Source organism: Pongo abelii, chromosome 11, assembly GCF_028885655.2.
Source record: "Pongo abelii isolate AG06213 chromosome 11, NHGRI_mPonAbe1-v2.0_pri, whole genome shotgun sequence".
NCBI classification, from domain to species: Eukaryota; Metazoa; Chordata; class Mammalia; order Primates; family Hominidae; genus Pongo; species Pongo abelii.
The window spans coordinates 73,677,501-74,205,219 of NC_071996.2; the positions used below are offsets into that span (position 1 = coordinate 73,677,501).

Below are 527,719 nucleotides of genomic sequence, written 5' to 3' on the forward strand. Positions count from 1 at the left end.
AAAAGAATAAAACTGGAGGCATCACACTACTGGACTTCAAAATATGCTGCAATGTTCACCATGTTGGCCAGGCTGGTCTCAAACTCCTGGCCAAGTGATCCTCCCAAAGTGCTGGGATTACAGGCGTAAGCCACTGCTCCCAGCCAGGGATTGCTTTCTTGACTTCTTTTTCTGCTAGTTCATTGTTGGTGTATAGAAATGCTACTACTTTTTGTATGTTGATTTTGTGTAACAGACACAGATCAATGGAACAGAATAGAACCCAGAAATAAATCTATAAATTTATGGCCAACTAATCTTCGACAAAGGCACTGGGAACATTAAAAACTGGATATCCATATGCAGAAAAATGAAACTAGCCCGTCTCTCACTGTATACAAAAATCAACTCAAAATGGGTTAAAGATTTAAATGTAAGATCCAAAACTATGAAACTACTAGAAAAAACCTTAGAGGAAACACTTCAGGGCATTGGTCTAGGTTAAGATTTTATGAAGAAGATCTCAAAAGCACAGGCAACAAAAGCAAAAATAGACAAACGGTATTTTCTCAAACTAAAAAGCTTCTTCACAGCAAAGGAAACAATCATAGAGTGAAGAGACAACCTGCAGAATGGAAGAAAGTGATTTGTAAACTATTCATCTGAGAAGGGATTAATATCCAGAATTTACAAGGAACTCAAACAACTCAACAGCAAAACAATAAATAATGCAATCTAAAAATGGGCAAAGACATCTCTTGAAAGAAGTAACCATACAAAAACCATAGAAATTTTAACAGCTATATTTAAAAAATGCTTGGCTGGGCGCAGTGGCTCACGCCTGTAATCCCAGCATTTTGGGAGGCTGAGGCGGGCGGATCACTTGAGGTCACGAGTTTGAGACCAGCCTGGCCAACATGGTGAAACCCCAATCTCTACTAAAAATACAAAAATTAGATGAGAGTGGTGGCGTGTGCCTGTAGTCCCAGCTACTCAGGAGGCTGAGGCAGAAGAATCGCTTGAAACCGGGAGGTGGAGGTTGCAGTAAGCCCCGAGACTGCGCCACTGCACTCCAGCCTGGCGAAAGAGCGAGACTCCGTCTCCAAAAAAAAAAAAAAAAAAAAAAAAGACAAAAAATAACAAATACTAGCAAGGATGCAGAGAAAGGGAAATCCTCCTACACTGTTGGTGGACGTGCGAATTAGTATAGCCATTATGGAAAAAAATATGGAGGTTCCTTAAAAAAAGATAGAACTACCATATGATCCAGCAATCCTACTACTGGGTATACACAAAGGAAAGGAAATCAGTATGCTGAAGAGATATCTGCATTCCCATGTTTACTGTAACATGATTCATAATAGCTGAAGTATGGAATCAATCTAAGTGTCCATCAACAGACAAATGGATAAAGAAAATGTGGTATACATACACAATGGAATATTATTTCACCATTAAAAAAATTTCTCTCATTCACAGCAACACTGATGAGCTTGGAGGACATTGTTAAGTGAAATTAGCCAGGCACAGAAAGATAAATACTGCATGTTCTCACTCATATGCAGAAACCAAAAAGGCTGATCTTATAAGTAGAAAGCAGAATAGAGGTAGGGAAGAGTAGGCGGGAGGGGACAGCCAACAGTTGATTAATGAATATAGAAGTACAGCTGGATAGGAAGAGTAAGTCCTAGTGTTCTATAGCACTATAGGAAGACTATAATTAACAACAATTTATTGTATATCTTCAAATAGCTGGAAGAGCAAATTTTGAATGTTCCCTTCACAAAGAAATGATAAATGTTTGAGGTGACAAATATGCTAGTTACCCTGATCTGATCATTATACATTGTCTCTACGTGTAATATCACACTGTACTCCATAAATATGTACAATTACTCTATCAATTAAAAACAATAAAAGCAGAAAAACAAAAAATGAAAGTTGTATGTACAGTATCTGTTGCTTGTGCTTACTTTCTTGCTGCTGGCAAATATACTGCTCTATTTTTCTCTAGAAAAATCAATACTCCTAGATAATGTATTTACCTTTCTCCCCGACCCTCTCTGCTAGAGCACTGTTGCTACCAGCAATTTGATCCTTGAATGTTTTTACTTCCAAATTACAAACTCTTGATGCTACTATCATTAAAATTTGCCTACCTAATAATACTGCATCTCACAAGCACATTATCATCATCACTCTAAACATTACAGGAGTCATTGGTCACAACTGTCATACATTCTGTAGCTTCACCTATATTTGTTCTTAAATGAATTTTTAAAATTACAACTTACTCAAAAGACAAAAGAGTAAAACCAACATTAATTCAGTATCTTCATCCAACATATACCTAATACTTGAATTTCCCCTATTGTCACAAAAATGTCCTTTATAACTGTTTTCCTCCAGTCCAGGTGCAAATCAGGATTCAGATTCACACACTACATCTGATTGCTATGTCTCTTTAGCCTCATCCCATCTACAACAATTCCATTTACCTCTCTTTGTTCTTCAAGACACCGAATACTTTGATGAGTCCAGGCCAGTTGTCTAGCAGTGTCCCAGGAGTATTGTCTCATGACTAAATTCAAATCAAATATTTCCAGCATTAAAAACAGAGGTGATTTGTGTAACTCCTACTGCACCACCTTAGGAGGCACATACAATGTCAGATTCTCTGAGATAATATGCCAATGAAAAGTCTGATCTTGCTTATTATGGTGGTGAGAAATGGTGTCTATTTTAAACACATTTCTCTTTTGTAATAACTAATCTATGGGGTAAAACATTAGGACTCTGTAAGTATACTGCTCTTGAAAACATTTTACTAAATGTAAATGTCCAATGGAAAACATATGATCCTTGCCTTAATCAATAATTATATTGGGGATGTCAAATGGTGAGTGTTCTGATTCTACATTAGCTGGCATTCTTCTAAGAGACTATTATGTATTATAACAACAAGCATAACTAGCACCTAGATGTTGGTTCCTAAGTACCATTCTTCATTAAAATGAAACAGGAATCCTTGGAGAATGTCTGCTCATATTCAATGCAGAAAAGGACTCCGAGGTAAGCCAGAAATGTCTTGTGTCTGAAAACCAAAGACTGATAAAAGATCTCTACAGTGACCATGTGAAGGAGTTTCCACTGGCCAAATTTGGGACAATTTGAATTTCAAAGACAATAATGAATTACAACAACTGAATAAAAAAAGGAGCTGGCCAGGCGCAGTGGCTCAGGCCTGTAATTCCAGCATTCTGGGAGGCCGACGTGGGCGGACTGCTTGAGCCCAGGAGTTAAATGCCAGCCTGGGCAACATGGTGAGACTCATCTCTAAAAAAAATACAAAAAACTTAGCCAGGCATGGTGGCACTTGCCTATCCAAGCTACTCAGGAGGCTTAGGCAAGAGTATCACTTGAGCCTGGGAGGCAGAGTCTGCAGTGAGCCGAGATTGTGTCACCGCACTCCAGCCTGGGTGACAGAGTGAAACCCCTCTCTCAAAAAAAAAAAAACAAAACAGCAGCCAGGAGACCACAGCAATACCAGAGAGAGACGGTAAAGAGGTACATGAACACAAATTAAGCAAAACTGTTTACATCTTTTAAATCTAGATAAAGAATATGATGGCATTCTTTATACTACACTTTCAACTTATCTATAGGTATAGATTATTTTCAAAGTAAAAAGTAATAAAAATTTTAAGGGGAAAAAATCCACAGGAATGCAGTTTGAGAGAGCATTTTTAGTGTTATAATGACACTCTATACTCATATACCATACACTATACTGAGTATACTGTCATTATAACACTACAATAGAATATGTAACTTTAAAACATCAGGAAAAAAATTCATTTGTCCAATGGAAAACATGTAAAGTACAAGAAGAAGACATTAAGCAATAAATGGCAGAACCAAGTCAGAAAATAACAATTACAAAAAATGTAATAAACAAAACTCACCATTTAAGAGAGTCGAATGTTCCTATTGTATCAAAAAACATATGCTGTCTACAAGAAATGCATTTAATTTTTTTTTTTTTTTTTTTTAAATGAGACAGGGTCTCACTCTGTCATCCAGGCTGGAGTGAAGTAGCATGATCTCAGCTCACTGCAGCCTCAACCCCCTGAGCTCAAGTAATCCTCCCAACTCAGCCTCCCAAGAAGCTGGGACCACAGGTGGGCACCACCATGCCCGGCTAATGTTTTGTAGAGATAGGGTTTCGTCATGTTGCCCAGGCTGGTCTCGAACTCCTGGGCTCGAGTGATCCACCTGCCCCGGCCTCCCAAAGTGCTGGGATTACAGGCATGAGCCACTACTCCCAGCCCCAAGAAACACACTTAAAAAGAGCAAAAATAAAATAGAAAACCATATACCTAAAACAAATATAAACCAAAAGAAAGCTAAAGTTAACAGTAAGTAGTATACAGTCATAAACAGAATAGAACAAGAGATACACATGTAAAAATACTGCCTCAAAATATATCAAGCAAAAACAAATGAACAGCAAGTAGAAATACATAAATCATCAGTTAAATATTTTAATACCTCTCAGAAAAAGATACACCAAGTTGACAATGCAAGGAGATATCTAAGATCTGAACAAATACAATTAACAGCTATTAGATATGAAATATTTCTAAAGTAAGGCACATTCAGGGACTGTTGTCAGGGACTGATGTCATACAAACTACTTTACAACTGTAATGCAACAGATTGAAAATCCACAACAAAAAGATAGCTCAAAATATCCTATATTAATAACCCTTGTGTTAAAAAGGAAACAAAGGAAATTATGAAATATACAGATCTGAACATTAATTAAAATAGCACCCATCAAAACTTATGGAACAGTTACAGCAGTTCTTGGAGGGACAGCATTAATCAAGAAACAAGAAAAGTTAAAATAAACGAGCTGGTATTACTTCACACCCACTACACTAAAATGAAAAAGAATCACAACAAAATGTCAGGGAGAATGCAGAACAACCAAAGTTCTTACACAGGTACAAACACTTTGGAAATCTGGCAGTTTCTTATCAAGTAAAATATTCATCTATCCAGCTAAGTATCTTCCCAAGAGAAATGAAAACATGTTACCAAAACATTTGTACCAAAATGTTTATTGTAACCTTACTCATAACAGGCAAAATGAAAACATCCAAATACCACTCTACTAAATGCATAACTGTGGTATATCCATACAGTGGAATTCTATTCAGCAACAAAAAGAATTAACTACTAAAACAGCAACAACCTGGATAAATCTCAAAAACACTATGTTAAATAAAGGATGTCAGATACAAAAGAATATACTGCATACTTTCATTTACTGTATATGGAATCCAAGTACAGGCAGAACTAATCTGTAGTGACAGAAATTAGATAAGGGTTGGGGGAAAGGGTTTGACAAGAGGGAACTGACTGGAAAGGGGCAGAAGAAAACTCTCTGGAGGGATGGAAGTGTTCCATATTTTGTTTTGTGGGGTATTTACACTGAACAATTTCCAAATCTAAGAGGGGGGAATACGTGAATGGTTATAATACCTTTATTCCTAATTATCAAAACACTGGAAACAACACAAATGTTCCTCATCTAGAAAATGGACTAAAAAGGCCAGGCGTGGTGGCTCATGCCTGTAATGCCAGCACTTTGGGAAGCCAAGGCAGGCATATTACTTGAGGTCAGGAGTTGAGACCAGCCTGACCAACAGGGTGAAACCCCTTCTCTACTAAAAATACAAAAATTAGCTGGGCATGGTGGCACATGCCTGTAATCTCAGCTACTTGGGAGGCTGAGGCAGAAGAATCACTTGAACCTGGGAAGTGGAGGTTGTAGTGAGCTAAGATTGTGCCACTGCACTCCAGTTGGGCGACAGAGCAAGACTGTTTCAAAAAAATAAAAAAACAGAAAATGGACTAAAAAGAAGTGGTTATCTTCATACAGCAGAATACTATTTAGTATTCAAAAGGGTCAAACATCCAACAACATGGATCAATCTCAAATGAATGCATTATGCTAAATTAAAAGAAGCCAGACTCAAAAAGGTACATATTGCAATATGTATCCATTTATACAGCATTTCTTAAAAACCTAAACTAAAAGAACAGAAAACAGATCAGTGGTTGCCAGAGGCAACCTAGAGGAGGTGACTACAAAGGGGTATGGGAAAATATTTTGGCAAAATAAACTATTTAATACCTTAATTGTGATGGTGGTTACACAATTATATACATCTGTCAAATCTTACAACAGAACTATATAGTAAAAAAGGGTAATTTTACTAATTGATAATTATACCTTAATAAAAACCATGGGGAGAAAGTCCCATAACTGAACACATAAGAGCTATGCATTTTACTGTACGTTAATTATTTCTATATACAAGTAAATAAACTAAACATTCAACTCAATAGCTGGAAGAAGAGCCACAGAAGCAAATCCAAAAGAACAAGTAAATTATGAAGGCAGAAATCACTGTGGAAAAGGGAGAAGAAAAAAACAGTGAAAAAAATTAAAACAAAAATTTGTTTATTTGAAATATTCGTTAAACAAAGCTCTGGCAAGAATGAATAGAAAAGGAGAATATGAAGAAAGAAAATAACAAAGGAGGTTTTTAAAGTATTATAACTATATACTAATAAGTTTAAAAGCTTACATGAAATGAATTAATGAACTAAATAAATATTAAAGAAATTAAAATCACAGTAAAAGATCTCCCTGGCTGAGCACAGTGGCTCACACCTGTAATTCCAGCACTTTGGGATGCCAAGACAGGTGGATCACTTGAGTCAAGAGTTTGAGACCAGTCTGGGTACATGGTAAAACCTGGTCTCCACAAAAAAAGTCCAGCAACAACAAAAAACCAGCCGAATGTCATTGTGCAAGTGCCTATAGTCCCAGCTACTTGGGAGGCTGAGATAGAGGGACTGCTTGAGCCTGGGAGGCATAGGTTGCAGTGAGCGGAGATCACACCCCTGCACTCCAGCCTGGGCGACAAAGTGAGACTCTGTATTCAAAAAAAAAAAAAAGGCACCATTCTGAACAAGCTCCAGGCCAAGACAGTTTTACATGTCTACTCATATTCTCATGAACATTTCCTATCACATACAGGATGCTGAAAAAACTAAAAATAGTGAAAGGGGCCCAGTTCATTTTGTGAGGCTAATGTCATAGTGAATTATAAAACAGATATGGTAGGGTAATGAAAATGTTCTGTATCTTAAAAGGAATGTAGATTACATGAGTGTATATATATTTGTCAAAACTCACTGAACTACATTCTTCCAGCTGGCACATTTATTTCTCTTAAAGCATATATGTAAAAATCCTAAATAATTAATCATGTATTAAATCCAATAAATGGTAGGGTTTTTTGTTTGTTTGTTTGTTTTTGGTTTTTCTGGAGACAGAGTCTTGCTCTGTGGCCCAGGCTGGAGTGCAGTGGCATGATCTTGGCGCACTGCAACCTCCACCTGCCGAGTTCAAGCAATTCTCCTGCCTCAGCCTCCCAAGTAGCTGGGACTACAGGCAAACGCCACCATGCCCAGCTAATTTTTGTATTTTTACTAGAGACAGGGTTTTACCATATTGGCCAGGCTGGTCTCAAACTCCTTACCTCGTGATCCGCCCACTTCGGCCTCCCAAAGTGCTGGGATTACAGGTGTGAGCCACCACGCCTGGCCTGATGAATGTTTTTTAAATAGTATATCATATCAAGTATGGTTTATCCCAGAAATACAAACAAGGTTCAACATTTTAAGACTCTATTAAATTATCATATTAATAATCCAAAGGAGAAAAATCTGAGTCTTTTAATCAACACTGAAAAAAGACTTTCATAAGTTCAAAACTATTTATAATTTTTAAAACAAACAAAATCTCCTTAACTAACCAGGAATAGAAAGGTTCTTCTTTAATTTGGGCAGTTATATACTCGAAACCTAGAGCAAACATTACACTTAATGAAGAAACTTCAGACAATTCCTCTTTTAGAGCAAGAACAAGACACAGCATTCAATGTCATGACCAAGATAAGGAAAAAATATGTATTTAAGGTATAAGAGATTAAACTATCATTTTTGGAAGATAATTATTTCCCTTAAATAAATCTACAGAACAAACCATTACAACCAATAAAAGAGAACAACAGCAAGACTGCCAGATACAAGACCAAACTATAAAAATTAAAAGCATCCTAAGCCAGCAAAAATCAACCAGAAAATATAATTAAAAAAAGATTAACGACAAACTTTAAAGGATCTAACAGCCGAAAATTCCTAAGAAGTCCATGGGGAGAACTGAATAAACAGGGAGACATTTCATGTACTTAAATAGGATAACCTAATCTTACAAAGATGCTAGTAGTCCCTAATCTACAAATTGAATGCGTTCAAAATTAAAATTACATTTGAATATTTTAAGGAAAAAGACACAAAAAAAGCTATAATAGAAGAATTCCCAAATGCTATCAAGAATATAGAGATGCTTAAATTTTATGAAGGACTAAAGATCCATAAAGAACAAAGTCAACCCTAGAAAAAGAGTAAACGAGAGATTTTACTCTACCATATAAAAAAGACATACCAAAACACGATAGTATTTTTAATGTGATATTGGAGCACAAGAACACAGATCACTGGAACATCAGAGACATTTCAGAGACAAACCTACATATTATATATACATGGCAACCACATACATATACTTTTTTTTTTTTGAGACAGAGTCTCACTCTTGTCACCCAGGCTGGAGTGCAATGGCACCATCTCGGCTCACTGCAACCTCCATCTCCTGGGTTCAAGCAATTCTCCTGCCTCAGCCTCCTGAGTAGCTGGGATTACAGGCACCTGCCACCATGCCCAGCTAATTTTTTGTATTTTTTAGTAGAGATGGGGTTCCACCATGTTCACCAGGCTAGTCTTGAACTACCGATCTCAAGTGATCCACCAGCCTCAGCCTCCCAAAGTGCTGGGATTACAAGCATGAGCCACCACACCCGGCCCACATATACTTATCATATATATGTAAATCATATATGTGTTAATTATGTAAGTCATATGTATGATAAAGATGGCATCACAAATCAATTTAAAAAAAGATGATTTAAGAAGAACTGTGGAGAAAACTTGTTCACTAGATGGAGAAAAATAAAACTGGATCACTACCAATATCATATAAAAGGTGGACCCTAGACGGATTAAAGAGCAAGTATGATAGTAAACCTATAAAATTAATAACAGAAACTGTAGAATATCTTTATGGCCCAGGGATGGAGCAGCAGTATTTAATTAGAATACCATCAAGGTCTACGAGATCAAATTCTAGTTTTTGAATTTCTTTTTTGAGCCATTCTAACTATTTGTAAAGACTGATATTTGAGGACTTTTATTCTTTCTTAGGGATCATCCAAAAAACAAAAATTATATTTATTGTTAACACAATAAAACTCATTCCATCTTGCAATTACCAGATGTCAAATGGACCCTTTCATAAATCTAAAATATATTATGGAATCTTACGTATCTTATTTTTCCTATATTTTGAATTTATCACATACTAGGAATTACTTCATCATTACTTATTATTTTCATCAATTATTCCCAACTATACTAAAAAAAAAAAATAAAAAATCAAAGAAAAAAATGAAGAATGATGGTGTATGGTAGGCAGAATAATTTCGCCAATGATACACACACCCTAAACTCCAGAGCCTGTGACTATGTTACCTTACATGGCCAAAAAAAGGAGTTTGCAGAAGTGATTAAGGGTAAGGCTTTTGAATTGGGGAGATTATCCCAGATTATTTGGGTTGGTGTAATCTAATCACATGAGTACATAAAAGTAGAGGCCCAACCTTTCCAGACTGTTGTCAGAGGGAGACATGACTTTGGAAGAATGGTCAAGGAGATGGGCTGTTGCTGGCTTTGAAACTGGAGGAATAGCCAAGCCAAAGAATATAGCAGCCTCTAGAAACTAAAAAAGGTGGCCTAGTGCAGTGGTTCACACCTGTATTCCAACACTTTGGGAGGCCGAGGTGGGCAAATCACCTGAGCCCAGGTGTTCAAGACCAGCCTGGGCAACAAGGTGAAACCTCTTCACTACTAAAAATACAAAAATTAGCCGGGCACGGTGGCACGCACCTGTACTGCCAGCTACTGGGGAGGCTAAGGTGGGAGGATCCCCTGACCTCAGGAGGCAGAAGGTGCAGTGAGCCGAGATCATGCCACTGCACTCCAGCCTGAGTGATAGAGTGAGATCCTGTCTCAGAGGGGGAAAAAAAAAAAAAAAAGAAGAAGAAGAAAGAAACTAAAAAAGGCAAGGAAACTCATCCTCCCCTTGAGCCTCCAAAAAGGATTACAGTCCTATAAACACCTTGATTTTAGCCCATAAAACTAGTAACAGACTTCTAACCTACAAAACTATAATAAATTTGCGTTGTCTTAAACTCCTAAGTTTACTCAGTTTGTTATGGAAACAATAGAAAAATACAGATTTAATAACCTAAAAGGATGGTGCAATAGCAAAATAAATCATCTTTCAGTTTTCTTCTTGCCTTCCATTATCTTTCAAGTACTGCATCATCTTTCATCTTGCTTCATCTTTTAAGAATTTTTTTTTTTTTTTTTTTTTGGAGAATGAGTTTCGCTCTTGTTGCCCAGGCTGGAGTGCAATGGCGCGATCTTGGCTCACCGCAACCTCCGTCTCCCAGGTTCAAGCAATTCTCCTGCCTCAGCCTCCCGAGTAGCTAGGATTACAGGCATGCACCACCACGCCCAGCTAATTTTTTTTTGTATTTTTAGTAGAGACGGGGTTTCTCCATGTTGAGGCTGGTCTTGAACTCCTGACCTCAGGTGACCCGCCCACCTCGGCCTCCCAAAGTGCTGGGATTACAGGCATGAGCCACCGCGCCCAGACTTTTAAGAATATTTTTGAAAGACTAGAATACCATCTTTGTAGTCTAATGTTAGCTTTCACTGACTCCACCTAAGAATTCAAAAATTTTCATTTTCCACCCACGATGGCCAAGAGAAGAAAATGACAGAGAAATACATCTTATAATTACTAGATGAATCAGAAAATATAAACACCAACAGTAGCATGTCTAGACTCTGAAGCTGATGGTGGTGATATTGACTATTTGTAAAATCTCACATAATCAGGTAACATAATGCTAGATGAATTTTCTCAAATTCGAGAATCAATGAATTGAACAACATATTTCTAAGGAAAAAAAGAAAACACAGTTAAGGACTGCATCATATAATATTCTGCAACCATATTCTGGACCACCTCATTATGCTCAAAGGACACATCACAGTACTCTTTGATCTTTTATGTTTGTGAGCCAAAATTTACTTGATACAAAGAGATGTACAAGGTAATTCTTATTAAAATATCTAATAAAGTTGTTTTTCATAATACTTTTATTCCTGTGTCTATAAATTAGTAGTAAAATAACTTATAAATATGAAAATACAAAAAGGTCTATTTGACCCAAATGGTTAATGGTGATGCTTATTTCTGTTAAATACCAAGAGTTAGTCAAAACTTTGGAGATACAAACCGTAAGGCAAAAAATTGGTGAGACTGATTACAACAAATTTAGAGAGTTCAATGTGCTATGAATTCACACAACCCCAGTTCAACAGAGACCATGAACAAAGTAAGAGACATATGACAAAGTGGGAGAAGTTACCTACGATGTATGAAGTCAACAAGAAATCAACATGTAGAATATACATGGAACACGGGAAAATCAGTTCAAAAAAGAAAGTAATACTAATATAAAAACAGACAAAGAATTAAAATAATTTCTAAGACTCCCAACAAGCTAACAAACATATAAAGCAATGCTCAAAATAGGCCGAGCGTGGTGGCTCACGCCTGTAATCCCAGCACTTCGGGAGGCCAAGGTGGGTGGATCACCTGAGGTCAGGAGTTCGAGACCAGCCTGGCCAGCATGGTGAAACCCTGTCTCTACTAAAAATACAAAAATTAGCCAGGCGTGGTGGTGAGCACCTGTAATCCCAGCTACTTGGGAGGCTGAGGCAGGAGAATCACTTTAACCTGGGAGGTGGAGGTTGCAGTGAGCCAAGATCGTGCCACTGCACTCCAGCCTGGGTGACAAAGTGAGACTCCTTCAAAAAAAAAAAAAAGAAGAAATGCTCAAAATAATTGATGGTACAAGTAAAACAAGAAGATATTTTATACTTAAATGAGGAATGTGGATGGTGTCAAGTGTTTCTGCGGTATGGAAATACAGAAATACTCATGCACTCCGCTGAAAATGCAGATTAGTACAACTGTTCTGAATAGCAACCTTGTATTTATCCAATTTCAGTCTATACATACCCTATGATCTAGCAATTGTGCTCTTGGGAATACATCCTAAATAAATGGTCATAAAGGTCCGTAAGAGCCCAAGTACATGAAAACTCATCACAGTTTGAGGTAGACAATCTGGGTCTATCACTGAAAGGCTGAACACAGCAATACCTAACCTTTTTGGCACCCAGGATCAGTTTCATGGAAGACAATTTTTCCATGAAAAAAGAGGGAAGGTGGAGGTTGGGTGGGGAATGGTTTAGAGATGAAACTGTTCTACCTCATATCAGGCATTAGATTCTCATAAGGAGTGCACAACCTGGATCCCTCGCATGTGCACAGTTCACAATAGAGTTCATGCTCCTATGAGAATCTAACGCTGCCGAATCTAACAGGTGGAGCTCAGGCAGTAATGCTCACTCTCCTGCCGCTCACCTCCTGCTGTGCGGCCAGGTTACTAATAGGACTGGTACTGGTCCTTGGCCCAGGGGTTGAGGACTCCCGGCCTAAAAGATATACACTATTAAAGTTTTATGCAGCAGTTAGAAACAGTGGATTAGATGTACAGATAGGACCATGGATAATAAGGGCAGGCAGGATAAGAAAGTACATAGTGGGAGACAGGCAGTACAATCTACCAAACTCCTTTTTATCCCTGAAACATATTATGCTGTATTATAATGCCCCTGAAATATGGTATACTACATTAAAAACACGTTTATGAACATTGATCTTATTCTACCCATTATAAAAGTTACATTTGCTGTTAAGCACGTATGTAGGAATCCTTTACATACTATTTTAGATCATTTAATAGAAAGACTGTCAAATAAAGATGAGAATTTTGCTCACTTTAGCTCCAACACTGCAACTGCCCGTACTTCCAGTGCTCCCACTTGCAACTCCAGTAAATCTAGCTTCCAATAACTCTTGCCTTCTTGGATCCAGACTATGAAGCTCATCCATTGCACCTATTAAGAAAAAAAAAATACATGTACACATATATATGTATGTGTGTATACTTTATACTTACACACACAAATATATATATGTGATTAGTTAAGATGTTAAAAATTTAGGAATGAATGCTACAAGCAGACAAAATTGAGAGACTTTATTTTTAAATGTACACATCAACTTATCAAAACATCCTACAATGGATTTCCAACACTTTTGGCTGCAACTCACAGAAGAAATACATTTTCCATCTAATTTAGTACACAGTTACAAACATTCATATATTTAAAAGTTTCACAGAATACCAAATCTTACTGCAACGCAGTAGTAAGAGTCCTGTACAACATCTATTTTCTAGCCTATTCTAGTCCACTTAAAAAAAGGTGAGGTGACACTAGTAAATAGCAATTAAATTGATTTCATAAACCAACAATGGACCATGGGTCCATAGTTTAAAAAATACTATTCTCCTAATGTAATCTCCCTATTCTAAGCATACTCAGAATTGTAACTATGCGACATTACCACTTAATTATTTTTTATGTATCTTATATAACTAACTACATTTTAAACTATAAAGAACAGTTTTATTATTGTCACAATCCTTAAGATTTTTTGTACAGTTGATAGTTTTAAGTTTCCATCAGGTAAATGAAACACAGACACGTTTACCATACACACAGATGACTGAAGTAACACTATTATTAAACCACCTTGGAAATCAAGGGGAAAAATCTAACACCCTGACGTTATTGTTATTACACAGACTAAAGCACTCCAAATTCTAGATGAAGTTCAAACAAATTCTTAAAAATTACTTTATCTATGTCTGCTAATTCTCTTCTAACAAAAACCCCAGAAGTGACATAAATGAATGGCTCTCAAAGGGAGCAGGTAAGGATATTACCAGAATCCAGAATGACTTGAGGAACATACTAGCCCCTTCCACACATCCTGACATTCCTCTCCTAAAGGTTAACAACTACTCCTATAGATCTTATCTTGTGAAATTCCCTTTCTTACTTTTTATCCTCACCTGAACAGAGGACTAGATGGATGGTGGCCACTCTTTCATGCTTATTTGGATCCCTGTACCTGAAAATACACCTTCCTCTGTCTACTTCTTCTAGCTCAAAAAAAGAGGTAAATCCCTCTAAAAAGCTAAAGCCTTTAACACTTGCTTTTGACCTCATTCCTTCTTGACATCCAAGAAATGTTGTATTCACAAGTACCCTACCTCTCTGGCATCTACTCACTCCTTGTCTCCTTCTGCCCTCACTTATGTCTTTTTAGAAGTCTACCTTAGCTTCAATTTTACTGTACTATCATTTAATTCTTCCCTTAAACTGGTTTATAACCATATCATCCTTAGTATCAATGCTTCCATTTTTTCTCTTCCTGCTATTACATCAGAAACTGTATATTATTCCTTTATTGAGAGGAAAAACCAAAGCAAAAACATAAACAGTTCCAGTTTTCATAATTCAGCACACCTGTTCCCCCCACTACCTTCTTGTTCTCTCTTAACTGCAAATATTCCCCATGGCCTTCTGTTTTCTTTTCAGATCTCCTTTGGCTTCAAACATGATTCTCAAATCAAACACCTATTATATGCCAGGTCTGCCAAGTCTTAAGCTTGGCACTGAAACTTAAAATCTACTGAAGTTTTGCTTTATAAAAAAACTATCAATCCTTCCCTGGCACAGGACTATTTTGAAAACATTAAATCACATTTTTAAAATAAGAATATGGTACTGGCATAAAGACAGACATATATAGAGAGCAATGGGATAAAACAGGGAGACCAGAAAATAAACCCTCACGTGAAATGATTTTCAGTAAGAACACCAACACCATTCAGTGGAGAAAGATCAGTCTTTTCAACAAATGGTGCAGGGAAAACTGGATATCCACATGCAAATAAATTGAGTTGGATCCTTACTTTAACCATATAAAAAATTAACTCAAAATGGATCAAATGCCTGAATATAAGACCTAAAACTTTCTAACTCTTAGAAGAAAACATATAGATAAAGCTTCGTGGCACTGAATTTAGCAATGGTTTCTTTGATCTAACACCAAAAGCAAAGGCAACTAAAGAAAAAATAGGGCCAGGTGCAGTGGCTCATGCCTGAAATCCCAGCACTTTGGGAGGCTGAGGCTGGCAGATCACTTGAGCTCAGCAGTTCGAGACTAGCCTGGCCAACAACTCTACTAAACATCTCTACTAAAAATACAAAAAAATTAGCCGAGCGTGGTGGTGTGTGCCTGTAATCTCTGCTACTCAGGAGGCTGACGCAAGAGAATCACCTGAACCCAGGAGGCAAGGGCTGCAGTGAACCAAGGTTGTACCACTGCACTCCAGCCTGGGCGACAGAGTGGGACTCAAGTCAGGGGAAAAAAAAAAAAAAAAAGGAAGGAAGGAAAATAGGTAAGTTGGACTTCATCAAAATTAAAAACTTTTGTGCCTAAAAGGACACAATCAACAGAGTGAGATGGCAACCCACAGAATGGAAAAAATATCTGAAAATTATATATCTGATAAAGGATTGATATCCAGAATATATAAACAACTTCTACAACTCAATAACAAAAAAAAAAACCCAATTAAAAAATGGGCAAAAGACTGGAATACAAATTTTTCCAAAGAAGATATGCAAATGACCAATAAGCACATGAAAATATGCTCAACATTAATCACGAGGTAAATGCAAATCAAAATCACGGTGAGATACCACTTCATACCCATTACGATGGCTGTTATAAAAAACTAAAACCCCAAATATATAAGTGCTGGTGAGGATGTGGAGAAATTGGAATCCTTGTGCACTGCTGGTGGGAACATAAAATGGTGTGGCCACTGTGCAAAACAGTATAGCAGTTCCTCAAAAAATGAAACACTGAATTACCATATGATCCAGCAATTTCACTTCTGAGTATATAACCAATACAAGCGAAAGCAATGGCTCAAACAGGTATTTGTACAAACACATTTACAGCAGCATTATTCACATTAGCCTAAAAGTAGAAGCAATCCAAGTGGCTATCAACAGATGAATGGATAAACAAAATGTGGTATCTACATACAATGGAATATTACAAAGGAATATAATATTATTCAGCCTGAAAAATGAAGAAAATATGGGTGCATGCTACAACACGGAGAACTCTTAAGACATTATGCTAAATAAGCCAGTCACAAAAGGTGGTTGCCAGGGGCTGGGGGTTTGGTGGAATGGGAAGTTAGTATTTAATGGGTACAGAGTTTCAGCTGAGGAAGACGGAAAATTTCTACAGATGAATAGTAGTGATGGTAGCACAATATGAATGTACTTAATACCACTGAACTTTACATTTAAAAATAGTTAACATGGTAAATTTTATATTTTGCCACAATTAAAAAAAAATAATTAGGTGTGGTGGCGCCTGCCTGTAATCTCTTTGGGAGCCCAAGGCAAAGAGAATCACTTGAGTCCAGGAGTTCAAGATCAGCCTGAGCAACATGGCAAAACCCTGTCTCTACAAAAAATACAAAAATTAGCTGGGTGTGGCAGTGAGCATCTGTAGTTACAGCTACTAAGGAGCTGAGGTGGGAGGACTGCTTGAGCCCAGGAGGTCGAGGCTGCAGTGAGCAAAGATTGCACCACTGCACTCCAGGCTGGGTGACACAGCAAGAACCTGTCTCAAATAATACTTACAAGTTCTTAATTCAATAAATTGGACTTCATCAAAAATTTAAAATGGTGCTAGTTCAAAAGAACATGGTTACAAAATGAAAAGGTAAACAACAGATTGGAAGAAAACATTTATAAAGCATATATGTGCTATATACTATGCCTGCTCTTTGACTTGATAACTGGTTGATGGCACACTGAAATTTACCATGGAAGATGAGGGCATGGGGCCCTGCTACGACCTAGATCAGTAAATAATAATATATTTTGTTTCCTATTGTTTTTCTCAGATATATAACTTCCTCTAGGACCTCAACCCTCTTCATGAGGTCTTACAGGAAATTAGGCACCCAAGAACAAATGGGTTTCTAACCAAAAACTCTTAAAAGCACAATCTCTCCTTAATTCTTAACACCTTCTAATTACTTTTTGTTTGTTTGTTTTTTGAGACGGAGTCTCACTCTGTCGCCAGGCTGGAGTGTAGTGGTACAATCTTGGCTCCGCCTCCTGGGTTCAACCTCCGCCTCCTGGGTTCAAGCAATTCTCCTGCCTCAGACTCCTGAGTGGCTGGGACTACAGGTGCTCACCACCATGCCCAGCTAATTTTTGTATTTTTAGTAAAGACGGGGTTTCACCATGTTGGCCAGGATGCACCATGTTGGCCAGGATGGTCTTGATCTCTTGACCTCGTGAATTGCCCACCTCAGCCTCCCAAAGCACTGGGATAACAGGCGAGAGCCACCGCGCCCGGCCCTAATAAGATATTTTAAAGAGGCAGAAAAAAAGAGAGAAGAATCAAATAGATGCAATAAAAAATGATAAAGGGGATATCACCACCGATCCCACAGAAATACAAACTACCATCAGAGAATATTACAAACACCTCTATGCAAATAAACTAGAAAATGTGGAAGAAATGGATAAATTCCTCAACACATACACCCTCCCAAGACTAAACCAGGAAGAAGTTGAATCTCTGAATAGACCAATAACAGGAGCTGAAATTGTGGCAATAATCAATAGCTTATCAACCAAAAAAAGTCCAGGACCAGATGGGTTCACAGCCGAATTCTACCAGAGGTACAAGGATGAGCTGGTACCATTCCTTCTGAAACTATTCCAATCAATAGAAAAAGAGGGAATCCTCCCTAACTCATTTTATGAGGCCAGCATCATCCTGATACCAAAGCCTGGCAGAGACACAACAAAAAAAGAGAATTTTAGACCAATATCCTTGATGAACATTGATGCAAAAATCCTCAATAAAATACTGGCAAACAGAATCCAGCAGCACATCAAAAAGCTTATCCACCATGATCAAGTGGGCTTCATCCCTGGGATGCAAGGCTGGTTCAATATACGCAAATCAATAAATGTAATCCAGCATATAAACAGAACCAAAGACAAAAACCACATGATTCTCTCAATAGATGCAGAAAAGGCCTTTGACAAAATTCAACAACCCTTCATGCTAAAAACTCTCAATAAATTAGGAATTGATGGGACGTATCTCAAAATAATAAGAGCTATTTATGACAAACCCACAGCCAATATCATACTGAATGGGCAAAAACTGGAAGCATTCCCTTTGAAAACTGGCACAAGACAGGGATGCCCTCTCTCACCACTTCTATTCAATGTAGTGTTGGAAGTTCTGGCCAGGGCAATTAGGCAGGAGAAGGAAATCAAGGGTATTCAATTAGGAAAAGAGGAAGTCAAATTGTCCCTGTTTGCAGATGACATGATAGTATATCTAGAAAACCCCATTGTCTCAGCCCAAAATCTCCTTAAGCTGATAAGCAACTTCAGCAAAGTCTCAGGATACAAAATCAATGTGCAAAAATCACAAGCATTCTTATACATCAATAACAGACAGACAGAGAGCCAAATCATGAGTGAACTCCCATTCACAATTGCTTCAAAGAGAATAAAATACCTAGGAATCCAACTTACAAGGGATGTGAAGACCTCTTCAAGGAGAACTACAAACCACTGCTCAAGGAAATAAAAGAGGATACAAACAAATGGAAGAACATTCCACGCTCATGGGTAGGAAGAATCAATATCATGAAAATGGCCATCCTTCCCAAGGTAATTTACAGATTCAATGCCATCCCCATCAAGCTACCAATGACTTTCTTCACAGAATTGGAAAAAACTACTTGAAAGTTCATATGGAACCAAAAAAGAGCCCACATCGCCAAGTCAATCCTAAGCCAAAAGAACAAAGCTGGAGGCATCACGCTACCTGACTTCAAACTATACTACAAGGCTACAGTAACCAAAACAGCATGGTACTGGTACCAAAACAGAGATATAGATCAATGGAACAGAACAGAGCCGTCAGAAATAATGCCACATATCTACAAGTATCTGATCTTTGACAAACCTGACAAAAACAAGAAATGGGGAAAGGATTCCCTATTTAATAAATGGTACTGGGAAAACTGGCTAGCCATATGTAGAAAGCTGAAACTGGATCCCTTCCTTACACCTCATACAAAAATCAATTCAAGATGGATTAAAGACTTAAATGTTAGACCTAAAACCATAAAAACCCTAGAAGAAAACCTAGGCATTACCATTCAGGACACAGGCATGGGCAAGGACTTCATGTCTAAAACACCAAAAGCAATGGCAACAAAAGCCAAAATTGACAAATGGGATCTAATTAAACTAAAGAGCTTCTGCACAGCAAAAGAAACTACCATCAGAGTGAAAAGGCAACCTACAAAATGGGAGAAAATTTTCGCAACCTACTCATCTGACAAAGGGCTAATATCCAGAATCTACAATGAACTCCAACAAATTTACAAGAAAAAAACAAACAACCCCATCAAAAAGTGGGCGAAGGACATGAACAGACACTTCTCAAAAGAAGACATTTATGCAGCCAAAAAACACATGAAAAAATGCTCACCATCACTGGCCATCAGAGAAATGCAAATCAAAACCACAATGAGATACCATCTCACACCAGTTAGAATGGCGATCATTAAAAAGTCAGGAAACAACAGGTGCTGGAGAGGATGTGGAGAAATAGGAACACTTTTACACTGTTGGTGGGATTGTAAACTAGTTCAACCCTTGTGGAAGTCAGTGTAGTGATTCCTCAGGGATCTAGAACTAGAAATTCCATTCGACCCAGCCATCCCATTACTGGGTATATACCCAAAGGACTATAAATCATGCTGCTATAAAGACACATGCAAACGTATGTTTATTGCCGCATTATTCACAATAGCAAAGACTTGGAACCAACCCAAATGTCCAACAATGATAGACTGGATTAAGAAAATGTGGCACATATACACCATGGAATACTATGCAGCCATAAAAAACGATGAGTTCATGTCCTTTGTAGGGACATGGATGAAATTGGAAATCATCATTCTCAGTAAACTATCGCAAGAACAAAAAACCAAACACCGCATATTCTCACTCATAGGTGGGAATTGAACAATGAGAACACATGGACACAGGAAGGGGAACATCACACTTCGGGGACTGTTGTGGGGTGGGGGGAGGGGGGAGGGATAGCATTGAGAGATATACCTAATGCTAGATGACGAGTTGGTGGGTGCAGCGCACCAGCATGGCACATGTATACATATGTAACTTACCTGCACATTGTGCACATGTACCATAAAACCTAAAGTATAATAATAATAATAATAATGATGATAAAATAAAAAAAAAAAGATATTTTAAAGAGGCAATATACTCAAGAGCCCCTGGTGTAATTCCTGGCACATAATAGGTGCTTAGCAAATGTTAATCCTAAACAGTAGAGCCTTGCTACTCAAACTACAGTGCATGAGCCCGGCAGCAACTGTATCACCAAGATGCTTATAAGAAATGCAAAATCATGCATTTCCACAAACCAAACAAGCCAGAATCTGCATCTTAACAAGATCCCCAGTAATTACTATATACATTCATGTTTCAGAAGTACTTCTGCAGAACGCGGATCTGTAACTTTTTCTGTAAAGGGCCCAGTCACAAATATTTTAGTCTTTGCTGGCCAATAGGCAAAATCATATAGATACTTACATAACAAGACAGAAACAATTTTTTTTTTTTTGGAGACACTCTGTCGCCCAGGCTGGATACAGAAACAATTTCTAAAAACTTTTTATTGACAAAATTCAAGATACAATAATGAGTATAATATTTTATAATAGGCCAGGTGCAGTGGCTCACATCTATAATCCCAGCACATTGGGAGGCTGAGGAGGGTGGATCACTTGAGGTCAGGAGCTCAAGACCAGCCTGGCCAACATGGTGAAACCCCATCTCTACTAAAAATACAAAAATTAGCCAGGCGTGGTGGCAGATGCCTGTAATCCCAGCTACTTAGGAGGCTGAGGCACAAGAATCACTTCAACCCAGGAGGTAGAGGTTGCAGTGAGCCGAGGTCACACCACTTCACTCCAGCCTGGGTGACAAGAGAAGACCCTATATGACAAAATAAATAAATAAATAAATACACACACACACAAACACACACACACACCCCTTTTTTTTAAAAATAAAAGTTTGCTAATGAAAAGAATGAAATTCTTTTTGAGAAGACAGCACCTCACTTAATCGGAGTTTCCTATCATCAAAATCTATTACAAATACTCATCTGTTGAATTTTGTTTTGAGACGGAGTCTTGCTCTCTTGCCCAGCCTGGAGTGCAGTGGCATGATCTCGGCTCACTACAACCACTGCCTCCCAGATTCAAGAGATTCTCCCACCTCAGCCTCCCAAGTAGCCGGGATTACAGGCACATGCCACCATACCTTGCTAATTTTTGTATTTTTTTTTTTAGTAGAAACAGGGTTTCACCATGTTGGCCAGGCTGTTTTTGAACTCCTAATCTCAAGTGATCAGCCCACCTGTGCCTCCTAAAGTGCTGGGATTACAGGCATGAGCCACCACACCTGGCCTCATCTGTTAATATTGATCTGTAGGCTAAACGCAGTGGCTCACGTCTGTAAACACAACACTTTGGGAGGCCAAGACAGCTGGATTGTTTGAGCCCAAGAGTCCGAGACCAGCCTGGGCAACATAGGGAGACCCTGTCTCTACAAAAATTAAAAAAATAAAACCTGAGGTGTGGTGGTATGCACCTATGGTCCCAGCTACTCAGGAGGCTGAGGCAGGAGGAGCGCTTGGGCCCAGAAGGTACAGGCTTGCAGTGAGTCATGATTGTGCCACTGTACTCCAGCCTGGGTGCAGAATGAGAGCACCTTTGCTTAAAAACAAACAACAAAAAAAATTGATCTGTAATGAGACTGTAGGTATTTGTCTTTGAAAATGTCTTTTAACTGAAACAGATATTGCCAAATATTGATATTAACCCACAAGCATGATTTTAATTGAGCATATTCATTACTGGGAAGGCAGTTATCTATTGGTTCTTCATTTGATATTTGCCTTTCAGTATGTCACCACAGTGCGGATTAATTACTTCCAATTCAAGGTTAGGTAGAATGTTTCTCCACTGCAAAATTAAACAAATTTTTGAAATATGGAACTTTCTGTGCATTTGTGTCAACTTCTGAAAGATGCTGTGGGAACTATAGTTTGAGACTAGAAAATCCGTCCACTCATATTTATGTGGGAATGACAATCTAACTTCTTTGACAGCTTAAGAAATATATAAAGCAGCCTGAAATTATTTGGGATTTGAATATCAGTTGCCACTGAAATGACTTTACCACATTCTTTCAAATATAGGCACTATTTTGCCTTGCAATCTTAGGTTAAATTCATTTTAAAAACATTACCCAATCTTCACGAAAAGCTAATTTCCAAAGCTAATTAGTATTTAATAGCAGTTAAGGGCAGTTCTCTTTGTTAAAAAAATTTCAATCTCAGCCTTCAGCTCAAACAATTGCGAAAAAATACTTTACCACTTCTAAGCCAGTCAGGATATTCATCCTCTGGTTCTAACAAAAATTAATGCAGCTGATGCTAGTTAAGTCCAAAAGAGCAAACTGACTTCACAGTTGACAGTACTGACTCAGTAACACACATGGATAGATGGAAATATTTTCTGCAAAGTATCTGCCGATGAATAACAATGAATAACCATAAACTATGAACTCCTCAGTTTTACAAGCTTTGTAAATTAGTCCAACTAAGGCTTTTTCTGCTCCGTATGTATTCTATCACCACCGCTTGCAGCACATCCTAGCAGATTCCACTTCAGATTGTACTTAGTGTTTTCTCAGCTTTGAAAATATTCTTGCCTGTAGTTGTTCTGCACAGACTATTCAGAGGCCAACTTTTCTGCCACTTCAAACTTGGCATTGACTCCTTGAATAAAGAACAACTGAATTGTATCAATAACATCTGCCGGCTCATCAAGAGCCAAGAAAAACCACTCCAAATCATTTGCCTTGTTTTTTAATTGACTAGTGATGTTGCTTCAAATGTCCTCAACTCTTAAATCAACTGTGCTTGCCAAAAAGCTAATAGCCTAAAACAAGTTTATTTTCTTTGGACATAATTTTTTTGACTGCTTCAATAAAATACAATTTAATTAACTCAACATCAGTAAATGGCTTTCCTTGCTTGGCAAACAAATAAGCCACTTGGAAACTTATTTTGGTGGCAGCCTCATTTTCATTTTTATGAAGAAATTATGCTGTGATGAGATATTCCATTTTTAAGTTTTGTAATTTTTCTATTGCTTTCCTGAGAGTTGGACATAGTGTATTATATGATTAGTCTAGTTACTTTCATGTATATTGTATTCTTCTATTGCAGCTCTAGTGTCACTTCATAATAAGAGCAATGTTTTGCTATTAAATTCAATAACAAGATAACCCACACTCCTATGTGCCTTAAAAGCATGTCTATATTTTTCTCTTCTTTCCTTTTTTTGACATGATGGATACACAGTGGTAATAAATAAATAAATAAAATAAAAAATTGCAATCTGGTCACAGATGTGGCACTCAAAACACTGTCAAGCAATAATGGCAGCACTGAAATTTGTGGTACACCAAACAGTAGCTTGAAGTAATGAGAATGCCATATACAGCTTCTGTCAAAACTCCTCAGCTCTGCCATTATAAAGCAAAAGCAGCTGTGTTCCAATAAGACTTTATTTATGAATAGAAAATGAAATTCAAATTTCACGTCACAAAGAATTATTTATTTTTTATTTCAACAGGTTTTGGGGGAACTGGTAGTGATTGGTTACATGAATAAGTTCTTTAGTGGTGATTTCTGAGATTTTGGTGCACCCATCACCTGAAAGAATTATTCTTTTTTGATGTTTTTAGCCATGTAAAAATAGGTAAGTTTGCTTACTCCTGTTCTAGAAAGCACACTTCAAAGATTTCAATCTTTTATGGACTCAAACTGTCATTTTTGACCCTTAACAAAAAATTCTGTCCTCAAGAGGGAAATTTTCTGGAAAAAAAGTAAATTCACTATAATCCATCAAATTCTTTATTACAATAAATGTTTATAATTTTGAAAAAGAAGAAATTACAAAAGCCACTATAAAGATCATACCATTCTTAAAGAATAGCCCATTTCAAAACACAACCACCTGTCTTTTAATTATGCTACTCTTCTTACTATCCTGTTTCCCAAAATTTACAAATGTAAATCCAAAACATCACATATAACATGTAACAAGGAATGTCACTACCCAAATTAGAGATCAATCACATTCAATATGATGAAGAAAAATTTTAGGGAACATAAAGAACACAATCTGACCCATTAGTTTGTCATGTTTCATTTTAATAAACATGTTTTCTCTCTCTCCCTGTGTCTTTAAACACACACACTCAGAAACTCAATAAATATTGGTTACTGTAGAAGTATGGGCTCCCAAGGATCCAAGGGTGATATATTAGAATATATTACTAGTTCTGGTTAGTCAACATCACTTTATATGATAGTTATATCACCTGTATTTATGACAAGGAATCATTTTTTCATTATATAATTTTTTAGTTGCCTTAAGTCTTCATCTTCCTTGATGACAGTCGTAATAAAATCAAATGCCTAGAATGCAGGTTTTTAAAAGGTTAATACTGGTTACCAAAAAGGTGAAAAAGAGTTTTTTCACTAAGAGCTTTCTAATAGTAGATTCAATTGCTGCTTAGCCATGACCTTAGTTTTAAATTTAAAACTTCCTGAAGTCTAAAAATATTTTAATTCACTCGAGATTTTAACTGCTACTTTTCATATTACACTTGATAAGCTGATTTATACAGAACAGTTAAAAAGCTTTTCTTCTATTAATACTTTCCATATTATACTAGATACGGCAGAGGTTCCTTTTATTAAAAATAAACACTATGACAAAGAAATTATTTCTCCAAGATAAAATATTCCACTTAAATAATTCCTTTTCATTAGTTTTTTTAATGCACTCGAAAGTATCGAAAGCAAAAGAATTCAAAAGTCTGGGCTGGGCACGGTGGCTCATGCCTGTAATCCCGGCACTTTGGGAGGCTGAGGTGAGTGGATCACCTGAGGTCAGGAGATCAAGACCAGCCTGGTCAACACGGTGAAACCCCAATTCTACTAAAAAATACAAAAATTAGCCCGGCGTGGTGGTGCACACCTGTGATCCCAGCTACTCGGGAGGCTGAGGCACAAGAATCACTTGGATCCAGGAAGCAGAGGTTGCAGTGAGCTGAGATCATGTCACTGCACTCCAGCCTGGGCAACAGAGTGAGATTCTGTCTCAAAAAAAAAAACAAAACAAAACAAAAAAAAGAATTCAAGTAGTCTATATTGTATAACACTGGAATTACTTCTGAATCTTGTCTTGAAACATCCATTTTAACATGGTTAATAAACAGAACATACCTATTTTCATTGACAATATTTTGTATCATATTTAGCTATAACTTTTGTTGGCTATACTACGTTCCATTATTTATTCCACAGTTTGATTCCCTACTTTAAAACCAAATATTCTAATTTTTTGGCAGTTAAATGAACATGTTAGTTAAATGAGCTATCACAAAACCAGCCCAATTTCTTTTTCTAACCCTTCTCTCACATGAATTCAATAAACACATTTCCTACATTTTTTCTAATAATTTGAGATATTAACATTTAGAACATTAATCCATTTAGAATTATATATAGATATATAATATATCTAATTTTTTCCAAAGGAAAATGTCCCAATTTCTCACTAATTTAACGTTTTCCCACTGATTTAAAATACCTCTCTGGTTATCACATTCCATAAACATCGGTCTGTTTTGTACTTTATTCACTGAATAGTTTCACTAAACTATTTATCTGTTTCTGAGTTATATTATCTATCCATCTATCTACATATATAGATATATATGTATTGCACATACACACATAAACACAGACACACACTTCCCAAAGATTTCATCCAAATGTCTGACAACAGTAAGTATAGAAAGTCAGGTCCCTGAATCTAGGTATACATGTTCAATTATATAAGCCTGTGGTAGAGAAGACAGGTCTAATCTAGAATCATTCCAAGTCAGAGGAATGCTTCACCTAATCTTTTTAATATAATTGGTCTTTTTAAACACTTTTGTTGCAACCGTTACAGCAAAGAATTCAAATACTCTGAGACCAAATAATTCATATAAGGAGATACGGCTTGCATCAGAGTTACTAAAGCATAGGGTTTCTGCTTCTCTCTACTGCCATGACCTTAAAAAATGAAAATAATTTAAACTTCAATTTTATTCTTACTAATAAAAAAAAATCTGACAACTAATTTTTCTTTCATCAAAAAATACGTAGGTTGATAAGTTGTGTAAAGTTTGGTCAAGTTCTTTAACCTCTCTCTATTTTAGCTTCCTTATATAGAAAATGGAGATAATAAAAGTACATACCTTATAGAGTTGTTAAAGTAATATAAGTTTCTATGAATAGTTTTGAACTAAATCTGTCACTTAGAAAGCATTCAATAAATGTGAACATATATGTATGCTAAAATATAAGTGCTCAATAAATATTAGCATATATAATGTAATAAGCCCCCTTCTAGCTTTCTTCCTGGGGTTAGAAGTTCCTGCTAAGTATAATAGGATTACATATACTTCCATGCCTAATTTCTTTATGCTAATATAGTAGTAACACAACTAACCAAGTTCCTCTTCCTCTAGCCTCAAACTTGTAACAATCTGCTATTTTTAAAATCAATCTCTCACATTGTGTATATACATGTACATGTTTATATATATACATACATACAAATGTATATACACATACTCACATATAGATGTATTTTATACTAGACTGCATTTCTATATTAACATATAATCCTGATTTTAAAAATAGAGACATTGAGACACTGAAAGGTTAAGTTATGCTGCCTTTTGTTACAGTTTATATCCACTCAACTAAGCATCTCCGTCCCAAAAGAAGGGTCCAGAGGAAGAGTACGTGTGTGTGTGTGTGTGTGTGTGTATGTGTGTGTGTGCACGTGTCCATGTCAGAGACAGACAAAGACACAGAGAAGAACAGAGCATGTACTTGATCCTGCAGTAAGAAGGAATGTTCTCTAAGAAAACTCCAAAACAGGAATCTGATAAAACTCGAGCTGGTAATTACCCTCTCCTCACTACCAGAAAGTAAACTGGTATCTTGTCTCTAACCTAAGTACTCAAGACTCTTTTTTGGTTTCATCTCTTTCCCCCATTACTAAGTAATAGGTGCTTCTTGAAATAAATACAAAAATATAAAAGTAAAAAGTCCCAATACTTCCTTGTCTCCTAAAATCCCACTCCTGAGAGGTAACCAATTGTTATGAACCTTAAAAAGGACAGTGATGATTTACTGCTCCACAGTACTCCTTCTTGGCCTGTTCTTCTATCCCAATAATACCGGGTGAAATAAGGGCCACAGAACAGTTTTTCTTTCTTAAAGTCCCTTTACAGCAGGTAAGTAAATGCCTGACCAAAAAGGAGGCTGCAAGTACTTTTTGTAAGAAGTCCAAGTTGAATACGATCTACATATTAAAGCACAACTGAAAACAATGAATGAAAATCAACAAGGGGCCAGGAGTGGTGTCTCACATCTGTAATCCCAGCACTTTGAAGGCCAAGGCAGGCAGGTCCTTTGTGCCCAGGAGTTCGAGACCAGCCTGGGCAACCTGAAGAGACCCCCCCCCCCCCATCTCTACAAAAAAATTTAAAAAATTATCCAGGCATTGTAGTCCTCACCTATAGTCCCAGGCTGAGGTGGGAAGATCACTTGAGCCCAGGAGGAAGAGGCCGTGGTGAGCTGTGAGATGCCGCCACCGCACTCCAGCCTGGGCTATAGATAGGTTACAACATAACATAACAACATAACATAACATAACAACATAACATAACATAACAAACATAACACAACATAACATAACATAACATGGGTAAAATTCTAAATATTCTAAATATTCATAGTGATTTTAACCTATTATTTCATCAACATCATCTTTACCATATCCTCATAAGATTCCTAAAATGGATTTCTGTGGACATTTATTGTAACAATATAGCCAGCTGTAAGGTTAAGAACATGGACTCTGTGGCCAGACTGGCTGAGTTCAAATCCCAGCTTTGCCACGTAGTGACCCGGTTATTATAAAATCTTGGTAATAATGGCTAGGTACAGTGGATCATGCCTGTAATCCCGGCACTTTGGGAGGCTGAGGCAGGCAGATCACAAGGTCAGGGGTTCAAGACCAGCCTGCCAACATGGTGAAACCCCATCTCTACTAGAAATACAAAAATTAGCTGGGCTTGGTGGCACGTGCCTGTAGTCTCAGCTACTCAGGAGGTTGAGGCAGGAGAATTGCTTAAACCCAGGAGGCGGAGGTTGCAGTGAGCCAAGATCGCACCACTGCACTCTAGCCTGGGCAACAGAGCAAGACTCTACCTCGGGGGAAAAAAAAATCTTGGTAATGACTATGTCCATCACAGGGTTGTTCACAGGCTGGACACAGCGTTAATTCATAAGGTGAGTTAAATGAGATAATACATGTAAGGTTTTGGCAGGTTCCTAGACCATATAGCCTAAATGATTTTTACTTACTAAGTCTCAGAAAAATAAGCAACTTGCCCAAAAATGCATGCAAAGTAAATCACGTGAGAAGAGAAAGCAACAGAAGGAACATATTAGCATTCCTATCTACTCACTTACTTTCTACTCACCTAGCCTAAACTTTCAAATAAGGAACAAAAATAAATAAATTTTATCCACCAGATTTCCAATGAAACAGGCTAGCCTACGTAGGATAGGGCTCCTACCTGCTCTACATGTCCACGTAGACATGTTGAGTTATCCTGCTTGATGAAAACTAAAACAATGTTTAACCATCACTCCCAACTCTAATGTGCTATCAAGACTCCAGGGAATGCCAACTTTGGGATCCAGATACATAAATTAGCACATAATCCACATTAAGGTCATAATGGTCCTCTAGAAAGACATATTTCCAATGACCAAATCACCCCAAAATCGAAATTTTAAGATTCTAATAATAATTTCTTTTATCTGCAACCTTAATGGACACACCAACCTGTAAACTTAGATACCTATATATCTTTGTATCTATATATATAGATAGATACAGAGATCTATATATCTATATAGAGAGAGAGATACAGAGATATATAGATAGATACAGAGATATGTATATAATACAAGCTAAGGAAATCAAATTTGAATGAAGGATGAAAAAGTACTATTTTTAACAGGTTAAATCACAGGAAGTTACAGACACTCAACCATTTTTAATCTATAAAATAGATTGGTTCAACCTAATACTCAATGACCAAAATGGCCTATGATATAATCAGATCCCCTAGTGTCCTCACAAATTACTGTAACTGCCATTTTTGGACAGTATTTAGTGATTCAAATAAATTGTGGGTCACATCATTCTCGTATCTTTTTTGTATTACTCTAAAAGCTGCCAAAACAGAGTGGCAGACGCAAAGTCCTATAGTCATATACCTGGTTGGCCTCAGATTAACACCATAGTTTTCCAGCAAATAGTCACTTAAAAATACTGACTTATATCAACACTTCTTTCAATTATAATATTTCTGACTTCATATTTCTTCATATTTCTTCCCCAAGACAATTTATTTGCCTTATGAACAAAAGGATATTTTCCTAAAAAACTGTCAGGAAAGAAGCAATTTCACTTCTTTCCCTTTTTACCCTTAGTCATGAATGCATGGTAAAGAAAAATGAAAAAATGCAAAAAATTAGAGCCAAAAAAATCCCACTCATAGTCCTACCACCCAAAGACAACCAATGTCAACATTGGCTTATTTTCTTTCAGTCTTTTTTTCCACATACTTTTTTTTTCCAGCAATTGAGATTACATTTTATACAGTGATAGCCCCTGGCATTCGAAGATGCTTTTACATTTACAATTATGAAAATGTGTACAAAATCCTGAAAGTTCATCACATGATATATTTATCACTAGCTGACATATTGCTAAATGAAAGATCTTACATAAAATCTCCATCCATCCAATTCTCAGTTTGGGTTTGTTTTTCTTTACCATTGTATTAGTACGTTCTCACACTGCTATGAAGAAATACCTGAGACTGGGTAATTATAAAGAAAAGAGGTTTAATTGACTCACAGTTCTTCATGTCTGAGGAAGCCTCAGGAAACTTACAATCAGGGCCAAAGGCACCTCTTCACAGGGCAGCAGGAGAGAGAATGAGTGCAAGCAGGAGAAATGCCAGACACTTATAAAATCATTACATCTTGTGAGAACTCACTATCAGGAGGAGACCCAGCATGCAGGAAGGCGCCCCCATGATCCAGTCACTTCCCACCGAGTCCCTTCCAGGACACATGGAGATTATGGGAACTACAATTCAAGATGAGATTTGGATGGGGACACAGCTAAATCATATCAACAGTAGTCATATATCCAGAAACTCATAAAGTTACACTTAACCCCCCAAGTTTCAGATAAATTATAAACTTATATATTTGTATAAGTTCACTGCATATTAATGTTAGTACTCTAATAATACCGCGTAGTGGTATTTTAGTAAAAGTTTTTTAAATTTCTTTACAAATAGCTGTTTTCTAAGATAATTAAAAGCCTAAAAGGGACACTTAAACTTTTGTGTTTAATACTGATGGCTGTTAGCCAGGTGCTACTGCTTCCGAGTTCAAGATCAGCTTGGGCCATATAGTAAGACCTCATCTCAACAAAACATCAAAAATTAGCTGGGTGTGGTGATCCCAACTACTCAAGAGATTGAGGTGGGAGAATCCCTTGACCCCAGAGATCAAGGCTGCAGTGAGCTATGAACACGCCACTGCATTCCAGCCTAGGGAACAAAGTGAGACACTGTCTCAAAAAACAAAACAAAACACTAAACCTAAATCGCAACTCCACCACACAGTTAACTCTCAGCAACGATTTCTTTATTTGTAAAATGAGAATAAATGTCTAACTTACTGGCTTGAAGATTAACACAACACTAAATATGGATTAAACTCCTCTTACAGATCTTATTTAAAAACCAAGGAATTATAATTTCTTGGAGCTCAATATGTAAAACCATATAATAATAAAAATAAAAGGGACACAAGCTGAGCTACTTTAGTCAAGTTGAAAATTAAACATTGTTACTTGTCAAGTACTATAGCTTCTGCCTTTTTGCCTAACAGTAGATTCCAGAGGGGAAACATAGAGGAGACATGTTAGGCAGCCATCCAGGTTAAGAGAAAATAGGAGCCTAAACTAGAACAGTGACAGATCAGAAAAATATCTAAGAGACAAAAAACAACAAGATTTGGTGACAGACTGAATTCAGGCGCAGGCTCATGTCTGTAATCCCAGCACTTTGGAAGGCTGAGGCAGGTGGATCACTTGAGGTCAGGAGTTTCAGACCAGCCTGGCCAACAAGGGGAAACCCTGTCTCTACTAAAAATACAAAAAAATTAGCCGGGCATGGTGGCAGGTGCCTGTAATCCCAGCTATTCCGAAGGCTGAGGCACGAGAACCACCTGAATACAGGAGGCAGAGGTTGCAGTGAGCTGAGACTGTACCACGGCACTTCAGCCTGGGAGGGAGACAGAGTGAGACCCTGTCTAAATAATAGAAAATAAGCTTTTTTAAAAAAAGAAAAGGGAATGGTTTCTTTCTGGCTTTAGACACTGGTAGTTCATAGTGTCTAACTATGAACAATGATGAATACAGGTTGAGTATCCCTTATCCAAAATGTCCAGGAGCAACATGTTTCAGACTTTTGATTTTTTTTTTAAATATTTGCGTGTACATAATGAGGTATGTGGGGGATGGGACCCAAGTCTAAACATAAAATTTATTTATGTTTCATATACATTGTGATGGTGTCAGGGTGTCACCCAGGCTGGAGTGCAGTGGCATGATCGCAGCTTACTGCAGCCTCTATCTCCGGCTCAAGCAATCCTCCCACCTTCTCCCAAGTAGCTGGGGACTACAGAGATGCGTCACCATACCTGGCTGATTTTTTTTATCCATAAAATTCATTGTTATGTGCCCAGCCAAAATCATTTCAAGTTTTTTTCTTCCTCACCATGTAAACCTAAATGCCATGCAGCATAACAGTTCTCTAAATTTATCTGCTTAACAGACAATTTGATTATAATAATAGGCAAGGTGTGATTAATTCTATATGACACATAAAAATCAATCCCATATATTTTTAGTCACATTATATATATATTTCATCCTCTCAGATTGCTGTTCATGTACTTTAAAAACAATTATGGAATGGTCAGCTTCTCTATTAGACTGGCATTTAGCAAATCAGAAATTTCCCTTACTGTTCCCCTCATTCTTGCAATATATTACCTTTGTAAGTAAGGATTAAATTATGTTAATTTGTTATTTAATTGTACTTGTGACACACTGCAAGAGAGAAAAGAAAGTATTATTAAAATATAGTTGGCTAACAACTTGACTAATGATTGGGCAAAGAATCTGAACAGGCATTTCTCCAGAGATGATACATAAATGGCCAACAAATGAAAAGATGCTCACATCCAGCAATCCCATTTCTATATATCCAAAGAAACTGAAATCATTATGTCAATCAGATATCTGCACTCCCATGTTCACTGCAGCACTATTCACAATAGCCAAGATACAGAATCAACCTAAATGTCCATCAACAGATGAATAGGAAAAAAAATATGTGGTATATATACAACGTAATACTATTTGGCCTTTTTTTTTTTTTTTTTTTTTTTGAGACAGGGTCTTGCTCTGTCGCCCAGGCTGGCGAGCAGTAGTGCCATCACAGCTCACACCTCAAAGGGTGCTTGAGGTGGAGCTCAAGCAATCCTTCCACCTGAGCCTCCCAAAGTGCTAGGATTACAGGCATGTGCCACTGAGCCGGGCCTATTCAGTCTTAAAAAAGAAGGAAATCCTGTCATTTGAAACAACATGGATGAACTTAGAGGACAAAGTAAAATAAGCCAGGCACAGAAAGACAAATACCACATAATCTCACTTACATGTGGAATCTAAAAAATTTGAACTCACAAAAACAGAAAGAATAGTGGTTACCAGGGGCTGGGAGAAATGAAGAAATGTTGGTCAAAGGATACAAAGTTTGAGTTAGACAGAAAAAATAAGTTTTTGAGATCCATCGCACAGCAGGGTGACTACAGTTAATAACGATATATGACATGTATTTCAAAACAGCTAAAAGAATAAATTTCAAATGTCTTGCTGGAAAAATTAAAGGAGGTGACCGATATGTTAATTAGCTTGGTTTAATCATTCCACATTATGTGCGTGTGTGTGTGTGTGTATATATCAAAACATGACACTGTACCCCATAAATGTATACAATTATGATTTGCCAGTTAAAAATATTAACTGAGCTAGGCATAGTGTCTGGAGGCTGAGGTGGGAGGATCATTTGAGCTCAGGAGTTTGGGGCCAGCCTGGGCAATGTAACAAGATCCTATCTCTTAAAAAAGAAAAAGATGGCCAGGCACGGTGGTTCATGCCTATAACCCCAGCACTTTGGGAGGCCGAGGAGGGTGGATCACCTGAGGTCAGGATTTCGAGACCAGCCTGGCCAACATGGTGAAACCCCATCTCTACTAAAAATGTAAAAAATTAGCCAGGAGTGGTGGTGGGCACCCGTAATCCCAGCTACTCCAGAGGTAGAGGCAGGAGAATTGCTTGAACCCGGGAGGCAGAGGCTACAGTGAGCCGAGGTCGCGCCACTGCACTCCAGTGTGGGCGACAAGAAAAAAAGAAAAAGATACTCAACACCACTAATTATTAGGAAAATGTAAATAAAAAAATACAATGAGATATCACCTCACACCTATTAGAATGGCTACCATCAAAAACACGGAAAAAAAGTGTTGTCAAGGATTGTGGAAAAATGGGAACCCTTGTGTACTGTCGGTAGGAATGTAAAATGGTACAGCTAGATAGAAAACAGAAAGCAGGATCTTAAAGACATAGCTGCACACCCATGTTCATAGCAGCACTACTTACGATACCGAAGAAGTGGAAGCAACCCATGTCCAATCAAAAGATGAATGGATAAACAAAATGTGGTACACACGTACTATGGAATATTATTCAGCCTTAAAAAGGAAGGAAACACTGAAACATGACACAATATGGATGAACCTTGAAGACATTATGTTGAGGGAAATAAGTCAGACACAAAATGACAAATACTATATGATTCCAGTTCTGTGAGGTATCTAGAGTAGTGAAACTTACAGAGACAGAAAGTAGAATAGTGGTTGCCGGGGCCTAGGGGCAGAGGGGAATTAGAAAGTTGTTTAATGGGTATAAAGTTACAGTTTGACAAAATGGAAACATTGTGGAGATTAGCTGCACAACAACAGGCATACACTTAACACTACTGACCTAGAAATGGCTAAGATGTAGCCAGGCATGCTGGCACATGCCTGTAATTCAAACTTCTTCAGAGGCTGAGGCAAGTGAATCTGGGAGGCAGAGGTTGCACCACTGCACTCCAGCCTGGGTGACAGAGTGAGACGCTGTCTCAAAAAAGGACAGGACAGGACAGGAAAGGAAAAGAAAAGGCTAAGATGGTACATTTTTTGTCGTGTGTTTTTTAACCACAATTACAATTTTGAAAAAAAAATGGCTAAAAATGTTTGCATATGTACAGAGCTAACAATTTTGGTCCCTGACTTTTCTTGATCTATGAAAAGTCAGAAAAACATCTGCTCTTTAACTTAAAACTTTCAAAAACTACCTGGATAGCTGGGTAAGTAGAAGGGTTGAACTTCCTCAAGGAAAGTTACTCTATACAAGGATGGGCAGCAGTGACTACCCTGTTAAATATTATAAGGTAAAAAAATCAAAAGACTACTTTGTGATTAGTAAAATCAACATGAAATTCAAATATCAGTGTCCATAGTAAGGTTTTAATGAACACAGTCATCCCACTTGTTAGCATATTGTCTATGGCCGCACTTCACCACACAAACACAAGCAGCTGTCATAGTTGTGACAACTCTCTTAAAACAGTTTAGGCCAGGTGTGGTGGCTCACACTTGTAATCCCAGCACTTTGGGAAGCCAAGACTGGTGGATTCCTTGAGCTCAGGAATTCAAAAACAGTCTGAGTAACATGGTGAAACCCACCTCTACAAAAAATATAAAAATTAGCCAGGCAAGGTGAGAGGATTGCTTGAGGCTTGGAGGTCAAGGCTGCAATGAGCTGAGATCACGCCACTGTACTCCAGGCTGGGTGACAGAGTGAGACCCTGTCTCGAAAAAAAAAAAGTTTCCTGACTTATGCTCTGTATCTTATCCCAAAATAAGGAATTAGATGCAGAGCAGAAATAAAATGAAGTAAATTCAAAAAAGAATATCAACAAATTAAAATGTTGATTCAATGAAGTGGTTTTTTTAAAAAATAAAAAGCCATAGCCTTTTCTGTGGCTTTTTATTTTATTTCTACCCCCAAGCCATCTACATATACACCCAGGTGCATGCACACATGCCTTGTTTAATGTCTTTAGTATCTGGAGTAAGCCTCAGTTTTAAGATAAACTTTCAGCCAGGTGCAGTGGCTCACGTCTGTAATCCTAACACTTTGGGAGGCTAACGCAGGCAGATTGCCTGAGCTCAGGAGTTCGCGACCAACCTGGGCAACATGGTGAAACCCCGTCTCTACTAAAATACAAAAAATTAGCCGGGTGTGGCAGCGTGTGCCTGTAGTCCCAGCTACTCGGGAGGCTGAGGCAGGAGAAATGCTTGAACCCAGGAGGTGAAGGTTGCAGTTAGCCGAGATCGCGCCACTGCACTACAGCCTGGGTGACAGAGTGAGACTCTGACTCAAAAAAAAAAAAAAAAAAGATAAACTTTCATTAGTTATTAAGCTCTTTGAGCACTCTTAATAAACATAGGATTTATACAACTATTCAGTTATACAGTTTTGTCTTCTCAAATAACTGGACTGAAAGTTATTTTTACTTCATACAAATTTAGAAAAGGCACCCTATAAAAGTTAAATTACACAATAAAATTATTGAGAACTAATGATAAAAAGTTTGCATCACTTTTATCACTTTCTTAAAAGCAAGCTCAAGGGGGTAGAGATAGGGGTTGTAATTTATCGTGTGAGCTTTCAAAGATAACTAAAATGCTTGCTTATATCAAGAAGTTTTAGACAGTGTTCTAACTGGCCATGTACGTTTGTTTTAGCCAGTTAACTTATTAAGATAAAATTTAAGGAAGAATAGAATTTGCTAAATACCAATATACTTAAAATGACATATTTAATATATTTATTTTGACTTTATAATAGCAAATAGAGAGTAGATAACTACTATAAATTGATCCTAACAAAGAGGCTACCATACCAAGGTATACTTATCTAAAAAATACTGCAAACCTTCAAATTTCAGATGGCAGCATTTGGAGGACAGTATGAAATAATGTAATCCCTCTTAAAAATCCCAATCATTTTTTTCTCAAGCTAGAGAAGAAAATTAGTCCAAAGAAATTTAAGTAATCTTAACATAAAAACTATCACACTCCTTGTAGTTTGTAAATACTGTAGTAAGCCTTGGCAGTGATGAGCAGGAGTAACAAGTCCAAGATGAGATTTAAGACTGTTTTAATTTTTAAAACAAGTCACAAATAGAAACAGTAATAAACACGTGGAAAACTGCTTAATCTCTTGGTAATCAAATATATGTGGTAAGTAAAATAACATGTAATACCACCCTTACTTAACAACCGAACACTTCCTAAAAATACTATGAGACCAGTAATATTTCCATTAAACTGGTTCGTATGTTTGTTGCTAGTGGCACTCTAAAGTTACAACTCATACAATACAGTAACATCCATAAAGACATTCATATTTTTTGACTAATCAATAAATTGAAACAGTAACTACAATACATAAGATGAAATTTTCCAAAGGCATAAAGGGTGTTATACTGTATGAGCAACTCTAAAAGTCTGTTTCGAAAGCTAAAACATTTTTTAGATTAAACTACTGCTCAAAGGGTTATAATTTAAAAGAAGCAAAGTGACTAAAGATGTGTATCACATTTTTACTCACAGGACAAAGAACTGAGTACAGAGCTGAGAAAATACCCAGCATTAAAGGAACAGGAGATATATATATATATACACACACACATATTATATATAATGTTATTTCATGAAGAGCTGTCTTTTAAAAATATATTGTAATGCTCTGAAGATTTTATTTGAATCCAAACTTAACTTACATTGGTACTAGCTGGTTGCCAAAAAAACTTTTAAAATAACAGTAATTTGGCTGGGCATGGTGGCTCACGCCTGTAACCCCAGCACTTTGGGAGGCAGGGGCGGGCAGATCTCCCGAGGTCAGGGGTTTGAGACCAGCCTGGACAAGGCGAAACCATGTCTTTACTAAAAATTCAAAAATTAGCCAGGTGTGGTGGCACACAAGTCCCAGCTAACTCGGGAGGCTGAGGCATGAGAATCGCTTGAATCTGGGAGGCAGAGGTTGCAGTGAACCGAGATCCCACCACTGCACTCCAGCCTGGGCAACAGAGTGAGACTCTGTCTCAAAAACAAACAAACAAACAACAACAAAAAAACCGGTTATCTTCAAGGCACCAAAGGCAAAAATAGTTCTGCTTCCAATTAAACCTACAATTTCAAATGGCTAACTGCTCCACAAGTTGGTCCTATTCAAACTCTGTATATAACCCAGTGGTCCCCAACCTTTTTGGCACCAGTGGCCAGTTTCATGGAAGACAATTTTTCCATGGACCAGGGGTGGGGTGGGGTGGGGTGGGGTGGAGTGGAGATGGTTTCAGATGAAACTGTTACACCTCAAATCATCAGGCATTAGTTAGATTCTCATAAGGAGCAAGCGACCTAGACCCCTCGCATGTGCAGTTCACAATAGGGTCCACGCTCCTCTGAGAATCTAATGCCACGGATGATCTGATAGGAGGTGGAGCTCAGGCGGGAATACTCACTGGCCTGCTGCTCACCTCCCGCTGTGTGGCTCATTCCTCACAGGCCAGCGACCAGTAGGGGTATGCAGCCCTGGTGTTGTGGACCTGATATAACCAATTGATAATTTAAACAAAAGATAAAAAAAAGTGAGAGAAGAAGAGCGTGGTTAAGAGGAGAAAAAGATGCAAATTCACCCAAAATTTCAAAGCCAATTAAAGTATTAAAAATAAAAGCAAACAAGGACTTTCTCCTTCCAGTAATGGTGATCAGGTCATCAAACCAATCTTCTGGCTGAAGAAACTTGAAAAGTTGAACTAAGTTTAAAAAAAGAAAACTCTACTTCTAGAGATCAGGCAGTAAAGAAAAGGGGGCCAGAATTCACTAAGTTCCCAGAAGTGAGTCTGGTATACCAGGTTTCTTCTCCCCTACAGGCATCTGCTGATTTAAGCAGTGACTGTGAGGCTGGAAAGCTAAGCAAAACATCTGACAGCCTCACTGGGTTAGCCAGACAAAAATGAGACCCTGAGCCTCCCCCAAACTCTGGGTTGGGATCTCAACCTCAGAGCAAAAGAAATACAATTAAAGCCCAGCTTCAAATAATCTCAATCCTTAAAAGTGAATTAAGAAAAGCAGATTTATAGGACCCCTATATTTCTGTCAAAATTAAACGTAAATTTTATGTCATGGAAGACTACCATTATTCTAGGCCTCAAATTATTTTTATAGTTTTTCACATCAAATGTCTCATACACAATAAAAAATAACCAGAAATCCAAGAAAATAACACAAATAAAATGCAAATGAAACATGCAACAAGACCCAAAGGGATCTAGATAATTAAATTATCAGACACAGACTCTCAAATAAGTATGCTGAGTAGTAAGACTGAGAACTTTAGCAGAAAACCTGAAACTAAAGAGAATAAAATTGAAATTCTAGAACCAAAAAGTAAAATAAACTAAATTAAAGAACTCGGTGTATGAGTCTGATGGCATATTAGACACAGCCTAAGAGAATTAATGAACTGGAAGATTGGTCAGAAAAATATATCTTTAAAAATGCGCACAGGAATAAAAAGATAAAACATACAAAAAAGGATGTAAGAAACATAGGACAAATTTAAGAATGTTTAATACATGTATAACTGGAGTACCAGGAGGAAAGAAGATGACAAAACAGAAGCACTATCTGAAGTGATAAAGTCTGAGAATTTTCCAAAACTGACGAACGCGCTCATCAGTCCTATGCAACAGAACTTTCTATTCTATTGATAGAATGATGGAAATGTCCTCCATCTGCCAATACAGTAACTAATAGAAACATTTGGCTACTGAGAACTTAAAATGTGAGGAATTGAATTTTTAACTTTTTAAATGTTAATTGGTATCAATAGTTACATGCAGCTAGTGGCTGGCACTGGGCAGTGGAGTCCTACATCACATATACAAGAAGTCCTACAAACACCAAGCTGAACAAATAAAAGATCACACCTAGACATATCACAGTAAAACTGCTGAAAACTAAATATAAACACCCCCACTCCGACAAAAAACAAAAAGTGACCAGAGATCTACAAGCTAGATTACAGTCAAAGGAGCAACAATAAGACTGATAGTTGACTTCTCAACAGAAACTCTGGAAACCAGGTCTCAAGGGCACTCACTGTGCATAGCTGCAATATGACAAATGAAAAAAACTGCCAACCAAGATTTCTGTATCCAGCTTCCTCCCCCCAAAAAAATCCCTTCAAGAATAAAAATGAAAAAAAGGCATTATCAGATAAGCAAAAAAGAATTCCTCAACAGATAGGCCCAAATAGAGAAAAAAAAAACAGAGAGTATTTTCAGAGAGAGAAAATCAACCCAGCTAGAAGCCAGGAAATGCGCTAAAGATTGAAGAAAAAAACTGAGTATATAAACAAATTTAAATGTATAATTACTGAATAAAACACTAATGATAATATCTTGTGGGGAGTTAAAATATCAGAGAACTAAACTATCTGGCAATAGTATATAATTCTGGAGAGGGAAATGTACAATTAATGTTTTCTAACATTGCTGCACTGACCAGAAAGAGAAAAAAGTGCTAACTTATATCACACTTTAACACAGAAAGGAGGTATATTGTAATCTCTAGGATAAATATTAAAAACAAATTTAAAAAAAGATGGTCTAACTATTAAGCCAAGTTGGGGGGTGGGGGGTATTTGGAACAAAAAATAACAATAACCCCAAAAGCAGCAGAAAAAGAGAATAAGAGAAAGTTCAAACAGGATAAACAGAAATCATTTATTAGGAATATCAATTTAAACCTAAATATATCAGCAAGTATATTAAATGTAAATGTACTAAATGTTCCAATTAAAGAACAAACATAGTCAAACTAGTTTTTTTAAACTAATATATGCAACTTACAAGATATGGCTAAAACTCGAAAGCTGAAAGAATGGAAAAAGCTGTAGCATGCAAATGCCAAATGAAAGTTAGTGTATCTGTCTTAACACTAGATTAAGAACACTACAAGGTAAAATGCAATACTGAGATAAAGAGGGACATGTCACAATAATAAAAAGTTTGATTCACCAGGTAGATTTAAAAAAACCTTGACTTGTCAGCACTTTAACATAATCAAAATATATAAAACAAAAACTGACAAATTAAACAGAGAAACAGACAAATGTTATAATCATTTGGGGATATTTTAACAAATCTTTGTCTGAATAGTAGCAAACAAATACAAAAGCAGTAACAATCTGAAACAGAAACAAACTTGATAGAACATATTACACCACATCTAACAACTGTAGCCTATAAATATTCTGTTGTTGTACACAAGGAATGTTTACCCAAAAAGACCATATGTTGAACCATAAAGCAAGTCTCAAATTTCCAAGAACTTAAGTCTTAGGGATTTAAATCTTACTACAGTGGAGTCAAATCAGAAATCAGGGCTGAGCATTTACAGTGGCTCACACCTGTAATCCCAGCTACTCCGGAGGGATTTGCTTGAACCCAGAATCACTTGAACCCAGAGACAGAGGTTGCAGTGAGCCAAGATCATGCCACTACTCCAGCCTGGGCAACAAAGCGAGACTCTGTCTCTAAATAAATGAATGAATGAATGAATGCATGAATGGACAAAGGGGTCAGTAGTGACAAACTTTACTGAAAGTAAGGAAATGATATCAAATGGTAAATGAATAGACAAGTAAGGCTAGTACAAAAACTATAAAATGTATGTATTTTCCTTATCTCAGTTTCATCAAAAGATATATTTGGGAGGCCAAGGTGGGAGGATCACTTGAGGTCAGGAATTCAATACCAGCCCAGTCAACACAATGAAACCCCATCTCTACTAAAATACAAAAAATTAGCTGGGTGTGGTGGCACATGCCTGTAATCCTACCTACTCGGGAGGCTGAGGCATGAGAATTGTTTGAACCCAGGAGGCAGAGGTTGCAGTGAGCCAAGATCACACCACTGCACTACAGACTGGGCAGAAGAGTGGGACTCTATCTCCAAAAAAAAAAAAAGGGGGGGGGGAGATGGAATAGTAGAGCTATACAGGACTAAAGTTTCTATATATTGCAGGAATTAATGCAGCTATGAAGTAGACTCTGATAAGCTAAGATATATAAATGTAAATCCTATAGTAATCACTAGTAATTCAAATATAGTTTTAAAATGATTAAAGAAATTAAAATGTTACACTGGGAAATACTCATGTAATGCAAAAGACAGCAGTAGAGGAGGGAAAGAGGACAAAAGAGAAATGAGACCTATAGAAAACAAAACAGAAAGTGGCAGACAAATAAAACCCTATCAGTAACACTAAATGTGAATGGATTAAATAATACACTCAAGAGGCAGAGATTACCAGCTTGGGTTTTAAAAGAATAAGATCCAATTAAATGCTGTCTACTTAAGACATATTTTAGACTCAAAAATACAAATGGGACAGGATAAGAGTAAATGGATGGAAAAAAACATACCATGCAAAAGAGCTGACATGAATATACTGGTATCAGACAAACTTTTAAAAACTGTTTGATGTTTTGAGAGGTCAAGAGAAACATTTTAGAACAATTAAGGGTCAATTTATTAGGAAGACAGAACAATTATAATCATTTGCACTTTATGACAGAGCCCCAAATTACATGAAGCAAAACTGACAGAATTAAAGGGAGAAATAGACAAGCCAAGAACAATAGTTGGAAGAATTAAATGGCCCACTTTCAACAATGAATAGAACAACTAGGCAGAAGATCAATAAGGAAACAGAAAACAAACACTATAATCAACTAGGTGGAAAAGACAGCTAGAGAACATTCTGCCCAACAACACAATACACATTTTTCTAAAAAAGCACACATGGAACATTCTCCAGGATAGATGATCTATGCTAGACCATAAAACAAGCATCAACAAACTGAAAAGGACAAAAAGGATACAAAGTATGTTCTCTGACCACAACAGAATTAAATTAGAACTCCGTAACAGAAAAAAAAACGAGAAATTCACAAATATGCAGAAATTAACATATTCCTAAATAAATGGGTCAAATGAAATAAAAAGAAAAATTAGAAAATACTTGAGATGAATAAAAACAAAAAGGCAACATAACAAAACTTACGGAATGAACTAAATCAGTGCTTAGAGGGAAACTTACAGCTATAATGCCTATATTAAAAACAGAAAATATAGGAAAACATTTTTACGAACTTGAGATAAGAAAAGGCTTCTTAAATACCATAAAGAGAAGACAAAAGCAGGCCACAGAATAGGAGGAAAAAGTTTTAATAAAAAATAAGACTTCTCATCCAAAATACAAAAAGAATGCCTTCAAATATGCTTTTTAAAAGACAAACACAAAAGACAAATGAACAAAAGATTTGAACAAGCACTTCACAAAGGATAACGAAAAGGCCAATAAACTTTATGAAAAAATGGTAAACATCCTTAGTCATCAGGGAAATAAAAAATTAAAACCACACAGATACCATCTTACAGCCAGGCATGGTGGCTCACACCTATAATCCCAGCACTTTAGGAAGCCAAGATGGGCAGATGACTTGAGGCCAGGAGTTCGAGACCAGCCTGGCCAACATGGTGAAACCCGTCTCTAACAAAAATACAAAGATTAGCCAAGCGTGGAGATGCACGCATGTAGTCCTAGCTACTGGGAAGGCTGAGGCAGGAGAATCATTTGAATCCAGGAGGCGGAGGTTGCAGTGAGCCGAGATCACACCACTGCGACAGAGCAAGACACCGACCACAAAAAATAAAAATAAAAAAAAATAAAGGCCGGGCACAGTGGTTCACACCTGTAATCCCAGCACTTTGGGAGGCCAAGGCGGGTGGATCACGAGGTCAGGAGTTCAAGGCCAGCCTGGTCAACATGGTGAAACCCTGTCTCTACTAAAAATACAAAAATTAGCTGGGCATGGTGGCGGGCACCTGTAATCCCAGCTACTCAGGAGGCTGAGGCAGGAGAATCATTTGAACCCGGGAAGCGGAGGCTGCAGTGAGCCAAGACTGTGCCATAGCACTCAAGACTGGGCAACAGGATGAGACTCTGTCTCAAAAAAAAGAAAACAAAAAACAAATATAATGTATGAAGAGACAGGTATAAACGTGTTCATAATACCATTATTAATATTTTGTCAAGTGGAAACAATCCAAATGTCAATCAACAAAGTATAAAATGTAGTACACTCACACAAAGTAATATTATAGTGCAATGAAAATTACAGTTTCAGAAAATAATGTGGATGAATCTTACAAATAATATGTGGGGCAAAAGTATCTAGATACAAAATATATACTGCGTGGATCCATTTATATAAAACTCAAAAACAGGCATAACTAAATCAGAATAATGGTTACTTTGGGGAGCATGGAGAAGGTAGTGACTGATGGGGAAGGAGAGTGTCTGAAGTGCTGGCAATATTCTATTTCTTGTCTCAGTGGTCATTACACAGGTCAGAGTTTATAATAACTTACTGAGCACTACTTTGTGTGCCTTTTCTGTATGTGTTATGCTTCAATATGAAAGATAAAATATCTATACAATTTAGAAATAAAATCAGTTGAATCACACTAAAATTAGAGTACTTGAACTTCAGAAAGCAGTAACTTTTAAAGACTTATACCCATTAAAGTATCATAAAGAGCCAGTCATGCTGAAGTGTGCCTGTAGTCCTAGCTATTTAGGAGGCAGAGGTGGGAAGATCACTTGAGCCCGGGAGTTCCAGGCTGCAGTGAGCTATGATTGTGCCACTATACTCCAGCTGGGACAACAGAGTGAGACTCTGTAAGAATGTGATCCTTTTGTAGTTCTTAAGTGTGATGACTGGGTGCTCACACACAAGAGGTGCCTCTCAAACCTTGTTATGACATCGGCATATGACCCATCTGACAAGAAAATAAATAAAATATAAAGAAAAACTGGTATTGAATTCAATAAAAGCGTAAAACTTTATACAATGGAAAATATTCAAATATATAAAAGAAAAAATATAATGGTGGAAACAGTTTCATCAAATGTAACAAGAATTAACATCATTACCATATATTCTCATGTCTAAGATACAGACGTCAAGAAAAATTGGCTTTGGGCTCTTGATAAAAATATTAAGTTCAATCTCACTACCAATCAAGACATACCAACTGAAACAAGATACCATTTAACAGCAGTTAAACTGGAGGAAAACTGTGTAACTCCCTTCTCTAGGGAGTACTTTGTTCATAACCTCTGTGGCAGAAATACAATTTCCTTCCTTCCCACTTATCCTTTTTAGAAAACTTTATTTCACAGTACTGGAAACAGTTGCTCAATGATCCACAAGAAAACAATGCTATTGTGATTCCTGAATTTCCAGTTTCTACTTCAGTAGGCCTCCTTAAGGCCTAACTGGGGGTCTAAGGGATATCCAGCTCTATAACCTTCTACTACTAATAAATCTGTTTTGCTTAAGCTAATTTCTAGCAACCAAATGGCCAATGAATATAACACCTTGATATAGCTTATCTCAAAAGCTGAAAACTGGCAACTCGGGTTGTTTTATCTAACCCACAAAGTGTTCTTCAAAAGTATAAATTAAATGTTAGAAATTATCCTTCCTCACTAGACTGTGACCAAGCTCCTAGAAAGCAAGAACTAACTTCATTGTATTTATCTTTGTTTCCTCATTACTAGGCTTCAGGTCCAAAAATACTTGCTGAATGAACAAACTATGCCAATAAGGTTTCTATAAAACTCTACAGCTCTGACAACCGATTCATCTCAGAGAACAATAGACGAAAATCCCAGTTATCCCACTAAGAAAACAACAGTGACAATAGAGATTAAATGACATAAAAATACTCACCCCCTTTGCCCAGTAAGCCAAATCTTTGAAATGTAAAAAACAAAAAGTAATTCACAGTTGTGATCATAGCACAGTACAGCCTTTCAACTTCTGGGCTCAAATGATCCTCCTGCCTCAGCCTCCCAAGTAGCTGGGACTACAGGCATGCTCCACTGCACCTGGCTTATATTTTAACTATCACTATTATGTGTGGATATAATGATACTTTAGAATTTAAATGTTTTCCTCTCTGTTTATGTGGCAAAGAATAGAGACCAAATACCATCTGAATAAATGTTCCTTATAGCCACAGCATGCTTGACTTAGATGGTCTGTTTCTCCAGCCTATTGAAGAACTGTAGCTCACAGATGTAGATTTCAAATGATATCCTAAATTGCTGCTTTCATCATCTTAGTGCCTGTAATTTTCTGTGGCTTTAGAATTGATCACATGTATGAGACATGGTTATACCATTTAAGCATCAAGCACTAGATCTGGATTAGCAGTGTTTATACTTTATATTGGTACGCAGTCATTCCTTTTTTTTTGAGACGGAGTCTCACTCTGTCGCCCAGGCTGGAGTGCAGTGGTGCAATCTCAGCTCACTGCAACATCCGCCTCCCAGGTTCAAGCGATTCTCCTGCCTCAGCCTCCCGAGTAGCTGAGATTTCAGGCGTGTGCCACCACGCCCGGCTAATTTTTTGTATTTTTACTTGAGATGGGGTTTCACCTTGTTAGCCTGGATGGTCTTGATCTCCTGACCTCATGATCCGCCCACCTCGGCCTCCCAAAGTGCTGCGATTACAAGCATGAGCCACCGCACCCAGCTGCAGTTGCATACTTTAAAGCACTATATTGCAAATTTTGAAAGGGGCCTATATTGTGTTTTTTTGTGTGTTCTTATTAGTACCAAGGAGAAGGAGTGCTTTATGTGCACTAGGTGCCTAATAATGTGTGTATTATTATTAGTGGGAACACAGGCAGTGTGGTATAGGGATTAGAAGTGTGGACTTGGGTTGGCATCCTTTTTTCAATCACTTCTCATCTGTGTGACTTTGGGCATGTTGTTTGTCATTGTTGCTCTTGGTGGTGTATTTTTTCTTTTGAGAGAAAGGCGAGACAAAAAACAAGCTAATATTACGGAGTCATTGAAAAGTAACTTTTAGGCAATGCTCTGTCATTTGTACATGTTTCCATATTGCACAGTTTTCCTAATTATTTTTTAAGTGAATGTATACAAGGCTGGGCACGGTGGCTCATACCTGGAATCCCAGCACTTTAGGAGGCCCAGAAGGGCAGATCACCTGAGGTCAGGCGTTCGAGACCAGCCTGGCCAACATGGTGACACCCCCTCTCTACCAAAAATACAAAAATTAGACGGGCGTGGTGATGTATAGTAGTCCCAGCTATTCAGGAGGCTGAGATGTGAGAATTGTTTGAATCCTGGAGGCAGAGATGTGAGAATTGTCTGAATCCTGGAGGCAGAGGATGCAGTGAGCCAAGATCATGCCACTACACTCCAGCCTGGGTAACAGAGTGAGACTCTGCCTTTAAAAAAAAAAAAAAAAAAAAAAAAAAGTGTGTGTTTATGTGTGTGTATGTGTGTATGTATGATATATATATCATGATACATATATCACGTTAATTTAGTTGATTTAGTTGATATGTATACCAAAACTTAATCATAGTTGTTGGTCTCATTTCTTCTCACTATATAATACTGTGGTAAATATTATGCAGTCATTTTTCATCCTTTGAATTACTTTTTTTTTTTTTTTTTAACATTTCTAAGATTTTCCTTACTGGGAGTAAATAAATTATATTTCTCTTTAGCCTGGACAACAGAGCAAGACCCTGTCTCTAAAAAAAAAGGGTAGGGGCGGGCAGGGAGAAGCAGCAGCAGGAGAAGAAGAAAAGAAATGAAAAAATCCATAGTGACTTGTTAAAGTGCCATGTATTTCTCATTCAATTTCACAACCTTGTGAAAGCTTGTAGTTACTATTACTATCCCACCCTATCAAAAACAAAATCTACAGATAAGGCATTGAGAGGTTAAGTAACTTATTATAATTAAGTGGCAAAACCCTTGAAACTATTATATTAACTTGTTAAGTAATAATGTACTTTATACATGCTACCAACATCCAGAAAGTATAATGCTGTCAACTAGGTCAGAGAAGTAGGAGACACTGGGAGGAAAAAGAAAGGAGAGGGAAGAGCTTGCAAAGGGGTGCCATTTATTAGCCTTTTGGTTTTGTTGTTTAAAACTATACAACAGACTGGGCACAATGGCTCATGCCTGTAATCCCAACATTTTGGGAGGCAGAGGCAGGAGGACTGGTTGAGCCCAGGGGTTCAAGACCAGCCTGGGCAACATAGGGAGACCATGTCTCTACAAAAAGTTAAAAAATCAGCAGGATATGGTGGCGCGCACCTGTAGTCCTAGCTATTTGGGAGGCTGAGATGAAGAAGTGTGCTTGAGCCCAGGAGTTGGAGGCGGCAGTGAGCCGTGATCATGTCACCACGCTCCAGCCTGGGTGACAGAGTGAGACCTTGTCTCAAGAAAACGAAAAAGAAAAAGAAAGAAAGAAAGAACGAAAGAAAGAGAGAGAGAGAGAGAGAGAGAGACAGAAAGAAAGAAAGAAAGAAAGAAAGAAAGAAAGAAAGAAAGAAAGAAAGAAAGACAGTATAATAAAAAATTTTAAATGAAAATAAAAAATAGCCAGATAAAATATAATGAAACATTTGATAAACTGCATTAGATATTTGCTCAGCGTCAAGTTTGCAACCCTTTGATTAAGTGCAAGGCATGTATTAATATTTAAGCCCAGTACAGTATTTCTAAGATGAGTTGAACCCTACCTGGTTCAAAAGTACATGCTCATCTCATGCATGCTGTTGGTATATGAGCTAAGTACACCTATCCTTCAAAAAAATAATCTGGCAACATTTATCAAAAGCCCTAAAATTGTTTTATACTCTGCTCTGGTAATTCCATCACTGAAAATCTAGTATTTAAAAAAAAAGAGGCTTTTACTCAGTTACTGTACCATTATCTATGATAGTCATAAAGTTAAAATTAAAAAGACATAACCTAAATTATTCGCTATAGTTGTTTTTTGCTCATCATCATCCCTTCCTCAGGAAAACCACACCTCATCCAATTCATGTCATCTCATGGGGACTGTCAATCATGGCTTTCTGTGGGTTCCCCAACTCACCCTAACCACAGCCACCACAGTGGCTGCCCTTGCTGTAGCTCATCTCCCAGGTTCCAATGATTGGTTAAGGAACTGACAATCAGAATTGATTACCAACAACACAGAACTGACATGTGGACATCAGGAAAGAGAAGCTGTCTTTCAAGTGTGGTTGCTAAGCTAAAGGTATATGTCTGGGGCTCCAGAAGCAAGAGGCTAGAAAAACCCAGAAAGGAGACAAAGAAACCCAATGACATTACTTGCAATCTTGGATCTAGCTGTTTCCAAAGCCATTCCATCATCCTCCACATACAATACCCAGTATGTGAACGAATACACTCATTTTTTAACTTAACGAAGTTGTGTTGTTATCACGTGTAACCAAAAGATTCATGACTAACATCTTACCTAAAGAAGAGTGGTTAACCAATTATAGTGCATCCATTTAAGGAAATAACATTGACAGAATAGTGTAACTGTTAAGAGCATGTACTCAGCCCAGTCTGAATCCTGGCTCTGCTAAATATTCTCTATGTGTGCCTGGGTACATAACTTTTTTTTTTTTTTTTTTTTTTTAAGACAAGGCCTCGCTCTGTTGCCCTGGCTGGAGTGTAGTGGCGTAATCATGGCTCACTGCAGCCTCAACCTCCTGGGCTCAGGCGATCCACCTCAGCCTCCCAACTAGCTGCAACTACGGGTGTGCACCACAACGCCCGGCTAATTTCTGTATATTTTTGTAGAGACAGGGTTTCACCATGTTGTCCAGGCTGGTCTCAAACTCCTGCGCTCAAGCCATCTGCCCACCTCAGCCTCCCTAAATGCTGGGATTACAGGCATGAGCCACTGTGCCTGGCCCTTGGATACATTACTTAACTTCTCTATGCCTCAATTTCCTCATCTATAAAGTAGGGATAATAACAGGACTTCATGTGATTGTTAGGAGAAGCAAATGAGTTACTATTTACAAATGCCAGGAATAGTGTCCAGCATTAATAAATATGTGTATCTTTAAGTAAATGAAATAAGTAACAGAGTAGTATACAAAGTTGAGCTAAACTATATATTTACACAGATGTTTAAAAGAAATCTGCAAGGAAAAGGGAAATTTTATATTTTTTATAAGGCAAATACACAGTATCAAAAAAGGAAAAAACTAAAACATGTCTCTGGTCTCAGGAGACAGGATAAGTATGATTAGCCTCACACAACCCCCTCTGACCTCCCCCAGAGGAACTACATTCATCCTCAGATAGGAAGCACTTACCTAAGTGTCCAGTGGGGAATCATGAAGTCACACAACGTATCATATTAACAGCAGAATTTAAACCTAGTAGTTTATTTCTTCCAGCTAATTAGTTTTCAAGGAAAGGCACACATTCATGAGTATAACCAATTCTTAACAATCCATATAGATGAAGACGAAAAAATATTTTAAGTCATCCCCCCAAAACACTTATATTTGGCTAATGAATCTATGTAGAATATAATCACTTTTATTTAAATACAGGTTAAATTGCCTTCTCGAAGTTCATTAAATTTCAGACCTAATGATGAAGCAATACTGGAAAAATTTAATTCAAGTTTGACAACCTACCACCTGGATCTGCTCTGCTCTGCATATCTTTCCACTCCATGACTGATAAATTCCTATCAATCCATTCAAATCCTGCCTCTCAATTAGGTTTGCTATATAATACATGCTACCAAAGGTTTTGTTATTGTTGTTGTTGTTGTTAGCAATAAAAGAATTAAAACTAAGTATTTTTTTAAAATACTTTTTTACAGATTAGCTAGACTGCACATCCTCTTCCCCTTGCCCATACTGAACATATTAACAGAGTCAAAGATCTGCCACTAAAGCATTATAATTTAGTTTAAAGCCTTGTCCATCAGGTTATAAAGCCTCCACAATAAATAGACTGCTTCGATACTGACAGTGGGAAGTTTTTTGTTCAAATTCTAGTATTTACTTGTTATGGCTCCAGTGGGTTTATGAGGCCAAAATATCAAGATAAATGGAATTACAAATTAGATTATCTAACATGGAAATAAAATTTTTCATTGATGTATCTCTAACATTTTCCATGAATGGACAAAACTTATCTTAAAAAAAATGAAATGTAAGATTTGCACAGTTGGTACAGCTTTCTAAATTGGGTTGTTTGGTTGGGGTTTTTGTATTTTTTTTTTAATCTTATCTTCACACGTGTATAAAAACTCACGCAAAAAAAAGTTAACAGAAGTTTAGAGGTAAACTGAATAAGCCTGGAAGACTGATTAGTAAGTTAAAATTTGCTTAGGAAAAAATACTAAAATACTAAAAACCAAATTTTCATATTTTAGGCGATATATCCTAGTGATTAAAATACACCAACTTGGTTCAAATCCCCATCATGTACTACTCTAGGTCACACTGGTAGTACTTTACTTCTCTGTGCTTTACTTCTCTGTGCTTTACTTCTCTGTGCTTCAATTTTCTCATCTGAAGATGGGAATAACAACTGTATGTAACTCAGAGTTATGAGATACACGAATTAACATGTGCGAACACAATAAACTTTAGCTATTACTGTTACTGTTATCCATATCACCCTCTAAAATATAGTTCACTTAAGAATTACTAAAATAAGCATCTTCCTGGGTCTGAAATATGTGCATACCACGATATATAGAGAGATGATGTATGTGAAACAGTCCTTCAACAAAACTTTTAGTTGAGTGCCATCTCTGTAGAGGATGTCCTCCTGTGCACTGAAAATACGGAAATGAACAAAATATAGTCTCTGAATTCAAGACCTTTCTGTCTAGTAGACAATATAAATAAAACTATAATAAAAGTAGCATGATGCAGATGCTATGGAAACAGACAATCCTATGAGACACTAAACAACACAGGCACTTAACTAGGGGCAAACACAGGGGTCCCAGATAAAATAAACTCCAGCAATATTTTCTGAGGAACAATCACCTACTTATTTCACTTCCGGGTATCACACTGTTATTTATGCAATTTATATCGTTAATATATTAATAAGTGTTTTACAAAAAATAAGACTACCTATCACACTACTCACCATGCTCATAAACTTAAATACCCTTTAGTATTAATGAAGATATTTTCTTTTTTCTTTTTTTTTTTTTTTTTTGAGACAGGGTGTCACTGTGTTGCCCAGGCTGGAGTGCAGTGGCATGATCATAGCTCACTGCATCAACTGCAGTCTTGAACTCCTGGGATCAAGGAATCCTCCCACCTTAGCCTCCCCAGTAGCTAGGACTACAGACATATGCCACCATACCCGGCTAAATTTTTTTTTTTTTTTTTTTTTTTGAGACAGGGTCAGGCTAGTCTCAAACTCCTGGACTCAAGCAATCCTCTCGCCTTGGTCTCCCAAAGCTGGGATTACAGGCCTGAGACACAGCACCTGGCCTGATGATATTCTCTTAAAAAAAACAAAATATAACCTTGCAAAGGTTATACTGCCTCTTCAAGAAACATTTCTCTCACCAATAAATAAAAGCTACAAACTTTCCCCTACTAAATTATATTAGGACTAATGTCACAGGAATGACAATATTTTTGAGCTGGAAGAGACCTTTGAGAGCCTCTAATTCAATGCTCTCATTTTACAGATGAAAAGAGGCTGTAAAGTATAATGGAAAAAAAAACCAACCTGAGAGTCAGAAAACTGAATTTTGGGCCCAACTGTCTTACGGTGAAAGCCTGTGCAAATTATCTGCTTCCTCATCTGTAAAATGAGAGGTTTGTACTAGATTGCTTCCAAGATCCGGTTCAGCTCTGTAATTCTTAGTTTATGGAACTGAAGCAGAGATAAGCAACTTGCCCAAGGTCACACAGCTAGTCAATAGCAAAGTAAAGACTATCCTCAGATCCCAACTACAATCACTTTCTCCCCTATACCATACTGCTTCTACTACTTCATAACAATATTCCTGTAATTTATTCTAAGATTCTTGAAAATTATTAACAAGCATGAAGGAGTTCATGAATCTAAATGACTGATTTCTACAGCTCTTCTATAGGAAATGAGCTTTAAATCCAAATGCAACAAGTACATGAGGTCTCAAGCTGGGTATTATTACTTACTACACTTATTAATATTAAATTGACCCCAAGAAAGTTATGAGAATTTATGCTTAAATTCCCACCACCTAAAAATCCAACTCACAAAAGAAAGTATGTGCCATGCAAAATTAAAATATGAATTGTTATAAGTAATGATATATATTATAGGTATAATTCTAGGAATAGGATGAGAATTTAAATTCTTCATTTTATGTTCTAGTTATATTTAATATTCATTTTAAATTCAAAAGAGATCAATTTAAACACTTTTCTTTCTTCTTCCCTTTTTAGACTCTCTAGCTTTAAAAACATTAGAATAGCTTAAGCATATTACTTCTGAAATCACGTAAACAATTACAAATAAAAGACTATATAAACTATGCTCATAGTTTCTCTTACAAAATTGAAAATCAGCCCCCATAGTATTCTAAAATTCTGTGCTGAAATATATTACAACTCTACTAAACTGTATAATAAACAGCATTTGGTTCTCTAAAATGTCTTAAGCTTATTATATTTCACAGGGAATTTAGCAAGATTTCATGAAGACTGATCTTGCTGACACAAGAAAAGACAGAAAAATCCTCAGAAGAAAAGCACAATAAAAATGCAAAATAGTAATAAAGTCAACAACAACAGTTAAGTTTCATACTACTGACTTGAAAGAACATTCAAAAACATTAATGAATATATATAAGTATAGTTCAACTATATTTAGGGATTTTTAAAGAATCACAGAATGTTTACATTTTTAAATTGGATGAAGCCTTAAGTCACTAATCCAATAGCACTCATAGTAAGAATCTACAGAATTTATCTCCACCTCCCCAAAAAATATGTCCCTGTAGTCCACTTTAAATTCTCAAAACTAACTACTTCTTTCCATTGTTGTTACTTGTTGCAAGTTCCATTGTTGCTCCACTGTTCCACTGTTCCAAGTCTAGCTGTCATACAGTTCTTACATTCTGGTAAAAAAAAATTAGACTGACGTCAATGTCTTCCTAATTTTCACCTGTTGGTCTGCCTTCTAAAGCAGGAGAATGGATCTATTCTCCCTCCTATTTATTAAAATTAACAGGTTTTTAAATCCTATTTACTGAAATCCAGGTTTCTTAAATACCTGGAGACAGCTATCATGTCTCCCACCCGTTAGTCTCTTCTTTAAATGTAAGTTCCATAGACTTCCCGTAGGTCCTAGAGACATTTTTGGAATACAACATACTTTCACATTGTCAGTAACTTAAAAAACAAAAAACTGCCACTTGTTGAATTTTGATGTAATACCAAAGAAGAATACTCACTCTTTCCTTTTCCAACCATATATCTACATGAAGCTGGATTCTCTTCACATATCTCAACCAAAACATCACAACAGACTGAAGGCAGACAAAAAATCCAGCTGTCTTCTCCAAGTAAGCCAGAAATCAAGGTGATTTGCAAAAATATAAAACAATGCCACTGGTCTAGTTTCTTTGGTTTTAGAACATATTTATTCTTCATAAAAAATTATATTCACAACACAGTTTAAATTAATAAATATACTTGAAATTGTCATTTAATTTCTAAAAGAGCAAATATCAGTAGATATAATCTACATAAACCTAAATCTTTTTGGGGTCCTCAATAATTGTTAAGAGAGTAAAGAGGCCCTGAGGCCAAAAGGCTAAAGCACAGTCTATTTCTCATAAGATTTTCAAACCTCCATTCTGGTTTCTCTCTTTTCTCTCTCTCCTCTAATATGTAAATGTGCCATTGTAAAGGAGACATCTGTCACATATCTATTCATGAGCTAGAATCCTTAAACACATAACCCTGTCCTCCTCCAGCTAGTGATTTCAAAAAATTAAAGGCCTACAGGGCCATCTGGTACACCTTCGTTTTTAACATCTCATTACTAAGTCATCTGAAGTCAAATACTTTAATTCTTCTAAGGAATGCAGTCTTTAAATATGGAAACAGAGGAAGTTTACAGTTTAATCGTACTATCATGCCATCTTTTTTTTTGAGAAAGTGTCTCACTCTGTCACCCAGGCTGGAATGCAATGACGCTATCTAGGCTCACCGCAGCCTCCACCTCCCAGGCTCAAGCAATCCTCCCAACTCAGCCTCCTGAACCATGCCCAGCTAATTTTTCTATTTTTTGTAGAGACAGGGTTTCACCATGTTGTCCAGACTGGTCTTTTACTCCTGAGCTCAAGCAATCCACCCGCCTAGGCCGCCCAAAGTGCTGGGATTACAGGCTTGAGCCACCACTCCTGGCCCATACAATCTTTTTGACCAAACTTTCACTATTTACAAAAAAGTAAAGCAAATTATTTATAATTGGCAGGATGGAGCAGGAAAGAAAATGCAAGTGTTCTGTATAATCAATCATTTGATTCTCAGCAATAACCCATTCAAAAGTACCCATGTACTGATATGCAAAAAAACCCAACTACTTATCTAGCCAATATGACACTAGGTTCCTAGACTTCAACAAAGCAAAACTGGCCTTTACTTGAAAACCTTTTTAACTCCTCACTCCCTTAATCACAGGATTATAGAAGACAAAATAGGATGGAGATTATAGGTTTAAAAGATTCAACAGAAAATCTAGAGCTACATCACTGAACACCTCTAACAGAACCACAAGATAGACAAGCGAAAAGCTTTGGGACCCAAGGGAAAGAAATCTATACTATATTTATCATATAATTTCCTAAATTCTAATAGATTCCCAAATCTTATAGAGCTGTATTTTACTTGTGATAAAACTATGTGAATATGATAATGGTAATAAGGTAAAAAGAAACAAAACCACAACATACAGCATCAAAAATAATCAGATCATAATCTTAGGTTTTTGGTTTCAAATGTCAAAACTTCAAAATAAGTAACTTTTACAGATGCTTATGGCATATCTTTAAAAATAACCCATCTTCAAAGTTAAGTTTGCCTAAAAGGAGTTCATCACATAGAATATTTATGTAAGTTCACATACCTGTGTATCTCTTTTAAGTTTCAATTATTCTATTACTATATGTTAAACTGGCTCAATTTTTCAAGAAACAAAGTTAGTTTTTACCGTGATACATACAACACATTCAAGTTCCATTAATATTAACGGTTCTTACTAGCTGTAACTAGCAGTTAAAAAGCTTTCTAAAACTTCATCAATTCATACAATGTACTAACATGTATACCTGGAAAAGGTGCTAAACACTTGTTAAAATAAAAACTGAGATTTCGCTCAATAGAAAACATCTCCATTTTGACACTCAGGGCTTCATATTCCTGTTAGCGTTAGTGAAATCTGAGAACACATCGCCAAGCTTCAAAATGAATATAACCCTAGAGAAGACAAATAGTTTTAACTTGCATGCTGGTTGGTCAAAAAGAAATATCCCCCTGTAGCTATACAGGTACTCGGTGTGAAGTGTAACTTTCACAAAAGCCTGTCCTATGATTTCATGAATTAACAGAAACTCACTACTTAAGGTTACATAAAAACCCACTGTAATCTAAACTGCCAGAAAAAATTATGGTTATTTGGAAGTTCAAGCTAAATGATTCCAACCCCTCCAAATTTTCAAACATCAGGAAAAGTGCAGAATGTTTTTAAGTTGAAGTAACCTCAGAAACTCACAATCTAGATGTTTTGTCTCCCAAATTCCCAATACTGATAACAGATGTCAACAGATAATTCAACACTATGTTCTTAGTATCTAGTTCACGGCCTGGCTCACAGTAATGGCTCAATAAATATTCGAGAAACGAATAAATGAATGAATGAATGATGATATAGCCTTAAATAACAAACAATAAAATGGTCTTTTTAAACTCATAACACTAACATTAAACATCTTAATGAAACTACAAACAAAAGTAAAAGCATGCTAAAAGCAAGCATCAACTTCTCTATTTATGAAATACATTTTAAACCGTTCATTTAGAAATTTTCAAGTGCAAAAGAATCACCAGATATACTAAATTTCTAGTCATTTAATAAATAAACTTTTATATTCTAATAATGAAAGCTCAGCGTTGGGATAAGATGAAAGGGGGAAACGTCTGTCAATGTATTCCGCATGTTTAATGGATCCCATAAATCAAAGCTTTCCGTGAATTTTCTAGAGCATATTCATGCCAATCTTTAAGCCTATTGTCACTTTCACACATGCTCACAGGAACAAAATGACAAAGAATGCTATGCCTGAACCACTGGATTCAGGGCACAAAACACTTGATTAACAATTGTCAACGCTATGAATAGTAAATATCGACAGATATTTTCAAAATAAAGTACTCGCACCGATTCCTACATAAATCGAAGCTCTTGATTTCTTTAAAACATTCACTAGACTGCTGAACTTCCAGACATTTGAAAATGTGTCTACAATCTCCTCGTGTGCGACAACTAGGAGTGAACAGCCCGTTTACCAATTGCGGATGAATACCGCTAAGCGTTTTCCAGACAAAAGAGCGTTAAAAGACATTCACGCACATTTATTCGTTCCCCATAAATGTGTTTTCTCCCAAATTTCATTTTATGTCGTATAAAGTTAAATACAGCAAGTTGAAATTTTAGTCAAAAGCACGCCGGTGCCTTACAAGCTGTGTAACTGCTACATCTGGTGGCAGCACACTTGCTTGCAAGAAGCCAGAAAACTTAGAAAACAATTGTAACAGATTTGGTGCGTGTTTGCAATAACCTTTACGCAGATATTTCCCACAAAACCCACGACCCTGTCACAGAAGAACAGTAGCCTACTTGCAGCAGAGAATATAACGCACAAACACGCAGGAAGCAACGGCGAAGGAGAGAAAGTTGCAACCATCTGGAGGGGCGGTTTTAAAAGCCTGCCCACGAGTCAGTCTGTCGTTTAAATTGCTCTAGGGGGCCACACAGGGGATCAAAGTCTGCCTAGATAATTTCAGCGTCTCTCCCCAAAGGAGAGACCCTGCAAGCGAGGGGCATCCTCCAGGTCCCGGGCAGCAAAGCTCGCAGAGTGGGGACCGCCTCTATGGGAGGAGTGCGCGGGAGAAGGGGAGGGGGCTCGAGGACTAAGGCTCCAGCGGGAGGAAAAACCCACCAGAGACCGGAGGCCAGGAGGTTAAGAGTACTGAGTGTACTGGCAAATGGAGCAGACAGGGGCTCGCGTCTGGGGGTAGGCTTCCCACCCTCGCAGGACTGGCTCCCAGGAACCCCAGGCGAGTCTGTGCGCCTCGCCCTGTCCCCACCAGCGCGCACCCCCTCGTCCGTCTCCTCCGCCACCCGCGAACCACCACCCACAGCCAGGGCACTACCTCCCCAGAGCCGGGGAACCGGGCGGCCTCGCGTCCACCTCGCCACCACCCCCCCCCCCCAGGGTCTGGCGGAGGAGCCCCGGGGCGGTGGGGGGGCGCGGGGGTCCGCGGGGCGGGAGAGGAGGCCCGCGAGCGGGCGCGGGCGCGGCGGTGCTTACCTTCCCTGGGCCTCCCGGATGGCGGCGTGTGATTCAGCAGGGACCTGGCCGCCGCCGCCGAGCCCGGGGTTGGAGACGTGGAGAGCTGGGACCAAGATGGCGGCCCCTCCAAACTTCCACTGCTACTTTGGACACTCATCAAGCTACTTTCTGGGAACCCGACTCCCCCCCTGCGACGGCAGCGGCGGCAACGGCACCGGCACCCGCCTCCGTCATGGCGGGGGCTGCGCTGAGGGCGAGCGAGAGAGCGAGGGCTGGGAGGGGAGAGTCAAGGGGATGGGGGAGGAAACCGAGAAGAGGGGAGGTGGGGAGGAAAGAGGTGAGGGAAGGAGAGGGGACAGGGAGGAGGGAAAGGGGGAGAAGCGAGGGAGCGGGCAGGCGCGCCAGAGAAGAGGCGGAGGGAAGGAGTGCGGCAGCGGAGGCGTCGAGGGGGTGCCCGGCGGAGCCGGGGTCGGAGCGCGGGCGGAGTGCGGGCTGCGCCGGCCGAGGACACTTCCGCGGGCGGAACCTGCCGGCACCTCTGCAGTGCGTCGGCCCCCGGCGTCGCCCGGGAGGCGGCGGCGGCGGGCTGTGGGTGGCGGCTGAGGCGGTGGGGTAACCTCTGCATCAGTTACAGGCGGCGGCGGCGTCACGCGCCGCCTGTGCAAACACTATCGCGAGGCTCCTGCGCCTCCGGTAGCGGCGGCGGCGGCAGCAGCGGCCGCGGGAGCAGGCTTGGGGGAGGGACCTGCCAGGGGCTGGAGGGTGGGGGCACGGGGAAGGAGCGAGCGCGCGAGGGAAGAGACGAGAGGGCCGGGGCGCCCCTGCCGCACCCGCAGATCGCCGCGCGGCGCGGGAGTCCGGGGTTGCCGGACTCGCGTGCGCGGGGGCAGCGTCCCCGCGCCGGCCAGAGGGAGGCGCGCCCCCGCCGCGCCGCTCGGGCTCCAGCGCCGCTGCCACCTGACTCCTCCTGTCTCCCGCGGAAGCGCGCCTGGCTCCTGACCCATACCCAACCCGGGGAGAAATGCTGCTGCTCTCGCTCAGCTGCGGCTTGTCGGGAGTTCAATGTGATCGTTTCTCAAAATGGAACTGAAAAGTTGAGAGTTCCTTCTTTTTTGCCACTCTGTACTGTGCAGAAAACCTATGTGCGCCTCCCCGTCTGCAGAATGGGAATAATGACCGAATAAAAGAGCTATGAAAATAAACATGGGTAGTGGGAGAGTTGGGAAATAAAACTTTCTCGTGTTTTCTAAAAAAGAGTGAAGGAATCTTTAGTGAGGAAATTGAAAATTACCAGTTTTGTAGACTGTATGGTATAGCAATTCTTTGTTTTAAAACAGTAAGTGGAAAATCTAAATGAGAAATGTGATTACTGAATCACATATTTAGGAAAACTATACAGCGTTCATCTTGTAGAAGGTATGGTTTCTAGAAACTTCTAATTTGTTTCTAGTGTCTCCGCTGAGTCCCGACTACAAAAATCCCAAAATAAATAACAGCATTTGCTAAAATTCACAGATAGAGTGTAGCTTTCTACAGACCCACACAAGTACACTCACACCAGGGATTGGGCTTCTTGTACATAAAAGAGCAGTCTAGTTCAGGAAAAGTACAAGGTTATTTCTCTCTTTAGAAAACCAAATTGAATAGAGCACTAAAAAGATTATGATATAGCGCTACTGCACAGACATGAGGAAATGGCATGATTACCAGGGGGACAAAAATGTCGTTTCTATTTTTTATTTTTATGACTTTGCATTTCTCATAGTAATGTTTTGTTGAGATAAACTATCATACTAGAAAAGAACCTTGATTGTCAGTTATCTCCAGAAGTAATTGTAGTTGCCTTGTGCTTTAGATACTTCAGTGAGTTTTTAGTCTTGTCTGCTTTTCAAACTTAAGAGGGACATCTCACAACTTTATTGAGGTATAATTGACAAAATAAACTGCACATATTTAAAGTGTACAATTTATGGCCAGGTGCGGTGGCTCACGCCTGTAACCCCAGCACTTTGGGAGGCCGAGGCAGGCGGATCACGAGGTCAGGAGTTTGAGACCAGCCTGGCCAACATGGTGAAACCCCGTCTCTACTTAAAATACAAAAATTAGCCGGATGTAGTGGCACGCCCCTGAAGTCCCAGCTACTCGGGAGGCTGAGGCAGGAGAATCGCTTGAACCCGGGAGGCGGAAGTTGCGGTAAGCCGAGATCGCACCATTGCATTCCAGCCTGGGCGACAGAGCGAGACTCCTAGACTCTGTCTCAAAAAAATAAAAATAAAGTGTACAATTTGATAAGTTTTGATGTGTATACATCCCTGAAACTACTTCTACAAGGAAGATGGTGAATGTATCTATCACCCTCCAAAGTTTCCTCTATCCCTTTGTGGTTCCTCCTCCACTCTTCTTCCAGTCTCTCCAACCACAGATCTGCTTTCTGTCATACGGGTAGCTTTCCATTTCATAGAATTTTAGATGAATGCAGGCCATACAGTCAATTTGTACTCTTGTCTGGCTTTTTTTTTTTTTTTTTTTTTTTTGAGACAGTTGCTCTGTTTGGCCCAAGCTGGAGTGCCATCAAGCTGGAGTGCCATCTCGGCTCACTGCAGCCTCCGCCTCCGGGGTTCAAATGATTCTCCTGCCTCAACCTCCTGAGTAGCTGGAATTACAGGCACGTGCCACTACATCCAGCTAATTTTGTATTTTTAGTAGAGATGTATTTTTTAGACGGATCCTGACCTCAGGTGATCCGCCCACCTTGGCCTCCCAAATTGCTGGGATTACAGGCCTGAGCCACCGTGCTGGGCCTTGTCTGGCTTCTTTCACTCAACATCATTATTTTGAGAGATTTGTCCACATTGTTGCATTATCAATAGTTTGTTTTTATTTTTAAGTAGTATTACACTGAATGAGTGTACCACACTTGTTTATCCATTAAACTATTGATGGACATTTGCATTGTTTTCACTTTTTGGCTGTTACGAATAATGCTGCTAAGAACATTCATGTACAAGTCTTTCTGTGGACATAGGCTTTCCTTTCCCTTGGATACATACCCAGGATCTTGCCATTCGATTTTTATACCTAAATACATGCACTATAAGAGGAACAGAGTTTCTGTAATGACATGTTGATAAATGTATGCTCTTTCTGTATTTTTAAGAGTAAGCTTAGTCAGCAGATTGCGGTGAAAAGAACATAGGACAGGAAGGAAGTTAAGAGACCTGAGTATTAGTCTCAGCAGGTAACTTGATTCAATTTCCTCATCTACGAGAAAGAGGTTAGAGTCACTGAGTGATTTTTAAAGCTCCTGCCAATTCTGAGACTATACAGAGCTCAGTTCCTCTCCAAAATGGTAAACAAACCCAACCAAAAAGGTTTGATGATGGTAGGTTATCTTTCTCCCAACCTTCTCCAGAGCTTCAAGTTTTTAAGTTACCCTTATACCAATTCATATTACTTTTTTTTTTTTTTAAATGTCACCCAGGCTGGAGTGCAGTGTGCAATCTTGGCTCACTGCAACCTCTGCTTCCCAGATTCAAGCAAGTCTCATGCCTCAGCCTCCTGAGTAGCTGGGACTGCAGATGCCCATCACAATGCCCGGCTAATTTTTTGTATTTTAGTAGAGACGGGGTTTCACCATGTTGCCCAGGGTGGTCTCAAACTCCGGAGCTCAGGCAGTACACCCGCCTTGGCCTCTTAAAGTGCTAGGGTTACAGGCATGAGCCACCACGTCCGGCCTAACTCATGTTATATTTAATGCAGATTGGCTATGTTTATTTTTAATGATAACTAGAGGATTACAGCATATACATGATCAAGTTACTTTAGTTATATTTTTGTTGTGGATACTTCCTTAGAAGGACAATTAAATGTTTGATTCCTGTCTTCATGTGGTTTTTCATAAGACAGCAGTCACCAACCTTAAAAAAAAGGCCTCTACTGGCAATGGGGAGTTATTTAAACAAACTGTGGCTTAGCCTGAAAATGGAATGTCATGCCATTATTTCAAATCATGTCTTCAAAGAATACCAAAGAAGATAACATTGTCACACTATAGTAAGTGAAAAAATGAATATGATCTGGATTTATTCCTAAGTATGCATCAAAAACACTGGAAGTACTCAGGAAGCCAAGGTGGGAGGATCACTTGAACACAAGACTTCAAGACTAGCCTGGGCAACATGATGAGACCCCATCTCTTAAAAAAAAAAAAACTGGAAGGATGTGCCCCAAAAAGTTAATAATAAGTAGCATTGGGCTGTGAGATTACATAGTTATTATTTCTTTATGTATACTTTTCCAAATTTTGTAAAACAAATCATGTGTTTCTTTTTATATTCAGAAAAAGTTCAATAAATATGTTTTAAGTAATTGAAGTAATTGAAGCATAAAGAAGGCCTCTGGACATAAGTTGTGCAAATACATAATTTTATAAAATGATTATGTCAAATAAATGAAAACTTTTAAATGGCAGGGAGAAGCTCCTCCACACCTTGAAATTTGCTAGTATATGGGCATTCAAAAAATGTCCGATAAAAAAATAGATCAAGGCTGGGCATGGTGCCTCACGCCTGTAATCCTAGCACTTTGGGAGGCTAAGGCAGGAGGATCACTTGAGCCTAGGAGTTCTAGACTAGCCTGGGCAACAGAGTGAGACCCCATCTCTATTTAAAAAAAAGAAAAAGATTAGATGGCTAGAGTGATAGATTACACAATAGGAAAAAATATAGAAAAGTCAGAGAAGTTCAGATTCAGACAGAAAGAGACACCTGCCACTCTGTAGGGAAGAAGAAATCTCAAGAGCAAGAAGAGATCATTGGAAGCTTTCTGGCAATATTCCATGGACGAATATTCCCAGAGGGAAAGCCAGCTTGAGAACACAGAAATGAACTGAGCAAGTAAAAGGTAGTAAACCTGCCTAGAAAGAATCAGGAAGACACTAGAGAGAACGTTCTGAGTGCTCCATGGGGACAGGGCCTTAAGCCTCTAGTACAGACCAAGGGCTCTGTCAATGTTGTGGAATTAATGAATGATGATGATCAATGAGCTGGGATTCAGGTGAAAGGGCAATGCAGGAGAAGTCTTCAAGGGTCTCCTGATGGAAGGTCAGATGCAAAAGGTGAAGGTCTGAACCCCGATCTATAGGATGATCATAATTTATAACTATGCTTAATAGACTCTTTTCTATTTCTATAGCATAGTAAAAATATTTACAAAGCATCCAATATTATAGACATACTAAAATGCATTTTATACTCTTAACATTTGATTACTTCTAAATTCAAGGAAAAAAATTAATGTCTGAGCCACCTAAGCCCCTTTCCCCCAAACCAATAAGAAATTAGCCCAGAGGCTGGGCGCTGTGGCTCACGCCTGTAATCCCAGCATTTTGGGAGGCCAAGGCGGGTGGATCACAAGATCAGGAGTTCGAGACCAGCCTGACCAACATGGTGAAGCTCCGTCTCTACTAAAAATACAAAAATTAGCCGGGCATAGTGGCGCATGCCTGTAATCCCAGCTACTCAGGAGGCTGAGGCAGGAGAATTGCTTGAATCCAGGAGGCGGAGGTTGCAGTGAGCCGAGATTGCACCACTGCACTCCAGCCTGGGCAACAGAGGGAGACCCCATCTCAAAAAAAAGAAATGAGTCCGGATACTGGATGAGGTATACTTTCTGAGTACTCCCATACAGTGGGATACTGGAGCCTGTTCATAATGTCCTGGGAGATTATGTACATGGCTTCCCAACTCCACATTCAGTAATGTTACATGTTATAATTGTAGCTTGAAGACAGCCATGGTGAGAGTACTTATAACTCCTAGGTCAGCAAAAGCTACAAGTTAGAGCTGCTTCTCCCCATCAGAGCCAGTTATTAAGCATTCACCAGCACATCACTGCTCCCATCGTACATTTGTCATTGCTGTGCTGTTCTCTGTTCTCTATGTCCCCCTCTTGGCTGAAAGCCTAGGGAGAGCAAGGAGCCTTCTCTGTAATGGTTACAGTTGTATTAATACCCAATATCTGGCACCTGCCTGGCATACAGTTGTGGAGCCAACCAACTACCTACACAGCTGGTTAATAAGCACTGGAGTCCCCTGAGCTAACCTGCTCATAAACATCTGGGCCAGCCATCTAGCAGGGGAAGAATAGGCCAAATGCCCCACCACCCCTTCACACTCATCCTTCATTGCCCAATGTTTGTGGCTTGATAAAGTTCACTGACCTTGTTAGGGTTTTCAGATTAAACTATGATATTGTGTAGGCCATATTTATCCTAAAATGTTTTTTATTTATTTGAAATTCAAATTATCTGAGCATCCTGCATTTTAATTTGCTAAATCTGGCAACCCAAGCCCTTCTGAAGTAAGCAAAAAGATATTTCATAAGGTAGTATCTATGAAAGACAAAGATTCTGTGACCTGGCAGTTCCATTCCAAAGAATGTATCCTAGAGGAATTCTTGCTGCTATGCACCAGGAGGTAAGAACAAGAATGTCCGCGGCACTACTGTTTGTAGTAGTCAAAACCTGGAAATTACCCAAATGTCCGTCAACAAGAGAATGGATAAATTAGAGATATGTATATTTGTACAGTAGGATACTACACAACAATTAAAATGCTCACAAATATAATGCTCATTAAAAAGCAAGTTACAGAAGAACAAAGTCAGTTTGATTCCTTCTAAAATATTCAAAATCATTCAAAACTAAATAATATATTGTTCAGGAATATATTAAACTACAAGGAAAAAAATGGAAATGAGAAGCCAAGATCAGAGTGGTTACCTCCTTCAAGGAAAAGGGCACATGTGATCATGGGAACTCAGAGGGACTTCAAAAACACTGCTAAAAGCACCACTTGTTAAGCTGGGTGGGAGTACGGAAGTATGTTTGTCTTATTCTTTCTCTTTAAACTGCATGTATATATTAGATCTACTCTTACATGTATGAATTATTACATTATAAATGTTGAAATGAGGAGTATTGGGCCTTCTTCCTTCTTATCAGAGTGAATTGAAATGTCAACAAGGCTTCCTCTGCCTGGACTCACCTCCAAATTTTTGTTTCCTTCTTTGTCCAAAGGTATGAATACAGCTCAGAGCTCTTAAGATGCCTACCCTGCAATCTCAACACGCCCCCTCAATAGTTTTTTTGATTAGTTGCTTAGACAAATGGCTCCATTACATTAGATTATGAAGAATTCTCATTTCATTAAGTCGGTTCTATCTTCATTGTACAGTTCACAAAACCACTGCTTGAAGGTTTTGGTTTCCAAATCCTGAAGAGATAGTTCCAAGCTTTTGTATATAATAGGCTAGATTACACTTCCTCTGCTCCCTCCAGTGATGGAAATATTTTCTCTCGGATTTGTCAATCCATTTGAAAAAAAAGAAAACCCTTGGTCCATACATAACAAAAACTGGAATTGCTAGATTCTCAAACAAAAACCGGAATTACTAGATTTATTTCACCTGAGGTTAAAAAATTGTAACCAACTTCAGAACAATAATATCCCCTCCCCCAAAGTGCACTAGAAGCTATCCTCCAAGGACATGGTATTATGAAATGTTTGCAAAAACAAAGTACAACAAGCAAACAGTGCTCATATTACAAATTTTGAATCAACAATGTACCTCTTAACAAAGCACGCAACTTTGAAAAGTAATTTAAAAATATATAAATTATAATTTATAATTATAATCTAGTGTTACACTTTACTCATCCTAAATTTTACTGATTAAACCAAAATATAAATTTATCACATTAGAGGGAAAAACAAAAATGCCCAAAATCTTACCCTGGACATTGTTTCTGCAGCATAAATATTTTTGTAGGCAAAAGAAATGGAAGTTTCTTTTCGTAAAATATATCAAACGTCTTTGATCTTCAACAATATCTTTCCCACTCCATAGTTTAAAGATTTTCAAAATTACTTAATGCTTTCCCAGAAAATAAAAACTAAATGCCAAATCTTTCTTAATTCGATACATGGCAAAGGAGACATATATAACCTCATATGTATTTAGAAACTTTGAAACATTATGGGAATGTAAAATATTGATGAGAATTTCTTCCTCCTCTTCCTAAAAAAAAAAAAAAAAACAGTCAAAATGCCACCATGAAGTAAGAGCGGGGGATTCTCAGCTGCAAGTGATTTTTTTTGTTCCATGATCCAGGTGCTGATTAGAAGTGTGTATTCAGGTTGTGGTGGCTCATGCCTGTAATCCCAGGACTTTGGGGGCAAATCAGGAACATTCTCCCATGGATTTGACATAATTCAATGAGCCATGAATCACTGAATCATAAAAAGAATTCATAGTTTGGAAGATAGGGGTTAGAAAGAGCTGGTGTCTAAAACAGACTTTAGCTATAGATACAAGATAATATAAACACCAATAATGGGAGATAAGTTGATGCTAAGTCTAAAATGTTAATAGAACTATCACAACAATATAGTTACATTGAGATTTTATTTATAATGATGAGAGTTATTCTGGAAGTGTGTGCTCAGGGCACAGTGGCTCATGCCTGTAATCCTAGCACTTTGGGAAGCAGAGGCGGGTGGATCACTTGAGGTAAGGAGTTTGAGACCAGCCTGGCCAACATGGTGAAACCTCATCTCTACAATAAATACAAAAAGCCGGGTATGGTGGAGCGTGCCTGTAAAATTTTTTTTTTTGATCCACTAATTTCATTCTGGGAATCTATCTGGAAGAAACAATCTTAAATTAGAAAAAATGTGTCTGTGCTTTTTCTCTTTGTACACAAAGATAATTCTATTCAACATTATTTATAGTAACAATAAAATTGAAAATAACCTAAATGTACAATATTAAGCATATGGTAATAAATTATGGCTCATGTATCTATAGAATATGATAAGGCCATTAAAATGTTTGTGAAGATTTTATAATAATCAAAAGCAATAATTTGCTTATAAGAGCATCTCAGTGAATAAAGCAGCATAAAATATATATATACAATATAGTCTCAATCATATAAAATGTGTATAACAAAAATAATGAAAGGAAATATATCAAAATATTTTTATTACCAGTTCTCACTATCTTGCCCAGGCTGGCCTTGAACTCCTGGGTCAAGGATTCTTCCACATAATTGGAATTACAGGCATGCACCACCAGGCCCAGTTGAAAATATACCAAAGTATTAAGAGTGGTTGTCTTTTTGTGGTAAAATAATGGCAGAGTTTTGTTGTTGGCCTTTGTACTTTTCAATATTTTCCAAACGTTTTATAGGAATAGCAAGTACTTTATGGGGAAAAAAAAAACCGCTGTATTTTTTCAAATGACTGAGTTTATTACCCCAGATTAAATTAATGAAGACCAAGAAAAAGAAGGATTAACAGGGGCTAGAAGAAAAACAAAATGTTGGTGCCTTCTTTTCCACAGATAGTTAAAAGCTATTGTTTGGCTTTTTATTGATTCAATTAAGCAAAGGTAGATTTTAAAAGTATTTGTGGAAAGCTTTCAGGAACCCACTGGCAGAATCAGAGGAATGGCCATCTTTGAAAATCACAGTAGAAAATAAGAGCAAACAAAACTAAGTCTGCAGAGCAAATGACAAAACTGAAAAGAAACAGCATGCACACATGAAAAGAAAGGCACAAAAACATGGCAGCAGTGAGACTAACCATGATAAGTTTAGTTATTAAATGTAGATTCCCTATTAATAGAAAAAGCCTCCCAGATTGTGTTAAAAATTAAAATCCAATACTTTACTGCTTATATAAAAAAATACTTCTAAATCAAATAAGACAAAAAGACTACAAAGAAAAGGATAGGTAAATAAGTAGTAAGCAAGCTTGTAATAAATTAGAAAAGCATTATTAGATTAAAACAGAATTCAAAGCTTTAAGGTTATTTTGATTTAATATAAACATGAGATACACAAAAAGATAAATGTCAATAGATACAACAATTCACAAAATTGAAAATAGATTAGCTAACTATGGGAGTGTTGCAGAACCACTACCTCACTGTATCAGTTTTCCTCTTCTTCCTGGGCACATGGGAAAACTATACCTTCAAGTCCCCTTTCAGTGAGATGGGGCCACGTTATTGGGTATAGACAATGGAATGTAAGCAGACATCTGGTGTGTCTCTTCCAGACAAAAGACTTAAGAGTCATTGCGCCACCATGACACTCTCTCTTCTCCTCTGGTAGGGACTATAGAGACCAGATAATGATGCGAAGTCACAAGGTGAAAGTGCCCTGGATCTTCCAATCACTGCAGGGAGCGTAGCTGCCCCATAAGTTGGCACCAGACTTTGCACGTAGAGAAATAAAGCTACGTTGTTTGGCGCTTTATTTGCTATTACAGCATAGCCTATCCTGTCTTGATTAACGCAATGGACAAATGTCAAACCACCCAAATAGTCAAGAAATTTAAATTAAACAATGAAGTACTACTTTTCATCAATTAAACTAAAAAGAAAAACTTAGAATATTAATACTCAGTGAAGTGGGGTAAAGAATAATCTTTTCAATAAATGAGGCTGGGTCAAATGGATATCCAGAGAGGAAAATATGTACTTTGACCCTTACCTCACACCAAACACAAAAATATATTCCAAATGAATTGTAGCTCTAAATATGAAAATTAAAACAAATAAAGCTCTTAAAAAATAGAAAAATATTTTTATGATCTTAAGTTAGGCAAAGGTTTCTTATATAGGACATGAAATGTGCTAACCATATGGGATATATTTGATAGGTTAAACAATATTAAGATAAAGAACTTCTGATCATCAAAAAACTTGCTTTAAGACAGTGAAGGGGCCGGGTGCAGTGGCTCATGCCTGTAATCCCAGCACTTTGGGAGGCCAAGGCAGGTGGAGGGAGGTCAAAGCTACAGTGAACTGAGATACGCCACTGCACTTCAGCCTGGACGACACAGCGAGACCCTGTCTGGAAAAAAAAAAGAAAAGACAGTGAAAGGATGCTGGGTGCAGTGGTATGCACCTGTAGGTAGTCCTAGCCACTGAGGAGGCTGAGGCAGGAAGATTGAAAGTTCAAGATCAGTCTGGGCAAAATAGGAGACTCTTACACTGCCCCCAACTCCAAAAAAAAAAAAAAAAAAAGACAGTGAAGGCAAACACAGAGTGGAAAAAGATAGTTGCAATATATATATTTGACAAAGCACTTGTATTCAGAATATGTAAAAAGCAAAATAAAACCTTTAAGGAAAAGATAGATAATATAGTAGAAACAAACAAAAACTTGAACAGTTGCCTCACAAAAGAGAATAACCAAATGCAAAAAAAAAAATGCTAAATATCTTTAGTCAACAACAGCAAAGCAAATAAGGCAAATGAGATACCACTCAACAGACAGGCTAAAATGAAAAATATGAAATGTCAGTAAATATGTGCAACACTGGGAACTCCCACACACTGGTGGAAGTGGATATTGGTACCTGGTAGCGGTAACCACTAAAGCTGAAATGTCCATATCTGTGATCCATCAATTTCATTCCTAGGTATATACCCAACGAAAACGCATTACATATATTCATCAAAAGCACATGTACAAGAATGTTCATAAAGCAGCACTGTTTGTAATAGCCCCAAACTAGAAACTAAGTACTCACCAGAATAAATAAATTGTGGAATATTCACATAATACAATACTATGCAGAAATGAGAATAAACAAATCACAACTATACACAATGATGTAGATGAACTGTACAAAAATAATGTTGGGCAAAGGAAGATAGACATGAAAGATTACATACTATGTGATTTCATTTATATAAAGTTTAAAAACAGGCAAATCATTCTATAGGTTAAAAATCAGGACAGTGGTCACCCTTGAGAGGATAGGAGGGAGGCTTCTGAGTGACTGGTAATGTTCTGTTTCTTAGTTTAGGTTCAGGTTACACAGTACATTTACTTTGTAGAAATTCATCAAGCTATATACATTTAGATTTGTACACTTTGGTACATGTATGTTATACTTCAATAAAATGTTTAACATATACAATAAAAATGTAGACACACCACACACACAATACAAAATTATGGGAAGTATCTAGTTAAACTAGCTGATAAGGTTTGAATCTGTGTCCCCACCCAAATCTCATGTAGGATTGTAATCCTCAGTATTGGAGGTGGGGCCTGATGGGAGGTGATTGGATCATGGGGGTGAATTTCCTCCTCCGTGCTGTTCTTGTGATAGTGAGTGAGTTCTCATGAGACCTGGTTGTTTAAAAGTGCCACCTTCCCCCATTTCTCTCTCTTGCTCTTATTCTGGCCATGTAAGATGTGCCTACTTCCCCTTTGCCTTCCACCATGACTAAAAGTTACCTGAGGCCTCCCCAGAAGCCACGCAGATGTCAGCATCATACTTCCTGTACAGCCTGCAGAACTGTGAGCCAATTAAACCTCTTTTCTGTATAAATTACCCAGTCTCAGGTATTTCTTTATAGCAGTGAGAAAACAGACTAATACTCTGGTATTCTCATACCTTGTGATAAACTGGTACAAACATTTTGGAAAGTGATTTGGATATATGTATAGTCCACTTTAACTGTATAACATACATATGTTACTATTTCTGAGAATCTTTCCTAGGAAAAAAATCCAAAATATGGGGAAATACTATGAATAAAAATGTTTATCACAGAGTCAAAGTCAATTATAACTATAGCATATCCTTTTAGTATAGTTTTATTCAGCCAGTTGTGACTACTTTGAAAACTCTGGTGCAACATGACAAAAGCTTTTGGTATGATGTAGGGTGAAAAAGGAAACAGAAAATTGTATGCTCACTATTATTATAACTAAGGAAATATACCAGTTAGAATAACATAACTAAAAAGGAAAACACTCAAATGATATATATTCAACTTTCTTGCCCAATCTCATCTACTCTTGTGACTCATATGGATCACATATGTACAGAGCTAGACAGGATCTCACTCTGTTGCCCAGGCTGTAATGCAGTGGTGTCATCACATCTCAATGCAGCCCCAAACTCCTGTTGCCCAGGCTGTAGGTGCAGTGGTGTCATCACATCTCAGTGCAGCCCCAAACTCCTTTTGCCCAGGCTGTAGTGCAGTGGTTTCATCACATCTCACTGCAGCCACAAACTCCTGGGCTCCAGGGATCCTCCCACCTCAGCTTCCAGAGTAGCTAGGACTACAGGTGTGCACCAGCATGCCCAGCTAATTTTTTTTTTCTTTTTTTGGCAGAGGCAGGGTCTCACTATGTTGCCCAGGCTGTTCTCAAACTCCTGGGCTCAAGACATCCTCCCCGCTCGGCTTCCCAAAGCCTGGTATTATAGGTGTGAGCCATCACATCTGGCCTAATGATGACTCTTTAATTTGTATCTTCAGCCCACATCTTTCTCCTGAGCTCCAGGATGTTCAGAATCGACCCTATGCATCTCCCCTTGGATGTTCCACAGTTTTCTCAAATGTCTTCATCCTATATTCACTATCTTGGGTAGAAACAGGACCAGGAGTAAGAACCAAGACAAGAACCCAGTTAGTTATCCAAACAAGAGAACTGAGAGTCATTCTTGTTTCCCCCCAGCTCCCCATTTCCCATACCTCCATCCCTTGCCACTCCCTAAGACTACAGTGTCTCTTAAACAGCCTGTTGAATCCATCTCCTCCCATTCATTCATCTATCCATCCATCCATCCTTCTTCCATTGCCTTAGTTCAAACTTTTATTATTTTTCCTCCTGGATTATTCCAAAGCTTTCCAACTAGTCTTTCTAGCACTATGTGATTCTTTTTCATCTTTTTAATCTTGTTATCACCTGCCTGTCTTCCCAGTTTTATATCTGGTTACTCTCTCATGGGAATCCCACACTGCAGCCACACCAAAGTTATTACAGTGACCAAACAGGTTATACACTCTGTTTCGCTTCCTTTGCCTTCTTCCAGCTTGGAATTTCCTTCTCCTACCTATTCTTTCCCCCACTCTTTTCCTAATTATTTGCTTGACTTACCATTCAAGATGCAGCTCAAGCCTCTCCTTGGCTAAAGAACCTTTGGGGAATCACATTGTTATATGATTGTAATCATGGGGTACACTAATTCCTCTTGTTTTTATCACTAACATTAAAATGGAGCAATTTTTTAATTTGCCAAGGTACTCTTCATAATTATTATTTAACATGCAATATTAAGCTCTCTATCTCGTTGCTCCCATGGCATACTAGTATAATCTTTATTATATCACTTATCACTTTGTTTTATAATTATTTTTTGCATGTCCACCTCCTCCACTAGGCCCTGAGTTCCTTGAGGGCAAATACTTTTGTCATATTCATTTCTATATCCTTAGCACAGAGCCTGCTGCAAAGTAGGAATTCACTAAATGAAAGTGAGTCAATGACTAAGTATTGGTGATTGTGTTCACACAATAGTCTTTTGGGTAACATTTTTTTTCCTTTTCTCAATTCCCCAAATTTTCTGTAGCTACTTATTCTTTAGATTCACCATCTTTTTTTTTTTTGAAAGAGAAGATTTAGAATATAACTTTTAGTAATATTACCCTTAACATTTTAAATGATTTTTATTTATAAAATGCCTTATGACTCCCAACTTCACTCAGTAAGTACAATCAAGGCTGGGTGAAGTAGCTCATTGCTATAATCCCAACATGTTGGGAGGATTGCTTGAGGCTAGGAGTTTGAGACCAGCCTGGGCAACATGGCAATGCCCGTCTCTATACAAAACGGATAAAATCAGACCCAGGTGCGGTGGTGCAAGCCTGTAGTCCCAGCTACTTGGGAGGCTGATGTGAGAGGATTGCTTGAGCCCAGGAGGTCAAGGCTGCAGTGAGCTATGATTGTGCCAGTGCACGCCAGCCTGAACTACAGAGTGAGATTGTTTCAAAAAAAGTACACTCAGCCCTCCGTATTCATGGTATCTATATCCATGGATTTAATCAACTAAAGATTTAAAATATTTGAAAAAAAAGAAATAGTAGTGGTTGCATTCTATACTGAACATGTACAGACTTTTTTTTGTCATTATTCCCTAAACAATATTGTATAGCAACTATTTACAGAGCATTTACGTTGTAGTAGGTATCATAAGTAATCCAGAGATTATTTAAAGTTTTTAAGTATGTAAATATGACACCATTTTACATAAGGGACTTGAGTATCCATGAATTTTGGTATGGGAAGGTGGTCCTTAAACCAATCCCCTATGGATACCAAGGGACAACTGTACATACACAATGAATAAAAACTGGAGGACCATTTGTTATCTCCCAGTCTATCTGTAACACGCTTCATCATTCCTAATTAACAGTTACCTCTCAGTCTTTATCTAACTAGCCCTCCTAGCAGTATTTGATTCAGCTGATTGCTCCCTCCTTCTTAAACCTCTGTCTTTATTTGACCTCTGGGACACTATCCTCGCACCTTGATGGCCGCAACTACCTCCCATGGACCCTGGTTCTCAACCTTCACTGCACATTAGAGTCACCTGAGAAGCGTTTTAAAAAGAAATACCAAATCCAGGCCCCTTTTGTATCAGAATCTTTGGGGCTGGAGTCAGGATATCAGGGTTTTTTCTTTTTTGTTTTTTTTGAGACGGAGTTTCACTCTTGTTGCCCAGGCTGGAGTGCAATGGCGCGATCTCTGCTCACTGCAACCTCCGCCTCCTGGGTTCAAGCGATTCTCCTGCCTCAGCCTCCTGAGTAGCTGGGGTTACAAGCATGGGCCACCATGCCCGGCTAATTTTTTTTGTATTTTTAGTAGACACGGGGTTTCTCCATGTTGGTCAGGCTGGTCTTGAACTCCCAACCTCAGGTGATCCGGCCGCCTCAGCCTCCCGAAGTGTTGGGATCACAGGTGTGAGCCACTGTGCCCGGCCAGGATATCAAGGGTCTTAAAGCAGTCCAGGTGATTCTAATTGGGACCAGTGTTGAGCAGCACACTGCGTGGGTTTAAAAACCATCTCTATGCAGATTAGTTCAGAATACCTGTCTCTAGCCCTGACCACTCTCTGAGCTCCAACCTAGGCTAGCACGGCTTCTCTTGGGCTGTCTAATAACTCACATATCCAAAACGGAGCTCTTGATTTTTGCCCCTAAACCTGTTCTCTCCCCAGTTTTCCCATCTCTGTAAATGGCTCCATTAGTTAGTAGTTGCTGAGGCTGAAATCCTAGGAATTGTCTGATTCCACACTTCCCACATCCACATAATTAAGTTCTGATCTGCTACGCATTAAAAACTTATTCTAATATTACCATTTCTCCTTTTCTCCGTGGCTACCACTCTAGTTTAGGCTACCATCATCTCTTACTGAGCTAAAACAATAACTTCGTAGTCTCCCTGCTTCCACTCCTGCATTCCTGCCCTACATTGCCCTCAGCATCCACAATGACTTGGCCTCTGTTCTAGATCTTCAGCCTCCTCTCTGAGCATTCTCTGCCTTGCTCACTCTCTGCTTCACCTCATCGGCCTATTTTTTTTTTTATTTTTTTATTTTTTTTTAAACAGTCTCCCTCTGTTACCCAGGCTGGAGTGCAGTGGCACAATCTCGGCTCACTGCAACCTCCACCTCCCGGGTTCAAGCGATTTTCCTGCCTCACCCTCCTGAGTGACTGGGATTACAGGTGCCCGCCACCATGCCCAGTTAATTTTTGTATCTTTGGTAGAGATGGGGTTTTGCCATGTTGGCCAGGCTGGTCTTAAACTCCTCACCTCAAGTGATGTGTCTGCCTCTGCCTCCCAAAGTGCTGGGATTACAGGCATGAGCCAGTATGCCTGACCCCTCTTTTCTTTTTTGAGACAGGGTCTCACTCTGTCACCCAGGCTGGAGTGCCGTGGCCCCATCACAGCTCACTGCAGCCTTGACCTCCTAGGCTCAAGGGATCCTCCCATATCAGTCTCCAGAGTAGCTGGTACTACAGGCACACACCACCATGCCTGGCTAATTTTTAAATTTTTTGTAGGATGGTTTTTTTGCCACGTTGGCCAGGCCGGTCTCGAACTCCTAGGCTCAAGGGATCCACCTGTTTCAGCCTCCCAAAGTGCTGGGATTACAGGCATTAGCCACCTCATTGGCCTTCTTAAAGCTATTCCTCAAACAGAGCAAGTACTGCTAGGAAAGCCCTTGTGAGAGACCCTGGCATACAGAATCCTAAGTGTCTTGAGGGGAGGGAAGGGCATGGTTATTGGAAAGAGAAACCAAATTAGGAACAGAACTGGTCATCAAAGATATACTTTACCATTTTGTTTAGAACCTGTCTCTTTTCAACTAACAAAGTGATAGAAGTACAGCAATTTTTAGACTCAAGGTCCTTACTGAATAAGGCCCCCAAAAGGATATGGGAGCATCTCCTACCAAGACTATAGTGCATTTTTGAACAAAAAGCTTTTATATTAATAGCATCCATATTTTTTTTACTAACTAGCATTTTTTTTTCTTTTGAGACAGAGTTTCGCTCTTGTTGCCCAGGCTGGAGTGAAATGGCGTGATCTTGGCTCACTGCAACCTCTGCCTCCCGGGTTTAAGCGATTCTCCTACCTCAGCCTCCCAAGTAGCTGGGATTACAGGCATGCACCAACACACCTGGCTAATTTTGTATTTTTTAGTAGAGACGGGGTTTCTCCATGTTGGCCAGGCTGGTCCCCTGAGATCTCCCGACCTCAGGTGATCTGCCTGCCTTGGCCTGCCAAAGTGCTGGGATTACAGGCGTGAGCCACTGCATCCGGCCTTCCATTTTTGAATGTTTACTATATGCTAGGTTCTATACAGAATGTTTAAATGCATTATCTAATATGCTCCTGTCAATAAACTCTATAAGATAGATAATATTGTTCTTCTCATTTTTTTAAGCAGTAAAACTCAGGTTTAGAGGGATTAGGGAGCTTGTCCAAGGTCACGCAGATATTAAGGGAAGAAACCAGGATTGGAACCCGGGTCTGCTTGAGGCCAAGTCTGTGCTCTCAACTGTTCTGCATAGGCCTTTATTTCTTTCAGTTTCCACAGATATGCTTCTTGATTTCTGGATGGAATGTCATGGAACTTTCAGTTACAGACAGGAGCTTAAGGGAAGCTCTTTGGCTTCTCACCCTTTCTTCTCCTCCATCTTCTCTCTTCATTGTCTCAGTATAAGACAGATAGGCTTGGGTGAAGACACCTCATAACAACAATGGTAACCTCGGCTAGAGAGCAGGCAAGAACAGCAGTGGAAAAGTAACTCCAAGCCTGACGACCAAAGCAATGAAGACATATCAAGCAAAACATTAGCTGAAATGAACTGAGAATCAGTCAGCTTTATAAGGAAAACTACAGGGAAGCTTAAGATTTTACTTGTCTAAATAGAGTCAAACAAAGCTGCTGTAATATATATTGCTCTTATTCTCTTTGTTAAGCAGTTACAGACTTATTAAACAGAAGAAATTTAAATGTTAGTTTGGGCGTTCTACCATTTTCCTGGTTTGGGATATCTATTTAACTTAACATTATCAAAACAGTCTTAATTTTCAAGTATATGGCCTCACACTGATGACTATTAAATTTTACATATACTTTTTATTACATTGGATAATTCAGTGCATTTTCGGTGCTGTAATTTTGAATGACTCTTTCCAGGGTTCTGAGGTAGCTTGCACCTGCTCTAGTTAGTGCTTTTTATAGCCTCATCTAATGATGGGTTTGAAGACTATTCTAATATTTCTTGTTACACCAGAATGGACCTTATATTCCATGTAAGAAGATATGGAATAACAATTACCAACTGTATAGGGAAATTGGCAATGCTACTGTGATGACAAGTACAGTTGGAGTGGTGTGATTGATTTATTCATTTCCTTAATAATCCTCATAGTTGTAATGAGTCATCTCTGTCTCTTATTCTAAATTACAGGGCACCCTTTTATTCCCAAACGAAATAAATATACATGATGACATTTTTTTCATTCTCATTCTCATTTCAAAGACCTAATTTTTCATAATCTAGCAGTTAAGAGAATCAGACAGACATGAATTGGAATCTTGGCTAAGAGGAGAAAAAAGTTAGAGAAGGTGTGGATTCCCCAATGCCCCCTATTTGTCCTCTAGAGATCATTCAGAGGTTTAAGAGAATCAGACAGACATGAATTGGAATCTTGGCTAAGAGGAGAAAAAAGTTAGAGAAGGTGTGGATTCCCCAATGCCCCCTATTTATCCTCTAGAGATCATTCAGAGGTTTTGAAACATGATAGGCTCTTTATTGCTATGAGTCTGACATTTAAGCAGTTAGCTCCTTCTATTCCTTTTATGAGAAGAAAAGGAGTAAGCGAAGAAGAGAAAAAGGAAGTAGTTTTTGGTCTGACAATCAAGCAGATAGTATTTGTTCTATTTATCAATTTCATTATTCACAAATAAGGAATAAGTAAAGGAGACATTAAGGAGCAGGAGCAGCCGGGTGCAGTGGTTCATACCTGTAATCCCAGCACTTTGGGAGGCCAGGGCCGGGCGATCACTTGAGGTCAGGGGTTCAAGACCAGCCTGGCCAACATGATAAAACCCTGTCTCTACTAAAAATACAAAAATTAGGCCGGGCATGGTGGCTCACACCTGCAATCCCAACACTTTGAGAGGCCGAGGCTGGTGGATCACCTGAGGTCAGGAGTTCAAGACCAGCCTGGCCAACATGGTGAAACCTCATTTCTACTAAAAATAAAAAAAACTAGCTGAGTGTGGTGGCGCGTGGCTGTAATCCCAGCTACTCGGGAGGCTGAAGCAGGAGAATCACTGGAACCTGGGAGCCAGAGGTTGCAGTGAGCTGAGATCTCACGACTGCACTCCAGCCAGGGTGATAGAGTGAGACTCTGTCTCAAAAAAAAAGAAAAAATTACCCAGGCATGGGGGTGGACATCTGCAATCCCAGCTACTCGGGGCCACTGCACTCTGGCTCTGGCCTGGATGACAGAGCGAGAGCGAGACTTCGTCTAAAAAAAAAAAAAAAAAAAAAAAAAAATTGCCCCCCGGGTCTCTGTGTCTCAATAGGCAGTATTTGTCATCAAAATTCAGATCCTAAGCTGATAGGAAGAGAAGACTTAGCATATTATCAGTTGTTTTACCCATATTGATATCTCTCTTCTTGAGTATGGATAATTGAAATCACAGATTAGCAACATGGGAGTGCTACAAAGTAAGGAGACCACTTGTTTTCTCCTTATGATTCCTGGAAACAAAAGAGGAACTGTCAGAACCGAGAAGACTACAACATGTTTTAACTACTTCAAGTATTATGGCCTTTTACACTGATGACTATTAAATTTTATATATACTTTTTATTGCATTGGATAATTCAGTGCATCTTCAGTGCCATAGGTTAGAATGACTCTTTCCAGAGTTCTGAAGTAGTTTGTATTTGCTCTGTTTGAAGCTTTGTGCTGATGTTACAAAGTTTCAGTAGTAGTTCAGGAGGTTTTTCTGCATTGGCTTTAAAATGAGTGACTGTTACTGAGACACTGATTTGAGACTGCGTTTTCTGTCATGTAAATTCTGCAAATGAGTCACTTGACATGTTAGGACTATATGGGCATACAAATAATGTTAAGAGTATGCTTTTTTTTGTTTTTTTTTTGTTTTTTACTTTAGCATAATGTTCAAAGCTGGAGAAGATGACTCTTCATGAGAAGTAAAACTATAGGTCTAATGCAAATGTTAAAAAGTTCAGAGACTTGGGGCTTTAAAATATGATTACCTCTGATAATGATGGTTGAGGAGTTAAAGTTAGAACAGATTCATTCTGTAAAAAGCTTTGAGCACAAGAAAGTTTCTATTCATATAATGAACAAAAACAATAAAGGTTTGCCATTTGTTCTGATCTTTCAACAGAAGCTGGAAGAATTAATGTCTCATTGAGAGAAACAGTAGCTGAAAGAAAATTCAGTGTTTCTTTAATGATCTTGAAACAAAACTTCAAAGTTGGTAGTTGTAAAACACCATCACCAAGACCCCAAAATTATCAGACTCACAAGTGAAACAGTGAAACTTGTTTCTTAACTTCAATTGGTATGAATCATTCCATGTGCTTCATCAATGAGGTGTCCATATAAAGACTTTGAAGCATCTGAGAAATCCAAAGTAAAAAACCAAGCCAGGACCCAAGTGCTCTAATTTTTTTGTACATCCTAAAGCTTCCCTTCTAACCTATTAGCATCAAAGAGTTTCTAAGTCCTCATCTCAGTCCATTTTGTGTTGCTCTAAAGGAATGCCTGAGGGTGGGTAATTTATAGAGACAAGAGGTTTATTTGGCTCCTGGTTCTGCAGGCCATACAGGAAGCATGGTGCCAGCATGTGCTTCTGGTGAGAGCCTCAGGCTGCTTCCACTCATGGTGGAAAGCAAAGGGGAACTGTTGTGTGCAGAGATCACGTGGCAAGAAAGGAAGCAAGGAGAGGGAGAAGCACCTAGCTCTTTTTAATAGCCAGCTCTTAAGGGACCTCATAAAGCAATAACCTATTCCTCTCTAAACACAGAGAGAGCATTAATCTCTTCATGAGAGATCCACTCTCATGACCCAAACACCTCCCATTAGGCCCCACCTCCAACATTAGGGATCAAATTTCAACGTGAGATTCGAAGGGGTAGAGCATTCAAACTGCAGCAGTCCTTGTCTCTCTCCATCTCCTCCTAATCTGTCGGCTGCCTCTGGCTTTGCTTCCTTCCTTATCCAGCTATGCCCCACAATCCATCTCTTCAACCCTACTCTTGCCAAGACAATTAACTTGTTTACTCCTTTGAAAGATCACTTACTGAAACTACTCTGGGTCAATCCAACCACTGGCTTTTCACTCCTATACCTGAGCATGTAGAGAAAAATCCCCATCAGACTATCAAAAAGGAATGCTAGTGATGACTATCTCTGGGAATAGGGCCATATGGAAATCACACTGTCTGTACTAACAAATGTAGATGGAATTAGAAAATCACTTTTTGGCAATCAGCATAATAAAAATTCAGAAAAAGCCTCAATGGATGCAAATTTAGTGGGTGAAAGTAGAATGAGGAAGAGAATTTTACACAGTCTCAAAGTACTTTCCCCCAAATTCTTATTAATTACAAAGGAATAGAAGAATAATTTCTCAGAAACCTGGCATATACCATCTTAATCAACTGGTCAAATTAATACCACCAGAAATGGGACATACTGACATTGTGTGCTACTTATTAGAATGCAGTAAGAACTTAGCTTCACTTCTATGATGTTCCAGCAGGATCTAAGTCAAATCAAAAGGACACTTCAGATAAGTCTAAACTGAGAAACATTCTACAAGGCCATGGAAGACAAGGAAATACTGAAGAACTATTTCAGGGTGGGAGACTAGAGAGACATGATAACTGGATACAACACATGGAATGGATCCTTTTGCTTTATAGCAAAAAGAATATACTGAGGCCAGGCACAGTAGCTCACACCAGTAATCCCAACACTTTGAAGGGCTGAGGCGGGAAGATTGCTTGAGCCCAGGAGTATGAGACCAGCCTGGACAACATAGTGAGACCCTATCGCAGCAAAAAATTAAAAAATTAGCCAGGTATGGTGGGGACATCCCTGTAGTCCCAGCTCATCCAGAGGTTGAGGCAGGAAGGTTTGCCAGAGCCCAGGAGGTCAAGGCTGCAGAGAGCTATGATTATGCCACTGTAATCCAGCCTGCGTGACAGATCAAAACGCTGTCTCAAAAAAAAAAAAAAAGAAAGAACATTATTGTGACACTGGACAAACTTGAATAGGGTCTCAGGACAAACAGTTTATGGGGGTTATTTGTACAATTCTTGCAATTTTTCTGTAAGTTTGAAGTTGTTTCAAATAAGTTGTCTGAAAATGAAGTTTAAAAACCTGTTTTTCCATATTAAAAATCATGATACATTACATATACAAAAAAGAATAAGTGTAATATATGTACATTAATGACATTTAAAAATAAAAATGAACATCTATGAATTTACTACTAAGTTTGAGAAACAGAGAATTTGTTAATAATGTTAAAGTTCCCAGTGTGTTCCTCTCCACCCACAGATAACTCTAAACTGGATAAGATATATCCTGAATATATCTTATCATTTCCTTGCTTTTCTTTAAAGATTTACCACATATGTAGAAATTCCTAATACTCCCTGATAGTGAAAGAGGTTTAGCTTTCTTACTCTCTGTTTATTAGTTACTTTTATTTTTTCTTTTCTAAATCATCTGTTTTATCCTTTGTCTACTTTCCTATCTGGTTGGTTTTATTCTTCATTGATTTTTTGATACTCTTTATATACTACGGATATTATCTTTGTCTATTTTATATATATATATATGTTGCAAATATTGTCTTCTAGTCTGGTGCTTGCCTGTTAACTTTGTAAATTTTTGTTTGTCTTTCATTGTATGGATGCTTTAAATAATTTAAATATTGGGCCAAGTCTGTCAATAGTTTAATTGATGACCACTGGGTTTCTTATACTATCCAGGAAAGTCTTCCTTATTTAAAGATATCCTACTACATTTTTTCATACTTTGTTAGTTTTGATGTTTAGATCTTTAATCCATCTAATTTACTCTTCATTTATGTCATGAGGTAGGACTCTAAATTAACATTTTTTTCATCTGTAGTAGGCAGAATAATGGCTCCACAGAGTTGTCCATGCCATAAACCCAAGACCTGTGGATATGTTACCTTACATAGCATAAGAGATTTTCCAGATATGGTTAGGATTGTAGAGATGAGAAGATTATCCCAGATTGTCTGGGTGGGTCCAATCTAATCACACGGGTCCTTCAAAGTGGAGAAACTTTCCTAGCTGTGGTCAGAGGGCGATGTGACTACAGAAGAATGGTCAGAGACGTGCGATGTTACGTGCTTTGGAGACTGAAGAAAGGGCCAAAAGCCAAGGAAAGAGGGTGGCTTCTAGAAGCTAGAAAAGGCAGGGAACTAGGTTCTCACCTAGAGAATCCAAAAAGCAGAAAGCCCTGCTGACACCTTGATTTTAGCCCAGTAAGACCTATGTCAGGTTTTTGACTTACTGAACAATAAGAAAAGAAATTTATATTGTTTAAGCCATCAAGTTTTTGATAATTTGATAATTAGAAAACTAGTGCCAGGCGCGGTGGCTCATGCCTGTGATCCCAGCACTTTGGGAGGCCGAGGCAGGCAGATCGCCTGAGGTCGGGAGTTCGAGACTAGCCTGACCAACATGGAGAAACCCCGTCTCTACTAAAAATATAAAATTAGCTGGGTGTGGTGGCTCATGCCTGTAGTCCCAGCTACTAGGGAGGCTGAGGCAGGAGAATCACTTGAACCTGAGAGGTGGAGGTTGCGGTGAGCAGAGATCACACCATTGCACTCCAGCCTGGGCAACAAGAGCAAAACTCCATCTCAAAAAAAAAAAAGAAAACTAGTATATCTTTCTAACCAACATCTCTAAAAAAAAATTCCATTCATTTCCTACTAAATTAAAATGTCATCCTTACTGTATGTATAATTCCTATTCAATGTTGGTTTCTGAACTCTATCCTGATCCATTTATCAGAAAGGATCTCTTTTCACTATTTATAATTATGGGTTTTTTTTGCTTTTTTTTTTTTTTTTTTTTTTTTGAGACGGAGTCTTGCTCTGTCACCCAGGCTGGAGTGCAGTGGCACAATCTCGGCTCACTGCAAGCTCCGCCTCCCAGGATCAGGCCATTCTCCTGCCTCAGCCTCCCAGGAAGCTGAGACTACAGGTGCCCCCCACCACGCCCAGCTAATTTTTTGCATTTTTTAGTAGAGACGGGATTTCACCATGTTAGCCAGGATGGTCTCGATCTCCTGACCTCGTGATCTGCCCACCTCGGCCTCCCAAAGTGCTGGGATTACAGGCATGAGCCACCGCGCCCGGCCTATAACTATGTTTTAATCACTGTTACTTTATGTTTTTAAATGTCTTGAATCATCCCTCTCCATTTAATCCCCATCCTTACCTCTTTATTTGGGACCTCATCATTTCTCCCATGTTTCCTAGCATCTTAACTGCTGTCTCTGGTTTTATCCTCCTCCAGTTCATTTTCCACTCTGTTCCTAAGATGATGTAAAAATGCAAGTATCATCAGATTTCTACCCTTTGAGTCCTTCATGGCTACCCTTCATCTTCAATACAGAGTCCAAATTCCTTGGTATGGCAAATAAAAAGGGTATTGATATATGACACTGCTTATCTCACCAGTGTCATCTCCTAATAGATATCATCTGCTCCAGACACAAAAGAACTTGAAGCTTGCAGAGTGCACCACACTTTCAATCCTTTGTATCTTTGGATATGCTGCTGCTTCTGCCTAGAATATCTTCCATTCCTCCTTCAAGCCAATTAGCACTGTACATTCAAAACCCAGATAAAGCACCAACTTCCTGCGGCAAACTGTCCACATTCTTTGCTGTTAGATTGGGCTAGTGCCCTTCCTTTGTACTCCCATAGCAGCACATACATACCCCTTCTAGCATACACTTTTACATTTTTATTGCAATTATTGGTTTACTTATCTTTCTGTCTTGCTCTCTCCCTAAATAGTGAATTCCTTAATGGCAGAAATTGTTTTTCATTTCTATATCTGCAGTACCTAACAGAGTGCTAACAATCTCGTGATAATAAGAGTTTGAAAAATAATGAACTAAGTGGTATATCCTATTAAAACCTGAGCTAAGTGCTTTTCATAATTCACTAACTACTAAGTGCTGGCTCATAATTTTATGTTCTGTGAAACTGTTTTTAACTAAAAATAATATTGTCCAGCTTGTTCACTCATCTTACTCACAAAGCTTGGCTACAAGTGACTTTGGGATGCTTCCAAAGGAAGAAACTTTCCTCCGTTGAACAAATTCAAAAGAATATGACTCAGGCTCTAAAAGTAAACCCAGAGGGGAGGCTTTAAAATATTTTGAGTAGGAATGGCATTGTTGGATTATTTTGATAGGAATAATCCTCATCAAAATGCCTATAGGAAACACCAGATTCAGTGAGATACCTCTCCCTCTGTGCTCCTATAGCAATGAACACAAACATCTAGCCTCACACATACCATGTCACATGGAAGCGATGCATTTAAGAATCTCTTCCTGATTACCAGTGATTCTCAGTCAGGGAGATGAGACAGTCCCCTCCCTTGGAGGGATGTTTGGGGAAATTTTCGTCATAATGAAGGAAGTGCCCTTGTCATTTAGTGTCTAGGTGCCAGAGATGCTAAATATCCTACAATGTGTGGGACAGTCCTATCTGACCAAGAATTATCCTGCCCATAATGCCCACAGTGACTCAATTAAGAAGCGGACTTTATTTCTCATCCATTTCCCATTGGCTAGGAGAAGCCCAGCACTAAAAGTCCCTCTGAACTGAAACTGCAAAGGAATGTGAGCAGGACACCTCATCATACTTTGTAAGTTGTGTGGGCTTAAATAATCACTTTGTAATCACTTTTCATAGTAACTTCCATATTAGTCTCTTATATAATTGATGAAAGATGAATGCTAAAAGAACAGTCTTTAGGCTGGGCGTGGTGGCTCATCCCCGTAATCTCAGTGCTTTGGGAGGCCGAGATGGGTGGATCACGAGGTCAGGAATTTGAGGCCAGCCTGGCCAACATGGTGAAACCCCATCTCTACTAAAAATACAAAAATTGGCTGGGCGTGGTGGCGGGTGCCTGTAATCCCAGCTACTTGGGAGGCTGAGGCAGAAGAATCGTTTGAACCTGGGAGGCAGAGGCTGCAGTGAGCCGAGATCACGCCATTGCGCTCCCGCCTGGGCAACAGGGTGAGACTATCTCAAAAAAAAAAAAAAAAAAAAAGAAAGAAAAAGAAAAAGAAAAGAATAGTCTTTAAATCCAGGCACTTCTTTTTATTTTTTTTGGTTGGTCCAGGTAACAGTAATTCTAATAGAAACAGCAAAGTTCATCTTCATTACTTTCTTCCATCAATCCACCGATCTCTAGAAGTCTCCTTTGCATTTTGGCATCCACTCCTAGGGGCCTCCTCAATTTAGCATTATCCTAGGAAATAGACATCCTCGCTGGAATATATACACCTGATGCTTCATTCCTTCAGGGTCTAAGGTCTTAATTGTTTGGCCTGATAACTCAGGTGACTCCCAAAGAATATTTCTAAACTATCTGTCTTCCAGTTTTAACATTCTATGACTCAATACCATTAAAAGTCTATGACAGTTTCACAAGTCCTTCCTAAACTTACTTCTAATTCTAGCTATTAATGAGCACTTACAGTCTTTAAGGGAAGAATGTCAGATGCCATGAGGTGAAGTGTTAGAGAGAATTTTAAGAAGGGGGCACAAAATCACTTCAGTCAAGTGTGAGATAGTTTTTGAGCTACTGGCTTTTGAGTTCCTCCAAACATGATTTTTTAGGAAGCCAGCTCTCCACCATTCCCTAGATCCATTACTAGTTTTAAAATATTGTTTATTGTCTGCCTGCGTCTGCTAGAATGTCAGCTTCATGAGAACAAGAACCTTGTTACCCTTATTTATACTACGTCTCCACTGCCTAGAACTCTATTTGTTATATAGAAGCATTCATTAAATATTTGTTGAATGAATGAATGGATGAATAAGTAACTTACTATAAGTAGAGATTTAATTATATACCAATAAAAGAACAGAGTGGTATATTCTACAATAAAAAGAAACTTCATGTTGAGGGAAGGGAGATTGTATGACAGATTATGAACCCTGGACTGAATTACAAAGTCATGGGAGGGGCAAGGAGCAGGAATCCACATGCATAACATGAAATATAAAAATAGATATAACTAAATTATAAGGAACACATGAGCATGGTTCAAGGGTCAAGTGAAATTCACTCATCCTTGATGTCAGATCTAGGTGAAGAATACCTGGTAAGCTTTTAGCAAAAATATGATCAATTCTAAAGTAGTACCCTGAAAACAATCCAAAGTCTCTTAGCTTAAGCAGTAATCCTGTACACACTTAAAATCTTATTTTACAGGATCCTAATATGGGCATTGAGACCTAAGCAGGCTGGGCACAGTGGCTCATGTCTGTAATCCCAGCACTTTGGGAGGCCAAGGTGGGTGGATGACCTGAGGTCAGGAGTTCAAGACCAGCCTGGCCAACATGGTGAAACCCCATCTCTACTAAAAATACAAAAATTAGGCCAAGCACAGTGGTTCACGCCTGTAATCCCAGCACTTTGGGAGGCCAAGGCAGGCGGATCACGAGGTCAGGAGTTCAAGACAAGTCTGGCCAACATAGTGAAACCCTGTCTCTACTAAAAATACAAAAAAATTAGCCAGGTGTGGTGGTGTGCACCTGTATTCCCAGCTACTTGGGAGGCTGAGGCAGGAGAATCACGTGAACCTGGGGAGGCAGAGGTTGCAGTGAGCCAAGATTGTGCCATTGCACTCCAGCCCAGCAACAGTGCAAGACTCCGTCTCAAAAAAAAAAAAAAATTAGTAGGACGTGGTGGCATGTGGTCCCAACTACCTGGGAGGCTGAGGCAGGAGAATCACTTGAACCCAGGGAGGTGGAGGTTGCAGTGAGCCGAGATCAGGTCACTGCACTCCAGCCTAGGCGACAAAGCAAGATTCTGTCTCAAAAAAAAGAAAGAAAAGATTCAAGCAAAATACCTCATAGGAGAATCATTTGATACATTATCCATGGCATACAAAGACATTACAACACGCTCATTTACATCCTTTGTGCTTAATAAGAACCAATAATTATTTTCATTTTACAAAAGGACAAAGTAAACATATAAGAATTATAAGTCAACCATGAAAATCATCTTAAATCAATATCACATCTGAAGTGAAATATCCATGCAACCAGACTATAGAGAGGGAATTTAAATAACATTGAAGGATCAACTCAAATATTGATAGTACAATTTTTTTTTTTTTTTTGAGATGGAGTCTTGCTCTGTCGCCCAGACTAGAGTGCAATGGTGCAATCTCAGCTCACTGCAGCCTCCACCTCCTGGATTCAAGCGATCCTCCTGCCTCAGCCTCCTGAATAGCTGGGATTACAGGCGCCTGCCACCATGCCCTGTTAATTTTTTATATTTTTTAGTAGAGACGGGTTTCACTGTGTTGGCCAGGCTGGTCTCGAACTCCTGACCTCATGATCTGCCCTCCTTGGCCTCCCAAAGTGCTGGGATTATGATAGTACAATTTTAATATTTCAAATATTTCCTGATTTTAAAATGTTCATAAGAAGTATGGAAAAGACTTGAGAAAACAACATGCATTGTTTATTGCATAGGCCAACCAATTTTTAAAATGTTCAAAGTCCCACAGGGTGGCAAAAGAAATTCTGTTACCTATATCATTAATTCAAAATCACTATCATGGGAAGCATTTCAATTTGTGATTGCATTCATTAGCAAATAACAGTAAATATGACAGATATTTTTCATGTACCAAGAAGTCTGAAGATAGGCCGTGATATCAGCTGGGAGCCTTCCGTCTTTCTGTGCCTTTCCCTTTGTATATGGTTTTTGCCCTCATGTTGTCACTTTGTGGTCACAAGATGGCTGCTCCACCTCCAGCATTGTATTTGTATTCCAAGCAGGAAGAAAATCAAAAGGTCAGAAAGCAGTGAGCCAAGATCATGCCACTGCACTCCAGCCTGGGCAACAGAGCGAGACCCTGTCTCAAAAGAAAAGAAAAAAAAAAGGGCAGAAGGCATGTGCCAGCTAAAACATGGAAAGAGATCTATCAGACATCTCCATTCAGTGAGGAAGAGACCCTGGCAATACGTTCACAAGGTCATATATTTTTATCAAATTTGCACAATTAAGATATTTTAGCTGCAATAATTAATATGATTTTTATTTTCCATTCGAACTTCTCCACCCTCACGACATAAAGTGAGTGTTGCTGGAGTGGCATGGGTTTTTGGGAGATGAAGCTAAGGGGAAATTCAGTGGGATCTATTTAGGAGGTACACAGTCACTTTTGTGTATAGTTGAGTTAGTGCCAACCATGGAGGTATAGGAATCATTTTCAGGAAAACTCCTGCTGCCCATGGTGCTAACTCACCTGGCACCATGATGTGAGGGTACAGGGCTCAACATAAAGCTTACTGTCAAGCCACTACACTAGGACATTGATGACAAACTGTTAAATGAGTGTCTTCAATTCAAGGAGGAGTTGCATTAATCACTCACAAGAAAATCTGAAATGCTCTCAAATCAGATACATGAGAGAATCTAGGTAAAAGTTTTCCAAAGTTTGACAACAATCCTAAAATTTTACATGACATTTCCAACTTATGATGCTGAAATAAACTTTTCTAAATTACCAATTTAAAAAAAAAACAAATTTCAAACAAACTTGCTAGAGGAAAGCCTGGATTATCTTTCTATTCTATGTAAAATGTTCTTTCAAAATGTGAAACCTTCATATAAAGAGGCAAACAAAAAGCATGCAGCGAAAAATAGTTTTAAAAATTTAGGAACATGTCAGGCAGTTTATAAAATTTATACTGTTTTTCTTTGTGATTTTTAATGGTATTTATCAGTTTTTAAAATCTAATTTGTTGTGATTTCTTTCTTTATTTTAAATAGTCACTTTTGCCCTTAATTTTGTGTTCTTCTGGCTGGGCGTGGTGGCTCACACCTGTAATCCCAGTACTTTGTGGGGTAAAGGTAGGTGGATCACTTGAGGTCAGGAGTTCAAGACTAGCCTGGCCAATATGGTGAAACCCTATCTCTACTAAAATACAAAAATTAGCTGGGCGTGGTGGTGCAGGCCTGTAATTCCAGCTACCAGGGAGGCTGAGGCAGGAGAATTGCTTGAACCTAGGAGGTGGAGGTTGAAATGAGTCGAGATCACGCCACTGCACTCCAGCCTGGGTGACACACTGAGACTCCATCTCAAAAAAAAAAAATTTATGTTCTTCTTTTCAACAAGTTCCCCCAACTCCAAATTGGGTAACTTTCAAGTCCCATAAAATCAGGATCTGCCCTTATGCCTCAAGAACCCTACCAAGAAGCAATCTTAGCCAGGAGTGGTGGCTCATGCCTTTAATCCCAACACTTTGAGAGACCAAGGTGGGAGGTTCACTTGAGGCCAAGAGTTCGAGACCAACCTGGGCAACATGGTGAGACCCGCCCCCCCCCCCCCCACCACATCTCTAAAAAACTGAAAATAAAATTAGCCGGGCATGGTAGTGTGTGCCTACAGTCCTAGCTACTGCAGGGACTGGGGCAGTAGGATTGGTTGAGCCCAGGAGTCTCTCTCAAGTCAGAATCAGAACTGGCCAGAGATACCCACCCCTTTCTCCTGAGCCACAACCTGAATTCATTTTCTTCCTCAATGAAGGCCATCTTTAGGCATCTCACATCAGCCAGGAGAGGGCCTTGGGAGGAAGCAAGGGGAAATTGAGTTTTAAATCATCTTACTTCTGCCACTGAAAACTAAAATCCCTGGTCCCACTGTCTTCCTAAGAACTCCTCTTTTTGTCACTGACCTGTATTAGCAGTCTTTCTACCAAGACATAAGAAAGGGTTTACCCAGCAAGGCCAATACACTTTCCTAAATGTGTCCTGTAAACTGTGATCAGTTTAAAAACTCTGATCCTTTGATGTAATAAATTGAGGAGATGCTACTATGCATAGTAGCATCTTCAAGGATTTGAGAGGTCCAGATTTAATTCAGCATTTCCCAATCTAATTTGACCACAGAATCGTTTTTACCTCAGAATACATTTTGAAAATTTTTGCTCTAAATAGATGAACACACATTTATTATTATTATTATTTTGGAGAAAGAGTCTCACTCTGTTGCCTAGGCTAGAGTACAGTAGTGCAATCTTGGCTCACTGCAGCTTTGACCTCCCAGGCCCAGGTGATCCTCCTACCTCAGCCACTGGGGTAACTGAGACTACAGGTGCACACCACCATGTTGGCTAATTTTTTTGTATTTTTTGTCAGACGGGGTTTTGCCATGTTGCCCAAGCTGGTCTTGAACTCCTGGGCTCAAGTGATCCACAGGCCTCGGCCTCCTAAAGAGCTGGAATTACTGGTGGCAACCCTCCAAAGGGCATTTGGATTTAGAAGTTATTGGTAACAGAGCCAGGCGCGGTGGCTCATGCCTGTAATCCCAGCACTTTGGGAGGCTGAGGCCGGCGGATCACGAGGTCAGGAGATCAAGACCATCCTGGCTAACACAGTGAAACCCCATCTCTACTAAAAATAAAAAAAAATTAGCCGGGCATGGTGGCACGTGCCTGTAGTCCCAGCTACTCGGGAGGCTGAGACAGGAGAATGGCTTGAACCTGGAAGGCGGAGGTTGCAGTGAGCCGAGATCGCGCCACTGCACTCCAGCCTGGGTGACAGAGCGAGACTCCATCAAAAAAAATAAAGAAGAAGTATTGGTAACAAAAGAAATCAGTCTGAACCACTGGACTTTAAGGTGTCATGGCCAAAAGGTTAGAGATAGTTTAAGAGTTAGGGCCATCTGTACATGCTTCAAATTCCAACATCTTGATGACTGTTCTAGTCATTCATAAGAAGGGTCTTGAACCTGTTCACAAGAGAGGATTATTCTGGAAAATGTTGTTACTTGATCATGTTTCCATGCTATTATTCTCAGATTTGGAATTAGCTGCCTAATAGATCAATATACTTTAACATATGTACATTTTAGTTTTTAGTTACAGAATCTATTAAATGATTATAGTGTAAAACCTGCTAATTTTCCTTGGTTAACAATAAAGCTGGTGTAAATCACTACAAGAAATCTTGTTGAAATTAGCCCTTTAAAACCTTCTGCTCAGGTACAGACTTATATAGTATTGGTAACCACACATTTGGTAAAAGAAAGCAATCTGTGAGCTCAACCATATGCTGACATAAATCAAATACATGAGGCCAGCAGCCACACTTAGAAATATCAATACTGGGAGAGAATGAAAAGTCTACTTTAGGAGGAGTGAAAATCACTCCCCCTAGGACTTCATAAACCTCACCAAAGCCGTTGTTTCTTAGATGACATAAATATGTCTCCATAGTGACTGTTAATATTTTTTTGTTTGTTTTCTGTTATCACTTAGTTTTGGTTTTTTTTTTGTTTGTTTGTTTGTTTTGAGATGGAGTCCCGTTCTGTAGCCCAGGCACAATCTCGGCTCACTGCAAGCTCCGCCTCCCAGGTTCACGCCATTCTCCTGCCACAGCCTCCCGAGTAGCTGGGACTACAGGCGCCCGCCACCACGCCCGGCTAATTTTTTGTATTTTTTCTTTAGTAAAGACGGAGTTTCACCGTGTTAGCCAGGATGGCCTCGATCTCCTGACCTCATGATCCGCCCTCCTCGGCCTCCCAAAGTGCTGGGATTATAGGCATGAGCCACAGCGCCCGGCCTTTTTTTTTTTTTTTTTTTTTTTTTTTTTTTTGAGACAGGGTTTCGCTCTTGTTGCCCAGGCTGGAATGCAGTGGCACAACCACGGATCATTGCAACCTCCGTCTCCTGAGTTCAAGCGATTCTCATGCCTCAGCCTCCCAAGTAGCTGGGATTACAGGCACCCGCCACCTCATGCCCAGCTAATTTTTGTATTTATAGTAAACACAGGGTTTCACCATGTTGGACAGGCTGATCTCAAACTCCTGACCTCAGGTGATCACCTGCCTTGGCCTCCCAAAGTGCTGGGATTACACATGTGAGCCACCGTGCCCGGTCGTTTTTGTTTTAGTAATGGGATTGCCCTTGTCTTAGCATGTCTAGTTCAAAAACATTTTCCCTTTTAGGCTAAAAGCAAATGGCTTACACACCAGTACATGGAGGGCATAGTTGGGGCTCGCCATTGAAGAAATGTATTTCTTTAATCCTTAGTCACATTAATCTGTGAACACAACACTTAGGAAGTGTAGAAAAATGAGCCTCAGCAATCAGGGTTGCTACATATAATTGTGCCATTTGTGGACTGTACAACCCGAACAACTATAAACAGTCTTCAATGGGGCCTGTAATTCCATCTTCCATACCTTCAGAAATAAATTGACTGAAGAAGAGAGGAATGTAAAGAAATCTTATGAAATCCTGTGATGTTTTTTCCCATACATGAGCAAAGTTGATCATTTATTATGTATCTTTAACTTCCCCACCATTTATTATGAAACAAAGTAAAGTTTTGGGGTTGAGAAAAAGTTCAGTGAAATAAAATTTGAATAAAAATTAAAAGTAAAAGCCACTGTGGGCCGGGCGCGGTGGCTCCCGCCTGTAATCCCAGCACTTTGGGAGGCCGAGGCGGGCGGATCACGAGGTCAGGAGATCGAGAGCCTCCTGGCTAACATGGTGAAACCCCATCTCTACTAAAAATGCAAAAAATTAGCCGGGCGTGGTGGCGGGCGCCTGTAGTCCCAGCTACTCGGGAGGCTGAGGCAGTAGAATGGCGTGAACCCGGGAGGCGGAGCTTGCAGTGAGCTGAGATCGCGCCACTGCACACCAGCCTGGCCGACAGAGCGAGACTCCGTCTCAAAAAAAAAAAAAAAGTAAAAGCCATTGTAATTATTTTTCATTAAGAGAAAAATTCATTTGGTTATATTAGAAAAAAGAGGGAGGATTGAAACACAAGGTTCTTGGCAATCACTACACGAATCACTGCTCTGCTCATTCACTGCTCCTTTTCTAACAGCCCTTTCCTCAATCAGTTCAAAATGCAGAATGTCTGTGGCTGGCAAGTTGAAGTCAGCAGCAAAATTTCTCTGATATGCGTTTTCATATACTTGCTGTCAGTAAAGATTCAACTAGTGAAATCTTTCAAGCCCTCAACCTTAAAGATGTGAAACACTCTTCACAACTGAAAACACCCTTTTCCTAACAAGATGTCAGACACTAAGAAGAATACAGTACTTGTATAAAACATAATCCGGCCGGGCGCGGTGGCTCACGCCTGTAATCCCAGCACTTTGCGAGGTGGAGGCGGGCGGATCACGAGGTCAGGAGACTGAGACCATCCTGGCTAACACGGTGAAACCCCGTCTCTACTAAAAATACAAAAAATTAGCCGGGCCTGGTGGTGGGCGCCTGTAGTCCAGCTACTCGGGAGGCTGAGGCAGGAGAATGACGTGAACCCGGGAGGCGGAGCTTGCAGTGAGCCCAGATCACGCAACTGCACTCCAGCTAGGTGACAGAGCAAGACTCTGTCTCAAAAAAAAAAAAAAAAAAAACATAATCCACCATGGATAAGCTCTATATTTGAATATATATTATTTTCTACTGGGAAATAATGAAATATGTCCTTGTCTTTTGTTCCTGAAATTAAGTATATTGTTCCTAAATAATCAACACTGTTCATTTTGTAAACTATTGTCTTCTTACATCTCATTTTGGTGGAGCATGTGGATAAACACCTACAATGATTACATTTATAAGATTTTCTGTTGAGATCTCAATGAGCTAAAAGGCATTGTAGGCCAGAAGCAGTGGCTCACGCCTGTAATCCCAACACTTTGGGAGGTTGAGGCTGGCAGATCACCTGAGGTCAGGAGTTCGAGACCAGCCTGGCCAAAATGGCAAAACCCCGTCTTGCCATGTTCGTGTGTGCCTGTAGTCCCAGCTACTTGGGAGGCTGAGGTGGGAGACTCACTTGAACCTGGAAGGTGGAGGCTGCAGTGGGCTGAGATTGCACCAGTGCACTCCAGCCTGAGTAACAGAGTGAAACTCTGTATCAAAAAAAAAAAGAAAGAAAGAAAGAAAAAAGAAGGAAAGAAGGCAGGCAGGCAGGCAGGCAGGTGGGCGGGCAGGCGGGCAGGCATGGAGGGACATTGTATCTGGTTTTTGTTTTTTTTTTTTTTTTTTTTTTGAGATGGGGTCTCACTCTGCCTACCAGGCTGGAGTGCAGTGGTATGATCTCGGCTCACTGTAACTTCTACCTCCTGGATTCAAGTGATTCTCCTGCCTCAGCCTCCCGAGTAGCTGAGACTATAGGTGCCCACCACCATGCCCAGCACAGTTTTGTATTTTCAATAGAGATGGAGTTTCACCATGTTGGCCAGGCTGGTCTCAAACTCCTGATCTCAGGTGATCCGCCCACCTCAGCCTCCCAAAGTGTTGGGATTACAGGCGTGAGCCACCACACCAGGCCTTGTAGCCAGAAGTGGTGTGACCTTTTCATTTTATTTAAGTGTAATGTGGATAATTGTCTCCTGGTAATTAGAAAACATCAAACTCATGGGGATTTTTTTAAAATGTTCTCAAAAAATTGACATGGTTACTTGGCTTGCCGTATATCTATATGTTTTTTCTATGTCCGCTCTTGCAACCCCTTCCCAGCTACATGGACAGAGGTTACAGAGAAGTCAGTGCAGAAGGATAGTGAGCTTGGGCATCCCTTCAATGGGCTCTAAAAACTAAGCAGTTTGCAAGGGAAATACAAAAAAATGGTATGGTATCTGAAGGCAGCAGTCTGGAGGCCATTGTCAGCCTGGTTCTATGAGAGACTTCACAGTGAGTTAGCAAAGAAAGTTGAAGACAGATTGGGAGGGCTATTCCATCAAACTTAAGCATTAGTTAGAAAAGTAACTATGCCTATATGAATATAGCTCTAAAAACTTAGTAAGGTTATTTTATGTTTTGCTTTGCTTAAACTTAACTTTCATAGTCTTTTTCAAAGTAATGAGCATATAGCTAGAAGCTACATTTCACATAAGTCATAATTTGGGCCTTTAGTTGGACTAGAAAAATGAAATGTTTCTTTCCTTCTGGAAGCAGGAGAACCCTAAGTGTGGGGAAAGTACAAAGAAAAAAAATACTCAGTAGCAAACTTTGAAATCTAAACTTTTGTAAAGTAATAATATTATTGCAACAGTGTTATGTTTTGTGTTATGGTCTAATGGTGGTGAAAAAAATAAGGAAAATATGTGATAAACTTCTAGGCTTTTAGAAAAGCACTCATACATTAAATTTTCTTACACCTGACTGATAATCTCTGAATATGAAAAGATTTCTTATTTAAAAATGAAAGAGAAAAAAGCATTTGAGGAAAAGGAAACTGGTTAAGTAATATTTTCTTTTATACAGCTTTTTACAAAAAAACCCGAAAATACCCCCCAAAAGATAACAGTACAGAACTATAGGCACAAATACAAAACATTCAATAGTATTCAATGTGATGTTTTGAAAGTGTTATCAAGGGACTACCTGTATCAGAATCACTTGGAGCATCAGGTTGGGCACAGGGGCTCATACCTGCAATCCCAGCACTATGAGAGGCAGAGGTGGGCAGATCACTTGAGGTCAGGAGTTTGAGACCAGCCTGGCCAACATGGTGAAACCCTGTATCTACTAAAAGTACAAAAATTAGCTGGGCGTGGTGGTGCACGTTTGTAATCCCAGCTACTCAGGAGGCCGAGGCAAGAGAATGGCTTGAACCTGGCAGGCAGAAGTTGTAGGGAGCCAAGATCATACCACTGCGCTCCAGCAGGGGTGACAGAGTAAGACTCTGTCTCAAAAACAAAAACAAACAAACAAAAAACAATAAAGAATCACCTGGAGGACTTGCTAAAATGCAGATGTTTGGGCTCTACTCCAAACTTCTAAAATTAAAATGTGGGGTAACTAGGGGTTCCAGAATCTGCATTTTTGGCTAGTACCCTTATACGATTCTTATAAGAACACTAAATTATGAAACAACTGCACCAGACAAAGTTTCTTGTGGATAGACATGATGTGTGCATTTTTGTATCCTCAGTACCTACCCTGGTTTCTGGCCTAGAGTAGATGGTCAATAAATGTTTACATGAACAACTTGCATAGGGGAGATGGTCTTTCTCCTCTTAATCATAGTTTAAATCCAAGCATTTACTAAGGAAAGTATTCATCTATGTTCTATAGTTACCAGAGGTAAGCAAGAACAGAGAAAAAAAATGATAAAGGCAAAGAAACATGGGCTGGCCAGCTGGAAATACATTATAAATGTATTTGACGTGCATATTTAATGTGTGATATAAATGTGTAAGCGCATTTAATATTCTATAAATGTGTCAGCTCAATTAATTAGAGCATGAAGCTTTTCTGCTCAGAGGCATCATTTAAGAAATAGCAATGGTTCAACATGGCCACTATATCTCAATTGGAAAAATAATGTAAAATATTTGCGTCTTATGGATGAGTAGAATAATTTTCAATAGAAATATTAGCCCATTCAAAACTGCAAGGAAAAAAATCCAGGAATGAATGTGACAAAGTAGAGGATTGGAGTGGATTTGGATAGATGTATAAAAAAGCCATTAAAACTATTCAATTAGCAGGTTGTAAGAGCAGCTGGGACTAGATAGAGTTGGTGGTTGGGTTGGCAGTGATGAGAGTGGGAAGTCAGACAAGCATCCAAAGATGTGTTAGAAAAGAGGCCTGATTGACTAAAGGATGGAGATGAGGAATAATTATAAATGGCCTTTAAACTCTGCATGGTGAGGAAAATCTGACTCTGATAAATTTATCCTCCAATCTAGAAAAGCAAATATTTGCTTGTTTTAGTTCTTTACTGATGATTATTTAAGACCTTTCCTATCTATTTACCTGTTGATCAATTTTAAAGTAAGTTTTATTTCCCATATAAGTATTTAATAGATTCAAATGAACAAAGCATGACTTTGACATCACCAGAATCACATTTTTGGTAATATATAACGTGAATTATTAAAAGTAAAATTCAAGTCCTGTCCATCCAATAAGTTTCTAATGAAAGAACCATGTACCCCAAATTTGTTTTTCAAAAAAGTGAAAGGATTGTTTTCCAAAGAGCCATCTGTAACTAAATTTGTTTGCGGCTTGGAAGTAATTTATTTTAAAAGTAGTGTTATATTAGGAATGTGCGTGAGTATCTGCCAGATCGGTTTTCTAGGCTAGCCCATAAAATCATGCCAAGGTCATTCTGAACTCAAAACTCCCCAAAAGCATCAGGTGCAGTGGCTCACACCTATAATCCCAGCGCTTTGCAAGGCCAAGGTGAAAGGATTGCTTGAGCCCAGGAATTACAGAACAGCCTGGGAAACATATGGAGACCCTATCTCTACAAATAATTTAAAAATTAGCTGGGTATGGTGGCATGCACCTGTAATCCCAGCACTTTGGGGGAAGCTGAGGCAAGAGGATCACCTAAGCCTGGGAGATGGAGGCTGCAGTAAGCCATGGTCACATCACTGCCCTCTGTCCTGGGTGACAGAGTGAGACTTGGTTAAAAAAAAAAAAAAATAGGAAACAAACCACAAAGTGTGGAGTCTGTCTGAGCCTCTGAGCCTTGAGTCCTAAAGCCCAGAATCAGTCTGAAGTTCGAGGGATCCCTCAGCCAGTGGATCTTCCTATAAGTGTGTGTTTGGGTTGGGGCACAGTCAAAGTAGTAAATCCAGTGGTCCCTTTTGCTGGCAGACCACTTATGGAAGGGGGTCATATTACAAATTCAAAATAGAATCTGAAAATTTCAGAGCCTAATTTACTGAAAAGTTTCTGCAAGGTAGAAATCAAGGAATATGGTGTTTGATGTTTTCATGTCTTTGTCATACGGAATACTGGTGAGCAAATAAACTCAGATTTTGTTGATATTTTCAACAGAGCAAGTGTAAGATAAAAAAAGAAGCTATCCCACAATAGATCATTAGTAACTGCTGAGCAGAGGGCACACCTTTGACATGGCTTACAATAATGGCCAATGTCTCAAGAATTCCCTTTTCTGGAAAACAGGGAACCACTAGCATAAATGTGAGAGACTGGATGGTGAGGCCAAGCAAGAGTTTTTTCCCCTGATTAAATCATAACCAATACTATTAGAAAATAAAGCCCTGTTTACATATAAACATAAGCAAATTGTGTCTTCGGAAAACACGGTAGAAATAGAAATTGTGGGGTTTCCACTTTCCCCTCCCATCAAGATACTATTTGTCAGCATTCCACAGTTATATTACATTATTTAAAGTGTGCTTTACTTCATCCTTCAAGTGCTTGTTTTTGCTACCCCCCATCCTGTGTTGTTAAATTTCAGTTGCGTGATATCATTACTAATTTTGGTCTGTGCAACAACAATGGTTTGGAATTATCTTTATCATATGACTACCTGGAAGCCATGGTTCCTTTCTTTGAACTGTTAGAATGACTTGCACAGCCCACATTTTACAGTCTTGCCGCAATGTATTGGGACCCATTAAGGTAGGCCTAAGCTTAGGAATTTAAAATTCAGGCAAGCTAAATAAAATTGGATCAAAATCAAAATTATTTGGAATCTGGGGATGGTGGTGCATGCCTGCAATCCCATTTGCTCATGAGAAGGATGCAGGAGGATCAAGCCCAGGAGTTAAAGGCTACAGTGTGCCATGACAGTACTTGTGAATAGCACTACACTGGGCAATATAGTGAGACCCCATCTGTATTTTTACAAATTATTTGGGAGATTCATATCAGGTCCTTTTAAGTCTTAATTAGCATCAGAAATATATTAGGATCAATCAGATTTTAGTTTGTATTATTTTTATTAATCTAAATCATTTAAAAATTGCTCCTGACAAGTCAAATTAGGCACTTGGCTCAGATCTCTTCTTTTTTTTTTTTTTTGAGACAGAGTCTCTCTCTGTAGCCCAGGCTGGAGTGCAGTGGCGCAATCTCAGCTCACTGCAACCTCCGCCTCCCGGGTTCAAACCATTCTCCTGCCTCAGCCTCCCGAGTAGCTGGGACTTCAGGTGCATGCCAACATGCCCGGCTAATTTTTTTGTATTTTTAGTAGAGAGGGGGTTTCACCACGTTAGCCAGGATGGTCTCGATCTCCTGACCTCATGATCCACCCACCTCGGCCTCCCAAAGTGCTGGGATTACAGGCGTGAGCCACTGCACCGGGCCTCAAATCCCATTTTTATATTATCTGTCTTCCTTACCCTAAGTTCATCACAAAAGTTTTTACATTCATAGAGTGTGTTTGAGATTAATTTTAAATTCATTTTATCAATGCTTGTTAATTAATTACTATTGAAATGCCATCTCATTATTTACAGATTTACTCTTAATATTTTGTCATCAATCATTATGAAGCATCTTTGAAATTACTGGCTAGAGAGCTGCCATTTATTAAGAGCCACACTATCAACATGAACCCTGCCCGACCTCACTTCAGAGAATTTTTGAGGACAGCTGGGCCATGTATCCAGCCACTCAACTACGAAATCCCATTCATGACACATTTGATAGGTGATCATCCAGCATCAATTGGCAAGAAGCTCACTACTATTTAGGTTTTCATTTACTGGCTCTATAGACTGCTCTAACCATTAAGAATTTTCCTCATATTGTGCTGAAAGCTGCTTCTAAGGAAGTGTTCCACCTGGTTCCCATGTAATGCTCTGGTACAACTCTGAAGAAATCTCAGTGATTCTTTCACTTGAAGTTTTCTGTTCTTTAAAGGGAGCTGTTCCATCACCCTGAAGTCATATCTCTTCATGCACGGTCTCTGCAGGTCTTTACTACAGCTCTATGTGACCAACTGGAGAGGGCAGTGAGAACCTCAGCTCTGTGGGTCTAGACACCACTATGACTATGAACTTAGCCTAAGACCACTTTATCAGCTATCATCTATCTATCTATCTATCTAACATCAATCATATCTATTATCTATCTATCTATCTAGGCAATTTGCCTTGCACAGGGAAGAGGGGCTCATGCAGAAACTGGAGTTGGGGACTGTTACTGGATTTTGTTAATGTTTATTGAGTTCTTACTATGCCTAAAACACACAGTTGACAGATGAAATACAGGATGCCAAGTTAAATTTGAATTTCAGACAAACAACAAATAATTTTTGGGTATAAGAATTTCCCGGCTCAGGCCGGGCGCGGTGGCTCATGCCTGTAATCCCAGCACTTTGGAAGGCCGAGGAGGGCGGATCACCCGAGATCAGGAGTTCGAGACCAGCCTCAACATGGAGAAACCCCGTCTCTACTAAAAATACAAAATTAGCTGGGCGTGGTGGTGCATGCCTGTAATCCCGGCTACTCGGGAGGCTGAGGCAGGAGAATTGCTTGAACCTGGGAGGCGGAGGTTGCGGTGAGCTGAGATCACGCCATTGCACTCCAGCCTGGGCAACAAGAGTGAAATTCCGACTCAAAAAAAAAAAAGAATTTCCCGGCCAGGCGCAGCAGTGGCTCATGCCTGTAATCCCAGCACTTTGGGAGGCTGAGGCAGGCAGATCACGAGGTCAGGAGTTTAAGACCAGCCTGGCCAATACAGCGAAACCCTGTGTCTATTAAAAAATAAAAAAATTAGCTGGGCATGGTGGCATGCGCCAGTAGTCCCAGCTACTTGGGAGGCTGAGGCAGGATAATGGCTTGAATCGGGGAGGCAGAAGTTGCAGTGAGCCGAGATTGCACCACTGCACTCCAGCCTGAGTGACAGAGCAAGACTCCATCTCAAACAAAACAAAACAAAACAAAACAAAAAAACAGAACTTTATATTTATCTGTTAAATTGTTAGATCTGGACTACTTAACAACATTTTAAGTTATTTCAAATCTTAATTCTGGCACATATAAATATCATTCTCATAGTTTTATTGGACAAATTATTGATCTAATTTCCAAAGTCCTTTTTGAAAATTTCCATTTCTGTAGAAGAATGATTTTTAGCATCTTTTAGGGTCAGATATGTTTTTGGAAATTTGATGTAAACAATGGATTCTCTCTCAGTGGTGGGGGAACATACACTATATTAATATATTATTAAGTATTGTTAATTCTTCCAATTAATTTCTTTAAAATTAAAAAAATAAAGCTAGTTGTTTTTTCTACTGCAAATGTAATTTTAGGAGAAATAAGTATCCCCATGCCCTCTTGGTGAGAGCATAATTTTTAAAAAATGTTTAATTGTGGTTTTAAAAAAAACCCACAATATAAAATTTACCATCTTAGCCATTTTTATGGTATACAGAATGTATAGTTCAGTAGTGTTAAGTATATTCGTATTTTGTGTGAATAGTCTTCAGAATTCATCTTGTAAAACTAAAACTCTATACTCATTAAACAACAGCTCTCCATACCCTTTATCCCCAGCCCCTAGCAACCACCATCTACTTTTTGTCTGTATGAATTTCACTACTCTAGGCACTCTATGTAAGTGGAATAACATTGTATTTGTCTTTTTGTGACTGGCTTATGCAATGTATCATGTCCTTCAGATTCATCCGCACTGTAGAATATATCAAAATTTCCTTCCTTTTTAAGGCTGGATAATATTCCATTACATGTATAAACCACATTTTGTTTATCCATTCATTCACTGCTGGGCACTTGGGTGGCTAACACATTTTGGCTACTGTAAATAATGCTGCTAGGAGCATGAGCATCGAGAATGTTAATTTATACAAAATATATCGGAGGAAATTTGACAGTGTTAATAAAGTTACTACAAGTTGGTGATCAATGAGACGTATAAGAATTATAAAAGAAAAGATGGGCCGTGTGCAGTGGCTCATGATTGTATGACTGTAATCCCAGCACTTTGGGAGGCTGTAGCTGGTGGATCACCTGAGGTCAGGATTTCGAGACCAGCCTGGCCAACATGGCGAAACCCTGTCTCTACTAAAAAAATACAAAAATTTGCTGGACATGGTGGCACATGCCTGTAGTCCCAACTACGTGGGAGGCTGAGGCAGGAGAATCACCTGAACCCGGGAGGCAGAGGTTGCAGTGAGCTGAGATCACGCCATTGTACTCCAGCCTGGGTAACAGAGCGAGACTCCATCTCAGGAAAAAAAAAGAAAAGATGATAAAATTATGGATAAGTGAAATGTTAAACATTTAAGTAAGCATTTTGTATAGAAAACAAATTTAAAACTTGTGATTAGATCAGAATTTAAAGGGATTTAGAGATCGATTAGAATATTTCTCCATTACACATGGAGAAATTGACATGAACTCAAGATTTTCAAGAGAAATGCCTTTTCCAGCTCTGCCATTAAATTGGCACCTAGCAGTGCTATCGTCCTGGCTACACTGATACTAAAATGGAACGATCTAAGTTGGAACCCCAGTGCATGCCCAGATTTGGTCTTAAATTCTAGTAACCACTAAAAGCAGCTAATGCCATGTCCTATGATAGGGAGAAAAATAAAGATAGACTTAGAATATCTTAATGTTTTCAAGAAGCAAAGATGTTTTTAAAATGTCAGAGTAATGTTGAAAGGACAAAAGAGCCAGCTTAAAGGCAGGCCTGGTCAACTTGTGTCATTTTGTGTCATTTGAGCATCCAAAAAAAAAAAAAAAAGGTAGTTATGGCTAATTGAAATGATTTACATATCTGAAAATCTGTGAGTCTGTAAGCCACTCCAAAAAGGAAAAATCTACGTATTTTATATAAAAAGGAAATTATGGGCTGGGCATGGTGGTTCACGCCTGTAATCCCAACACTTTGGGAAGCTGAGGTGGGTAGATCAGTTGAGGTCAGGAGTTTGAGACCAGCCTGGCCAACATGGTGAAACCCCATTTCTACTAAAATACAAAAATTAGCTGGGTGTGGTGGCTGGTGCCTGTAATCCCAGCTACTCGGGAGGCTGAGGCAGGCACTTGAACCCGGGATTCGGAGGTTGCAGTCAGAGCGTGCCACTGCACCCCAGCCTGGGTGATAGAGTGAGACTCCATCTCAAAAAAAAAAAAAAAAAAAAGATTTTAAGTAAATAAAAAACAAAAGGAAATTATGATGTTAAATAAGGGTGAATGCAATGGAATAGGCTATATTCTTTAAATGTATTTTTAATAGGCAGGTGTGGTGGCTCATGCCTGTAATACCAGCACTTTGGGAGGCTGAGGTGAGAGGATTGCTTGAGCCCAGGAGTTAGAGGTTATAGTGGGCCATGATCATATGACTGCACACCATCCTGGGAGACAGAGCAAGACCCTGTCTCTAAAAATAGGAGGATGTTGACATTCATAGGTGTTCCATCTATCGTCTATTAAATATATGACAGTTAACTTATAGAAATTATAAGATACACACTTATTGATTCTAAGACAGCTTTTTAAAAATTTTTTTTTATTTTTCCCAACAGGGTCTTGCTCTGTTATCAGGGCTAGAGTGCAGTGGCACAATCTGAGCTTACTGCAGCCTTGACTACCCAGGCTCAAGTGATCCTCTCACTTCAACCTTCTAAACAGCTGGGACTACAGGCGCATGCCACTACACCCGGCTAATTTTTGTATTTTTTTGTACAAATGAGGTTTTGCCATGTTGCCCAGGCTGGTCTCCAACTCCTGCGCTCAAGGGATCCTCCCACCTTGGCCTCCCAAAGTGTTGGGATTACAGGCGTGAGCCACGGCACCAGGCCAAGACAGCTGTTTTTCATATTTTAACACCTCTGAAATTCAGGTGGTTCCACAGTAGATGGCCTTTTAATTGCTGTTGGGTGGAGAGCGGAATGTTCACACTTGGTAATAGCTGTCCACTCTCTTCACTTAAGCTGAGTAATCTGCTTTGTTGTTTGTTATTTTACAGATTGAGTTAAACCACTATTTGAAATGTCTAAAAATAAAGGTTTCCTCTTTAACTTTGGGATTAAAATGAAATATTATATACACAGAAAGGCAATAAAACAGAGCAGTGGAATGTACATTTGTTATTAGTGAAGCAAATCTTCATCTTTAGAGGAATGTCAACATATCTCCCATATTTTTTCCAATGCAACAACTAAGTGCTATATGGGACCTGAGAAAGAAAGCTACCTGCAGTAAATGAAACTATGTTATATTTTGTTACTGAGATACATGCAAAAAGATTCTTATTACATGTCAAGAAATACAACTGAAGATGGGAAAAATGGCCAAATCCCTCATAGAAAGAAATTTCAGAGCAATGAGAGGCTATTTTAACTGATTCCTCAACTATGTAAGATTATCAGTAAAACATTGTGTCATAGTTTAATTAGTTTTTGTTCTTTCCTAGAGGCACATAAAATAATGAAGCAGCTGACAATCAATAGCATCATACATTTAATAAAATATGGCATGCATTTGTCTCTATTTGATTAAGAAAGAAAAGAAAAAGTTGTGAAATGGTGAGATAGCCAAATTATAATGAAAAACAGTAAGAACCCTACCAACTTTAGGATGTATCAGAGAGGAGAGGTAGAAAGGTGATGGATTAGCCAAATGTTCTAAAGAGGGAGGCTGGGCAATACAATCTCTACCCCTTGTCTGCATGGAGATGAAACCTTTAAGGGGCCTATCACTTCTAGGGCCTAGTAAGGCATATACGGGTTCCAATAGTGCTAGAAGACCAGGTCAATATTTAATGGGGACATGATACTGGTTTATGTAATGCTGACCAAGCAAATAAAAAGAATGCATTATTTTAGGAAAAGAGACCAGCTTGCTAGAAACTAAAATCTATGTGAAAGTGTGGACTGCACATGAAAAGTCCCCTTGACATGAGGAAAACCTAACTATAAAAAGGGACCTATCTCACCAAAGAAGATCTACAGATGGCAAATAAGCATATGAAAAGACGTTCAGCATCATATATCATTAGGGAATTGCAAACTAAAACAACAATGAGATACCACTACACACCTATTAGAATGGGCAAAATTCAAAACACTGACAACACCAAGTGCTGACAAGGATGTGGAACAACAGGAATGTTCATTCATTGCTGGTAGGAAGGCAAAATGGTACAACTACTTTGAAACAGTTTGGCAGTTTCTTATAAAATTAAACATACTCTTACCATACAGTCTAGCAATCATGCTCCTTGGTATTTATCCAAATGAATTGAAATCTATGTGTACAAAAAACCTGCACATGGATGTTTATAGAAACTTTATTCATAATTGCCCAAATTTGGAAGCAACCACGATGTCCTTCAGTAGATGAATGGATAAATAGTGGGACATCCTACAAGGGAATATTCTTCAGAACTAAAAATAAATGAGTTATCAAGCCATGAAAAGACATGGAGGAAACTAAAATACATATCACTAAGCGAAAGAAGGCAAATTGAAAAGGCTACACCTGTATGATTCCAACTATATGACATTCTGGAAAAGTCAAAACGAGGGAGACATTTAAAAGATCAGTAAGTGCATTAGCGGGAAGGAGGGGTGATTAAGCAGATCACAGAGAATTTTTAGGGCAGTATAACAGTGGATGTATGTCACCATAAATTTGTTCAAACCCATAGGATGTACAACACCAAGAGGGAACCCTAATACAAACTATGGACTTTGGGTGATCATGATACATCAATGTTGGCTCATCCGTTGTAACAAATGTACCGCTGTGGTGTGGGATGTTGACAGTAGGGGAGGTTGGGCATGTTTGGGGATGGAGGGATATAGGAAATCTTTGTACTTTCTGTTTGATTTTGCTGTGATCCTAAAATGGCTCTAAAAATGAAATCTATTTTTAAAAGGGAGGGGGGTCTAGACTAGTCCATGATACAGGATTGAATCACTTTCTTTTTGTCACCCGGGCTGGAGTGCAGTGGCATGATCTCGGCTCACTGCAACCTCCACCTCCCAGAACCAAGTGATTCTCTTGTCGGACTTCAGCCTCCCAAGTAGCTGGGATTACAGGCGTCTGCCACCACGGCCAACTAATTTTTTGTATTTTTAGTAGAGACGGAGTTTCACCATGTTGGTCAGGCTGGTCTCGAACTCCTGACCTCAAGTGATCTGCCTGCCTGAGCCTCCCAAAGTGCTGGGATTACAGGTGTGAGCCACTGCACCCGGCCAGGTTTGAATCACTTTCAAAGATACAAGCCTATCTCAACTAAATTGACAACCCAGGCTCTCTAACCTAAATTAGTCTGATTTAGTCTTCTTTTTTCTTTTTCTTTTTTTACTTTTGGCTTTAGTAAAATTAATGTAATCCTGGGAGAGTACAGAAATTAGTATTATTGCAACCTTAGGAAGGTATAAGAATAGACTTTTTATAAAATAAATTGAATTCATGGTGTTGCTATTTTTAAATTGTAAGTATAAGTTTTATTCTCACTGTTTAAGGCATTTGAAGAATTCTAAATAATCCTTCAAATTAAATTTGTAATTAAATTTTAAATCAGTGAAGGGATTTTAATTAATTATGTTTAGAATCAATGTTTAAATGCTCAAGGAAACTGATTTTCTGAGTTTTGTTTATTAGCTATATAAACTTAGACATTAATTACAAGAGTGGAGAGTTCTCCTTTCCCTGCTTAAAAACCCCTGAGACTTCAAGAATCCTCAAAATAGTACAGATCAAAAGCCCTAAAAATGCATGTACTCCCAGAACAACATAATCAACTTTAAGAAATTTATTTTAAGGCTACAATTAAAATGAGCAAAGGTGTAGCTCTACGGATATTAATCCTAGTGCTGCTAAATGTAACAAAAGTAGAAACAACTTAAACATTCAAAAATGAGGCATTTGATATTGACAACTATCCCAAAGTTTACAGCTCATTCTCTTGGGGAAGCTGTGAAAAATTAGTTACTGTTCCCTGCAGGTGGGACTGCAAAATGATGCAAGCCCAGTGCAGAGCATTTTAGCAGTGTCTATCAAAATAATAAATGCACTTTGACTCAACAATCCCACTCCTAGGAATTTATCTTAGCAATACATCTGTACTTGTAGGAAATGACATGTATGAGTTTATTCTTTGCCCCTCTGTTTGTAACAGAAGAAAAATTAGAGACAACCTCGTATAGAAGACACTGGATAAGTAAACCATGGTTCAGTTACACAATTGTATATTTTCTGGCTATAGGAGAGAATGGGGAAGCTCTTTATGTACTGATAATGGAGAAGCTTCAGAAATATGTTGCTTTTTAGAAAAAGTAAGGTGCAGCACAGTGTAAATAGTGTGTTCCCTTTGTGTAAGAAAGTAGGGGAAATAAGAGCATGTATTTGCATTTGCTTTTATTTGCATAAGGAAACACTGGAAGAATACACAAGAAACTAATAAAAGGGGTTACTTGTATGTAACGGGTGGGATGGAAGTATTTACCTTTTTATATTGTTTTGATTTTGAACCATATGAATGTTTTTCTTATTCAAAAAATTAAGTTTAAGTTAGGACTGCTAAATAAATTATTAGGTGTCTATGTGATAGAATGCTAGATAGTGATGAAAATTTATATTGTAAGTGTTTAAATATATACAGAAATTTTCAAATATATATTGAGTAAGAAAAGCAGGTTATAAGAAAGTAATATATACTCCTATAACCTAAGAAATTGTATTTATTTCTTTAGTATAGTTTACAAAACCTGACTCAGTAATGTGTCCTTTTGTAAGTCTATCTGTTGAAGTCCTAATTCCCATATCTCATAATGTGACTGTATTTGAAGATATGATCTTTAAGGAGGTAATTATAATGAGTTACAATGAGGTCATTAGGTGAGCCCTAATCCAATACGACTGGAGTCCTTATGAGAAGAGGAAATTTGGACACAGATATGTAGAAAGTAAAGACCATATGAAGACGGAGAGAAAACAGTCATCTACAAGCCAAGAAGAGAGATCTTGAAAGAAACTAACCTTGCCTACACCTTGGTCTTGGACTTCTAGCCTCCAGAATTGCGAGAAAATAAATTTTTGTCATTTCAGCTACCCAATCCATAGAACTTTGTTATCGCAGCCCTAGCAAACTAATGACAATACTGATACACATTCTCAAAATTTCTAGGAGCTTGTAGGCACAGGCAGTGTATGGGAATGCCTGTTTTGTACCTCCTACTAGGTAATTAGGTAAATCAAAATACGATGTCGTGTCTTCATTTATGTTTATTTACATTTTCCTTATGTTAAAAAGTTGTATTACTGTTCTGAATTTGAATGTCATTGTAGTACCATGATCAGCGAAGCAACTGATTATTTTTAGATGAATAGAGCTGAACTGGAATGTGGCAACCAAGGTGTGTATTATAGCGACCCCTCTGAAAGAGAAATAAGGTTATAATGCCACTCACACCTTCACGGTCTTTTTTTATTATTATTTTTTTTTTACAGGAGACAAGGGTTTCACTATGTTGCTTAGGCTAGAATCCGGCTATAGGAGAGAATGAACTCCTGGGCTCAAGCAATCCTACTGAGTAGCTGGGACTACAGGCACATACCACCACACCCAGCCATGGTCAGTATCCTCCCTTTAAGTGTAATAGCCCTGGCTGGGGCTGCTCCCCGCCAAGACCACATCTAGGCAAGTATTTGCAAAAGAAAAGAATTTCAATTTCAGACATAATCAGAAAAATCTCTGACTAGTATATCCAATTAATACATCCAATGGGCTAAGCACCACAGTAAACAAAAACAATGCCCTGTGCAAAAACAAAGTCAAACAAAACAAACACACAAACAAACACCCAGTCTTAATGTTCACGGACACTTCGGACTCTGACTTTTTTGCATTGTATTGCAACATCCTTATATCTGAACCATCTAGAGACTAAACTAAACTAGGACAATTTACAAGGGAGAATTTGCTGGCTAATTAAATTAGGGCAAGGTTAATTCATTGAGAGAATGCCGTGAAATGTTGAGAAGAAATCTAGGAACTGCTAACAAGATCTAGGCTTCTCTGGCTGTTACCAGGAGGCAGAAAGGAAGCTGCATTTGAAGCTGAATATATCCAGGAGGCTGAGAGAGTAACTTCAGCCAGCAGGTATATACAGCTGGATGTGCCAGGGACAGCAGTCATAAGCAGCCAGCCCAGAAGGCACTTCTTCAGATATGTCTACATTATCTCCTATGATCTTTGCGGTGACATCCTTTGGGCACATGAAAACCTTACTTCTGGTTGATTTCTCTGCTTCCTGCCCCATGTTACATTCTTAGAAACTAAAAAGCGCTCTGAAGACAGACACTCAACAATTCAGAGACCTCGAATCCTACAAGATTGTTAGTGCCTGTAACAGTTTACATTGCTCTAGAGCCTTTCATGCGACAAAAATTTAAACAAGCATTGTTTTATTACTTACTTTTACTGGCTCCCTTTCTATAACCGGTTTGGGTTGTAGGAAGCCTTTTGGTTTTCACCACGAATTATATCAAACTGTTTGTCATGGTAAGTTCACTTCCTCTTTCTTTTCTTGTGTAGTTGAACTCACCTAAGATGCATGGCTTACCCTATACTTATTTAAAACACCAGAAATATAATATACAAAGATATTTCATTGAGGTGCACACAAAAGTTTCATTGTTCAATGCTATTTTGCACTGACTACACTCAGTCATAAATGTATCTAGTGATATCTGAGTTAAATGGATGCTTCTTTTTTTTTTTTTTTTTTTTGAGATAGAGTCTTGCTCTGTCGCCCAGGCTGGAGTGCAATGGCGGGATGTCGGTTCACTGCAACCTCCGCCTCCTGGGTTCAAGTGGTTCTCCTGCCTCAGCCCCCTGAATAGCTGGGATTAGAGGCACACCCCACCACACCAGGCTGATTTTTGTATTTTTAGTAGAGATGGCGTTTCACTGTGTTGGTCAGACTGGTCTCAAACTCCTGACCTCGTGATCTGCCCGCCTCGGCTTCCCAAAGTGCTGGGATTACAGGCGTGAGCCACTGCGCCCAGCCTCTTTTTTTTTTTTTTCAAGACAGAGTCTCACTCTGTCGCCTAGGCTGGAGTGCAGTGGCGCAATCTCAGCTCACTGCAACCGCTGCCTCCCGGGTTCAAGCGATTCTCCTGCCTCAGCCACCCGAGTAGCTGGAATTACAGGCATGCACCACTACGCCCAGCTAATTTTTTGTATTTTTGGTAGAGACAGGGTTTCACCATTTTGGCCAGGCTGGTCTCGAACTCCTGACCTCAGGTGATCCACCTACCTCCCAAAGTGCTGGGATTACGGGCGTGAGCCACCATGCCTGGCCTCCTCTCATTTTAAAGCTTGTCTAACAAGCCTTTCTGGACCTCCAGAAATCAATTAACATCTGCATAAGCTCAGCCTGGCCACTCCAGCAGTTGTTTTATCATAGAGAAACATTCCTGGCTCCCTTGCCCCCACCCTCACCCCTTGCCGCCCCCCCTGCTTCACCTCCCCTACCACCCCCAAGCTTCACTCCCTGTTATACTGCCTTTTTGCAACTTTAACCTGACACCCCCAATTTTCCCAACATCTCTTCAGTTGATGTTATCTTTATATCTGGTAATAGGTCCTTGACGTTTGATTTCATTATACCTTTGCCTGGGTAAATAAACATGTTCCCCCTAAGGAAATAAAAGACATCATTTTAGACTTCCTTTATCAACATCAGTGGAGTCTAAGGGAAAAGGATTTGGAACCAGGAGATAGAAGACTTCAGTTCCAGCACCGGCTCCTTTTAAAACCGGTTGTGTGACTTTGGAAAAGAAATTTAAGTCCTCTCTACCTCTAGCATGTAATTTCTTAACTGTAAAAAAAATTATAAACCCACTCTGTCCTCATAATTTTTATCATCAAAGGACATTTATTAAATGCCTACTTAGTGATGAGAGCTTGCATTTGGGGTAAGGCAGGCGGCAGTCAGAGCCCCTGTGAATCAGGGGTCTTTAGCAAGACATTTGAGCTTCCTATGATTGTACACAGCGTTTTAGTTTTAGTGCTCTGTGCACATGAAGAAATAAGAGGAAAACAGCAAAAAGCATTTTGTTTTTTTTTTTAAAAAAAACAAGCAAAATGTATTTAACATAAAAAAACTTGTGTTTTATCCTAATTTCATATCTGATCTACATCTTTGCTATTAAAAAAGTCATTTCCTTTATGAAATTATGGCCAGAGTAGACATTACTTTGTAAAATTGTCCTTCTTACCAAAGTGAAAAGTTATAAAGCCTTTTCTAAAAAAATTTTTTTTTAGAAAAAATATTTTTATCTCCAAAAGGTTTTGCTAATGGGTGAATTCCAAGTCTGGCTCCACTAGACTACAGGGCTCTACATCAGGCCATATCTTTCTTTTTCTTTTCTTTTCTTTTTTTTTTTTTTTTTTTGAGACACGGTCTTTTGCTCAGGCTGGAGTACAGTGGCATGAGGATCATGGCTCACTGCAGCCTCGACCTCCTGGGCTCAGGTGATCCTCCCAACCTCAGCCTGCCAGGTAGCCGGGACTACAGGCATGCACCACCGTGCCCAGCTAATTTATGTATTTTTTGTAGAGACAGTGATTCACCGTATTGCCCAGGTGGATCTTGAATTCTTGGGCTCAAGCAGTCCTCTCACCTCGACCTCCCAAAGTGCCAGGATTACAGCTATGAGCCACCACGCCAGGCCTATCTTTTTTTTAAAAAAAAAATTATTTTAGCTTGGGCCCGGTGGCTCATTCCTATAATCCCAACACTTTGGGAGGCTGAGGCGGGAGGGCAATATAGTAGGAATTACTTTCTACAAAAACATGTCAAAAAACATTAGCTGGGCATGATGGCACGCACCTGTAGTCCCAGTTAGTTGGGAGGCTGAGGCGGGAGGATCACTTGAGCCCTGGAGTTTGAGGCTTATATTTTTTTAGAGACAAGGTCTAGTTCTGTCACCCATGCTAGAATGCTATGGCATGATCATGGCTCACTGTAGCCTCAAACTCCTGGGCTCAAATGATCCTCCCACCTCAGCCTCCCAAGTAGCTGGGACTACAGGCACATGCCACAATGCCCAGCAATTAAAAAAATTTTTTTTTTAGAGAAGGGGTCTTGTTATGTTGACCAGGCTGGTCTCAAACTCCAGCCATATCTTTCTTGAGGAGTTTGGAGCCCACCTCTAGCAGCCATCAGCTTGTTTCAGACTCTGGTGAATAGTTTTAGAAAATTTTTAATGAAAAAAATTAGTCGGGCATGGTGGCACATACCTGTAGTTTCAGCTACTCAGGAGGCTGAGGAAGGAAGATTGCTTGAGCCCAGGAGCTCAAGGCTGCAGTGAGCTTTATCAAGCCACTGCAGTCCAGCCTGGGCAACAGAGTGAGATCCTGTCTCAAGAAAAAAGACAAAAGAAAATTCTGAGCTGGTGGTCTCTGGGCAAGGTGGGACCTAGTGTCTTCTCTGCCTCTTAGTATCCATGTGGCTTGGGTAAGTCACATAACCCTTCTGCACCTCAGCTTCTTAATCTCTACAGTGGGATCCAGATAAGGTCACTAACTGTGTATCTTTATCCTAATGGGACATCTGAGAATGACATGTGCACGTGCATGGCTCTCTGTGTCCCAGTCCCCAGGCACTGGTTGTATACAACCATTCATACTCCTTTGATAAAGCACACCTGAATGCCAGGTGTGTTCAATTGATACAATTTTAACAGTGGTTCTCAAACTGGAGTGGGCATCAGAGTCGCATTGAGGGCTTGTTAATCGTCGGTTGCCAGGCCCCACCCTACAATTTCTGATTCAGTTAAGCCTGCAGTGAGGCTGAAAATTTGCATTTCTATTAAGTTCCCAGGTGATGCGAAGTTGCTGGTCTTGGAAGAACCATACTTTGAGGACCAATGTATGATAAGAACTTAGAATCCCCTGGAATTTAGCAATTAATCCATCAGTCATAAGCTGCACTTTTATTATTTCTAACAAATTACTTTCTATACTTTGGTTCAACTCCTGAATTAGTAACCCCTCAAGGTCTTCCAGCTAAAAAATTCTGTGATGTTCAAGTGAGTCAAGACAATGGGCCTTGATTCAGCAGCTGAAGCCTGACTCCGCCTGCAATCATGTTCTCTTTCAACTCTTTTTTATTTTTTTTTTTGAGACAGGGCCTTGCTCTGTCTCCCAGGCTGGTGTACAGTCATATGATCATGGCCCATTGTAACCTCTAACTCCTGGGTTCAAGCAATCCTCCCACCTTACTTAGTCTCTCGAGTAGCTGGAACTACAGGTTGGCAACACCACGCCTGGCTAATTTTTGTATTTTTTGTAGAGGCGGGCACTTGCTGTGTTGCCCAGGCTAGTCTCAAACTCCTGGGCTCAAGTGATCTGCCCACCTCAGCCTCCCAAAATGCTGGGATTACAGGCGTGAGCCGCCGTGTCCACTCTCTCTCTCAACTCTTTCAGTATCCCCTCCACCTCACCTTCCACTCCACCTAAATAAAGACACTAACATTCAGTTTCATAGGAAACGAGGATGGCTTATTGTGTTTAGTTTCCAACACAAATACAGAACAGAGTGCTCTTCTCCAAGTCTTGTCAGTTGTGATGCTCTTTTTCCTCAGGGATCTGAGGGAATCAAGTCTGCATTCAGGCTCTGCTGTGGCTGGAGTTAGGTCACACTAGGCAGAGCAAATCTGCTTTAAGAATGTCCAAGACAGGCACGGTGATGTATTGCTCTTACTCTGATAGAGCCTACAGGTCATTTTAAGTTGAAATCCAAAAGGAACCAAAGGAAATTTAAATTATATATATAGGCTTCACTAATAGTGATATATTTTCCGTGAAAACATTTCAATCAATTGTTTTTCAGAGGTTGGTTGTCCAAAAGAAGAAATATTTCTCTGGGGGCTTTGGAAGTCTCTTGACTTTATAGTCTGTCAGAGGCCAAGAAAGGCAATTTAGTAGCATATGCAGTGAGCAGCTGCCCAGTCCTTGGAAGTTCGGTTCCTCTTAGAAGGAGGCCCCAGTGGGTACATGCACACAGTGGAACGCTTTATTCCCTTTAACAATATGCGCACCACCACCTCTTTTTAGTGGGAATTGATTACAAGAATAATCAACTAATGGTTACTCATTTTTAATAAAATTAGCTAACACATATCAAGATTCTCTTTGTGCCAGGCATTGTTCTAAGGACTTTCCTGGCATTAATTCACTTAATCCTTATAACAATTCCATAAGTTCTGTTATTATCTCCATTTTACAGACAGCAAACTGAGGCACTAGGAATTAGTTAACTTGCCCAAGGTCATACCAGTTAGTAAGAGGTAAAGATACTATTCAAACTAATTCTGGCTCCAGAGTTGCACACTAACCACTATGCTGCCTTAAAAAAACAAGGGCCGGGCGCGGTGGCTCACGCCTGTAATCCCAGCACTTTGGGAGGCCGAGGCAGGCAGATCACGAGGTCAGGAGATTGAGACCATCCTGGCTAATACGGTGAAACCCCGTCTCTACTAAAAATACAAAAAATTAGCCGGGTGTGGTGGTGGGCGCCTGTAGTCCCAGCTACTCAGGAGGCTGAGGCAGGAGAATGGCGTGAACCCGGAAGGTGGAGCTTGCAGTGAGCCGAGATCACGCCACTGCACTCCAGCCTGGGCGACAGAGCAAGACTCCGTCTCAAAACAAAAACAAAAACAACAAAACAACAAAACAGAGAACAACAACTTACTAGATTAATGAAATCCAAAATTCCAAGGTCTTATTTGACTTGTCTATTTGACAAGTAGAAACTATTATGGGTTGAATTGTGTCCCTCCTCACCCCCTAAAACGTATGTTGAAGTCCTAACCCCTAGTACCTCAGAATATGACCTTACTTAGAAGTAGGGTCATTACAGATGTAATTAGTGAAGACGAGCTCATGCTGGAGTACTGTGGGCCCCCAGTCCAATATAACTGATGTTCTTAAAAGACAGCCATGTAAAGACAAAGATACACAGGGAAAACGTCATGTAACAACAAAGGCAGAGATTGGAGTTATGCAGTTGCAAGACAAGGCATGCCAAAGACGGCCAGCAAACCACCAGAAGCTGGAAGAGCTAAGGAAGAATTTTCCTATAAGATTCAGAGGGAATGCGGCCCTGCCTTGATTTCAGATTTCTAATCCACAGAAGTATAAGGCGACATATTTCTGTTATTTTAAGCCACTCAGTGTGTAGCACTTTTTTATGGCAGCCCTAGGAAACTGATACTGAACTGATGCATTTATCCTCCCTACTTTTTCACTGTTACCTCCTACCTTCCAACAGCAGTGCCACAGAACAGGAGTCCCACTTGTTAGGGAAAGAAACAAAAACCTGAGTTGTTCATTCACTCAGAGCCTGGCATAATTGCTGCCACATTATAGATGCTTAATAAGTGTTTGTTGATTGAGTGAATTCTTCCAACATTTATGAAGGGATTGCTTTTTGCCATGATTATATAAAAATGGGACAAACAAACTTACAAATCAAGAGTAGACAGTAGATACCATTCTCCCTCTCAAATCCACAGATAACTTGGTAGGTATTATTACTGAAATTTCTTCCAGCATCCCTAACATAAGGAAAAATGACCATTTTAAGAACTGGTTTCTGGACCCTCCTGTTCCATTGATCTCTTTGTCAGTTTTGGAGTCATATTTCACCTCTTTTCCATTTCCTTGCCCCCCTCTGGTGGAGGCGCTAATGAATGGAGAAGGGTATGAAAAGCAGACAGCAGGAGGGAGGAACACAACTCCCAAAGCTGATCATGAGGGCTTGGATAATTGAGAGGACACCACTGTCAGATGGCAGAGAAAGCACTCTGAACATGCTTCAGACATTAACATCTACTGAAAGCTTATAAAGGTACTTTGAAACAGGTTTGCCCAAAGTCAAAGAGTGAAATGATTATTCTGAACAAAATTCAATAAACATGTTGAGTGAAAAGAGAGAACAAAGAAGAGTACATGTAATATGGTCTTATTTTTATAAAGCAATAACAAAAATTTCTGCATATATATGTGTGAGTAAAATTGTTTGTGTACATTTATGAATATTTAAAGTTGTATGAACATGGACAAAGATGAGGAAGAATACCGTATTTGTTTCCTATGGCTGCTATAACAAATTGCTACAAACTTGGTATATTAACATACAAAGTTTAATACACCAAGTTTGTATTGCTTTAATACAAACTTGGTGTATTAAAACAACAGAGTAAGGCTGGGCATGGTGGTTCATGCCTGTAATCCCAGCACTTTGGGAGGCGGAGGCGGGCAGATCACAAGGTCAGGAGATCAAGACCATCCTGGCCAACATGATGAAACCCTGTCTATACTAAAAATACAAAAAAATTAGCCAGGTGTGGTAGCACATGCCTGTAGTTCCAGCTACTCGGGAGGTTGAGGCAGGAGAATTGCTTAAACCCAGAGGCAGAGGTTGCAGTGAGCTGAGATTGCATCACTGCACTCCAGCCTGGTGACAGAGGGAGACTCCATCTCATAACAAACAAACAAACAACAACAAATAACAACAACAACAAAAAAACAGAGTAGTCAAATTCATAGAGACTGAAAGTAGAATGGTGGTTGCCCATGGGCTAGAGATGGAGGGGAATAGAATGTCGTTTAATGGGTATAAAGTTTCAGTTTTGCCAGATGAAAAGAGTTCTGGAAGAGACTGGTTGTACAACAATGAAAATGTACTTAACACTACTGTACTATACACTTAAAAAGGTGGTGTCTTAGTTCATTTATGTTGCTATAACACAATACCTGAGACTGAGTAATTTATAAACAATGGAAATTTATTTCTCACAGTTCTGGGGGCTGGGAAGTCCAAGATCAAGGTGCCAGTAGGTTTGACGTCTGGCGAGGGCTGCTCTCCACTTCCAAGATGGCACCTTGTTGCTGCATCCTCTGGGGGGGGACTAACCCTCATGTTAGTGTCCTCATGTGGAGAGGCAAAAGTGCAAAAAGGGGGAAAATACTGTGTGAAGTTCTTTTGTAGGAGCCTTAATCCCATTCATGACAGAGGAGTCCTCATTAACTAATCACCTCCTAAAGGCCCTACCTCTTAATACCCTTGCATTAGACATTAAGTTTCAACCTAAATTTTGGAGGGAACACAAACATTCAAACCATAGCACATAGTAAATTTTATATTTTGTGTATTTTGCCAAAAAACCCACAATTTTTTAAAGCTTTACCTTTGAGGTAGGTACTGTTTTCTAGCCCCATTTTGGAGAAAAATAAGGTGCAAGAATATGCCCAAGATCACAATGATAGATCCAAATCCAGGACGATTTGACTCTAAAGGCCTTGCTCCTAACCATATCAAAAGTAAAATAAACAGTCTCCAATTATTAAAACAAAACAAAACCCCATAAAATTGTTTTCTTTCAGTTCTGGAGACCAGAAGTTTGAAATCAGCTTCACTAGGCCAAAAGCAAGGTGTTGGCAGGGCTGCACTGCCTCTGTAGTCTCCAGGAGAGTTCATTCCTTGCCTCTTTCAAATTATGGAGGCTGCTGGCATTCCTTGGCTTGTGGCTGCATCACTCTAATCTCTGCCTCTGTGGTCACATTGCCTTCTCTTCTGTGTGAATCGAGTCTCCCTCTGTCTCTCTCTGTCTTAGTTCAGGCTGCTATAACAAAACACCATAGGCTGGGTGGCTCATAAGCAACAGAAATGTATTTCTCATAGTTCTGGAGGCTGGAGTCCAGCATTAGGGTGACAGCATGGTCACACTCTGGTGAGGGCCCTCTTTTGGGTTGCAGACTGCCAATGTCTTGTATTTTCACATGGCAGAAAGAGTCAAGAGAGCTTTCTAGGGTCCCTCTCCCCACCTTTTTTTTTTTTTTTTTTTTTTTGAGACAGGGTCTTGCTTTATCACCTAGGCTGGAGTGCAGTGGTGCCATCTTGGCTTCCTGCAACCTCCATCTCCTAGGTTCAAGAAATTCTCGTGCCTCAGCCTCCTGAGTAGCTGGAATTACAGGCACGTGCCACCACATCTGGCTAATTTTTGTATTTTTAGTAGAAATAGGGTTTTGCCATGTTGGCCAGGCTAGTCTCAAACTCCTGACCTCAAGTGATCTGCCCACCTCGGCTTCCCAAAGTGCTGGGATTACAGGTGTGAGCCACCAGTCCTGGCCTCTGGGGTCCTTTTTTAAGGGCACTAATTTAATTCATGAGTGCTCTAACCTCATGACCTAATTACTTCCCAAAGTCTCTAGCTCCCAACATTATCACTTTGGGGGTTAGGATTTCAACATAGGAATTTTGGGAGGACACAAACATTCTGTCATTGTACTCTTTTTTAAAGACTCTGATTGCATTTAGGGCATACCTGGACAACTCAGAATAATATTTCCATTTCAATATCCTTAATTTAGTTAAATCTGCAAAGACCCTTTTTCCATGTAAGATAACATTTCCATGTAAGACAACATTTACAGGTTCTGGGAATTAGGCCCTGCTATCTTTTAGGGACCATTCTTCAGCCTCCCAAAGATGTGTACTACATCATCAATATGAAGAGAGCAGCATGGCAGCCAGCCTTCAAGATGAGCCCTGGTGATTTGCCTCTTGATATTCATGCCTTTTTGAAGTCAGCTCCCACAATGAATGAGAGCTGTCTGTGTGACCAACATAATATGGCAGAAGTGACAGTGTATGATTTCCAGACAAAGTCATAAAGGATGTTACGGTTTCTGCCTTGCTGTCTTTGGTAGCTTGCTCTGAGAGTAAGCCATCATGTGGGGACACTCAAGCAGCCTCATAGAGAGACCTACATGGGGAGGACTATCACCTCCCACCAACAACCAGCACCAACTTGCCAATTATGTGAGTGTGACACCTTGGAAGTAGATCCTTGATTGTCAAGCAAGCCTTTAGAGGACTGCAGACTTAGAACTGCTCAACTAGCCAGCCAAGCTTCCCCTCACCCATACAACTATGAAGACAGTGTTTGTTTTTGTTTTGAGTCATTAAGTTGGGAAGGTGATTTGTAATACAGGTAGTGATGGGGGAGAAGGAGAAACCAAGCCTCCTTCATTGCCCCTCTCACCCCCTAAAAACCCTATCCTAAACGAATAAACAAAACCTCTTCATCCTACCCACATATTTAAATAAAATTATATATTTTTAAAATTTCCACAGAGAGGCCAGGCTCACATCTGTAATCCCAGCACTTTGGGAAGCTGAGGTGGGAGGATCGCTTGATCCCAGGAGTTTGAGACCAGGTAGGGCAAGATGGTGAGTCCCTGTCTCTACAAAAAATTTAAGAAACAAATTTCCACAGAGAAAAATTGGGGCTTATATGTTAATAATCTCTAGGAATAAGTAATGGACTTGAGTGGCACACAGCATTCCACATTTCTGGGAGCAGAGAGCACATTTCTGGTTTTGTCATAGTTACCCTTTATTTTCTTTTACCAGGAAGTGTAATGAATATCTGTTATCATTACTTAGACACTGTCCATTTGCTTTTCTTCTAGTAACAGTGGCCCACTTTTCATCTGGGGAACTACCTTGAAAGGACAGCGTAACGAACAAAAAAATGAAAAAGAACTAGATTTGGGGTCAGAGCTGGATGCTCGGCATATGACTTCAATAATCCTTATGAATCAAACATTTAAAGGAGTGCCTATTGTGGTACCGCCCTGTGCCTCACTGAAACTTCATGAACACCTTGGAGGAAAGAAGATGATGCCTTGCTTCATAAGCTTTTTTTTAAACATCCAAAGCTTTCCATTGCCTGAAAATTAAACATGGATTAATTTAAAACATTCTACAATATGGTCCGATCTATTTTTCTAGTCTTCCCTTCCTCTTCGTGGCTGACACGTATTACTCAGCTCGGGCTGCCTTAATGAGATACCTCAGACTGAGTGACTTAAACAACACACATTTATTTTCTCACAGTTCTAGGGGCTGGAAACCAAGATCAAAGTGCCAGTAGGGTTGGTTTTTGTTAGGACCTTTCCTCCTGATTTGGAGACAGCCACCTTCTCACTGTGTCCTCACATGACCTTTCCTCTGTACGCATGCAAAAAAAACATTTCTGGGGTCTCTGTCTCTTTTTATAAGAGCACTAGTCCTGTCCGGTTAGGGCCCTACCCTTATTGGGCCTTATTTAACCATTATTACCTCCTTAAAGTCACCATATCCAGATACAGTCACATGGGGGTGTCAGGGCACCAGCATATGAATTTTTTGGAGGACACATTTACTGCTCACCAAATACCCATGCGTTCCTCAACATTTCCCAGGCCTCTTATAGTCAGTCAGGATTATGTGACTGGTTCTGGCCAATTAGCTGTTGACAAAAAATACATATGTCCCTTTTGAGTGAAGCTTTTAAATGCTGATGCATGATCCTTCAGTTCTCCCTTCTTTTCTCATGGCAACCTACAAGCCAGCTATAAAATGCTGTAGACTCCCTTATCCTGGGTCTGTGAATGGCTATGTGGGAACACAACCCCAGTCCCACTGGACATGCATCACAAATTAGAAAGAAGCCTTTGTGGTGTTAAGTCTTTGGGATTTCAGGGTAAATTTGTAATTAAGCAAAACCTACTATTTCCTCATTCTTATTTATTTATTTATTTTTGAGACAGGGTCTTGCTCTGTTGCCTAGGCTGGAGTGCAGTGGCACAATCACAGCTCCCTGCAGCGTTGACATCCCCAGGCTCAAGCCATCCTCCCATCTCAGCCTGCCCAGTAACTGGAACCAAAGGTGCACATCACCATGCCTGCTTAATTTTTTTTGTACTTTGTAGAGACGGCGTTTTGCTATGTTGCTCAGGCTAATCTTGAACTCCTGGGCTCAAGTTATCCACCTGCCTCTGCCTCCCAAAGTGGTCTTTTTAAATTTTTATGGCTACATAATAGTTTACATATTTATGGGGGACATGTGAAATTTTGATACAACCATATAATGTGTAATGATCAAATGAAGATAATTGGATATCCATCACCTCAAGCATTTATCATTTCTTTGTGTTAGAAACATTCAATTCTACTCTTCTAGTTATTTTGAGATATACAATATAAATTATTAACTATATCTATTTATTTGTTTATTTATTTGAGATGGAGTCTCGCTTTGTCGCCCAGGCTGGAGTATAGTGGTGCAATCTCGGCTCACAGCAACCTCCGCTTCCCAGGTTCAAGTGATTCTCTTGCCTCAGCCTCCTGAGTAACTGGGATTACAGGCATGCACCACCATGCCCAACTAATTTTTGTATTTTTAGTAGAGATGGGGTTTCACCATATTAGCCAGGCTCATTTCAAACTCCTGACCTCAAATGATCTGCCCGCCTCGGCCTCCCAAAGTGCTGAAATTACAGGCATGAGCCACTGTGCCCGGCCTAAGATATCTCTTTGATATTCTGATTTACTTTCTTTTGGCTATATACCCAGAAGTGGGATTGCTGGATCATATGGTAGTTCTATTTTTAGTTTTTAGAGGAACCTCCATACTGTTTGCCATAGTGATTGTACTAATTTACATTCCCACCAACAGTGTACAAGGATTCCTCTTTCTCTTCATCCTCACCAGCATCCATTATTTTTTGTGTTTTTGCTAAAAGCCATTTTAACTGGGGTGAGATGATATCTCATTGTAGTTTTGATTTGCATTTATCTGATGATTAATGATGTTGAGCATTTTTCTTTCACATACCTGTTGGCCATTTTATGTCTTCTTTTGGTAAATGTCTATTCAGATATTTTGCACTTTTTTTTTTTGGAAGGACTCTCACTCTGTTGCCCAGGCTGGAGTGCAGTGGCATGATCTCAGCTTACTGCAAACTCCACTTCCCGAGTTCAAGCGATTCTCCTACCTCAGCCTCCTGAGTAGCTGGGATTATAGGCACTCACCACCATACCCAGCTAATTTTTGTATTTTTAGTAGAGACGGGGTTTTGCCATGTTGGCCAGGGTGGTCTCGAACTTCTGACCTCAGGTGATCCGCTTGCCTTAGCCTCCCAAAGTGCTGGGATTACAGGCATGAGCCACTGCTCCCAGCAGTGCACATTTTAAAATCAATTTTTTTTTTTTTTTTGCTATTGAGTTGTTTGAGCTCCTTGTATATTCTGGTTATTCATCGCTTGTTAGATGGGTAGTTATATCTTTTCCCATTCTGTGTTGTCTCTTCACTTTGTTGATTTTTTTCTTTGCTGTCCAAAAGCTTTTTAGTTTGATGTGATCCTATCTGTCTATTTTTGCTTTTGTTGCCTGTGCTTTTGAGGTCTTACTCAAGAAGTCTTTAACTAGACCAATGCTATGGAGCATTTCCCCATTTTTTTCTAGTAGTTTTATACTTTGAGGTCTTAGATTTAAGTCTTTACTACATTTTGATTTGATTTTTGTATATATGAGAGATAGGGGCTTGGTTTCATTCTTCCACATATGGCTATCCAGTTTTTCTAGAACCATTTTTTGAACAGACTGTCTTTTCCTCAATATATGATCTTGGCACTGTTGTAAAAAATCAATTGGCTATACATGTGTAGACTTATTTCTGGGTTATCTATTCTGTTCCATTGGTTGATGTTTTTATGTCAGCCCTGTGCTGTTTGTGTTACTATAGCTTTGTAGTATAATATAAGTCAGGTAATGTGATACCTAAAGTTTTGTTCTTTTTGCTCAGAGTTGCTTTGATTATTCCGGGTCTTTAAATTTTAGAATTTTTTTTTTCTCCAAGAAAAATGCCACTGGTATTTTGATAGGGATTGCATTGAAACTTTAGACTGCTTTGTATAGTCCTAATTCTTAAACCTTATCCTTCTATTGTAGTAAACTACTAAATAAATGAACAGATATCCCATGTTCATGGATCTGAAGTCTTAATATCATTAAGGTGGCAATATTCCCCAAGTTGATCTACAGATTCAACAAAATCCCTATAAAAATCCCAGCTACTTTTTAAATTTTTGCAAAATTTGACAAACTCATCCTAAAATTTATATGGAAATGCAAGAGACCCAGAAGAGCCAAAACAATCTTAAAGAACAAAACTGTGGAAGAGTCACATTTCTCAATTTCAAAACTCACTACAAAGCTATAGCAATCAAGACAGTGATACTGGCTTAGTGATAGACATATGTGTATATCAATGAAATATAATTGATAATTCAGAAATAAATCCTCACATTTACAGTTAATTGATTTTTCAACAAGGGTTTCATGACAATTCAATGAGGAAAGAATAGTCTTTAAAAAATGTTTCTGGAACAACTGGATATTCACATACAAAGGAATGAATTTATTATAGACCCCCTACCTCACATCATATATAAAAATTCACTCAAAATGAATCAAATATCTAAAGGCAGGCACTAAATATGACCCTAAAAGCACAGGTAATGAGAAAAAATACATTGGATATCATCACAATTAAAAACTTTTCTGCTTCAAAGGACATCAGTGAGAAAGTGAGAAGCAACCCACAAATTGGGAGAAAATACTTGCAAATCATATGTCTAATAAGGGTCTTGTATGCAGAATATATAATAACTCTTACAATTCAACAATGTAAAGAAAACCCAATTTAAAAACAGGCAAAGGATCTGCACAAACATTTCCCCAAAGAAGACACACAAATGGCCAATAAGCATACTAAAGATGCCTAACATCATTAGTCATTAAGGACTCAAAACCACAATGAGATAGCCACCCACCAGGATGACTATAAGGGGAAAAAAAAGGAAAAAGACAAGTGTCAGCAAGGATGTGGAGAAGTTGGAGCCTTTGTACACTGCTGGTAGGAAGGTACAATGGCATGACTGCTTTGGAAAAGCAGTTCTTTAAAGCAGTTCTTGTAGTTCTTTAAAAACTTAAACACAGAGTTACTGCGACCCAGATTTTCCACTCTATACATACAAGAGAACTGAAAATGTATGTCCACAAAAAAAACCCCTAATGTTTATACATTATTTATGAATGGATGTTCATACATTATTACTTATAATAGCAAAAAAAGTGAAAACAATCCAAATGTTCATCAATTGTTGAGTGCATACACACATCATTTTCAGTTCCTTAATGTGTCTTTATTTTCTGAAACAATCTTTCCCTGACCTAAACTGAGAATCAGCCATTTTTCCAAGGAGCCCTCATTTCTTTCATGGTTGCTGAATGGAATTTAGAAACCAACATCTAGGTGTGCTTATTGTCATGGGCTGTAGTTGCTTCTAGGAACTATCAGTAGACAGAGCTAGATTTTCTGGTATTAGGTTTTTTTTTTTAAGCATCCTAAATTATAAATTGATATAATACTCTCTCACCACCCCCCTAATATTCTCCTGTGAGTATTAGTGGATTTCCCTTGGTGGAGTCCCATGTACTAGAGCCCCAAGGAAACAAATTGCATGTTAATCTGTGGAAAATGGTGAAACATGTAGTGAGAGTGAGAAATAAGGCTTTATTGTAAACCACTGACATTCAGGGGCCTTTGTTACAACCACATAATCTAACTTATTCTGACTGTTATAGCATAAAGCACTGGGGTAGGTACAAATAGACATTTTAATATAAATAGCAAGTAGTATTAGGAAATTAAAATCTTGTTTGCCTTCACATAAATCAGTAAAGCATCAAAAGAGCAGAAGACCTATTGGAAATTTCAACCTGGCCAAATTTCCTAAAAGGCATCTGGTACTCAATCCTGACATAATAAGGGCCAGTGTCCACAAAACAGAGGCTGAAAACCCCATAAGAAACAGGGTAATGAGGGCCATGTTTTCCATATAAAAATCACTTCATGAGAATATGAGGACTCCATGTCACTGTACAGATTTATGAAGAAAACAGAATTCTTAATAGAGCCTTGGGCATCTGCTCCTATCATGGAGGGAAAGCACTTCCAGAAGCAAGTAGACAACATTTGCCTAGAACCTGCTATTATTACACTCTGTGCATATGGTAGCTAAAAACTCATTAGTTTTATAATTCTGGCTGAAGTTGGCAAGCCACCTCCAGAAATATTTCATACAAGCAAAGTGACAGATGGCAATTTCCTTTGTTATAATAAGATGGTTAGGGTAGTGGTCATGCATACAAAAATCATCCAGCTAGAATGAAACTACTCTTATGTAAAATAATCAATTTATTTGCAGCTTCTGATAAGTTAATCTTCATGTAGTTGGCCTCATTTTTGTCATCCTAGAATACATTCTCAAACAGATTTACATAATTTTTTTAAATGGAATTAGAAAATAAATTTCAGTGGCTACCATGAGGTAGATACAAAATCATTTTGTAACAGCAAAACAATCAGAGAATAGTCATTTTGTTTTAACTTTTCTCCTACAGCTGCAGTTCCTTCTGCAGGGACTGTTTGTTTAATGCCTCTCTGGCATACCATCCCCACCCTCTTTCTATTGGTAAAAGTGTCCCAGTCAAGCTTTGAGACTCCCTACTACCCCTCCATGTAGTTGAGGTGGAGCTGACCCTTACCCCAGCCCCAAGCTCTAACGATAAATACATGAACCAGCCCTGGCTAATTAGAATAGCATATCTCCTGACCTCATGATTGGTTCAGAGATGGGCATGTGACTCAACTTGTGCCTATGAGAAACTTCCTCCAGTCTTTTGCTGAAACTATTAAGAAAGAGATGATCTCTTTTCAGTGAATAGAATGAGAGCCTGGAGTTCCTTCTGGAATATTTGCTACAACTGCAGGAGAGCTTGTCTAACAATGCATCCATGCAGGAGAAAGCATGACCAAAAGCTCTCTGGTTTTGACTTATGTGTACCTGAATGCAAATAATCTGGAAGTCACCATACCCCTGGGCTTTTTCATTTACATGAGTTAGTAAATCTCCTTTTTTTTTTTTTTTTTTTGTTTAAGCCAGTTGGATTTCTTTCACTTGCAACTGTAAAAGTTCTGACTAATTCACTCCCCATTTTAGAACAGTCGAACAGCCAGAAAAATATTACAGCCCTCCCTTGTCTTACCTCTACAACTTAGTAAACCAGAAACACAACACAAATAAAATTTCTTTCCAGTATAGTACATTTTCCCAAAGAATCTGAAAGCGCTGACAAATTTCAGAGAACAGTACCCTGGAGTATATTACACACCTTGGAAGAACACTGCTAACTCTTGTTAGTACAGTTAAAAATAGCACTGAAGGCCAGGCGTGGTGGCTCACATCTGTAATCCCAGCACTTTGGGAAGCTGAGGCAGGTGGATCACTTGAGGTGAGGAGTTCAAGACCAACCTGGCCAACATGGAGAAACCCCATCTCTACTAAAAATACAAAATTAGCCGGGTGTGGTGGCACACACCTGTTATCCCAGCTACTTGGGAGGCTGAGAAAGGAGAATCACTTGAACCCAGGAGGCGGAGGTTGCAGTGAGCTGAGATTGTGTCACTGCACTCTAGCCTGGGTGACAGAGCAAGACTCCATCTCAAAAAATAAACAAATAAATAAAAGAACATTGACCTTTTCCTGAGAATAGGCTATAGGCCAGGGACAAGGCATTTTGTAGATGTTACTGTATTTAATATTCACAACCTGTTAGGCATGCCTGTAATCCCAGCTACTCTGGAGTCTGAGGCGGGAGGATCACCTAAGGCTAGGAATTAGAGACCAGCCTGAGCAACACTGAAAGACCTCATCTCTGAAATAATTTTTTTAAATTAGCTAAGCATGGTGCACACCTATAGCCCCAGTTACTCAGGAGGCTGAGGTGGGACGACTGCTTGAGCCCAGGAGTTCGAGGCTTCAGTGAGCTATGATTGCGCTACCGCACTCCAGCTTGGATGACAGAGTAAGAACTTGTCTCTAAAAAAACCCAAAAATAAACAATATTTAGAACTCTTTTATTAAGTAGGTATTATTATGGTCACTTTACAGATGGGAGAGTTGAGGTTCAGATTGATTAATTTTTCCCAAGTGATTCAGTTCAGTTGACAGCATTTAAACTCATGTCTTTCTGGAGTTGTTTGTGTTGTTCTGAGCAACACTGACTGTCTCTTTTTTAGCCTATGTTATTAGATAATGGTTGTTTGAATCTGTGAAGGTAGCATTTTGTACTCTGGAGATATATTTTACTAAGCTAGTGGTTGAACTGTAATTAAAAAAAAAAAATCTGTGTTGCATGCAGGATAACCTTTCTGTCAATGCCTGCCTACTCAACTCTGCCAATTGGCCTCCCTGCTCACGAGGTCCCAGCTGCATGGAACAGAATTGGACATCTGACCTGGTCAAGCTAATTAGATTCATGCACTTGGGAATTTCCACTCAGTGGTAGATTCTCGAACCGAAAGGGCATACGCGTGTCCTATAAGACACACCTCTCCACCTCAGCGAACAATATGGTCTTACATCTTTTGTTTTCCAATATTTTACTCAAGTCGTCACATGTTCTTTTCCAGGACCTGCCCAGTGAGGCCTTCCCACTTAATTGTCCAAAACTCTCAGGGGCTTTCTTGGTGCAAAAGAATTGACCCTATCAAACCTCAAAAAGGAAGGAACTGGAAATCTCATGAGCTCACAGCAGTATGAGTCTGATCCCTGCCACACAGCCTCAACATTCAGTGCCAGTCTTGTGCAGGCTAATGGATATTTGCCTGTCTTCCTCAGCCCAGAGTCTAATGCTTGGCCTCCAAGATCAGAACTTTTTTGACTTGCATTCACATATTCAACTCAATGCCAGGAGAGCTGGGCCTCAGAGAATCCAACTGTTGGCATTTTGTGTTTAGTTCAAGCTGCCAGCTTAAACTCACTCTTCCCTCTGGGTGCCATCCCTTTTGGAAGCTGTGGTATCCTGTTCTGCCGGAGGACAGAACCACTTTGGTTGACCCTGATGAGCTACTGGACTTCAATTCTAAGGAAAAATGGGTAGAATCTCTGTTCTTCAGTCCTAGGAAGTCCTTTCCTCAAGAGAAAGGGTGCAAACTTTGCATTTGCACAACTAAGTAGGAGCATTCAAGACAGCCCTCTCATAAAAACAAATCCTTCCTCCTGGCTTAGGTATTGTCTCCACCTAAGAACACAGACACCTCTCAATTAATTTTTAAAAATCGTACCTCACCAGGCGTGCTGTGCCATCTTGGGTCATTGGCATGGTGAGTTAGCAGAGGAAGCTGATTGAAAGAGAGAAAGACTTTCTGATTTTGCACAAAGCTCCAGGTTCTACCATGCACAAGGCCTTGCTGTTCTTGCCCTTCCTTAGGTTCCACCCATGTTAGTAAGGTACTACCTCTGTTTAGTAGGAGTTCCCATTGCAAATCAAATTTATATTCCAAGAAAATGCGAATTACAGTAAAAAAAAAAAAAGACTAATAAAAAGTGATTACTTCCATAATTATTCATTTGAAAAGCTAATACTTATTTCCAGAAGCCCACCATCTAACTCTTTTTATCCATTAACTGCTACAAAATACATTAAATGACACTTCATTGCTTTGCACAAATAACAAAGAAATAATAAAAGACTTTGCAATTGAAGCCACCCTCACAGAGTTAACAAGAATCCTGGGCAGAAATATAGTTATAATTAAGCATTAGTCAGACTATACTTTGACCCACTTCCTTGCAACCAAAAGCTATGTAGCTCCAGATACTGCCCATTTGCATCCCCGCTGTCCCCAAAGATAAGATCTGTGACATTAGAGTCATAAGACTTTTAAGACTTGCTTAAGATGTTTTCCAAATTCCGAATTCCAGTGAAATAGCTGACACCACCCAGTTTGAAGGCCCCTATAGAGGAATGGAATCCGCAAGAGAATAGTTTCTTCATCCCCCTGTCCCGACACCACCCTGCACTCTTCCACCAATCAACAATCTCCACACTTTGGACCACTCTAAAACCCTTAAACACCCTAGCCCCAGACTCCTCAGGGAGATAGATTTTAGATTCCCTCCCGTCTCCTTGTTCAGCAGCTGTACAATTAAACTGCTTTCTTTTCTGCAACCTGGTGTCTTGGCGTATTGACCTGCCCCATTCATCAGGCAACAGACCTACTATAGTTACATAATCATTCTGGAAAATGTTGATTCTGGGCTTGATGTCAGAACTTTTGAACATGCTATAGAGAACACCAAAAGCCAAGACGCTAGCAACTCTTTGGTAAATGGCCAGAGTTAGGCAAAGGAGAAAATGGAACAGAGAACTGACTTCACTTTCCACTATCAAGTGTACCTGTATATCTGGAGCCAAAAGCAGCTGAGAGACATTAAAGGGCATTTTACTGCAGGTTTACGCCTGCAAACCTCCTCCTCGGGTATTTAAAATATGGAGAGAAATACAGAAAACAATACACATAAACCTCCCAGGTTTGACATATATTAACTTTTGTTACAGCAGCTCTAGGAAAGAAATACAATATTGCAAATTACCCCAAATTTGATGGCTTAAAAACAACAGAAATTTATTCTCTCACAGTTCTGATGCCAGAAGTTCAAAATCAAGATGTCACCGGGATTGGTTCTTCCTGAAGGCTCGGAGGGAGAGTCTGTCTCTTCTGTGCCTTTCTCCTAGCTTCTGGTGGCTGCTGGCAGTCTTTGGCATTCCTCAGTGTGCCTTCTCCCTCTCTTCTCTTCTAGGACACTGATCATTGCATTGAGAGCCCGCCCTAACCCAGTATGATCTCATCTCAAAACCCTTAACTTGATTGTATCTGCAAAGACCCTTTTTCCAAATAGGGTCATATTCACAGGCTTTTGGTGGACATAGCTTTTGGAGGACCACCATTCCACCCACTACAAGTATTTAACCCTCACAAATAAACAGTGACAGATATTGAAAGTCCCTCCTCAAGCCCCTCCCATCTACTTCCCTTCATCCCCAGATATAGTAACTATCCTCAGTGTCACTGTCATGTATGTTTCACACTTTTGCTACCTCTATATCCACAAGGAACTTGTAGTTATTTTTATACAAATACCACCTTTATAAGATGAAAATGTTTTTATAAATGATATCACCTTATACATTTTCTTTTGCAACTTGTTTTTTAACTGATCTTTAATAGTTAAAGATTTTTCAGGCCGGGTGTGGTGGCTCGGCTCACGCCTGTAATCCCAGCACTTTAGGAGGCCAAGGCGGGCAGATCACCTGAGGTCAGGAGTTTGAGACCAGCCTGACAACAGGGAGAAACCCTGTCTCTAGTGAAAATACAAAATTAGCTGGGCATGGTGGTACATACCTGTAATCCCAGCTACTTGGGAGGCTGAGGCAGGAGAATCACTTGAACCTGGGAAGTGGAGGTTGCAGTGAGCCGAGATGGTGCCATTGCCCTCCAGCCTGGGCAATAAGAGCAAGACTCCAAAAAAAAAGAAAAAAAAAAAAAAAGAAAAAAGATTTTTCTATGCTGATACATATACCTCTGATTTATTTATTTTGACTATGATATGAATATCCCATAATTTACTTATATGTTTCTTTATTGAAAGACATTTAGTTATTTATGATTTTGGACATTATAAACTTTCTGATTATGAACATCCTTGGATGTTATCTTCCTATCATTATATACATGTGTGAGAATTTCTCTAAGATTGATACTTTGAAATGAAGCAATAATTTCTTTTCTCCATCTTTCTATTCTTTGGAAGACAATAAGGTAGATATAAACTGTTATTTCTTGAAGGTTTGCTAACACTGGGTTGTAAACTGAGTGATGCTGTTTGGGGAAACTTTTTTTACTATAATTCAATTTCTTTAATGATTATAAGTATATTAAAGTTTTAAAATTTCCTCTTTAGTAAATTTTTGTCATTTATCTGAAAAATTATTCACTTTATGTTTTCAAATGTTAGGACTTATGATTGTTCATATTAAAATCAAATTGCAGTTTTGTAAAGTCAAAAGGTTGAATATCAGCAATTTAATGTTACTCAACATAATAATTTCTGTGGTTTAAATTTTCCTTCTTTATCTGTAATTATGAGCTTCTTTCATTCCTAATATGATTAATTGTGCTTCTTGTATATTTTGGTTTGTCACCAGACACTTCTCTATTTTATTAGTCTTTCAAAACATAAGATTTATCTTTATTGTTTATTTTTTATTTTATTAATTTCTACTTTTGTTTTTCTTTCTTCTTCCTGCTACCATTTTTGAATGCACTCTGTTGCTCCTTTTCTAACTTCCTTAGCTGAATATTGATCTTATAGATTTTTGATACTTTTAAATGCTCATGTACCTACATTTAAGGCTTTAACTCTCCTAGCTGTATCCAAATTTTAATAAGTAGTCATTTTACTGTCATTTAGTTCAACATGTTTTTATTTCTATCTTATTTTATTTGAAAAGTAAATTATTTAAAAGTGACTTTTTAGTTTTTATAAACATTAGGGTTTATTTAGCATCTTTTTAATAATTCATTTTTAATTATATTATTTTTTTTCAGAGATAATATACCAATTTTTGGTTTTTCTCTTCTTTTATGGCCCAGTATGTAATTCATTTTTAAAAAAATTCATGCATGCTTAAAAAGTGAACATAATATTGCATATTATATTATTGGTGGTAGGGTACTATTTATGTATGAAATTGATAATTATGTGGTTCGAATTCTCTAGAAGCTTACTTATTTTTTGACCCTTTAATCTATCAGTTTTGGATAGAGGCACTAAAGTCTTCTACTATGACTCTGGATTTCTAAAATTTTCTCGTGTTCCCATTTGCTTTTGCTTTCTATATTTTAATGTTTGCTTATTAGGCATATAGAAGGATGACAGTGATTTTTTCCTAGTACTTTTAAGATGTTCATTGCTTTTGTGCCTCACCTCTATTTTGCTGCCTGTTGACCCAGTATAGACAATCTGCCTTTCTCTTGTTTGTTTTAAGACTTTTTCCCTTTATCTTTAATGTTACGTTATTCATTATGATGTTCTAGGTAGATCTGTATTTATTGACCCTGGTCTTGAGATTCTTGCAGAGTCCCAGGGCTGTGTGGAGGCTGCCACTCAGCACCCATCTCATAGGGCCGACATCCTGGTTTGGTCTTCCCCTAAGCTGTTGGTAACTCCTGAATCTTACTACTTTGGCTGTGAGTTTTTGCTTCATTGCTAGAATAGATTGCTTATTTCTCTTACCTTTCTCTTTCTTCATTTCTTCCACTTAAAAAATGATGTAGTAATATTTTATCTAACATTTGTATGTGTTTATATTGGGAAGAGGTTCTTTGTCAGCTCTGTCCTCCATAGTGATGAATCAGAAGGTCCTGAATCCTCTTTACTCTTCTGTGAGATCATGAAGAAGAAATGAAGAGCCAACTGCTTTCCACCAAGAACCCTAGCACTAAGAATCAAGGAATAACATTCTCTTCCAGCCAAAATCCCTGTGTGACTTAAGATCAGTGTGATTTTAAAATGTGACAACTTATAGATTAAAATGTTATATAAAAGTGAGTGATGCCAGTGTGAGAAGACACGTTAGTATTCACATTTTATAGATGAGAAACTGAGGCTCAGAAGCAAAGGAACTTGCCCAAAGTTGCAAAGCATTAAGTGGCAGAACCAAGATTTTAGGCTGATTCTGAGGTCTCAAAGCACATATTTTCTCTACTATGTGACCTCGTCGGAAATTGTAACAAGAAGAGACATTTTAAAATGGTAAAATGAAAGAATCAGAGTATATTTAAGGACCAAAATGAAAAAACTATAAAAGGAAGCTGCCAATGTGGAGTGTGTGTGTGTGTGTGTGTGTGTGTGTGTATCTTCATTCCCATAGAGGGAAACCAAATAGCTGCTTGTCAGTTGAATGCGTTCCTCACAGATAGAATTACCTGTCGAGCACAGTTTTGGAAGAGCTCAGCAGATGGCATTCCAAATGAGAGATGCCCACATGGACTGTGAAGGCTATAATGCATTTCAAATGTCTATGTCTGTCTCTGGCAAGTGACATTGCTTTGAAAAGGTGGAAATATATTTTCAAGGCTATATCCATGTATAAAGAGATGCACATCTGCCTTGTCTGTATTTGATCTAAATCTATGTTGATATCAGATTATGGGTGGCAGCTGACCTAACAATATTGGGTGATTCTGAGGTTAGAGGTGCTCTAGCTGAGTTTAGAATTGCTAATATTCCCATTCTTCATTTATTCCTCAGATAAAGAAATCTGATTTTCCAAATAAATATGCTATTTCCTGATGTAAATCTGATGATAAATGAGGTCCCAGATTTCAATTCTAACTCTTTTCATTGTTTATAACAGAAAACCCAGCTAAAAATGTGTTAAACAGTAAGGAATTTATTTTTCCACTTAGGAATTCTGGAGACAGAGTGATTTCCAGGTCAGTTAATTTAAGAAATTGTAGGGGCAGGAAGGTGAGCTATTTTTCCTCACCCACCATGAGGGTCACAGCTGACACTCTGATAGCAAAAGACTGGTTAACAAAAAAGCATAGCCAATTTATTTCACCAAAGATTTATGTGGCATAGGAACCTTCAGAAATGAAGACCCAAAGACTCAGTGGAAACTGTCTGTTTTTACACTTAGGTTCCATGAAGAATAGACACATGTAGAAATGTGGCTGGACAATCTAATGGTAACAGACTGATAGGGGAAGCCCAGCAAAGCCTGTCTGTTCAGATTCTTCTCGGCCTGTCTGTGTAGTATTCTTTCCTCCTGGGCATGGGGCAGAACCCTCTGGAATGAGGGTTTCAAGGGAAAATGGAGAGAGTGACCTTTCTAGGCTTCATAGCTTGCTTTGAGGCAGAAGGATTCTAGTTTCTATGACTCACCTTAGGAAAGAGGAATTTGGCTTCTGTGCAGGAGATAGGAGGACAGGAGACAGTCAGGGACACCTTGCTTCTGGGGCCTTTACAATGTCCCTCAGTTGAAAGTACTCAGCACGCCAAGGTGCCGTACTTTGGGCTATCGTGCTCTGAGCCCCAGCAAGCTCGACAGCGCCATCAGGGATTCTGTCTCTTGCCATGTTTTCTTGCTCCTATCCCCAGGGTGCTGGGTTTTGTCCCCAGGTTATCTCATCATGGTTGCAGGCTGGCTGCCCCATCTCCAGGCATCTTCTTCTCATACAGCAATGTTGAAACATCCCAACAGGGCAGTTTGCCCCCCCAATTGGAGGAAAACTTTTTCCAGAAGCTACTACTTATCCCAGAAAAATTTATTTCAAGTCTCATTCTCTAGAATTACCTCACATGCTCATTCTAAAGAATCAATGGCAGCTGGGCGTGGTGGCTCACGCCTGTAATCCCAGCACTTTGAGAGGCTGAGGCGAGTGGATCACTTCAGGTCAGGAGTTCAAGACCAGCCTGGCCAACATGGTGAAACCCCATCTCTACTGAAAATACAAAAATTAGCCAGGTGAGGTGTCGAGCACCTGTAGTCCCAGCTACTTGAGAGGCTGAGGTGGGAGGGTGGCTTGAGCTTAGGAGGTGGAGGTTGCAGTGAGCTGAGATCACGCCACCGTACTCCAGCCTGGATGACAGAGCAAGACCCTATCTCAAAAAAAAAAAAAAAAAAAAAAAAAGAATCAATGGCAATAAAAATGGAATTGCCACTATAGGCTTTGCTAACAGAGACTCACCCTTTGATGCTGAGGAGGGGCTCCTTCACTGAGCACGTGGCCATGGTGAGGGCACACCAAATCGGGATTCTGTTGATAAGCAACATGGGAAGAACTGGCTGCTGACAGGCGGTCAACAATATCCGCCACACTTAAGTCCTGTTGGACTGAGGAAATATGCTAACAATTATTACCTTGATCAATTGGTTAAAGAAGGCGGACCTACTATCATTATTTAACCATCAAACTGCTATGAATGACCATTGTTTTTACCAGAAAAACTTTATTTTTTCAGTACATGAAGTTTGAGCCTATATCTTTAAAGACTATAGCTTTGTTTGCCTAGAACAGCATCCCTCATGTTTTCGGAAAATCAGAAGTTTCATCATTCTACACAAGTGAATCTTTTGGACACTGCTAATCACTGTACCCACTCCTCTGGCAATAAAGGTGAGCATGTAGCCCAGGATGGGCCAATTTTTCCTACCTCTTTGGCCACGCTGATTATTCTATAGGTAAGCACATGACTCAAGTCAAGTCTTTCTCAAGACTTTTCTAACTGGAGATGAAAGGAAATGATACTTTTTTTTTTTGGAGAAATGGGATGAGGTTTTCCTCCCAAGCATAGAAGTATAAAGCCTGGACACAAATGTGGCCACGATTCTAGCTGCACAGTTATAGAAGACCTGAGACAATGAAGCCACACACAGAAAAAAACCAAAAAACAAACAAACAAAAAAAAACAGATGCAAAACACAGAGGCAATAACAGAGGAAGCAGAGAGAAAAGAAAGACAGAGACATAGACATGATAGTGTTTGATTCTCTGAACCCACCATTCCTGTCCTTTTGTGCTAGTAACCAATAAAGTACTTTTTGTTTAAGCTAATATGTATTGGATTACTCTTAATTGCAGCAAGAAGAGTCCTCACTAAACAGAGCATTTCAATAATCTAAACTACATAGTTGAGGAGAGCCAACATTTAAATTGTACACTACAGGTACTGTTTAAGTCAAGGGTCAATCTTGAGGCAGAAAGCACACAGTAATGCGAACAGGTGAAGTTTATTTATTTATTTATTTATTTATTTATTTTCTGAGACAGAGTCTCACTCTGTCACCCAGGCTAGAGTGCAGTGGTATGATCTCGACTCACTGCAACCTCTGCCTCCCAGGTTCAGAGGTGGTTCTCCTGCCTCAGCCTCCAGAGTAGCTGGGATTACAGGTGCCTGGCACCATGCCCAGCTAATTTTTATATTTTTAGCAGAGGCAGGTTTTCACTATGTTGGCCATGGTTGGCCAGGCTGGTCTCGAACTCCTGACCTCAGGTGATCCGCCTGCCTTGGCCTCCTAAAGTGCTGGGATTACAGGTGTGAGCCATTGCACGTGGCCTCAAACAGGTGAAGTTTAATACAAAGAATTAGTAACCATAACAGAAGATTGGAGTAATTAGAGAAGTCTAGTAAGAAGTAAAAAAAAGTTCTAAATAATATAGGAATATCAGATAGAAGTAGCAGCCATTACCTCTAGGGCTGAGATAAAGTCACTGAGGAAGAGTCCCCCTGCCCTTCTAGTCTGAGAGTCAGACCTTGTTAGGGAGGGCATGGGCATGTGACTCCCTGAATGGAGAAGTCAGTGTGGTGCCAGGTTAGTGTAACTTGCTGGAAATTCACCCTGCCAAGGAAAGCTGTTAAGGAGGAGGTGTCTTGCTGGACATGTTCTACTACAAAACCATACAAGAGGGGTGCCAGGGGAAGTTGCTGGCTTCTGGTACTGCTGACCACTCCTGTGCACAGCAGGAGCCCAGTGATGGAGAAACGACATGCATTACCAGTTGTCAGAGAAGCCACTTATGCTGCAGGAGACAGCTACAAGACACAGACACACAGGAACCGGGAAGGAAACCCCGTTCATCTTGCAATATCTAACCAAAGACTCAGTGACAAAACTTAACATTTACCAGTTGGAAAAGGAAAAGTATTTAAAGGGTCCAGTTCCGTTTTTGCAGAGCAGGCAATGAAGAGTGAATTTGGAGCTGTGAGGCAATAAATGGAGAACTTGCAAAGGCACCTTATTGGAGTGTCTTGAGAACCTCATAATGTGTTGAGTCTGGGGTAAAATAAAATCTGCTTTACTTGACCTCAAAGAAACATACAACTTTAGAAATGTTATTTCAGGATAACTGTTCCTCAAGCAATTTCTTTCAGCAAACAAAAATACTCGACCAGGGTCATGGTTGTTTCATAAACAAACTGAACTCCAGTAGAAGATTCTGTCATAGCAAAGCTCAAGTTGGATATCCTAGATATCTTATCCCTTGCCGTGAAATGTTGTACAATTTGTCATAATCATTTGGTAACTTTGTAAGGCTAGGGCTTAGAAAACAATTCTCCTTTACAGCAGGGCCCCAACCTGCAGGCCACAGACTGCTAGCAGTTAGAAACTGAGCCACATGGCAGGAGGTGAGCTGCAGGTGAGTGAGCATTACCACCTGAGCTCTGCCTCCTCTCAGATCAATGGTGGCATTTGATTTCGCACTGGAGCACAAACCCTATTGTGGACTACACGTGTGAGGGTTGCACACTCCTTATGAGAATCTAATGTCTGATGATCTGAGGTGGAAGAATTTCATCCTGAAACCATCGCCCCCACTGTCCATGGAAAAATTATTTCATGAAACCAGTCCCTGGGGTCAAAATGTTGGGGACGGCTGCTTTACAGGGAAGAGAATATTGATGGGCAATGTGCAGCTACTGGAGTTGTGTAATCTGAGTCTGAGGTTTCATTTGGCCACTTGCCATCTACCATTTCCTTCCCTATTTTTTTCATTTATGAAGAGAATAATAATAGCCTGTTCCCCAATGATAGCTCTTTCTCTCTCTCTCTTTTTCTCTCTCTGCCTGCCTGTCTTCCTTCCTTCCTTCCTTTGCTTTCAACATGTTTTCACTCTTGTTACCCAGGCTGGAGTGCAGTGGGACAATCATGGCTCAATGCAGCCTTGACCTCCTGGGCTCAAGCAATCCTTCCACCTTAGCTTCCTAAATAGCTGGGACTAAAGGAGCATGCCACCATACCCAGTTAATTTTTTTTAATTTTATTTTTTGTAGAGACAAGATCTGTCTATCTTGCCCAGGGTGGTCTTGAACTCCTTGGCTCCAGTGATCTTCCTGCCTCAGCCTCCCAAAGTGCTGGGATTACAGGCGTGAGCCACTGGGCCCAGCCATTCATATGCTCTAATTCTCGATACTTTTCTCTACCAAAAGATCTCTTCTGAGTAAAATGAAGAGAGAAAGAGAGAGAAAGGAAGAGAAGAAAAGAGAAGAGAGGAGGCCAGGCGCGGTGGCTCACACCTGTAATCCCAGCACTTTGGGAGGCTGAGGTGGGCAGATCATGAGGTCAGGAGTTCAAGACCAGCCTGGCCTACATGGTGAAACCCCATCTCTACTAAAAATACAAAAATTAGCCAGGCATGGTGGCATGTGCCTGTAGTCCCAGCTATTCGGGAGGCTGAGGCAGGAGAATTGCTTGAACCCGGGAGGTGGAGGTTGCAGTTAGCCAAGATTGCACCACTGCCCTCCAGCCTGGGTGACAGAGCAAGAGTCCATTTCAAAAAAAAAAAAAGAGAGGTGAGAGAAAGAAGAGAGACAGACTATGAGCCCCATTCAAGTGTTTTCTCAGTCCCTCAGTGAACAAGTGGCCCGTTTCTGCTCTATTTTCCCATGTTCCAGATTAGGCTCTACTTGACTAAAGATCTAACATTATTGATTTCCATAGTGAAGGGCTAGGTCAATGGCAAGAGGAGTCTGTATCCTCTTCAGCTGGCACTTTCTCAGGGGAGAGAGAAGCTCTGCTTTGACTGTATTATGTAACAGATGATTGATAAAGTGAACAGTCATTGTGCCAGTTTAAATTATGCCCTCTGTCCTGACCCTAGACAAAAATTTGCAAAAGGTCCTCTGTTCAAATCACTATGCTCAGAGGAGAGGTAGCCTCCCCAGGAGGCTTTTCCCCATGTTGCATTTTGGACAAAACGCAACAGTGGGACTGGAGAGAAAAGAGCCTGGGTAAAGAAAGGCCCATGGCAGTGCAGATGGAGCCCATTTGCTGACTGAAATAAGGAAGCAGGTCGGGAGCGGTGGCTCACGCCTATAATCCTAGCACTTTGGGAGGCTGAAGTGGGTGGATCGCCTGAGGTCAGGAGTTCAAAACCAGATTGGCCAACGTGGTGAAAACCCATCTCTACTAAAAATACAAAAAAAGAAAAAAAAGAAAAAAAATCAGCTGGGCATGGTGGCAGGCGCCTATAATCCTCGCTACTCGGAAGGCTGAGGCAGGAGAATCACTTGAATCCAGGAGGTGGAGGTTGCAGTGAGCCGAGATCTCGCCACTGCACCCAAGTCTGGGCAACAAGAGCAGAACTCTGTCCCCCGCCCCCCACAAAAAAAAGAAAAAGAAAAAGAAATAAGGACGCAACTGACTGTGTGAACTCCAGGTAGCAGAACAAAGACTCAGGAGTAGAAGTGAGAGGCAGATTTGTGTATGTTGGTTCAATATAAGGTAAAGTTTCCTAATAGAGTTATTCTAAAACAAGATAGGCTGCCATACTAAGAAGTAATTTCTCCAAAGTAGACATGTTCAGTCTACTGAACATGTAACAATATCGTAGAGTGAATTCCTGCCTCGGTGGGGAGAAAGGACTAGGTGACCTCTAGACTTTCCACAATCCCATGGCATTCGATGGGACTAAGGGAGAGCTGTGCTCTGACAATCAGTGCTCTAGAGAGCTGCTTGATTCTGATTGCTTGTCCAAAGACTCAGGAGGAAATCAGTTCTTCCTGGGGTATCCGGACCCACCAGACATTGTCAAGACTTTCTTTCCATTATTAAATCCTCTCGGCAGACTAGTCTCAATTATTACTCTGCCTTTACAAATGAAGAACTGAGGCTCAGAGAATTTACATTACCAGTCTTAATTATAATAGAATCCAGTCTTATCTGTCTTGAAGACTGTGTTCTTAATCATTTTATTACACTGAAACACTGATTACAAATGTATCAACATATTTAGGCACTATATAAAATCAAACAAACTTTTAAAATAGTCAAACAGGTCTTGATACACATTTTTGTTACTATGTCATTTAGTTGCCACTTCATAACAAAATCTCGATTTTTCTCTTCTAGTTTTCAAAAAAACCCTTCTTTTTCCCTCAGTTTTAAAGCTTCCAGGCCTATGACGTGCTAGGAAGAAATCACTCTTTAAAAGTCCTAATAGACATTACAGGGTTTCTCCCATTGTGTACGTTAATTCAGAATCTTGTGGAGTATGACTTCCACGTCCTTAAAGGCAATAGTCTTTCTCCAATATCTCTTTTCCTTGCTCTTGTTTCTTTCTGTTCAGGGAAAATTATTCTCCCCTCACCCTCCTTTTTTCCTTTCTACTACTATCTGAAGTCTCTGTCTAACCACTTTGTTTCCTTTCTTTTTTATTAATTTTAATATATTTTTTAAAAAATTTGTTTTCTTCTTTTCCTCTTATTTGGAGACAAGTGTCTTGCTCTGTCAACCAGGTTGGAGCGCAGTGGTATGATCATAGCTCACTGCAGCCCCATGGTCCTGGGCTTAAGTGATTCTCCCACCTCAGCCGGCTGAGTAGCTAGGACTACAGGCATGCCCCACCATGCCCAACTAATGTTTTAAGTTGTTTTTGCAGAGACACGGATCTCACTATGTTGCCCAGGCTGGTCTGGAACTCTTGGCCTCAAGCAATCCTCCCGCCTCAGCCTCCCAAAGTGCTGGGATTACAGGCATCGGCCACTGTGTCTGGCACTGTTTCCTTTCAATGAGAAAAAATTTACTCCAGTAACTAAGTTACTAATTCATTCAATTAACCTTCTCCTTAATCACTTCTCAATTGGCTTAAGTGATTTCTTTGCTAAACCCTGCAGTTTTACAATCTGCTCTGGCCAACCTGCATCTTCAGAGAAACTTACAAAAAATCAGGGGGGTCTCTCTGGATCTATTCTGGTTCTGGGGCTTCCCAATTAAAAAAACAAAAAGAAATAATCAAAACACTTTACATACTTTTTTTTTTTTTTTTTTTGGAGACAGAGTCTCACTCTGTTGCCCAAGCTAGAGTGCAGCGGTGCAATCTCAGCTCACTGCAACTGCCGCCTCCTGGGTTCAAGCAATTCTAGTGGGTCAGCCTCCTGAGTAGCTGGGACTACAGGCACCCGCCACCTTGCCCAGCTAATTTTTTTTTATTTTTAGTAGAGACAGGGTTTTACCATGTTGGCCAGGCTGGTCTTGAACTCCCGACCTCTGGTGATCTGCCTGTCTAGGCCTCCCAAAGTGCTGGGATTACAGGTGTGAGCTACTATGCCTGGCCAAGGATTTTTAAAGGAAAAGAAGAGACACTTCCTGAGTTGGTTACCAAGAATTTCCATTCTTTTTATTGTTGTTGTTTTTAATCTACTCATCAAAAAGGAAAATAATTTCTATTCAAATAACATAAGTAGGTTGGGCATGGTGGCTCATGCCTGTAATCCCACACTTTGGGAGGCCAAGGTGGGAAGATTGCTTTAGCTCAGGAGTTCAAGACCAGCCTGGGCAACATAGTGAGACCCTGTCTTTTAAAAAAAAAGATAAATAAAATAAGCTATTGATTGGCTATATACTGTCCTTGGTATCATGAATTCCAGGAACATGAAGACAGTAGGTGAGGCAGCTAGTTAGGAACAAAATGACTTTAAACAATACCCCCAGGCATGAGTAGGGGATGACTGCAAGCCCTGCACTGTGTCTCCCTGGGCCTGCAAACCTCACAGAGCTGAGAGATCTTTGAGCTGTTTTTCTTTTCTCAGAACCTTTTAAACATAAGTTATACCATGATAAAGACATAGCCATAGGAAGTCCATACAACTCAATTGATTTATATTCTCAAAAATGGTGTAATCAATTAAAATGATGTAAATGGAATCTGATTTTCCCTTTTGAACCTGTAAGAAGGAGACGAAGTGTCTAAGGCCCTGAAGCCCATGATTTAATGAATGCTGGGTATTTATTAAAATGAAAGAAGCAAAAAACTGGAAAGAACTTTAAAATCATCTAGAGACTCCAATTCTTCTATTTTACGAATAGGGAATAGCAACCTCATACTCTACAGTCAATAAATTATATATCTAATGCTGAATAGTGTAATCTAAATAGTAATTAATCACACACAACTTCAAATTTCATGATAACAACTTATGCATACACTATAGGAAAGCCTCTTTTAATATTCTTCACAATTTTTTCCTTGTTTTAATTGTAGCAAAGCAAAAATGAAAGGATTGCTGCAAGGAATCTTGGGCCAAGGAACTGAAAATAACTTTTTTTTCCTTTGAGATGGAGTCTCGCTCTGTTGCCTAGGCTGGAGTGTGATGGCACAATCTTGGCTCACTGCAACCTCTGCCTCCCAGGTTCAAGCGATTCTCCTGCCTCAGCCTCCTGAGTAGCTGGGATTGCAGGCATGCACCACCACGCCCAGCTAATTTTTGTATTTTTAGTAGAGACAGGGTTTCACCATGTTGGTCACACTGGTCTTGAAGTCCTGACCTCATGATCTGCCTGCCTCGGCCTCCCAAGGTGCTGGGATTACAGGCATGAGCCACTGCACCTGGCCGAAAATAACTTCTAATGGAAATTTTGACAAAGCTTCTTGGAGAAGTAACTTTGGGGGAAATTTTGGGGGTGGTCTTTGGGTACATGGTTCAGGAAAGTTTGTCTCACTGTCTAACTTCATAGCTTTATAAATCAAATTAATGGTGTTGAGTTGTGGTATAATATAGTTGGTCTTTATTTGCCTCCAGTTCCTGGCACAGAGCTCCTAAATTATTAGAATTTCTTGAGTGATAGGTGTATCTTTTGTTATTCATAATGAGCCCCTTTTGACCATACTGGAGTTTATGTTAATGAGGTGACTCAGGGTGGCCTTAGATAGATTCAGGTTGGGGAAAGTCCCCAGAAAGACCAAACATGGGATCAGAGGGTTGAACATTTAGCCCCACCCTCCAACCTCCGGGGAGGGGAGAAAGGCTGGAGATTGAGCTCAATCACCAATGGCCAATGATTTGATCAATCACACCTACATAACAAAGCTTTGATAAAAACTCTTGAACAATGAAATTTAGAGAGCTTCTGGGTTGGTAACATTGATGTGGTGGGAGAGTGGCACCACGGAAGAGGACATGGAAGGGTGACAGTAACAGGTTCCTTACCTAAAGCATGGCAAGTCGACACACTGACCTCAAGAATTGCAGCAGAGAAAGAGTTTAATAATCACAGGGCATCTGAACAAGGAGATGGAAGGAAACCTGAAATTTGCCTCCCTGAGGAGTTTGTACGGGGTTTGGAGTAGGCTGAGGTGTGGGGAATGCAGGGTGAAGTCATGGGCTGGAGAGATGAAGAAACTGCATTCTCATGTTGATTCAGCTCTTCTGTGGGGATCCTCAAACTGGTTGTGGATGTCAGCTGTTCTGCTGGAATTCAGGATCTGAGGAACATCTTAAGCAACTCTTGAACAAAAGCCTCATGATTCCAACATCCGAAATCCCATCTATAGAAACAATGTGGATGCAAATTGTCAGTATCCAGTGCTATGTGACTTCCAGTTACAAGTAAGTAGGCCAAAATGCAGCCTATAATTAAGCCTCATGCCTAATTATAACTATATTTCTGTCCAGAACCTGGCATGTAATTCTTGTCAACTCTGTGATTGAAACCTCCTTTGCAAAGATTATGACAGTGAGAGAAATCCAACATGGCTGACTCCATCTTGCTTCTAGTCTCACAGGCTGGCTGTCTTTGCTCATTCCTGGGGATAGGCCAAGGTAACTGTGGGAGGAATATAGTTCATAGTTTACAGCAAGAATGAAAAGAGTCCCTCCCTGAAACTGATCCCTTGTTTGTTCAGGGACTGAAACTGCCTTTGTAATCAGAGGGGCCTGACTTCTGCTAAAATGTAGGCATAATTTCTCTAATCTCTTACTGCTCAGGAGTCATGTGGCCAGAGGTCACAAATCTTGTGACTTCCCCAATTGCTCCTGTAGGAAACATCCCTGCTGTGGAACCTAAGATTGGTCTTTTGAGATGTTTTTCAGACTTTTGCATTCAGGCAACTGATTAATTCCAACTGGACTGGTGACTTATGACTCAACCAATCCTGTAGCCCCACCCAGAGGCAGACTCAGCACATAGGGACTGTTTTCCACGCTCTTATGCTTTTATTCCCCAACCAATCAGCAGCACTCATTCCTTAGCCCCTGCCTGCCAAACTATCCATAAAAACTCTAGCCCCTGAGTTCTTGGAGAGATTGATTTGAGCGATAACATCAGTCCTTCTGCTTGGCTGTCTTGGGTTAATTAAGCTCTTTCTTTACTGCAATACCATGGTCTCAGTGAATTGTTTTGTCTGTGCGGCAAGCTGGAAGCACCCGTTGGGTGATTGTATAAGGACAGTTTCAGAAGCTCTCCACTTCCCTTCTCCTGCAGCCTTGCCTTATGCATCTCTTACATGTGGCTGTTCCTGAGTTGCATCCTTTATAATAAACCAGTAATCATAAGCAAGGTGCTTCCCTCAGTTCTGCAATTTGTTCTAACAAATTATCAAACATGAGGGAGGGTCATGGGAACCCCCACATTTGCAGCCAAATAGGATAGAAGTGTCAGTAGCCTGGAAACCCAGGACTTCTACCTGGCATCTGAAGTGGGGGCAGTCTTGTGGGACCATGACTTTAACCTGTGGGGTTTGCATTAACTCTGGGTAGTTAGCATCAGAGTTGAATGGAATTGAAGAACACCCAGTTGGCGGGAGATAATTGGTGAATGGGTGTTGGAACAATGTGTTGGAAAAGATACTGTAACCACACAATGGTTTCACTTTGCCTGCTGCCTAGACAGAGCCGATTTCTAAAGATAGGGGCATTGTAACAGAGAAAGTGTAATTCACACAGAGCCGGCTATGTGGGAGACCAGAGTTTTATTATTACTCAAATCAGTCTTCCTGAGCATTTGGGTATTCGGGGATCAGAGTTTTTAAGGACAACTTAGTGGATGGGGGGAAGCCAGTGAGCTGGGAGTGCTGATTGGTGAAGTCAGAGATGAAATCATAGGGAGTTGAAGCTGTCTTCTTGTGCTGAGTCAGTTCCTGGTGGGGAGGGGGCACAAGATCAAATGAGCCAGTTTATCGAACTGGGTGGTGCCAGCTGATCCATCAAGTGCAGGGTCTGCGAAATATCTCAGGCACTGATCTTAGGAGCAGTTTAGGGAAGGTCAGAATCTTGTAGCCTCCAGATGCATGACTCCTAAACCATAATTTCTAATCTTGTGGCTAATTTCTTAGTCCTACAAAGGCAGTCTAGTCCCCAGGCAAGAAGGAGGTTTGTTTTGGGAAAGGGCTGTTATCATCTTTGTTTTAAACTATAAATTAAGTTCCTCCCAAAGTTAGTTCAGCCCACGTCTAGGAATGGACAAGGACAGCTTGGAGGTTAGAAGGAAGATGGAGTCAATTAGGTTAGATCTCTTTTGCTATCTCAGTCATAATTTTGCAAAGGCGGTTTCAACACCACACAGTTGGTGTCAGAAAAAACCCACACATGGATATATGCAAGGTTAGGATCAATTTTTCCCCAGTTGGTTAGATGATGCCACATTGTAGCACTTGTCACACTATGTTGAACTACTTGTTTCCTTGTCTGTCTGTTCTATTAGACTGTAAGCACGTGGAAGACTAACATGGGCCTTAATGCAACTTCATTCACATACCAGGGGGAAAATCCAGGTTCTGCGGGTCTGAAGCTTACATAGTTTGGAGAAGGAAGGATTTTTCAAAAGAATACGAAATTAGGTATGAAGAAATCACAACAAATTACAAGTATAAAAAGCTAATAAACACCACAACATCTATGAAAATGAAATGTTTTTCTTTATTAACTGCCTGACACATCTCTATATTTTTCCTACTTTTTTGGCTTGTACTCTTCGATTACCTCTTTCTTTTTTTCTTTTCTTCCTTTCTTTTTTTTTTTTTTTTTTGAGATAGAGTTTTACTCTTGTTGCCCAGGCTGGAGTGCAATGGCTTGGTCTCAGCTCACTGCAACCTCTGCTTCCTGAGTTCAAGTGATTCTCCTGCCTCAGCCTCCCAAGTAGCTGGGATTACAGGCATGCACCACCACACCCAGCTAATTTTTCGTTTTAAATACAGACGGGGTTTCACCATGTTGATCATGCTGGTCTCAAACTCTTGACCTCAGGTGATCCACCTGCCTCAGCCTCCCAAAGTCCTGGGATTACAGGCATGAGCCACTGGGCCCAGCCTTCGATTACCTCTTTCATATGACAATAATTTATAAGATCATTTCCTATATTGAATAGAAAGGTCATTCATGCTTTTCTCTAGCATGTTTGATCAACATGTTTTCTAATATTTCCTAGAAAAGCTTATTTCAGTTCCCCAACTCATTATTGCTAAGTCATGTAAATTTTTACAAACGCTATCAAATTTTGGAAACCTCTACCAAGCGTCTTACATATATGGGTTATAACATTTCAGGGCATTTCAAATTATGATACAGTGACTAAACTTAACTGTTCTTTGTATTGACCATACTTCTATTAACCAGTATATCATCAATGCCCTGCACCATCAGGTCACAATATCAGATGACTTGTCATGTTGAAGAGTACAAGTATTCCTACCAGACATTCCTAAGCTGGGATGGCCAGCATAGCTTAACTATTTACAGAAATGGCTGCCAAACACATAAACGTATCCCACTAAAGCCCAAATAAATGTATTCCTAGTCCAAATTACCTTAGAGGAATCTCAAAATGACTGTGAATCTCCAATGCCACTAGACACAAGAGAGAACTGTAGTAAAGAGGAAGTCAAAGTGGAAAGAGACAGTAATCTTAATCAATTGTGGTTAGAGTATCTTACCTCTGCAAATTTTGCAAAAACATATGACCACATAAATATATTGCTAGGTGCCTTCTTGGAAGAGGCGCATGACACTGAGGGTCTTTGAAGCTGAAGCTTTACTGGCTTCATGTCAGATTCCTGCCTGCCTCACACAGTACTGGTCACAAAATAGGTACTTTACAAGTATTTGCAGAGTGCACGAATGAGAGTTCATCTGTGTGCAGCCTGTCGAAGGGCAGTAATGATAGCATGGGCAGGGAAGGAGTGAGTAAGTGCTTTGAGTCCATTACTCTAAGTCAGGGACTGCCTGTGTGCTTTCCTTTTAAAATTTGTTCCCATGTAGTAGAAGAAATAAAAGGTTCCTCTGGTTAAAAACAGTGAAATGATTAAATCTTTACAGCTCTGAAAATAACTTTTGCAGCACATACCTCATAGTCTGTCCTTGCTGCCTGAAAGCAAAGAGAGGGCTGGCAAATCCACTGGGTAATAAGGAGGCCTCCAACCTCCCTGCCGCCTTCATTTTGAATATCCGCCCCCCAACTCCGCCACCCCGCAAGTCACTTTGCCTCAATATCCTGATGAGCATCTTGATCATTTGGGGGTATTCTTTAGAAACTTTAATATTAAAAGGCCTTTCTCATCTTCAGATCAGTGCTTAAGTTCTACATTCATCAAATACAAAAGTGAAAAGAAGCTTTTAAAAATGTCATTGGCACTCACAGGCACCATCAGGAGAATGCTTGCACAAACTGTTTAGGGAACATTTCTGATAATAAGAAGCAACATTTCCAAAATTTGAAAGAATAACTTTAAGAGTACATATAAAAACACATTCCATTCTAATAATTTGGGCTACTGATGTCCTACCTAAAAAACAAGCTATTTGCTAATTTCACAGAGTATGGTAGAGGTCAACATTGCTGTGTGTCTTATTTTTCTCTTATAGTTTCAATTCTGAGTTGTGCCCAAAGTTGGGAATTATGGGAAAAGTGTTGTGACTCAACTGGGAGTCAGAAGTGAGCCTCAGAGTTGGCTAGCAGAAGCAAATTTCGCAAAGTTTGAGAAAACTAAGTTCATAGAAATAGGTTATAGAATGGATAAGGGGTCACAGATAGGAGTGCCAGAAACACATCCAGGGTAGAGGCCAATTGTGTTGGATGTATATTTGCAGTTTCTCCAATATTAGGTAGTCCCCCACCCAACTAAAAATTCCACATAAGAGATATTTATTATTCTTGGGATACTACTCAGCATCTGAAACTTCTTCCTATGTTTGGGGAATCCTACTTTATGAGTCTTAGTGGGAAAAAGTGCCTACTTCCCACTTCAGAAGCAGAAAATGCCAGATCTTCATTTCCCAGCTCCCTTACTGGAAGGTGGTATTATACAATGTGGGCAAAGCCAATTAGAAATATCTGCCTTCAACTTTGAATCAGTGACACAGGACATAGATACTGCAGAGAATCCTTTTTTTTTTTTTTTTTCCTTCTTAAATCAGCCAGAATCAGTTTCTGTCATGTGAAACTTGTGACCAAATTATAGCTTCTGACACCTTGGTCACAAGTAAAATGCTATTTTAGGGGGCCTGAAGGGCACTTTGAAATCCTGAGTAGTTCCCTTTAAGTATTCAAATATGACTTCGGGCTGCATTTTAAATTTTAGGCTGGATGCGGTACCTCATGCCTATAATCCTGGCACTTTGGGAATTAGGTGGGAGAATGGCTTGAGCCCAGAAGTTCAAGACCAGCCTGGGCAACAAAACAAACTCTGTCTCAACTTAAAAAAAAAAAAGCCATGTGTGTTGGTGTGGGCCTGTGGTCCCAGCTACTCAGGAGGCTGAAGCAGGAGGATAGATTGAGCCCAGGAGTTGGAGGCTTCAGTGAGCTATGGTTGCACCACCACACTCCAGTCTGAGTGACAGAGCAAGATCTTGTCGACATCTGTTGGGATCACTGATCTTCTTAGTAACAGTGAAACTGGAGCAAGTATTAAGAATCTAATTTTACAGCTTAGGGAAATGAGGCACAGAGAGCCAAAGAGCCCTGTCCAGGTGAAAAAACTCATTTAATGGCAAAGCTGGGGATCTTGATATCCGGTCCTGTGATCTTTCTCTTCTTGCCTTCATAAATCTTTTTTTTTTTTTTTGGAGATGGGGTCTCACTCTTGTCACCTAGGCTGGAGTCAGTGGTGCGATCTTGGCTCACTGCAACCTCCGCCTCCCGGGTTCAATAGATTCTCCTGGCTCAGCCTCCCGAGTAACCGGGATTACAGCTGCCCACCACCACACCTAGCTAATTTTTGTATTTTTAGTAGAGATGGGGTTTCACCATATTGGCCAGGCTGGTCTCAAACTCTTGACCTCAGGTGATTTACCTGCCTTGGCCTCCCAAAGTGCCGGGATTACAGGCGGTGAGCCACCGCGCCCAGCCTCCATTGTAAATCTTTATCATGCAGGCAAAAGAAAAGCAGAGAGAAAGGTGCATGATGAGAACTCAATTCATATAAAGATCAGAAAGGTCGGCCGGGAGCGGTGGCTCACGCCTGTAATCCCAGCACTTTGGGAGGCCGAGGCGGGTGAATCACGAGGTCAGGAAATCGAGACCATCCTGGCTAATATAGTGAAACCCCGTTTCTACTAAAAACACAAAAAAATTAGCCGGCCTGGTGGCGGGCCCTTGTAGTCCCACCTACTCGGGAGGCTGAGGCAGGAGAATGGCGTGAACCCGGGAGGCGGAGCTTGCAGTGAGCTGAGATCCCACCACTGCACTCCAGCCTGGGCGACAGAGCGAGACTCCGTCTCAAAAAAAAAAAAAAAAAAAAGGATCAGAAAGGTCACCAAAATGACCTGAGGCAGCTCCCAAATCTCAAAAACAGGACCTGGAAGCAGCAGAAAAAGGCTTTTGAGTCCCGTGCTTTTTTACTGCTAAAGAGACAAACCAAGAGATCCCTCCTTCTTCCATCGGCCAGCTTGGAGTGTGACCAATTGTGAGGGGCAGTGACAAGATAATCACTCATCAATTTTTCTCTGTTTAAGAATGACCTGTGTGTGTGAGGTTATTTTAAGAGGAGAAATTACTGCTAAAATCACAGAGAGTCGTAATCAGTCGTAATTTTACTTTCTCTGGTAAAATTCCCAAAGGAGATATTTGTACTGAATAACACACTTAAAACAAACCTGTTCTGCAGAATCCATTTCAGATTCCTCATAATGCTTCTGCTTCATAAAAGAATTCAACTCTGTACAGAGCAACTTGAACAATCATCACTCCCAGGATATCAAACAACCAAACAGTAATGTGCATTTAATGAGAACTTCAAGGAACGTTTCTTAATTTGGAAGAGGTGCTGTCTATAAGCAATGATGGTAGTTATTACAGGCAACCACTGAGAGTTCAGCTGTTGTGTTAAAAATAAAAGGTCGAATTCAGTCTTGGAGTTTCTCACAGATTATGTTCTATTCGCATCGACAAATAACAAAATGCTTTGGAAAGTTATTCTTTTGTGTACGCTATTTTAATTCCACTCTTTGTCTAGATTTGGTTAAAAAAAATGTTTGGTTGATCATTTATGTCCTTTATTACCCAGATGCAGACAATGGATCGCAGATTAAGCTCAGTGCAGAGTGAATCTCTGGTTGTTTGTGGAAGGCTGGGGACTAAGTCTAGCCAAAAGGAAAGGTCCACTTTTTTTCTTTCTAATAAGCTTATTATTTTAAATCAGTTTTTGATTTACAGAATTTTTGTAAAGATAGTACAGAGAGTTCTCGTATGCCCCAATTGCTAACATCTTACATTAGAATAGTACATTTGCTACAATTAATGAACCAATATTGATACTATTATCAACAGAAGTCCAGAGTTCATTCAGATTTTCTCAGTTTTTTCCTAATGTCCTTTTTCTATTCCAGAATCCCATCCAGGACAGCACATTACGTTTGGCTGTCATGTCTCCTTGGCTGTAACAGTTCCTCAGTCTTTCCTTGTTTGTGAGGACCATTTGAGGAGTACTGGTCAGGCATTTTGTGGGATGTTCTTCAACTGAGATTTATGTAAAGTTTTTCTCATGATTAGTATAAGGTTATGGGTTTTGGGGAGGAGGACCACAGAGGCAAAATGCCGCTTTCTTCATATCATATCAATGGTACATACTATTAATATGACTTATTACTGTTTATGTTTGGGAGGCCCTTTTTTTCTCTCAATCTCAGGGACCTTCTTCCAGGTCCCCAAATAACACTGACTTCTCTCTGTTTGTGTGTATGTTTTTTGTTTTGTTTTGTTTTGTTTTGAGACAGAGTCTCGTTCTGTCACCCAGGCTGGAGTGCAGTGGTGCGATCACAACTCACTGCAACCTCCACCTCCCGGGCCCAAGTGATCCACCTACCTCAGCCTCTTGAGTAGCTGGGACTACAGGTGCGTGTGCCACCACACTTGACTAATTTTCTTTTATTTTTGAGACGAAGTCTTGCTCTTGCTGTTGAGGCTGGAGTGTGATGGCACAATGTCAGCTCACTACAACCTCCGCCTCCTGGCTTCAAGCAATTCTCCTGCTTCAGCCTCCCAGGTAGCTGGGACTACAGGTGTGCGCCACTATGCCCGGCTAATTTTTTTATATTTTTAATAGAGACAGGATTTCACCATGTTGGCCAGGCTAGTCTCAAACTCCTGACTTCAGGTGATCTGCCCACCTCGGCCTCCCAAAGTGCTGGGATTACAAGTGTGAGCCACCAAGCCCAGCCACTTGACTAATTTTTGTATTTTTTGTAGAGATGGAGTTTTGCCAGGTTGCTCAGGCTGGTCTTGAACTCCTGGGCTCAAGCAATCCACATACCTTAGCCTCCCAAAGAGCTGGGATTATAGGTGTGAACCACCATGCCCAGCCTTTGCTTTCTCTTTTGATTAATTATTGTAATTTTGAAAGTGAAACTGGGGATCAAATATTCAAAGGTGGAGAGAATTCTACAAATTATAAACATAACCAAAGAGAAGCCGCCTTGTCTACCTCAGCCTCTGCCTTCTCATTGCTGCCCTGAAAAATCAAATCATCTCAGACTGACGAGACTCTTCTCACATCAGAATATAAACCAGGTGATACTGTCAGTAAAGGACAGGAGGAATTGCCAATTGTGTCAATCATATTGTCCAGTACATTTCTAGACAGCTTTGGTTTGGCTAAATATAGCTGTAATGCATTTCTGTTGCTAAGCACCATATTTTTATTAGCCAAGGTACTCTATTTGAAAATGCAAACAGAGCCTGGGTCTTGTAGTGAAGTGCCTGGGTAAAAAGGGACAGAGTCTAAACGTCATTGACTTTGGTAAGTGCGAACTTCCAGAATGGTGTGGTACAGTTTCCTAAATCCACCTTACAAAAGAGTCCAGGGAATGACCTGCTTTCATCTTGCAGCCTACTTCATTTTATTTCCATGTCTATGTGTCTTATTTCACATATCTTTCCTGTCAGTTACAGAAAGGCTGAGCTACAGCTATGGCCGCTGAGCTGTATCTATCCACAGTCATGTGGTTCAGGTGACAACGAAACAAATAGCTCACTCAGATGAGCACAGGCTCTCCAGAGCAAGGTAATCTATAGGAGAGGAACAAAAACTACATATTTCAAATCTTTCCTTGTGAGGAGATTCTGGGGTTATATCAAGACAGTTCAAGGAGCCTATGAGTTGCTAAAAATTGCAGCAGGTGACCCATGGAGGTTTATGTAAAAAATTCTTCTCTGGCAGTTGAAGAAAAGCAGAATGAGTGTTTGTCTTTCTCAGTGGCTTAAGAATAACCTTCTCCCAAAACAGGCATAGACTAAATGTATTAGTCAGGGTTCTTAGTTGCAAATCAGAAGCCAACAGTAGGTCATTTAAGCAGAAAAGGCATGTTTTTGCAGAAGTCAGCAAATGTGACCCGGCATTTATTTTTGTATGGCCCACAAGCTAACAATAATTTTTACATAATTAAATAGTTGGACAAAGAACATTTTAAAAGATGGATATTCATGACCCATGAAAAGTATATGAAATTCACATTTCAGTATCCATAAATAAAATGTTATTGGAGCATAGTCACACTTGCTTGCTTAAGTACTGTCTCTTGTTGCTTTCATGCTACAGTGGCAGGATTGAGTAACTGCAATGAAGATTCTCATATATGGCCTACGAAGCCTAAAATATTTATTAATGTCTTAGTTGGCTAAGGCTGCTATACTAAAATAACATAGACTAGGTGGCTTAAACAACAGAAATATATATTTTTCACAGTTCTGGAGACTGGAAGTATAAGATCAAGATGTCAGCATGGTTGGTTTCTGGTGAGGGCTCTCTCCTTGGGTTGCAGATGACCGCTTTTCTGCTGTGCCCTGCACAGCAAAGACAGAGAGAGATAGCAAACTCTGTTATTTCTTTTTATAAGGGCACTAATTCCATCATAATAGGGCCCCATCCTCATCACCTCATCTAAACCAAATTGCCTGCCAAAGGCCCCATCCTCAAATACCATCATATTAGAGTTAGTGTCAACATATGAATTTTGGGCGGACTCAGCTCAGTCCATAGCAACTAGCTAACCCTTTACAGAAAAAGTTCGCCAATTCTTGTATTACTGAATATTAGGACACACGCAGACTCTCCAAGGGAACCGGAAAACTAGTCTCAGAGGAAACAGAGCCAGGAAATTCATAAAATTACACTTCACACGCTGATTCAGGAAGGCTTCACTTGTACCACCCAAGGTCCTGCTAATACTCCCAACATCAGGCACTGGACAGGACTGTAGGAGCCTTGGCATTGCCGCCTCTAAACTGGAATGTCGCTTTTCCACCTTACCAGAATGGATTCAGCCAGCGCCTGCTACTTGTATACAAGCTTTGGATTCTGGTACTGGTGGATCTGGTAGATGAATCCCAGATCACGTGTGTGTATTACAGCTACAAAGGAGGCTGGAACAATGAGTGTCTGGCTTTTGCAGTGATGTGGTGGGAACCCATAATGTGGGGAATTCCCTAAATATGTAGCGATACTCTCTAATAGCAAGTCACAGTATTAAAATAACTTGTTCCTACATTGTTTCCCTTCCACTATTTTCCCTGAGAATTGTTATTGTAACTGCCTTGAATGAACACCTGCTCTCTTTGGGAAGTATAGCCATGTGGCATCCCAATATTGAACAAGCCTTCCTAGGTCAAGAGACTGTTCTTGATAAAATGGGCAAAGGCCAGACTTAATGATTAGGAACCTCCCTGCGGTGGCATGACATGGTTGGGGCATGGAGAATGATGCCCCAAAGTATAAAGCTTCAGCTTGCTGAGCACTTTTGAGTTAAAAGAAATTGGAAAGCCTTAGAAGCTGTCTCAGAACCAAGGACTTTCTAACCTTCTCTTGTCTCCTCCCCTTAAGTGCAGGGAGAGGTTCTCTCTGGACATTCCCTTATCTGAGGAAAACTTCTCCCAAAAGAAATGTAATTGTCAGGCCTGGTGCGGTGGCTCACACCTGTAATCCCAGCACTTTGGGAGGCTGAGGCGGGCAGATCATGAGGTCAGGAGTTCGAGACCAGCCTGGACAACATGGTGAAACTCCATCTCTACTAAAAATACAAAAATTAGCTGAGCATGGTGCTGTGTACCTGTAATCCTAGCTACTCAGGAGGCTGAGGCAGGAGAATCACTTGAACGCAGGAGATGGAGGTTGCAGTGAGCCAAGATCGTACAACTGCACTCCAGCCTGGGTGACAGAGCAAGATGCTATCTCAAAAAAAAAAAAAAAAAAAAAAAGCAATTGTCTTAAGACCAGAAAAGATGAACCACTAGAGAAGAGAAAAGACTAAAAGTCATCATGCCCACACAGACTCTTCATCTATTCTTCTGAGGGCACTCTGAGAGAATACCTGGGAGACTTTATCTACGTAATAAGACAACCTTTGTTCACAGTGAAGTTCCACACCTCATCTTCCTGCCACCTCCCCCAGAGCTCAGAGGAACTTTGTCCCAAGCCATTGTCTGTTTTTTAGACTCATTCATTTCCCTTGAAAATAACTTCTGCCCTTCATAATTGCCTACATTTCCCATTTCTCTCTTCCCTATGAAATGGGTGCTATCTAAGCTTCAGCTACCGGGCCTTTGAGTCTCATCTTTGTGGAACTCCCATGTCCACGTGCATGTTAATGAACTTGTATGTTTTTTCTCCTGTCGATCTGTCTATTGTCTGTTTATTTTGGCAGGATGACTCAATTATTGAACCTTCAGAGGGAAAATTTAAATTTCCCTACAATATACTTGTGTCTCCCTCTTTCTCTTGCTAAATTCTCTTCTCCAGAGATGTGCTCTTATTGTCTTTCCCACTTTGAATTTTGAATTTGCCTCCTCTCTCTGGAATTGAACATACTTTCATTTTTTTTAAATACTATCTTGGCTGGGTGCAGTGGCTCACGCCTGTAATCCCAGCACTTTGGGAGTCTGAGGTGGGCGGATCACAAGGTCAAGAGATTGAGACCATCCTGGCTAACATGGTGAAACCCCATCTCTACTAAAAATACAAAAAATTAGCTGGGCGTGGTGGCAGGCGCCTGTAGTCCCAGATACTCGGGAGGCTGAGGCAAGAGAATCACTTGAACCGGGGAGGCAAAAGTTGCAGTGAGCCGAGATCGCACCACTGCATTCCAGCCTGGGGCGACAGAGCAAGACTCTGTCTCAAAAAAAAAAAAAAAAAAATTTCTTTGTGTGTGTGTCTGAGAGAGAGAAAGACAAAATCTCATCTCACTTTATTGCCCAGGCTGGAGTGCAGTGGTGTGATCTTGGCTCACTGCAACCTCTGCCTCCCAGGCTCAAGTGATCTTCCTACCCAAGCCTCCTGAGTAGCTGGGATTATAGGCGTGAACCACCATGCCTAGCTAATTTTGTTGTTGTTGTTGTTTTGTTTTTGAGACGGAGTTTCGCTCTTGTTGCCCAGACTGGAGTGCAATGGTGAGATCTCGGCTCACTACAACCTCTGCCTCCCAGGTTCAAGCGATTCTCCTGCCTCAGCCTCCTGAGTAGCTGGGATTACAGGCATGTGCCACAAAGCCCAACTAATTTTGTACTTTTAGTAGAGACGGGGTTTCTCTGTGTTGGCCAGGCTGGTCGCGAACTCCCAACCTCAGGTGATGCACCCGCCTTGGCCTCCCAAAGTGCTGGGATTAGAGGGGTGAGCCACCGCGCCCAGCCAATGCCCTGCTAATTTTTGTATTTTTTGTAGAGACAGGGTCTCATCATGTTGCCCAGGCTGGTCTCGAACTCCTGAGCTCAAGTGATCTACCTGCCTCAGCTTCCCAAAGTCATCCTATTTGCTGTCAAATACTAGATCTTATTCATTCTTCCAATTTTTTAATACATGTTAATCATCCCCGCTTGCCCCTACCCCTCCCAACCACCCTTCCCAGCCTCTGGGAACCATCATTCTATTCTCTATTTCCATGAGTTCAATTGTTTTAATTTTTAGCTCCAAAAAAACCACCTCATGAATCTTAAAAGCAAGATGCAAAATGTTCAATGTTTCCACATAATTTAATTGCATCCCAGAACAAAGATCAGGAATATTTATAAGAATACAAAAATATCCTGCACCCAATAGATTAAAATTCACAATATTATGCATTAAAAAAACTCGCCAGGCATGCAAAGAAACAGGAAAATATAACCAATAAGGAAGAGGAAAATAAACTAGTTGAAACTGATAAAAAAAACTAACACAGATATAGGAATTAGTAACAAAGATATTAAAATAGTACTTATTATTATATTCCAGATATTTGAAAAGTTAAGGAGAGACATGAACTATTTTAAAAACATAAATCAGATTTCTAGAGATAAAAACTATAATATCTGAGATTAAAATTACACTGATGAGATTAATGGCAAAAGAAAAGATTAGTGAATCTGAAGACATAGCAATAGAACTGATCCAAAAATTAAACACAAAGAGAAAAGAGAATTAAAAACAAGAATGAAAACAGCATCAGTGAGATGTGGGAAAACTTTAAGCAGTTTGATTTGTATGTAATTGTTGTCCCTAAAGTAGGGGGAGGGACAGAAAAGCTATTCAAAGGAATAATAGCTGAAAATGTTCTAGTTTTGATGAAAACTAAAAACCTACAGGTCCAAGAAAGTCAATAAATCCTGAACACAAAAATATGAAGAAAATGAGTACACTAAGGCACATCAGAATCAAACTGCTCAAAATTAGTGATGAAGAGATAATACTAAAAGTAGCCAGAGAAGAAAAGACACATTATGTACAGAAGACCAAAGATAAGGATGACAGAAGACTCCTCATAGGAAACAATGATACAGGTGATAAGATAGTGGAGCAACATCTTTAAGCTACTGAAAGAAAAATAAACTGTTACCTAGAAATTTATACCCAGCAAAAATATTTTTTAAAGATGAAGGTGGAATAAATACTTTTTCAGATATACCAAAGCTGGAATAATTTATCACTAACAGATCTGCAATATAAGAAATGTTAAAGGAAATCTTTCAGGCAGAAGGAAAATAACACCTGATGGAAATATGATTATACAGAAAATTCACAGCAACAAAAATGATAACTACATGGGCAAATATGTAAGACTTTTTCTCTTATAATTTGAATATCTTTAAAATATAATTGATTGTTTAAACAAAAATAATAACAATGTGTTGTGGGGATTACAACATATGCATAAAGAAAACAGTAGCCTAAGTGTTGGGAGGGAAAAGTGGAGTTATGTAATTATAAAATTCTGTGGCCTGGCGCCGTGGCTCACACCTGTAATCTAACACTTTGGGAGGCTGAGACAGGCGGATCACTTGAGGTGATCAAGTAGTGATCAGCAGTTCAAGACCAGCCTGGCCAACATGGTGAAACCCCGTCTCTACTAAAAATACAAAAATGAGCCGGGTGTGGTGGTGGGTGCCTGTAGTCCCAGTTACTTGGGAGGCTGGGGCAGAAGAATCATCTCTACTAAAAACACAAAAATTAGCTGGGCATGGTGGCATGTTCCTGAAGTCTCAGCTACTCGGGAGGCTGAGGCATGAGAATTGCTTGAACCCAGGACGTAGAGGTTGCAGTGAGCTGAGATGGTGCCACTGCACTCCAGCCTGGGCAATAGAGTGAGACTCCATCTCAAAAAGAAAAAGAAAAAAAGCCCTGGTGCGGTGGCTCACACCTGTAATCCCAGCACTTTGGGAGGCCGAGACAGGAGGATCACGAGGTCAGGAGTTCAAGACCAGCCTGGCCAGCATAGTGAAACCCCATCTTTACTAAAAATACAAAAAATCAGCCAGGTGTGGTGGCAGGCGCCTGTAATCCCAGCTACTTTGGAGACTGAGGCAGGAGAATCGCTTGAACCCGGGAGGTGGAGGTTGCAGTGAGTGGAGATTGCACCACTGCGTTCCAGCCTGGGCAACATTGCAAGACTCCATCTCAAAAAAAAGAGAAAAAAAAAAAGAACAAAATGCTCAATAACAAGAAAACAACACAATTAAAAAATAAGCAAAAGAATCAAACAAACATGGGTGACAAATAAGCATATGAAGCATATAAAAAGATGCTCAGCATCATTAGTCATTAGGAAAACGCAAATTAAAACCATAACTACTGAATGGCTAAAATTAAAAAGACTGACCATACCAGGTGTTGGTGAGGAGGTAGAGGAACTCAAACTCTTATACCTTGCTGGGGAAAGTATAAAATGGTACAACCACTCTGGAAAACAGTTTGTCAGTTTCTTAGAAAGTTAAACATAAACCTACCATTTTATCCAGCCATTCACTCTTAGGTATAAGAGAAAAAACATGCATCTATATAGAATTATGCATAAATGTTCATAGAATCTTCATTGGTAATAGCCCCAAACTGGAAACAACCCAAATGTCCATGTACAGGTGAAACAAACTGGTATATCCACCTGATGGGATACTACTCAGGAATAAAAAGAAATGAACTATTGATACATTCAACAACATGGATGAATCCCCAAATAATTAATGCTGAGCAAAAGAAGCCAGACCAGAAAAAGAGTGTGCACTGTATGAGTTCATTTATATAACATTCTAGGAAATGCAAACTAATGTATAGTGACAGAAAGCAGATTAGTGGTTTCCTGGTGGATGAGATGTGGAAGAACAGGAAGAAAGTGTTACAAAAGCAAAGAAACTTTTTGAGGTATTTTCACTATATTAATTGTGGCCATGGTTTCATAGTTGCATATGTGAAAGGAAGATAAAATCTTGGAACCCCAAATTCACGATGCCAAAAAGGAAAGTTAAGCTTGGAAGCTGAGTCACAAAGAAAACCCCCAAAACTGCCTTTATGTTTGTTCCTAAACTGATAGCTACAGATAGAAGGCCACAGGGGGCCTCCCTTACCTTGACAATGTAAATGAACAGCTTATCTTCATGGACTTGGGGGTGGAGGGGTGAGGGGAAAGAGGAGATTCGAAATCCCCTTCCATCCTGAGCTGAATGCATGTTTGACTGCTTCTCTACTCTATGTTTACTTTACCTTATGTAAAAGAGCAGATTTACTGAGTATGAGTCAAATACATAATTGATTTTTCCCCTACCCCTTCCTTTTCATGCACAACATGTGACTTCACAAGAATGTGACCATACCCTTCCTCTTTTTTTTTCTTTCCCCTTTGCCTTCCTCCCCACTTTTCCCCTTTAATATTGAAGCCCCCAAAATTCTCTGCAGAAAAAATAAAGGCCACAGATCCTACTGTGGCTTGTGTCTCTTTTTCCTGGGTGTGTATTCAACCTCGGCAAAATAAACCTCTAAATTGATTGAGACCTGTCTCAGATACTTTTTGGTTTACATATACGTATGTCAAAACCTGTCGAATTGTACATTTCAGCTGTGTCATTTATTGTAAGTCAGTTATACCCCAATAAAACTGTAGAAACATAAATATTAGTTATTTTTAAAAATCTGTGCTAGGAGCCAGGCACGGTGGCTCACGCCTGTAATCCTAGCACTTTGGGAGTCCGAGGCGGGCTGATCACCTGAGGTCGGGAGTTTGAGACCAGCCTGGGCAACATGGTAAAACCTCGTCTCTACTAAAAGCACAAAAATTAGCCAGGCTTGGTGGCATGCGCATGTAATCCCAGCTACTCGGGAGTCTGAGGCAGGAGAATCGCTTGAACCCTGGAGGCGGAGGTTGCAGTGAGCTGAGATTGTGCCACTCCACTCCAGCCTGGGAAACGAGAGCGAAACTCCATCTCGAAAAAAAATCAATGTTAGACTTTACCACACTCTGGCCTTATGATTCTTTGAAGCTGAGATTCTTTTAGTCATCAACATGGTTCAGGCCTAGGAACTAGTAGTTCTTCTGTGCAGTTAGGGAGCAGATAAACGCCTGCTCTTCTACAGGCAAGTTCTTTGCAAGCCACCCAAGGTGATGGAAAGGAGGTGGGGGCCACAGAGTTGAGCTTTTTTCTTTCTTCCAGGAAGAAATTAAAGACCCATGGGGTTTTTCAATCACAATTCTCTTGACCTACTTGAGTCACTATGGGGCAGGATGCTTTGTTTTATTTCATAGAAACAAAGAGTGAGCATAAATTCTAAACAAAGTAATGTATTTGTAGATGGTCTTGTCTCTTGACGCAGATATAAAGCCTATCTTCTGAGAGAGGACAAAGAGATTAGTATGTGCCTTGTTTAAGAACAATAGACAAATGTTACAGCCTGTTAACTCCATCTGCTTCCCAAAAGAAGAAAGAATTTTTACAATGAAGTGTCAGAGGGCCTTCAAGGGAAGCCCGTAACAACCTTCCTGTGTATTTAAGCCAATATGTTCCAGCTCCTAGAGTGGAGCTCCTTGTCCCTAATTGTGGAATAAAAGGCTTTGTCTTATTGAAAGAATTTGAGGCATAGGGAGAAGGGGAAGTATTTTGGTTGGTGGGGAGGGAAGTCACAAGGTTGCATACTTTCCTGGCTATGATGGAATCATTTGTGTAGTGAAGAAACTGAATCATCCAAAGGAAAGCATCGTCAGCTACCATATTCCAGAAATCACTTGCTTTCCTGAGGCACTGGGTGACTGAAGCAGATACATTGCAGGCACATGCCTATAAGAGCCAAGGAATTCAACCTTTTTTTTTTTTTTTTTTTTTTTTTTTTTTTGAGACAGAGTCTCGCTCTGTCGCTCAGGCTGGAGTGCAGTGGTGCGATCTTGGCTCACTCCAAGCTCCACCTCCTGAGTTCACACCATTCTCCTGCCTCAGCCTCCTGAGTAGCTGGGACTACAGGCACCTGCCACCGCGCCTGGCTAATTTTTTGTATTTTTAGTAGAGATGGGGTCTCACCGTGTTAGCCAGCATGGTCTTGATCTCCTGACCTCGTGATCCGTCCACCTTGGACTCCCGAAGTGCTGGGATTACAGGCGTGAGCCACTGCGCCCGGCCAGAATTCAACTTTTTTTTTTTTTTTTTTTTTTTTGAGTCAGAGTCTTGCTCTGTCCCTCAGGTTGGAGTGCAGTGGTGTGATCTCAGCTCACTGCAGCCTCTACCTCTCGGGTTCCAAGCAATTCTCGTGTCTCAGTCTCCTGAGTATCTGGGATTACAGGCACCCACCACCACACCCAGCTAAATTTTGTATTTTTAGTAGAGATGGGGTTTCAGCATGCCAGGAATTCAACTTTGTTTTTGTTTTTGTTTTTTTGAGATGGAGTTTCACCCTTGTTGCCCAGGCTGGAGTGCAATGGTGCGATCTCAGCTCACCACAACCTCCGCCTCCTGGGTTCAAGTGATTCTCCTGCCTCAGCCTCCCAAGTAGCTGAGATTACAGGCATGCACCACCATGCCCGGCTAATTTTTTTTTTTAGTAGAGACGAGGTTTCTCAGTGTTGGTCAGGCTGGGCTCGAACTCCCGACCTCAGGTGATCTGCCTGCCTCAGCCTCCCAGAGTGCTGGGATTACAGAGATGAGCTACCATGCCCGGCCAGGAATTCAACTTTGAAGGCCCTATTTCTCCATTCCTTCTTTTCCGGGTTTGTGGGGCTATATTTCCCTTCCTCTCTTCCTAATATAACTTTCCATACCTCAGCTGCCTCCCTGGCACCAGGGCTGCCATCCCAGCAGGCCAAGAGGCAGGCCACTCTGCAGCGTGATATGTTTTTTATGTTTCTGGCCATCTTTCTAGTCTTCTGCACAAGTGGAGTGTGTGAGGGGAACCCCTGCAGGGGAGTTACTCAGGACTACAGACTCTACTCCTGGCAGGTTGCCCTGCTGGGGAATCAGGCATTGGTCTCAGTCAGCTGGATGGGGCTGGGATCTATTTTCTATTTCCAGGTTCCCAGGGCGCATGTTCTTGTTTCCTGAAGGTGCAACACTGAGGCTCAGCTATATGGCTGGGGAGATCTGTGAAATAAATGTGGGCATTTCATGTCATGCCTGGAAATTCCTGTGGAACTCTAGAGAGTGCCCCCAAAGTGAATAAAAATCAACATAGTCCTCTAGTAATGTAATCTGTCCTCATAGGAAACACCTCAGAGAATATTTTCAAACAAAGGTAAGAGCTGAATAAAGTGAAAAGTGCTACTTTTATGCCCATTCCCTGATGGGCAACATGAGGCTATTCTATTCTTTAGAGACTGCTCACCAGTTCCAGAAGTCCTCCAACTATGGGAACACTGTCATGAGAACATGAAAACAAACCATACTGATTAATCTTGAATGAAACCTAACTCTTAAGTTTTGACCCCTCCCCCTCAAAAAGTACCTAGTGAATTTGTTTGAACAAAAATAAAATCAAAACTTAATTTAATTGAGAAACAAATATATAAACATGAAAAAGGTTAGGCAAGAAAGGGCAATACAGGCCGGGCACAGTGGCTCATGTCTGTAATCCCAACAATTTGGGAGGCTGAGGCAGGAGGATCACTTGAGCCTAGGAGTTTGAGACCAGCTGGGCAACATAACAAGACCTCCATCTCTACAAAAATTAAAAATTAAAAAAAAAAAGAAAAAAGAAAGAGGAATACAACAAAATAATTCCTCATCTAATCTCTGTCCCCTATTCCCTTGTTTCTCTCCAGGAAGTATTGTTAACAATTACTTAAGTATCTATACATGGCACTGGCATACACATTATATATATATATATATGTACACACACACACACACACATGGTATGTGTATATATGTATGTATATATGTATATATCACATATCCTTTTTATTATTGTGGATGTCTTTATACATACAAGAGAATCTATTGTATAAGTGATGAACAAAGATTATGACCAACATGAACATTGTTGAATGTCATGGTCCTAGAAACAGAGGACATGGGCAAACTGAGAAGAGTTTAATAAAATGACTATTTACAAAATTGTGGGCAGGTTTAGAGAAATCAATAAAGGATAGTGCAGTACTCAGACACTTAACCAGATTTTGTGGGACCTAATGAATATTCAGTTTTTAGAACCTTCTTTAAGAAAATGCGTGTACTTCTTTAAGAAAAAAGTGCAAAATTATGACACAAAAGTAGGTACAAGAATAAAATTAAATAGCTGGAGGCCAGGCGCCGTGGCTCACACCTTAATCCCAGCACTTTGGGAGGCCGAGGCAGGCAGATCACGAGATCAGGAGATCGAGACCATCCTGGCTAACACGGTGAAACCCCGTCTCTACTAAAAATACAAAAAATTAGCCAGGCGTGGTGGCGGGCGCCTGTAGTCCCAGCTACTTGGGAGGCTGAGGCAGGAGAATGGCGTGAACCCAGGAGGCAGAGCTTGCAGTGAGCCGGGATCGTGCCACTACACTCCAGCCTGGGCAACAGAGTGAGACTCCATCTTAAAAAAAATAAATAAATAAATAAAAAATAAATAGCTGGGCACAGTGGCACATGCCTATAGGCCCAGCTACTCTGGAGGTTAAGGCAGGAGGATCACTTGAATCCAGGAGTTTGAGACTGTAGTGTGCTATGATCGCACCTGTGAATAGCCAGTTTTCCAGCCTGAACAACACAGCAAGACCCCATCTCTTAAAAAAAACAAAGAAAAAGAATGAATTAAAATGAGAAAGCACATCAAACCAAATTTCTAAGACTCTAAATATCAAAATTGTCATAAAATATCATAAAGTATCAAATATGATAAAATCTAGATAATATCATCATATCACGATTAATCACCTGTCTTTAACACTTTTTTCCATATATATACATGTTTTTTTGTTTTTGCTATGTACTTTTTTTTTTCTTTTTCGAGACAGAGTGGAGTGCAGTGGTGCGACTATAGCTCACTGCCACCTCAATCTCCTGGGCTCAAGCAATCCTTCCACCTCAGCCTCTCGAGTAGTTAGGACTACAGGTGCATGTCACCACTCCCGGCTAATTTTTTATTTTTTGTAGAGACACGGTCTTACTATGTTGCCCAGGCTGGATACGTACTCTTTGATCATTGCTTTACATGACATCGGTATCATTCTCTATAGAAAGAATGGCAAGCTAATTTAGTCTTTCCTCTAGATGGTCTCTTTCTGGATTCTCTATTCTGTTCAATTGGTCTGCAAATATCTCCCTACAAGAGAATGAGAATAGTTCAGAGGAAAAATTGAAAAAACAAATCATAGCACATATACTGCTGAGCATTGGTCAGAGGCACCATTTTTTAAGTGCAAAGATTAGGGCATTTTACAAAGCTAAGCAAACTCTCAGTTCACCTTCTACGCATAAGAATGATTTTGTCGTCAGGGTCACAGCTCCTGCCTGTAATCCCTGCTACTTGGGAGGCTGAGGTTAGAGGACCCCTTGAACCCAAGAGGTCGAGGCTGCATTGAGCCATGATCACACTACTGCCCTCCAGTCTGGGTGACGGACTGAGACCTCATTTCTAAAAAACAATAAAAAGAATGTTTTTTTCACTTCCTTGTTACCAAGTACTTCAGTGGCTCCTGATCCCTTCAGATAAAATCTAAACTCCTCTTCATGACAAATGAGACTCTCCATCTTCTGATTTCTTTTTACCTGTCTGGCCTCATCCCTCACTATTTTCACCACCACACCTCCACCTGTTCCACACAAGTTTTATTCCAGTAACACTCAGCTATCTGGTTCCAGAACATGCTATGCTCAGTCCCATTCCTGAAGCTTTGTATACAATGTTCTCTCTACTTGGAACACCCTCCCCAGCTTGTCCACCTGGCAAACCCACCCCGTGTCTTCAAGTTGCAGATAAAGTACTGCTTCTTCTGTGAAGCCTTTCTTGATCCCCTCAGACTCATTCAGGTTTTCTTCTCCTTTGTCACAATCCTACTGAAGCAATAATCTTACTGTAATGCAACTGTTTGCAGGTCTGTCTCCTCACTAGTCTATAAATTTCTGCAGATCATAAACTGAGACTTCATCCTTGTATGCCAGGCACTCAGCACAGGGCCTGGTACACAGTAGGCACTTAATAAGTATGTTTTAAATGAATGAGCTTAAGCAACTTACATATGCTTGCTACTATGCTAAAATGTTCTCTCATGTTATGCTTACAAAAACCCTATGAAAAAGTATTATTCTTATTTTGGGGGGGGATTAGAATATGCCACCCCAAAATATGCACTTTTGCATAAGGATTATTTTGAGCTGAAAACAGTTGAGAAGCGGCACATGCCAAGAAGTATCTCTGCCCTCCTCCCTACTTGCCTAAAAGTAGGATGTAAATTTCCATTTGTGCCAGGTTTGGTGGCTCACACCTGTAATCCCAGCATTTTGGGAGGCCGAAGCAGAAGGATCACTTGAGGCCGGGAGTTTGAGACCAGTCTGGGCAACATAGCGAGACACCCATCTCTGCAATTAACAATTATTTTAATAAAAAAAATACATTTGCAAAGATGTCTCTCTCTCTCTCTCGCATACCAGGAAGAGGAAACTCTTAGACTCATAATCACTAGAGACGAGGAGATAACTCTAGCCCAGAGATAGCACCAAAAGGTGCCTACATAGTAAACCCTAATAAAATAACTCCTATTTTCCATTAGTTTCTCTCCACATATTTACCTCCCCACAATTTGTCACTCCAAAAGCTTAAACCCCTTTTCCTTTGTTTTGCCACATCTCTACAAATACACCATTCTTTGTTACGATGCTACATAAGCCCCAAGTTCCAACTACTCCTGCAAGTTACTCATCACTGAGTTTCCCCCACATGCATGTGCATTGCACACATTCATAAGCTCTGTTTTTCTCTTGTTAACCTGTCTTTTGTCAGTTCAATTTCTAGGTTCCTAACTGCAGAACCTAGGAGAATAGAAGAAAAGTGCTTTTTTCCTCTGCAGTTTACAGATAAACAAACTGAACCTTAATTAGTTTAAGTAATTTGTCTGTAGAATTTCAACCCAGTTCTGTCTGATGCTAAAAATTTGTGCTGTTTGCTACATGATGCTGTTTTTCTAAGCAGGTAAATTGTGTCTTTTCAATAGCACTTAAGCTAGCTGCATATGGCATGGCTGATCCAACTTTTTCTGAAATAATAGACTGCTCTTCTTTCCCTGAGAGATCAAAACCCCCATTATATGTCTGCCCCATCCACTCCCACTGAAATTGTTCTTTTCAAGGTCTCAAGTGATCTCTTTGCTGCCAAATCTAATGACCATTTTTCTCTTATCTTTTTTGACTCTCAATAGTTTCCCACAAAGTTGACCGCTCTCTTTGTTCTGGAAATAATGTTCTCTCTCAGCTTTTGTGACAAACCATTCTCTTGGGGTTTTTTTTTTTTTTCTTGCCTCCCTGGGCACTCTGTCTCAATTCCCTTTTCTGGCTCTTCCTTCTCTTCCCTACCTCTAAATACTGGGCTTCCTCAGAATGAGGTCTTGAACCAGCTCCTCTTCTCTGTCCACCTCCTGCTGTAGGTGATCTCACCCAGGCCTGAGAAATTATATGACATCCATATGCTGTTTGTCATTGGTATATCTCCAGCCAAGAAGTCTGCTTACACTCACATGTCCAACTAACTACTTGATATCTCTACTTGATTGTTTCATTAGTACATCTTTAAAATCTCATTGGGAACTTAATTTCTCCTCTTAAAGATGTCCCTCTCCCAGTGTTTCAGTTACTATTGCTATGTGACAAACCACTTCCAATCTTCATGTGTCAGGACCCCAGACAGGGTACAGTGGGAATGACTTATCTTGACTCCACAGTAGCTGAATCCTCTGCTGGGAAGACTTGGAGATTGGGGTTGGGGTTGCCTTAACAATAGGGGCTGCAATCATCTGAAGGCCTCTTCATTCACACATCTGGTGGTCAATGCTGGCTGCTGACCGGGACCTTAGCTGGGACTGTTGAATGGAACATTTACACTTAATGTGACTTGGATTCCTTCATAGCGGGGCAGCCTCAGGATAGGTGGGCTTCCTTATTTTTATTTATATGAGGTCTCACTCTGTTGCCCAGGCTAGAATAGGAATGCAGAGGTGTCATTATGGCTCCTGCAACTTTGAACTCCTGGGCTCAAGTGATCCTGTCTCCTCTGACTTCCTAGTAGCTGGGACTACAGGTGTGAGCCACCGTCCCCAGCTGAGGTGGACTTATTTTTTTTTTTTTAAGACGGAGTCTCGCTCTGTTGCCTCAGGCTGAGTGCAGTGGCAAGATCTCGGCTCACTGCAACCTCTGCTTTGCGGGTTCAAGCAATTCTCCTGCCTCAGCCTCCTGAGTAGCTGGGATTACAGGCACGTTCCACCATGTCCAGCTGATTTTTGTGTTTGTAGTTGAGCGAGGGTTTCGCCATGTTGGCCAGGCTGGTCTAGAACTCCTGACCTAGGGCTGGGAGTGGTGGCTCATGCCTGTAATCCCAGCACTTGGAAGGCCAAGGTGGGTGGATCACCTGAGGTCAGGAGTTCGAGACCAGCCTGGCCAACACAGTGAAACCCCATCTCTACTAAAAATACAAAAATTAACCCAGTGTGGTGGTGTGTGCCTGTAATCCCAGCTACTCAGGAGGCTGAGGCAAGATAATCACTTGAACCTGGGAGGCAGAGGTTGCAGTGAGCTGAGACCGCATCATTGCATTCCAGCCTGGGCAACAAGAGTGAAACTCTGTCTCAAAAAAAAAAAAAACAAAAACTCCTGGCCTCAAGTGATCTGCCCACTTCAGCCTCCCAAAGTGCTGGGATTATAGGTGTAAGCCACAGCGCCTGGCCTGAGGTGGACTTCTTATGTGATAGACCATGCAGTGTCCTAGTAGACAAGGCAGAGGCTTCCCATGGCCTTTTATGGTCTAAATGTGGATGTCCCGGGGTTGGTTCCACTGCTACTCTATTGGTAGAAGCAGCCACACGCATGCCCAGAGTCAAGAGAAGGAGGTGTAGAGATTCCCTCTTGGTAGGTGTATTAGTCTTTTCTCACACTACTCTAAAGAAATACCTGTACCTGAGACTGGGTAATTTATAAAGAAAACGGGTTTAATTGGCTTATGGTTCCACAGGCTATACAGGAAACATGGCAACATTTGCTTCCGGGGAGGGCTCAGAAAGCTTCCAGTCATGGCAGAAGGCAAAAGGCGAGTGAAGAGCTTCACATGGCCAGAGCAGGATGAAGTGCTGGGGGTGGGGTGGGAGGGGCGGGTAAGGTGCCACACAGTTTTAAACAACTAGAACTCATGAGAACTCACTCACTGTCAGGAGAGCCTCGCCAGGGTATGGTGCTAAACCATTCATGAAGGACCACCCCCATGATCCAATCACCTGCCACAAGGCCCCACCTCCAACACTGGGGATTACAATTCAGCACAAGATTTGAGTGGGAACACAGATCCAGACCGTATTAATGGGATAAACAGAACAAGTCACAATCACCTGGTACCAACTAACTGGTCTTACTGCTTCCGTATTTGTCCTCCTCCAATATCTTTTTCATGTAACAGCCAAAGTGATCTTACTAAAATATGACTAACCTTATTCTCTGGCTTAAAAGCCACTAATGATTTGCCAGTGCACTCAGAATAAAATCTTAATTTCTTGTCCCTGCAACCTCATCTACTATCACTCTTCCCTTGACTCAACCACATTAGAGCATGCCTCTTCTTTTCTACTTCATAGGTTTGTACTTGCTGTTCCCTTTAACTGAAATACTCTTTCCTTCCTTGTCACTGCTTTCCATCCATAGGCCTAGCTTTTTCTCACTCAAGACTTGCCTCTCATGGCCTGACCACTCTGACTAAAGGGACCTTTATTCAGTTTAGTCACCTTTTCATTCACTCTTCATCACCCTCTTTTTTTTCTTCAGAACTCTTCAGAATCTGTAAGTATAATATTTATCTGTGTACTTGTTTATTTGGGACTCTCTCATTAGAATGCAAACTCCATGAGGGTCTTATTAACTAATTTTATCCCCAGCACCTACCATAATCCCTAGAATATAGTAGATGCTGAGAAAATATTTTTTGAATATAACAATAGATAGATAGATAGATAGATAGATAGATAGACAGATAGATAGATAGATGATCTAGTCATTCAATGGCAGCAAAAGAAAAGACATTTCCTCCTGGGTGTCTCTTTAGCCAAGAAAAAAAACTTCCCTTAAGAAGTCCTCCATCTTGAGAACCCAGTTCTAATTCCCAGTCTTTTTGAGATTCCAGACATCTGATTCAGGCCCTGAAATGGACCTGGCATCTTGGATCACACTGTCCCTGGAGGAGGCATGTTCATCAAATTATCAAAACAATGTCACCTGCATTCACTTAGAGGCAATGACATAATTAAACCATGCTGGTTTCTGAAGCTCATAGAGGGCTGTGATGGGTTTCCTAGGATCCCCGTTTTCTTTCAGACATCCATTTGCAGCCAGGCCTGACCATCCACTTGTAGGTCATCCTTTCTGCAATCATCCTGCAATTCCAAACATTCAAAGACACAGACAACGGTTTACAAACACTTTGGATTTGTTACAACAACACATACATGCTTTTTAGTACCCCCTCATCTATTAGGGATAGGCATCTATTTGATTTTGCTCATCTAAAGAGAATCACAATGAAGTGATTTTGAAAGCATTTTGAGACTTTTGCCAATTTCTTTAAGCTTAGTAAACAGCCTCAGGTGTCAAAATGCCAGCAATCCAAATCACCCATCTAAAGATTTCTTGACAATCTCATTAATACTAAAGGTTGGTTTACCATTTCATATGGTCTTATCAACATGTTATTTTTTCCCCCTTTTATTCACACTGGATCTTCAGCCAAGGAAATGTGCTCCCAGTTTCCCTTCAAGGAAGATTTTTCTTTTGTTGTTTTTCACTGCACTTCTTTTTCTTCGTTTATTTTATATTTTCTTTTCTTGCTATAGCTTGCCATGTTGCCTCTATGTTTTATTCTTAAGATGGTATTTAAGCCCTTTATATCCTGCTACCTTTATTGATAGCAAAATGGAAGTTTATGTGTCTTTTCCTCTTGAAACTCAGGAAGGATTTGTCAAGTGTGACTTTTTAAGAAAAGAAAAAAAAAATCAACTGTATCTGTTTGGCAAAGATTCGCCGCCACACTTGCAATTCTCCTCTCCAGTACTTTCCTGGGACTGACAGTTTTTTGGTCTATTTCACTGGCTGCTGTAACATGTTCCCTTATACTGGCTCATTCCCAGTGGTTTGGTAGCAAGTCAGATGAATGAGTCATAGTGAACTGGGAAGGAGTGTCAACACTCAGAGCCCTTCTCACTCTCCCTCCAGCCTGGCACAGGCCACCTCACATTCTCTACATGTTACAAAGAGCCAGGTAACTGATTCTAATACCTGTTCACCCATCTACAAGTGGAAATTGTGCAACCTCTGTGAGCACACAATAGGGCTGCCACATCTGGAATTTTTCTGCTATTCCTTTCCCCTTGGAGAGTTTACACTGTATTAAATTTAACTTTTCTGATAGCTAAAGAATAGTTTTAGAGTTAGGAAAAAGAGAATGAATGTTAACGCACAACATTTTTACCAATTCTCTCCAACATTACCCAAATCATTCAACTATCTTATGGCTAAAAAGAATTCTACCAACTTTTCAGGTGGAAATCCTTTGGACTGGTGCCCAATACACCAACTGTGAGAACAATTTTACGTGACTGGGTTTTATTGTTTTCAGTTCCTTCAAAGAAAGGCAAATGTTTTTTGTTGTTGTAGTTGTTGTTGTTGTTTTTTGAGACAGAGTGTCGCTCTGTCGCCCAGGCTGGCGTGCAATGGCGCAATCTCGGCTCACTGCAAGCTCCGCCTCCCGGGTTCACGCCATTCTCCTGCCTCAGCCTCCCAAGTAGCTGCAACTACAGGCGCCCGCCACCACGCCCGGCTAATTTTTTATACTTTTTTTAGTAGAGACGGGGTTTCACCGTGTTAGCCAGGATGGTCTCCATCTCCTGACCTTGTTATCCGCCTGCCTCGGCCTCCCAAAGTGCTGGGATTACAGGCGTGAGCCACCGCGCCCAGATGGGGCAAATGTTTACTACATCAGATACTTTGTCTTTAGTCAACCGACTTTTTTCTTTTTTTTTTTTTTTTGAAGACAAGGTCTTTTTGAACATTTTATTTTCTTCTAAGTACTCTCTGAAAGTATTCTGTTTTGCAGTGTTCTTCATAATGCTCCATCTGTCCTGGATTTTTAGAAGATTTTTTTTAAATCCCCTCAGAAAATTCAATGAAAAAAGGTAAAGGCTTTACTGCCAGTAGATTTTTGTTTCTCTTCTTTCTGGGAAAGAGCCAGTTTGAGCTTAAAAATAGACCTGAGAAATATCTACAGCTTGAGAATCATTCAACCCTCTAATATTTGCTCTAGAATAAAAAGGAGAGTTGATATATCTGATCTCAAATGATCCCCATCGTTATCACCTTTTTATTTCAGATCAAATAATTCACCATAGCAGCCTCCTGGTGAAGCAAATTCCATTATGTTAACCACCTGCTCTCTCTTATTTTTAATTTATACTGACAAAAGAGAGAAGGTGGGAATTTAGGTCATTCTAAGTGTCCCATGTTCAGCATTCATCAATTGATGCTGTTTATTATTTGTTACCAATGGCAGTTACTGCAATCCTAACACCAGATATCCCCTGGGAAAAAATAGTGTGGCAATAAAAAGGAATGACTTATTTTTAAAGTTTTCTTTTTTAAAAAAATTATTGATTATGATTGACATAATAAAATTCACAATATTTAAGTGTATAATGAAAAGGTTTATCATCAGCTGATAAATCTGGAAGTGTTGCTGCTTGAATTTTTAATGACAAATTAGAGTTGATATGAATACATGGGTATTTGGATGTATTTTCAGGGTCAATGTCAAAAGACATTTTAATATGATTTGGATGTTTTGCCTTGGAAGCAGTTCATCTATGCATACAAAATCAATCCTTTTTTGTTTGTTTGTTTTTAGAGACAGATCTCCCTATGTTGCCCAGGCTGGCCTGCAGTGGGGTTATTCACAGTTATGACCATAGTACACTACAGCCTCAAACTCCTGGGCTCAAATGATCCTCCTGCCTCAGCCTCCAGAGTAGCTGAGACTATAGACACACACTACCATGCTGGGCCAAAATCAACTCTAAAGAAAATGTGGGTAAATTTCTTTTCTTTTCTTTTTTATTTTTTTGAGACAGGGTCTCATTCTGTCACCCAGGCTGGAGTGCAGTTGCACAATTACCCCTCACTGCAGCCTCGAACTCCTGGGCTCAAGCTATCCTCCTGCCTCAGCTCCTGAGTAACTGGGACTATAGGTGTGTGGCACCATGCCCAGCTAAATTTTTTTTTTTTTTTTTTAAGTAGAGACAAGGTCTCACTATGTTGCCCAGGCTGGTCTTTAACTCCTGGGCTCCAGTGAGCCTCCTGCCTAGACCTCTCAAAATGTTGGGACGATAGGCGCGAGCCACTGCACCTGGCCTCACTCTCCTTCTTAAATAAGTTTTTCCTCTTTTCCTTGGTAACTTAAAGTTGTGATGTAATTTTATCTTTAAATTTTCATTTTTATTTTAGATTCAGGGGTGTCCATATGTAGGTTTGTTACAAGAGTATGTCATATGGGGCTGGGGTTTGGGCTTTTTTCTATTGGTCCCATTACCCAGATAGTGAACATAGTCCCCAATAGGAAGGTTTTCAGCCTTGCCCGCCTCTCTCCCTTCCTCCTTTTGGAGTCTCCAGTGTCTATTGTTCCCGTCTTTATGTCTGCATGAATCCAATTATGTAATTTTAAACTTACAGAAAAGTTGCAAGAATAGTGCAAAGAACTCCCATATACTCTTACTCAAATTCACCAATTTTTATTTTTACTCCAACTTAAATAAATTTAACATTTAGTTTTTTTATTTGAGAAAAAAAAATTAAGGTCGAGTTCTTTTCAAAGTTTGTATTTCCATTTATCTCTAGCCTAACTGGTAGAAAAACAGCAATTAATAGCACTGTTTTACAGCAAGGGAGACTGAGACACAGAGAAGTTTAACAGAACTCTGGGGTCCAGCACCGCCTATGGCCAACATAAGGAAGCCAGTCACCACTCAGCTCTGCAGTCTAGCTTGGCAACCTCTAGCCTGACCTCTTGCTGGGATCCCTGGCTCCTATACAAAGCCCTTGCTCCTGACCCTTAGTTTTGATGACTGACATTACCCTTATTGTCCCAATCTTCGATGTGCCTTTTGCCTTTGGCCATTCTGGAGATCACCACACACTCAATTCAGCCCACTAGGGACCTTACCCTGTCTCAGCCCTTAACAGCAGGCAACTTAAAAAGCAGTAGTATTGTCAAATATGCACAACTAGGGATACCAGGTGTCCTAGCACCTAGAATCATAGAACCAAGAAACATTGGCACTGACATGACCATGAAATCATTCAGCACAACTCTTATATCAGATGAGGACACTGAGGCCCCAAGAGATTTAATATTTTGTTGGGGTCACATAGTCAGGTGAGCTGGTAGCAAAGGCATGGCTAAAATTCTACTTTTATGATTTTTTAAACAACATACTGCTGCCTTGTTTTTATTATTACTAACAATTAATCACATGTAAAACAGTACGGCAGTTACTCCAAAAATTAAACACAGAACTACTAGCAATTCTACTTCTGGTATATACCCCAAAGAATTGAAAGCATGGCTTGAACAGATATATTTGTACACTGTATTTATTTATTTATTTATTTTGAGACAAGGTCTTGCTGTCACCCAGCTAGAGTGCAGTGGCATGATCACAGCTCACGGCAGCCTCGACCTTCTGAGCTCAAGCAATCCTCCCACCTCAGCCTCCTGAGTAGTTGGGACCACAGGCACGTGCCATCATGCCCGGCTAATTTATTTTTACTTTTTGTAGAGATGGGATCTCCCTATGTTTCCCAGGCTGATCTCGAACTCCTGGCCTCAAGTGATCCTCCCACCTCAGCCTCTCAAAGTGCTGGGATTACAGGTGTGAGCCACTGTGCCCAGCCTGTGCACTGTATTAATCAGCTCAGACTGCCATAAAAGCCACCACAGTCTGGGTGGCTTAAACAACAGAAATTTATTTTCTTTAAGTTCTAGAGGCAAGAAGTCCAAGATCAAGGAGTTATCAGGGCTGGTTTCTGTTGAGGACTCTCCTCCTGGCTTGTAGGCAGCTACCTCTTGCTGCGTCATCACATGGCTTCTTCTCTACACTTGTAGAGAGGGAGAGTGACAGAGGGGTGTCTTTTCTCTTTTTTAAAATAAGGACATCAGTCTTATTGGATTAGGGCCTCACCCTTCTGACCTCATTTAGCCTTAATTACCTCCCTAAAAGTCCTGTCTCCAAATACAGTCACTTTGGAAGCTAGGGCCTCGACACAAATTTTGAGAGGACATGAGTCAGTTCATGACAACTATCTTCTCAGTTTTTTGTTTTTTTTTTTTTTTGAGATGGAGTTTTGCTCTTGTTGCCCAGGCTGGAGTGCAATGGTGTGATCTCAGCTCACCGCAATCTCTGACTTCCGAGTTCAAGTGATTCTCCTGCCTCAGCCTCCTGAGTAACTAGGATTACAGGCCTGCGCCACCACACCTGGCTAATTTTGTATTTTTAGTAGAGATGGGGTTTCTCCATGTTGGTCAGGCTGGCCTCGAACTTCCAACCTCAGGTGATCCGCCCGCCTTGGCCTGCCAAAGTGCTGGGATTACAGGCTGAGCCACCGCGCCCGGCCTCTTCTCAGTTTTTTGTAAATCTAGAACTATTCTAAAAAATAAAATATATTAATAAAAAATTTAGATTTCCTAAGCAACCTAAGTGTCCATTAACAGACAAATGGATAATGAAAATGTGGTACATATACACGATGAAGTACTATACAGCCACGAATAAAGAATGAGATCCTGTCATTTGCAAAGACATGGATGGAACTGGAGATCATTATGTTAAGTGAAATAATCCAGGCACAGAAAGACAAACTTCACATATACTCAACTGATTTGTGGAAACTAAAAATTAAAACAATTGAACTCATTGAGATAGAGAGTAGAAGGTTGGTTAACAGAGGCTGGAATGGTAGTCAGAGGTGGGGTGGAGTGTGAGCATGGTTAATGGGTACAAAAATATGGTTAGAATGAATAAGATCTAGTATTTGATAGCACAACAGGGTGATTACAGTCAACAATAATTTATTGTACATTTAAAAATAACTAAAAGAATATAATTGAATTGTTTGTAACACAAAGGATAAATGCTTTAGGTCATAAATACCCCATTTACCCTGATGTGAGTATTATGCATTGCCTGTCTGTACTAAAATATCTCATGTATCCCATAAATATATATACCTACTATGTACCCACAAAAATTTAAAAAAAACTTTAGATACCCAAACCAAACTTTTAGAGATAAAAATACATCTGAGATGAAAATACATTGGATGTATTGTGCCATTGGATGGGAATGTAAGTGCCATTGGATGGGAATAATGGCAGATTAAACAATGCAGAAGAAAAAAATTATGGATTTTGAAGACACAGCAATAAAAAGTTCACAAGGAGCCGCTTCCACCGTGGGCCTGCGAGAATCGAGGCCCTCGCCAGTGTACCCATGTATCAAAACCAGTTCATGGCCTGGTACCGGCAGATGTTGGTGGTCTATGGGATCGGTTGGTGGTCTATGGGATCGGTTGGTGGTCTATGGGATCGGCACCTGGTGTCTGGTGGGCTCAATGCTTTACTTTGGCCGGAAAATGGTGAAGTTGTCAGGCGATGAAGTACAGCAAAAGGATGGTTCAACAAGTGAAGTACCCAGTGAACTATCTGAACCCCCAAAAGGGTTTTATGTGGAAACAATTGTTGCATAGAAAAGATTTTGTTCCAATTACTGAAAAGATCCTCAACAACTGGAAATCATGGACTGGTGGCCCTGGTGCAGAACCATGACTGGCTATTGAATTCCGAAAGCTAGGACTTGGTTCAACATTTAAATTTGATAGATGCTTTGATTCCAATTTTGTGTCTATGAAAAGCATATATATTTAATTTTGCTGTAAAACATAATCACTAATAATATGCAATAAATATTTTCTTGAAGGAAACCAAAAAAAAAGAAAGAAAGTTCTCAATGAAACAGAGGGACAAAAAAAGACTAAAAAAAAAAAAAAAAAACAGTTTCAATAAGCAGTGGAATAACTTCAAGTAGCCTAATATATATGTAATTGAAGTCCAAGACAGAGTATATTAATTTGCTAGGGCTACCATAACAAAATACCACAGACTGGGTAGCTTAAATAAAAATGTATTTTCTCATGTTTCTGGAGGCTGGAAGTCTAAGATCACAGTGCTGAGAGGTTCTGTTTCTCCTGAGGCCTCTCTCTTTGGTTGGTGGACAGCTGCCTTCTTGCTGTCTCCTTTCATGACCTTTTCTTTGTGTGTGTCTCCCTGTTGTCTCTACCTCTTCTCATATGGACACCAGTCATATTGGATTAGGGCCCCACCCTTATAACTTTGTTTAACTTTAATTACCCCTTTAAAGGCCCCATCTTCAAATGCAGGTTGAAGGGGGTTAGTTTCAACGTATGAATTCAATCCATAACAGTAAAGAGATAGGAGAACAAAATTTTTTTGAAGAAATAATGGCTGAAAATTGTCCAATTTTGATGAAAATTCTAAACCCAGAGATCCAAGAAGCTCAACAAACCTAAGTACAAGACACAAGAAGAAAACTATACCATGGCACATGATAAATTGTCCAAAGCCAGAGATAAAGAGAAAAACCTTAAAAGCAGCCAGAAAAAAAAGGTTTATTATGTATGGAATAAACAAGATAAGAATGAAAGTAGAAAGGTAGACTTCTTGTCAGAAACAATGCAAACAGAAGAAAGTGAAGCAACATCTTTAAAGTACTGACAAAAAAAAATTGTCAACGTAGAATTTTATATCCAGTGAAAACCTCATTAAGACTTCTTCAGACATATAAAAGCTAAAAGCTTTTCGCTAGCAAATCTGTACCATAAGAAATGTTAAAGGAAGTCGTTGAGGCAGAAGGAAAATGTTATCAGACGGAAATCTACATTTACACAAAGGAAAGAAGAGAATCAGAAGTGGTACCTGTTTGAGTAGTAATAAAAGACTTTTGTTATTTAGAAAAACCTCTTTAAAGTATAATTGACCATTTAAAGCAAAAATAATAAGATATTGTGGGACTATAAGAAGTATAGCTGACCCTTGAAAAACATGAGTTTAGACTGTGTGACTCCACATACACAGATTTCTAAAAATAAATGTATTGAAAACATTTTTGGAGATTTGAGACAATTTGAAAAAGCAAATGAACTGCTTGCATATTTAGAAATATTAAAACAATTAAGAAAAAGGTATATCATGAATGCATAAAATATATGAAGATACTAAGCCTTTATCATTTACTACCATAAAATATACACAAATCTATTATAAAAAGTTAAAATTTATCAAAACTTACGCACACACAGACCATACGTGGCGCCGTTTGAAGTTGAGAAAAATGTAAACAAATATAAGAATGCAGTATTAAATCATAGCTGCATAAAATTATAGCAGTATACTGTACTACTGTAATATTTCATTGCCACCTCCTGTTGCTATTGTGAGCTCAAGTACTGGGATTATCTGCTTAAAACACCATGCGACCCTAATCTCCTTATGAGCAGTTGTCTCTTCAGTAAATTGCATATTGCAGTAAAAAGTGATCTCCTCCGGTTCTCGCGTATTTTTCATCGTGTTTAGTACAATACCATAAACCTTGAATAACATCATGGGACCCACACAAAGTGCCACTAGTGATGCTGGAAGTGCTCCCAAGAAGCAGAGAAAAGTCATGACATTAAAAGAAAAAGTTGAATGGCTTGATATGTACCACAATTTGCGGTCAGACGCTGCAGTTGCCACCATTTCAGACAGATGATATTATCTTGTAAATGGATGGCGTGAACTTCCAGTATGGATAAATACAGTACAGTACTGACAATGTATGTTCTCTTCTTCATGATTTTCTTAACATTGTCTTTTCTCTTACTTACCGTATTGTAGGAATACAGAGTATAATACATATATAAAATACACGTTAATTGTTTAGGTTATCAGTAAGGCTTCTGGTCAATAGAGGCTATTAGTAGTTAAGTTAGTTAAGCTTGGGAGAAGTCAAAAGCTATAGGAGAATTTTCTACTGTACAAGACGAAGGGGAGGGCAGTGCCCCTAACCCTTGCATTGTTCGAGGGTCAACCGTAATTATAACAAAAATGAGTTCTGAGTGTTGCTATGGGATTAAGCTGAAGCTGTGAGATAGGGATTGCGAGAGCAGTGTTCACTGAAACTGCTTATTTCCTCAGAGAGCTTACAGAGTCAAACCATTTTTTACTTTTTCTGCATTAATTTGATCACAAAGTAAGATGATTACTGCTTTATCTGATTTTTACCACTTGTGGTCTTAGTATAGTAATATCTAAGCTCACGATTCCTCTGGGTATAAGATACCTTTATAGTATAAAGATCCCTTTAGTCTGTCTGGGTTGAGTGTGGTGGCCCATGCCTGTAATGTTAGCACTTTGGGAGGCCGAGGCGGGCTGATGTCTTGAGCCCAGGAGTTCGAGACCAGACTGGGAAACATGGTGAAACCCCGTCTGTACGAAAAATACAAACAATCAGCCAGGTGTGCTGGCACGTGCCCATAGTCCCAGCTACTCAGGAGGCTGAGGTGGAAGGACACCTGAGCCCAGGGAGGTCAAGGCTGCAGTGAGCCATGATGGCACCACTGCACTCCAGCCTGGACAACAGGGTGAGACTCCGTCTCAAAAACAAAAACAAAAAAAGCCTGTCTGGGCAGACTGGCGGGGCTCAGAGTCCTGTCTTTACTAATTTCAAACATAGTCATTTAAAATAAGTTTAGACTTAGCTTCTGACACAACTTGGATAGGACTCTCCTTTTTGGGAAAATTAGGAAGAAGATGAGGTAAAAGTGTCTCCTTAAAAGTCAGAGGCAGAAATTTAACCGGGGGATCATAGATGGGCATAGCTAATTTGATAGGCCCTTTCTCTACCAGCTCGAGGTAGAGAAACACAAGAAAAACTCAACACCATAAGTTGTGTCATAAATAGGATAAAGGGTTTGGGTTTGTAAAATCATCTGGATATTTCCTTATTCCCACATTTCCTTATTCCCCCTTATTAAAAACATGACTTTGGGTCACTTTTTAATAGATTTATTTTATTATTATTATTTTTTCAATAATATACTTCTCCAGTAGAAGGCCAATGCCTTGATGGCAGGGCAGCTGCTTTGGGTTCGGAAAGTACAAGAACTAGTCTCTGGTAGGTGTGGCACAATGAAGAAGGAGGAACCATGCTTTATATTCATGCAAACATAAATCAGTGAAAAGCAATTGCCTGTAGGGATCAGGCCTGAGGGTGGGAGAGCAGGTGGGCAGAGATCAGCTACCATCTGGTATGATGACCTACATTTATTAATAGGAAAATGCGCATATTATGTTGTTGAGTAAAACAACAGGTAACAAGATAGTGTGTAGTGTGCAAAGATAAATACTTGACAAGCTGTGCTGTGGTGTGATTTTAGATTAATTTTATTTTTCTTGTTTGTTCATTTTCATGTTCTACTTTTTTTTTTTTTTTAAACACAACATACATGTTTTACTTACTAGACTAGGGGGAAATAATACGAGTTTTTTAAAAATTGAATAAGCTTCTGGACCCTCACTGAGAATTCAGATACTCAAGAGACTTTTCAAAATTCTCACCTGTCTTCAGTGGCTTAGGGTGTTCTTACTTGGGGGACAGGGATTCGGGCACAATCCCTTCAGTAGAAAATTAGCCACTCTTCAAACAGCCTGGGCAGCTCTTGAAAGTACCAGGCTAAGGCATCCTCCAGAAACCAACACAGAAGTACAACCAACGTTTCTGAAGAACATTGGAAACAACCTAATGGCACAATATTATGTGATTTTTAAAGTAAATTATGGGACCGCCAGATAATTGGAATATTTGCAGCCATTAAAATCTATGGTTTATAAAAATATTTAATAACATGGGAAAATGCTCAAATTGTAACATTAAATTTAAAAAGTCATATGTGGTGTTATGCTGTTTGAAAAGAGAATTATATATGCAATTTAATTTCCAAAAGGAAATAGACCCAAATGTTAATAAATGTTATCCCTGGGTAATAAAAATATAAATAATTTCAGTTTCTTTACCCCTTTCTCTATTTTCAAAAATTCCTACCATGACTTAGTTTTATAATTAGAACACAAAATGTTATTATTATAATTATTTTAAAAGAAGTTGGCTTATAGAACTGGAGAGAGGTTCATGACACAGGCTCTAAAGCAGACAACGTAGGTAAAAATGCTGGCTCCGACAAGTCAGCAAGCCACTGTCCCTCTCTGTGGCTCAATTCCCTTTTTCTTTCTCTCTTTTTTTTTTTTTTTTGAGACAGAGTCTTGCTCTGTTGCCTAGGCTAGAGTGCAGTGGCATTATCATGGCTCACTATAAGCCTTGACTTCCCAGGCTCAAGCAATCCTTCTGCCTCAGCCTCCCAAGCAGCTGGGACTATAGGCACAGGCCACCATGCCTGGCTAATTTTTTAAATTTTTTGTAGAGACTGGGTCTCACTTTTTTGCCCAGGCTGGTCTCAATCTCCTGGCCTCAAGGGATCCTTCCACTTTGGCTTCCCAAAGTATTGGGATTACGGACATCAGCCATTGTGCCTGGCCTAATTTCCTTATCTTAAAATAGAGATAATGATAGTAACTATTCCATAGGATGACTATAAGATTAAATGAATCAATTCATAATAAAGTGCTTAAAATAGTGCCTGGCATATAGTAAACGCCTCCCAAAGTTATTATTATTGCTATGATTATTATTGTAGGTTGAAAGTTCTAGCCTCCTACCTATTCACAAGTTTAGCTTTCCAATAAAAGCTGTTTTCTAAACATAATCACAGACTTCCAAGATAAAGTGGAGCCTGTATACAATATTTATTGCAAAAACCTCTTAATAATTTCCTTTTGGATCAGGTATTTAGCTTGGTGAATTAGGCAATGAAGAGTAAACTAGTTAGAGAGCCAGCCCGTGGTTGCTTTTTCTCTCTCTATGGCCTTCTATAGATGTGATCACTGAGTTTTATATATATACACCTGTTTATTCAAACAACAGAGTGGTAAAGAAGAGCTCTCTAAATTTTTCCTTGGTGCACTCCAAATTTATAGTTGTATCTCACCTCTCAGAATTTGGGTCCAAATTTGGGTGAAAAGTCAATGCTCAAGATCACCCAACTAATAAGAAGTAGATCTGGGATTTGAACTTATGTCTATCTGGTGCCACACTTTTTTTTTTTTTTTGAAATGGAGTCTCACTCTGTCGCCCAGGCTGGAGTGCAGTGGCACGATCTTGGCTCACTGCAACCTCTGCTTCCCGTGATTAAGCGATTCTCCTGCCTCAGCCTCCAGGTAGCTGGGACTACAGGTGCATGACACCACACCCTGCTAATTTTTATACTTTTAGTATAAATGGGGTTTCACCATGTTGGCCAGAATGGTCTCAAACTCCTGACCTCAGGTGATCCAGCCCCGCTTGGCTTCACAAAGTGCTGGGATTACAAGCGTGAGCCACCACTCCCAGCCTGGCACTGCACTTCAGTGCTTAACCTATATCTTTTTCTTTTCTTTTCTTTTCTTTTTTTTTTCTTTTTGAGACGGAGTCTCGTTCTGTCACCAGGCTGGAGTGCAGTGGAGCGATCTCGGCTCACTGCAACCTCCACCTCCCGGGTTCCAGCAATTCTCCTGCCTCAGCCTCCTGAGTAGCTGGGATTACAGGTGCCCGCCACCACACCCAGCTAGTTTTTGTATTTTTAGTAGAGACAGGGTTTCACCAAGTTGGCCAGGATGATCTGGATCTCTTGACTTCGTGATCCGCCCACCTCGGCCTCCCAAAGTGCTGGGATTACAGGCGTGAGCCACTGTGCCCAGATTAACCTATATCTTATGACACTTTCCAAATGAAAGAAGAAAAACTTCAAGAGGACCACTTTATCTATCAAAACCCAGTAGTGAGAGATAGAGAGAATCAGTTTGCTTTCCACTTCTCACTCCTAAATCTCATCAGCACAAAACAAATAAAGATCTAGCACGGCATCAGTGCAAAGATCAGCTCCTGACTCTAAAACAGAGCATAGAGCAGAAGGAAACTGTTTTCTTCATAGAACCAAGAATGGGTTATAAGTGAGGCCCCAAGTGCACCATGAATTGGGCTAGAAATCTGAATCCCAGTGTCATTATTTCAGGGAAATAGAGCTTCTCAGATGAGCAACTACTCTGGGTGAATGCTTGGGAAGCAAATGGTAACCTGGTGCTCTGAGAGCCTTGGGGTTTGGCCAGCTCCTATAGCACGAATGGTCTGTGCTGTCAATCCCTATCTCTCTGTCATCTGTATCCCTGCCTACCTAGTAGTGATCTCTTTCACCTGTGTTGCTCCTGCTTAAAAACTAGAATGCCACAACCTCTGCAAAGCCTGCCCCTACCCTCTGGGGACAGTGAACCATTCTCTCCTCTACTGAGCTCACTGGCTCTGGCCCTGTTCCTCCATGGCATTCTTTCTTGCTGTGGATAGATGTTTTCTGTCCTGTCACGTCCCAGTGAACGACTTGAGGTCAAAGCATACAACCTTTTTTTTAAAAAAAATTCTTTTAGGATTGATGGAAATGCATTGAGATGATGGAGGTAAAATGATGGACAGTGCCTGGTGCACAATAGGTGCTCAATAACTGTTCTTCCACTTTATTGGTTCTCCCACTTAGTGTTCCCAGCACTCAGTGTGATTCCTCAAAGGCCATGGTTACTAAACAGATTTTTCATGACTAAATAAATAAGTAAATAAATGAACACATTCTACCTCCTGCCTCAAGGGCAGGTGTCATGTCTCCTGCTGAGCTCCAGGAACATCTCCTCATTTTCATTTATATCTCTGAAATATGTGTAACAACACTGGTCACGTGGCTGGGTATAGTAAATAACTTAATTGATTTTCTTTTGTTGCAAAAGATGTTGGTAGATTGAAATTTTACCTCTAAGGCAGCTATAGGAAAGATGTGTTCTCCTATCTGTTTCATTTTGAGTAGAGTGAGATTGCCAGGGGTCTTATATACAGAGCTTTAGGTCTCTCTAAGAAAACTTTAGCTTAACCCATTTGCCACGTAGAGGGTTGTTTTCCTTTCTTGATTTCTTTCTAAACAGTCAATAACTAATACAAACTCTAGAAGAATAAGCTCTCCAAAAGTGAGGACCCTGGTGAAATCCAAACATTTACTGCTATGATCCTAAGTAAGGGCAGGGAAGTCTCATTTATTTCCATATCCCTAGTGCCAACCTAGTATTTAATGCATAGTAGAGACTCAAAAAATATTTCTTTGATAAATGAAGTTGCTTTTAAGGCAGTAAAGAGAAGGAAATTTATTAAATCTGCAGTGTAATTTTGTGATTGTCTATGGCTTTAGAGTCACACAGTACAGAGATGAAAAAAAAATAATTTGCCTATCTGGATAGAATCGTACAATTGAAAAAAGTGTTTTATCATATATTGTATAGTATTATTTACATACCATTCATTGAGCCTCTACTGTATAATAGGTGCTTTAAATATCATTGTATCTAATCCTGACAACGCATTTTGAAATGTTATCATAATGTCCATTTTACAGGTGGAAAAAACAAGCTTAGAGGGGCTAAGTGATTTGCCTAAGGCCACAAACTAGTATTGGTCCCCACATTAAAATGTGAGCTTCATGTAGGCAGCATCTGGCACCAAGAATAGCGCCTGGCATATAGTAGATGCTAAATAAAGATCTGTTGAAGAATGAACCAGATCTGGCTGACTCCAAAGCCGTCATTCTTTTCATGACATCATTTGCTACTCTGTAAACTGTCTTTTGAAGTATCAGAGCAAGTAGCACACTTCTTTACATCCATGAGGACCTGAGGTCCAGGGAAATGAAGTTAATTTTTCTACATTGCACAAGAGTGGCTGGGCCAGGAGTGGAACTCAAGTTTTCTGATAGTATTATTTTCTTTTTTCTAGTCTGCATGGAGACCATGAGGCAGAGATAGGTTGTGGGCCACTTCCTTTCCTCAGGAAAGTTCAGGGGTCTGGCCTGGAGGGGAACATTTCAGAAGGAGTTATATCCAAAACTTTCCACCTAGAAAAGCGATTCAATGCTGGAGGAAAGTTATGTCCCCCGATAGAAGGATGGACTACTGGGGGATACTTTCTTATTCACAACACCGGAATCTGATGTTTTGAGACAGGGCTAGTCCTGTGGTGAAGTCTAACCAGGCAGCTGAAAGCTGATAGTGGCTACTTTATCACACAATTTTATTTCTCCTAATCATATCACTTAAAATGATCACGGGCCTTTAACTTTTTAAGGAAGAAATTGGTGTTAAATTATACATCTTAAAGTCATCATGATTTTTTTGGCCAAATAAGCCCTTTCTTCTCTTTTTTCATTGCATTTTTAATATCAAAAAAATGGAGGCCGGGTGTGGTGGCTCATGCCTGTAATCCCAACACTGGGAGGCTGAGGCGGGTGGATCATCTGAGGTCAGGAGTTCAAGACCAGCCTGGCCAACATGGTGAAACCCCATCTCTACTAAAAATACAAAAATTAGCTGGGCTTCGTGGCAGGCGCCTGTAATCTCAGCTCTTCAGGAGGCTGAGGCAGGAGAATCACCTAGGAGGTGGAGGTTGCAGTGAGCCAAAATCATACCATTGCATTCCAGCCTGGGCAACAAGAGCAAAACTCCATCTCAAAAAAAAATAATAATAATAAAATGGCTATGAATATCCTACTGTTAGTAGTAATTTGTAGCTATGACAACTCATATATCTATTTGTTAAGTACCCAACTAGTTGTGTCTCTATGCTAGGTGTACAGTTAAATAAGTAAGTAAATATATACATAAATAAAAAACTACAAATTTACAATATTCCATACAGCATTAAGGAGACCACATAAAATTGAACAAACATATACCAGGCCCAGAACCAAATTAACCTACTATCTGAGATGACGTGCAATGAAGTCATTATAGCTACACAGGTCAAGAGACTAGACCATCTAAAAGTCATTTCTTCCTTGCTTTCAAGTTCTCCATCCTTCCTTTCTTTTTCCATTTGTTTGTTTTTAATCTTTGAGTATTTTGCCTGTTAATCTTTTCAAATCATCAAAGTCTGAGTGAAGATAAACCAGAGACTGTTCTAGTTACACCCACCTCAGGAATCCCCAAACCTAAACTCCCAGCAATAGCTTGCAGAAAAGCCATACAAACCATTCCTGGTTGGGAAAGAAGTCATCCTCATCAGCAGCTCATATGCTGACAAAGCCCAACAAAGATTACGTGTGGCCATAATAACTGCATGGATATGCTTCTCACAGCTGACATGTCTCTCCCTTCCTGGATTCTCACACTGTGTCTGGTACATGCCCTGGCAAAACTCACTCCAAAGACACCACAGAGTACTGGAGCTAGGTTTTCCTTGTCTCTTGTTCCTCTCCTCATCTCCACACTTAATAACTCCACATTGCACAGTGGAACACTTGGCAAGGCAAGAAAGAAGTCAAGCCTGGATGCTAGGGACAGCTCCTGTCATGAGAAGGATCCATGATTGTCTCTTGCCCTTTCTCTCCTCCTCAGCGCACTTCTGCTTTCCCCTAATTTTTCCATCTTATACATCTTTTATTGTTTTCTAAATATAGACATGCTAAAATCTCTGTGGAAAGACATCTATTGAAACCAGAGTGATAGCAAGTAATGTGCCCAGCAGGCAAATCGCAAAACAAATAGAGGGTGCACTCAGCACTTTTTTCTTCTGCTGCACAAAAGAACCCAAATAAGGCTCCTGGAACCATGGGTTGAGTAATCAAGTCCTTTTCCTGGATGTACAACAGCACAGCTTTGGGAGATAACTAATTCAGCTCGTGTAATTGTACACCCGTCTAGAAGAGGAAAAGGAAGCACAGAAAGAGAGAAAAGGAGAACAGGCCAAACTTTTAATGGCTTGCCCTCCTTCTGCACCTGCCATGACTTGCAAGCAGAATATTGTATCCCAGCTGGCCACTTGTCCTGAATCTGAGACCCCAAGATACCCATTGCCCTTGGAATTAAAGAATTATAAATGGAATTTTTGCACCTGCAAATTTAAAAGAGAAAAAAAGATAGTGAGAAAACTTGGAAAGGTCCCTTGAAACATTTCTATCACCCTTGTCAGGCTGTGTTTACTGCCCCTGGTGAATGCTAACCAGACACATGAGTAAGGACTCTTGAGGATCATTTAGCTGTTTTACTGAAATTAATTTTGGTTCCTACAGATTAACCATAAAGACATGCACTGGCTGCAGGTGTGCCAAAGCCAGCATTCGGAGAAAACCCAGCAAATTTTGTGGAGATGGTTAATGACTCCTGCAAAATTAATTTAAATTGAAATAGGATAAGAACACATAGAAAGAATCAATCATTCCTCATTTTGAATGAATGTTATTTTAGCATGCATAGATTTCTGATATAATTTTCTTCCTTTCCCTTAAGGGTCAAGAAGTACTCAAACACTAAGTCTTTTTGCAAAAGAGATTTTTTTTTTTCTCCAAGAAAGAGGAGAAACGTGTTTCATAAATCTTTTTACTTGTCTAATGCAGAAATTTACATCTGGGGCTCCATAGACACTGCTCAAAGCCCTCTCAGAAAACTCTGCTCTTGGGGTAATTATGCTTTCCTAGTGTCTGGACACTGGCTCTGGCTTCCATTTAGAATAAGATCTGGGCCCACTTGTTATGCATGTCCACATTAACTGGACAAGTCATAGAATTTAAATGTGATATGAGGCAAAAACACAGAGGCAATAGCAATAGAATAGGATTAGAAAAGTCTTTTTCAAGTGTTTGGAAGGAAATTACTACGTTAACAAAATCCCACAGCCACATGCTCACACTCTTGTACCCCCATTTCATGTGCAAAACCATCTCCAGAGTTCTCTCTCCAGGGGAGTGAAAAAGCGGCAGGCACACCCATCGTAAGCGGGGGCTCCCCCAGCATTAGTGCCACCCATGATGTTTCTTCTCCAAGACCTTATTCTAATCCCATTTATAGTTTATTTACCCAAGTTATTTACACTTTGTTCCAGAAAATAGTTAAGACAACATTAATAATATAAATCCTCATCCACATCAATCACAGATATCAACTGTCTAGTCTTTACTTATTCTTCATTCAACAAATATAGATTATGGTTTTCTGCCATATCAGGTATTATTTTCGGCACAGGGCAGGAGAGAATATAAAGAAGAAGAAAAACTAGTCCCCTTATTCTTGAGGACCGTATAATTTAGGGGTCAAATGGATGCATAACCGTTTAAATAAAAACATAGCAACATTGTTCATGCAAAAATCATCTACTAATATTTTTCTCTCTTTTCACTTTGCATTTATTTTCACATATATTTATTGAAAACCTATTACGTGTCAGGCAGTATGCTAAGAATTGGGGATATAACTCTGGATACAAAAATCCAAAGAAGAATTTCAAAACAACATTCCACAATTCCAGGGACAGCAGGAAAGAAGTCACAAGACATCTATTTGTAATGTTTGTGCCAATGGAGATGGAGCAGAGAACTGAGAATTTTTTTTTAAAAAGTCATTTCTATGTGGGTTGGGAAGAAATCCCAAATTTTGGGGAAAGCAAGGAAATAGGGAGTGGTAAAGAACTAATGACTGCCTAGTTCAGCTTTCCTTAGGCTAATGTTACAGTTAATCCCTATTCCCTGAGCATTCATCATTCTGGGGAGTGGGGGGCTGATGGTGGAGGATTAAATCCAGATTCCAGCAGTTGGGGGGCCAAGCATTAATTGTATAAAATTCACAAAAGAGGTCACCTGGAATTGGCTGTATAAGTAATTAAAAAGTAGGAAAAAAAGGGAACATGAGATAGCCAGAAAAGAAAGTCTTTGAGAGAAAAGGAAAGCTGGAGGAAGATACAATAAAAGACAAAATGAAACAGTAACAGGCCAAAAGGGTAATATCTTTCCTCTGGTCCTGCTGACTAGAATCCTGGTTCAAATCCTTGGCCAATTAATTGGTGTAATCATTAGTTTATGTGCTCCATCTGCCTAGCATCCCTAGAGGACTGTGACCATGTTCTGGTCATCCGTGTCTCCAAACCTCAGCACAGTGTGTGTCCCAGAGTTGGCCTTCAGTAAGTGTTGCTTAAATAGATTAAAAAAAAAAGTGAATCAAGTGAAAGAGAGGATAGAAATAAGTTAAACACACATGTATGAGGAGCTCTTCAAAAAAAAATTCATGGAAAATGTGTATTATCAAAAAACTATGCAGAGAATTCAAAATGTTTGCACTAAAATAAACTCATACTAATTTGTTATAGCATGTCTGAACAGGATCTAGTTTGGGGCACTAAGAAGGATAAGACATCAGTTTGAGAAGAGCCCCCATCAGAGCAACATGAATTCTGCTATTAATAAAATTGAAGCAAGAACTAATGTCAAGGCTGGGCATGGTGGCTCACACATGTAATTCCAGCACTTTGGGAGGCTGAGGTGGGCGCATCACCTGAGGTCAGGAGATCCAGACCAGCCTGGCCAACATGGTGAAACCCCGTCTCTACTAAAAATACAAAAATTAGTAGGGCATGGTGGCACGCACCTGTAATCCCAGGTACTCGGGAGGCTGAGGCAGGAGAATTGCTTGAACCCAGGAGGTGGAGGTCACAGTGAGCTGAGATAGCGCTACTGTACTCCTGCTTGGGACAGAGCAAGACTCTGTCTTAAAAAAAAAAAAAAACAACAACAAAAAAACCCAACATCAAATTTATGGTTCGGGTAGAAAAATAGTGAAATCATTGATGCTTTACAAAAAGTTTACAGAAACAATGTCCCAAAGAGATCAGTAGGGGTCTTTGTATGTTGCCTAAGCTGGTCTTGAACTCCTGGACACAAGCAATACTTCTGTCTCGGCCTCCCAAAGTGCTGGGATTACAGGGTGAGCCACCGTGCCCAGCCCTGAAATTCTTTTTGTTTCATAATCTTAAAAAGTCTTTAGCTGAGCCTGGTGTCTTACACCTGTAATTCCAACACTTTGGGATGCTGAGGGGGAAGGATTGCTTAAGGCCGGGAGTTCGAGACCAGCCTGAGCAACATAGCGAGACCTCATTTCTACTACAAATTTAACAAATTAGCTGGGTGTGGCAGCATGCACCTGTACTCCTAACTACTTAAGAGGCTGAGGCAGGAGGACGGCTTGAGCCCAGAAGTTCAAGGTTGCAGTGAGCTATGATCTCACCACTGCACTCCAGCCGGGCAACAGAGTAAGACCCTGTCTCTAAAAATTAAAATTAAAAATATCCTTTATACTGCATCCATTTTTCTTCAGTTGACAATGCAAAAAAGATTGCCCTGGCCGAGTGCTGTGGTTCACACCTGTAATCCCAGCATTTTGGGAGGCCGAGGCAGGCAGATCACTTGAGGCCAGGAGTTCAAGACCAGCCTGGTCAACATGGTGAACCCTGACTCTACTAAAAAAAAAAAAAAAAAAAAAAAAAAAAATTAGCCAGGCATGGTGGTGCACACCTGTAATCCCAGCTACTTGGGAGGCTGAGGCAGGAGAATTGCTTAAACACGGGAGGTGGAGGTTGAAGTGAGCTGAGACCATGCCACTGCACTCCAGCCTGGGTGACAGAGTGAGACTCCATTTCAAAAGAAAAAAAAAAAAAAGACTGCTTTGACGTGGTTACATTCCTAGGACCCTACGTTCTTTAGGAAAAGACTAAACGGTTGGTATCATTGTTTACAAAAGTGTCTTGGACTTGATGGAGCTTATGTTGAAAAATAAAGCTTATATTTTTCATTTTTATCTTTTAATTTACTAATCTTCCATGAACTTTTTGAAGGCCCCTCTATTCTGTACACAGGAGGCTTCATTAGATCCCCTAAGTTTTGGTACGTTGTGTCTTCATTTTTCCTCCTTTCAAAGTACTTTTTGCCTCTCAAATTATTTTTTGATTTCTCTTTTGATTTCTTTTTTGTTCTTTGACCCATGGGTAATTTAGGAGTATGTTGTTTAATTTCCACATATTGTGTTTCCCAGTATTTCCACATGGAAATGACAATGTTAAACTGGGAGGCCCAAGAAGAACACCATTTGGAGAGGACAGGACATAGATTAGAATGAGCAAAAGGTTTCCTGGTGACCTCTGCTAAGAATGAACTCATCTACATACACCTGCCCTCCAGCTCTCCACCCAGAGAACACAGATGTGCTCAGCAAATACTTTTTTTTGAGATGGAGTCTTGCTGTTAGCTGGAGTGCAGTGGCATGATCTCAGCTCACTGCAACCTCCACCTCCCAAACAATTCTCCTGCCTCAGCCTCCCGAGTAGCTGGGGCTACAGGTGTGCACCACCACGCCTGACTAAGTTTTTTGTATTTTTAGTAGAGAGGGGGTTTCACCATGTTGGCCAGGCTGGTCTTGAACTCCTGACCTCAGGTGATCCATCCGCCTTGGCCTCCCAAAGTGCTGGAATTACAGGCATGAGCCACTGCATCTGGCCCAGCAAATACATATTCTTCCAACTCATGGATGAGAAATCGATGTCCACGCATGGTCTGAGACAAGGTACCATGTAGCATGTAGGAGAATCAGAATTCCAGGCAGGTGATAGGGCAAGATGGTTAGGAGGATAGGTTCAAATCTTCATTCTGCCATTTTTGGGCTGGGTGATCTTTGGAAAGGTACTTAATTTCTCTAGGTCTCAACTCATTTGTAAATTGGGATAATAGTACCTACCTCATAAGGTTATTGTAATAGTAAAAATAATTCACATAACCCAGCACCATGGGAAGCTTTCAAAAAATGTTAGCCTGGTCAGGCACAGTGGCTCACACCTGTAATCCCAGCACTTTGAGAGGCCAAGGTGGGCAGATCACAAGATCAGGAGTTCAAGACCAGCCTGGCCGACATAATGAAACCCCATCTCTACTAAAAATACAAAAAATTAGCCAGGCGTGGTGGTGGGTGCGTGTAATCCCAGCTACTCGGGAGGCTGAGGCAGGAGAATGGCTTGAACCCAGGAGGCGGAGGTTGCAGTGAGTGGAGATCACGCCACTGCACTCCAGCCTGGGCGACAGAGCGAGACTCCGTCTCAAAAATAAATAAATAAATAAATAAATAAAATAAAAAAGAAAAGAAAAGAAAAGAAAAATCCAGTGTTTTTGTTAGCACTTCCGGACCTGGAGCTGGAAGCCTTTAATATTAACATGCTGCTGTACTCTTGGGCCCCCACTGATTCCTGGGTTTGAAGCCTGGCTCTCTCATATAATAGCTTAGGAGACCTTGACCAGGCCACTTACCCTCTCTGCATCTCAGTGTCCTTGTCTTTCAAAGGGGCCCTCACAAGGTGATTGTGAGTAGATGAATGAATATGGGTAAAGCTCAAATAGTCTCTGACCCATGCTAAGTAGAGACCCCATCCCTACACTGATGAAATTTAAATTCTTGCTAGGGAAACAGGCAAAAACCAATAAAGAGGTAATTATGCAAAACAGTTACCAATTGTGATAAGTGCTATGAAGGCTGAAATAAGGCTTAAAGAGAGAATGGGGAGGGGAAACTACTTAAGTGATTAGGTGGTCAGGGAAGTCTTTCCCAAGGAGGAAACATTTCAGCTAAAAGCTAAAGGATAAAAAGGATAAATAGAACTAAGGAACATCTTAATCTCAGCCTTACCAAGAGCTGAAGGAAATATCTTCAAGGCATAGGGAACATCCAATGCAAATGGCCAGAAATGCATTTCAGATTGAATTCCTACAATATCTGCTATTGTAGAATTCCTTAACATGAATGTATCATTTTTACATAAACATGATAGCAAGTGAGATACATGATGAGACATGAACACGTGTCAAATACACATTCCTGAACATTGCTCAACATTTAATTGACCTGTGCCCATGTGTTACAATGGTATACTAATGTGTGCAATTTTATATAAATGGACATGTGTAGACCTGAATTTTTCTAAAAGACTAATGCAGACCTAAACGTTAATTAGTGACACATTTAAGATATTCAATTAATGGATAAGCAGAGACTGACTAGAAAAATTAAAAGAATAAAAAACAATATTCAAATAAAAGCACAAAAGAGACAGGAGGAACTCTTGTTTTTAGGCTTACACAAAAATTCACCTGGCAGCACAGGTTGACGTGTGACCTGTTTCCCATGTGTTAAAAATTTTGATATATAACACGTTTGGATGTGCATGTTCCTGTGCTTTAGGCAAATTCTTTTTTTTTTTTTTTTTTTTGAGATGGAGTCTTGTTCTGTTGCCCAAGCTGGAACGCAGTGCTGAGATCTCAGGTCACTGCAACCTCTGCCTCCCAGGTTCAAGCAATTCTCCTGCCTCAGCCTCCCGAATAGCTGGGACTACAGGCATGTGCCACCACGCCCAGCTAATTTTTATATTTTAAGTAGAGATGGGGTTTCACCATGTTGGCCAGGTTGGTCTCAAACTCCTGACCTCAAGTGATCCACCTGCCTTGGCCTCCTAAAGTGCTGGGATTACAGATGTGAGCCACCGTGCCCATCCTTGAGGACAGTATTTTAGTGGCTAGAAATATACATATTTAGAACAAGAAAGAAATGTCTGTGGAACCCCTAACATAATTTCACTAAACTCTTCAGTGTCACAGAACAGTTTGAAAAGCACTACTGCAAAATAATTCCAGATGGGAAAAAGTTAATTTTCCACTGTCCTCCATTCTCTCCTTAGTGACTAGTTTCACTTCATTCATTCACTGAACAAATGTACTGAGCTCTGTGCTCATTACTCTTTATCCCATGCTCTCCTCCTGCCCTCACCTATTCTCCATTCTTCTGTGCCCGGGGTGGTGGGAGTGGTCCCCTAAGGGCTGCATCATCCAGGATCTCTGCCCTCCAGCTTCTGATTCCCTACAGCCAGTGGGAGCAAGGCATGGTTCTGGCAGTGACGGGAACTAGAGCTCCTGCTGGGTGCTCCTCTTAGGCACCTCCAGTGCTCACCAGCTCTAGTAACGGCTTTTCCTCTCCTTTGTAGGCTAACTGCTCCCCTCTTTTGCTAGTCTCTTAGTGCTTCAGCATCCTTTGTGGGTTTCCTTAACCTTGCTCACACTTCTGTAAACTGCCACTTCATTAACATCTCTTCAAAATCCAAAATGAATGTATTTTCTTTTGCCTGCTAAGACCCTGACTCAAGCCTCTACTATGTTCTAGACCATCCCTGTCCAATAAAAGGATAACAGGAGCCATATATATACTTTTAAATTTTCTAGTAGCCATGTAAGACAGTAAAAAGATGCAGATAAAATTAATTTTAATAATATATCCTATTTAACACAATATATCCCAAACATTATCATTTTAACATGTAATCATTATAAAAATTTATTAGTGAGATAGTTTACATTCTCTCTCTCTTTTTTTTTTTTTTTTTTTGAGACAGTCTCTCTCTGTCACCCAGGCTGGAGTGCAGTGGCGAGATCTCAGCTCACTGCAACATCCATCTCCTGAGTTCAGGTGGTTCTCCTGCCTCAGCCTCCTGAGTAGCTGGGATTACAGGTACCCACCATCACACCTGGCTAATTTTTGTATTTTCAGTAGAGATGGGGTTTCCCCATGTTGGCTAGCATGGTCTCGAACTCCTGACCTCAGGTGATCCACCCGCCTCGGCCTCCCAAAGTGCTGGGATTACAGGCCTGAGGCAGCACACCTGGCTCTCTCTCTCTCTTTTTTTTTTTTTCGTTGAGACAGAGTCTCACTCTGTTGCCCAGGCTGGAGTGCAGTGGTGTGATCTCGGCCCACTGCAACCTCTGCATCTCAGGTTCAAGTGACTCTTGAGCCTCAGCCTCCCAAGTAGCTGGGATTACATGCACACGCCACTACGCCTGGCCAATTTTTTGTAGTTTTAGTAGACAGGGTTTTGCCATGTTGGCCAGGCTGGTCTCAAACTCCTGGCCTCAAGTGATCTGCCTGCCTCAGCCTCCCAAAATGCTGGGATTACAGGTATGAGCCACTGTACCCAGCCTACATTCTCTTATTCATACTAGGTTGACAAAACCTGATGTGTATTTTACACTCACAACAATCTCAGTTGGAATTTATCACATTTCAAGTGCTCAATACCCACATGTAGCTGGCAGCTACCATACGGCACAATGTAGTTCTGGATACTGATTTAGGGCTGGAGATAGATGCAAAATACAGTCCCTAACGTCTTAGAGTTGATGGTCCAGTAAGAAAGATGGACACACAAACCATTAGAAAACAATGCAGCAAATGCATAATTAATACTGTGTACAAGATGCTGTGGGAATAGAGCTCTTTCCATCAATGGGGTTTACAGAGAGATAATAGATATTAACATTTGAACAGATCCTGAATGATCAAGGATTCTGCCAAGAAAACAAGAGGGTGGAGAGGACAATGCAGGCAGACAGACAGAATCTTCACCTTTCCATCTACCCTCGCTGTATCAGCTCTTCTCTGACTATGCTCCTGAGACAGGCACCCTGCACACCAAGGGTGCACTTGGATCTCGCTAGTTACTGTGGTCCAGGTTTGGATGGACCTCTGCAGTCTTAGCACAGGCTCGAGGAATATAAGTTTTCAAAGGAAACACAACTAGGAAATAAGGGTGAGATATGAATGTGGGGAGAATGCCTGTAAACAGACATGCTGAGAGAGACTGGAGCCATTTTCCTAAGCTAATGGAACTCTGGTCACTGATAGGCTTCATTGGCTCAGGTTCCTGGTCACAAAGCCTAACCTTATTTTCCTCATCTAATCTGTTTCCTTTGCTATTCAGAAAGCATTGTCACTGGCCAGGCATTAAAGCTCATTGTTTCTAACCTTTGGCAACATTTTGGTTGTTATTGTTTTTCATCTTTTCCCCTTATATGAGCCCATTTCTCTAGTAGTCCCAAGGACTTGAGGACAAACACTGACCTCCCTCTAGATTGTCTCTCTCACATGAAAATCCTACTATTTTTAGTCAAATATATCTCTCTTTTCCCATTTCAAAACTCAGACGTCCTATAGAATAGCTCAAAAAGTTCTTATTTTGGCCAGGCATGGTGGCTCATGCCTATAATGTCAGCACTTGGGGAGGACAAGGTGGGAGGATGGCTTGAGGACAGGAGTTTGAGAGCAGCCTAGGCCACATAAGGAGACCCTCTCTCTACAAAAAATTTAAAAAGTAGCCAGATGTGGTGGCATGCACCTGTAGTCCCAGCTACTTGGGAGGTTAAAGTGGAAGGATTGCCTGAGCCCAGGAGGCTAAGGCTGCAGTGAGCCATGATCATGCCACTGCACTTTAGCCTGGGTGACAGAGCAAGACCCTCTCTCAGAACAAACAAACAAACAAACAAAAAAGAAGTTATTTTTGTCTCAGAGGCAATGTTTGTTCTCTACTCTCTGAAGGGAGGTTATAACTTAAGTGACCGAAGGCCAAGGAACGGTCACGTATTTTCTGCTCTAACTTACCTTCTCAGCATACTTTGTTAGATATTTTTGGAAGATTCACCTCACTCTCCTAAATCCTCCAAACCTCAGTTTTCTAACATAAAAGTACATCACACACATGAGAGCAACAAAATAGAGCTGCTCACCTTTCAAGCCTAGGGCCTCCTGTGAGGTTCTCTGATCCGCTTTGGGAAGCCATCAAGTTCCCTGCAGACCTCTTTGCGTAACTCCATGATACTTAATAGCTGGTGAGGATTTTTAAGGATACCCAAGCAGTAATGGGAGAGGAAAGGAGGATAACTATTCTTAGATACTAAAAAAGAAGTATGCACTTAACTCAGACAAACATTCTGGCGCCTTTCTGTATGAGCAGAATCCTGATTTCCAGGAGGTTGGAGAGCCATGGCTAACTGTTTACATCCTTGGTCTGCAGCAGTCAGATGGTATACACTGTAGCCTTATTTTCCTTGTCTCCTTCTTAAATCAACCATAAATCATGTTCAATGCCAAGCTTTCTGCAAAAATTCCCTGTGGTTTCTTTTAGTCTCTCACTCCAACTATCACATTGTGATTCCCATTGGCAATAATGTCGGCATCTGTTCTCCATACCAGCACTATTTGAAAATACTTTGAGACCGTGCCCTTGATTACTACTCAAAAGTTCAACTTCTGTCTTCTCAGAGCCAAAACACATACTGTATTATCCAGTTTAAATAGTTTCCAATCCTCATCTGGGCAGCAGGCTTCATCAGTTCCTCCCATTACTCATAGTGTTTTTTTTTAATGCTTTTAATTCTTTTCTTTCAATTGACTCATGTAGAGATGATTAACTTTGGTCTTGAACATTGCTAACCTTCCCACTCTGAGCTGTGCTTCATTCCCTCCTTAAGGATCTCTTCCATCCATGATGTCGTGGATTCTGAGAGGTTCTTTTACTCCCCAAAGCAGTTTATTAATACCACCTTTTTGTTTTTCCTCTCCATGGTCTAAATTAGATCTCAGAAAATAAATAAATAAACAAATAGGATCTCAGTATGCTAGGAATTAGGCAACAATTGTATATAAAGAATCAGTTACAGCCAGGCGCAGTGGCTCACGCCTGTAATCCTGGCACTTTGGGAGGCCGAGGTGAACGGATCACGAGGTCAGAAAATCGAGACCATCCTGGCCAACAAGGTGAAACCCCGTCTCTACTAAAATACAAAAAATTAGCTGGGTGTGGTGGTGCATGCCTGTAGTCCCAACTACTCAGGAGGCTGAGGCAGGGGAATCGCTTGAACCCGGGAGGCAGAGGTTGCAGTGAGCTGAGATTGCGCCACTGTACTCCAGCCTGGCAACAAAGCAAGACTCAGTCTCAAAAAAAAAAAAAAAAAATCAATTATTCTTAAAGAGAAATAATTCATATGGTTTACAATTTCTTTTATCTCTCTGGCTTAAAACATTTTGTTTGTAATGTGCATGTGTGTATGTGCATGGTTTGGGTTTGGTTTTGGTTTGTGAGTGTGTGTATGTATGTGGTTTGATTTTGCTTGTTTGTTATTTTTCTAAATGATTTGGTTGAACAGTTATTCAACAGAGATGACTGCACCATTCTGAGCACTGTCAGGCAGTCAACATTTTTATGAGCTGCCCCTTTGGCATAGACTCTGTGTCTCTGGACTTGTGAGAAAATACATACTCATACACTCATATGTGCATGACTGAACATACACGCAAAACCAATACAGAAATTAAAACAACAGAGAAAGACACTTAGCCAAACGCAGCAGACCAAATGATTACATCTATGTTATATAAAGACTTGTCTTATAAGTTAATCAAAGATATTTATGCATTTATACAAAGACCAGAGGAAATCATAAATTGTAATGAAAATCAGGAATGTTCTAATACAACTAGTACTAACATTTTTTAAAAGGTTCTCCATAATCAAATATTATTGTATACACTTTACATTGAGAAATCCATACAACATCTCTGAGATAGAAATTATTATTATCCTGCTTATAGATGAGAAAACCAAGCCCCAGAGAGGTTAAGTGATTCACCTATGGTTTCACAGTCAGATAAATGGAAAAGGGCACAACTAGACAATTCACATAAGATAAAATGCAATCTCAAATGAAAAAATGTTCAAGATCGCCAGTAATCAAATAAATGTAAATTAAAACATTAAGTAATTTCATACCGCACCTTTGGGGAGGCTTAAACTATCACTCTCAGATATGGTGGCAACAATGTAAATCAGTGTAAGCTTTCAGGAAAGCCATTTGTTGATACTTATAAACAATGGTAAAGAGGCTCTCTTTAATTCAGTAATTACACTCCTAGAAATTTATTCTTAGAAAGTTATTCAAAAGGAAGAGCCATATGAATAAAAAATTTGCTGTAGCTTCTTTATGGTATCAAACATTGAAAGTAGTCTAAACTTCCAAATATAGGGACTTTCAAAGTAAACTATGATACATCAATGAAATGGAGTACCATGTAGCCATTTAAACTATAATTATCAGTGATAATGATAATATTAAAGTTACATAATGTTAAGTGAAGTAGGCCAAATATAACATTTTACCTATTTTATGATTGCAGCTATGTAAAATTATGTACACATATGTTCAAGGACCAGAATGGAACATAAAATGAAAACGCCTGAGACATCAGATGGCATAATTTTAAGTCCATTTCTTTCCTATTTTTAATTACCTTTATTTTTGTTGTTTTCCATATGATGGCAAAATCGGGAGTTAGGAAAAAATAGAAGATACTGTTTCTACCTTTTGGTGATACAGAATGTAGCTGAGCATTCATAGAATCATTGACTTTTAGAGCTGGAAGGGGCTTTATCAGACTCTTGGTGCAACTTCCTAATTTTACAGATAAATACTCTGAGGCAGAAAAAGATTAACTTGCTCAATCACACATATTTAATTAGGAGCCAGAATTTTCAACTGCAAAAGTGACCCACAATCATTTAGGGTACATTTCTTGCACAGAAATTAAGTTGTTAGGACCCTATCTTGAAGCAGATTATGTTAATAAAAATAACTATTTTAGCCTAATTCTACTTTTTAAAATCTGCATTATCAACTGCCTCCTTTCCCCACCTGAAATTTGCTTATGCCAAAGCAAAAGCGCTAACTCTTGACTACATAGCACACACCATGCATATTCTTGGCATTTCAAAAAATGTCAAAATATTTATAAAGAAGATGAGTATTTCAAATAACAATGGAAAACGTGGTAGTCATTTTCTGGTGATGGAAACGGCAGGAATTCAATTAAGATTTAATAAATTAATTACATTGAATTTCACTTCCATACATTAAAAAATGTTTTCTAACATTGACTCAAAAATCTGCTATAAATCTGCTAAAAATTAGTTTCTGGGATGAAAATGAAGAATATGAGTGAATATGTAAATGTTTACATAGCCTTACAGGGAGACCCTCATCTACTCACCTGTGATCACAAAAAGCAAAACATGTCCTCAGGAGACGTGAGACCCAGCTGGCAGGGGAGGCTCACTAGTCTTAAACCCACTTTTGATGATAATAGCTTCTGCCTGGGCTCTCTGAAAGACCAGAGGAAAATGGAGGCCAGGTGCAGTGGCTCACGCCTGTAATCCCAGCACTTTGGGAGGCCAAGGCCGGCAGATCACTTGAGGCCAGGAGTTCGAGGCCAGCCGGGCCAACATCGTGAAACCCTCTCTACTAAAAATTAAAAAAAAAAAAAAAAAAATTTAGCCAGTCATGGTGGCCTATGCCTGTAATCCCAGTTACTCAGGAGGCTGAGGCAGGAGAATCGCTTGAACCTGGGAGGTGGAGGTTGCAGTGAGCTGAGATTGCACCACTGCACTTCAGCCTGGGTGACAGAGCAAGACTCTGTCTCAAAAAAAAAAAAAAAAAAGGAAAATCATGGGAAGATGCTAAAGAAAATTTAGAAGTCACAGATTGATGGGGCTACCAAAGTTGTTTTGGTTGTTGGGGCTGGTATGTCAGAGCCACAAGGTTGATTTGCAGGGAGTATGTAAAAGCATCATGTGCTCACTTCAGGGCACTGTGAGTCTCTAGGGGCATCAACTGAACATCGCACCAGCAACCAAGGTGGTGGTGATGGCTGATCCCATCAGTGCTCTGCAGCTGGGGATTCAGCAGCAGCAGGAAGCAGTACCAGCTCTGGGCACTGAGACAGGAGCATGACCCTCTCACGAGACTTGGTTGGAAGCCCTGGACACTATTTAATAGAGGTTAAGAGCTGTTGAGACATATACCCTAGGGACTAAGGAAATAGAGAACAAGAGAAATATAAAGAATCAGAGAGGAAGACTTTTAGGGGAGAAATTGCTTCTACATACAATCTGTAATTTCACATTAATAGTCATATATGATGGTTAAGACCTACTCAAATTTAATAATCTGACTCTGTTTTTTACAACTGTAAACGAGCTCACTATCCATGGTACTCTCCATAACATTTTTCTCTTAGTCACAACTCAGTGGTTCTCAAGCCTGGCTAACTATCAAAATCTCCTAGAGAATAAAAAACATCATCTGTACAGAGGAAACAAACAAAAACAGACACAAAAAATGAAAAAACATAACACACACCAATGCCTAGGCCTCCCATAAATAGATGAAATCAGAATCTGGTGGTGGATCACAGGAATCAGTAGGTTTGCTTGTTGTTTTTAGAGACAGACAGGGTCTCACTCTGTTGCCTAGGATGCAGTGCAGCAGAGCAATCATGGCTCACTGCAGCCTTGAACTCCTAGGCTCCAACAATCTTCCCACCTCAGCCTCCCATACAGCTGGGACTACAGGCGCATGCCACCATGCTGGACTAATTTTTTTGCCTGGGGGTGGTAGGGGGTTGGGGGTGTGTGTAGAGATGGAATCTCGCTATGTTGCCCAGGCTGGTCTCAAACTCCTGGTCTTAAGCAATTCTCCTCCTCCCAAAGTGCTGGGATTATAGGCATGAGCCACTGTGCCAGACCATATCAGTATGTTTTAAAAGCTTCTCAGATTCTTCCAATGAACAATAAGGGTAGAGACCCATTGTTCCAACAAGAGCAGTTAGAATCTTTCTGGAACAGTTCTAATTTTAATGTAATACAGATCACCTGGGGATCTTATTAAGCTGCAGATCTTGATTTGCTAGGCCTGAGTTGGAGACTGTGATGTTGAATTGCTAACAGCCTCTCCTGGTGATGTTAACGCTAATAGTCTGCAAACCACCTTTAAGTATAAAAAGGATCTAGGAAAATTAAGACATGTGGTTAATTCCAGAGTAGAGGGGCCAGAGACAAGTAACTAACAACAACAACAACAACAAACTTTTTTTAACCTTAACAAAAGGGTAAAAAAAAAAGTATATAGGACCTCTTTTATTTTATTTTATTTTATTTTATTTTTTGAGACTGAGTCTTGTTCTGTTACCCAGGCTGGAGTGCAGTGGTGTGATCGCGGCTCACTGCCTCACAGGTTCAAGCAATTCTCCTGCCTCAGCCTCCCAAGTAGCTGGGATTCCAGGCGCCTGCCACCACACCCAGCTAATTTTTTATGTTTTTAGTAGAGAGGGGGTTTCACCATGTTGGCTAGGCTGGTCTTGAACTCCTGACCTCATGATCCGTCCACCTCGGCCTCCCAAAGTGCTGGGATTACAGGCATGAGCCACCATACCCGGCCAGGACCCCTTTTAATACAACCCAATTTTTTTTTTTTTTTTTTTTTTTTGAGACGGAATTTCGCTCTTGTTGCCCAAGCTGGAGTACAATGGCGCAATCTCGGCTCACCGCAACCTCCTCCTCCCAGGTTCAAGTGATTCTCCTGCCTCAGCCTCCCGAGTAGCTGGGATTACAGGGATGCACCACCATGCCTGGCTAATTTTTGTATTTTTAGTAGAGACGGGGTTTCTCCATGTTGGTCAGGCTAGTCTCAAACTCCTGCCCTCAAGTGATCTGCCCACCTCAGCCTCCCAAAGTTCTGGGATTACAGGCTTGAGCCACTGCATCCGGCCTATGACCCAAATTTTTAACTTGGTCACTGCTATGGTTGGAATGTTTGTATCCCCTTAATATTCATATGTAGAAATCCTAACCCCTAAAGTGATGGTATTAGAAAGTGGGCTGTTGGGAGGTGATTAGGTCATGAGAACTAAAGGGATTAGTGTCATCATAAAAGAGTCCTGAAGGAGCTCAGTTGTCCCTCAGCCTCCCAAAGTTCTGGGATTATAGGTGTGAGCCACCATATCTGGCCAAATCCTCCAGTGCCTTGATCTTGGATTTCCCAGCCTCCATAACTGTGAGAAATACATTTCTGTTGTTATAGCAACCCAAATGGGCTAAGACAGTCGCCTCATCTAAATATGAATTACAGTCAAGGAAATGCTAAATTGATAGCATGGACATACCTATGTTGCCTCCTACCCCCCAGGTTTGCTGTATGTGACCGTAGTCATGTCATAATAGTCCAGAAGGGCCTGCTGTGAGTGACACTCCCTAGCACCAAGCTTTAGGCTATGCAGTTGGAGGTGACATTTGGATTGAAATAATAGAGAAGCTGAAGTAATAGGTAAGGAGATGAGCATGAACTCTGAAGGGAGATTTAAGACCAGAAAATGGGAAATGAGCACTTTGGTCAGAGGTCAAGAGGCAGCTAGGTGCAGTGGCTCCTGCCTGTAATCCCAGGACTTGAGGAGGCTGAGGCGGGAGGACTGCTTGAGCCTAGGAGTTTGAGATCAGCCTGGGCAACAAAATGAGATCAAGTCTCTACCAAAAAAATTTTAAAAATTAGCCAGATGTGGTGGTATGTGCCTGTAGTCCTTGCTACTCAGGAGGCTGAGGCAGGAGGATTGCTTCTGCCCAGGGATTTGAGGCGGCAGTGAGCTATGATCACACAACTGCACTCCAGCCTGGGAAAAAGAATGAGACGGTCTAAAAAAAAAAAAAAAAAGTAAGAGGCTGGAGAGACAGAAAAAAATATAGTTCTTAAAATGCCAAACTTAGCCCTCAAAGAATGTTGAGGTTTTTCTCCTATGGTGTGCCAGGCACACTGAGTGGGAGGTCATGTGTAACTCCTTTGCTTCAGGCTCTCTCCACTTGTCCATCACCAACCACAAGGAGTAATGGAAGGTCTGAACTTTCCCAGGTTTGCTTGGCAAAGAGTTGTGATGATCCCAGAGCATACTGTGGGGTGGAGTGTTATGAGAAGGTTCTGTGGTGGTGGGAGTCCAGGATGTCTTATAATTAAGTCCTTCCTCTGGGACTGGATGACAAGAGTATATGCACAGTGCCAGGCAGAGTCCACATGGGCTGGCCATAGTGAGAAACGGTGGAAAACAGCGTGATGTATATAAAAAGTGGATGGCGGCCAGGCACAGTGGCTCATGCCTGTAATCCCAGCACTTCGGGAGGCTAAGGCAGGCTGATCACTAGGTCAAGAGATCGAGACCATCCTGGCCAACATGGTGAAACCCCGTCTCTACTAAAAATACAAAAATTAGCTGGGTGTGGTGGTGTGAACCTGCAGTCCCAGCTACTCGGGAAGCTGAGGCAGGAGAATCCCTTGAACCCAGGAGGTGGAGGTTGCAGTGAGCTGAGCTACTCGAGAGGCTGAGGCAGGAGAATCCCTTGAACCAAAGAGGTGGAGGTTGCAGTGAGCCGAGGTCACGCCACTGCACTCCAGCCTGGCAACAGGGTGAGACTCTGTCTCAAAAAAAAAAAAAAGAAAGAAAGAAAAAAGTGGATGGCAAGGCCAGGGAGCTAGAAATAGAGGGCAGAAGTTCATAGTTTTGGAAGGCCAGACTGAACACTGGTCTAGCTGTAGCTGCTTTTTTTTTTTTTTTTTTTTTTTTTGAGACACAGTCTCGTTCTGTCACCCAGGCTGGAGTGCAGTGGTGCGATCTCGCCTCACTGCAACCTCCGCCTCCCGGATTCAAGCAATTCTTCTGCCTCAGCCTCCTGGGTAGCTGGGACTATAAGCACGCACCACCATGCCCGGCTAATTTTTGTATTTTTAGTAGAGACGGGGTTTCACCATATTGGCCAGGCTGGTCTTGAACTCCTGACCTCGTGATCCGCCTGCCTCGACCTCCCAAAGTGCTGGGATTACAGGCGTGAGCCACTGCACCTAGCCGCTAGCTGCTTTTTTAAAAATTGTGGTAAAATGCACATATAATAAAATTTACCATCTTAACTATTTTTAAGTGCACAATTCAGTGACATTAGTACTTTCACGTTGTTGTGCTACCATCAATATCGGGCCCATCAATATCATCCACAGAACCCTTTTCTTCTTGCAAAACTAAAACTCTGTACCCATTAAGTGACAATTCCCCATCCCCCTGTCACCCAGCCCTGGCGACCACCATTCTACTTTCTATCTCTATGAATCTGACTATTCCAGGTACCCCATGTAAGTGGAATCATACTATATTTTTCCTTTTGTGATTGGCTTATTTCACTTGGCATGATGTCCTCAAGGTTCATTCATATTGTAGCATGTGTCAGAATTTCCTTCCTTTTTAAGGCTGAATAATATTCCATTTTATGTATATACCACATTTTGCTTATACATTCATCTGTTGATGGACACTTGGTGCTATTCTTTGAATGTATTCCCCAGGCTCATGGGTTGGAAACTTAATTCCCAATTCAACAGTGTTGAGACCTTTAAGAGGTGAGTAGGTCATGAGGGCTTTCCCCTCATGAGTGGATTGAAGCAGTTATCACACGAGTGGGCTCCTGATAAAAGGATTCGTTTGACCTCCTTTTCTCCCTCTCATGCTCTCTTGCCATTCCACCTTCCACCATGGAATGGCACAGCAAGAAGGCTCTCACCAGATGTCAAGCATTTGCCAGTACCATGCCCTTGGACTTCCCAGTTTCCAGAACCATGAGCCAAATACATTTCTTTTCTTTATAAATTACCCAGTCTCAGGTATTCTGTTACAGCAACACAAAATGGACTAAGACACTTGGGTTACTTTCACCTTTTGGCTATTGTGAAAAATGCTACTATGAACTTGCGTGTACAAATATCTCCTCAGGTCCATGCTTTCAATTATTTTGGGTATATGCTAAGAATTGCTGAATCACATGATAATTCTATTTTTAATTTTTTGGGGGCCCACCATACTGTTTTCTATAGCTATTGCACCATTTTACATTCCCAACAACAGTGCACAAGAGTTCCAATTTCTCCATACCTTTGCCAACATTTATTTTTTTCTGGTTTTTGGTAGTAGCCATCCTAATGGGTTTGAGGTGGTATCCCATTGTGGTTTTGATTTGCATTTCCCTAATGATTAATGACATTGAGCATTTTTTTCATATGCTATTGCCATTTGTATAACATTTTTTGAGAAATATCTATTCAAGTTCTTCGCCCATTTTAAAATTGAGGGTTTTATTGTTGAGTTGTGAGAGGTTTTTTTGTTTTGTTTTGTTTTGTTTTTTGTTTTGAGACAGGATCTCACTCTGTCACCCCGGCTAGAGTGCAGTGGTGCGATCACAACTCACTGCAGTATTGACCTCCAAGGCCCAAGCGATCCTCCCACACCAGCCTCCTAAGTAGCTGGGACTATAGACACACACTGCCATGCTCAGCTAATTTTTTTTTTTTTTTTTTTTTTTTGTAGAGACAGGGGACTCACTGTGTTGCCCAAGCTGGTCTTGAACTCCTGGGCTCAAGCAACCCTCCCACCTCAGCTTCCCAAAGTGCTAGGATTACAGGCATGAGCCACCATGCCCGGTGTAAAAGTTCTTCATATATTCTGGATACTAAACCCTTATCAGATGTATGATTTGCAAACATTTTCTCCCATTGTGTGGGATGCCTTTTACTCTGCTGATGTGTCCTTTAATGCACAGAACTTTTTAATGCTGATGTAGTCCAACTTTTCTTTTTCTTTTGTTGTCTGTACTTTTGTTGTCATATCCAAGAAATTATTGCCAAACCCAATGTCATGAAGTTTTTCTTCTGTTTTCTTCTAAGAGTTTTATAGTTTTAGGTCCTACATCTAGGTTTTTAATCCATTTTGATTTAATTTTTGTATCTGGCATAAATTTGGGGTCAAATTTCTCTTGCAAGTTGATATCCAGTTTTCTCAATGTTATTTGTTGAAAAAACTGTCCTTTCCCCATTGAATGGTTTTGGCACCCTTATGGAAAATCATTTGACCATATGTGCAGGTATTTATTTCTGGACTCCAAAAGGGCTATTTGTTGAGTTTATGTGAGGATCAGGTGATAACTGTGGTAAAAGTGAGTCAGATCAGGTTCTATGCTTGGATGACCACTTTGAGTAAATGATGCATAGTGTGAGGCTTTATAGCCGTCTTTGGCCTATTTTGGAGAATCTTACAGATCTCCGGAAAGCAGCTCAGATCTTATCTTAATTGTGACCAGTTGGATGGACTGTGGCGATGCTTAGAGGTGCTCCTAGGTATTGTGAGTAGAAGTCTTACATGCTGTGGCAGGAGGCATTCTGCACAGAGTTATGGGCAGCATTGTTAAAAGCGACCTTGGATGCCAAAGGGTAGATGGTACAAAAGCTATACCTTAAGGACCCATTTCACATGCTTTGTTTGGCTTTTGCCTGATAGCACATGGCTAGATTTGTTCTCTGAGGTTCTTGAAAAGGGTCTAAAAAATGTAGATACCAATTGATATGCTGAGGTTGGCGAAACTATGGTGGCAAATGGTGATGGTCTGTTGGAGCCAAAGATTTAAGTAGGAGGTGCTTACCACATTTCAGACAAATGGGCATCTATCCTGAACTGCAGGCATCTAAAGAGCAGGGGTTCATTTCATCAGCCACGTGCATTTCAGTATTCACAGTATGCAACACAGTTTCTGGCACACAGTAGATGCTTAATAAGCATTTGATTATCTGAATTAAACATAAGCCAAAGAAACAGTAATGACTTTCTTAAATAAGAAAACTCAACTTTTTGGTTAGCAAGTTTCTTAAGGCTAATTTAATTATTTTTAAATAATTATTTAAAATTATTTATTTTAATTTATTTAATATTTAATAATTTGTTTATTTAAATAATTATTTAAAAATAATTTTATATTAAATATATTTATATTATATAAATAATTAAATACTATTTAAATTATTTATCCTGTAATTATTTATCCTCCTCAAAAGAGACAAAGACTTGTTCACTATCTGTATTAGTCAAGGTTCTCTAGAGAGATAGAACCAATAGGGGAGAGAGAGACAGCGAGAGAGAGAATGAGAGAAAGATAAAGAGAAGAGAGGATTTATTAGGGGAATTGGCTCACAGAATTATGGAGGCTGAGAAGTCCCACGACAGGCCATCTGCAAACAGGAGACCAACGGAAGCCAGTGGCATGGCTCAGTCCAAGTACAAACATTTCGGCACCAGGGAAGCCAATAGTGTAACTCTCAGTCTCAAAGCCTAAAAAGCAAAGGAGCTGCTGGTGCAAGTTCTGGAGTCCAAAGGCCAGATAACCTGGAGTCCAAAGGCAGGAGAAGAAGGGGGTGTCCCAGTTCCAGGAGAGAGAGAAAATTCACCTTCCCTCCACCTTATTCTATTCAGGTCGCCCACATTGAGGGCAGATCTTCCCCACTCAATTCACTGACTGACATACCAATCTCCAGAAATAATGCTTTACCAGCTATTTAGGTATCTCTTAATCCAGCTAAGCTGACACCTAAAGTTAACCATCAGGTCATCCTTTGTAAAAAAAAAAAAAAATATATATATATATATATATAAATATAACAATATATATATTTTATAAATATATAATATACTATTATATATTAATAATGATATTAATTACCACTTATTAAGTGCCAGTTATCACCAGGCATCATACCTAGCATTTGATGTGCATTATATTTAGTCCTTGCAACAATCTGTAGGTAAGCATTATTTCCATTTGTAGTTCAGTGCATTGAAGCTTGGAGATTTCAAGTGTCTTGCTTAAGGTTACAAAACCAGCAATAGTGAAGTTAGGACTCATATCCAAAATGGGTCCCATGTTTTTGCTCTGAGAACCCTTTTTGCCAGTTTCTACCTGGGCACTATCATTTTCATCTTCTAGTATGCATTTATTTTAGGGCAAACCCATTTCTTCCCTATAAACAAACCATTAACAATCTTTTCTCTATCTCTGGCCTTTTCCCAAGTTCTCCATGTTCCTTAAATTTGGCATCAGCCCAGCATTGACAATATCATTCAGTGTGACACACACATACACACATGCGTGTATGCATTGTAATGTCACCAAAAATACAACCACCTCCCTTTCCATGTTAAGTCCGCATAGAAACTATTTTGTATCTATTCAAATATTCACAAAAAGTCAAATTTTTTTTTTTAGAAAGTTAACAAATAAAAGGAACCATAACTACCCAGACCCCTGGTGAGAGCTAGGTGGTGAGATGCTGAAGAGCCATTGACAAGTGCATCTCTGAGCAGACTACCCAGCAAGTAGCAAAGGGACAAAGCAGAGTCCACCCCACACTGCTCTAGATTTGGTCTATGTAGCATATGCTTTACCCAGCACTTATAAAAGGTTTAGGTAATTCCCACTCCTGTTCTTTCCTGCCATGTGGAGGGACAGCAAGTGATTTAAGACTGCCAGCCTCTTTAATCCCACCCTCCTCCTTCCTGGGAGAGGTGGAGTGATTTATGTAATCAGTGAATATGGGCGGTTACTTAGGCTTGTTTAATCCAGCTCTTCTTTGCTCTTTCTGTTGGAGGAAAGTGTGCTGCAATAGGCCTCAAAGGGGCAGGGCCCCTTGTGTAGAGTCCTTGGCAGTCTAGCTGTGAGTCCCGATTCTGGGGTTCAGTATTAGGAAGACACTAATTACCTGTACCCAAAGCCAATTTTTTCCAGTACAGCTTCATCAGTAATTGAGCTTTTTTTTTTTTTTTTTTTTTTTTTTTTTGAGACACAGTTTTGTTCTGTTGGCTAGGCTGGAGTCCAGTGGCGCGATCTCAGCTCACAGCAACCTCCACCTCCTGGGTTCAAGCGATTCTCCTGCCTCAGCCTTCCGAGTAGCTGGGATTACAGGTGCCCACCACCACGCCCAGCTAATTTGTGTACTTTTAGTAGAGACGGGGTTTCGCCATGTTACCCAGGTTGGTTTCAAACTCCTGATCTCAGGTGATCCACCCGCCTTAGCCTCCCAAAGTGCTGGGATTACAGGCGTGAGCCACTGTGCCCAGGCTGAGCTGACATTTTGATTTTCATTTATTGACACCTTAATCTCTCTGATTGGTTTAAAACTTGGGAAGAGAACATAGGGATATTATTTATTGGGTTTCTCTCAAACCTCACTGGATGACTGTGATTACACATTGTGGTCTTGTCTAGTAGACTATTCTGGCCTGTATTCTTTGCTTGCCCTCTGTTTATTTCCTCAGAGGGGGACAGTAAATCTTGAATCACTTGGTGACTCTGTTATACTGATACCTAGCCAGTTCCCTTAGTTCCCTTATACAAGGTAGGAGTCAGGCCTTTCTCCTTCACTGAGGAATGAGGGTGATCTTCTGGTTGGCCAATGTCTCCTTCCCCTTTACATCTCTGGGTATATTTCTCCTAAATCTGTGCTGCATCTTTCCACATTTATGAAGCATCAACAAACTCGTGGTTTGTGACGTCATGGTAGAAAACAAACATAAAAGTCCAAGGGCTCTGGAATCAAAGAATCAGGTAAAGGTGAGTCACTGCTCTTCAAAACAGTGTGAAGAAAAAGTGTTTTATGTAGGGAAGTTTAAACTTTCCCTCTGAAGGTTCAATAAGTGAGTCATCCCACTGAAATAAACTGACATTACACAAATTAATAGGAGAAAAGCAAACAAATTTATTAACTTGCATAAGTATGGAGCCATGTAAAATATGAGACTCAAGGAAGGGCCACATGGAGCTTACATAGCTCCCTCTTCACAGAAGAGAGGGAGATGGGGGAATACAGGCTATTTTGAGGGATAATAATATGGTTTGGCTGTGTCCCCACCCAAATCTCACCTTGAATTGTAATAATCCCCATGTGTCAAGGGCTGGGCCAGTTGGAGATAATTGAATCATGGGGGTGGTTTCCCCCACACTGTTCTCGTGGTAGTGATTAAGTCTCATGAGATCTGATGGTTTTATAAATGGGAGTTCCCCTGCACAAGCTCTTTTGCCTGCCGCCATGTAAGACGTGACTTTGCTCATTTGCCTTCAGTCATGATTGTGAAGCCTCCCCAGCCATGTGGAACTGTGAGTCAATCAAACCTCTTTCCTTTATAAATTACCCAGTCTCAGGTATGTCTTTATTAGTAGCATGAGAACAGACTAATACAGTAAATTGGTACCAGGACTGGGGTGCTGCTGTAAAGACACCCGAAAATGTGGAAGCAACTTTGGAAATGGGTAACAGGCAGAGGTTGGAACAGTTTGGAGGGCTCAGAAGAAGATAGGAAAATGTTGGAAAGTTTGGAACCTCCTAGAGACTTGTTGAATGACTTTGACCAAAATGCTGATAGTGACATGGACAATAAAGTCCAGGCTGAGGTGGTCTCTGATGGAGATAAGGAACATATTGGGAACTGGAGTAAAGATCACTCTTGCTATGCAAAGAGTCCAGTGGCATTTTGTCCCTGCCCTAGAGGTCTGTGGAACTTTGAAATTGAGAGAGAGGATTTACAGTATCAGGTGGAAGAAATTTCTAAGTGGCAAAGCATCAAGAGGAAGCAGAGCATAAAAGTTTGGAAAATTTACAGCCTGACAATGTGATAGAAAAGAAAACCCCATTTTCTGGGGAGAAATTCAAGCCAGCTGCAGAAATTTGCATAAGTAATAAGGAGCCAAATGTTAATCACCAAGACAATGGGGAAAATGTCCCCAGGGCATGTTAGAGACCTTTGCGGCAGCCCCTCCCATCACAGGCCCAGCAGCCTAGGAGGGAAAAATGGTTTTCTGGGCTGGGTCCAGGGACCCCCTGCTGTGTGCAACCTTGGGATTTGGTGCCCTGCATCCCGGCTGGTCCAGCCATGGCTAGCAGGGGCCAAGGTACAGCTGGGGCCATGGCTTCAGAAGGTGCAAGCCCCAAGCCTTTGCAGCATCCACGTGGTGTTGAGCCTGCAGGTTCACAGAAGCCAAGAACTGAGGTCTGGGAACCTCTGCCTAGATTTCAGAGGATGTATGGACATACCTGGATGTCCAGGCAGAGGTGTGCTGCAGGGCACAGCCCTCATGGAGAACCTCTGCTAGGGCAGTGCAGAAGGGAAATGTGGAGTGGGAGCCCCCACACAGAGTCCCTACTGGGACACTGCCTAGTGGAGCTGGGAGAAGAGGATCACCATCCTCCAGACCCCAGAATGATAGATCCCCCAACAGCTTGCACTGTGTGCCTGGAAAAGCCACAGACACTCAACACCAGCCCGTGAAAACAGCTGGGAGAGAGGCTGTACCCTGCAAAGCCACAGGGGCGGAGCTGCTCAAGACCATGGGAACCTACCCTTTCCATCAGGATGACTTGAATGTGAGATATGGAGATAAAGGAGATCATCTTGCAGCTTTAAGATTTGACTGCTGCATTGGATTTTGGACTTGCATGGGGTCTGTAGCCCCTATATTTTGGCCAATTTCTCTCATTTGGAATGGGTATATTTACTCAATGCTTGTATCCCCCATTGTATCTAGAAAATAACTAACTAGCTGGGTGCGGTGGCTCATGCCTGTAATCCCAGCACTTTGGGAGGCAGAGGCGGGTGGATAGCCTGAGATTAGGAGTTTGAGACCAGCCTGATCAACATGGAGAAACCCTATCTCTACTAAAAAAATATAAAATTAGCTGGGTGTGGTGGTGCATGCCTGTAATCTCAGCTACTGGGGAGGCTGAGACAGGAGAATTGCTTGAACCCGGGAGGTGGAGGTTGTGGTGAGCCGAGATCACGCCATTGCACTCCAGCCCAGGCAACAGAGCAAGACTCCGTCTCAAAACAAAGAAAAAAAAAAGGAAATAACTAACTTGCAGGCCGGGCACAGTAGCTCATGCCTGTAATCCCAACACTTTGGGAGGCCGAGGTGGGCAGATCACCTGAGGTCAGGAGTTTGAGACTAGCCTAGCCAACATGGTGAAACCCCGTCTCTACTAAAAATATAAAAATTAGCCGGGCATGGTGGCAGGTGCCTGTAATCCCAGCTACTCGGGAGGCTGAGGCTGGAGAATTGCTTGAACCCGGGAGGTGGAAGTTCAAATTCCTGACCTCAGGTGATCCGCCCGCCTCCACCTTGCAAAGTGCTGGGATTGCAGGTGTGAGAGACCATGTCTGGCCGGGTATGTCTTCATTAGCAGTGTGAGAACAAACTAACACAGGCAGTAAATGATTTTTAGGAGAATTGAGTGGACCCAAAGAGCAGAGAGTAGTTTGTAAATGATTATCTTTGAAAACTGAATGGGACTAAAGAACAGATAATGGCCGGGACAAAGTTTTTTTGTGCTCTGTGAGAGGTGGCAACAAATTTTAGGAAGGCAAGAGGCAGAACTTCATTGTGAACAAAGGTTGTCTTATTATGTGGATAAGGTCTCCCAGGTAACCTCTTGGAACTGCCCTCAGAAAAACAGATGAAAAGTCGGTCTGGGCGAGGTGACTTTTAATCTCTTATGGTAGTTAATCTTCCCTGGTTATTTAAGGGAAGATTAACCAAGAGTCCTTGTTTTTTTTTTTTTTTTGAGACGGAGTTTCACTCTTGTTGCCCAGGCTGGAGTGCAATGGCGCGATCTCAACTCACTGCAACCTCCACCTCCTGGGTTCAAGTGATTCTCCTGCCTCAGCCTCCCAAGTAGCTGGCATCACAGGCATGTGCCACCACACCTGGCTAATTTTGCATTTTTAGTACAGATGGGATTTCTACATGTTGGTCAGGCTGGTCTCGAAGTCCTGACCTCAAGTGATCTGCCCACCTCGGCCTCCCAAAGTGCTGGGATTACAGGCGTGAGCCACCGCGCCTGGCCGACTCCTTGGTTCTGAGGCAGCTTTGATGGCCTTTTAATTTCCTTTAGTTCAGTGTGCTCAGCATGCTGAAGCACCATCCTTTGGACCATTGTTTTCTGCACCCTAATACTTTTAGTAGCCATTTCCGTGCTACAAAAACACCTGAAATGGTGTTTCAGGTAAGCAGAAAAAAGCTCCTGGCCTCTAGCTTTCCTATTTCCAAAGCTCAGCTAGGGCTCTTTCTTGGGTTCTTTCTCTGAGCTCAGGCAGGGCAGAGTTAAGCCTACAGTTCAGTTCTCTGAGATTCAGTCATAAGTCACTCTTGCTACAATCTTCTGTGATTTTGCATTTTTCTTTGGGTCACTGAAGCAGTATTTAGCTAATGTGCCTGTGAACACTGTCCACTTTCCATAAAGTCAGAGTGCTGCTGGCTTCTGCTGGTAGCCTTCCCTGCAGGTGACTGCTCCTGACTGAGCTTTAGAGGAATGACCAACTCTGGATTCCTCATCACCAGTGACAGAGTGTGCTTCCTCAACTGGACCTTGTCTATGCCAATAGCTTAGTCTTTGTCTATACCACCATGAATATGGTATTTGTTGTTCTGTTTTGTTTGTTTGTTTTTTGAGACAGAGTTTTGTTCTTGTTGCCCAGGCTGGAGTCTGGTGGCATGACCTCGGCTCACTGCAACCTCCGCCTCCTGGGTTCAAGCGATTCTCTTGCCTCAGCCTCCTGAGTAGCTGGGATTACAGGTGCACGCCACCATGCCCAGCTAATTTCCTTGCACTATTAGAGACGGGTTTCACCATGTTGTCCAGGCTGGGCTTGAACTCCTGACCTCAGGTGATCCACCCACCTCAGCCTCCCAAAGTGTTGGGATTACAGGCGTGAGCCATTGCGCCTGGCCGAATATGGTATTTGATTTGACATTTTATATTACAGATTAAGTCCTTAAGAAAGACAACACTCATCCCTGATGTACTGAAGATCTTTGTTTTGTCAGTCAGTGCTTTCTGCTTTCATTCTACTTGTAATTCAACTTTCTTAGGTTAACTATCTGCTAATGTAAAAAAAAAATGCATTAATATATAAAAGTATAGGCTTCAAGTTTAGAAAGCCTGTCTCTTTGGAAAGTTACTGACCTCATAGCAAACTATGAATAAATTCCCCAAAGTAGGATGAACAGAGCAATTTATATCCATATATAAACATAATTATACTATACAGTTACATAACTAGAATAAAATTTAATGTAAATGTGCCAAAGAGGAGAAGAAATCACAGAAGATTTACAAAACTTACATGATAAGAAAATGTTCAACTATGTAATAACCAAAGCTTCCTCAACTTGGGAATCTTGGGAACCTAGAAAGTGAGGTAACCCAAGCCAAATTCCTTTGGTGTCACAGTTCCTCCTATACCAGGCCAGGCACTTGCCAATGACACTGGAGTAGGGGTAAGCCCTGGGTGTGTTGTGTAGTGTGTGAGGTAGTAGGTGAAAAACAGCAAAGAGGTAATTCTTTATTCTCGAGAGCTTCCTCGTGCACATGATCAGCTTTTGCACACGCTTGGAGGAAAAACAACACTATTAAAATGTCTTTTTAAAAGTCAAAGCTAAATGAGTATGCAATAAAGCTTTGAGAAATGGAAAAGAAAATCTATGAGGAAAACGTCAGCTTGCTTATCCATGGAATGAGCAGGACTTAATTCTCCTGCCGGCATGGGGCTGCTGGGCACCCAGCTCCTTTCCTGTGGGTAGAAAACAAGTCCCCAAGTTGCTACTCAGCCAAACTTTAAAGGCCAGTCAGGAAATGAGCAGCAGTGCCGAATGGGAAAGCCTGGATCCATGTTTTTTTCCTAAAGTAAACAAAAGATCTGCAAAAGTATTTCCTTGCACTATTTGGCAAGAGAAAGAAGCACCTGGAGAGTGAGTTAGGGCGAGAAAGCATGGAAGAAATGTGAGTAAAACAAGGAAGGTTATAATGAAGCTTTGTCTCACTAATCTCCAGAGCCCAGGTGTTCTATTAAGAAACAAAGCTGCAAATGAAGAGACATCTGAGAGAGTGGTGGATTAAGAATATATTCATGGAAAGGATAGATTTTCCATGCTTTTGGAATCCTTAATTTCATCTTTCATTTGGATTAAAAAGAAACTTAAAAAATATCTTGTAGAAAGTCAAAGTAAAAATATAAATATTAAAATAAATGAGGGCTGTGAAAGAAAAAGTATGAGCAATGAGAAAAGCAATTATCCTTGGAGGCAGAAATTTCTTTCTTATTTCAGTGCAGCATGTGATGCTGGCAATTTCAGCCATTCTCCTTCAGGCAATTTTCAGTGCGAGTGCCAAACACTGCTTAGGGGGATATGTCTCTGCTCACCTGAGGGAGCAGGGCACAACTAAAGATGTAAGGAGAGCGATCCTATTCTTTACGCCAAGCATTCTGTTCAGCAGGACCGCCTCAGGAGGAACACAAGTTGCTCTCAGGAGGCAGAAGGTGAGAGAAATGAGGCAGCAATTACATAGTGTTGCTTGTGCTAAGTACAGAGCATTAAAAACAAAAAACAAAAAAACCCCACTAAGACAATGGACTCAGCAGCGGGCTCATTGCTAATTTTAGGAAGTCACACAGGTTTAGTGCTTGCTTCCAGTGGAAAAGCCTTAAAAGCCCAAAGGGTGACTGTCCTCCAGTGTTTTTTGAAACAACCAATACTTGATATATAAAGGTTAACTGAGGAAAAAATTAATTTCTGTGTTTTCTGCAATGAACTAGGAGCAATGGATTGAAAATATTTGGCCAAATAATTTTTATAAGCATAACAAAATTCCATTTTCCTGGACCAAACCTCATCAGCCCAACTAGGAAAGATGATGCTGGAGCTTTAGGAGGCAATCAAAGGGTCATTTTATTTGATAGGTAACATCTGATAGAGAAGCATTTCCCGCCCTGGGGCCTGGATCCACTTAGTGCCTACCTGCTGGAGAAAATCAAAGATAAAGACCCAGATCACTGGGATGCCAAGGACACAGCTAGCTGGACACTATTTGAAGTCTATGTGCTCAAGTATTGCTTTTTTTCCCTCTTTATGTAACGTTAACGTGTATTTATTCATTCAGCTGCCTCTAGCTGTTCCTTACTTAAGGTTAAGTGGTTGTGAAACCACAGACACTGTAGAATCAGAAGCTGTTGTTTTAGATTCTTGGCCAAGTAGCAGTGCCTTGTAGCTTGCCTCTGCCGAGCTCCAGGGGCAGCTGAGGGTGGGCTGTCTGACCATCTGGAGGTTTCAGTGTGCTCCATCCATTTCATGCCAACCTGACTTGCCAGAATTAGGGTCACTGTGCTCTGAGACACTTTGAGATGATGCTCAAGGGAGCTGTGCTCTGCAGCCTCCTGGGTCCCTCCTGCAGGTGCACTTGCTTTTTCAATCTGATGCTATTTTTCTTACCCTCTGTAGGCACTCACACGCAGAACTATTATTACTTGCTTGTTACTGCATGTTGCTGATTCATACTCATAGGAAAAAGTAATTTTATCTTCAACACCTCTTCCTTGTCATTTAAGACATATGTTAATGAAAGACAGATTTTGGCATCCACTTTTCTCTGTAGCTTTGAGGCCACAATATAGATTCATTATAAATGAAGATGCAACTGTTATTTTACTTCTATTTATATTTATAACTACACCAAAGCCATCTTGCGGGTACCTTTGTGCCTCTCAAATCCCCAACCATATTCCAAGAAACTGTATTCCAAGAAATGCTCAACATTTCATGCCTGAATTGGTATTAATGTGGCATTAATGTACATACAATGTTTTAAATAACGATGTTTTCACTTATATTTTATTATGGACACCTCCTGATTTCACGTATTTTACATTACCCTAGAGCTGAATCCTTTTGAAGACATTTTAAGGGTTTTTTTTCCCCACTGCAGTACAGAATGCTTTTTTTCTTTAAGTGAGGAGTATGCAAGTGAGAGTGCTCTGCGAGGAGAGATGCCAAGTGGAAGGCTGAAGCCTGAGGGGGTGGGGCGAGTGCAGAACTAGGCAGAAGCAGAATGCTGAAAAGAACTGATTGAAAGCTTTTTGCTTTGTCATTCCTCTCAGTTCCTTTCCTTCTCTTCTTTTCCAATTTGTAATTGTGGACAAGTGTAACCTACTTATTTCCTAGAATGATTGGATCTAGAATGAGCCATAACCCTGAAGGTCATCCGAAACAAACTCCTCTCCACTGCTATCGTTTTCTGCTTGACTCAGAAGCTCTTTCTTCCCTGGTGCCTTTCCCAGCAGCATTTGGGCCCATCCATTACAAGAGCAGTGAGTAGAGGTTTTGGAATCAGAGAGTTCTGGGTCTGAGTTGCGACTCTGCTACTTACTAGATGTGGTATCCCGAGCAAGTTACCCAACATCTCTTCTGTAAATGGTTATCATCAAAATGAATTCCTAGGAGTTTGAGGATTAAATAATGTGTATAGTATACACAAAATCTAGCATTCAGAGCTAAATTAAGAGTAGCTAAGCAGTTCAATAGGAACTAGGACCCATGCTTCCTGTTTGACTCTGAGGCAACACTTTTTTCCATGGAAAGATACTGTCTTTCTTACAATGTCTCATAAAACCTTTGAAAAAGTCTCTGTTGCTGGAATACTGTGTGTACTGCCTTGTAGATTAATAACAATACCTCACATATATTTAAAGCTCTAGAATTGACAATGCACTTTCACAAGCGGGGAAAATACCCACGCCAACACTAAGTCTCCTGATGACTAATAGAGGCAGGAAGCAGGAGGAGCAGAGGCTTTGAAAGAGGTCGATTAGCGATGCAAATGTGAAGTTATCTGCACTTGTGAGGAGCATAACAAACATCAAAACCAATTAGAAGTAACAATGTGTGATCTATTCAGGCTTCAGGACTTTGATGAGTTGGAAGTTTTGGGGTTTAACAATCCAGATGGTTCTGATAGCTTTAAGTTTTGCCTCCAAGAGGGCAGCTATCTGCATATGGGTGAATTTTCACGTACAAGCTAGAGTACAGCAACGACATAGAATCACACACGGGTAGAAACCGGGACGTGTTCACAATTTGTAGACAAAGCATATGGAACCGAGAGAGGCAAAGCAAATAAGTTCTCATAAGTCAATGTTAAATGGGTGTTTCAATACAGGCAAATGTGTCATACCGAATGCAAAACTTTTAATAATAGAAACTGTTATCTTGACTTTCTCACAACCTTCGGAAACAGTTCCTCATGTGAGAATTTTTACATTTGGATGATGCTCAAAAGTGAATTTTTAGAAATGGAGAAAAAAAATGAAGGGTGCATTTAAACAATATATTCCATTGTTTCTGTATTGTAAGAAGATGAAAGAATATACCTTTTACTGCTGGAAAGAAAATGGTCCTTTTGAAATTCAGCTCTCTCAGAAGATGAATTTTTAAATATCAAACTCTGCCTAACCAACTGGTCCTAGCTTTATGGATGCGAGGGGTAAATTAGAATTTCATGCAGTTATCAAATATTTTAAACTAATACCCAAGCAGTTACATTTGCAACACTTCATGATTTCTTAACATCTATAGACAAAATTCCAAATAGGTCTTTCCCTTTTCTTTCTGTGCCAAAATCTACATTTCTGTCTAGCAGCAAACCCTGAGAAGGAAGTTGTTGTAGGTAGGTTAAGAGACAGAAAGACTGACCAGGCAAGCAGAAGACACTGGTGGAAATGGCCCTGCTGCGCAGCCATGTGGAATAGGAAGGCTATGCTGGACAGAGCCCAAAAGAGACCAGTTTGTGTCTCACAGTCCAAATTTGGTTGATGTATTTTTGAAGCTTCTAAAGGTTAACTCACATGCTGTAATACATTATAGAAAGACACGAAGCCGAATTTTACTGTGCCAGTCAAGAGGCTGGCTTGAATCCGCTATTTAGAACTGAGAGAGACAGTACAATTTACATGTGTGAGAATGTGAGAATAATTTTACCTTCTGTTGTTTTTAAAACCACCTTGGGCCATGATTTTTAAATGGAGACACAAGGAGATCTGCTGGGGTTCCCATAGCAACATTAACTTATCTAAACTGCCCTTGTTGTATGTAATACTTTCATGACTAGTTTGGCTTTTTAGTGTACACTTTAATTATGAAATACAACTGAGTTAGGAGTCTTGGGCAAATTTTAATGTTTATATTTACTGACTTATGCATGTTTAAACAGAAAGCTTGATAATTGTACTTCTGAGGACTTGCCATCAAGGCAAGTTTGTGCAAAAACCTTTATGTGGTCTTCCTTGCCACTGATCTCTGACCTCACTCCATTCCATTCTATAGACAACTCCTCAACCTCTCTCAGTACATTTATAAGACACCATGTCTCAAACTGATCTCAGATGGCTCCAGTTCAGAGACTAGAAGTCAGTACACCTGCTATTCTAGGTTATCTACAAGCTGACCCCCTTCCCATCTTTTCTACCTATCCCTCATCATTAATGTCCCACACCACACTTGTCTTCTCACCATCTGCTGAGAACGTACATTCAAGAACTAGCCTGAGACCTAACTCCCCCAAGAAACCTGATTCTTTTCCATTCTTTTTCAGAGCTGATCTCTCTCTCTCTCTCTCTGGAAATACTATTACTACTGCTACCACTGCTATATGATGTGTTGGGTGTGACTGGACAGCATCCCTCCCCTGGTGTTTTTTGACAGCAGTGTCTTGATTTTCCTTTGAAGAACTTTCTTCCATTCCAGGAAGTGAAATTTCCTTCCACTCCAGGTTGGAGTGCAGTGGTGCGATCTCAGCTCACTGCAACCTCTGCCTCCCAGGCTCAAAAGATCCTCCCACCTCAGTCTCCTGAGCAGCTGGGACCACAGGTGCGTGCCACCATCCCTGGCTAATTTTTGTATTTTTGGTAGAGACAGGGTTTTTCCCATGTTGCCCATTCTGGTGGCATCATCAATTAAGCTGCCCTGCCCCAGCCTGTTAAGAGATGAACCAATGACTAAAGCTGGACCAATGATATTCTTCTATAAATTGGATTTTAAGTGAATTCAGAAAGAAAAAATAGTTGGAACTTAATTATTCCAATGATGGTTCTTTCAAGAGAGTATTTATTTCTTCTAGGTTCTGTGGTTCATAATCAAAGTCTGCTAGCTGGTAAGTTCCCTATTTGAGTGTTTGTATATTGTCTTAGATCATGATTTACAGGTTTGGGATATGCATATTTTGTTTTGCCAGCTGGACTATATTTATGCTCCCTGAAGAGCATAAACAAGGCTGGGTCTTTATTGTTCGTATTATTCCATTGAATTCAGCACTCAATATATAAGTAGTCAATAAATATTATGTAATGAGTAAGAGACTAATCTTAAAAACTTCATTTCTACAAAATGTGATTTGCAAGCCAACTTATGTCCTTTTTGAAGCAAAGGAGTAAATAAATTTTTTTTTTTTTTTTTTTGAGGCGGAGTCTCGCACTGTCACCCAGGCTGGAGTGCAGTGGTGTGATCTCGGCTCACTGCAACCTCTGCCTCCCGGGTTCAAGTGATTCTCCTGCCTCAGCCTCCCGAGTAGCTGGGATTACAGGTGCCCACCACCACGCCTGGCTAATTTTTTTTGTATTTTTAGTAGAGGTGGGGTTTCACAGTGTTGGTCAGGCTGGTCTCGAACTCCTGACCTCATGACCCGCCTCCTCAGCCTCCCAAAGTGCTGGGATTACAGGCTTGAGTGACTGCGCCTGGCCCTTGAGGGGATAAATATGCTTTTAACTGCCACAATTTAAGAATTTTCTTGGGTATGACAGTTGTCTTAAACAGAGCTTACCACTGATACCAGAAAGGGTCTGGATCCAGACGCCAAGAGAGGATTCTTGGATCTTGGGCAAGAAAGAATTGAGTCCATACAGTAAAGTGAAAACAAGTTTAAGTAAAGAATAGGCTGGGTGCGGTGGCTCACACCTGTAATCCCAGGACTTTGGGAGGCCGAGGCAGGCGGATCACGAGGTCAGGGGATTGAGACCATCCTGGCTAACACGGTGAAACCCCGTCTCTACTAAAAATACAAAAAAAAAAATAATAATAATAATTAGCTGGGCATGGTGGTGGGCGCTTGTAGTCCCAGCTACTCAGGAGGCTGAAGCAAGAGAATGGTGTGAACCTGGGAGGCGGAGCTGGCAGTGAGCTGAGATCACGCCACTGCACTCCAGCCTGGGTGCCAGAGCAAGACTCCATCTCCAAAAAAAAAAAAAAAAAAGTAAAGCTTAAAGAATGGCTACTCCATAGGCAGAGCAGCCCCAAGGGCTGCTGGTTGCCCATTTTTATGGTTATTTCTTGATTATGTGCTACACAAGGGGTGGATTATTCAGGCCTCCCCTTTGTAGACCATATAGGTAACTTCCTGATGTTGCCATGGCATTTGTAAACTATCATGGCACTGGTGGGAGTGTAGCAGTGAGGATAGCCAGAGGACACTCTCATTGCCATCTTGGTTTTGGTGGCATTTGGCCGGCTTCTTCACTGCAACCTGTTTTATCAGCAAGGTCTGTATGACCTGTATCTTGTACTGACTTCCTATCTCATCCTGTGACTAAGAATGCCTTAACCTCCTGGGATTGCAGCCTAGTAGGTCTCAGCCTCATTTTACACAGTCCCTATTCAAGATGAAGTTGCTCTGGTTCAAAAAAGCCCTTGATACAAGAGCTTGTTAGCTTACATATCTTTTTTTTTTTTTTTTTTTTTGGAGACAAGGTCTCACCCTGTCACCCAGTTTGGAGTGCAGTGGTACAATCTCAGCTCACTGCAAACTCCGCCTCCTAGGCTCAAGTGATCCTCCCACCTCAGTCTCCTGAGTAGCTGGGACCACAGGTGTGTGCCACCATGCCTGGCTAATTTTTGTATTCTTGGGAGAGACAGGGTTTTGCCATGTTGTCCAGGCTGGTCTCGAACTCCTGAGCTCAAGCGATCTGCCTGCCTCAGCCTCCCAAAGTGCTGGGATTACAGGTGTGAGCCACTGCACCTGGCCTAACAACTTGTATATCTAAGAATAGCCTGAAAATAATGTCAGCATGGGCTATACTTCCCCAATTTTAGGAAAGGAAAGAGGAACTAAAATTCTATTTCAGATATCAGCCTCTGAATTTAAAAAAAAAATTGGGAGAAAATAGACAACAACAAGACAAAAAATAATACACTTTGACCTTGGGCTTGTTGTAGCTCTCCCTGGAAATAAGGTGTGCTTTCTCTCTGTAATCAGATGACAATGGGAAGTCTGACTGTGTTTGGGAACTGGTTTACTAAGCCTAAACAAATAAACAATTTTTTTTACTTGCAAAAAATGTCAAGTTACATTTTCTCAAAATTACTTGACATAATACTAATTTAATTGAATGCTTATAAAAATCAAGGAACAAGCAAAATGGTTAGATGTAATAAATTCAAACAAGCTTGGGCATATCAAGTTTTCAAAGCACAGAAAAAGGCACACTGTGCCGAACCACTTACATGTGCTTAAAACGCACAAAGGAGCTCACCTATGACAAAACAGCAGGAAATACAAATTCTCTTATTTTTTCTCATTATCTTTTGCGAAACAATAGACTTACAGTAGTCCTTGAATAGCACAGTCCTCTGGCTTTGTACGTTAACATGTTACAAAGTTCAGTCTTGTGCAAGGAGTGTAGATACCATATTGGAGCTATTCTGAGTCTGGTGCAATGGTTTCTGGAATTTGCCTTGAATCCACACTCGGTGCATTTTCACTTGTTTTTTCCTATTAACTTGTAAGCGGCGATCAACCAGATTTTGCTTTTCATCTAAACTGGCTTTGCAGAACATACTGTGGACTTCCTCTGTGAGACAAAAATGGCAACAAAAGATATGACATGTGACTAGAGATGGGGGAGGTCAGGAATAGAACACTGATGGAATAACTGACCATCTAAATTTCATTTATACAAGAAACACTCTCTAGAACAATTTGGTGAAGGAAACCTGTGAAACCAAGCAAGTTTCTTCTATTTCACAAAAATACACCATGCATATAAAAATACACCTGTTTACAGACTAACACGGCAGACATCAACAGATATATAAAACTACTGGTTGCAGCTTTCAATATTTTGAAAGGTGCTCCCTTTCTGAGTTTTTGTTGGTTTACAGAAACCCAAAACGGCAGATTATAAAAGTACTCACATAAATTTGGGGAAATCCTTGAATGCAGCATTCACTTGGTACTGTTAGAAATGCATTTTTAAAAATGAGAAATTGGTCGGGCATGGTGGCTCATGCCTGTAATCCCAGCACTTTTGGAGGCTGAAGCAGGCAAATCACCTGAGGTCAGGAGTTCAAGACCAGCCTGGCCAGGGTGAATCACTTGAGGTCAGGAGTTTGAGACCAGCCTGGTCAATATGGTGAAACCCCTTCTCTAATAAAAATACAAAAATTACCTAGGCGTGGAGGTAGGTAATCTCAGCTACTTGGGAGGCTGTAATCCCAGCTACTTGGGAGGCTGTAATCCCAGCTACTTGAGAGGCTGAGGTGGGAGAATCGTTTGAACTGGAGAGGTGGAGATGGCAGTGAGCTGAGATTGTGCCACTGCACTCCAGCCTAGGCAACAGAGTGAGACTCTGTCTCAAAAAAAAAAAAAAAAGAGAAATCAGCTAGAGATAAGTAATTTTCCTTCTTTCTATTTTGAAAATGTATTGTTTTTTTAGACATAAGGTTCACTCTGCTGCCCAGGCTGGAGCACAGTGGTCCAGTCATAGCTCACTGTAGCCTCGTCTGCCCCAGCTCAAGTGATCCTTCCACCTTAGCCTCCCAAGTAGCTGGGACTACAGGTATGCACCACCAGACCAGCTAATTAAAAAAAAATTGTTTTGTAGAGACAGAGTCTCATTTTGTTGTCTAGGCTGGTCTCAAATTCCTGGCTTCAAGCAATCTTCTCACCTTCATCTCCCAAAGTGATGGGATTACACGTGAGCACCCCTGTGGCAGGCCAAGATAAGTAATTTTCTATAAACTTATCAAATATCCTCCTTTGGCTGTGGCTATCATCAATTTTTTTCATATCTAGGCTAACAATATCTCCAAAATGGAACAGCCTTCACCTTCATCTGGGTATGAGGGTAAAACAAGAGACTTTAAAGCAGTTTTAACTGGAAAAAGATTAAACAGTAAACGGCCATTTTCAACCTTTTATGTAGACCAGTAATAAGCATCAAAATATGAAGACATCTAATGCTTAATCAATGACTGAAGCCTCAGTTTTATAGCTTCTAAGCTATAATCAATGAGATAATAACAAGAACAATTATGACCAATTATTTCCTTTTGTAGATTAGCATACCTTTTGTAAAGAAATATGCTCTGGTACCATCTCCTCGAACATAAAAATTTTCAGATAAACAATGTCCTGAAAAAAATTGTGAAAAGAGAAACTTTTAAGAGTATTCCTTTAAAAAAACAACAACTAAATACTTTGATGTGAAATATAAACAAGGCATTCTTTAGAACACTTAAAAATAACCTCAAACTGAATATACTATTACCCTTTTTAAAACGAAGCTGAGTCTTATCATATCTTCCATAGTCTCGAAATAACAGCATTCCCCCAGGTTTCAGTAACTTGGACAGTCGGTTTACAACACCTTGCATCCTTTGGAAACAAAGCATTAAAAAGATACCCAGTTTGTAGAAATCTTGTTTTATATGCTGGATTTAACTTTGTTGAAGACAAAATAAGAAAAGCTTGATAAGGCCAAAGAAATCTAAACCATAAACGTAAGGGTAACAAAAATAAAAATATTTTGTAAAGAAGGAAAAAAGAAAACCAACTTGCTAAATGACTAGATTCAAAAGTCCTAGAGTATCAAGAAATCACCCAAATGACCAGAGTAGTAACTTCACCGAGCTTGATGTATGATGTCAAAGCTAAACTTCAAAACCACAGATGTTTCCTGGTACTTACAGAAAATTAAGGTAATTCTGAGATAGACAAAAACGGAGTGTGCTTCATTTTCCTTGCAAGATAAAAAATATGCCAAAGCCATCCCAAGTTGTACATATCTAAAGAGGGAATATCTTTCCTCCAAAACAAGCTCATTCTCCTTTTCACTTCTTTATTTAGTTCAGAGGTACCACCATTTACCTCATGAAAGAGAAATTATTTTTCTTCCACTGTCCTCTCCATGTGTCCATAAAATTCTATTTCCTCTTTAATTTTTATTTTTAATGACATCTTTGATATTTCCTGTCATTTTTGTTTCCCATTTGTACTCCCTTAGTACCAACCCCTATCTCCTTAGGCCTGGAAACAAATCCGCTTCCTAACACGCTGTATTATTCTCCCTGTCAATCCTTCCTGCATGTTATCGATGAATAGTTCTGCTTAAAATGATAATTTTGTCAAATCATCTCCTTGCTCAAAAACTTTCATGATTTTAATCCATAGGATAAAATTTTAATTTCTTAGTTGAGCTCTTAAGATCTCCTACTACTGACCCCAATTAATCTTACCAACAGCTTTCCAATCTGAAGCAGCTCCCCTAGCCAAACTGTCATGCTTGGCCCTGAGCAGCCTCTGCCTTTGCTCACATGGTTTTTCCTCAAAGAATTCTCTTCTCCTTACTGTCTGCCTATTTAAATTTTATTCACATTCCAAGCCCTAGTTCAATAGCAGGGAGCCTTTGCTTTTCTCCTTTATTGTTTATTCTACTTATTTGGCTTCCAGTCAAATACAATCCCTTATAGCTGCTCTTGATTTAGTGTTTTTGGCTAAGTGTTCATGGCTTTATGTGTGATTATGGGCCAGGGATGGCATAGATTTCAGATCTCATATTAATTCTGAGTGACGGCATCAGCTGCCTACAGAACTCCGAGGACGACTCATAAAGCTCATTGCGAGTTACAGAGTACAAAATCGATTATCAATGTCTGCCATGGGCAGAGAATGGTAAATGGCAGCTTGTGTGCTAAGTCCTTGTCTCTGCCTTATTTAAGCTACTTAAAGCTGCTGAGGTTTTCTTATTTGAAAAAAATGAAAAGTTTGAATCAGATAATCTGTAAATTCCTTTCAATTAAAACACTGTTCAGTGGAATAGTGAGGTAAAACTCAGATTATGTCATGTTATGAAGGAAGCAGATACTGAGAAAATGAAAGCAACTACAAAACAAGAAAGAAGTAGGACAGAAGGAGGTGGCATGATTAGGTGAAAAGTCCTTTTAAAAAAACTAGAACATAAGGACATAAAAGAAAAAAAGAAACGTATTTTTTGTTTATTTTATTACAGGTTATTTTCACACTGTGCTCATAGGTTTTGCCAGTGAAAGAAAATCATATCTAAACCTTAAAATATTCACTTTCAGGATAAATATTTTATGTACATAGCAAAATCTTTCTGTAATTATTAGTAAAACAAGCATGAAACTAAAATGCAGAAAAATAAACAATCAAACACTTTAAAATGTAGCCACCTCCTCCTGCAAATCCTTTCCTCTCAGCTATCCTTTAATGTCTGGGATTGAGGATAAAGGCAAGGAACGGGAGCTACTTTTCTTGATCATCTCATCTTGGTTCATAGTGCAGTTCCCGAGCCAATTCCTGAGAACTGCAGGTGGGAGTGGGCTGGGGGTGAGATGGACAAGACAGGAATGGTATGAAGCCCCTTTTCTTTCTTCATCCTACTTGGGCCAACTCTGCTGTCTTATCTCTGGATAGAGGGAGAGGAGAAGAAAAAGAAGAGATAAAAAATGTATTGACTGCCTGCTTTATGCTTGGCTCTGTAATATTTTGTACTTTCATTTCAGTGACAAGAAGGACAATTCGCTCTTCTTTTGTAGCCACCTACAATTTATTCCCATTTAAGCTGGGTCCTCCAGACTCAAGGTCTAGCCAAATTGCTTGCCATTTACTTATGCCTGAATTTTCCAAGCTACCAAGATGCTACTTTTCTAGAACTTTTCTGGGGTTGAATCTACTACTGTAGTCCTAAGTGACACTATAGACATTGCCTTGGTTTTAGTTTTTTCTTTTTTTGAGACAGGGTCTTACTCACTGTCACCCAGGCTAGAGTACAGTGGCGTGATCTTGGCTCACTGCAACCTCTGTCTCCTGGGTTCCAGTGATTCTCCTGCCTCAGCCTCCAGAGTAGCTGGGATTACAGGCATGTGGTACCACGCCCAGCTAATTTTTGTATTTTTATTATTTATTTATTTTTTTGAGACGGAGTCTCGCTCTGTCTTGCCCAGGCTGGAGTGCAGTGGCACAATCTCCGCACACTGCAGCCTCTGCCTTCCAGTTTCAAGCAATTCTCCTGTCTCAGCCTCCCAAGTAGCTGGGACTACAGGTGTGTGCCACCACAGCCAGCTAATTTTGTATTTTTGGTAGAGATGGGGTTTCACCATGTTGGCCAGGCTGGTCTTGAACTCCTGACCTCAGGTGATCCACCCGCCTTGGCCTCCCAAAGTGTTGGGATTACAGGCGTGAGCCACAGCGCCCAGCTTTTATTTTTTTTTGAGACAAGGTCTTGCTTTGTTGCCCAGGCTGGAGTGCAGTGGTGCAATCTCGGCACACTGCAACCTCCGCCTCCCGAGTTCAAACGACTCTTCTACTCACCCTCCCCAGTAGCTAGAATCACAGGCCTGTGCCACCACAACCAGCTAATTTTTGTATTTTTAGTAGAGACGGGAGTTTCACCATGTTGACCAGGCTGGTCTTGAACTCCTGGCCTCAAACAATCCTCCTGCCTTGGCCTCCCAAAGTGTTGGGATTACAGGTGTGAGCCACTGCGCCCAGCCTGCCTTGCCTTTTAAAAAAAATTTACTATTGCCCCCTTTCTGTTCATTCACCTTATTTTTAGATCATTTCTATGTAGGTAAGACAGTGTCCACTGTCATGATACATCTAAATTCATTTTATTTTATTTATTTATTTATTTATTTTTGAGACGGAGTCTTGCTCTGTTGCCCAGGCTGGAGTGCAGTGGTGTGATCTCTGCTCACTGCAAGCTCCGCCTCCCGGGTTCACGCCATTCTCCTGCCTCAGCCTCCCGAGTAGCTGGGACTACAGGTGCCTGCCACCAGGCCCGGCTAATTTTTTTATTTTTTAGTAGAGATGGGGTTTCACTGTGTTAGCCAGGATGGTCTTGATCTCCTGACCTCATGATACACCCGCTTGGGCCTCCCAAAGCGCTGGGATTACAGGCATGAGCCACCGCACCCAGCATCTAAATTCATTTTATAATAAATAGAATGAAATGCTATATTATGGTCACGAACCTCCCAAGGCATCTGCTTTCTCTTCTTTTTTTGAGACGGAGTTTCGTTCTTGTTGCCTAGACTGGAGTGCAATGGCACGGTCTCGGCTCACTGCAACCTCTGCCTCCTGGGTTCAAGCGACTCTCCTGCCTCAGCCTCCCAAGTAGCTGGGATTACAGGCACCCACCACCATGCCTGGCTAATTTTTATATTTTTCAGTAGAAACGAGGTTTCACCATGTTGACCAGGCTGGTCTGGAACTCCTGACCTCAGGTGATCCACCCACCTCGGCCTCCCAAAGTGCTGGGATTACAGGTGTGAACCACCGCACCTGGCCTTTCTCTTCTGTATAACATTCAATTCAAATCATGAGAAAATACATTATCTGAACTAATTTCAAATAGTCTTTTTGTGGTCATGTGTAGAATTTAGATGTTTCTTGTTATGGGTGTCAAATGGGGAATCTTGTTCTCTATCCACCTCTCCGTCCTTTTAACTGTTCATATAAGGAAACCAAACACATAGATGACATCTTTCTATTAGTACCTGAACAATGCCTACAGTCTAAACAGACTAGCAGAAAGAAATAGGTTACAGAAACTGGGAGGAAACAGTAGCTTCATAAAACCTGACATACCTCACTAGGTGCTAATGTATCTTATTTCAGATTTATTTGGAAATGGAATTTGTTCTTCTACAAGTAATCAAAGTGCTCATTTCTGAATGGGAAGTAAAAGAACTGTAAAGGGTCCTAGTGGCCTTTTAATTGCAAAGAAATAAGCATATGGTAACTCAGTTTCTACGGAAAAGGGTCACACTCATCAAACAAAAAGTGGTTGACGCCAAGTCTGTATCTTCTACCAGGGAACTGTGAGAACCCAATTTTAAGAAACCTTATGAAAGCACAGACCTGATACTTACCATATGTATCATTTAATACATAGAAGGTGGCAAGATTTAAGAAAGGTAATCATTTTAATTGCTGGTAATATCTCTTTATGTTTTCTCTCTGGAGAAAAGCTATGTTTATAGTTTTAAAACACTGTATGAAACTAAGTCATAAATATTTAAATGATGGCATCAGGCTAACCTTAGATCATAAAGGTCCAAGGATAATCTGGCAAATCTTAATAACTCCTAATTCCCTAGTGTGCTTCTTTAGAACAAAATTTTTAAAGCCCATCAACAGGCCTGTGTGAAGCCAAACAGATCCCAAGCCCACCTCTTCATGAACATTCAGGAAGACACTACACTAAAGATGTTTGTTTCTGATCACCAAGTACAATTTCCCTCTTGGGAGTCTATTAGGTTGTTCTGAATTTGTAATTTCCTTGAAGCACTGTCACTTTTAATAGGTATGTGTCTTGCCAGAATATGCTCACTTCATTCTGACAGTGACAGAAAGCTCATTAATGAAGTAGTCTGACCAGTTTCTGTCTAAAAGTACGAAGAAAGGAAAAACTGCCTTTAAAAAGCTGCATATTATACATAATGTCGCTCACTAAATAATAAATTCAAAAATTGTCATTTTTGCTTTGATAGTTCTGAAAACCACTACTGATAAAGGAGCTTTACACATCCGCTTTGCCCTTTCGTCTTCATTTACCTGTCAGGATGAATAGAAGAGAGCACAAAGACAAGGAGAATGACATCCAGGATCCCATCTGGAAAAGGGTAAGGTAAGCCATCATCACATACATCATGAACAAAGGCAAAACACTGGGCTGCTCTGTAGGACGAGTGTGACTGTCATGATAAAGGAACAGAAAGCAAAAAGAGGACTTAGTGGACTTCTGGGATTTTTTTTTTTTAATAAAAAGGTCAAATTTTTAAACTTTTCTCCCAAAAGCCTTTCCTCTGTCAGTCTGAACACTTTTTTCCAATTCAGTATTGTTAGCTTATTTCAAGCTGCCCTAAAAAAATTAAGGCTAACTCTTGGCCTTGATAACAAATATCCTTCGCAATCCCTCTTTAACTTTAAAAGTAGAGGAGGGTAGGCTTTCTGAGTTAGTAGATAGTGTTGTTAGAGGCCTGCTCTGGGTTGCTGTTTCTGAACTTAAAGAGGTTCTGTTTGGACTACGATTATTCATGGGCAGGCATACATTCTAAATTTTGTAGGTCAGTACCCTTTCTGGTCATTTCTTGTGTGTTGTTGGCCTTTCTCTCTCTCTTTTTGTTTTTTTTTTTTTTTTTTGAGACACAGTCTTGCTCTGTCACCAGGATGGAGTGCAGTGGCACAATCTTGGCTCACTGCAACCTCCACCTCCTGGGTTCAAGCCATTCTCCTGCCTCAGCCTCCCAAGTAGCTGGGATTACAGGTACCCACCACCACGCCCAGCTAATTTTTGTATTTTTAGTAGACACGGGGTTTCACCATGTTGGCCAGGATTGTCTCGATCTCCCGACCTCGTGATCTGCCTGCCTCGGCCTCCCAAAGTGCTGAGATTACAGGTGTGAGCCACCACGCCTGGCGCTGTTGGCCTTTCTAGTGATCTTTTTTTGAGACAGTCTTGCTCTGTCGCCCAGGCTGGAGTGCTATGGCACGATCTTGGCACACAGCAACCTCCACCTCCCAGGTACAAGTGATTCTCCTGCCTCAGCCTCCTGAATAGCTGGAACTACAGGCACGTGCCACCACACCCAGCTAATTTTTTTATTTTTAGTAGAGACACAGTTTCACCATGTTGGCCAGGCTGTTCTCAAACTCCTGACCCCATGTGATCCACCCACCTTGGCCTCCCGAAGTGCTGGGATTACAGGTGTGAGCCACCATGCCCCGCCTCTAGTGATCTTAAAATCAAAACAACTTTTATTGTTCTGGGGTAATACCTTAGGCATCAGTTGGTATGATTCCCGGGATTAGCATACCTTTACGAGCTCCACAGCTCCAGAAGCAAAATCACAACAATACAGAAAGGACTCTGGAGAGTTCCTATGAAGATGGAAGAAATATTTATTTATTTTTTTGGAGACAGGGTCTTGCTCTGTTGCCCAGGTTGGAGTGTAGTAACGTGACCATAGCTCACTATAACCTTGAGCTCCTGGACTCTAGCCATCTTGCTTCCTCAGCCTCCTGAGTAGCTAGGACTACAGATGTGCCTCACCATGCCCAGCTAATTTTAGATTTTTTTGTAGAGATGGGGGTCTCAATATGTTGCCCAGGCTGGTCTTGAACTATTGTTCTCAAATGATCCTCCTGCCTCAGCCTCTGAAACTGTCAGGATTATAGGTGTGAGCCACTGTACTCGGCCAGAAGAAATATTTATATCTGGAGTCCAGAAATGCACAAACTAGAGAAGAAAGGAAACTGTAGGTCTGACTTGTTAATAAGTTATTTCCACCCCCGCCCCTCAGCTTTTTTTTTTGAGACAGGGTCTTGCTCTGTCACCCAGGCTGGAGTATAGTGGCACAATCACGGGTCACTGCAGCCTCGACCTCTGGGGCTCAAGTGATTCTCCCACCTCAATCTCCCGAGTAGCTGGAACTACAGATGTATGCCACTGTGCCTGGCCAATAGGCGGTATGATTTTTAATTGGACTCTTCTTAACTTAAATATGTTCTGTTTGGCCTTTATCTGAATTTCAGTAATGATGGCTGGACCATGGTTACTTAAGGCAGCCATGTACTCTGAAATCTGTAGACCAGTACTCCTCTTGATTATACTGTGTATGCTGGTATCAAATAATCCTTGCATCATGTTGCTTAGTACCATGTCTGAACTACAGAAAGAGGTCAGCATGTCATTAAACAATGAGGATGGTCCTGGCTCTCATGGCTTTTATAGTCTAGTTGGGGACATAATTGGTTTTATACAACTTCTACAGGGGTGTCAAGAGGGCCAGCACCCTGAGGTGTAAGTCTTAAAATTTCTGAAGGACGAGGATGGATTGGTAAGTGAGGGGAAGGGGAAATGGTTGAAGAGTTTAGAAGTGGGGTCACATGCCAGGGATGAGAAGTAGCACTAATCCTGAGAGCCCAAACTGGTATATGGCAGGATAAAAAGGTGGGCCTTGAAGCACATCATTAAGACTTCTAATCTGACTCAAGAAGCATTCCAAGCAAGGTGAACTTCTAAATAAATATGGAATACAAACCCAAATATGCATTTAGCAAAATCTGACCCAGGCTCAGGTTATACTCTTTTTTTTTTTTCTTTGAGACAGAGTTTTGCTCTTATTGCCCAGGCTGGAGTGCAATGGTGCAATCTCGGCTCACTGCAGTCTCCGCCTCCTGGGTTCAAGCAATTCTCCTGCCTCAGCCTCCCAAATAGCTGGGATTACAGGCATGTGCTACCACAGCCGGCTAATTTTGTATTTTTAGTAGAGACAGGGTTTCACCATGTTGGTAAGGCTGGTCTTGAACTCCTGACCTCAGGTGATCCACCCACCTTGGACTCCCAAAGTGCTGGGATTACAGGAGTGAGCCACCGCACCTGGCCTCAGATTATATTCTTAAAGGCAACTCATTGATGAATAACTATGATAACATATAATTCACTCATTCTATGGCACTAGGGATTTGCATTCAATTTAAGATCTATCCAAATAAGTTAAAATATGATGAATAGGATTTGGTTATGAAAAGCTAACCAGTACTGAATCAAAGTTGTACCAAACTTGTACTGCTTGGTCTTTTCTCATCTGTCAAACATAAAAATAGTACTTTACTTCAGCATGTTCCCCTGTTTTTTCCGATTAAATCCATATAATTGTGACTTGTAATTTGCTGGGTGTTTGAAATGTATTTGAAATGTTCTCAGTAAACACTCAGATACATACAGCACTATGTGGCTAATGGTTAAGGGCAAGGGCTTTGGAACAAGACTGCCTAAGGTTTGATTCTCAGCTTTACTACTTAGTTGCGTGACCTTGGGCTAGTTGCTTAATCTCTTCTTTAATTCAGTTCCCTCATCTTTAAAAAAGAGATAAACATGGCATCTAAGATGGTTGTTTGAAGTGAATGGATTCTTATAGCTGAAGTTTCCAGAAAGGTGCCTGACTCAGGGTAAGCACTCAGTAAATGTTAGTCATTATTATAATTGTTGTTGCTATTATTATCATCACTATTATTATTAAAGGAGATTGTTTTTGCCTTCCAGGAGATAAAAACTAACATAGTCCTCTAAAAAAACAAAACAAAACAAAACAAAACAAAAACCAAAAAACTTCCATATAGCTCAAAATGCTTTTCTGGACACTGGTATGTCTAGCTCATTATAAAAGGTCTGCAGTCTACCTTTGGGCAGTAGTTACCACATACCCATAAGATATAGAACAGTCTATGAGCTAAAGGAAAGCATGTGCCATTTGCCATGTGTCCTGCCAGGGTGGCAGCATGACCTCTGAGATGGAATTCCCACTGTATCAGCAGCCCAAGTTGATGTCTTGTGACCACGCAATGACTTTCCAGAACCTTTCTGTAAAATCAGCTGACTACCTTGGCTCTTCTCCCAGCAAACAGGTGTAAATATCACTACTACCACCACACCACCAAGCACACTCTTGGCAGGGGTTTATGAATTAAATGATCCTTGGAGAATGATATGACCTCTCCATTTCAGAGGTCTAATTATGGTAAAATATTCTGAAAATGTAAAACATTAATCCTACACTCTCTAAAAGTAGTAAAACATCATTTCTTAAGCAGAAAAAAAAAGTCTAATCATTCCTTTGGAAGGCTAATCACTGGTTGCCTTTAAAAGATGAATTAATTATCTCAGGTTATTGAGCTACAGTAATTTCTAAAACATGGGTATGAGGCAAAGAAAGACACAGCTAAGAAGAAAGAGTTAGGGAGTGAGGAACCAAGAGCTTGCAATTATAAGCTGAAGGGGGACGCAGAGGTGAAAAATACAACTAGCAAGTGGGGGAATGAGAGATATTAATCAGGCAATATGTATTGAGCTCTAACTATGCTGTACTGTCAGGCAACCTGGGAAATCAGATTAGGATAAAATATGCCCTCTACCTTAAGGAATATAAAAAGTGGTTGGAGAGACAAGGCATAAAGAAATGACATGCTAAATAATACCTTGAGATCAGTCATAAAGTAACACACAATCAACTGCCAATGTAGTGTATTTATGTGTATTATAAGCTCAGAGATCACTGGGGTAAAGGAATATGGCTATGTGACATAAGCAAATTTGAAATTTCAGCCCAGAAACTAGAAAAAGGAAAACAAAACTAACAAATACACAAACAGAAAGGACATTCAGAACTGTAAATTTACCAGCATCACCCAGGCCTGGCCACATTAACTGGTTATTAAATGATAGTAGGGAATTACTCACTATTCATTATGTTAGGTTTATAATAATATTAGAGAGTATACTGAGTTTTGGGAGATATATCCTGAATAATCAAAGATAAAGTGTCATGATGTTGGCATTATATTGGTAATTGTTGAATTGAGGTGGTGGGCATATGGAAATTCACTATACTCTTTGCTTTTCTGAATGCTTTTTTTTTAAATTTAAAAAAATTTTTTTGAGACAGAGTCTCTTGGTCTGTCACCCAGGCTGCAGTGCAGTAGTGCGATCTCAGCTCACTGCAACCTCCACCTCCCAGGTTCAAGCGATTCTCCTGCCTCAGCCTCCTGAGTAGCTAGGATTACAAGTGTGCACCACCACACTCAGCTAATTTTTGTATTTTTAGTAGAGACAAGGTTTCACCATGTTGGCCAGGCTGGTCTCAAACTCCTGACCTCAAGTGATCTGCCTGCCTCGTCCTCCCAAAGTGCTGGGATTACAGGTGTGAGCCACCGCACCAGGCCCCAGATGCTTTTACATTTTCATAATAAAAAGTTTAAAAGACCACATCATTTAAAAATATGCATAAAGACTGAAAGGAATTAAAAATTTTGTCAGTGGCTATGTTAGGATGATGAGTGATTCCCTCCCTCCCCTTTTCCTCTAATGGAAATGTTCTGCAACGTGCTAATGCTGATTTTATAATGGAAAAATAATGTGAACTTAAAAAAAATGTGTAAACTTAAAAAAGAATAGAGCTTGGCAGATTGGCCATAGATAAAAGGTGTTTGAAGAGTTTTGTGTGTTCATCATGCAAAGAGTAAAAGACACAGGTGAAATGGTGAACAGGAAGGGTGAGCCTGGAGCAAATCTCTGTCCCTGTAGTCAAACTCTGCTTTTTTTTTTTTTTTTTTTTTTTTGAGACAAAGTTTCGTACTGTTGCCTGGGCTGGAGTGCAGTGGCACATCTCACCTCACTGCAACCTCCACCTCCTGGGTTCAAGTGATTCTCCTGTCTCAGCCTCCCGAGTAGCTGGGATTACAGGCGCCCGCTAACACACCCAGCTAATTTTTTGTATTTTTAGTAGAGATGGGGTTTCACCACGTTGGCCAGGCTGGTCTCGAACTCCTGACCTCGTGATTCGCCCGCCCTGGCCTCCCAAAGTGCTGGGATTACAGGCATAAGTCACCGCGCCCGACTGCTTTTTTTTTTTTTTTTTTTTTGAGACGTAGTGTCACTCCCTCGCCCAGGCTGGAGTGCAGTAGCGAGATCTCGGCTCACTGCAAGCTCCGCCTCCTGGGTTCATGCCATTCTCCTGCCTCAGCCTCCGAGTACCTGGGACTACAGGTGCCCGCCACCACGCCCGGCTAATTTTTTGTATTTTTAGTAGAGACGAGGTTTCACTGTGTTAGCCAGGATCGGCTGCTTTTTTGAGTGTTAGGATTAGTTGCTGCTACCTCCAAACAATTTTAAGCCTAGACACAATGATTTGGCATGCAAACATCTTACATAGGGTGTTGCTTCAGAAGGGATGACAAAATGAGGCTTAAATTGTAAGCTTTACATTCAATTCTCTATGTGTAAAATGACATCTAAGTATCCAGGAAGAGTAAATAATCTCTGAAGTTTAGCAGTTCACAGCTCAGTGGAAGGATGACATCATTTCCTCTTTTTTTTTTTTTGAGACTGAGTTTTGCACTTGTTGCCCAGACTGGAGTGCAATGGCGCAGTCGGGTCACTGCAACCTCCGCCTCCTGTTTCAAGCAGATTCTCCTGCCTTAGCTTCCCAAGTAGCTGAGATTACAGGCATGTGCCACCATGCCTGGCTAATTTTGTATTTTTAGTAGAGGTGGGGTTTTACCATGTTGGTTAGGCTGGTCTTGAACTGACCTCAAGCAATCCACCCACCTCAGCCACCCAAAGTGCTGTGATTACAGGCATGAGCCACCATGCTCAGTCTGCTTCCTCTTTTCTTATTGTCTCATCCATATACACATAAGCTTAAAAAATTACTTCAAAACAATGATGGACAACCCATGGCTACGAAACACTATTTTCAGAGTAATTCCCAGTTCACATGAAAGTAGACACTGAGATTAAGACATTTCTTTTGAAATTTGCTTGAGCCATTGTTCATATAAGAATTAGAAACACTACTGGCATACATGTGACAATATTTTCCCAGAATTTCTCAACATTCCATAAATATGTAAAATTCTGTAGAAAGAAAACTCTTAAAACTCACTGCAAAGTGTTCAAAATTGGAAACACACTATTTCCAGCTCCACAACCAACCTAAAATCAAAAGAACAAGCAAATATCAAAAAAGCAAGGTTAAATTTTTGTCACCAATGTCAGATTTTCTATTAAAGAAAAAAACAATTAGACTTACTGGATCTCTGGGTACAGTAGAATTTTCTAAACTCAAAAGCAATTAAATAAATCACAGGAATAAACACTAAGAAATCTGACTATGGAAACATTTAAATTTTCTACACACCAAAACCCAAAATAAACCAAATTTAAAAATAACCAATATGCTGTGAAGAAAACTGCAATAAATATGATAAAGGGCAGGGCTCATTAGGAAAAAAAAACCAGAAAAGCACAGAAAATAAATGGACAGAACACAAAAGAAGTACAAATGATTCTAAACATTTGAAGTATGTGACCTACTTAGTAATCAAAGAAATGCATATTAAAACAAGGTACAATTTTTGTCTAACAAAGTGGAAAACATTAAAATAATACTTCAATCAATGAGGGTGTGATGAAACAGACATACACTGTCATGGACTGGTATTAGTACAACTTCTTAGAAAGCAAGTGGGCAATATGTTTTAAAAGTATTAAAAATCTTCATAAATTATGAACTAGAAGATCTAACCTAAAAGAATAAAAGAAAATGCAGCTAAAGACTATACCCAAAATGTTTGCTTCAGAAAATCTGAAAACAATTAAAATGTCCAGTAGTGTGAAAACAGATAAGTAAAATTATAGTACTCCACATAGTAAAATATTTTGTAGCATGAAAATATTTATAGAGAATTTTTGAAGATAGTGAAAACTGCTTATGATATCATGTTAAATAGAAACAAACAAAACTTAGAATATATGTACAGTAACAAAAGAAGAAAAAGGTCAGCCAGGCGTGGTGGCTCATGCCTGTAATCCCAGCACTTTGGGAGGCTGAGATGGGCAGATCACCTGAGGCCAGGAGTTCAAAACCAGCCTGGCCAGCATGGCAAAACCCTGTCTTTACTAAAAATACAAAAAAATTAGCTGGGTGTGGTGGCAGGCGCCTGTAGTCCCAGCTACTCGGGAGACTGAGGCAGGAGAATTGCTTGAACCCGGGAGGCAGAAGCTGCAGTGAGCTGAGATGGTGCCACTATACTCTAGCCCGGGCAACAAGAACAAAAGTCTGTCTCAAAAAAAAAAAAGAAGAAGAAAAAGGTCACTAAAATGTTAATAGTGGTTAAATCCTTTGTTTGTAGGATTGGTGATAAATTATCTCCTTGTTAGCAAATTCTCTCTAATCAATATACATTGCCTTTAAAATCAGAAAGACAGGGTTTAGTTTCAAAAATAGAAAGCCAAGGTCTACACCAGATTATAGCAAATTATATATCTCACTTATTTCTATTTCATCTAAAAAGGGGTAATAACAAAGAGAGTAAAAATTAAGGCCAAAACTTCATTGGTACTTAAAACTGCCCTCAGATTAAAATGAAAACAGACAATTTTTTTTTTTAAACCAACAAAACCAGATTTAAACCACAAACTTAAAACTTGACTGATTAAAGACATGAGTCCCTTAAATATTATTTATGCACAAAAGTATACTGAATGCTTAGATTTGATAGTTTTCCACCGAAAAAAAATCTAGATTATTAATAAAATAATACAGAATGTACATTTTCAAATTATTTGTCACCTCCCATTTTTGTCCCTTGAGCACAATACCTCTAGTATCCTGAAAGTGGCATTGCTACCAGGAAACAATCCAGTCTTCATAGGTCCTTTTTTGTGTTTTTCAGAGTCTAGGATGGAAAAATCAGATTCTGTTTTGCTTTGACCTTCTGAAGAGCCAGAACTTTTCTCATAATGATTTTTTTCTTCAGGCACAGTAGGACAGTGCATTCTTGAGAAACAATTTGTAGCACTAGTTTTTACATGATCCCATGATGATTCTCTCGCCTTCTCTTCAGGTTTTTGATCAACTGGAAGAATTTCAGGAAATTCCCTTAACAGCCAATTACGATCCTTGAAAAACTTATTCTTATGAATCTTGTAAAATGTGTCCCAGTATTTACTAGCTTCTCTTTCATACTTAACTAAAATAAAGAGGAAAAAGAAAGATTTATTTTACTATGAATTATATTTACTATTAGCTACTGTCTTGATAATTATTGTTAAACATATACATTATCATTTATAACAATTATATTTACAAGTGAATAACTTTAATATTATAATATTTTAATCTATCTGATAAAAGGTTGAAACTACAGAGCTTTAATTCTCTCAAAATGTGTCAAAATGTGGGATATTTAGTCCTACCCCTGTAAATCTGCTTCTATCTTAATAGTTTAGCCAATTTTTGTGAGAAACATAATCATTGCAAACAACTTTCTAATTTTGTTATCTTAACAATCACATTGTTACCAATAACCTGTGTGGTTTTTTATTATCTTAAAGAAAGGTCTGGGTGTGGTGGCTCATGCCTGTAATCCCAGCACTTTGGAAGGCTGAAGCGGGTGGATCACGAGGTCAGGAGTTCGAGACCAGCCTGGCCAACACAGTGAAACCCCGTCTCTACTAAAAATACAAAAAGTTAGCTGGAGGTGGTGGCGGGTGCCTGTAATTCCAGCTGCTCAGGAGGCTGAGGCAGGAGAATTGCTTGAATCTGGGAGATGGAAGTTGCAGTGAGGTGAGATTGCACCATTGCGCTCCAGCCTGGGTGACAAGAGTGAAACTCTGTCTCAAAAAAAAAAGAAAGAATGAGGGCTGGGCACGGTGGCTCACACCTGTAATCCCAACACTTTGGGAGGATGAGGCAGATGGACACTTGAGGTAAGGAGTTCAAGACCAGCCTGGCCAACATGTTGAAACCCCATCTCTACTAAAAATACAAAAATTAGCTGGGTGTGGTGGCAGACACCTGTAATTGTAGCTACTCAGGAGGCTGAGGCAGGAGAAATGCTTGAACCCAGGAGGAGGAATTTGCAGTGAGCAAAGAACATGCCATCGCATTCCAGCCAGGGCAACAGAGTGACAGTCTGTCTCAAAAAATAAAAATAAAATAAAAATAAAAAAAATGAGCCTGGGCCAGTGAGACAGAGTGAGACCCTGTCTCAAAAATTAATAAGTGAATAAATAAAGGATACCTCATTTTTAATGTATTTAGAAATACAATTTCAGCATAACAAATGTGCAAATTGGTGATCAGACAGGAAATTTCAAAATTATAAACAACATAATTTAAGAGCTGAAAGGGTCCATTGGAACAATTTACTCCAACCCCCCTTTTTGCATTTGAAGAAAGGACCTAAACCCACTTGTTCCAAGTCCTAGAGCCCCATCACAGTGAATCCATGGCCATGTCTCCTGACTTTTGGAATCTGGAGGCCATCCCATAACTCCATTCTTCCTCCAACCTCCAAGGCATCTCTTCCTACTGACATCTCCCAAGATGAAGCCTTAAAGAAAATTTCTGATGCTCTTAAAACAAATATGCATTTTATGATGTCATCCTGCGGTCAGGGTTAGGTCAACAGTCTCAGAGCTTCAGTTAATTCTTAGCTTTCTGCCTCTTCCTATTTGCTCCTTAAATTAATAAAGTAAGGGCCAGGCACGATGGCTCACACCTGTATCTCAGCACTTTGGGAGGCCGAGGCGGGCGGATCACAAGGTCAGGAGTTCAAGACCAGTCTGACCAACATGGTGAAACCCCATCTCTACTAAAAATACAAAAATTAGCCGGGCGTGGTGGCAGGCTCCTGTAATCCCAGCTACTCAGGAGGCTGAGACAGGAGAATCGCTTGAACCTGGGAGATGAAGGTTGCAGTGAGCCGAGATCATGCCATTGCACTCCAGCCTGGGCCACAGAGCAAGACTCCGTCTCAAAAAAAAAAAAAAAAATTAATAAAGTAACCCACTCTCTCCCTCATTTATTCAACAAACATTCCTTTTATTTTTTTGTATTTTTAGTAGAGACAGGGTTTCACCATGTGGGCCAAGCTGGTCTCGAACTCCTGACCTCAAGTGATCGGCCTGCCGCCACCTCCCAAAGTGCTGGGATTACAGGCGTGAGCTACTGTGCCTGGCACGTTCCTTTTTTTTTTCCTTTTTTTTCTTTTTTCGTATTCTTGGGCAGTGCTACAGGCAATAACAATTTCTTGAGTGCTATTATGTAATAGGCCTAATCCACCATTAGGAATTACTTTAACCTACTGTAGACGCATGCCATTTTAAAAGTGTTTTCAAAGAATGCAAAAGCTTTCTTTCTAGGAGTACAGGATAATTTCCAAGATTTGGTGTTAGGTGAAAAAGCAAGGTATATAACAGTGTCTATATTCTGTAACCACTCATTAAAATAAGAAGAAAATACACGTGTATGGTTACATAGAAATATTCATGTACACACACACACACACACACACACACACGTAGAAGATACAAAATACAAAATACTTCTGGAAGGATAATCACATAATCAGTAATACTGGTTGCCTCTAGGGAGAGGAAAGGAGTGGCTGGGGACCACAGTTGGAAGGAGAATTTTCATTTGAATTTTGATCCATGTGAATTTACTATACATTCCAAAAATAAATTAATCTAAAAATAAAAATAAGAGATGCATTTCCTTCACAATTTTAAAGAAGCCCCTACTCTCAGAACAAGCAGTTGCCTGTAATCAGGTTCATCTTTGTTACAGAACCCTGTCCTAAGGCCCTTATAGTTTTAATTTTCTTCTTTCCAATTTTATCTTTATGGCCTTGTACCATGGATCTCCACCCATCTGGCCACAAGACTTCCTTCCCATCAAGGCTGAATTGTATCTGGCAGCAGGAATGCTATAAAGACTGAAACTCCCATCTGTATTTAAGGTCTGAGAAATGAAAGTGGATCTTTGTAACAAAAGAATTATGTGATGTTAAGTCCAAAACATGCTCACCTCTGCACTAATGGAAAGAAACCTATTTATGGTTTATCTAAAAGTATATATTTGTCTTTTAAATATTTCTATCTCTATTTTCCTTCTTTTTCAATAACTTTGGTATATCTCCACTTTTAAAAATTGGAGTGTGCCTGATATACTGTGTAAGAAAACAAAATGACACTCTGAAAATCAGACTCAGGAGAAATTATAAGAGTCAAACTTCTCCAGGGTCTTCTCAAGCCTTCTCGTCTTCCTTTTCCTTAAAAAAAAAACTCTTTGTAACTCATTCCATGCAGGTAAAAGATTTTCTGACTAACAAAAAGCAGCCACCTAAGAAGACCTATATTTAGTGAAATCTCTAGTATTTGAGCTTACAATATCAAGCTACTTGTGAAGTGCGTTTGAGCCCAATTACCAGTAACTAGGATGTACTGTAATACTACTGTATCTTGATTAATTTGTGGGAATATTCCTCTAGGAATTAAGTGGGGTGGGGGAAGTACAGGGGAGTAACCTAATAAAAGATGTGCATAGTGGCCAGGCGAGGTGGCTCATGCCTGTAATCCCAAAATTGGAAGGCCCAGGCAGGAGGACTGCTTGAGGCTAGGAATTCAAGATGAGCCTGGACAACAAAGCAAGACCCTGTCTCTACTTACAAAAAAAAGTGTATATAGCAGTTCTATTTATATTAGGAAAAAGTGGGGGAAACTCAAATGCCCAACAACATGGGAATGAGCAAGCAAACCATGCAGTTCAAACAGGGTAACCTTATGTAGCAATTTAAAAATAAAAGATAATAGGCGGCGCATGATGGCTCATGCCTATAATACCGGCACTTTGGGAGGCCAGGGAGGGCAGATCACCTGAGGTCAGGAGCTCGAGACTGGCCTGACCAACATGGAGAAACCCCATCTCTACTAAAACTACAAAATTAGCCGGGCGTGGTGGTACACGCCTGTAATCCCAGCTACTCAGGAGGCTGAGGCAGGAGAATTGCTTGAACCCGGGAGGCAGAGGTTGCGGTGAGCTGAGATCACGCCATTGCACTCCAGCCTGGGCAACAGGAGTGAAACTCTGTCTCAATAAATAAATAAATAAATAAATAAAATAATAAAAGAAAATAATATTAAGAGAAAATACACAGAATAGTATATACATTGATGGCAGCTCTAAAATTTATTTTATAGTCATTCATAACAATAAGTTGAAAAATTGAAGCAATGATAACAATTTAATCATTATTAGGTAGCTCTTTCTTTTGCAAAGCTGTATCTACTTCTTACACAGAGATAAAGAATCTTAGCTGAATTCTTCATTCAAATTGCCTACAGAATTTCCTCATTTGATGAAGGGTTTGAATTAGAGTAGTATCTCTAAAGTCTGTTTAAGCTCTAAAGATTCTGTGTACTTTCCTATTAAGCGCCATGAATTTATGGAGAACATTAAACATTATCAGTTCTACAGACTACAAAATCTTGGATCAGATTGCTGTTTTAAACATGAGTCTGTACTACTGTTTTAATTTTTACAATTTAAAGAGAAAATGAATCTGTAGTGACGTGACTGCAATCTGGTTCAGAAACCAAATATGTCAAGCATCTAAATTCAACTCTAGCCTATGTAATCTATAAAAAGAACTTGATTACTATTAGAAGACAATAGTCAGGGTTTGCTAATATACATATTTTCACGCCTTTTCCAACTATTTCCCACTCAGGAATTAGGAGAAAAGAGATCAGATAATTACATAAATTATACCAATAATAGTAGCATTAAAAATGATAAGAATAACACATATTACGTGTTTATTATGGGCTACGCACTATGTCAAATGCTTTACTTGGATTTTTCCCCCATTTAATCCTAGCAGTATCTCTCAGATAGATTTTATTATTCCAATTTGCAGAGAAAGAAATTCAATGTCAGAGGGAATAAAGAATTTCCCCAAGGTCACCCAGCCAGAAAGAGCAGAGTCAAGACCTAGCCTAAGTCTGCTAAACTCTAAAGCCCATGCTCTCACCCATTACACTACACTGCCTCCCGAACACAAAGTCAATATGAACCCCCTGAAAATCATCTCTGCTTTTCTGATTCATACTTTCTTCCCAATTATGAAGTATCAAGTTGAAATTAAAACCTCAGTGTGGCTTACAATCAGTGTAACTACATTGTAAAAATAATGCTGATTGGAGTTACCCTTCATTAAGACAGATCAGAAATACATAATTAATTAAACTGCATACTTTAAATTATAAGAAATATAAACCATGCAGTTATATGATGAAATGATGAGCAATAGGAACATTAAATGCTCTATGAGAATATATGGGTTTGTGGGACAGAAACAAAACAGAAGCAGCACCAGTGTCTGGAATTTGGCTTTCAGCAGCTTCTCCAATCAACGCTGGCAACTCCATAGTTCCCAGTAATGTGTGAGAGCTTCTGAGACCCCACAGCTTGGTCAGTCATCATAATTATGATTATGAGACAACAAACACCTTCTGTGTATGATTTAATTTCCTGAACTGCAAGAGTATCTGTGTTAACAGGGGAATTGGAGGAATTACTGCTCTGACCATGAGTAAAAAATTCAGTATCAAGCTGCTGGTAAGGCAGGTCAGGAATGATAAAATAATATAGTGTGGAGAAATCTGCCCTGTCTTCATCTTGTTTAACTGACTTTCTAAACAGGTGTATTAATGACAAATTTTTCTTGGAGGAAAATTTTTTTTCTTTCCTAGGTTGGTGATTCAGAGTTAATTGCTTTATGCCAGTGGCAGTAAGAGGGATGTAGCGATCTGTTTAACTATAGCCCAATGAAGCAACTTCTCAATTATTCACTTATTAAATTCAATATTGCTCAGGGAAAGAAGGAATATGCACACTAACCATCCTTAAATATTCAGAATTCATTCTGAATCACACTGAACATCACAACTAAGAAATTGAATTAAACCATTTATGTATGACATATATAATATGATTAATATGAATTATGAAAATTTATTCTAAGTGTCCATGTAACAAAAAGCAATTTAAAGTTATTTTTGCACATCAATTACGCAAATACCTGAGCTCTCAAAGTTGGAAATTTCCACACATCAGTGAGAAAATTCATTGTCTAATAAAAGAAAACTCTTAAACTTATGAAATTAAAAGTATGTTTCTAAGAGCACTGCATAACATTTTAAATAAGCAAAGCCAACTTATAAACAAATAACCTAAATTTATAAGCATAAAACTTTTAGCTACTCTCTCTATATATTTTTTTCACATCCTCTCAATGGTAAAGTATTCACAAAGTAAAGTATAGTGAGACTCATTCTTTTGCTTGACATAGATAACTTTCCGTAAGTAGATAGTTAATTACAGGATATTTTAAAGTAAAAATAGCAGCTGCTTTTGTTATTCAGTTTAAAAGACTCATTACATTTGCTAAATAACTGAGATATGACACACTGGAGATGTTTTTTAGGAAATTATAAAATATAATTATGTTAACTCAAAAATTGCCAAATGTATCTTTCATTTCTCTGAATTAACTTGCTTTTAAAAATAAATTTGAGCTATAGTAAAATTGAAAATAAATTACAAAAAGGAAATGTGGAATTAAAAATCATTAATCTGGGCAATCTTATTGAAAGAAATGAGGGCCTGGATCTATACTTTTTTTTTTTTTTTTTTTTTTTTTTGAGACAGGGGCTTACTCTGTGCCCAGCCTGGAGTGCAGTGGTGCAATCACAGCTCAGTGCAGCCTCGACCTCCTGGGCTCAAGTGATCCTCCCATCTCAGCCTCCCAAGTAGCAAGGACTACAAGCACGCACAACCACGCCTGGTTAACTTTTAAATTTTTTGTAGAGATGGGGTCTCACTGTTGCTCAGGCTGGTCTCAAATTCCTGGGCTCAAGAGATCCTCCCACCTTGGCCTCCCAAAGTGTTGGGATTACAGGTGTGAGCCACCACATCCGGTCCCAGATGCCATATACATTTTAATCACAAAAATGAAATGTCAACCATCCTGCAGCAAGACTATTATTTGTGATGCATAATTTCTTACTTTCAGATTGTGAGAGTGTTTCCTGACTTCAGTTCTCACCAACAGCTGAGACAATATGTGAGAAATGGGAAATGGGAGTGACAGGAGAGCCTGAGACACACAGAGACGAAAAGAAATGTGCCAGAGAGTTGGCCCGCATGGGAGAACAACCAGTACTTCCTCCCAGTTGCATTAAAATAAAGTGAGATAAGATCAGTAAACAGTGCTCCTGCTGTATAATAATCTGCATATAGAATATTCTGTGATGGGAGAACACTGGCTCTTTCAAAGATTTAGGACTCTCCTAGATAAGAAAAGATGGTGGTTCACAGAGGCACTTGCTGAAGAGCCAGGTCACTGCTTCCTCTGGGTTCTCACAGTGTTTGAAAGTAGAGCTTTTAAACAATCTATTTGCCTTGACCCATATTCATCAGGGACATTAAATATCAAACCTGAAGCCTCACCCAGGGTGCTGCAGACTGGCATGTCTGTGATCCCTACAGAAATTGCGCTGGATGGCTCTCACTGTAACGTCCTGCCACTCAACATGGTTCCTCAGAACAAAAGTATTCTTCCTTTGCCACCCTCCAGGCAGCCTCAGTTACTGCTCTGTGTGCTCCTGCTTACGTGTGATAAGATGGTCACCTCCATAATGTGTTCCTTCTCCCTGCAGTGGTCCCCTGACAGGTATGAAGCCCACCACACTGAAGTGTTACAGAGGGGGTGCAGAAGGGACCTAGCAGAAGCCTTTATCTCTTTGAGTCATTTTGAAATGGAATTTTTTTGTTCTGTGTCTCCGCAGCAGTCAGAAAACTTGCACAGAAAGAGACTGGACATACTAATAAGCAAATCAAATGCTTCAAAGTGGTATCATCAACCCTCTCCTGACTGCCTTTCCTGCTTCTACAGAGAGAGGCCAGTCACCACCTTTCTATTTCAGTCACACTACGTATGGTTCTATGGGAACTGTCATTTTCCTTTACTGCGGTTTCCAAGGCCCTAAAATAACCTTCTCATTAGCTTCACCAAGTTCATTGTTAACATAAATAGGACAAAATAGGCAGCCACATACAGACAACTTTAAGGGAACATTAACAGCACTGATCATCTATTTATGTTCTAAACGGAAATATTCAAAATAGGGCAAAAAAATCCTTGGTTTTTCATATTATCAGGAAATACATTGTGGATAATTTTTAACTTCCTGGAAATGAATTAAGATGGCTGACAACTTTTAATTCAGTTTAGGCTTGACTCTGTCTGTCACATCCAGGTGGCCACCAGCAGAAGCCTGAGTAATGTGGAAAATATGTCTGTGCAGCTGCTGGCGAAGAAGCACAGTTATACTTCCTCAGAAACAGTGTGACAGAGTTCCTGCAAAGGAATGCAATATTGGCTGATTTGTAAGCAGTACTGCCACTGGTATGCACCCTCGAATCCAACCCTAATACTCCCTGGCCATATTCCCCTCAAGGACTTCGTGGTTGAAGCTCATAAAAATAGAATGATGTCATTGTGGATCAGGTGCTCTTCGTTTCTGTCCACTCTCCAGGATACAATAAGGAGCTTAGGAGGAGGATGGAGAACTGGCTCTACGGAATAGCAAATGATACCAGAAGATAAGATAGGTAGGCACTGCCCTCTTCACTAGGTAAGGGCAGCTAATGAGGGCAGTCTCATTAGCTTAGGCTCCCCAACTACCGTTGCTTCAAACTTTGGCCTCAATTTGTAGACTAAAGTCACCAGAACAATAGTTAACTACCAGTGGGATTAGTGATCTTCCTTATACTTGGTTTACACAGAGGAATGCTAACATCTTTCCCTGGGGAGTTCCAGGACAGCTGATCAATCTAGAAACAAAATTCAATCTCAGGGGTTGGAAACCTTTTTCTGTAATGGGCCAGATAGTATTTTAGTCTCTGTGGGCCAGCTGCAACAGTCTTTGTTGCAACTACTCAACACTGTGACTATAGCTCAAAAGTAACCATAGACAGTATGTGAACAAATGAGTGTGTCTGTGTTCCAATAAACTTTATTTACAAAAACAGGCAGTAGGCTGGATTTGGACCATAGACTAGTTTGCTGACCCTTGCTTCATCTAACGGTTACACTGATGTTGCCACAAGAGTGACCAAAAAGTGATGACCAGAACCAAGTTGTTCTGGCAAAACTAATCTATTGTATTAGAAGCCAGAATAGTGGCTCTTATGGGCCACTATTTGTGGGATTAATGGGGTCAGGGGTCAGGGGGAGTACTGTAATTGGGAAGAAGCACATGGAAGCTTCTAGGTTAATAGTAATATTCTGTTTCTTGATATGGGTGATGTTTACATAGGTGTGTTAACTTTGTGAAAATTCATTGAACTATGTGAGAATTCATTTATGAGTTATATAAATTTCTGTGTATATTTTATAAACTATTTTTAAAAAGAAAAAAAAAAGAACCAACATGTTCTAAGGGAGAAATCATTTTAAGAAAAATAAGGCAGAAAGTCCTATAGCGAGAATATAAGAGTTGGGCAAAGTGTCTGTGGGTTCCCAGCTGTGCAATGAGGACGACACAGGTCAAGATCTTTTGTTTGTAGTGTGCTTTTTAAAAAAAATTGTGATTAAAAACCACGTAATGTAAAATTTAACATCTTAACTATTTTAAAATGTATAGTTCAGTACTGTTAAGTATATTCATATTGTTGTGAAACAGACCTCCAGGATGTTTTTATCTGCTAAACTATTAACTACATACCAATTAAATGACAACTCCCCCTTTTATGGAAAAAGTGTTTATTTATGAAATAACATGAGGTTAAAAAAGTAGATCCCCAAATTATATATGTATTATAATTACAACTGCTTAAAATTATATACACATTGGGTAAAAGTTCTAAATGGTGAACTAAAAACAATTATGTTAGAACAGTAGGATTAAGAGGGAATTGTCTTAAATTTTCTTAATATTTCCCCCATTTCCCAAGCCCTTGGCAACCACCATTTTTTGTTCTATGAATTTGACTACTTTAGATGTCTCAAATAAGCGGAATCATACAGTATTTGTCTTTTTGTGATGGCTTCTTCCACTTAGCATCATGTCCTCAAGGTTCATGAGCATCATGAACCTCGAGGTTCATCCATGTTGTAGTATGTGACAGGATTTCTTTCCTTTTTAAGCCAGAATATGATTCTATTTTATGTATATACCACATTTGTTTTAACCATTCATCTGATGATGGGCATTTTAGCGTACTTCCACCTTTTGCCTATTGTGAATAGTGCTGCTATGAACATAGGTATGCAAATATCTCTTTGAGACTTTGCTTTCAAATCTTTTGCATATAACCCAGAGGTGGGATTGCTGGGTCATATGGCAGTTCTATTTTTAATTTTTTTAGGAACTTCCATACTGTTTTCCACAGTAGCCACAGCATTTTACAATCTTACCAACAATACACAAGGGCTCCAATTTCTCCAAAGCCTTGTCAATGCTTGTCATTGTCAGGTTTATAAAACATTTATTTATTTTTGTTGATATATAATAGATATAAATATTTTCAGAGTACATGTGATAATTTAATACCTTCTAATCAGTGTAATTGGGATATCCATCAACCTAAATATTTGTCTTTTCTTCTACTATTATTACACTTCAAGTTCCAGGGTACATGTGCACAACATGCAAGTTTGTTACATATGTAAACATGTGCCATGTTGGTGTGCTGCACCCATTAACTCGTCATTTACATTAGGTATATCTCCTAACGCTATCCCACCCCACTCCCGCCACCCCACAATAGGCCCTGGTGTGTAATGTTCCCCATCCTGTGTCCAAGTGTTCTCATTGTTCTATTCCCACCTATGAGTGAGAAAATGTGGTGTTTGGTTTTCTGTCCTTGCGATAGTTTGCTCAGAATGATGGTTTCCAGCTTCATCCATGTCCCTACAAAGGACATGAACTCATCCTTTTTTATAGCTGCATAGTATTCCATGGTGTATATGTGCCACATTTTCTTCATCCAGTCTATCCTTGATGGACATTTGGGTTGGTTCCAAGTCTTTGCTATTGTGAATAGTGCCACAATAAACATACGTGTGCATGTGTCTTTATAGCAGCATGATTTATAATCCTTTGGGTATATACCCAGTAATGGGATGACTGGGTCAAATGATATTTCTAATTCTAGATCCTTGAGGAATCGCCACACTGTCTTCCACAATGGTTGAACTAGTTTACAGTCCCACCAACAGTGTAAAAGTGTTCCTATTTCTCCACATCCTCTCCAGCACCTGTTGTTTCCTGACTTTTTAATGATCACCATTCTAACTGGTGTGAGATGGTATCTCATTGTGGTTTTGATTTGCATTTCCCTGATGGCCAGTGATGATGAGCATTTTTTCATGGGTCTGTTGGCTGCATAAATGTCTTCTTTTGAGAAGTGTCTGTTCATATCCTTTGCCCACTTTTTGAAGGGGTTGTTGTTTTCTTGTAAATTTGTTTAAGTTCTTTGTAGATTCTGGATATTAGCCGTTTGTCAGATGGGTAGATTGCAAAAATTTTCTCCCATTCTGTAGGTTGCCTGTTCACTCTGATGGTAGTTTCTTTTGCTGTGCAGAAGCTCTTTAGTTTAATTAGATCCCATTTGTCAATTTTGGCTTTTGTTGCCATTGCTTTTGGTGTTTTAGACATGAAGTCCTTGCCCATGCCTATGTCCTGAATGGTATTGCCTACGTTTTCTTCTAGGGTTTTTATGGTTTTAGGACTAACATTTAAGTCTTTAATCCATCTTGAATTAATTTTTGTATAAGGTGTAAGGAAGGGATCCAGTTTCAGCTTTTTAATATGGCTAGCCAGTTTTCCCAGCACCATTTATTGAATAGGGAATCCTTTCCCCATTTCTTGTTTTTGTCAGATTTGTCAAAGATCAGATGGTTGTAGATGTGTGGTATTATTTCTGAGGGCTCTGTTCTGTTCCATTGGTCTATATCTCTGTTTTGGTACCAGTACCATGCTGTTTTGGTTACTATAGCCTTGTAGTATAGTTTGAAGTCAGGCAGCGTGATGCCTCCAGCTTTGTTCTTTTGGCTTAGGATTGTCTTGGCAATGCGGGCCCTTTTGTGGTTCCATATGAACTTTAAAGTAGTTTTTTCCAATTCTGTGAAGAAAGTCTTCGGTAGCTTGATGGGGATGGAATTGAATCTATAAATTACCTTGGGCAGTATGGCCATTTTCATGCTATTGATTCTTCCTATCCATGAGCATGGAATGTTCTTCCATTTGTTTTTGTCCTCTTTTATTTCGTTGAGCAGTGGTTTGTAGTTCTCCTTGAAGAGGTCCTTCCCATCCCTTGTAAGTTGGATTCCTAGATATTTTATTCTCTTTGAAGCAATTGTGAATGGGAGTTCACTCATGATTTGGCTCTCTGTTTGTCTGTTATTGGTGTATAGGAATGCTTGTGATTTTTGCACATTGATTTTGTATCCTGAGACTTTGCTGAAGTTGCTTATCAGCTTAAGGAGATTTTGGGCTGAGACAATGGGATTTTCTAAATATACAATCATGTCATCTGCAAACAGGGAAAATTTGACTTCCTCTTTTCCTAACTGAATACCCTTTATTTCTTTCTCTTGCCTGATTGCCCTGGCCAGAACTTCCAATACTATGTTGAATAGGAGTGGTGAGAGAGGGCATCCCTGTGTTGTGCCAGCTTTCAAAGGGAATGCTTCCAGTTTTTGTCCATTCAGTATGATATTGACTGTGAGTTTGTCATAAATAGCTCTTATTATTTTGAGATACGTCCCATCAATACCTAATTTATTGAGAGTTTTTTTTAGCATGAAGGGCTGTTGAATTTTGTCAAAGGCCTTTTCTGCATCTATTGAGATAATCATGTGGTTTTTATCTTCGGTTCTGTTAATATGTTGGATTACATTTATGGATTTGTGTATGTTGAACCAGCCTTGCATCCTGGGGATGAAGCCCATTTGGTCATGGTGGATAAGCTTTTTGATGTGCTGCTGGATTTGGTTTGCCAGTATTTTATTTAGGATTTTCACATCAATGTTCATCAGGGATCAGGGATATTGGTCTAAAATTCTCTTTTTTTGTTGTGTCTCTGCCAGGCTTTGGTATCAGGATGATGCTGGCCTCATAAAATGGGTTAGGGAGGATTCCCTCTTTTTCTATTGATTGGAATAGTTTCAGAAGGAATGGTACCAGCTCCTCCTTGTACCTCTTGTAGAATTCGGCTGTGAATCCGTCTGGTCCTGGACTTTTTTTGGTTGGTAGGCTCTTAATTATTGCCTGAATTTCAGAACCTGTTATTGGTCTATTCAGGGATTCAACTTCTTCCTGGTTTAGTCTTGGGAGGGTGTATGTGTCCAGGAATTTATCCATTTCTTCTAGATTTTCTAGTTTATTTGCACAGAGGTGTTTAAAGTATTCTCTGATGGTAGTTTGTATTCCTGTGGGATCAGTGGTGATATCCCCTTTATCATTTTTTATTGCGTCTATTTGATTCTTCTCTCTTTTCTTCTTTATTAGTCTTGCTAGCGGTCTATTAAATTTGTTGATCTTTTCAAAAATCAGCTCCTGGATTCCTTAATTTTTTGAAGGGTTTTTTGTGTCTCTATCTCCTTCAGTTCTGCTTTGATCTTAGTTACTTCTTGCCTTCTGCTAGCTTTTGAATGTGTTTGCTCTTGCTTCTCTAGTTCTTTTAATTGTGATGTTAGGGTGTCAATTTTAGATCTTTCCTGCTTTCTCTTGTGGGCATTTAGTGCTATAAATTTCCCTCTACACACTGCTTTAAATGTGTCCCAGAGATTCTGGTATGTTGTATCTTTGTTCTTATTGGTTTCAAAGAACATCTTTATTTCTGCCTTCATTTCGTTATGTACCCAGTAGTCATTCAGGAGCAGGTTGTTCAGTTTCCATGTAGTTGGGTGGTTTGGGTGAGTTTCTTAATCCTGAGTTCTAGTTTGATTGTACTGTGGTCTGAGAGACAGTTTGTTATAATTTCTGTTTTTTTACATTTGCTGAGGAGTGCTTTACTTCTAACTATGTGGTCAATTTTGGAATAAGTGTGATGTGGTGCTGAGAAGAATGTATGTTCTGTTGATTTGGGGTGGAGAGTTCTGTAGATGTCTATTAGGTCCACTTGGTGCAGAGCTGAGTTCAATTCCTGGATATCCTTGTTAACTTTCTGTCTCATTGATCTGTCTAATGTTGACAGTGGGGTGTTAAAGTCTTCCATTATTATTGTGTGGGAGTCTCTTTGTAGGTCTCTAAGGACTTGCTTTATGAATTTGGGTGCTCCTGTATTGGTTGCATATATATTTAGGATAGTTAGCTCTTCTTGTTGAATTGATCCCTTTACCATTATGTAATGGCCTTCTTTGTCTCTTCTGATCTTTGTTGGTTTAAAGTCTGTTTTATCAGAGACTAGGATTGCAACCCCTGCTTTTTTTTGTTTTCCATTTGCTTGGTAGATCTTCCTCCATCCCTTTATTTTGAGCCTATGTGTGTCTCTGCACCTGAGATGGGTCTCCTGAATACAGCACACTGATGGGTCTTGACTCTTTATCCAATTTGCCAGTCTGTGTCTTTTAATTGGAACATTTAGCCCATTTACATTTAAGGTTAATATTGTTATGTGTGAATTTGATCCTGTCATTATGATGTTAGCTGGTTATTTTGCTCATTAGTTGATGCAGTTTCTTCCTAGCCTCGATGGTCTTTACAATTTGGCATGTTTTTGCAATGGCTGGTACTGGTTGTTCCTTTCCATGTTTAGTGCTTCCTTCAGGAGCTCTTGTAGGGCAGGCTTGGTGGTGACAAAATCTCTCAGCATTTGCTTGTCTGTAAAGGATTTTATTTCTCCTTCACTTATGAAGCTTAGTTCGGCTGGATATGAAATTCTGAGTTGAAAGTTCTTTTCTTTAAGAATGTTGAATATCGGCCCCCACTCTCTTCTGGCTTGTAGAGTTTCTGCTGAGAGATCCGCTGTTAGTCTGATGGGTTACTCTTTGTAGGTAACCTGACCTTTGTCTCTGGCTGCCTTAACATTTTTTCCTTCATTTCAACCTTGGTGAATCTGACAATGATGTGTCTTGGAGTTGCTCTTCTTGAGGAGTATCTTTGTGGCGTTCTCTGTATTTCCTGAATTTGAATGTTGGCCTGCCTGGCTAGGTTGGGGAAGTTCTCCTGGATAATATCCTGCAGAGTGTTTTCCAACTTGGTTCCATTCTCCCCGTCACTTTCAGGTACACCAATCAGACGTAGATTTGGTCTTTTCACATAGTCCCATATTTCTTGGAGGCTTTGTTCATTTCTTTTTACTCTTTTTTCTCTAAACTTCTCTTTTTGCTTCATTTCATTCATTTGATCTTCAATCACTGATACCCTTCCACTTGATCAAATCGGCTACTGAAGCTTGTACACGTGTCACATAGTTCTCGTGCCATGGTTTTCAGCTCCATCGGGTCTTTTAAGGACTTCTCTATGCTGTTTATTCTAGTTAGCCATTTGTCTAATTTTTTTTCAAGGTTTTTAGCTTCTTTGCAATGGGTTCGAACATCCTCTTTTAGCTCAGAGAAGTTTGTTATTACCGATCGTCTGAAGCCTTCTTCTCTCAACTTGTCAAAGTCATTCTCCATCCAGCTTTGTTCCATTGCTGGCGAGGAACTGCGCTCCTTTGAAGGAGAAGAGGCGCTCTGATTTTTAGAATTTTCAGCTTTTCTGCTCTGGTTTCTTCCCATCTTTGTGGTTTTATCTACCTTTGGTCTTTGATCATGGTGACGTACAGATGGGGTTTTGGTGTGGATGTGCTTTCTGTTTGTTAGTTTTCCTTCTAACAGTCAGGACCCTTAGCTGCAGGTCTGTTGGAGTTTGCTGGAGGTCCACTCCGGACCCTGTTAGCCTCGGTATCACCAGTGGAGGCTGCAAAACAGCAAATATTGCAGAACGGCAAATGTTGCTGTCTGATCGTTCCTCTGGAAGCTTCGTCTCAGAGGGGTACCTGGCCATATGAGGTGTCAGTCAGCCCCTACTGGGAGGTGCCTCCCAGTTAGGCTACTTGGGGGCCAGGGACCCACTTGAGGAGGCAGTTTGTCCCTTCTCAGATCTCAGACTCTGTGCTGGGAGAACCACTACTCTCTTCAAAGCTGTCAGACAGGGACAATTAAGTCTGCAGAAGCTTCTGCTTCCTTTTGTTCAGCTATGCCCTGCCCCCAGAGGTGGAGTCTACAGAGGCAGGCAGGCCTCCTTGAGCTGTGGTGGGCTCCACCCAGTTCGAGCTTCCAGGCCGCTTTGTTTACCTACTCAAGCCTCAGCAATGGCAGGCACCCCTCCCCCAGCCTCGCTGATGCCTTGCAGTTCGATCTCAGACTGCTGTGCTAGCAATGAGTGAGGCTCCGTGGGCGTGGGACCCTCCAAGCCAGGCACGGGATATAATATCCTGGTGTGCCGTTTGCTAAGACCGTTGGAAAAGTGCAGTATTAGGGTGGGAGTGACCTGATTTTCCAGGTGCCATCTGTCATGGCTTCCTTTGGCTAGGAAAGGGAATTTTCCAAACCCTTGCGCTTCCCAGGTGAGGTGATGCCTTGCCCTGCTTTGGCTCACGCTCCGTGGGCTGCATCCACTGTCCTGCACCCACTGTCCGACAAGCCCCAGTGAGATGAACCCAGTACCTCAGTTGGAATGCAGAAATCACCCTGTCTTCTGCGTCGCTCACGCTGGGAGCTGTAGCCTGGAGCTGTTCCTATTTGGCCATCTTGGAACCGCACCTTTTTGTCTTTTCTTCATGCTAGAAACATTTATTCTCTTCTAGCTATTTTTTTTTTTTGAGACGGTCACCCAGGCTGGAGTGCAATGGCATGATCTTGACTCACTGCAACCTCCGCTTCCTGGGTTCAAGCGATTCTCCTGCCTCAGCTCCCGCATAGCTAGGACTACAGGTGTGTGCCACCAGACCCGGCTAATTTTATATTTTTGGTAGAGATAGGGTTTCACCATGTTGGCCAGGCTGGTCTTGAACTCCTGACCTCAGGTGATCCACCCACCTTGGGCTCCCAAAGTGCTGGGATTATAGGCGTGAGCCATCTTGTCTGGCCTCTTCTAGCTATTTTGAAATGTTCAGTAGATTATTGTGAACTAGTCACCCTACTGATCTATACTGAACATGAGGTCTTATCCCTTCTATCTAACTGTATATTTGTACCCATTAATCAATCTCTCTTCACCCCCCACCCCTTCCTGGCCTCTGGTAATTACCAATCTATTCTCTATTTTCATAAAATCCACTGTTTTAGCTTCCACATATGGTTGAGAACATGCAATATTTGTCTTTCTGTGCTTGACTTATTTAACTTAAGGACCTCCATTTCCTCCATGTTGCTGCAAATGATAAGATTTCATTCTTTTTTTATGGCTGAATAATATTCCATTGTGTATATATATCACATTTTCTTTATCCATTCATCCATCTGGAACAGGCAAGGATGCCCACTTTTGCCACTTTAATTTAACATAATACTGGAAGTCCTGGCCAGAGAAATTAGGCAAGAGAAAGAAATAAAGGGCAGCCAAGTTGGAAAGGAAGAAGTCAAATTAGCCCTGTTCAAAGACAATATGTTTTTTTTTTTTTTTTTGAGACAGGGTCTTACTCTGTCACCCAGGCTGCAGTGCAGTGGTGCAAAAGTGATCTCGGCTCACTGCAACCTCTGTGTCCTGGGTTCAAGTGATTCTCCCACCTCAGCCTCCTGAGTAGCTGGGACTACAGGGATGCACCATGATTCCCAGCTAATTTTTTGTATTTTTAGTAGAGATAGGGTTTCACCATGTTGGCCAGGCTGGTCTCAAACACCTGGCCTCAAGTGATCTGCCCACCCTGGCCCCCCAAAGTTCTGGGATTACAGGCGTAAGCCCCTGTGCCCAGCCAACAATATGATTTTACACTTAGAAAAACCTAAAGACTCCACCAAAAAACTGTTAGAACTGATACATTTAGTAAAATTGCAGGATACAAAATAAACACACAAAAATCAGTAGCATTTAAATATGCCAACAGTGAACAATCTGAAAAAGAAATCAAGAAAGCAATCCCATTTCCAATAGCTACAAAGAATATAAGATACCTAGAAATCAATTTAATCAGAGATGTGAAAAATCTATACAAGGAAAACTATAAAACATTCTTAAAAGAAATTAAAAAGGACACTAAAAAATGGGAAGATATTCCATGCTGATGGGTCCAAATAATTAATATTGTTAAAATGACAATTCTACACAAAGCAATTTATAGATTCAATGGAATCCCAATCACATTCTTCACAGAAATAGAAGACAAAATCCTGAAATTTTTCTTTTTTTTTTTTTTTTTTTTTTGAGACAGGTTCTCGCTGTGTCAAGTGAGTGCAGTGGCACAATTACACCTTACTGCAGCCTCAAACTCCCGGGTTCAAATGATCCTCCAGCCGCAGCCCCCTGAGTAGCTGGGACTACAGGTGCATGACCACAACACTTGATTAATTTTTGTATTTTTTGTAGAGACAGGTTTTAGCCATATTGCCCAAGTTGGTCTTGAACTTCTAGGCTCAAGCAATGCTCCAGTATAGGTTTCCCAACATGCTGGGATTACAAGTGTGAGCCACTTGTGCCTGGCCCCTAAAATTTTTATAGAACACCAAAAGATCCAGAATAGCCAAAGCAATCCTGAGCAAAATGAACAAAGCTGAGGCCAGGTGCGGTGGCTCACACCTGTAATCCTAGCACTTTGGGAGGCAGAGATGGGTGACCTGAGGTCAGGAGTTCAAGACCAGCTTGGCCAACATGGCAAAACCCTATCTCTACTAAAAATACAAACATTAGCTGGGTGTGGTGGTGGGCACCTGTAATCCCAGCTAATCAGGAGGCTGAGACAGGAGAATTGCTTGAGCCTGGGAGGCAGAAGTTGCAGTGAGCTGAGATCGTGTCATTGCACTCCAGCCTGGGCAACAGAGCAAAACTCCGTCTCAAAAAAAAAGAACAAAGTTGGAGGCATCATACTACCTGACTTCAAAACATATTACAAGGCTACAGTAACCAAATTGGCATGGTACTGGCATAAAAACAGACACATTGACTGATGGAAGAGAATAGAGAACCCAAATATAAATCCATGCATTTACAACCAACTCATTTTTGACAAAGGTGTCAAGTACATACGATGGGGAAAGGACAGTCTCTTCAATAAATGGTGCTGGGAAAACTGGAAAACTGTAAGCAGAAGAATGAAACTAGATTCTTATTTACTATATACAAAAATCAAATCAAAACGGACTAAAGACTTAAATCTATGACCTATAACTATGAAATTACTAGAAGAAAACATTAGGGGAAATGCTCCAGGACATTGGAGCATTTTTATTTTTCTATTTTGTCATTTGTCAAAAGATTTCAAAAGCACAAGCAACCAAAGCAAAAATAGAAAATGGGATTATATCATGCTAACAAGCACCTGTACAGCAAAGAAACAATCAACAAAGTGAAGAGACAACCCACAGAATGGAAGAATATATTTGCAAACTACTCATTTGACAAGGGATTAATAACCAGAATATATTAAGGAGCTCAAACAACTCAATAGCAAAAAAGAAAAAAAAGCAGATTAAAAAATGGGCAAGGTTGGGGCAGTGGCTCACTCCTGTAATACCAGCACTTTGGGAGGATGAGGAGTTTCAGACCAACCTCGGCTGAGGTGGTAGGATCACCTGAACCCAGTCAGATTAAGCTGCAGTGAGCCATGATCTCATCACTGTACTCCAGACTGGGCAACAAGACCCCGTCTCAAAAAAAAGAAAATGGCAAAAGATCTGAATAGGTATTTCTCAAAAGAAGACATACAAATGGCCAACAGCTATATGAAAAAATGCTCAATATCACTAATCATCAGAGAAATGCAAATCAAAACCACAATGAGATATAATCTCACCTCACCTAACATGGCGTATATGAGAAAGACAGGGAATAATGAATGGATGCCGGTGAGGATGTGGAAAAAGGAGAACCTTCATACATTGTTGGTGGGAATGTAAATTAGTATGACCACTATGGAAAACAGTGTGGAATTTCCTCAAAGAAGTAAAAATAGAACTACCATATCATCCAGCAATGCCACTACTGGGTATTTATCCAAAAGAAAGGACATCAATATATCAAAAAGATAACTGCACTCCCATGTCTACTGCAGCTCTATTCACAGCAGCCATAACATGGACTCAACATTTCCGTTTTTTTTTTTTTTAAACGGAGTCTCGCTCTGTCGCCAGGCTGGGGTACAGTGGTGTGATCTCAGCTCACTGCAACCTCTGCCTCCCAAGTTCAAGCGATTCTCCTGCCTCAGCCTCCCGAGCAGCTGGGACTACAGGCATGCGCCACCACGCCCAGCTAATTTTTGTTATTTTTAGTAGAGACAGGTTTTCTCGATCTCTTGACCTCGTGATCTGCCCACCTCGGCCACCCAAAGTGCTGGGATTATAGGTGTGAGCCACCGCACCGGCTACTGAGTTTTTTGGATGGTAGCATAGGCCAATTTTTAAAAAGCTATTTATGAAGGTTGGCAAGGCTTTACTTAAATTAAACTCAAATATAAAGGCCTTCAAGAAAACTGCCTTCAATCCTTACTGAAACTATATTTATCCTAAAACTTCAGCACCATTTTGATGTGACTTTATCTTCTTTGCTTAAAGTTTATAAATTTGTTCAAAGTTCCTAGGAAGTGAAATGCATAATAGCATAGTAATAGCAGCATAGCAAGTGGAAAAGTTTAAAATTATGTTTTCATATTTTGTTTGAAATGCCACCCATGTGTGTATCTCCCAGAAAAAGCAATAATATGACTACTCAAAGACCCAATTATAGGGTGAATACAAATTTCATTAACTTTGGTCCCACTACACTGGAAAAACTGGGAATTCTACCAAATGGAACAAGTGGACTGGCATCAGGAGAGGCTAAGAACTCTCAGAAGCAATGACATGAGGAGGAGGAAAAGTGACTAAAGCTCTGGCTCTAGGAGCTACAGCACGCAGTTGGCTACCTTGCTCTTCCAGAAGGACTCGCACAGCTGAGTTTTCCTTTACTTTTTTTCTGGCTGCTTCTTCTTCTTCCTTAGACCACTGCATGTGATCCCTATTAAAAAAAATAGAAAGATTGTAAAATATGCTTTGTCATTGAAGAAGGCAGAAAAAAGGTGACAAGGAACCACATCTTTCATTCTAGATTAGCTGAAGACATATGATACAGACTAATTCCACATGGAATGAATACATTTTGTGTCAGATGTTCCTACTGATGGCGCTGGTACAACCCTGGAACTCCTACGATTCTTCTGTTTAAATCTGGTTGTGCTGCAAGCTCCAGCTACCTCTGGGAAATGGCTGCTAAAGTAATGTCCTCAGAACACCCTGGTGTATGACTATTTGGGTGCTGGTATGGTTTGCCGGTTTTTACTCTAAGGCTAAATTTATTTGTCTTTTTGTTAATTTATGAACAGAACATTCTTCAGTAGTTTTTAAATGCTCCTCTTAACAACACTTGTATTCTAAGACTTTGCTGTCAAAGAGATGAAAGTTTTAAAATGTTTTGTACTTAGCCTGCAATTTTTAAAGTAACTTTAGATTTATTTTTCTTATTAGCTACTTTAATTTCTGTAAAAGGATTCATTTGCATTTAAGTGACAGAGTACTTGATATAGCATGTGAAAAGGTCACCTTTCTAAGTTCTGGCACTTTCTATAAGTATTCTTAGTTTCAGAATCTACTCTCCCTGTATGAGAAGATACTATTTTCTGCTGCAAAAAAATGTCTTTCTTGGAATAGAAGCAACAATTGTATGCAAGAAAGGTACTTTTTTTTAAGTTTTGTTTTCACAAAGTTTGCATTTTTTTTTTTTTGCAAAAGGTTAGACTGTAAGTAAAGCAATTTCCTGGAATAAACCAGGAATAATTTTTTATCGCTAAACAATAAAAAATTACACACCCCATATTCAAGTTGCATGTAGCCTAAAAGAAAAACCCCTAACACTATTATCGTATGATATATGTAGTCACCTGACTGATGAGAAGGGACAAATTATACAATTCTTGGAAGTGCATCATGCTGTGACCGACAAACATTGAGCAGTTAGGATGATCATAATTATAATTATAATAACAGCCATCATTTATTTATTACATATCAGGTACTGTAATAAGCACATTACATACATATGTCTTATTTAATCCTTTCAAAAACCCTTTGATAGGGTTATAATCATGCCCACTTTGCACAGTGGCTAACAGAAATTTAATAACTTATTCAAGGTCATATAGCCAGGAAGTGGCAGAACCAGAATTCACCTAGGTTTGTGTCACTTAAAAGTCCATCTTCTCAACTATTAGTCTATTATTTTCTACCATGGCAGTGAGGGACACAGAGAAATTTAAGATGTAACGTTTGTCCATCTTGGGTTTATATTCTCCTAGTGCAGGCAGGTAAACAATAAGTAAATGATAATACAGTGAAGCACGCATGGCTAGCACCTGATGAAGGGGAGTGCAGCCAATTAATGCAGCTGGGGCAAATAGGAAGGCTTAAGAGAAGGTAGGTTTGGGCTCAGGTTAAGAGGAAAAGTGGTGGAGCAAATTCATGTCACTCAGAAGTTGACAATACAGACAGTGCATACAGGGAACAGTTAAAAAACTCCATTTTGACTGGTTTTCTTGGACTACTGCAGATGAAGTTGGGAGCTGGGTAATGGTCAGATTTCAGAGGATCTTAAATGTGGGGCTGAACAGTTAAGTAGTATGCGAGACACAATGAAGTGGGGAAGGACTGGAGGAAAAGCGACCAATTAGACTGTTGGAATGGTCTAAGAGTAATGAGTCCCACGACTAAAGTGGTAGAATGGAGAACAGGAAGGAAAGGGGGAGAGGGAGACACTGAAAACACTGAAATTAAGACCTAGAGATTAACTAGATATTGGAGAAGAAGTGTAAGAGTCATGAATAATTCCAAGGTCTTAAAACTGAGTATCTAGGAAAGTGAGGGTAACAATGAGAGAATATGGAGTTACATGGGGTGGAATGATGATAAGCACGGTACTATTTTAAGTAACGCTTATACAATCAGATATGAGAGGGTATATTCCAGTGACCTGGCTATAAATACACCATTGAAGGTGTGAAACTGTTTTCCTTAAAAATAAATAAATAAATAAAAATTGGTATGCTGCAGTCTCCATGAAAAGTGAATGAGAATGTTTTCAGAGTTTCATAGATAAAAGTTTAACCACCAGTATTTAAATAAAACCCAATCATGTACAAGCCAAATAATCATAAACAGCTTTGTCTCTTGCTTTAAAAAATGAGGTTAGAATAGTTTTTGTTTTGACTTACTTTGACTTACTTTAACATATATGAGCAATCACATATAAATTGGGGCTGGCAACTATACTTTAAATTCTGTATATATGAAATATACTATATTGAATACAATTACAGGACAGTTGTGAAATTAAAGGCAACAAGTTATTTATTGAAAAAACAGTATTTCTAAGGCTAGGGATGAGTTTTTCATCTACAAATTTCTACCACATATAGGAAAGAAAATAGAACAATCTATTTCCCTGGGAAGAATCAAGCTGTGAGACAATAAGAGTATATGTGGTCTTCTGCTTTAAGCATTTAAGCTTTTAGTTTAACTTGCTATTTCTTATTTAATAGATTTAGTTATTTCTTAACTGTAACTTCCTTACACTGTTGTTTATGTTACTTCATTTTCTTAACTGCTAAGTGAGGGGAATAGTATATCCTAAGTTCCTGCAGAACAGATTTTTTTTTTAACACCACAGTTACAGAATCCCCACAGAAACCTATAAAATGTTCCTACTGTATTTATGGGGACTTCCTCCAGCCCTGCTGCTTTATGGCAGTTCTTTATTTTGGAAGAACTGGATTCATGTATCCCAAAACCCAACAGCTGGCAATAAGAATCATACAACTTTTTATTAGTAATAAACACAACTACAATAGAATTTAAGCATAGAAACAAATAATAAACAAACTGGAAATAATCAAGTATTTAACAGCAACAAAAACCAAAGGAAAAAAGTGGTTTATAGGGTTTGGCCAATAAATTATACTTCTGGGAACTTACTGAAATGAAGTAACTCGAAAGAACTAAGAAATTCTGTACAGGGAAATATTTGTATGAAGATATTCACTGGAACACTAAACATAATATTAATAGCAAAAAATTAGAAACAACTTCAGTGATAGGGGCATGAAAAAATTATAGTAAATCAAAGGAATATTATGCAGACATTAAGATAATAAATATGACTATTATATGACAATATGGAAAAGTATTTATAAAATAACATGAGGTTAAAAAAGCAGATCCCCAAATTTTACATATATCTCTCTCTTTTTTTTTTTTTTGAGATGGAGTCTTGCTGTGTTGCCCAGCCTGGAGTGCAGTGGCACAATCTTGGCTCACTGCAACCTCCAGCTCCCGTGTTCAAGCAATTCTGCCTCAGCCTCCCGAGTAGCTGGGATTATAGGCGTGTGCCACCACACCCGGCTAATTTTTTTATTTTTAGTAGAGATGGGGTTTCACCATGTTGGCCAGGCTGGTCTCGAACTCCTGACCTCAGGTGATTTGCCCGCCTCAGCCTCCCAAAGTGCTAGGATTACAGGCGTGAGCCGCCACGGGCCCGGCCGAATTATATATGTATTATAATTACAACTGTTTAAAATTATATACACACAGGGTGAAGATTCTAAGTGGTGAACTAAAACCAATTATGTTTGAATAGGAGTAAGAACAAACTACCTTAAATTTCCTTAATATTGTAAAGCAGCTTCAACTAGAGATAATTTTTAAAAAACTATATGTAAAATCTGTACTCTATGTTTAAGACATACAACAATTGTCTTTAAAACTTTACCCTTCTTGAGGAAAAAGCCATCAACCCTTATAATAAGAAGGAAGTTATGTTTTCTTAAAAAACGAAAGACATAAAAAAGAAACTTGGGCAGAAAGTACAAAATATACTTTTCATGAAAATTTGAATTTGAGAAAAAAACCTCAAAAATAGAAGATTTTTGAGTAAAACAAATTTTTACATGCCCTATAATTTGTTTATATACATAGTTTATATATATTTCTTATTCCTTCCATATCTATAGTACAATTGAATAATGTTTCCTTGATTTAGCTTTTAGTTGATGGCAATAGTAATCTAAATAATTGTGTATTTGGTTTGATTTGGAAAAGTTAAAACACACACACACACACCCCCCAATTATTTAAGTTGGATACTAAAGTTTTTGATAATCTTACCCAGAGAAACTTCTGCTGAATGTAGTGTTGCTTCCTGTTACAACTTTTAATAATCAGATATAAACCAAAGTACCCAATATAAACTATTTTCCTGTCTTTGTCATTTACTATGTATGTGATGGCCTCGCTATAGAACACAATTTTGGTTCTCTAAGTCAATGATATTTGACAAATCTGACAAATGTATTACATGACTAGGGAATTGAAAATATTCTTAGGTTAAAGGAAAAAATAGAGTTTATTACTTTCAGCCTACAACTATTTCAATAATTCTTAATTCTATAACAAAGTGTGGGAAAGAGAGTTTCTGGAGTGCCAGATGAGTTGGTCTCCCCTGTGTGATACACCCATGGGGAGCCATGGGCGGCCTCTGAGGAGAAAAGTCTCCTTATTGCCTTCCTGTCTTTATGCCCCAAGAGCATAACAACTCCATGGCATTCCACAGGTTGCTCGGGGAAATAACACTCCTTTGAAGCAGTAGAGTATAATCAAACATCTTGGCTTCTCCTGAAACCCACTCCCACCCATTTTAGTCCCGATAAGTTAAAGATCTTAAGTAGTATAGAGACTACTTTGCTCCAGGAAATTCACAGAAACCGCCACTGCTATACATCTTATTGAGTGACTCAGGAGTTCTCCTTCACTGATTAATCCTTTTCCTCATCCCTTCCTACCCCTCCCATTTGCCCTAAGAACAAAGAGCTTGTAAACCAATAAATTGGGTGGAGGCTGAGAGCTCGGGGCCGTGAGCAAGCCTCCGATGCTCTGGTCCCCTGGACCCACCTTTTAAACTCTTATTCTGTCTCTTTCTAATTCCTTTGTCTCCGCTGGAATCTGGGTACCCGCCAGGTGGTATGGGGCTGGTTTCTCCAACACAAAGGCATATTTATTATATAGTTACACAAACAAACACACACACATTTTTCTATATACTACAAAATCTTCAACATAATTATCTCTTAAAACTCTGGTATAGGACTTACGATTTTGGCCATGACAGAGTACCTGGCAATGGACTTACCCTCCTGCCACAAACAATTATAAAGCTGGATAAAATATATAAAGTAACTGCTTTTAAACACTGGACTACACTTCAGACAGTGCAAGACTGATCCTTAAGAGAAGAAAACCACAAAAGGTGAGTCCCCACATCCACCTGTTCTGTCTGGGGACACATTCTAGACTGTGGTGCAGAGAGGCTGTCTCACTGAGTGGTAGTTTCATGAGTTGAGAAGGCAGAGATCAGAGTTCAGAATTGCAGAGGTGGTGAGGGTTTATGCAACAGGATAACTAAAGAGGGAGATGGACAGACAAGAGGGCCCCTGAAGTCTACAAGAGTTCTCCTAAGGTTTTCAGCTAGTGCTAGCTGCTCATCTACAGGCAGAGTCACCACAGGGCCTAGTAGAAGAGAGAGGATTCTAGGAATGAGGGTGGAGAAAAGAGAACTGACAAGATAGGTAGTACAGTGTTTGGTGACATTGGAGTTCTGGCTAAGCCACACTGGAAAGATCTATCTGAGCACCTTGAGTATTTAGTTAAGACCCTAGAAATCCCATGCCATAGGAAGAAGAACCACACTAGACTCAGGATATTATCAAAATAGTCCCACCCTAAAAACACCTAAAATCAAACCTGATCCAAGAAGGAGCTGGTAGAAATTTAACCACTTGCTAGAAAAAACTCGACATCTTTAAAGGAAGGCAACATAATCCAGACTGCATAGAAGATATTATCCATAATGTCCACCATATAATCAAAAACTATTAGACATGCAAATCAAGAGAAAAGTCAGTCAATAAATATAGACTTTGAGAAAACCAAATATTGGAATTAGTACACAAGGACTTTAAAACAGCATTGAAAAATATGTTAAAAGATTTAAAGAAAAAGATGGACAGAATGAATGCACAGATGGAAGAAATCTCAGAAAAAAATGAAAACTTTTTTTTTAAAAAGGAAATCCTAGAACATACCCATACACACTATCTGAAATAAAGAGTTGAGTAGGCTCAGGTGGGCATGGTAGTTCACACCTGTAATCCCAGCACTTTGGGAGGCTGAGGTAGAAGAATTACTTGAGTACAGGAAGTTGAGGTTGCAGTGAGCCAATAATCACACCACTCCAGCCTGGGTGACAGAGTGAGACCCTGTCTCAAAAAAAGAAAAAAAAAATTGGGAGGTTTAACAGCTGACAGACACTGGAGAGAATGGGTCAGTAAACTTAATGACAGATGTAGAAATTATTCAGATTGAAGACCAGAGACACAAAGATTGAAAAAAAGTGTGAGTCTCAGTAACCTGTGGGATAATACCAATTAGTCTAACAAACACATAAATTGAAAGCCCAGAAGTAGAAAAGAGAGAGAAAATGAGTTAAAAATAATAATAAAGAAATACTGACTAAAATTTTTCCAAATTTGAAGATAAAAAGAAGAAAGAAGAAAAAGAAACACTCAATAGATACAGGCAGGAAACACAGCAAACCCCAGGCAATATAAATACAGAGAAAACTGATAAAAATCAAAGATAAAGATAAATTTGAAAAGTAGCTACCATATACAGTGGGAAAAGAAATGCAAACTACAGCTGATTTCTCATCAGAAACAATGAAAATGAAGGCCAGAAGATAAAGCAAGGACATCTTATGTCGGGGTGGGGGGATGGGAGGGATGTGTCAACCTTGAATTTCACATGCAGTAGAAAGATCTTTCAAATTTATAAAATAAAGACATTCTCAGATAAAATTTGAGAGAATTTGTTACCAGCAGAATTTGCACTACAAGAAATGTTAAAGATCTTCAGGTTAAAGGAAAAGGGGACCACATGAAGTCTCAGATCTACAGGGTGAAAAAAAGAGACCAGAAGTGGTAAATATGTGGGTAATTATAAAATAATCTTTTTTAAAACTTTAAATTTCTTTTAAAAAACTCAACTAACTATGTATAGCAAAAATAAAAACAATGATTATAGCATTTATACATAGAGGTAAACTATATGACAACAATATCACAAATGTTGGAGGGATGACAAGTAGAAACATATTGTTGTAAGGTTCTTAATTTTATGTTAGGTGGCACAACATTAATTCTAAGTAGACAAATTCTAAGTAGACAAATTCTAAGTTGACAAAGCACATTGTAATTTCTAGAGCTGTGGTTCTCAAACTGTCGTCCACCCTTTGAGGTGGACCACTAAATCAAAACTATTCTCATAACAATACTGTGTTTTGCTCTTTCACTGTGTTGACATTTGCAGTGATGGTATAAAAACAATGAGGGGTAAAACTACAACTGCCTTGGAGTGAAAGAAGGCAGTGGCACCAAAATGTGTTAACTGTCATATTCTCTGCCACCATCCAGTGAGCGGCAAAGAATATAACAATTTTTACAAAAATTAATTAAAATATTTTCAATTTCACTGACTGATGAAGCAGTAAAAACTATTAATTTTATGAAATACTGACCCTTGGGTACAAATCTTTTTAATAGTCTATGTGACAAGATGGAAAGCATGCACTTCTGTACTGAAGTACAATGGATGGCTTGACTGAGGAAAAGTACTCATATGAACTGTGAGCTCAACTAGCTGCTTTTTTCATGGAATGCTATTTTTACTTGAAAGAGCAACTACCGATAAAGCTATAGTTATTTAGACTTGGGTATTTGGCATATAGTTTCTCAAAAGTAAACAAAATGAGCCTATCACATTAAGAAAAACAAATTACGGTATGTGTTTGCAAAAATAAATTTTGTGCTTTCAAGCAAAAATTGGACTTCTGGAAAGTTTGTGTCTACCACCATGAGTTTGATAGCTTCCCAATACAGATTTTCCTGATGAGACTGGTGGTGATATTAACAAATGTGATTTTAAAATATTTTATAATAAAATGTGTCAACATTTAGAAGATCTACATCAAACAGGGAACCAATATTTTCCAAATTATCCATGCATGATGTTATAAATCATGCATAGGTAAAGGATCTAGCCAAAGTGCAAGGTATACCAGTGTATCATAATATGGCAGAATATAGAGCCAGGCCCTGTGGAGCAGTCTTGTAGTCCCAGCTACTTGGGAGGCTGAGGCAGGAGAATGGCTTGAGCCCAGGAGTTCACAGCCAGCTTGTGTAACATAGTGAGACCCGGTCTTAAAAAAAAAAAAAAAAAAATATATATATATATATATATGGCAGAATATAAAAAGTTCCGTGATATGGTTTCATGTGCCATATTGCAACTAAGAAACTACCACTATTGAGATTTAGTGTAATATCAAAAAAAAATCCACAATTATCTGATAAAGGCTATTAAAAACTCCTCTTCGGCCAAATGTGGTGGCTCACGCCTGTAATCCCAGCACTTTGGGAGGCTAAGGTGGGTGGATCACAAGGTCAGGAAATCGAGGCCATCCTGGCTAACACGGTGAAACCCCGTCTCCACTAAAAAACACAAAAAATTAGCCCGGCATGGTGGCAGTCACCTGTTGTCCCAGCGAGGCAGGAGAATGGCATGAACCCGGCAGGCGGGGCTTGCAGTGAGCCGAGATCGCACCACTGTACTCCAGCCTGGGCGAGAGAGCGAGACTCTGTCTCAAAACAACAACAAAAAAACCACTCCTCTCCTTTATAAGCACATATCTGTGAGAGACCAAATTATCTTCATATAATGCAAGAGGATATGAGAATCCAATTTCTTCCATTAAGGCAGAGATTATAAAGAGACTTGCAAATATTTAGAGCAATGCCACTCTTTGCATTACACTTTTGGGAATATACATTTACACTAAAATATGTAATTTATGTTAATATGTAATGGATTCATTATTGTTTTGGAATTAATAAATGTTTTCATGTCTGAGTTTTAATTTCTAATACAGAAAATATCAATAGACATAATCCATATCCATAAGAAATCTTCGGGGTTCTTAGTAATTTAAGAGTGTAAAGGGGTCCTGAGACCAAAATGTTTGAAACTATTGCCTTGAAATAATTCCTAAAACAGAATGCAAAGATGTTTGGCTAAATGCCAGTAGAGGAAGTAAAAATTGGATACAAAAAATTATTCAATTAGGCTAGTCACGGTGGCTCACACCTGTAATCCCAGCATTTTGGGAGGCCATGGCGGGCGGATCATGAGGTCAGGAGTTCAAGACCAGTCTGACCAACATGGTGAAACCCTGTCTCTACTAAAAATACAAAAATTAGTTGGGCATGGTGGTGCATGCCTATAAGCCCAGCTACTCAGAAGGCTGAGGTAGGAGAATCGCTTGAACCTGGGAGGCAGAGGTTGCAGTGAGCCGAGATCATGCCATTGCACTCCAGCCTGGGCAACACAGCGAGACTCCATCTCAAAAAAAAAAAAATTATTCAACGTATCCAAAAGAAGGCAGGAAAAAAGGAACAGGGGAAAAAAGGGCAGAAGAGATAAATTAAAAATTAAACAGACAACCAAACAAAATTATATTAATATACAATGCTACCTGGACTAGGTGTAATCTTAAGTTTCTTTTCTTTCTATTTTCTTTGGTGTTAATTTAATAGGTCCAAAAAATTACTTTATTGTTTCCATTTGTATTTTTTTAACTGTTAAATATTTTCCTGTATGCTCACATGTACTTCCTCCTGGATCAACTTTCTATCTATGTACATTGTTCATTTATCAATTATTAGCAAACAATGCTTTTCTGACAATATAAAAAATGTTCTATAGGTTAGCCCTGATGTATGGCAGTGGAAAATCATTTAAATTTTTTCTCTCTCCTTTGGTTTTTGTATTAGTAAGAGTAATAGTTCTCAAAACAGCATACAGGCTGGGCGCAGTGGCTCATGCCTATAATCCCAGCACTTTGGGAGGCCGAGGTGGGCGGATCACGAGGTCAGGAGATCGAGACCATCCTGGCTAACACAGTGAAACCCCATCTCTACTAAAAATACAAAAAATTAGCCAGGCGTGGTGGTGGGCGCCTGTAGTCCCAGCTACTCGGGAGGCTGAGGCAGGAGAATGGCGTGAATCTGGGAGGCAGAGCTTGCAGTGAGCCGAGATCAGGCCACTGCACTCCAGCCTGGGTGACAGAGCGAGACTCTGTCTCAAAAATAAATAAATAAATAAATAACTAGCATACAAATTAAGTACTCTGAAGACTTTGGTTTCCCTTGGAAGGAGGTAATTAAGGTGGACAGGACCTAAGGGCTTCTGGGGTCTGCAATGTTCCGTTCCTGACTAGAGCACTGGGCATGTGGACATATTACACTTTGTAAATAAATCAAGTTGAGTACTTGAAAAAGATTAAGTACTCTGAAATTATAATTATCCTATTTCATCAAATCCAATATGCTATTATTTTCTGTACCAGTAATAAAGAAAAAACATTTTCAACTACAATTTTAAGATGCACAAACTGTAAAAAATGTCGTGATTTCAGAGATGCTAATAGGTAAAAAAATGTGAGTCTCAGACAAGATAAAATATAGCTGTTACAGGCATATCAGCTAATAACTGAAGTAACTTCAATTAAATCTTCCTTTCTACTATTGAGGCTAATTTATATTTGTAACTCCAGGATGCCTACCTCTCTTTTTGGCTATAATGAATATTTCAGTTGGTTACTGTTATTAGTAAATTAGTTTTTGTTTTGTTTTCATTTTTCATTATTAATTTATTTTTTGAGACAGAGTCTCACTCCATCACCCAGGCTGGAGTGCTGTGGCACCATCCCGGTTCACTGCAACCTCCACCTCCCAGGTTCAAGTGATTCTCCTGCCTCAGCCTCCTGAGTAGCTGGGATTACAGGCACGCACCAACACGCCCATGTCTTTTTTTAAAAAAAACCTTTTTAGCCTTTGGAAAAACCTCTGACAGCCTCAAACTCCTGAGTTCAAGCAATCCTTCAGCCTCAGCCTCCTGAGTAGCTAGGACTGTAAGTGCATACAACTGTGCCCAGCTAATTTTTAAAAATTTTTAATTAAATTATTATTATTATTATTATTATTATTATTTTTGTAGAGACGGGTCTTGCTTTGTTGCCCAGGCTGGTCTCCAACTCCTGCATCAAGCGATCTTCCTGCCTGGCCTCCCATACTGCTAGGATTACAGGCATGAGTGAGCCACCACACCAGCCTGAGTTTCTTACTTCTGTGACTAACAAAAAACACAAACATACAGCCAATGCCTTTCTACTTTGCATACAATGGGATGGAGGTCACAGCTGCTGAAGAAACCAATACCCACGTCCCTCATTAAATATTTAGTGGGAACCTATATCTATCAGGCACTGGGCCTGTGAACTGAGGACACAAAGATGAGGAAGATTTGGTAGAACTCAAAATTTTGAGAAGTTGGAATCTGTATTAAAGAATACAGAATTTGTCATCACGTAGATAGCAAAATGGGAAATAGGTACATAAGGAAGGGGGCATTTTTTTTAAATTAAAACTCAATACCAAGCCATATAAAATATAGTTACATCTCTACCCTCCCTCTCATCCCCATTCCCATCTCTGATGTAAATACCATTATCAGGATAATGTGGACCTTTTCAGATTTTCTCTCTATATATAAAAGCAAAGGTGTATATACATGTAACACAGGTACAATAATTTCTTTTTTTTATTATTATACTTTAAGTTCTAGGGTACATGTGCACAACGTGCAGGTTTGTTACATATGTATACATGCGCCATGTTGGTGTGCTGCACCCATTAACTCGTCATTTACATTAGGTACATCTCCTAATGCTATCCCTCCCCCCTCCCCCCACCCCACGACAGGCCCCAGTGTGTGATGTTCCCCTTCCTGTGTCCAAATGTTCTCATTGTTCAATTCCCACCTATGAGTGAGAACATGCGGTGTTTAGTTTTTTGTCCTTGCGATAGTTTGCTGAGAATGATGGTTTCCAGCTTCATTCATGTCCCCACAAAGGACATGAACTCATCCTTTTTTATGGCTGCATAGTATTCCATGGTGTATATGTGCCACATTTTCTTCATCCGGTCTATCATTGATGGACATTTGGGTTGGTTCCAAGTCTTTGCTATTGTGAATAGTGCTGCAATAAACATACATGTGCATGTGTCTTTATAGCAGCATGATTTATAATCCTTTGAGTATATACCCAGTAATGGGATGGCTGGGTCAAATGGTATTTCTAGTTCTAGATCCCTGAGGAATCACCACACTGACTTCCACAATGGTTGAACTAGTTTACAGTCCCACCAACAGTGTAAAAATGTTCCTATTTCTCCACATCCTCTCCAGCACCTGTTGTTTCCTGACTTTTCAATGATCACCACTCTAACTGGTGTGAGATGGTATCTCATTGTGGTTTTGATTTGCATTTCTCTGATGGCCAGTGATGATGAGCATTTTTTCATGTGTCTGTTGGCTACATAAATGTCTTCTTTTGAGAAGTGTCTGTTCATATCCTTCGCCCACTTTTTGATGGGGTTGTTTTTTTCTTGTAAATTTGTTTAAGTTCTTTGTAGATTCTGGATATTAGCCGTTTGTCAGATGAGTAGATTGCAAAAATTTTCTCCCATTCTGTAGACTGCCTGTTCACTCTGACGGCAGTTTCTTTTGCTGTGCAGAAGCTCTTTAGTTTAATTAGATCCCATTTGTCAATTTTGGCTTTTGTTGCCATTGCTTTTGGTGTTTTAGACATGAAGTCCTTGCCCATGCCTATGTCCTGAATGGTATTGCCTAGGTATTCTTCTAGAGTTTTTATGGTTTTAGATCTAACATTTAAGTCTTTAATCCATCTTGAATTAATTTTTGTATAAGGTGTAAGGAAGGGATCCAATGTCAGCTTTCTACATATGGCTAGCCAGTTTTCCCAGCACCATTTATTAAATAGGGAATCCTTTCCCCATTTCTTGTTTTTGTCGGGTTTGTCAAAGATCAGATGGTTGTAGATGTGTGGTATTATTTCTGAGGGCTCTGTTCTGTTCCGTTGGTCTATATCTCTGTTTTGGTACCAGTACCATGCTGTTTTGGTTACTATAGCCTTGTAGTATAGTTTGAAGTCAGGCAGCGTGATGCCTCCAGCTTTCTTCTTTTGGCTTAGGATTGTCTTGGCAATGCGGGCTCTTTTTTGGTTCCATATGAACTTTAAAGTAGTTTTTTCCAATTCTGTGAAGAAAGTCATTGGTAGCTTGATGGGGATGGCATTGAATCTATAAATTACCTTGGGCAGTATGGCCGTTTTCACGCTATTGATTCTTCCTATCCATGAGCATGGAATGTTCTTCCATTTGTTTGTGTCCTCTTTTATTTAGAGGTCCTTCACATCCCTTGTAAGTTGGATTCCTAGGTATTTTATTCTCTTTGGAGCAATTGTGAATGGGAGTTTACTCATGATTTGGCTGTTTGTCTGTTATTGGCATATAAAATGCTCGTGATTTTTGCACATTGATTTTGTATCCTAACACAGGTACAATAATTTCTTAACAAAAATGAGGTCATACTGGAGAAAATTCTCTTCAGCTTGCTCTTTTCATTTAATGATATATCATTGCCATTTCTTGATTTCAGTATACATAGATCTCTCATTTTTATTAACTGCTACATTATTTTCCAGTGTATGGAAGTAACTTTTTTTAAGGTTTTAATGAGGTATAACTGACATACAGTAATCTGTATTCAAAGTGTACAACTTGGTAAGTTTTAATATAGGTAGACACTTGTGAAATTTTCACCATAATCAAGAAAATGAACATGTTCATTCCCTTCAAGTTTCCTTGTGCCCCTTTGTAATTCCTCCCTCCTACCCCTCCCCTTCTCCCCACTCACCTCCACCACTAGCAATCACTGATTTGCCTTCTGTCTCTATAGATTAGTTTGCACTTTCTAGTACAGTACAAGAAAGTTAGAAAGTACTTTCTAGAAGTTAGAAAGTACTCTATTTCTAACTTCTTTCACTCAGCATAATTATTCTGAAATTCATCCATGTTGTGTGTATCAATAGTAGATGTATGTTTAACTTTTTTTTTTTAAATACAATTTCCATTTTATTTTTCTCCAGAGAATAGTCTGTCTTCAGTCTTTAAGAACTCAGCTCCTTACATGGGCTTTGGTGGGGGACGTGGGGCAGCACCCACAGGTCTAAATCGGGGTGGGGGTGTTCGGTCGTTGTGGGCTTCACAAGATCAATTCCTGACTACTTTGCTGTGAATTGCACAACTCACACAGTAATGTAGCTTCACATACAGCTTGGGAAGCACATAGGCATTGAAGACACTCGCTTTAGAAATGTCCCTGACTGCTGCAGCCTCCACTATGTTTCGAATGACGAATTTCTTAATGGCCTTGTCCCTGGGCACACATTGGACACAGTTAGTGCAGCGAATAGGCTGCACGTGGCCGCGGCCCTTTTTGGCATGACCGTTGTTCCTTCTTTTTTTTGTCATCTTGGAGGCATGGACCGGAGATATATGTTTATCTTTTAAAGAAACTGCCAAGTTCCTCATTAGCATAGTGGTGAGTAAAAACAACTGAAACGAACAAATAAACTGCCAAGTTGTATTCCAAAAGGGTTATACCATTTTATATTCCCACCAGCAGTGTATGAAAGTTCTAGTTCCTCTACATCCTTATCAACACTTGGTAAGCTCAGTACTTTTAATTTCAGCTATTCAAATAGGTGTGTAGTAGTATTTTATTGTGCCTTTCATTTGCACTTTTCTAATGACTAATGATATTCAGCATCTTTTCATGTGCTTATTTACCATCTGTATATCTTCTTTGGTGAAGTATCTTAAAATTTTGTTCATTTTTACTGTGTTGTTTGCTTTCTTATTATTGAATTTTGGGAGTTTTAAATTTATTCTGATTATGAATCTTTTATCAACAGTAAAAAGGAACAAACTATTGATACAGGTAGCAACACAGATAAATCTCAAAATAATTATGCTGAGTAAGAGAGGCCAGACAAAAAGATAAAACATATTAAATGATTCTGTTTATACAAAATATTGGAAAATACAAATGAATCTACAATGCATTCTAGGTTCTTTATCCTTCCTTCTTTCCTTTTATTTTGCAGGTAAATTCTCCCTGACACCCAACCTTTTCCAGAGACCTGCTTCTCTTGCCCTGTAAGCTTCATTTCAAAGACAAGACATTATGTATTTTCTGCATTTTTCTGTAGCAGGGGAGACTGGTAGCCTTTATGAGGGTCTGAGTCTTTTGCTTTGTCAAATGATCCTTTACTGAAATATTTTACTTTGTAGTTCTTAACTAACTGGGCATTTCACTGCAACATTGTTAATGTCATCTCTTCCAACTGGGCTGGTCTATTTGCTTGCGTTGAATATATCTCTTGTATTTATTCCCAAATTCACATCTTTATTCATGCTACCACTTGTGTAAAACATTATCTTCACTATTTAAATACTCTTTATCCTTCAAAGCTCAAGTTAAATCCTACCTGCTCTTCCAACCTCATCTTGGGAATCTCTTCCTATCCTGAGTCTTCACTGTCTTCACACTTATTATAAAGGGCATCCAAATTGGAAAAAAGGAAGTCAAACTATCACTGTTCACCGATGATATGATCATATACCTAAAAAATCCTAAAGACTCTTCCAAGAAGCTCCTAGATCTGATAAATGAATTCAGTAAAGTTTCAGGATACAAAATCAATGTACATAAATCAGGAGCACTGCTATACACCAACAACAGCTAAGCTGAGAATCAACTCAATAACTCAATCCCTTTTATAAAGGTTGCAAAAAATAAAATAAAATACTTAGGAATACACTTAGCAAAGGAGGTGAAAGATTTCTACAAGGAAAACTGCAAAACACTGCTGAAAGAAATCACAGATGACACAAACAAATGGAAACACATTCCATGCTCATGGATGGGGTACAATCAGTATTGTAAAAATTACCATACTGCCAAAAGCAATCTATAGATTCAATGTAATTTCCATCAAAACACCATCATCATTCTTCATAGAAATAGAAAAAACATTCCTAACATTTATATAGAACCAAAAAAGAGCCCATAGAGCCAAAGCAACACTAAGCAAAAAGAGTAAATCTGGAGGTGTCATATTACCCAACTTCAAACTATACTATCAGGCTTTAGTTACCAAAACAGCATGGTACTGGTATAAAAATAGGCATATAGACCAATGGAACAGAATATAGAACTCAGAAATAAAGCCAAATACTTACAGCCAACTAATCTTCAACAAAACATACAAAAACATGAACCAGGGAAAGGATACTCTATTCAATAAATGGTGCTGGGATAACTGACAAGCCACATACAGAAGAATGAAACTGGATCCTCATCTCTCACCTTAAGCAAAAATCAACCCAAGATGGATCAAAGATTTAAATCTAAGACTTGAAACCATAAAAATTCTAGAAGATAACATCGGAAAAACTCTTCTAGACATTGGCTTAGGCAAAGAATTCATGACTAAGACCCCAAAAGCAAAACAAAATAAAACAAAAATAAATATAACAACAAAAAATAAAATAAATATAACAAAAACAAAAATAAATAAATGGGACCTAGTTAAACTGAAAAGCTTCTGCAAAGCAAAAGAAATAATCAGCAGAGTAAACAGACTACCCACAGAATGGGAGAAAATATTCTCAAACTATGTATCTGACAAAGGACTAATATCCAGAATCTACAAGGAACTCAAATCAGCAAGAAATAAAACAAACAATCCTGTCAAAAAGCGAGCAAAGGACATGAATAGGCAATTCTCAAAAGAAGATGTACAAACAGCCAACAAACATATGAAAAAAATGCTCAATATCACTAGTTATCAGAGAAATGCAAATGAAAACCACAATGAGATACCACTTTACTCCTGCATGAATGGCCATAAAAAAAGAAAAATAAACATTGGCATGTACGTAGTGAAAAGGAAACACTTTTACACTGCTGGTGGGAACATAAACTAGTACAATCACTATGGAAAACAGTATGGAGATTCCTTAAAGAACTAAAAGCAGAACTACCATTTGATCCAGCAATCCCATTACTGGGTATCTCCCAAAGGAAAAGAAGTAATTATATGGAAAAAAACAAAACAAAACAAAACAAAAAAACACATGCACATGCATGTTTATAGCAGCACAATTTGCAATTGCAAAAACATGGAACCAATCTAAATGCCCATCAACCAACAAGTGGATCAACTAGTGTTCAAAATAACCAGCTAGCATCATGACGACAGGATCAAATTCACACATAACAATATTAACCTTAAACGTAAATTGGCTAAATGCCCCAATTAAAAGGCACAGCCTGGCAAACTGGATAGAGTCAAGACCCATTGGTGTGCTGTACTGAAGAGACTCAACTCATGTGCAAAGACATACATAGGCTCAAAATAAAGGGATGGAGGAAAATTTACCAAGTAAATGGACAGCAGAAAAAAGCAGGGGTTGCAATTCTAGTTTCTGACAAGACAGACTTTAAACCAACAAAGATCAAAAAAGACAAAGAAGGGCATTACATGGCTGGGTGCAGTGGCTCACACCTGTAATCCCAGCACTTTGGGAGGCTGAGGTGGGTGGATCATGAGGTCAGGAGTTCAAGACCAGCCTGGCCAACATAGTGAAACCCCATCTCTACTAAAAATACAAAAATTAGCTGGGTGTGGTGGCATGCACCTGTAGTCCCAGCTACTTGGGAAGCTGAGGCGGAAGAATTGCTTGAACCCGGGAGGTGGAGGTTGCAGTGAGCTAGACCACACCACTGCACTCCAGCCTGGGTGACAGAGTGAGACTCCATCTAAAAAAATAAAAATAAAAAAAATTTAAAAAGAAGGGTATTACGTAATGGTAAAGGGATCAATTCACAAAGAAAAGCTAACTATCCTAAATATATATGAACCCAATACAGGAGCACCCAGATTCATAAAACAAGTTCTTAGAGACCTACAAGGAGACTTAAACTGCCACACAATAGTGGTGGGAGACTTTAACACCCCACTGTCAATATTGGACAGATCAACAAGACAGAAAATTAACAAGGATATTCAAGACTTCAACTCAGCTCTGGATTAAGCAGACCTGATGGATATCTACAGAACTCTCCACCCCAAGACAATAGATTATATATTCTTCTCAGTACCATATGGCACTTCCTCTAAAATAGACCACATAATTGGAAATACAACATTCCTCAGCAAATGCAAAAGAACTGAAATAATAACAAACAGTCTCTCAGACCACATTACAATTAAATTAGAACCCAAGATTTTAAAACTCACTCAAAACCACACAACTACATGGAAAATGAACAACCTGCTCTGGAATGACTCCTGGGTAAACAATGAAATTAAGGCAGAAATCAAAAACTTCTTTAAAACCAATGAGAACAAAGAGACAATGTACCAGAATTTCTGGGATGCAGCTAAAGCAGTGCTAAGAGGGAAATTTATAACACTAAATGCCCACATCGGAAACCTAGAAAGATTTAAAATCAAAACCCTAGCATCACAATTAAAAGAACTAGAGAAGCAAGAGCAAACAAATCTACAAGCTAGCGGAAGGCAAGAAATAACTAAGACCAGAGCAGAACTGAAGGAGATAGAGACACAAAAAACCCTTACCAAAAAAAAAAAAAAAAAAAAAAAAAAAAAAAATCAATGAATCCAGGAGCTGGTTTTTTGAAAAAATTGATAAAATAGATAGACTGCTAACTAGACTAATAAGAAAAGAGAGAAGAATCAAATAGATGAAAAATGATAAAGGGGATATCACCACTGACCCATGGAAATACAAACTACCATCAGAGAGTACTATAAACACTTCTAGGCAAATAAACTAGAAAATCTAAAGAAATGGATAAATTTCTGGACACATACGCCCTCCCAACACTCAACCAGGAAGAAGTTCAATCCCTGAATAGACCAATAGCAAGTTCTGAAATTGAGGCAGTAATAGCTTACCAACCAAAAAAAGCCCAGGACCGGGTAGATTCACAGCTAAATTCTACCAGAGGTACAAAGAGGAGCTGATACCATTCCTTCTGAAACTATTACAAACAATTGAAAAGGAGGGGCTCCTCCCTAACTCATTTTATGAGGCCAGCATCATTCTGATACCAAAACGTGGCAGAAACACAACAACAAAAAAAGAAAACTTCAGGCCAATATCCCTGATGAACATTGATGCAAAAATCCTCAATAAAATACTGGCAAACCGAATCCAGCAGCACATCAAAAAGTTTATCCACCAATCAACTTGGCTTCATCCCTGGGATGCAAGGCTGGTTCAACATATGCAAATCAATAAGCGTAATCCACCACATAAACAGAACCAATGACAAAAACCACATGATTATTTCAATAGACGCAGAAAAGGCCTTCAATAAAATTCAACATCCCCTCATGTTAAAAACTCTCTATGAACTAGGTATTGATGGAACATATCTCAAAATAATAAAAGCTATTTATGACAAACCCATGGCCAATATTATACTGAATGGGCAAAAGCTGGAAGCATTCCCTTTGAAAACTGGCATAAGACAAGGATGCCCTCTCTCACCACTCCTATTCAACATAGTATTGGAAGTGCTGACCAGGGCAATAAGGCTAGAGAAAGAAATAAAGTGTATTCAAATAGGAAGAGAGGAATCCAAATTGTCTCTGTTTGCAGATGACATGATCCTATATTTAGAAAACCCCATGGTCTCAGCCCAAAAACTCCTTTAGCTGATAAACAACTTCAGCAAAGTCTTGGGATACAAAATCAATGTGCAAAAATCACAAGCATTCCTACACACCAACAATAGACTAGCAGAGAGCCAAATCATGAATGAACTACCATTCACAACTGCTACAAAGAGAATAAAATACATAGGAATACAGCTAACAAGGGGCATGAAGGGCCTCTTCAAGGAGAACTACAAACCACTGTTCAAAGAAACAAGAGAGGACATAAACAAATGGAAGAACATTCCATGCTCACGGATAGGAAGAATCAATATCGTGAAAATGCCCATACTGCCCTAAGTAATTTATAGATTCAATGTTATTCCCATCAAACTACTGTTGACTTTCTTCACAGAATTAGAAAAAACTACTTTAAATTTCATATGGAACTAAAAAAGAGCCTATATAGCTAAGACAATCCTAAGCAAAAAGAACAAAGCTGGAGGCATCACGCTACCTGACTTCAAACTATACTACAGGGCTACAGTAACCAAAACAGCATGGTACTGGTATCAAAACAGACATATAGACCAATGGAACAGAACAGAGACTTCTGTTAAACAGAGAAATAAGTCCACACATCTACAACCATCTGATCTTCAACAAACCTGACAAAAACCAGCAATGGGGAAAGGATTCCCTATTTGATAAATGGTGCTGGGAAAACTGGCTAGCCATATGCAGAAAACTGAAACTGGACTCCTTCCTTACACCTTATTTAAAAATTAGCTCAAGGTGGATTTAAGACTTAAATGTAAAACCAAAAAACATAAAAACCCTAGAAGAAAACCTAGGCAATACCATTCAGGACATAGGCATGGGCAAAGACTTCATGACAAAAACACCAAAAGCAACTGCAACAAAAGCCAAAGTTGACAAATGGGATCTAATTAAACTAAAGGGCTTCTGCACAGCCAAAGAAATTAGCATCAGAGTGAACAGGCAACCCACAGAATGGGAGAAAATTTTTGCAATCTACCCATCTGACAAAGGGCTTAAATCCAGAATCTACAAGGTATTTAAACAAATTTACAAGAAAAAAAAACATCAAAAAGTGGGCAAAGGATATGAACAGACACTTCTCAAAAGAAGACATTTATGCAGCCAATAAACATATGAAAAAAGGCTCATAATCACTGATCATTAGTGAAATGCAAATCAAAACCACAATGAGATATCATCTCACGAGAGTCAGAATGGCAAGTATTAAAAAGGAAACAATAGATGCTGACAAGGCTGTGGAGAAATAGGAACGCTTTTTTTTTTTTTTTTTTTTTTGATATGGAGTCTTGCTCTGTCACCAGGCTGGAGTGCAGTGGCACCATCTTGGCTCACTGCAACCTCCACCTCCAGGGTTCAAGCGATTCTCCTGCCTCAGCCTCCTGAGTAGCTGGGACTACAGGCATGCATCACCACGTCCAGCTAATTTTTTTGTATTTTTAGTAGAGACGGGGTTTCACCATGTTGGCCAGGATGGTCTCAATCTCCTGATCTCATGATCCACCCACCTTGGCCTCCCAAAGTGCTGGGATTACAGGCATGAGCCACTGCGCCCAGCCAGGAATGCTTTTACACTGTTGGTGGGCATGTAAATTAGTTCAATCATTGTGGAAAACAGTGTGGCGATTCCTCAAGGATCTAGAACCAGAAATACCATTTGACCCAGTAATCCCATTACTGGGTATATACCCAAAGGAATATAAATCATTCTACTCTAAAGACACATGCACACATGTGTTTACTGCAGCACTATTTACAATAGCAAAGACATGGAACCAACCCAAATGTCAATCAATAATAGACTGGATAAAGAAAATGTGGTACATATACACCATGGAATACTATGCAGCCATAAAAAAGAATGAGATCATGTCCTTTGCAGGGACATAGATGAAACATAGAGGAAGCCATCATCCTCAGCAAACTAATGCAGGAACAGAAAACCAAACACTGCATGTTCTCACTCATAAGTAGGAGTTGAACAATGAGAACACATGGACACAGGGAGGGGAACAACATACACAGGGGCCTGTCCAGGGGTGGAGGGCAAGGGGAGAGAGCATTAGGACAAATACCTAATGCATGCAAGGCCTAAAACCTAGATGACGGGTTGATAGATGCAGCAAACCACCATGGCACATGTATACCTATGTAACAAACCTGCACATTCTGCACATGTATCCCGGAACTCAAAGTAAAATTTAAAAAAAAAAGGAAAGAAAAAAAGAAAAGAAAACTACAAAAAAACAAACAAAAACACATCTGGGCCAGATGCGGTGGCTCATGCCTGTAATCCCAGCACTTTGGGAGGCTGAGGCGGGTGGATCACCTGAGGTCAGCAGTTCAAGACCATCCTGGACAACATGGCGAAACCCCATCTCTACTAAAAATACAAAAAATTAGCCTGGTATGGTGGCGGGTGCCTGTAATCCCAGCTACTTGGGAGGCTGAGGCAGGAGAATCACTTGAACCTGAGAGGTGGAGTTTGCAGTGAGCTGAGATCGAGCCACTGCACTCCAGCCTAGGCGACAGAGCAAGACTCTGTCTGAAAAAAACAAACAAACACAAAAACCCCAAAAAACACACATGTGTACTGAACATGTAAAAAACAAAAAGAACTATATATGAAACAGGGCAAGAGGAATCAGATGGTAAGTATAATTTTTATATAAGGAAAATTATATAATGAAGAATTCTTGGGATCTGAACCCCACTGAGATTCTGGAAACTGTCTATTATTTAAGTGGGTTACATAATAGAAATCATGTTGCAACACACAGTCTTACTTTGGATCTACAGAAAATGGCTTAGCTCAGTGTTTTTAAACTGAAGGTCATAAACCTTGGTGAGTCATGAAATCAATTTAGTTACTCTAAGCAACCCTTGAAAAAAGAAATAGAAACAGTAGAATAAAATAAATGGAAAATAAAATAAATGGATGCACACCTCACATGGTAAAAACTGTACTGGAAACTTTTGTTCCTGTTTTATATATGTGTATATGTTATATACACATGTGCTGGTCCATGAGGGAAAGTGTGTTTCTTACTGGGAGCATGCCAATGGCCTAGCTGATGTAGTCATGTAAAACAAGTGCTTAGTGCTTCCTTATAAATGGCCGAGATCCCTTGAAAAGTTTCTATATGCTTAAACCAAGAACACTGTGAATAAGGAATGATTTTTCCAAGTAACTGTGTAAGTTGCTCAATATAGACAGATCTCTGACAGATCTGTCAGTATAGACAGATCTCAAAAGCATTTTGAATATCGTTTCCTGTCACCACCCTCCAAAATTGATAAATGTACTAAGTATAATTAAAAGACAATAGGCAGAATGTAAAATGGTTCAGTCACTGTGGAAAACAATTTGAGTTTCTCAAAAACTTAAACACAGAATTACCACATGACCCTGCAATTCCACTCTTAGGTATATATTCCAAAGAAATGAAAGCAGGGACACAAACAAGAACATAGTTCACCCATGTTCACAGCAGAACTATTCACAAGAGGCAAAACAGGGGAATAGCCCTATTGTCTATCAGTAGATGAATGAATAAACCAACTGTGGTGTATACAAACAATGGAATATCATTCAGCTATAAAAAGAACAAAGTGCCAGTACATGCTACAAGGTATATGACCCTCCAAGACATTATGCTAAGTGAAAGAAGTCAGACATAAAAGGTCACATTGTATGATTCCATGTCTACGAAATATCCAGAACGGCTGGGTGCGGAGACTTACGTCTGTAATCCCAGCACACTGGGAGGCTGAGGCAGGTGGATCACTTGAGCCCAAGAGTTCAAGACCAGCATGGGCAACATGGTGAAACCCCGTCTATACTAAAAATACAAAAAAATTAGCCAGCCATGGTGGCACACGCCTGTAGTACCTGCTACTTGGGAGGCTGAGGTGGGAGGATCACTTGAGCCCAGGTGGTTGAGGCTGCAGTGAGCTGTGACTGTGCCACTGCACTCCAGTCTGGGTGACAGGGCAAGACTCTGTCTCGAATAAGCAAACAAACAAACAGACAAAAAATGAAAGACTAGACCAACTGTGGTGGCTCATTCCTGTAATCTCAGCACTTTAGGAGGCTGAGGCAGGAGGACCGCTTCAGCCTAGGACTTCCAGACCAGTCTGGGCAACATAGTGAGACCCCATCTCTATAAAAAATAAAAAATGAGCCAGGTGTGGGTAGCACACACCTGTAATCTCAGCTACTTGGGGGGCTGAGGCAGGAGGATCTTTTGAGCCTATGAGGTCAAAACTGCAATGAGCTGTGATCCTGACACTGCACTCCAGTCTGGGTGACAGAGCAAGATGCTGTCTTTAAATTAATTAATTAATTAAGTAAGTAAGTAAATAAATACATAAGTAAAAGACTATAGGCAGATATAAGTACTAGTAATACAAATACCCAGAATCTGGAAGGCAAATCTTTCTCAGGATATTAGAAACTAAATAAAAAAGAGTATCTTTATTTTTTCTTAAAATTAAAAAAAAATATGGTCATACAGAGAGGAAATAATCCTTACAAACCAAAGGCTAAATGGAAAAATGAACTGTAGATAATTCTGAGCAACACCTCTGAGAGAAAACTGGCATATGCTTTTCTAGAAACATCTTTAAAAGATCAAATTCAGGCTGGGTGTGGTGGCTCATGCCTGTAATCCCAGCGTTTTGGGAGGCCAACGCAGGAGGACTGCTTGAGGCCAGGAGTTCAAGACCAGCCTGGGCAACATGGCAAGACCCCCTCTCTAAAAAATATAAAATAAAACAAAATTAAAAATTAGCCATTATAGTGCCATTGTACTTCAGCCTGGGTGACAGGGCAAGACCCTGTCTCAAAAAAAAAAAAAATCAAATTCAGCAAGAGAGGAAACACTATTCTTAAATATAAAGGCGAAAATAAGGAAGAAAACAAAAACTTTTGAACAGAATTTTGGACTTGAAGGATGGGGAGAACAAACCAGGTTTTGTTTAATTTACAAACCTTCTCTTTAAGAAGAAAAAATGTAAAAAAGGTGTGTGGGAAGATAATGTGAATCAACTACCTTCCTCTTCCCTGGGTGAAACAGTTTTTATTACTGCTCTTACAGTATGTATCTGTGTTGGTAGAGAGTTCACCACAGGTGTTGGGTGCAGACTGGCCAACCCCTTGGGGGGTATGCTATGAAGATGGATGGCTGTCTAGACTAGATCAATGTTTTTCAAACTGAGTAACAGAGCTCTAAGGGTCCTCTTGGCTGCTAGAGTAAGTGAAGAGAAGTGAGAGGGAAAAGGAAGTGGTGCTGTTGATGCTCCAGGCCTCTATACCTAATTCATTCAGGTCAGGTTTGCTTTTATCTTTTAAATCCTAGGATTCCATGTTAAAGCTTCACTTGAAAATAGTTTTGTTGCTAAAGAAAATTATAAAAACCATTGGACTGGATCAAGGGTTCCCAAACCTGGCTCCTCAACAGAATTACTAAAAGAGCCTTTTCAAGTTAGAAATTCCTGGGCCATACCTCTAGACCTACTGAAATAGTAACTCCCTGAAGGATTCTTGTGCAGCCAGCCCAAAGCTAGCCCAAGTGTTTGAGGAGCGCTGGACCAGACGATCCTTGCTTTCCTGAGTCTATGAAAAAACAGAACTTAAATCAGTAGGCAAGAATCTCAGGCAAGAGAGCAGGTGGTAATGGATGGAAAAAGAGAATATAGATAGCTAAATCACTAGGGTCTAATGAAGAAAACAAAAAAATTGGTAAATGAGGAGCTTGCCTAAGATCAGAAGTTGCACTGGAGATTTAATTGCCTGGCAAAGGGCCCATTTTATCTCATAGCCTGCGATAACTATCCATATTGGTGATGGTAGTCAAAATGGTTTAATGGAGCAGCTGTCCAAAAAAGTATAATGTGAACCACATACGTAGTTTTAAAATTTCTAGTAGCCATGGTATGGAAAAATGAAAATAAAGAGGTGAAACCAATTTTAAAAATATATTTTATTTAGGCCAGGCACAGTGGCTCACGCCTGTAATCCTAGTACTTTGGGAGTCCGAGGTAGGCAGTTCACCTGAGGTCAGGAGTTCGAGACCGGCCTGGCCAACACAGCGAAATCTTGTCTCTACAAAAAATACAAAAATTAGCTGGGCGTGGTGGCGATATGGAAGGGAAGAGTGTGGTCCCTTTAAATGATACAGAAGCGGGGAAGGGAAGTGCTAGTTAGAGGAGGACATGGTCCCTGGCTAGGGCTCCACCCACATGAACCTAGGTGAGGACAGGCTTTTCCTGCCCAAATGTTGTATTTTCCCAAGACCGCCCTGGCCTGCCACGCCCCCATCCTATGCCTATAAACAAACCCTTCCCCCCAGACCCCAGCAGGCAGACACACAGGTGGCTGGACATGGCGAGAAGCACATCAGCAGGCACCAGCACACCAGCAGGCCACCCACCAGCAGAACAACATTTGGCTAGGGCAGCCAGAGGAGAGCCCAGTCCACCGAGCGGTCCGACTCCAGGGGAAAACCATCGTCCTTCTGACTCCCCAATCTGCTGAGAGCTACTTCCACTCAGTAAAACCTTGCACTCATTCTCCAAGCTCATAAGTGATCCGATTCTTCCCGTACACCAAGGCAAGAACCCTGGGATACAGAAAGCCCTCTGTCTTTACCATAAGGCAGGGGTATAACTGAGCTAACACAAGCTGCCTATGTATGGCTAAACTAAAAGAGCACCCTGTAACACATGCCCACTGGGGCTTCAGGAACTGTAAACACTCACCCCTATACACTGTCATGGGGTAGGAGCCCCACAGCCTACCCATCTCTATGCTCCCCTAGAGGTCTGAGCAGCGGGGCACTGAAGAAGTGAGCCACACCCCCACCGCACATCCTGTGAGGGGGACATGGGAGCTTTTTCCCTTTCAGTGGTGCATGTTTATAATCCCAGATACTCAGGAGGCTGAGGCAGGAGAATTGCCTGAACCTGGGAGGCAGAGGTTGCAGTGAGCTGAGATTGCATCACTGCACTCCAGCCAGGGCGACAGAGCGAGACTCTGTCTTATTTAAAAAAAAAAAAAATATATATATATATATACACACACACACACACACACATATATACACATATATATGTATATATGTATGTATGTGTATATATATAATTTAAATGCATATATCCAAATTTTCATTCACTTTTAACATATAATTCAATATAAAAATTATTGAGATTGTTTACCTTATTTTTTGTACTAAGTTTTTAAAATTTTACAGTACATCTCAGCCCAGTTATTAATATATTTCAAGTGCTGAATAACCACATGTGGCTAGTGACTACCATATTGTATAGTGTAGAACTAATTAATTAAAAAATCAATGTATTACCTTTCAAAATTGAGATTCAGTTGCAATAAAAACATAAAAAGCCCATGAATCACTTTCCTAGCCCCAGAGCTGCTGTTCCAGAGGCTAGTCTGATAACAATTTTGTCTGCAGATATCATACCCAATTTGACTTCTTCAGCTCTGACCACTCTCCCTCTTTCCAGCAGCAGTGTCTGCGTACTGGACATTTACACCTGAATGTCCTGCTCACAAAGCCTATTCAAATGTCTAAAACCAAATTCACCATCTTTCTTCCAAAATAAAACAAATACATTTACCTCTTGATTCTCCTATTTCTATCAGTTACTTAAGATCAAAACTTCAGAGTCAACCTCTTCCTTTTTCTTTACTCTGCACAAGCACCAAGTTCTGTTTATTCTTCTGTCATGATCTCTTGCTCACTGGCCCTTTTCTGCTTCTAATTCTCCCTGCTGATCAGTCTACTATGGTGTTACCAAATATATACACTTAATACACTAAGTATAAGTCATTTATTTATCTTCAGTGGCTCTATAATGCCTTATACTTCAGCTATGAATTCAGGACCATGCACAATCTTAAACCTACCCCCCCATCTGGCCTATGTCCTTCCAACCTTATCTTTCACCAATCTCCTAGAAAAGCCTTTCTTAAGGCAAACTATCCTATGCTCTATCTCCTGAAAATGCCTTATATTTCCTCATCTCAGTGCTTTATGATTTTCTATCCACCTAGAATGCCCTTATTTCAGTTTACCTATTCAAAGCATTAATTCAACAAATATTTGTGTGTCAGGCATTGTGCTATGTACTGGAGGCAATATAAATACAGGCATATCTTGTATAATTATGCTTTGCTTGATCACACTTCACAGCTATTGCATTTTTCACAAATTGAAGGTTTGTGGCAACCCTGCATTGAACAAGTCTATTGGCACCATTTCTCCAACAGCATGTGCTCATTTCATGTCTCTGTTACATTTTGGTAATTCTTGCAATATTTCAAACTATTTCATTATTATTATATCTGTTATGAGCTGTGATCAGTGATCTTTGATGTTACTATTGTAATTGTGTTAGAGCACCATGAACCATACCCATATAAAACAGCAAATTTAATTGATAAATGTTATGTGTGTTCTGACTGCTCCACTGACCTGGCTTTCCCTGTCTATTTCCCTCTCCTCAGGTTCCCCTATTCCCTGAGACAAACAATAATGAAATGAGGCCAGTTGATTACCCTACAATGGCCTCTACGTGTTCAAATGAAAGGAATAGTTATATATATCTCACTTTAAATCAAAAGCTAGAAAAGATTAAGCTTAGTGAGGAAGGCCTATTGCAAACTGACATAGGACAAAACCTAGGCCTGTAGCACTAGTCAACTTGTGAAATGCAAAGGAAAAGTTCTTAAAGGAAATTAAAGATGCTACTCCAGGTTGAGCGCTATGGCTCACACCTGTAATCCCAGCACTTCGGGAGGCTGAGTTGGGAAGATCACTTGAGCTCAGGAGTTCAAGGCCAGCCTGGGCAACATGGTGAAACCCCATCTCTACAAAAAATACAAAAATTAGCCAGGCATGGCAGTGAATGCCTATAGTCCCAGCTACTTGGGATGCTGAGGCCAGAGAATCACTTGACCCAGGAGGAGGTTGAAGCTGCAGTGAACCATGACCACACCACTGCACTCCAGCTTGGGTGACAGTCTCCCTGTCTCAAAAAAAAAAAAAAAAAAAAAAAAAAAAAGATGCTGCTCCAGTGAATACATGAATGAAAAGAAAGTGAAATAGCATTACTGATATGGAGAAAGGTATAGTGGCCTGCATAAAAGATAAAACCAGCCACAATATTCCCATAAGCCAAAGCCTAATTCAGAGCAAGGCCCTAACTTTCTTTGATTCTATGAAGGCTCAGAGAGATGAGGTAGCTGCAGAAGAAAAGTGAAACTAGTGGAGGTTGGTTCATGAAGTTTAAGGAAAGAAGACTTCTCCATAGCATAAAAGTACAAAGCAAAGCAGTAAGTGCTGATGGAGAAGCTGTAGCATCAAGTTATCCAGAAGATCCAGCTAAGATCACTGATGAAGGTGGTTACACTAAAAAACAAATTTTCAATGTAAATAAAACAGCTTTCTATTGGAAGAAGATGTCATCTAAGACTTTCATAGCCAGAAAGGAGAGTCAATGCCTGGCTTCAAAGCTTCAAAGGACAGGCTGACTCTCTTGTTAAGGGCTAAGGCAGTTGGTGACTTTAAGTTGAAGCCAGTGCTTATTTACTATTCCAAAAATCCTAGGGCCCTTAAAAATTATGCTGAATCTACTCTGCCTATACTCTATAAATGAAACAACAAAGCCTGGATGACAACACATCTGTTTATAGCATGGCTGGTTTACTGAATGTTTTAAGCCCGCTGTGGAGACCTAATGCTCAGAAAAAAGAATTCCTTGCAAAATACTACTGCTCACTGACAATATACCTTGTCACTCCAGAGTTCTGATGGAAATGTACAAGGATATTAATGTTGTTTTCATGCCAACTAACACAGTATGCATTCTGCAGCCCTTGGATCAAGGAGTAATTTCAACTTTCAAGTCTTATTTAAGAACTACATTTCGTAAAGCTATAGCTGCCATAAATAGTAACTCCTCTAGTGGATCTGGGCAAAGTAAACTGAAAACATTCTGGAAAGGATTCACCAATCTACATGCCATTAAGAACATTTGTGATTCATGGGAGGAGGTCAAAATAATAACATCAATAGGAGTTTGGAAGAAGTTGATTCTAATGGATGATAAGGGGTTCAAGACTTCAATGGAAAAAGTAACGGCAGATATGGTGGAAACAGCAAGAGAACTAGAATTAAAAGTGGGGCCTAAAGATTTAGGCTGAATTGCTGCAATCTCATGATAAAACTTGAACAGATGAGGAGTTCCTTTGTAGGGATGAACAAAGAAAGTAGTTTCTTGAGATGGAATCTACTCGGGGTGAAGACAGTGTGAACACTGTGGAAATCACAACAAAGAATTTAGACATAATTTAGACAACAGAGAATTTAGACATAATTCTAAATATTAAACAAAATATTTAGAATATTACATACACTTAGTTGATAAAACAGTGGCAGGATCTGTGAGGACTGACTGATTTTGAAAGTTCTACTGTAGGTAAAATGCTATCAAACAGCATCACATGCTACAGAGAAATCTTTCATGAAAGAAGAGTCAGTTGATGAGGCAAACTCCATTGTTGTCTTATTTTAAGAAACTGCCACAGCCACTCCAACCACCACCCTGATCAGTCAGCAGCCATCAACACTGAGGTAAGACCCTCTGCCAACAAAAAGATTATGACTCACTGAAGGCTCAGATGACTGATAGCACTTTTTAGCAAGAAATTACTTTTTAATTAGGTTTGTACATTGTTTTCTTAGACATAATACTATTGTACACTTAAGAGACTACAGTATAGTGTAAACATAACTTTCATATGCACTGGGAAACCAAAAAAATTGTGTGACTCACTTTATTGCAATATTTGCTTTACTGCAGTGGTCTCAACCAAATCTACAACATTTCTGAGGTGTGCCTGTAATCGTAATCTCAGTTTCCCTTACTTTAAGAAATCTTTCTGACTATGCCCAAACAGAAGTGGTTTTGCATTACTGAGTTGTTCTCATATGGCATATAGTCTGTAACACTCATTGAGCCCTCACAATTTACTGCCTTGTAGGGGTAATTATCAGCTTTTTCTGTAAATATCTATCTTTCCAAATAGGGTGGATTCCCTGAAAGCATAGACGAGAATCATATGATCTCCCTGGTGCTCAGTAAGCCACAGGTACTGATCCGCATTTGCTGGATGACAAGTATGTAAAAGAGGGAAGGAACTGTGGAGCAGGAGGAGCGTCCCACCTAGGAAAGAATCCTCACCCCCACCCAGTGACAGCAGGCAAATCAGGATCAGAGGTAAGCAGGAAGGGCCTGCAAGAACTCCAAGGCTACTAAAAGCATATGGGAAGTTTCACTCTTCCAGTTCCATTTGCAATGAAATTCAGAATCAGCAACACTTAAGTCAGGATCGGTTACCCTAGCTTTTGGACCTCTACAACATGAGTTAGGTCATCAGCTTTAAAAACCCTTTCTTAATTCTAAGTGAAAATAATACCACTGGTGATATTTAAGAAACAGACATAATATCAGACTTAAAAAGAAAACTCACCACATGTTGTGTTCAAAAACTTTGGCTGGGTCAGTTAAAATCCTTGATCCCAGAGGGGCCACTGGGTGGTAACCACTTTGGTATCTGTGTGGTACCTTTCCTAGCCTTAGACAAGAAATGGAATTTCTCCAGATCGTATTCATCCTAAGCAGTACCTAAAAAGTTACAAATGATTAATTAGTCAACATAGATTAAACAGTGTATTGTTTATCTAATACCCAAAACCTGGTTCTAAAGGTTTTCAATGTGAGAAAGCACATGAAAACTAGAAACTTTTTAATGAAAGATGAGCATAACAGCTTCTCTCCTGAAGTATATTCAGGCCAAGAGATGGGAGAGAAATATTTAGGGTGGGCAACACTGGCTGGCATTGTTTTGAAAGCCATAGCCTTGACCAACTTTGCTTTGTTCGATATTTTATTTGCTTATTTAATTTTTAGCACGTGATCAAAGCATGTCTGAATTTGTGTACTAAAGACAGTTTTGTTTTTTTTTTTAAGTAATTTTATTTTTGGGGGGTAATTCTAGGAAAACAGATTTCTAGGAAATATTTTGTGACCACTAGACAAAAATCCCAAGTACGGTAGAAGAATAAGAAAACAAACCTGTAACTCTCATTCTCCATGCTGAACTGAATAATATGAAAATCAGTCAAATAAATAAATATTAAGACAGAATCTTAGCAATTCTTAATTCTAACAATCCTGTATACATATATTTTTAAGAATAGTCAGTAATATGGATGCAAAATAGATTTCCCTGAACAAAATGCATGCTTTGCCAGGCATGGTGGCTCATGCCTGTAATCCCAGCACTTTGGGAGGCCGAGGCGGGTGGGTCACTTGAGGTCAGGAGTTCGAGACCAGCCTGGTCAACATAGGAAAACCCCATCTCTACTAAAAATACAAAAAAAAAAAAAATTATCCAGGAGTGATGTGAGTTCCTGTAATCCCAGCTACTTGGAGGCTGAGGCAAGAGAATCGCTTGAACCCGGGAGGTGGAGATTGCAGTGAGCTGAGATTGTGTCACTGCACTCCCACCTGGGCAACAGAATAAGACTGTCTCAAAACAAACAAAACAAAACAAAAATGCATGCTTAAGGCCAGGTGCAGTGGCTTATGCCTGTAATCCCAACATTTTGGGAGGCCAAGGTGAGAGAGTTACTTGAATCCAAGAGTTCAAGACCAGCCTGGGCAACATAGTGAGACCCTGTTTCTACAAAAAATAAAAAAAAAATTAGGGGTGGTGGTGCACATCTGTGGTTCCAGCTACATGAGAGGCCAAGCCTAGAGGCTGAACTGTAGTGAGCCATGATCGTGCCACTGCATTCCAGCCTGGGTCACAGAGCAAGACCCTGTCTTATAAAAAAGCAAAAAAAAAAAAAAAAAAGCATGCTTATACCCTAGCTCAAGAGGAGAATCATCTGCTGATTAGCCCAAATCCATCTCCATTTCTGGAAGAATAACAAGCATTTAAAGAGTATGTCATCTTAATTATGTACTTGTAAATATGTCACTTTAAAATCTTTATGGAAAAGTATTAAAAAGAAGCTCTAAGGTGCTTACTTTTTCCAATAAGAAACCATTGTAATACTGCTTGACATTTCAGTTGTTCATCACAACATTCAGCCTAATGCTGTCAGCTGTCAGGTGGAAACAGATGCTAAAAGGTGTGTGTGTATAATATGCATCACAGATTATTGGAGGTGCTATTAGGCGTAAAAATGCCATATACTCTGCACTCTTTACCACCCTACTGAAAATGAATAGGTTTAAGACTGTGAATTCCAAAATGAACTGCAGAATGTCAAAAACAGCTCTTTGTACTTTTAAACATAAAATTCAAGATTTTCCTTTTGGAAAAAAAAAGTGGGGGCATAGTTATACATACCAACAAGACTGTAATGGTTCCATTCAAATGTGACTTAACAGTGATGAGAAATGAAACCTTCAACAGCAAGTGCAGATGCTCCTGTTTCTTATTTGTTTTCCTTCTCCAGTAAATGCAAGCTCTTTGGTGGAGGCAAATGAAATTAAATGCTCCACCTACCACCACCTTTACCCTGATGTGCCTTTGTTCTTTTTGCTTGCCAATGTTCCACATAAGACTATCAGTGTTCTATAAAACCCGACCTGCAAAATTATTTTTAGAGCTCTTTCTGCAGTGAATAGTATTCATAAAATCTTCTGTATGCTGAAGAGTAGAAATTGATTACCCCTAGAAAGAGAGGCAATTCATGCTCAAAAGTATAAAATGATGTAAACGTTTCCTACCCAGGAAAGGCAAATCAAAATGGAATTTCAATCCTTCAAATAATCACGTGATACTTATCTATACCCATCTATATATAGAAGAGGGAAGAAAAAAAAGTAAGAGTTTCTCTCACTATAAATGACCAAGAGCCTCTGTAGACATAGACAAAAAGATACAACCAGATTGGATTATTAGGCAATTCGGGAAAATGTCAGAGAAATGTGAATCTTGCAGGCTGCTAGTCTGTAGAGAAAGCGTGGTGTGGCCAGGGTCTAAATATGTGGCAATTTCCCTACTTAGGCAGCTGTTTCTTTAATTAACCACACAAACATCTTTATTTCACTTGCTTATCTATAACAGTTATGCACAGCCTTGCATTGCTATTTATCTTATTACATAAATATATAATAACTGTATATAGGAGATAATATAAATACATAATAAAATTATATAAATGCCTTCTTACTTAAATTGCAAGCTTCTAGAGGCAGCACCAAGCTGCTCATGAATTGTTTGACTGATTACATAAAAATGGTATTTGTCTGACATAAATCTAATTGGATGGAAGTTACTTCATATTTTCCAGGGTGGATCCTAATTAAGATCCTTGCAGTGCGAAGGAAGTGACAGAAGAATGTGACAATATACAGGTAGCTATCCAATTATATTAACTACGATGATTAACAAATATGTTCTTTGTATTATTACTACCATGTTAGCCTAAGGTTTGCTGGTCATGGTTCAATTTTGTGGGAAAAGAAGGGCAGGGCCAGCCCCAAATAAAATTGTGGTAGAAAAAGTAGGTTTCTGCCACCAGAATGACCCAATCCCTTTATGTACCTTCTCTTAGCTCTCTTTTGGCATACTCTAATTTGAATACCAGTTTAACTCAGATATTATTTGCACAACAAAACTGTGTGAATAAGTAGTATTTTTATTTGAAACAAAACAAAGAGGTACAGTTTAAAATATTCCATTCATCCAAAAGAAGGCAAGAAAGGAAGAACAGAGGAATGAAAAACAAATAGGACAAATAGAAAACAAATACCAAGATGGCATATTTAAACCTAACCATATCAATATTTACAATAAATGTAAATGGGCTCCAATTAAAAAGCAGATTATTAACTTGGATTAAAAAAAGTAAGACCCAGCAATATACTGTTTATGAGGCAAACACTTTGAATATAAAGAAACAAATAGATTAACATAAAAAAAGGTATACCATGCAAACACTGCATAAGAAAGCTGGTGGGGCTATAGTAATAGACAAAGTAGACTTCAATGAAAAGACTATTATAGAGATAAAGAGGGGCATTTAATAATGATCATAAGCCAATTCATCAAGACAACATAGCAGTCTTAAATATGCATGTACCTAATAACAAAGCTATAAAATAAATGAAGCAAAAAGATAGAACTTTCTAAAAGGAGAACTTAACAAATTCACAGTAATACTTGGAGATTTTAACAACCCTTTTTCAGCAATAAATAGAAAAATAACCAGCGACAAGCTATCAAAAAATCAAAAAGGATAAAGAAGATTTGAACATTATTAACTTGACCTAGATGACATTTATAGAAAGAACATCATATGTAGCAATAGCAAGAATACACATTCTTTTCAAATGAACATGGAACATTCACCAAGGTAGACCATACGCTGGGCTATAAAACAAGTCTCAATAAATAGATAAATTTGGCTGGTCAGGCACAGTGGCTCATGCCTGTAATCCCAGCACTTTGGGAGTCCAAGGCGGGCAGATCACCTGAGGTCAGGAGTTTGAGACCAGCCTGGCCAACATGGTGAAACCCCATCTCTACTAAAAATCCAAAAAAAAATTAGCTGGGTATGGTGGCGGGTGCCTATAATCAGCTGAGGCACAAGAATCACTTGAACCCAGGAGGCGGAGGTTGCAGTGAGCCGAGATCATGCCACTGCACTCCAGCCTGGGCGACAGAGTGGGACTGTCTCAATAAATAAATAAATAAATAGATAAATAAAAATAAATCCCAAAGTATTAAAATCACACAGAGTGTGCTTTTTGACTATAATAATATTAAATGTTAATATTTTGATGAATTAACTTGTATTAATAAACGTGCCTTCTTATCTCTGGTAATAGTCATTTTCTTGAGGTCTACTTTGTCTGATATTAATACAGCCCTACCAGTTGTCTAATGTAATGTCATGTGTGGCATGTTGTGTATCTTTTAAAAAAATTTTAGTCTATTTGTGTGCTTTTCTAATAGGCAGTGCTTTTCTAATAGGCAGCATATTGTCAATCCTTGCTTTTGTATCCAAATTCAAAATAATAATAAGATAGCTACAAAAATTTCCAAATGTTAAGGAATTAAGCAACACAGCTATAAATAACCTACGAGTAAAAGAACAAATCTGAAGAGAAATTAGAAAATATGTTGAACTGAATGATAACAAAATCTCAAAATATCAAAATGTATGGGATGCAACTAAAGCAGTGTGGAGAGAAATTTATAGTTTTAAATATTTTTATTAGAAAGGAGAAAGATGTCAAATCAATAATCTCAGCTTCTATCTTTTTTTTTTTGAGACAAGGTCTTGCTCTATCACCCAGACTAGAGTGCAATGGCACGATCATAGCTCATAGGCCTGCTTTGGCCTCCCAAGTAGCTGGTACTACAGGCATGTACCACCGCACCTGGCTACTTTTTTTTTTTTTTTTTTTTTTTTAAGAGACAGGGTCTCCCTATGTTGCCCAGGCTAGTCTTGAACTCCTGGGCTCAAGGGATCCTCCCACCTCAGCCTCCCAAAGTGCTGGGATTACAGGCATCAGCCATCTTGCCTGGCCTCAGCTTCTATCTTCACAAGCTAGAAAAATAAGAATAAATTAGACCCAAAGTAAGTAGAAAGAAGGAAATAATAAAAAATAAAAACAGAAAGCAATGAAATAGAAAACAGGGCCAGGCATGGTGGTTCACACTTGTAATCTCAGAGCTTTGGGAGGGAGGTCAAGGTGGGCAGATGGCTTGACTTGAGGCCAAGACTTTCAGACTAGCCTAGGCAAAATAGTGAGAACTTGTCTCTAAAAAAAAAAAAAAAAAAAAAAACAACAACAACAACAAAACTTCAAACGAACAAAATTAGCCAGTGCCTGTAGTCCCAGCTACTTGGGAGGCCAACGAGGGAGGATCACTTGAGTTCAGGAGTTCAAGGCTGCAGTGAGCTATGATCATGCTATTGCACTGCATCCTGGGCGACAGAGCAATACCCTGTCTCAAAAAAAAAAAAAAAAAGAAAGAGAGAGGGAGGGAGGGAAAATGAGCAAAGCAGGGAAAAATCAAAGTCAAAAGTTAGTTCTTTGGAAAGATTAATAAAACTGATAAACTTCTGGCAAGACTGATATCAAACGTGTTTCACAAAACACAAACTTCCAATAATAGGAATGAAAAATGAGATATCACCACAGACCTTACAGACATGGAAAAGCTAATACTGGGATATTATGGACAATTTTATTGCATTCATTAGATGGGACGAAGTCCTTGAAAACCATAACTTACCAATAATAACAAAATAACACAAGAGAAATCTGAATAGCCCTAAATTTATTAATTACATTTGTGATTAAAATCAAAACAAACAGCATACCTAATAGGATGGCTGGTATTTAAAAACAGCAACAACAACCCAGAATATAACAAATATTGGTGAGGATGTGGAGAAATTGGGAAATTGGAGGTCTTATTCATTGCTATTGGAATATAAAATGATACAGCTGCTATGAAAAAACATTACGGTGAATCCTCAGAAATTAAACATAGAATTACCATATGATTCAGCAATTCTACTTCTGGGTATATACCCGAAAGAAGTGAAAGCAGAGACCAAAGAGATATTTGTACACCCATTTTCATAGCAACATCATTCACAATAGACAAAAGGTAGAAGCAACCCACGTGTCCATTGAAGATAAATGGATAAACAAAATGTGATACATACATACATATATATGTACAATGGAACATTATCCAGCCTTAAAAAGAAAGAAAATTTTGACGCATGCTACAATCATGGATGAATCTTAAAGATATTATGCTAAGTGAAATAAGCCAGTCATAAAAGGACAGATATTGTATGATTCCTCTTATATGAGGTTCCTAGAGTAGTCAAACTGATAGAGACAGGAAGTGGAGTGGTGTTTGGCAGAGGTTGGGGAAGGAGGAATGAGGAATTATGTTTTTAATGGATAGGGGAGGGGAGAGAGGAAATGGGGAGATGTAGATCAAAGGATACAAAGTTGCAGATATATAGGATGAACATGTCTACAGATCTAATGTACAATACGAGGACTACAGTCAATAATATTGTATTATATTTGGGATTTTTGCTGAAAGAGTAGATTTTAGGTACACTTGCCACACATACACGCAAAGGTAACTATGTGAGAAGATACATTTGTTAATCTGCTTGCCTATGGCAACCACTTCACTGTGTCTATGTATATTAAAACATCTTCTTGTAGACCTTATATATACAATTAAAGAAGAGAAGCTAGATACCAAAAAAGTAAAAAAATAAATAGTCTCATTTAGGGAGGATGAAAAAGTTCTGGAGATGGATGAAGTATGAAGAGTATGAAGAAGGCAACAAAAATTTCCACAAATCCTGATAAGGTGTTTCAGTTTTTTAAAATTTACTATGTGAAAAATCTGAAAACGTGGTCCTGACCCTTCACTTAACTCAAATTAATGTCACATCAAAGGCATATATTGTACCAACTTTGCCCACAGGTTCCCATTTTCAGCTCACCATCCTATGAAGGTCCTTCCTCTTGAATCCTAAGACGGCCAAAATGAAACAGAACAAGCAAGACTTTAGGGCCATGCCCCTGTGAGATCTTAATGCCAAGGCTCAGTCATGAATAGGCAATGGTTAAAGCAATCACAAAGGAACAGACGAGAAAGGAAATGAAGCTCATTCAAGTATTAGATTGACAGTGTCATTAAAAATCGCATTTATTATGCTACCAAGTATAAAGAGGCATACCAAGAAAAGCTGACAGACTTCCTGCCAGCTCTAGGTGTAGGTAGGTATGTGCCTATTTTAGAATATAAGGAAAAGAACAAATGTATAAAAGGACTTGGGTTCAGCATACATAGTAATATGACAAGCCAAGGAGAAGGTGGTTTTAATAGTTACCAGTTTCCTGAGCAGACTACCACCACAATAAGCATAGTGGCAAAAGCAGCACCCTTGATACAGAAGGCCAACTTGTGGGGAGCAGATCTCTCCCCAGCTACAAATTTTGGCTAGATGTTTTGCCTACCACTAAAATAGGGTCCTTTTCACAATGATTCATACATCTGCCTGACCATATCAACAAACTATAACATATGCTACAGGAATAGGTAAAATGCATGTAATGCACATGACAAAATACCTCTTAACTACAAATTTTGCTTTTGGGGAGCAATAGTTTTGAGTAATACTTTTTTTTTTTAAAGAAGGATTTTAATAAAAGGAAAGACTCCATAGTATATTTTGCAAATTGAAAAAATATTTTAGAAAGTAAAGGCTGAGCACAGTGGTTCATGCCTGTAATCCCAGCACTTTTGGAGGCTGAGGCAGGAGGATTGCTTGAGCCCAGGAGTTTGAGATCAGCCTGGGCAACATAGAGAGACCTCATCTCAAAATAAAAATAAATAAATACAAGGAAATAAAGCACCAATTTCAATATCTCTTCCATGTAAATTTCATTTTTTTTAAAAGTTAAATATTTACCATGTGTGATGACCTATCCTAAGCACTTATATACAGTATATTATCTTATTTAGCTTCCATTTCCCTATCAACGGGTACTATTTTAAGAAAAAAACCTATAAAGGATGAAGTAAACTAACAGGCCTAAAGTCATCCAGCTAAAAATTGATAGAGATTCAATTCCAGTCCAAGCAGTCTAATTAAAGAATCCACATTCTTCCTTTTTGGATTTTTTTGTTTTTGCTTTTTTGAACAGCATTATTATTCACATACATATAATTCACCCATTTGCCTTCTACTTTTGTACACCACACATACAAGAAGGATCATGTTACTGATTCCCCAGGCTTTACTGGGGTTGCTAATTTTGTTGTAACTGATTTAAGGAGGCCCAGAATTCCTTCTCTCCCTTCATCTCTCTCAACTGTTTTTCTCTTGGGCCTTAATCAAATAGCAAGCAATGCCATTGGTAGCCAGCAGTCCCCAGATTTAGGAGAGCACAGTCATTCTCTTATTTGGCTTGTCATATTACTATATATGCTGAACCTATGTATAATACGTACTCAAATCTCCAGGTGCAGACAAAAGGATCTTGCATCACCTAAATAATGTAACATTTTAACACCCAGGTCTTTTCACTGGTTTGCTTCTGCAGAGTTGAGTAGCAGAGGCAAAGAACGGCTTCTTAGTTCCATTGCTTTTTAAGATGATTCCTAAGACTGCCTTCTTGCATTTTAATACTACTAGAGGAACACCAAAGAAATAGAGCAAACAGTACTGCTGTTTGTGTGAATCTATAACGATTATCCTTGGAGCACTTAGCTAGCTCTAGGAAAAACTATTTGTAAAACTCCCCAAGGATGATTCCCAGTTGTCTCAGCTCACTGCAACCCCAGGGAGAGGAACTGCTATTAACCATACACTAAATGCCAGTCCACCATTTAAAAGTTAACTTCTCTTCAATGTTTCCTGAGTTCTGAGTATCCTTTAAATAAATAAATTAGTGAGACATTCATGTTTTCACCTTTGTAACTGTTTAGCATTTCTTCTCAGCTGGGAAGCTGGGAAGCAAACATCACCTAGAATGAAGTTGCACTAAACATTACCTGAGAGGCTAGCATTAATGAGAACAAATTAAGCGCTACTGTTGTACTTTTTCGGAGAGCAAAAGCTGACAGGTAAGAAACACTTAAGTATCAACTACACTGCAGTGAAAACTGAAGCTTCAATTAACCCTGGCAATTTCAGAGAACTCAGAGGGTGACCATCTGCCAGACAAACAGCTTAGGCAACTCATGCATCTTGTTTTAATCTTTCTTTGGATGATTATAATTTCAGGGTATAAATAAGGTTATTAGCAAGAACAGAACAACAACAATAATTACAGTAAGTATTTGCAGAGCACTTTGATCACACTATGACGTCAGTAACTCTGCAGCTTCAAAATGGGAATTTCATGCTTAGTGTTTGTTCTCCATGACTGCCCTGAATGGTGGCTACATGATACACTCACTCACACAAAAAGAGGCAACTGGGACTCAGAAGTTATTTCTCTAAGGGATTTAATGTAAGCTCATCTCAAAGCCATCTCAATCCAAAATATCTGAACTATTCTTATTTCTCTGGACGTTGTCTCCAAACATGTTATACTGGGCCAGAATGAAATTGGTTTTAACTTATTTACCTGGCATTTCACATTTAGACTTCTGTGTACGGAAGAAGGAAAAAAGCCTGGATTCTTGATGGCATCATTGAACAGGTAAACCAATGATAGTCTATCTCTGGACTTCTTGCTAGGTGAAAAAAGTAAATCCTTTTGTATTTTAGCCACTATTAGGTTTTCTGTTATGTAATATGTATTATTGTTAAGTCCTGGGATTTCAGAGACAAATCCATTTGGTTTCTGCTCTCAAGAATTACCATTAAGTGAAGAAGAAAGAGATGCAAACAAAGAATCCTGACATGATATGTAGTAAAGGTAAGTACAAAATGCTATTGGAGCACAGAGGAATGAATGATTAAGTCTACTAGTAGTGGCTCTGAGAAGCTTTCTGGTGGGGGCAATATTTGTGCTGGGTATAGAAGAATGAGTAACATTCCATGGAGAAAAGGGTAAAAGCCAGGGAATTTCAGGCAGGAGGATTAGCACAAATAAAGATTAAACAGGTGTGAAAACATGGAATATTCAGAGAATAAAAATAATATAGAAAAAGGTGCTGACCTAAATAATTCTGGATATGAATAGTGTCTATAAAACTGAAGGCAATAGGAATGGTAATAAGCACTGTACTCTAGTTGATAAAGGGTTAACAATTCTGAAATCAGTATACAAGGAAATCAGAATTGAACAATTAGGAAGTAGGTGATAAGTTGGCAGAAGCCAGGTTTCTCATTGTTGGAGTGGGAGGTTACAAACAAGGGAGAAAAAAAGGCTAGAATAATCTGTATGGTAATGACTTAGAATGTGAGTCATTTGCACGCACTCATAGTTAGCTTAATATACATATGTTACATATAGAAATATCTGTAGATATGTATGTATACATCGATTAGTATACACACATATATTTCCTTACTCTGTCATCTGAGAGGGCCTAGAAGTCACCACATCCCGGTGGCAACAAGCACACCCAGTACCCAGATCTTCGTTTCTAACCATTCTCTAATAAAACAAAACCATTGCTCCTTGGAGAAATGGCTGATTCTAGGATTGAGGCAGAGAATATAAGATGAGCCTAGAGCATCTTATAGTGCCAGAAAGTAAGGAAGTGCACACACATACACCCGAAAAACCAAAAAAACCTACAGTGCTGAGGGTATTGTTAAAAGGACACGGGAGCCAACTGAACGTGTAGCCAATGGCCAAAGCTAGAACACTCTGAGCAACAAAATAAAAAGTAGTTTTGGATTACAACCCAAAGTATAAAATAAATATCCATGTACCCATACTGATATAAATGATTAAATAAACAAATAAATGAGGGAGAAGAGAGAAATCGTCCATGCAAACAGTTCTAAATAATTTATGTAAATACTCTTCCCTTAAGGAAGTGGAACATAACGCCTCATTAAGTGTGGGCAGCACATAGTGACTTCTTTCTAAAGAGTTCAGTGTGGAAAGGGGAAAAAATAACTCCGCAGTGCAGTAACTTCACAAAGACTTCCTCAGCCAGGTGATCAAGGTTAACATAAACAGTGATAGTGCTGATAGTATGTATTCTTGATATGATGTGATAAAAACAGCACTTTACCTCCATGTTCTTCTTTCCCAACCCCCATAACTTCAGTCTAATCATAAGAAAACTATCAGATAAACCCCAGTTGACAGACATTCTATAAAATATGACTAATACTCCCCAAACTGTCAAGGTCATCAAAAACAAAGAAAGTCTGAGAAACTGCCAGAGCCAAGCAAAATAAGGAGACATGATGACTACAAGTAATGTGGTATCCTGGATGGAATCCTGGAACTCAAAAGAGTCATTAGGTAAAAAGTAAGGAAATCTGAATAAAATATGGACTTTAGTTAACAATAACGTATCAATATTGGTTCATTAACTGTAACAAATGTACCATACAAATCTGTCACTAACAAGGGAGACGGGGTATGGACTATATGGAATCTCTCTATACTAACTTCACAATTTCTTCATAAATCTAAAAGTGTTCTAAAATTAAAAATGTAAAACAAAATAATTTTGTATGACTACAGACTATGATGTGAGGGGCAGACAGGTGTGGCGGGGAGGTGGTTATAAGGCTGGAAAGTTAGGCAGAGGCCAGATAGGAATCTTCATGTACACCAAATTAAGCAGTTTGAATATTTTCTCATAGGCAATGCAACAAAAAGAATTTTAAATAAGAGAGCAAGATGATGAGATCTGTTCAGTGGTCCCCCCCTCATCCTGTCTGCAGGGGATAGGTTCCAAGATCCCCAGTGGATGCCTGAAACTGTGAATAGTAACAAACCCTATACATACTATGGTTTCTCATATATATATATACACACACATATACACACACACATATATACACGTATATATGTATATATATACGTGTATATATGATAGTTCAACTTACAAATTAGGCTTAAGAGATTAGCAATAACTAATAAAACAGAACAGTTATAACAATATACAATAAGTTATGTGAATATAGTCTCTCCCTCTCTCTCAAAATATCTTATTATACTGTATTAACCCTTCCTGTGTTGATGTGAGATGATAAAATGCCTACGTGATAAGATGCAGTGAGGTGAATGATGCAGGCATCGTGACATAGTGTTAAGCTACTATTGACCTACATCTGAAGCGGGATCAGCTGCTTCAGGTAATCCTGGATCATGGAGCCATGACGGTGTCAATGGTTGGCTGTCAGGAGCAGATGATGACTACCGGGTAGTTAGAATTTATAGAGTGGATACACTGGGCAAAAGAGTGATTCACTTCCTGGGCAGGACAGAGTGAGATGGTGTGACATTTCATCATGCTATTCAGAATGGCATGCAGTCTAAAACTTCTGCCTTGTTTATTTCTGGAAATTTTCCATGTAATATTTTCAGACCATGGTTGACAGCGGGTAAATGAACCATGGAAAGTGAAACCATGGATAAAGGGGGACATTATTCATAAAGATTATAAAGATTTATAAAATGTATTTATATATATTATAATGGCCTTATACTACCAATGACTGATCAGTGAAAATCAAAGTTCTGGGACCAGGGCATGTGTAGCATTTAAAATCTCCCCATACAATCTTGGTGTACATTGAGGATTGAGAACCACTCAGATACAGAATTAATGAGAAGAGAAAGAGGCCCAGGGCTACACACTAAGATTATTAGATCATGACAGCTAAAGAAAACAGTGGCCATGAGTATCAACGAGGGCACATATTCAAGTCACACTTCAGAGGCAGAATCAATGAATTTCTTGCAATGACTAGATGTAAAAGTTGTGTGCAGTGAAACAGGAGACAAGGTTTCTGGCTTGCATAGCTGAGTAGATGTTGATGGTATTCAAAACAGAGTTCATACGCACACGCAAAAAGGCTGGATAATGGTGGGATGAAGGTAGGGAAGGGAAGATAATGAGTTCAATTTGCACATGACAAACTTTAAGGATCCTACAATATATTCAAATGGATATCCCCAATAGGTAGTTAGAAATGAATTCATGTGAGTGGTAGGTGCTAGAGATGTGTATCTGGGAGTCAAGTCCTGGTTTTACAGGTGGTGGCTGAAGTCAAGAGGAACTGATCAAGAAAAAAAAAATAGGGCAGATGGAACTAATGGTAATACTGATATTTAGGAAGAAGAGGGGTTAGTTTATGGGGCTGAATACTAAAGAATATTAAAAGAAGCCAAAAATAAACAATTTGTTTTGGAAATATAGGAAATCAGTGATGACCTTTATCAAGGTGATTTGAACCCTGGCTCTGCCAGCAGAAAACAGTTTAATCAATATATAAGTCACTGGAGTAAAGGAGGTAATGAATGTAGATGACTGACAGGCAGAGGAGAGAAAAGGAGAGAAGTTGGGCTGTCTTTTGAGGGATCATGTAGGTGAAAGAAGGGTATTTGTTAAGCTGCAAAGATTCTTGAGTATCATTGTAGGATGAGAGAACACACACACACAAAGACTGAAGATACTGAAAAAAGAAAATTGCTGACTAAACAAGTTTTGAGAATAAGTAGGCCAAAGAAAGGGGAAACAAGTACACAGAAAACACATCAGATATGTGAGGTATCTAGAACAACTTCATGCTCTGAAGAGTAAGAACAGGTGAGTTTGTAGTAGAAGAGAAGATGGCTAAGACAGTCCTTTCCCAATGAGCTCTTCTTCATGAAGTAAGAGGCTGTAAGGTAGGGGGCATGAGAAAAGGAGGAACAGAAAAAAAATAGGAAAGGACATTAACGACATTTGAATAAAAGAATGTCAATGAACATAAGTTGCCTATCTAAAGATGCAGCTCAAATTAGTGGTTATCTATTGGTTGTCTCTCAAGTATTCACTCCCTACTTCCCATAGCTCATGAACTTGAAATCTGTACATTTTCTGAGAGGCCAGAGTGGACCTGATTGAAGCCAGAGGTGAACGTATACCCTATGCTAAGCCAATAGGCACACTTCTATACCTCTGGGCATAGTGATTGGTTAGGAAGTGGGCATGTGGCCAAACCTGCCCAACAGAGTACCTTTCTGTTTTACTGCTAGAGATCTGGGAACAAAGATAATTTTTAATACCTATTAGGTACGAAAGAGGAAGCACCTGTTATGTATGAAAGAGGGGCTTTTTCAACAGCCCCAAAGCTGTTGAAAGCTATATTGGTCAGCTTGGGCTGCCACAGCAAAATATCATAGACTAGGTTGCTTAAACAACAGAAATTTTATTTTCTCACAGGTCTGGAGGTTAGAAGTCCTATATCAAAGTGCTGGCCGATTTGGTTCCTGGCTTGTAGACAGCCATCTTCTCACTGTGTCCTCCAGTGGCCTCTGTACATTCGCAGAGGGAGAGAGATATCTTTGATATCTTCTCCTCTTTTTATAAGGACACCAGTTCTATTGAATCAGGGCCTCACTCCTAAGACCACACTTGATCTTTATTACCTCCATAAAGGCCCATCTCTAAATAAAGTCACATTGCGGGGTAGGCCTTCAGCATATGAATTTAGGGGGACACAATGTAGTCCATAACAAAAGCCACCTTGGAGCCATGAGTGGGCCTAGCGTTAGGAATGCATGGTACAAATGTAGGATGAAGCCAATTATGAGGCAAGAAAACTAGGAAGCTAAAAAGAGATTAATAAGTCCCATTGTTAAGCAGTTGGATTAAATTCCTCTTTTTTTTTTTTTTCAGTTATTGAGCCAATACATTTCTTAATTGTTTAAGCCATCTGAGTTTTCTGTTATCTGCAACCAAAAGTAACCTAACTGATAGGGCAGTTATTGATTTCCTCTACTACCTAGTTTGCGGGGCAAAATATTTGGTTTGATCTGGATTAGGACTATTTAGGCTTGTAGTATGGAAAGCAATGGTGATTTAAGATGGTGGAAGTGAAGGAAAATATAACTAGTAACCACAGAGTAAGCCCATGCTGACTGGGAAAAAAATAATAAAGAGGGAAGAGGAGGGTAGAAGGAATTGGAGGAGCTGATGGACTTAAAGTGGCTAGAGTCTGGGTTTAAAAGAAACAAGGGGAAGGACCCAGCAACTTGGGAGGCTGAGGTGGGAGGATCGCTTGAGCCCAGGATTTTGAGGCTGCAGTGAGCCATGATCATGCCTAGGTGACAGGGCAAGACCCAGACTCTAAAACAGGGGGAAAATGGAAAGAAACAGGGGAGGGAGAAGACAGATAGGAGGTACTGGTTAGGAATGAGGCCTTCTAAGTTTTTTTGTTAACCCATGTCACCTAGTAACAAAAACAGTAAACACTGTAATAATGAGAAGGAACTACTGCTTTGAACGAGAGGCTCTTACAGTGTGGCCAAAACCACAAGGCCAGAAACGCCTGTGAAAGAGAAAGCTTTTAGTATTGACAAAAGCTAAAACATGGACTCCCGTCCACCATCTTATGTTAATCTTCTGAAAGTCATTATAATAGATCTCCATCCCTTGCTCTTCAGGAACAGTCCCCCACTGGACACATCTGCTAAAACAGGGTTTGTCCAACCAAGGTCCTATGACAATTATTTAAATTGCATTTTTATTATGATAATAATCTAAAATTCAATAGGAGCCATGTAAAACTGCTACTTGATTTCAGTGCCTGTGTTTGCATTTATGATCTTGCTGGCAATAAGCAGCACAGATGTAATACATAAATGATGCATCTGAGTATACAGCACACTGTAAAAAGATTCTGCAGTATTTTGAATAGAGAAAAGTGGTGAGGGAATTGGGAAGACACAGCACACAACAGCACAGATGGGCTGAAGTCAAAAGAACCTGCGTGATGATGGTCAGTAGCTTCTTTATAATGAGAGTTGCAATTTATTTTCAGTAAAACATCAGCAGTCACACTATACTGCTGTTAATTCGAGTTTTATTGGTTTTGTGGTTGTATTTCTACGTATTTTGATTTTGTGGCTGAATAGGAGCTCTATGCACAAGGAGCTTATACCTAGATTTATGTTCATAAACAACATAGTAAGAATATTTTAAGTCAACTGAGGGACCTGAGAATATTTTTCCTTTAAACAGAGATTTATTTCTCAGCATTTAGAAATAGTACTAGAAAATTATGTTCCAGAGAATTCTACAGTTTTTTTTTTTTTTGAGATGGAGTTTCACTCTTGCTCCCCAGGCTGGAGTGCAATGGCAAGATTTTGGCTCACCGCAACCTCCGCCTCCCCAGTTCAAGTGATTCTCCTGCTTCAGCCTCCCGAGTAGCTGGGATTACAGGCATGCACCACCACGCTCAGCTTTGTTTATTTTTAGTAGAGACGTGGTTTCTCCATGTTGGTCAGGCTCGTCTCGAACTCCAGATATCAGGTGATCCACCCGCCTTGGCCTCCCAAAGTGCTGGGATTACAGGCGTGAGCCACCGTGACCAGCTGCTGGGAATTCTACTCTTACTGCTCCTTAATAGCAGAAATATCCCTAAGTAGGGCAGAGTCACCTCAATTCTCTGCAGAAAGCAATTTCAGGTGGCGCTGAAGGGTATGGACTAGGTTGGTTCAGGATCTGCCACTTACTACCACAGGCTGTATCACTACCAGAGGTTGTCTTAGTTTTATAACCTAACTTCGCTAGTCTCAATTTCTTTAATAAAATGTGGCTAATAAGGTTATTTCCAAAGATAGGAAGCTTCTGGGAGGTAACACGTGTAGCTTAGTGCTGGGTGCGTGGTAAATGTTCCATCAGTGCTAACTCATTTGCTGTTATCATTAGTCTGCCTCTCCTCACAATTTCCACAGGGCTTTGTGAATACCACAGGATCAAGCCTTCCACTAAGATGCTGCTTAATTTGAACAGCCCTAAATAGTCCCAACTTTTCAAGAAGGCAAAAGACTAATTTACCAATGAAGCAGGATGGTATAGTAGAGGGCTGAACCGACAACAGGCTTAGTCCCAAGTTCAAGTCACTTAAATAGGCGGCTGAGCCAGGACTTGAAGTTGAGATTAAGTCTGTTGTCAGTTCATGATTTTTTAGGGAAAGTCACTTTGCTTATGCCTATCAGTGCATTCGTAAAATGGAGACAATTCTTAAGTCACAAAGTTCTTACAAAGAAAATTATAAACTACATAGTGCCTTACAAATGTAAAGTCAAATTATTATTCAACAAATTCCGGGAACATTTCTAAGGGGCACCTCTTAAAACTAAAACAGAAAAAAGAACCCCACAAAATAAAATTAATAAATAATTAGGAACACCCTCCCACCTCCCACTGTCTAGCAATCAGGTACTGAGGCAGTCAGTTAGGACCACAAGCTAAAATGAAAGTAACAATCAAGTCTTACTTTCTGCAACAATGCAACCAGGAGGCAAAAATAAGTGCTAGCTCCCCAGCTTTCCTTTCTCCCCCACTGAATGGCAGCACTGGGTGAGGATAAAGTAGACACGGCATAGATGGGGAAGTTGTCTTACTGTCAAGGAGGGGTGGGAGAAGGCTCTGGCTTTTCTAAATGGACCCCTGGGGTGGAGGTGGTCAGGGACGCAGGAGGGTAGAGGAGGGAGCCTGGAATGGAAGGAAGTCCTCTGAATGGAGGCATCTGGGCTAGGAATGCAGGGGGCTGATTCCTAGACTACAGTCCCTCCAGGAAACTGCAATGTTCTAGCTGTGCACCAACTACGGTGTGGGGAAGGCAGCTTCTCCCCATGAGACCCTCCAGGCAGAGCCTTGTAATTGTCTACGGTCAGGCCGGAAAGATCACATGTGGAATTTCTACCTAGAGCCAGACTCCTCACCCACAAAGAAGTAAACCTTATCCCAGGAAACTATATAAACTTAAAAAAATCAATAAATTTAAGAAAGGTTTAGAAAAGCCCATGAATAATAATGTCACAGCAAGCTGCTAAAGAATAATTGAGAATATTCATTATGTTCTTAATCTCCAAGGAATACATCATATAGAGAAACCTTAGTAATCTTTCACCTATGAACAGTCTTATTCCTACGCTCATTTGTAAGACAGTTGTTAAGAGCTGAGAACCACATTTTCTATAGGAACATTTTAAATGGTGATTAAGAAACCAGGCTAGTCCACACATGCTTTTTAAATCCATAATGTAGATGAAAAGAAATGTGCTTGTTTATTTTAAATGGTCTTAGAAAACTGGCAAATCCTATTTTCCCAAATAGCTGAAACATTGCCAATCCACACTGCCTGGGGCAACCTGAATCTTATTTAATACAAAAACAATCTGATTCAATATGATTCTTTCCAAACAACAACAAAACACATAAAACCTGTCAACCATCTCCCTGCCACCTGACAACCTAAGATGTGTTTAGAAGGTACTAATGTTGTTTAGCTAAAAACTAGACCTGTACCTCAAAATAAGTGTTGTCCCTTCAAATAAGTCACTTTAAGAGATTACTATTTATTCCAATAGCAAAACATTTTTGAAATTCTATTTTCAGATAATGTCCTCATAGCAAGCTATTGTTCTTTTTCATATCCTCAATGATGGCAAACTCTTTGCTTTAGAAGAATATCTTTTGCTTTCAGAGTAAGTTGTTGTTCTTGTTGCCATAAATGTATGAACTCCTGACATAAACAGCTTGGAAGAATAATACTCATTAAGATACAGCTTCTGGTATGTTATTTCCTTGAACAGTCTTAAGCAGTCATACCTCATAAATCCAGTTCACATAGTACATACTGTAATACCACAAATGATAGTATCTTTAGATATTACTTAGATAATATCCTTAAATATTACTCTTTTCTAAGAAGCCAAAGTTATCTGGAAATATGAGCTGGATGTTTTTAAAAAGTGTTTTTACTTAAATGGAACATATACAGTGGGAAAGATCCCTCTACAAATTCAACACAAAATAATATGAAATACCTAGGAATAAACCTAGCCAGAAATACACAAGACCAATATGAAGAAAGCTATACAACTGTACAGGGGGACACGGAAGACAATTTTAATAAGTAGGAAGACAGTACATGGGTTTCTGGGGCTGAAGATTCAATACTGTAAAAATATAAATTCTCACCAAATCATCTATAAAATTAAAGTAATTCCAATAGAAATTCCAAAAATGTTTTGGGGGAACTTTAACAAATAATTTAAAAGTTCATCTGGACAAATAAACATGCAGGAAGCACCAGAAAAATACTACAGGGAGAAAGAGTGATGTGATTGTGTTGGGTGGAGTTGGGGGATGGTGTGTACTTGTCCTTCCAGACATTACAACACACTGTCAAACAAATAAGTCCTGGGCATACCTCTAACACAGGAGATACAGTCAAAGCAAATGGAACAGAATAGAAAGTCCAGACACGAGTTAGAATACATATATAAGAATTCCATTTGTAATAAAGCTAGTATTTCAAATTAGTGGGTTAGAGCTGGCCTATTCAAAGATGTGTATTAAGAAAAGGGCCACCCGTTTGGGAAAAAAAGGTACATCGCTACTCCATATCTAACATCAAAATAAATTCCAGATGAGTTAAACTTTTAAATGTGAAAAATTAAATCTTTATTAGTCTAGAAAAAAAGTGAATATTTACCCAAAAAATGGGGTAAAAAAGACTCTTAAACATGATACCAAAGCCACAAACTATTTAAAAAAACAGAACAAGACAAATAGATTGCTTACATTTAAATGTATGGGAAAATATGCTATAAAAGACACTGGTGGAAATAACCTGCAAAATATTACAATGTGTTAATTTATAAGGAATGCTTAGAAAATAATAAGTAGAAATGACCTCAGCAGGAAATGTGCTAATGCTATGAATAAGCATTTACTAAAGAAATGCAGATGGCCACTAGACACTTGAAACTGTTCATCACACTAATAATAAATGTCTCTTTAGGATTCTTTTGACTGCAAATAACAGAAGGCACTACTCAAAGTGGCTTAAATGATAAGGAAATAATATCTGTCATAACTGGAAGCCCAAAGGTTGGGCAAGTTCCAGGTAAGGTTTCATCTGCTATTCTACAATGTCATCGAGGATCCAGGTTCCTGCCATTTCTCCATCTTGCTCTCCACAGCATCACCTTCATCCTAAGGCTAAGTCCCTCTGTCAATTACAAAATGGCTGCAGCAGTCCCAAGCATCACACAGACATGGCAACATCCAGCAAAAGAAAAGGACCATCTCTTTCTTTTGTCTCTTTTTAGGGAGGAGAAAACTTATCCACAACTTCCCAGCCAGACTTGCTCTCAGATTTCACTGGCCAGAATTTGGTCACAAACTATTCCCAAATCAATCTCTGGTAAGAGAACCTTAAGCTAGAAGTTCTCAGAGTATGGTCCACAGATTCCTGGGGAACCCTACCCCGCTTTAGGCAGTCTTCAAAAGGCTAGAATTATTTTCATGATAATATCAACATATTCTTTGCCTTAAAAAAAAAAAAAACTGTAGTGCCATTTGCACCGATGGTGCACAGGCAATGTGGATAAAAGCATTAGCACCTTTGCCTTAATCAAAACAGTGGCATCAAACTATACAGAAGATCACTGTCTTCTTCACCAACTATGGACTCACAGAAGAAAAAAAAAAGGCAGTTTCATGTAAGCATTTCCTTGATGAAGTAATAAAAATTGTTTTCACAGAGCATCATTTTAACTTTGGTATTTTCTCAAAAATAAACGAAGTAAGACTGTCAAGAAAACAACTGACACCATTTGTTGCCTTTGATAAAATTTAAGCTTTTAAGCAAAAATTAGAATTCTGGAAAACCTGTGTCCACCACTATAAGCCTAACAGCTTTCTAATTCTTAAACACTGTTCAGATGAGAATAAGATATTTTTGGTACTGTAAAATGAAATGTGTCAACATTTGGAAGACCTATACAACTCAATGAGCCAATATTTTCCAAATGACCAACATATGATGATACAAAATCACGCATGGGCTAAAGATCCAGTCAAAGTATAATACAAGACAGACCAATGGATTTTAATGTAGCAGAATATGAAAAATTCACTGACAAGGCTTCAAAATGTAATATTGCAATTAACCTTTAAGATACTACCACTTACTGGGATTTGGTGTAGTATCAAAGTAGAATACCCATATTCATCTGAAGAGACAAAGCACTCCTCCCCTTTCTAACCACTTACAAAATATATCTGTGTGAGATCAGATTTCTTCACATATATCAACCAGAACAACATATCACAACAGACTTAATGCAGAAACAGATATAAGAATCCAGTCACCTCTTAGGCCAGACATTAAGATTTGCAAAAAATGTAAAACAATGCCATTCTCCTAATATTTTTCTTTTGGAAAATATTTTTTATAAAAATATGCCATACTAACATGCAATGGGTTTATTAGTCTTATTTTTAAATCACTTAATAATGCAGTTTTTACAGGTGTTGTGATAAAAAAGATTTAATAAATATTTAAACAATTTTTTCTTAGGTTACGTTTCAAATGTAGTAAATATCATAGCTACAAGCCACATAAACAAACGTTCTTTGGAGCCTTTATAATTTTTCAGTGTCAAGAGGTCCTGAGACCAAAAAGCTGGAGACTCACTGCCTTAGATTAATTTTCTGGGTGATATGGATAGCGGAAAGCCCGTCACACAGAAAACAGTAAAATAATCTTCTGTCATTTTGGTGAAGGTAAAAACACTGTGATAAATGGTGTGCAGGAACAGGCATTCTAGCAAACTGAGGGGGCACTGAACTGAGAGACCTTTCCTGAGGGGGCTTTGGTAACACATATGAAAATCTTAAAGAAAAAATTAGAAAGAAAATTTCGTTTCTAAAAATATATCCTATGGATATAATCAGAAGAATATATTAAGGATTTGTCATAGCATTATTTGTATATTATACTGAAAAACTATAATACAAATATTAATTTTTAGAAGACTGACTAAATTATTGTACATGCATAGAAAGGAAAATTATGTAGCTGCTTAAAAATGTTGCTAAAGCCAGGCACAGTGGCTCATCCCTGAAATTCCAGCCCTTTGAGAGGCCAAGGCGGGCGGATCACCTGAGGTTAGGAGTTTGAGACCAGTCTGACCAACATGGAGGAACCCCATTTCTACTAAAAATACGAAATTAGCTGGGTGTGGTGGTGCATGCCTGTAATCCCAGCTACTCAAGAGGCTGACGCAGGAGAATCGCTTGAACCCGGGAGGCAGAGGATGCAGTGAGCTGAGATCGTACCACTGCACTCCAGCCTGGGCAACAAGAGCGAAACTCCGTCTCAAAAAAAAAAAAAAAATCTTGCTAAAGGCTGGCCCCAGTGGCTCACACCTGTAATCCCAGCACTTTGGGAGGCCAAGACAGGCACATCATTTGAGGCCAGGAGTTAAAGACCAGCCTGGGAAACATAGTGAGACCCCCATCTCTACAAAAAATTAAAAAAATTAGCTGGGCATGGTAGTGTGTACCTGTGGTCCCAGCTTCTTGGGAGGCTGAGGCAGGAGGATGACTGGAATCTGGGAGGTTGAAACTGCAGTGAGCCATAATTGCACCACTGCACTCCAGCCTAGATGACAGAGTGAGGCTCTGTTTCTAAAAAAAAAAAAAGGTTACTAAAACCCTAAATTTATTGGTATGTGATATGGTTTGGCTGTGTCTCCACCCAAATCTTATCTTGAATTGTAGCTCTCATAATTCCCACATGTTGTGGGAGGGATCTGGTGGGAGATAAATGAATCATGGGGGCGGTTTCTCCCATACTGTTCTCGTGGTAGTGAATAAGTCTCACGAGATCTGATGGTTTTATAAGGGGAAACCCCTTTCACTTGGCTATCATTCTCTCTCTTGCCTGCTGCCATGTAAGCTGTGCCTTTTGCCTTCTGCCATGATTGTGAGGCCTCCCCAGCCACATGAAACTGTGAGTCCATTAAACCTCTTTTTCCTTATAAATTACCCAGTCTGGGGTATGTCTTTATCAGCAGCACGAAAATGAACTAACACGGTATAAAAAGATGTCCATGATTTATTAGGTAGAAAAAAAAAAAGTCAGGTACAAGAGAGTATTTATAGTATGGTCTCATCTTAAAAAATTAATGTCTATATACCAAGAAACATGCATATGCATAGGGAAAGTCTAGTAGAATTTATAGCAGTTGTCACTGATTGAAAGGCTCACAGATCTTCCTTGCATTTTCTTCTTAATATATCTCGAAATCTTTTTTTTTTTTTTTTTTGACAGAGTCTCACTCTGTTGCCCAGGCTGGAGTGCAGTGGCGCGATCTTGGCTCACTGCAACCTCCGCCACCTGGGTTCAAGCAATTCTCTGCCTCAGCCTCCCAAGTAGCTGGGATTATAGGCCCCTGTTACCACACCTGGCTAATTTTTGTATTTTTAGTACAGATGGGGTTTCACCATGTTGGCCAGGCTGGTCTTGAACTCCTGACCTTGTGATCCACCCGCCTTGGCCTCCCGAAGTGCTGGGATTACAGGCATTAGCTACCACGCCTGGCCTAAAATATTCTTTTTTCTATGTAAACCCAAATTACCTTTATAATTAGAAAATATAAAAATATTTTAAAATCACTAAATATACAAATTCTATATAATAGTTATGAGTAGAGGATCCACTCTAGGGAATAAAAGATGGTATAATAGGCAGTAGGTGACAGCAACACTAGAATGCTGGATTCTGGACCCAAATACCCAAGGGTAAATGTCCAGAGAAGGGTTGCTTAAAAGACTCCTAATTGTCAGACTGGGTAAGGCAGATGATTATGGATGCTGATTAAGGTGGAGCAAAGAACCAGGAAGAAAGAAATTATTAGAAAAGGAAAAGGGTAACAGGAGAATGTGGGAAACAAACAGCCCATGCTAGAATGCTGAATTCCAGTTATCTAGAAACCTCCTATTCATCAACTATGGCAGGTACTTGCTGCACTGTTGTTTGACATTATGGCTGCTCTCTCTTTCCATTTGGTGACTGTGTTTCTGACGCGCCAGGATCGTTTCATTTATAGTACTTGTTAATCATCAGACAGCAAACACAGATGGTACCAGTCAGGTCTGCCCAGCCTTGCTGCTGAAGCTGGAGTCAGCTCCTAGGAAAGCTCGTGCACCCTCTGCTGGTCATCTCTACACCAGGACACGAGGATCTGTGTCCAAAGGAGGTAGGTAGCTTCCCATATCACAGGGATTCACCTTTGTATTCTCCAGCTAATTTCAGTGAAGACTTTGGGAACCATTTCCTCAAACTGCCACCTCGAACAGACAATTCCAGACTAAAACAATGCCTTCCTTTATTATGCCAAAGAGAAACATCCTAAAAACTAAAGTGCTGTGAGAAAATTTTCCATCAAGAGCATTTTAAGTTCAACGATTTACTTAATAATTAAAGGTATCCAGATGGCTGCAACACTTAATATGGCTATAAAGCTCCATTAGCGTTTACTCTGGTTGAAAATCTGAGAACCACTCTAACAGATCTTATTTGTACAGATTTTATAACTTACAAAAGCTCTCACATTCATTTTAACACCTGATCTTCAACTATCCTGTAAGTGAGGGACAAGGGTGGGAAAGGCATTTCTGTTATCACTGTTGTACAGACGCAGGAGCTGAGGCTCGAGCACTTGGTCACATAGCCACAAGAGCCCACTCTCCAAGCAGGCTCCTGACTCCAAATTCTATGTTCTTCTTAGTACGCTATTCCATCTGAGCTGCTGATCCATCAGAAGTTTTCTGAAGAGTTGGCATGAATTTTAGCAGAGAGGTAAAAGACCGGAAATACATGTTTCCATAATACATCCCACTTTTGCTTCAAATGTCATCTAAATTTTAGATGCTGAACCCTACATCTGAGGGGTTTGCATTGCAGGCAGTGCTTTTCCCAAAAAGAACATCAGCTTAACAAGGGAAGTGGATATCTTAGTAAGAAATCTACTGAAAACCAAATAAAGTTAACTTAGAATTTCTATGTGTGGCATGTCTATGCCCATAAAAAGTAGATCCTGTCAGGCTTTGTAGCTTTCACTAAATCAATGCTATATATGAAGCATGAAACTGGGTTGGGGATTCTCAAGTTCTGGTCCTGCTTTCTCTTGAATCTTTATAATCTCGATGATTTTCCCCATGAGAACAAAGTATTATGGATACTGTTTTGTTGGAGTGCCAAGCTAAAAATCAGTATGCTGAAGAAGAGAGATGCAGTGAAATTTAGCCATAATCCCCAAAACTAAAGAACAAAAGTAGTAATAATAAATAGATTCAAACAATTATATAAGGTTGCTTTGTGCTAGGCACTACTCCAAGTCATACACTTGCACACACACACAAATTCATTTAGTCCTCCCAAGAATCTTCACTAACAGATAAAGAATTGAAGCACAGAGAAGTTAAGTAGTTCTAGTTACTTAAGGTAACCAGGGTTACACAGATAGTAAGCAGTGAGGCTGAGATCTGAACCCACGCAGGCTGGTACATGAATTCATCTTAATTACTAAGTTGTGCTATCCCTATACAGTGGTGTCTAACATATTCCTGTTGCATTTTTAAAGTAAACTTTTAATTTCAGATTTACAAAAATGTTACAGATAGTACAGAGAGTTTCCATATATCTGATATAATTTCCCCCACTATTAAATCTTACATTATTATGGTATATTTATTATAATTAACAACTCAATAGTAATACATTATTATAAACTTAAGTCCATACTTTATTCAATTTCCTTAATCTTTATCTAATGTCCTTTTTCTGTTCCGGGATCCCTTATTACATGAGATCATGTCATCATGTCTTTTTTTTTTGAGACGGAGTCTCACTCTGTTGTCCAGGCTGGAGCACAGTGGCACAATCTCGGCTCACTGCAAGCTCCGCCTCCTGGGTTCACGCCTTTCTCCTGCCTCAGCCTCCCGAGTAGCTGGGACTACAGGCGCCCGCCACCACGCCCGGCTAATTTTTTGTATTTTTAGTAGAGATGGGGTTTCACCATGTTAGCCAGGATGGTCTCGATCTCCTGACCTCATGATCCGCCCGCGTCGGCCTCCCAAAGTGCTGGGATTACAGGTGTGAGCCACCGCACCCGGCCATGTCATCATGTCTTCTTAGGCTCCTATTTATTCTGACAGTATCTCAGATTTTCCTTGCTTATGAAGACCTTGACAGTTTTGAGGTATTCTGGTCAGGGTTTAACAGGTTTCTCCCCACTATTAAGGATATACGCCCCTTTTACATAGTGTACTCTTTGGAAGGAAATCATTATGCAGAGCCCACATTTAAAAAGTAGGCAGTTAGGCTCTACCTCCTTAAGGGCAGAATATCTACACAAAATATTTGGAATTCTTTTGCACGGATGATTTGTCTCTTCTCTCCCATTCATTTATTTATTCAATCCTTTATTTATATCAGTACAGACCAGGGATACTTATGTTACACTTCACGTTATAACTAAATACTAACTTAGTTATTTTGCTGCTCAAATTATTTTGAGCTTTGGCCGCTAAGAGCTCTTTCAGGCCAGGCACGGTGGCTTATGCCTATAATCCCAGCACTTTGGGAGGCTGAAGCTGGAGGATCACCTAAGCTCAGGAGTTCAAGACCAGTCTGGACAACATGGCGAAACCCCATCTCTACCAAAAAGACAAAAAATTAGCCAGGCATAGTAGCATGTGCCTGTGGCCCCAGCTACTTGGGAGGCTGAGGTGGGAAGACTGCTTGACCCCAGGAGGCGGAGGCTGCAGTGAGCCGAGATCATGCCACTGTACTCCAGCCTGGGTGACTATACTCCAGTATGAGCATAGTCATGCAGCGTGACACAGTGAGACCCTGTCTCAAAAAAAAAAAAAAAAATCCTCTTTCAGTTGGCTCCTATATTCCTTTTGACATAGTTCCATCACTGTGTTTTTGTTTTTAGCACTTCCTTACTTTCTGGCACTCATTTTGTGTATTCCTTGATCTAGTCCTAGAAACAGCCATTTCTCCAAAGAATCTTTGTTCCTTTTATTAGAGAATGGTCTGGGCACCAGGTGTGTTCCTTGCTACTAGGTTGTCCTTGCTTCTCAGTCCTCTCAAGGGACAAAGCAAGGAAATATAGGTGTGCATAATAAACCAAGTATATACATATATCTATATAGATAATGTGTTTCTCTATGCATTCATCTGTATCTATGTTAAACTAGAGTTCATACTACTAGCTCCAACCCTAATCCATTACCACACAGATCACTCCAGCCTTCCCTTCTTGCTTGTCTATAGCCTTCTACTCCAACAGTAAGAAACCTGGTTCCTATCATCACCATCCAGTTATTAATTGTTTGATTCTAGTACACTTGTATAGTGGTTTCAGAATTATTACCCCACACTGCCACAGGAAACTTTATCAACTGCAGTATAGTGCTTATGTACAGTTCCCATTGCCTTTAGTCTTACAGTCTCATTTCCAAAGTTACTCAGGTCAACACCTTTTCTCTGGCCCCTTTCAGTGAGGTTATTGCATACATTTGTAATACAGTTAGATTATTTTGTCACTCTGCATTCCATCCTGGAATCCCCACACTCCTGATATTATTTTAAAAATTCTGAATATGTTAAATTCCACTCTGTGCTGTACATAACACATGCATGGTGTCATGTACCCACCATTATAGTCTCAGACAAAATAGTTCCACCACCCTAAAAAAATCCCATGTGACTGATTTAAACCTCTCCCTTCCCCAAACTCCCTGTTTGTTACATTTTCTAAACAGAGAATGTACTGTATATCATTGCTTCTCATCCTTTCCCCTTACAACATGTTCACATTTATAAATATGTGATCTCACTTCAATCCTGTTTCCACCAAGCAGATGATTGAGTAAAACTTAGAGAAAGAAAGTGTTGGCTGGACACGGTGGCTCACACCTGTAATCCCAGCACTTTGGGAGGCCAAGGTGGGCAGATCACTTGAGCTCAGGAGTTCAAGACCAGCCTGGGCAACGTGGTGAAACCCTGTCTCTACAAAAAATATAAACATTTTATTTAAAAACAACAACAAAAGAAAGCGTCTTGGTCAAGATCTCAGGGAGTGATGGTGCTGGCACTAGAACTTGTAGGTTTGACTCCTGGTATGATGCTCTTCCTGCTAGACTATTCTTTTGTCTTTTCAGTAGAGAGTGGCACGGTTATGCAGACAGACAAGAAGAAGAAAAAGAAGAGGAGGCAGACATGGTGGTAAGTGATTACTGAAAGCATATGTTAACAGAAGCTTTTAAACTAAAAGTATAATAAAGTGGAATTTTAGTTCTGCAAATTAGATGAACTTGATACTCCAAAATCCTTGCTGCTATCAACCACCCCTAAATGGCTGGATTAATACGTTTTAAAAAGAAATCTTGTTAAACATACCCCTGAGCCAGCAAGAAAGAGAAATCCTCAGAGACCAAAAGCTCGCAAAAGTCCAGAGCTGAATGCGCACTGAGGTTAGCAACCACCCAAAGCCTACAATGTATAAAAAACAAAATGTGTCACAAAAATTGATCTAAATAAACCCAAGTTTGGTTTAACAATAGAAAGTATATCAATGTAATTTGCCACATTACCAGATTAAAATAAAAAATTGTATAATGACCTCAGCAGATACAGAAAAGGCATCTGATAAAATTCAACATTCACTCATGATTAAAAATCAAAACTTTTAGTGACTGTGAAATGGAAGACAATTTCATTAACTTGATAAAGGGTAGCTGCCAAAAACTTACAATGTCATCCTTAATGGTGAAATATTAGAAGTATTCCCTTTATAAACATGAATAAGACAAAGATGTCCATTATCAATGGTTCTACTCAACACTGCAATGGAGGTCTTGGCCAGGACAGTAAGAAAGGAAAGAGAAATAAAAAGGAAAAGGTGGAGGAGGAAGTAACAAACTGTCACAGTTTCCTAAGGATATGATTATCTACACAGAAAAAATCCCCTAAACCCTACAAATGACAATTATTACTATTAAATGGAAAGTTTGGCAAGATTGCCAAATAAAAGATCAATATACAAATAGACAATTATATTTTCATATACTAGCAAACATATAGTTAGAAAACCTAATTTTAAAATATACTATTTAGCAAGGCACAGTGGCACCACTTGTACTCCCAGTTACTTAAGAGGCTGAGGCAGGAGGATGACTTGAGCCTAGGAGTTTGAGGCTGTAATGCACAATGATCACACATGTGAATAGCCACTGCACTCCAGCCTGGGCAGCACAGTGAGACCCTACTTCTAAAAAAAATACATACACACATCCATACACACACACACACACACATCATTTATAACAATGACCAAAAACATAATATACTTAGGAAGTTGTAAAATATGCAAGTCCTTTAAAGAAAAAATTATAAAACTTCACTGAGCCACTAATGAAGATCTAACTAAATAAATGGGGAGCTACATAGTGACTCTTGAATACAATGGGTTTAAACTTCATGGGTCCACTTACATGAGGATTTTTTTTAACCAAACTCAGATTGAAAATGCAGTATTTGGGGGATGTGAAATCTGCATATAAGGAGGGCCAACTTTTCATATACTTGGGTTTCACAGGGTCAGCTGAAAGACTTGAGGATGTGTGGATTTTGGTATATGCGGGCATCCTGGAACCAATCTTCCTAGTATACTGAGGAAAGACTCTATCATAGATAGGATGATTTGATATGGTAAAGATGTCAGTTCTCTTCAAACTGATATACAGATTTAATGCCATCCCAATCAAAATTTCAATAAGGCTTTTGGGAAGCCCAAGCTGATTTTAAAAGGTATATGAAAGTGCCAATGGCAAAAAAGAAATAAGACACTCCTAAAGAAGAGGAGTAAGATGGAACACTTCCCCTACCAGCTCTCAAGCCTTATGATAAAACTGCAGTGAATAAGTGGTCATTTATCACCCCGGGGACAGAAAAATAAGATAATGGAACAGAAAACAGCATAGAAATAGACTTGACCAGATAGGTAACTTGATCTACAACAGAACTAGCACCGCAGATCTGTGAAGAAATGAAGGGACTATTCAATAAGTGGGTCTGGAACAAGTGATTATTCATATACAAAAAAATAATAATAATGAAAGGATCTCTAATTTATACCATACCCTCAAATCAATTTCATTGCTGACTGAAGACTTAAGTGGGAAAGTTAAAACTTTAAAACCTAGAAGAAGAATAAGAGGATATCTTTATGACCTCAAGTTAAGCAATTCTTAAACAAGAGTCAAATTATAACCATAAAAGGAAATACTGATTACTTTTACCACATTTAATGTGAGCTTCTTTTTTTATATAGTATCAAATAAGCCACATATTGGGAGAAGACATTGTAACACATATTATGATGAAAGATTGGTATGGAGAAACATGCAGAAACATTCTAAACTCAAGAAGAAAAAGACACACAATCTAATAGAAAATGGGCAAAAGTCATGATCAGGCTTTGCACAAGAATGAAAACAGGAATGCCTAGTGACATTAAAAATAGATGCTCAATTGTATTTATAATATGGAAAATGCATAAAAATCATAATATGATAGAGTCTTATATTCACTACATTGGCAAAAACTTAAGTCTGATAATACAAATGCAGGCAAGGATGTAAAGGAATGGGAAGTCAGCTAATAGGATAGAAATTACTATAACGACATATAGAGTCAACATGGTATCACCTAAAAAAGCTGAAGGTGCATGATATGGTTTGGTTGTGTCCTCAACCAAATCACATCTTGAATTGTAGTTCCCATAATCTCCACATGTCATGGGAGGGACCCAGTGGGAGGTAATTGAATTATGGGGGCCGGTTATCCTCATGCTGATCTTATGATAGTGAGTTCTCATGAGATCAGAGGGTTTACAAGGGGCTTCTCCCCTGCTTCACTCTGCACTTCTCCTTGCTGCTGCCATGTGAAGAAGGACGTGTTTGCTTCCCCTTCTGCCATGATTGTAAGTTTCCTGAAGCCTCTTGAGCCATGTGAAACTGTGAGACAATTAAACCTCTTCCCTTTATAAATTACCTAGTCTCAGGTATGTCTTTATTAGTAGTGTGAGAACAGACTAATATAGTAAATTGGTACCAGGAATGGGGTGCTGCTGTAAAGATACCCAAAAACGTGGAAGCAACTTTGGAACTGGGTAACAGGCAGAGGTTGGAACTGTTTGGAGGACTCAAAAGACAGGAAAATGTGAGAAAGTTTGGAACTTCCTAGAGACTTGGAGGGCTCAGAAGACAGGAAGATGTGGGAAAGTTTGGAACTTCCTAAAGACCTGTTAAATGGTTTTGACCAAAATATTGATAGTGATATGGACAATAGAGCCCCCCACCTCAGGTTGTCTCAGATGGAGATGAGGAACTTGTCGGGAGCTGGACTAAAAGTCATTCTTGCTATGCAAAGATACTGGAGGCATTTTGTCCCTGCCCTAGAGATCTGTGGAACTTTGAACTTGAGAGAGATGATTTAGGGTATCTAGAGAAAGAAATTTCTAAGCAGCAAAGTGCTCAAGAGGAAGCAGAGCATAAACGTTTGAAAAATGTGCAGCCTGATAATGCAGTAGAAATGAAAAACCCATATTCTGGGAAGAAATTCAAGCCAGCTGCAGAAATTTGCATAAGTAACAAGGAGCCAAATGCTAATCACCAAGAAACAATGGGGAAAATGTCTCCAAGGCATGTCAGAGAACTTTGAGGCAGCCCCTCCCATCACAGGCCTAGAGGCCTAGGAGGGAAAAGTGGTTTCCTGGGCTGGGTGCAGGGCCCTCCTACTGTGTGCAGCCTCAGGACTTGGTGCCCTGCACCCCAGCTGCTCCAGCTGTGGCTAAAAGGGGCCAAGATACAGCACAGGCCATGGCTTCAGAGGGGACAAGCCCCAAGCCTTGGCAGCTTCCATGTGTTATTGGGCCTGCGGCTGCGCAGAAGTCAAGAATTGAGTTTGAGGAACCTCTGCCTAGATTTCAGAAGATGTATAGAAATGCCTGGATGTCCAAGCAGAAGTTTGCTGCATGGGTGGAGCCCTCATGGAGAACCTCTGCTATGGCAGTGTGGAAGGGAAATGTGGGATTGGAGCCCCCACACAGAGTCCCTATTGGGACACTGCCTAGTGGAGATGTGAGAAGAGGGCCCCCGTTGTCCAGACTCCAGAATTGTACATCCACCGACAGCTTGCACCGTGTGCCTGGAAAAGCCTCAGACACTCAATACCAGCCCATGAAAGCACCCAGGACAGGAGCTGTACCCTGCAAAGCCATAGGTGTGGAGCTGCCCAAGGCCATAGGAGCCCACCTCTTGTATCAGCATTCCCTGGATATGAGACATGGAGTCAAAGGAGATCATTTTGGAACTTTAAGGTTTAATGACTGCTCTATTGGATTTTGGACTTGCATAGGGCCTGTAGCCCCTTTGTTTTGGCCAATTTCTCCCATTTGGAATGGGTGTATTTACCCAATGCCTGTACCCCCATTGTATCTAGGAAATAAATAACTTGCTTTTGATTTTACAGGCTCATAGGCAGAAGGAACTTGCCTTGTCTCAGATAAGACTTTGGACTTAGATTTTTGAGTTAATGCTGGAATAAGACTTTGGGAGACAGTTGGAAGGACATGATTGTGTTCTGAAATGTGAGGATATGAGCTCTGGGAGGGTCCAGGAGCAGAATGATATGGTTTGGCTGTGTCCTCACCCAAATCTCATCTTGAAGTGTAGTTCCCATAATCTCTACATGTTGTGGGAGGGACCCAGTGGGAGGTAACTGAATCATGGGGGTGGTTACCCTCATGCTGGTCTCATGATAGTGAGTGTGTTCTCATGAGATCTGATGGTTTTATAAGGGGCTTTTCCTCCACTTTGCTCTGCACTTCTCCTTGCTGCTGCCATGTGAAGAAGGACGTGTTTGCTTCTCTTTCCGCCATGACTGTAAGTTTCCTGAGGCCTCCCCAGCCATGAGGAACTGTGAGTCAATTAAACCTCTTCCCTTTATAAATTACCCAGTCTCAGGTATGTCTTTATTAGCAGTGTGAGAACAGACTAATACAATGCACATACCATATAATTCAGTAATTAAGTACCTAGGTATATATTCTGGAGCAACTCTTTGTGGCAGCAGAATTATAACACAGTCCCCAAGACACTCACTCCCTCATCCTCTGCATAGTCCACCAGTGTGGATGGGACCTGTGAAAATGATGGACAGTCATCTCCTTCATAGGTTACTTTTATGTAAGACCTCATCTTAGCAGAGGAGGTCAGAGAGACATTCTCCTATTTGCCTTGAAGAAGCAGACTGCCAGGTTGTGAAAAGGGCCATGAGGCAGGGAATAATGGGCAACGTCTCAGAGCTGAGGGCTTCAGTCCTATAGCTGCTAGGAATGGAACTGTGTCAATATCCAGTGAGGGCAGAACAGGACTGTGAGTCGCAGATGAGACCACAGCCCAGGCTGACACCATAATTTCAGCCTGGTGAGATCCTGAGCAGAGAATTAGGTTATGCTGTTTTAGGACTTCTACAGGAATTTGAGGTAATGAATGGGTGTTAATTTAAGCTACTAAAACTGTGGTAATTTGTTATACAGCAAAAGAAAACTAATGCATTCTTTAACATGTGTGCCAGGAGACAGGGATAAGAATGTCTATAACAGCACTTTCCTAGAAATAAAAAACCCGAAAGAGGCCAGGCATGGTGGCTCACACCTGTAATCCCAGCACTTTGGGAGGCTGAGGCAGGCAGATCATGAAGTCAGGTGTTCGAGACCAGCCTAGCCAACATAGTGAAATCTCATCTCTACTAAAAATACAAAAATTAGCCGGGCATGGTGGCAGGCACCTGTAATCCAAGCTACTCAGGAGGCTGAGGCAGGAGAATCGCTTGAACCCAGGAGGCGGAGGTTGCAGTGAGCTGAGATTGCGCCACTGCACTCCAGCCTGGGCAATAGAGTAAGACTCCATTTCAAAAAACACAAAAACAAAACAAAAAACATGAAAGAAACAAAAAGCCTAGTTAGTAGAAATGGGATAAATTAATTGTAATAAATTTATACAAGGAAATACTATACAGTAGTAAACATGAATGAATTACAGGTATGTCGTAAAATGTAATGTTGAGAAAAATATAGGCAAGCTATAGAAGAGTACACATATATAATATGAATGATGTTTAAATTTTTTATTTATCTAAAGAGGAAAGAGGGATCTGGGAACCAGCAGGGCACATAAGAGATGTCAAAGTTTTAGGTAATATTCTGTTTATTTTTAAGTTGATGATAAGTATATGGGTGTTCATTTTATAATTGTTATTTGTATATTACGTTATGTTATCTGTAACATAGCATAAAAGGATTCATATTCTTTTGAATAAATATTGTTTAAAATAAAAGGGTGAGTCTGCAATCCTTTACTATCAATCCTTTAAACCTAAATCTTTCTGAAAACTTCATATATGCATTAATATACTGTGTGTTCAGACACACATCATTAAAATATAGAGAGGAAAGAAAACATAAGAACCAAACTTGTGGTCAAAAGGTTCAATAACTTCAAAATAAATTTCCAAAAGTGACTTGCACCTGGACTACTACAATCACCTGCTAAGTGGTCTCTTATATTTCACTCTTGTTCTTGATGTTGCAGCCAAGTATCTGTTTAAGAAGAATGTCATATCACTCTAAGGGTTTTCCATCACATTTCCACAGTTCCACATGGTCTGACCCCTACCTACTTCTGGGATCTGATTTTATTCACTTTTCCCACATCCCCTAGCCACATAACAAATCCTAACATTCCTTAGCACTAATGTATAATGCTGATGTGCACCTTTAATAAAATCCAGGCATTGTTTCTTTGGCATCACATCATGTTTCCAATTTGTTTTGAGGAGTTTGAGAATATTTATTGTGGTTCTGTTTTATTAGGATTTCACCTGATTCTTTTCTTTTCCTCATCCTTAATATCCGCTATATCAGAAGTCCTGTCAACTCTACTTCCAAAATATATCTTGAATCTTGTTCACTTCTTTCCATCTCTCCTGTTACCACTCTAGTCCAAAACACTATCATCTCTTACCTGGACGAATGCAATAGCCACCTGTATCCTTACAATTATTCTTGCCTTCCACAATGTATTTTCCACTCTATAGCCATAATGACCTTTTTATAACACAAAATAGATCTTATCACTCCCCTCTTCAAAGCCTCCTATCATAACAGAATGAAATCCAAAATTCCTTACCATAGCCTACAAAGCTTAACATGTCTTGGTCCCATCCGACTGCTCCAAGTTTACCTCCCTCCTGCATGCTAAAGAGCCACACTGGCCTTCTGAGAGTTTTTGACTTCTTATTATAAGCCTTAGGAATCCTGAACTCAAGCATCCCTTTGCCTGGACTACTACTCTGGACTGTTGCAGATCAGCTCCTCCTCATCATTCAGGGCTCAGCTTACATGTATTCTCTTTAGAGAGGCCTTCCCTGACCACTCTGGCTAAGGCAGGGTGTTCAACCACCTTCCAGCACATCATCCTGTTTTATTTTCTTCACAGCACTTATTGCTACCTGGAAATCTTATTTTTTCATCTATTTATTTATTGTCTATCTCCTCCCACCTGTAGGGACCCTGTCTATCCTATTTACTGCTATACCCTATGCCAAAATTTTTCCCTGCACATTATGGATGAAAAACAAAAACATGTTGAACAAATGACTTCCTATAGCTTGGTTAAAATTTGTCTCTGAATAAATGTTCAAGTTTAATAACCTGAGTATTTTATACATTTATTCAGTTATACTATGTTTCTTTAAACAAAGTATATGAACAAAAAGCATTTTATTAACTTTTGAATTAATATTTCTTCTTTCTTGTCTTTAAAATATCATGGCTAGGATGGTTAAGTATTCTATAAACATAACACAGACAAAGAATGGAAAAAAAGAAGAACTAATATTTGTTCTATGCCCAAAACTAAGAGAAATCGTTTTCCAATCATAAAACTGTATCTATTTATGCCATTTTACCTTCAACAAATGGAAAATATCTACTTTATAGGTAGAAGTCTTAAGGATTTAAGTTTTTTTGAAAGTTATTAATATTGTGACTTCCTACTGATTTAAAGAATAAGTGGAGACTAAATCTGCATCTAAGCTAAAAGTAGCTGATATTGCCAAATATTGTGGTATATGCCTGTAATCCCACTATACATGCCAGCTACTCAGGAGGCTGAGGTGGGATGATCGCTTGAGCCCAGGAGTTCAGCACCAGCCTTTGAGATTTCTTCTCAAGCAAATAAAATAAAGTAAAAAAAAAAAAAAAAAGTACTTAGCTGTTGATAATAGATTCTACACAAACATATTGTTTTTTTATAGCCCATTCATTTATTCAAGACACATATGCATTAACCACATTTTAGGTAGTGTAAAGCAGGGAGAATTATATTACTACTCAGTTTCTGCCCAGGTTAGTTGGGAAGACAGACAAATGACAATTCTAGTATAGTGCCACAACAGTATACACAGTAACATGGAAGCACAGAAAAGGCTACTAACCAAGCTGGAGGAGTTAGGGGAAGGGTCTCAGTGGAGCTGTGATACCTGGGATGAGTCTTGAGATCAACTGATAAGAGGAGAGGAGAGGAAGCTTCAGATAAAGAAAATCTCAAATATAAAGGTACATTGGCTTGAGAAAGTCAGCAAACATGTCAGAACCACAAAAGCAAACATGAGGGATGGCCAAAGAGATGAGGCTGAAAATGTGGGCAAGATAATGAAAATGTGGGAAGATAATGAAGTGCCTGGTATTCTACCCAAAGAGATTCAGATTTTCTATTATAAGATATCTTATGTGAACCCCTAGGGATTTTGTACACATATCTTCAAGGCTATGAGATTTCTGTAGGAGAAAACCTTTCATTTTCAATTTGATAAAAATCTTTCAAAAAAAAGAGAATATTAACAAAAGGACACTCTGGATCATCTGAATGAGCACTTTTTAATTGAGTGCTGTCACAAGATTTGAATTCACACATGTGTGTTTAGGAGTGTATTGCTAAACAAGTGGTGCTGTTTGTCATTGGTACATGTTAATGAGAATGAAATGGGGACTACTGTATGTAAATGATGTTGTTTGTCAAGTGAAGGACAAATGAAGCCATGACATACTGAACAAATGAAGGTTTTGTGGTGATTTATATAAAGAAAAGAGGTGAAGGCATCAAGTAATCTCTCAACACAAGGGCAATATGGACAGACCTTTCTGTAAGGAAGGTACGCCACAGAGGACATTCATGATTAGAGCTTTTTAGGTCCACCTAAAGTCTCATTGCTCACAATCATTTGAATTTATTGGTTTTATAGCTTTGTTTCATTTAACTTGTACATGACATGTTTGGGTGTTATTGGTGTATAAAAGATACAACACACACACAAAAAAAATTAAAAAGACAAAAAACAAGAAAGAGACAACATGAGGAGTTTATACCTAGTTTTATCTTTGCATATATGTGACATACTAAAAAGGTTTTAAGTTAACAATGGAGGATCCTGGGTATCTTATTTGGGTATAAGAAATACTGCTCAGTCAGGCGTGGTGGCTTATGCCTGTAATCCCAGCACTTTGGGAGGCAGAGACAGGCAGATCACCTGAGGTCAGGAGTTTGAGGCCAGCCTGACCAATATGATGAAACCCCATCTCTACTAAAAATACAAAAATTAGCCGGGTGTGGTGGCATGCGCCTGTAATCCCAGCTACTCAGGAGGCTGAGACAGGAGAATCACTTGAACCCGGGAAGCAGAGGTTGCAGTGAGCCGAGATCACACCATTGCACTCCAGCCTGGGCAACAAGAGCAAAAAAACTCCGTCTCAAAAAGAAAAAAAAAAAGAAATTCTGCTATGGGCTGGGAGCGGTAGCTCATGCCTATAATCCCAGCACTTTGGGAGGCCAAGGTGGGCAGATCATCTGAGGTCAGGAGTTCACAACCAGCCTGGCCAACATGGTGAAACCCCGTCTCTACTAAAAATATTAAAATTAGCCAGGGGTGGTGGTGCGCGCCTGTAATCCCAGCAACTGGGGAGGCTGAGGCAGGAGAATCACTTGAACCTGGGAGGTGAAGGCTGCAGTGAGCCGAGATCGCCCCACTGCACTCCAGCCTGGGTGACAGAGCAAGACTCCATCTCAAAAACAAACAAACAAACAAAAAAAACGGAGCCTGTCTAGGGCCTAGGGGAGAGATAGCATTAGGAGAAATACCTAATGTAGGTGACGGGTTGATGGGTGCAGCAAATCACCATGGCACATGTATACCTATGTAACAAAACTGCACATTCTACACATGTACCCCAGAACTTACGGTATAATAAAAATAAATAAATAAATAAGAAATTCTGCTATGGGTGTTCGGAGCCGCTGAAAGAATGCAACAGGCAAGTGACAGCTTGTGCTTTAGGAAAATCACTCTGGCAGCAGTACGGAGGAGGGCTGGAATTAAAAGTACCCAAGTGATAGCAGCAGGAGGCAGACAAATCCTAGGCAGATGGGGGTGGGTCCCCAGTGAAACCTGACCTTCAAGCTGAAGACAGTTTAAAGCCTAGCTACATGTCCTGGATAAATCTATGGACCAGATCAAGAACCTCTCTTCCCATTTGGCGCACTTTCCTCTGACTGATCCCCACCCTTCACCTATTTTACATATATCCACCCTTCTCTAATTTGTTTTGTCACACTGTTGTGCCCACCTTTGAGTGGTGCCTTTGTTTTAGCCTCTTTTGTATACTCACAAACCAATCAGCACGCACTTCCCCATTCTGAGCCCATAAAAGCCCCGGACCCAGCCATGCCAGAAGAGAGACCACCCTACTTTGGGTGGGGGACCACCCTTGCATCCCCCCTTGGCTGAGAATAAAAGGAGTTAGCCAGCTTGCTTTGGGCAGACAGTAAGGGAAGGGTCCCTGAAGAACCTATGACCTGCCCCAAAAGTGCTTACACCAGATGTTTTGTGCAGATAAGGGAATTTGCACAGGGGGCTTGCCTAAACATGCCCACAATAGAAAATTCCATTCCCTAACACATGTGCAGTAAGGGAAATAACCAATATGGAGTAGCTCAGACTAAGGGCCCACAAGCACACTGGAAGGATGGGGTGAAGCCTCCAGAAATTTGCACCTTAAGCCCAGGTATTCAACTGTAAAGGGGGCAACCAGCAACCTGCTTTCAGGACCCCTTTCTTTACTGAGAGCTTTCCTTTCACTAAATAAATTCTACTCCACTCACTCTCCAGGGTCCACACATCTAATTCTTCCTGATTGTGAGACAAAAACTCAGACCTAGCTGAGCTAAGAGCAAAAATCCTGCATCAAGAGCTGTTTTGTTGCTCAATAAAACTCTTCTCTGTCCTCGTCACCCTCTGATTGTTAGTGTAATCTCATTCTTGGACACAGGACAAGAGCTCAGGATGCCACCAAACATGGGTAGGAAGAAGAGAGTAACACGGTAGCTCTCTGCCCCACCAGCAGCGCCTGGTGGCCACCCTATGCAACAAGAAGCAGGGCGGGGGGCCAGGCCAGCCCCAGAGCCATGGGCCGGAGTTGGGTGACAGGACTGAAAGGGCTGTTAACATGCCCCTGTTTGTCAGGCTGTAGACGACAGGTCTAAAAGAGCTGTTAGCACGCTGTAACACCCACCTCTGGGGCTTCTGGGTTGCCTGCCCCATTTGGTTACCACCACCGTCCCCTAGTCTGGACTCCAGAGTCCACTGTGGGAGTCACTTGTGACATGCCTGGTCTAGCCACAAGCGGTGCACGGAGCCAGCTCCTGTGCCGGCACTTGGAGCAACCAGCTGGATACCACACAACTCTGCACTCGCCAGCTCAGACACCCTCTCCTGCCAGGGACTGAGCCCACAGTCAGGTGGCCACAGGATCCACGCCTGCGTGCAAGCCAGGAGTGGCCCAGTGGGCCAGTTGTCCAGGGCACCTCCTGTGGCAAGCCCAGCCCGAGCAAGGCCTGGGTAGGTCTCCGGCTGCAGAGGTCTCCAGTGGCAAAGCAACGTCAAAAAAAAAAAAAAAAAAAAAAAATCCTGTGTCACAAGTAAGGCAGAAATTAGGAGGCTGCTTAATAATGTGATAAAAAATGGTGAGTCCCTAAATTACTTAGGTGAAATGAAGATGAGATGGATAAGAGAGTCTAAAGGACTTGGTTGTGGGTGAGGAACAGCAAGGCATCCAGGATGACTCTCCCTTGGTGATGACTTGGTGGTGAAATAAAGGCCACAGGAAAGAAGACAAACAAGTGGGGGCAAAGAGGAAGGAGAAATGAGAGAGTTGATGAATTCAATTCAGAAATGATTTGAATTTCATTTAAGCCAAAGAAAACCCAGTTATCTTTTCTGGGTTCCAGTTTTCTCAGTGACAGCTGCATTCATGAATTACCAAATTAACTATTGTAGCACTCTCTAAAAATATACAAAGCACTCTACCGTATGCTGTAAATAAGTCATGAAAAATCAGCAAAAGCTCCAGCCCTGAAGGAAAGTCAGCAGGGTTAAAAAGAGATATGGCCAATTTTTACTAAACACTTAAACTGTGACCCAACACACTCACCCAGTACTGTAAGTACTCACCTAATGTCATCAACAGATTTTTGGAAACTGACTGTAAGCAAAATGACATACAACAAAACCATTTTTACCATAGGCCAATTGATATAAACAAAAGTTAAGTTCCTATAACATATTTCTGGTCACAAAAACATCACCAAACTCCTAAATACAAACCAAAACACTTCTAATATTAAACATTGAAATAAATGGGAGCTATACATACATTTAAGGAAGATTAATAAAAACAAGTAAGATAGTTATTTACCTAATTATTCCAGTTCAGGGTCGAGGGTGGCTGAAGCCTATCCCCTCAGCTCAGGGTGCAAGGTGGGAACCAACCCTTAGACACGACGAGATTCCATCGCAGGGAGCACTCACACTCACACTCAGACAGGAAACACAGACAAGGCCAATTCACCCAGCCTGCACTGAGATGTGGGAGGCAGTACCCTGGGGTACCTGGTGAAAACCCATGCAGACGTGGGGAGAAGGGGCAAGGTCCACACAAACAGCAGCCCCGGTAGGAAATTATTATTTTTTCTCATCAAGTTATACAAAATGACACTGAAAGAAAAAATGCGATTCGAGGACCTGCTGTACTGTACTTTTTGCTCTGCCAGTCAGGTGCGATCGCTGGCTTTCTTTGAGCACCTATGAACAAGAGGTAGCATGCCCAAGTCCACGTGGGAGATACAGCGGCCCCACCCTTAACGGACTTAGAGCAAGGCGGTGGGACACATGTGGTGCAAGCTTGCTGAAAGTTTAGTGTGCTGGGAACTTTGAACATACAGGCAGGGCTAGTTAACAAAGTATATCTTTTATTTAGAGACATCGACGACGAATATCTTAGGCCGTCCAGTAAGAATGTAAGCATTTCATATTTTATTCCCTATAAAGAAAAAAGAACGGAGGCGAGAGGAAAGAAAATGAAGCAATTATCGCACAACTAGCCAGTGTCCCCGCAGGCCACCCAAGGACGGGCCTCCGGGAAAGAGTAACTCAATCCCAGTTTGGAGGGTGAAACTAAGAGTGAATGGGAAGCCAGCATCTTCCTAATACAAAAGCACAGTTTACCGTCCCCCTCAGCCAACGGGCGGCTGAAGGGAAAGCCGCGGGGCGTACCTTTAGCACGGGACGCTGCTTTGGGGGGGATCGCCCTCGACACAGCGCCCTTCCTGGCACCTGGCCAGAACCTCCCAGGGCGAAGGTCAGGGGCCGAGAAGCTTGTGAGTACCGGGGCAGTGAGGGAGGGATCCCTAACTGCAGGGCGCACACACGGAGCGGAGACCTGGAGGCGGCAGCACCACGCCCCCAGGGCTCTGCCCAGCTAGCCACTCGCAGCACAGAGAGGCGCGCCAGCAAGACAGCGCAGCCTCCGCGGGCCGGAGGAGGCGGGGCCGCGGCAGGCAGAGGCGGGGCCGGGCAAGCCCTCGCTCCCCGCCGCCTGACGGGAATTGTAGTTCCTGGGAGAAGCCGGGCTGCCTCACGAGGCACTGGGAACTACATTTCCCGGTGAGAGAGCGGCTTCGGCCGGCCGCGCGGTACCGGAGCGTCGCACTGTCAGCGGCCAGAGAGCCTGGGAGGGGCAGATCGAAAAGGGAGTGTTTCTTCCCTTCTCTCCGCGTTCTGGTGCAAGCGGCTCTGCTTTCCCTCGCCCCGCCGTCGGGTGCTCCCTGCCCGCCTCCCCGTGTCAGCTTTTCCTGGGCCCCGCCGGGAAAGTCTGGGCCTCGAAATTCGAAGGCAGCGGCGGCTGCCCAGCACGGGAGTGTGGGGCGCGCCACTCGGCGGCCCAGCCTACCCAGGGCCCGGCCCGCGCCTCCATGGGCCCGACCCGGAAGCCCAACGTGTGCAGCCGGCTGAGTCGCCGGGCGCTTGGCTGCTTCTCGCGCGACGCAGGCGTGGTGCAGAGGACCAACCTGGGCATCCTGCGGGCGCTGGTGTGCCAGGTGACCGCCAGCCGGCCGGGGAGGGACGGAGGGCCGCGGGCGCCTGGCGGCCGAGCCTCCTGCGGGGATGCGGTTTTAACGCGCTGGGGCCTCCCTTTATAGGGTCACATGTGATGGGGAGGAGGATACAAGCCTGGAATCTGGGAGATTAGTCAATAGGTGGTAATAGGGCCACCAGACGCTTTTAGTTTTACGCTTCTTATGTCTTACCTGGAAACAATTATTCTAAAAGTTGGTCACCTCATTAAGCCAAAACATGAGGGCAGAGTGGAGGAAAGATGCAAAAAGTTTTTAAATAATATAGGTGAAATTATGTTGCTTTTAAAATTTAAAATCCAACTTAAAATTGGTGCACAGTGGAAGCCTAAGAGTTCCTTCCTGAACGGAAATTCTTTATGTCTTTTAGGAAAGTACTAAATTTAAGAATGTTTGGACAACTCATTCCAGGTCACCTATAGCCTATGAGAGAGGAAGAATATATTTTGACAATTATCGGCGCTGTGTCAGCAGGTAACTTTTTATTGATAATTTTGCTGTAATTCACCTCACTGTTGATCTTAACTATAATTCGTATAGGACCACATGCCTACATTAGTGCCTAGTGAAATAGAATGAAAAAATGGGTCCAAAATAAGACTAGGCAGTAAAAAATGCATGTAATTTTAAAATCTTGTTAAATTTAAAGTTGCAGGTGTCATTTTTGTAAATACCAACTTAAAGCAAAACTATAGTGCAGGCAAAACCACAGATTGTTCAGAGCACTGTTTAATATTTAATCTACTTATACCACAGTCAAGAAATCCAGTTGCCAACCAAATAATTAGATGCTGCTTTGGAGAATTGATGGATTGTGTTTTGGAAGTACGTGCCTTTTTTTTTTTTTTTTTTAGAGAAATTTTTTCAAACAAAAGCCTAGTATTTAGAGATCCAAAATGTTTAACAGTCAACCTCATCCACAACTGTCCAACATGAGGCGGGGAAGGAAAGCCACAATGCATCCCCATATACTCATTACCCAGATTCAAAAACTATCAAGATTTGCCACATTTGCTTTATCCAACCCACTTTTCCTTTTGCATTACCTCTTTTAAAGCATATTCTAAACATACATCAGTTTGCATTTAAAAAAATGGGCATTTTTTATAGGCTTTATTAGGATATAATTCGCATACCATATATTTACTCATTTAAAGTGTACATTTCAATAATATTTAATACATTCACAGATACATCTAATCACTACCACAGTTAATTTTAGAGCATTTTCATCACCTCAAAATAGAACCATGTACCTTTCAGCAGTCACCTCAGTACCACCATTACCCTCAGCCCTAAGCAACCACTAGTCTGTTTTCTGTCTGTAGATTCACCTGTTCTGGACTTTTCATATAAATGGAATCGTATAATATGTGGTCTTTTGTGACTGGCTTTTTCACTTTGCGTCTTTTCAAGGTTCATCCATGTTGTCACATGCATCAGAATTCCTTTATAAAGTTGAATAATATTGCATTGTATCAATTACCACATTTTACTTATCTGTGTATCAGTTGTTAGACATTGGTGTTTCTACCTTTTAGCTATTATAAATAATGCTGCTATAAACATTTCCATGTAAGTTTTTATGTGGGCATTTATTTTCACTTCTCCTGGATTATACCTAGGAATGGAATTGGTAGGTCATAAGATTATATTGTAACTGTGTTTAATAGTTAGAAGAACTACCATATGCTTTTCTAAAGTGGTAGTACCATTTTATGTTCCCATAAGCAGTATATGAGGGTTCTGATTTTTCCACATTCTTGTCAACACTTGATGTGTGACTCACAGCATCTCACTGTGGTTTTGATTCCATTTTCCTGATGACTAGTGATGTCAGGCATCTTTTCTTGTGCATATTGGCCATTTGTATGTTATTCTTTGGAGAAATGTTTGGTTAGATATTTTGCCCATTTGTAAATTTTTTTTTTTTACAAAAATCCTTACATATTTTAGATATAAGTCACTTGTCAGATATATGATTTACAAATACTTTCTCCCATTGTGTAGATTGTCTTTTTACTTTCCTGATGTTATTGTTTGAAACACAGAGAGGTTAACTTTTTTTTTTTTTTTTTGAGACAGAGTTTTGCTCTTGTTGCCCAGGCTGGAGTGCAGTGGCGTGATCTCGGCTCACTGCAATCTCCACCTCCCGGGTTCAGGTGATTCTCCTGCCTCAGCCTCCCAAATAGCTGGGACTACAGGCATGCGCCACCACGCCTGGCTAATTTTGTATTTTTGGTAGAGACGGGGTTTCTCCATGTTGGTCAGGCTGGTCTCGAACTCCCAGCCTCAGGTGATCTGGCCGCCTCGGCCTCCCAAAGTGCTGGGATTACAGGCATGAGCCACTGCATCCAGCCACAGAGAGGTTAATTCTGATGAAGTCCAATTTATCTAAATTTTTTTCATTACTCGTGCTTTTGGTGTCATATCTAAGAATCCATTGCAAAATTTGAGGTCGTGAAGATTTGCTCCTAGGTTTTTTTCTAAAGGTTTTATAGTTTTAGCTCATATTTAGGTGGTTGATCCACTTTGAGTTAATTTTAGTATAGGATATAAGGTAGGTATCCAACTCCATTTTTTTTTTTAACATGCGGCTATACATTTGTCCTAGCACCATTTATTAGAAAGACTTTTCTTTCTTCATTGCAAGGCCTTGCCACCCTTGTCAAAAATCAGTTGACCATAGACACTTTTGGATTTATTTCCAGACGTTCAAGTCTGTTCCACTGATCTGTATGTCTGTCCTTATGTCAATACCACGTTGTCTTGGTCACTGCTGCTGTGTTATTTCTTCTTTAAATGCTTGGTGGAATTAACCATTGAAAGCATCTGGGCTTGGCACTTTCTGTTTTGGTAGGTTGTTCATTATTGATTACATTTCTTTAATAGATACAGACTTATTCAAGTTATCTGATTCTTCTTGGGTAAATTTTGATAGATTGTGTCTTTCAAGGAATTCATCTAAATTATCCAAACTTGTGAGCCTAGACTTATTCATGATATTTCTTTATTATTGTTTTAACGTCCATGAGATCGGTAGTGATAGCCACTCTTTAATTTCTCATATTAGTAATCAATTTTGTTGACCTTTTCAAAAAAACAGCTTTTGGTTTTGTTGATTTTCTCTATTGATTTTTGGTTTTCAATTTTACTACTTTCTGAGCTAATTTTTGTTATTTCTTTGCTTACTTTGGATTTAATTTGCTCTTCTTTTACTAGTTTCCTAAGGTAGAAACTTAGATTACTGATTTGAAGTCTCTTTCCTTTTCTGCATGTGCACTTACTGCCATACCTTTTCCTCTAAGCATTGTTTTTGTTGCATCCCACAAATGTTGATATGTTGTATATGCATTTTCATTTAGTTCAGAATATTTTTAAATTTCTCCTGAGACTTCTTTGACCCATGTGTTATTTAGATGTGTGTTGTTCACTCTTCAAATATATTGGGATTTTCCAGTTATCATTGTTTTATTGAGTGGTGGTTTAATACCACTATGACCCGAGAGCATACTTTATATTAGTTCTAGTCTTTTAAATTTGTTAAGGTGTCTTTTATGGCTCAGAATGTGATCTACCTTGGTGAATGTTTCGTGTAAGCTTGAGAAGAATGTGTATTCTGCTGTCGTTGGATGAGATACTCTGTTTGATCCAGTTGACTGATGGTACCTTTCAGTTTAAGTATATGCATAATTACTAACTTTCTGCCAGCTGGATGTGTTAATTACTGATGGGTGTTGAAATCTCTATAATAATGAGTGGATTTATCTATTTCTTCTTGCATTTCTATCCGTGTTTGCCACATTGTGTTTTGATACTCTGTTGTTAGATGCATATATATTAAAGATTGTTATGCCTTCTTGGAGAATTGACACCTTTTTCATTATCTTATGCCCACTTAATCCCTGGTAATTTTCCTTGCCAAATTCGACTTTGTCTGAAATTAGTATAGCTACTCTAGCTTTCTTTTGTTTAGTGTTTGCACATTGTATCTTTTGCCATTCCTTTACTTTTAATCTATCTGTGCCTTTTTTTTTCCCCCCCAAAGTCAGGATCTGGCTGTGTATCCCAGGCTGGAGTGCAGTGGCACAATCATAGCTCATTGTAACCGCAAACTCCTGGACTGAAGCAATCCAACCACCTCAGCCTCACAAGTAGCTAGGACTATAGGCATGTGGCTATTTTTAAAACAATTTTTTTAGAGATAGGGGTCTCAGTCATGCTGCGTTGCCCAGGCTGATCTCATACTCCTGACCTCAAGTAGTCCTCCCACCTCAGCCTCTGCTAAGGATTACAGACATGAGCCACCAGAACACTTTAGGTATTTATGTGTCTTTCTACTTGCTCTTATGCTCTCTGAAGAGAAATCCAAATTAATTCTTATTGTTCCCCTATATAGTTAAGGTGCTTTTTTTCCATCTGGCTTCTTTCAAGATTTTCTCTTCACTTTTGATTTTCTGCAGTTTGAATATGCTTCCCAGATTTGGGGCTTGGTATCTGTCAGTTCTGGAAAATTCTCAGCCATTGTTACTTCAAATATTTATTTTTCTCTCTTTTTCTTCCTTCTGATATTCCCATTATGTGGATGTTATACCTTCTCCAATTTTCCCATGATACTTGAATATTCTGTTCTACTTTTTCTTTCTTTTTCCTCTTTTATTCCCCCAGCTTGGGAAGTTTCTGTTGACCTATCTTCAGACTCACTGATTCTGTCCTTGGCTGCATCCAGTCTACTGATGACTGTTAAAGGCATTCTTCATTTCTCTTATGGTGTTTTTTGATTTCTAGTATTTCTTTTTCTTCTTTTTTTTTTTTTTTTTAAGAATTTTTATCTGTGTTTAATTTACCCATCTTTTCTTGCATGGTGTCCACTTTTCCCAGCCCTGATCCTGTTAATCAGCTATTTAATTAATTAGTTTAGAAATGAGGTCTTGTGACCGGGTGCGGAGGCTCACACCTGTAATCTCACACTTTGGGAGGCCTAGGCGGGCAGATCACTTGAGGCTAGGAGCTCGAGACCAGCCTGGCCAACATGGCGAAACCCCATCTCTACTAAAAAAACAAAAATTAGCTGGGTATGGTGGCACACACCCATAATCCCAGCTACTCCAGAGGCCAAGGCAGAAGAATTGCTTGAATCCAGGAGGTGGAGGTTGCAGTGAGTTGTGATTGCATGCCACTGCACTCCAGCCTGGATAACAGAGTGAGACTCAAAAAAGAAAACCCCAAAAAACCCCAAACAAACAATAAAAAACAAGAAATGAGGCCTTGCTTTGTTGCCCAGGCTAGAGTGCAGTGGCTTTTCACAGGTATGATAATAGTGCACTGTAGCCCCAAACTCCTGCACTGCAGTGATCCTCCTCCCTCAGCCTCCTGAGTATAGCTGGAACTATAGTCACATATCATCGCACCTGGCTTAATCATAGTTATTTTAATTTCTGGTCTGCTAATTCTAAAATCTCTGCCATATCTGAATCCAGTTCTGATGTTTGTTTTGTTTCTTCAAACTTTTGTATTTTGCCTGTTAGCATGCCTTGTCATTTTTTTGGTTGAAGGCTATGTATGATATATTGGATAGGCCAGGCACAGTGGCTCACTCCAGTCATCCCAGCACTTTTGGAGGCCAACATCTAGGGGTTGCTTGAGCCCAGGAGTTCGAGACCAGCCTAAGCAACATAGCAAAACCCCATCTCTACAAAAAATACCAACATGAGCTGGGCATGGTGGCACACACCTGTAGTCCCAGCTACCAGGGAGGATGAGGTGGGAGGATCGCTTGAGCCCAGGAGGTCAAGGCTGCATGAGCCGTCAGCATGCCACTGCACTCCAGCCTGAGCAACAGAGCGAGACCCTGTCTCAAAAAATTTTACAAATTTAAGATATATTGGATAAAAAGAATTGAAGTAAATAGGCCTTTAGAGTGAGATTTTATGTTTATCTGAGTAGGAGTTTGGCTATGATTGTTGTTTGTTGTAGCTGTAGGTATCGGAGGTTAAAATTTCCTCTAGTGTGCTTATTTTTGTCTCCCCCATTGTTGGCTCCAGTGGCTTGTTCCTGGGCTTATGTTCCTGGAAAGCTGTAATTGTCAGTATCCACCTTTCTCTCCAGTTTTGGAGGCAGCAGTTTGCCCTGTGACCTGAATTCTCTGATGGATCTAAGAATTATGGATTTTCAGATTGTTCAGCATTTTTTGTGTTGTGAGGACAGACAGGGGTGGCACTTCCAGGCTGTTTTCATCTTGGACCAGAAACCAGAATTTAGAGAGAATAGTCAGCTTTTGAGATTTGTTCTAACCCCAAAAGGGCTCTGCCCTGCTATCTTTTTCTGGTTATTTCTGGCAAATTAGCCAGCCTACAATTTAGCCTGTATCTCCACTGAGTCTACCAATCTCCTCCCATTTGCCTTTCATCACAAACTCCACAGGTTTTATTAGTGCTCCTAGGCCTTAACTTCTCCACACTCTGTTGCAAATAAAGTTAGTTTTTCTGGAAAGAGCCACGGAGCTATCTGTTTTATGGCCTGCTTCTCCCCTCCTGCACAGTTTTTGAGCTAAGGCTCTTTACCTGGTTGTGGGAGTCAATGCCATGCTTCTCTCTGAGTGACTCCCCTACTCTAGAAGCTGAGCACTTGGAGTTGAGGAAACACTGGCCTCAGATCTTCTCACCTTGTCTCTCTCTCAGTGTAGAACCACTGTTTTCTAAGGAGGAATAAGGCCAGTTAGGGCCTCAGTATCCTCAACTGTGCTGCATCCAAGGTAGATCCTCCATCCCATGAATAGGGGCTGGGTGGAAGAAGGGACTCCCACCTCTTGACTATACTGACCCAGGACTCAGCCCCAGCAATAGGCAGCTGGGGACTGGATGAGAAATGCTGTCATCCCACCCCTTCTAGGAAGATAGCTCTCTGAGTGGAAGCTTGGAAAACAGGGAGCCTTGTCCTCTTGGCTGCACCAGTCTGGAGTGGAGTTTCCATCTTGCTGAGCTGGGATTGGGAAGGAAGGGACTATGCCCTGGTTCAGACACCACAGACTCACTATTCTTACTGAGCAGTAGTAGGTTTTCTTGAATAAATGTTTCTTCATATGCTGTATGTCCCCGGGACATACATATGCTGTATGCCCCCCATTTGTAGAGACTTTAAATAGTTGTCCTTTTATGATTTTCACCAGTTTTGCCAAAGAGTTTGTCCACAGAGCTCTTCATGCCCTCATGCTGGAAGTGGAAATCTGGACATGTTCTTATCTTACCACATCATTATCACACCTAGGAAAACGAGAAACAATTCTTCAGGATCATTTAATGTCAAGTTTATAAAACTTCCTGCTTTAACTTAAAAAAAAAATTAAATTAGAGTAAGTGGTGTTGATTAGTGTTCTAATGATTAAATATTATTGAGTTATTTAATGTCCAGGGGTGTTTTATCCACAGGTTATAATCGCATATGAAGTTGCCTTTATTCTTGTGAAACTGTTTGGTTTAAACTTTTGAATCAGTGAGAGAATGTCAAAGAGATACAATTATCGCCTGAAAATTGTTTCTTTTTCAACAGTAATTTAATTTCAAAGTTCATTTAAAAAAATGAAAAGGGGCCGGGTGTGGTGGCTCACGCCTGTAATCCCAGCACATTGGGAGGCCAAGGCAGGCAGATCAGGAGGTCAGGAGTTCAAGACCAGCCTGACCAACATGGTGAAACCCTGTCTCTACTAAAAATACAAAATACAAAAATTAGCTGGGCATGGTAGCATGCACCTGTAATCCCAGCTACTCAGGAGGCTGAGGCAGGAGAATCGCTTGAACCTGGGAAGTGGAGGTTGCAGTGAACCGAGATAACGCCATTGCTCTCCAGCCTGGGAGACAGAGTGAGACTCTATCTCAGAAAAAAAAAAAAAGGAAAAGCGCCAGGCGAAGTGGCTCACACCTGTAATCCCAACACTTTGGGAGGCTGAGGCAGGTGGATTACTTGCGTCCAGGAGTTCAAGACCATCCTGGGCAACATGGCAAAACTCTGCCTCTACAAAAAATATAACAATTAGCCAAGCGTAGTAGCATGAGCCTGTAGTCCCAGTTACTTGGGAGGCTGAGGCAGGACGATTACATAAGCCTGGGAGGTGGAGGTTGAAGTGAGCTAAGATCATGCCATTACACTCCAGCCTGGAGTGCGAGAAACTGTCTCAAAAAAAAAAAGAAACAAAATAAAATTAAACATTTATGATCACATCTCAACTAATCAGAGAAGTACAAATTAAAAGAGACTATTTTTCACATCAAAGATAGAGCATTCAATATTGGCAGAAGTATAAACTTACTCAACCTTTCTGAAAAGTAATTTGGGAGTTTAAAAAAAAAGCCATAAAGGGTTTTTTGTTTTTTGTTTTTTTTAAATCCACTAGTTTTCATTCTAAAATAATGGGACCCTTTTTATCCAGTAATTTTCATTTTAAATATCAGAACAATAGTTTTTGATCTTGATGGAATTCAACAGAGATATTCTTAGTAAATGTTCAGAGGTAAAGAAAGAATTTAATATGAACCATTTTTGGAAAACAACATCCAGGTACGTATATGTATATAAACCAGAAGGAAGTGAACCAAAATGTTAATGAGTTATTTTTGGCAGTTTTATAGTATTGTAAACTATTTTAATCTTGTTATATTTTTTAAATTTTTTTCTATGAATTATGTGATCAGAAAAAAAATTAACATTTAGTTAAGAAGAGGAAAGCAAATAAATTGTGCCTTGGTATTTCACATCTCTGAATAAAAATAGTCTCTCAAACCTGAACAAATACTGTCTTGGTTATCAAGAATAATAATCATTTATTTTTCTTTTTTCTCAGTGTTGCATCTGAGCCAAGAAAACTTTATGAAATGCCAAAATGTTCCAAATCAGAAAAAATAGAGGATGCTTTATTATGGGAATGCCCAGTGGTAAGATTTGTTTTTAGAGCATTTGTTTCTAAAGCATTTTTAGCGTAGAAGAACTGGTTATTATGAACATATTGCATAAAATAATACAACTTAAATATCATAGTGACTCTTGCATCTTTAAAGCAATCAAGATGAGAGTATATCTTTTATTTTCCTCATGAAATAATTTCTGTATTAAAAATACTAATATTATGACTGTATTTTTAAAATTAGATTTTTTTTAGATCCTGAAAAACTAGAAAGTTATAAATCGATTAAAAGTTATATAAGCAGCATAAGCTAATGTATAATTATCTTAGTGTTTAAGAGATCATTCCACTCAATATACTGAAACAGTAACAAAGTATTTAGAACAACAGTTACTTTACCCGAATGTTGTTAGGAAAATAATAAAGATAAAATAATAGGATAAGCTCATTTCATAAGACTAGCTTTGCCTGGGTGTATATTTTTCAGAACACTGTTTTCATGGAATGTTAACAGGTGCCAGAGGAGTTAGGGGGAATTGAGCTATGAAAAACTAAGTTTGGGGCATTCCGAGTTTGAGACTGTAAACATGTCTATTGATAGAATTACTTCTCAGAGCCTTTAATAATAATAATAATACAATAATACTAATAGGTATGATGATTATCAAGCCATTTCCCCAAATTCTTTTGATCATAGAACTTCCTTGTTTAAGGAATATTTCTAAATACAGGTTGAGCATCCCTAATCTGAAAATCCGAGATCCAGCATGCTCCAAAATTCAAAACTTTTTGAATGCTGACATGATGCCACAAGTGGAAAATTTTACACCTGACCTCATGTGACAGGCACAAAATTTAAAATATTATGTAAAATTATCTTCAGGCTACATGTATAAGATACATATGAAACATAAATGAATTTGGTGTTTAGACTTGGGTCCCATCCCCAAGATACCTCATTATGTACATGCAAATATCCCCAAATCCAAAGAAATTCAAATCTGAAACACTTCTAGTCCCAAGTGTTTCAGTAGGAAAAGGGATAATCAACCTGTATTTGTTTTCTATAGGATCAGTGCTTATTCTAAGAAATGCACTTAGGAAATACTACAACAAATTAATCAGGTCTTTGAATCTGGTTGGTTGTCCTTTAGGAAAAACAGAACTCATAATATGTGACCAAAAATAATTTTTAAAAGATAAGAGGCTATACGCTAAATTTACTGTTAATTTTTTTTTTCAGGCTATCATTTTTACATAAAGTTTTAGTTTTCTGGAGCTGCTGCTTTCTTTTTCTCTGAATACTTATTGTCTGTTCATTGAAGCCTCCTATTTAAAAACTAGAAAGCTTTTAAACCTATGTTTTCTTCTTCAACTCCTTATTGAAAGCTAAAAGTAACTGTTGTGCCTTTAGCAATTTAAAGCTTTTTGATCCATTTTCATTGGGGAGTATGGGGGGAAGACAATAGATTTCTTAATTGAGAAAGTTTTTAATACACTAGTATAAAACACCAAAAATTTAGTAACCTAATTCCTATCTCACTATTTTTTTCTTTTTTTTTGAGACGGTCTCCCTTTGTTGCCCAGGCTGCAGTGCAGTGGCATGATCTCGGCTCACTGCAACCTCTGCCTCCCAGGTTCAAGCAATTCTCCTGCCTCACCCTCCCAAGTAGCTGGGACTACAGGCACCCACCATCATGCCCCACTAATTTTTGTATTTTTAGTAGAGACGGGGTTTCGCCATGTTGGCCAGGCTGGTCTCGAACTCCTGACCTCAAGTGATCCACCATCCTCAGACTCCCAAAGTGCTGGGATTACAGGCATAAGCCACCATGCCCAGCCCCTATTCTCACTTATTTTTAAACATTTTATTCTCATTTCAACTGTAGCAAGATTTTCTCTTAAGAAAAACCAGGAAGCATATTGAATTGTTATTAACACACTGATATGAAACTACTTTTAAGTTAGTGTCCATCTTTTCCAAGACTCTGTGTGAATTACAACTTTTTGTTTAAGAAAATATTTCAAACGTATTATATTTGCTGCTTCAAATTATTTTGATAGGCAAGATATAAATAGTATATTTTTTAAAACTTAAAAAAAAATTTTTTATATAGTTTTTTAAGACAGGGTCTCACTCTGTTGCCTAAGCTGGAGTCCAGTGGCACAATCACAGCTCACTGCAGCCTCTACCTCCTGGGCTCAAGTGATCCTTCCACCTTGGCCTCCTGAGTAGCTGGGACTACAGGTGTGCACCAACAAACCCAGCTAATTTTCGTATTTTTTGTAGAGGTGGGGTTTCGTCATGTTGCCTAGGCTGGTCTTGAACTCCTGGGCTCAAGTGATCTGCCCGCCTTGGCCTCCCAAAGTGCTGGGATTACAAGTGTGAGCCACCACGCTCAGCCAAAAACTTTTAAATCTCCATGAAACAACATTTAGATAAGATGTTGTAGAATAAATGCATTTATATCATTGCCCTGAATCCAGTGTAAGACTTCAAGGGTTAATAAACTTAAAAAAAAAAAATCTTATAGCCAGTATTTTAAGAAACTTGATTATACTTACCAAAGGAACATTGTTTGTTTTCTCTTCTTTTAAATATGGAGAGGTTTAATCCTTTACCTAACAAAGGAATTAATTTTAGCAAAATGATTCATTCCAACCTTCTTATAAGAAATATCTAGGAGAGTGGCCAGGTGTGGTGGCTTACGCCTGTAATCCTAGCACTTTGGGAGGCCGAGGCGGGCGGATCACAAGGTTGGGTTTTCAAGACCAGCCTGACCAACATGGTGAAACCCCATCTCTACCAAAAATACGAAAATTAGCCAGACGTGGCAGCACGCACCTGTAATCCCAGATACTCGGGAGGCTGAGGCAAGAGAATCGCTTGAACCTGGAAGGCAGAGGTTGCAGTAAACAGAGATCATGCCACTGCACTCCAGCCTGGGTGACAGAGCAAGACTCTGTCTCAAAAGAAAAAAATATATATCTAGGAGAGTCAACTAAGAAAAATAACGAATCTAAGTGATAAACATTCAGGAAATTCTCTAAATATGAGATTTATTTACAATCTTAATATCTCAGGGTTCTTTTTAGGTTTCCAGGGGAAAAGAACAGGATAACAGTGTGGAGACTGCTAAGTTGAGAATTTAAAACAAATAAGAACATAAGATTTTTAAAATTGCATTGTGAAAGTAACATTTTTTATCAATCCTTTAATCTCACTCTTTTAGACATATTGAGAAAATGTTAAATAGAAAATATTAAGAAATTTTAATAAGATGTTTCAGATCTTTGAGTATGAAAAATATAACAAAAAAGCCTAATTTCAAAAAACTATTTGAGATCAGGGGACAATGGTGTGACCAATATGAAGGGTCAAGACTGAAATGTATTGTCTTTACGATCAAGAACTCTACTTTCAGTTTTTTCTCGGACAGTTAATTTCAGCTTCATAGAGATTTCTCACCAAATTAAGGAACATTGTTTTCCTGGGTTTGTTTTGGGTATATGTCATTATAGCTATGTTATTTCTTGTTGAAATTTATAATTGTGGGTTTTTAATATTGTTTTAGTATTTAATGGTGTATAATGTGTTATTAAATTATATGTAGTTATACAAAAAAAAAACTAGCACACAAAAATTATTTTTTTCCTTAACATTTGAAAGGCAAGATAAATTTTTAGGGAGCATATATAAAATTATGTCTTCATTCTTTTCTATTCACTTTTTGGCCTAAGCAGATGCTAGATTAATTTCAGCCCCTCTTTTCTTTCTTTCTTTCTTTTTTTTCTTTTCTTTTTTTTTTTTTGAGATGGAGTCTTCTGTCGCCAGGCTGGAGTGCAGTGGCACAATCTCGGCTCACCGCAACCTCCACCTCCCGGGTTCAAGCGATTCTCCTGCCTCAGCCTCCCAAGTAGCTGGGATTATAGGCAGGCACCGCCACGCCCAGCTAATTTTTGTATTTTTTTTTTAGTAGAGATGGGGTTTCACCATGGCCAGGCTGGTCTCCACCTCCTGACCTCGTGATCCGGCCACCTCAGCCTCCCAAAGTGCTAGGATTACAGACGTGAGCCACCGCACCTAGCCGCTTCTTTTTTTCTAACTAGAAACAGAGTCTTGCTATGTTGCCCAGGCTGATATCGAACACCTGGGCTCAAGTAATCCTTCTGCCTCACTCTCTCAAAGTGCTGGGATTACAGGTGGGGACTATGATGCCGTTTTAGTCTACGAATTAAAGTAGAAAACTTTGCTTCTCTTTTTCTTCCTGCCTTAGACTTCTACCTTGTGGTGGCTCCTCAGTGACAGGAGTGCCCATGCAGCTATCCTCTCCCTTTTCTAGGATAATTCATTGGTGACATAGGTCATCTTTCAAACCAGGTCCATTTTCTGTACTTTGGCTGTCTTCATTGGTTTCTAGCTTTTCATTTGAGCTTAGGTCAGAACCACAGTGAATAATGAAGTAATTTGCATTTTGCCAGTTTTGACTTCCATCTAAAGGAAACAAGTCCTGTGGTAAGGGAAAAAGGGGGCAATATGAATGTCTATTCTAGCAGAGAACCCTTTTTTTTTGAGACGGGATCTCACTGTGTCACCCAGGCTGGAGTGCAGTGGCACAGTCATCACTCATTGCAGCCTTGACCTCCCAGCCTCAAGCGATCCTCTTGCCTCAGCCTCCCAAGTAGTTGGGACTCCAGCCACTCACCACCATGCTAATAGCAGAGGACTCTTAATCGCTATGCTATATACATGATTTTAAGAGCTGTTATTGTTGTTATTGTTATCACAGAAGTAGCATCATTATCTTTTACTGTTATTATGACTAACATTTGTGAATACTTAATAAAATAATAACTAATACATAATAATTTATTTCAGGCCATGTTTTAAGTGCTTTATGTGAATAAACTCAATAAGTGATGATGAAATAATTACCCACAATCTTATCTTTCCTTGTCTTAATTCTGTATTTGGGCATTTAATTTTTTTTTGTGGTTTATTTATTTGGCTATTTGAATATTTAGCTATTTTCTTTGGACATTGATTACTGCAAATTGTTCATGGCCAAGCAGTTTCATTTTTATATCTCATTTTTTTTTTAGGGAGATATACTTCCCAATTCATCAGATTATAAGTCCTCACTCATAGCACTGACTGCTCATAATTGGCTACTTCGTGTATCAGCAACTACGGGAAAAATCCTTGAGAAAATATATCTTGCACCTTATTGCAAATTCAGGTATTTACTGTGAGTTTATTATTCAAGATTTTATTTTAAAAATTTGAAACCTGTGGCCCAGGAAATTTCAAGCCTTTTTTCCCTGTCAGTTTTCTAATCCATAACCAGATTTCAATTAATAAACCTATTTTCTTTTTCTCTCCTCATGACTACATTTAGAGGTCTGAGTATAGAGACCCTCTATCATTTGTCTTTTTTTTTTTTTTTTTTTCTTTTTTGAGGCAAGGTCTTGCTCTGTCTCACAGGCTGGAGTGCAGTGGCGTGATCTCTGCTTACTGCAACCTCCACCTACCAGGTTCAAGCGATTCTCCTGCCTCAGCCTTCCGAGTAGCTGGGATTTTGGGTGTGCACCACCATGCCCAGCTACTTTTTGCATTTTTGGTAGAGCTGAAGTTTCCCTGTGTTGGGCAGGCTGGTCTCAAACTCCTGACCTCAAGTGATCTGCCCACCTCAGCCTCCTAAAGTTCTGGGATTACAGGCGTGAGCCATTGTGCCCAGCTGTCATTTATCTTTGTATCCCTAATAAGTAACTAACCTGTAGTAGTTTAAATAAACTTAAAAAAAAAATTCCCTGTATTCTACAAATAGTGTTTTCTATGTAAGATGCTCTTTATGGTAGATTTTCCTGAAGGCTAGTCTGTTTTCAGTTAAATTGTCTGCTGTGTACAATCCAAGAACTGTTATTTTAACTATTAGTTTTATAAATTAGATGTAAATGTTTGGAGTGAATATGTTCATGGAATGTGTGAAAGTAACATTTTTAGTGCTTTTTATACTTCCATTTTAAAGTAGAAATGATTATTTTGTTTTCTAAGTTTTGAATACTCTTAGATCAAAAACAATTTTTATTCACCAATGCTCTAGAAAGATTAAAATTATGTATATATTTAAATAGGGATATGTCCATACAGGGATATAGAGGAAATTTTTTTAGCTATTTATTTTTTAAAATAGATCACTTTGCTTTTATAATTTAAATAACTAAAAAATAGTTTACTTATAAAATATAATATTTTGGTTTTAAGTATAAGGAAACTGACCCAAATAAATAAACTTCTCTTCATTCTTTTAAAAGATACTTGAGCTGGGACACTCCTCAAGAAGTCATTGCAGTTAAGTCAGCTCAGAACAGAGGCTCAGCAGTGGCCCGGCAGGTATACATATTTAAACATTCAATAAAATGAAGAATTTTTTTCATAGGAATTTGTCTGCAGATTTGTTATGAAAAATCTAATCTTTTATTTCTGAAGCATGCTATAAAAGATAGGATTCATGGCAACCTGGATGGAATTGGAGACCATTATTCTAAGTGAAGTAATTAAGAAATGGAAAACCAGACATTGTATTTTCTCACTCATAAGTGAGAGCTAAGCTTTGAGGATGCAAAGGCGTAAGAATGATACAGTTTACTTCGGAGACTCGGGCGAAAGGGTGGGAGGTGGGTGAGGGATGAAACACTACACATTGGGTATAGTGTATACCCCTCAGGTGATATGTGCACCAAAATCTGAGAAATCACCACTAAAGAACTTACTCATGTGACCCAACACCACCTGTTCCTCAAAAACCTATTGAAATAAAATAATAATAAAAATATTTTAAAAAAGAAAAGTTGATAGGTAGATTTTTTTTTCTGAAGCATGCTATTTAAAAAGATTTTTCTCTCTTTCTCAAAGAATTACCCAGGATTTACTAGATTTTATAAGGTCTGGAAATTTATATCAAGAAACTTTTTGTTTCTATTGGTGACTTATGGGGAAATACTATGGAAAGCATTTATTGAGCACTTAAAAAATAGATATAGACTGCTTTTAGAGGTTTTCTGTTTCTTTATACACCAGGACACCTAGAAAAAACAAATACTTATTTTGTGTCTCCCCTTGGCAGAGTCTATTGTAGTTTTCTCATTTTTAATTTGAACTTCTTCAGCTTTTTCTCACTAGTGTCCTTGATTGCAACACAGGCGGGCACTGATCTGAGTTCTTTACCTGTATTTACTAATTTAATCTTCAGCACACTCCTTTCAGTAGATACTTTCATCATCCCATTTTACAGATGAGGATTCTGAGCCCCAGAGAGGCTAAGTAACTTATCCAACATCGTAGTGTTGGTAAGTGGTAGAACCTAGGCTCAAACTCAGGCAGTTAGCTCTAGAGTCCCTGCTCTTATGCACTGTAGCATGCTGCCCCTTCTTGAAATTTCTGTAATATGGACTGGCAGGTGAAGTTTATATAGAACTCTAGCATTAAAAAAAAAAAAAAAGTTAAGTAGTTACTCTAATTTTACCTTGTTTAGATAACTACATCAAGCATTTCCTTGTCAACCCTCCAGTGTATTCCCATACACGCTGGGTCTGTGAACTCTGCTTTTCATTCCTCTCTCATCTCTCTTGTCTAGTTTTTCTGTATCCCCCTGAAGCCAAGCAAACTATTTGTTGGCTACTTCTACTTACTTTTTATCATGGTTATCTAAATGTTTTCCTACCGTTTACTAATCCTGCCCAGTCACATTAGTAACTTAACTGCATGCCTTTTATTGGAATCTCCTTACCATACTAAATAAATTTTCCTGATTTATAAATCAGGAAAATTTATTTAGTATGACATCTAAGAAAGAGAGATGCAGTCTCTCTTTTAGTAATACTTCTCTCTTTATACTCTTACTACCTTGCTTTTACTTTGGTAAAGGAAAATTCAGAAAAGTGGGATAGTATAAAAAAGTAGCAAAACATTTTGCTACTTTGAGAATTCTAAAGTGTCTTGTCTGATGTACCTTTTCAATAATTTAAATTGCTAAAGAGCAAGAATTTTTGTTTTGTTTTGTTTTGTTTTGAGACAGAGTCTTGCTTTGTTGCCAGGCTAGAGTGTAGTGGTGAGATCTCAGCTCACTGCATCCTCCGCCTCCCAGGTTCAAGCAATTCTCCTGCCTCAGCCTCCTGAATAGCTGGGACTGCAGGCATGCACTACCACGCCCAGCTAATTTTTGTATTTTTAGTAGAGATGGGGTTTCACCATGTTGGCCAGGATGGTCTCGATCTCTTGACCTCATGTTCTGCCCGCCTTGGCCTCCCAAAGTGCTGGGATTTACAGGCGTGAGCCACCGCGCCCGGCCAAGAATTTTTTTAAGTTTAATTCTGTACGTTATCATATATTAATGTTTTACATTTACCATCACCTGATAATGTTAATAAAATCTTGTCAGTATTTCTATATTCTGGACTGTTTTCCTACAGTCTCCAGCCAACAAGTAGTAGCTCTTAGTTGGGGTATATAAACTGTACTTTTCCTTTGGGTTTAAGGAACACAGAAGGAGTCTGATTTACCTTGAAGATATTAGTTCAATAAAAATTTATCCCTTTCAAAGGAAGAATCTTTTGGGCTTTAAGCATTACAATCTTTTTTGTTTGCTGTTTATTTGTTTTCTAACTTTTAGTTATAGCAGTTTTGATTGGTGGGTCTAGCCTTAAAAGTTCTATTGAAGCAGAGACTGGCTGTGATGGGGCAGACAGCTTTGCCTAACACAAATTTAAGAAATTCCCTTCTAAACTGTATTGGAGAAGTACAACAGATTGTTTTACTTCATAGTGGCAAGAAATTGGACCTTGTTCTTCAAAGTGAGGAGGCTATCCTTTTCAAGCAGAAAACTCACTCAAGCTTTCATTGATGATATTATTTCTAATTTCCTGTAAAGGAGTCAGTACAACACTACTTTCATTATATATTTATTTATTTAGAGACAGCATGTCTGATGCCCAGGCTGGAGTGCAATGGCTTGATCAGAGTTCACTGCAGCTTCAAACTCCTGGGCTGAAGTGCTTCTCTCACGTCAGCCTCCTGAGTAGCTGGGACTACAGGCATGCGCCACCATGTCCAGCTAATTTTTTTATTTTTTGTATAAACGAGGTCTCACTGTTTCTACAGTGAGTGGCCAGGCTGGTCTCAAACTCCTAGCCTCAAGCGATCCTCCTGCCTTAGCCTCCCAAAGGGCTGGGATTATAGGCGTGAGCTACCTGATCCAGCAACTTTCGAATGATATGAGTGTGATAACTACATATCTTTTTATTAGGCTCTTTATTGTTCAAACTCCAATTCAAAATATAAAGGCATGGTATTTTATTGCTAAGAAATGTTTACTTTTATGGATTTTTGTCTGTATGTATGCACGTGTATATCCGAAGGGCTGAAGCTTTAGTGGACATGTTTTGAATATGTTGCCCTCCTGTTTAAATAACTTTGCAATCTAGATAGATGGATGTTTTCATAATATGAAAACGTCTGCATAACTACATGCTAGAACAGATGGATTTTTTCAACTAATGAAAACAGTGTGTTTCTGAAGTACTTTTGAGAGCTGCATGTAATTTTAGTCTTTCCTTCTAGGCAGGCATTCAACATGTTTTGCTGTACCTTGCAGTGTTCCGAGTTCTACCTTTTTCACTTGTAGGGATTCTAGAGATCAACAAAAAGGTAAGAACTCATTTCTTATTTAATTGCAATATTTTATTGACAGTAAGTTGTAATGTCATTATTTAATTATTTATGAGATATTTGATTGGAAATGCTCCCCTCACTATAAAAAGTACACTAACTTGGTTTATTTTGTAACAAAACATATGAGAACATTTGCCTAATATCCCTTCATCTTTCTGCATGTTTTTATGCCTCTCAAGTGGATCATATTGGATACCTGTGGTCATTAACAAACTACGTTATGAAATTACAAAATGAGTAAGGTATTTTTTTTTCAGAAGGAACGTTCCAAAGCTTGTTAAAAAGATCATTAAAGGAAGGTGAAAAGTTGCAACAAAATATTTCATTTTAATTGCAAGGTATAGGTCTAAAACTTGCTTTATGATATATAACAAGCCTTATATTTAAATATGTAAATTTTCCAATTCATTCAGTTTTGGGTTTTATTGTTGTTCCCATTTGTTCTTGACTTGTGGAGCAGTTACATGGGAGGAAAGAAGGAGCAAATTTCCTTTGAGTAAAAGAATGAATAGGATTCTACTTTAAAAAAAAGTTACTTACTCTTGGTGAATAGTTATTTATTGAACTCTTCTACTGGTCTTTAATTCAGCATCTGAAGTATTGTAGAGGACAGTATCTTGAGGATCTACTGATCTTTATAAGCAAACAAGATGAATGTATTAAAATTTTACATTATGTAAGCATTATATACTAAACTGCATAATGGCTAAAGAGTAATATTAGTTACCATTCATTGCTTATTTTGTGCCATGCACTTTGAATATTTTACAACACTGTAACGTATATATTTAATTAAGTTCAGCAGCAGTCCTAGCTACTCAGAAGGCTGAGGCAGGAGAATGATTTGAGCCCAGGAATTCAAGGCTTTGATGAATTATGATTGCACCACTACACTCCAGCCTGGGTGACAGAGTGAGAATCTGTTTCTAAAAAATTAAAATAAAAAATAAAAAGCAGCTACCTAAATCCTAAAGGAGGCAAGTAGAGGATCTAGAATTAAAATAGATTGGCTACTTTATTATAGCAGTTATTATTATTATATATATATATTTTTTTGAGACGGAGTCTTGCTCTGTCACCCAGGCTGCAGTGCAGTGGCACGATCTCCGCCCACTGCAGTCTCTGCCTCCCGGGTTCAAGCAATTCTCCTGCCTCAGCCTCCCGAGTAGCTGGGACTACAAGCACCTGCCACCACACCCAGCTAATTTTTTGTATTTTTAGTAGAGACGGGGTTTCACCGTGTTAACCAGGATGGTCTCGATCTCCTGACTTCATGATCTGCTCACCTCAGCCTCCCAAAGTGCTGGGATTATAGGCATAAGCCACCGCGCCTGGCCAGCACTCATTATTTTAAATTATGTTTGAATTGGCCTGATGCAGTGGCTCACACCTGTAATTTCAGCACTTTGGGAGGCTGAGGCAGGCCAGTCACTTGAGGTTAGGAGATCGATACCAGCCTGGCCAACATGGTGAAGCCCTGTCTCTACTAAAAATATAAAAATTAGCCAGGGGTGGTAGTGCACGCCTGTAGTCCTAGCTACTCGGGAGGCTGAGGTGGGAGAATCGCTTGAACCTAGGAGGTAGATGTTGCAGTGAGCCAGGATTGCACCACGGCAACAGAGCAAAACTCCATCTCAAAAAAAAAAAAAAAAAAGTTGAATTGCACAAGTCCTCTTTTTCTTCTTTTACTTTTTCTTTCTTTTTTTTAAAGCTTTTCTTCATATATTTTCTTTTTTTTTTTTTTTAACTTCTAAGTTCAGGGGTACATGTGCATTATATGCAGGTTTGTTATATAGGTAAACATGTGTCATGCGGGTTTGTTGTACAGATTATTTCATTCCTCAGGTTTAAGCCTAATATCCATTAGTTATTTTTCCTGATCCTCTCCTTCCTCCCACCCTCCACCCTCCACCCTCCGATAGGCCCGAGTGTGTGTTGTTCCCCTCTATGTGTCCATGTGTTCTCATCATTCCATATGTTCTCATCATTTAACTCCCACTTACGAGCGAGAACATGGAGTATTTGGTTTTCTGTTGCTGTGTTAGTTTGCTAAGGTTAATGGCCTCCGGCTGCATCCATGTCCCTGCAAAGGACATGATCTTGTTCTTTTTGTGGCTGCATAGTATTCCCTAGTGTATATGTACAACATTTTCATTACCCAGTCTATCACTGATGGACATTTAAGTTGATTGCATGTCTTTGCTCTTGTGAATAGTGCTGCAGTGAACATATATGTGCATGCGTCTTTTATATTTATAACAGAAGGATTTATATCCCTTTGGGTATATACCCAGTAATGGGATTGCTGGGTTAAATGGTATTTCTGTCTTTAGGTCTTTGAGGAACCACCACACTGTCTTCCATAATGGTCAGACTAATTTCCATTGTCACAAACAGTGTATAAGTATTTCTTTTTCTCCACAACCTTGCCAGCATCTGTTATTTTTTGACTTTTTAATAATATCTATTCTGACTGGTATGAAATGGTACCTCATTGTGGTTTTGATTTGCATTTCTCTAATGATCGGTGATGTTGAGCTTTTTTTCATGTGCTTGTTGGCCACATGTATGCCATCTTTTGAGAAGTATCTGTTCATGTCCTTTGCCCACATTTTAATGGGGTTGTTTTTTTTTTCTTGTAAATTTGTTGAAGTTCCTTTTAGATTCTGGATATTAGACCTTTGTCAGAGGTATGGATTGCAAAAATGTTCTTCCATACTGTAGGATGTCTGTTGACTCTGTTGATGGTTTCTTTTGCTGTGCAGAAGCTCTTTAGTTTAAGTAGATCCTATTTGTCAATTTTTGCTTTTGTTGCAATTGCTTTTGGTGTTTTCATCATGAAATCTTTGCCCATGCCTATGTCCAGAATGATATTGCCTAGGTTATCTTCCAGGGTTTTTATAGTTTTGGGTTTTACATTTAAGTCTTTAATCCATCTTGAGTTAATTTTTGTATATGGTGTAAGGAAGGGGTCCAGTTTCAATTTTCTGCATATGGCTAGCCAGTTATCCCAGCACCACAGGGAATCCTTTCCCCATTGCTTGTTTTTGTCAAGTTTGTCGAAGATCAGATAGTTATAGGTGTGCAGTCTTACTAATATTCCTGAGTTCTCTATGCTGTTCCATTGGTTTATGTTTCTGTTCTTGTACCAGTACCATGCTGTTTTGGTTACTGTAGCCCTGTAGTATAGTTTGAAGTCGGATAGCATGATGTCTCCAGGTTTGTTCTTTTTGCTTATGATTGCCTTGGCTAATTCAGCCTCTGTTTTGGTTCCATATGAATTCTAAAATAGTTTTTTCTAGTTCTGTGAAGAACATCAATGGTAGTTTAATGGGAATAGCATTAAATATATAAATTGCTTTGGCCAATATGGCCATTTTAATACTATTGATTCTTCCTAACCATGAGCATGGAGTGTTTTTCCATTTGTTTGTGTCATCTTTGTAGATCTCCTTGTAGAGATCTTTCACTTCCTCTGTTAGCTGTATTCCTAGGTATTTTATTCTTTTTAGGGCAACTGTGAATGCGAGTTTGTTCATTATTTAACTCTTGGCTTGATTGTTGTTGTTGTATAGGAATGCTAGCAATTTTTACACATTGATTTTGTATCCTGAGACTTTGCTGATGTTGCTTATCAGTTTAAGAAGCTTTTGGATGAGACAATGGGGTTTTCTAGATACAGGATCATGTCGTTTGAAAAGAGGGATAGTTTGACTTCCTTTCTTCCTATTTGAATGCCTTTTATTTGTTTCTCTTTCCTGAGGGCTCTGGCCAGAATTTCCAACACACTGTTGAATAGGAATGGTGAGAGTGGACATCCTTGTCTTGTGCTGGTTTTCAAGGGGAGTGACAAGTTGTCTTTTTTCAAAGTGGGAAACTAGGATCAGTGAATTAAAAAGTCATGAACTAGTCAGTGTCAGTAAACAATACTTTTCCTTCTAAGAGATGACAAAAAATACAACTCATAATTTAATTGTTCTCTCTGTGCCTGTAGGTTAAGTAATTATGTGTGCTTATTACAGTCTACGACAGAAATGAACGTGTGGCAAAGTAATAAACTGTTTCTATTTATTCCTGTATGTCCAAGGTAATTGGACATCTTCCTCTATTCCTGTATTTCCAAGGTAATTGGACAAGGACATCTTCATGTAGTTTGTTTTTGATTAAGCTGGTGAATTGTATAAAAATAAGAATAATAGAAAAATATGCAATTAGAGCGATTTGGTTTTAAATATTGTTACTTGGGATTGAAGAACATCTTTCACTTACCATGCATGAAAGACTATCCAGTGGCTGGGCACCTCTAATTAACTAAAAATTTGTCTCTATTTTATAAAGAACATTTTAGCATAAAGAATGGATCCTTGGAAGAGTATGAATAGTAGATTAAATATTCATTTAGAACGACGTGGCCTTGGTGTATGCCAGTGTCTATGAGGAATGGAATTTGTTATTAATAGATATTGACAATGCTATGAAGCAAATGAATGCTGGTGCATTATTTTGAGGGATATGTGCCGCACTTCCATTAGTGCTCCAGTATGAGAATCCAGTGGCTTACTGCTCACTCCTAATAACACCCTAGCCTCAAGGTGCTAAATTATAATGAGGTTTTAACGCTAGGCAGCAGTGTTATCGTAGTGACATGAATATTAAGCAAGAGTACAAACCACTGTGAACATTCAGAGGATCGAACTTCCAGTCTTTTCTCAGGTGATATCTGTCTTTCCCCCCGCCAGATTTTTGGGAACGTTACAGATGCTACCTTGTCTCATGGAATACTGATTGTGATGTACAGCTCAGGACTGGTCAGACTCTATAGCTTCCAAACCATCGCTGAACAGGTAGAGAAAACTGAAATTTGTCATGTTACTATTAGTATGAGGTTTCGACTAAAGTATGATTTTTTTTTTTGTGAGATGCTTTTAGAGTAAGGCACTTGTGTAGATTTTGGCTCTAAAAAACTGTAGAAATGTAGAAGACAAGTAACCTTTAAAGCAGGGGTGGGGAAGATAAACAGAAAGGCCATTGGAAAAAGACATTTTCTTTGTCATATACATGTAAATTTTATTTTTGTTCTCTCCAGATATCAAATAAATAGGTGCTAAAGCCACCGTTTTTGTTTTGTTTTGTTTTTAGTTCATGCAACAGAAACTTGACTTAGGGTGTGCATGCAGATGGGGTGGGACTACTGGAACTGTAGGAGAGGCTCCTTTTGGCATTCCTTGTAATATTAAAATCACAGGTATGGCTACTCTATAGTATTTTTTCACCTTAAAAAAATAAGTGGTCATCTAAATAGTTATTAATTATAGTCATCCAAATGTTTTTCTCATTTATTTAAAAAACTCAATTGATTTTACTCCTATACATCATGTACCTTGCTATTCAATAACGAATAAGCTACGAGGAAAATCTATCAGTTATTCATTGAACCAAAGGCCTGGGGATGCTGAGCCTTGCTTGGCCACAGACCTTTAGCAATTCACTTTACTTTTTCTGATCCTTGATTTCCTTATCTGCAAAATGAGTTGCAGCAAATGATACCATCTTAGCTCTCTTATAACTTAGTATTTTACAATTTGATGAAATTTACCCCCTCTCTAAGAAAGGTGTTTTCCAAGAAAAAATTATTACCATGCCATCTGAACATAGAGCTTAGACACAGACAGAACTTCCCAGTATACTTAAAGAGTGCCAAAGCACAAAAAGAAAATTATATACAATTCTATAAATATAGTAAAAATGTTCTATATTTAGCTTATCAAATTCAGTTGTTAGAAAAGAAATCAACTGGCTGGGTGTGGTGGCTCACGCCTGTAATCCCAGCACTTTGAGAGGCTGAGGCGGGTGGATCACCTGAGGTTGGGAGTTCGAGACCAGCCTGACCAATGTGGAGAAACCCCATCTCTACTAAAAATACAAATTAGCCAGGCATGGTGGCACATGCCTGTAATCCCACCTACTCGCAAGGGAGGCTGAGGCAGGAGAATCGCTTAGACCTAGGAGGCGGAGGTTGTGGTGAGCCGAGATCATGCCATTGCACTCCAGCCTGGGCAAAAAGAGTGAAACTCCATCTCAAAAAAAAAGAAAAGAAATCAACTATTACTCAAATTCAGTAGTAGTACATTAAAAGAAATAAGTCATGACTGTTCAGAGTTCATCTCAGGAATCCAAGGATGGTTTAATGTTTACAAATTTAGTAGCTATAAAGATCATATGAGTAAACTAAAAGAGAAAATTTTTTTTATTATCCTAATATCTGTTTATCTTAATTCTTGTTCATTAAGAGTCATTCCTTATCATGTTGAAGACATTCCTCTTATTTATAACCAACCAATAAGCATTATATTTTTAGGTGAAACGCCAAAGGATTTTCTAATATATGCAGAATAAGATAAGAATTTTTTCTATCATTTTTCCTTAACATTGTATTAGTAATAGACCAAGAAACAGAAATGAAAGATGTCGTTGTTCAAAAGGAAAAAATATTATTTTTGGTAGTAAATGACAAATTATAAAAACTACTGGGAGTTCAAGTAAGTTATTCATGAAGTTCAAAATAAATATTTTAAAAATTACTCAAGTTTTTAGATGCCTTGGACAAATTGAATTAGGCAGTTGTATGAAAATTCAGCCCTAGCAATACCTCCTGTAGTCAATACAAATACATTAAAAGCAATCTATTAAGAATTTTAAAACTGTAGGCTGCAGTGGTAACTGGGTTATTTTGAAATGGGTTATTTTGGACAGAGTTTCTCCAAATGGTAGCATTATTCTTATTGAAATGCAAATAAAAAGTAAGTAAAGGCTGGGCACAGTGGCTAAAGCCTGTAATTCCAGCACTTTGGGAGGCTGAGGCAGGTGGATCACAGGGTCAGGAGTTCGAGACCAGCCTGGCCAACACGGTGAAACCCCATCTCTACTAAAAATACAAAAATTAGCTAGGCATGGTGGCAGGCACCTGTAATCCCAGCTGCTTGGAAGGCTGAGGCAGGAGAATTGTTTGAACCCCGGAGACGGAGGTTGCAGTGAGCCGAGATCGCGCCACTGCACTCTAGCCTGGGCGATAGAGCAAGATTCCGTCTCAAAAAAAAAAAAAAAGTGAGTAAAACAAAAGAACAAAGATGATAAAGACAAAGTACATAGAGCCTGAAGAATTGTCCTGGAGGTTTATCCCTTTTTTTAGAAAGAAGACTGGATTTGGGATCAGAATCTTAGTCTGCTGACTAGTAAGGGTGACACTCTGCGACTAATTGGTGGTATGATAGTGGGAAAATTATTATTATTATTATTTTGAGACAGGGCCTCACTCTGTTGCCCAGACTGGAGTGCAGTGGAGAGATCACAGCTCACTGCCACCTCCACCTCTTGGGCTCAAGTGATCGTCCTACATTAGCCTCCCAAGTAGCTGGGACTACAGGTGCATGCCACCACACCCAGCTAATTTTTGTATTTTTTGTTTGGTAGAGATGGTGTTTCACTATGTTGCTCAATTTGGCCTTGAACTCCTGGGCTCAAGCAATCTGCCTACCTCATCCTCCCAAAGTGCTGGGATTACAGGCATGACACTGTGCCCAGCTGATAGTGGGCAAATTATTTAACCTCTCTGGACCTCAAATTTTGGAACTTTGAAATAATAGTATTTGAAAACATGATCTATGAAATCATTTGTCATTGTAAAAAAAAATAATTCAATGATTTTTGTATGTTTGACTAGGAGAATTAGCACATTATGTTGGAAGCTTTCAGTGTTTATTTCATACTGTAGAGACTTAAATCCCATTCATTTCTCCAAATTTGTTTTTCAATCTTAAGGTCTATACAAATAGTATTTATTTTAACTTTAAATAATTTTTTTTCTTAGTGCAAAAGCAGTTCCTTTGCATTATTTAAAAAATTGGGAAATTGGCCAGGCGTGGTGCCTCATGCCTGTAATCCCAGCATTTTAAGAGGCTGAGGCGGGCAGATCACTTGAGGTCAGGAGTGCAAGACCAGCCTGGCCAACACAGTGAAACCCCGTCTCTACCAAAATACAAAAAATTAGCCTGTAATCTCAGCTACTCAGGAGGCTAAGGCAGGAGAATTGCTTGAACCCAGGAGGCGAAGGTTGCAGTGAGCCGAGATTGTGCCACTGCACTCCAGCCTGGGCGACAGAGCAAGACTCTGTCTCAAAAGGAAAGAAAAAAAGAAAAAATAAAATAAAATTTAAAAATTGGGAAATAAAGATAAGCAAAACAGAAAATGTAAAACATTATAGTCCTCTTACATGGGGTTAACTGTTATCTCCTTCATGTGTTATTTTCTAATCTTATCATGTATATATTTCTATATGTTTAAAACGAAGAAAAGAATCATACCATAAGTGCTCTTTTATAACTCACTTGTTAAGAAATCAACTCTATTGAGGCATAATTTACATGTAATTAAAATGCACCCATTTTAACTGTACAGTTTGAGTTTTGTCAAATGTATACACATCCATGAAATCACATATTATATTATCTCATATATAAATCTCATATTATATATTATATATTAAATATATTAATATGTATTGATATATTGAATATATTAATATATTATTAATATATTAAATATATATTTTATTATATATTTATTATATATAATATATATAATATATAATATATATAAATATATATAATATTTATATATTATATAATATATAATATTTATATTTTATATATTAATATTATTATATATAATATTAATATATAATATATAATATTTATATATTATATATTATTATATATATTATATAATATATATAATATTTATATAATATAATATATTTATATAATATAATTTATATTATAATTTATATAATATAATATATATAATATTTATATATTATATTATATATAAATTTTATATATTATATAATATATACATATTATATATTATATATAATATATAAAATATATAATATATATTTTTATATATATTTATATATAATATATAAATATAATAAATATATATATTTAATATATAAATATATTATGTTATAATATAATATATTTATATATTAAATATATGATATTATATATTAATATATCATATTTATAATATATATTAATATATTATATTAATTATAATATATATTTTTATATTGTATTAATTATATATTAATATATTGTATTATATTGTATTAATATATTATATATTGTATTAATTATAATATATAAATATATATTGTATTAATTATAATATATATTTATATATTGTGTTAATTATAATATATGATTATATATGTTATATATAATTATATCATATATAATTAATTATATATTTATATATAAAATATGTATTTAATTATATATTGTCTATATTAAATATATATTCTGTATTACTATTTAATATATTATATATAATTTATATATTATACTATATTATATATTATATAATATGTTAATATATTAATTATATATTGTCTATATTAAATATATAATATATTAATATTTATAATGTTATATATTAATTAATATTAATATTTAATATATTATATAATTTATATATTATAATATATTATAAAATATACATTTAATTATATATTATCTATACTAAATATATATTATATAATTAAATATATATTTAATTACATATTATATATTAAATATATTATAAATCTCATATTATATTTGAGATTCGTTTCATGTTGTTGCATGTATCTATAGCCTAACCCACTTTTTGATGTTAATATATTATGAATATTTCCATCTAGATTATTTAATAGGTAGCCTTGTGAAAACAACAAAGTTGTAATCCTATCTCACTCTTAAATAATAGATGGATCAAAGACTTAAAAGTTTTAGAAGAAAACTTGGGAGAATCTTTTTATCTCAGTGTGGGGAAGACCTTTTTAAGTATGGCATAAAACCCAAAGCCATAAAAGAAGAGATTGATAAATTTGATTATATAAAAATAAAGTTCTGCATGGCAAAAAATCCCCAGAAATATACAACATAAACCAACTCAAATAACAACAGGAGACATAGTTACAAATCATACTGTAATGCAGCAATTTCCTTAATATGTGAAGGGTTCTATAGATCAATAAGAAAAAGAGTGATAACACAATTACAGAATGATCAAAGGATATTGTTTAAAAGAAACAGAAATATGAATGACTTTTAATTAGGGGAGTGCAAAGCTCAATGTCACTGATAAGAGAAATGTAAATTAAAATTATTATAAGATAACATCTCTTCAGATTCTTAAATATCAAAAAGTTAGAACTTTCGATACAATATGGTTGGTAAAAGTTTTATGCACTTTCATTTATTGTTGGGACCCTTTATGGCCCCCAACATTTTGTCAATATGACAGTTTGTTAATATGTATCAAAATTTTAAATGCATGTACTCTTTGAGCCCAGCAACTCCAGTACTAGGAATTTATCCCAGATATATTCATTTGTACAGAAAGTGATAAATTTACAATTAAAACATTGTTTCTAATAGCGAAAGATTGGAAACAATCTATACATTGGTAAGTGACATTAGTATTATTATATCATTCTTTAGCTGTATCATAAATTTAATTGCTAAATTGTTAAAAAGAAGGAGTAGTTTTAACTGGGCATAGTGTCTCATGCCTGTAATCTGAGCACTTTGGGAAGCGGAGGCAGGTGGATCACTTGAGGTCAGGAGTTCGAGACCAGCCTAGCCAACATGGCGAAACCCTGTCTCTACTAAAAATACAAAAATTAGCCAGATGTGGTGGTGAGCACCTGTGATCCCAGCTACTCAGGAGGCTGAGGCACGAGAATCGCTTGAACCCAGGAGACAAAGGTTGCAGTGAGTGAGATTGCGCCGCTGCACTCCAGCCTGGGTGATGGAGCGAGATTAAAAAAAAAAAAAAAAAAATAGAAAGAAGAATTCTTTTTGCCAGAAATTATCCAGTATAGGATAATTTCCAGGATGTGTACTATTAAGTAAAAAAAAAAAAAAGAAAAAAAAATCGGTGCAAAACTGTGTATATAAAAATCTTCATTTGTGTAAAGTATTCATACTCATGTATTAAAGGAATATATATATGGTGATGTGCTTTTGGATTTGCTTGGAATATCTGAAAGGACACATAAAAACTTGATAAATCAGAAGAGATACAGGTCAAAGGAAGACTTAGTTTTCATTATATCTTCTGATACTTTTAAAATGTAGTGCTTGTATTACCTATGTGAAAAAAGTGGTTCTCTCTCTGTGTGTGCATCTCCTTGAGATGTTAAGAACTTGACCTATATGCCATTTTACAAATGAACCGTAATTTACTTAACCGGTTCCCTACTTTGGACATTTAGTTTGTTTCTAATTTTGTGATTACAAATAGCATATTTCTATAACTATTAGTGATCCTTGCCTGAATCAGTTGTGCCATGTGATTTGCAGAATGGCAGTTTTTAAAATTCTGTTACTCCTTTTACCTTCAATAGCTGGCATTTTTCTAGAAATAAAAGCTTTAACTCATCAACTAGAGATAAACTGTAATTCCTTCCAAAAGGCAAGTTAAAGACTTATTTCTTCCCTTTAATTATCAATATTCAGAGCAAGGAGTTGGTATAATAGTCACTTTAGATGCCAGCAAAATGTTTTACAGACAAACACACATATATAAACACAATAGACTCATGGATTTTTTATTTGTCCAATATTATATAGTAATAGTTATTATTCTTAATGATGTTCAAATTGTCCTGAATTTGGCCAACAGAAACTCCATTTTGACACACTCCAGTAATCTTAGAGAATTTCCTCGCTTTCTAGAATAATGTGTCCCAGGCTTACCTTTAACTTTCCTATTTCTAATAGGGGGCCATTTTAGTAGAGAATGTCATTAGAGACTATCAGTTTCCTGGAGAGCAACACTACAAACTGGGCAGCTTTAAACAATGGAAATTTATTCTCTCACAGTTCTGGAGGCTAGAAATTCAGAATTAAGGTCTTGGCAGAGGTAGCCTCCCTCAGAAGGCTCTAGGGAGAATCCTTTCTTACCCCTTCTCGCTTGTGGTGGTTGCTCACAATCTTTGGTGTTTCTTGGCTTGTGGCAGCATAACTCCAAATTGTGCCTCTCGCTTTTCCATGGCCTTTCTCCCTCTGTGTCTTCAAATATCTTTCTCCTTATAAGGACTCCAGTCGTTGAATTTAGATCCTATCCTTATCCAGTATGATCTTAACTTGATTATATCTATAAAGATCCTATTTGCAAATAAAGTCACATTTACCAGTACTAGGGGTTAGGACTTTAACATATCTTTTGAGGGAGCACAAGTCAACTCACAACAGAGACCCAGATCTAGTTGTGTTCATTGCAGTTGGATATCTTTACTTTTAGGTCCTTTCGATGAACAGAGCTGAGAAATACATTAAAACAAAAATTCATTAGCTCATTTTCATACTTCCAAATTTAGCCATTCTTTTTTGATTATATTTGTATTTCTCTTAACTCATACTGAGCTTCTTGATTTCTAATAAAACTTTATCCTACTATATATATATATGATAGTCTTAAAATTGCAGTACCAGTGTTACTACTAAGAACTAAAGTATGGGCCAAGTGCAGTGGCTCACACCTGTAATCCCAGCACTTTGGGAGGCCAAGGCAGGTGGATCACTTGAGATCAGGAGTTCAAGACTAGCCTGGCCAACATGGTGAAACCCTGTCTCTACTAAAAATAGAAAAAATTTAGCCAGGCGTGGTGGTGTGCACTTGTAATCCCAGCTATTCGGGAGGCTGAGGCAGGAGAATCGCATGAACCCAGGAGGTGGAGGTTGCAGTGAGCCGAGATTGCGCCACTGCACTCCAGCCTGGGTGACAGAGTGAAACTCTGTCTCAAAAAGGAAAAAAAAAAAAAAAAAAAAAGTATGGAGTGAAGGTTAAGATTTCCCTGCAGTTTCTTTTCTCCTTAGTGTACAGCCCAATAAGTATACACATGGAGTGATGTGTTCAAAGGCAATTTGAAATCATTTTTCTATAGGATTAAGCTACCAGCATGACCTAATTAGATTCATTTGTTTCATTTTGTTTTCGATTTTGGGGTTTGCTGTTTTCCTTTTGAGTTTATTCTTGAAATTGTGAAATGTGTATATAGTTGAAAAGTTGAAACCGAATAAAAAGATACACTCTTGGAAATTTCTTTTCTTTTTGTTTTGAGAGAGTCTTGCTCTGTCACTCAGGCTGGAGTGCAGTGGCGCAATCTCAGCTGACTGCAACCTCCACCTCCTTGGTTCAACCAATTCTCCTGCCTCAGCCTCCTGGGTAGCTGGGACTACAGGCACGCACCACCACACCTGGCTAATTGTTTTTTTGTATTCTTAGTAGAGGTGGGGTTTTGCCACCTTGGCAAGGCTGGTCTTGAACACCTGACCTCAGGCAATCTACCCACTTTGGCCTCCCAAGGTGCTGGGATTACAGACATGGGCCACTGTGCCCAGCCCCATTTTCTATTTCATTGCTTTCTGTTTTTATTTTTTATTATTTCCTTTAATCCTGTTACTCTCATCAATAACCATTATTTTTAGATTCTGGTTTATCTTACTATTGTTTCTTTTTGCAAAAATAAGCAAATGTATGTTTGCATACTTTAAATATTTAATCTTCTTTCCTACATCAAATGCAGTATGTTATATCCTCTCTTCTATACCTTATAATTTTACTTAACATATATCTAAATTTAAAAAAAAAATTTTGATTTTTAGTAGAGGTGAGGTTTTGCCATGTTGCCCAGGCTAGTCTCGAACTCCTGGGCTCAAGCAATCCACCCACCTTGGCTTCCCGCAGTGTTGGGATTACAGGCGTGAGCCACCACACCTGGGCAAATTTTCTAAGTAAACATTTATTCGGTAGAAGAAATATATCAAGTTAATTATCCCCTACATTTAAAAATTCTAGAAAAAATCATATTGTATTACAGGTGTAGCCCTTCTTCTTTGATAAATAGTAAAGTTATTTTGTATGCTTTATGTTAAAATTATTTTTAAAAGTATTATTTGACCTTTCACAGATTCAAAGTATTTTAATTAATCATAATATTTGTTTTCTTTTTAAGTCCCCTTTTTTTCACAATGTAGGAAGTGAAAGCCCTTTTGCTGGCTCTCCTACTTTTTTAACACTACCCTCTGATATCCTTGTGATGAAACATCCTTGCTTTCTCGAAACAACAGATTGTCCACACCCGTCATCAGATTTTCTTACCACAAGACATGGAACCAGCTACTCTGAGAACTTTTAGGCCTTTTTCATTGAGAATAATATTAGAGATCAAAATTGGGGCTCTTAGGTTCTCAGGGTACATTAGAGTTGTGGGCAGAGTAATAGTGCTACTTTTGGGTCATTTTTTGCATTTACTGGGAAAAGTATTTCTTTTTAAGTACATCTGTTTGTACTTTTTTTTTTCTATTTTGAATTCCTATGTCCTCTATATTGAATTTCATATTCTTTATATATTAAATTTCACATTCTCTATAACATACCTAGTTGATTTCAACCCCAAATTCAAACTCTAATTGTATGTTTTTCTTTTAATAATTTTTCTCTTCTTCATCCACCATATCATCACATACAATATGTGTATTTCTCTTATAATTTGCCAACTCCTGCCTTTTGTCCGTTTTTCTATTGGGGTGTTTATATTTTTTATAGCTTAAAAAGACCTTTATATATTAAAGATACTACCTTTTCTTAAAAGGTTAAAAAAATAAGCACTTGACATATATTTGATATGTTTATGCTTGTCTCGTCTTTTTCCTCAATATTTTTTGTGAACCACTTTTTATGAAAGTTGACCCTTAACATAGATTTGAACTGCACAAGTCCACTTACGCACAGATTTTTTTCAATAAATACAGGAAAATTTTTTGGAGATTTGCCACAATTTGAAAAAAAAATCACAGATGAACCGCATAGCCTAGAAATATGGAAAAAATTAAGAAAAAGTTAGGTACATGATGAGTGCATCAAACATATGTAGATACTAGTCTATGTGTTAATTGACTATGTTATTGGTAAGGCTTCTGGTCAACAGTAGGCTATTAGTAGTTAAGTTTTGGGGAAGTCAAAAGTTTGGCTGGGCACAGTGGCTCACCTGTAATCCAAGCACTTTGGGAGGCTGAGGCAGGCGGGTCGCTTGTGGCCAGGAGTTTGAGACCAGCCTGGCCAACGTAGTGAAACCCTGTCTCTACTAAAAAGACAAAAATTAGCTGAGTGTGGTGGCATACACCTGTAATTCCAGGTGTAATACTTCGGAGGTTGTAATACTTAGGAGGCTGTGTAATACTTAGGAGGCTGAGGCATGAGAATTGCTTGAACCCAGGAGGAGAAGGTTGCAGTGAGCCAAGATTGTGCTACTGCACTCCAGCCTAGGTGACAGAGCGAGACTGTCTCAAAAATAAAAAGTTATACGTGGATTTTTGACTACTCAGGGGATTGGTGCCCCTAACCCTCATGTTGTTTAAGGGTGAACCATTTGTTTTTTTCCCACGTATAACTCTAAGTAGTACATTGTCCTTATGAAGATGCTTAATAAAGTATGCACTTCTGTATATAACATGTGACTCTTACACAAATGATATTCCTAAGACAAGCCACTTTACTAATAGTAGTGGTCTCATAAACTAAAAATTAAATTCTCAAGTTAGAGGGTAAACAAGGGAGTCATAGGCTAGCCACCTGCCCAAACAGACCATGTGGTGTTTCCTAAAGGCTGCTTGAAATGAATTCAGGTCTTCTAAAATTGCTATACCTTTTATTTATGCATCTAAGAATAGATTTATTATGCCCTACTTAAAGTTGTGATAAAAGAAGATGACTAAAAATTTCTCTTGGTGCTTTTTAGCACCAAGAGAAATTTATTTTACAGCGTCAGTCTTCAACAGAAACTGACTGGATATATCTGAACTACCTTAAAGTTAACTTGTCTGATGATAATAGTGGTAGTAGTGACTATCCTGTAATAAAGCTTTCATTGTGACAGGCCCTTTCCTAAGTGGTTACATTCATTGGGACTAATACTCCTCTGTACTGGAAATCTTAAGCAAGATAGATGTATACCTGGGTATACCTGTTAGTCCAGGATGTGGAAGATCTCTTCCTCACATTTGAAGGCATTATTAGACGTAATTACCTTGTAGGATTATTATGAGAGTTGGAAATAGTATCTAACCCAGGGTCTTTTACATAGTAGATGTTCAATAAATGGCTGCTACTTTTATTAAATGTACTTGTCATTTCTTACCATCATAAACACCTTTAGCCCAGTTTTAATCTCTGCTCACCTGCGGGCCACATATACCTCCTGAAAACAGATACCTAGAAAGTTGATTCAGCCTAATTTAGGTTCCGACTGGCTGTTTCTTTTCTTACAATAAACTCCTTACCTGATTGTATTTTATTTCCTTGAACATAGTAATTTTTCATTAATAGAAATTTATAGATGTTGCATGCAAAGAAAGGTTGAATTCAGTTAATGAATAGTCCAGAGCCCCCAGAACAGTGCAGCTAATGAATTCCTTTTCCTGTCTCTGCAGACATGCCACCACTGCTCTTTGAGGTGTCATCCCTGGAGAATGCTTTTCAGATTGGAGGCCATCCTTGGCACTACATCATCACACCTAATAAGAAGAAACAGAAAGGAGTTTTCCATATTTGTGCCCTAAAAGACAATTCCCTGGTAAATGAGTGATCAGACTTTTTATTAGCAAATTTGTATCAAATTCTTTATTTTCTACCTCTCAAATAGGCCCACATTCCTAAGAATTACTTTTTTATGCATTTGTTTTAACAATTTGCAAACAATTTAAAATACAGAAGAATACAGACAATATAGAAAACATTTGTGTGTATCACCCATAATTTTAAAACATTAACATTTGAAAATTCTTATAGCAACAAGAATTTTATGGTTTTTTTAATCTCACCAATCTCCCAGCAAGGAATCTCATGTAAAACCTCTCCACAGGGGGAATCACCAATGGAATGTGTTCACATTGCTTCTGAAATTGCTGGTGGAATGTGTTGTTGGTTCTGCTTCTCCATGGTTTGTTGCTCTTTGCCTTCCAGAGCAGAACCAGATGGAACTCTGGTGGTCACAGTGTAGGTAAATTGAAGCATTTTGAATTTTTAAGGATATTCTTAAGTTATTTATGGCAGAGTAGGTAGAAATGGTACGTGGTAAAACAATGGAAATTTGTACCCTTTGAATTCATTTTTATTTTCTTTTTTAAAATGGCTTAGGCATTGATTTGTCATTTAATAAACATTTATTGAGGGCCTACCATGTGCCAGACATGACTAAGGACACAATCTCTTCCCTCAAGTTATACTCTCAAAGGAAACATGTAGAAAAATAAGATGCAATGTGTTAAGTACAGTGATTGTGATAAGTGCAAAAAGTGAGTTAAGGGGGGAGTTCCATTTTTATTTTGTATTGCTGATTATGTTTTTTGTTGGTTAGTTTGTTTTTCGAGACAGGATCTCACTGTGTCATCCAGGCTGGAGTACGGTGGCACAATCACAACTCACTGTAGCCTCAACCTCCTGGGCTCAAGTGATCCTCTTGCCACAACCTCCTGAGTAGCTAGCACTATAGAAAAATCACTCAAGCTTTAATTGTTGATATTTTTTTCTCATTTCATATGGACATGTCAGTGCAACACTACTTTTATTATTTATTTATTTATTTAGAGACAGAGTCTCACTCTGTTGCCCAGCCTGGAGTGCAGTGGCACAATCAGAGCTCACTGCAGCCTCAACCTCCTGGGCTCAAGTGATCCTCCCACCTCAGCCTCCTGAGTATCTGGGACTATAGGAGCGCACCACCATGCCTGGCTACTTTTTTATTTTTTGTAGAGATGGGGCCTCGCTATGTTTCCCAGGCTAGTCTCAAACTCCTGGCCTCAAGTGATCCTCCCTCTTGATGTATCAGAAGAATTTGCTTTTTTTTTTGAGGCAGGTTCAGCTTATGCTGACCTTGCTCAATCAGTCACTTTTGCCTCCAGTGGCTTTTAGAGTCACAGATCACCTTTCACCACGCACGTTATAGATCACCTTTTACCAGGTTGCAGATCAGCATAGCGTTGGGTCCATTTATCCACTTCCCTTGATGTCATGGCCATCAGGGGACAATGTGTCTTCTAGTTTTCTTTTGTAGGAGCATTGTTCCTTCCATTTCCCCAAATACTTATCACATGGCAGCTCCTATTTGACCCAGCCCAGTGACATTCTCTTTTATAAAGGACTCTCTAAGGGCTGTTTTGCACTGTGACAAGTCTTGGTTTGGTTGGTCACCTCCCAGCGAGTGGACATCATTCAGCCACCAGGACCTGTCACATCTCTTTTTCACTTAACTTTGGATCTAGTGAAATCCTGCACAGTTCACATTCTGGACATTTAACACGTATTCTTTTTTATAAGAACTGATAGTACCTATTATTTCATACACAAACACACACACGTGCAGATACAGCTGGCCCTCTATATCCGTGGGTTCCACATCTGTGGATTCAACCAACTATGGATTGGAAATATTCAGAAAAAAAAAGGGTGGTATAAGGGATGATGTGCATAGATGCATAGATTGTATGCAAATACTGCACCATTTTATATAAGGTACTTGAGCATCCGTGGGTTTTGGTATTTGTGAGGGGTCCTGGAAGCAATCCCCTGTGGTTTCCAAGGAATTACTTTAAATCTAAATAATGGCCTTCAACATGTATATCAAGCATGCTTGTCACATACGCTCCTTCTATAATAACTGATTATAACATTTATTCCAATCTATATTTCAGCATACTCTTAAAAAGCTGCTAAATTCAGGGGAAGTTTTTAGTCCTTTTATCACAATTTTATCACTGTGACATTGCCTTAATGATTTGTATAACTATTAACTCCCCACCTGTTAGTCAGAAGAGTGGATAACTAAAAAAACATATAAGCAGCCAAACTTAAGATTTCAGAAAATGTTTCATAGCTTTCTCTATTAAACTGAGCTTTAAAATCTAACACCTGAGCAAATAAAAACAATAGAAGCTGATAGTAAGCTGCCTAGTATTTCACACAAAAATCTTTTTTTTGCATGTTTTAATTAGATATTACAGTAAAGAGAACAATCTCCTGAAAAAAAGATATGTATAGTATGTGCATATTTTGTATTCAAGGAGCATCTGGAGCTAACACCATCATGGACACATTAATTTCAGTGGTTACAATCAATCAACATATTTAATTACATTAATTTTCTTTTATGTAAAATGTAATAATACCATTATTTCTATTAGATATAATTATGATTCTTGTAGAAATTCTTGAAAAATTGAAACTCATTCATTGATTTGATACATAAAATGTATTACATTCCAAAAAATTTAAAAATCATGAGGCCGGGCACGGTGGCTCATGCCTGTAATTCTAGCACTTTGGGAGGCCTAGGCAGGCAGATCGCTTGAGCCCAGGAGTTCAAGACCAGCCTAAGCAACATGGTGAAACCCTGCCTCCACAAAAAATACAAAAATTAGCCAAGTGTGGTGGTGTGCACCTGTGGTCCCAGCTACTTGGAAGGCTGAGGTGAGAGAATTGATTGAGGCCAAGAGGTCAAGGCTCCAGTGAGCCGAGATCACACCACTGCACTCTAGCCTGTGCAACAGAGTGAGACCCTGTCTCAAAAAATAAAAAATAAAAATAAATCATAGCATACAAAGCACTTACAATATAACCCCAGCCTACCTCTCCAGTCTCGTGGCTGGATACTATACTTTTCAGTTTAATTTTACCTGCTACTCATGTTTATATGCATACTATATGGATTAACACTTCTATACTTTTGGTTTTTTTGTTTGTTTTGTTTTGAGACAGGGTTTCACTCTGTTGCCCAGGCTGGAGTGCAGTGGCACAATCTCGGCTTACTGCAAGCTCCACCTCCTGGGTTCAAGCCATTCTCCTGCCTCAGCCTCCTGAGTAGCTGGGATTACAGGTGCACACCACCATGCCCACTAATTTTTGTATTTTTAGTACAGACAAGGTTTCATCTTGTTGGCCAGGCTAGTCTCAAACTCCTGACCTCAAGTGATCCACCTGCCTCGGCCTCCCAAAGTGCTGGGATTACAGGCGTCAGCCACTGCCCCTGGCCAATTAACACTTCTGTACTTTTGATTTTACTGTCTCTTATTTGTAGCTATTTTCTACTTATCCTTTAAAGCTCATTTCAACCTTTTTTTAACTCCCAAAATTGTGTTCACGTGGATATCTGGTGCATGGATCAATCGCTTATTGGAGTACAGTGGCACAATCATAGCTCACAATAACTGCCTTGTTATTTTTTGTTTATGTTTTTGCCTCCCCCCACACTATAAGCTTCTTGATGACAAGGATTATGTTTAATTGATGTGAGGTATGGATGCCTAGTCTGATACCTAGAACATAGTAGTCTATCAATATATGCTAATGGAATTTAAAAGCTTTAGTGTTTCAAAACTCATGAATATCTAGTAGGAAATATGGCATCATTTCATTTTACATTAGAGAAATTAAATTAAATGACTTCTGTAAAGCCAGTGAACTTAATATATCCAAGTTGATATTCGTTCCCAGTGCTCCTGGATATAAGGTAAAACATTTGTGTACACATATGATAACATATCAGATGGTTTTTTTCTTTATTTTAATATCTAAATATACTACAGTGAAATCTCTTCTTGCCTTAAAAGCTAAGCAGTATTAGATCATTTCCTCAGATATTAGAGTTCAACATTTGACCTATCCAAGATTCTGTGACCCATGTCTGAGGATTTAGGTTTGTTTACATGTTCATTTTTTGTTATCTGCTCTTCTGATTGAAAGATAGTTGGGGATAGGGAAGAGAGGAAGAAGTTGTGGAGAACTGCATGTGCATGATTATGGCAGAGTTATATAATGGAAAGTCCATGGATTTTGGAGTCAGATCTGCTGTTTAGTAGGTTCAAAATATTGGACAAGGTCAGGTGCAGTGGCTCACGCATGTAGTTCTAGCACTTTAAGAGGCTAAGGTGAGAGGATCACTTGAGGCCAGGAGTTTGATACCAGCCTGGGCAACATAGCGAGACTCTATCTCTATTTAAAAAAAAAAAAAACACACACACACACACACAAACCAAAAAAAATTGAGCAAATGATTTATTCTCTTTGTGTATCAGTTTTCAATACTTCCTTTGAGTGTTACTAAGATTAAACGAAACAGTGCCTATAAAGCATCAAATGCCGTTCCTGACACAAAGTAGATGCTTTAGATATGGTATCTCTTGTGTTATTACTCCTGTTTGTGAGATACAGGGTATGTTACAGAACAAATCCATGACATTTCTGAATTTAAATTAAATTTAAATTTGAATTTCTCAAATTTGCATGTCCTCATTTGGCCCTCAAATATATTCCACTTTAACTGGTTAATATTTTTTCTTCTGTGTACCTTTGACCTACTGATCTATCACTTGGGTTAGATTTGTAAAGTCATTTGATTTTCCCTTAATCTTTGTCTTTAATACTTTTTTCCAACTTCAGGCAAAAAATGGGATCCAAGAAATGGACTGTTGTTCTCTAGAATCTGACTGGATCTATTTCCATCCTGATGCTTCTGGTAGAATAATACATGTTGGTCCAAATCAAGTCAAGTGAGTAATCTCATTAGCACTTGAAAGTTAAGAGCAGCTTTTGGTAGCATTTATTGGCATCTTTATTTTTGCCAGCGAACTAGTGAGCCAATTAATGGAAATAATTAGCTTGTTGTTGGGTGCTTCCTCAGAGACTGGCATATAGAAAACCTGAATTTATTCTTTCAGACTCAACATTACTGTTTGTAAACATTAAATTTGAAAACGTTGTTTGATGGATGATATGCGAGTAAAAGGGAATTACAGACTGGCCCTTTCTCATCAGGTCTTAGTTAATTCTCTAGGGTTAATAAGAAAGAAGAGTATTTGTCTTTGTTCTGAAAGACAGCCTAGACACAGGAAAGGAAGTGGATTGTTTGAAGTAAATCTTGTTTTATTTTGATTGGTTTCAGGGCACACACATCTCCCACAAACTGACCTCTCCTTCCCTTAAATACTTTTCATTTGGCATCCCTGACACCACAGTTCTGAATATTTTCCTATTTCATCTATCTTTTTTAGTTTGCTTTCGTGCTCTTCCTTCTCTACCCAGACTTTAATTGTTGAATGTCCATAGTTGGGTCTTAGTCCCTCTTCTTTTCTCACTATTTCCATTCTGCATGATTCTATTTATTCCTTTGGCTTCAAGATCATGTATACATGAGAACTCCAAAATGTATATACTAGCCTCAACCTCTCATCTAAGCTCATTCCAGAAATCTTGAATCATTCCTGATACCTTCTTACCAATTTGTCTTTCGTCAATATACATACATTTAAACCCTTACAGGCATTCTCTTTCTCTCATACATATATACCATATATCCTCTCAATCCAGTTTATTTTGCTACGAAATATTTCTTAAATCTGCCTATTTCTGCCCTTGGCCACTGTCATCATCTTGGTCAGGTCACTGTCATCACTAGCCTAGGCTACAGTAATAGCCCACTCCAGGGCTCCAGGATCCACTCTTGCACTAAGTCTGTTTTCTTCTCAGCAGCTAGCATGATTTTTAAGAACATGAAGAAATACAAAAACCTATGCAAGTGAATTCAAATGCTTTAACCTTTTTATGGCTTTTTATTGCTCTTAGGATAAAAACCAACATAGTTAGCATGGTCCGAAAGACCCTCCTCCAACTCAGTTTACTCTAGTCATGCCGTCTTTTCAGAAAACTGAGGGCCTATTCCTTCTGTTTGGAGTCTGTTTCCCCTACCTGTTCTCCTGCCTAATTTCTATTCATATTTTATGGCCCAGCTTCAGTGTCACTTTTCCACAGACCTTCCCTGATGCCCCTTGTTAGATTTGCTTGCCCATTATATTTTCATTGCACCCACTGTGTCATCTTCCTTTGTAGCACTTAGGGCAACTTAAATAAATTATTTTTGTGATCTTTTGCTTAAATACCTTATTTGGTATCATAAACTCTATGATGACAGGGAAAGAGTCTGTTTTGCTGACACCTATAACCCCAGCACTAAGCATAGTCCTTGGCACAGAGTAGATGCTCAGTATTTGTTGAATAAGAAGAGAAGGGGCTGGGCTTGGTGGTTTAGGCCTATAATCCTGCACTTTGGGAGGCCTAAGCAGGAGGATCCCCTGAAACTAGCAGTTTGAGACCAGCCTGGGAAACATAGTGAGACTTCGTCTTTACAAAAAATAAAAATAAAAAATAACCAGGCATGATGGTGGGCACCTGTGGTCTTAGCTCCTCAGGAGTCTGGGGCAGGAGGATCAGCTGAACCCAGGAGTTCGAGGCTGCGGTGAGCTATGATTGTAGCACTGTACTCCAGCCTGGGTAATGGAGTAAGACCCTGTCTCTAAAAAAATAAAAAATAACAAAGGAAAGTGTCTGCCTTTATTTTTTATGCTTCATGGTAATCAGTCTACCTCTCTGGATCTATTATTAATATAAGGAAGATGAAAGGATTTAACAAAATAAGATTATTTTTACACATCTTAAACTGTGGTTCCGCTTCAGTAAGCCTTACTTTTAATGTTTGTTACCACCCATATTAGTTTGAACTTAAGAAAACAAGGCCCACAAAGAGTGTATGGCCTTTTGCCAGGTTTTACAATATAAGCATTTAAAAATATTGCCACTAAAAAGACTAAGTGAATAATTTAAATTATTATTTGATCTCTTGGTCTTTGGGAACTCTGAGGTCTCCAGCAGTCTCTGGACACATAGCTGCTTCTCTCTGCTGTTCTTTTTTTTTGCATTTGAGACTTTGAGCTTGTAAAACATTGTGCTTTTGAAGCTTGTTAACAATGTAAACAGATCTCTGTGGGTGGTGAGCAAATTATTTTATTTTCTCTTAATAGGCTTGATCCATGAGTCCATTTGCACTCAAAAACCCCAAATCTTTAAATATAACCAATCCTAAGAAAAAAGAATAGTATTTTCAGTTGTAGTTTTTAAATATTAGTCTATCATGAAAACTCTGAGTTTCTATTTAGGTGTGGATTTCATTGCTGATTGAATTTCTTTTTAGTTAACCCTAAGTGTTGCTCATAGATATCTCATCCTACTTCAGAAACAAAAATGCAAATATCTGCCATAATTGTTAGAGCTGAAATGTTAGAGACCTGTTACAGCATAGCAGAGATAAGGTTCTTCAGAGTAACTTTCATTAAGCCAGTTTGGAAAATAGCTTAGGCCTGACCAAGCTTATCATTACCTACTTCAATGGCACCTGTTGTCACAGTTCCCACGTTTTTCTGTTTAACAGAATCTCCGAATTTGAAGGAGTTCATGGACATTTAGTGATCACTTATTAGTACTGCAGACTAATCAAGAGAACTACCTCAGTGTTGTTACTATAATTTTTATTTGTTGAGTTTTATTTCAGTACTTAAACTTTGACACTTTGATGGTATTTTTAAGTCTTAGGTTCTCAGAATCCTTTTTCCCTTCTCAGAGTTTTGAAGCTAACTGAAATAGAAAATAATAGTTCTCAACATCAGATCTCTGAAGATTTTGTCATTTTGGCCAACAGGGAGAACAATAAAGTAAGTCAAGAGTACTTTAAAATCCTTTATAGATCATTGTCTTTCTATATAAGACTATAATATGCTAATATATTTGCCTTTGAGTGTAGCAGAAAACAGCACAGCCCTATAAAAGTCTGTACATTTTGTCTACATGGGTAGCCAGTTTTAGCCCCATGTACATTTGAGATTTAAAGAAAGTTGACTATATTGAGTTTGTCTTTTGCTGATTTCTGTTTCTTTTCTGAGTTTCCTTTTAAGTTTTTATTGATGAATTATCAACCTTTGGGTCTAATTAATTGTGCAAACTTAAATTTAATCGGGGTAATATATAAGTCTTTAAAAATCACATACCATACTTTAACTCCAGATGCTACTTTTCTTTTAGTGTATAAATTAAGACCACAAAGAAAATTATGGGGAGAGAAATTTCTAAAAGAGATCCACGTTTTTATTTGCTGTACTATATACTAAGGCAAAAGTCAGGTGAATGAGGCAGCTAATCTATAATCTTTTAAATATTTTTTTTTGCCCATTCTGGCATTTTAGCCATTAAAGTATTTTTGAGCCGGGCATGGTGGCTCACACCTGTAATCCCAGCACTTCGGAAGGCCAAGGCAGACCGATTGCTTGAGTTCAGGAGTTCGAGACCACCCTGGGTGACATGGTGAAACCCTGTCTCTACAAAAAGTAGAAAATTAGCCAGGCATGGTGGTGTATGCCTGTAGTCCCAGCTACTGGGGAGGCTGAGCTGGGAGAATCACTTGAGCCTAGGAGGCAGAGGATGCAGTGAGCCAAGATTGTGCCCCTACAGTGAGGCAAGATCGCACCACTGCACTCCAGCCTAGGCGACAGAATGAGACTCTGTGTCAAAATATGAAACGGAGGATCAGAAATCTGATTCAGAATTTTCTCAGTTGAGGAAAGAATTGTGGATGTGGGAGAAGGGTTGGTAAGTTTTACCAAATTTGTTAATACATTTTACCTTTGACTGCATGTAATAGAACTTGTCATATCTTTTTATTTCTTTCCATATGACAGAATGAAAATGTACTCACTGTTACAGCTTCTGGACGGGTGGTAAAAAAAAGTTTTAACCTTCTGGATGATGACCCAGAACAAGAGGTATTGCTTTGGCCAGAGATGACAAACCAAGCCAGTGTGTCCTTGCATTGTGAATTTCATATTAATACTTACCCATACCCTGGGGTAGAGGTTGGGGTTGAGGGGTTGCAGGCAGGCCAGTTGGGTGGGGTTGTGCATGCTATTTCAACCAGTGCAACCCCACCATCCTCTCTTTTCATATTGTAATTATTCTTAAAGTTTTATTTGCAGAAAAGTTCATAGGACCAAAATAATTTGAAAACACAATTAGCTTATTGTTTTGTTTGGTTTGGTTTGGTTTGGTTGATGTGTATATTTTCTAGGGAAATCTCTTAAAGGAAAATTCTTGAGTTATATCCTGATGACTTTATGGTTTTTGCCTCATTTTTTACTTGCTAGAATTGAATATGTTTGTTAATATCCATAGGCCAGAGGAAGAGGATGTGAGGGCATGATAAATCAGTTCAGCTCTTATCTTCAAGTTGGTTTTATGAGTCACTGAGCTAATACATTTTTATCCCCTTCCTTTAAAAAGGCATTGGAAGTATTTATGAAATCAGCTGATAGTGATCATGCTTTAAATATATAAACCATTGTGTAAATTCTAAATCCATTTAGACTATCTAACTATATTATTCGTATGACCATTTTTAGGTAGAAACATTACAGTGGCCTTCTAAGGACAGTTTTTGAACTTCTTTTAAAATAGGTTAGAGGTGGCCCAGTATGAAGCTGTTCTCAAAAAAACACACAAAAAATTATCATTTTGGACCATACAAACCTATTGAGAACAAAGAAGAAAACACCATACTCTGCATATAAAACTGTATTCCAGAAAGATGTACTAAAATTTCCAAAAGGTAGCATAATCCATTAAGGGGGGAGAGGTGGTAGCAAAACAAGAGATGCTCTATATCATAAGATTAAAAAACAAAATCTTTTAGCCTGTAAAGGAAAAGTTTGAAGAAATAGTGACCAAAATCTATAAAATCACTGACACCAAGGCAAGAAGTCACCCTTTGAAGTTTGACCATGGTAAGGTGAAGGCAAAAAGGAAATAACGTAAAAGTACATTTTAATAATCAAAGGTAATAAATCCATATACATTTTTATGTCTTAAGGTGGTAAAGGCAGAAAATGTCAGTGGATTAGAGAGCAGTTTGACCAAACATAGGTGAAGAATTAGTGCATAGTGATTGAGGGAAACATGCTATGCCTGTCTTTAAATTTGATGCCAGGCATTCAGCCAAGATGTACCTTCCTGTGGTCCATTCCTGGATGCTTGGGCACTGATCTGCTTTCCGTGCAAGGTTTTTGGAGTCTCGGGTTTTCTTCCTTGAGACACAGTTCTGGGATTTTTCTCTCTTTACCATAGCTAACCCTCTTATCCCAGTCCTGTTCTGTGTGTTGGATTTCATTTCCTAATATTCTCCCTCAAGTATAAGCAGCCATTTTTGCGTTATTTAAAAAACCAAAAGGATTTTTTTAAAAAGGTGGTAAAAAGTCATAAATAGTGTATGATGGGTTATCCGTCCTTCTAGAAATGACTATGTTTTTCTGGTGTGAGAACTTTCAGAGCTCAGTGAGCAGTCTTCAGATTTCAGAACCGAGCTTCATGTGTTTAGTCCTGTCCAGGAATCAGCAAACACACTTGAGAGGCAGCAGTTGAATACTCTTTTAAATTTAGAGAATCTCTGATTTGCTGTCACTGTAGAGAATTTCAGTTACACTTTGAGATCTACATAGACTTGGTTTTGTTTATCAAATCTGTAGGACACTGCTTAACTCTTAAAAATCTTGGAGCTGATGTTTTACTAGGCATATAAACAGATACATTTCTACCTATTATTCTTCCCATTCATTCATTCTTCTCCCGTGTTTTTGTAAGTAGTAGAATACTTAAACTATAAATGCAGAAATAAGCCTACCTGAATAACTGGATTTTGCCCCTTTCCCTCTATTTTATCTATCTATCCCAAAGACTTTCAAAATTGTGGACTATGAAGATGAGTTAGATTTGCTTTCTGTGGTAGCTGTTACTCAAATAGATGCTGAAGGAAAAGCTCACCTGGATTTCCACTGTAATGAATATGGAACTTTACTTAAAAGCATTCCACTAGTGGAGTCATGGGATGTGGTAAGTAGAGTCCATGGGATACAAAGTTGTAAATCTTTTCTTTATAGGTGCCATTTATTAGAATAGATGTTACTGTGTTCACGTCAGTCCAGACTCACCTATGCCAATGACCACATGAAAGAGGTTATTGTCCTATATACAGGACAAAAGAGTACTTCTTAAGCCTTCCTCCCCTGGGCACTAGGGGATCCTTACCAGTGGCCTTAAAGATAAAACTTCATGTGTTTTCCTGAGACATGTTGTCTCTTTCCTTACCTTAGTCTTTGATTTTCTTTCAATTATAAATTTGGAAAAATTTTTTAAAGTAAGAGAATACGGTAATAAATCCCCACAATTATTTAATAGAGACCATATCTAAGCATGCAGGATTCCCAGTACTCTTGTATACATTTGTCGATATTTCAACTATTATAGAATGTCAAAGTTACAAGGAACAATAGACATCATTTTATCCAGGTCTTGTTGTATCAGTGGAGAACCTGGGAAGTTTGACAACTCGTACATGATCACACAATGAGATAGATAATAGCAGCGTTGGCAATAGAATCTGGGTATTTAGACTCCTGGGTCCAGAGTTATTTTTATTCTCTATGTTTTGTAGAATGTCTTTTTTGTTAATAATCTGCATATCCACAAATAATGAAAAATAAACCTCTTTCTAGCAACTATTTTCTTCTAAGTGTATGCTTGAAGATCCCTAGCATAGGTACTGTGACATTTTAGTAACACAATAGTGAATATGGCTGTGTGAAAAGGAGACTCCATATGATTGTGTTTTTGTTACAGACATATAGCCATGAAGTCTACTTTGACAGGGACTTGGTGCTACACATAGAGCAGAAACCCAACAGAGTCTTCAGCTGCTATGTTTACCAGATGGTATGTGACACTGGGGAAGAAGAAGAAACCATAAACAGAAGCTGTTAAAAAGAGTGAGATAATTGTAACCTAAGAGACTTTTAGCCAAACACCCCAGCAGCTGCGTCCAATCCTTTTTATTATCTGCATGGCACATTCTCCAGTATTTTCCAAAAAAGTCTTGGGTTGACTTCAGATGACTATGACTTCTTTTTTAAACTCTTGCTGTAAAAGATGGTGAGGACTTCATTTTTTGTAAAGGTTTTTTAGAATACTGTTCCAAGAAGTTTAGTGTTTTGCAGCTTTGAGCTAGGTGGTAATGCAAATATAAAATGCTGGGAACAGAAAAGGACAGGTTAATTCCAATTGTTGAGGAGTAAGTCATTGATGGGATGGGTCATTGATGGGTTCTTAAAGGATGGTATGGAATTTTGTTTGTTAAGGCTAGGAAAGACAGGGAGAGACAAAAGTAAACATGCAGAAAGAAATCTTATATCCTCTATACCAAACTTTGCTTAAGGATGAGAAATGAGATGTGTTATGTGAGAACATTATTTTGAGCCCAAAATGTGTCATCACAGTTTTTAAAAATCTTATATATGTATTTATATGTGTTTTGTATTTGTATATAGTATCAGGAATTGGTTCTAGTTCCCAAATTATCTTTTCTTCCTTGGTTTTGTTCTCCTGGCTTGATGTTCACATTGAATATTTGTGTTTCTATATAGACTAATGTAAAAGATTCCAAGCAAACCTTAAGTGAAATTGTTTTCTGATTTGCATCCTGTTTAGCTCTTAATGTATCTAAGGATGTTCTCATCTCACCATTCTATTCATTTAGTGAGTTTTCTGATCTTGTTTAGGCAATATTTTCATACTTATGCAATAAGATAAAGGTACCCTTGCCTGCACTAGTTCTGTTTCCTGTAGAAGAGTAGATAAAGAGTCCCAGAAGAAGTTCTTACTAGCTTGGGAGTTGCCTGATTAACCAGAGAAAATGTTTGGCTTACTTATGAAACAAGCATTATTTCTTCTTTGTTAGGAAAGATCTAAATATGATCCTTGAACTTTAACAATCATTCTTTAGAAAGTTAAATAAAGGCAACCCAAGTAAAGGGAGAAAATGTTTCTTTGTGCGTCCTGTTTGAGAAATTCAGTTGCTTCCATTTCGCATGTTCTGCACATTTATCCGATGTAACCTCAAAAGAATAACTAGTAATAAGAGAAGGAAACAGCAGCAACAATCATTGCTGATTCAAGTTTAAGGTTAAAATATGGAATTTTTAGCTTGGATGATTTATATTAAAATCTTTCCATTTTTTTCTTTAGTTTTGGCTTGATGCCATGTTAAGAATGATGTGAATTCTTCCCAGTTCTGCCCTGGTGCTAGACATTGCCCCATACTTTCAATTAGACACTAGCTGTATCTAAATAGTCCCACTCAGTAAACTTACATCTTGAAAAACAAGACCAGTAAGAGGACAGTGAAAGTACTAAAGAAAGAAACCAATGTTGTGTGAGTTTCAAAGCAGATGCAATGCTGTGTAAAAGTAGAATGTTCATTCTCCATTTCCAAGAGTGTTTCAGAATAGGATGTCTTAAGACTTCAGTCGTGTCAGAGATTTTTTTTTAGGTGATTATTGAGTTTCTCCTTTAAGTCATCACCTTCCTTTTATGAAATGATAGTAAGGAACTCATCTATTCTGAAAGGCATTTGAGAAATATCTGAATTCCTGGCTGCTTTTTTGCTGGGGGTAGAGGGTGGAATACTTCTGGTCTAGATATAACTTACCACTAAGAAACCCCCAGTATGTCACCACTGCCTAAATCTAACTAGACCAGGGTCCAAATGCCATCCATGCCAGGCAGGAAATACACCTCACGTGAAAGACAGTAAGGAGTTGTGGGCAGTGTAACAAACAGGAGTGCTGTGCCCCAACTAAAAGGAGCAGCTGCTACTGCTTAGTTTCAGCCAGTTGCGACAGTATGTGGGAATGTAGGCTGCATGATTGTTAACAAGATAGGTGGTAAAAAGATGCCAAAAGATACAGAAGATAGCAAAGAATGTGGGGAATTTGGATACCACACATAGCAAGAGACAATGAAGCATGCTTCTCAGCTTGCCAGAGTGTCACACAGCTGCTCATTCTGCCACCTGCCAGACATTAATGTCTTCCTGCCCTACCTAAACCACCTCTTTACCTGATATTTTAATTCGAGACTCTAGCTACATGCCCACCTACTTAACAGGTACTAGTGACAGGTACGAAACATTATGGGTAACAATTCTGAGTGTTTCATGCAAGCCCGGGTGAAGCAGGGTAGCTTCCATCAGCAGGTACAGATGTTAAGTTGAAAAGAGGTGCATTCTGCATTGCACTCCTGGATCTAAGTTTCTGTATTCTCAGAGCATCATTGCAGCAAGCTTATTGTTCCTTAATTTTTTACAATATTTATCACAACCCTGGGAGAAAACAAAATGAATCCTATCCTATTTACTATTTGTGCTACCTAGTGAGGAGATATTGCTCTGTTTAGACAAATTAAGGCACTTCACATTCTTCTACCAATTGAAAGTTTTGTGTCTTACAGTCCTTTTTTTAAATAATACATTTATTGAGCACTTTCTATCTACTAGTCACTGTGATACAGTATAAGTAAAATGTGTTGTCTCATTTAATATTCAAAATAACCACATGAAGTATGAACTGCCATTATCTTTCCCCTTTGTACAAATGAGGAAAGTGAGGCTTACAGAAGTTAATTGGCCCAGGGTCCCACAACTAGTAAGTGCAAAGGTGGGAAACATAACCAGATTTGTTCGGCATAAACTTGTGCCAAATTTCCTCCAAAGCTCTCAAAAGGCAGTGCATGTTACTTTATCCCATATATAGCATACCAACAACTATAATACTAGATATGTAGGAAAGTGCTTAATAATCATTTTTTACTGATGATTCAATGTCTACATTTTGAACAAATTTGGGTAAGATACAAGTCACACATAAATTGACAGAAAATGTAGTTCTTCATTCAATGGTTAGCAGTCATTAAAAGGTACTTTCCCTTTGTGGTGATAATAAAATCAGTATTAGTAGTTTTCATATTATTTGGCTTCCATATTAATAATTTTTATATTTTCCTCTCCTTCTTACCATGTTTACTTATATCATCCATCTTTTAGAATCCCAGGGAGCTAATTTCTGGTCCCTGTGTTGCTATCAAATCTGTATCTTGCAGAAAGAATAATTTATTTCAAACAAGGGACATAAAATAGAAAGATAAGACCTACTGAGGTCTTTTTCCCATCATTTTATTATGAAAAATTTTCAAACATACAGTAAAGTTGAAAGAATTTTATTGTAAATACTCACCACAGGGATTCTACATCTTACTCTACTTGTTTTATTATTTTCCTATCCAGCGTACTTTTTGATGGATTTCAAAATAAATTGCAGTTGCTGATATACTTCCCCCTAGTACTTCAACTGCAGATTATTAACTAGAGTTTAGTATTTATTTAGTTTTTAAATTTTTTTGATTTAAGATTTACCTGCAATAAAATGCACAAATCTTAAGTATAAATTTACTGAGTTCTTGCAGACATATACACCTGTGTAACCCAAACCCTTTCCAAAATTTAGAACATTGCAATCATCTTCAGAAAATTTCCTAAATCCCTCTCCCGGTCTATCCGCTCCCCACCCTTCAGGTATAACTATTGTTCTCATTCTTTTATATCAAAGGTTAAATTTACCTGTTCTAAACTTCATATAAGTGAAATTATACAAAATGTAATGCTTCTGTCACTTAGCATAATGTTTTTGAGATTTATTCATGTTGTTGCATGTGTCAGTGATTCATTTCTTTTTATTGCTGAGTATTCTTTTGTATGAATATGTCACAGTTTTTTTTTATCTTTCTGTTGATGGACACTGGGCTCTTTCTGCTTGTTTTTTACTGTTATGAATAAAGCTGCTATGAACATTCTTAGACAATTCTTTTGTGAGCACATGTCTTTATTTCTCTTGGGTAAATATCTGGGGATGGAATTTTCGGGTCCTTGGGTAGGTGTATATTTAGTTTAATAAGAAACTGCCAGACCTTTTCCCCCAAAGGATTGTACGATTTTACTGCCTGCAGCAATGTAGGAGACTTCCACTTGCTCCACACATTCTCCAACATTTGTGGTTGTTAGTCTTCTTTATCTTAGTATTTATGCTGGGTGTGTAATCATTTCTAGTTGATACTCAGATTGTTTCTACTTGTGGTTAGCAACCCTCTTTGTCAACTTGACCTCCTTCCTTCCCTAGGAACTGCTGAAAACATTCTTTGTGATAATAGTTAAGATACTCCAAAACTCAGCTTGAATTATTCTTTCTCAAACATGGGATACATTGCTTATCAAAGAACCCTGATTCCTTTAATGGAGACTATAGTTGGGAACAACCTGGGTTCTAAGGGCACGTGTTCCACTGTTTCACATGACTACTGGAGCTGGACAAAATGGCACTGGAGAAGAGGTCACAACAATCATTGTAATAAAAGCAGAAAGGTGACTTTTTTCTTCAAAAGTTATGAGTTCGTGTTATCATGAACATGATAACAGGTGAAATCAGGTGAATTTTTTTTCTCTAATATGAGAGCATATTAAACAAGCTGTATCCTTTTCTCACTAACTGTAGTATTCTAGGCTGGATATGTTGTGATAGCAAATTAGTATATTCAAATTTTAGAGGTGCACAAAATTTCAGAAGTATTTATTTATTTATACTCTTTTTGACTCTCAATTCAAGTGTTTTAGAATTTGTGCCAAAGTTTGCAGGTTCAGTTCCTTTCCTCATTATAACCTGAGTCCTATAGAAGGGTGAAGGTAGACAGGAGGGGGACTCTCAGCCTCCTATATAGGCACATTAAAAAACACCATGCTGTGAACACTAGGCTCTCAGACAGAACCCACTGAGATTAACAGACAATAGCAAGGAAAGGGAGGATTGAGATCAGCAATAGCCTGTAATATTTGTCTGATACTCTCCTTTAATTGTTTGTTTTCATGAATACAAGTGTTATTCCTGATTAGAGGTAACATTGAATTTGAGTTTCGTAAAGAATTTTGGCTACACTTTTTTTTCTCAGAATTAGAATAACCAACTTTGCAAAGGTGGTAAATCCGATAAAAAGATGTCAGCAAATAAAATCAAATTATTACTTAGAATTATCAGAGATCTTTAAATTTTCTTTATAGACTTATTAAAATATAATTGACGTGCAGTAAACACTTCTTTTTTTTGAGACAGAATCTCGCTCTGTCACCCAGGCTGGAGTGCAGCAGCACGATCTCAGCTCACTGCAACCTCTGCCTGTTGGGTTCAAGTGATCCTCCCACCTCAGCCTCCAGAGTAGCTGGGAGTATAGATACCACCACACCCAGCTTATTTTTGTATTTTTAGTAGATATGTGGTTTCACCATGTTGGCAAAGCTGGTCTCGAACTCCTGACTTCAAACTGATCTGCCTGCCTGGGCCTTCCAAAGTAAACTGCATGTATTTAAAGTATACAATTTGATAAGCTTTGCCACGAAACTATCACCACAATCAAGATAAAGGACATACCCATTACCCAAAAAGTTTTTTTCCTGCATCTTTGTGATCCCTCCCTCCTGCCCCTCTGTCCCCACTTCCCAAGACAACCTCGGATCTGTTTCTGTAACTTCAGGTTAGTTTGTGTTTTCTAGAATTTTATATAAATGAAATAAAACAGTAAGTATTTTTATTTGCTGGCTGCTTTCATTCAGTACAGTTATTTGGAGATTCATCTGTATTGCATGTATCAATAGTTGATTCCTTTTTTATTGTGGAGTAATCTCCATTGTATGGATAGGTCTACAGTTTGTTTATACTCTTGCCTTTCGATGGACATTTCAGTTGTTTCCAGTTTGGGCTACTACGAATGAAGCTACGAGGTATAATTCTTTGTACGGACATACGCTTTATGTTGGGTAAATACTGAGGAGGGAATGGCTGGCTCCTATGTTAGGTGTATGCTTAACTTTTTAAGAAGTTAACTGGTTTTCCAAAATGGCTGTACCACTTCATATTCCCATTATCAGTATATGAGAGTTCTAGTTGCTCCATATCTTTGCCAGCACTTGATATGGCCAGTCTTTTTAATTATGTATGGGTGTGTGTGTGTGTGTGTGTGTATATATATATATATAAAATTGTTTTTATGATCTCAGGACCCTGGATTTTTTTTTTAATTTTAGACATTCTAATAGGTAGTAGCATCTTAATGTGGTTTAAATTTACATTTCCCTTTTGACTAATAATGATAAGCACATTTTCACATGTTTATTTGTTGTGTGTATATCTTTTTGATGACATAGTGAAATCTTCTGTGCTTATTTTTATTTATTTATTTTGAGACAGAGTCTCGTTTTGTCACCCAGGCTGGAGTGACAATCTTGAGCTGGCTCAATCTCAGCTCATTCCAGCCTCTGCCTCGCGGATTCAAGAGATTCTCGTGCCTCAGCCTCCCAAGTAGCTGGGACGACAGGTGTGCACCATCATGCCCAGCTAATTTTGTATTTCTAGTAGAGATGGGGTTTCACCATGTTGGCCAAGCTGGTCTCAAACTCCTGACCTCAAGTGATCCACCCACATTGGCCTCCCAAAGTGCTGGGATTACAGGTGCCTAGCCAAAATCTTCTGCACTTAAAATAGAGAGAGAGAGAGACATACTATGTTATGTTGCCCAGGCTGTTCTCAGACTCCTCGGCTCAAGCAATTCTCCCACCTCGGTCTCCCGAAGTGCTGAGATTACGGGCGTGAGCCACCACACCCGGCCAAAGGCACAAATACTAACAGACTCAAATTATTTTCTTCCCAGGACTTACAACCTTGGAGAAGCTCTGGGCATGTTGCCAGCCTCTCCCAATCTTATCTCAGTTCAGAAGGATCATATACTGAATAAAATTATATCAAAAGTATTTCACATCTAAAGTAGTATATCTAAATTATGTCTAAAGTTAGTTAATACCTGCTCTGACCTAGTTAATGCCTTGAACCTATTTTAGTTCAATGTACTTTGAAACCTTGGATCACCATGGAAGTGATGAAACTTCTAGTTAACAAAATTCATAAAAGTAAGAGCTGGTGAAGGTGAAATTCATACTCAGGACACTCTACCTGCTAAGATAATATGCATCTATAAATTGACCTCTTAAGTGAAATTTTCAAAAGGAAATTACTTACCAATAATTTAGCAATTTTTTTTTTGCCATGTAGCATTTACCAGCAAATGCTCTGTAACAGTAAATGTTTTATGGCTCAATTAAGTATTTTTTATTTTCTCTTAAAAGGGTATGTGCTCAAGTAGACAACCATTTTTGAATCCTATTCTAAATACCACTTGTGTTTTTGAAAAGCACAAGCTCCAAAGGCACAGCTTTTCAAGTTTTACCTGTTAGAGCAACAAGACTAAAGCATGTTAAAAGAATTACATTTTAAAAGCCATTGTAACACTTAATTTTCCTGTCTCTAATCTGTCTGCCTGTCTTTAAAGAGCAAAACCAGTGAGAATTAAAGGAATTCCCAACCCCTACCTCATCTAAAACCTCAGCTGTTACACAACGTCTACTTGAAGATGTGCTGAATCCAGTGTAGACTTGAAGAGGTCCTTCGGCCTCACTGCCACACCTAATAGAACATCCCAAATGTCCCATTCCCAGAGTTTGTCTTGGTCTGCCCTACCAGCTGGACTCATGATCCAGTAGTTTCCGGTTTCAATTTCTGTAGAAAGTCTTGAGTGCCTCTGCCCCTCTGGAGTGATCATATAATTTATTGTCCAAACCCAGACACTTTTGAAAGTGAAAGGAGATACCAATAATCATTATGTCTGGACAACAGGCACAAACCAAGCCTATTCTGAGCAAAAGGGGACATATGGTCACCCTAGCTAGAGCTAATAAAAGTAACCAGGAAATCGTAAATCTGCCCATTTACAGATTATTATTTCTTTTCAATCTAGTATGCCAGACTTCCCATAATCAATCAAGGGGGTAATGGACATAGTCCATTGAAACAATTTTCCATTTTTATCTACAAACCATTTACAGTCCCCTCTGCCAAGGGTGGTCCTATTGCTGCCCTGGTATTCCAGGATCATATTTTCTCCTGCGGTTTATCTATGTCTCCCTCAAATTAACCTAGCCATTAAGGTCTTTGTATTAGTCTTTGTATTAGTCTCACTTCTGACACCAATTTGTATTGTCAAACAGGAAAGTGATATAAAGCAATATAAAAACACTAACAGAGGATGGGAAACGTTTCTGTAATAGAAAAGTATATGAAATGTACAGAGATGATCCCAAAAATGAACAACACAGCATGCTGGAGGCACAGGGTTTACAAATTCTCACAAGGATATATAGCTGATGATGTTACCAGTTATGCAGAGTGATGTTCATCCAGGCATGAGCTACTCAATTTTGCTCTGTTATAGGGAATTTTATACTTTCCTGGTTTTAGAGACTCTAAGTGCCACCTGTTCACCAGGTACAACTAGTACAAAGCAATCTCAGCACATGCGTCAGTTTTTACTGTGAGACTACATAAGATGAAGTATAATCTCCTAGTTTTTTTTTTTTTTTTGAAACAGAGTCTTGCTCTGTTGCTCAGGCTGGAGTGCAGTGGCACGATCTTGGCTCACTGCAAGCTCCGCCTCCTGGGTTCATGCCATTCTCCTGCCTCAGCCTCCCAAGTAGTTGGGACTACAGGTGCCCGCCACCACACCCGGCTTATTTTCTGTATTTTTAGTAGAAACAGGGTTTCACCGTGTTAGTCAGGATAGTCTCGATCTCCTGACCTCGTGATCTGCCAACCTCGGCCTTCCAAAGTGCTGGGATTACAGGCGTGAGCCACCGTGCCCAGCCCTAATTTCCTAGTTTTAATATCCCTTAGCAGGCCTAGACTTCCCCATACCTGTCTGGAGTCCATTTCTACGAGTCCAATGTTGCCAGGTCTTGCAATTTTTTTAATGGTAGAAATCTTGATTTATGTTAAATGTTCCAATTTTTAAATGACAGCCCTTAATTAGAATCTTAAAATATTGCACAAGCCAAACAAAATTAATCTGCAAGCTCATGACTTCTCTCCAACATACTCATGGGCTGTATCCCTAGCAAGGGCCAAGTATGTTTATTTCTAAACCTCTTTTTGCCAGTTATGTGTGTTATTATAATTATGTATTTATGACTTTAACCCATGAAATGTGATTAAAAATTTGCTTTTTCTTCTAAAAAGTTGAGTACTTTGGAAAGACTCGCTAAAATCAGGTCACTAGAAATTGCTGTCAGATGCAGTGTGTTCAAAATAGTTGTAAAAGATTGAGAGATGTCTTAGCTTGGGTTCCCCCAAAAGGAGAGCCTGAGGCAAAAGCTTATGTGCTACCTCCTTGGTAAGGAGTGAAATCTCAGAGAGCAAAAATGGAGGGTAAGCAGAGTGAGGCAGATCCAGAAGGAAACCCAATATGAGGATGTGACATCAAGCTGGCCACCAATAAGTGCAATGAAATGCTTAATCTCATGGTCACACCTCTGAGAAACCACATAAACCACACCTCCAAACAGTATGTGTGAGATGGGTTGGGAAGAATTTATGATTCCTCAGCTCTTATCTGCCACTCCTCAAAGATTCACCCCAGAACATAATCTCTCCTGAATTTTCAGATTGCCCAAGGCAGAATTCACCTTGACATCAGTGGACAGGAAGCAAGGAGGACTCAGAGCAACATGACATACATGAAGTACTGTTGGCTTGGCAGGTTGTGCCAGCAGGGAGTTCACAGTCCACACCGAACAGTCTTGGTAGCAGTGGCTGGAACAAGAGAATAGTGAGGCCAAGAAGATCGGAATTAATGCAAGCTGTTTGATAAGAGAGGTAAATGAAAAAAAACTTGGATCCTGGGCTCAGATTTCTTCATATGTGTCTTTGAGTTCTGATCCACTGTAAAAATAACAATTCTTGAGGCCAGGCGCAGGGGCTCACACCTGTAATCCCAACACTTTGGGAGGCCAAGATGGGAGGATCACGAGGTCAGGAGTTCGAGACCAGCCTGGCCAACATAGTGAAACCCTGTCTCTACTAAAAATACAAAAATTAGCCAGGCGCGTGCCTGTAGTCCCAGCTACCCAGGAGGCTAAGGCAGGAGAATCGCTTGAACTTGGGAGGTAGAGGTTGCAGTGAGCCGAGATCATGCCACTGTACTCCAGCTTGGGCAACAGAGTGAGACTTCATCTCAAAAAAAAAAAAAAGAAAAAAAGAAAAAAAAGAAAGAAAAAAAGAAGTCACTGAATGTGTAACATGCGATAATGAGAGAAGGCCTCTGGCAGCACTGCAATCCACTGTCTCTCCCAATAGGGAATAACACGGGTGAGGAACACCACAGATGCAGCTGGAATTGTGCTGAAAGAGCTAAAGAGGCAAAGTTCTTTGGGTGTTTTTCACCTCCTGGTGGCCGTGGATGGAATCAATGCTCTTTGGGGAAGGACCGCTCTGAAAAGAGAAGATAAATGCCTGATTGCCCCAGAGGAATTAGCACTTGTTTCACAACCTGAGGAAAATGATGAAAAATGATTGGCATGGAGGTGCCATTGTGTTGACTTTGAGCCAGACTGGGTCTCTCTTTAAGCCCCGGAAAGCCTATCTGCTCCAGGAGTTGCTGGTAAAGGAAGGATTTGATGCCCTGGGTCCCTTTATTCCCATCCTGGTTTCCAACTATAACCCAGAGGAATTTGAAAGTCGTATTCAGTATTGTTTGGAAAACAATTGGCTTCAACATGAGAAAGCTCATACAGAAGAGAAAAAAGAGCTGCTGTTCTTAAGTAACGCAAACCCTTCACTGCTGGAGTGGTGCTGTGCCTACCTCTAAGCCACAATCACAACATGCGAGGAAGACAACGGACATCTGCTTTAGGCTGAACCCAGTGAGATGAGGAAGTCCGGCAGTACACAGGAAGAGGAGCCAGGCCTTTGTACCTACGGGGGATTGGACAGGACTGCAGTTGGCGCTGGACCTGCATTAAAATGGGTTTCACTGAACATGTGACAAGATACTCCCTTGTTTCAGAAACTTATATCAGTTTATTGGATGTGGTTTTTCACATTTAAGATAATTATGGCTCTTTTCCTAAAAAATAAAGTATCTTTCTAAAAAAAAAAATTCTGCTGAGGCGAGCAGATCACGGGGTCAGGAATTTGAGACCAGCCTGCCCAGTATGGTGGAAACCCTGTCTCTACTAAAAATACAAAAATTAGCCAGGCGTGGTGGCGCACCTGTAGTCCCAGCTACTCAGGAGGCTAAGGCAGGAGAATTGCTTGAACCCAGAAGGCGGAGGTTGCAGTGATCTGAGATCACACCACTGCACTCCAGCCTGGGCAACAGAGCAAGATTCTATCGCAAAAAAAAAAAAGATGGGGCGCGGTGGCTCACGCCTGTAATCCCAGCACTTTGAGAGGCTGAGGTGGGCGGATCACAAGGTTAGGAGTTTAAGACCAGCCTGGCCAATATGGTGAAACCCCAATCTCTACTAAAAAAATACAAAAATTAGCTGGGTGTGGTGGTGGGCACCTATTGTCCCAGCTACTCAGGAGGCTGTGGCAAGAGAATCGCTTGAACTTGGGAGGCGGAGGTTGCAGTGAGCCCAGATCGAGCCACTGCACTCCAGCCTGAGCGACAGAGTGAGACTCTGCCTTACTGCTTTTTTATAACACAATACCGTTATGAGCTCTGATTCCTATACCATAAAATTCACCCTTTCAAAGTGTACAATTCACGGAGGAAGTGGGGCTACCTGGAGTTGGCACAAATTCTCTGCTCCTACCAGCTCCACCATGTCAAAGCTTTCCTTTAAGATCACTCTGATGTCTGACCTGCGGCTGCTGCACTAAGTACTCAGTGTTCCTGAAAGTACACCTTTCACAGCAGTCTTAAAGATTGCAGCAGAATAATTTAAAGTCCTGCTGCAACAAGTGCAATTACTGCCAGTGATGGAATATAAATAAATTCTGCACAGACTGCTGGAAATGTTTTTCTAAAACATGGTTCAGAACTACAAAGTATGCCTAGAGATTATATTGGAAGGTAATATCTGTTACTTGAAAGTACAATTACTTTTCAGAATAAATATTGCTAATTTTCAGCACCACACCACACCTATTCCAAAATTGACCATATACTTGGAAGTAAAGCTCTCCTCAATAAATGTAAAAGAACAGAAATTGTAACAAACTGTCTCTCAGATCACAGTGCCATCAAGCTAGAACTCAGGATTAAGAATCTCACTCAAAACCACTCAACTACGTGGAAACTGAACAACCTGCTCCTGAATGACTACTGGGTACATAACGAAATGAAGGCAGAAATAAAGATGTTCTTTGAAACCAATGAGAACCAAGACACAACATACCAGAATCTCTGGGATGCATTCAAAGCAGTGTGTAGAGGGAAATTTATAGCACTAAATGCCCACAAGAGAAAGCAGGAAAGATCCAAAATTGACACCCTAACATCACAATTAAAAGGACTAGAAAAGCAAGAGCAAACACATTCAAAAGCTAGCAGAAGGCAAGAAATAACTAAAATCAGAGCAGAACTGAAGGAAATAGAGACACAAAAAACCCTTCAAAAAATAAATGAATCCAGGAGCTGGTTTTTTGAAAGGATCAACAAAATTGATAGACCGCTAGCAAGATTAATAAAGAAAAAAAGAGAGAAGAATCAAATAGATGCAATAAAAAATGATAAAGGGGATATCACCACCGATCCCACAGAAATACAAACTACCGTCAGAGAATATTACAAACACCTCTATGCAAATAAACTAGAAAATCTAGAAGAAATGGATAAATTCCTCGACACATACACCCTCCCAAGACTAAACCAGGAAGAAGTTGAATCTCTGAATAGACCAATAACAGGAGCTGAAATTGTGGCAATAATCAATAGCTTACCAACCAAAAAAAGTCCAGGTCCAGATGGATTCACAGCCGAATTCTACCAGAGGTACAAGGAGGAGCTGGTACCATTCCTTCTGAAACTATTCCAATCAATAGAAAAAGAGGGAATCCTCCCTAACTCATTTTATGAGGCCAGCATCATCCTGATACCAAAGCCTGGCAGAGACACAACAAAAAAAGAGAATTTTAGACCAATATCCTTGATGAACATTGATGCAAAAATCCTCAATAAAATACTGGCAAACAGAATCCAGCAGCACATCAAAAAGCTTATCCACCATGATCAAGTGGGCTTCATCCCTGGGATGCAAGGCTGGTTCAATATACGCAAATCAATAAATGTAATCCAGCATATAAACAGAACGAAAGACAAAAACCACATGATTGTCTCAATAGATGCAGAAAAGGCCTTTGACAAAATTCAACAACCCTTCATGCTAAAAACTCTCAATAAATTAGGAATTGATGGGACGTATCTCAAAATAATAAGAGCTATTTATGACAAACCCACAGCCAATATCATACTGAATGGGCAAAAACTGGAAGCATTCCCTTTGAAAACTGGCACAAGACAGGGATGCCCTCTCTCACCACTTCTATTCAACATAGTGTTGGAAGTTCTGGCCAGGGCAATTAGGCAGGAGAAGGAAATCAAAGGTATTCAATTAGGAAAAGAGGAAATCAAATTGTCCCTGTTTGCAGATGACATGATAGTATATCTAGAAAACCCCATTGTCTCAGCCCAAAATCTCCTTAAGCTGATAAGCAACTTCAGCAAAGTCTCAGGATACAAAATCAACGTGCAAAAATCACAAGCATTCTTATACATCAATAACAGACAAACAGAGAGCCAAATCATGAGTGAACTCCCATTCACAATTGCTTCAAAGAGAATAAAATACCTAGGAATCCAACTTACAAGGGATGTGAAAGACCTCTTCAAGGAGAACTACAAACCACTGCTCAAGGAAATAAAAGAGGATACAAACAAATGGAAGAACATTCCATGCTCATGGGTAGGAAGAATCAATATCATGAAAATGGCCATCCTTCCCAAGGTAATTTACAGATTCAATGCCATCCCCATCAAGCTACCAATGACTTTCTTCACAGAATTGGAAAAAACTACTTTAAAGTTCATATGGAACCAAAAAAGAGCCCGCATCGCCAAGTCAATCCTAAGCCAAAAGAACAAAGCTGGAGGCATCACACTACCTGACTTCAAACTATACTACAAGGCTACAGTAACCAAAACAGCATGGTACTGGTACCAAAACAGAGATATAGATCAATGGAACAGAACGGAGCCGTCAGAAATAATGCCACATATCTACAAGTATCTGATCTTTGACAAACCTGACAAAAACAAGAAATGGGGAAAGGATTCCCTATTTAATAAATGGTGCTGGGAAAACTGGCTAGCCATATGTAGAAAGCTGAAACTGGATCCCTTCCTTACACCTTATACAAAAATCAATTCAAGATGGATTAAAGACTTAAATGTTAGACCTAAAACCATAAAAACCCTAGAAGAAAACCTAGGCATTACCATTCAGGACATAGGCATGGGCAAGGACTTCATGTCTAAAACACCAAAAGCAATGGCAACAAAAGCCAAAATTGACAAATGGGATCTAATTAAACTCAAGAGCTTCTGCACAGCAAAAGAAACCACCATCAGAGTGAACAGGCAACCTACAAAATGGGAGAAAATTTTCGCAACCTACTCATCTGACAAAGGGCTAATATCCAGAATCTACAATGAACTCCAACAAATTTACAAGAAAAAAACAAACAACCCCATCAAAAAGTGGGCGAAGGACATGAACAGACACTTCTCAAAAGAAGACATTTATGCAGCCAAAAAACACATGAAAAAATGCTCACCATCACTGGCCATCAGAGAAATGCAAATCAAAACCACAATGAGATACCATCTCACACCAGTTAGAATGGCAATCATTAAAAAGTCAGGAAACAACAGGTGCTGGAGAGGATGTGGAGAAATAGGAACACTTTTACACTGTTGGTGGGACTGTAAACTAGTTCAACCCTTGTGGAAGTCAGTGTGGCGATTCCTCAGGGATCTAGAACTAGAAATTCCATTCGACCCAGCCATCCCATTACTGGGTATATACCCAAAGGACTATAAATCATGCTGCTATAAAGACACATGCACACGTATGTTTATTGCGGCATTATTCACAATAGCAAAGACTTGGAACCAACCCAAATGTCCAACAATGATAGACTGGATTAAGAAAATGTGGCACATATACACCATGGAATACTATGCAGCCATAAAAAATGATGAGTTCACGTCCTTTGTAGGGACATGGATGAAATTGGAAATCATCATTCTCAGTAAACTATCGCAAGAACAAAAAACCAAACACCGCATATTCTCACTCATAGGTGGGAATTGAACAATGAGAACACATGGACACAGGAAGGGGAACATCACACTCTGGGGACTGTTGTGGGGTGGGGGGAGGGGGGAGGGATAGCATTGGGAGATATACCTAATGCTAGATGACGAGTTGGTGGGTGCAGCGCACCAGCATGGCACATGTATACATATGTAACTTACCTGCACATTGCGCACATGTACCATAAAACCTAAAGTATAATAATAATAATAATAATAATAATAAAAGAAAAAAAAAAAAAAGTGTAGAATTCAGTGGTTTTTAGTATATTCACAAAGGTGTGCAACCATCATCACTATATAATTCCAGAACATTTTATAGCCCCAAAAGAAACCCTGTACACATTAGCAGTCACTCTCATGCCCCTCTCCCCACAACTTCTGGAAACCACTAATCTACTTTGTCTCCATGGATTTGCCTATTCTTGACATTTCATATAAATGAAGTCACACAAAATGTGACCTGTTGTGTCTGGCTTCTATCACTTAGCATAATGTTTTCAAAATATCATCCATGCTGTAGCATCTGTCAGAATTTCATTTTTTTCTGTCCGAATGATATTCTACTTTATGAATATATCACATTTTGTGTGTATGTATCACATCCATTCATCTGTTGATGGATATTGGATAATTTTCATATTTTAGCTATTATCAATAATGCTGCTGTAGGCCAGACACAGTGGCTTATACCTGTAATCTCAGCACTTTGAGAGGCCAAGGCAGGAGGATCACTTGAGGCCAGGAGTTCAAGACCAGACTGGACAACACAGCAAGACCCTGTTTCTAAATAAAATAATAATACCACTGCTGTAAACATTTATATACAAGTTTGTGTGTAGACATATGTTTTCAATTCTCCTGGGTAAATACTTAGAGTGAAATTAATGGCCATTTGGTAACTATGTTTAACTTTGTGAGCAACTGCCAAACTGTTACACCATTTTACATTCCCAGCAGCAAGGTATGAATGTTTCAATTCCTCCAAATCCTTGTCAACACTTGTTATTTTCCGTTTTTTGATTATAGCTATCGTCGTTGGTATGAAGTGGTATTTCATTATGGTTTTGATTTGTATTTCCCTAATGGCTAAGGATTTTGAGCATCTTCTCATGTGTTTATTGGCTATTTGTATATCTTCTTTGGAGAAATATCTGCTCAAATCTGTGGGCAATTTTTAATGGGATGATCTTTTTGTTGTTGAGTTGTAACAATTTTTTAATATACTCTGGTTACAAACCTCTTATCAGATATGTAATTTGCAAATATTTTCTCTCATTTTGTGGGTTGTCTTTTTCTCGATGGTGTTCTTTGAAGCACAAAAAGTTTTAATTTTGGTAAAGTCTGATTCATTTTTTAAATTTTGTTACTTATTTTTTCATGTCGTATTTAAGAAACAACTGTCTAATCTAAGTTCACAAAGACTTACTCCTATGTGTTCTTCTAAGAGGTTTCAGTTAGCTCTTACAGTATTTTAATCTATAATCTTGGAACAAATGGAATTTAATGTTAACACTATTTACTTTCTTACTCCCTCCTTCTATTACACAGGAAACAAATGGCAGTTTGATTCTAAGTGTATTCACTAATACAAGGCTGGGGACTGCCCCATGAGGGGTGAGCATGAGGGCCATAAGAGATACTGCTGGGAGCCCACTTTGAAACAGGAGTTGGTGACAGAAGCAAGCCCCAGCCACTGGCCTCACTTAGAGCTGGAGGAACAAGATTTTATCCAGTCCTAAGAGGAAGTATGGGAGAAACACAAAGATACTGCCAACACACCAGTACAGGCTCACTGAGAGGGGCTATCTATTCTATAATACTTAAGTATATTTCCCCAACCTTCAGGTGGATATGGTTTTCATATGCTCCTACAGTAAGTGACTGCACATTGTATGATGCTATGAAATTAATACCTGTTATTTTATAAATGTTTAGGTGACAGCAAAATAGTGACTATGTTATTAACTTGTATGCATTTCTGAGCTATTGTTAACCTTTTCTGCCTTTGAACCTATCAGAATTTCATCAATGTGCTGTGATAAATATTTATTATCATTTTGAACTTAATAGACTACATGCAAGTGTCTAAGAAGGCTTTTGAGTCATCACAGAGTAATAACTACATCACAGAGTAATAACTACTATAATAATTACATTACAAAACAATAACCGCTATATTTAGACACAATGACCTGTGTGGCTATTTCATGACTTTGATCACTGAACTCAGCAGGTGCTCTATCAGCAAAACAAAAAAAGAAAAAAGAAAAAACCAGCAGTCAATTGTGCTTTTAATGATGTAGGAATAAAACAAAATGCATTTTAATAACTATTGATACCTGCTAGAAGATATGTATATTAGATAGGGAGATGTAGCTAGAAAGTAGAATTTCCACATCAAAGAATACTATGATTATATACAGATTGATGAAGCAAAACTATTTTCATCTGGGCTGATGTTACTTTAAAATTCTGTTAAATAAGAAATCCCATATTTAGGTGTGTTCAGAAGTGCATAGTCCGACAGTCATTCTGAGAATGTCATTTGGGTTATGGTACTGCAGTTAATGTGTTTAAGTACCTAGAACATGTAATACTCATCTTTGAAGTCTTGAAAAATATATTGGTGATTCAAAGAGAATTCACAGATTTATCAGGAAGGAGCAGAATTGGCACATAGTTCTTTTTAGCAGAACTGCCCAGACTCATGAAGGACTATGAATGAACTACACCGCAGGATAGGGAAATGTCTTAATGCGGCAGCTATCCAAGATGTTCAAAGCAGCTGGAAATGCCCCACTTGGGACTGGACTGTTTCAGGATATAACTGAGGACAGGAAACCTGGGGATCACAGCTCGGTGGAGCTCCTTGGCCTCACGATCAGCATCACAAAGGAAGGAACCTGGTTTGAAATGGTTTCTGACAGCATAATTCCTAAAGTTGGGCCTGTATCTCAGGAAAGAGGTCTAGATCTCCTCAAAGAACCTGGACAGGCACAGTGGTTCACGCCTGTAATCCCAGCAATGTGGGAGTCCAAGGTGGGTGGATCACTTGAGGTCAGGGAACCAGCCTGGCCACAATGGTGAAACCCCGTCTGTATTAAAAATACAAAAAAATTAGCCTGGCGTGGTGGCACACACCTGTAATCTCAGCTACTCTGGAGGCTGAGGCAGAAGAATTACTTGAACCTGGGAGGCAGAGGTTGCAGTGAGCTGAGATGGTGCCACTGCACTCCAGCCTGGGCAACAGAGCGAGACTCTGTCTCAAAAAAACAAAACAAAACAAAACAAAAAAACAAAGACCCAAGAATTACTGTGAACCACCTTGTCCCAGTGTCACTTAGATGTATGGTAGCAGGGTACCTCAAAGTTAATTTGCTGTATGGTCACTGGCAAAGAAAACACACACACACGCACACAAGTTCATTTGCAATTACAAAATTCAAAGTGTTCAAAAATGAAAAGTAAATCACCCTCTCACCCCCTTTCTTGGTCTGTTTCTGAACTCTCTAGGTTTGTTCTTGCATTACTAGAAAGAAATATCTGAGGCTGGGTAATTTATAAAGAAAAAAGGTTTAATGGCTCATGGTTCTTCAGGCTGTACAAGCATGGTGCCAGCATTGCTCAGCTTCTGGTGAGGCCTCAGGAAGCTTCCAATCATGGCAGAAGGTGAAGAAGGACCAGGCACATCACAGGGTAAGAGGAGAGTAAGAGTGGAGGGGGAGGTGCCACATGCTTTTAAACAACCAGATCTTGTGTGAATTAACTGAGCAAGAACTCACTTATCACCAAGGGGTTGGTGCAAAACCATTCATGAGGGATGGGCCCCCATGATCTAATGGCCTTTCACCAGGCTTCACCTCCAACATTGGGAATCACATTTCAACATGAGATTTGGAGGGGACAAACACCCAAACCATATTATCTCTCTTCCTGAGCCTTATCTTTTACATTTAGAGCTACAATTCACCTAGAATTGTTTTCATCTATAATGTGAAATGGGGGCTAACTCTTCCTTGCCTTCATAAAAAATTTCCATTAGGCTAGGCGTGGTGACTCATGCCTGTAATCGCAGTACTTTGGGAGGCTGAGGCGAGAGAGTACTTGAGCCCAGGAGTTCAAGACCAGCCTGGGCAACATAGTGAGACTCCATTTCAAAAAAAAAAAATAGTTTCTTAGTCCAGCATCATGCACACCACCTTTGTCATAAATCAGTTCTCTACATATGGATTCTGTACTATTGGTTTATTTGTCCATATCTGTACCAGGATCACACTGTCTCAATTACTGTAGATTTATAACATGTCTTAATATCTAGTAGAGTATGTGCTTGCACATTCTTCTTTCTCAGGAGTGTCATGATTATTCTTGACCATAAAAAATATACATTTTAGAATCCACTTGTCAATTCCACAAAAATTAACTCATTGCAATTTTGATTGGGATTTCATTGACTCTATTGACAAACTGAAGGAGAAATGACATCTTTACTATTTTAAGTCTTCCAATACATCAACAAAGCACACGCCTCTATTTATTTAGGTCATTTTCCATTTCTTTAAAAATATTTTTAGGTTTTCTGTATAGAGGTTGTCACACACATCTGTGTGAAGAGAGTCCACCAACAGGCTTTGTGTGAGCAACAAGACTGTTTATTTCACCTGGGTGCAGGTGGGCTGAGTCCAAAAAGAAAGTCAGCAAAGGGTGGTGGGATTATCATTGGTTCTCATAGGTTTGAGATAGGCGGTGGAGTTAGGAGCAATTTTTTGCGAGCAGGGGCTGGATCTCACAAAGTACATTCTCAAGGGCAGGGAGAATATTACAAAGTACCTTCTTAAGGGCGAGGGAGGATATTACAAAGTACCTTCTCAAGGGTGGGGTGGGTGTATTGTACAAAGTACATTCACAAGGGCAGGGGAATATCACAAAGAATATCGCAAGGGCAGGGAGGGTGTATTGTCACAAAGTCAATTGATCAGTTAGGGTGGGGCAGGAACAGGTCACAATGGTGGAGTGTCATCTTTTTTTTTTTTTTTTTTGAGACGGAGTCTTGCTCTGTCACCTAGGCTGGAGTGCAGTGGCAAAATCTCAGCTCACTGCAACCTCTGCCTCCTGGGTTCACACCATTCTCCTGCCTCAGCCTCCCGAGTAGCTGGGACTACAGGTGCCTGCCACCACACCCGGCTAATTTTTTGTATTTTTTAGTAGAGACAGGGTTTCACTGTGTTAGCCAGGATGGTCTCAATCTCCTGACCTTGTGATCTGCCTGCCTTGGCCTCCCAAAGTGCTGGGATTACAGGTGTGAGCCACTGTGCCTGGCTGGAATGTCATCTTTTGTGGTTCTTCAGTTGCTTCAGGCCATACATGCAGGTCACAGGGGATATGATGGCTTAGCTTGGGCTCAGAGGCCTGACAGAGGTATTACACACCTTTTTTTTAGATTTGTTACTAGGTATTTGATATGTTTTGATGCTATGGTAAAGAGAATCTCTCTTAAATTTCATTTTTTAATCATTTGATGCTTAACTAGGAATGCAAAGAATTCAGTTTTATTTCTTCCTCTATCCTTAATTCTGTTTTGTAGTTGTTGTTATTGTTGTTGTACTGGTTGGGACCTCTAGTATAATCAGTACTCTAATTGTTTAGAGTAAACAGTTTCAACCATTAAGTACAATGTTTTCTGTAGTATTAAAAAATAGGGCCTGGCACAGTGGCTCACGTCTATGATCCCAGCACTTTGGGAGGCCGAGGTGGGTGGATCACGAGGTCAGGAGATTGAGACCATCCTGGCTAACATGGTGAAACCCTGTCTCTACTAAAAATACAAAAAATTAGCCGGGCGTGGTGGCAGGCGCCTGTAGTCCCAGCTACTTGGGAGGCTGACACAGGAGAATGGCGTGAACCCGGGAGGCAGAGTTCGCAGTGAGCCGAGATCGCGCCACTGCACTCCGGCCTGGGCAACAGAGCGAGACTCTGTCTCAAAAAAAAAAAAAAAAAAAGGTAGATTCCTTTTAACAAATTAAAGCAGTTTCCTTCTATCCTAGTTTGCTGAGGTTTTTTCTTGACTATATGTAGAATTTTATGTTTTTACATCTATTAAGATAATCATAATTTTTCTCCGTTTTCTGTCAATGTAGTGAGTTACATTCATTGATATTTGTATGTTAAAACAATTGGCAAGGCGCGGTGGCTCACAGGCGTGAGCACTTTGGGAGGCTGAGGAGGGCGGATCACGAGGTCAGGAGTTCAAGACCGGCCTGACCAACATGGTGAAACCCTGTCTCTACTAAAAATACAAAAAAAGTAGCTGGGCATGGTTGTGCATGCCTGTAGTCCCAGCTACTCAGGAGGCTGAGGCAGGAGAATCACTTGAACCCGGGAGGCGGAGGTTGCAGTGAGCCGAGATCATGCCACTGCACTCCAGCCTGGTGACAGAGCAAGACTCCATCTAAAAAAAAATAAAAATCATATATTTATGAAATAAACCCAACTTTGTTGTGATGTATCATTTTATGTTTTGTTATATTTGGTTTGCCATTATTTTGTTTAACTTATAAGCAGTTTAGATTAATTTGAGGTAGTCTAATGTTTTTGCTGCAACAATTAGAAAACAAAATGGATAAATTGCAAAATTATATTTTTAAAGATATTAGAGAGTTTGGGAACAAGGAGGAATAGATGAACTGAAATTCTAGAAGGGTAAGAACTCTCTCTAGGTGAACTAACAATTGTCTTTGTTTTCTTCACCTGTGGGCCTGACCCCCAGGCAGAAAGACGCTAGTTGAAGAAGGAGAAACCAGTAGAACTTTTGACAGTTGCACAGGGCTGTTGTGACCTATAAGAAACTGGAAGAGCCCAAATGCAAGGCTAGTTTCCCATGTGAGACATTTTCTGAGTTTTAGGGTGATCTGTGAGGCTGGGAGCTGGGCCAAAAAGGCAAACTGAACTCCCCCATTGTCTTGTTCTGCTTAGGGAAAAAAATTCTACGAAGGGAAAGGAGTCTTTCACAAATTCACAACTAGTCTGTCACTCATGCTGGTGACATGGTTGTTCAGCCTGAAGAATTGTGAGCCAAATAAATTTTTCTTTGTAAACTACCCAGCCTCGGATATTCCTTTATAGCAACAAACAAAAAAATGGACTAACACAGTATTAGTTTGCTAGGAATGTCGTAACAAAGTACCACAGACTACAAAGCTTAAAAGACAGAAATTTATATTGTCACATTTCTGGAGGCTAGAAGCTGGAGATCAAGATGTCAATTAGTCTTCTCCCAGTGGACCAATGAGGGGAGAAAATGATGTCAATTGGGTTGTTTTTTCTGAAGCCTCTTTCTCTGGCTTGTAGGTAACAGTATCCTCCCTGTGTCCTTACATGGTCTTTCCTCTGTGTGTGTGTCTATGTCCCAATCTCCTCTTCTTATAAGGACATAGTCACATTACCCATTACCCACCCTAATGAACCCCCCACCTTTTTTTTTTTTATTTTATTATCTTTTTTTGAGATGAAGTCTCACTTTGTGGCCCAGGCTGGAGTGCAGTGGCGCGATCTCGGCTCACTGCAACTTCCGCCTCCCAGATTCAAGCAATTTTCCTGTCTCAGCCTCCTGAGTAGCTGGGACTATAGGCACCCGCCACCACATCCAGCTAATTTCTGTATTTTTAGTAGAGACAGGGTTTCACCAGGCTGGTCTCAAACTCTTGACCTCAGGTGATCCACCCGCCTTGGCCTCCCAAAGTGCTGAGATTACAGGGTGAGCCACCACGCCCAGCCTAATGAGCCCAGTTAAACTTAATTACCTCTTTAAAGACCCCATCTCCAAATATAATCACATTGTGAGGTATTGGGGGTTAGGACCCCAACATATGAATTTGTGAAGGACACAATTCAGCCCATAACAACAGAGGCCAAAGAGCTAAGCTCACACCTCTAAAGGACAGGACTTCATGTTTTCAGGGCTGAGGACTCAATTAGGACTTGTAAAATCAGGACTTTACAAACTCTCAATTAAAAGCCCTGACCCAACTCAATCACTGATTGGAGTGGACTGTCCTTCAGTCTATCTGTCTAACCGAGGAAAGGAGGAATACCTACTAGTAGGATATGTCAGTTGGAGGCTTCATCTCTTATACACAAGGTCTGTCATATAATAAAAGACATGTAAAGAAGCAGAAAACCTGTCCAGGCATGGTGGCTCACGCCTATAATCCCAGCACTTTGGGAGGCTAAGGCAGGCAGATCACTTGAGCCCAGGAGTTTAAGACCAGCCTGGGCAACATAGTGAAACCTCATCTGTACAAAAAATACAAAAATTACCTGGGCATGGTGGCACATGCCTGTAGTCCCAACTACTCGGAGGCTAAGGTGGGAGGACTGCTTGAGTCTGGGTGGTGAAGGCTGCAGTGAGTCCTGGCCATGCCACTGCACTCCAGTGGCTGGACAACAGAGTGAGACCCTGTCTCAAAAAAGGAAAGAAAAGAAAAGAAAAAAAGAAGCAGAAAAATACGACCAATGACCAAGAGAAAATATTAACAATAGAAGTAGACCCATGGAGGATCCAGATATCAGAAATAGCAAAGTTAAAACTGTTATAAATATGTTAAGTTAGAGGAAAATGTAGAAAAGATGCATGAAAACATGGATAATTTCAACATGGAATTGAAATATATTTTAAAAAACAGGATGAACATTCTAGAACTGAAACACATAATCTGTGAAATTAAGAACTCACTGGATGGCTTTAACAGCAGACTGGAAACAGCAGGACTGGATTAGTGAATGAAAGACAGGCTATTAGAAAACATTAAACTACAAGGAGGAAAAAGATTGTAAAGAAACAGAAAATTATGTGCTTATTGGCCACTCATATCTTTTTTGGTGAAGTATCTGTTCAAATCTCTGGGCCATTTTTTAAAAAATGTGTTGTTTGTGCTTATAGAAACAACACATTGAGTTGTAGATATTCCTGTAGATATTCCCAACACATTGAGTTGTATACATCTTGAGTTGTAGATATTCCTTTTATACCCTGAATACCAGAACTTTCTCAAGTATATAGAAATTTTTTCTCAAATATTCAAATTTTTTAAAAATTGAGGTGAGGCTGGGTGCAGTGGCTCATGCCTATAATCCAAACACTTTAGGAGGCCAAGGCAGGAAAATCAGTTGAGCCCAGGAGTTCGAGACCAGCCTGGGCAACATAGCGAGACTCTGTCTCCATAAAAAGTTTTAAAAAATTAGTCAGGCATGATGGCGCATGCCTGTAGTCCCAGCTACTCTGGCGGCTGAGGCAGGAGGATTGCTTGAGCCCGAGAGTTTGAGGCTGCAGTGAAATAGTATCACACCACTGCACTCCAGTCTGGGCAACAGAGCAAGATCCTATCTGAATCAATCAGTCAGTCAATCAATCAATAAAAATTAAAACTGAGGTAAATATACATAACATAAAACCATTAAAAGTGAACAATGCTGTGGCATTTAGTATATTCATGATATTGTACAACTAACATCTCTATCTAGTTCCAAAACATTTTTATTACTCCAAAAGGAAACTTTATAGTCATTAAACAGTTACTTTCCAGTCTCCCTTCCCCACAGCCCTTGGCAACCACTAATCTGTATTCTATATCTATGAATTTGCCTAATCTAGATATTTCATACAAATGAATTCATGTAATATGTGACTTTTTGTGTTTGGCTGCTTTCACTTAGTATAACGTTTCCAAAGTTCATTCATGTTGTAACATGTCACTATTTCATTCCTTTTTAGGGCTGATTAACATTCCATGGTATGTGTATGCCACAATATGTTTATCCATCAATTGATGGGCATCTGGGTTGTCTCCACCTTTAAAGTATTGTGAATAGTGCTTCTATGAACATGTATGTACATGTATGTCTTTGGGTACCTGTTTTCAATTACTTGGGGTATATTCCTAGATGTGGAATTGGTGGGTCATATTCTATGTTTAACTTTTTGAGAAACTCTCACCCCCTTTTCCACAGCATCCATACCATTTTACATTTCCATAAGCAATGTATGAGGACCTCTATTTCTTCAAATCCTTACCAAAGCTTATTATTTTCCCTTTAGAAAAGTTATAGCCATTCTATTTCTTCAAATCCTTACCAAAGCTTATTATTTTCCCCTTTAAAAAAATTATAGCTATACTAGTTGGTATGAAGTGATATCTCATTGTGGTTTTGATTTGCATTTCCCTAAAGACTCATGATGTTGATCATCTTTTCATGTGCTTCTTGGCCATTTTTTATCTTCTTTGAGAAATATCTTTTCAAGTTCTTTCCCCATTTTTAAATTGGATTGTTTGTATTTTTGTTGTTGAGTGATTAAGAGTTCTTTTTCTAGATGTTAGACCTTTATCAGATGTATGATTTGCAAATATTTTCTCCCTTCTCCCATTCTGTAAGTTGTCTTTTTACTGTTCTTGATAGTGTTCTTTGATGTACAAAAGTTTTTAATTTGGATAAAGTCCAATTTGTTTTATTTTTATTTATTTATTTATTTATTTTTCAGACAGGGTCTCACTTTGTCACCCATGCTGGAGTGTAGTAGCGCCTACCAGTAGGCTGGTCTCAAACTCCTGGACTCAATCGATCCGCCCACCTTAGCCTCCCAAAGTGCTAGGATTACAGGCATGAGCCACTGTGCCCAGCCTTTAATTTATTTTTGTTGTTGTTGTTTCTCTTGCTTTGGTGTCATATCTAAGACTCCATTGCCAAATCCAAGGTAATAAAGATTTCTTTCTATGTTTTCTCCCAAGAATTTTATGGTTTTAGTTCTTCTATTTAGGTTCTTGTCTTAGCCTGTTGGGGCTGCTATAACAGAATACCATAGACTGGGTGACTTATACACAACAGAAATTCATTTTTTGTAGTTCTGGAGGTTAGGAAGTTCAAGATTAAGGTGCCAACAGATTTGCTGTCTGGTGAGGGCTTCCTGGTTCATAGATGCTACCTTTTTGTTGTGTCTTCACATGCTGGAAGAGGCAAGAGAGATCTCTGGAGACTCTTTTATAACTGCAATTATTTTTGCACTAGCCTAATAGAAGGACACTAATCTCATTCATGAGGGCTCTGACTTCATGGCCTAATCACCTACCAAAAGCCCTACCACCTAACACTACCATATTGGGAGTTAGGTTTTCAATGTATGAATTTTAGCGTGACACAAGCATTCAGTCAATAACAGTTGTTGATCTATTTTGAGTTAATTTTGTATATGGTGTGAGGTAGAGGTTCAATTTCATTCTTATGCATGTGGATATTTAGTTGTCATGTACTCTTTGAAAAGACTATTCTTTCCCCCCTAGAATGGTCTTACCAACCTTGTTAAAAATCAATTTGCCATAGATGGATGAGTTTAGTTCTGGACTCTCAATTCTATTTAATTGGTTTATGTGTCTATCCTTATGCCAGTACCGCACTCTTTTAATTACTGTAGTTTTGTAGTTAAGTTTTGAAATCAGAGAGTGTAAGTCTTCCAACCTTTTTCTTCTTTTATATTATTGGATCAATTTTTCCATTTCAGCAAGAAGAAAGTTATGGCATTTTGATAGGGATTCCATCAAACCTACAGATTGCTTAGATAGTATTGCCATCTTAACATTGTTTTCCAATCCATGACACAGATCATCTTTAATTTCTTTCAGCAATGTCTTACACTTTTCAGTGCCCAAGCTTTACCTCTGTGGAGGCCAAAGCAACTCCATCTTGGCTGCTAATCCACCACATGGGCTTCTGATTAATCCAAGTTCTGGAAAGGCCTCTAAGATTTCTAGTTTACTTATTGTTCCTTGTTTAAGAGCAGGTACTAACCATAAATCCTGTGCTTTTGTCAAACAACCTTGATGTTATTGTACTTCAATTGTCCTACACATCCCTTCTGAATCACTCTTTCCCTGTGGTAGATAAGCCCTGGGTCTGAGGGGTAATGGTGCAGGGATCCACCATCTTGTCTCACCACCACCCAAGACACGGACATGACTTCTGTTCTTAAGTTCCTATTAAATGTTTCTTTCCAAGAAATTGGATTTATCAATCTCTTTCTTCACCCTCTCAGCTTCCTCAGACTTTGGGGCAGATTTGCGTAGATCTGCCCACTGCAGAACAACCTCCTTGGATAAATCTATTCCTAGGTATTTTATTCTTTTGGACATTATTGTAAATGGAATTATTTTCTTAATTTTCTTTTGAATTTGCTCATTACTGACATATAGAAACACTGCTGGCCAGGAGCGGTGGCCCACATCTGTAATCTCAGCACTTTGGGAGGCTAAGGCAGGTGGATCACTTGAGGTCAGGAGTTCGAGACCAGCCTGACCAAAATGGTGAAACCCCATCTCTACTAAAAATACAAACAATTAGCTGGGTGTGGTGGCAGGCACCTGTAATCCCAGCTGCTCTGGAGGCTGAGGCAGGAGAATTCCTCGAACCTGGGAGGCAGATGTTGCAGTGAGCCCGGGTTGCGCCATTGCACTCCAGCCTGGGCGACAGAGCAAGACTCCGTCTCAAAAAAAAAAAGAATGAAAAAAGGAAATGCTACTGACTTTTGTGTGTTGATTTTGTACTCTGCAAATTTGCTGAATTTATTAGCTCTAGTGGTTTTGTTGTTAGTTGTGGTGGTGGTATTTTGTGTGCGTGTGTGTATTCTTTGGGATTTTCTGTATATAGGATCATGTCATCTGCAAATAAAGATAATTTTATTTCTTCTTTTCTGATTTGGATGCCTTTCTTTTTCTTGCCTGATTACTCTCACTGGAATTTCCAGTACAATGTTGAACCGCAGCAATGAAAGCAAGCATCCCAATCTTTTTCTTGATCTTAAAGGGAAAGCTTTCAGTCTTTCCTCAGTGCGTGTGATGTCAACTGAGGGCTTTGTGTATGTTGGAGGGAAGTGTCATAAATGCTCTTTATCATGTTAAGGAAGTTCTCTTTTTATTCCTGGTTCTCTGAGTGTTCCTTATCATGAATGGGTGTTGGATTTTGTCAAATGCTTTTTCTTCATCAATTGAAATATCATCTGCCTTTTTTTCTTCATTCTATTAATGTGGTACAAAACATTGATTGATTTTCTTATGTTAAACTGCCCTCAGGTATACATTTTGGAAATATTCTTTCACAGTCTGTGGTTTGCTATGTTTCTTTTTATTCATTTATTTATTATTTTATTTTATTATTTTTAAGACAGGGTCTCGCCCTGTTGCCCAGGCTGGAGTGCAATGGTATGATGTTGGCTCACTGCAACCTCCACCTCCTAGGCTTAAGTGATACTCCTGCTTCTGCCTCCCAAGTAGCTGGGACTACTAGCGTGAGCCACCACGTCCAACTAGTTTTCGTCTTTTTTGTAGAGACGGGGGTTTCACCATGTTGGCCAGGCTAGTCTCAAACTCCTGAGCTCAAGCAATCCATCTGCCTCAGCCTCCCAAACTGCTGGAATTACAGGCATGAGCCACCACATCCAGACCTATATTTCTTTTCAATGGTGCCTTTTGGTGAGCCAAAGTTTTTAATTTTGATGAAGTTTATCATCTTTTCTTATATGGCGAATGCTTTCTGTGTCTTATCTAAGGACCTTTTACCTATCTCTGAATATGAAGATATTCAATTTCCTCTAAAAGTTTTATGGTTTTAGCTTTTATATTTAAGTTCATAATCTATCACAAATTAAGTTTTGTATGGTGTGAGGGAATTAAAAAGTCCAAGAAGAGGATAAAATCAGCTCTTTTGCTTAGAGATGCATACAAAGATAGTAAATTTATAAAGTAGAGCAGGATAACTAGTATAATAGAAGTCAGGATACTGATTATATCTTGGAGGAGAGATAGAATTATTATCAGAAAGGCATATGCATGTAGCTTGTAGGGTGCAATGATAATCTACTTTTTGACCTGGGGAGTGAGTTATGTGGTTATTTGCTTTGTTACAGGTCATGGCCTTAGAATAGTAAAGAATATATGAAAAAAGATCCAAACTATAACAACCACAAAATAAAAGACTGATAATTCAACCACATTAAAATTAAGAACATCTATTCCCCAAAAGACTCCATTGTTATTGGATATTATTACACATCCTTTTCTAGGAGCATTATTTTTCTTTTCTTAGCTAGGTCTTTCATATCCCTGGAACTGATTTTTGTGTTTTTAAAAAACTTTCTTAAACATTTTATTTATAGCTTTTTTATATTTTTTTATTGTTTATGCAGATTCTCACTAACGGTGGCTTGCTTTGCCTTCTTATGAACTTGATCATCTTTGATTGCAAGCTTGATCTGAATCTGTGGGTCCTATAGCTCCAAAGTGGAAAGCTCTCTTCCAGAGAGGATTTGTTCCTGCTTCTGTTTGTAGCCAAAGATTCTAGGTTGGTGCAAAAGTAATTGCAGTTTTTGCAATTACTTTTAATGGCAAAACCACAATTTCTTTATTTTTTTATTTTTTATTTTTTATTTTTTAAGATGTAGTCTTGCTTTTGTCACCCAGGCTGGAGTTCAATGGCACAATCTCAGCTCACTGCAAACTCCACCTCCCAGTTTCAAGTGATTCTCCTGCCTCAGCCTCCTGAGTGGCTGGGATTACAGGTGCATGCCACCAAGCCTGGTTAATTTTTGTATTTTTAGTAGAGTTGGGGTTTCACCATGTTGGCCAGGCTGGTCTCCTGACCTCAGGTGATCCACCTGCCTTGGCCTCCCAAAGTTCTGGGATTACAGGCATGAACCACCACACACGGCCAAAACCACAATTTCTTTTGCACCAACCTAATACCATTTCAGGACCACTTCAGCGTCTTGGCTCAATTCATCCTTCCCAACCATGCGTTGGCCAAAACTTTAGTATCTTAACAGCAGTGCTACTACTATCAGCATTTTGCTCAGGACAACTCTGGTTTTGTTTTCTTTTTTGGAGGGGAAGTTTCTTTAGAGACCTTCGCTACCTCTTAAGAGACTAACACTGTCTCAGAGAAATGAGTCTATCCAAGGTCTAATTATTCCATAGCAGAAGGGTGCTTCAGCAAACCTAGTCAGCCTTTATAGGATATATGAAAGTCCCTAATAATATATTTTGCACAGTGCTCCAGCGGCTTCATTTTATAAGGCTGCATAGCCATCTGTTGTATGGGATCTATTTAGCCAGTTTCCCAATTATTGATCCGTAGATTCCATCCAATTGTTTGCTATCACAAGCAATGTTGCAGTGTCATTTCACACCTGTGTGAGTACATCTGTATTATAAATTCCTAGAAATAGAATTACTGGGTCACATTTCCTCTATAGAGGTTGTATCAATTTATAATTTTATATTGTTTATACATGCTGACATTCACATGGAATAGTTGCTTTATGTAATTTAAAAGAAATATACCACATTCCTTTTTGACAAAGAATCAATGCAGTGTTACAATTTGGATATTTCATTGAACTCATTAAGAAGGAGATTTTATGAGATTTGAAGGAAAAAGTAAAACTTTCCAAGTACACATGGAATACTAAGCAAAATTGATCAAATGCAAGTTCATTGCTTCATGAGCTCCAAGTGTCTCAAATGCTATTCTTTACATGCGGAAGAATATCTTATTTTTCTTTCCCTATCAAGAACCAATCTTTACAAAGATTTATTACTGTCAAACTTTTAATCTAGTCAATAAATTTGTGAATCATTTATTTGAAAGTAGTTTAAATGAGCATGCAAGTCTGAAGTCTCACAACAGATTAGATGTCATGGAATTAAAGGTATGATGCTAAAATGAGTAACAGATTCTTTTATGTTTCTTCCTTTGCACACAGAAGTTAATAGCACCTTCCCATGATATTTTTATGATAGAAAACTAGCCCTGCCTCTTAAGCATTCATAAACCAATAAATCTAAATGATAAGAATATAAATAATCATTAACTTAGTACATTACTAATTGAACTGAAGTCCATTTCTTGCTTTAAGATTATAGTTGTAAGGTTTTGGAAGCAAATAAAGAAAAAGGACGTTCATGTCTTCCAAGTTTTCCAGTTTAGAACACCAGGGTTTCTAATGCAGAATATCTTCAGAGTAAAGCACGTTAATGCTCACATTACTTGATGTCTTCAAGGACCAAATAGCTTATGTGTATTTTACTAGCAGAATATATTCTTATACTTTCTTTGCTTGAGCCACTGATTAAGTTACATTTGATTAAATAGTAAAGAAAGCCTTTATGATGTTACAGAAGGAAAGCCAGGAGGTTACTAACACCTTTTTAGTACTTTAGAGCTAAGTAATCATCTTGACATACCTCAAATGTAAATGTATTACCTACGAGACGGGAAGGTGGGCTTGGAGGAATTTCTAGAAGCTGGTTTTGTCATAGTTTGGAACATGGCTGGACCTGGACTTGGTTTGGTTGATGGCTATGATCTGGGTTGTGCTGCTTTCTATAGTTTCTCATTTCAGAATTAATTGGCCTACCAGGTTGAAGAAGACCCTGAAGGGACAGACCCAGCTAATGATGACCATGAGTGGATGTCCAGCCCAGCAGTCAGAACATGGTATCCAAAAGCTATGGCCATAAACAACAGTTAGAAATACGAAGGAAATAACAGGAAAATGCAACCTAAGGGATCATAAAACTGATCTAGGCTCCCACATATGGTTGTTCAGATCATGCACTGCACAACCCTAGATGATGCTATTTATGTAGATGGTATGTCCTAACAAATAGACCAAGCATAGATTGGGAATGCAGGAATGATAAATAAATAGTTGTCCAAATAGGAAATACCTACAGTTGGAACAGAGAAAGCCTACTAATAGTCAAAGATTCAGAGGTAGGACTCCAGACTAAGAAGATGGACCCAAAAGGAAATATTTCTGTCTTTAACAGAAAACAGAATCTTAAAGGTTTTGGCAGCTCAGGGTGTCATCAAGGAGTGATTCAGTAGGTGTCACCTTGAATTTCACCTCCTCTGGATTCTTGCTATTGCCATGGGCACTGTGGCTCAGTGGTGCACTACTCTGCCATTAAAGTTCTGGCACAAGTGGGCAAAAATACTTTCTTTTAATTCTTGATAGAATAGAAATAAACTGGAATTTTTCTTAAAAAAAGATTTTACTAAATACAAAAAAGAACAAAAAATAAATATTTAAGGTAATATAAAATTGAACTAACTATCTTTACTCAGCTTTTGCATGTCTAGGAATTTATCCAAAGGAAATAATTATGAATGTCAATTAAGGTTTGATCAGAGAAGCAGAACAACTATGAATGATTCAGAGGGATTTGTGTAGAGGACAGACTTTACACATTAAGTCAGTATAGAAGCTGGTTGTGCAGTCTTTGTACAACTGTGGTCGTTTGTGTGGTACTGAGCCTGAAGTCAGCAGGGCCTGTAGTTAGGAAGGGAAGATGCACGTGAAGTGAGAGTGAGCAAGGATAAATGGGGATTCACAGGTTGAGCTAAAACTGATAAAGTGAAACTAAAATTTGCATCTGCCTCTCATTGTTTCCAAACATCCAACTTCAATGATGTGGAAGACTTCGAGATGATCTAATGCATTCCACCATGGAGCTGCACATGTACAAGGGCCAAAATCTGGAGAAGGTGAAAGCTGGATCTGTTGGACCCAGATATTACCCCATGGAGACAGAGCTGGAATTTCTACTGGTCTGGTTGCTGGCTCCTTTAACAAGGTGAGGCAGCATGACAATGTACGTGAGCTGTGATGGTGCCTGACCCTGCACCAATCTTCCAAGCCTAAGCATGATTGCTGCTACTATTCCACCATCCAAATCTCATGCAATTTTTTTATGGTTCTCATTAGCTCAGAAGCATGCAGGGAGGCGGGGTCTGGGAAATGTAAAGTCCAGTTTATGTGATACCATACAAAGTCACTGTGTAATGCGTGTCATAAATTAACTACAGAGATTTTTATTGCATTATTACTTGTGATAATAAAGAATAGGATACAACCTAACTTCCAACAATACAGAAATGGTTAAAAATGTGTGAAACATCCACACATTAGAACATACTACATTACAAAGGGGGCTGGGTGTGGTGGCTCATACCCATAATCCCCAACTTTGGGAGGCCAAGGCAGGTGGATCACTTGAGCCCAGGAGTTCAAGACCAGCCTGACCAACATGGTGAAACCCCCGTTTTTACCAAAAATATAAAATTGGCTGGGCGTGGTGGCACACGCCTGTAATTCCAGCTACTCAGCAGGCTGAGGCTCGAGAATCTTTTGAACCTGGGAGGTGGAGGTTGCAGTGAGCTGAGATTGTGCCACTGCACTCCAGCCTGGGCGACAGAGTGAGACTCTGTCTCAAAAACAAATTAAAATTAAAATATAATATAAAGGACGTAAAAGGATGTTTAAGCCCACGAATGTATGTTCACAATACATTATTATTGTACCTGGTTGTGTAAATACGAAGTGTTATTGAGTCACTATGGCAAATAGACTAACAGCATCCCAAAGATGGCCACTTCCTAATCTCAGAACTTGTGAATGTGTTAGCTTACACAGCAGAGGAGAATTAAAGTTACAGATAGAATTATTAAGGTTGATAATCAGCTGACTTTAAAGTAGAGATTATTTTGAATTATCTAGGTGGAATATTTAAGAGTGGATAAAAGTGGAAGAGGGCAGGAGAAGAGGGTCAGAGAAAGAGATGTGATGATGGAAGAAAGGCTCAGAGAGATGCAGGTATTGTTTGCTTTGAAGTGGAGGAGGGGGCCGTGAGCTAAGGAATGTCGGTGGCCTATAGAAGCTGGAAAGGCAGATAAATGGATTCTCCCCTAGAAGCTTCAGAGAGGAGCTCAGCAGCCCAGTGAACCCTTGATTTTGGCCCAGTGAGACCCATGTCAGACTTATATGCTCCACAACTGTAAGATAATACATTTGTGTTAGCTAAGCTGCCATGTGGTCATTTGTTGCAGCAGCAATGGAAAACTAATACTGCACTGTAACATAATAAATGGTCAAGGCCACCATGCATGCCACAATACCAAGTGGAAATTTCCAAGTGGATGGCCTAGAACATACGATGTGGCTCTCAAACTCAAAAGAAGATATAGGAAGATGGCAAAAGCAGAGATGGACAACTTTATGAGGTTTTCTTTGGGCAGAGCTGTGACTTTGCACTCCCCCTCCCAGCAGGAGAGGGGAACAGAGGGTAACTTCCCCTTCCCTTCACTAATTAGAGGGGCTTTAATAACTTAGTCTGTATCCCCTGGAGTTTGGGGCCACAAAGGACTGAGTCTAACTGCTGCTCAGGAAACCTAAAGGGCAAGAAAGATGAGCTGGTGATCTGCTTTGGTTTCAGAGGATGAAGGTCTGCAGCTGCATTCGGCTCAGCCTGTCTCTCCCAAAGTTTGTCAGGACAGAGTAAATAGGTCATTTCTGTGGAACAAGTGTTTTTGCTCCTGCCTTAGGGAAGAGGAAGCAGATGATGAAGTTGCAATAGGAAGAGTCTGAATGAAAAACCCAGAGCTTGAGCGGGTAACAGTAGCCGAGGAATAGGCTGTACAGCAGTGGCAGGGGAATTATAGCTAGAGGGGCTCAGCAGGGGAGTCCCCAAAGAACCCATGGGTGTTTTTCCATGAGAGGTATTCAGCTTTGCATGTGTGCCAGCCTATGACAGTAAATCAAGTAAGAACTTCCCCCTTCTCCCTCCCTACAAAGTAACTAGGGTTACTTTGAAGAAGTGCTGGGTATAATTGATAAATTGAGATATCTGCAAAAATTCTGATGCAACATGAAATTATATTTATATTGGTGATTATATTGGTGACAAGGTCACAGGTCCTATGAATACTAGTGGGGTTTGTTGTCTGTATTCATAATAAAGAGATTGCTAAATTTCAGTTAGGAGTTACTGAAAATAAAGATGCAATTTCCCCTCATCCATGTTCTGTCCACATATACCGGGTTAAGAACACTAATCTAGTCCCAAAGTGTCCTGTCACGGATTAGCAAACTGCAGCCCAGTTTTTGACCCCTGTGAATTGTTTGATGACAAAGTAAACTAGTAGCAGATTGAAGGCCTAGAACAATATCTATTCCCTTATTCCAAACTGCTTCATGTTGACTAGAATCTCAAGGATTCAGCATTGGCTTTAGCAACATGCAAATGACAGAAGTCAAGCTAAATTATTTTGCAACAAAGGTAAAATGCTGACTTATACCATTTGATTTCTCTTTTAAAAAAAGCTTTATCTGCTAACAGAAATGGAGTCAAGCCTTCCTAAGATCCACTGAAGTGTAAGATAAAGTTTATAGGCAAAATTTATCTAGCCAAACACTTGACCTATTAAGAGGGCCTCTCTGGTCTACATTCAGAGTTCTTTTTGGACTTGCATGATTCCTTCATACTTCGATAAGACCCTCAGATCTATGAGCCAAAATTCTGAGACACTGCCAGTGAACGTCCTTTAAAAAATGCATGTGATAGAGATTATAATTAGAACATTTGTTCCTGTTATTACAAAGCCAAACGAGAAAGCATCCAATAAAAGTTCTCCAGGGCCAGGCGTGGTGACTCAGGCCTGTAATCCCAGCACTTTGGGAGGCTGAAGTGGGCGGATCACGAGGTCAGGAGATCAAGACCATCCTGGCTAACACGGTAAAACCCTGTCTCCACTAAAAATACAAAAAAATTAGCCGAATGTGGTGGCATGCGCCTGTAGTCCCAGCTACTCAGGAGGCTAAGGCAGGAGAATCGCTTGAACCCGGGAGGTGGAGGTTGCAGTGAGCCAAGATTGCGCCACTGCACTCCAGCCTGCGCAACAGAGCAAGACTCCGTCTCAAAAAAAAAAAAAAAAAAAAAAGAGTTCTCCAAAGGTAAAACAATGTTTCTGGCTACTCTATAATAATAGTATAACCCAGTTCTTACATACTAAAATGTGCCATCCAAACAGTCCAATGTCGTAAATTTGGTTATAAGAAAAATGTGCCAGGGCATTTCTTTCCTTGCTAATTCTCTGTCTTAGGCTCTCTAAACTTCTCGTCAGTCTGTCAGCCAGTCAGTGCTTGAATGTGTTTTTAACGGCCTCTTCTCTGTTGACAGCTGTTCTAGGCTATGTTAACTATTTGTCTGTATTCTTAGATCTCTGGCATGTGGAGCCTTGTGGACCTGGGGAACCACTCCTCTCAGAGTTAACTAATTCCTAAAGATAACAATTTGCCTACCAGCACATCTTTGATATGCAAACCAACCAATTAGGGTTCCACACCCCAACCTACCTCGTTTTATCAGATCACTACAGGGCCTGCTGAAATTATTCAAACTGTCCAATCATAAGGTTGTTCTGCTTGCTTACTTCGCTTTCCCCTTTCCTCTTTTCAAAAGCCACAATAAAGGCTTCTGCCCTTTCTGCCTGCTCATGTGGCTTCGGTGCTTCCCTCTGTGGCCCTGCCTGCCATGCCTTGCCTCCTGTTTCTAGGGGACTGTGAACATCAAAAACCTTCCTTCATGGCATTTTGTGTCTGTGTGTTGTACTATATCTGCTCAAAACAATTTCCAGGTACATTTTTAGACAACAGGCTGGAAGAACAGCAGCAAGTAAGACACACCAAATCTGTCCTTGAAAAGCTGAAGATCCTTGAAGGAGCTTATATTTTAGCCTAGGGTTTATACATTTGCATGAGCGTGGGCTCTAAAATAAATGGAACCTAGATGTGACCAAGCACCATTCTTTTCTTCCCCATCTGGGTATTTTCTGCTAACATATGGGATAAAGGTAGTAGATGAGAATTGGGGAATCAAGGATTTAATCCTAATTCTCTTTTGCCTGGATAAAGAGCAGACTCTGCCTAGAGCACACTCCACCTACTAATGCCTAGGCTGGGGAGAAAGGACCAGGATGGGGTCCTTTTAATTTTATCTTGCCACATGATTAGGAAGATGCAAGATGATTAGGAAGAGGTGTGGTGACTCACACCTGTAATCCCAGCACTTTGGGAGGCTGAAGCAGGAGGATCCCTTGAGTCCAGGAGTTCAAGATCAGCCTGGGCAATATAGGGAAACTGTGTCTCTATAAAAAATTTAAAAAATTAGCTGGGTGTGGTGGCACACACCTGTATTCCCAGTTACTCGAGAGACTGAGGTGGGAGGATTGCTTGAGCCCGGGAGTTTGAGGCTGGAGTGAACTGTGATCATGCCACTGCATTTCAGCCTAGGTAACAGCGGGAGAGCCTGTCTCAAAAGAAAAAAAAAAGGAGGGGGAGGGAGATGATTAGGAAGACTTACCAATGTCTTTCCTGAGTGCTTCCTGCCTTACCAGTTTTCCTTAAACTAAACTTGCACTGGATGGTGACAGAAGTGTGAAAGGAAAGTAACTTTTGGGGCCCCCAAATCACTCAGCTAAAGGGAAAAGTCAAGCTGGGAACTGCTTAGGGCAAACCTGCCTCTCTATTCTATCCAGTCATCCCTCTGCTCACTGAGATAAACGCATATCTGATTGCTTCCTTTGAAAACGCTAATCAGAAACTTTAAAAAATGCAACTTTCTATAACCTGGAAGCCCCTCCCCACTTTTAGTTGTCCTGCCTTTCCAGAGCGAACCAATGTACATCTTACATATATTAATTGATGTCTCATGTCTCCCTAAAATGTGTAAAACCAAGCTGTGCCCCAACCACCTTAGGCACATGTCGTCAGGACCTCCTGAGGCTATGACATGGGCACATGTCCTTAACCTTGGCAAAATAAACTTTCTAAATTGACTGGGACCTGTCTCAGATACTTGGAGTTCACAGAAGTATTTAAAATTTAAATGGAGGATCAGGCAGATCTTACAAAGCAGTGTAATGAGGAGGGAACAGAAGTCATGCCTAGGTCTAACCTACTCTTCTTCCCATGCTCTTCTTCTCCCATGCTCCCCACATAGCACAAAAGAGGCTCTATTGAATTAGACATTTTGCTTGAATGCCTCTCAAAGATGCTCTGCTCACTCCCCATTCTCCCAGATACCTTCCTCTTATCCTTGTGTCTGCTTGTCAGTCCAGTGTCTTACTCTGTTCCCTTAGTAAGAGAGTTTCTTCCTGACTCTTCTCAAAGGAAGAGGCTATGGACCAATACAAATGAAACCTTCCACTGCCCCAGCCCTGCCCACATGGGGCAGGTGGACCCAGAGCCTCTTGAATTGGAGAACTGGTAGAGGCTGCTTCCACAGCCAGTATCCCCACAGTGAGAGCAGAGGCTAATCTCTCCAGTTCCCTCAGAGGAAAAATCCCTCAGCAATGCAGGTGTTTGTTCTAGACAACACAGTCCAGCCTCACATGAAGAAAGCTTATTCCTCCCATTAGCATGGGTTTGGCTATGTTCTCTTCAAAGCAGTAATCCTTGCTTTATTTCATCAAGAAGCCTCTGACCACTCTGGGGCTTGGCTTGCCTCATGAGTCATGGTGCCGGCAGGGAGTTCCTTTGTCTTGGTCATCCGGGGCAGCTTTCTGGTCCAAATCTTTGTTTTTTTTTTTAGATGGAGTTTCACTCTTGTTGTCCAGGCTGGAGTGCAATGGCACGATCTTGGCTCACTGCAACCTCCGCCTCCTGGGTTCAAGCGGTTCTCCTGCCCCAGCCTCCCAAGTAGCTGGAATTACAGGCACCCACCTGGCTAATCTTTTGTATTTTTAGGAGAGATGGGGCTTCACTATGTTGGCCAGGCTAGTCTCGAGCTCCTGACCTTGTGATCCACCCACCTCGGCCTCCCAAAGTGCTGGGATTACAGGCGTGAGCCACTGTGCCTGGCCACTGGTCCAAATCTCTTAACCAGCAGAAGGGAGGAAAAGAGAAAGTGGGAAAGTATGTGAGCTCATCCCTCCTGCCTGTGATTTTCTCACACTGCGTCCATTCCTCCATTCATCATATGTCTTCAGAAGGCATGAACAAAAGGCTAGGAGAACAGTAGTATTAGGTCAGAATATTTTCCCCACTTGTATCTGGTCTTGCAAGAAACAGCTGATTTGCACAAAGGATTTAATTGAAGTGAGTTTAATAAATGGACTATTAACAGAGGTGCAACAGCCTTAAGGGAACTCGGCAAAGAGTGGTGAAGACCAGGGACAAGCACAGCAGGAAACCAATGCCACTCATAGACGCGTAGAAGCAAGTGGTGATGGTGTTACCAGACCCCTGTGAGAGCCGCAGCTGTGGAGGAGGGAACACTTGAAAGTCCCGTGGCAAAGAGGAATGCAGCCACTGCAAAACCATGTCCCAACAAGGAGTCGCAGTGGGATAAATAGGCTGACCTGGCTTCCTGCCTTCTAATCCCCAGTCAGCACCAACCATCAGCCAAACCCAACTGGAAGCCAGAGGACAAGGAGGGTCAGATGACACAGTCTGTAGGCGTCAGCCTCCCAGAGCACAAGCCAAGGCAAAGGGTGGAGAGTGGAGGGGCAAACATAGAGGAACCAACACACAGTCAACAATCAGAAGTGAAAAATGTTTGGCTTATCCCACAAAGCAAACCACTGTGTTCAGCTTATTACGACTTTCTGTTAGCATACTGGACTTCTGTATGCACCAGAAGAAATGCAACATTACTTTGTGGAAGTTCAATAGACAGATGGCATCTAGGGCACCCAGTGCCTCATCTCTTGATGGGTGGGATTTGGATTTTCTTTCCACAACCCTCACAACATGTCTCCTTACTCTACATTCTACATCTGTGCCAGGGACAAAAAATTCTGCATCAGCATGTTTCTAGCATCTAGGTTTTTTTGTTTTTGTTTTTGTTTTTTGAGACAAAGTCTCGCTCTGCTGCCCAGGCTGGAGTGCAGTGGTGTGATCTCGTCTCACTGCAAGCTCCGCCTCCCTGTTTCACACCATTCTCCTGCCTCAGCCTCCCAAGTAGCTGGGACTACAAGTGCCCGCCACCATGCCCGGCCAATTTTTTGTATTTTCAGTAGAGACAGGGTTTCACCGTGTTAGCCAGGATGGTCTCCGTCTCCTGACCTCGTGATCTGCCCGCCTTGGCCTCCCAAAGTGCTGGGATTACAGGCATGAGCCACCGCGCCCGGCCAGCATCTAGGTTTTTAGGAAGGCCATCTTCTTCAATGCTCTCCCCCACCTGCTACATCAGGAATCACCCAACAGCATTGCTGACAGGTTATTGAGTCTGATTAGATACTTTGGTGACAAACTGCTTACAACCTCCAGAGGGAAACTTCTATCATTTAACAACTCTGTTTTAAAAAAGTTCACAGGCAGGGGTGGTGGCTCATGCCTATAATGCCAGCACTTTGGGCAGCCAAGGCAGGTGGATCTCCTGAGCTTAGGAGTTCGAGACCAGCCTGAGCAACATGATGAAACCCCCTTTCTACCAAACATACAAAAATTAGCCAGGCATGGTGGCACATGCCTGTGGTCCCAGCTACTTGGGAGGCTGAGGTAGAAGGACGAGTCCAGGAGGTGGAGGTTGCAGTGAGCCAAGATCATGCCACTGCACTCCAATCTTGGTGACAGAGTGGGACCCTGTCTCAAAAAGAAAAATAATTAATTAATTAAAAGGTTAACAGTAAGCCACAACAATATTTACTGAAAAATTTCCCCTTCTCAGTGACAGTTTTATTTAATATCAAAGTTAGGTTCTTAAAAGATAATTTAAACGTTAAAATTCTCTCAGTTTTACATATAACTTCAAGATGATTTAACACCGTTGGTACCATTTGGCCATGATTTCATCCTCCCGAAATGTTTTGTTAAATGGGGTCTGGAATCCCAGAGATTCTCATCTGCTGCTGCTATGAAACAAAATTAACTCAAGAGTGGAGTGAAGGTGTTAGGTCAAGGGGGTGAAAACATTAATTGAGGACAAAGACTAGATACTTTTAGGGAGAGGGATAGGGATACAATGACGTCGTTATAGAATTACAAGCTAAAGTTCACAAAGGAAAAGAATCAGTGTAAGATGAAACAGGGAATGTTTGCAGCACTCAAGAACAAAAAAAAAGTTCTGAAAAAATAAAACTGGAAGATTCAGGGATAGTTTCCATTTATTCCTAGGGATCTGCTCTCACTCTTCTCTCTTCTGCTCTGTGCCCTAAGTTGACCTGGGATGGATTACATGGACTGCCCTGTGGCGTCTGATTAGGTTCTGGTTAGCCCCTGGGAGACCCTAGGCAGAAGGTCAGACGGGAGAAGAGTAAGGCTGGAATATTTATCTGCTTCCATCTTTCTCCCTGTGGGGTCTCTGCAGGCTGGCTGCATCGCTGTACTCAAGGCCTCTATCGGACCTCCCCCTCCGCACAATTTTCTCTCTGGATTCCGGTAATTCTCTGTCCTTCAGACCTGGGGCACTGCCTAACCCTGAGGTTTCCTACACACTGCACACAACTTCATAAACAGTCTTGTTCATTATTAAATTACTCAATTCCAATATGCTGTCTGTTTTCTGCCAGGACCCTGATTAACACACTCAGTCTCATTAGCCTCCCAACACATGTTTATTGAGTAACTACCACATTCCAAGGAGGAATAAAATGATTAATTAGAGAATCAATGCCTTCAATAGGGCAGTCTGAGAGTGGAGACAGCCAGAGAAGCAGATCATTATATTACATCCTGACAGGTGACACAAGGAGGCACTGGATGGGGAGGTCAGTGGGATATAAAAGTCTGGGCAGGGGCAGACTCAGGGAAGGTTTCTCAGTGGAGATGGGGGTCAGGGAAATTTAGAGGTAGTGGCGTGGGTAGGAAGTGGTCAGAAGCTGCCAGAGCAGTTTACAGCCAAGGACATCAGGGCCAGTCAGGTTGTGGTAAGAGACTGGTAGCGGGTACTAGGCTGGACCAGATCAAAGAAAGCCTTGTGCTGGGGAAAGGTATCCTTCTCTTCCATTTGCTTACTCTCCCCACCAAGGGAAAGATAATGACACAGGTGAGGTGAGGTCTACAGCCTCTTACTCTGAGCCCTTAATCCTGCCCTACTACGATGGCTTGCCACTCCTATTTCCTTAGCCTGCTTTGAAAATCATCCCCATATACTTCCTGCACATTCTAAGGTCTTTCAAGACGGCAACAAGACAATACAGCAAAGTAGTCCTTGGAGATGAGCTACAGAAGAGGGCTAGAAGTGAACATTCCCAAATGCATTCTGGAAGCCCTGGCAGTCAGAACCCCTTTTCTTATAATAGCATTAGACAATGCTGACACTGTCTTCGTCCAGTGGAGAAGGGTGAGGGTAATGTTGGAAAGACGGCAGGGAGTGAGCTTCACTTCATCAAGGAGGGGCTTTGGTTCAAATCGGTTTGGGTGGGCGGGCACTTTGAAAATCCATTTGTCACACTAAAGGGCAAGTCCAGGTCCAGGAGGTTCCTGTCTTCCCTCTCTCAACAGCAAACTGCAAGTAGTTTCATTGCAGGATAAGGCCAAGCCCACTGCTGCCCATGCTGTTTTTGTTTTGTTTCCAGACAGAGTCTAGCTGTCACCAGGCTGCAGTGCAGTGGTGCGATCATAGCTCTCCTGAGCTCAAGTGATTCTCTTGCCTCCACCTCCCAAAGCCCTGGGATTACAGCTGTGAGACACCTTATGGGGACCCGGTTTACTGGGTTTTTTGGTTTTTTTTTTTTGAGACAGTCTCACTGTCACCCAAGCTGAAGTGCAGTGGTGCAATCTCAGCTCACTGCAGCCTCGACCTTCTGGGCTCAAGTGATCCTCCTTCCTCAGTCCCCCAAGTAGCTGGGGCTACAGGTGCACGCATTTGTATTTTTAGTAGAGACAGGATTTCGCCTTGTTGCCCAGGCTGGTCTCAAACTCCTGGACTCAAGTGATCTGCCCGCCTCAGCCTCCCAAAGTGCTAAGATTACAGGTGTGATCCACTGTGCCCGGCCTTTACTGTTAACTTAAAACAAAAAATTATAAATTTGAAAAAAGAGGAGACTTTATTTCTTATAAAAGGTTATAGCCTGCATGGTGGCCATTCCATAGGCTGATAAACACAGCCTCTGGCCTAAGACCGGAGACAGGCACTTGGAAGGCAGAGGGGTTGGGGTAGGAGCTTTATGCTGAACAGTTTGGCCAAACATACATACGTAACAGGTTATAGGAGGAGCTATGAATATTAATGGAGGTGGTCCTTACACATGCATATTGAACAAACATGCATGTAACATGTTCTCTTTGGGGTGGAGACTTAACATTTAATTGTATTACTTCAAATACATTTAAATGTATTACTTCAAACCTATGCTTCAAAAGGTCTTTTCAGGACGTGAATGCATACAAGTGCACGATCCCTGTACACTGGCCAGAACCAGTCCATGGTCGGTGGTCTTCTTATCACGAAAAAGTTCCTGAAATCAGTCCAGTGAAAGCTGTAGTTCTGGCTGGTGCAACGGGGGTTCAGCTGGTCAGCGTCTGTGAGCTGATTAAGTTGTAATTGTTTTAATATTGCTTATCTCAAGTCAGTGCTTGTTTAGCCTCTAGAGAAAAAGAAAACCTTTGTGGCAGTTAGACCATAGTTTATTCCTTAAGTGTAGGAGTGTGTGACTTAGGTCCTTTTTATAATTTGATGTCTTATTGCTACAAAGAGTCTGTTCTGTCCGCCTTATGATTTCTATTTTAAACATTAATGCTAGTCAGCTGTTGAGTCTAAATTCCAAAAGAGAGGGGGTAGACTTCCCTTCTGGCTGTAGCTAGAAACTCAGCTTTAAGGTTTTTCTGGGGTCCGCTTGGCCAAGGGGGTCCATTCAGTCAGTGAGGGGCTTAGAATTTTATTTTTAGTTTATACCACCTTACAGGTTCCTCCTTAACACCCTTTGATGTCAGAGACAGCCAATTCTCTAGCACTGTGGCTAAGGAGGCTTCATTAGTAGTTAAAAGCACACACATAACCTTACCCAACGGGTCCCTCTCTTCTCTTAACCAAGAGGGCGCACCACTGCCCTACTCAGCCTCCCCACAAATAAGGACGAGACATGGGAAGCGTTAAAAGCAAGTGGTGAGTATAAAATCCTCGGAATTTTCTCTTTGAGCAACTAACTAGGTCTGTTACTGAAGCCCTCTGCGAGCTTGGATGCTGGGCGAGGGAGAGTGTGAGGCCACCAGGCAGTGAGCGCCCTCGGCGGCCGCGTGATCCCGGGGGTGGGGCCCGTTTCTGAGTTGGGGCCAGCTCCCCACCCCCAAGGGGCCCCACATTCCGGGCCAGCAGCCCAGAAAGTCCCTCCCTGCAGGCGGAGACAGCCCCAAGAAGTCGACGCCCCGGTCCCGCCGCCCGGCCACTACCCAGAGGGCTGCCGCCGCCTCTCCAAGTTCTTGTGGCCCCCGCGGTGCGGAGTATGGGGCGCTGATGGCCATGGAGGGCTACTGGCGCTTCCTGGCGCTGCTGGGGTCGGCACTGCTCGTCGGCTTCCTGTCGGTGATCTTCACCCTCGTCTGGGTCCTCCACTACCGAGAAGGGCTTGGCTGGGACGGGAGCGCACTAGAGTTTAACTGGCACCCGGTGCTCATGGTCACCGGCTTCGTCTTCATCCAGGGCATCGGTACTGGCACCTCCTGGGGGGTGCGGGGAGGAAAGCGGGGAGAGCGGCGGGGGCAGAGGGTCCTCCGTGAAGCCCTTTCCAGCTGAGGAAGTGCTGGAGGATCGCGGGGCCCGGAGGAGTGCGGTGAGGAGCGCGCAGGAAGCCAAGTCGGCGGGGCGGGAGGGAGGCTGGCTGGCTCTGGGGCGGGACAGAGCTGCGGTTCGGGCGGATAGCAGTGAACGCGGGGCCGGGGGTGCGCGGTGGAGACGCGCTGCTGGGGGCGGCGGAGCGGGGCCGGCCCCGCTTGGTTAACTCTTTGCGGCGACTGGCTAGGACGCATTGGAGGGGCCTCCAAGACCCAGAAACTTGAGCCCGGGCGCGATGCCGGAGCGCGGCGCAGTTGGGCCGCTGCAGCCCACGCCCCCCGGAAAGTGGCCCCTGTGGACCGAGCCTGCGCAATTGGGGGCGCGGAAACACTTTCGCCTCAGCCTTTTGCTGGACTTGCTTCCAGGCTGCAGATGAGGAGGGGAAGGCAGCAGGGAAAAGATTGCCGGAGCGAGAATTTGCCCGTATTTGTAACATCCTCGGCCCTGGGTGAAGGGGCTGGCCAAGCGAGGGCGAGTGAAGCATCCTCCCTGGGTTCCTCTCCTCCTGGAGTGTTAAACTCAGTCGAGTCCGGGAAGCTGCCAGGACTTCAAAGTGTTTCGCCGCCCTGCCCAGTCATTGGACGGTCTTGAGCCCGACTTGTTTGTGTGGCAGCAGAGTGGCGAAAGTTCCCCCTCGGGGCTTCCTATTGGGCACTGGCCCAGCATTCCGGGTGGGAGATGCCCGGAGAGGGCCCGCGGCTGCCTGGCACCGAGGGATGCCTCTGCTCGGGATGCCCCCGGCGCGAGCTGCGTCCGTGTTTGGCCCGCAGCGAGCCAGCCCCGGGCCTGCATTCTCTGGGCTGAGGCTGGCGCGGGGGTGGGGCTCAGCAGTCGCTGGCAGTGTTTGTTGTCGTTGTGTAGTGCCTCTCACAATGTCCTGACAGCTTCCTTCGGTTTCGCTTTTGGCGCAAACACCATTTATTTGTAACCACTTCCCCAAAGGCACGGCCTTGAGAAAGTAGTTAGAGAAAGGCAGCAAGGGGTGGAGTGGGGTTGTGTCGCAGAAAATAATGGAGAGGAGTAGCAAGGGTTTGGAAAGATATGCCCACTGGCCGAAATCTCTAGCTTTGCCTCCGGGCAGGCTGCCTTTTCTTCATCAAATATTTAACTCCCCACAAACGAGTGTGCAAAAGAGCGCTGACCTCATTCCTAAAGAAAAGTGATTTGGCTTTTGTTTTTGTTGGTTGTTTTAAATTTGTACTGCAGCTTTCGCAAGTGTGGCCAGCATTCTCCTACTCTGGAATGTAGTGGAAGGTGTTACTAACCCTCAGCATTCAAAGGCTTCCCTGGTGTGAGATCGGCATCAGGGTGTGAGCACCACTGGGCACCTACGGCATTTCGTTGCGTAACTCTCAGTTATTTTGCCACTACTCTTCTAAGAGAAAAACATACTCAAGTTCCAAAGTAACTGTCAGAAGCACTCTTTCCTTCATGGTGGAGCCCTTAAGTTTGGCCCAGAGCTGTCTACACCTTGTTTGCTCAAAGGTTAGAGCCAGTCTCCTCTTCTACCCAACTCTTCAGAGCAGCTTCTAATACCAAAAAGCTTTCTGGAGGTCTTAGAATATCTTCTCATAATTGAGGGTAAGGGAAACACAAGTGATATTACTCGTTGCCTGACTTACCACAGAGGAGAAGACATCAGAATAGCTAATAGTGATTGCATGCTGTGTGACCACTAAGTGCATTATTGTCACATGTATGTAAGAGTAAACTGAGGCAGAGAAGTTATGTAACTTACCCATGAAAGTTGTTTTAAGTCTTTTCAGTGACCTTATCGTCAAAGTTGGATTCTCTGCTTTTATGGCAATATGCCATAAAAGATTTGGCAATTCTGCCAAATCTTTTTAGACAGCGAAAACCTTCATCTAAAATAAGTTTTGAAACTCTTCATTCATGTTAGAGTCCAGTATACAGTTTTCCTAAAAGGTTTTTTAATTTCTCTAAACTTTGTACTTCTCTTAATCTGTTCATACTTAACTCTTGGACAAAAATGTGTAAATTTTGGCAATTTTCATCTGCTGCTCTTATGAAAATCTTGTTTCTTTTTTTCTTTCTTTCAAGACGGAGTCTTGCTGTGTCGCCCAGGCTGGAGTGCAGTGGCGCGATCTTGGCTCACTGCAACCTCCGCCTCCCAGGTTCAAGCAATTCTCCTGCCGCAGCCTCCCCAGTAGCTGGGATTACAGATGCCTACCACCACGCCCAGCTGATTTTTGTATTTTTAGTAGAGACGGGGTTTCACCATGTTGGCCAGGCTGGTCTCAAACTCCTGACCTCAAGTGATCCGCCTGCCTCAGCCCCCCAAACTGCTGAGATTACAGATGTGAGCCACCGTATCCGGCCGATCTTGTTTTCTTTAGGTTCAATTACTGTATTTGTATCAATGGTCCAGAGTTTGTCCCGTCATTACTCATCCTGTTTCCTGTTTGGATCCTGGATGTGCAAATCACTTTAATCATGTAATGCATTTAATTGACATGAGCATAAATGTTTTCATACATGTAGGCACATGCATAGTTCTCCCCAGTTCTTTCATATCTTGGCCCACCCACCCACATTCCTCACCCTAAGTATTAGGAAGGCGCCAGTGGAAGGAGGGGGAGTAATAAATAAACTTTATAGGCTGCGAGGGACCCACACGTTACAGACTCGCCATGTTATAACACTTTTTTTTACCGTGTGTGATCGCTGCAAGGAGGAAAATTTTAGGCTATGAGATTTCAGTCTCTAACAAAGAACACGATGTAATGGAGTTCTTCTCTTCTGTAATACACAAATATTTGGAGATGGGAAGGCTAAAGTACAGTTATTACTCTAAGTATAAAATGCTTGAGAAATGCAATATACAAATAGTAAACAATATTTGAAACTAAGAACAAGTATAAGTCCTTTGAAACACCTTTAAGAAGTAAGCTCTGGGCCGGCACAGTCCAGCTACTTGGGAGGCTGAGGCAGGAGAATTGCTTGAACTCGAGAAGCGGAGGTTGCGGTGAGTCGAGATCTCGCCATTGCACTCCAGCCTGGGCAACAAGAGCGAAACTCCCGTCTCAAAAAAAAAAAAAGAAGTAAGCTCTGGCCGGGCACGGTGGCTCACGCCTGTAATCCCAGCACTTTGGGAGGCCGAGGTGAGTGGATCGCCTGAGGTCAGGAGTTCGAGACCAGCCTGGCCAACATGGTGAAACACTGTCTCTACTAAAAATACGAAAATTAGCTGGGCGTGGTGGCAGGCACCTGTAATCCCAGGTACTCAGGAGTCTGAGACAGGAGAATTGCTTGAACCTGGGAGGTGGAGGTTGCAGTGAGCCAAGATTGTGCCACTGCACTCTAGCCTGGGAAACAGAGTGAGACTCTGTCTCAAAAAAAAAAAAAAAAAAAGGTAAACTCCAAAGAAGCAAAGCTAACATAGAAGTTACAAAACAAATCTCCCTCTCCTTCTTTATTCCCCTTTCCCTTTCTTGCTCACCCTCTCTCTCCTTGTCCCATTTTCTCCTCTGTGTCCCTCTCTCCCTCTCCCTCTCCCTTCCTTTCCCTCTCTCTCTCCCCACCTCCCATACTCCAAGTATATTTTGGAATATGTATATATTCTAAATTAAAGTATAACAGCTCATGGGAAATCTAAAACTAAAATAAAATTTTAAACTAGTGGGAAATCTAGCTAACAGACTCTAACATGAATGAGGAAGGGTTTAGAAGAGGCTTTGTGCTCCTCTGAAAGAAATGTTTCCCATGAAATAAGTACACTACTAGGAAATCAGAGAAACGAACCTTGAAAAGAAGGCCACAGAAAAGCCTGAAACAAACGCTGTCAAAGTGGCTGTTGACCTTTTAAAAGGTTCAGCAAGGTGGAATGTGTTCTTTAGTGAAAGGTAGAAAATTCAGGTGTCTAAATTTGGCGAAAAGAAATCTTGGCAATTCTATACTCCTTCCTTTCCTGTGTAGAACTCCTTTTACTGTATAAACTGAAGGGAGAGAAATTAAATAGTTTAGTGATCTCAAGTTGATTTCGTGAGAGAATATAACTACCTTTAAGTAACATTTAAAAGACTAACAGAAATTAAGAGCAGTTCTTAAAATGCAGTTGGGATATCCTATTAATTTATCTAAAAGTGACCACATTCCAAGATTACTTAAATAGACTTGAAAAGGCTCTTGGGGTAAAACCCAGCAAATAAGATAATGGAGAAAGTGCCCCAAATACCTACTCTAAAAGAAGCTTCAGGGACACCATTGATAATAAAACCTATCAATCTTAGTGATACAAGGGTTTTTACAAAGCGTAAAGAGATGATTTAAAGAAATTTTGTGACCGAAACCACAAAAAAATCCCCAACATATTTTTTTGTTGTAAATAAATACACATAGATTTTTAAATAATGCAACCAATAAAAATGTTTTAGATATGACTGTGATGCTCAGTGCTATATCCCCAGTACCTAGAATAACACTGAGAACTGGCACATGGTAGACGAGTAAGTGGTTGTTGAATGAATGAGTGATTATTTCTGTACCATCATTGGATTGTTAGTAACAAAATGCAATTTACAGCCACTTATTTGTGACAATAATAATAGTGTCTAAAGTAAACACACCCTCGCTTTTCCCTAGTGATTCTCCTGTTCAGCCAGTTTAAAAGCACTGGCTTAGTCAACCTCCAGGAAGAATGGACATCATATTGCACTGGAAATGCATCTTTATTCTGAGGCCTCTAGCTGATGAGAATGTTGCTGCTTAAGTACAATCTGTACCTCCTCTTCCCTTCATCCCAGTTCTCCCTCCTTTTTCTGCATCATTAAGTTTCTCCCCCAACTGGCTTATTTCCAACATGTTATAATTTCTATCATCTTCGAAAACAAAACAAAGCAAACCAAAACAAAATCACTCTTGACCCTGTATGTCTCTCAGCTACTGCCTCAATTCTCTGCTTGCCTTACTACAAACTTTTTGAAATTTTTGTCCATACCTGCAGTTTCTAGTTGCTTTCTTCCTGTTCTTTCTCATGTTGCTAATTCCATTGGTCAATTCTCAGTCCTCATAGTGTTTGAGTGGAAGGCAGCATTTGACATAATTGACCCCTCACTCCTCCTTGGGACACTTTTTTTTTTTCTTATTTTTGTTTTTGAGATGGAGTTTTGCTCTTGTTGCCCAGGCTAGAGTGCAATGGTGTGATTTGAGCTCACTGCAACCTCTGCCTCCTGGGTTCAAGTGATTCTCCTGCCTCAGCCTCCAGAGTAGCTGGGATTACAGGTATGCACCACGATGCCCAGCTAATTTTGTATTTTTAGTAGAGACGGGGTTTCTCCACGTTGGTCAGGCTGGTCTTGAACTCCTGACCTCAGGTGATCCGCCTGCCTCAGCCTCCCAAAGTGCTGGGATTACAAGTGTGAGCCACCGCGTCTGGCCGGGACACTTTCTTTACTTGGCTTCTCTTTCTTCACCTGGTAAGTTGGGTGGCTTCCAGGACACCTGATTCTCATGGCTCTTCTCTCTTTCCTGGCTGCCCAATCCTCAGTCTCCTTTGCTGGTTCTTCCTCATCTTCCTGATGACTTCAGGTTAGAGTGCTCAAGCCTCAGTCTTCTGACCACTTTTTTTCTACACTCACTTCTTTGGTGGTCAATCTTATCCAGTCTCTTCTTGGCTTTAAGTACTATCTATACACTGAACCCTCTCAAATTTGTATATTCAGCCCAGACTCTTCCCTGAACTCCAAACCCAAATGTCTATTTGCCTACTCAAACTCTCTACTTGAATATCAAATAGGCATGTCCAAATCTCAGCTCTTGATCTTCCTCATGCCTGCAAAACCAACTCCTCCCATAGGTTCCACCATCTCAGTAAATGGCAACTTTATCCTGGTAGCCGTTCAGGACGAAATTATGCAGTCATCTGTGATTCTTCTCTTCCATACTTCTCAGCCATTTCACTAGAAAATCTTATAGACTCTGAATTCAAAATACAGTATTATCTAAATTCTGATCACTGACTATTAATTTATCGTCTGTCTTTTCCTACTAGAATATAAGCTCCCAGAAGGAAGGGATTTTGTCTGTTTTCTTCAATGCTGTATCCATAGCATTACCTAACACATAATAAACATTCAATGAGTATTTACTAAATTGATGGAAGTTTGGCCAATTCTTTAAACCAGAGGGTCACACCAACAAGGATTGGTGTACAAAGTAAATAGGTGAAGTAGATTTAGTATACTAGTATACAGCACCCACCAGGGTGTCTTTCTGGATTCAACTAAACATTCAGACACGAGAGACTACTGCCAGGGGTGTGGCTCACGCCTGTAATCCCAGCACTTTGGGAGGCCAAGGCGGGTGGATCACCTGAGGTCGGGAGTTCGAGACCAGCCTGACCAACATGGAGAAACCCCATCTCTACTAAAAATACAAAATTAGCCAGGCAGGGTGGTGCATACCTGTAATCCCAGCTACCCAGGAGGCTGAGGCAGGAGAATCACTTGAACCCAGGAGATGGAGGTTGCGGTGAGCTGAGATCATGCCATTGCACTCCAGCCTGGGCAACAAGAACGAAACTCTGTCTCAAAAAAAAAAAAAAAAGAAAAAAAATAGACATGACATGAGAGACTATTGAGACCATGCTGGACACTGGTCTACTCAGAAGGATGTAGGACAGAAGCCAGAGCTTGCTGGCAGGACAGTGGCTGGGCAGTGGCAGTGGGCATCCTTGCAGCAGCAGTCATCATAGCCCTCAGTAAGCTATCCTTTCCTCAGGTAACAGCTCGGGCACCAGGAGATGAGATCTGCACTGGTGAGATCGGAGCTTAAAGTTCCCATGCCCCATAGGAACCATTGTCTTTTGTAGTACTCTGTATGCCTAGTTCTATGATCCCTGCAAGGGATAGGTAGTAGGTTGAATAGTGCCCCCCAAAAAGGTATGTCTAAATCCTGATCCCAGGTATCCATGAATGTGACGTTACTTGGAAATAGGATCTTTGCAGATGTTAACTATGGATCTCAAGATGAGATCACCCTGGATTTAGAGTGGGCTCTAAATCCTATGACTGGTGCCCTTATAAGAGAAAGGAGAAGGAGATTTAAGACAAAGACACACAGAGAGGAAGGCTATGTGAAGACAGGCAGAGATTGGAGTGATTTGGCCACAAGCCAAGGAAAATGGAGACTTGTCGGCGCCCCTAGAGGCCGAAGAGGGTATGGCATGGCTTCTCCCTCAGGACCATCCTGCTATTGTTAACACCTTGATTTTTAATTTCTGGCCTCCAGAACTGTGAGAGAATAAATATGTTGTTTTAAGTTACTAGATTTCTGGTAATTTGTTATAGTAGCTCTAGGGGATTAATATAGGCTATAACAGCTATCACTGCACTCTGGGAAGCCCAAAGTATTGGCATCGTCATCAGGTATTTACAGATTTTTCATTGTTTCTCTTAGTCCAGACACAGTTTACCAACTGGGTCAGTTTTTATTATAACCAGCGTTGCCTAATAACTGGTGACAAACCACTTTATCTGTTTACTAGGACAGTTAATTAAAGGTCAAATCCTCATGCAGCAGAGTATAGGTGTACACTTGTGTGAGAGGTGGGAACTGTAGGGAACTAGAGAGTGCTCACTCCTGGCAAAACAGGAAGCTTCCACTTAGCCCCAGTGGATCGTGGCTACCTGAGGATGCCAGTCCAAGGTGGCCAGGGCTTGTCATTCTCCTGAGAGAATCCAGATTTTAAAAAAAATTGGTTCAAACAAAAACTAAACCAGTCACGAAAACAAAACAAAACCCCCAAAACATTGGGCTGATCAAACAAAACAACATCTTTGGAACAAATTCCAGTCCATAGCTTCCAGTTTACAGGTGACTCCTGCTAGGGTTTTCTGACTTGACTTTGCGAGGTTTTAAATTTTTCCCTTAAAAGGTAGAACATTCTTCCTTTTTAAGAAAGATAGAGGGCCAGGCACAGTGGCTCATGCCTGTAATCCCAGGACGTTGGGAAGCCAAGTAGGGAGACAAGCCTGGGCAACATGGTGAAACCACATCTCTACAAAAAAAATGCAAAAATTAGCCAGGCGTGCTGGTGTGTGTTGGTAAGTCCCAGCTACTCAGGAGGCTGAGGCTGGAAGATCACTTGAGCCTGGGAGGTCGAGGCTGCAGTGAGCCGTGACCATGCCACTGCACTCCAGCCTGGGGAATAGAACAAGACCCTGTCTCAAAAAAAAAAAAAAAAAAAAAAAGAACAAAAGAAAGACTAGAAATCTTTGTTATAACTTTTTTCTTTATATAGAAACTTCCTTAAAAGGTCAAAACAAGCTTTGAAATGACTATACAGACTTCGGCTGTACTTTTCTAAGTTTTTGTTGTTGTTGTTGTTGTTCATTCAATTTCTTCATATTATCCTATCCATTTAATTAACGTATTTATTAAGTACTTACTCTGTGCCAGACACTGTGTAAAACAAATATGATACAGCTCGGTCTGCAAGCTGTTCCCATTTGATTTGGTTGGACACAAGTTATGGTTTCTTTCTTTTTGCTTGTTTGTTTTGATACAGGGTCTTGCTCTGTCAGCCAGGCTGGAGTGTAGTGGTGAAATCATGACTCACTGCAGCCTCAACCTCCCGGGCCCAAGTGACTCTTCCACCCCTCTCAAAGTGCTGGGATTACAGTTGTGAACCACTGCACCATCTCAGCTCAAATTATGATGGGGTTTTTTGTTGTTTTGTTTAGAAATGTAGGTTATATTGATCCTTAAATATCTAGAGCTGGCTGGGACCTTAAGTTCTACCCTTCATTTTAGAGACCAAATGTCTGGCCAGGGTCAGACAACTAGGTAGTATCAGAGCCAGTACCCTTTCTAATCTGTCATAATATTGATATGAGGCACAAGAAAATATAGCTGATCTTTCTGAAAACACACAATTTCTGAATATTTTTAAATGTGTAGTCAATTAATTGAATTTTTTCTTTTTCTACATGTATTTGGTACCAAGTAGCTGCCTTTGCGAGGATTTTAATCACTCAGAGATGTTTCTAGGGCTAAAAATATCTTCCAAATCATCTGAATCACTTCCTTCATTTTGACTTTCCAGAGATTTTCAGTTTCATGACATTCATGCTGTGAGACAGTTTGAATGCACAGACATATTTCAAAGCTCTAATTCTCTTTGACAGCCACTGCAGGAATCTTTTCAAGAAGTTTATTTAAAGAAGATTCTTTGCTTTTTCATTTAAACTTAAGGTCCTTTGGATAGAATCTGGTAAGCTCTTGCGTGCAGAGGGAAATGAGTTGTGGAGACTGATAATCCTGTTCTGAGCATTCTGCCAAGGAGAGTGAAATAATACTTTATTCAAAGAGGGAAGGGAAGTGTAATGGGCACACCATGTTTAAGTAGAATTCATAAGTGTTTTAAAATTCCAGTGTACTTCAAACTCAATAACTTACTCTTATTTTATTTTTGAATTCACTTCAAGTTGTTCAGTGGGTCCAAGTGCAGAATGCTTTTTACTTATTTGAAAGGGCCATTTGGTCTTCTATTAGCTAATACTTGCATCAGCAGTACAATTTTTCTTGAGTTTTTTGATTTGTGCATTTTATGGGTCTGGCATGGTGGCTTATGCCTGTAATTCTAGCACTTTGGGAGGCTGAGGCAGGAGAATCACTTGAGCCCAGGAGTTGGAGACCAGCCTGAACATCACGGCAAAACCCTGTCTCTACAAAAAAATACAAAAATTAGCCGGGTATGGTGGTGTGCACCCGTGATCCCAGCTATTTGGGAGGCTGAGGCAGGAGAATATCTTGAGCCCAGGAAGCAGAGGTTGCAGTGAGCCAAGATCATGCCACTGCACTCCAGCTTGGGCGACATAGTGAGACTCTGTCTCAAAAAAAAAGAAGACTAAAAAATAAGTGTGTGAGGTGATGGATATGTTAATTAGCTTGATTTAACCATTTCACGATGTGTGTGTGTGTGTGTGTGTGTATATATATATGGAAATATGTTGTATAGCACAAATATATGCAATTTTTAATTGTCAACTCTCTTAATTAAAAAAATAAATTGTAAAAAAAGTAAAAGAGGATTTGCTCATTTGCTGGGAATACCGAATGAACTACTGTGCTTTATTAACAATTATTCCTGTGCTTTATTTAGAATTATTTGGGCTGGGCATGGTGGCTCACGCCTGTAATCCCAGCACTTTGGGAGGCCAAGGTGGGCAGATCACTTGAGGTCAGGAGTTCGAGACGAGCCTGGCCAACATGGTGATACTCTATCTCTACTAAAAATACAAAAATTAGCCAGGCATGGTAGTGCTCGTCGGTAATCCCAGCTACTCTGGAGGCTGAGGCATGAGAATTGCTTGAACCTGGGAATCGGAGGTTGCAGTGAGCCGAGATCCCGCCACTGCACTCTAGCCTGGGTGACAAAGAGAGAGACTCTGTCTCAGAAAACAAAAACAAAAACATACTTACTGCATTCCTACTATATGCCAAGCTCTATGCTAAATACTGGGATGTGACAGTGAACAAGATAGACATGTTCCCACCCTCATGAGTCACAAGATTTAAACACAGAAGAACTAGAATCAAAATGTTTTCCATGTTTGGGGACATTTCTCTCCCTCTAAGCACTCCTCCCCTACCACACACACTTTGACAGATTCTAAATTTGCACTGCCTGCTCTAAGACAAACTTGTGTATATAAATAGTTTTGTGATGGTATATGGATGGAAAGCTGGTGTCAAACCAGAGATTACATTTTAGAGAGTATACATTTTCACATATTCCCAAGTTTTGGTTATGCAACAAGGAGCTGAGACATTTTCTTTTCTTTCTTTCTTTTTCTTTTTTTTTTTTTTTTTCCTGAGACAGAAACACCAGCTCTGTTGCCTAGGTTGGAGTGGCTCACTGGGACTACAGGTGTGCGCCACCATGCCCAGCTAATTTTTGTATTTTTTTATAGAGACGGGGTTTCACCACATTGGCCAGGATGGTCTTGAAATCCTGACCTTAAGAGATCTGCCTGTCTTGGCCTCCCAAAGTTCTGGGATTACAGGCGTGAGCCACCGCACCCAGCCGACATTTTCTAATAATTAAACCCAAATTCAAGTTACTGTATTTTTCTCTTCATTGTCTTAAGATAATTATACACAGGTTTTCATTTCTTCCTCCCTCCCTTTCTTTCTTTTTATCATGCTAGCATGTTCCACCATCAATATCTTTTATTTTAAAGGATTTAAAATGTATTTCTCATATATAATGTTTGTATTTCCCCTCATTTTCTGGGAGAAATGGAATGCCAACTAGAGCCTCTAACAGCAAACCCTTGTTTCAGTCACAAGTAGCTGTTTTATACCATTTCCCCTTCTTGTGGGCTTAGGGGACCTTTTTCTTCCTTCTCATTGAACCTCAGGAATGGTGTCTAGGTAAGTGCCAAGCCAAAGAAGCAAGAAATATTTAAATTCCACTCTCCAGGCAGTTTTTATAACGGTTGAGAATAGATTCTTGTTTAGGAAATATGGCTTGATTTGTTAAGATTGCCCTTTTCTCCCAAAGTCCACCATATTTCAGTTACTTATACATTTTAAAAAGCATGTAAACAGCTTATGCAAATGCAACATTTTGCATTTATCGTTCATTTATCCAGAGAGCATTTTGAAGCATATTGAGCTTTGCAGCAGAGCCTCTATGTAGCCAGGATAGATGCTGTGAAAACTCCATGTGCTAGAGGTCACCTGCCTCACTTGTGTGAGAGCCCCTCAAATCTCTGCAAGCCGCCTATTGAGTAGGTAAGACTAATTGGCTAGTGGGTTTGCAGGCTTATGAAAATATTGTTTTAACTTTAAAACTGGAGTGAGCTCTTTCAACCATAAGAAAAAACATAATAGATCCCTAAGTACCCACGACCCAGATTTAACAAATGTTAAGATTTTTAGCAACATAGAATTTTATAAGCTGTTAGCTGGGTGTAGTGGCATACACCTGTAGTCCCAATTACTCTGGAGGCTGAGGTGGGAGGGTGGCTTGAGCCCAGGAGGCAGAAGTTGCAGTGAGCCAAGATTGCGCCACAACACTCCAGCCTGGGTGACAGAGTGAGACCCTGTCTCAAAATAAATGAATGAATAAATAAAAATAAGACATTTTATAAGCTAAAACTTAGAGCTGGTGGGAATCAAGGATAAGACAAAGTGATGGAGGAGAGAGGTTGGAAGTAGGTGCCCTAACTCAAGCCAGAAACAAAACGAGATGGAAAAACTCTTAGAGAGACCCAGGGACTCTCAAACCATAATTATATGGGCTCATTTGGATCAGAGGTGAGCACCTCTCCTGCTTCAGAAACCCCTAAGGGCTTCCCCTTAGAGTAACAGGATAATAATTGGTGTTTGATTGATGACCCCAAAGGATCAATAAAAGATTGAATGTATTCTATTCATTCTACTGCTGGACAGGGAAAGCTAGTGTGCAGCCAATTTGTGTAAATGTAAAAGGTTTTTAAAAAGCAAGTTTTGACACTTAAAGGGGGCGAAGTTCAGTTTTACAGCAAATTTGACACATTTCTCTGTGATGCTTCATAGTATTAGAAAGAGTAAGAAGTCTTCACTGGGAACACAGTTGTCTTTGAATTTTTGGCTTTATTTATTTATTTATTTTTGAGACAGAGTCTTGCTCTGTTGCCAGGCTGGAGTGCAGTGGCTTGATCTCAGCTCACTACAACCTCCACCTCCTGGGCTCAAGCAATCCTCCTGCCTCAGCCTGCTGAGTAGTTGGGACTATAGGCGCACACTACCAGGTCTGGTTTATTTTTGTATTTTTTTGTGGAGATGAGGTTTTACCATGTTGCCCAAGCTGGTCTTGAACTCCTGGGCTCAAGCAGTCTACCCACTTTGACCTCCCAAAGTGCTGGGATTACAAGTGTGAGCCACTGTGCCTGGCCCCAACATTTTTTAAAAGTAAACTTTTTACTGAAGAACAACATACACGCACAAAAGTACCTAAATCAGAAGGGATGTGTTTTTATCACATGAACACATCTGGGTACCCAGACCAAGAAGCAATATTCTATGCACATCAGAACCCCCCAGAAACCCTTGTAACTCCTTTGAGTCATGATATCATGTTAGTTACTCTTTTTTTTTTTTTTTTAGACAGAGTCTCACTGTGTCACCCAGGCAGGGTGGAGTGCAGTGGTGCGATCTCAGCTCACCTCAACCTCTGCCTCCTGGGTTCAAGGGATTCTCCTGCCTCAGCCTCCCAAGTAGCTGGGATTACAGGCACATGCTACCACGCCCAGCTAATTTTTTGGGTTTTTTTTTTTTGAGACGAGTCTGGTTCTGTCGCCCAGGCTGGAGTGCAGTGGCATGATCTCTGCTCACTGCAACCTCTGCCTCCCAGGTTCAAGCGATCCTCCTGCCTCAGCCTCCCACGTAGCTGGGATTACAGACGTGCACCACCATGCCCAGCTGATTTTTGTGTTTTTAGTGGAGACGGGATTTCACCATGTTAGCCAGGCTGGTCTCAAACTCCTAACTTCAAGTGACCCACCCACCTTGGCCTCCCAAAGTGCTAGGATTACAGGCATGAGCCACTGTGCCCAGCCTGTATTTTTAGCAGAGACAGAGTTTCACCATGTTGGCCAGGCTGGTCTTGAACTCCTGACCTCAAATGATCTGCCTGCCTCAGCCTCCCAAAGTGCTGGGATTACAAGTGTGAGCCACCGCTCCCGGCCTACTCTTGACTTTTAATATCAGAGATTAGTTTTTATTTTGGGAATTTTTGATATAATATGATCCAGATTGGGGAGAAAATGCTACTATGGTTCATTGTTCATAATTTGCTTTTCGAGTGTTGAAATCCTGAGTTTTTTTTTTTTTCCTGTATGTAGATTTTCAAGTTCACTCATCTAAAACCCCTTACCCGGAGTGGTGTTTGTATAATATGATGGTGATGATGATAACAAAAAAACAACAATATTAATTTTAAACCATGAATTGAGGAGGGACAAACTACTTAACCTCTCTGCCTCAGCTTCCTCTGTACAATAGTAATAATAATTCTATCTTCACAGAGTTGAGGTGAGAATTATAATGAAACTGTGAAGCACTTAGATGGTACTTACTACTTAGCAAGGACTCAATTGTGTGTGTGTGTGTGTGTGCGTGTGTGTGTGTGTGTGTGCATGTGTGCATGTGTGTGTAATAAATGAGCCCAATGCAGGCAAGGGGGAGATGTGTTATTAGGTCTTCATATATCGCACATTTTTATTTTACTATTGCCTGATCACACACAGATTGCAGAAGGCTCCACTTTGTAGATAAAATGTCACTAGGTCATTGGGTAAAGAGGCATTTGCTTTCCCAGGAAACTAGAGAATTATGTAGTGTGCGCTTAGAGGAGAAAAAGCATGAGGAGGGGAAACCACAGTGTTTTGAGTTGACATCAATTTAGTTTCTAGATTTGATCAGTCTGTAGAGAGTGCTTTGTGTTTGTTTATTTAAACAATACTTATGGGTCACACATACACACAAGTAATCTAGTGAAATCTGAATAAGGGATGGAGAAGGAGGGAGAGAAAAAAATAAAAAATAAGTAAATTAAAAAAAGAAACCTGAATAAGGTCAGAGGATTGTATCAATGTCAATTTCCTGGTTGTGCTATGGTACCATAGTTATATAAGATGTTAGAGAAAACCGGGTGAAGAGTATATGAGATTTCTCTGTACTATTTCTTACAACTGCTTGTGAATCTACGATAATCTCAAAATAGTTTAAAAAATAAGTTCTAGTGTTCTATATAGCACTGTAGGATGACTAGAGTTAACAATAATATGCTATATGCTTTCAAGTAGCTAGAAGAGAGGATATTGAATGTTTTCAACAAAAAGAAATGAGTTTGAAGTGATAAATATGCTAATTACCTTGATCTGATCACTATACATTGTATGTTTTGAAACATTACTATGTACTGCATAAATATGCACAATTATTATATGTCAAGTTAACAATTTAGGCCAGGCACAGTGGCTCACACCTGTAATCCCAGCACTTTGGGGGGCCAAGGTGGGCGGATCACCTGAGGTCAGGAGTTCAAGATCAGCCTGGTCAACATGGCAAAACTCCGTCTCTACTAAAAATTAAAAAATTAGCTGGGCGTGTAATCCCAGCTACTCAGGAGGCTGAGGCAGGAGAATCTCTGGAACCCAGGAAGTCGAGGTTGCAGTGAGCCGAGATTGCACCATTGCACTCCATCCTGGGCAACTAAGAGTGAAACTCCATCTCAAAAAGAAAAATACAGAGATTTAAAAAATACTTATGGAGGAGCTACATGCTTTGAGTCCAGGGCTGCCTTAGGCTCTGGGGATACGGTGGAGAAACAGCAAGACACATTAACGCCTTCAGAGAAGATGAAGTAGGGGTGAGAGGGGGCCTTGAGTTTGCTTTAAAAGTGTACTTTTTAAGGTATTGCATTAAATCATTTGAAAAGATTCCTTGAATATAGAAATGATTATCCAGAAAGTCTCCACATTCTCAAGGAAGTATAACCAATCGACGTTCATAGGATACCCATATACACACTAAATTTAGTAAGTAGCAGTACTTCAGGGTTGGGATTAAGTAAAAGAAATATTGTCCTAATGGTGAGGACTGTTAAGTGTTAGAATGGAACCAAAGAATAGGAAAAATGACATCCTATGCTGAAAGCTTTAAAGGGGCTGAATTCACATCTGTCTTTGTAGGTTTAGATGTGTTTCTGCCTGAAAAAGGAATAGATAATCCCTTATATTTTTATAATCCTATGAAGTTCTTGGGTGTTTGTTTGTTTTTTGAGACAGAGCCTCATTCTGTTGCCCAGGCTGGAGTGCAATGGTGCGGTCTTGGCTTATTGCAACCTCCGCCTCCCAAGTTCAAGCGATTCTCCTGCCTCAGCCTCCCAAGTAGCTGGGATTACAGGTGCCCACCACCATGCCCGGCTAATTTCTGTATTTTTAGTGGAGACCAGGTTTCACTATGTTGGCCAGGCTGGTCTCGAACTCCTGACCTCAGGTGATCCACCTGCCTCGGCCTCCCAAAGTGCTGAAATTACAGGCATGAGCCACTGCGCCTGGCCTGAAGTTTTATATATTAAAATTATAAAAGCCTTTGGTGAAGTGAGGCTCCTTTTTATTTTCTGGAATTAAGAAATGTACATGAGGCCAGGCACTGTAGCTCATGCCTGTAATCCCAGCACTTTGGGATGCTGAGGCAGGTGGTTCACTTGAGCCCAGGAGTTCAAGACCAGCCTGGGCAACATGATGGAATCCCATCTCTGCTAAAAATAGAAAAAATAGCTGGGTGTGGTGGTGCGTGCCTGCAGCCCCAGCTACTCAGGAGACTGAGGTGGGAGGATCACCTGGGCCCAGGAGGTCAAGGCTGCAGTGAGCTGTGATCGCACCACTACATTCCAGCCTGGGTGACAGAGAAAGAAAAGAAAAGAAATATACGTGATACCCTGCTGATATAGTGGAATCCATCGTCTGAGGAAGTATTCTATAAACTTTTTCAATCTGCCACACATTTCCAGATATCTAAATTTTCCCTGACACAGACTGGAGGGATGGATGGGGCAGGATTTTATCTTCAGAACAAAAATTAACTGCATGTTGGTCAAGGTGGCCATATAATTTATTGCTTAAACCAGGACACTTAAGAAAACCCTTTGTAAAAAACTTTTTTTTTTTTTTTTCTGAGATGGAGTCTTGCTCTGTCACCCAGGCTGGAGTGCAGTGGCATGATCTCAGCTCACTGCAACTTCTGCCTCCCAGGTTCAAGTGATTCTTCTGCCTCAGCCTCCCAAGTAGCTGAGATTACAGGTGTGCACTACCACGCCTGGCTAATTTTTTGGTATTTTTAGTAGAGACAGGGTTTCGCCATGTTGGTCAGGCTGGTCTTGAACTCCTGACCTCAAATGATCTGCCCGCCTCGGCCTCCCAAAGTGTTGGGATTACAGGCATGAGCCACCACGCCAGGCCCATAAAAAACTTAATTGGAGTTTGTTCTACATGCAGAATGATGAATCTTCTGTCTATGACACCTGTGAAACCAGCACCTAGATTGAGAAACAGAATGTTAGTAGGAGTCTTCAAAATCCCTTGTGTGTTCCATTGTAGTTGCTATACCCTTCCCGATGAAGGCAACTACTATCCTGACTTTTCCAATGCAGAGATGAGTTTTGCTGGTTTCTATACTTCATATAAATTGAATTACATTATATACTTGTTAATGTCTGGCTTCTTGAGATTGACATTATAGGTTGATCCATATTACTGGGTCTAGTTCTAGTCGTAGATCATTTCTTTCCATGGTGTAAATTTATTTATTCATTCTATTGATGATGGGCATTTGGGGGAGTTTCCAGGTTTTGGTTACTATAAATAGTACTGCTAATAATATTCTAGTATCTTTTGATGATCATATATACATATTTTCTTTTTGGCATATACCCGAGAGTGAAATTGCTGGACAATAAGGTATGCATAACTTTACCTTAAGTAGATACTGCCAGTTTTCCAAAGTTTTGTTCTCATTAAAGCACTCATCTGTACAACATTAGAGTTCTGACTGCTGTGTATTCATTTTGATACTTGGTGTTTTCCAGGTTTAGCCATTCAGATATGTGGTAGAGGTATTCTCACTCGGTTTAAATTTGTATGTCTCTATTGCATGGTTTAAATTTGCATGTTTTTCTGTTCCTTTCTTTTTCTTATCAAACTAAGCCTTTTTTTTTTTTTTTTTTTTTTTGTCTTGCTCTGTTGCCCAGGCTGGAGTGCAGTGGCGCAATCTCGGCTCACTGCAACCTCTGCCTCCCGGGTTCAAGCGATTCTCATGCCTCGGCCTCCGGAATAGCTGGGATTACAGGTGCATGCCACCCCATGCCTGGCTAATTTTTGTATTTTTAGTAGAGACGGGGTTTCACCATGCTGGCCAGGCTGGTCTTGAACTCCTGACCTCAAGTGATACCCCTGCCTCAGCCTCTCAAAGTGCTGGGATTACAGGCATGAGCCACTGGGCCTGGCCAAACTAAGACATTTTTAAGAAGAAAGGAGACAACAGGCATAAATCAGATTGTTAAGATTAGGAATTTGGTTTTGGATGTGGTCAGTTTGAGATGTCTGGGAAGCAAACACTGTATGGAAATACCAAGAAGACATTGGATTATGCAGGTCTGGAGCTTAGAAGACAGTTCTGGGCTGGAGATATAAATTTTTTGGAGTCCCTGCCCTGGAGACAGCATTTCAGTGAAAGAGTGAATGAGATCACCCACAGAGGGAGTGCAGAGGGAGAAAAAGCCCTAGGACCGATCCTCAGAGGCACCAAGGTTCATTCACAAGTTGGGAGTGAAGAAAATGCCAGCAAAGGAACCCCTCCACCGTCCCCTAGAGGGAGCCACTGAGAGGCAGGGGTAACATGGGGAAGAAGGGAGAAGCAAAAGCCAAGGGAAAAAGGTTTCAAAAAGGGAGTGTCCAGTGTGTCAAACTGTTCATTTTGTGTTGATTAAAAAACAAAACAAAACACATTCTGTGTCCTTTCATCTCTCCCTAGCCATCATCGTCTACAGACTGCCATGGACCTGGAAATGCAGCAAGCTCCTGATGAAATCCATCCATGCAGGGTTGAATGCAGTTGCTGCCATTCTTGCAGTTATCGCTGTGGTGGCCGTGTTTGAGAACCACAATGTTAACAATATAGCCAATATGTACAGTCTGCACAGCTGGGTTGGACTGATAGCTGTCATATGCTATTTGTTACAGGTCAGTATTGCAGTGTATTTACAAGCAAGTTATAAAAACAATTCAGAGACTGTAAATGTTTTCTTTTCTTTCTTTTTTTTTTTTTTTTTTTTGAGACAGAGTCTCACTTAGCCGCCCAGGCTGGAGTGCAGTGCCGCGATCTTGGCTCACTGCAACCACTGTCTCCAGGGTTCAAGCGATTCTCCTGTTTCAGCCTCCCAAGTAGCTGGGATTACAGGCACTCACCATCATGCCCGGCTAATTTTTGTATTTTAGTAGAGATGGGGTTTCACCATGTTGGCCAGGCTAGTCTTGAACTCCTGACCTCAGGTGATCCGCCTGCCTCGGCCTCCCAAAGTGCTAGGATTACAGGTGTGAGCCACCGCGCCCAGCGACTATAAATGTTTTCTAAACATTCTTTACATTTGTTTCTATTATAACTATTTTCGCCTAAGAGGGCACCAGAATTGCAGAATTCACAGAATAAAATAATAAGAAATAAAGATTTCCTATACTAGATATGACTTTTAATCTGGATTCTCTAAAAACCAGCTTATACTCTGCTCTGTATCTTAATATGTAAAATTAAGAAATATCAGGCTGGGCACACTGGCTCATGCCTATAATTCCAGCATTTTCGAAGGCCGAGGTGGGAGGATCATTTGAGCTCCGAAGTTCAAGACCAGACTGGGTAACATAGGGAGACTCTGTCTCTACAAATAAAAGAAAGACAGAGAGAGAGAGAGAGAGAGATTGAACTAACAATTAGCAATAAAGAGAATACCTATTTAAAAATCTGTGGGTCTTGGCTGGGCATAGTGCCCTGCTCACTCCTGTGATCCCAGCACTTTGAAAAGCTGAGACCAGTGGATCGCTTAAGCCCAGGAGTTTGAGATCAGCTTGGGCAACATGGCAGAACCCCATCTCTAAAACAAAAACACAAAAATTAGCTGGGCAGGGTGGTGCACGCCTGTTGTCCTGGCTACTTGGGATGATGAGGTGCGCAGATCCCTTGAGACCAGGAGGCAGAAGTTACAGTAAGCTGAGATTATACTATTGCACTCCAGCCTGGGCAACAGAGCCAGACCCTGATCTCAAAAAAATAAATAAAAATATTTGGTGTTTAATTAAAATGGTTCCCAGAGGAATAGGCTTAAATGCTTTTATTATATTTTTTGGAAAGAAAACTTAAAATACATAAGCTATTTACTTAGGTAACTATAAGGGAACAGCAAAATACACCAGGAAAAGTAAATTAATAAAGGTAACAAAAATCCATAAATAATTCATTTTCCATTGTGGTAACAAATTACCACAGACTTAATGGCCTGAAACAACATAAATTTATTACCTCACGGTATCTGTACATCAGAAGTCCAGATTGGCTTGGCTGGTTTCTCTGCTCTGGGTCTAACAAGGCCAGTATCAAGGTGTCAGCCTTCCAGGGCTCTGATTGGGAGACTGGGGTAGAATCAGCTTAAAGCAAATTTAGCTTGATGGCAGTCTAGGTCCTTCTGTGTGCAGGACTGAGGTCCCTGTTCCCTTGCTGGCCATCAGCTGGGGCTGCCCTGAGCCTTGGAGTCCTCTTTTCCTTGTACCCGGCTCCCTTCATCTCCCTGCCAGCAGTGGACATCCAGTCCATCTCGCTGGCTTGGAAACACTCTGACTTCTCCTTCTCCTTCCTCCTCATCTCTTCTCCTCAACCAGATAAAGTTCTTACCTACCCCAACCCCTAGAGGTTACCATTCTCCCGGTGTTTATTCTCATTCTCTGCTTTTTAAAATACTTTTATCACATACTGTGAATCAATATATTGATTAAACAAGATGTTTAATTAAATAATATTGATTAATTAAACAAGATGTTTAGTTAAATATTAATTAAATAATATATTGTTTAATTTTGCTTTTTAAATGAAACTTTTTTAAAAAATGGTCTCATATATATTCTATTGCAACTTTTTTTTAACTCTACTGATTAAACTGTATTGATTCTTCTGGCTATAGTTCATTCATTTTTACTTTTGTATTCCACTGTATAAATATGCCACAAATTTACTTACCTGTTCTCTTGCTATTTTCAGTTAGAAACTATGCTGCATTGAATATTCATATATACATCTCCTGGTCCTCATATCTAAAGGTTTTTCTGGGCATATACATAGTAGTGAAATTATAAGCTCAACCTAAAAAGATAATGCTAAATTGTTTTCCCAAGTGATTGATCCAGATTATATTCCTGCCAGAAGTTTATGAGTTCCCATATCCTTACCAGCTTGCATCCTCTTTAAACTTTAAATCCTTGCTAAACTAGTTGGTATTTAATGATGTATTCTTGTAGTTTTAATGTTCATTTCACTTGTGTTTTATCTTCTAAGACACACCTGTTTGTGTCTTTTGTCTATTTAAAAAATGTTTCTCTTTTTCTTAAAGATTTATAGGAATTCTGTATCGAATTCTTTTTCATTCATATATATTGCTATATCTTCTCCTAGTTTGAAGCTTGCATTTTCTCTTTTGTTAATATCTTTTGATAAACAGAAATTGTCAACTTTAATGCAACCAAATTAATCGTCTTTTCCTCTGAGACTATCATTCTTTGTTTTGTTTTCTTTTGGTGACTTGTTTATGAAATTCTTCTCTACCCTGAGGTCAAAATATTGTCTTATGCTTTCTACTAAGAGCATTAAAATTTTGTCTTTTACTTTTCTACTCTAGTACACAGAAAAAACAAACCAAAAAACCCCAACAATATGAAAAATAGTTTTGTCTTTGATATTTAAGTACTTACTTCATCTGGAATTAATTTTAATGTGTGAGGTGATATGATTCAACTTCATTTTTTTCCAGATGGGTAAACTATCTTCCCATCACCGTTTATTGAATCATCTCTGCTCCTACTATTTATGTGTAAAGCCAATTGCGTCCTATAGAGTATCTTATCCTCTGTATCCTAGCCAGTGCAGTACAGAATTCAAGTGTGTAGAAGTACTGAAGTACGTAGAAGTGTATAGAAGACATAAGATGTAGAGAAGTAGAGAGAAAAATCTTTGACTTTTGGGGCTGGGCACAGTGGCTCATGCCCATAATTCCAGCACTTTGGGAGGCCTAGGTCGGAGGATTGTTTGAGCTCAGGAGTTCTTGACCAGCCTGGGAAACATGGCAAAACCCCATCATACAAAAGATGTAAAAATAAGCCAGCTCTGGTGGTGCACACCTGTGGTCCCAGCTACTCAGAAGGATGAGATAGGAAGATTGCTTAAGCCTGGGAGGTCAAGGCTGCAGTGAGCTGAGATCCCACCACTGAACTCCAGCCTGGGTGACACAGCAAGACCCTGTCTCAAAAAAAAAAAAAAAGAATCTTTGACTATTTTTTATTTTAAAGAGAATGCTTGCCAAAGGCTAAAAAAGAATTAATAAATAAGAAGAATGCTTCTAATATTTTACCATTGAGTACAGATGCATCACATTTCCTCCTATCCCTGTTTGTGCAAAGGTTTTGTTTTTCTTCTTAAATCATAAATGGATGTGGAATTTTATTGAATGCTTTTGCTATCTCTGCTGAGATGAATATAGCTTTTTTTTTTTTTTTTTTTTTTGAGATGGAGTCTTGCTCTATCACCCAGGCTGGAGTGCAGTGCTGCCACCTTGGCTCACTGCAACACCTGCCTCCTAGGCTCAAGCAATTCTCCTCCCTCAGCCTCCTGAGTAGCTGGGATTACAGGCTCGTGCCACAACATGCAGCTAATTTTTTTTTTGGTTTTTTTTTTTTTTTTTTTTTTTTTTTTTTTAGTAGAGACAGGGTTTCACCATGTTGGTCAGGCTGGTCTCGAACTCCTGACCTCGAGTGATCCACCCGCTTTGGCCTCCCAAAGTGCTGGGATTACAGGTGTGAACCACCACGTCCGGCCAATGTTTATTTATTTTTTAACTGATGTATAATAGTCGTAACATATTTTTGTGGTACATGTGATATTTTGATACAAGTATACAATGGGTAATGAACAAATCAGGGTAATTGGGATACCCATTATTTCATTTATCTTTACTTTCTGTTGGGAGCATTCCAATTCTTCTAGGTATTTTGAAATATACAGTAAATTATTACTAACTATAAACACCCAACCTTAAGTTTTCTTCTTTAATATCTTAATACAGTCAATTATATAAATATATTCTATTTTTAAACTTGGGTGAGTTAAAAACATATTTGTCTCAAAATTCTCTTTTGCTTTCTGAAATATCCAGATTCATATCTTGCGTTGTTGTCTTTGTGCTAACCGAGCTTCTCAGAAATATTATTTCACAACTTCATGGCTTTGCTTAGTGGGAGGAATTTTGGCACCTGGCTTCTTTCTTGCTCAGATCCAGAGGACAGGTAGTGTTTAAGAAAACAGGATTTGCAATTAGGGAGACCTCAGTTTGGATTAGGTTCATCCATTTGATAGTTGGTGACCGTGGACCAAGTTACTTCTCTGAATTTCTTTTGCTCAGCTATAAATCAAGGATTATAATCCTTCACAAAATCATAAGAATCAAAGCCAAATAATGCATCTAAATGTTCAGCCCAGGGCTTAGCACACTGGCATGACACAAATTAGCTGTTGTTATTTTAAGTGTAAATCTTGTGGTATGCCCCTTTATGACCTGCAGATGGTATTTTCCACTTCTACTATTGATCATAGGTACCTTCATGGTTAAGAACATGCATTTTATGTCATTGCAATTTTATTCCCAAATCTATTCATGTATTCAGCAGTGAACTGAATACCTGTTATGTGCCAGATACCTTGCTAGGCTAGGCTGTGTGGGTGATACCTGTTCCACAAGACAAATGTGGGCTCAAAGAGACATGCTCTCTGCCCTTGTAAAGCTTGCAGAGAAGATACGCAATTGAGTATTTGGTAGATAGGAAGTGTTCTGGGAGACCTCTCATATAGTATGTGAGGGCTCTCATATAGGGGATAAAGGAAGTCACACCTCACACCAAGACCTGAAGCCACAAGCCTGGTGTTGAAAGGACAGAGAGTCTTCTAGGTGGATGGAATAGCATGTGGGGAAGAGTTTGTGGTATTTGAGGAGTAGGGAGGAGACCAGGCTGCCCAGAGTAGGGCATGGAAGATGAATTGGAGGCTGTACAGGCATAATTATAGGGAGACTAGCTTGCAGGTGTTTATGGAGTTAAGATGAGAAACAATGGTGGCCTAGAGGAGTAGCAGTAGCAGTGAAGCAAAGTGGATAGATTCTAAAGATATTTAGGAGGTAGAATTAATGTGATTTGGAAAGTAGATGATATAAAGAATGAGAGAGAGTCACTCACAGGCTTTATTGAGCAGGTGGGTGGCCACAAGTTTGAATAAGTGGGTGGATGAGAAGGGAAACATTGGAGGGGAGAAGAGGGCTGGAGGAGTGTTAGATGCTACCGAGGAGATAAGCAAAATAAAGTCTGAAAACTGATCATTAGGCTTAGTAACCTGGAAGTCACTAATGACCCCAGAAAGCAATTTCCTGGCTTCCTTCCTAGGAACCAGACTGCAATGGATTGAAGAGGGAGCAGAAGGTGAGGAAACAGAGTGATAACTCAGTTAAGAGATTTGAGTGAGAGGGGAGGAGACAGAGAGGGTGGCAATTGGACAGGGACGGGAGTCCAAGGAGGCATTCGGGTGCTCCTTTTTTTTTTTCCTACTTCTGCTTTTTATTGTGAGAAGTTTGGGCTTATGGAAAGGCTAACAGGATGGCACCAGTAAAGAAAGAGACACTGCAAACACTGGAGAGACACAGTGATCTATAGCTAGGTCCTTGGAAAGCAGGTCACAGAGCACAGCTGGAAAATTGGAGGACATAATCTCCAATGTAATTGAAGAAAAGAATTGTTGGCTTGGGGTGATTTCTTGCTTTGTTTTGTTTGGTGGCAGGAAATTGAGGCTCTTCTCTGAAGTTGCCTCTGTTTTTCCCATGAGGTGATAGTAAGATCATCCCCCAAGAGCAAGGAGGCACATCGGAGAGTCAGACATTTGAGGATGGGGGAGAATGGAGAGCTCATTGATAAATAAGACAATAGAGGTTTGCTGAGCAGGGTTGTTGAACTGCTCATAATCATGAACTTGGAGTGATGCTAGTCTCTGTGATTGCGGTTTACTCCAGTATTACCTAGCAGACCAGGGGTAGTCATGAAGATGGCTGAGCCAGGGTTGGGGTATTGCCAGGTGGATGTGATGAAAAGACAGTGTAGCAAGGAGATGTAGAATATTGGCAGGAGACTTAATGACCAGTTTGAGTGTCTGTTATGTCCTTTATAAAAAAATCTATGGGCATATTGTAGTTGGTGCTGGTTAGATTTATTTATTTATTTTTGATTTTTTTTTTAACCCCTGGAAGAAAAGTGTCATTACATTGGAGGAATGCAATTTGGCAATGACCTAAGACAGCGTTTGGTCCCTAGAACAGCAGCATTAGCATCACTAGGGAAATGAGAAAGACAGATTCTCAGCTTCCACCCTAGATCCACTGAACCAGACTCTGGGGCTGGGGCCCAACAATCTGTGCTTTAACAAGCACATAAGGTGATTCAGATTAGTGCTAATGTTTCAGAATAATTAATCTAAGAGAAAAGCCTATGAATGGTCAAAAAGTTGGACATTAACAGTAATATTAATGAAAATAAATGTGAGTTCTTTAACATTGTGAGCTTGTCTGTCTTGTGTAGCATTCCCAACACTCAGAACATGTGGGTCATAAGAGGGGCAAAACGTATGTGGAATGAAGGACTGAATGAGTTTATAAAATAGCACAAAGATGAAGGAGAGCTGGGAAGAGCTTCCATATAATAATCTATAGTTTACTTGAAAGCTCATTAAATCTACCTCTACCCTAAAAAAAAAAAAAAAAAAAGCAAACCATACCTATTACAAAAGCTAGCCAGGTAGATATTTTCTGGTCTCATTAATGTCTTTTGCAATAAGAGTGTTTGTTATGTCTAAAAGCTTACACACACTAAAAAAAAAAAAGAAGACAAAAGAAAAGAAAAAACCAACCTCAGACCAGACATGGCATGGTGGCTCATGCCTGTAATCCCAACAATTTGGGAGGCCAAGGTGGGAAGATCAATTGAGGCCAGGAGTTGAAGACCAACCTGGGCAGCATAGCAAGGCCCTATCTCTGTAAAAATAAAAACAAATAAAACTCATCTGCTTCATAAAGTGAGAAACTGCCATAGTAGTACACATTTATATCTTTAAGAATAGTAATAATTAACTGAGAAATGCCCAGACATTTAAGATGGAAACTTTATTTTATTCTTTTTATTTATTTATTTATTTATTTACTGAGACAGTGTCTCACCCTGTCACCCAGGCTGGAGTACTATGGTGCAGTCTTGGCTCATTGCAACCTCTGCCTCCTGGGTTCAAGCGACTTTCATGCTTCAGCCTCCCAAGTAGCTAGGATTATGGGCCCATGCCACCACACCTGGCTAATTTTTGTATTTTTAGTAGAGACAGTGCTTCACCATGATGTCCAGGCTGGTCTCAAACTCCTGGCCTCAAGTGATCCACCCACCTCGGCCTCCCAAAGTGCTGGAATGGCAGACATGAGCCACCGTGCCCGGCCAACATGGAAACTTTAAAAGTAAACTTTTATTGTCTATTTCTAATTATAAAAGTAATACACATTAATGTTAAAGTTTATAAGATGTAGAAAGATATAAAGAAAAAACCCTGGCCATTCTGGGCACACTGCCTATGGGGTATCCCTGTTCCACAAGGAGCAGAACCTCTGCTGCTGCTACAAATTAAATAAAAAAACAAAAAATGAAAAACCCCACTGATACTGCCATAATCTAGAGATATCATTACCTTTTGGCTTATTCCTTTTAGGCTTTTATTATGCCTATGCAAATGTAGATATAGACATTTAATTTTTAAACATAATTGATTGGGTCATACTGTATTTTCACTTTCATCTCTAAGTAATAACTTTTTATGAAAGTTTATTTTTCCTTAGCTCTTAAGAACTTCCACTGTGGTGAAGAAAGCTTCCTGTAGGTGATGATTCCTAAACACTGGGGCACTTCGTTTGCATCTAATTGGCATTTAGTGTGTTTGTCGACTATATATAATGGAAGATTCCACTACCTTCTCTTTTGAGGGTTTTCCAGACTGTTTAGCCATATCTCTAGAATAATTCGAGTGAATCAACAGCAGTCGTTTTCAAACTTCAACATGTGTAAGAATCGCCTGGGCAGTGTGTTAAAAATGCAGATTCCTGGGCCCTAATCCAGAAATTGGATTTAGCAGGTCAGAATGTGGCCCAGGCATCTTTTTATTTTTTATTTTTTTGTTATTGTTGTTTTTGTTGTTGAGACAGAGCTTTGCTCTGTCACCCAGGATGAAGTGCACAATGTCAGCTCACTGCAACCTCTGCTGTCCGGGTTCAAGCAATTCTCTTGCTTCTCTGGGACTACAGGCACGTGCCACCACGCCCGGCTAGTTTTTGTATTTTTAGTAGAGACGAGGTTTCGACATGTTGGCCAGGCTGGTCTTAAAATCCTGATCTCAAGTGATCCTCCTGCCTCGGCCTCCCAAAGTGCTGGGATTACGGCAGGCATCCCTTTAAATGCATGCCTTCTGTGAACAGCACTTCCACTACTGACTTAGAGAGACAAAAGGTCTTATAATTTTCGGTCCACTAGGTTATAAATGATCACCTTCACTTGTCAGGTGGTAAGATTAAGATAGTTAAAAGGAAATAATGATTATTTATAAATTATGTTATTATAAATTATAAATATGCATCATTGCAGCATTCAGAACACTTTTAATCAAAGTTAAGTATTCTGTAATGTTTTTCTTTTCCTTTTAAATGTAATTTTCTTTTGTTGCAAAAAATGTTTAATGGTGAAAGTCAGATTTAGGGTAGTTAAGTTGCTCAGGGATCCTGTAAGCAAATTTCTGACCTCCTACCTGCTTAGACTGTTGAGCCCTACAGAATTGTGAGAGACACACATGACAAATTATGGAGGAAATGAGAGAAAACAGAAAGAATCTTAGGAATGAAAATAGGAGAGCAGGAATGAGAAATATATGTTTCTATGGGTAAGCCACAGAAAAGATATGATGATTTATGGAGATATATTTGTGCTAAATCCCTGAGCCCCATTTTCTTTTCCTTTCTTTTCTTTCTGCTTTCTTAGACAGGGTCTCACTTTGTCACCCAGGCTGGAGTGCAATGGCACAATCTTAGCTCACTGCAACCTCCATCTCCAGGACTCAAGCAATCCTCCTGCCTCAGCCTCCAGAGTAGCTGGGACCACAGGCGTGCACCACCACGCCCAGCTAATTTTTTGTAGAGATGGGGTTTCGCCATGTTGCCCAGGCTAGTCTTGAACTCCTGGACTCAAGTGATCTTCCCACCTTGGCCTCCCAAAGTGCTGGGATTACAGGCGTGAGGCATCACACTCGGCCCCCATTTTCATATAGAAAGCACAGCATGGACATCAGGAAGCTTGCCCTTTGATACTAATAGAATCACTGAAGTTCACTGAAGAAGATTTAGGAATATTCTGAACCACCAAGAGGGAACCCTCTGAACCATTTCTAACATATTCAGGCATTTTGGGTATTAACTAAATAATAAAATATGCAAACCAACCTATCAAATGCATTTGTTATTACTTTTTTATTGTAAATTACAGAATTTATTGTATTAGGATATACTTAAGAAAACAAAAGTTAATCTTGGCTATTCTTGGCCCTTTGATCTTTGTAAATTTTAGAATCAATGCATCAAATTCCACCAAAAATCTATTAGGATTTTATTTAATCTATAGATGAATTTGAGAACCGACATCTGTATAAGTCTTCCAACTCATTATCATGAGCCTGTTTTTTTTTAGCCTTCTCCAAAATATTGCAAAGCTTTATATTTTCTTTGTAGAGTTGTTGTCTCCAACTTATTGCTAGCTTCTTGCTATTAAAAATGGTATCATTAAAAATTAATTCACTTGTTGCCTCTACAAAAAGTGCAACTGATCTCAAGTATAAATTTATACCTAGCAAACTTGATAAACATGTTAGTAATTAATCTCAAGATTCTTTTGGATTGTGTTTTATAATCTTATGTGATTAATAAGTTTTGTTTCTTTTTCTATCATCATTTCTTTTGCTTGCCTAACTCAGTAGCTGAGACTTTCAGAAAAATGCTGAATAGGAATAGGTGATAAGGGATATAAGACAAATCCCTTCTAGATCTGAGTCATGTCTTAGAAGAGAGCTACTCTGAAATGCCTATAGACCATAAGCAGACTGTGTGTGTGCAAGAAATATACTTTTATATGTTAAGCTCTTGAAAATGGAGCCTGTTAGTTCCTATAGCATGTTCTGTCCTAATATAATCAGATTAAAATAATTATCTTCTATTCCTAGTTTGTTAAAACATCTCATACATGAATGTTGAATCCTACCAATGTTTTTCACCATCTGTTTTGATGATTTTATGATTTTTCCTCTGCAGTCTGTTAAAGTGACAAATCATACAAATTGTTTTGTTATTAGTTTCCATTTATTACTATTTTGTATTACACATGAGCTGATTCTCAGTGTGAATTAGGGCGTTGGACGCCTCACCCTGCCTCCCTTCTTCTGTCTGCCCATTAGCCATTGGATCTCAATCAAGAAAGCTGAACACTGATGTTAGTGCTTTCTCCCCACTCTCCTCTCTTTTCATAACTGTTTTGCTAGGATGGTAGATCCTAAATAGGCATCTGAAAAAAAATGTTTCTTTAAACTCAGTAATTCAGTAGCCACTAAGTCATCTTTATCTTGTTGAAGAGAGGATACTTGATGGGCAAAGGTGTGGGGTGACAAAACCGTGAAAGCGTAACAGACTTCAGTTTTTATAGGAACCTTGCTGTCTTCTCTGCAAAGATGTATCCCACTAGTGATTTAATTATCAAGGAAATGAAGAAAACTTTTCTGCAGAATTCATTTCTTTCTCATAAAACAAAAATCAACTTCTTTCCACATAGCTTTTTAGGTTGAACTGACTAAATTCTGTGTCCTAATGTATTTGGTTTTAGTGATTTAAAAAATCTTTTCCTTCCCTTCCTACTTAGCAACCTTAGGAGACTGGTAAAAACAAACAAGTAAGTACCAGAATGTTCACTATAGTCGGATTAAGGATAGCAAAAACCAAACAGAAACAGCTATAGAGAACTGTATAAATAAATTGTTATAGCCTTAGGATATTAGCCATTAAAAGGAATAAATTAGATAAATGTATAGGTATGAAAAAGATTTCCAAGACATTCTGTTAAGGGAAAAAAGCAAGATGCAGAACAATATGTATAGGGATAATAAATTTTCTGGAAGGATCCATGAGAAGGTGATAAAAGGGGTTACATTAGGTAGTGGAACTGGAGTGAGGAAACTTCATTTTCTACCCTTTGGTTCTATATGAAAGGTTTTCTCATATTACACATATTGCTTTTTAAATAATTTAAAATTAGTTTAAAACTTAAAATTAAATGATAACCTTTGCACTTTTTGGTATTTAGCTTCTTGCAGGTTTTTCAGTCTTTCTGCTTCCATGGGCTCCGCTTTCTCTCCGAGCATTTCTCATGCCCATACATGTTTATTCTGGAATTGTCATCTTTGGAACAGTGATTGCAACAGCCCTTATGGGAGTGACAGAGAAACTGATTTTTTCCCTGTAAGTTGCATAGTCTTCTCAATTGTAATACTTAAGCCACAAAATGTTAAATACTTGTTCACTGGGAAAATGTAATATAAATATAACAAAAATTTTTAGATATTAAAATCAAAAAATATTTTAAATAATTTGTTATATCATATAGGTAATATGATATTACTAAAAGTTTAGAAGGACCAAAAAGTCTGACAAATTGTATTACTCTTATGAAACAACTATTGAAGTTATACATTCCCTTTCAATCTTGTTGATATGCATGTTTTTATATTGTAATTATAGTGTACATACATTTTTGTTTCATCCTTTTTAAAAATTTTAAGTGATAACTGTTACTGGTGGAGGGTGTCCAGGTTCTTGGCGTTTTGAACAAAGAAGTGGACAAAACACAAAAACAAAGCAGGTAAAGAATGAAGCAACAAAAGCAGAGAGTTACTGAAGATGAAAGTACACTCCACAGGGCGGGAGTGGCCTGAGCAGCCTCTCAACGGCCCCGATACAGAATCTTCTTGGGTCCAAATAGCCCCTAGAGGTTTCCCATTGGCCACTTGGTGTTTACCCCATGTAAATGAAGTGGTGGCCCGCAGTCAGTTTGATTGGTTGTAGAAAGCAACCAATCAGAGATACTTTCAATTTTCCATCTGCCATGCAGAAAAGCGGGGTTTGCAAAGGGAGTAGCCTCCGGTCCTTTTGCTGCTTAGATGTGGAAAGTTGGGGTTTTCCTTTTGGTTTAGATCTAGGAAATCCTTGTGAATTGACCTGAGGTTGCCTGCCTCCAGACCCTACCTGCCTCAAAACAAGTGTTACAGATACTATATTATTTTCATATTTATTATTTTTAAATCAATTTCATTATATATTCCTGAGTGAATTGTAGCATAATTTATATTTCTCCTTAATAGCAAGCTTTGAGAGTTTACATTGAAACTGTACTTGTGTGCATTTTGAGCAGATAAATTCAAGACTGTTTTGCATGTTGCTGTATCATCCTGTTTGTAATTGGATACATCTCTTATTTCATAGGAGAGATCCTGCATACAGTACATTCCCACCGGAAGGTGTTTTCGTAAATACGCTTGGCCTTCTGATCCTGGTGTTCGGGGCCCTCATTTTTTGGATAGTCACCAGACCGCAATGGAAACGTCCTAAGGAGCCAGATTCTACCATTCTTCATCCAAGTGGAGGCACTGAACAGGGAGCAAGAGGTTCCATGCCAGCCTACTCTGGCAACAACATGGACAAATCAGATTCAGAGTTAAACAATGAAGTAGCAGCAAGGAAAAGAAACTTAGCTCTGGATGAGGCTGGGCAGAGATCTACCATGTAAAATGTTGTAGAGATAGAGCCATATAACTTCACGTTTCGAAACTAGCTCTACAGTTTAGCTTCTCCTATTAGCCATATGATAATTGGGCTATGTAGTATCAGTATTTACTTTAATCACAAAGGATGGTTTCTTAAAATAATTTGTATTGATTGAGGCCTATGAACTGACCTGAATTGGAAAGGATGTGATTAATATAAATAATAGCAGATATAAATTGTTGTTATGTTACCTTTATCTTGTTGAGGACCACAACATTACCACGGTGCCTTGTGCAGAATAGATGCTCAATATGTGAATATATGTCTACTAGTGGTTAATTGGATAAACTGGCAGCATCCCTGGCCTGTTGTCATGCAGTCATTTCCTGTTAATTCTGGGAGACAATGATTTCACAACTAGAGGGAAGCAGTCCTAAAAGTTTAAAATCCGATAATGGATATCTGGGACAGGGTTTAGATCATGACGCTACACAGATACCATGATGAGAGTATATTAAAGAAATTTAGGAAAGCACCTGGTTCCTTTCTCCCCATGCCTGCCTTCTGCTCCCTCCCCAGCTGGTTTGGGCTCAAATTGTCCCTGGAGACTAGGGTTTATGTTAGGGTATTGATAGATTAGAGCAGGTGGTTGAAGAGATCTTCTCTGGTCAGACTTGGAAGAATTTCCAAAACTGAAGTTAGCCCCAAGACTTCTCTAGGGTTGATGTACTTTATGATCCAGATGCCAAACCTCTTAGAATGAAAATATGCTTCAACACTTAAGTAGCATACACTGCCCTACAAACCTCAAAGAGCACTTTTCCCCAAGTTCTTGTTTTTATTTTTGAAAGTACTCACATGGCACTTACTATGCTCCAAACACTCCTCTAAGCACTTTACAAATATTAGCTCATTCAGTCCCCAGACAGACGGGATGAAGTAGGTATTGTTACTGTTCCCATTTTACAGGTGAGAGATTTGAAGCCTGGGGAGGCTAGTAACTCACCCCAAGGTCACACGGCTCATACATGGTGAGACTGAGACTCAGATGCAGGCAGTCTGGCACCTCAGTCTGGATTCTAACCATTTCACTATGCTATTTTTGTCTTGTACTACTTTGACCCACCCCTGAATAAACCTCAATTGCTGGAGTGGGGTGGAGTTATTAAAGGGATGCTTTTTACCTTTTGCTGTCAGCTGAGGCAGATTCCCCAGATAACCAAGGAAAAGGGGCCACCCATACCTGGAAATAGGCCATAGGACCCCTACCACTGCCAACAAGCCATGGCCTACCTTGATACTTGTTTGATCTTAAAATTGTGTCTTGGTAACACAAAGATTTGGACAAGCACATCTGTAGCTTTCAAGTTAATTAATTGCAATATTTTTTTCTTCAGGATTTTAGCTGCTGAACAACTTTCAGTTTGGAGCAAAAAGAGACCTATCTCATGGTCTGCCCTTCCCTGGGGCAATAGCTAGGGTCTTTCCTGATTTTTATGGAATTTTAGGGTATATTTTGAGCTTTGGGTTCTCAGTAGTGAATTGAGACTTGGAGGTGACTTTTCGTGTTTGGAGTATCATCTCTGTCTGGGCTCTGGGCTGACAAATTAAAACCTAGAGTAGTGCTTATGCTGAAATGATACTTTTCATTTTTTGGTTGATTTTTTTGCCTTCCCTTCAATTTTAAACTGAAGCATTTTAATGTGGGTAGAAACTCTACACCAAATACACTAAACATTTTGGTGCTTAGTGGATTTCTTTTTAGGTAACTGGTACTTACTTCAAAGACTGAATACAAGCCACACTCCATCATATCCCTTAAACTTCATGAAAAACCATTCAAGATCCCCTTGCTGCAACACTGTTCTCTTCCTCTCTACTACATTCTATTTCCAAAATTGGTAATAGAGCCAGAAGGATCCCCAGTACCCAGCCCTCTGCCTGGCACAAAGTGGTGGTACAATTAAATTCAGGATGGGTAGAGCATGGCACCGTCTTGCTGCCGTAGAAGGAGTAGTTGCATAGTCACACATCATTTGATAAGTTGGGTGTTCCATTACACAGAGGTACACAAAATTCCAGGATTTTTGGAGGAAGGGATTAGATAGTGACTAAGCCGCCAGAATTGAGGTGGCCATTCCTTTTTATATAGGCTAAGAAACAGGTTATCAGTGAAAAGTTAATTATGGCTTTGGCACTAGAATAGCTCTGTTGCAAAGTATTTAAGCACCCCTCATCTCAGCCCTTTATTTTATCTTTCATGTGGGCTAATGTGAGGATAATCTTACAGATATTATAGGAATTTCTTTTCTATCTTTATGAAAACAACATATATAAAATATATCTAGAAAACCTTTGTTTGAGACTCTTATTTAATGGGCTTTTGATTCTAATGATAATTGTACCTTTATCTTTCAAAAGCTGATATTTCCTACCTAAGCATCTCCCCAGAAAAATATCTCATGAAAAAGCCCACAAATAATAGGGGAGAAGAAAGCCTTAGGTATCAATTCTAAAACAGTGATTGAAATTTCCCCAAATAATTATGGCTTCTGTCATCTCCAGAGATAATCTGGCTTGGTTTACCCCATAATCTAATTTCAGAAAAGAAAGCTTTATTTTAACACTCATCTGAATCAACATTAAAGCCTTTTCTCTCAAAGCATTTATTGAGAAACTCAAATGAATATACTTTTTGGATTAATGTCATCAAAAGTGTACGGCTTCCTGTGTTGCTTGTGTCAAATGGAACCTGCCCTCTAAAGCACTTTCTTTCCTTTCCTTGCGTGGTTTCATGTAAGCTGTGCTGTTTAGAAACAACATCTCAGACTTTACAAAGAAATGACAAAGAAGGCAATTGCACTTTTTAAGGGATACCGACAAGCAGTTTCTGTTTTCTAAAGGACAAAATATAGAGTGTGTGTCATTTTTAATTAGATTCTTTCCCCTGCTGAGTTGGAAATTCCAGTGCAGCACTGATTGACCACAGTTGCCAACCTAAAAGCACAAAGACAGAAGTAAAGCTTTATGCTAATTTTATTTCAATATGATAGAAAATTTATCTTGGTATGTCCTTTTTTAGATAACTCCAGCAGAAAACTGTAACTGCTATGTCTTTAGGAAAATGTAGAAGAAAGAACATTATTATTCTTTAATTCCTACGAGGTACCTGAAAACCTTAAGTGGAAAAGATTTCTATCTTTTTATCTTAGCGCATTTATGGAAAAAATATTAACTATCCTGAATATTTTATAATTTTGTAGGAAAAATATGCATCTATTTTTTCTTGACTTCTTTTATATAGTAATAAAAGTTATTTTGGAAGCTCTTTGTGTGTTATCGATTTGTCTGGGGTAGCAGGGGTAGGCATTGTTGTGAAAGTTTCTTTGCCATGGTTTTTGGTTTATTTGTTTATTTTTCAGCAGAGATAGTCTTTTTTCAGTTTCTTGATTATGTTAACTGAAAAGCCAGACTCTGTAATATATAATACATATTTTATAATATTTACTATTAATATTATATAATGTTTATATATACTATTTAATATTATATATATATAAAATTTTTCGCAGTAAAGAGTTTAATTAATGCAAAGCAGCCAAGCAGAAGGACTGGCGTTCTCACTCAAATCAGTCTTCCTGAAGGCTCAGAGGTTAGGGTTTTTCAATGATAGTTTGGTGGGCAGGGGGCAAGGGAATGGATGCTGCTGATTGGCTGGGGATGCAATCATAGGTGTGTAGAAAACAATCCTCATGCACTGAGTCCCCCGCTGGAGGGGGGCCACAGGACCAATTAAGTCATGAGTCACAAGTCCAGGTGGGGTCAGCTCTTCACTACCTGACCAATCTTAGGTTCTACAATAGTGATGTTATCTATAGGAGCAACTGGGGAAGTCACAAATTTTGTGACCTCTGGCCACCTGACTCCTGAGCAGTAAGAGGTTAGAGAAACTGATGCAGGTCAGGGGAGCCCCAACGTGGAGCTTAGCCCGTGTAGGTTTTTGGCTTTGCCCAGGAAAGAATTCAAGAGCAAGCCAGAGGTGGAAGAAAATAGCTTTACTGAAGAGGCAGTGTTACAGCACCATGACTGCTCCTGTAGAGCAGTGCTACCCCCTAGGCAGAGAGTAGCCTGTAAAATATTTTAAAGAGGCTTATTCCGAGCCAATACAAGTGTCAATGGCCTCGGGAACACAGTCTCAAGAGGTCCTGAGAAAGTGTGCCCCAGCAGTCGGAATTACAGTTTGGTTTTAGGTATTTTAGGGAAGCAGGAGTTATAGGGAAAGGCATAAATCAATGCATGGAAGGTATGCAGTGGTTTGCCCCAAAAAGGTGGGATAACTTGAAACAGAAGCTTAGTTTATAGGTGGGTTCAGAGACTCTTTAATATGCAATTGGTTAAAGGAATAGAGCTCTGCCTAAAAATTTGGAGTTGGCCAGATGCAATGTCTCATGCCTGTAATCCTAGCACTTTGGGAGGCCGAAGTGTGAAGATCATTTAAGCCCAGGAGTTTAAGACCAGCCTGGGCAACAAAGTGAGATCCCATCTCTAAAAAAACAAAATTAAGAAGTTATCTAGGTGTGGTGGCATGTGCCTGTAGTTCCAGCTACTCAGGAGGCTGGGGTGAGAGGATCACTTAAGCCCAGGAAGTCAAGGGTGCAGTGAGCCGTGATCATGCCACTGCACTCCAGCCTAAGTGACAGAGCAAGACCCTGTCTCAAAAAAAATAAAAATAATAAAAATAAAATTTGGGAGTCAACAGAAAGGAATATTTTAAGATAAGGAGCTCCATTAACCAATACACTGAATTGGGGTGAACTGTAAGGGTGTGTGACTTAACCCTTATCTGACATGGCCTTAGGTCCTGTATATAATTTGGTATTTTATTGGCATAAAGAGTCTATTTTGTTAGTTGTATGATCTCTATTTTAACATTAACGCTGGTCAGTTATACCTAAACTCCAAAAGGGAGGGGCTGTCATGAAGGGTGTCTGACCTCCCTTCTGGTAGTAGCTGGGAATTCAGTTTTTAAGACTTTTCTGGGGTCATTTTGGCCAAGAGGGAGTGTAGTCAGTGGGGGGTGGGAGGTGCGGTTAAGACTTTATTTTTAGTTTACAATAGAAAATGCTGTCCGATTTTTCTATAAAATGTATATTGGTACCACGCCTTTTACATTGCTACAAGTATCAGAGGACTGTTTGAAAATCATCATGGTGTTCCCTTCCATACAAGATCCGAATTGGAGCCACACTCTGTAGTGTAGAAAGGTGCCAGAGATGTAGGCAGCCCACACAGATGCAGTTTCAGTTGGAAAATCATGAAAGAAGAGTCTATTAAAACTGCCAGTTATTACAGAACTCTGTGTTTATAGTACATAAATTATAATGGTCCATAATTTATAATGGGTGAACTGGTTTTTTTCCAAATAAGAAAGAAGGTTAATTAGCATTCAAGTAGTGCCAAAACTCATCCACTCTTAATATGGTCACTCATTTAGCTCTTTTTCACCTACTTTTTGTTTCCATGGTGTTTTATGCCATGTTGCTGTAATAACACCATAATACTATATGTCCTATTATCCAATAAAGCTATAATGTTATGTATGCATTGAATTTTTATAAGTTACATCATATTTTGTCACTAACTTATATTAATTTCAGAAGAATTGTATTTCATTTCAGATTTATCTTAATTGGCAAGTACTTTTAACACATATAACTCTATGGCTCAAGCAGATTACTATACAATTTTACATATATAAATTCATTTAATTTAATTTACAGTTGCACTACGTAACTACTACCTATAGTCTATACTTGTTACTTTTGCTTATTCACATTTCTAGTTATCTATCCATCTCTTTATTCAAATATTTCCTCTTAAAATTTTTTTTTAGATTCTCTTCTTTACTAATCATCTTAAATTTTTGACACATTTCAAAATATTGCAACATCAGTAAATTAGTGTGGCTGGCCATTCTTGGTGTGTTTACTATCATAGAATGAAAACATTCAATATTTTATCACTAAATATGTCATTATGACCTTCATCAGGTTGGGGACTTTTAATTTCCTGAGTTTTAAAATTTTAATCATGAATGGGTGTTAAATTGTATAAAATGATTTTATTTATTTATTTATTTATTTTGAGACAGAGTCTCACTCTGTCACCCAGGCTAGAGTGCAGTGGCACAATCTCAGCTCACTGCAAACTCTGCCTCCTGAGTTCAAGCCATTCTCCCACCTCAGCCTCCCAGGTAACTGGGATTACAGGCACATGCCACCGTGCCAGGCTAATCTTTGTATTTTAGTAGAGATGGGTTTCACAATGTTGACCAGGCTGGTCTCGAAATCCTGAGCTGAACTGATCCACCGGCCTTGGCCTCCCAAAATGCTGGAATTACAGGCATGAGCCACCAAGCCCAGCCTCTTCAGGTAGTTTTTTAAAAAATGTTTTGCCCAGAATTTTTAGTTGTTATCTGTGGGAAGCTTGTACCAATAGAAGCGAATGCCTCCAGTACTGGAAGCCAGCACTTTGTAACACTTTTAATTGCTAGTATGTAATGTGATTTTCCAAGATAGGGAATATAATATACAGTATTTATAGTTATGATATTTTCCTAACTTACTCGATCAAGGAGTTTTTGTTTTTGTCTTTAATGGGACAGCTACAGAATCACTACTTTGCTCTGCTTTGGGAAAAGCTGGTCAAAAAACAGCTTTACTCAAGATGCCCTTACAACTGTTTGCCAAGTTACAGACTTTGCTTTTTATCCACTTAAATTTAATGTTTGCCTAATTATCATAGCTGCCTAAATCATACCTGCTTTAAATACTTTGCAATTAAAGGCAAGAGTTTGACCCTCCTTGTAGGGTAAGTATGGTAAGAGTATATTAAGTACTTGTGATCTCCACTTAAAAATGTTAAACATCGAGGTTTGGGTTATTGGACAAGAGAAAAATTCTGCATATAAGATTGCATCTGGCAGCTTGACACTTTGAGATGGAAATACGGACAAAACAAATTCATGCAAAAAATAGACACATGAAGCAAAAAGCATCATGTAAAGGCAAAGGCATTTTTCACACCTACTACTGACCAGTTCAGTCTTTTGTCCCAAGTGAGCAATCTATTCATATTTTCCCAACTTTCTTTTTTTAAATTTGAAATTGTAGAACAATTGAAAAAAGTATAATAAAGACATATACTGTCTAACAGATTTAATAATTATTTACATTTTGCATTTGCTACATTTGATTTCTTTCTTTCCATCTCTTCCCTCCCACACAGTTTTTAAGGTAAATTGCAGACATGGTAAGATATCTCCTAGGAATAAATGAATTGCATTATATCATCTAATATCCACGTAAGGAAAGCGTATATATCTTGTCCCAGATGATGTCTTTCGAATAAAATAATTCCCTCTTTAGTACAGAAATTACATTCCCTTTCAGAAAAGAAGGGTGAAGTAGAAGAGGAAAGCAAAGGGGACAAAAGAAGGAAAAGATTATGTGAAGTTAATAATGGTTATTAGTCCATAAAGTACATATGTACGTAAAGCACTATTGTACAGGATACTATAGTATTCTAGTATACTATTAATATACTCTATGGGAATAGCAAATTATTCTAAGTGGTGGTTCTCTGCTAGGTTTAAGACAAATTTCTGCTCTGTAATAGCTACAATATGGTCATGAGGATCTGGTAAAACATACTCAAATATCCTACCCAACTTTCTCCACCTTGCTAAATTCAGCATCTCCTCTAAAACTCAGATTTTAGAGCTTTTCAGCTCCTGCTTCATCTCCTTTGCCCCTGCCCCCACCACGCCTCGGTCTGGGTGGAACGTTTCTCCTCACAGCTCTCAAAGAACTTGGTTCCTGCTTCTAGCCCATCTTTTTTTTTTTTTTTTTTTTTTTTCAGTTGCAAGATTTAATAGAGTGAAAACAGAGCTTCCATAAAATGGGAGGGGACCCAAAGAGGGTTGCTGTTGCCGGCTCGAATGCCTGGGTTTATGTCCCAATCATTGTCTCTCCCCCTGTGCTCTCAGGTGATAGATGATTGGCTATTTCTTTACCTCCTGTTTTAGCCTAATTAGCATTTTAGTGAGCTCTCTTTACTACCTGACTGGTCGTGTGTGAGCTAAGTTACAAACGCCGTGCTTAAAGGTGGATGCGGTCACCTTCCCAGCTAGGCTTAGGGATTCTTAGTCGGCCTAGGAAATCCAGCTAGTCCTGTCTCTCAGTCCCCCCTCTCAACAGGAAAACCCAAGTGCTGTTGGGGAGGTTGGCCGAAGACCGCTGTAACTGCTTCCTGCTGAATTGGGACGTAGTAGGGGTCGTGCAGTTGAGATTTCCTTGGGAGGGGTGCCTTCGATGTCATTAACATCGGAGCATGGGCTAGCAGGCCGGTCCAGGGGTCCACGGTAGATCTTAGTCGTGGACTGCATCTGGGGCTCCATTTGAAGAAGGATTTGTAGTTGTACAGCTTCGATTCTGGAAGAGACAAACTTAACAAGGAGGTTAAAGATACAGGGATTGAAATGTATGGCCTGCAGTGCAGGGGATTATTTCTTTGGCACACTTCACAGGCCCTGACTATCTGCTTGATAGTTTTGAAAAGTCCTGGTGCCATAAATAATGATTTGGCCACATGATGGGTGCTTTCAATGGCTAAGTGAAAGGTTTGGTGAGGGTTTTAAGTAATTTCCATTGGTTAGCTGCAGGCAAAAGTATTTTCCCTTCTTCGGTGGCTAGCCATCCTGAGGGGAGAAAACTATGTCCCTGTGAGTTTCCCCATTCTATTTCTCCTGCTGAGTACAGAGGTGATTACGCCATACTAGGGGTCCTTCTACAAGCATTTCTAATAGAGGGTCCCACCTTGAGGCTCTTTTGGCTTCAATATCCACTTGGCGGTTCCCTTCTGAAGACCCCGACAGTGTAAGACTGCCACCTCTTTAGGTTTCTGTACAGCCAATAATAATCTCCTAATGGCTTCCTGATGTTTGATAGGTGTTCCCTCGGAAGTTAGGAATTACCTTTCTCTCCATATTGCTGCGTGGGCATGGAGGACTAGGTAAGCATACTTAGAATCTGTATATATATTTACCCTTTTTACTTTTTACCCTTTTTCCTTCTAATTCTAGTGCCCGAGTGAGGGCTATTAGTTCTGCCAGCTGAGCGCTAGTTCCTGGAGTGAGGGGATTACTTTCAAGTATTCCATTATCACTGACCGTTGCATACCCCACTTTTCGAAGTCCTTTTTCTACAAAGGAACTTCCATCAGTATACAAGTTGAGGTCAGGATCAGTCAAGGGAATCTCTAGAAGGTCCCCTTGAGTGGCGAAGGCTTGAGCAATTACTTGTTGACAGTTATGTTCTATTTTTTTCTTCTTTGTCTGGAAGAAATGTGACTGGATTAAGAGTTGCCCAAGTGTGCAGTCGCAGCACTGGTCCCTCAAGTAATAGAGCCTGATATTTAAGCAAATGGTTGTCTGACAGCCACAAGTCTCCACACAGTAAGAGCTCTTCCCTGTATCATTTTAACTGCTTCAGATACTAAGACTGCTACTGCTGCCACTACCAGTAAAAAGTGAGGCCAACCCATTGTCACTGCGTCAGTTTCCTTACTCAAGTATGCCATGGGTTGCAAGCTAGTCCCTCAGACCTGTGTAAGGACTCCTAGAGCTATTCCTGTTTTTTTCTGTTACATATAAGGAAAAGTCTTGCCCTGTTGGCAAGCTTAACACTGGGGCTTGGTTAGGGCCTTCTTTAGGGCCTGGAAAGCCGCTTCTGCTTCAGGTGTCCATCTTACTAAATGAGTATTGGCTTTCTGAGTTTTCTTAATTAGTGTATATAATGACCTGGCTATTTCGCCATACCTGGGAATCCATATTCAGCAGAAGCCTGTTATGCCAAGGAACCCTCTTAGTTGCTTTAGTGTTTTGGGATGAGGATAAGCCAGTATAGGCTGGATACGTTTCTCACCGAGGGCAAAACTTCTGGCGATTGTATCCTTTCTGCAGGAAGTAAAAATGGCTTTACTAAATAAATTAAATTTGTGTTCAAGTACTATTTCTTTACGGCACCTGGGAACAAGCATTTCAAACAACTCCTTACCATTTATTCCCCTGGGTCCACATCTCTTCTTAAAGGAATGTGGACTTTCTTCCATGATTATCGGCTATATGAAGAACTGGCTTGGAACCAAGAGAATACATCTTCACAGGATGCTAGGCTTCAGGGAGCTAGAATAGAGGAGTGGGGAGCACAAACTGAAAAGGGTTCCCCTCACTCACTACAGAGGCACAACCCGTAAGGCCAGCCATTCTAAGGACAGGCCAATTTGGGTGGGTGAGGATGCTGGATACAGGAGCGGTCCAGGAGCACATGTATGCCGACCTTTGTTCATGTCAGAGGTAGCCCACAGGGCAGTGCTCATTTATATCACCAATCCATAAGAATACATTTTTGTTTTGTCAAAAAGACAATGTCTATAGAATTATCTGAAACCTGTTTTTTCAGATCTGACTAGAGTGAGTTAGCTACCATCACTTTCCTTCTGGTAGCCGCTCAAGGGGCATGATAGGCGAGTGAGGTTTATAGAGTGAAAGGAAGAAGGCTAATGCAGGATTTGGCTGGTGAGTGTTCTATTAGGGTGAGAATTTTGGAAGGAGGAGCTTTCTGATTGACTTTCAAATACAGTTGGCAATCTGGTTGGTTTAATATCTACTGGTACATAATTAGGAAATTTCTAGGCTGAGTGGAATAGTATGAGTTTTTCTGTTTCAACTGGAAGAATATCTGGTTGTCAGCCTCAGGGTCAGAACTGTACATAAGCAATCCCTTAGTTTGGTGAATGTTACGGTAGAAATTTAGTCTGAAGTCTAGTCCAAATAAATGTTTTCTTTATTCTCATATCTATTTATATGAATCTTATCACATTAAGGCTAGACTGAGACATGTCACAAATTTCTCTCTTGTGGAATGAAGGTGAAAAAGAGAAATATAAGCATTGGGTGAATGTTGAAATGGATAAGTTCTGAGATTCCTCTTAAAGTTTAGATTCTGATGTGATTTCCTGAACAGGTACCTCTCTTGTGGCTCAGGGGCCAGAGGGACTCTGTAGAACTCCAGGGGGCCAGGCCCTAGCTCAGCCCTGGCACACACAGGCAGGCCCTAGAGTAGCCACTGGTGATGAAGGAGGAGGGTAGGAAGCATCCTTGCCCTCCCCAACCCACAACCTGGCTCCCTGTCTCTATCAGCGCTCACATTCCCCATTCAAACCTCTAGGTCTTGAGCAGATTGTAGGAGGTTCTGGCCCAGTGAACTCACCTGGAACATGCAAATGAGGGAAGTAAAAGAGTGTGAGGCAAGAGGAGCAGTGACAGCCTTAAGTGTGAGCTAATCCACCCCAAGAGCATGCAAAAGTTCAAATAAAACTCAAGGGCGTGGAAGAGTGTGGAGTGATGATTACGATTTGGGCCTTTCCTTACCTAGCCTTCCTCCATTCTCTCTCAACCTCTCTCTCTCTCTCTCTCTCTTTCTCTTTCTCTCTCTCTCTCTCTCTCTGTCTCATTTACCAGAGCACTGGATTGCTAATGGAGTGCAAGTAGAGACTGAGAATCACCACCGTAGTGATTGTATCTGTGTGGCAAATCATCTTAAAGATTTCTTGTATTTGGAAACAATATCTAATAAAGAATGGCCAAATACAAAGTTATACTATACAAAAACTATGTCATCAAAAATTATATTGTTCAAGTGAATAGCAATATGAAAACATGTTCATAAAATATTAAGTGAAATAAATCAAATATAATAGAGTTTGTAAATGTGAATGTGCACACACTTCCAAATAACTGGAAGCATATTATACCAAATAGTTAATTAGTTAATAATGGTTATCTTTGGCCTGGTGTGGTGGCTCATGCCTGTAATCCCAGCACTTTGGGAGGCCAAGGTGGGTGGATCACCTAAGGTCAGAGGCCAGCCTGGTCAACATGGTGAAACCCTGTCTCTACTAAAAATACGAAGAAAAAAAAAAAAGACAGATGTAGTGGCGCAGGCCTGTAATCCCAGCTACTTGGGAGGCTAAGGCAGGAGAATTGCTTAAACCTGGGAGGCGGAGCTTGCAGTGAGCCGATCGCACCACTGCACTCCAGCCTGGGTGACACAGCGAGACTCTGTCTCAAAAAATAAAGTAAAATAAGATAAAATAATTTTAAAAAATTGTTATCTTTGAGACTTGGTAAGATAATGGGCATTTTTCATTTTCTTCTTTTTGTTTTCTCTGTATTTTCTATAATTATTACTTTTGTGCTAAGAAAAACATGTGTTATCAGAATCCCATCTCCCTCATTGACATCATCCAAATGTTTGCTTAGTCTAATTTATCAAGAAATTGAAGATAATATATTTTTAAGTGAAATAAATGTTTTCCTAACACCAGGAAAGAGGAACTAAAGCATTTGCCAAGAGCCTAACTTGGTCAGATACCGGAATGGCCTGAGGGACTATTTTCTTTGCAGCATTGTTAATCTCCAGATCGCAGAGACATAAACATTTACAAGTCTTCCAAAGGTAATGCAATCACTGGAAGCTGGGCAGTATATACCTGTAAGAACTTGTAAGAACTGTTCTTACTTGTAAGACAAAGCAGAAAAATCTGGATTCTTGTAGGAACTCTGTCATGGTCCAGGGGAGTAATCTTGGGCAAGCTGCTTAATCTCTCCATCTGCTACAAAAAACAGGTCCTTTTATATTCACTCGCCAATTAGTGATTGAGGATCTCTTGTGTGCACTGCTCCTAGGCACTGCCTGGGGCTCATGCTGAATGCTATGAATCTGTTATTTTATAGACTATTGCAACCAGTTTAATTCATACACCATTTCCATCCTTCAGCACACAATTACCTACAATTCTCATGGCCTACAAGTGGAATAAATCTTTGTAATCTAGGTATCGAGGGCTCCAAAAAAGAGAGACAGTTAGTAGGCTTTGTAAAAGTGACAAAAGAGGCAAAAATGGGACCAGACACAGTGGCTCACGGATATAATCCCAGCGCTTTGGGAGGCTGAGGCGGGCCGATCACTTGAGGCCAGGAGTTCAAGACCAGCCTTGCCAACATAACAAAACCCAGTCTCTATTAAAAATACAAAAAATTAGCCGGGCGTGGTGGCACACACCTTTAATTTCACCTACTCGGTAAGCTGAGGCAGGAGAATCGCTTAAACCCAGAAGGCAGGAAGCGAACGTTGCTGTGAGCTGATATTGTGCCACTGCACTTAAGCCTGGGCGACAGAGTGAAATTCTATGTCAAAAAAAAAAAAGAGGCAAAATGGGGTAAGGAATAGACTGAGTAAAGAGTTAGAGATGGGTCAGAACGGAATCCACTTGGCCCAGATTAGCTTGGAGGGCAGGGAGGAGGGATGAAACCCTGAGCAAAAAGCAATAAAAGAAATTACAGATCATGGTGGTAAATTCCCAAACACGGTGTTTTAAATACCTTATTTACGACAATGTACAATTCATTATTCTTTTCTGGCAACAATAATCTGTACTAAATAGTGTTTATGTGTTTGCTATTATTGCAAGAGAAGGAGAGGTCGAGCAAAACACCTTTGAAGATCTAATACTGTACACAGTGGTTAAGGTCATAGGCTTTAAAAGATATGGGGACTATAGGCCAAAACCAATAGAGACTGGTTTTGGTTCCATGAAAAAAATGACATAAACTAAACATGATCATAAAAAACACCATAGTGTCCGGAAAAGTTATTTGTTTGCTTCTCAGAAGATATTTCCATACATTGCTAAGCACAATGGTTTGCTCTATTTTGTTTTTGATATATTGTAATTTGATTGTCTTTTGTCATCGCACAAAAATTTTGTGCAGTTAATTGCTTTTCCTCATTGTACAACAAAGTGCTCATTAAGAAAATTCAAAGGGCTGTTAGTAACAAACAACTAGAAAACAAACTATTTGGAAACATGCTCCCATGAGGATATGCACGCACATTTGAACACATACACACACAGATACAGATAAATGCCATCTAACAAAAAGAAATATGAGGTATTCAATTAGCAAAGCTGATCATTAACCAGAAATTTAACTATAAAGCCAAAAATACCTTTGAGCAAAAGTTGGTGAGCACATTCTCTCTTTGTGAGAGACCAAAGAGCTCCATATTATGCAATGTCAAAGAGCTCCCCTCAGCTCAGCTGTCTTAGCCAAACATAGGGCTAGCAAGGTAAAGGTACGTTGTATGTTAAGTTAGATACAGAGTTGATAGGAATATAGAACCTAGTTAGATGCTCTGAAATCAGGACAGAAGGTATTTCCAGCCATTATGATAGTTTGATCTGATAAGAGAACACTTATGAACAAAACAAACACATTTTATTATACAAAAAATAATAAAGCTTCTTGATTCATAACCCATATGCCTGATGGGCTCTATTCCTCGTGTCAAGAAGCTAGGAAGCTCAACTGAGACAATTAATAACATGTCATAGCTTTACATTGCCTTACAGATTGCACATTATATATAATGTATTTAAATATGTAAAGTACAGTCACTTTATAGTCCCAAGCCTTATCCCTTACTAATTTTGAGAACTTCAGCAAGTTCTCCGAATTATAGCTTATGCATCTATAAAATGGAGCTAAGGATACCTTAATATTGGTGGTTTTAAAATAGGTCCTCAAATTCTTTGACACTCTTTCCCATCAAAAGATGGAAACTTATTCTCCTCTCCTGAAACATGGGCCAGGCTTAGTGACTCACTTGTAAAGAATCGAAGACAAGACTGGTGCAGTGGCTCATGTCTGTAATCCCAGCACTTTGGGAGGCCAAGGTTGAAGCCAGGAGTTCAAGACCAGCTTGGCCAACATAGCAAGACCCCATCTCTACTAATAAAATAAAAATTAACCAGGCATGGTTGCACACACCTATAGTCCCAGCTTAGGTGGGAAGATCACTTGAGCCCAGGAATTCAAGACTGCACTGAGTTATGATCTGCCACTTGCACTCTAGCCTACGCAACAGAGCAAGACCCCATCTCTAAAACAAACAAACAAACAAAACAGGAAGGCAGCAGACAATACTATGTGACTTCAGGGACTAGGTTTCCCAGCTTGCTCGCTCTCTCTCTCTCTCTCTCGCGTGCAATGCTTGCTCTGGGAACCCAACCACCTTGTCATTTGATGGGGAAATCAAACACTACATGTGTATTAATCTATTTTCACATACTATAAATAAATATTTGTGAGTGGGTAATTTATAAAGGAAAGGGTTTTAATTGACTCACAATTCACATGACTGGGGAGGCCTCAGGAAACTTGCAATCATGGCGGAAGGGGAAGCAAACGCATCCTTCCTCACATGGCAGCAGGAGAGAGAAGTGCCAAGCAAAGTGGAGAAAAGCCCCTTATAAAACCATTAGATCTCGTGAGAACTCACTCACTATCATGAGAACAGCATGGGGGAAACCAATCCCATGAGCTAATCACCTCTCTCCCTCAACATGTGGGGATTACAGGTCCCTCCCTCCACACATAGGGATTACAATTTGACATGAGATTTGGGTGGGGACACAGAGCCAAACCCTATCAACATGGAAAAGTCACGTGTCGATATTTGGACAACAGTTCTGCACGAGCTCCCAGCTAACAGCCAACATCAGCCAACCGGACACGTGAGTGAGTGAGTGAGTTTTGAGTTTATTCTAGCCCCCAATCTTTGAACCACCCCAGCTGACACTGAATTGAGCAGAGATAAACTGTCCCCTGTAAGTTCTTTCCAAATTTTTTTTTTTTGGAGACGAAGTCTTGCTCTGTCACCCAAGCTGGAGTGCAGTGGCACAGTCTCACCTCACTGCAACCTCTGCCTCCCAGGTTCAATCTTCACTGGGAAGCCATTTCATTTGCCATATGAAGAAGCTAGAAAGGATAAATTTTTATTTTCAAACCCAGCAATTCCTTGCTCCTCTATATTTCACAGTTCTCTTTCACTTCTCTCTTTCTCTTGAAGTTTACTATACTCACTGAGAAAAACCAGGCAGCTTCTTCAACACTTTTCCCAAAAATCTCCTTAGATAGATGGTTCAGTTAACTTGGTATATTTTCTATTCTCCATGTTACCACAGGTGACAGTGTTGCTAAACTTTTTTGCTGCTATATGACAGCTCCCAGTAACATTTTCCTCACTTTCCCATAAGCCCTAACCAATAACTTCTTCAAGAACCAAGAGGTTTCCACTAAAAGTCTCTTGAAGACTCTCAAATTCTGCCTGCCACCCAGTCCTGAAGCCATTGTCACATGTTAACAGTTTTTGCTGTGCTACCAAACTCTGTTCCAGTTATCTATTACTGCATAACAAACCACCCCAAAATTTAATAATTTAAAACAGTAACAACATCTATTTATTCATGAATCTACAATTTGAGGGCTGGGTGGGGTGGCTTATGCCTATAATCCCAGCACTTTGGGAGGCTGAGGTGGGTGGATCACCTGAGATCAGGAGTTGGAGACCAGCCTGGCCAATATGGAGAAACCCCGTCTCTACTAACAAAAATTAGCCCGGCGTGGTGGTGTGCACCTGTAGTACCAGCTACTTGGGAGGCCAAGGCAGGAGAATCGCTTGAACCCAGGAGGTGGAGGTTGCAATGAGAGGAGGTAGCACCACCGTACTCCAGCCTAGGTGACAGAGCAATACTCTGTCTCGGAAAAAAAAAAAAAAAAAAAGTAAAACATGGTCCAAAAATAAAGTGAGTTTATTTTTGGGTGTGACTATAAAACTCTTTGCTGAGACCTCAGAAAGTCTATAAGGTATTGTTTCATAGGCCCTTTCAAGCAGACAAAAGGTCTGGCAACTTTTTTGTTTGTTTGTTTGTTCCTTCTTTGTTTGTTTTCAACACACCATTGCTGGCTTGAAAGGCCTACAGATCTCAAGGGAATTATCGGACTGCAGCTTTAGGAGAAGGGAGAGAAGGGCTAAAGGAGATTTATTGGTATGAGTTTTGCCTAATGGAGTTAGTTATAAATTGATTAATAAGAAGACTATATATATATATTTTAAAAGAATTAGAATTAGCTTGGAGTGAAAGGAACATTCAGGCCTTTGGATTCCAGGCTTCTAAGAGCAGGAAGCAGTCTAAAAAGACTGTCACTCAGCTGCAAACATGAGCTACATTTTTTTTTCTTTTTTTGTTTTTTTGAGATGGAGTTTCACTCTTGTTGCCCAGGCTGGAGTGGCATGGCGTGATCTCGGCTCACCTGCAACCTCCACCTCCCAGGTTCAAGTGAGATTCTCCTACCTCAGCCTCCCGAGTAGTTGGGACTACAGGTACGCGCCACCACACCCGGCTAATTTTGTATTTTTAACAGAGATGGGGTTTCTCCATGTTGGTTAGGCTGGTCTGTAACTCCAGACCCCAGGTGGTCTGCCCGCCTAGGCCTCCCAAAGTGCTGGGATTACAGATGTGAGCCATTGCGCCCAGCCCAACATGGGCTACTTTTAATGGAAAAGAAAGAATGGCTCAGAAGGTGGGAACAAGAGTGCAGTGGGTGGAGCCAAAAGGAAGGTGGACAACTTCCAGGTGTAGGACGGAGCCCTATCAAGGAACTGGCAACATACGCTCAGCTGGATTTCAGAATCGCTGTGTGCCAGTGGCTGTTGTGTGCCTCCCATTTCCCCCCTTTTTGAACAGAAGCGTCTACAGCGATTATCCTGTGCTTGCTCCACTATTGTACAATATATTGGGTGCGGTGAGCAGAGAGGCAGCTTATCTTTTGATTCCCAAGTCTTCAGGTGGAGAGGAACTGCACTGCAGGAGCTCTACTCCGGGAACAGCACCCAAGGAGCCTCAGCCACTCCTGCACCTGATTTATATGTCAAGATCATGGACCTTGAGCCCCAGCCTGATACTACAGGAGATACAATGTTTAAGGGGTTTAGGGCGGGGGAGTGAGTCTATTTTGCATGTAGGGGAAAATGTAGGTAATGTATGTCCAACGGGCAAATTGTGATGGTTTTAAAATATGTCCACAAATTCTATGATATTCTTCTCAGCAAAAGGTAGAGCCTAATTCACCTTCCCTTGAATCGTGGCTAGCCTCAGCAACTAATTTTTAACCCATAAAGTATGGCAGAAGTGAATCTGTAAGATTTCTCCGAGGAGGTCACCAAAGGGGACACAGCTTTTGCCTTCTTCTCTTCTCTCTGGGGATGTTTACCTTCGGAACCCAGCCAGCACTGTGTGAAAAAGCCAAGGAGCCCCATGGAAAGCTCATGTGGAGGTGTTGTGGCCATAGGCCCTGCTGAGCTCCCAGCACCAACTGGCTGACCTGTGGGTGAGTGAGATTTCAGATGATTCCAGCCACCAGCCTCAACTCACCCCTGCTGATGCCAAGAGAAGCAAAGACAAACTGTCCTTCTCAAGCCCTGCCCAAATTACAAATCAATGAGCAAAATAAATGCAGTCATTGTGTTAAGGAACAAAGTTTAGAGTGATTTGTTATGCAGCAACAGGTAACCAGATATTGATATGCAAATACCTACTCAGAATATCCACATTATCGGTCAGGTACAGTGGCTCATACCTATAATCCCAGCACTTCAGGAAACTGAGATAGGATCGTCTGAGACCAAGATCAGCCTCAGCAGCACAGTGAGATCCCATCTCTATAAAAATTAAAAAATTAGCCGGGTGCAGTGGCACATACCTGTGGTTCCAGCCACTTGGGAGGCTGAGGTGGGAGGATTGCTGGGCTGAGGTGGTTGAGGTTGCAGCGAGCCATGATCATGCTACCGCACTCCAGCCTAGGTAACAGAGCAAGACCCTGTCTCCAAAGAAAGAAAGAAGAAAAATCCATATATTGAAATAAAATCTTGCAGCCGTTGCAACATTTTATATATTCTGAATTACAATGGCTTCATGGTCCCCAGCTTTATCACTTACTAACTGTGGGACCTTCAGCAAGTCAGTCTCCTGAGCTTTAGTTACTGTAGCTGTAAAGTGAAGATTAGAATACCTGTCATTTTATTTTTCCAGCTTTATCCAGGCATAATTGACATATAAAACCATATATATATATTATTTTTCTCTCTCTCTCTCTCTTTCTGTCTTTCTTTCTTTTCTTCTTTCTTTCTTTCTTCTTTCTTTCTTTTTTTTTTTTTTTGAAATAGGGTCTTGATCTGTTGCCCAGGGTGGAGTGAAGTGGCACAATCATAGCTCACTACAGCCTTGACTTCCGGGGTGGAAACAATCCTCCTGCCTCAGCCTCCCAAAGTGCTGGGGTTACAGATGTATGCCACCATGCCTGGCCAAAATTATATATATTTAAGGAGTACAGTGTGATGACCAATATACTATACATTGTGAAATGATTACCACAATCAAGTTAGTTAACACATTCATCACCTACAGAGCCTACCATTTTTGTGTGTGTTTAGTGAGAACAATTAAGATCTACTCTCTTAGCAAGTTTTAAGTACACAACACCATGTCATTAACTAGAGTTATAGGACTTTCTCCTCAGTTCAGCTGAAAGCCTAGTTCTTGTCACATGGACATGAGAGATTACGTTCACAGACAATTTGGAGGATGAGAAAAATGGAATTTATTAGGCAAAAAGGAAAAAAAAGAAAAGGGAAACGGACTCTCGGCAGAGTGAGAGTCCTGCTAGCCGGTTTTCCAGAATCACAGATTGAATTCCAGGTTCCACCCTGGAACCGGAGAGGCCAGGCTCCTCCCTGCCGGCAAACGGAGAGAAATTCCGGAGGCTCCACCCCAGTGCGCACTCCTTGACTGTCTCAGTCACCATGTTGTATATCAGTACTTGTCTTATTTTAGAAAATCAATTGTGAAAGCCATGTAGCAAGAAGAAAAATGGTAATATATTGTAGGCTATTGTTCTGTGAAATGGCCATATATGCAAAGCTGCTCCCAAATGCTGAAGAGCCGAGAAACCAAAGAAGGTGGCCAACAAATCCAGTGTGTCGGTAAAGGGTATTTTATTGGGGAACTTACAGACAGAAGCATGGTCTTGGGCAGCAGCAAGACAGGTAGATCTCTGCACTGTTACTCCCCAGACCTAGGGCTGATGTACCATGGGGAAAAGGTATACGTGCTCCAGCAAGACAATGAAAGGCAACTCTCTAGAACAGGCAAGAAGGCTGTGCGTCATATCCTATAATTTGTGTGATGACATCAAAGTTGACATGTTCTTACACTAAGGACAGCAAATAAAGTAGGAAGCAGGAGGCATTCTCGGGACTGGAGCTAATCAGAAGTCAACCTGACAGGTTAGCATCCAAGAGGGAGCCACTTTTGTCTCTACAGTTATAACGCTAGAATCAAATGATTACAACTGTAAGTGTGTACAGAACAGAAGTAGAGGGATTAGAGGAGTGGGCAGGGATGATTTTTTCTTCCATTACCAAAATTTTCTGTAATTTTTTACTTTAGTAATCCAAAGAAATGCATATATTTTAAAATTTTTATTGTGCATTCCCAGTCCAAACCCAGTTAGTTCTGTTCACTGACCTCCGTTCCTGTTAAATCGGGTAAAGTGGCTTGGAAGAGGAGCAGGGATGAAGCAGTATCCTATTTCTTAGAGCTTACGGATCAACAGAGAATTAACTCTAGGACCCAGATTGCCTGCCTTCCCAACTAATGCCCAATTCCTTGCCCTGTAACCCTCCAATACTAGTTAGTTCTCACCTATATAAACTGAGTATTGGATCCAGTGCCACACTGAATGCCCATTATTTGTGTAAGCAGAAGTTGCAGCTATCTGAGCTTAGAGGCGATGTCATCCAATGGTTGGAGGGGTTGGTCAAAATGCATGGGTTGGACACCTACCTCCACCATGTATTGCCTGGGGGCTTGGCAGATGTAATTAAGGACCTCAAGGTGAGATCATTCTGTATCAGTTGGGCCCTAAATCCAATGACAAGTGTCCTTCTAAGACAAGAAGACAACAGAGAGCAGGAGGCCATATGAAGACAGAAACAGAGATTCACAAGCCGAGGAATGCCTCGGGCCACCAGAAGCTGGAAGAAGGAAGGAACACATTCTCCCTTAGAGCCCCAGAGAGAGCCCAGCCCAGCCCACCCCTTGATTTCAGAGTTCTGGCCTCCAGAACTCTGAGAGAATAATTTTTTTTTTTTATAAGTCACCCAGTTTGTGGTTGTTTGCTATGACAATTCTGGAAAATTAATATGATGGATGGGTCTCACAATCCTAAAACTGAATGAAAAAAATCCGAGTTACAGAAAACAAGGATACCATCTCAACAGCATTTCAGAAATGTGAAACCCATACGTTGTACCATTTAGGAATACACACGTATTGGCAAAAGCATAACGAAACAAATGGGAATGATGAACACCAAATTTAGAGAAATGGAAACTGTAAAGAGAAGGAAGGGAATACAGCTGAGGGGGCATAAAGGCTTCACCTGTTTGGATAATAATGCGTTTCCCAAGCTGAGTGGCAGGGTCAAGTACGATCAGTATCATAGGTTTACACCTTTGTGTAGGACTTAACTATTTCATCATAATAAAATTTAAAAGGGAAGAAATGAAAAAAGACAAAAAGGAAGGTTAATAGCACATTGAAGGTGGGGGAGCTTCTTTCTTGGATAAACATACAACCATTCAAGGTCAAAGCAGGATGATTTGGTGCATATGTATCTCCTGCTACTTAATAACCAGGTGAAATTCACTTTGTTAATATTCAGTGTTCTGATGTTTCTTATAAATAATTCCAACAGTAACCTTTTCATTGGAAAAACACCTGTACAGTGCCAACTCTGATTACTCCCTGTGGATATTGCTTAGCTAAAAATTAATATATCATACTTTCTAGAATGACAGACTGTGGGCTGGAATAAGAGAAAACAGTAATTTATAAGATGGAGTAATTATTGGAGGATCCAGGTACCATTTACTGACTTTTTTTCTTTATCCTCAAGCCAACAAAATTATCGAGTCCACATTCTCAGAGTCTTTTATTGGCCTTAATCTTAGGTTGTCTATCAAAAACAATATTTCTGTGGATTAATAAACACCACAAACCCATAATAAACTGCACGGGCCCCTGGTCTTCCTAGGCAATACGTGAGCTAGGCTGAAGACCATCAAAGTGGGCTGTCCAGCGCTTGCTACCTCGGCGTGGCTGAGGCCATCTCGGCTGGCTGCACTACCTATAATATGCACGAGGTGGCAGCAACGTCACGGTCGCCAGCCCGGGGCCTCCACGGGCGACTGAGGCTGCGCAGTTGACTTCCTCATCACCAGCAGGGCGGTCTTCGTTTCAAAACCAGATGTGGTTGTTTCTTTGAGCGCTAGGATTTAGACAAACATTGTGATTATTTTCAATTAAAAATTATTCATGCCAATCATACAACCATAATTCGATATCTAGTATAAGCAGCCTTCTCTTTCCTTTTTTTTCCTTTGTTTTTTGGACACTTGATGGTGAAATGCTTCATTACTTTAAAAACATGCCCAGGCCAAACGATGGGGACTCTAAAAAGATCAGCGGTTTGCCAGGGGTTGGGGAGGAGGGAGATGAATAGGTGGAGCACGGAGGATTTTTAAGGCAGTGAAAATACTCTGTATTATAGCATAATGAGTTCTACGCAGTTATACACTTGTCCAAACACATAGAATGTACACCATAAAGAGTGAACACATATAATCCCAGCACTTGGGACTAAGGTAAATTGTGGACTTTGGGTGATAAGGTAACAAATGTACCCTCTGGGGAATGTTGATAACGGGGGAGGCAGTGCATATGCAGGGCAGCGGTGGGGATATGGGAAATCTCTGTACCTTCTACTCAATTTTGCTGTAAATATAAAACTGCTCTAAAAAAATAAAATCTTTTAAAAATGCCTATTTCCAAAAGTGTGCTAGGTATGTCAACATTTAAAAAATAATGACAATTATATAGGAAATGTACCCTGAAAATCAATATCTACAATATTCAAAGAGAAACAGTCTTCCAAATAATTAGCATTTTATGAAGGACAGAATCATTTGACAGCAGGTAAATTACAACTGGCTCCAGCCGTCTCTTCTTGTAGGGCATTATTGCTAAAATTCAGAATCAGCTGAAAAATGGCACATCAGGGCTGTGTCTTTCTGTGCCAGATTTGGAAGCTCTGAACCCTTGACAGCCCTACTTCTGAAGGATGATTAGATGGTGGCCTTCAGAATTTTCTCAGATGCTGCCTAATTTTCTGCCTCATTTTGTGGAATCTAGGATGTCTCTTCTGTATAATGAACTTAATACCACTCCTACCGACCTACGGGTTACTGTGAGACTCAAATGGAATAATCTAGATTCTCAATAAATATTTGTTGAATAAATGATGATGAGAGGACTTTAAAAACGGTACTTTTATAGACTACCAAAAATACATAATCACAGAGTTTTGTAACTGTGATATAATGAGAAATATGTATTTGTTCTAACTCCAATTCCTGGCACAGAGCTTCTGAAACCCTTGGAATTTTCCAAGTGATGGGGTGAGAGGAGTGTCTTTTGTTCTTCATAATAAGCATTTCAACCACACCTGAGTCCACCACACCTGAGTCCGCTTTAGAGGATGGGGCTAGTTGCCAGAGGAACCCACCATGTGATTAGAGGGTTGGAACTTTCAGTCCCACTCCCAGACCTCTGGGGAGGGAAGAGAGAGGGTGGCCATTGAGTTCAGTCACAAATGGCCAATGATTTAATCAATCATGCCTACGTAGCAGAGCCTCCATAACCACTCTAGATGACAGGGTCTGGAGAGCTTCCGGGTTGAATGTATCCATGTGCCAGGAGGGTGGTGCACCCCAGACTCTATAGGGACAGAAGCTCCTGTGTTCAGGATCCTTCCTGACCGCCCCCTAGGTACCCCTTCATCTGACTGTTCATTTGTTTTCTTCACTATATCCTTTATAATAATCTGGCAATAGCAAAATGTTTCCCTAAGTTCTGTGTGCTGGTGAGGTGTCAGAGCCCTGGCATCGGAAAGTAGTTGACTCCTGGTTTGGTAGGAAGACTACTGACAACAGTATAGCTTTGAAAAAAGAAAGAAGACCGGGCACGGTGGCTCATGCCTGTAATCCCAGCATTTTGGGATGCCAAGGCGGGCGGATCACCTGAGGTCGGGAGTTCGAGACCAGCCCGACCAACATGGAGAAACACCTTCTCTACAAAAAATACAAAAAAATTAGCCGGGTGTGGTGGTGCATGCCTGTAATCCTGGCTACTCGGGAGGCTGAGGTAGGAGAATCACTTGAACCCGGGAGGCGGAGGTTAAGGTGAGCTGAGATCGCACCATTACACTCCAGCCTGTGCAGCAAGAGCAACACTCCGTCTCAAAAAAAGAAAGTTAAAAAGAAAGAATACTGCAGAAGAGTGCAGCGGGGCATCTCAGCAAGAGGACTGAGCGCAGCCCACACTGTTTTTTTTTCTTAGGGGTATTTATGGACCTTAAGGCAGGAGCTGAAGGGTAATTTGGGCCATATTAGCCTTGTAGGTCATGAGAAATGATTACATTTGTAGACATTTTGGTGCCTTAATGTCAGCAAGGGTTGCACACTGAGTTTCCGCATGGCATTCTGGAGATGTATAGAAATTCTAGTTACTTATACATTTTAAGTTGAAAAAAGGCCTGGAACCAGAAGCTGACTTTAGATACTAGGGAAGTTTAATTACTTCTAAATTCCCCCAGATAAGGAGTTTTGTCTGTTTGATAGTCACCAGGTGTCTTTGCTCCCTTCTAAGTTCCTCAGATAAGGAGTTTTTGTCTCCAGGGCTTGCTCAATGGTCACCAGCTGATTTTGCTCTCGTCGCTGTGAGGGGCTAGAGCAAAAGATGGAACCTAAGTGGGACATGGAAGTCTGGTTTGTAGCCAAGTCAGACAGAAGCGTGAGTCACCCAGGGACCTGTGACTTGCAATTGGCATCTGAAGTTGTAAGTCAGCAGTTTTGTGGGACTGGGTACTTAACCTGTGGGGTCTGTGTGAACTCCAGGTAGTGTCAGAATTGAATTAAATGATAAGATACAAAGTTGGTGTCAGAGAGTTGGAAAATTCGTTAGTAAGAGGGGAAAAAAACCCCATGCATTTGGTGTCAGGAGTATCATGAGAAACATTTTTTTCCTTTAGTAATTAAAACACATATTGTGGGAATGATTTTTTCTTTCTTTCTTTCTTTTTTTTTTTTTTTTTTTTTTTGAGACGGAGTTTAGCTCTTGTTGCCCAGGCTGGAGTGCAATGGCGTGGTCTTGGCTCACTGCAACCTCCACCTCCCAGGTTCAAGCGATTCTCCCGCCTCAGCCTCCCGAATAACTGGGATTACAGGCATGCACCACCATGCCCGGCTAATTTTGTATTTTTAGTAGAAACGGGGTTTCTCCATGTTGGTCAGTCTGGTCTTGACCTCCCGACCTAAGGTGATCCGCCTGCCTCAGCCTCCCAAAGTGCTGGGATTACAGGTTTGAGCCACCACGCCCAGCAGGAATGATTTTCAAAAATGAAAGAACTATGAATATCCTTCCCACCATTACTGAACAGTGGTTCTCAACACTGGGAAGGTTTTTAAATGTCCCAGTGCTCAGGGTTTTTTTTGCCGGCCAGCAGGGGAGAAGCATCCATTGTTTTAGTGGAGTTTGGTTGGTGGGTTGAAGGTCCCCTGGTAATGGTGCCGTGCAGTTAGCATTGACAGGGAAGTTAATGTCATTGTTGAATATTGGCTGTCATCAGTCAGTAGAAATGAGTTACTAACTGGAAAAAAACTATGTGGCTAGACATACAGGGCTGTGTCTTGATCACTTTTCTTTTTTATGACTGACTTTATACAAAATAAATACACAATGCAGAAAATGTGAAAAGCACAATCAAAACAGAAGTGTTACCAGAAAGGGGTCCCAATCCAGATCTCAAGAGAGAGTTGTCGGACCTCGTGCAAGAAAGAATTTGGGGTGAGTCCATAGAGCAGAGTGAAAGCAAGTTTATTAAGAAAGTAAAGAAACAAAAGGGCTGGGCACAGTGGCTCACACCTGTTGGGAGGCCCAGGCAGGAAGATGGCTTGAGCCCAGGAGTTCAAAACCAGCCTGGGCAACATAGCGAGACCTCAATCCCTAAAAATAAAAAAGAAAAGAAAAAGAAACAAAAAATGAAAGAAAAGAATGGATACTCCATAGGCATAGCAGTGGCGTGGGCTGCTCAGCTGAGTATACTTACATTAATAGTTACTTCTTGATTATATGCTAAACAAGGGGTGGATTGGATTATTCATGAGTTTTCCAGGAAAAGGATGGGCAATTCGCTGCTGTGAAGGTTCCTCCCCCTTTTAGACCATATAGGGTAACTTCCTGACATTGCCATGGCATTTGTAAACCGTCATGGGGCTGGTGGGAGTGTCTCTTAGCATGCTAATGCATCATAATCAGCATATAATGAGCAGTGAGGATGACCAGAGGTCACTTTCATCACCCTCTTGGTTTTGGTGGGTTTTGGCCAGCTTCTTTGCCACAACCTGTTTATCAGCAGGGTCTTTGTGACCTGAATCTTGTGCTGACCTCCTATCTCATCCTGTGACTAAGAATGCCTTAACCTCCTGGGAGTGCAGCCCAGTATGTCTCAGCCTCACTTTACTCAGCCCCTATTCAAGATGGAGTCGCTCTGGTTCAAACACCTCGGACAAAAGCACTCCAAATCTGTAACTGCTGTTAATGCGCTGGTATGTGTCCTTGCAGGGGTTTCTTTCTTGTGCATAAATATGTATTTCTAAAATGAAAATGGAATCCTGAATATCTTATGGCCAGCTTTGTTCACTCAGGAACACAATGTGGACATTTCCCCATGCCAATACTTTTTTCTATGACACAGTTTTTTAATTAATTTATTTATTTAGAGACAGAGTCTCACTCTGTTGCCCAGGCTGGAGTGCAGTGGTGCTATCTTGGCTCACTGCAACTTCTGCCTCCTGGGCTCAAACCCGATTCTCCTGCCTCCATCTCCTGAGGAGCTGGGATTACAGGCACCCACCATCATGGCTGGCTAATTTTTGTATTTTCAGTAGACATGGTGTTTCACCATGTTGGCCAGGCTGATCTCGAACTCCTGACCTCAAGTGATCTGCCTGCCCGCCTCAGCCTCCCAAAGTGCTGGAATTACAGGAGTGAGCCACCACGCCTGCCTTATGACACAATTTTTAATAGACATTTTGCAGCTATTGGATGCACAGTTTCTTTAATCTCTTATTATTTAATATTAAGTTGTTTTCAATTATTCTATGATAAAAACATTAAAAGTTCCTTCAATACACTTTTTTTTTTTTTTTTTGCATACAGCCCTGATAATTTCTTTGAATAATTACTTTTTTTTCTTTTTTTTTTTTTTTGTTTTTGAGACAGGGTCTCCCTCTCATGGCCCAGGCGGGAGTGCAGTGGCATAATCTCAGCTTACTGCAGCCTCGACTTCCCAAGCTCAGGTGATGCTCCCACCTCAGCCTCCCAAGTAGCTGGGACTACAGGCCCTTGCCACCATGCTGAGCTAATTTTTTTTTTCTTTTTTGTGTTTTTAGTAGAGACAGGGTTTTGCCATGTTGCCCAGACTGTTCTGCCCAGGCTGTACTGAACTCCTGGGCTCAAGTGATGCACCTGCTTTGGCCGCCAAAAATGCTAGGATTACAGGCATGAACCACCACAGCCAGCCATTAGCTCACTTTTAGTATTTACTCCTGACCAGTTTGGGCAGGATTCTAGATGAGTCAGTGACAGGAAGCTGAGCTTCTTGAAGGTGCTCATCAATGAACTACCTCCTCATTTCAGCAGTGCCTCCAGAACAGCTGGCTTTCCTAGCCAATACTATCATGTAGGGTGGTTCAAAATTAGCCAAATATTCACTGAACAGGGGTTCTCAAATTTTGATGTGCATACAAATCACCAGTGGATCTGGTCGAAACTGCAGATTCAGTCCCCGCCTCTCTGGAATGGGGCCTGAGATTCTGCACCATTTAACTAGCTCCCAGGGCATGCTGAGATGCTGGTTAGTGGACCACACCTGAGGAGCACAGGCCACGGCTCTATCACATTAGGCTGAGTATACCTGTGTTTCATCTTTGAGCTTCCCAACTGTATAAACGAAATGACTTCCAAAATAAAGGGGCAGGGTCGAATCGAATATCTATTTTTAATATGTGTTTATTCAAGTCAGTTCATTTGAACCTTGTTTTTGAAAGAAAAATTTTTTGCTCTTTATTTTTAGTCCTCTCTAATTTCCAGGTGACTACAGGCAGCTTTTCTTTTAACATTAGTAATTATATAAAAGAGAAATTCTAAGATTTTAAAGCTGAAATTGATATATCAAAGATTTCAAAAGTGAACAAAGCAGAAATATTCTTTCATCCATTCATTATAGGAATCGTTTCACTTTCATGGGTGGCTTATCTGAAGTATAATGAACATGCTTAGTAATTGGTAGAATGTTTTGGGAAACATGACTTTTTTTTTTTGTCAGGTTAAAATAAATACTGCTCAGTTCTTGTTTTAATATTTGGAATATTGACACTTGGCATTTAAATAACTTAAATTCTTTTTTTAACTTTCATTTTAGATTTGGGGTACATTAGTAGCTTTGTTATATAGGTAAGCTCATGTCACGAGGGTTTGTTGTACAGATTATTTCATCACCCAGGTGCTAGGCCTAGTACCCAATAGTTATTTTTTCTGCTCCTCTCCCTCCTCCCACTCTCCATCCTCAAGTAGGCCCCAGTGTCTGTTATTCCCCTCTTTGTGTCCATGAGTTATCATTTAGCTCCCACTTATAAGTGAGAACATGTGGTATTTGGTTTTCTGTTCCTGCATTAATTTGCTAAGGATAATGCTTCCTGCTCCATCCATGTTCCCACAAAAGACATGATCTCATTCTCTTTTTATGACTGCATAGTATTCCATGGTGTATATGTACCACATTTTCTTTATCCAATCTGTCACTGATGAGCATTCAGGTTGATTCCATGTCTTTTTTTTATTCCATGTCTTTGCTATTGTGAACAGTGCTGCAATGAATATTCACGTGCATGTGTCTTTATGGTAGAATAATTTATATTCCTCTGGGAATATACCCAGTAATGGGATTGTTGGATTGAATGGCTGTTCTGTTTTTAGCTCTTTAGGAATTGCCACATTGCTTTCCACAATGGCTGAAATAACATCAACAGTGTATAAGTGTTCCTTTTCTCTGCAACTTCGCCATCATCTGTTTTTTTTTGGCTTTTTAATAACAACCTTTCTGACTGGTATGAGATGGTATTTCATTGTGGTTTTGATCTGCATTTCTCTAATAATCAAGGATGTTGAGCTTTTTTTAATATGCTTGTTGGCCACATGTATCTCTTCTTTTGATAAGTATCTGTTCATGTCTTTTGCCCACTTTTTAATGGGGTTGTTTTTTTCTTGTAACTTTGTTTAAGTTCCTTATAGATGCTGGATATTAGACAGTTGTCAGATTCACGGATTGCAAAAATGTTCTCCCATTCTGTAGGTTGTCTGTTTACTTCATTTACTCTTTGCTGTGCAGAAGCTATTAAGTTTAATTAGACCCCATTTGTCAATTTTTGCTTTTGTTGCAATTGCTTTTCGCATCTTCATCATGAAATCTTTGCCAGTTCCTGTGTCCAGAATGGTATTGCCTAGGTTGTCTTCCAAGGTTTTTGTAGTTTTGGGTTTTACATTTAAGTCTTTAATCCATCTCTTTTTGTGTGTGTATCTGTGTTTTGTTTGTTTGTTTTGTTTTGTTTTGAGACAGAGTCTTGCTTTGTCACCCAGGCTGGAGTGCAGTGGCTCACTGCAACCTCCACTTCCCAGGTTCAAGCGATTCTCGTGCCTCCTCAGCCTCCCAAGTTGCTGGGATTACAGTTTGCACCACCATGCCCAGCTAATTTTTGGCATTTTTAGTAAAGACAGGGTTTCGCCATGTTGGCCAGGCTGGTCTGGAACTCCTGGCCTCAAGTGATTCACCCGCCTCAGCCTCCCAAAGTGTTGGGATTATAGGCGTGAGCCACCGCACATGGCCGCTTTAATCCATCTTGACTTGATTTTTGTATATGGTGTAAAAAGGGAAACTTTTAAATTCTTAAAAATTTAAATTGATAAAAACTGTATATATTTATTGTGTGCAACCTGTTATTTTGAAATATGTATATATTGTGGAATGGCTAAATCAAGCAAATTAACATATGTATTACTTCACATATTTTTTGATGGTGAGAACACTCAAAACCTACTTTCTTAGCAATGTTTAAGAATACAATACATTGGCCGGGAGCGGTGGCTCACACCTGTAATCCCAGCACTTTGGGAGGCAGAGGTGGGCAGATTACCTGAAGTCAGGAGTTCGAGACCAGCCTGGCCAACATGGTGAAACCCCGTCTCTACTAAAAATACGAAAATTAGCCAGGCGTGGTGGCACACGCCTGTAATCCCAGCTACTCGGGGGACTGAGGCAGGAGAATTGCTTGAGCCCAGGAGGCGGAGGTTGCAGTGAGCCGAGATTGTGCCACTGCACTCCAGCCTGGCTGACAGAGTGAGACTCTGTCTCAAAACAAACAAAACAAAACAAAAAACAATACATTGTTATTAACTATGGTCACCATGTTGCACAATAGATCTCTTGAACTTATTCCTCCTATCTAACCGATATTTTGTATCCTTTGACCAACATCTCTCCAGATTCCCACTCCTTCCCAGCCTCTGGTAACCACTAACTACTCTCTGCTTCTATGACGTTGACTTTTTAAGAGTCCACTTATGAGTGAGATTATGCAGTACTTGCCTTTCTGTGCCTGGTTTATTTCACTTAACGTAATGTCCTCCAGGATCATTCATGTTGTCAAAAATAAAGTTTTTTTTTTTAATAGTATAAATAGTATCACAACAGAAAAATGCTCCAGGCGCAGTGGCTCACACCTGTAATGCCAGCACTTTGCAAGGCCAAGGCGGGTGGATTACCTGAGGTCAGGAGTTCGAGACCAACCTGGCCAACATGGTGAAACCCTGTCTCTACTAAAAATACAAAAAATTAGCTGGGCGTGGTGGCAGGTGCCTGTAGTCTCAGCTAGTCAGGAGGCTGAGGCAGGAGAATTGCTTGAACCTGAGAGGTGGAGGTTGCAGTGAGCCAAGATTGTGCCATTGCACTCCAGCCTGGGTGACAGAGCAAGATTAAGCCTAAAAAAAAAAAAACAGGAAAGAAAAGAAAAATGCATGTGCCTTGTAGAAAATTTGGACATATTGAAAAGTAGAAAAAAATCACTCCTGTATCTCCTTACCCAGATACAATCATTATTAAAAATCTGTGACAAACACCTCCAGATGCCTCAGCAAATTAGGGAAATTCTCATTTCTTCTGTCTCATAAAATTCTATACCTCATTTCCAGACACAAATCTTGTTCAATTTCACTGCCCCTCATCCTAGGAAGCAGGCATAGTCAATCCAAGACACTCTTAAGAACTAATTCTTTACTTTTATTTTTCCTTTTTTCTTTCTTTTTCTTTTCTTTCTTTCTTTTTTTTTTTTTTTTTTTTTCAGACAGGAAAAAAAACAGCTTTGTCACTCAGGCCATAGTGCAGTGGTGTGATCTCAGCTCACTGCAACCTCCACCTTCCAGGTTCAAATGATCCTCCTGCCTAAGCCTCCTGAGTGGTTGGGACTACATGCATGCACCACCACGCCCAGCTAGTTTTTCTATTTTTGGTAGAGATGGGGTTTTGCCATGTTGCCCAGGCTTGCCTCAAACTCCTGGGCTCAGGCAATTCTGCCCGTCTCAGCCTTCCAAAGTGCTGGGATTACAGGCATGAGCCACTATCCCCAGCCAAGAATGATTTCTTCTTTATATCCTTTCTGAGTCATATAAAATATGTTTTCCTTGGGGAAAGCTATTAAATCATCTAAAATTTTATATTTATTTTCATAGTGAAATTACTCCACTTGTTTTACAAGTGGAAATTTAATTGTTTAATAGTTTCTAGTTTTTTTTCCCCAACATCAGTTTAGCAACCCCTCATTAGTAAGATGGCAGCCCACCCTACAACAAGCTAATTAAGCACATTAAACCCTGCTTGTCAACTCACATACTGTGCCCGATCAGTTAAAATACTAGAGGGTACTGCAGAATAATTACTAGAACTAAGATTTGATCAGTGTTGCAGAATTTACATTGTATCCATATGCAGACATTTCACATGTACTTCATTATGTTGTCACCATAGCAACTCTGTGAAATCTCTGTGAAATCTCTGTTTTATAAGTGAGAAAACTGAGATTCAAAGACATTAAGTGATTTTCTAAAAATCTCATGTTCAGGAAGTGGAATAGAAAATGGTACCTATTAAAATTTTGTATTACCAATTAGTTTTTGTTCCTAATTTCCTGTTAAAATGTTCAGAATTGAAATGCCTTCATTTAAAAATAGAAGATACATATTGGAACTATGTACACTATCTTTTCAATTTTTCTATAAATGTAAAACTAAAATAAAAAGTTTATTTACATGTAAAATAAGATATATAATCTTACAAAATTACATATACTGTGTTAAAATATTTTTTATATAAATAGTTCCTTTCTAACTCCATTTCTGTCTTTACTGCTTTTAAAATCTTGTGATTAGCCAGAAGTAGTGGCATGTTCCTGTAGTCCTAGCTACTCTCAAGGTTGAGGCGGGAGGATCACTTGAGCCCCGGAGTTCAAGGTCAGCCTGGGCAACAAGTGAGAACCCCATCTCTTAAAAAAAAAAAAAAATCCTGTGATGTTTGGCAAACACAGACCCCCGGTTAAAGGCTAGACTGCTGCGATCTTCCAGTTGACAGACAATAGCCCACAGAATTGAGAGTCTCTGGGTATAATGAAGCATCTCTTCCAATGTGGCCAAATACATTTCCCCATTAGGTCTCTAACTCTTTCAGCCCCAGAGAAGTGCTGGCTTCCATAAATAAAATTTCACTCCTTTTGGAAGATGAGTGTTCCTAGGGGTGATTGCCTTAGAACACTGGATGTACTTCAGGTCCCAACTCAACAAGCCTGTGCCCCTCACTGGCCAAAAGCCCACAGCATTGCCTCTGAATTTTCTCTAGAGTTTCATCACAATGACTAGCTGGTCACTCTTCTGATAGAAGTGGGTACCCCAGGAGAGGACCCCAAGTATCACTTGGCTTTCCTGATGACACTTAATGTCCCCTTTCTTTTAGTGGTAACAAAATCTAACTATTTAGCAACCCCTTGTTGTTAAAGAGGATCCCATCTTTGCCACCTCTTTTTCATCTTCTGTCTTCTGAGGATGGGTCTGCCAGATGTGTTCTCTGGGCTTTTAGGAAATTGAATTTGGAGGAAAGGGAAGAAGATTGAGGACAAGAAGCACTCAGGTTAGTGGTGGTAGAGAAATTTCTCAGAGAAAACCCCCGCTTTTATCTGAGCACATGGCCTCCCAGAATCTCCAGCTTCCTTTGCAGCTAGGTGTGACCATATTAGCCAGATGACTAGGTTTTGGCCAATGGAATGCGAGTCAAAATGATGTGTATAACTTCTGGGTTATGCGTTTAAGATGAAGACATATGATTCTCTTCTTTCGCTTTTTCTGCTAGCAGGAATATGGGAGTGGGAGTGGGTCATCTTGTTCATGAAGATAAAGGCAACACCCAACACATCACAGAACAAGAGAGAAGAAACCTAAGCCCTTGACTACCTAGCAAAAGAAAGCTGCCGTGTTTTCCCATGAGAGAGGAATAATCTTCTCACATGTTAAAGCCACGGATACCATTTCTTACATACTTGAGTGGATTTCCACCCATTGTCATATCTGTCTCAGGCTCTGGGCCCTCTTGGCACCCCCATCCCACTGTAATTAACTAGGCCAAGTTTAGGATAGTGCAAGGTGCAATTTGTTCTATACTTTTTCTCTTGCTCCCCACCCTGTGGTTCTTAGACATTTTCTCTATGAAAAGCATTACACAATGTTTTTTCCCTCCTTCTGTTCTCTGCTCTAAGCTTTCAGTCAACCAGTCACTCTCTCCCCCTCTCTAAGGCTCTTATTAAGCTCCCCACCTTTGTACTGCTGGCATCTATTAAGGCCGCAGTTCTGTGGTTCTGCTGCTCATTCCCAACTGACTTGTTACACAGTCAAATGGGGCAATTTATCCCCTTCAGAAAACTCCATGTCCTCTTCCATAGGAAAAGGACAGGCTCTCTCACATAAAACCACTGGGAAGATTACTTTCTCAAGGAAAACAAACACATTCTCGCTGTCATGTCTCATGACACAGCCACTCTTAGAAGAACTAACTGGATCTCAACAGGACAGATTCAAAGACCGAAACCAGCCCCACCCCATCCCCATAGGAAATCTTCTTATGGGGGATAAAGGGTCACTTGCTCAAGTCAGAGAAAATGGTATCTCCCTAAAGAGCAACCGACAGTCCAGCCAAGCTGTTGGCATGAGAAACAGGCTGTGAGAATTACAGCAGCATCTTCCCAGGACAGCGGGGCATGGCAATGGGAACGCCAGGAATAAGCTAGATTTGGAGAAATTGCCTCGTGTTTGGTATTAGGAGGTTTTGTCTACAGATACCAGGACTCTGGGCATCAGGCAGAAGTTTAAAGACAGGATTTCAGGCCCTAGAGTAGTGATTCTTGACTGGAGATTATTTTGTCTCCCCAATACCTCAATGGCAAAATACCTCAATGGCACAGTAGGGTAAAGACATGGAAATAGGGCTGGACATGGTGATGCATGCCGGTAATCCCAGCACTTTGGGAGGCCGAGGTGGGAGGATCGCTTGAGCACGGAAGGTTGAGGCTGCAGTAAGCCACGTTCGCACCACTATTTACTCTAGCCTGGGTGACAGAGTGAGACCATACTCAAAAACAACAAAAAGGAGAGATCAGAATGCTTATGACCGGAGGCAACCTGGCCAGGGCCTCCAGCAGCCCCATGTCCACTTCTCACCCATCTGCCTTGGCCTCTTCAGGGCTGAGTGTTTAAAACCTCTGAGACCCACTCAGAACACACCATATAGAAAGTTCTGCTATTTCCTTTCGGCTGGAACCTCCATCTTCCAGTAATTTGCCAAAATGATGAACACAGAGGAAAAGAGGAGAGGCACCAGATATATGTTCTCTAGGCCTTTTAGAAAACATGGGGTTTTTCCTTTGGCCACATATATGTGAATCTATAAGAAAGGTGATATTGTAGACATCAAGAAAATGGATACTGTTCAAAAAGGAATGCCCCCACAAATGTTAACCATGGCAAAACTGGGAGAGTCTACAATGTTCCCCAGCGTACTGTTGGCATTCTTATAAACAAACAAGCTAAGGGCAAGATTCTTGCCAAGAAAATTAATATGCGTATTGAGCACGCTAAACATTCTAACAGCCCTGATAGTTTCCTGAAACACATGAAGGAAAATGATCAGAAAAAGAAGGAAGCCAAAGAGAAAGCTACCCGGGTTCAGCTAAAGTGCCAGCCTGCTCCACCCAGAGAAACACACTTTGTGAGAACCAATGGGAAGGAGCCTGAGCTGCTGGAACCTATTCCCTATGAATTCATGGCTTAATAGATGTTTAAAATATCAAAGACCTCTGGACTATAAAAATGTTTCTCTTCATTGAGTAGAGGTGTGGTGTCATCTCCCACAAAGATATATTTAAAGCAAATTTTAATTGTGTCCTAATTCATTGTGTAATATCTTTACTATTCTAATTTAAAGTTTTTCTTGCTGAAAGATGTGAGGTAGCTTATTTTGCAACAAATTACTCAATTGGTTAGAAAACGGCCAGATGTTATTTATGAACTATTTGTAATGGTTTGAAGATAGTCCCTCTAAATCATCATGGGGCTGGGCGTAGTGGGTCACACCTGAAATCCCAGCTTTTTGGGAAACCCAGGAGGGCGGATCACTTGAGGCCAGGAGTTTGAGACCAGCCTGGCCAACATGGCAAAGCCCCGTCCCTACTAAAAATATAAAAATTAGCTGGGCTTGGTGGCACATGCGTGTAATCTCAGCTACTGTGAGGCTGAGGCATGAGAATCACTTGAACTCGAGAGGTGGAAGTTGCAGTGAGCTGAGATCACACCACTGTACTCCAGCCTAGGCGACAGAGCAAGACTCTATCTCAAAAAAAAAAAAAAAAAAAAAAAAAAAAAAAAAAAAAAAAAGAATTATGGAAGAAATAAAATAATTTATAAAAAAAGACAGCTCTGCTATTATCACTAAATATATTTAATTACTAGCTGTAATTCTTCCAACAGAGAAAACACCAGGCCTAGTTTGTTCAAAAGGCAAGCACAACCAAACATTCAAGAGATCAGTGCAATCATATGTGAAGTCTTGCAGAGAATAGAAAAAGAGAGATGAGCATCCAACTCATTATATAAGGCTAGTGTAATTTTGATACTAAAACCAGATAAAGACCTGGAGAAGAAACTTTCAAGCCAGTGTAATTTATTTTAAAATCCTTTAAAAAATTTAGCAAATCGAATCAGCAATGTATAAAGAAGTTAATCTATTGTGTCCAAGATAGTTTATTCCTACAATAAAAGCTTAATTTCACATTACAGTAATTTACCATATTATCAGATTAATGAAAAAATATTATTAGTGCAAGAGATACAAAAGACAGCAATTGATTAAATCTAGTCATCTGTGATTTTAAAAATTCTTAGTAAATGAAGGCTAAAAGGAAACTAACATCATAAAAGGAAGTTGCAAAAATCTAACAGCACATATCACACTCAATGGTGAGACCTTAAAAAGCATTTTCTTTAAAACTAAGAACACCGTAAGGATGACTGTTCTCACCACTTCTGTAGCATTGTACTACATGATCTAGCTTGCTCTTAAAACAGGAAAGAGGAATAAAAGGTATGAGGACCTGAAAGAAACAAACTGTTCCTACTTGTGAATATCTTGCTAGGAAACTCAAAAACTCCATCAAAAAGCCGTTAGACTTAATAGGAGCTTAGCAAGTCTGCCATAAGTAAGGTCAATATACAAAATACAATTGCACATGTATACTTCAGCAACAAATATTTAGAACACAATTAAAAGATGCCAATTACAACAGCAATAAAAAAAATAAGACACCTTTGGAGTAGATCTAACAAAAATGTGAAGGCTTTTATAGAAAAAAATAAAAACTTCAGTAAAAGACAATAAAGAAGATATAAATAGTATTTCCCTAAAATAAGCTGTAGATTTAATGACTTTCTATTCATGGAACTTGACAAGCAGACCCTAAAATTTATATATTTTATATAGCAAAGCAAAGGGCCAAGAATAGCCAAAATAATCCTGAAGAAGAACAAGTGTTAGTAATTACACTACTACCATGTATTAAGAATTGTTATAAAGTCATCATAATTAAGACTGTGATATGAGTTCAGAGATAGATCCATGGACCAAAACAATCTAGAATAAGACTTGTGAATAGATGAATAAACAGAAACCTCACCTATGAAAAAACTGGCATTGCACATTAGGGGGAGGGAGGACTATTTAATAAAAATTAATTGATTAGCCATATAAGGGAAAAGTTAAACTGACTCCAACCTCACACTATACACAAAAGTCAATTTTAGATGGATAGAGGACTTAAAGGGAACATTTTTTAACTTTAGAAGAAAATGTAGAATATTATCTTTTTAACCTTGAGGGAAGGAAGGATTTCTTAATGCAAAACTGGAAACATAAATTCAACTACATTAAAATAAACAGGTCATGCACTTGCCTCACACCTGTAATCCCAGCACTTTGGGAGGCCAAGGCAGGAGGATCACTTGAGCCCAGGGGTTTGAGACCAGCCTGGGCAACATAGTGAGACCCCCTCTCTAAAAAAATTACAAAAATTAGCTGGGTATGGTGGCACACACCTGTTGTCAAAGCTACTTGGGAGGCTGAGGCAGGAGAATCACTTGAGCCCAGGAGGTCAAGGCTGCAGTGAGCCATGATTATGCCACTGTACTCCAGCCCAAGTGACAGAGTGAGACCCTGTCTTAAAAAATAAACTATGGCTTCTCCAAAGACATCAGGATACCAAGAGAGTGAAAACAAGCTAAAAACTAGAGGAAGATACTCACCACGTATATAATGGCCTTGGGGTTAGAATTGAGACTATATGAGCTCCTTTAATCAATAAAAAAAATTTAATAGAAAAATAGAAAAACAACATGAATAGCATTTCACAGAAGAACAATTCTATGTGGTACACATTTGAAAATATGCTCAACCTCGTTAACCATTTTATACCCTACAGCTTGGCAAAAATTAAAGAGACTGACAATAGCAAGTGTTGGTGAGAACTCATAATAATGGCAACTCTCATACTCTGCTAGATAGTAATCTGGAACTATCTAGCAAGATTGAACATGTGTATTACCCCTACCACTCAGCAATTTATCTCCTAGTTTGGTAAGCAGACTTCTAAGTTGGTCTGCAGGCATCTGCACCTTCTAGTATTCATGCCCACATGTAACTCCCTCCCTTAAATATGAGCTGCACCTAATGACTTGTGTCTAATGAGTAGAATACAGAAAAAGTGATAAGATGGCACTTCTGAGATTAGGTTTCAGAAGACTGCCTTCTCCTAACTCACTCTCACTCTCTGTTCTTCTCGATAACTTTAGAGAAGCACATTGTTGAAGCAAACTGCCCTCTGGACAGACTGTCATGGCAAGGAATTGAGCATCCTCACCAATGAGGAAAGGAAGTCTGTAGCTCAATAGCCAAGGAGGAACTGGCCTTGCCAGCATTCATGTGAGTGAGTTTGGAAGTGGATTCTTCAACAGAGGATGATAGCAGCACCTGCTGCTCATAGCAGCCTTGTGAGAGCCCCAGAGGACCCAGCCAAGCCATGTCCAGATTCGTCACCCACAGAAACTGTAAGATAATGAATGTATATTGTTTTAATCTGCTGAATTTTGGAGTAATTGTTTATGCTGCAATAGATAATTGATAAGGTTTGGCTGTGTCCCCACCCAAAATCTCATCTCAAATTGTAATCTGAATTGTAATCCTCATGTGTTAGGGGTGGGACCTGGTAGGAGGTGATTAGATTATTGGGGTGGCTCCCCATGCTGTTCTAATGATAGTGAGTGAGTTTTCAAGAGATCTGATGGTTTTAGAAGGGGCTTTTCTCCCTTTCTCTCCACACTTCTCTCTCCTGCCGCCATGTGAAGAAGGATGTGTTTGCTTCCCCTTCCACCATGATGATAAGTTTCCTGAGGCCTCACCAGCCATAAGGAGTTGTGAGTCAATTAAATCTTTTTTCACTTATAAATTACCCAATCTTGGGCAGTTCTTCATAGCAGCATAAGAATGGACTAATACAATAATTAACACACCTGAGTACAAATCCCAGCACAGACCTTCCCAGCAGATGAGCCAAGGCATACTGGTATGCAAAATATGAGTTATGGGTGAACCCAAGATATTGATCCTTTAACTACTGGGGATGCCAAGGGCAGGTGGGCCAGGGTGGGCCTGGGATTACTACAGCTTAAGGGCAGGTTATCCCCAGTAGAGGAAGCATTCTAAAGCATATGATAATTTGGATTTACAATGGAAAGATAGTTTTTAAAGACTGAAAATAGGAGAGAGAATAGAAGAATAAGGTCTAAATAATCTTTAAGTCTTGGGAAATTCTAAGTAACCAATTCTTCTTTGCTGAGAAGAAATGAAATCTATGATATTTAGAAATCCCATTAAAATAAAGTTATAAAATCTCTCACATTTAGCCTTTGGGTAATTCATTTTGTTAAATGGATGTGCAGAAAGGAGGCAGTTTCCCTTAAATGGAACCACTTAGGGGTCTAATTGGAGGTCCTATCCCTTTTTGCAGAAGACGTTTTTTATCTGCTGAATACAGTTAACTCTCCCGCATGTCCTCTCTTTGGTTTATTTGCTTACTCTGGGAAATGAAAGGATGGCGTGGTTTGTGAACCAGGAGTTGTTATTCTTTGCCTGCATATCATGTTGGCTTTTTTTTTTGGTAAGAAAAATCACGAGAATATATGAAGTTTTTTTTTTTTTTTTTTTTATGAATAGAACCCTTTATTTTTAGGAGAAAATGGATGGAACAGTTTGGGGCTTTGGGGCCGCCTGTTGCTCTTGTGTGAGCACCTCCCACTGCCTTGACTTTACTCTGCCGCATACTCGGTGCCAGGATTTACATGACCTCAGTGGGGAACAACTGGATTTAGCATAAGTAAGAATAACTACTTTTCCCCTGGGGAGAGAAAAAAAGGATAAGTGCATAAGGCACAGAGACAATATTATCGGGAGTTATATTTCTGTTCGGCTCTTTTATTCACTCTGAATTCTGGATTCTGTTGCAAATAATAAAAGCAAGAAGCTAGCTGGCTTGGAGCCAAGGTCTGGGATTAGCAAAGACTATTTTATTTGGGGCTAAAAAAAATGTGTTCATTAGTGATGTTCTATACATTACACATATGGCCATTGGATTAAAAATCGTTTTTTTTTTTTTTTTTGGTAAATTGATATTGCCAGGAAAGCACAGTTAATAACAATTTGAACTAGGCAGGGAAAGGTGAGTTTCTGCCACTGTGTCTACCCAGGATGAACGCAGAAGGTGTCTGTGCACATCTGTTCCTGCTTTGCCACACATTCTCAGGCTGTCCATATTCTCTGGGCTTGGGTTGGACAGCTATCATCCCCATAATAACCTGCATCCTTTTCTCTCCCTTACTTCCAACCGTGAGGTAACTTTGACACGAACACCCTAAACTCTAATGTCAGTTTTTCCTTTTTACTCTCACCTCAAATATCCTGTTTTTCTTTTCTCATAAAACCATTGAATGAGTTGCAAGACCCCATTTTGAACTCAGGCAGACCCTGGTTGGAATCCCAGCTTCCCTGCATGCTACTATCTCCAGGATCCTAGGGGAAATTATTTAAGTTTCCTTCACTTCAATTTCCTCATTGATAAAATTAAGAATAATCATATACATCTCATTGGGTTTTGTGAAGATTAATGAAACAAGAATAAAGAGTATTATATTGCATTGTACCTAGTAATAAACAAAATTTTATCTTGATCATTAATATAGGGTAAAGTGGTAGTCAGAGGGAAATTTATAATTTAAATACTGATATTAAAAATAAGAAAGCCCCTAAAACCAAAATAAATCTTCCACTTGGAAACTGTAGAAAAAAACAATGTTTATATTATAAAAATTATGACTTCCATTTTTGGTTGTTCGAAAGACTAAATGTCCAGAAAAAGTCTTCTGGTATGGAACTAAAATTCTGGATAAAATGTATTTTTAAACTTTCTAGAAAATACTTGTCTGAACTCTTGGGGGAAAAAAGGGAGATCCTTGCCATAGATAATAAGAAGGTAAAAATCCAGGCCGGGCTCAGCGGCTCACGCTTGTAATCCCAGCACTTTGGGAGGCCAAGGTGGGCAGATCATGAGGTCAAGAGATCAAGACCATCCTGGCCAACATGGTGAAACCTCGTCTCTACTAAAAATACAAAAAATTAGCTGGGCGTGGTGTCGCACGCCTGTAGTCCCAGCTACTTGGGAGGCTGAGGCAGGAGGATTGCTTGAACCTAGGAGGTGGAGGTTGCAGTAAGCCAAGATTGTGCCACTGCACTCCAGCCTGGGCGACAGAGCGAGACTCCATCTCAAAACAAACAAACAAACAAACAAGCAAACAAAAAAGAAAGTAAAATTCCAGAGACTTAACCTATCTAAAGCTGGTGTTTGCCATGACAGCCTATCTGGCTGTCTTCGGTGGCACCTGTGGGGGAGGATAGACAAAAACACGAGGCCTGTGAAAGCCGAGAGGATGGACTAGAAAACATCACATGAAGCCAGAATCCCAGAAATATTACTCTAGGTATGTTCAAAAGGGTTGAACAGAAGTGTGGGGGGTGCCCGAGAGACAGAGATATAGAAAAACTTACCAATCATCTTTAGACCGAAATGAAAAGTGTAAATGGGAAAGAATACTTGGAGAATACTAACCACAAGTTTGTTATCACAAGTGTTTAAGCCAGAATTTACACCATCTGTATTACCTACCCACCAATAAATCTAAGTCAAATATTTGGTTAAAAGAGCATCCAAATATTTAGCTAATAGGAACAGAACAATAGAATAAACCTAAAGAAAGTAGAAGGATGGGAATCATAAGGGAAAAAAATAATGAACTAGAAAATTAAGAAACAGTAAAGCATATCTTTTGAAAAGACTCATGGGAGTGATGACCTGGACAGAAAGGGCTGTGCCCAGTTCCCAGTGTTGCAGTTGGGGAGAGCGCAGGTTTCATAGAAAAGTGCTGCGTTGCCGGGCACGGTGGCTCACGCCTGTGATCCCAGCACTTTGGGAGGCTGAGGCGGGTGGATCACCTGAGGTCAGGAGTTCAAGACCAGCCTGGCCAACATGGTAAAATCCCATCTCTACTAAATTATACAAAAATTAGCCAGGCGTGATGGTGGGTGCCTGTAATCCCAGCTACTTGGGAGGCTGAGGCAGGGAGAATTGCTTGAACCCGGGAGGTGGAGCTTGCAGTGAGCCGAGATTGCACCACTGCACTCCAGCCTTGGCGACAAAGTGAGACTCCGTCTCAAAAAAAAAAAAAAAAAAGAGAGAGAAAGTGCTGCATCCAATTGGATAAAGAAAATGTGGTCCATATACACCATGGAATACTACACAGCCATAAAAAATGTCTTTTGCAGGAACATGGATGGAGGAACATGGATGGAGGAACATGGATGGAGCTGGAGGCTATTATTCTTAGCAAACTAACACAGGAACAGAAAACAAAAACCGCATGTTCTCACTTATAAGTGGGAGTTGAATGACGAGAACACATGGACACAAGGAAAGGAACAACAGACACTGGGGTCTACTTGGGGGTGGAAGATGGGAAGAGGAAAAGAGCAGAGAAAATAACACTTGAGCTGGGTGCGGTGGCTCATGCCTGTAATCCCAGCACTATGGTAGGCCAAGTGGGCGGATCACGAGGTTGGGAGTTCGAGACCAGCCTGACCAACATGGTGAAACCCCATGTCTACTAAAAATACAAAAATTAGCCGGGCATGGTGGCATGCGCCTGTAATCCGATCTACTCAGGAGGCTGAGGCAGGAGAATCACTGGAACCCAGGAGTCGGAGGTTGCAGTGAGCCAAGATCACGCCAGTGCACTCCAGCCTGGCAACGGAGCGAGACTCCGTCACAAAAAAAAAAAGAAAGAAAATAACACTTGAGTACTAGGCTTGATACCCGGGAGATGAAATGATCTGTGCAACAAACCCCCATGACGTGAGTCTAGCTATATAACAAACCTGTACATGTACCCCTGAACCTAATATAAAAGTTAAAAATTTAAAATATATATATATTTTAAGTGCCACCTTCAACAGTTCCTGAACAGACTGTGGTGGCTGAGGGACAGGTCCAGGCAGATTCTAGATTTTCCATAAAATGGGAAATCCTCTCAAAAGCCAGTGAATGCCAGCATGGTCCAGTGAACAAAACCAAGAGCTCTTGACCTTCCAAGAGAAAGTGGAGGTGACTATTTAGGCCACAGAAGGAGGAAGAGGCAGGGTATGGGACCAGCCTCAGAGGTGTTGGGGTCAGAGCCATCAGCTAGGCATGTGGTAGAAACATCACTTAGGACCATGTGGGTCCCTTGGGGAGGGTGAGCAAAGCTCAGACCAGAGCTCCTCCTGATGCCAGCACTCCATGGACACTCCCATTGTGTTCCACCTGGGAATTCATATCTCTCCAGGGAGAAAGGAAGGAGAAAAAGGGAGAATTTCATAGTTGATGTATATTTACCCAGAAGAGACTGAGTCAAAACTAAAGGCTACAGTTTGAATTAGAAAAACATCTTTGCATATCTGAGTCCTAAGACTCTGAAATTCACGCTAGCTATAAAAGAATAAATGTGCAAAGAGGACTTGAAAAATCTAAATAACTAGACCTTGGAAAAATCAGAATGGAGAGTCGGGTTGAGTCACGGGAGCTTTTTGCTGGCGTTTAGCCATTAATGTGATTCAGCTTCTTGCTCTTTATGCCTTTGCTCCCTTCTCTCTCCTCTTCCAGGCGGACAATTCCTTCTGTATTTGCAAATCAGTTTCCCTAGAGAAAAAAGTGCATTGGCCCAGCTCACCAGTTCACACCAAGTCTCACCATAGTTAGTTAGCCCAAGGGCTTCCTTTGGGTGAGTCTTGCTTCCATTACATTCTTTCCAGTCTCCCCATACTCCCCCACCACCTCTTCACAGGCACGTGTATGTGTGCAAAGACCAGCTCAGGTTGAGTGAGGCAAGCTTGAGGAGTGATATTCCTGGTGTCTACAGTTAAAATATGGGAGAAAAATATACAGGCCACTATGATCTCGATTTTCCTGCCTAAGAATATGAGCCTAAATGATGTAAAGTGTGAGTGCCTCATACAAAGGCCGGCTGTGTACTAAGCCCTGTGTTAGCTATTATAAGAGCCAAGGGAAAACTTCCCCGTGGCCCCTAAAGGTTTGCAAAAATCAACTGACAAAAGGCAGAGTAATAGGAGAAAAGGCATATGAATGTATTTGACCATAGTTTTACATGACACAGGAGCCTTCAGAATGAAGACCCAAAGATACAGATGAAACTGTCTACCTTCATGCTTAGGTTCACCAAAATGTGGATGGAAAGGCTATGAGCTATAATAGACTGAGTGGGGAAACCCAGCAAGGCCTATTATTTATTTATTTATTATTTATTTATGTGTAATTTATTATTATTATTTTTTGAGAAGGGGTCTCACTCTGTCACCCAGGCTGGAGTGCAGTGGTGTGATCTCCACTCACTGCAACTTCTGCCTCCTGGGTTCAAGTGAGTCCAGCCTCCCAAGGAGCTGGGATTATAGGTGCGCACAACCACACCCAGCTAATTTTTGTATTTTTAGTAGAGATGGGTTTCATCAGGTCTCAAACTCCCAACCTCAGGTGATCCGTCCACCTTGGCCTCCCAAAATGTTGGGATTACAGGTGTAAGCCACCACACCTGGCCTCTGTTTAGGTTCTTCTTGGCCTCTGTGCAGCCTTCCTTCCTCTTGCATATGGGGCTGGACCCTCTCTGGAATGGGGAGATCTTATGACCTACAGTCAGACAAACTAGGTCAAATCACTTCTTTATGGCCAGTTTTTACACAGAAAGGTGACATGGGTGGAGGAGTGGAGTTGCAATAATATGTTTAGGTTTTATGGCTGGATTTAGGGGAAATGGATTTTGGTTTCTGAGATGTACCTTGCGGAAGAGTTTCTTCTATGGCTAGCCTTGGGGGAGAATGAGACGCCGGTGACAGCAGGCCAGAAGAAGGTCAGAGAGAGCTACTTCTGAGGTCTTCATTTTGGGTTATCATTTTCTGAGATCTTACATTGTCATTATCAACAACATTAGATTAGAGCAAAACCTTGGGCTACCTTTTTTTTTGAAAGTCCCTTTTCAACTCTCCTTTTTATCTTTTTAAACCGTCCTCAGAAATCCTCTAGTCATTTCCTATAATTATTCTATACATATAAATCCTACCTCTCTAACAAGGCCAGAGAATTTTTTGTAGGACTTTTCCCTATTTTTTCTTTTGGATCATCCACAGACTCCAGGGGAGTGTTATGCACAGATAAAGTGCTCAAATGATAAAATACTTTGTTATACATCGGCTTCATGAGACATTTATCAAATTGTTCTGAAAATTTATTGAACTGAATTTGTTCAGTTGAATTAAAACTTCCTATTAACAAGACAGTAATTATTTGAAAGACACATAAATTTTACTAATGAGCACCTAAAGAGTGGCCAGACGCTGTGCATGCCATCTCCCAAACATGCCAGCCTGTTCCCTGTTCCATGCCTGTCTGTCTTAACCATTTACTTCTATGCTTCAAACATTCTCACATGAAGACTAAAAAAGATATAAGAGCAAAAAAATCGGCCTAGTTTATGATTCTAGAAAATAAACTTAGCTGGGCATGGTGGCACACCTGTAGTCCCAGCTACTTGGGAGGCTGAGGTGAGAAGATCGCTTGAGGCCAGGAGTTTGAGGCCAGCCTGGGCAACATAGCCCCTGTCTGAAAAAAAATTAAAAATAAAAATAAACTTAAAACCAGTAATTTTTAAAACGTTTCTTATGGAAAATGTCAAACATATACATAAGATAGAGGGAACAATTTAATGGAGTCTCAAACTTTAAGAGTTATCAACATTATGGCAAATCTTATGTTATACCCTAGTCAACTGTTTTTCCATGCTGTATTACTTTAAAGAAAAATCTAGACCATTCCTCCTGTAACCTTTCAGAATGTATCTCTAAAAGATAAGGACCCTTGTATTAAACATAATCATAATATCACTAAAAAATAACAATGTTTCCTTAGGACCATAAAATATCCAAGGTTCAAATTTCCCCAACTGCCTCCCTAATGCTTTTTAGAGTTTTACAATTAAGATCCAAATTAGGTCATGCTTTGCATTTGATGATGTTTTTCTTCAATCTCTTTCAATTGAAAGTTTCTTTCCTCTCTCCTTTTACCCCTTTGTAATTTATTTGTTGAAAGAACTGGGTCATTTGTCCCATAAAGTTTCCCACATCCTAGATTTGCTGATAGAATCCTTATACTGTGTGAATTATGTTCTTTAGTCCCCTGTACTTCCTATAAATGGGTAGATTTTCAGCCCTGTGCAATAGAACTTTTTGTGATGATGGAAATGTTCTATATCTACACATGTGGCTATTGTGGTAGTGTAACCGAGGGATTGAACTATTTTTATTTTATTTTAATTAATGTAAAGTTGACCACAAGCAGCTAGTGCCCACCATAATGGAAAGCACATAGAGGTTAACTGAAATGGAAATAAACACTTGCGGCTAGTGGCTACTGTGTTGGATTCAGGTTTGATTATTTATCAAGAATATGTCATACATGGTGAACTTCCACTAGGGGGCTCACAATGCCTGGTTGTCTGTAATGTTAGCAGCCTATTGGTGATCACTGTCCATATCCGTACGTGAGAAGAGTTGCAAAACAATAAGACTCGATTTCTATCATTCCTTCTTTATTTATTAGCTGAAATCTATCAAGAAAACAACGACTCATCAATAGTTTGATTGCTCTGAGGTATAATTTATACAAGAAAGACAGAATAAATAAATGTTTAACTTTTTGAGGAGCTGCAAGACTGTTTCCCAAAGCAGCTCCACACTTTAACATTCCCACCAGAATGTATAAGGGTTCCAATTTCTCCACATTCTTACCAATACTTGTTATTGTCCCTCTTTTTTATCATAGCCATCCTAGTGAGTGTGACTTGTAACCCATCGTGGTTTTGTTTGCATTTTCCTAATAACTAATGATGGTGAGCATCTGTTCATGCTTATTGGCCATTGGTATATCTCTATGGGAGAAATTTCTATTCAGATCCTTCACCTACTTTTAAACGAGTTATTTATCTTTTTATTATTGAATTGTGTTATTTATACACCTACTTTTAAATGAGTTATTTATCTTTTTATTATTGAATTGTGTTATTTATATACCCTGGAGACAAGTCCTTTATCAGATATATGATTTGCAAATATTTTCTCACCTTCTGTGGGTTGTCTTTCACTTTTTGTCCTTCCCAGCATTTGCACTAAGACCCTGCTGCCCATCGTGCCTCCCAGCCAATAACTGAGCAGGGAGGGGATAATAAGGCAGGCTCATTCCTGGAGATGTGGGACTTCTCTTATGGTTGAAGGTTTTTGCCAAACCTTCCTTACACTTCTCAGTGGTCCAGGATGCTTCATCCAACCTTCCCTCCTTTTCTTCTTTGAGATCGGACTTGCATTGCCATCTGACGGCTCTCAGCCTTCTCCTTCTCCTGCCCATGTTCTCTCACAAAAGAATTTTTCTTAATAAAATCTTTGCACATTTAATCCCATCTTGGTGTCTGCTTCTCAGAGGACCTGGACTAACATATCAGGCAATGGCAATGCCTACCCTAAAGAATGACTTTTACAGTTCAAGGCCAAAGTCCTTCTGTATTGGATAGTAGCAGCAACCCAAAGCAAGAACAAAGGTAGAGATCTGGACTCTCTAGTTGACCACAGGGTTTCTACCCAGCGAGAAGGATAATGATTTTTTGAGCTGGATAAATCACACCTGGATTTGAATATCAGCTCTGCCACTTAATAATTTGGTGGCTTTGACAAGTTATTTAGCCTCCCTGTGCCTTAGTTTCTTCATCTGCAAAATGTCAACAACACCAGTGCTGTCTCTCTGCATTTTTTAAGATTGAATAAAATAATGTAAAAAGTAACTATCACAGAGTACAGAGCAGGAGCTCACCAAATGTTGGTTTCCTTTCCACACCCTTCAATCAGGCAGTATCATGCTCAGTTAACTGTTCAAAGGCAAGTCATAACTTGGCTGGATGATGGGCTGCACACACTTTGTAGGAGTAAGCTAAGTGGCGAGCATAGAGTTTTCCCTTGCCTTTCCCTGATCTACTCTGGCCAGCTATTGCCCTTTTAGGTTCCTGGATACTCCAGAGACGAGCTTTCCTGATGGGTTCCAAAGAGGTACCCAAGAAAAACACTGCTCTGAAGGAAAAAGATAAGGTTAGCCTAGAACCCCTAAATCACAATGCGGTCCTAAGAGAAACAAGCTCTGATATGTTTTCTGACAGTGACACAGGTGCCTATGGAGGAGGTGGCCCAGGAAAGGGGCGGAGGAAGGAAGAAAAGAAATTCTGGAGAATCTGACAGAGGCAATTCAAGTTTCTGAAAAAGTTCTTTCTAGTGGTTTGTGAGAGTGTTAGCAATAAGGCAGCAGACATGGATGTCCGTGTCCTAAATAAATAATCTTTCTCCTTTGTTTTCTCTAGCCAAGATTGATGTAGGCTGGGCACGGTGGCTCATGCATGTAACCCCAGCACTTTGGGAGGCCAAGGTAGGTGGATCACTTGAGCCCAGGAGTTTGAGAGCAGCCTGGGCAACTTAGGCTCTCGCAAAACCCCATCTCTACTAAAAAAAAAAAAAAAAAAAAATAGCCGGGCATAGCAGCGCATGCCTGTAATCCCAGCTTCTCAGGAGGCTGAGGTGGGAGGATTGCTTGTGCCCAGGAGGCGGAGGTTGCCGTGAGCCATGATCGCACCATTGCATGCCAGCCTGGGCAACAGAGCCAGATCCTGTTTTGTTTTGTTTTTTAAATTGATTTAAAGAATATTAAAGCACATGATTGAATATGGAAACACCAGGAAAGATGTTTACCAAAATACCTTTGTGGCTGTCTTTGGATGGTGGGAATTCAGGTTTTTGATCTTTATAATTTTCTGTATTTGCTGCCTCCTGTGCTGCCAAAGCTGCTCTGCCTTCTCCTCGCCTCACCTGAATTTTTGTGTTGTTCTGCAATGGCCCCTCTTGGCCTCCAGCTTCCATAACCTTCCCAAATGCTCTGCCCCAGATATCCCCACTTTTAATCAGCTTTTTTTCTTTTTAAAAATTCTCTGGACAAAGTCTGCTCCTTCTGGCCAGGCATAGTGGCTCACACCTGTAATCCCAGCACTTTGGGAGTCCAAGATGGGAGGATCACTTGAGGCCAGGAGTTCAAGACCAGCCTGGTCAACATGGTGAGACCCCCATCTCTATTTTAAAAATTAAAAAATACGTCAGTGCAGTGGCTCATGCCTGTAATCCCAGCACTTTGGGAGGCAGAGTTGAGTGGATCATCCGAGGTCAGGAGTTCAAGACCATCCTGGCCAACATGGTCAAACCCCGTCTCTACTAATAATACAAAAATTAGCCAGGCGTGGTGGCACGTGCCTGTAATCCCAGTTACTCAGGAGGCTGAAGCAGGAGAGTTGCTGGAACCTGGGAGATAGAGGTTGCAATGAGCCGAGATCACTCCACTGCACTCCAGCCTGGGCGACTAAGGGAGACTCCATCTTGAAAATAAAAAAAACAAAAGAAAGTCTGCTCCTTCCGTTGTTCTCACACACTTTGTGTTGGCATCTTCCCTTCCACACACATTCTAAACTCCAAAGGGCCTTGATGATGAGGAGGCTCTTTGAAGAAAATCTCTAGTCAGCCCAAACCTAACCCTATCCCTGCAAAAATCATATTGTGGTTGGAAGTGTGGATTACTGGTGTATATCGCTGTGTGGAGAAGATTACAAAGTTATTTTTTACCTGTCAGAAAGTAAAAATATAAGCTTAACCCTGTAAGCTTGTATTTTAAACTTTAAACTCTGTAAACTCCCTGTCAGCTAGAAATGTTCTAGAAAACGTTATTTAAAAGCTGGGATAGTCCCTAGAGAAAAATTACCTTTACTGCCATGTTAGGCAAAAACATCTGACGAGGCATGGTGTTCTGTGTAAAAACTGAGAGTGGTCCCAAACATGGACCAATAGTTAAATCATTTATTTCTTAATATAATACCCTTTGCCTGGTCCACAAAGTAAATTAACTTGTAAATCTGATGAGTACATGAAAATCTCAGCAAGCTCATCTGTGATCCACTCTCCATCTATCTTCCAGCCAATCCCTCAGCTGCCTGAGGAGGGTCTCAGCCCCGGAACCCTCAGGTCCCTTCTCACCTCTTCTCCTGTAATTGACCTGCCCTCCCCTCTTCCTTCTCCTGCTTCCTCCTCATCCTCAGGTTTGAGAGAAGGGAAGGCATAGGAGACTGATTAAGACTTGTTAGAGAGTGACGGGTCCTGGCCTTTTTCCTTTGTTTGTTCCTGAATCAGGAGACAATGATCTGCTACAAAGGGCAGGGGGCTCTTCATGGATTAGATGAACACGATCATTTCCCATTATTTTCTTTACCATCTCACTTTCACATGTAACATACTCATATGCACAACTATTTTTAAATAATAACAATTTGCTTATTGACTTTGTAAATAATACCTGCTTGTTGAAATAATATAAACCCAAGTACAGAAAATTATAAAGACAAAAAACACCTGAAATCCCGTCATCCAGAGACAGCCACATTCATTTGGCAGCCATCTTTCCTGATGTTTGTTGTTTTTTTTTTTTTGAGATGGGGTCTTTCCTGATATTTCTATATACAATCCATGTGCTTTAACATTCTTCAAATCAACCTTGGCTAGAAAAAACAAAGGGTAGGGGTTACTGATTTAGGACACATATATCCACGTGTCTTGCCTTATTGCTAACAAGCCACTTAGAAAGAACTTTTCCAGAAATTTGGATTGCCCCTTTTAGATTCCCCATAATTTATTTTGTTCCTCTTTTCCCCTCTTTCCTGAGCCACCTCCTCCAGAGGCACCTGGGTCACTGTCGGAAAACATATCAGAGCTGGTTTCTTTCTCTCGTTTCTTTCAAATTGTGCTTCAGGGACTCCAAGGCCACCTTCTCTTTTTCCTTTAGAGCAGTATTTTTGTTTTTATGCCAAGACATTTTCCAACTTAGAGGTCATTTGTGGGAAGCTTAAAGGGAAAAAGCGTCAGTTTCATGTTCATGTAAGCATTTGAACACCTGATATTTTTCTTGGGAGCCTTTAGCATATTGTGGAACTTGTGGATACCTGTGGTATGCAAGAGGAGAACTTCTCTGCATCTTCACCTCTATAAATATGTAAAACAAATATTTGAAAGCCAGGAAGTGACTTTGACTTAATTGTCTTCCTCTATTTTTTTTTTTTTTTTTTTTTTTTTTTTGAGATGTAGTGTTGCTCTGTCACCCAGGCTGGAATGCAGTGGCACGATCTCGGCTCACTGCAAGCTCCGCCTCCCGGGTTCACGCCATTCTCCTGCCTCAGCACCCGCGAGTAGCTGTGATTACAGGCACCTGCCACCACGCCTGGCTAATTTTTTGTATTTTTAGTAGAGACAGGGTTTCACCGTGTTAGCCAGGATGGTCTCGATCTCCTGACCTCAAGATCCGCCCGCCTCAGCCTCCCAAAGTGCTGGGATTACAGGCAGGAGCCACCACGCCCGGCCTGTCTTCCCCTATTTTTAAATTATGAAAAACAAAATCATTAAAAATATCAATGGTTCTTAAATGTTAGGATAAGTGATATACATGAGAGGGTAGTTTACTTTGTTTTTCTTTGTTTTTTTTTTTTTGAGACAGTCTCACTCTGTCGCCCAGGCTGGAGTGCAGTGACGTGATCTCAACTCACTGCAATCTCCACCTCCCAGGTTCAAGGGATTCTCCTGCCTCAGCCTCCTGAGTAGCCGGGACTACAGGTTTGTGCCACCACGCCTGGCTAATTCTTGTATTTTTAGTAGAGATGGAGTTTCACTATGTTGTCCAGGCTGGTCTCCAACTCCTGACCTCAGGTGATCTGCCTGCCTCAGCCCCCCAAAGTGCTGGGATTACAGTCATGAGCCACTGCACCCAGCCAGAGGGGTTATTCAATAAGCACATTCTTAGACCTGAACCCTAGAAACCCAATCAAGTAGTCTGGGGTGGGCCCCAGAATCTGCATCTTTAACAGGCACACCAGGGAGTTTTGAGGAAGTGGCCATCTTTTGTGGCCTTGAATTATGTCCCCTAGTAAGATATGCTGAAGTCCTAAGCCCCGGTGCCACTGAATGAGACCTTATTTGGAAAAAGGGTCTTTGCAGATGTAATCTAGTTAAAATGAGGTTATATTGGATTAGGGTGGGCTCTAAATTAAATGACTGGTATTTATATAAAAAGAGATTTGAAGACAAAGGCACATATAAAAATGCGATGTGAAGTTGTATTCATAGATTGGAGTTATGCTGCCACAAGCCAAGGAACACCAAAGACTGCCAGCAACCTCCAGGTGCTAACAGAGGCAAGGAGGGATTCTTCTCTAGAAGCTTCAGAGGGAGCCTGTCCCACCTGACACCTTGATTTCAGACTTCCAGCCTCTAGAACTGTGAGAGAATAAATTTCTGTTATTTTATTATTTTATTTTATTTATTTTTGAGATGGAGTCTCACTCTGTTGCCCAGGCTAGAGTGCAGTGGCACGATCTCAGCTCACTGCAACCTCCACCTCCCGGGCTCAAGCGATTTTCCTGCCTCAACCTCCCGAGTAGCTGGGATTACAGGCGTGTGCCACCATGCCCAGCTAATTTTTGTATTTTTAGTAGAGACGGGATTTCACCATGCCGGCCAGGCCGGTGTTGTACTCCTGATCTCAGGTGATCCACCTGCCTCAGCCTCCCAAAGTGTTGGGATTACAGGCATGAGCCACCGTGCCTGGCCAAATTTCTGTTATTTTAAACTACGCTAGTTTGTTATGGCAGCCCTGGGGGACTGCCATATGCCCTCAGTCCTCACTTTCAGAAACACGGCTATCCATAGCAAAAACATGTAAAATGTATTTCAATAGAATGTTCTCGATGGTTGATACCGAGATGGGAGAGTTCCTGTCACCCCTTCGTAGGACTTGTGACAGGGGTGTGGCTGGTTTCCTTGGCTGCTCAAACCCCTTGCAGAAATGGGAGCATACAGGTGAGATGGTGCAGGAGCTGGGGCGAGTGCCTTGGGCATCGGCAGGAACAAACCCTGTACTGGCCTGTGGCAGTGTCTAGGGGTTGCCTGTGACCTGTGGAGCCCCAGAGGGCATGTGTTACAAACAATGCTCTTTTAACTTTTGCCGTCTGTGGACAGCTTAAGTGTTAAAGAGCTCAGTGAAGAGTCAGCGTGACAGCCTTTTTGGGTTCCTGCACCCAGTTCATCCCAAATTCTTGTCTGGTGTCCAGGAAGAATCAGGTCACACAAACAGATTGAAGGGTGGTGTATGCAGAGGATTTTATTGAGTGATGGAAGTGGATCTCAGTTGGATGGGAGCTGGAAACGGGATGGAGAGGGAAGATAATCTTCCCCTGAAGTTTGGCCATCTCCAGCCAAACCCCTCTCCAACCATCCCTGGCCAAACTCCTCTCTGACCGTAGTCTCTGGTGTTCAACTGCTTCTTCTCTTGACATTCAGATGCTGCTTCTCTTCTCTCCTTCTATGCTGCTCTGCTTCTCTGCCAGTGGAGCTCAGAGATTTTATGGCTACAGGGTAGGGGGCGTGGTGGGCCACAGTGGTTTTGGAAAAGGCAACATTTGGGCAGGAAAACAGGAACGCATGGTTTCATTTAGGGCTGTGGGTCCAGGTTTGAGAGCGGAACCCTTGCCAGGGACCCTGCCCTCTTCTACTCAGTATTTCCTGCCTCCTGTCTGTATCAATACTATGGTATTTTCTTTTCTTTTCTTTTTTTCTCTTTTCGAGAGTCTCTCGCTATCATCCAGGCTGGAGTGCAGTGGTGCAATCTTGATTCACTGCAACCTCTGCCTCCCAGGTTCAAACAATTCTCCTGCCCCAGCTTCCCAGGTGGGATTACAGGTGTGCACACCACGTTTGGCTAATTTTTTGTATTTTCAGTAGAGACAGGGTTTCACCATGTTGGCCAGGCTGGTCTCAAACTCCTGACCTCAAGTGATCTGCCTGCCCTGGCCTCCCAAAGTGCTGGGATTACAGGTGTGAGCCACCACGCCTGGCCAATATTATGGTATGTTCAATTAACTGGGACCCAGGACCTTACCCATGGGGGCCTTAGTCTTCATGACAAACACCTGATTATGGTTAATGATCTAGAAAGGCCCATTCCTGTTCTAAAACATTTGAAAGTAATTGTATTAGTTTTCCCATTGTTGCTGTACCAGATCACTGCAAATTTAGTGATTTGAAACAACCCAAATTTATTTTCTTACAGTTTTGGAAGGAGTCTAAATTGAGTCTTTCTTGGCCAAAATCAAAGTGCTTGTAGGGCTGTGTTCCTTCTGGAGGCTATAAAGGAAAATCTCTTTTCTGGCCTTTTTCAGGTTCTGGAGCCCATCAGCATTCCTTGGCTTGGGGTCTCCTTCCATCTTTAAAGCCAGATTGATGGCTTTAAATGGCTGGTTGAGTCTTTCTCATATCACACTCCTCTGACACTGACTCTTCTGCCTCCCTCTCCCACATGTAAAGACCCTATGACTGCATTGGGCTCACCTTGATAATCCAGGGTAGTCTCTCTATTTCAAGGTCAGCTGATTAGCAACCTTAATTCCATTTGCAATTTTCCCTCTTTTTTCCATAATCTGGGGATAGGGGCATAGGCCATATTCTATCTACCATAGTAACCAATCTTTGCACTCATTTAAAATTGTCATTTTCCACTTTAAAAAAATCTTTACAGTAATTATTCTCCAGGAGAGGTAGAACAATGGTATAATTACCATTTTTGTTTTCCAAGTGAAGCAAGAGAGGTAGTAAGAGGCGATAATAAACCCACATCACTGAAGTAATTTGTATATTTATTCAACAAGTATCTATAAATAACAGCAATGTTACAATGAGGACCCAGATGCATGACTCTGCCAAGGCCCCTCTCCACCGTCTGACTTGGGTCTGCTCTTCTCAAGAAATGAATAAAAATCATGTCCAGGGAAATTGATAGAGCTATTTAAGTATGTATTGTCCCACAGTTGTAGGAGATTCTAAAGAATAAAAAGCTAATTCTCCTCTCTTCCAGCCTCCTGCAAGAGCCAAACTCTTAAGTTCTTGGATCCCAGATTTTTTGCCCAGCCCTCACACACCAACCCTCACTCCCCAACCCTCCATCACTCCCTTCTTTAGGGAGGGAGGTTAAGAGCTTCCCTGTTGTAGAGGCTACTCCAGTTTTTGCCCTTGAGGGGGGTAAGCTAAAGCTGCTTCCTGGGAGCGATGGTGAGAGTGGCCCAAATGTGGGTTAAAGACATACAGATAGTAACTGAACACATGAAAAGACATTCAAAATTGCTAGCCAGCGCCAAGCATAGTGGCTCGTGTCTGTAATCACAGCATTTTGAGAGGCTGAGGCAAGAGGATTGCTTCAGTCCAGGAGTTCAAGACCAGCCTGGGCACCATAGAAAGACCCCATTTCTTAAAAAAAAAAAAAAAAAAAAAGCTGAACATAGTAGCATGTGTCTGTAGTCCCATTTACTTGGGAAGCTGAGGTGGGAGGATCACTTGAGCCTGGGAGCTCAAGGCTGCAGCGAGCTGTGATCATGCCACTGCACTCCAGCCTGGGCAACAGAGTGAGACCCTGTTTCAAAATAAAAAATTGCTGGCCATTTGGGAAATTCAAATTAAAACCATAATGACATACTATTACACACTTAGTAGAATGACTAAAATAAAAACATTGGCAGTACTAAATGCTAGCAAGGATGCAAAGAAACTGGATTGCTCATACATTGCTGGTGGGAATGTTAAATGATACAGCCACTGTGGAACTATGTGTGGCAATTTCTTAAAAAGTTCTACATATATTTACCAAATGATCCAGCAATTACATTCCTGAGCATTTATCCCAGAGAAATGAAAACTTATATTCACACAAAAACTTGCATACACATATTTATTTGTAATAACCTCAAACTGGGAACAACCTAAATGTCCTTCAACAGGTGAATGGTCAAACTGTGGTACATCCATACAATGGAATACTACTCAAAAAGAAAAAGGAATGAACTGTTGTTACATACGACAGCTTAAATGGCTCTCCAAGGCATTATGCCGAGTGAAAAAAGCCAATTTTGACTGGGTGTGGTGGCTCATGCCTGTAATCCCAGTGCTTTGGGTGGCAAGGTGGGAGGATCAGATCACCTGAGGCCAGGAGTTTGAAACCAGCCTGGGCAACATAACAAGACCTTGTCTCAATTTTTTTTTTTTTTTTTTTTTGAGATGGAGGCTTGCTCTGTCACCCAGGCTGAAATGCAGTGGTGTGATCTCAGCTTACTGCAAGCTCCACCTCCTGGGTTCACACCAGTCTCCTGCCTCAGCCTCCTGAGTAGCTGGCACTACAGGCACCCACCACCATGCCTGGCTAATTTTTTGTATTTTTAATAGAGATGGGGTTTCACTGGGTTAGCCAGGATGGTCTTGATCTCTTGACTGTGTGATCCGCCCGCCTCAGCCTCCCAAAGTACTAGGATTACAGGCATGAGCCACCACACCCAGCAGAAAAAAAATTTTTAGAAAGAAAGAAAAAAGCCTATTTCAAAATGTTGCATGCTCTATGATCCCATTTATTTAACATTCTTGAAATGGCCAAATTATAGAGATGAAGAGCAGATCAGTGGTTGTCAAACACTAGGGAAGGAGGAGGGGAGCGTGTGAGTATAATAGAGTAGAGGAAGTGACAGAACAATTCTTTGTCTTAATTGTGACGTAGCCTACATAATTCTATAGCTATGATAAAATATCATAGAATTATATACAAAGACATAGAGTGAAAAACTGGTGAAATCTGCGTAAGGCCTGTGGTCGAGTTAATTGTATTGTGCCAGTGTCAATTTCATGGTGCTGATCATGTACTACTATACAGTTACATAAGACGCTATCACTGGGTGAAGCTAGGTGGTGGGGATGGGGAACTCCCTACTTTAATATTTCAAAAAACAAAAGCAAAACAGGCAGTGGGCTGAATTTGGCCAAGGCATAGTTTGATGACCCATTCTTTGGAGAAAAGAACTTTGTTCTCTCATTTCTATTTCAAAAACATCTCCGAAGACTCTGATTGTCCTGGCTTGGGTCATGTGCCTCTCCTCTGTATCTGTCACTGTAGACAAAAAAGCAAGGCCATGTCATTACATATTAGAACTCATCAAGGGTGGAGGAGGAGTTGTTCTCCCAAATAAAGAAAGGAGGCCGGGCACGGTGGCTCACACCTGTAATCCCAGCACTTTGGGAGGCCAAAGCGGGTGGATCACAAGGTCAGGAGTTCAAGACCAGCCTGGCCAACATGGTGAAACCCCGTCTCTACTAAAAAAACACAAAAATTAGTCAGGCATGGTGGCATGCACCTGTAATCCCAGCTACTCGGGAGGCTGAGGCAGGAGAATTGCTTGAACCTGGGAGGCAGAAGTTGCAGTGAGCCAAGTTCGCGCCACTGCACTCCAGCCTGGGTGACAGAGCAGGACTCCATCTCAAAAAAAAAAAAAAAAAAGAAAAAGGGTGCAGTGTAGACAAAACCATATCTGTCCACTAGAGTAGTGGGTGTCTTAAAAATCTCAAAGTTAGGAAGCACAAATGGGCCTCATGCAGAACTAGAACCAGGAACTCAAAAACTAGCAGGAGCTCCTTTCCTCATGGAGCCATTTCGTCTCTTTTGACTCTACCCTTCTCTGTGTACCTGCTTCATTCTTTGCTCATTCTGCAATATAGCTTTCTATGCCTTTCTGTGGGGGCTCAATTTTGTGGGTGGTTGCTCCACAGCTTCTGTGCTTATGTTTTCCCTACTAAAATGCTTACAATATCATTATGCTCACATTTTATATTGCACTGGAGAATATTAAGATAGTAATCTTTTGACTTACTATTAAAATTTTGTGAATTTTTATCTTTATGATGCTATACTCCTTTCCTAACCTAATAAACTACGTGTATTATTTTAAAAGGCCCAGAGATGAGGGATCAAAATGGCTGCCTAGATGCAGGTAGTGTGTGCCTCCTCCTCAGAGAGGAACCAGAATAGTAAGTAGATAGATTTCAAATAGACCATCCAGCAAAGAGTGCTGGGATTCACCAGAGAAGAGATGGGAAGCATCAGAAGTAAGGAGAGGGTTCAAGGCAGCTTGCCTGGCCAGGGACTGCCTGTGAGTCAGGAATCTTCCATACGTTGGTAAACAGACTAAGAGTGAAACCCCAGGGCTCAGCTTTTACAATCTTGGCTATGAGAGAAACCCTCAACTTATTCGCTAGCGCCTTAGGTCTGACATACGGAGCTGCCTGAAGATTGCACAGAGATGTTGCTCCAGAATGGGAACCCACACAGAATCTCACAGGCACCCAAGCCTAGAGCAGCCTCAGCCAGGTGCCATATTGAGAGCCTACATACTGGGGATCTACAGACATGGCTGTTGCCACTGCACTGCGCCAAGGAGAGAGACAGGAGACTGGGCACTCACACACACCCCTGGGAGGGTCCCTACCACCCTGCAATGGGCTGCTGTTGAGACTGAGACATAAGCGGACCACACTCCCCACAGCTGCCTGCCCAAGCCGCTTGCCTGGGAGGGACCCCACCCTCTCTGGTCCCAGGCTCAAGGTGCCATTTTGAGTTTAATTCTAGGTTGCACCCTGCCCTCAGGCCGAGTTTGAGCTGACTCAGCTGCTGCCATGATACACTTTAGATGTTTGTCCCCTCTAACTATTACGTTGAAATGTGATTTCCAATGTTGAAGGTGGATCCTGGTGGGAGGTTTTTGAGTCATGGGGGTGGATCCCTCATAAACGGCTTGGTGTCCTCCCCTTGGTGATGAGTGAGTTCTTGATCTGTGAGTTCAGTCGAGAGCTGGTTGTTTAAAGAGGCTGGCACCTTTCCCCTCCTTCCCTTGCTCCCTCTCTCGCCATGTGACACACTGGCTCCCCTTCACCTTCCGCACGATTGTAAGCTTCCTGAGGCTCTCGCCAGATGTAGATGCTGGCACTATGCTTCGTGTATAGCCTGCAGAACCGTGGGCCAAATGAACCACTTCACTTCTCTCTTCTCTTCTCTTTTTTTTTTTTTGAAACAGAGTCTCCCTCTGTTGCTCAAACTGGAGTGCAGTGGTGTGATCTCAGCTCAGTGCAACCTCTGCCTCCCAGGTTCAAGCAATTCTCATGTCTCAGCCTCCCAAGTAGCTGGGATTACAGGCACGCACCACCACACATGGCTAATTTTTGTATTTTTAGTACAGACAGGGTTTCACCATGTTGGCCAGGCTGGTCTTGAGCCCCTGGCCTCAAGTGATCCACCCGCCTCAGCCTCCCAAAGTGCCGGGATTACAGGCGTGAACCACAGTGCCTGGCCAAACCTCTTTTCTTTATACATTACCCAGCCTCAGGTACTTCTTTATGGCAACACAAAATGGATTAATACAAGCCACCACCCACCCAAGGAAAGCCAGAGAATCCAAGCCCTCCTATGTACATCTAAGATAACACCTACTACCCCGCAATGGGCTGCTGTGGAACTGAGGTGCTAGTGGACAGCACTCCCTACAGTGTCCTGTCCACCCTGCCTGCCTGGGAGATACTCCGCCCTCTCTGGTTACAGGCCCAATGTGCCATTTTGAGGGTTTAATGCTGGGCTGCATCTCAGCCTCAGGCCAAATTCAAGTTTACATGGCTGCAGTTGCTGCCTGGCCAAGGAAGGACAAGGAAACCAAGCTCTCCTACATACACCAAGGACAATACCCACTGCCCTGCTGCTGTGAGACTAACACTCAAGCAGACCACACTCCCCACAACTTCTTGCTCATGCTGCTCACCTGAGAAGGGCCTTGCCCTCTCTGATCACAAGCCCACAGCTAGCACCATTTTCAGAGTTTCCCCGCTGGGTTGTGTCCCATCTTCAGGCCAAGTTTGAGGTGACACAGCTGTAGCCACCACTAAGCCAGGGGAGGGGCAGAGGAGACCATGCTTTCCCAAGCACACTTAGGACAATACCCACCACACTGGTATGGGTGGCTGTAGGGCTGGAGACTAGCCTGCTCAACACATTGAGCTACCAGGAACACCAACACAGACCAGTTGGGACCTTGTGGGTTACAGTACTGCCATCACCCACACCACACCAGCTGCCTGAGAATCCACCCACTACTTAGCCCACCACTCCCACTACTAGCTTCTAAGCAAGCCAACTGGAGGTTGACCCAAAACTCAGCCCTCCAGGACTAACTAACATCAGAGCCAGTGTAAGCTGCTCTAGAGTCTAAAAACAGCCACATTCACCCCATTGCTGCCAACACCAGGGCCTGGAGCCTGGTTCAGTTGGTGTCCAAGTCCCCAGCAAAACTATCACAACCTCAACTAATAAGTGTGCCCTAAGCCACTGGGGAAATCACATATACCAGTGGCCTGTGCACTGCTGAAGAAGTTGTACAAAGATTACACTATTTCAGGCACCCAAAATAAAAGCCAAAGTATCCTACTCAGCCAACAACATACGTACTACTCAGGAAAAAATTTCCCTACAAAAGCAATGTCAAGAAATTGAAACAAGCAACTGCTACAAAAGATAGACAGATATCAATGGTGGTAGAGCTCTATAGAGAGAACTATAAAACACTGATGAAAGAAATAGTAGATGACACCCAACAAGTGGAAATACATCTCATGCTCATGGATTGGAAGAACCAATATTGTTAAAATGAACATATTGCCCAAAGCAATCTACAGATTTAATGTAATCCCTATCAAATCACCAATATCATTTTTCACAGAATGAGAAAAAACAATTCCAAAATTCATATGGAACTAAAAAGGAGCCCAGATAGCCAAAGCAATCCTAAGCAAAAAGAACAAAGCTGGAGGCCTCACATTACCTGACTACAAATTATACTACAAGGTGGCCGGGCACAGTGGCTCACACCTATAATCCCAGCACTTTGGGAGGCCAAGGCGGGTGGATCACGAGGTCAAGAGATCGAGGCAATCCTGGCCAACATGGTGAAACCCCCATCTCTACTAAAAATACAAAAATTAGCTGGGCGTGGTGGCACGTGTCTGTAGTCCCAGCTACTCCAGAGGCTGAGGAAGGAGAATAGCTTGAACCCAGGAGGCAGAGGTTGCAGTGAGCTGAGATTGTGGAACTGCACTCCAGCCTGGTGACAAGGCGAGACTTCATCTCAAAAAAAAAAAAAAATATATATATATATATATACTATGAGGCTATAGTAACCAAAACAGCATGACACTGTTATAAAAATAGACATATAGATCAATAGAACAGAATAGACGACCCATAAATAAAGCCACATGCCTACAACCAGTTGATCTTTGACAAAGATGACAAAAACAGACAATAGGGAAGGGAAACTCTGTTCAATAAATGGTGCTGGGAAATTTGGATAGCCATATGTAGAAGAATGAAACTGGACCTATACATCTCATCATAGACAAAAATTTGAATCAAGATGGATTAAAGTCCTAAACATAAGACCGGAAAGCTATAAAAATCCTAGAAGAAAACCTGGGAAAAACTCTTCTGGACATTGGGCCTAGGCAAAGAATTTATGACCAAGTTTTCAAAAGCAAATGCAACAAAAACAAAAATAGGCAAATGGGACTTAATTAAACTCAATAGCTTCTGCACAGCAAAAGAAACAATCCACAGAGTAAACAGACAACCTACAAAATGGGAAAAAATATTTGCAAACTGTGCATCTGACAAAGGGTTAATATCCAGAATCTACAAGGAAGTCAAACTGCTCAACAAGAAAAAACCCCACTGAAACATGGGCAGACTGGGCACGGTGGCTCACGCCTGTAATCCTAGCACTTTGGGAGGCTGAGGCTGGCGGATCACCTGAGGTCAGGGGTTTGAGACCAGCCTGGCCAACATGGTGAAACCCCGCCTCTACTAAAAATACGAAAATTAGCCGTGTGTGGTGGTGTGTGCATGTAAACCAGCTACCTGGGAGGCTGAGGCAGGAGAATCGCTGGAACCCAGGGGCAGAGGTTGCAGTGAGTCGAGATTGCGCCACTGTACTACAGCCTGGACGACAGAGCAAGACTCCGTCTCAAAAATAAATAAATTTAAAAAAAAAGAAACGTGGGCAAACAGCCTGAGCAACATGATGAGACCTCATCTCTACAAATGGTAAAAAATTAGCCAGGTGTGGTAGCATGCACCTATGGTCCCAGCTACTTGGGAGGCTGAGGTGAGAGAGGTTGAGGCTACAGTGAGCCATGTTCATGCCATTGTACTCCAGCCTGGGTGACAGAGCGAGACCCTGTCTCAAAAAAAAAAAAAAGTGGGCAAAGAACATGAACAGACATTTTTCAAAAGAAGACATACAAGCAGCCAAAAATCTTATGAAAAAATGCTCAACATCACTAATCATCAGAAAAATGCAAACTGAAACCACAATGAGATACCATCTTATACTAGTCACAACAGCTGTTACAAAAAAGTCAGAAAAACAACAGATGTTGGCAAGAATGTGGAAAAAAAGGAACACTTTTACACTGTTGGTGGGAATGTAAATTAGTAGAACCTTTATGGAAAATAGTGTGGAGATTTCTCCAAGAATTAAAAATAGAACTACCATTCAATCCAGCAATCCCACTACTGGGTATTTACCCAAAGGGAAATAAATGTTTATATTAATATCAAAAAGATACCTGCACTTGTATGTTTATCACAGCACTATTCATGATAGCAAAGATATGTGATATATTTGGAATATTTGTTCCCACTCAAATCTCATGTTGAATTGTAATCCCCAGTACTGGAGGTGGGGCCTGGTAGGAGGTGTTTGGGTCATGGGGGTGGATTTCGGATGGCTTGCCACTGTCTTCGCAATAGTGAGTGAGTTCTCATGAGATCTGGTCATTTAAAAGTGTGTGGCACCTCCCCCTGCACTAGCTCCTGCTCCCGCTCTTGCCAAGTGATGTGCCTGCTCCTGCTTCACCTTCTGCCATGAGTAAAAGCTTCCCGAGGCCTCCCTAGAAGCAGATGCCCGAACTATGCTTCCTGTACAGCCTGCAGAACTGTGAGCCAATTAAATTTCTTTTCTTATAAATTACCCAATCTCAGGTTTTTCTTTATAACAATGCAAGAATGGAAATACAATATGGAATCGACCTAAGTGTCCATCATTGGAGAACTGGATCAAGAAAATGTATTGTATGCAGACACACACACACCCCCACACCCACCATGGAATACTACCCAGCCATAAAAAAGAATGAAGTTGACCATCACAAAGAAAATGATGGTAAAATATAAAATAATTTTTAAGAAATGAAATCATGTCTTTTGCAGCAGCATGGAAGGAACTGGAGGCTATTATCCTAAATGAAATAACTCAGAAACAGAAAGTCAAATGCTGCATGTTCTCACTTATAAATGGGAGCTGAACAATGAGTACACATGGACATACAGAGTGGAATAATTGATAGTGGAGACTCCAAAAGGTGGGAGATTGGGAGGGGGTAAGAGTTGAAAAATCACCTGTTGGGTGTAGTCTTGTCTATTTGAGTAATGGGTACACTAAAAGCCAAGACTTCACCATGACACAATAGATGCATGTGAGACATCTGCACTTGTACTCCCTAAATATTTAAAGATAAACACATACATGCACATACACAAAACAACCCAAGGGATTGGTGTAGTAGCTTTCTTTAAATGAGGAGGGATTGGAGGAAGGGCATAACATAGAGGTCAGAATGTAAAACATCAGTCTGTTTTAAGTCTTTAAGGCTTAAAAAACTATTTCTAGGAAAAAAGGCCCAGTAATATATAAAATTTTGGAATAGATTAAAAACAAAACATTGTCTCTAGTGACAGTATATGTATATCATTTTAGTTAAAGTGCTTAGTAAATGAAGAACATTTTTTTTTCAAACCCAGAGACTGACAAGCATCTCTTAGTATCTGACCACAATCTCTGGAAGGATCCTTTGAACTAGGTGTCGCTCTTTAATTCAGTAATGATCTGTGACAACTGGTGGGGTCAGATAATAAAGACACAGCCACAGGGCCCCATCCTCTGAGACTCTGCAGTTCTTGGAGATGGGGGCCTTGTGCTGAGCAGATACCTACCAAATGTGCCTGTTATGCTACGGGAGACTAACAGGGTGCTGACCTCCTGTGCTCCAGAAAACTAGCTACCTATCAGAAGCCATGCTCCCACTTCCAGGGGGCAGAATTGCACTGGGAATCAGCTACTCTGGACTGTGTCTCAAAGGACTATGTCTCTCAGCCCTTGCAACTAAGTGAAACCATATGACTCATGTTCGTCAGTGGAACATGGGCAGAAATGATGTGCTCCACTCCAGGACTGGCTGTCCCTACCACCTCCCCAGTCCCTGCTTCATGTATACTTCTCCATGCCTGTTCCCCTTCTTCTAGCTGGAGGCAGAGGACTCCGGAGGCCTAGAGAGCGGTTGGGCAACCTGTTTAAAGAGCTGGATAGTAAATGTTTTAGGCTTTGTGGGCCAGATAGTCTCTCTCGCAACTACTCAACTCTGTAATTATAGTACAAATGCAGTCATAGGCAATGCAACAAATGGGAGCAGCTGTGTTGCAATAAAACTTTATTTCCACAAACAGGCAGTGGTGGGCTGGATTTGGTTCATGAAGGGCCCAAGTTTAGTGTCACCTGGGTTGTGTGATCTTGGCTATAGCATGTAATCTCTCTGAGCCTCAGTTTCCTTACCTGTGAAAGGAAGAAATCTGACTTAATCTCAAAATTCTCTAATAACTCCATGATTCTACAATTTCAGCTCATCAACTATTATTTATACTCCTAGCTTGAGTGTAAGCTGTTTACATTCTAGCTTGAGTGTAAGCTATTTACACTCTAGCTTGAGTGTAAATCATACTTGATGAGCTGAAATTATAGAATCAGTTACAGGATGGTGTGTGTGTGCATTTTAAAATACTGATGACTTTACTTTCAAGCATCCTGTGAAAGAGAAAATTAGCTCAAAAATATATAGCAATTAACCTTTATTTCCCAATTTGAGGAAAAGTAGAGGAGAAAATTATGGAGAGAAGAAGAAAAGCATCAGGTATTTCTACAGTTTATGGAACTTAACAGATTAAATACAGAAAGCAAGTTAGTGAATGAGTTCCAAGTATACATTCCATTGACTCAGACCACAGGGTGCTGCAGCTTGATCACAGCCATCACACAAGACGGAAATTGAAAGTCTTTCTTTGGGAACTTCACAGCATCATTTATTAAATAAGCATCCTGGGAGCTAAAGAATTGTTTAGCTCAACAGCAGCAAGACACATTGAGAAAAGAGGGATGATGACATTAGTCCTTCCAACAACTGAGCAGTTTGCTCAGTGCAGGGAAGTTAATGTGTTAAAAAAGAAATATCAGCTATAAAAGTAGCAATAATAATCAAAATCTATATTTGTTTTTAGCTACTTTCAAGAAGCCCTAAGGACATTAACTCTGTCAACCCCACATTGGTGGGAGAGTCGCAAATTCTATATGATTATTCTTGTTCGACAGATGAAAAACCTGTAAAAGCACTTATTAATGTGACATTTATACATATTCAAGTTTCAGGATAACTTCAAGGAACAATATTTTACTGAATGGCAGCTATTTCACATCAAAACCACTAGTGGTAACTATTGCTGTATGAGTAATAATATTGGAACAATAAAATTCATGTTTCAAACAATTTTTTAGTGTAAAAATGTACCATACAATATTTGGTAGATACTTACACTAAAAAATTACTCATTGTTTACCTGAAATTCAAACTTAACTGTGTGTGCTGTATTTTTGTTTGCTAAATCTAAGTGTTGAAGCCAGAAGGAACCTTGCAAATCACAGTTCAATTCCTTAATTCTAAAGGCAAAGTGGGACCAAGAGACATAAATCTCAAGGGAAATTTTCCTTAATGGTGATTGGAAATGCCTCAGAGTCTCTAAATTGTGGGTTTCTTTTCTAGTTCATCTAAGTCCTTCAGAGGAAGGCGGTCTAGAGATAGAAAGACAGGTACAACATTGAGCCTCTGGATCCGGCAGTGCCGGAAGCAATTCTCAAACTTTTCAGTAACATGAGCCAGTAAATGTCCTTAATCACTTGAGCTGGTTTGAATGGTATTTCTATCCTTTTAAACTAACCTTGAGAGTCCACATTAATATTGCAAGGACTTCCACATTTCACATTTTCTTTTTTTTTTTTTCACTTAGAGATAGGGTCTCACTCTGTTGCTCAGGCTGGAGTGTAGTGGTGTGATCATGGTTCACTGCAGCCTCGATAACCTGGGCTCAAGAAATTCTCCAACTTGAGCCTCCAAAGAAGCTGGGACTACAGGTGCTTGCCACTATGCCTGGTTAATTTTTAAATTTTTTGTAGAGATGGCATCTCGTCATTTTGTCCATGCTGGTCTCAAACTCCTGGCCTCAAGAAATCCTCCTGCCTTGGCCTCCCAAAGTGCTAGAATTACAGGTGTGGGCTACTATGCTCTGCCCACTACCACATTTTCTTATTCAAGTTGATAGACTAATCATCATAGTGCCATCCACACAGTAGAAGTTCAACAAATACTTTTCAAATAAATCATAACCTTGGTTTAGGTTATTGCTTTCATTTTACCATCCAAACATTTTCCTTAATCATACAGTGTTGTTGTTGTGGGGTGTTTTTGTTTGTTTGTTTGTTTGTTTGTTTGTTTGAGAACAGGTCTCACTCCATCATCCAGATTGGAGTGCAGTGTTATAGCTCACTACAACCTCGAACTCCCAGGCTCAAGCAATTCTCCTCCTGCTTCAGCCTCCTGAGTAGCTGGGATTACGGGCATGCACCACTATGCCCAGCTAATTTTTTTTATTTTTTGTAGAGAGTAGGTGGGTCTCACTGTCTTGTCCAGGCTAGTCTTGAACTACTGGTCTTAAGTGATCCTCCCACCTTGGCTTCCCAAAGTGTTAGGATTACAGGCATGAGCCCCTGCACCCAGGCTTGTTGCTGCTTTTTAAAAAGAAAGTCTGAATTTCTTTGCCTGGGCACACAAAAAACAAATATATTATTAAAAGAAATATAAACATGTAGAATAATGAAACCAGAGGTCAAATTGTATATCTGTATTGCTTTCTGGAGAATAGCTTTGTCGACCTAAAGGAAAAAAACGGAGGCCAAATTAACATAAGTAGAGGGTTTATTTGGGCCAAGTTTGAGGACTGCAACCAAGGAGCACAGATTCAAGTTGCCTGAATATATGCCCCAATTAGCAGTAGTTACAAGTGGGTTTTTAAAGGAAAAGAGAAGAGGCAGTTTGTAAGTTGTTTATCAAGAATTGACACTAAAGTAACATAAGGTATTGATTGGCTAAACATCGTTCTTTCTTTTCTCACTTCCCCCTTTTGATCAAAATCTTTCTCTTCTGAAAGCATTGATGATCAAAATTTTAGATGTTTGTCTCATGTCATCGGGAAGGCTCATTCCCAGGTAATCTCATCCCATGTCTAAGGGAAAGAGGACAGGTACTATGGCTTAAGAATTTAGTAATGGCCAGGCACTGTGGCTCACACCTGTAATCCCACCACTTTGGGAGGCCGAGGTGGGAGGATCACTTGAGCTCAGGAGTTGAAGACTAGCTTGGGAAATATAGCGAGGCCCCATCTCTACATAAAAATATAAAACAAAAAAATTTGAAATTTTAAACTTAAGAATTTAGAGAGGTCTCAAGGCTGAATTGACTGGCAACATAAAGGGACAGAGCAACAAGATCTAGGCCATCCACTTACAGAGGAGCCACAACATGTTGGATCATTTCTTTCTTGATGTTAGACATCTGGAAATACAAAGCATAATCAACTTAAGAACCAAAAATATTGAGATGGGATTTTTCCCCTGACTTTGACCCTCTTTGTGGACAGGAACTGGAGTGGCTCATTTCACTCAGCCTGCAGTCCATGGATGGCTAAGTGTAACAGCTCAGTGAAGGCTCAGAGTGACAGCCTCCTACACCTGCCCTTTTTGACACCTGAGTTCTTGTTCAGTGTCCAGGAACAATCAGGTCACACAAACTATTTGAAGGATAGTGTATTTGGAATATTTATTGGGTGATAAAAGTGGCTTTCAGTGGGATGGGGAATCTGAAAGGGGATGGCGAAGGAAGAAGGTGATCTTTCCCTGAAGCTGCACTGTCTGAAGTTAGCGGCGTCTATTCGTAGTTTCTGACACTCAGCTGCATGGATCACTGATGCTCAGCCGCACGTTTCTCCAATGTTTAGCAGCTTGCATCCCCAACCACTTGTATCAGCTGCTTGTGTTGCTCTGCCAGCTGAAGTCTTTTTATGGGCACAGGATAGGGGAATGGCAGGCCAAAAAGGCAATCATTTGGGCAGAAAATAGGGCCAGCTGTTTTTACTTAGGGCTGAGGGTTCAGGCTTGAGGGTGGTGTTTAGCTGGGAGCCCAGCTGTTCTGTATCAATATGATGCAAATAAGGACAATTATTAACAAAACAATTTGAAATCCAGATCTGAAAGGTGTTTTTATTTCTTAAGGTAACCAATCAAATAAATCATATAAGGGGTTTGGTCTTTCTAAAGCCATTTAGTCTTTTGGGTGATTCTTTCTAACTGAATTTCTACTTTCCATCCTGGTCTGTAGAACAAGGTGACTAGCTGCAGGTCAGCTCCAGTTGGAGATCTTCTCCAGTGATGGAAGATGACTGCTCAGGTAGGGCTAACTTTTTAAAATGAGAAATGTGAATTCATGAGTAGATGGCCTTGAGTTTGGCTGCACATGTATGGGTTAACAATATCTGATATAGTCCCTTCCAATGGGGTTGGAGAGAAGCTTTTATTTGATGTCGTTTCCAGTAAACAAAATCTCTGGGTTGTAGGCCATGATCTTTGATGTCTTCCTCTCCAAGGAGCTCAATGCTGAAAGAATCCTTAACTAATTTAGAAACGTTAACCAGAAGCTTATAAGGCCTTGGCAAAAATGAGGAACATCACATTTGAGGAGAGCTGGTTTGTAGGCTCCTTCATCCAGGTGCACGGGCCTTGCAGTTATTATTTCAAATGGAGAAAGTTGCTGTTTTCCAAATAGGGTAGAACGTAAATTATGAAAATGGAAGAGGCCGGGCATGATGGCTCATGCCTACAATTCTAGCACTTTGGGAGGCCTAGGCAGGCGGATCACTTGAGCTCCGCTGTTCAAGACCAGCCCGGGCAACGTGGTGAAATCCTGTCTCTATAAAAAATTAGCTGGGTGTGATGATGCATGCCTGTAGTCCTGGCTACTTGGAGGGCTGAGGTGGGAGGATCACTTGATCCCAGGAAGTTGAGGCTGCAGTGAGCTGAGATTGCACCACTGCAATCTAGCCTGGGCGATGTGTGACAAGTGAGATCCTGTCTCAAAAAAAAAGAAAGAAAAGAAAATGCAAGAGCCTTAGGCCAGGGAAGGGTAAACATTTCTTTAAACTTTTCCAACTGATTTTTTTTTATTCCATTTGTGCATTCCACCATTCTGGAAGACCGAGGGTGGTTTGCACAATGGAAATAATGATTGATCCAATCTCAATCAACTTTGACCATACAAGATAATCAGCAGCAGCAGCAGCAGCACTTTGGTAGGCTGAGACAGGCAGATCATTTGAGGTCAGGAGTTCCAGACCAGCCTGGCCCACATGGCGAAACGCCATCTCTACTAAAAATACAAAAATTAGCCGGGCATGGTGGCACGTGCCTGTAATCCCAGCTACTCAGGAGGCTGAGGCACAAGAATTGCTTGAACCTGGGAGTTAGAGGTTGCAGTGAGCTGAGATTGCGCCACTGCACT

At 39.9% G+C, this 527,719-nt stretch overlaps 4 protein-coding genes and 4 pseudogenes across 23 annotated transcripts in view; 5 read left to right on the top strand and 3 right to left on the bottom strand.

The window, feature by feature from the left end:
• Positions 1-59,081, bottom strand: part of TLK1 (tousled like kinase 1) — a 172,980-nt gene extending 113,899 nt beyond the window's left edge. For 2 of the 6 annotated variants that reach the window (XM_054549490.2, XM_063712866.1), the window contains exon 1: positions 58,470-58,576. Coding sequence is in view for 3 of the 6 variants with exons in the window: in XM_024243612.3 (XP_024099380.1) it covers positions 13,163-13,281; positions 58,470-58,608 (258 nt within the window). In the remaining 3 variants the exon portion in view is untranslated. Of the gene's footprint in view, positions 1-13,162; positions 13,282-57,775; positions 58,221-58,469 lie in introns of those variants that run through there. The other 4 variants (XM_024243612.3, XM_024243613.3, XM_054549489.2 and 1 more) reach the window with 4 other exon arrangements.
• On the top strand, positions 44,716-44,811 carry LOC112132514 (small nucleolar RNA U13; annotated as a pseudogene).
• An 83,631-nt stretch (positions 59,082-142,712) lies between the features above and the next one.
• On the bottom strand, positions 142,713-333,342 carry METTL8 (methyltransferase 8, tRNA N3-cytidine). 12 transcript variants are annotated; one of them, XR_008522842.2, is made up of 12 exons: positions 332,403-332,623; positions 290,612-290,766; positions 259,091-259,182; positions 237,793-238,163; positions 236,075-236,124; positions 230,447-230,510; positions 229,185-229,324; positions 223,873-223,979; positions 223,671-223,736; positions 221,929-222,174; positions 206,657-206,793; positions 204,658-206,255 (listed from the first exon to the last, which is right to left on the bottom strand). XR_008522842.2 is itself a non-coding variant. In XM_002812586.5 (10 exons), the coding sequence occupies exons 2-10, from the start codon at positions 290,752-290,754 to the stop codon at positions 221,984-221,986; spliced, it is 1,224 nt and encodes a 407-aa protein (XP_002812632.1). In that variant the 5' UTR covers positions 290,755-290,766; positions 333,197-333,320; the 3' UTR covers positions 217,455-221,983. The 12 variants fall into 12 exon arrangements, 7 of the variants coding, with proteins under 7 accessions (XP_002812632.1, XP_009236089.1, XP_024099292.1 ...); XR_010136051.1 differs by lacking the exons at positions 204,658-206,255; positions 206,657-206,793; positions 332,403-332,623 and adding exons at positions 142,713-143,007; positions 333,197-333,320; XR_008522841.2 differs by lacking the exon at positions 206,657-206,793.
• Positions 273,257-274,170, bottom strand: LOC100436202 (small ribosomal subunit protein eS26-like; annotated as a pseudogene).
• On the top strand, positions 332,667-384,608 carry DCAF17 (DDB1 and CUL4 associated factor 17). Of its 3 annotated transcripts, none has more exons than XM_024243517.2 (14): positions 332,667-333,226; positions 333,633-333,736; positions 342,099-342,189; positions 347,262-347,398; positions 348,474-348,552; positions 351,778-351,864; positions 356,628-356,732; positions 357,028-357,133; positions 368,430-368,572; positions 373,432-373,541; positions 376,442-376,532; positions 377,553-377,636; positions 379,597-379,752; positions 380,539-384,608. In XM_024243517.2, exons 1-14 carry the CDS (start codon positions 333,101-333,103, stop codon positions 380,677-380,679), a joined length of 1,560 nt encoding a protein of 519 aa, XP_024099285.2. In that variant the 5' UTR covers positions 332,667-333,100; the 3' UTR covers positions 380,680-384,608. The 3 variants fall into 3 exon arrangements, with proteins under 3 accessions (XP_024099285.2, XP_024099286.2, XP_024099287.2); XM_024243518.3 differs by having other exon boundaries at positions 332,680-332,792; XM_024243519.2 differs by lacking the exon at positions 332,667-333,226 and adding an exon at positions 333,317-333,530.
• Positions 384,609-392,132: 7,524 nt separating this feature from the next.
• Positions 392,133-392,755, top strand: LOC129057821 (ubiquitin-fold modifier 1-like; annotated as a pseudogene).
• Positions 392,756-425,188: 32,433 nt separating this feature from the next.
• CYBRD1 (cytochrome b reductase 1) lies at positions 425,189-460,717 on the top strand. 2 transcript variants are annotated; one of them, NM_001132244.1, is given in 4 exon segments: positions 425,261-425,523; positions 444,195-444,403; positions 455,933-456,087; positions 457,108-460,717. In NM_001132244.1, coding segments are annotated over 4 exon segments (861 nt in total). In that variant the 5' UTR covers positions 425,261-425,330; the 3' UTR covers positions 457,412-460,717.
• Positions 460,718-492,524: 31,807 nt separating this feature from the next.
• LOC100436586 (large ribosomal subunit protein eL21-like) lies at positions 492,525-493,012 on the top strand (annotated as a pseudogene).
• Positions 493,013-527,719: the final 34,707 nt, after the last annotated feature.

Excerpts from the sequence above, each read along its gene's own strand:
- METTL8 (XM_002812586.5), bottom strand. The coding sequence starts at position 290,754 with ATGAATACGATCTGGAGAAATTCCATTTCTTGTCTAAGGCTAGGAAAG. Across the intron at positions 238,164-259,090 it reads AGTCCTTCTGGAAGAGCAAG|TTAAGTATGAAAGAGAAGCT; the intron begins GTAGCCAACTGC and ends TCTTTATTTTAG. Across the intron at positions 236,125-237,792 it reads CCACTTTCAGGATACTAGAG|GTTGGTTGTGGAGCTGGAAA; the intron begins GTATTGTGCTCA and ends TTTTGATTTTAG.
- DCAF17 (XM_024243517.2), top strand. The coding sequence starts at position 333,101 with ATGGGCCCGACCCGGAAGCCCAACGTGTGCAGCCGGCTGAGTCGCCGG. Across the intron at positions 333,737-342,098 it reads TATCGGCGCTGTGTCAGCAG|TGTTGCATCTGAGCCAAGAA; the intron begins GTAACTTTTTAT and ends CTTTTTTCTCAG. Across the intron at positions 342,190-347,261 it reads TATTATGGGAATGCCCAGTG|GGAGATATACTTCCCAATTC; the intron begins GTAAGATTTGTT and ends TTTTTTTTTTAG.
- CYBRD1 (XM_009237812.3), top strand. The coding sequence starts at position 425,331 with ATGGCCATGGAGGGCTACTGGCGCTTCCTGGCGCTGCTGGGGTCGGCA. Across the intron at positions 425,524-455,932 it reads CGTCTTCATCCAGGGCATCG|CTTCTTGCAGGTTTTTCAGT; the intron begins GTACTGGCACCT and ends TTTGGTATTTAG. Across the intron at positions 456,088-457,107 it reads GAGAAACTGATTTTTTCCCT|GAGAGATCCTGCATACAGTA; the intron begins GTAAGTTGCATA and ends CTTATTTCATAG.